At 43.4% G+C, this 467167-nt stretch overlaps 13 protein-coding genes, 1 long non-coding RNA gene and 1 pseudogene across 30 annotated transcripts; 10 read left to right on the top strand and 5 right to left on the bottom strand.

The window, feature by feature from the left end:
• The first annotated feature begins 18028 nt into the window (after positions 1 to 18028).
• AGK (acylglycerol kinase) lies at positions 18029 to 52452 on the top strand. 2 transcript variants are annotated; one of them, XM_033057733.1, is made up of 15 exons: positions 18029 to 18180; positions 25182 to 25221; positions 27930 to 28009; positions 29243 to 29318; positions 30624 to 30716; positions 31622 to 31654; positions 33550 to 33644; positions 35661 to 35730; positions 36498 to 36577; positions 38593 to 38650; positions 40937 to 41078; positions 42168 to 42265; positions 45756 to 45826; positions 50052 to 50136; positions 51978 to 52452. In XM_033057733.1, the coding sequence occupies exons 1-15, from the start codon at positions 18080 to 18082 to the stop codon at positions 52173 to 52175; spliced, it is 1320 nt and encodes a 439-aa protein (XP_032913624.1). In that variant the 5' UTR covers positions 18029 to 18079; the 3' UTR covers positions 52176 to 52452. The 2 variants fall into 2 exon arrangements, with proteins under 2 accessions (XP_032913624.1, XP_032913625.1); XM_033057734.1 differs by lacking the exons at positions 18029 to 18180; positions 25182 to 25221 and adding an exon at positions 28356 to 28495 and having other exon boundaries at positions 27960 to 28009.
• A 1284-nt stretch (positions 52453 to 53736) lies between these two features.
• Positions 53737 to 134402, top strand: BRAF (B-Raf proto-oncogene, serine/threonine kinase). 2 transcript variants are annotated; one of them, XM_033057869.1, is made up of 20 exons: positions 53737 to 53874; positions 69671 to 69772; positions 80688 to 80951; positions 96885 to 96988; positions 97699 to 97801; positions 99962 to 100110; positions 101166 to 101285; positions 110287 to 110446; positions 111983 to 112019; positions 113431 to 113550; positions 116212 to 116348; positions 117030 to 117147; positions 117812 to 117896; positions 119339 to 119515; positions 120661 to 120707; positions 121259 to 121377; positions 122111 to 122242; positions 124933 to 125067; positions 125954 to 126107; positions 131658 to 134402. In XM_033057869.1, exons 1-20 carry the CDS (start codon positions 53743 to 53745, stop codon positions 131678 to 131680), a joined length of 2418 nt encoding a protein of 805 aa, XP_032913760.1. In that variant the 5' UTR covers positions 53737 to 53742; the 3' UTR covers positions 131681 to 134402. The 2 variants fall into 2 exon arrangements, with proteins under 2 accessions (XP_032913760.1, XP_032913761.1); XM_033057870.1 differs by lacking the exon at positions 113431 to 113550.
• A 5764-nt stretch (positions 134403 to 140166) lies between these two features.
• Positions 140167 to 141803, bottom strand: NDUFB2 (NADH:ubiquinone oxidoreductase subunit B2). Of its 2 annotated transcripts, none has more exons than XM_033057374.2 (4): positions 141696 to 141803; positions 141468 to 141612; positions 141308 to 141392; positions 140167 to 140279 (listed from the first exon to the last, which is right to left on the bottom strand). In XM_033057374.2, exons 1-3 carry the CDS (start codon positions 141767 to 141769, stop codon positions 141318 to 141320), a joined length of 294 nt encoding a protein of 97 aa, XP_032913265.1. In that variant the 5' UTR covers positions 141770 to 141803; the 3' UTR covers positions 140167 to 140279; positions 141308 to 141317. The 2 variants fall into 2 exon arrangements, with proteins under 2 accessions (XP_032913265.1, XP_032913264.1); XM_033057373.1 differs by lacking the exon at positions 140167 to 140279 and adding an exon at positions 140714 to 140796.
• Positions 141804 to 141886: 83 nt separating this feature from the next.
• LOC116995056 (trichohyalin-like) lies at positions 141887 to 152738 on the top strand. The gene is made up of 10 exons (XM_033057370.1): positions 141887 to 142825; positions 143017 to 143108; positions 143282 to 143459; positions 144581 to 144809; positions 145005 to 145558; positions 146445 to 146586; positions 147693 to 147937; positions 149478 to 149641; positions 150019 to 150268; positions 151069 to 152738. The coding sequence occupies exons 1-10, from the start codon at positions 142754 to 142756 to the stop codon at positions 151291 to 151293; spliced, it is 2151 nt and encodes a 716-aa protein (XP_032913261.1). The 5' UTR covers positions 141887 to 142753; the 3' UTR covers positions 151294 to 152738.
• Positions 152739 to 153226: 488 nt separating this feature from the next.
• Positions 153227 to 161356, bottom strand: ADCK2 (aarF domain containing kinase 2). Its single transcript, XM_033057371.1, has 8 exons — positions 160433 to 161356; positions 159638 to 159784; positions 158030 to 158158; positions 157298 to 157393; positions 155212 to 155466; positions 154760 to 154888; positions 154607 to 154660; positions 153227 to 154006 (listed from the first exon to the last, which is right to left on the bottom strand). Exons 1-8 carry the CDS (start codon positions 161354 to 161356, stop codon positions 153872 to 153874), a joined length of 1869 nt encoding a protein of 622 aa, XP_032913262.1. The 3' UTR covers positions 153227 to 153871.
• A 951-nt stretch (positions 161357 to 162307) lies between these two features.
• Positions 162308 to 219748, top strand: DENND2A (DENN domain containing 2A). 2 transcript variants are annotated; one of them, XM_033057375.2, is made up of 20 exons: positions 162308 to 162362; positions 184225 to 184323; positions 185724 to 186932; positions 187843 to 187970; positions 191640 to 191761; positions 194023 to 194220; positions 196152 to 196245; positions 197480 to 197530; positions 200436 to 200623; positions 201310 to 201419; positions 201631 to 201700; positions 202301 to 202378; positions 202858 to 202998; positions 205255 to 205403; positions 213166 to 213343; positions 214664 to 214705; positions 216002 to 216119; positions 217280 to 217519; positions 218297 to 218383; positions 219038 to 219748. In XM_033057375.2, exons 2-20 carry the CDS (start codon positions 184253 to 184255, stop codon positions 219067 to 219069), a joined length of 3306 nt encoding a protein of 1101 aa, XP_032913266.1. In that variant the 5' UTR covers positions 162308 to 162362; positions 184225 to 184252; the 3' UTR covers positions 219070 to 219748. The 2 variants fall into 2 exon arrangements, with proteins under 2 accessions (XP_032913266.1, XP_032913267.1); XM_033057376.1 differs by lacking the exons at positions 216002 to 216119; positions 218297 to 218383; positions 219038 to 219748 and having other exon boundaries at positions 217280 to 217388.
• A 4558-nt stretch (positions 219749 to 224306) lies between these two features.
• Positions 224307 to 247161, bottom strand: LOC116995060 (pseudouridine-metabolizing bifunctional protein C1861.05-like). 3 transcript variants are annotated; one of them, XM_033057378.1, is made up of 19 exons: positions 247041 to 247161; positions 245371 to 245471; positions 244867 to 244981; positions 243390 to 243564; positions 242672 to 242783; positions 241571 to 241677; positions 240630 to 240756; positions 239897 to 240017; positions 239549 to 239634; positions 238448 to 238572; positions 237206 to 237265; positions 233940 to 234006; positions 232740 to 232834; positions 231409 to 231537; positions 230439 to 230553; positions 229529 to 229666; positions 228728 to 228894; positions 228227 to 228315; positions 224307 to 225288 (listed from the first exon to the last, which is right to left on the bottom strand). In XM_033057378.1, the coding sequence occupies exons 2-19, from the start codon at positions 245453 to 245455 to the stop codon at positions 225093 to 225095; spliced, it is 2109 nt and encodes a 702-aa protein (XP_032913269.1). In that variant the 5' UTR covers positions 245456 to 245471; positions 247041 to 247161; the 3' UTR covers positions 224307 to 225092. The 3 variants fall into 3 exon arrangements, with proteins under 3 accessions (XP_032913269.1, XP_032913268.1, XP_032913270.1); XM_033057377.2 differs by lacking the exon at positions 247041 to 247161 and adding an exon at positions 245924 to 247002; XM_033057379.1 differs by lacking the exon at positions 247041 to 247161 and having other exon boundaries at positions 245390 to 245474.
• A 3915-nt stretch (positions 247162 to 251076) lies between these two features.
• On the top strand, positions 251077 to 270290 carry MKRN1 (makorin ring finger protein 1). Of its 2 annotated transcripts, none has more exons than XM_033058396.2 (9): positions 251077 to 251283; positions 257636 to 257764; positions 262046 to 262272; positions 264733 to 264873; positions 266621 to 266847; positions 267331 to 267545; positions 268234 to 268344; positions 268761 to 268875; positions 269316 to 270290. In XM_033058396.2, the coding sequence occupies exons 1-9, from the start codon at positions 251114 to 251116 to the stop codon at positions 269526 to 269528; spliced, it is 1548 nt and encodes a 515-aa protein (XP_032914287.1). In that variant the 5' UTR covers positions 251077 to 251113; the 3' UTR covers positions 269529 to 270290. The 2 variants fall into 2 exon arrangements, with proteins under 2 accessions (XP_032914287.1, XP_032914286.1); XM_033058395.2 differs by having other exon boundaries at positions 268761 to 268899.
• Positions 270291 to 271561: 1271 nt separating this feature from the next.
• On the bottom strand, positions 271562 to 272739 carry LOC116995763 (annotated as a pseudogene).
• Positions 272740 to 276668: 3929 nt separating this feature from the next.
• Positions 276669 to 282222, bottom strand: RAB19 (RAB19, member RAS oncogene family). Its single transcript, XM_033057209.1, has 3 exons — positions 282015 to 282222; positions 280329 to 280512; positions 276669 to 278444 (listed from the first exon to the last, which is right to left on the bottom strand). The coding sequence occupies exons 1-3, from the start codon at positions 282207 to 282209 to the stop codon at positions 278179 to 278181; spliced, it is 645 nt and encodes a 214-aa protein (XP_032913100.1). The 5' UTR covers positions 282210 to 282222; the 3' UTR covers positions 276669 to 278178.
• Positions 282223 to 282474: 252 nt separating this feature from the next.
• Positions 282475 to 302951, top strand: SLC37A3 (solute carrier family 37 member 3). 4 transcript variants are annotated; one of them, XM_033057208.1, is made up of 15 exons: positions 282475 to 282538; positions 284616 to 284775; positions 284878 to 284992; positions 286964 to 287056; positions 287493 to 287576; positions 288708 to 288853; positions 289482 to 289578; positions 290590 to 290674; positions 291728 to 291912; positions 294203 to 294344; positions 295543 to 295644; positions 296734 to 296781; positions 297566 to 297717; positions 299306 to 299371; positions 300184 to 302951. In XM_033057208.1, the coding sequence occupies exons 2-15, from the start codon at positions 284675 to 284677 to the stop codon at positions 300274 to 300276; spliced, it is 1509 nt and encodes a 502-aa protein (XP_032913099.1). In that variant the 5' UTR covers positions 282475 to 282538; positions 284616 to 284674; the 3' UTR covers positions 300277 to 302951. The 4 variants fall into 4 exon arrangements, with proteins under 4 accessions (XP_032913099.1, XP_042635113.1, XP_032913097.1 ...); XM_042779179.1 differs by having other exon boundaries at positions 282524 to 282538; positions 284610 to 284775; XM_033057206.1 differs by lacking the exon at positions 282475 to 282538 and adding an exon at positions 282607 to 282834.
• A 5305-nt stretch (positions 302952 to 308256) lies between these two features.
• LOC116995016 lies at positions 308257 to 327240 on the top strand. Its single transcript, XR_004417637.1, has 3 exons — positions 308257 to 310266; positions 318228 to 318330; positions 322166 to 327240. It is a non-coding gene; the product is annotated as an uncharacterized LOC116995016 (long non-coding RNA).
• A 1857-nt stretch (positions 327241 to 329097) lies between these two features.
• Positions 329098 to 392461, top strand: KDM7A (lysine demethylase 7A). 2 transcript variants are annotated; one of them, XM_033058160.1, is made up of 20 exons: positions 329098 to 329247; positions 355352 to 355437; positions 360434 to 360551; positions 361390 to 361550; positions 363220 to 363361; positions 363618 to 363804; positions 364632 to 364794; positions 367496 to 367583; positions 368314 to 368420; positions 370981 to 371072; positions 374029 to 374118; positions 374978 to 375187; positions 375753 to 375877; positions 376390 to 376547; positions 379604 to 379701; positions 381934 to 382079; positions 382221 to 382429; positions 382746 to 382831; positions 383963 to 384239; positions 384848 to 392461. In XM_033058160.1, exons 1-20 carry the CDS (start codon positions 329132 to 329134, stop codon positions 384940 to 384942), a joined length of 2754 nt encoding a protein of 917 aa, XP_032914051.1. In that variant the 5' UTR covers positions 329098 to 329131; the 3' UTR covers positions 384943 to 392461. The 2 variants fall into 2 exon arrangements, with proteins under 2 accessions (XP_032914051.1, XP_032914050.1); XM_033058159.1 differs by having other exon boundaries at positions 381931 to 382079.
• Positions 392462 to 407127: 14666 nt separating this feature from the next.
• LOC116995741 (cystine/glutamate transporter-like) lies at positions 407128 to 427981 on the top strand. Of its 6 annotated transcripts, none has more exons than XM_033058672.2 (15): positions 408827 to 408986; positions 409662 to 409928; positions 410727 to 410805; positions 411674 to 411938; positions 414900 to 415026; positions 415775 to 415890; positions 416535 to 416660; positions 418856 to 418955; positions 419046 to 419090; positions 419273 to 419396; positions 419735 to 419838; positions 422525 to 422621; positions 423396 to 423545; positions 425693 to 425867; positions 426669 to 427981. In XM_033058672.2, the coding sequence occupies exons 4-15, from the start codon at positions 411746 to 411748 to the stop codon at positions 426731 to 426733; spliced, it is 1422 nt and encodes a 473-aa protein (XP_032914563.1). In that variant the 5' UTR covers positions 408827 to 408986; positions 409662 to 409928; positions 410727 to 410805; positions 411674 to 411745; the 3' UTR covers positions 426734 to 427981. The 6 variants fall into 6 exon arrangements, with proteins under 6 accessions (XP_032914566.1, XP_032914563.1, XP_032914562.1 ...); XM_033058671.2 differs by having other exon boundaries at positions 410689 to 410805; XM_033058675.2 differs by lacking the exon at positions 408827 to 408986 and adding an exon at positions 407128 to 407184 and having other exon boundaries at positions 409662 to 410805.
• Positions 427982 to 428077: 96 nt separating this feature from the next.
• On the top strand, positions 428078 to 437827 carry LOC116995743 (protein mono-ADP-ribosyltransferase PARP12-like). The gene is made up of 9 exons (XM_033058676.1): positions 428078 to 430183; positions 431550 to 431590; positions 432423 to 432559; positions 433031 to 433151; positions 434164 to 434248; positions 435049 to 435124; positions 435840 to 435970; positions 436806 to 436954; positions 437525 to 437827. The coding sequence occupies exons 3-9, from the start codon at positions 432500 to 432502 to the stop codon at positions 437803 to 437805; spliced, it is 903 nt and encodes a 300-aa protein (XP_032914567.1). The 5' UTR covers positions 428078 to 430183; positions 431550 to 431590; positions 432423 to 432499; the 3' UTR covers positions 437806 to 437827.
• Positions 437828 to 467167: the final 29340 nt, after the last annotated feature.

The following is a 467167-nucleotide window of genomic DNA, read 5'->3' as shown; positions in this document are numbered from 1 at the left end:
CAAAAGTGTCCTAGCAGAAGAAAAGCAAAAGAGTGGGCCAAAGAGAGAAGCGCAAATATTCTTTTGTTTTTTTGGTAATGATTGAGTTTTAAATTAATTAATCTAGAACAAAACTTTTTAAAAATGATGGCAAGTTATTTTTAAACATAGTTATTTTGTTGGTTATGGTGTTAAATATCAAAATTGTGTGTATCAAAAATCTTTTTGCTTGCTTCAGGCATTGTGCTTATAAAGATACGACAGTCAAAAACAAGGAGGCACCTGTCCCAAGCTCACTGTTTTTTCGTGACAGACTTTGGGGTGTAGCAAAACAAGAGTCTCCTGCAGTTTTAAGGATGGAGGCCCTCCTGCCTCCAAAGAGACCCTGTCTAAAACACCAGCAGTAGTGAGGAACCAAATGAAGAATCAGAATGGAGAAGTGTAAAAAACAATTCTCTGTCAAAAACCCCATCAGTACTGGCACAAATTTATTGATTTCTTCCCTGGCACTAATGGCTGAGGAAGGGAGAAAGCTTGGTGATATAACTACAGGACTCCAAGAATGTGCCTACTTTTGCCACATTTCAAGAGAATCCACTTGCATTTCCAGTGCTTATGACCTGCCTGCTGCTGCAAATGAAATCCGTGGGGCGAAGCAGAGAGCAGGAGCAGGGAAGAGCTGGTTGGGGGTGCAGGAGCTGGCAACCCCCCCCAAAGCAAATGAAGGGCACAGAGGTGTTACAGTGGCACATCCAGCACCACGAGGTGTCAAAACCTTTCAGATGAAGCATCTCCTCTCCTCATCCTCTCAGTGACACCGCTCACGTTCAGCAGCGATGCTCTCTGTCATCAGTGGGGAAAACATGATTCATCCCTGCTGAAAATGGAAGCCTGCAGAGCCTGCTTCAAAGGGGGTAAGCAGGTGCCTTCTCCTGTGGCAGCCACAGCCTCAGGAATGTGGCCACAGGGGCAGAGGGCTCAGCTGCTCAGTGCTTGTGCAGGGAAGGGGGAAGAAGAGGGAACTGAAAAAGCCAGCTGGTCCTTGAAGGTAGAGCTAGAGATGCTGTCATGGAAGGGCTTGCATTTGGGAAAGAAAGTGGCCTGACTTCAAGAAAGATTTCTGCATAGAAGTCCAGGTTTGCATTAGCTGGAGGTAAAGTCCAGCTTTGGTTGTTGCTCCCTGCAGTGCCAGAGCTGCCCAGCCCTGCTGCTGCCAGCTCTGTGCTGCTGCTCATGTCTTGGGGTCTGGCTCTCCGGCACAAGAGGATACACCAGGCAAGGCCACAGGGTCACACAGAAGCCTGCAATGCAGCTGGACAAAGCAGACAGCAAGAGAAGGGAAAACTCATTAACTGTAGCTCACCACAGAGGGATTTCAATAACCCAATATCACACGAACTGTTGCCTGGAAAGGCTGACCTGGAACAGAGACTAGACAGAGCAAAAGGGATAAAACAGGTATTTATTGAAAGGATGGACTTTGGGCAGTGCAAGAGCCTGGCTGGGGCTACACCCAAATCAAATCCAAGATGGATCCATGAATCACGAGTTTTTACACTTTTATAAGTTTTGGTTCATCTACACATGGGGGTCAATGATCCAACCACAGCCCCAGGCTATGAAGTCTCAGCCCCCCCAGCTTGCCCCCTTTCCCTCGTCATTGTTTCTGCTTTTTGGGTATCAGTTGTCCTTGATTCTCTGGCTAGAAAGGAATTGTTTTATCTAACTACCCTGTGAAGAGAAATTACTAACACCTCATATGAAGTTTCAGAGTTACACACTAAGCAGCAGAGATTCTGAAAAATATAAAAGCTAAAACCCAAGTCATCAAAGCCATTCATGGAAGAGCAGGGCTTTGCTGTGCCCTTGTCTCAGTCAGTAGGGCAAAGGCTGAGGCTGCCTTACACAGACACTGACCCTCCACAATTCTGGGCACCTGGACTTGGCAGCTCACTTTGGGAAGTGTAGCAGGAGTGCTCATCTCTAGTGGTCCAACTCCTGTTTGGAATTAGCACCATCCATTCAAGATTCCAGCCAGCCACGAAGGGAAAAAGCTACTGAATTAGAAGGGAAATAATGCAAATTTTGAGAATTAGGTTTAGGAGAATGAAATCTACTTGTCATTTCCATCTCCAACACAGTGGGGCCTCAGCAGATTGAACAGAAGGATAGGCAGCCAAAACTCCAGTTCTTCAGAGCAGAGAAATCGCCTGCTGTGTCCCTGAGGAGCACCCCAAAGCTCAGCTTTCCCTTTGCCTTGAGTATCTGCTAATGTTTTGTGCCCACCCAGGAGTGAGGACCCCCTCAGTGGAATGCAAGCACTCTGTTTCAGAGGCAGGATGATCTCAGGGTGACCTTCCTTGTCAGACACACACGATAACTGCAGCAGGCTGGGGCTGCATGGGGTGAGGATGCTGGTAATGAAATGCTTTCATAGCTCGACACTCATTATTCTGTTACATTATCGGGCTTTTCCCCAGGGGCTCTCTAAAGAGTCACAGCTGAGCTCTTCTCCTGCAGAGACCAAAACCAGACCACCTAACAAGCTGCATTTACTAAAAATTTTGCTCCCTCCCTGCTCAGAGGGAGCGTGGTCTTGTTCATCTGCATGAGTCAGAAGTGGAAGAGCTATGCCAGCCCCGCTCTGGCTTTATCAGCCTGCTAATCCATGCCAAAGAAAGCAGTGAGCCTGTGGCCAGCCAGGAGTGACAGAGGCTGAAACCATCCCAGAGCTCACCATGCAGGCCCCTAACTTACCCCAGCATCCCCAGCATGCCTCAAACACGGTGTCTGCCACCCTCCATCTGCTACTGACTGGCAAAGACTGAACACTGACCGCTTCTTGGGAAGAAACTGCACTTTCCCTTTGACTGCTTATTTCCCTGCTATTTCTTCCCATCCTGATAAACCCTTGGCCTTCTCTGCTCTGAAATTCAAAGCAGAGCTCAACAGGAGCAGGCTGCTCAGAGTGAAGCCTGCAGTGCCTGTGATAGCAAAGCCCTCTCCCAGAGCTCAGCTCTGTACCAGGAAATGAGCTGGTGGCCCAAGGGCATGCCCAGCAGCAGGAGGGCTCTACTGCCAGCAGATAAAGTTGGAGAAAGGTCACAGAGCCCAAGCTTTGGGCCATCATCTCTGCCCTGCTCAGTTCCCCAGAGACAACCCTTTCAGTCAGAGGTGGTGGTGGGTATTTCAGGAGGTGTTAAACAGAACTGAAGGCATTAGGTATCCTGCTTTGGCTTTTGCTAACTGTTCACATCAGTACTCAAAATTCATGCCAGGAACATAAAGGGAGAAATAATAACCCTGCCATAAGGAGCACGTTATTTGGAAAAGCAGAGGCAGGCAGAGGGTGAGAGAAGGAAATAAAACACAAAGGCAAAGTCTTCATAGCAGCAGTAGGCACAGCTAGCCATATATACTTGAAACCACTATTCACAGAAAGCCACTTGGTACTTCAGTGGCTTCTAATGGCTAAATAAAGTGAGCACACACACACAGGTACACAAGGCCCTCAGTGGGTAAAATATGAAACATGACACAACCCCAAATATCCACCTTCACAGTGGTGCAGGTTTCCTTCCTTTCTGTTAGATTTTCTTACAAGCCTCCTGCAAACCTGTCAGAGCAAAGGAGGCTGAGTGAAACGTTGCTCTGTGAATTGAACAAAGCTTCAAGTTCTCAGTTTCACATTTGGGGTGTTTCTGACAGGCTGCAGTTTCTGCTTCATTTAACTTCGCTCATTCCCTTTGGGAATTCTCTACCCACCATATTTGCAGCAAGAAATACCAAGTGCTGAGGTTTGTAAAGAGCTTTCAGACAGAGCAGGTGACTGCTGAGTCCTCTCTTCCTTCCCCTCTGTCAGATAGAGATTCGTGCATTACCTTGCACTTCTTGTCTCTTTCTAGCTACTGATTTTCACAAATAGAAATCCAAATATTTTTGAAACTTCTAATGCTCCATCAAACTTGTTTGCAAATAACCAGTGGATCCAAAGTTTGATGGGGACAGATGGGAGCACATGAAGTGACTGAACCTTCATTTCCTCCGGAAACCAGCCTAAAAATATGATGTTCAGAGCTCAGCTTTTTCCATGAAGACGTGCAGCTTCCCGGGAGGCGCAGCCAAGTCAGGGGACGCAGGTGGCAGCAGCAGCTCTGTGTCCTGGGTGACACCTTTGCCCATCACAGCTGTCACTGCTGTTACTGTGTCACATCAGCTCTTCCTTTCATCTGGGAGGCTCTGTCATGGTTGAGATCTCTGCTCTGGGACTGAGTCCCCAAGAGGAGCCCACCAGGGAGGATGATAAGGGAATCCACCCTGTCTGAGGCAGGATCTGGATGCTCCCAAGGTACACCTGGCAAGCTGAAACACATCTGCTGAGGTGGGAAGATGCCCTGAGGGAAGCTGTGTCTCAGGACAGGCAGCCAGCCAGGCTTTCCTCCCTCCTCCAGCTGCAGCAGCACCATCCAGAACAGCCTTGCAGAAAACCTTACAACCCACCTGCCAGCCTTGCTTTGCCCACGAGGAAGCAGGGATGGAGGCGAACATCTGCAAGAGCTTATTGTGAAATCTACTGAGGTAGCACTGCTCAAATGTTGCCAGGTGGCACAGTCCTAGGCTGTATAAAACAGTCCCCTTTTTTGCCATTTTGCCAGCAACAAATTAATTTTCACCAGCCCCACTACTTCTCCACAGAGCAAGATTGAAGCTGCACATTTTTTAGGAGCATGTTCATCTATTCCTGAGCAGAGTGTGCTCCTGCAGCCCAGGGGCTCGCAGAACTTGCTAATGCAGGAGGTTTTGCACCAGATTCACTGGGAGAAAAAGGGAAACAGTGCTCTCCCTCCAGGCAGTGCTGAGGTACCTGCCAGCACCTGGTCCCTGGAAGTGCTCCCAGCTGGCACAGTGGATGTCTCTTGATTGTCCTGTCACACCTTTGCTGACAAGTACTTAAATTGAGCAAGTTCATCCCATAAAATTTAAGGAAGAAGTGAAAGGACAGAAGAATGAAAAGCAATGTATTTTTCTTTTAGCACCTCTCTTTTTCTCATTTTCTCCTGAGGTGTCAGCACCTTAAATAAAAGGCCTTTTACTGCCTCTCTGTTGTCTGCATCCAGCCACAAATAGCAACAGTGGTGCAAATAGACCAAGGTCTCAGCTTGCCAGCTCTGCCCTCAAGGGTGTCACCTCTGTGCAGGGCCCTTCATTCTCCTTCCTCTCTCATTTCTCCTTTGCTGTCACATTCCCTCCTGCCAGCTCAGAAAACACAATTCCCAAGGTCTGCAGCTCAGCTTCCATACACCAAGAGAATGGCCAGGAGGAGCCATGATTTTGTGAGGGCTGACAATGTATTGCTCTGTCCCGAGTCCCTCCTGCAGCCCCAGGAGAGCTGGCTGGAAAGGGATCTCCTACAAATTCTGCATCCTGGGGAGCCCACATTAAACTGTGTGAGGGTGTTGGAGATCAGAAACTCCTCCCTCAGCAGCTCCAGACAGAGGAGACAGGAGGAGGATGAAACATGGTCGTGGGAGGAAGCTCCAGCCAGGCAGAGCTCTGGGCTGGCAGATGGCTCCCAACACGTAGCAAGCACTAAACAAGGGGCACACATCACATTTTCTTCTTAAAGTTGACTGCATTTTTGCATTTCCTGACTGAGCCCAAATAGGATTGCAGCAGAACAAACGCTAGCAATGTGTGATGGAGGATGTGAGTTATGGGGGAGCTGGCCAGAGAGCTTATTCCCTTTGACCTCTTACTCCTCTTTACTCCCCACAAGACTTCTGTCTCCTTGAACAGTGCAGTGGGAGCCCCTGGAACCTGCCTCATTCCTCCTAAAACTGGCTCCATGCATCATCTGGGATGTATTTCCCTACAGGAGCACAGTCATAGGCAAGTACAGCCCAGACAGGAGGGTCACACAACACGGATGGGAAAAGGACAAGAGATTTACCATCATACCATCAGGGTATGATTTACAGGAGATTTACCATCATACCATCAGGGTATGATTTACAGATTTACCATCATACCATACCATCGGGGTGGGATATTGTGCTCCAGCTTCCCATTTTATTCTTTCTTTATGGATCTGGGAAAGTTTTTGCTTTTAAAAACTCTTATTTATTATCTCTTTGCCCATTTTGCTAAACAGTGTATTTGGCCATAGCTGTATGTCTATTGTATTTGTTGTAGTGGTACTGAATTATTGAGGTAAATGCAAACTTGCATATTAAAACAAAAAAGGATTTTAATTATTTGGAGAAATACAAACTAGGAAGGTAGTGGGCCAGCAAAAGGCAATGACTAGCAGGCTGTCCTGAGTCCAAACCAAATCCAGGCATCTCTCTCTGCCTTGGCCTTCTCCCACACAGTAATTTGCACATGCACACAAGCATATATCACACCATCCCCTCATTGATTTAATGGGACATACTGTACTTCCATGACCATTTGGAAGAGCATATCAAAGTGGTCACAAACTCATCTGTGATGCTCAGAAAAAAAAAAAAAATCCAGGCCAGAATGAACATAAAATAAAAGAGTAGAGTTGATAAAAACAGTGAAGTTGGCTGAGGATATTTCTGATATACCCAGAGAAGAAGCAGTCATAAATGTTTCCATCAGGTGTGCAATGTACCCATAAAATGTTCCAAATACATTTTTGTGCATTTGCAGATGGAAAAAATCACTTCTATTCTCAGCAGTTATTTTACCAGTGAGACAAATGATGATCTGTTGTTGGACCAGAGTACAGATCACAGCTAGGGACAGGAATTGTTTTGATACATGTTCAAGTGGCTCCGTGCAGGTGTAACAGACCTAAATATAAACTGGCACAGCTGATAGGCAAGAACAGCTTGAAAATCCACCCATCTGCACTTCATGAATGCTTTTCCATTTACTCCCCTGAGCTGAGGATCAAGCCCCAAATCTTTTCAATACAGATGGCTCAGAACAAATCAGTGGTTTTGCTTTGCTCAGTGCAACACCAGGAGCCACTGCATGTCAAGAAGGAAGTGGTGGCTTCCCAGCCCCATGCAGGCTCTTTCAGGATGTCACCTGGAAGCATCTGACATCCCCAAGAGGTGTTGGATCACTGTCACAGAGTTCACCTTTGCCAAGGGAACCCAGCAAAGTTGTCTCTGCTGAGAGGTCTCCCTGCTCACAAGGGGAAGCTTCTGCAACCAATTCTGGTCCTAAATGTGACATTGTGTTGTAACCATGTCATATAAAATGACCAGACTCCAGAAGAGAACCTTGTAATTTAAATTTTTGAGCTGTTTAAACCATTTTAGAAAATAATGGGGAGAAATCTATAAGAACAATCTGATCCAGAATTATCCATCATTCTCTGTGAGATTCAGACCTAATTTGATTGCTATTACTGTATGTATTTTAATTGTTCTCCATTTGCTTAATGAATGTTGCAGTTGTAGTAATAAGATTATTGGTAATATGAAACAGATTTGCAGAATGATGAGGAGATAATTAGATGATACCTTTAGGGTGATTTCTGTTTAAGACACAGTAACTCTGTCATGGAGTAAATAAACTTGGTGAGGGAAGACATCAAGGGCTATTAACGTTGGATACAATTATTCCCAAATTACCAGGATGCACATTTTGTTACAGTGAGATTACCAGTGACTGATGCTTTCTCATCCACTCATGAGGCTGTAGGACAAAGCCTTGCTCAGGGTGTGAATGGAGAAGGAGCTGTGGTTCCCCAGAGCCTCCCATGATTACAGTAATTTCACGATTATAAGCCGCACCATTTTGACTAAAATTTTGGTCCAAACCCAAAGTGTGGCTTATAATCAGGTGCAGCTTATATATGGACAAAGAACAAAAAGTTGCTGTTTTAGTTTGGAGGACAGGTGTCTGCTGAGAAAGGCAGGAGCTTCTCTTTGAAATGGAGAATGTAAACCCCCTCCCTCCAAATTATTATAATTTTGAAATCAAGGGGCTTTCAGGCAAAGATATGGGAATTGGGAATAACAGTTCTTTTCTAGGGAAATTAAAATAGAAATACAGTACTACAAAGGAACAAACTACAAACCCTGACAAAGTCAGAGTACAACCTGACACCCCGTCAGGCAGGGTGTTGGCAGCAGTCCCATTAAATGGTGGCTGCATCCTCCTGCAGTGACAGATGTGGCTCAGTTGGAGCAGTGCTCCTGTACAAGGTGCAGTTTCCCTCCGGAGGTCCAGTGGGGATGTGGAGAAATCCGGTTTTCCTCTGGAGTCCAGTGGAGAAAGGGGCTCCCTTAGTGTCCCAAAACCTCTGTTTTTATCTTGGTGAGAAATGTTGGGCTCTTGCCCCTGGCTGGAGCAACTTCCAATGGGATGCAGTAATTTTATCAGTCCCACAGTGGGACTCAATGGCCATTAGCAGAAAATGACTCACTGGGGGAAGGATGGGTTGTGAAAAGATAAAGAACAATGCCCTGCCTGGTTTCAATGGATGGCCCATTAGCAGAATATCTCCCACAGAGATCAGGATCACTGCCCCCACCCTCAACAGATGGTGATAGAACAGATACCTTTTATCACACTCTGTACTGAAACGTGCGGCTTATAATCAGATGTGGCTTATATATGGACAAAGAATGAAACGTTGCTGGCATCCAGAAGTGCGGCTTATAATCGTGAAATTACTGTACATTGAGGTCCAAGTGATCAACCTGTGCCTGGCTTTGTGAGCTGTGCCTTAATCCTGCCTAGCCCCCACTGCTCGTGTGTGATGGCCACGAAAGCCTGACAGCACAGCAGTGACAGAGCATCTAAATCATAACCTTAAAGCCACACATTCCTTTCTAAATAGATGCTTGGTGATATTTCAGGATCAGTGTTAGTGCAAGGAATCTGCTGTTTCTTGGATCTGCAGGGCTGACTGGGGACAAAGCATTCACATATCCATGAACCTGCAGATCCTGAGGCCAATCCAGATGTCCTGGCTGAAACAACAGGCTCATCCTCCCCTTCCTCCCTCCCTTCTTGGATCTAGGCATGTTCATACAACTAACTGTGCTCCAGGTGGCAAACTCCACCAAGTACACAGCTGCTGGTGTCCCACAGTTTTAGTGAAGGGGTGGGAACAGCAGGGCACTCCCACAAGCAGGTGCACAGCTCTGCAGCTTGTCCTCCACCATGGAGATGAACCATCTAAATCTCTTGCTTGTTTTGGTATATTTAGTGAATTTTGCCAGCTTCCTTTAATGGTCTGTGGAATATTTTCCTGGCTCTTCACTTAAATTTTTCAGTCTCTTAAAGACTTTCACAAATCCATTTTGGTCCTAACTAATGAGCATTTCTACAGAATTTCAATAGCAATTCTGCTCATAACATTTATTTTCTCTATGGTATCTCAGTCATATTCTGTTCAAGGTTGGGCAAAACTTTGGATAGTAGGTCTGTCATTTTTCAAAGTTAGATCGTGACACACAACATGTAATTCTAAGAGGCACCTGCTTCATTTTCACACAGGTAGCTGGGAGTAGCTCCCAAAATGCCTGCTAGCTGTGTATTTAACTGCCAGCAGAAATTCCCATGGTGAACTGGCTTGGCAATGTCAGTAGTGTGACATGGCCAATTTCAATAGACACTGTTTTCTGTGAAAAAAAACCAAAATCTCTTTATTTACTAGAACACACCAATATCACATTTCATTGGCATCTGTGGCACAGAAATCACTGTTTTTCAGGTTTGAGCAAAGCTTTGCAGGACCACTAATAGTGTCCTTGGAGAAATGAATGCATAGCTTAACTCTTGTGCTGTGAAGCATTGGAATGGAGCCCCCTAATAAACTCCTTCAGTTTCTCAGACTCTATATTAATATTGACACTGCACATCCATTAAACATCAGCAAGCAGCAGTGCTCCAGGTGGTTGCTGCAAGCAGCCAGATTAGGGGCAAATGTTAGCAGCCTTCCCAATGAATTTTTACAGATTTTCCTCATCTATGTGGACAGGCTCTCCCTCATCATCTCACCCGTGAAACTCATTGAAGTTTTTAGGTTTTGTTCTTTACTCCAGCATTTTTTTGCATTATCTGGAATTTTCTGTTTTGTTTGCTTAGCTTTGTGCTGTAGTAGAAGAAACTGTGCTTTGTTCCTTCAAAAATTAATGTGATGGTTCTAACATTCTCCATTCAGTGATCCTTCCAACATCCTCTCTACCTCTGATTTAAGAATGAAGATAAGAACTGCAGGGAGCATACAACATGATGGTAAGGGAGCTGAGATCTTTTCTGGGTCAATATTACAAATTATGCCTTTTCCAGTGTATTGCCCATTTATTTTCCAGTTTTGTTCACATACTTCTTTGTGCTTAATAAGCTTATCCCTGTCCATTCTGTTTCCATATTTAATTTCTGCTACGTGTGACTCTCCTACAAGTATCTTCCAAAAGTATTTCTGGTAACACATATGCTTCTGTATAACAGTTTTAAAAAATAGATGTTTTATTTATTTCCAGTTAGATCATTTCATCTTTGGCTGCTATGCTATACATTTTCACTATGTATAATTTTCATCTAAGCATGTGGAGCTGCCCTTGTTTTCATCACCCATCCTATATATTCCTTCTGTTGCTATTCACATGTTTTATTGAAGCAAAGTCAAGTCTGGTATTCCTTGCCTCTTTTATCCTGGAATGGACATTATCCCAATTCATGTTGTTTGCTACATAAATCCATACACTGTTTTACATGTTTGACTTCTTGAGCCTCCTCTTTTCTATGACCTGGGATCCCCCATGTGTTTGTAATGGCAGAGCCCTGCCCAGCCTCTGCGGGATTCACTCTGTGAAGTGATTGCTGTTTCTTGGCAAAGCTTTCTTCTCTGTTAATTCTTAATTGTAAATCTCCTTTTTGCGGTTTAACACTTCATTCTCTCACTTATGGTATTTCCTTAATTTACTTTACTCCAGGTACCTTATGGTATTCAGTATTTAAATTACTCTTCCCATCTGTTCTTAGCAAGGGAAAGCAAGAAAACAAAGCAAGCAAAGATGTCATATAAATGGAGTCAATAATTCCTGTGCATTTGGAGAGCGTGGATAACAAGCATGGGCTCATTACTGTGGTTCAAACCACTTTCATTTAATGTAAAATACATGCCTGTTCCAATCTAGCCTAGTCAAGTCCCAGAGTGTCACAGTGCCCTCAGCAACATCTTATCACAGACCCTTAAAGCAGCATTTTTAGTGAAAAGAATGTCTAAACAGCTTGAAAAGCAAAGCCAGTCTTTGAACTGATCACAATGTGATAGGAATTCAAAGAATATGCACTATTTGCAGAGTAAGGAACAGCATGGAACTTAAAGGCAATGCCTGTGTCACTCATAATTAGCATGTCAATTAACAACATGAAAACAACAAACCAATTTATAAAACCATATCACTTAGTAACTTTCTGGAAGATAAAAGCAATGTGAAACTGTTCCGAACCAAACTGGCCACCGAGCTTGTTGGAGTGCATTTGCTGAAAATGTTACTGAGTTTGTAAGGAAAATGTTTGGAAGAATTCTCTAGCGTCTTCCCAAACCAAAGGAAGCAGTATATACCACAGGATCTGCAACTCCAACAGCTTTTTTTCTCACAGGAAAAATGATTACCTTTAAATAGCTGAAAGCTATGAGAAAGCAGAATATCAGATTTTATTCTAATTTAGCTGATTTACTGAGAGAAAAGAAAAAGGCAAAATACAATAATGTGTCCGTCAACACCTGAAGACATTAAGGCAGGTACTTCACAGACTGATGAAGGGGCTGGCTACAGTTTGTGAGCAAAGGTCCTTGTCAGTGTAAGATGCAGAATTTATCTTTTGGCAGGGACTGAACTAGAACAATTCATAGTAACTCACTGGGATTATACTTTTTCTAAGTGGTCATATTTTGCACTCCAGCATCCAAGACGAATTAATCTTCTACAGCAGCAAAGGTATTTGGTTGGTGAAAAGGAATGAGAGTGGTTCATCATAACAGTGAAGGATTTTCTCAGCCTGCTTTTGCCTGCAACTCCTTCTGCTCATCCCCAAACTCCACCTAAGGACAAGGATAAAGAAAGTCATTGTCACAGACTTTGGAAGGAGTGAAACTTCGAGCAAACGCAGCAATGTGCTGGCTCTGTGATCTAAGATGTCAGCCAGATGTGTTCAGTGGGCCATGGTGATGCACACAATTGAGTCAAAAGAAAATGAAAATAGAAGCATCTAATGGAAAACCAACAGGGAATCTCTTTCTTTCAAACTATGGCTGTTGCTCTTTGATTACAATTGCCCAAGGCCCCGCTCCATCTGGTCCATAGATTAGGATGTCACCGCCTCAGTGAAAAATGAGCCATTGCTGCAGATATATTAGTAGTTTTCAGGAGCTCTTCTGAATACAAGATCATCTGGCTATGGGACATAAGCAGGATAGTATACAGCAGCAGCTGGATTTTGGGGTAGGCAGTATCTCAGTGTGAATATAGGTAAGTATATGTAATATTTGTGGATGCACTGAAATCAAGGAACAGTGTAAAAGCCTTAATTTCCTACTCTCTGTCAACCAGCTGTACTACAGGGATAAAAGGAGAGAATAAGACTTGTTTATTTCGTTAAACCATCAGCATTAATCTCTGCCAAAAGCAAAATGCCTGAGTGAGGAGTCTCATGGGTTACACCCCTCACTCAGATTCAGAGCAGAAGGGATAATTCCTGCCTGCAGATTGAAGGCAGGAGAGGTTTGGTGCTGCCAGCTTGCTGGGTGGAAGCTGCATCCCTTCCAAACAGAGGGAAATGCACATCCTGCAGGCAGGTCTGCACTGTGCATTCGGGCTCTCTCCTTCTCCCTCCCTCCTGCTATCCTGCTGTTTTCTATGCTGAGTCCTCTGATATCTATCAGTACCATAGTAACAGCATGAGCTCAGAGAGGAGTGACCTCAGCCAGCAGGACTTTCTTCAGGGTAGGAACCTGTACCAGCAACAAAATTGATGTTTTTGATGTAGCTCTCAGAGACCTTCACATAGAAGCAGGGTGTAGAATTAGCACAGGAGCTGCTGGACATTCCTGCTCAGCACCTTGTGCTGCTGGGTAAATGGATAGATCCCAGTCCCAGGGCACTGGCCTTGTTCCTCCATTTGCAGGAGATCTGACTACACTCCAAGTTTAGGGTCCAGGCCTGCTCACACTAAATGCCTCAGTGGCACCTGCATTTACTGAATCCAAATGGCTTGGGAGTGAGTGTAGAGCCTTGTGAAACGTGTTTCTGCTAAAGCAACAAGTTCCTGACAAGATTGCCACAGAGCAATTTAATGGGTTTCTGCCGCTGTTGAAAAGCTGTGAATATCTCTATTCATTCCCTTGGAAAAAAGGTTAATAAACCCAGAGAATCAGGGAATATTTCTGTGTAATAGCTTGCATGTGGGAAGAGGGGGCAGGGTGTAAAGGTAGTGGGTTTTGCCATATAAATATGCTAGGCATGCTCCTGAATTTCCTTCTAGGGAGGGTGAAGTTCAGGTCATGTTCTGCTTGCAGAAGAGCCAAGGAAGAGCAAGGCGGGGGAAGAAGGGAGGGATTATTCTTGTGCAGAGTTTCTCTGAGTTACCCAACCAAAAACCCTGCCAATGTGATTCAGTTCTTTCTCCAAACCAGTGGAGCAGGCACTGACTGCAGACATGACTGCCCCAGGGAATCACACCTCCAGGCAGAGCTGGAAATGAGGGCAAGAGAATCCATCATGAACTTTCTCTGCTCTCACAGGCAGGAACTTTCTTTGATTAGCTTCAGTGGCTGCAGTGCTCCTCTCTCTTACATAAATCATTGGCCAGGGTAGAATGGAGTGGGACCTGGGACACACTGTGGAGGAGGAGCTTCAGGGTCTGGACACAAAACCAGGAGAACACAAGCAGAGAGACACAGACTGGGGAGCCCACTAGAGATTTCAGCTAGCCCAGAGACCCTCCTGGACAACAAGGCTTGAAAGAGCTCTGCTTGCAGCCAAACCTATGGCTTGTGGTTAAGAAAAGTCAGAGGTGAATGTGCCTGAAAGGCTGGAGATCCCATCCCACAGCCTGATCTGGAGAAGTATCCAGTTAGTGCTATTCACATCCACCAAGGAAAAGAGCTCTCTCTCTCTCTGTTTAAACCCTGCTTGGTGTCCAGGTGTTGTAGAATTCAAACAAAGCAAATTAGAATCTCCCTTGCTGGGTCAGTGACACGGAAATATTTAGATTCTGTTTTTCTCCTCATCAGCTGCACAAAAGGCTGAAGGGTGTGTGAGGATGCTCTTCCCTGTCACTCTGGCCACAGGGATGTTAATCATGTGAAAAACAGGGGGATGTGGGCAGGCTCTGACAGGCAAGGCTGCCTCGGTCTGGCAAGAGCAGAGACTTGCATGGCTGCAGTAAACACACAGCTCCTGCAGAGTTTGGGCTATTTGCATTTCACTTGTAAGAGAGCACCTGAAGAGACAGAATTACCATGATGGCATGGGATGTGCTGACAGCACTGCTGTTCCATTTCCTCAGACCATTGATAAATGAGTCTCAAATGCCAGAATAACTAGCAGGCTGAGGACTCCCAGTTCTCCACTGCTGTAAGGATGACAGAAGGACTGCACTGGACTGGGGAGGTCCCTGTTTTATGCAAACATAGGCACAGATTGTGCTGGAGAGAAATGGACACTGTATAATTTTCTGTCCTTATCAAGCACTAAACAAAAACCTCTCTGCTGTCTCCTTCACATTGTGTGGCTGAGCACTGAGATGACGGAGGATGTGACTTTTCCAAAATAACAAGTATGTGCCTGAAGCATGATCATGTATCTGAAGCTTCTCCTGCTAACAGGGCTTGGAACTGATGGTAGAGACAGGATGATAAAAAATTACTCATCATAAAAGGGTCAGACGTGAGCAACCAGGATGAGGTGTTCACCCATCTTCATACACAGCTTGTGAGATAATATTAGGTGACACATGCCCAGTCAAGTATTGAGAGTTACAGAGCAGCTTTTTGAATTAGTCTGTTTTTTACAAAAAACACCTAGCAATCATAAGAAAATAAAATCACACATTCCAGCCTCCTCTGAACGGTGTTATGAAAAAAAGAGCAGGAATTTTACTTGGCCTAAAAATTACTACAGTGCATAATCTAGAGGATGCTCAAGATCAGTCCTTTATCCTCTCATTTTCCATTGCACACATTCTAATTCCTGCTTTTATTGATCTGACATGCAGAAAACTAGGACAGCTAAAAGAGAAGTACCTGGTACATGCAGCAGCATGGCAGGTGTGATCTACCTTGAGGGTGATCAGACAGCCACAGCCAAAAACTAGGACATACGTGTTTGCCCGGAGGAACTTCGGAATGGACACTGCATTCTAAGTAAAACCAAGTAAAAAGACAAGTGCACAATCTGTCATTGCTGTCTGCACTGTCTCTTTCTGCTAAGGAAAGCTCTCTTCAAGAAGCCCCACATGAAAAATCACTAACCCAAAATCTCAGATAGTGTCACACCATCCCAGAAGGGGAGTTGGGATGGGACCTGGACCTCACCCTGCCCAAAGTAGGGTCAAGTCCCTCTGCTAGGGATGCTGAAGACAACTAGCAACTGAGGTAAAATTTTCACTTATATTCTGATGTGTTTTCATGGTTGCGGACCCAGGAAAATTGCCATTCAACCATCTTAGAGAAACTCAGGTCATTCATACATTTAAGTATTTTTTTCTGACTGCTCTGAACATGTATTAAAATTCTAAAGAGGCTTTATTTTTAAAATTCAAGCTAGTTTTGGAAATATCATTAATGAGCATAAGTGTACTCAGTAGATTTGTTTGCAAAATACGAAGTTATAGATGTTCGTAAATTATTTCTGGCGCCACATGAGAATTATGAATTTGAAAAGCATTTATCAGCACACAATCTTTTCATAAGTGAGGAAAAGGATGAGACTACTAATATCTGTGGCTATCATTGCCGCTAGGAGCTGGCCATACCACCTGAATCCTCTAAAAATGTAGGACAAACACCAAAAGTAGGACATTTAATCACTCCACACCACCTGGAACGTTCAGCACTGCATCAAGTGCATGTACTCAGCACACTGAGGTGCACTGGACAGATGAACCTGCAATATTTAAGGGGGAAGCAATGGCTCCTGTATGAAGTTATGCCTGAAATATTCATCAGGAGAAGATAATTTAATGCTTTACTTAAAAAAAATAAAACAAGCCAGATCATCTGCTCGACAAAATAAATGGAAAAGAAAACCCAAATCATAGTAGGGAACTTTAACCATAGGGTTTAGCTTTTCTTATCACTAACAGCAGAGTGTCTTCTGGGCCATCTTCTGCATCAGCTTGATTTTTGCAGAACAGACTTCTGCATATCCAGAAAACCAAATTCTGACTCAAGCATCCACCTTATGTTACAGCTCATATCCCATCCTGGCATGCAAACTGAGGTCCCTGTAAAGAGTGGGCTATATAAGCAGCACTGCTCCACCATATCTCTTATTTAGCCAAAAGATTGTTAGGAATGGCCAAAGTCCTCCTTCCTTTCTTAGAGGATAAGATCTCTCTGAATAACTCAGCACTTTTGTGAAATCTCCGTGGCTGTTCACCCTCTCTCATGTAGCATGAAAAACTTTGGGAAAAATGCAGAGAGCCCCAGAAACAAAGAAAAAGGGGGCAGCCAGTAGGGGAGTGTTTGGGAAGGAACCAAGGTGCCATTTGTGAAAAGAACATTAGAAATGCATTGGGAAGGGTGTCAGGATCTGCTCTTTACAGGGGCTCACCACACTGGAGCACTGCTGAACCACCAAGTGTGATTCCTGGCAGACACAGGAACTTCTCTAATTTGAATTTGATGCCAAGGGGGGAACAATTGTTCCCGTGTTCTTTTGGTAGGTAGGAAAGATGAGCAGGTGCATTTTATTCAGCCACAGTTGGTCCATGTGAGCGTGGCTATGTGAATTCCCACTGTGTGTGTTCTCTTCACAGCTGCCTTGGCCCATTCCCTTCAAAGGTTTCTTCTAACTGCGTCTTCTGCAATATTTTCGGATTGTTGTTTGTGATTTTGTTTTACTTCTGAGTTTCTTTTTGATTTTCTTTGGGTTTGTTGTTGTTTTGGTTGGTTGTTTTGGGTTTGGTGTTGTGACAATTAATAAAAGTTTCATGTTAATCATAAAAGTATTGAGGTTTGTATAAACCAGAATACGAAGGTCTGAAGTGAAGCATAGACACTTGATAGAGGAAAAATGAGATTAAATCATTCTGTTTTAAATCCCCCTGTTATGAATATTATGTTTCTATATAATTTGCATCTACTACCAGTTTGTAAAATCAGACTTTGCAACATTCCAATAGAATTTGTAAAATCAGACTCCCTAACTTTGTTTTATCAATGACTGCCCATCTACAAAGACCAGAACTTCCCAATTTCTGCCGGTTTTATCTACCAAGGCCGGATGCTTGTCTTTGAGACTGACTCCCAGAGATGTTTATAAACAAACATGGATGTTTATGTCAGCCACCACTGCTTGCCTATCAAAATTATGACAGAAAAAAAAACCCAAAATTATTGATTACAGTGAAGGGCCATGGTGTAAGAAGCTGCAAACCAAGGTTTGACAGAGTGTGGAGTGGGCAGTGACCCCTCACACCTCCCCAGCGCTGCTGTGCTCTGTCTGTATAAAATAAAGGAATCTAAATTTTGTTTCTCATTTATAACAATGCCTTTGCCCGTTCCCTTCAAAGATTTCTTCTAACTGCGTCTTCAGTTTGTTGTTTGTGATTTTTGTTTGTGATTTTTGTTTTACTTCTGAGTTTCGTTTTGATTTACTTTAGGTTCGTTTTTGTTGTTGTTCTGGGTTAGGTGTTTTTGGCAGGTTTGGGGTTTCCTTACGGGTATTTATGGTTAGTTTTGGGGTGGTTTTTTGGTTTTTTGTGTGTGGTTTTTGTTTGTTTCCGTGAGGCGCGGCCCGGTGTGTGCGCGGAACGCCGGGCCCGCTGCGCTGTTTCCAGCCGGGCCGGACCCGCGGGCGCCGTTTCCAGCCGGGCCGGGCCGGGCCGGGCACCGCAGCGGCCCTCGGTGGGGGGGGCGGCCGGCGCGCGGGGCGCGATGGCGAAAGTGCTGACAACCCTCAGGCAGCACTGGAAGAAATCCACGTTCGGAGCCTGCCTGCTGGGCTGGGGCGGACACTGGCTCTATGGGAAGCACTGGTAATGCCGGCTGGGGCCGGGCCGGCGGCGAGGCGGGAGGGGGAGGTGGAGGGAGGGGGAGCGCTGAAGATGGGGGTCGCGTCTGGGAGGGCCCCGGCAGGCTGAGGGGATGCGTTCTGCCGTCTGCTCCCTCATGTGGGCGTGGGAAGCTCAGCGCCTTCTCCTGCCTTCCCCCTTGGCCGTAAGGCTGGGGCGGGTTCGGGCGGGAGGTTTAAACAGGGAGGATGTCAGGCTGGCTGAGCAATGCTGGGGCCTTTTGGAGAGGAGAAGGTTTTCTGTGTTCCAACCTAGAAAAGAACGTCATGAGCCATACACGTGCCTTCCGCTTGCTTGCTTTTAGCCTGTATTATAAAGATGAGTGAAACCAGGCCTGCAGGATGTGGTGGTGCTGTGCCTGTGGGTTTTCCCACCTCCTTTCTGCTATAGTAGAAGTCCTTGTCCTTTGAGGCCTGGCACCGGCAGCCGTGTGCTGTCCGTCCCTGCTGTGCTCTTTGCTGCTGTCGCCCACCCAGCCTGGAAGGAACCTGTCAGCTGCTCCTCCCAGAAGTTAGAGCTAGTGGTGTCACGCTTACCTGTGGAGTGAATGCCCCTTACAGCAAGTACAGTGCTCGTTCATGGCTTTTTAAGAGCTGAGTTTGTATTTTAATCCTTATCCTTCAAGATTATTGTTAGTGCATTTGACTGAAAAGCAGATGTAGCCAAATTATTTTTAAAAGCTGTTACTTTTTTGCTCTTTATCGTCACTGTCTTAATGATTTTTAATTGTTTAGTCGGGTTTTTAACAGTGCTCTTTTGGAAAAATTAGGAAAATAAATCTCTTCATGTTGTTTTTATACTCTCTTTCTTCCTTTTGCCTAGGGACTTTGGCATTAAACCAGCCTTTATTTTGCACAGTACATCTGCTTTAGCTGCTTGCTTCTTACCTGAAGCACTGAGGCTCAGTGTCCCCTTTGTGTCAGTTGTGCCTGGGAGTTCTTGTGCCCACGGGCTGTTGGTTGCAGATGTACATTCACTTGTTGTGTGGTAGCAGTGAAATTGTGTTTGGATCACAGACAACGTGGGGCGTTCCACAGGTGATGTGCTGGGGAATAAGGGGGAAAACATGAAAGGCAAACAACCAAGAAGGGAATCTTTGCTATCTATTTGGAAACACTGACAACTGCTTAGCAATTTCTCTCTGTGGAGAGTTGTTGTTTTATCCTGTTCAGAGATAAACAGGCACAAGAGGCTGATGGCAAGATTGTAAAAAAGAATTCAGAGGTGGTCTCAACAGCCCTTTGTGATACTTTGGGGACAGTGAGGACCTTACCTTGTGGCAGGTGGACAGCAGGGAGTGGGATCCCTCTCTGCAGCTTTTGAGGATGGCTTTTGGTGTGTTTTTGTATGTTCCCTCTTGCCAGTCTCTTTGTCCATGTCCCAGTTGTGCTGGGGAGCAGAGAGGTGCCTTTTGCCCCATGCACAGACAGATGGTCACAGGCAGGGCTAGGAGAGGTTAATGAAGGATCTCTAGGGGCTGTGTTGGCCCTGAGGCTTTGTTGTTATCCGAGACTCAATTGCTATACATGAGCAGTGTCTGACTAGACTGATATTTGCCCTTCAAGAACACATTTAAAGGTCTTGTAGTGAGGTCTTGTGCTTTGGTTCCTGGCATCACAAGTTCCTGACAGAGGGCCTTGCTGTAGCACAGCACTGGTTCAGATTAGCCTCTGACTTCTTGAGAGTAGCTGAGATGTTGGTCATTTATTTGCAGCCAAAGAAAATTTTTGTTTGCCATCCTTCATCCCTCTTTCCATCCTTGTGGGTTTTCGAAAATATTTCCCTTACAAGGAGAAGGTGATTTGCTTTTTTGACTCCTCAAGGTTCCTTCTACTTTTGTGTGCAGCAGCCATGATGCCTGAAGCTATTGTAGATAACAATCTGTCCTGAAGATAAGTGACACCTCTTCTGTAGTCAGTCTCTACAAGCTCACAGGTATGGAAGAGCTCTACAGTACTTCCTTAAGACTTTGGAGAAGAGGAATGTTACCTTTTCCAGGCTTGTTCCCAGTTCTTCCCTCTCTGGAAATGGTTGTGGGAGTTCCCCTGTGCTGTGGAGCCTGCTGTGGATGCCCTTATGCTCTCTAGGGTGTAAAGGGAAGAGAGGGGCACTGGAGAGTGATAGATCATCACTGAGTTGGTCTAAAAGTTGAGGAGCTGCTTAGTCCTGGCACTTTCTTCCTGCAGCATTTATTTTCTGGATCAGTGTATTAGCCTTTCAGTTTGGGAGGTGTTTGTTCAAGTAGTGGTTGATTTGAAAGTAAGGAGTTTTGGATGAGCAGGAAAAATAAAAGGAGAGAACCTTGTGCTTTTTCTCTTTCCCCCATGTGTTATTCAGCCCTTCTAAGTATGTCAGAACAGAAGGTACCTCTTCAACAGGGGTGTCAGTCAGGAGGTGGCAAAGGTTTTTCATGTGTCAAATGACTGGAGTTTTGTCTGGTTGAACTGCTGTTAACTAGAACCCCATTGCCATCCTTGCAAAACCATAATGTGTCTTAAAATTTTTTTTGTTCTCATAAAAGAATGTGTTTTAAAAATCCATTGCCTTGCATTTCGGATAGCAAATACTCTTGTGCTATCTGAGAAGCAGGAGGATAACTCAGTGTTGCTACATGTGAGGTTGTCTTTAATTTCTCTGGATTGCAGGAATTTATATATTAGGCTCATTTTAATCTGTATTACATCATGCTACAGGTGCAAGAAACACTTAATTTAATATCCTAGATCAAAGCTTGCAGGGTATGCAGATTGTCAGATGTGTGCTCATACACAGTAACATCTGCTTAACATACACAGGAGAGGTTGATTACAAATAAAGATTGTTCTTCATGTTCTTTATATGATTGTTCTAAAATTTTCACCAAGTTTGCAGTCCCCTCAACTTTATGTGCTGGGTCACCTTTCCTGAATTGAGCTGCAGCTGTTCTTTGTATCCCCAAGGGGTGCAGTGAGTTACCAGCTCTGTCAAATCAGCAGAAATGGAATCTCCAGCGTGATGGACATCAGCTGAACTGGTTGTCAGATTTGACCAGACTGTTAGAGTGGTGTCACTGCATAAATGATCATCACCATGTCAGGATGGAGACCCTGGATATTCTGCTGAGGCAGTGGACTCATCACATGCTTTGTTTTACTCTCTATATGTTCGAGTATTGACATTCTCAGTAAAAAATGCTGGCAAAGCACCTGAGCCTTTGACTGCCTGCCAGTAATCCTGAGTGGTGCTGTTATCTGCAATTTGAATGTTAGTCCCTGTGTGTTTGCCAGCTGATAACTCACTTTGTCACCTTTCTGCATAGACTTCCTGAGTAGCTGACTTTATTTCATCATAACTTTTCAAAAAAACAGAGTATAAATTCTGAGTCTTAGGTAAAGCTGATGAAACCTAAGATTTGTCTTTCATGCCCTTCCAAGGCCAAGATGGAAGTAAATTCTAATATCCAGTAAAGAGGATTCTGTGCTTTTGCTGTATTAGAAGCAGCCAAAAAAAGCTCTCTGCTAAGATAAAATCTTTTTCAGGAGTTCTGATGCAGCTCCTGAGGACTGATCCCGTGTGCACAGCTTTGGTCAAGTTTCTCCTCACAAAATTCTGTGTTTTGGTGCAGACACTGAACTTTAATGTTCTTTGGCTTCTTCATATTTGAGTATATTTAATAGTCTTAGATTTAATACTGATAACCCATTTTGGAATGAGATCTGAGCTTCTTTTTACATTTGTAGTGTGATTGCTTTTGAGGGAGTTGCTTTGGTTGGATTTAAGACAGACCCTTGCTGCAGCTGAGAGCCTCAAACAGCTTCAGTTCAACTTTGTTGCCTTCTGTTTGTTGCATTCATTGCTGCTCTGGGTGTCCTTTCATTGTGGGAACTGTCCTTTCCACCCTGGCGTGTGCTGGCACTTGGGCACAGGACTCAGTCTCAGCTTGAGGAGCATCCTTACTAAATTGTGTGCACTTGTGTCCTTCCTGTGTTGGTTCCATCCTTTGGTGGGAGCCTGCTCTGTTCTCCACAGAGTCTGTGCTGCTGTGGCTGCAGGCCTGGAGGCTTTGCAGGGAATGTTCTGGGTGTGGGTTCAGCCTAGGACAGTTTCTTTCCTCCATACCCTGCTGCCACTGTTTGTTCCTCTCCGTTTCCCAATTTTTTACTGCTTAAGCAAGTTGGCCCAGCTGTAAGCTGTGTGATGCTTAATTCTCACAGCAGGAAGACAGCCCTGAGTTGGCCAGCAGATGCAACACTGCTTGTCTGTTTGGCTTTAAGGCCAAATTGTGTAGATAAGGCCTTAGGGGAAACATAAAGTAAAAATTGATTTTTAGTTTGCTGTGGGTATGGTGCAAGTCAGAAGAAATCTCTGTGTGTTCTTTAAAGCAGTGGAGCAATTTCCCTCAGCCTCCACCTGCTCATGTTTGAGCATTGTTGAAAAGGCTTTGTTACTACCTAATTAGTAGACAATGAAGTACAAAAAAAAAATCAACAATATCTTATGCTTATTATTAAAGTCTCATCTTCTCTGGGAGCTGATGAGCACTCATATTTTGAGAATGAATACAGAAGGCTTTAAGAAGTTACCTTTTAGTTGGTTTTCACATTTTTCTAGCTCTATTTATTGATTGTTGTGACTCACAGAAAACTTGGAGACCCTCTTGGGGTACTTTAGGTGAGCCATGTGAAGTGAGTAAATGCAACAGCAGTGATGCAGGAGGAGAACTGCTGCTCTTACATATGCATCCCTGTGACTACACTTGTGCTGTTTTTCCTGGAGTTTGAAGCTAGTTAAGTGTTGACATAATATTTTAAGGAAATTTTAAAAAATCCTGTTACCTGGTGTCTTTAAACCAATATGGGGCATCCTTGACAAACTCAGATGAGTTTGAAATGTCCCAGTTGAATTAAGTAGAAATCCTGTGAGTATGGCTGGGATGGTATGGGATTCTGGAGTATGTGCTGGAGTAGTGACACAAATCACCTAGAAATAGCTGGATGGTAAATGATTCTTCTGGCCTCAGAATCTACACTCCTCCTTTGACACCAATATGGTAAGTGTTGAAGTAGGCTTCTTCTGTCTCTTTAAGTGCTTCAGTGCAGGAGAAAATCAACATAAATGTGGACATATGAACTGTCAAGTTTAATTTTTATGGGTAAGACTCACTGAGGTGAATGCTTGACAGTTTTGAGGATCTTTGGGGTTGAGAAAGAGAGCACAGTATCTTCTGCTTGCATTTGGAAAGTATTGCTGGACTTCATTTTAAAGGCAAGTAACACTGGCATGAAGCTGGGGCACCAGGAAAACAACCTGGTCATAGTGTGACAGAGCCTGACTTCTGAACAAAATAGTGTCAGTGTGAAGTAAACAGGTAATGTGGGTTTGGCTGGGATTTGTTCAAAAGGTTAGGACAGCAATTCTCAAAGACATCAACTGTGATAGTGGGGGCTCCTTGATATTCCATAATATTTCAACTTTATCGAGTCTTGATTGAGCTGTGACACTGCTGTTGCAAGGCTTGGAACACCAACCTTTGCAGAGTTCTTTTAACTGGTGCATTTCCATCACATTACTGCAATCAAACCCAAAGCTGTCACTCCTCTAAGTGATATTGCTTTATACAAATTATCTACTGCTTTGGTTTTAAGGAGCAAATATGACAGCGTGCCTCTGAGGGATTTTATTGCAGACATTCCAGTTACTTGTTATCCTGATGAGATATTATTCACATATTTTCTTTTTCCATGCTTGAACTCTTGCTTTTTCTTTTCATAATTGCCAGAAATTAATCTGTGGTTTTTATGCTGTAGTTATTTTCTCAGAACCCAATGTGATACCTCACCTGAAGTCACCTTACTTCTGGTTTTATGGCATTGAAGCATCTCTTGGTGATGCCAAAAAGAGCAGCTTATATGTTTCCAGTGACAGATAAATTCTGCAAACCAATGGAATCAAATAGATGGCCCTTGGGTGTGGCCTTGCCTTGCCTTTTATTTCCATGGCAGGGTTTGGTGATGAGCCACACTTTGGGCAGACACGTGTTGTTCTCCCAGTCACCTGTTTTTGTCTGGTTGGCCTTTAATCCTTTTGGTTTGGTAGAGTGTTCATTTTGGTATGCTGACTGTAGGTGGGATTTTTTGTATGTGGTATTTGGAGACAAAAATACATGGTCTTGCCAGGTATTGGATGGGAAGTGTTGGTACCTAGAGGAGAGACAAGCCTCTGGACACGGCAGAACGGTACTTGCCATTTTGTCTGCAAGGGGAAATAGGGCACTTTTGGGGCTGGGGCAGGAATAGACTTTGATTCCTCACTCAGTAGCTGTGTCTCCAGTGTTTGCCATCTACATACCCTGCTTGCCAGTGACCAATCAGGAATGTATTTCTGAGAAGACCATCTGTGATCATCTCTGATCGTCTCTCTCGTTTTTACACTTCACTTAAGGAGATAAGTGTTTTTCACCTCTCTGACCTACTGCTTTGGGCTGTGCTCAGACCTAGGTGGTGGGAGGTGCTGTACTAATGTGTGTTTGGCTTGCAAGCTGGTGGAGAGGGGAGATCACAGTTGTAATGTACAAAACTGAAGTCCTCTCTAGAACCTTTCTGCACTGCCAGGATGGTAAGTACCTTCAGTGTAAACACCAGGCACTGAGAGCATTGAAAAAACCCACACCTGAGCTCTGGAGTACAGTTATGTAGCAATTTAACAAACAAATCACAGTTTCACAGCGTGCCAGGGTTTATGTAATCTCAGCACACTTGGCATCCTGGCCTTTATTTCCTGCTTTTCTTTTCTGTAGAGAGAATGTTTATGTGCCCATGCAGAAAAAAAATATGCATGTGTGCATAAATGGAGGTGGTTTTATCCTTAAAATGTTTTGGGGGTTTTTTTTTCTGTTTCAATGTTCTCAAACTATGTTTTTTAAATGAGAAAATTGTTTTAAGCTTACACAACATAATGTCCCCTCTCTTTTCTGTCTTACCTGATAGTGATAACCTGGTACGAAGAGCTGCATGCCAAGAAGCCCAGGTAATACTGTTGAAAGTAATTAAATTAGATTAAAATCTCCCTCTTATCTTGGTTGTGCAGGGCTCCTGAGATTTTCCCAGCGGGCCTTTCCTACGTGACAAGCCTTGCAATGATGCCATCTGTGTTCTTTGCCTCAGTGCCCAGGGATGGATGGGGGCACTGCCTCTTGTGTGTCCTGGCACTGCTGCAGGGGAGTGCAGCCTTATCCTTGGGGTGATCTTAGTCACTGCTGGAGCAGCCCAGACTTCCAGTGCTGCACATGCAATGCTCTGTGCCTGTAAACTTCTTGCAGGAAGATGATCTGTTGATAAGAGTGAGATCCCAGCCCTACCAGGAGGGCTGTAGTCTGGGCAGAAGCAGCACAAACCACGTGGAGTCAGTGCTCAGCTGCACACACCTTGCCCTTGTCTGGCTGACCCTGAGTGACTTTATCAGGGATGCCAGCTGTGATGACTGACTGACCCAGCTCTTTTGGGACCCATTTACTGGGAACTTCATGGGGACAGCCTGATTACTGATCAGTGACAAGAAGGCCACTGTTCAGGGGAGGAGAGTTACTCTCTCAGGGTACTGACTGGTGCATTTCATCATTTGTGGCAACAAACTCACATACTGTAATATTCCCACAGAGAAATCTTATCCTTAATAAGCAGTCTTTTGGAGGTGTAGGTGCTGCTGCCCATGGATGACATCACTTCTGTAGGATTTTAAGAGCTTTTACCTCCCACAAATAAAGTTTATTCTAAACCTGCTTCTTTCCTGACACATCTTTGATGTTTTGCTGGGTGTAACACTGCTCCCACCATTGCTATGTGCTGGGGCCTGAGTAGAATGGTGAAAATTATTTTTCTCAGTAGAGAAGTGTTGTGCACCTGAATTATCCTAATTTTTGCCTGTGTGCTGTTGAAAGATTTTCACAGCAACTTGTCTGGTGCAATGGATCTTCATGCCAGAATAGATGTAAGGGAACTCACTGCTCATGAAAAAACAAGGAAAATCTTCATAAAGCACTATAAAAGCTTTGTGTAAAGGATTTTTCATAGTTGTACAATAGTGGTTGTCATTTTAAAAGTCCAGAAACAATACCTGGATGTGTGCATTTGACAAGACAGTGAAAAATTATTATACCTTATAATTTATTTTATAATTAATTAAAATGTATTATTTATTAATATTATAATTTAAAACCATGTTTATGGTATAATGATAAGTTGTCTTGTGTTCTACTCTGAAAGACTTCTAGAATATTGCTGTATTATTTTTTTATTTCCTGTCTTACAAATTAGCATTTGCTTTAGAAATGTCCCTGTATGTAACATAAATGTCTAAGTATATTACATAAAGAAGCAATTATGTCATTACTAATAAAATCTTTATGAGCCTTGTTGGGATGTTTAGAGCCTTGTTAGATTGTTTGGAGCATGCAAATACATCACATTGTGCCCCCCAAGCAAATAATTAGTTGTTTCTAACAGCTGTAACATGCTAGAGGTCCCCTATTCCCCAATTCCCACCCAACAATTGCAATATAATAAGTTGGTCTGTTTTCCAGCTGGTCTTTGAGTACAGCTTAAGAGCTATTGATTTGTTTCACTTTCTTTGAAGATTTCTTTACTCTCAGCAACTTCTCTCATCCTTTTTCTTTCCTGAAGAAGAAATTCAGATGTTTTAAGCAGCGCAACCAGCTGTACCCTTCTTTAAATTGAGGTTTCCTGAGCAAAGTTTGCAAGTGGAATTAATAATGAGTTTGAACAGCTAACAACCAGTAAAATGTACTGTTCTCTGTGTACAGTATCACCTCCTTCAATATAAAAATTCCTGCTGGGGGTTAGCTTTCAAGGTAAAGGGGGAAAAAAGCCCCAGTCAACTGGGTCATGTTCAGCACAGTAGTGTGTGGTTCCTGCTCTTTCTAGGGCTTCTGGATGGTATTGCTGAATGCCTTCTACTCCTTGTGTTCAAATCCAGTTTGATTTGGTGTGTTAGTGAGGATGCCTTTAAGTGAACTTCTAGAGACTTACAGCGCAGGATGTAACGCGTGGAAGTTCTGCATTTCCTTGCCTGTGCTGAACAGCTTTGGAAATGGGTACAAAGTGCAAGAGGCTTGGTGGAGGAACTCTCAAAGAATTTAAAATTGAGACACCTCTTCAGAATTGGATTAAAAGTTGAAGAGGAATGGAATGATTTTTATAGAGAGAGATTAGCTTAAAAAAAAGTGTAAGAAACAGTGGACTTGCTTATAGGTCAAGGCGGATTCTCTTGTAATTATCTTTCCTGTTTTCAAAAACTGAAGCATAGAAAATACTAAAATGAGTAGAAGAGATAGAGGAATTAAATTTCAGAAGTTGGAAACAATGCAGAAAGAAGGTGGCAAGCAGGTATATGAGAATTACATAAGGAAAGTCCAGTAACCTTGGAGTCAAGGAGAGCTCCCTGGATCTCTGCCCATTGCAGAAAACCAGAGGTTGGCAAAAAAGAAATGGTGGTGAATTGTAAAAATAAACTAAAGAGTTCTTATGACAGTGATGTGAGCTGCTGCTCAGAGTGCAGGTCTTTGAATAAGAGACCAGTGCAATGGCTGAAGATGGAAGTCATTTGAATGTCATGAGGCTTGAAAGCCCACTGACATTTGCAGAGATGCATTATTTTGAACTGTTTTAGCAGTGTACTTAAAAGATAAACTGAGCTCTGCTCTTTTTCTCTTTCTTTAGGCTTTTGGCAACCAGCTGATCCGTGCCACAATGCCACTGAAGAAAGCAACAGTGTTCCTCAACCCAGCAGCTTGCAAAGGGTAAAATTCCCCCTTCCCAGCACTCTCATTTGAGCACTCTGTCTGCATTTTTGTTCTGCTGTCCATTGTAAAAGCCAGCCAGATTTTTGAGCTCATTTTTGCCTCCCTCTGATGCCAAGCTGGTGCTATGTAACTATGCCAAACTTTATTTCACCAAAAATAAATGAGATGAGAAATGGAATTAGTTGCTTGAGGTAGAAGAATGATAGCTAAACATTTATTTTTTTTTCATATTTTTTTTCTTTAATCCTGTGTTTTGGTCTTTGTCATTCCTTTGTATGTCAAATTCCTTTGTATTCCTTCCAAACTTTTGCATGTGATACATTTCCATCCTCAAAAACTATAGAAATAAGGGATGACCTTGATTGCTTCAAGACTTGAAGTTGGCAAGAAGTGATCTTACTTCTGTGGGAAGCTGCCCTTGAAAGGGATGTGCCCACAAACTGAGAGGCTAAATATGGGCTCGGAGCAAGACTCCTGGAAGAGGTCTGCTATTTTTACGTGCTCATTAGCAGAAAAACTATAATTTTGGATGTGATGTGTGTCTGTTTCTGCTGATCAGCTAAGCTGTGGAATGGTAGCATTTTGTGGAGGGGCAGAGAATTGTTACTACCAATATGGGGAGAATATTAGCTGACATGGAAGTGCTTGGACTCAATGCTTTTGTGTGTCTGGAAAATGCATAGTATTGATCAAGTCTCGTGTTTCTACTTGTAAACAATTTCTAGTTAGTGATATAATTATTTGATTATGCAATGACAGAATAAAATCATCAGTCCTATAACAAAAATGGTCAGATAGAGTTTTGTTAATAATATGTAGTAATAAAGAATTGGGATTTAAAAAATATTTCTTAAAGCCTACGTGGGCCTTCTTTGTGGTCCTAAAGGCTGGTGCTTTGTAAGTCATCCATTTTCTAATAAATGTCTTTCTGGAGATCTTAATTTGTTTTAGTGGGTTTTTTAAATTATTTTTGGCAAAAGTTAGATAGCATCTTGTGCATTTATTAAAACTGCAACAAAACCCTGACATCTGAGATATGAGACTAGAAATGCCACACATTTGAGCCACATGAAATCTCATCTTTCTTTACTGTCAGGTTGAGTGACTGATTGTGGAGATTGAATGCCCAATTTTAAGTAGATTTCTTCTTGCTATTCATTTGTTTCTTTCCTTTTAATTTTTTTTTCAGCCACAAGACTCATTAAACAGTTTTTACTCTGTTATTTCTAGCAAAGCTGGGAACCTTTTTGAAAAGAATGCTGCACCAATTCTGCACTTATCTGGCATAGATGTAACTGTGGTTAAGGTAAGAACTGATAGGTTCTGCTAATATAAAAAGATTGACTGCTCTTCTTTCTCCTCTTGTAGAATTGAAATTCAAATCTGTATGCATTTGAAATTCTCAGTTGTCCTGTAGACATCTTATAGGAAGAAATAAATGCTGAGATATTAAGCCCATACTTAACTTTTTTAATTCAGTTAGTTTTCAAACAGTGTAGTGAGATTTTAATTTTGAGCTAAAGCTGTACATAGGCTTGTTTGTCTGTCTAAAGCATCCCTTCTGTAATTCATATTTGAGTGCTGGCTAGTGGTGCGTGCCCATTGCTGTTGAATTTGTCATTTCTGCCTGAACTTGAAGAATTGAAAAGTGAGGAATTTTGACATGCAGTTGAACTGTTCAGATTAATTAAAAATAACCTTCTATCTTTACAGTGAAATGTTTTCTGTGTCTCATCAAATAATTAAATGTTCCCACCATGAAAGCAGAAGAGTGAGCTCTAAATAGTGTGAATTAACAAACAGGTTTTCTTTGGAAAGAGAAGAACAAGGAAACATTGAGGGGATTCTGATCTTTCTGCAGTTTTTTTGAGGCTGTGATATGTGGATTGTTTAATAGTCAATATGTCCTAACAGCAGAGTACACAGATATACATCTTTCTGTCTTGGAATCTTTTCCACAAGTTTTAGTATTAAAATGCTGTTTTGTTAATCCCTTTCTCTTATCATTAAAAATACCTAATTCCACCCAAAAAAAAAGAAATTATTTTGCAAGTAAATGACCAAACAGGGATGAGCAAAGAAGTGAGGCTGAGATGGCTCTGTAAAAGACTTTAATTTCGTAGAAAATAGTGTTGATGGTTTAAGAAGTCACTACTCTTTACTGCTAAATCCATTGTCAGTGGCTGTCAGGCAGTGGCCTTTTATGTAGTTAATACTGTGTTTCAGGAGATGCCCTTGAGCACTTTGGTTGTTAAAAATAGTGGGAGTTTTTCTGCAAGTGCCTGGCTTCTGGATTTGTTTCAATGTAATATTACCTGGAAATAAGATGATTGCTGTGGTGTTCTAGATCTATTGAGTAAGATTTGCTCTGATATTTCATTTAACCTCTGTGTTTGTGTGTGTATTTACTTGTGCATATTATATTATATTATGCATCAAATTGATTTTACAAGTTGTATAAGTTGAAAAAAAACCCTCTGAATGTAAGTAATATAAAGTGCCTATATAAAAATAACTATTAACCAGATGGATAGATGATTCTTTTTTCTGTAAAAGAGATATACTAAAAATAATCATTTGAGTCCTCATGTTTAGATCTCTGTTTCTTCAGACTGATTATGAGGGACAAGCAAAAAAGCTTCTGGAATTAATGGAAAGCACGGATCTGATCATCATTGCAGGAGGAGATGGCACAGTCCAAGAGGTACTGCAGGAGCCTGCTTTGTTGAGAATCATAGTTGGGCTGAGGGCAAAGAAGATGGGGTGTGCAATGTAGCAGCATCACAACAAGTGTTCCTAGAGATCTGTCCAGTTTAGTATCTGTGTTTTCAGTAAATGTTATAATATTCTGAGGACAGAACACTCTGCTTGTTGGTACTAGTCTTAAAGAGAAACTGGGAATGGAGTCAAAAAGAGTGTGTGACATAACTTCCACAACTTGACTCTAGAAAGAGCAAACTCTTTGGAGGGGCATTCTAACTTTTCCTTTCTATGTAATGTAGTTGTAATGGTTTGATTTTCAAAGTTCCTTCTTTTCTATAAACTCCCCAAGGGAAATGCATATTTTGCTAAGTGGGAATCAGATAATTTAAAAATTACGTGGGAATGATAACAAAGCATAGAAGGTATTTAATAAATGCCTATTGTCAAGATGATTAATGACAGGAGTGGAACTGGGGGACACTCTCTTTTTCAAGACTGTATTTTATTCAAGCAGTTCCTAGTTTCTAACTACTGATTTCATAAGACAGTGGCTAAATGAATGCAATGACCTTAAGAGAAAGTGATCAGAATACGCCTGCAAGTTCATTGCATTGACCAGTGCTGGTGTTTTGCATTGTGCAGAGCATCATTCAGTATCAAAACATTTACACTGGCATTGGTTGTGGTGGCAGCATGTATTCAGGCACACTCATAAACTTGCTGTTTCCAGCATGTTTGCAGGCTCAACATTCCTCCTTTCCCAGGTAAACAACTGCAGCACCTTCCATAAAAGAGTAGCTGCTCCTTAAATCTTATCAAAGAGTAAACATGGTTAAGAATTTCATGTCTTTTTACTGTAACTGAAAAATAAGATTCTTAGAGCTGATCATTTCCCCTGTTTTTCAGGTCATAACTGGACTTCTCCGTAGAGCAGATGAGGTGAGAAGGTGTCATTTTAAAAATTGTGTTTGTTTCTTGGAGTGTCTTGTGCATCCACTGTGATCTCTTGGCCTCAGCTGCCTTCAACAGATATGTTACTTACTACTCTGGAGCCGGCTTGCTGTGCAACAATCCAGCTGGGCTACTGTCCTGCAATGCTGCCTGTTGTTCTTTGTTCTCTTTCTGAGGGACTGCAGCCATGGCTTTGGGAAGTTTCCAGTGTCAGAGCAGAGATTGTGGAGAAGCCAAATGCTCAATTTTCAAAGACCCATGGAGCAGCTGTGCATGCCACTTTGTTTGGCAGGGGCATTGAGCGAAAGTACATATTTTTCTTGTATTTGTACATGCTTGAAACCAAATTCAGTTATGGTCACACTCCTACTGCTTTGGGATTGCTTTGCTGTTTCTTCAAGCAGTGCACATCTACCTATGCAGATGGCTGTACTGAGCAAATTTTAACCTCTCAAGGTGGATTACTGAATGAAAATGAGAGAAATTTTTCTTTGTAAAGTGGGAGGACAGTGTTATTGAAGAAAGGAGGGAATCATTGTTCCCAAAATCTTCTGGCAGGAGCTGGCAGAAACTCAATTAAATGATCCAGACAAGATTATGATGATACCCTTGGCAGCTAGAATTGTATCTGTTTAGGCATTTGCTTTGGCTGAATGTGACAAGGGGGATTCTGCAACCAAGTCAGTATTTTTTAAAGGAAGGCTGCTTATATCAATTCTGAGACATCATTGTTTTGAATCTAATATTATTAGAGTTGGATCCTGAGATTTTTATAATCTGACAATAGTGGAAGAAAAGTTTAGCGGTTTTACTGGCTAGATTCTCTTTATTTTTTTGGCTTCTTATCTTGATGTAGCTTGGGTTGTTTTGCAGTAGTGTAAGAAATTCTGCATCCAGCCCAATTATGAGGGGAATACTGCATTGTGGCATTGCCACTGTCACTTCATGTCTTTGGCCAAGGAATTCTTGTCTTTCATGTTGCTCTGTCCTAGGAGCAGAGATCTGCACTCGAGCTCCCTCTCTCTGTGCCCTGCTTCTCTTTTCCCTCGGGGTGTTGCACGGTATTCCAGAAGCCCTGTTCCTGGGAGCCAGGGGAGCAGAGCTTGACTGCAGGAGCTGCAAACAGTCTCTCATCTGCACACTGTAAAGCAGCACTGAAGGAAATGAGAGCAGGCTGTTTGAGAGTGTTAGGTGACATGGACACAGCAGAGGAGAGCGTTGGGTGTGCAGTGAGATGGGAATTGAGTCCCTGTGGGCTGTCCATGCCCCAGTGCTGCTGGCAGCATCACCCAGCAGGGGGATGGTGCACTGGGATAGTTTACACAATCAGTTTACACTGATTGCTGACACACTTCAAGGAGCAAGGTTTAAGATGAAGTACAGGGTAATAACTTGCTCCTTCCACGAGCACTTTTGCTGAACAGTGGTACCGAAAAAATAACATGGTGACTTCCAAAAATTAGACCTTCTGCTGCTTCATGATTTGGATGGCAGGGGAATCAATTAATGTCCTTTCCTTAAGTGAGACAATCTCTTTGCTGTGCAAGGTTACTCTGTCAGGGGGATTTCTGCAGTGGTAAATGGGATTCAGAACCTGTGATGCCACTATCAGTATTAAGAAAGATGGCAGATTGCTGACAAAATCCATGCATTAGTTGGGATATGGCTACCAAAATGCATGTAACAATGCTGTTAATGATTACAGAGAGCTCCTTTGTACCCAGTTGGCAGTGGTGGCTTCACAGATTTGGGTGCCATGTTCTGAGTCACTGTGTGAGGAAGTGCCTGGCTGCTCAGTGCCAAAGGGGTGAGGCCAGTCACAGCTGTGATCTCCACACAGGAAGCTTCACGCAAATGTTAATTTACTCTCCTTATGTGTCCAGGCTGCCTTCAGTAAGATTCCTATAGGATTCATACCCCTTGGAAAAACTTGCACTTTGAGCCACACACTGTACCCTGAGAGCACGAGTCAAGTCCAGTAAGTATGACACATTTCTGAAACATGGTTGGTTGTTTTCAAGGAGCAGTGCTTCTTGGTAGCTTGATGCTTTTCTTTTTCTTCTGTGTTACATAGAAGTTGGCAATCTCTGGGCAGAGCCTGATGATTCTCTGGACTTGTCTGAGTTAATGACTTCCAAAAACTGACTAAAAATTAAAAGGAGGAAATGTATGTATTATTAGAAATCATTTGCTGTGGCTAATTTCTCTGTGATCGTGTGATGCTCAGAGTTGAAAATGAAAAAGGGATTAAAAGGATCAGCCTCTTAGGAGTAGCAGAAAGGGTATGACAAGGATATAGCAAGGATATGACAAAATAAGCCAAAAATAAGTCCTCTTTCTGACCCTTCTCCAGTCGAAGAACTCTAGAAACTGGTCCAGATATAGCCTGGTTAGGACCTGCAAAGTAAGGCATACAACAATACGGGCAAGATTGGATCCCATTACTGCCTTTTGCAGGGAAGGACGGACTTTTCCTGTGGTGGGACTGATTCTGGCAGTAATCCAACAACTCAGTTCTTATCTTCAGCATCCTGGATATGATCCAGTCTGGTGGTATCTGTTACCTGCAGTTCAGTTTGTTGCAGCATTGTTTTGTCCACTTGGAAAGAGAAAAGGGAGTCAAATAGTCTTTCTTTTCCTCACACTTCATTTTTCAATTCACTTTTCAATTTTTCTTTCTCTCCTCTCACAATAATAAATATATTTCTTCTTGGTCCTGAAATCTTTTCACTCTCACTCTCCCAGTAACTCATTAACATTGTTCTTTGTGAAATCCTTGCTGGTATCCATCATACATAAAACCCACGAGTCAACTGGCGTAACATCCTTCATTAAAACTACCAGAGTGCGTTGAAGCTCAGAAAGGTGGACAAGGCTGTAATCAGCAGCTAAGATTAAAATAATAATTTATGTTTGGGTTCTAAAGAAGCTGTTTGAAATGGATGATCTTCTTGTCCCAAGGTAATGAACTGTGCAGGTGGGACTGCAGCACACTGGTGAAGTTGAAGGTGATTTGGTCAATAGGCTGCTTAACAACCCGCACCAGTAACAGAACCTGAGTTAAGAAATGCAGAAGTGTTATTTTTCAAAGAAATATTTGGGCTGTGGTTTCTTCAGCCTTCTTTTACTTTGGAGTGTAGGAACTGTAAAGGTCTTAGAGAAAAGAGCTGGGAGAGAAGATGGGCTGTGGAAAGAACAACTTCCTTATCTGTCTCAGTATTGTAATCCTGATGAAACCAAGGGCAGTTTCTCCCACTGGTTCACATGAATGTTGGATCTGAAAACTGCATTTTTTCCTTGTCCAGCTGAGACACTGGAAATCTATGCAGTGTGGAAACTAAACCAAACTTTGAAAACAAGGAAGGGGTTTCAATCAAGGATATGCTTCAAGGTTTGAACATAGACCATTTAGTGGACTTAGACACTTGGGTTATGAAATCTTTGCAGCTTGAAATGACAAAGTGCCCTGGCTACTGTCCACAACTTAATGGAGACCTGAACGATATGAGCACTGCTGATAGGTAGATTTATGTTGATTAAAAACTTCAAAATAAATTAGTACATGCTAATGCAGTTCAATCTCAGACATGTGAGTTGAGACCAGTCATGCTGTCCCATTCTCTCCCAGGCTGTAATACTTGCTACTAATAGAATAAAACCATGATTTGGGTTCTTAGTGTGTTAAGTATCTGAAACAGGAGGTAACACTGCCAGGTTAGCTCAAAAAGGAGAAATATCTTAAAAGCTTAGGCTGATAATTTCTTTTTGCTTTTTGTGCATTTTGCTGTTTGTTAGGTTTTGTCATGTGTTGCAACCACCCATTTCACTTTCTGATTTCAGTTAAGTGCAGCATGTTTCCCTGGTGTGTTTACTTTTGCTGAAAAAAAACCCTAGCTGGAGATGAGTGGAATTTGCTGAAAAAAATGTAATTTTTAGGCTTATTTATTTCCTTTCTCCTGCTTGTTTTTTTAGCTTTTTTCTGTTTGTTTTACAGACATATTACTAATGCTGCATTGGCCATTTTGAAAGGAGAGACAGTTCCACTTGATGTCTTGGAGATCAAGGTGAAAGCATCTACTTACTTGGAACCCAGCATTCCTAAAACTTTCCTATTCTCATGTTTTTATGTTTACATGAACTGGTTTTCCTCTGTGTATTGCTGTTACAAATTTCAGTTTATGATATCAGCAGTTCTGCTGGCAGTCATTTCTCCACCATGTGCTATGGCATCAGGCAATCTAAACAGGATTAAAAAGCTAGAATGTCTCAACATCACCTTTCTTTGAGACTCAGAGAGTATTGATGAATCCAAAACTTACTACAGTGTTATTTCTGTAGCAATGGTAAAAGACAGCAGTAGCTGTCTGCTGATTTGGTGCATTTGTGTGTATTGTGATGTTAGTAGATTTCTTTGACAAACTGAAAAATTCAAAATTTGACTATGCCTCATATGGTTTGTGAATATTAGTTTTCTGTTCAGGTGTAGAGTGGACATTTCTGCAGCGAGAGTGTTGTGTCACTGTGCAGAGCTCCTTGCTTTTGACTAACAATCAAATCCACAAAATGAAGTGGCCATCGCTGGGTGTGCAAACTCAGGCTGCCTGTTAAAAACTTCACCTCTTATATTCCTTCCTGGAGCAGATGGAATGTACAATGCTTAAATTCTACTAAGCTTTATTGCTTTTAGCTCTTTGTCATACCTCTTCTGTGAAACTTGTGTGTAGAAGTTTAACAAAAGTTTATGTAGAAATGCTGTTTTTCCAACTTCAGAAAACAGAGTTGGAAACAAGGTAAGTGAAAGCAATTTTGCAGTGTTTGTTTTTCTTTACAGGGAGAAAAGGAACAGCCTGTGTTTGCAGTCTCTGGTTTAAGATGGGGAGCTTACAGAGATGCAGGAGTTAAAGTTAGCAAGTAAGAAAACTAAGAAAACTCTATTTTTTGAAACTGTACCCTTTTTAGCATCTATTGCCTAAAAAGACACACACCCCCCTCGCTCAAGTAAGTCTTGTTTTTGAGTGTAGGCATCTGACAGGCAGAGGCACCCACTCTTGCTAAGTGTTGCATTACACACATGGGAGTGTAAGATGTGTCAGAATTCTTGTAATTTGAAATAAACACTTATTTGGTGCTGATTTGTTAAGTATTTACTTTCTTCTTGCCTTGTGGTATCTGCTTCTGGAACTTTATTCAGATTGTAACAGAGGGGAAATCTCTCCCTTGAGTAAGGTCTAAGTAAAGTAATTGGTCATTGTTTTTTATCATCTGCCAATGAAAAGCTGCGTGTGTACTCTGAAACTCAATTCCAACAAGGGACATCAGATGCAGTAGAAATGCTGTTCAGGTTCCTGCCAGAAATGGCATGGGCTGTGCTATCTGATGACTTCTCTGAATGCTAAACTCATAATTATTGGGCTTTCTCCAAATGGACATTTAGCATGTCACTGTCTGTATATCAAATGACAGGCATTATCTGCTGAAGGAGCAGCAGAGCCAAAGCAGCTCACTCCCCAAACTCTCATGGAGGAAATGCAGCTGTAAGAAAATACCATGTGCCTTTGTCAGGAATGAAGAGGTAGCAAACCTCTAGAGTCTGTCAGGCAAATATTGAGAGGTGATGGGGATGGGGCAGATGCAGTAAATGGTCAGGTTGTTTGTCCCTGGGAACATTCTTAGTAGGCTGTGTAGGTGCTGACTTGGCTGTGCTGCAGGCTCTCCTGCTAATTGCAGCCCCCAGTTCAAGAAGTGCACTTCTTTCTGCTCTGCACTCCTGCTGGGCTTCCTGCCCATGCCCTGGTTTTCTCCTGGTGTCAGCCTTTACATCTTTCCCTGCAGCACTTCCCTTTTGTAAGAGTCCTCTGGGCTCAGTGCTGGAGGCATGACAGCACCTTTGGTACGTGAGGCACACAAACATCCTCAAGCCTTGCTTCCTTCCATAAATGTTTTTGAATGCAGAGAAGCATGTCCAGCTTGGAAAGCACTTCAGCAACAAGGTGCTTGGAGTCTGCTTGGAACAAAATCCTTGTGTGCTTGTCCTATTTTTATACTTTCCCACTTCATCCACTTTTGCTCCCTATGAGAGATCGGTTGTTGGACTAAAAACATTTGGTGTGTTCCAGTGCAGCTGATCTTAAACTGAAAAGACCTCAAGGGAGTTAAGCCATAAGACACAGTTCCAGAAGTGTGTTTGACTATCCCTCTGCTCAGGACTGTGCTGCTGGAGAACTGGTGCTGTTTTGTGTTACTATTTTGCAGATAATTTCATGGCTTGAGGGGAGTGATGGCACAGTTGCATGCCTTAATGGTTAATGAGATCCTTAGATCTGCAGTACTCTTGAGCTGGTGGTGTTTAATGTGCTTTGTTGACCCTCTTTGGTGAAAGACAGTGATCAAAATGTGAGCCAAGTCTTCCTAAATACAGTCACATCTTTAGATTCTATACAGTGCTCTGTGGCTGGCAGGATTTTTATTGTGTAAAACCCTGAATTCAATGTGAGAATCCTTTGGGACTAATGAATGTTTACTGATTCTTTTGTCACTGAAGCTTTTGGGTTTTTGTTTGGTTCCTCCAACCTTTGCTGTATTGCATGTTGTGGAAATGCACACCACCAGCTGTTAGACCACAGACCTTCAAATCATCCCCAGTTGTCTCAAATAACAAAGTAAAATTCTGATAGTGAGATATCCTGCTGCCTGTAGTGAAGATTATACACTGCATTTTGGTGAATTGTAACTCAGGATAGAGATGTCACTGCTAGGCTGCTGGTGATGTGTAGAAGCTGTCTTACAGTATCAAAAAACTCAAGGTTGTCAGGGAGCAATAACTCAGTGGCAAACGAGTCTGTGTGCTCTGACTCCATGCAAGGTTTCTCCCTTTCCCAGTATTGACCCCTGGATATCTTAGAAGTTCTATTTCTGTTCTTTTTCAGGTACTGGTACCTTGGGCCTCTGAAAACCCAAGCAGCTCATTTTTTCAGTACATTTAAGGTAAACATTAGTTGTGAGGAAGGTGTTTTTGTTTGGGAAATGAACAGGCTGACTTTGCTTTGTATAATCTATCTGTAAGATTTTGTGAAGGATTCTGGTAGCAATATAAAATGGGACTAAAACTCGTTAAAAAGTCTGCCAATTGATAGACTTATTTCTGAAGGGAAGAAGGGGAAGAGAAATACCTCTAAAAATTTCTTTTAAATTTCTTTGCTCCAAAATCACCAGGGGACTCCAATAACCTGTAAAACTGGTGAGCAGCAGTGGTGAAGTGCTAAAGTACTCAGCCACCTTTTCTCAACAGTCTTTGTAATAACGTTTCACTCTGATTTATTCTTTTGGCAGAAGGGTCTATAATTAGACTGCTATGCACATTGATAATCAGGCTTCCTTGTGTAGTAAAATGAACGTGAAGATGAATAGCTTTTATCTCGCCTTAAACTTTTCTGTTGCTTAAAATTGATCCTGGAAAGATTAAAATTTGACCTGCATGAAAGGTAAGGCATTTTCATTCACGTGGTTTTCCTGTTCTCTGAACATATAAGGAACCTCATGAAAGGCAGTGAAAGTACCCAGGAGCTGGTAGAGTAGATCAAATAGTGCAGTCTAGCCATGCTGTCTGTGACAGTGCCAATGTTTCCTTTATAGGAAACTCCTGTAAAGGGGGACTTAATATCGATGTATCCAGGAAAGTTGGGGTGGGTTCCCCCGCTCTCCATGCCCAGAAAATTTGATGTTATGCTTCTGTGTTCTGGCCTTCTAGGTAGAAACCTATTCTTCATTTCTGTCCACCTCCTTTCTCACTTCCTTTGAGTCTTTAGGCTCAGCAGGGGGTGGTGATAGTGGATTTTTCTGATGAGCTATTAATTGTACATTAAAAAGATCTTTTTAACCTGCTGAAGGCTAAAGAGAAGTGCTCACTTTTTCAGCCATCTAAATAGAGAACTTTCTACCTGATCTCACCTAATTGTGGTATTCATTGCCTTATGTGCCTCTTAGGTTATCATTTAATTTCTACAAGAAGTGGCTGTAGCCTGTTGAGTTTAATCTCTTCCTGGTTTGTGTTTGCTGCTCCACACTTCATATTTTCTGGTTTTACTGTGGGTATCTTTTGAAACAGGATGACCTGTAGCTGAAAAAAAGCATAACGGGAAATATCACCTCAGATACTGGTAGGGGCATTGTTGTGAGTGTTACCATCTCTTCTAAAATACCCAGGCTAAAATTATCACAGCATTGCTGCTTTTCCATTTAATCATTAATATTTATTGTTTGTGTACTGTCCTACTGACACAACCTCTGTCTGTCCTGCTTATTATGTAAGTATGAGTGTGGAGTCTTTCTTTGCTCTCAGAGGTGTGAGGTGAATTAGTTTAACAACCTGTGCTATATGATACAAAAGTACTTCTGAAGTTTTGTACATAGAAAAACAATTGTACTGAGTTCATGTGGGCTTTTGGCTGTGTTGTTTTAGTATATAAAAACCAATTAAATGATTCTCTCCCTAAGTCCTGTGTTTGGAGCATTTTGAAAATTATTTTCAAAGTAATGACAGGAAATAAACTTTGTCAGCATCTGGAGATATTTCAAAAGATATTTTCAAAAGGTTCTTCTGTAGCCCTGGTACTGGAATCTGAAATATCACCAAGAATAATGTGTTAGTACTTTTTTTTTTTAAGATGCTTTATAGAGCTCATTTGCCCTGCCTTAAGAGCTTGTTGCTGTTTATAAGCACCTGACTATCAAGTCAGGTCTGGAGTTGCTGGAGAACAAAGCCTGTCAGGTTTTAGTGCCCCTTGGCATTGTAGTCTCTGTCTGCACTGATCCCACTGAGCAGTTGCTCTTTGAGGTTGCCTTTGTGCCATGCAGAAGCCAGCTGTGCTTTCAGACATTACTGTTGAGCTGGCTGGTGTGGGTTGTTCCCTCCAGCCAGAAGCAGCTGTGTCACCCTGCCACACATCAGGAGCAAAGGAAACATCCCTTCACCCTCTGTTCATAGAGGGAGAAATGCCCTCATTTCTGTGCAGGGAAGGATTAGATTAATGGATTTGGGATCTGTGGGTAGTCTGTTTGAAACTGCAGAAATGTCATCTCACCAATGAACCTGGAGACTGGAGAGCCATCAAGTAGGCTGAGGCAGTGGGGAGGGGTCTGAGTAGCTCTTCAGAGCTACATGTGAATACACAATAAATAGGCTACAGGACTAAACAGAATAAACAGGTAATGCCTTAATGCTAAACAAAATGCCCTTTTATCTTCTGTCTTTTTTTTCCATGTAAATCCAAGGAGTGGCCTCAGATACATCAAGCTGCTCTTGCATACTTGGGTCCAACTGAGAGACCTCCAGAAGAGCCAGATGAGACATCCAGGCCTCATTTCTTTGTGAGGCTTTACAGAAAATTTCGATCATGCTGCTTATCTTCAAAAGGTGGGCTGGGTTTGTTCTGGCCTAAACTCACATGCAGGCTCTACTCCTCTAACAGATCCAGGGGTCTGGTGTGTGGAGGGCATGTCTACTTTACTGTCTTTTTATCACTGTTATTTATTTGCTTGTTTCCTTTTTTTATTTATTTAAACTTCAGTTTTTGCCAAGACACTTATACTGACATCTGTCAGAAGTGGAACAGAGTAGTCCTGCCAGTGTTTGTGGTCTCATAAACAAATACTCATTTGTAAAGAACCCAGGGCATTCCCTGGGCTCACAGTTGCCATTGCAGTGGAGGCATCCATAGAGGATACTTGGCACTTTTGGATGAGCTTCTTGAAATCTTTTTCCAGCAGAATGGCTTCTTAGTGAGCTGGGGAGAGAGGAGCAGCCCTTGTTTTCCAGGGTGGGGAGAGTTGCTGACACAGAGCAGCAGATGTTACTTTAAATAGAACAGTAAAATTTGGGCCATGCAGAAGCTCTGAATTTCACTTAGTATGTTAAACTCTTTCTGTACCATAAACTCTGTGTTCTCTGAGCCTCTCTTGGGTTGGGCTGTTGTCTGGGCAGTGCACATGGCAGGCCACAAAAGGAAGGAGAGTGGGTATTTGGCACAGTCTGGTGCAAAGATCTTGTTCTTCCTTGGCTAGCAGAGGTGATTCATGCAGGAGCAGGAACCAAGTGAGATATGGATATGAGAACTGTACTGTGGAGCTGCCTCCTGTAGAAAATGTCTTACCACAGCCTCCTGAACACTGGGATTCCGTTTTTTTTCCCTGTAGAGCATTTCATGGGTTTTCTAAATGTTTTGGTCACCAGCCCAGGAGATCTGTTAATCCCTGGACATAAAGACTCACAGGGCTGTGATGTTCTGTGCTTGGCAGTCTTTTCTGCTGCTGTGTAAATGCTGATGGTATTTTTTCTTTTCTTCAGTACTCCCAAGCTCCCTTTTAATTTTTGAAGATTTTGGCATTTTAGAGAAGCAAAACTAGTGGCCAAAATGGCCCAGACTGATTTTTATATCTGGCATCTGTTTCATCTGTGTAATTAAATTCCACTTGATGATTGATACCTTCTCTTCTTGATGTGCAGAATCCTCCCAGGAGGTAGCCCCTGAGGACTGGGAAGAACTGAAGCTGTCCACCATTGAGCTTTCCATTGCAACTCAGAACAGGCAGCTTGATCTAACAGTAAGTCCATAACATACAGTAAATTCACGAATACAAGCCGCACTGACTATAAGCCGCATCTCTGGGTGTTGGCAAATATTTTGGTTTTTGTCCATAGATAAGCCGCACACGAATATAAGCCGCTCTGTCGTTCGCAGCGAGGACCCGCGTGCAATTAGTAACAGAACCGCGGGAGGGCGGGGTTTACTGGCTGAGCTAAGGCTGTGCAGGCTCGGCCCGCTAGGGGCCGCTGACGGGGCCAGGTGGTCCAGCACGGTGCTGCAGCTCGGGGCCGGCCGCCGCTGCCCCTGGGCTCGGTCACCCCGGGTCGGCGCTGCCCCGCGGTGGCAGGCAGGGACGGAGCTTCCCCTGCTCCTACGGCAGCGGCGGCGGGCGGGGACGGAGCTTTCCCGCGCCCGTGGCGCCGGCGGCGGGCAGGGACGGAGTTTCCCCGCTCCTGCCGCGGCGGCGGCGGGCGGGGACAAAGCACCCCGTCGGCTCCCCGAGCCGCGGCAATGGCTGCGCGGGGCTCCCGTCGGCTCCCCGAGCCGCGGCAATGGCTGCGCGGGGCTCCCGTCGGCTCCCCGAGCCGCGGCAATGGCTGCGCGGGGCTCCCGTCGGCTCCCCGAGCCGCGGCAATGGCTGCGCGGGGCTCCCGTCGGCTCCCCGAGCCGCGGCAATGGCTGCGCGGGGCTCCCGTCGGCTCCCCGGGCCACAGCAATGGCGGCGCGCGCTTCCCCCCCCCTCCCCGGGCCACAGCAATGGCGGCGCCGGCTTCCCCCCCCCCTCCCCGGGCCGCGGTAGGGGCGGCCCGGGTCCCCCCTCTCCTCCCCGGGCCGCGGTAGGGGCGGCCCGGGTCCCCCCTCTCCTCCCCGGGCCGCGGTAGGGGCGGCCCGGGTCCCCCCTCTCCTCCCCGGGCCGCGGTAGGGGCGGCCCGGGTCCCCCCTCTCCTCCCCGGGCCGCGGTAGGGGCGGCCCGGGTCCCCCCCCCCCCTCCCCCGGCCGCGGTAGGGGCAGCCCGGGTCCCCCCTCTCCTCCCCGAGCTGCAGCAATGGCGGCGCCGGGCCCCCCCCCGTCTCTCCCCTGGGCTGTGGCAGAGGAGGAAAGAGAGCTCTCCTGCCTCTCTCCCCGCCCCCCGTGCTGCCTACAGGGAGCCAGGCTCCACCCGCGGTGCAACAAAGTAGCGATTTGTAACAATCGCAAAATGCCGACTTTGCAGCTGCTCGGCTCAGCACTCTGGCAGGCACTTCTGAGGTTGTATTAGCCGCTCCTGATTATTAGCCGCATTTCCGGTTTAGGAGCAAAATCTTAGTCAAATTGGTGCGGCTTGTATTCGTGAAATTACTGTAATTGGATTCCAAATGCTGCCTGCCCACACTTTTCCTGTCTTGCTAAACTCCCATTCTTGTGTCTATAGAAATAACATTTAACTCCCTCATGCAAGAAGAGGTCTGTGCTTGAATCCAGCAATGGACAAGTTTCAGAGCCAGTGTGAAAGCCCTGGGGACCAATGTAAAACTGGGATGCAGTGGGATCAGAAGGAATTTGTACAAGGTTTCAGCAGCCTAACAGGAGTTTTAGGATTGCCCATGAATAAACAAAGCACCAAGAAGCATTCCTTTCCCTCCTCACCTACGTGAGAGTGATTCTCTTTTATGAACTGCTGCTAGAAGGAAGCTGAGCCTGAGTGTCTGGCTGGAATTTGGGATTTTTCTCTCTTTTTTAGACTTGCAGAGTGGAGATAAAAATAATTGGTACTAGGGGAAAGACAGGGGCTACACTGATTTAAAGGAAAGGAAGTGCAGGTGGTTGAAAGAATAGAAGGTAGCAAATGAACTGTTCCTGTCATAACCTTCTCAGCATGTTCATGCTGTTCATTCACTGGTTTAGAACCTGTCTTTGGCCTTATGCCTGTGTTTTGGTTCAATTTTACTGCTGTGAAAGCCGTTTGGATAGATGTCAGTCTTTAATTTTACAGGAAAATGCTAACAGTGATCCTATACTCATGAGCTTCCCTTCATTTCCTTCTCAAGGCTACAGGAAACCCTTGCCACTATACTCAGGTTAACAGGAGATGTTGAACTTAGTGCACCATATTTCTTCCTTAGAATTCAGGGTCTTGAAGGACATGAAAACCTGAATTATATTGATGTGTTATCTTGTAGGATCAGACTAAAAAAAAAAACAAACAGGCCAATGCAATTTTTTTAATGTTCTCCTGGTTTCTCCTGAGAATGTACCACATGAACTTTAGTTTCTTCTTTGTTGTGGTTTATAATTTGGTCAGTGTCCTAGTAATGGTAGAAGCTAGACAGAGACTAGTATTTGGGTATTTTTTGTGGTTTCTAGGTGGCACTTGAACACAACACTGATTGTTGAACTGGGTTGGAGCCAGTGATGTTAAGTGAAAACAGACCTTCCAAAAACAGAAAAAGTATCTGACTGCCACAAACTAGCCCTTATGCTCTTTCTGTATTTTGGTTTGTTTTGTCTCCCTTAGGCCTTCAAGATGCACTTTAATAAAAGAAGGAAGTGATGTAGAGTTCTCAGGTCTCTTGCATAGCCTAGAAAAATAGACAAGTTCATGTTAGGCCAGCTGTACATTCCTGTTTCTAGAGTTGGAAGTATCTTGATACTGCATCTCTTTTTCTACACATATGGATTCCTTATTGCATTAAAGTCCCTCTCTTGAAGCCATTGTCCATGTAGCCTCAAAGCTGAGCAGCAGCTCTCTGGAATCAATACCAGGCCATATCTGCTGCCTGCTGCCAGCCCCTGTCTCTGTGTCTCACCTCAGATTCATGCAGAGGCTGCCCCATTGAAGAGAAGCTGATAAAGCCTGCAGCTCAGGCAGTGCCTCTGCAGAAGAGCAAAGGAATAAACCAAGTTACACTAATAGATGCATTTATTTTTACTTCTGTCATTTTGATTGCATCTGCACTAGGACTTTTGCCAGGACAGAAATATTAAAATAAGTAAAAGAATAACTTGCATCTTAATCAAAGTTGCTTTCCTGGAAAAAGCTGTACTGTATACTCAGTTTAAGGGCAGGCTGTAAATAGGAGAGAAGCTAAGTAAGGCATTTAAAAGATTGTTACCAAGGACTTTGATTCCAATTTGTATTGTTTAAAATTATCATACTGTGGTATTTGGTGGCCAAATGTTGTATCATTACACTATTGCTTAAATTCATGAAAGACCCATTGAACAGAAATTAAATAAGTAAACCTCAGAGATCTGTTATTGTCTTTAATTGTCACAAGAAGCCAAACGTGTGACTCATTGTTTTGCTTCTTGTGGTATTTATTGAATATTCATTAATGGGAGAATACTGTCTGTAATTTCTAATTCAGATCCCAAGTTAAGATTTGAATAAAGCATGAAAAGCAGAAATGCATCTTCTGCTTCCTTTTGTGGGACAAAGGACTGGCCATTGTGTGAACATATTGCAGTATCCTGGGTGTGGCATTTTCAAATGTTAACTGCTTGATTTCTGAATCCTTTTTGCACAGCGCACTGAGGACTTCATGGACATTTGCATTGAAGCAGAGAGTATCAGCAAAGGGCAGTTTGTTCAGAGAGGGTGAGTATGGGAAGGCTGCAAAAAGGGAGCAGGATCTCTGAAAAGTGTGCTGGCTTTCTCTCATGCTGTGCTGCAAAATTCAGAAGCAGAGGACTGCCAAGCACACCAGTCAGTACTGCTTCACAGGGACTAATACTTCTGTTCTTTAAAATTCTTATTCTTCTTCTGTTTCTGTAAACAAGGCAGAACTCCAGAACCTAGAGTGTCAGTATTCAGAACCTGGAGTCCTTCCTAGCTTCTGAGTTTGCTATACCTTTCATCTTTTCCTCTGTTGCTGTAAGTCAGTACTGCTTGCATATTGCTGTCCTTTCTGAGCTTTACAGGCAGCTGTGCAGACTTAGCCCAGAATCTTTTAGTCCTCTCTGCTCAGTGGATTGAGAGGTGGGTCACAGAGCTGGTATGTTTGTACCAGTGGTACCTGAGAATTCTTGAACTGTGATTAAAAAGGCCCTCTTCTAAGAAAAGAGCTTCCTTGCCTCAACAGCTGATGTGAGGAATTAGGTCTGTGCTGGAAGAACTTTGGAAGATGTGAATTTAAACAGGGACTTGAAGCAAATGTGTTGGTCCTGCTTGTATGTGGAATAAGAAGGCTACAGGTGTGAAGAAGCAGAGTGTGGAGAATGTTATGCTTGCTTTATGCTTGTGATGTTGTCTTGCAGTGTGCTTTTTCCTCCTGCTCTCACAAAACACGTATCAGAGCTGCCTTTTCCAGCTCCTTCTTACAGTCCCACTCACAAATACATTGTGTCTTCAGAGCAGGTTTTACCAGCAACAGATTTTCCTGCTAGATCCAAGGGAGCGCCTCTCCATAGTGCCCTTTAATTTGTTGTTTTCTGAGTCTTTGAGCTCCCTCTAGTGAAATCAATGGGAGAATTTCGAGTGCCCTTTTTTTACCTCCTTGTCATCACCCTAATAATTCCTGCAAGATACTTGTTTGTGATACTAATGGCAACTCAGGCCCCTTATTTGAGCCTCCCAGGATCCTCAGTGGGAATAGACTCTTCTGACCTATGTAAGTCACCTACAACTGCTTTTAAATTGCATGAGCATGTGGACCATGGTTGGTTGGGACTGATTTGTTTGCTTTGAAGGCTACAGAGGGAAAGGAGGAAGTGGTTTTCCTATTAGAAGCAAGGGGAATCTGGTCTCCTAAAGGAGAGAGATAAAGATGTTGGTCTGGGTTCTTGAACACTGAAAAATGTAGATGAGCTTGTGTGACTTGAGGGAGGCATATTCAAGTGTATTCCCAGTGTAAATAATACCTTCTGTGTTGACTGGACGTGCTTCCTGCAGTAGTGTGGCACATTTTCTGACTGCAGTTACAGTGTCGTGCAGAAAAATCCTCTGAGGAGCATTACCACTGCCCTGCTGTTGAGAGCTAATTAGAGGCAGTACTGAGAGCTTTGAGCTGTTCAAGCAAAGTTCAGAGAAACAAGCTCTTTTGATTAAATAGTGCCAAAAAGCCTGTAGGTAACAGAGAAAGACAAAGAGGGCTGTGGGGCATGGGGGAGCAGTGGGAGGGGATGGTTAGTTGTACGGAGAGGAGTCACAGCAGAAAAAAGGTTCCCTGTTTTTTCAAGGCAGAATCAGGGTGTGTTCAGAGGTCCCACTGTGCCTTTGCCAGCTGGGTTTGAGTTAAGCCCATTATCAAAGGCCCCCCCATTGCCTAGCACCAACAGGGTTTGTCTTTGGAAATGTGTGAAATAGCTCTTTCTTTTTCTTCTTTTTTTAGTGTGTAGTTTAAATACCAGAATATGGGGGGTTGAAAAAGGTTTTTAGGGGAAATACCTTACCAGTGCAGATACCAAGGGTTTTTATATTGGAGAGGGCACTGACATGAGCTGATGAGAACTGATGGGTCACACAGAGAAAACCACACATCCAGCAGGAAACTACCATGGAGGCTCAGGCAGTGTGTGTGTCTGGGGAGGTGTGGGGGTGCATCAGTATGCTGGAGGGCAGCTGCTGTTGGATTTCCAAGAAAGGAGGAGGTCATCCCAGGTGTATAAAAGTGCCCTCTGGCTGTGGATCAGATTTGTGTGAACAAGAGCATCCGCAGCAGCCTTAGAGCTGATGTTTAGATAAGGTGGGGGAAGAAGAGCTGTTTACAGTGGAGTGCTCGCTAAGAAGTGCTGCAGGGAAGCAGAGCAGGCATGGAGAGTGTGGCATCAGTAATCCACATCCTAGTAGCCAGTTCAGATTCTGTATATAAAAGTATAGAGAGCTGTCACTCCAGGGCATGAGTACAGGTATCATCTACAGTGCAGAAAACTGGGGTTTTTGTTAGAGGTCTTACTCTGAATCATTTAACATTGGCAACTTCTGGACATATGAAAACAAGGTTCCAGATGTCTGTTATGTGCAGAAGGTGTTGTATTTTTGTGGTTCAGCACAGACTGGGATGCAACATGGATTCCACTTCTATGCAATGGAAACTTGCTGTTAGACTTCTGGTCTTGTTCCTATTTCACATTGCTGTCTGGTCTTGAGTGAGGAGCAGAGTCTAAGGGAAATGAATTGTGAATTTATTTTTTTTTTTATGCTGGACCACTAGAAGGGCAATCACTGCAAGTGGAGTTGTGTCTTATTTGCTTCTACCAGTGTTCTTCTTTGATTGATCTTTAATTCCGTATCTTGGCTCTTTTGATTTTACCTTGACCCCACAATTTCATCTCTATAAAGCTTCATGGGCCTTCATTGACCAAAAAAACTCTGCTTGCTCACCAGATTATGCCTTGTATGTACCTAGTATCTAGGACCTTGTATGATAAACTCCAAGCAGGTTAAACTTTAAGTGGGGAATCTTGCTGCTTGTTTGTACAGCACTGTATAAACTGACAGTATTGCATGCCATCAATGATTTATCATTTATATTGCTGGAGGATGTTTAATTCCCTCACAGTGACTCATCAATCTTTTAGTGTATACATATTTGATTAAAAACAAACTTTCCACAGTTAATATTGCTTCCGTCCTTCCCTGCCCTTTCCTTAGCTTTTCTTCCTTTGTCTTTGATTTTCATCTCCTTTTTCAACCCTCTCTTCTCATGTTCCTTCTCTGGGATTTTCTGTGACTTTGGAGGCACTGCCTTCCTCGTGGCATAGAAGATTTGGTGTTCAGGGAGATTGTGACATGCTTTTGTGAGTTTTTTTCCCAGGCAATATTTAAATACACCTTCTTTCATATCAGCCTAGAGATGGAAATTTGGAGACAGCAGGCATTGCCTGTCAGAGAAATACCTGTGATAATTTTGCCATGCTTGAGAGTTATGGTGTGATTCTGTACTGTTCTCTTTGCTATTTGTGTATTGCTGTCTGTCTGTCAGGAGAGGGGCCCAAACTGAGAGGTTGCTGCCTGGGGTGCAGGTACCCTTTGCCAGTGCCAAAAGGTTATGTGTGTGGTCAGTCAGGAGGCCAGAGGAAGGTCAGCACAGCAGAGCTTGTGCTCACTCTGCAGCAGAACTTGTGGGGAAAAGGAGTCACAAGTCACTGTTCTCTACAGCCAGTGCCAGGACAGCAGCCTAAGCCTTGAAAAAGACCACGTGGCACTTGCAACACCAGCTTTCCAAGACAGGAAACTGCATTCCACACCAGTGGAAGTAGGAAAGGAAGCAGCACTTACCTAAGTACAGTACATTAATAAGCATCTCACAGACAGCAGAAGAGAGAAACTGTCAAAACTGGATGTGTTATTTGGAACAGATGAAATGGTGGGGCTTTCTTCATGAGTGATAACTGAAGCAGCTGATAAGAAATGTCATGCTGATTGGTGTTGATATGAAAAATGTGGAGCGTTTGTTTGTTTTTAGATAGTAATTTAATTATTCAATGTAACTATAATTCTATCCTTTTTTGGCTTAGGTTGTTTAGGTTGCTGGTAAGTTTAGGTGCATGAGGTATCAGGAGATGGTGGTCACTGCAGGAAGTGCACAGTTCAGCAGGAAGTGAAGTGCACAAAACTATGCTCAGTGTTCAAATATATTCAGTGAGACTCAGAGCAGAAGTTGGTTGGAGGCTGTCAGTGCATTCTGATGTCCACTTATGCAGCAGAAGAGGAAAGGACTCTTCTACTTTTTCACAGTTAAACTCACAAATATTTGTGTGTGTGTATATATATATGTATATATATATAACCTCTAAGTTTACCACAACAAAATGTCATCCCTGAAGAAGGCTGTTTCTGAGAGAAGCATATTCTTACCTTATCTCTCTTTTGGTTTGGACAGAAGTCAAAAGATGCGTGATCCACACATGTGCCCTGAAGGGAGTCAGCACATCCAAGCCAGCAGATGCATCTTGCACCTTCCAGAGGTGAGAAGCTGAGACAGCTGAAAAATTCTTTTCACTTCGTTTCTTGTGCCTGTTGATGGTGCACTTTAAGCAATTCCTACTCTAAATCTGGGAGCTTGATTACACTGCAAGTAAGAGAGACAGTTCCACAGTGCAGCCAATGAATTCCTTGCCAGGACATACATACTGCAGTTCCCCAAGTGGTCTGTAAACCTGAAAGGGGGAGCTTTGTTCTGCCAGGAAATAGTGGCAGATCTTTTATGAAGACAGTCATGGTGGTTAAAGGGTCTCTTACTTGAGTCTATTGCATATGAATTGGAAGTTCCACCTGAACATGAGGAAGAACTTCTTTACTGTGCAGGTAAGCAGGCACTGGAGCAGACTGCACAGAGAGGCTGTGGAGTCTCCCTCACTGGAGATATTTAAGAACCATCTGGACACAATCCTGTGCAATGTGCACAGGGATGACCCTACCAACAGGGAGGTTGGACCAGGTGATCCACTGTTGATTCCAGCATACCCATTCTGTGATGCTGTGATATGCGGATCTTCTCCTTAACATTGAAGATGTGTAGATATTGCCCTAGAAGGCACTGGGCTGTAGAGAAAAAGATAAATATTAGAGACAAAGAGGGTAAGACAGGGGATCTTAGATCAGCGTAAAGGAAGTGCCTCAAAACTTTGAAATGATGAAGCTGAGAAAGAAGACAAAGCTGTGCCTGTCTGTGTGATTTAGATTCATCTTTTCCTGCCTCTGAGCTGTTATTGCGGCCCTGAGAGGACAGTTTCTTGTTTTCATAAGGACATGAAATCAATCTCACAGATAATTTCTGTCTTCAAGTGATCTATCATTTGGCAAGATAATTCCATATTAAGGGAGAAAGAATGTGTTGAAAAGCAAAAAATTCTGTTGCTACCAAGTAAAAATCCTGAATTATGTTGTCATTATTAATCAGCATCCTAATGCTTCCACTGAATTCAGATCATGGCAGATTTGTGATTCTGAAAGAATATTCTTCAGTGCTGGGCTGTGGTATAAACTGAGCTGTTCATACTGCAGCTGCTGCTAAGATCTTCAGAACATGAGTGCATGGTACAGAGCAGTGCTGTTCAACTCCATGGCCCAGCTCCAGGGAAGGAACTGGAGGCAGCCCAGATGAGTGTCACCAGTTTGTGTTGATGGAGGGGGACTGCTTTGCTGTACCTCTGACTGCCAGAGCTTGTACCAGTTCCTCCAGTCTGTGCTGCTCTGGTGTCCCAGTTCCCTTGGAACTGGTTTGAGTACCCACATAGCACAAGTCAAGGGCACACAAAGCAGTCACTCAAGTTGTTTTTAGGTAAATTCAGCCTGCCATTTTGATGAATGGTTTTAATCACATGGTGACTTTATCAGCATTAAACACTTGAGAAAATTCTACTGCTGAGTAATTCCTGGCCAGTAAATTACTTTGCATCTCATGTTTCAGATCAATATACTAAAACAATGCTGAAAGGGGTTTTTAATAGAAGTTACTTAACAGGCATTTCTGCAGATTAGTTTATGTCACAACTGGCAGACCCAAGATCTAAGTGCACATAATTGTAGTTCCAATAGCAAAGAATCCTTCAGTATAAACAATGTGGGTCATTAGAGCTTCCTAGTGTTTAATTATCACTAATTAGTAGCTAAGTGAGGTAACATGCACCAGATGAATATGTTCTGTGTGGTGAGGAATGGGTCTCCCTGTGTTCTGGAGAGCAAATGGGCTGGAAGGCACAGGTTGTCTTGGTTGAGGCTGAGCTAAGTATGCAACTGTATTTTATGAATAAAATCAGCATTACAGCCTTGCAGAAGTGATGTTTGAACTGTTACCTGCACGCAGGGCACGCAGGGATCCTTTGGCATCGATAACGAGGAGTATGAAGCTATGCCTGTGGAGGTGAAGCTCCTACCCCGCAAACTCCGCTTCTTCTGTGACCCCAGCGTGAGAGAGCAGATGCTGCAGGCAGCAGCACAGCAAGAGCTGGTGGCAGAGGGGCAAGGCCCACCAGACTCACCAGGGTCTCATCAAGGCACATGAGACCTAACCAACTCTATTAACCCCACAAGACTAACAAGCCTTTTGGCTGTTTTTATGTGCAAGGTACTTCCATTGGAAGTGTATGATTTGACTGGTCTTAAAGGGGTTAAAAATGTACGTGGAAATTCTGAAAAATACATGTTAACTTGATGGCATCTTTTTTCCCCCCTCCCCTAAGAAGTTGTCATTGTTCCGTTTCCAGCACTACAGGGTGAGTGCTGTGTGACAGATGCTACTGCTGTAATGCAATTGTATATTAAAGTAAAATTTAAGTATACTTGTCCTTGTGTTCTAAGAGTTTAGTTTTACTTTACCCATGTAAAAATCTTGCAAAACCTGGGATCCTGAAAAAAAATATTTGAGGGGTGTAGTGCTAAGGAATTCTATGAACCATTGGAATTGCCACATTAAAACAGATGGTTGGTTATCCACTCTGTCACAAAATAAACTGGTGACACAAAGCTGGAAAGCAAGTTTAAAAATTCCCTGTATGTATCTGGATAAGGTATTTATGTTAATTTTTTTTTCATCTTGCCAGATTGAACAGCACAGAGCTCCAGTAGTTATCTAGTAGAAATGTATTCCTTTGATCAGTTTAGGTCTATTGCACAAAAGCAAATTGGAAAACATCATTGACCAAAAGCTGTATGAAGTACACTTGGAAAAACTCTTTAACAGCTGAGTGAATCTTTTTTTTTTTTTTAAGTATTCATTTTATTCCTGCAGTAGTATAACACCAGTAAGGACATCCACATAAGGGACAGCGGTGGCGTTCCCCAGGATTAGAAGGGATCCCGCTGTCTTAGCTTGGAGCATCCTCTATAAACACAGCACAGCTTGGACAGCGGGGCCTGAAGTGCTGTCAGTGGAGAAAACACGGGTGTTTTTTGGACCCCAGCCATCCCTCTTTCAGTTAGCACCAGAGGTGCAGCCAGCAGCTCCACACGGCCGTTCTGGAGGCGTTTTTCGCTCCCCCACGGTTCGTGTGGGTGAGGATTCACCGCCCCGCCGCAGCGCTGCTCTTCGCTGAGGGAGGCCCGGCCTCCCACTCGTCTGAATGCCGCCGGTACCCCGGCTTTCCCCGCTGCCGGGAAGGACCCGCAGGCCCCCGGCAGTGGTGCCCAACCCGACCGCGCAGCCGGGAGTGCGCGGGGCTCCTCCCGCCCCGCTTCTCGGTTCTCGGCTCCCGCTGCCGGGCCCGGCCCTGCCAGGGCGGCGCCGCCATGGCGCTCCCGCGCCGCCAGGGGGCGCTGCGGCGGCGGCGGCGGGCGGGGCCGCGGGAGGGGGCGTGGCCCGAGCCCACGTCCGAGTTCCCAGGGCGACGGGGCGGTCGCGCCGTGACGTCACGGTGCTTCCCGGTGACGTCAGGTGGGCCCATGCGCCGTGGCCGCGGCGATTCTGTGTGACGTCACGAGGCCGGCCGTGACGCGGCGGCGGCGGCGCTGGGAGCGGGCCGGGACCGCGCTCGCCGCCCGCCCCTCGCACTACGGGTCGCGGCTGGGGCCGCCCCGGTGGCAGGGACGCGGCCGCCCCCGGCCCCGCCCTCGCCCCGGCGCTCCGGCCCAAGATGGCGGCGCTGAGCAGCGGCGGCAGCGCCGAGGGGGCCTCGCTCTTCAACGGGGACATGGAGTCCGAGCCGGCCGCGCTCGGCGCCGGCTACGCGGGGGCCGGCAGCGGGGACCCGGCCATCCCGGAGGAGGTGAGGCCACGCGGGGGCCGCCCGCCCCCGGGGCTTGGGCCCGGCCGTGCCGGGGGCGGCCCGTGCCGGCGAGGGCAGGGAGCGGGGGCCGCGGCGGGGAGGGTGCGTGTCCCGGTGCCCGTGCCGGTCCCGGCCGGGTTGCGGAGAAGCTCGGCTCGGTGCCTCTGCGGCCGCCGTGTCCGGCCGAGGTGTTGTGTGGGGGTTTGCCATCGGTTTTCCCCGATGGTTTTGATACCCTCGAGATGCATTTTAAAACCAAGGTTGGGTTCGGTTCGCGGTGCGGACGTGCCTTTTGTGGACGTTTTTTGCACAAAGCGTCTTAGGAAATGCTAACGGACAGGACACTGTGGAGGCAGTGAGGATGTCAGGCCTTGGTTGGTGTCTTTCTTACATACTTCCTGTGTTTTTGGGGCTTATTACTTAACTTCCCAATCCCACGGGGAGCGAGCGGTACTACCTGTTTTGCTGGGGCTGAAGTGTGAGTTGCGAATGCTTCTGAAATGTTTTCCGAAGGGGGAGTAAACTGTGCGGTAACAACACAAAGGTGCTTCGCAGATTGAAGCACTGTAGGCATCCAAGGCAGCCCAGCCTGGCAGATGCCATGCCTCGAGTCTGGAGGTAAATACAGCTGCCAGAAGCTCTGCTGGTTTGTTCTTGACTGGAGAGTGTCCCAGCTTTCCCTGGTGTGAGACCTCTCACCTCTGAGCAGCCCACCTGGGACCCTCTCCTTTGCAGCCTCCAGGAGGGAAAATGAGCTGGTTTGCACCGGATGCTCTCAGGGGTCCAGTTTGATTCCCAGCTCCCCGAAGACTGGGGTTGTATCCATTTTATTTATTAATACTGGATTTTATAGTGGAATTAGTGGGTTGAGAAGTACTAGGGCTCATGCTGGGTGGGTGGGCAGAAAGGAGAAGTGGGGAAAGAATCCATCCCTATGGATGTCTGGAGGATCTGAGATGATTCCCTTGTCTTAAGGAGTTCCTGACTTGCTGAAGGTAGGCAAAACTCAGCAATGCACATCTGTTTTACACCTACCCAGCATGGTGATTAAACACCTTGAGTAATGCCAGTCCAGTCTGAACTTTCCTGAGTAAGGAGAAACTCTCAGCTAGTTGAGAAACCCATAACACCTGAAGAGTGGGGTTTTACAAACATAGACTTTTAGCAGCAAAGTGAGGTTAAAAAACTTCTGAATTTCTCAGTTATTGCTGTCATTTTAAAAAAAAAATCAATGGAATTAATCCCATAACTGGTTTGTATTGTGGCCCTTGAAACAATAACATCAATACAGCTGAGCTGCTTAAACTGAAGTATAGAAGAGAGGGAAAAGCAGTGGCAGGAGGCAAGAATTTTTTTTAACAAACAATTTTCATACTGAAGGAGGTGTTTGTGAAACTGCTCTAAGTCACCTGAACTTCAGAAACGTTTTAGACTGTGTCAGTAATTAGATTTTATTCCAAATGGTAAATTACATAGTGTGGCTGCCTCTGCTTCCATCCTGAGTATCTTCCCTGGATGAGGCAGAGGGACAAGTGGTCCAGCATGTGGAACACCTGCCAAGCAGAAAGGTTGATAGGTTGTTGGTATGTAAGTGTCTAGGAAGTGTGTGGGGGAAAATCTTGCATTATTTAAAAGCAAACTCCTACCTTGGAAATACTGAAACACATGGGTCTCAAGGCCGAGCTGGTTGTAGAGTTTTTGTTTTCTGATGTGGTTTTGTTCTGTAGTTAACTATTCTTCCTCAAGTTGTAGGTAATTAAGTTTTGTTTACTGTGTAAGTACACCTATTACTTCACCTAAACCTGTACCTTAATGAAGTTCAAGCCCAAAAAATTGCTGACACTGCTGAAATGGAAACTATCCTTAATACTAAAACAGGCCAACCTAAAGTGTAATGCAAGTTCAAAGTGCCATAAGTCAGGAGAATACTGAAGTGCTTGTAACTGACTCATGGCTGTAATGTAAGTACATGTTCTAGTGTTTTGTTTCATTGCTTCAAGACAAGGTAAATCTAGGCTTTAGAAGTAACCTTGCTGTGGAAGCCTGTCAGGGAGCATGACCTTACTTATTTAAGGCAATACCTGAAAAGTTTTCAGTTCTATAATCTTTAGGGAAATGCAGTCCTGATTTCCAGAAGGCAAACCTTCAGTCCTGCACTCATTTTCTGCTTTTAAAAGGGGAGCAGACAAGAATTTTTGACAGATGTTGAAGTCATCTTATGTGGGAAGATAGGTTGTAAGCATAGTGCAGAAAGCAGTCTTTCCCAATGAATTACAGCTGTACTGATTACCAAAGAGTAGAAACAGCCGTGTCTCCCAATGAAATTGGGTGTTGTAAAAGAGTGGAGACTAGCTGGCCACAAGTTGGAGTTGGAGACCCAAAGTCTGGTGGCTGTGCTGTGAGGAGATAAGGGACAGACAAGGTAAGAAGATGCTGTGTGAAGGACAGGGTTAGATGGCTGTGTTGAGGGATAGATTTGGGTTTAGTCTCCTTCCTGCAGAAGGAAAGTTGTAGAGGGGAGAGAAGCAGTCAGTACTGTGTGGAGCTGCCTCTGTGAGAAAAGGAGTCAGAGTTGCCTGAAAGAAGTGCCCTCAGAGAAGGCAGGAAAAGTTTTTCATAAAGGACTGGTGGTAGTGCCAGTGGTGTCTGTCTCAACATAATTACTACAATCTTACACACACTCACTTGTATGTTGGAACCCTCTGGTAAACAAGATGTTCTGTATTGAAATTGTAACTGAGTGCTCCGTGTTGATTACAGCTACAGCACTGTCCCTTATGAATTCTCAAGGGTTGGGGCTTTGAAAACAAATTTAAGCTATCTTGTTCAACTCATGACCAGTTCCTAATTAAATGGTGAATTTATGTCTTTAGAAGTTGCTTTGGTAGCTGAGGTGCTGTTACTAAAAGTCTTCTAATAATGAGTATTAGAACCCCTCTAATAAATATTGAAATAATTGCTTAATCTTTTTCCCCTATATTCAGATTCAGAGTTGGTAAGGGTAGCTGTCCATGCAGTCATAGAAAAGATACAGGAAATGGCTATTTCTTGCAGACAGAAGGATTTGGAAAGGATAGAGGCAAGTGCATTTAGAAGAAATTTGTTCCTCTTCCACTCCCTGTTTGGTTGCTGATGCTGGGAGGCCTTGGATACGAGCTGGTGTCTGCAGGCACAGAGGTTGGCTTCTTCCCCAGCATGAATTCTCAGGACAAGAGATTGTTTGGATGGAAGGTTTTCAGAGCATTACAGGGTTGTTGATATAGTAAGGAGTGTGTGACAGCTGGGAGGAAAGGTTCTGCTCTTGTTGCTAGAGATTATTTACACCAATGTTAAATAATTCAAATGGGATTTTCTGTACTTGGAGCTTTGTGCCCTAAACTGCTCTTTGTAAGACAAAAATTACTTTGAAGGCTGTGAAGTGAGGGCCTGAGCTGCTGGATGCTTGTTTTCTAGGCAGCAGTGCTGGAGTCTGTCCTGCATGAAGATTATTTATAAATATTGAAACCATAATCCTGTGAAACGGATTGAAGAGTAAAATGGAGAATGGATGTAAAGCTAGGTAAAATGAAGATAGAATGAAAAGGCACCTCTAAACTTACAATATGAACTAAGTGGTAATGTAGGTATGTCAAGTAAAAGTGGGGTCGATTTCGTTGCAGTGACATTTAGAGAACCTATGGTGCTGGGTATTCAAACAACTTTCCTTTAGAGTATCTATTTCTCTAAAGAGTTTACTATTAAACATGCTACTTATTTGGAAACTTGAAACTGTGTGTGTGTTTTTTTATTTCATTGCTTTTGTAGTTTTGGGAATACATTTTATGTTCTATCTCAGTTATGTTTCCTTGCGTTTGTATTCAGTTATTGAGCTAAATTCATAGTCTGTGAATGACATCCTATTTAATTGTGAGGACAAGTTAAAGGGGAGCTTGATGTGAAGCACCTTGTGGCTAATATTCTGCAGTAGTGTATCTCAAAAGATAAATGAAATGTTTCTTTTCAATAGCATGGCTATGTAAAAAGCTGTGGCTGAAGACTGTCTGACTTTGGGTCACAGCTTCCAGAAGTGCATGGTCTGACTGAAGCAAGTCTAGAGCAGAATACTAGCAGGAATGTAAGTCTGGAAGGTCAGAGCTTTGAAGAAAGACTCAGTAAAATTTGAAGTTGTTGAAAAAAGAAATGGAAGTTGTCAAATCTGATGCAAAGAAGAATGTAAAAAGCTTGTTTGCCAGGCTTGTGGTGATGGCTGCCAGAAGTAGTGAGTTGAAGGGGTAGCAGAGGAGATTGTTCCGTGTTACTATGAGATGTTTTTCTTCATGGCTAGGAATAGTGAAGCATGAAAATAGACTTTCTGAACGTATAAATAAGTTGTTCATTAATAGACTGTCACCTTAACAGGCAAACGTATGTCAGGAGTGATGGGGGAAAGTTGATCCAGGTGTTAAAAAAAAAAAAAGAAAAAAAAAAAGACTATGACTTTGGTAACCTCTCATGGTTTTTTTTTTTCCCTTAGGGTTTTATGATTTATTTCTGGCAAGGTGGATCAAACATTAGAACACAACCTTGAAATACTTAGTTTTAGTGGGGGTAGCAGAGATTTCTGTTTATGATGTTTTTCCCAAAAGGGAATAGGATTAACAGCTCTGTCCTGTGGCAGCTTGTTTGATTGCACAAAACTTGCTTAATGGAGTGGTGGCTCCTTCTGGAAAGTTGTCTTGGGAGGCTTGTTTCTTATCTCTGTAGATATCCACAAACTGGTTGGGAACAAAATGTTTAGCACTGTTTCTTTTTTTTCCCTGACTTAAAATCTTGCTTCTTAATTCCCATTTGTATTTTGTTGTCACTAAACTCAAAGATACCTTATTTTTAAAGTTGTTCTAATAATGCCCTTCTTGACACTTGTTTAGCCAGGAATGGCAACTCTTTTGTTGTAGGAAGTTAAAATACTGTAGACCAAATGCATTTTGGCTGTGTTTTTTGTTTGGTTGGGGTGTTTTTTTAAATGCAGGTATCTTTTGCTGGCAGCTATCTTTTAACGTAAACTGATAACTCCTGAGTTTCCTTAAGGTTACAATATTCCACTTTGTAACAAATCTGTGTAGTTCAGTTTAATTGATTGTTATATCTGTCGAAAATTTGAATGCATTAAATATCTTGGAGGGAATTTGATTTAGAAAGAAATCTAATTTTATTTGTGCTTACAAGGGAAACAAAAGAAGGTTTTGATTGATCATGGAATTGCTAATTCTCTTCCAGTCACACAGTTTTGGCCAAGTGTAAGTTTTATTTTCAGTTTGAAGCAGTGGCTTCTGCAGGATGATGAAATGTACAGTGTATCAGAAATGCCCTGCCATAACTGTAGTCCCTGTGGCTGCAGTTGTAGCCAAGTCAGTCCAGTGGTGCTGACACCCAGAGCTGGAGGTTTTGCCCTTTGCTGTGCCCATGTCACAGCTCTCAGCCAGATCTACTCCCTTGTGCCCACTTGGTAGGTCCTGTCCTGAACTGACTCCCCTCACTGGTACTAAAGAAAATCAGCATTGCTTTTTGCTGGATTAGTTTTCTGCAGACCTAGTGAGTGCAATCTCCTCAACATGAGGAGCACGCAGTGATTTCCAAAATGCATGTGAAGTTGGACACTGAAGGAATGTGCTTAGGGAGAGTAGTGTGGTACGGGGGGGGGTGTTTGTGTGTGTGTCCCCCTTTTTCTGTTTGGTTATTATAAATAATCTTTGTCCCATAAAACTCCTTTGGAGCCTTATTTTTTTATATTTGAATGAGGTGTTGTGCTCAGATGAGACTTCCTTAGGTGGACTTGCCAGGTTTAGGTCCTGACACCTTCGACTTTATGGTCCTGAGGTTCCACTGCCAGACTGTAACAATGTTCCTTGCTCTCTCTGGAACCCTTCTGAGCATGCCTTTGACAGAAATAGGATTGCATGCCATCGCTTTGCCAGTGTGCCAGGGGTGTGAAGGTGTCGGTGAGCTGCTTGTGTAGCAAGGGTACGTTTGCAGCAGCCTCGACCATGTGAGAGTTCTGGGTGCAGTAATTTCGTTTTGTGAGGTGTGAGATGGTTTTCATAATTTTCAACTGTTCACACATCTGTGTGTGAACACAGCTACTTTTTCACAGCTTGTGCAGGGTACAGAAGTCAGCATGCAATATACGTGTTCTTTGCTTCAGCTTTTTTATTCCAGTTGCTCTTGAGCTTTTGGGGCGTACAGTGGAATCCCAATCCTCCCTCCTGTGCACAGCTTCATTCCAAAATGTTGAAATATGTGTTCATTCAGCTGATTCTCCCTTCTGTGGCCAGTGCTAAAGAAGGCTGGTTGATGCAGAATTACATGCCTTTTCTTCTTTTTTTGTCCTACTTAAACCCCTTGTTACAAGTATTTGGTTTGATCCACCTTTTTAGCATTTGTGAGTTTTGGAGGAGCAGCAACAGTGTCTTTGTGTTTCTGATGTTTTAGCAATGTGGACCTTAGCAAAAGAGAGTAAAAATCTGATTTGTAACCCTTCTGTTAGACTGAAGGTGCTGGCAGTTCAGGCAGGAGTTTTGAGGGAGCAGTGCTGCCAGTTATCATCCCACCATGATGCTCCCCAAACAGCAGGAACATTTAACAGAACCTCTCTTCAAAATGGAGCTTGTTGTGCAGTGCCAGATATAGTGCTCAGTATCAAATGAATTTTCCACACTATCTGTATAAAATTCAGGAGATCATAGGAGTGTGTTTGAGCACTGAAGGGCCCTTTTATTTTTCTAAGCTTCTGATGGAGTGAAATATTTCTGTGGGTTCTCCCAGTATACCTGCACAAAGCAAACATGAAGGAACAATTAAATTTCTGCATGAAACGTACCAACTTTGTTTAAAATCTTTCTTCTGGAAGACAAACAGAAAAGGCTGTTAATGAACCATTGAACTTAGTTTAAAAATGTGTTGCATAACTAAGTGGCTAGGAATTTATTTTGTTTTTACCATAGAAAGGGGTTGCCAGTTCTAATGTCCATCTGTTATGTGGTAAGGCCTCTTAAACGGTATCATTATTAGTAAAGCTGTTGTTAAATGCATTGCTAAGTAATAAATACTTTCCAAATGCAGTTACATTGTGTTCAGGCAATACTTTCTGACACTTGAAGCGCAGACACAGTAACTTAATTTTTTTCCTCCCCTTTATCTCATATAAAGAGTGTTTTGAAGGTAGATATTTTGAAATAAGAATATTGTGTCTAGTTTCTGTTTTTCTTCTCTCTAGTGCAAGGTTTTCACTAATGATGTTTGAAAAGCAGTGTAAGATCATCCTGAAATAAAATACATCATTATGACTAAGAAATTGGTAGTATCCAGATGTTTGGAACTGGATGGTTATATATTGGTGCCTCAATCTTTGATCTGGTTTTGAAGATATATTCATTAAACTGAATAGGTCAAATATTCTCTCTAATAGGTTTAAGTAATATAGATGAAAATGTAAGTCTTTAGTATCATCTGAGGTAACTTTCAGACAAGGTTTCTTTAAGCATTCTATAATTCTGCTAGAATACAGTTTGTACGGTCTCTTTTGACATTTTTAAGCCTATGTAAATCATTGAAAATTGATGTAACTTTATCCAGCTTCTAGGTGATGTAGTTACTGATTTATTTTTTTTAAACTCCCCTAGTTCTACAATGGGTGGCAGGGAGCCAAATCTGCCTTTTAAACTATTTCATTTTCCAAGGTGGTACTGGGATTGCTAAGGCAGGGCAGTCTGTTGAGTAGAACATAGAATTGTGTTTAGGAGAGTGTGGTTTCTGTGGCAGTTCCTATTTGACTGTTTCCTTTGACTAGGAGCACGTAACTTTGCTTGAAAAAGAAAAAAGCAAGTACATTTGCTCTATTTCAGCTTTTGAGATCTGTTTGTGCTAAAAATAGGATACCTTAATTTCTTTGTTAGATCACAGATATTTCTAAACAAGCAGAGTATATTTGTACTCGACCAACAATTCCAGCTGTCTTTTACATTTTCTAATCAGTTTGTAGGAAACCACACACAGTAGTCACTGTGTAGTAACAGTTTAGTGGTGGAATATTGCAGAGTTTATAACAAACTGTTTTATGGATTATATGAAGTTCTATATAGGTCCTGTTTGTCTTTTCTGCATAGTGCAATTAATTGTGTACTCTGGCAAGGAAAGAAGTTCTGTAGTTCAGCTGAAGCTGAGTTTATTTGTTTTGTCATTTTAATTAATGTGACCCAAGCTGTGTAAGAGCTCTACTGGATGAGCATTTGCTTCTTATAGGCAATTATTGTAATTAGCTGGCTGGCTGCTTGCTTTCCATCACAAATGTGACTTTTCAACTTAAGGTGTGCAGAGAAATAGTCTGGTGTCTTCATGATAATCTTTCTTAAATGTCACCAATGCATGGATTTAGTGTTATTGAGATTCTGTAGTACTTACCTGGCCAAAGCGAAATTGCTTTCTTAAATGGGTTAGAAAATGTAGGTAGTTTATTCCTTTATTTTTTTAATGTGTTATAGTCTAGGGAGAAGTTGAATTCATGAATGTAAATACAATGAATTGTTCCTGAACTCGGTCTGTGCGTGATCCTCGTGACTACTGAATTAGTATCAAAGTGAATAAGAGGGACTAGTAGTACTGCAACACAAAAGCCATGAAAAATATGGAATTGAAGATTTAGCAGTGCAACTGGTTAATGATTTAAATGAGGGATACAGGCAGCTCTTATTTTTCCACACGTTGCTGTTCTACTGTGGTAGAGAACATTTGTTAACTTTCCTTTTTATAGTGCTTGGAGGCAAATTCTACTTAGCAGCAAGCAGCAAAGATGGCAGGTGATGGAAAAAGTGGGAGAATGAAAGAGAATTGAAACCTAAATGGGAAAGCTGCTGCTTCATGGTAGCCTGAATCCATCTGAGCTATAGAGAGGAAAGGTGACTTTTTCACCTGCTGAGATGATCACTGGGTCCTTGGCCAAGCTGTTTTAAGCACAGTAGACTGGCAGGAAACTAACCTTGACAAAGAGAACAATTTTTCACTTGTTTAGTGTGCTGAAAGGGTTCACCCAAAGGTTTATGTTATGGGGAAAGAATAAGGAAGAGAGCAGGGGTAAATAGCCAAGGACAATATGATAATTGCACCCACCATCTTGCCTGGTGTGAGTTGCAAAGCGATCAGTGCCTAAGGCTCTTGGTGGCTTCATTCTGGCAGAGAAACTGCTTGGTTGTGTTAGAAGGATAGACATCACTGAGCTTTATCTTTACAATTTTTGAATTTATTTAAAAATGTGTTTTTAAACTCTTGTGAGATGTAAGGAGCATTTAAAGTCTGAATTCCTTTGTTAAAGAGGAGACAACTTAAGGGGCAGACTGTCAGACTGAAAGGCTGTTTATTTGACTTTAAGGGTAGAGAGCTGAAAGATGAGCAATCGAGTTTGTGTTTAGAATTAATGAAAGCAAATGACATAGATTGCTCTCACTTGCAACTGATGATTTGCAAAGAAATGAGAGAGAGTTTCTGCTGTGAACTCTTCAAAGATGGTACTTTGATACTTGACTGTTAACTTAGATGTTTCTTAGTTTTTTGGAGGATGGAAGTTGTTGGATGTTTTGTTTAGGTGAGATGATTTTGTTCAACAGGAGCAGTGTCAGATGCAGCTGGAACCTGCAATGCCAGTTACAAGTTAGTATTTTCTTTGTAAGACTTGTTACCTGTAAAACAGAAAATAGATTTTCATCTTGAAGACTTTTTAATATTTAATTAACTGCTGTGCTAACAGCAGATGCTCACTGATCACATTACTGTATTAATTGACCTAGTTATGATCCTAGTTGTCACACAGGATGGTACTGAAAGTGTTTCACCTCTTCTTGAGGATTTTCCTTCCTAAATGTAGTCTTGTACATCTTCCCTAAGGCCGTTTGTCCTGAGTCTAGAAAGATACATTGATAGTCTTTTGTGGAAAAAGAGATAACAGATTCTTTTTCTCTTGGCTACAGGTACTTCTGTAGATATTGTTGTCTCTAACTTATTTACTAGTCTGTGGCTGTAAATTTTACTGACTCATTTTGAACTGCCTGCATACAGACTTTGACAGTGTTCCATTGTTGGCTATCTCAGGCATTTTAAAGGACCTATAAATAAAAATGATTCACTGAGATTAATGAAAAGTTGGAAAATATGAACTAGGAAAGGCAAACTTGATGTTGACCTTCATGTCACTTATGTAAACTCTAAGATGAAAACCATTGCAAGCTGGTTTTCAGTTCAGTGAAGTTTTTCAGCTGTTGGTATTTGTCACACTTGTTTAATAAAAAATTTAATTGCACTGTTTAAAATGTGATAAGCATGAAAAGCCAGGAGAGTATGAAAAGTGGAAAAAAATAACTTGTGAGGAGCTTCCACAGAGAAATGGAGAGGAGCCATAGCCTGGAGTATTGAAAGAGTGAAAGGACTCTCCATCCCACATGTGCTTGTTCTAGCTCATGCCTGCAGAAAATGAGAAGCAAGCTTAGCAAGAGTTAAGAAGAGGGGGACTGAGATGAGTAAGGGGGGAAAGAGCCTGAAGGAGGTACCAAAGTGCCAGAAAGAGGCAACAGTGATTGTCAAACCCACATATTCTGCATCTTGCCATGCAAATGCTTTGGTGGGCTGCTCTGGTATTAACCCCATTCCTGTGTCCTCTTGCCTGTCTTTCACCCAAGTATCTTACTTTTAAGTTAGTTGGTATGTTAGTCCAGCTAAAGACAACCTCAAACATGTCAATTCTAAGTGTTCTCTGACAAAGGGGATCCTTGCTCAGGGGACCAAACAATTGAATTGGTCATGTAAGAAAGAAGCCCTAAAGGACTGATTCGAATAGTATTGGATAGGTATTGATGATTTTGTCCTCTTTATAAAGTTTCCAAATTAAATGCTTAATTTTTAAATTTGTTTATCCTTTAATTACATTGTTAATTCTATCAGTATTCTCTGTCATTACTAACTGTGATAATCCAAATACAGGACATGCTGTTCCTGGACAAATAATGCAGTTTTTTTTCTTACAGAATAGATTTGAACTTTAAGTGTCTTCTACCAAGTATGAATCATACAGCTTAGACTTGGGATGCACTGCAAGATTTGAGTAGTGATGCCAGGTGCAGAAAGTAAGAAAGATATGTTTGCTTTGTGATGTCTCAGGCACTGCACTTTTTGACAAGCCACGAGGGATGCGAAAATAACTTTGTGGCTTAACCTTGCGTGTACCTGAGATTATTGTCCGAAGGCTTCTTGAGCTTGGTGCTGTGATCACTTCCCTGGGGACCACTGGAACAGGCTCCTGGTGTGTCTCCTGGAGATGATCCGTGCGGGGCTGGGAGTTGGACTCAGTGGTCCTTGTGGGTACCTTCTGTTCTGTGTCTCTGCAGCCAGTCTTCCTGAACAGAATGGATTTAGGCTTCTACTGTGTCTGACTTGCCTCTGGCTTGAAATAGGTCATCGTCTTTATTGCATTGTAAGGGAGTGCTTATTTGCAAAATTAATGCACAATTATCCACAATAGGCAGATTCAAGTTGATATATTCCAGTATATCTGGAATATTTCCAGTTGTCTGGCTGCCTGTGTCTGTGTTAGCCTGCGTCAGCTTCCTTGTGTCAGCAGCACTAAAAGGAGAATCAAATCTAATCTCTTGTGATAGAGAATAACCTTAACCTAATGCTACAAGATAGGCCAGAAACATTTATTTGATGCTTTTTTTGGAAAAATGATACGGTTATCCAAGCTGTAAAGGATTCATTACATTTTCATGGAACTCCAGTTTAAACGGTTTCTCAAATCCCTGTTCTGTTTCCTGTGGAAAGGGACCAGACTTGCATGTGGGCAGTACTGGATGCACTGCAGGTTTGCTTCAAAATGCATTAAGATTTCCAGCAACTGTCACTGAGACTGGCATCAGTTCTTATATTTCTGTAAGATACTAGTCAGTTGTGGTTTTATGGTTTCCTACAGGTGTGGGTTTCATAAATATAGTGGAGTGCTCATAAGAATAAGAAAAAATAGATCTTTCTTAATAACTTTCAGGCAGTTTTCTTTTACTTCTAAAAAAGTGTGAATAAAGAGTGGATAAAGGGATTACTTTAATCTTTAAAAACTTGGGTTTATTTTGTGGTGTAGGAACAAGCTCTTTGGTCTGGAACTGATTGATAAAAGGGTTCCATATGCCCTGGTTTTTGGTGTCTCTCTTGTTGGGTAGTTCTTTGCTGCTGTCCTGGAATGTATGTGCTTATAATGAGACCCTTCCTAGGTAATTTTTGCCCATTTGGGCTTTATTTGGACAGTCTAAAGAAACCTGTAGATCTGTGAGTGCTGCTGAACTGGGATGTAATTTCTAAGAACTCAGTGTTTCAGGGTGTTTTGCACAGCAAAGGTGGGACTCTGTCTTGGCTAGGGTCTGCAAGGCTGGGCAGTGCTCACAACACAAACTGAATTGTCTGAACAAGCAAGTCTGCAAGGAGGAAAGATGGGCTCAAGTTGCTGGCACTGCTGGCTGTGAAAATGCAGCAGGGATGGTGGAGCTTTTGCTAGGCAAAAGCTGTGGGTGTGGTGGTGGGCAGCAGCAGACTTTTCTGAGCCGTGTGAGGTCACTGGTTCTGGGTTCCAGCGAGGAAAAGACTTGAGTTCCTTCAATTGAATTGAAGTAGCAATAGATCCTGCATAGTAGGATGCAAGTGTACCTGCACGGGGGTTCTTTTTCAAACCAGCTGCTTTAGAATTGCTCTGGACCACAAAAACACTTGTAGTGTATTCACAGATGTGGGAAACCAGAAGGTAAATTTGTTCTAAGTAAACAGAAGTACAAGTTTCCACTTAGAAGGAAATTGTGAAACTTGGAAGTTTGTTATGGCATATGTGTTCTTGTGCTAGAATATGTGTTCTTGGGCTAGAATATGCTAGTCAATACTAGATTTGTGAAAGTTATCTTGTCAGAAGACTTGATGAATATGGCTCACAAAATAGCTTTTCCATTTCTGTGAGCAACAAGTAATTATTTGTTGCTATGGCTGACTTTGATGAATTTCCTTCTGCCTTCAGTGTACTTCTAACTGTATGAGGAGCCTTTTGAAGATGATAGAAATCCATATTAAGTTTTCCTGTAAGGCTCAGTTGTGGAAAGGCTCTTGGTTTACTGCACACAGGGCAGTGTTTTCAGTTCCTCTGAGAAATTTTGTTTTCCCTTAGACTGTAATTTCAGCTTCTTCAGGTGAAGGTATTTTTATTGTAGGCTGGCAGCAAGTTTAAATTTTCTTTCATCAGTCATAGAATCACAGAATGGTTTGGATTGGAAGGGACCTTAAAGATCATCTTGCTTCAACTGCCCTGTTGTGGACAGGGAACCTTCCACTAGACCAGATTGCTCAAAGGCCTGTCCAACCTGACCTTGGACATTGTCAGGGATGGGACACCCACAGTTTTGCTAGGCAGCCTAAATTAGGTTCCACTTGTCATACTAACTTTGCAGGGATATCTCTGCCCTTGTTGGAGGCTATTGGATTCTCTTGCCAAAATAACATGCTTCCATTACTCATATTGCTGGTGGTGTTATGTTTGTTGTTTGGTGTCTGTACTGTCAGAGAAGATTGAAGCAAGGTTCTAGTTATGGACGCAAAATGGAAAATAACATGAGCAGGGAAGTTACTCATTACAGGTAGTGAAAAAAAATACTTGGAAACCCATGTGGCAGGGGTTCATTCTTCCTGGCACTGGTGAGGCCTCACCTGAAGTGTTGTGTCCGGTTCAGGGCTCCCCAGTACAAGATAAACATGGCTGTACTGGAGGGGGAGGAGCTGTGCTGACTGGGCTATCCAGTGAAGAGCTGCAAAGATGATGGGCAAACGGAAAATGGAGCCAGGCTGTCTTCAGCAGTGACAGGACCAGAGGCAGTGACACACAGGAGGTTCCTTCTGAACATCAGGAAACATTTTTACCCTCTGTGAGGGTGACTGAGCACTGGCACAGCCTTAGGGAGGCTGTGGACTCTCCATCCTTGGAGATACTCAAAAACCATCTGGACATGGTCCTGGGCATCCTGCTTGAGGAGGAGCTTGGACCAGATGACCTAAAGAGTTCCCTTCTAACCTCAAATCCTTCTGCAATTCTGTGTTCCTTTGTTGGTGAAGCATCTTCCTCCTTCACCTCCTTGCCAGGCAGTTAAGTGTAGTAAACTGTTCCTTTTGATGAGGAAAACCTTTGCTGGGTAAAATTATGATATGGTGTTGATTCATGCTTTTTTTTTTCACCACATACAACTAGTCCTTGGCATCTTAGGAAAAACTAACCAAATACAGAAAACCTTCTCTTTGCTGCTAGTTTGCAGTCCTAGGTTCACTGATAAATGATTGCAAGTTGACTCCCACCTTTGCCTCAAGGGAATTTACATACAGAATACTTGAGTAGCACATTCTTTGGTATCCCCCCACTCTCACTCTGTAGTTTGGTTTGCTTGTTCCTGAGCAAACTATTTTTGCTCATCTGCAGCTTCTTGATGAAGTCTTTGTTCTGGTATCTGTTAAAAAAATTGGGCTAGAAGAGAATCAATCATTAGTTTACTTCAGGAACTTGCTGGCAGATAGCTGGTATCTAGAAATAGAATGGGTGAATAAAGTGATGTGCAAGTTCAGTATTTTAGAGTTTGTTTGTGAACTTCTCCATTTATGTATTAAAACTTGTTTTGATTCATCTTGGATTGCATCCTATTATTGGTGCCTAGTGTAGAATATGAAATTATTTACATGGTTTTTTTGCAGAGGTAGGTTGTCACAATTTGTACCTTGAGACCTGATCTTGAGACTGTATGTTATATGGTATAATCCATGAGCAAGAAAAAAGATAAACTGGAAAAGGTAACAGGAGTCTTTAAACTGTCTTTGGAAGAAGCACCCTGGGGATGGTTTTTAGAGCATCCTGGCACTAAAAGCTTGATTGAATAATTTATTTTTTTTTCTGATAAGTAAAAGGGCTGAATAACAGTATGTATGAAAAGGAGCAATTCTCCTCTCTTCCTCCCTCATCTTCTGCTATAAATTTCTGATTTTGCTTGGTCTTGCTTCTTACATCAGTGTATCATCATTGCTTGCTTTAAAGGTCTGGTTTTGTGCTTTGCTGCCTTTTTTAGGTAAAAAATCAGGTTCACAGTACTGTTCACCTACAGCAGTGTCCAAGTCCTAAAGTGAACTTTTTCTAGTTGTGAAGATTGAGTAGCAACATGAGTGGTTTCACAGTACAGTGCTGTAGGTCATCTCTGTGCACAGGAGGTAAAAGTCTTTTTTAGGTCATGTCCAAGGTCTGTAGCTTGCAGGATAGGCTGAATATGAAAGTTGAGACACAGAAGCTGCTCTTTGAAATCAAGACATCCTATTACCATGTAAATAGAACTCTAGGTCTGGGTTTCTGAGTATTGTTAACAGACATTGCAAAGGTTTAATAGAAAAACCCTTCACTACATTTTGTAGTACTGTAGAAATTGGTTTGCAAAGTCTTGCAAGGAAAGTACTTAGTATGATTGGTGAACAAGAAAATTGAGCCATTTTTAGAAGTTATTTATTCAAGGAGTCCTGAATTTTAAGAGTAAATAGCAATTTTTTCTATTCATTTCAGAAGCAAACTATTACTGACACTGGATGAACAGGATAGCCTTTTGCACTCACTTATAAATTAAATTTTTTATGTACTTCTCTTACTAAATATTGAGAGATTCTTATTTTGTTCTAGCACAGATTTTGTAGGTGTCCTTTGACTAAAAAATTTAATTTTCTGTTCTAGGTGTGGAACATCAAACAGATGATTAAATTGACACAAGAACATATAGAAGCGCTGCTAGACAAATTTGGAGGAGAGCATAACCCACCATCAATATATTTAGAGGTAAGTTTACCTTCAAACAAATGTGGTTAGATTAATGTTGTGTTATCTTAATCTTATGTGAAGCATCTGAGGTTAAAACTGAGAATACTTGTAGTAAAATATTCTCCTTGTGCATTGCAAACTGAGCTTTCTTCTAAGAGATAGAAAGGAGCTGTATGGGATTGCTGGGATTCAGTAGGGGAAGAGCAGTGGCATGGTGTCATAATAATGTTGGAGCAATAGAAATGTCAAGCCTCTTTGCAGGGACCAGGGCAGAGAAAATTCTCTTTGTAATGGAAAAAGTCATGCTCTCTTAAAAGCCACTATATTCACATGAAAACATTTTGCAAGAGTAATTTTGCCTTCAAAGCAGCTGACCTCCCTTTTTTGTCTTTGGAAAATGGTCATGTATAATCAAAGAATTGCAGTAGTAGAGGGGACTTCTTAGAGAAATACATAAAATTATGGGGTGGAGTAAAATTTTTAATTTGTTAACTAACTAGAAATTCATTGTCTGTGTTCTTTCATCACTCCAGATTCATAGGGTTGTGCTGACATAGGACCATTAAGAGCTTAAAGAGCTGCATGCCAAAGTTACCTCTGTTAGGAATTGAACAGGTGTCAAGTGCTTCAAACCTGCCCTTTTTGTACTGCTCTCGAGTATTGAAATAACTGGAGGTCAACTAGATTTCTTTTGTAGTCCTTTTATTTGTAATTGCTGCCTAAAGGTACTGGATAATTAAAAATGAAGATCTCATTATTTCAGGTACTTCTAAGCTTTTATCTTAATATGTCAGAGAAGGGCACTGGGTTGGTTATACAAACGTTGACATTATGTCCTTAACAGTTAAGGTCAAATGAGGCCTTTGGTAGTTGCTTTACTTATTGCTGATTTGAAATGGGAGTATTGAATCAGTGCTATCACTGTTTTATCCACTCTGCTATGCTGAAGCACACCTCTGTTTTCACAAGGGCCAGCTCATTCCACATGTCTGTATTTATTACTGCCACATGCAAGTGGGTTTTGTTAGATTGTGTATCACACCACAGTAATAATGAACTGAGTCTATACTAAGTCTGGATTTAAGGTAGGGAAGTTGTTAGTTCATCACAGCTTTTTGTCACTTGCTTTTATTGAAACTAAAACCAAGATCCATTACTGAAAGCTCTGTAGGAACAAACATTGATAGGGCAAAGAGCATTTGCAGTGATAAATAGGTACTGGGAAGTGATTATGACAGCATGAAGAGTAAGTCTGAAATAGTTGGTGACCACAAACCATGAAGCTGAAAGCAGATTTGCGAGTTCAGTGGATCCATGTACCACTGAGATGAAGCTCCAACTGTGGCTCATCAGTTTGGTAGTGCAGCTCTGAGACAAAGCAGGGCGTTCCTCTGCTGCACTGAGTCCCACTGGATCATCAGCACTTGGGGCAAGTAGTGCTGGCACAGACTAGGGAGCCACAAGCCTTTGGGATGGAGGTGAAAGGGGCTGACATTGTACTTTTGCAGTTGTTATCCCATGAGATAGTCCATGGTGGTTGAAATGAAAAGCTTGTTCTTCCCAGCTCTTTGCTATGTGGTTCCTCTGCTTCCTTTATTCAGATACGTGCAGTACTGGCAGTGACTAAGCCACTACCAGTCAGTAACCTGTAAGGAAAATATCCTGGTTTTGTTGGATTACTTGACCATCCAGGTAGTAGTTTAAGCCTGATCATGATGAAGTCAGTGAGCCCCAAAGCTTATGTTAAGATTAGGGAAGGGAAAGGGTTTGCAGCTGTGAGCCAAGAATTAGGGAGAGAGAGAAGGAACTTTTTATTTGGATGGTCACTAACATAGATTAGATCATCCTCAGATGCATTTATCAAGGTGAGCAGGATTAAATGCTGCAGACCTGTAATTTGTTTAGTGTGTACACATCCTGTGGTAGAATTAAAGTGTGAAAGAAAAAAAAAAAAGAAATAATCTATTACTGAGTGCCAGATACAGTTGGAAGCAAGATTCTTCTCCACCTTGAACTGTTCATTTCAATCCAGCAGCAGTTTTCTAGTGTGTCCTTTCTGTGCCTTTCCCATCTTTTGGCTTGGTCAAGACAGGACTTGCTTTCTGTTCTCAGCATTTACTTGGCAGCAATTTATCTGAATCTAACCTGTCACTGCTGGAGCTCATGTTTTGACTTCCTGTATTCCATCACTTGTCAGAGAAAGGGCCAGAAAAACTCTGGTTGCAGCACAGAAGGACAAAGCTATATGTAAAAAGTTTTGAATGTAGTGTGATAAAGTGTGAAAGAACATGCTTGCCTCTAGGAAATGCAGAACTAAGAAAGCACAGTAGTTCTGAAACAAAATTTTTTAAATGTCTGACGTGTTAGAAATAACAAACTTCCCACGTACAGAGTTAGTGTGTGACATTGGGTCTGGGGCTCAAGTTCTGTACCTGGGTGTCATCATGACTTCTGTGGAGGGCTCCTCTTTCCTCTTAAACTGTTACCTGTAGTCTATGTCTAGGTCTTGATGTGGTCTGTGTATTCTCACCAAAACACTCAGAAAGGCGATGGAACTTGGACTCCATGCATCATCTTCTGATCTTTCTGTTTTTATTGCTTTGCCAGAAATTCACTTCTAGTTGTAATGTAGTCCTGCTTTTACCCAGAATCTGTGTGGGTAATTTTGCTAGTGTGTCACTTGAACTGCATCACCCTTCCCTTTGTTGCCTTAGATTTGTAGAATGGATTGGGTTGGAAAGTATCTTTAAAGGTTGTCCAGTTTAACCCTCCCTGCAATGAGCAGGGGCGTCTTCAACTAGATCAGTTTGCTCAGAGCTCCATCCAATCTGGCCTTGAACATATCCAGGGATGGGGCATCTACCACCTGTGCCCAGAGAGGTGCTTTACCACCCTCATCATAAAAGTTTTCTTCCACATGTCTAGTTTGGATCGACCCTCTTTTAGTTTAAAACTATCAGGCCCTGCTAAGAAGTCTGTCCCCATCTTTCTGACAGGTCACTTGAAATAGCAAAAGGCCTTTCAGCTGTTACAGGCTGAACAATCCCAGCTCTCTCAGCCTGTCCTCATAGGAGAGGTACTCCAGCCCTCTCACTGTATTTGTCACCTTCCTTTGTACCCTCTTCAACAGGTCCATGTCCTAATGTTGGGAGCCTAGAGCTGGATGCAGCACTCCAGTGGGGTCTCACAAGAGGGGCAGAACCACCTCCCTTGACCTGCTGGCCATGCTGCTTTTGATGCAGCCCAAGATAGGCTTGGCTTTCTGGGCTGTGAGTGCCAGCTCGTGTCCAAATTTCCATTCACCAATACCTATTCTGTGGGGTTGCTCTCAATTCCTTCATCCCTCAGCCTCTGTCAATGCTGAAAATGTGGGTGACTCTTAAGGACTCCTTAAAGAGAGTAGGTTGTGTCTCTTGATCATCTCTTGAAGTTGCTATCAGCAAGTAACTTGTCTTCTTTTAGCAGAAGTTGAAATCAGCCCAAACTAGATGCTAGGTAAGCATCTGCAAATGAACACTTTTGCTTTGGCCATATTGCCTTTCAGTAGATGTGAACATCCAGGGTTTTTTGTAATGCTTCCTGCAAAACAATTCTTCTGATGAGTTTGACAGCTATCCATCCATCTTCCATGTGCAGAGTTTCAGTATCATAGGTTTTGTTTGGTTCTTTTTTGTATTCCTGCCTGGCTTTACATCTTTGACTACACTTGTCAGTACCTGCTCGTGTTCACAGCGCTTGGAACACCCTGTACATGAGCTCCTGACCTGTGTTGGAGCTGCCTCTCAAGACCTGGCAAGTGAAGTTGTGGTTGAACCTGGTGACAGCATTGCCTTTCGGTTAAAAGTGAAAGGAAGGCTTGGGGGGAGCATAAGCTTGTGAGAAAGGTGAAGAATTCAACGAGAAAATAATTCTATAAGTTCAGCATTCCAAGGTTATAGTAAAAATATTTGTGCATTGAATATGAAACATACATCTCATTTAAAAATAAAAAGGAATTTATGCCTTAGTTACAGTTGCTGAAGAAATAGAAGCTTTTGTTTCTGTTGTTCATCTGAGAGAGAAGACAAAATTTTGACACCCCTCAGTTTTATTTTCTTCCCAAATTCAGGAGAGGGTGTCAATGCATTTTACGTCAAAAGAACTTTAAAGCTGACAGCTGTTGTTGCAGACATCATTTCAGGTTTCATCAACTGACTACAAAAAAGGAATGCTTTTCTTGAAATACTGGAAGTGATTGACTTGTGCTTTGTTGAGTTCAGCATATATTTAATTATTCCTGCAGGAGGGGATACTCAGATTTAGGGCTATCTCCCTGCCTTGATCCATCACTCCTCAGTGATGGTCTCATAAAAGTGAGGGTGCAGCAGAGGGAGTAGAGCAGAGTGTGCAAGCCTGGGTGGAAAATGTAGTGTGAACGTGAAGGGCAGCAAGTTGCCTGCCTTGATCGTCCTTGAGCAGGAAAATTAGGGCTCAAGAGGAGACCAAAGCTACAGAGAGACTTCTGAGTATGTGGGTAAGGTACAGGGGGAGCAAACAAAATGTACAGAAGAAAGAAAAGAACATTTGTCATTAACCACACAGTTTTCTTGTAATCATTGCAATTAGCAATTGCTTTGGGGATCTCACCAACATTCTCTGATATGATGGTAAGAAAAATTTTTGTTCTGTCTGGAAGAAAGACTAAATCTAGTAAGCAATGACTGAATTAAAATCCAAAAATGGCTTGTAGCCAAATTTCTTTCTTACATAATCTTGACTTTAAACTTCTCCATTTGCTGTGTGTGACCTCACTTCAAACAGACCCCTGGAAATCACTGTCAAACCACAGAATGGTCTGGGCTGGCAGTGACCCCGAAGATCATCGAGTTCCAACCTCCCCTGTCATGGACTGGGAACCTTTCAGTAGGGCAACTTACTCAGTGCCCCATCCAGCCTGGCCTAGAACAGGGATGGAGTGTCCTCAGTTTCCCTGGGCAACCTATTCCATGCATCATCATCCTCACAATTTCTTCCCAATATAAATCTAAACATGCTCTCTTTTAATCTAGAACCATTCCCCCTTGTTCTGTCACTACATGCCGTGTAAAAATCCCCCTCCAGTTTTCCTGTAAGGTCCCTTTAGGTGCTGTGAGGTCTCCCCAGGAGCTTTCTCCAAGCTGAAGAATCCCAACTCTCACCCTGTGTTCATAGGAGAGATGCTCCAAATACTTGAAATAACTGCTTGACTCAGTAGATGTAGAAATATTTTTAATTGTGTTTTTATTTTCTCCTGGAAAAGAGGCTGCAGGAGCTTCTCAGTAGGTTTTAGCACACTTTTTGGAAGCACTCTGTATCTCAGTAGCTGAAAACATCAATGATTTTTGTCTTCCCACATAATTTCTTACTGCGTTATATCAGTCCTTGAAGTGCTGTTTCCCAAAATACATAGTTTGTGACTCACCATGGAAAAACCCTTTTCCTAAGGGTTTGTCTAAGCATTGTAAATACTGGAAGTACTTGCTGCTAAGAAGGCTGCTGTTATGATACTGGGAAAACCTGGGATTCACTTGGCAGAAATGGTTAAAATAAGCAGTTGAGTATTCTTGAGGACATGCATCAAAATTTAGTTTCTTGTGTCTCTACCAACAAAATACTGCTGAACAGGATAAGCTGAGCTGGGGAAAGGAGAATAAAGGCCTGTATGTTGGTAACAAATGCTGTGTGCAAACTGGAATTGCACAGACCCAGGCTGGCCAAAGGCACCTCAAATTTAGAAGGGAAGGATCGTGCTTAAATGACTTAATCAGATTTGTTAGCCTTTGTAGAACCTTAATAACTGTTCAGGGAGGTGTTACCTATTTAAACTTCCCAACTCTTGTGTGTCCTTTTTGCCCCACAGTTTTGTACAGTATTCCCTACCAGCACTAACCTGTGAGAACTGAAACAGTATTGACCCATTTGTGTGTAAATTGTTGTCTGGGATGGAGTTGCATTCTGACCCTGTTGGTTACTTCAGTTAGCAGTCCAAGACTAAGCTGCCAGGTCTTTGGTGTTTGTCTGGTTTGGTTTTTTAAATTTGGACTCCACGCAAAATGAAACAATATGCAAATGTATAGAATTACAGTGGTATCAAAATAAGTTTTAGAACTTGGTCAACTTTCTAATACTGTCTTGAAAGAATCCTTCTCTTTCTTACTCCTACTCTTGGAAGCAATTTAAAATGAGAATTGTGGGGGTAGAGGTATGTTTGCCCCCAGCTACTGTGTTGTTTTTTTTCCTAGCTTTCTCTTTGCCTGGACGTGTTTTATTCAGAGGTGTTGCTGTTTTCAGTTTTGAGAGTTTGGCTGTTGAACATCAGGAGAGTATTTAATTTCTTATTCTTGTGTATCTGAAGAATCCATGCAGGAGGTCAAATTAGTTAATTAAAGAAGATTACCTCTTTGCTGATCTGAAGTATGCTTATTGCAACAGCATGCAGATACAGTCTAAAATAGATCTTGGTGATGAATCTCAGATTGTTCCAGACTGTGGGATTCCAGGAAAACGCTAACGCTGCGTATAGACACTGGGAAACCTGGTGGCCCTCTGGGGAATTTCAGATTGGTTTTTACCAGGCTCCTAACAGATGCTGTTCAAATATGTTGGACCAAAACTGGCGTGTCTAAAGTTAGACTAAGTACAGATTTAGGAGTCTTACTAAATGAAGAAATCGTGACGTGTGTTACTGTCTATCTTCAGCTCCCATTTAACTTAGTGGGATTTGCATTTGATCAACAGCCTAAAAGGTCAGACATCTTTTAAATAGAAACACAATCTCAGTTTCAAAGACCAGGAACATGTAGTTTAGGCTTTTGAGTCTTGCAGTGTGTGGATATTTTCTAAAGGTGATTGTTTTTGCCATACTCTCTCTTCCTCAGTTATCTGCTTGAGCTTGGACTGGTGATCTAACCAGATGTTGTAGGAGGCAGAGAGAAATCATATTTTGCTACTTGGGTTTTTCACTACCTTGTGGCTTTTTATTTCCTTAGATGATTCCACTAAAATGTATAACCTGGTCATGGTCCAAGAAAGCAAATTTCAAATATAATATAAATGATACGTAAGAAAAAAATATGCATAGTTTTGAGAAAATCCTTTGTCCTCATCAACAAAACTCTTTTGGCACGTCTGCATAACATCGCTCAAATTCTGTTGACTTCTGAGGTCAGATTTTATCAGTAGGTTGCAATGTTTAAGAAGTAACTTTAAGGCTGCTACTCCTTAGTATATACAACAGTTAAAACTGCAGAATATATACAGCAGAACGAGAGAGCAGTTGTATATTGTGGTATGTGTGCACATTGTATATAAACATGCCATCTTATAATGCTTTAGTTGGACCTTGCAGCTTCTCAGGCCTTGACGCATTTTACTCAGCTGAAGTCTCTGGGTGTTCTCACATCTATCAGACTATTGTATGATGTGCAAACACGCTGATAGGCAATTTCACTTTTTGCTCTAATTTTACTAGCCGTAGGATTACGTGTAGATTGACAAGTTGTGACGATTTTAATCTGATGTTCAACTTTTCAAATGTATACTTTGTGAAATGAAACTTTGTGAATTGACATGGAATTGGGAGCAATCTGAGCTGTCAGTGACCCGCTCTCATGATACCAGCAGCAAATGAAGAGGCACCATCCACTCAGTACTTGTGTAGCTGCTTTGGAGTGGTGCTCAGGACAGGGAAGAGAAGCTTCAGGAGCAATCTGCAAACTCTTTCAGCCTCAAGAGAGAGTCACACTCTTCCCAGACCTGCCCAGCAAATGGGGAAGGGGCAGTGTCACAGATAGTGAGCCTCAAGTTCATTTCATAAGAGATATTTCTTCCTCATGAGCGTGGGGTTTGAGCTCTGGAGCTGGCTGCCCAGAAGTTGCGGGCTCTCCATCTTCCGAGACTTACAAAGCTTGCTTTGGCAAGGCTCTGAGCAACCTCATTGAACTTAAAATTTATTCCTGTGCTAAATGTATGTTAGAACTAGATGACTTCTGCAGATAGCTTCTGACCCTTTTCTTCTCTCTTGTGATTCTCTATCAAGCAAGATTTAAGTTTTATGTAGAGCATTACTCCTTAATGGGAATATGTAAACTGATAGGATTGAAATCCAGATTTCCTAAACATCCTTCTGAAATGCCTTTAGAATCCTTGATTTAATTATTTGTTTGAGTATTTGTTTAATATCCATCAATTATTGATTCTGTACAGACTTAATGTTTTTAGTTTGTTTTTGGAAAACACTGTCAGAAATCAACCTTCAAGTCAAGGCCCTCTGGGTCAACTATAAGGTTTGTGTAGCTATTGATGCTGGCCTGCTAAGGTGGCTGTGCTGCTGCAGGTCAGATTAGTAGATAGGCCAAATCTGCAACATGGTCTTTCTTTTAGCTAGAAATACTTGCATAGGTCAGCTTTGCTGGTAACAGTCTTTGGCTTGAGCTCCATAGAATAATTCTGTCTTGACTTGATGTTGTTGTCTTTGTGAGGTGTTTTGGTGCTAATCATCAGATGAAACTGTTTCCCCAAAGAACTTAACCTTTGTGAAATTGAATTTTATTGGAGATACTCTATTTCTGCTGTATGTACTGTAGCTCCTTTTGTATAAGAAGAATTTTTCTTCCAAGAGAAAAATGTATTTCAAGTGTAGCAATGCATTTCTAGTTCCTTTATGTTTTACTGTGGGATCTTCTGCTGTGACAGTGAAGAACTGTATAGTAGTTGAGAGCTTTTGTTCTCAGAAAAATTCAGAGCTTTTTGCAGAAATCAGTGCTATAGAACCCAAAGCCAGCTGCAGCTCCCAGCTTTCCATACTCGTTGTTTATGCTCTTAAGATAAATCATTTGACTTTGAGTTTGCATTAGTGACAGATTAAGCTGCCAATGTAAACATTGTAGGATTGAGTATTTTGAAAGTTGTGTGTAATTTTGTGAAGGAACTAAACCTACGAGTGTCCGGAAGCAATCTAATGTTGCGTGTGTTTGAATAATATTTTGCAATGTTCATGAGAAAGGGAAGTAAGTATTTAGAACAGTATTGGTGAAATGGTAACAGTTTATGTTTCCTAATTTTTGTTTACTGAAAATAATTCTCGACACATGGAGCTTTTACTCAAGTTTCCATGCAAAGTTGATCCTGGAAGTAGGAGAGACACATGTGTTACTGTACAGCCAAAAACCGCCATTATTTATAGTTGGGTAATCTTTCAGTTTATTTTTGATAGTACAGTGGGGTTAGAGTGAAAATGTTTTGGTTTTAAGTCTCAGAGTTTGGGGTCTACTTGTGAAATGCTAGACATCTTCAGTTTTTAAAAGAAATATTAAATAGTTCTCAGTTTCTTGCAACTAAGATATTTTTATCAGAAGAGGAACCTGTAAAATTTAGAATTTGCAACTGTCATGTTCACCACCATGCTTTAAAATGGTTTTTGTTTCTTATCCTCACTGTCAAATTATAACTTTGTTAAGAGTATGGGGATGATGACATATTTTGAGCATAGGTCCATCCTGGAAGAATGCTAAGCTTTCTTAAAAAGGGAGGGATCAACCACTGTTTACACAACAAGAGCAGTTGGCATTAGATGAGCCTGCACATTTAACCTGGAAAAATAAATTCCTAATAAAATGTACTACTTGTGGCTGCACTACTAAATGTTGTTGTTTTTCTCTTTATTTTTCTTTTTCTACATGTAGAAGCTGCAGACTTTTTGGTCAGTTCAGTTCTCCTGTAGCTTTAATTAGCAACAACTATGAACAAAAAAGTAGGAAAGCAAGTAAACAAGTACTTTTGAAAAAACAGAACCAGAAATTCTTTTTCTTTTGTATAAATATACTTGAAAATATCACTGAAGAATTTATGCATTTTGGCATGGATCTTGGTCTTGTTCTGGAGAAGAGCAGAAAATTCCATTCCCTACTGCTTAGATGTTAAGTTTGGAAGATCTTTGTTTCTTCTTGTCTGTAAAGGCCTAAACAAAGTCTGAATATATCAGTTAATGCTGCCCTGCTTCTGTAGTGTGAAACACACATTGCTGAAGTGATTCAGGTCTTGAAAGATATTCTACTAATTTATATACTGAAGAAATGCTTCTAGTATTGGATACCAATCTTCTAGTATTGGTATCCAATAAAATTTTTTCTTGTTACAAAGTTGTGAATAACAAACTTTAAAGAAAAGTATATACTGATTATGTATTTGTTTTATAGATCTTGGCAATGTTGTTTAACTTGACTACATTTAATAAAGACCTAATGGGCAAATTTAATATTACTTGTGGTTTTGATTAAGAAATTTGATCTGTGTGATTGAGTTTTTGCGTGAGCATGCTGAAAAGATGTTAAACTTTCAAAGAATCCCTTTTACATGTTTATGGGTGGCTTTGAAATGGGCAAAGTGTTGTGTTCTAACTGAAAACATTTTTGTACTATTTGATATGAAAGGACAGTGCCAGAGGTGAAGGATAGTGAGCAGTGAGCTGGGTGAGGAGTCAGATATAGATGATAAAAAGCAGATTTGAGCTTTCTCTTCATTATTGCATTAGACATATTTAACTGTCATTCCAACAGAATGATAAATCTATCTGGAGCACAGTAATTCAGCAATGCAGCTGACAATATTGGTTGAAGATTTGTTTTTAAGTGGTTGTGAATGAGAGTCTTCAGTGCAGGTGCTTTGAAACTGTAACTTAGGATTTCTTCGATCCTTTTCTTCCTTTAATTTATTAAAACATTACTTGTTGGTTCAGAGCATTTAACATGATGTTCTTCATTGTACCCTGAAAAATTTGACCAGACCATTTTGTTTATATTCCTGGGAAATTTGTATTAGTTTTGTAACTTGTTTTGTTTCACATTTGTTCCAAATTTAGATCTCTGGTTTTGTCTGAGGCTACTACTTGATTAAAACAGCTGCTGTTCCTTCACAGGCCTATGAAGAGTACACCAGCAAGCTTGATGCTCTACAGCAGAGAGAACAGCAGCTACTGGAATCCATGGGGAATGGAACTGATTTCTCTGTCTCCAGCTCAGCTTCAACAGACACAGTTGCATCATCTTCCTCCTCTAGCCTCTCTGTAGCACCTTCATCCCTTTCAGTTTATCAAAACCCTGCTGATATGTCACGGAATAACCCTAAGTCTCCACAGAAGCCTATTGTTAGAGTCTTCCTGCCCAACAAGCAAAGGACTGTGGTGAGTCAGTTTCTATTCGCATACTTGTAACCTCAATATTTCCTGTATCTCTCTCCCTCTGTATGTAAAAGTTTAATTTAAGAGCTGAAAAAATACCTGGGTGGAGGTCAGAAATGTCATGATCGCTGTACTCTACCACACTCAGTTGTTTTGATCTGTTGAATGTTTTTGACGTTTTGAGGATTAACTCAAAAAGTTCATTATAGCAGTAATACAGAATACAGAATACAGAACTTTGAGGAGTTTTGTAACTATGAAGGTATCTCAAGCAGTATTTTTCTCAAATCAGCTTTATTGGATTAATAGTAACATCATTTTACAATAGCTAGGAAGGGTCAGTAAGCTTTATTTCTTGTATTACACAAAACTATTGATGAGTTTAACAGGACAAGATGGAGGAAGTATTTTCTATGTTGTCTAAGTTACCAGAAGCATTGAATGCTCTTAGAGCCTCTTGCAACTAAGAAGGGCTATGCTGGATTGTTTGATATTTCTTTTTTTGTTTGTTCCTGCCTACTCACCATGGTGAGCTTTTGTGTGGAGACCACCATGCTCTCAGTTCTTGTGTAGAGAACTGAAATGGGGAGGGACATAGTTACAATTAAAGGGGTCAAGAAGTGTTGCCCACAAAATGCTTGCAACCTCACATTTATCAGTTTTGACATTGTTATAGTAATTCCTGGTGTCATGGAAGAGTAGTTCACTTTTTGCTGCTAGAGAAGGGATTTTTTTTTTTATCAGTTCTGAACTGCCAACCAAAAAGCCTTGATATGTCCTTTAGAATAATACACTGCAAACTGTGATCCATGAAATTATTGACAAGCCATAGTCTGTGCTCTGTTTTGCGAGGTGGCACATAATCCAAACTTAGCAGGGGAGCAGTGTTTTCAGAGAAGGTGGGAAATGAGTGGCCAACAAGTGTCCATGTCAAACCAGGACATGTTGCAGCAGTCAGTCAGGTGTCAGCTGTGTCTGGATTGTTACTGTCTGTTGAATTTGAGTTGCTAGTAGAAAGAAGAAAACATGAGCTGAGTAGTGCTGGGTGTTGGAACATTTCCTCGCCCTTTCCCTATCACTTTCCTTTCATCCTTCCCCCACCTCACTGAGCAAAACACTTAGAGTGGGAACAACACTGGAGGGCAGTTACTTCCACCTGACTTTTTTTTTTTTTTAAGTGCTTATTTGTTGAAGATCTTGCTGAAGGTGGAAAGTAATATTTGGGTTTTGACCTAGAGAATGGAAATTTCATGTAGGCTGTGATCACTGTGCAGAGTGTGCAGTGTCAAGCCAGGTGATTCTGTTGTCTGCCTGTTGAGTAAAGTCTGAGTACACAGTACTGCCTACACAGTGAAATCTGGAGAGAAGGTCCTGGATTTTGGAGGGACTCTGGTTTCTTCATGTGTTCTGTCCCACCCTGTCTGGCTATTTGCAACCCCTGTCATGGTTCTCATTGGTTGGTTTTGTTTCTTTCCTGTGGATGATCACAACATATCACTTCCTGCACTGTTCTGTGCACTACCTTTTTTGTCTCTATGTGTTCTCCCAGCCTCTAACACACATAGTCTTATTCTTTTCCCCTTATCTGCAACACTCTTGTTCTTTGTCTCTTCCTTTTTAGCTCCTCCTCTGTCCTGTTTTATTTTTCGCAGGACTAGATGCTGGTTCTGGGCTATGGGAGGCAAAAGTGGTTTAACTAGGCTGTAGTCAGGGAGAGGCTCTTGCCTCTGTCCCCAGGCTGAACATTATTTGCCTTACAGGTCCAGCTCTGCTGCTAGTTTCCAGCTTGCTTTGATACCTTTTATTTCAGTTTTGTACACTGCTTGGATCAAGTTGTGCTACTAAGTTGAACTTCATTCTTTTCTTTTCATATGCTAGTAAAGTATCTCTGGTTTAGAGCTGAGAAGTGATGCTTATAGGAGCTCTTGAGTGTGGGGGTTGTTGGCCTTGGAGCTGAAGTTCATTTCTCTGAAATTTCAGCCAGTGCTTGTTTTATTGAGAAAGTCAGGAATTTCTTGTATGGCGACTCTTATTGTAATTACTTTGTTTTCAGTATTTATTGATCTTACATCTAGTCTGTTGGGAACTAAGGAAATGCCAGGAGCAACCACAATCCAGAAGGAACTGCAGCAGCTTACTTACATCAAGCACAGCATCACTAACTAGCTGGGAGAGGTGATTCTCCTCTTCTCCTCCAGTGTGGCCTCACCTTGAGCACTGAGTGCAGTTTGGGTGCCACAATGTAAGATTCTGTGATTCACAGTGCAGTTTTAGTGGCCAGCAATCAGATGATGGGTTACTAACCTAAAAAAGCATCCAGCATTGCTCATTGAACACTGAGACTGCTTCCTTCATTCTCTTGGTGGATTGAGAAGTGTTGCACACTTTTGTCTTCCTTCATAACCTCTGGATTTTAAAGCAGATTGATTGTGTCTCACTTGTACCTGTTGGCTGAGCCATTTGCTTGTGTAGCTGTGATGGTAGTTCAGGATGTTCATGTATACAGGGTGGCTTGTGATAGCTTGAAGCAGGAAGGAGTTTTCTTGTGAAAAGATGATGTACCTGCCGTTAGAGCCTTCCCCCTGTCCTAATTTACATTGCATATGGCTCTTAAAACAAAGCTGACATGTTCTAGAGTCAAGCAGGTGCCTGCCAGAGATCCTGTAAAAGTTGCAGTACTGCAGCAATGTCCTCCTCAACTTCTTTCAATTAATATCTACTTCTGAAAGAAAATCCTGTTAATATCACAGTAATAATTTCAGTCTCTATTTTCAATTCACTTCAGGAGGGGAGAAATGTTGTCAGATCCTAAGGAGTCTGTTTTTGTCTGGGAATGCCATGACATTTCTTAAACTGAGTTAAAGTGACTGGAATTGAGTTGGTAATGGAGAACCAACCTTGTCATTTATCTTTGATCACTCTGAAGCAGCCCCAAGTGCTACAACAGCCTTCTGCTATTTGTTTAGAGTTGCTAAAAATGCAGGAAATGGGGGGGAGTTGCTTGCATATCTCACATTTTTGACTAGCAACTGCCTTAGTTGAGAGTTCTCTGCGTGTTGTTGTTTGTGTGGGATCAAGCAAATACATCTGTTGGAGCTGACTCCAATTCCAAATGCAATTTAAGGAAACTGCTGGAGTACAAAGAAATGAGACTGTAGTGTTCAGTGTGAGTGATTGTGGTGCTGAGGTAGTGTAGCTGATGGGAAGTTTTTGTGTGTGTCATGATGAGGCAGAGCGTTGGACAAACCTTTTCCTAATGGAGGACAAGGTGTGAAGGTGCTTGCCTGAAAGCCTGGTGGGTCTGTGTCAGACAAGACACTGATTATTTGAAGTCAGCATTTTGATTCAGCTGGCTACAACACAAGGTTCAAGAGTAACTTTTTTTGAAAGCAAAACCAAAAAGTTGGCTTGGTTAGCTGGAGGGGAATCAATGAATAAGTAGTGTCAGAAATAAAATATGGTTTTTCTTGTCCTTGGCCTGAAAAGGGATGAAGAGAAGTTTTTATCTGAGCAACTTCCTAGAAGAAACAACAGATTTTTTTTTCTTTGTGCTGGGGTAATTTTATCCCTTGTAATGCAGAGTGAGAAACATGTATACTTCTTTCCTGAGTGGCTTTGTTCAGCTGGCAAGTCACACATCCTTTGGAGAAGCATTCCACACACATCACCTGGATAAGTCTGTGCAGGTGGGTTTGTTCCACTTTGTTCTAGGCCAGAGACAAGGATGCTAAAATCCTAAAAATCTGAGATGGTGCAAGTCTACTGAGATGAAAAGTTGTATAGGAGATTAGTTTGTAAGTGTAAGAGAATTGTTTGTAGGGATAGTGCAGAAGGCAATAATACCCAATGAATTACAGCTGTACTGATTACTGAGAAGGGGAAACAGCCTTGCCTGCCCAGTGAGGATGGGTGTTCTGAAAGAGTGGCTCAGCTAATTAAGAGTGAGATGGAGCTTGAGACCCAGAGTGTGCTGCAGTTTGGGATGGAGTCTGCTGGCTGTGCTGTGAGGAGGAAGGGAATGTGCATGACCTGTGGTCACACAAGGGACAAGGTAAGAAGATGTGTGAAGGACAGGTAGGGTTGGGTGACTAGGGAAGGGACAGGTTGGGTTTAGCAAGTCATGTCAAAGGAAGAAGGAAACTTGCAGCGAGGAGAGAAGGAGTCAGTGCTGTGTGAAGCAGCTAATGAGGAAAGGAGTCAGAGTTGCCTGAAAGAAGGCCACTGAAAGAAGGCATGTAAACCTTTTAATAAAGGACTGGTGATGGTGTCAGTCCAGTCCATCTCAATATAATTACTACATAATGGTGACTCGGATGTGATGCTTGGGATTTGGGCTGTAGGGTGAGGTACAGCTGGAGATGGAGCCCAGTGAAGCTGCTGGTCCAGACCTGATTGATTTTGACACCTGGAGGGATGGTTACCCAGGTGAGCCACTGCAAACAGACTGTTTGTCTATATGAAAAACTTTGGGTGGGGGAAATAGGTATTAAGACTGATGAAAGTACTGTCTTGAGTGTTAGAGCATGGAAGAAGATTGTGGAAAGGCTATGGGACGTGGTATCCAAAGGGGACCAGGCAGCTACAGGTTTGGTACCACCTGGAGATTGCTCTATGAGACTTTAAAGGAATGGAAATCAGAGCAGGAGGTGGAAGAAGAATCAGAGTAAGAATTGAAGTTAATGGGAAGCAACAGAAAAATGAGTTTCACCTTGACAATGTGCCTGTCCCTGAGGTAGAGTCTACTAGAGCTGCTTCTGTCTCCTCAAAAACTTGAATTAAGAACCATATAAAATTATGTTACTCCTACACAGCAGTTGGCTAAAATAACTTTGTAAAAGTAACTAAGCTAAAGAAGGAACAAGTGAAGAAATTAAAGCAACAAGATAGAGGTGAAGCTGAAGACAAAGTAGTTCTATTGTTCAGTGCAATGTGTCTATTTGATGGTGAAACATACCTGTTGTTTTCATGAATTGCAGTTTTTCTGCTTCTTGTACTTTAGTGGTATGTACTGGGTGAGTCTGGGCAGTGTATCTAAGCTTAATTCACAAATGTATTTCAGAGCTAAGAGAGAATGTTGATGTTCTATACTGATAAAAGCCAAAGTAAACCAAAGCAGACAAAAAGTGAAAGTTAACAATCAATGATAAGAGAATGAAGAATTAATTGGAATGAACTGGATGCAGTTGTCCTGGTACTGTAAACTCTCACTTTGAGTAATGAAATTGGAATAAATTGGTTCTATGTAAGGAGAAACTTAAGCAATATGATAAAACTTGTCTCTGATCAATTTAAAAGAACTGTAGTAATCTATAGCATGCAGACAATTACCTAGTATATAAGAACTTGCTGAAAGCAACAATCACAAAGCAAAGCTAGGAGAACTAGGATTTGAAGTATATGTCCTTATGTGATGTTGTATATGATATTGTAACTGTTAGTCTGAAGTGAAATATATGAATGTGTCATAATGTCAATTCACTTTAAATAAAAAGGGGGAATTGTGGAAGAATAGTTTGTAAGTGTAGTAGAATAGTTTGTAGGGATAGTGCAGAAGGAATAGTTCCCAATGAATTACAGCTGTACTGATTACTGAGAAATGGAGACAGCCTTGTCTGCCCAGTGAGGATGGGTGGTATAAAAGAGTGGATCAGCTAATTGGGACTGAGTTGGAGCTTGAGACCCAGAGTGTGCTGCAGTTTGGGATGGAGTCTGCTGGCTGTGCTGAGGCAAGGGACATGTGGTTGTGTAAGAGACAGACAAGGTAAGAACAATGCTGTGTGAGGGACAGACAGGGTTAGGTGGCTGGGTAGGGACAGGTTGGGGTTAGCCCATCATGCAGAGAGGAGAGAAGCAGTCAGTGCTGTGTGTGGAACTGCCTGTGAGGAAAGGAGTCAGAGTTGCTTGAAAGAAGGCATGTAAAGCTTTTAATAAAAGACTGATGATGGTGTCAGTCCAGTCCATCTTGATGTAATTACTACAGTTTTGTAGAACAAGATGATGAGGTTTATCCAAGCAGTGGCAGAATTTAGGGAAATACTAGTTTAAAGCTTGTTTGGGTTAAGAATCTAAATGTCTGTGGTATGCATTGTAACAAATCTGCTAATTAAGGGAGAGCTTTTGGAGGTGGAAGGAAAGTATAAAAACTCTGATCTCCTGCTGGTTGCTAGAAGTCTGAGAGATTGTTAAAAGCTTAGGCTTGGTTTTGGTGGAAGAGAGATAGTCTTGAATGCAAGCAGATCTTAGTGTATTGGCATAGAAGCAAGTTATATTATTTACTGGTGAGATTTCTGAGACAATGCATGGAGCCAGCAGGGAACACAGCCTTGGGCATTCTTAGTTGTGGTGTGGATTGGGATTTTATGTTTTCCAAATTGTATGATTGTGCATGTGGAGAAAGACAGAAGACAGTGCTCATGCAAATGAACAGAAGTAAACACATAGCTGGTTGTTGAGAAGGGACAATAATTCAAGGAAAATTGTGATTATCAGCTGATGAAGGAGTATGGGACAAATAAGATAACTTGGGGTTTATGTAAGAGGAAGAAGACATTGAAAAAGTTGGAAATGAGCTGAAGGAGTTTGGGCAATGAGCACATAAAGCTTTCTAGGGATTTAAAGAATACAGGATTATGGTATTTGTACATAGGGCAAGATTTAAGCATTTTGTGGGATTGCTTCAATTTGTGGAATTCCCCCCCCCCCCCAGTTTTCTTTTTTGAGGACCTGGGTAAAATACCTTTTGTGCATCAGTTTTTAATGGTAGGTTTGGGATAAGGGAAAAAAACCTCCAATTGCAAAAACAGTTCCAATTTTTGTTCAGTGAAAATTGTCCTTAAAGGTCTTCCTAAGTCCTTAAGGCTCTAGCAAGAATTTTTAGACAGTGTTCCTGTGGCCCATCAGGTGAGGCTGGTTTCCTCTCTTGGAGGAAAGCTTTCTGAAACCAGTAATGGAGTAAACATTTTGTGGGCATATCTGGAGTATCTCTCTGTCACAATGAAAGAGCACAAGAATAGATCGGGCATGTATGATATTTTCCATGGGTTGTCTTCCAAATTTGAGCTATTTGTCACTCAGGAATTGCATGAGTTGATAAGTGTTTTCTGTTTGGAAATCCTCTGTTCAACCCCCATTAAATGCATGCTATGGTTGCTAGAAATTTGTGTCTTGTGGTTAGGAATTCCTTAGGCGTGGTTACGTGTAGCATGAGTAATCATGTTCTGTGTTGTCTTTGAATCTGCCACATGCTACTTTATACTGAGTGAAATAAGGACTTCTGAGAAAAGCCATTTAACTCAAGACCTGGTATAAAAACCAAGTAGCTAAAACTGGTCATAACTGCTGAGGAACAATATTAGGAGATTTCTGATGTTGTAGTGAAGTCCCAGTGAAAAGAAACGAGGAGGGAATTCTAGGAAAGAAGAAAATGCAGTAAGAGGGCTTGTAATTCAAGTACTTTATGAACAAGATCATACAACTTGATGAATAGCAGCAACAGCTTGAATCATTTTGATTACCCAAGAAATCCCTTCTGGACAAGTACTTAGAGTGGGGGGATAAAAAAGCAGTCTGAAAGCAAATGAGCTCTCCTGAATGATGATCTGGAGCATGGAAAGTCTCAGGAAAACAGTGTAAGTGCAAGAAGTGATGAGCATTTGAAAATATGAAAAATTTGAAAAGTGATGGGCATCAGGTGATTGGTCTTGTGTTTCATCTCTCTGGTCTGTTGCTGCCTTCTGTGCATTCCCAGCTTCCAGAGGAACTGTTTATGTCTTCTGGCCCTCTTGGTGGAGTGGCTGTGAAAGGGATAAGGAGGCTCCACAGCTCTCTCCCCAGTTGGGTTCATAAAGGATCTTCTCCCAGTTCCGGTGCCCCCTCTCTTTCTGTCAGCATGAGCAAGGAGTGGATTTGGTCAGTTTGAATTCTGTTTGTCTGTAGTGGTCTGAGTGGGGACAGTGAAGCAAAGGGGAGCAAAAAAGAAACAGGTGCTGTGCTTTGGGAAAGCTTGGTGGCCTCCACATATTTCAGTTGCTTGCAGATTCATGATAGGATCAAATCATTGTGTGTTATCACCCACCACAAGGTCAAAAAATTTCCATAGTAGCTTCTAAACTGAAAGTAATACTCTGGGTAACAAAAAAAGTTACCCTTTCTTCTATGTTCAACTACAGAATATTGTGTGGGTTTTGGTTGTTCTTTGTTTTGCTTTATATTCAAGCTTAAGAGTAATTAAAGGTGCTTTATGTGAAAACTCAGCATAAATGTGGACCAGTAAAGCTTTTTCACTTAGTTTTGTGTTGGTATGCTTCTAATGCATCTCATAGTTACACATATATTGGAAAATTAATGGAAATTCTCAAAATGTGAACGTGAGACTGAGTTTTTACAAGTGACCAATTGTATATTTAAGAGTTAAAGGAACTAAACAGGACTGAGAATGCTGTGCATGGGGACAGTTCTGAAGTGTCTCACTCTTGTCACACCTTGGTTTATTAGTACATCTGCCTTTTAATTAAGCAAGCAATCATGTGATCTTCTCTGCAGTCATGAAGACTAGAAGAATAAGCTATTTTTATTCTATGTAAATTCCTAGCATAAATTAATTCATCATGCATGCACAACTGGGATCCTTCAAATATTCTGTTTTTAAATCTGGTACTTGATTCGTTTCTTCAGAGTTCAGATTTGCATCTTGCTTTCTGTAGTTTATGCTGTTTGTGCCTCAAGCTTGCTGAGTAGTAAGCACTGGATTTCTGTAGGCATTTAAGCTGCCCTACCAGTTTCACCTGTCAAGTATAAGGAAAATCTAGAGAAGGAATGTTCAGGCAGCTGAATAAACCAGTTTCTTTTTAATTACACACCTGGTTTGACATGATGAGGTTGTTCTAATCAAAAATACAATTAAGACCTCCCATGTTATATCAAACATGCAGCAGAAATTGAGTTTATTTTTGGCCTATGCCAATGTCTGGTTGCTGAATATATTTGAATACTTTGGAATTTTATGCATCTTATTAACTGTCTGGTGACATGAAATAAATGGTAGTTTACTTTCAAGTAAAATTCACTTGATACTTCTGTATCAGTAGGAAAATTTATTCTATCACTTATTAAATTGTCTTTTATCTTTCCTTGGGAGTTTTCTTTCTTTTGTTCTTCCAATTCGCTTCTCCCCTCCCCCTGAGGGAGTGAGCACCTGGCTGGGTGGTGCTTAGCTGCCTGCCAGGATAACTCACCACAAACTACCCTAAAATGCTGGATAAATTCAGAGGCATATGTGTTGAAAAGAGAATAAATTAATCCACTACAGTTTTATTGACACACTGTTTTAGATTGCAAAGCGACACAATATTGAAAACTTGCCATTGTAAAACTGATGACTTGTCATCTGGAATGCCATGTGCAACATTGATCTCTGGTTTTTACTCAAGGAGTGTTTAGTGATTCCTTATGAGATGGAAAGTCTGGCTGTAGACAGTAGTAAATGCTAGGAAAAAATACTATTTGGAGCATGCTTCCTTTCCTCATAATGTGCTAGGCAGGCACTCAGTGAAATGGAATGCAAGTCACAAATCTGAAAATGGTCATAATAAATGTTCTAATTCCATGTCTAGTAAGGCATACTGCAATTCATGCTTCTTGTGTTGTTTAGGCAAACTAGCCAGTGGGAGTTTTAATTTTTGTAGAGAGTGTGTATGCTACCTGAAGATAGAATTATCCACTTGGTTTTAGGTTCAGTTGCTATAGTTTAGAGAAGGATGTGAATTTTAGCCCTTGTGCTGCAGTTTCTTGCCCCCATGCTGCTTTTAAAGCACTTTGAAGCATGATCAGCTGAGACAGAGGACTACAGAAGTGAACTCTGGGTCTAACCTGTTAAAAGATTTATTTAAACTGTTTTGTACCTTAAATTTCTCATGCATGTGGGTTTTGGTTTGGAGAGCAGCCAGCTGACTTTTTTTGTCTCTTGAACAGAAACCACAAGGTCCTGGGGTTTCATGCCTGTATAATGGCTACAGATATTTTTCTAGATGAGCATTTCTTGCCAGTCTGAAGTCTAAAGCTGTATTTTCCAAACTTTATTTTACTAGTAGATCATTGTCAGCCTTCAGTTTCTGCCACTAGTATTCACCCTAACTACAATTTGAAGATGGTAATGTGCTCTCTACTGTCCCCTTTAAAATGGTCAGTGTTTTTCTGAACACAGTTTACGAGCTGTCTCTCAAAAGCTTGAAAAATTATATGTGCAGACCATTGATTAGGCACACACAACAGGTTTCATCCAGTGTGGTTGAGTGATGATGGATTCTTGAGAAAATATTTCTGCACTGACATAAATCAGTCTGTTGTGTTCTACAAGTGAGTACATTTAATTGCGTTGGAGGTGCCAATGTGTGCTAGTAACCCATGTCTTTGAAGTTAAATGGAATCCATTTACAGCTTTGTAAAACGGGTAAATTCTGTTCAATTTCCCTTGGAAACAAGATTTAATGCAATGAAACTGCCTCTCATTTGTCTCACTAATGTGCTTCATTAAGAATGTATTTTCTTGCTGCTCTCTCCTGGAAGCTGGACAGAGCTTCATGTCCTGACATCCAGAACAACTGTTTCTGAAAGCTGTGTTCTTTGTTTTCTTGAGGATGTGCCATCTTATGTCCTTTTTGCCACAGAGGAGGGTAATTTTATCTGTTAGTGCTGGAAGAAGTAGATGTCTGATTTGGTGAAATAGTTGTCCTTTGTAGGTAAGATGAGAAATCAAATGTGGATCTCATGCTTGGATTTTACCAGAAAACCTGACCTGCTGAAAGACCAAGCTAATTATTTGACAAGAGTATATAGTTGAGCCTAATTTCTCCCAACATGCTGAATTCTGTCAACATGTGGCTGAAATTTTTTTGGCCTCTGTATCAGGAATGGGGAGGAAAAAAGTGTGATCTTTCAGGGTGTATATATTGTGGAAAGCAAATAAATACTTTGAAGTGGTATTTCAAATCCATTCTACTTTGCATATTTCTACTGTTGTACCCAGTAGTCTGCTTGATTGTTTGGAATTTCTCTGAAGCTCTAAGGTATGTTACACATACCTTACATACCATACATATGTTACACTTGGCTGAAGTGAGCTGAACCACAGTGCTAGGCTGAGGGGAAAATAACTAGTTTGGAGGTGTATAATACTGGATAGTCAGGGCTGAGCAGCTTTCACTTTCAGAGAATACCTTTGCATTGCTTTTTTGGAGTGCTTCTCAGTCTCTTTATTGCTCTAAAACATTGGCAGCTACCCTGGTGTAAGGAGGCATTTTTAACTTACTGGGACTATGCCAGCTTCTAGTCTGATGTTAGAAAAGTGATGTAAGAGTTATTTAGGGACGTAGCCCTGTATTTCTTACTGAATTGGGAATGACCTGATTTACAGAAATAAATGATTTATTATGCATTGCTTAAATACTTGTGGCTGCAGTACTAAATATATATCAATAATATTGTTACAAATACTGTCCCTAGAAATAGTTCAGGTGAGGAAAAGAAATGAGGACATTAAAGGCTGTAGTTCTCTTTGTTCTCTCTAGGTAGTAAGGCTGGTTTGAGAGTTTCTGCAATCTGGAATAATTTTCAATTTTTTTTCCTTGGGGCTTAACATTTGCAAACTTGAGTGTGTGTTTTGGTGTCACCCTGAATTACTACTTGCCCAATTTACGATGCACAAGTAAATTATCTTCTCTGGTATATTATTAATCTACACACTGAACACACCTTGCAGTCTGTGTTGGCAGCTTCTGTACTGTTTCTTCGTGGGATATAGGCCACACTTTCATACTCTACATTTTTGAAAGTTGCTTGCTGAATCAACTTACAAATTGCAATAAAAAGGTAAGGCTTTTCTGATCTACAGAGCTTATGTATATAAGTAACATAAAAAGAAAACCTTTAAAGATCACAATTTGGAATTGCATCCCTTAGCTCAGTAGTGCGAGTTTCTAGGTGGTAACCATTGTGAAATACTTGGATTCTCTTAGTTACAAAACAGAGGGATCAAGAGATAAAGGATTGTTGCAAACAAAATGGGTTTTAAACATTAAACTTTGTATGTTTCAATAAAATGCCAACTTTGTTCTGTGTTACTGGGTTGCAGGCATGAGAGCGCTGTGTATTTTGGAGTAGATGAGAAATTTTCTCCTGGGGGACTGATTTTGTTAAAAAATGCTGATGTGATTGAGTTAAAACGCTCTGTGGGAATCCTGGCAAAGCTCTGATGGAATTGATAACCCCTCCTTGGTGCCTTCCTGCCGTGCTGGAGCTGGCAGGCACTCAGGGGCTGCACCATGCAGGGCTCCTGCTCCTCTCCCAGCCTGTGGGGCCACACACCCTCCCTCTGCCTGGGGCTGAGAAAAAAGCTGTTCCAAAACTCCTGCTTCAGACTCAGCAGGAGTCTGTTAGCCGAGAAAAAAGAACTGGTTTTGGTTTTTCTAAAGACTGAGTTGGTCTCCAAATTACTTTCTTGGAAACCAGCTTTTTGACTTCACCATAATTTGGGGGTGAAAAGAAGCTGGGGGCAAAAAGAGGTTTCAGAGGGGAATGTCTTGCAGGGTGAGATTTCTGCTTTACAGCAGGGACTGAAGGGCTCCACGCACAGATGGTGATAGACCATGCTGTACCAGTCTGGGAAAATGATTAATCAATACTACAGGGGCTTATTCTAGCACTAAGTTCTTTTAATTTGGCCTTATGTTTCTCTGCTCAGGAGTTCTGTAAGAGAATGTTCTAAATGTGATGCTGATTCAGGATCATGATGGTTTTTCAGAGTAATAAAAACAGTTCTTTGGGTTTTAGCTGGATCTTGATGCAAATGGCAGTGAAGAGAACAAATGTTCTACCCATGTTTCTAATTGCAAGTTGCATAAATATGGCTTGGATTTTAATGAAGGGGATTTGGGATAATGATACTGAGGAAGAGCAAATAAGTGAGAAGGATGTTTAATGCACATTTTTCATAGTCCTATTGCACTTGTGTTGCTGTAGGTAGTCTTTGTTCTGATACTTCCCAGATTTTGAGAGTTTGCATTTCCAACTTTATTGATCTTGTAAAAGAAATTGTTTCATAAATGTCCATACATCTTATTTTTGACCAAAAAAAAAGGAAAAAAAAAACCCACTTCAGTGTAACTAATTAATAGCATTGGAACTTTGATGTTCCTTTGCTTCATGAGTTGCTGAAGGATGTTGTCATCATTTATGGAAGATCAATGCTGGAGGAAGGAAATGTTTTCCAGTGACCACAAGACTGCTTATCTCTTCTTTAATGTTAGTCACCTTTCTACTGCTTGACTTTTCCTCCTTGTCCTGCTCCACTCCCTCTCACAAGTCAAGATTTTACTAACCTGGTTTGTTTTAATACTTAGCTCTGTTGGAGTTTTCTGCCTAAGCTAGAACCTCTTCCTACTCTCTGCTGGGTTCTATTGCTACTCTTAAGCACTTCCTTCCCCATGATGTTCCTTGTCCAAAAAGTCACCTTTTCTCCCAGTCACAGCCTGAAAGCTTCCTGTTCAGGATATATTTCCAGTACTTTTCCAAGTGTTGGCAAAGAGTTTTCCCTGCAACATGGTTCATCACATTGTTTTTTTCTGCTCTCAGCTCTTCCCTCTCTCTTGTTTATTTGATTCCCACCAACCTGGTGATGACAATTCCCTCTCCCAGTATACACATGCTTTGCTTGCATGTTCAATTCATGAAGTTTCTCCTGACCCTCTCCTTTTTATCCCCATCATCTGTCTGCCGCCTTTGCATTATTTCAGTTTCTTCTGCCACTGTGGCTATCAGTGGTGAAATGATTGAGTTGCTGGAAAGGCAGACCTGAATTGTCTTTGGGGACTCAACCTCAATCCAGCAGGAGCTATGCTTAGAGGAAAAATAGCCTTGAGCTGAGGAACACTTGCTTCCTCCATCAAAATGGCTTGTGATTGGATCCAATGTGTGTGGGAGGTTGGAGCACACCTGAAATCCTCAGAGATTTTAGTCAGATCCTTAAAAATATTTACTCTCTATTTGTAAATGTATGTGTTGGAGGCACAGAGGAGGACACTGAGGGGACAGACAGGTTCTTTTAGGGATCTTTGGCAGAATGATGATGGCACTAAATCGTAGGGACAATTAAAGAGTCATTTTCTTTATAGGGTGTTATAATTAGTATAGCACAGAATTTATTATTAGAATGGCACATGAGTTCTAGAAGCAGAATCACTCTTGTGCAATTTATAAGTAACATAATACAGAATTTATAATACAACTTCACTTAATTTCTTGCTGCCTTTGCAGATCAAGACAAATCTTTATTATGTGTTTTGTTGTATACAACAATCATAATTTAGACTCAACGTTTGTATGAAAGAATTTGAGTCACACCCTCCATCCTGGGAGAGAGGATAGGAGTTCCTTACTATGGACTTACTTAGAGTAATAAGAAAGATGCATTAAAAAAGATTGACCCAAGTCACCTAAGGCTGAATATCAAGATTGTGAAGTAGTATACTATAGGATGTTTTTTTCAAAGAAGTAAGAAAAATTACCTTTTTTAAATTTTTGTGTTGACCAGATGAAATGCACAAATTTCCTGTAAAGAGACAGTCTCGTGTTAATCGAAGGAAGAAGGTGAAGCAAAATATTCCTTTAATTTGTGTCTTCTGAAAGCACAAATGTTTGAGTTCTAGAAATGCAATATGTAATGTAACCTCAAGTCGTGTTCACAAATCTACTTGAAGCAGGCTGCTACTTTGCACTGTCATGCTTAAGTAGGACATAGAGCCCCTAAATACCCATGGAAATTTAAATGCAGGGAACAAAAACTAGGCTCTGATCCAAAGCCAGTTGAAGCTGATTAAAAGACTACTTTTGGCTACCAAGTTCTCTGGCTTATGCCACTTGCAAGCTAGATTTGAGTTTCAGGTGTTCAGACAGACTTGTCAGGTTTAAGTTTGTGGTTTTTTTCTTCTGATTTGTCTTCAAGGTACTATCCATGATTATAGGAGATATCCCAGTGTGTAGAGTGCCTAAAGCCTTAGATATTTTCACTACCGAGCTCTAAAAATAGTTAGTAGGTAATATTCAATACCTTAACTACACTTAATCACCAGATCATATATGCTTCTTTTTTATGACTTGACACTGTACACTGTTAAATTGCAGGTTTACCTAGAGATCATCTACTCACTTGTATAAGATATGCCTAGGATTAGAATAGAGGTGAGGAAAATACCTTTACACAGTATGTAGTTCTTGATTTTGCTAGCTTAAATGTGCTCCTCCATTCTTCCCATCCTGTTGGTTATCTAAACTTTGTTCAAGCCAGGAAACAGAAAAGAGCAATATGTTTTTCATATAAGATGTGTCTGTAGAGTTACAAATATAGGTTAAAGTGAGAGGTGATGGTCTGCCTGACTCAGATGACTGTTTTGTTTCACTTGTTTGCGTGCTTATCTTCTGTTTTAGAAATAGAAAATAAAATATTTACATTTTATAGTAATGTTTTTTTGAGTGCAGTCCAAGTTAGTTCCTTCACTTAATTTCACTTGGCATGTTTCCCCACTTATGTTCAGGCCAGCCTGTAAAATTAAAGCTGTATGTAGTTAGCTATCTGTGTTCTATGTCTCCAGTTTCTTCCAGTTGAGGAAGTTGGAAATTCACTTTTGGAGTTGAGTGAAGATTGTGTTCCAAGTGTTAATAGAAGTGTAGAGCTTGTTGTCTCTTCTAGCAGAGCCCTTTTCCTCATATATTATTCAGTAATAAAATTTTCTTTGGTACAAAAAAGGTTTGGGAAAACTCCGACCTACAATTCTGTAAAGCATCCTGAAGAGTAGGTTTTAGCACTTGAGGGTCAAAATACTTGCATCAGTTGGGGGGATCAACTGGAAATTGTTTTAAGTAATTTCTTTTGTATTTGACCTCTAGGTTCCAGCAAGATGTGGAGTGACAGTCCGAGACAGCCTAAAAAAAGCGCTGATGATGAGAGGTCTTATTCCAGAATGCTGTGCTGTTTACAGAATACAAGATGGGTATGGTTTGTGTGGGATGCATTTTTACTCTTACAGTCTCTTATTGGAGCTGCTCAGGATGGCCAGACCTATCCAGAAGTTGTTTACAAAGTTCAGAATTTTATGGTACCTTGCACTAAACATCGCAGACATGTTGAAAAGAATGTCTAATTCCTGGGAAAAGGCTTGGGCATAATATTGAGTAATATGAGATTATGGAAGAACACTGATTAATTAAACTCATGCTCACCAAATAAATATTAAATAGGTTGTGTTAGCTTATTGGTTTTGCTTCATTTGCCTATAATGCATTCTTAACTAAAGACAGAGTTCCCTTGGGAGGAAAAAAAAAAAAAGAGTTTTCAGTTTTCAGCTCTAAGAACTTGTGTATTATGTTCATGTACACAATTAGCCAGCTCTGTGGAACTCTTACAAAACAGGTACCTTCACAAAGACTATTTGATCAAAAAGCCATCTGCCATGTAGGAAACAAGGAATTGGCCACTACTGGAGCTGGTTGACAAACAGCATTTCCTTCCTGTAGTTTGTCCAGGGAAGGTGTGCTTTGTTTGCTATGTACTGAACCTCAGGTCTTGCTGCTAAAAATTCCTGCAATTAGACTGGGTAGCAACCCCCCCACAGTCTAACTTTTTAGCTGATCTCACAACTTTGGCAAGAGACGTGGAAGGGCTTGTGTGCTGATGCTAATGAGAGGTTTATTTGCACTTTAGAGAGAAGAAGCCAATTGGCTGGGACACAGACATTTCCTGGCTCACAGGAGAGGAGTTGCATGTGGAAGTTTTGGAGAACGTGCCACTCACGACACACAATTTCGTATGTACTGGGTTTTGTGAGATGCTGAGTGGGGTTACACCAACTTGGTACTTTCAAATTCAAATTACCAACTTGGAATATTTTGCATCTGTGGGATGTGGTGGGAGTTGCAAAAGAAGTTTTTAATCACAGTAGCTTAAGTGAATTAGATAGAATTGTATTTGAAATAAGTGGTGCTAGAGTACTTGATCACCCTTAAAACTTTCATGTTTTGTTGGAATACACCCTCTAAAATCTATAAATGTAGGGGGTTTATATCAGCACTGCATTGCAGAGCTGTAATAATAATCTACTATTTTTGTATTGCTGTATCTATAAAATGTATTCTGGGCCTCCCTGCTGGCTCTGCAGCAGCAATTAACTAATGAACTAACTATTCCCAGAGCAGTGCTGACATCATCAATGATGCAGTGCACAAATATGTTTTGACCTGATAAGGCACCAAGTAAATGGAAGCTGCTAAACAAAATCTGTCTAAATGTTTCCAGCTACATACAAAATCCTGGTAATAATGTTTGTCACATTGGGAAGAAAGACCTATTTCAGCTTAAAACATAGCAGAAGTCTCTCTGCAAGCTGATTCAACCTATTTAGCTCAAACAAACTGTGTTTGGGTTATGGGTGCTAGTTAGGTGAACTCTAGTAGGCTTAAAATTTTTTTAGATCCCTCTGAAACTCTGATTATTGCATGTAATAATAGAAGTAAGGTGTTTTTATGCTAGGTAGTGCTAAATTTGAAAATTAACTAAATAATTTCCCCCGTATACTTTGGGAAGAGTGCATGATCACCCTTCTGTGATTTTGAATGTTTGAGTTTCAGTAGTCGAAATTACAACTCTATGTGTAGCCGTACATTGAAGTCCTATATGTATATATGCCAGTGTGTATTTCCAGTCCTGTGATTATTAGATAGAACTCTTGGGCTTCTGGAAAGGTTAGAATACGAAATAAAAACAAGAGCTACTGAAATATTGTAGGTTTTGTCCAAATAAATTCTCAGTGTTTGTGTCTAAAATTACAATAGTGAAGTTTTGCTTCAGGTTTTTTGCTCTTATTCTTACTGCTAGTTAGGTAAAGCATTGATTCCAAGAGACAGTTGACAGAAAGTTTTAATGCATGAAAGCTGTCTCAAAAAGGAGAGGATCTTTCATGAAAATCTGTAAGATAAAATTGTAGCGCCAGCATCACAGAAGAGCCTTGTGAATACAGTAATTTCACGATTATAAGCCGCACCATTTTGACTAAAATTTCGGTCCGAACCCGAAGTGCGGCTTATAATCAGATGCAGCTTATATATGGACAAAGAACAAAAAGTTGCTGTTTTAGTTTGCAGGACAGGTGTCTGCTGAGAAAGGCAGGAGCTTCTCTTTGAAATGGAGAATGTAAACACCCTCCCTGCAAATTATTAGAATTTTGAAATCAAGGGGCTTTCAGGCAAAGATATGGGAATTAGGAATAACAGTTCTTTACTAGGGAAATTAAAATAGAAATACAGGACTACAAAGAAACAAACTCCAAACCCTGACAAAGTCAGAGTACAACCTGACACCCCGTCAGGCAGGGTGTTGGCAGCAGTCCCATTAAATGGTGGCTGCATCCTCCTGCAGTGACAGATGTGGCTCAGTTGGAGCAGTGCTCCTGTACAAGGTGCAGTTTCCCTCCGGAGGTCCAGTGGTGATGTGGAGAAATCCGGTTTTCCTCTGGAGTCCAGTGGAGAAAGGGGTTCCCTTAGTGTCCCAAAGCCTCTGTTTTTATCTTGGTAAGAAATGTTGGGCTCTTCCCCCTGGCTGGAGCAACTTCCAATGGGATGCAGTAATTTTATCAGTCCCACAGTGGGACTCAATGGCCATTAGCAGACAATGACTGGCTGGAGGAAGGATGGGTTGTGAAAAGATAAAGAACAATGCCCTGCCTGGTTTCAATGGATGGCCCATTAGCAGAATATCTCCCATGGAGATAAGGATCACTGCCCCCACCCTGAACAGATGGTGATAGAACAGATACCTTTTATCACATTCTGTATTGTAACGTGCGACTTATAATCAGGTGCGCCATGTAATCATGAAATTACTTGAGGGAGGTAAAAGCAAACAGCCTATGTTGTGCTTTCAGAAGGACTCTGTAAAAAGAAGGTAACTGTGACTGTTTTTGACAATGTAGGTACGGAAAACGTTCTTCACGTTAGCATTCTGTGACTTCTGCCGGAAGCTGCTGTTCCAGGGCTTCCGCTGCCAGACCTGTGGCTACAAATTCCACCAGCGCTGTAGCACAGAAGTGCCACTGATGTGTGTCAATTATGACCAACTTGAGTAAGTCATCACAATTGATTTTTCAAGTTGAGCCTTTTAATAAGTATACAGCTGTCAGTGATTTTCTGTCATTCAAGAAGTCAGAGGGAGATGCCTGGGAAGAAAAAAAATAGGAGTTCAGTTATTCTTATGAGACTTTTTAATTGATATTCTTTTCTGTGCTAGCTCAGACAACCAGTTCATATTTCTTTGCTGGTCTATGAATTGCTTTTTTTTGAAGCATGAGTAGGGTTGCTGAGCATTTGACTGTATCAGACAAACTACTCATTGTTCACAGTTCTTGTTATTAATCAAAACTGGTTCTTTATTGTGTGATTGTTTATTGTTTAAAATTTAGCTGTGGGTTTATTCTCTTCAACCTCAAAAAAAACCATGAAGAGATACTAGTTAATTATAGTGAAATTGCAGTTGACTTTACAATAATTGAAAATAAATCTACTAGCAAGATTAATGCCTAGGTAAGAAACATAAAAGAGAATGACCCAAACAGTCCAGTGTTCTTGGATTGAGTTACTGATCTATTTGTGTAAGTCTTTGATGTAGATTTAGGATCTGGTGTAAACTGGCTCTGTTCTATTTAATTAGTTTTAGCAGAGGCTATTAAGTCTTTTAAATAGATTTTTTAATAAGAAATAATTTAAAATGCTATTTTTCTCCCCAAGAATGAATTTAATTTTAGTTTATTTTGGTATTTATAACTGTTTCCATTGGCATCTCTGGAGTTTGTGTTCAGGGTGTCAGTTTACATACTGATAGACAGAAGTTGTGCATTCTTGAAGAACCAGATGTTTACAATTCCAGCTAAAAGATGAAAAAATTAAGTTCCACAAGGTTTCTATTTAAAGCATGATCTTTTGCTCCTTCATGAAGTAAATAATACTTCTAACAAATCTTACAGATTTAATGTGTTAGTGTGATCTTTATTTTTGAATTTAGAATTTAACCCATGAGGTTTTTGGGATTTGGGGTCTTTCTTGTAGTTTTTGAATATTATATTGTGAAACTTCTGGGTTTTGCACAAGTTAGGTGGTTTTTGTTTTGTTCTTGCCTCACAGTTTGCTGTTTGTCTCCAAGTTCTTTGAACATCACCCCATACCACCAGAGGAGGCCTCCTTAGGAGAGACCACCCCAGCATCTGGATCATACCCTTCAGTGCCCCCCTCAGATTCCGTTGGGTATGAACTTATTCCTGCTGTTTAATAACATAACATTGCAGTACTGTGCTAAGGAACACTCAAAATACTGCCTTGCAGCTCTGCTTTATTGTAATCTGGCTTCTCATGCAAGTATATCCACCTGTGCTGAGTTTAAAAGAGGTGAATGTCTTCATTCACACAAATTCTATAAACTGGTAATGAGCCTAGGTTAAATGTGTGTGTAACTGTCCATAGAACTGAGATGTTACCTGCTAAACTGACTTCTCCTACATGATACCTTAGACCTGGTCTAAACTGGAAAGATTTTATTCTTAAAATAAATATGAACCCAAATTATATCCTCACAAATTCTTGTAGTTGGTTATCAAATTAGAATGTATACTCTTTGAAGTGACCTACCTCAGTTTCAGAAAAAACCACATGACTGTAAGGCTGATGTGAGCAGGTTCATAATACTGCTTTAGTAACTTTTCCACTTACAGTGCTTTAGTGTCTTCCAGACCAGTTGCCTTCTTCCTGTTCATGTTGGGGTTTACCAATAGCGTCTGTTTGCTGCAGCTCTAGGTTTTGTAAAAGTAGAGCTCTAAAAAAAACCAGACCATCCCCCCAGTATTTTCAGCAAAGATTTTGGGCCCTTTCTTCATGAAGAGATAAGAGACTGTATTTAAATTATGTTCCCAGTAGCAAAGAGATTAATGACACCGTCCAACATTAGGTAGTTGAACAAATGTCCAGGGAAGAGTAACTGAGGGATGTATATCACACTCAAGAAATCTGGTGCATGTTTATTAAGAACATCAAATACAGAAGCCTTCAGAAAACCATTCCCAGGACTTGTGTGCTTTGTGGAGTTGAGCTGAATGTGGCAGAGAAGCTCTCTTGAATTAGTGAAAATTGTGTCTAAACTGAAGCAGAAACAGACTGGAAGCTACGCAAGCATCTCTGGACTCTTACCTAGAAGATAAATTCTCTGGACAGCCAAGATCATTTTATGGAAGACCAAATAAAATGCCTCCTAGGAGAACAGATTGACAGTCCTGCAGAGGGAACCTCACTTGGTAAGTACACAGATTATGTTCTTACTTGTACTGTTTTTGCAGATTCAAGTGAATTCAGAAGTACTTCTTCAAGGCAGTGAATGTTGCCTTTAGATCCCATGGGTATTAATACAGCAGATGGTGGGCAAGGCCACTTGTCAAGTATTTGTCATGGTACAGCCAAAACAATAACTATTAATTCATGAAGGAACTTATTTGTATCAATTGTGTTAAGCAGTAGTGGATGTCAAAGGCACTGTATTAGCCCTAGTCCTGATAGTCTAAATTGTCCTGCTTTTCAGTTGTCTTTGCCTCACATTTGGTCCATTCTTAGCAGCTTGTGAGGTTACAACAATGTGGATTATCTTGATACATGCACTGTTTCAGGCATTGTTAGTTATGTGATGTAAAAACAGAAAGCAAAATCTTGAGACCAAAGCTGGTTAATGCCTTGACATCTTTAACTTCACATGCATAAAAATGTTAACATTTAAATTTACTTACTCAAGCTTTTTGAGTAAGTATATTTAAATATTAAGTATATTGATTTTTTTTTTAGCTTTTCTCAGGTGTTGCATCTATAAATGTTTGTAATTGCAGATGTAAAAGGTTTCTAGCTTTCTCCTTTCTGCTTTTTTGCTTTGTTGTACACTTCATTGGTAAACAAAAAAAAACATACGTCATGCTTGAAAAAATCTGTTCATTTTGAAAATGGTTTATGATTGTCAACTGGTGTTGATCTGTAATATGCATGTTAGTCATACAGTGCTCCCCTAGCATCTGTGTATGTAGTATTTCCTTTCCAGAAGTAGCTCAGATATTACTGGATGAACATATAGCACTGTCCATACCTTTTTCCAGTTACTTTCCTTGCCTTTCTTTAATAGTACTTCTCTGCTCTTTAAGAACATAATTGTGGAAATACTAATCTAGCTGAATTTAAGAAACTGGCCTTTTCTGTAAAAACACGGACTCACCTATGGTTTTGTTAAAAAGAACTGTTGCAGTATGGGATAGCAGTTCAAGTGGAATTAAAAAAAGGCTGACATTTGAGCTTATCTTGTCTGGGAGGAGAATATGGGATTGAAATTGGAGAACTGAACAATGGGATGGAAAATATGAGGAATTAGCACTTTTAATAATGCTTCCTAGATTAATAATTATTCCTTTGATTTCTCTGTTCTCCTAGCATCTTGGTGGAACAGCTCACAGAGGAAGGGATGTTACTATTCATGTGAAGAAAGAGAAGGCAAACATCCTCCTTCATCTCTAGCCTTGTGAAGGGATCCCAGCAGCAGGCAAAGTGCCCCAAAGAAGGAAGTTGGTGTTGCAAGACAAGTTTGAGAGCAAAGGTGCAAAGGTGTGACGTGCTGAGACACCATCAAGGGAGCACATGGAGACGTCTGAAAGAGAAAGGCACATCAAGAAAAAGACCTTTGGACATGATGCAAAAGCTGCTGAACACACTGGACAACTTTCACATTGCTCATGTGTAACATCCTAAAGCCATCCAGGCCTGCCGCCTTACATTCTTCCAACTGTGAGCCATAGGCAGTCCTTCCAGGTTTTCCAGCCCTAGATGAGGGAACATACATTGTCCTGTTTCACATTTCTGAACCCCTTATAAAATGGTGTCCAGCCTCTACATTAGGTTTTGTGTCCCATTTTAGTTCTTTCCATCCTGTCATGCCAAAACAGCCATTTTAGTTACAATATGCAGTTAACTGTAAAGAAAAGTGAAGGTCTCCCTGCTAAGAGCCATTTGTAATAAAATTGAAGTAAGGAAACTCTATCACACATTGTATTTGTTTCGTTCATTGCACTGTCATGAAGTTTCTTCTCCATCTTGGCTCGTAAAATATGGGCACAGAATTTCTGTGAACCCAGTTCCCTCAGTCTCAAATACATGAAAAAGACAGAAATAAGCAAGTTGGCAACATCTTGACTCTTTGAAAAACAACGTTTCCCAATATGCTTCATCTTTTAAGTTGGAGGAAGAAAAGGGCAATGTCTGGTGCACCGTTCTTGGAAGTTTGCCCGTCCTTGCCTTTGAGCAGGCTCCAGCTTGTGATTAAACACCTCTGTTTTCCTTTCTGTCTTCCAAATGTTGACTGATCCTTCTGCTTCAGCTGAAGATATTTGAATGTCTAGAAAAGCTTTGGAAAAGCCAAGGAAGCAAAGATAGAGTTTTAGATTATTACTTCTTATGCTACAATGCCAGTTAGATCCTGTGGTATGTGGCGATAGTTTTGTGTTTTAATTCATAAAACAAAGAACTTTTCCTCTAAAAGTTCTGGCACCACCTTTCTCCATATGAATGTTCCCAATGTTCCTACAATATCCAAGTTGAGTTGATATGCATTCTTGCTTCACAGAAAAGGTTTGGTATCAGGATCAGGAAACTCTGTCAGTCTGTGCAACAAGTGAGAGAAACCTCTTGCTCTCCAAAACTTTATTTGCAAAAACCTGCTAGTTAACTGGACCTGGTTTGGAGGACTTAACAGTGGCAGTGTGCTTCTCTTGATAACCCCTGGTATGCGAAGGGAATTTTGGGCCCAAAGGCCATTATAAATGAGTGCACACTGTTGTAATAATCTTGGCAGTTGTTTTTCCCCTACAAACCAACATGGATGAAAACAAGTTGTCATGGTATAAACAACTGCACGAATTTGTGTAGGGTCATGACTGTTACAGATGTGTCTCATGATGCTTCTAGACTGACTTCACAGGGTGCTACTAAGAAAGTTTTTTAGTTACAAATTGGTACTGCTGTCCCTTTCTCCAAATTGGCATTTGATTTGGGATTATTGAGTATTTCCAGGCTGCAGGGATGGGCAAAGAAAATAATTATGTTTTTCTGGCAATGTCTATGGAGTACCACAATAATTAAATCAGAACCTATTTGGCCTTCACAATTTAAATTTACTTGCTTGCTGCTATAGCTGAAATACCATTGTGTCCCAGATCCTCAGCAGTCCTTAGAAACTGCTTAGAGCTGGAAGTGCACTGTGTTCTTCATTATCAGCAGTAACAACAACCAAATCCAGTCTGGTGTTAACGCTCTGGTGTAAACAAAAAAAAATCAAGAAAAAAGCCTTGATACACATATTAGTTGGCAGTAAGTTTGGTTTGGATATGAGTGTGGAGCTTACAGGTGTGTGCAACACTGAGTCCAATGCTAATCTGTGATGGACTTGTTCAGGCTGTGAGGTGGAGAAAGAAAATCTCAGTTCAGGAGAGGTGCTATCATTTTAAAAAGAAACTGGTTCATACCTTATAATTGACGCTAGGAGAATGTGGGTTTTCAGTTCAAGTATTTGCTCAACTACAGCAAAATAAAAATACAGTCAACAAAAACTTGAAACCCAAAGACACCTATCATTAAGAAAAAGTTCATGAAAAATCTTTCCTGCATAGACCAGCTCTTAAACACTTATGAAACATCACATGGGTGAGTAAAGGCCATTAAGGAAAATCTGTGTTAAAATTTTCTTTTGCATTTGTAAAGTGAACTAATTTATATCATTGCAAGTCCAAAAATCCAATAGACATACTGTATATGATTTTATAAAATTGTTTGTTTATATATAGTGAAAGATGTGCAGACACTTTTCTGGGTTACATTACTCTTCCTTGTGGACCTAGTTTTGTGGGATAGTAAATCTGTGGACACGTGACACTTTCTGTGCTTGATAAAGGGTATAAAAATTTTATATCTTATCAGTTATTCTTGTTTCCTAATAAAACATCCTTCTATTTTACCTGATAAACAATGTGCTAATCCTAAACATATGATCCAAGGTAAAAGCATATTCTGTCACACTGCCAGGGAAGGTTGTAACTGTTTGAGATTTGATAACTCTGCACTTGTTGCCTCAGAAGCTGAGAATGATTTGTTAAAAGAATGCCCTCATATAGGAGCTGAGAGAAGGTCGTTTATCTTCTTACTTGCAGAAGGTCTCCTTTAGCTAGGTGGCTGTAAACTGTTCACTAAGGCCACAGGAACAACAGAAACTCAGATCCTGATATTCAAACTCATGTTCCTAAAGGCTCAGCCCATCATTTTTATGGGTGGGGGTTGTTTGTTTAAGTGTTTTTTGTATGTTTGGTTTGTTTGGGGGGGGTCTGTCGTGTTTGTTTGTTTTTTGGGGTTTTTTTTGTTGAATTTTTTTTTTTTTTTCAGTGTATTTTGTCAGCTCTATGCTTCCATAGCCTAAGAACTAGTTTTGGAACTGGCCTGGAATAGACCCTGTCACCCTTTTCCAAATGATGATATCTGGACCTTTTAACTCCAGTGTCACTCCTACTCTTCTCAAGTACAGTAATTTCACAATTAGAAGCTGCACAATTTTGACTAAAATTTTGGTCCAAAAACCAAAGTGTGGCTTATCAGGTGCAGCTTATATATGGACAAAGAACAAAAAGTTGCTGGTTTAGTTTGGAGGACAGGTGTCTGCTGAGAAAGGCAGGAACTTCTCTTTGAAATGGAGAATGTAAACACCCTCCATCCAAATTATTATAATTTTGAAATCAAGGGGCTTTCAAGCAAAGATATGGGAATTAGGAATAACAGTTCTTTACTAGGGAAATTAAAATAGAAATACAGTACTACAAAGAAACAAACTCCAAACCTGACAAAGTCAGAGTACAACCTGACACCCCGTCAGGCAGGGTGTTGGTAGCAGTCCCATTCCATGGTGGCTGCATCCTCCTGCAGTGACAGATGTGATTCAGTTGGAGCAGTGCTCCTGTACAAGGTGCAGTTTCCCTCCGGAGGTCCAGTGGTGATGTGGAGAAATCCAGTTTTCCTCTGGAGTCCAGTGGAGAAAGGGGTTCCCTTAGTGTCCCAAAGCCTCTGTTTTTATTTTGGTAAGAAATGTTGGGCTCTTGCCCCTGGCTGGAGCAACTTCCAATGGGATGCAGTAATTTTATCAGTCCCACAGTGGGACTCAATGGCCATGAGCAGAAAATTACTGGCTGGAGGAAGGATGGGTTGTGAAAAGATAAAGAACAATGCCCTGCCTGGTTTCAATGGATGGCCCATTAGCAGAATATCTCCTGTGGAGATAAGGATCACTGCCCCCCACCCTCAACAGATGGTGATAGAATAGATACCTTTTATCACACTCTGTATTGTAACGTGCAGCTTATAGTCAGGTGTGATTTATAATCGTGAAATTACTGTAATTAAAATGTAGGAGTACTGTAGGAATGGCCTTTTGGTAGCTCAGAGGATCACTGTGCTCTTTGTGGTGATGTGTTTTTGATAGAACAAGATCTTGCTGCAGATCAAGATCCAGTTTTGGCCACACACCGGCAGAAGCTGGTGGTAATATTTTCTGAGCTTGTGGTCTCAGCAGGCTGTCTTAGCTAGCAAGCCCCTTGTCTCTTTTACTTCACTAGTTACCTTTTTCAAGAAACATTTTCTTTTAGCAGGAATAACCTACTTTTTTCAAAGTGTCTCAAGGACACCCATTAATAAAATCATAATGGAGCATGTAACTAACTGCTTATGAGGTTCCCATCTCTGCATTCTTTGTTGTCTGAAGCCCAGGGATCCTCCAAGTAATAGCTTAGAGACTGAAAAAAAAAATATTAATTCCTTATCAGTCTGCAGTTAGTTTCTAAAGATCTGGACTTCCCCCAGTAAGACTTGAATGAGTAGAAAAAGCTGTTCATGTTGTTTTCAAACACGGTATGACGTAGCATGCTATCTGTGTTAGCAACATGATGGACATGATAACCTGTGACCAGAAAAACAGAAGTAGCAGATGACCATTTATGACTCAAAGGAGGATGTAATTGAAACAATATTGCCTCAATCTGGTTTTCTGGCCCTTGGCTTACTCATGATCACAGAATATCTGATCACTTCTGTTTTTGTCATGTGGCAGAGCTCACATGGTGTGCAATGTCCTGATGGATGTTGTGATATATTTCCTTAATTTCCTTATTACCTGAGAACTCTCAGGAAGTTTATCAGGAGTTAGCTATCCCAGCAATGACAGTATTGGCCTGGTTGAGACACCTTTTAGACTTGTCATACTTTTTTTTGTGCAGCACTTGATGTGCTTGCTTTAACATGAAAACAAAATGCCTTTAAATGTCAGTCAGGTCCTGCATTTGGATCTGTGAGGTGTCCCATCTCCTGATTTGTGTTCTAGTTGCATGATTTACTTATAAAAACATTCAGGAGTTTAAAATTTGTGATCTGCAATATTTTACCTGAAGGTACTTAGGTAGCAGTGAATGAAAACTTCAGCTTATGTGTGTGTATAACTGCATTTTAAAAAATAGTTCTGAAATTATAAAAAACTTCTAAAATGCTGGGTTTTTCAAGGCCCTTTTCCCAGAGATTTGGCTATTGGTAGTTTTAGTTCATTGCTTCCCACTATCTTCCCAAAATCTATATTCTGTCATGTGACAGTTGGTAACTACTTTATTTTTTTTAAAGTTAAGCAGGGTTAAAGCCCCTGCTGCTTTTCTCCTGCCTCACTTCCCAAACATATTCAGGTGTTTCATTGGAAGACTTACAAGACTGTTACTTGAATGAATTCACAAGCACTTTGTTCTGCCATTTTCAATTGTGAGATGGTTGGCCAGGAAGGAAAAGATGACAGGTACTTAGGATACAGATAACACCAAGTTCTGGGAGCAGTGCCAAACTGGATAAACTTGTTAATGAAAGGTAGGATAGTAGGCTATAAAGCAGACCTGTTTCTGACAAAATGCCAAGATGTCCTGTTGAAAATGTTAAGTTTCCCCAAAGGTTTCTAAAGAGGCTGTGGAGCATTGCTTACAGGAGGTGGCATCAGGACCTATTGCTGCTTTGTGCTGCTGTCTGTTTTATTTTTGAAGCTTTTCCCTGTGGGCATTGTCTTTGTAGACATAATAATTAATCCATGAGTCATTGAATGGCTGGAGGACTCCACTCCTCTTTTAGAACTTAGGAAGAAACCAACTCTTAAAAACCTTGTCGCCAGACACCATGTATATTTTAACATGAAGTTTTCTTTGACAAAGATGGCAGATGTTTTCCTTAGCCTTTTGCCTTATATCCATTAGATTGAGTCATTAGGCTTAACACTGACTGACCTTGACCAGAGTAAGAGATAATTGCCAGTTTATTGCACTTTTAACAAAATCCACGGATAACAAAAGAAGTGACTTTCTGCCTTTTTACAGACAAAACCCCCAAGTGTTTAGTTGTTTTGTCTTTTGAATATTCAGTTCATTATACCATAATTAAAGACTTAATCTACATTTATGACTGGCAGCATTTGCATTCCTTCAGGAAGCTTGTTTGTGTATTCTGAACACTTATCTCCTCAGTCAAACCTATTGCATTGTAGTACTGTAAATAACATTCAAAATGTTGTGCTATTCTTAAAGGTTGAGGTTAAAAGGTGATATTTTTATTTTTAGTATCAATAATACATTGGGCATGTTATTTTTAGTATAGATAATACATTATTATTAATCAATTAGGTTGAATGAATAATTTTCACTCTTTCTTTGCTGAGAAATAATCCCATCAATACGTTTTATGCATTTTCTGACTGCAACATTAATATGAGGCATTAAGCATTTTTAGTTCTCAATTGATTACCATTAAAATGAGTGTATTGCATTGACTCAGCTGAGGAAACTGCAGAGTATCTTTCTATCTGCAATGCATGTTGAGCAGCATGAGTTTTTCAGATCAGGATTTATTGTTACTAGTTTGGTATGGTATGATTTTCTTTGTTTTAATTCAGAACACTTCACAGCCATGTGATTAGGTAGTTGATGCAACAGAGAGTTGTTGGAATTGATCATAGGGGAGTAGAGACCATTCATTGTAAATTGTTTTTAGTCAGGGCTCTAGATCAGTGTTTTTGTTACATATTGTGATAGTTGAAAAGGACTTACCACACCCACTATGCAGCGTTTGAAGCCATTTGTAGACCTAAATCCTCTTTTTCCTTGACTTTGTTTCTCAGACCACCAATTCTCCCTAGTCCTTCTCCTTCAAAATCCATTCCAATCCCACAGCCCCTCCGACCAGCAGATGAAGACCATCGAAATCAATTTGGGCAACGCGACCGATCCTCCTCAGCTCCCAATGTCCACATCAACACAATCGAGCCAGTCAATATTGATGTGAGTATTGCTGACACTTAGATCAGGAGTAGTAGAGTGCATGTGTTCCTTGTGAATAGCAGTGTGCTAAATTCATTGTGTACACACAAGTGCTTTGTTTCTAATGTAATCCTTAGTGATCCCTTAGAATTTTCAAAGATCATTCATTTTTATTTAATAAATTTTCTTCTGTTGAGAGCTAACACATTCCATTCTCCAAAAGCAGAGCTGTCTTTTCACAGTCCTTTTTCATTTTCAAAGAAACATTCTGCCCCAAACAACTGCTCTTTTTTGTCTGTCATTAGTCCCAAGGTTCATGCTGTTAGCTGTAGCCAGTAACCACTCTGCAAATGATTCTGTGTTAACCACATTGTTATACAAGATAGAGACCTTTTAACATTTGTATTACAAGTAATGTTTTTGGTATTGAAGGAAACTAAATAATTACATTAAGCTGAGTTCACATATTCTGATAGTTCCTTAAGAGTTTAAGACCCCAGTATGTGTTGTTCCAAGCATTCCTTTGGAGTGTTCAGAAGCTACTACACTTAAAGTTTTTTTCCACAATTTTGAAATTTCTGGATGGTGAAATGTAACTAATAATAATGCTTGGTATTCCATGAGGACAGTTAGGACCTTTCAAGACGTTGCCTTTTGCTAATTTTGCTAACATACACAGTTTGTATTTTACCTCTAAGTCTGCTCTCTAGAAATTAGTCATTTGTCAGGTGAACAGTCTTGAAATGTGCCTGGACACTGAGGCAGAAGATCTGTTTTGCATGTGAACTGAGGAAAGGTGAAATTTTAAGAGTGTGGCTGTGTAGACATTTGCATGTAGTGCAGCTGAGACATAGCCAGTGCTTTTGGCAAAGCATAGGTGTGCAAGGGAACAAATATTATTATGGAGCAAGAAGGGAATCAATGTAATAGTGTAACCAAAAAAGAAAAAGCTTTATTATAAATATGGACATACAGAAGGAAATTGCTAGAATTTTCCACTGCTGTTTATAAAATCCTTAGTGTAGTTTGCTGTTAGTCTGGACATGTTGCAATACACACTCAGCTCACAGAGGATTGCAAGAGAAGAAAGCCTTCTGCAGTTAGTAATTTCTGAGAAGAGCAGTGTGCTGGCTATGCAAATCAGGTGTGTTGGTACAAGGAAAAGCAAAGCAGGGTTCATTTGACTGATACACCACATGTCCCAGGATCTGATATGACAATTTAAATCATTTGTGGTACAGTAATAGAACATTTGACTCAGTATTTCTTTCTATGTTTTGACCAATGGCGTTTGTAAATCAATATTTTCTTGTCAACATCTCTTTTGGGTGGTGTACATTTCACGTTACTACAGAGAGATGCTGTTTTAAAGTAACTTAACTTTGAGAAGTGTAGTAGTTCTTTGGAGTCATTGCTGTTAGTAGGTCAGGGTAGGAAACCCCTTTTATTTCATGGGCAACATATGATACTATGAATTCTCAAATTTATCAGTCTCAATTGATTCCAGAATGTAAGTGTTAATACCTAAATTAAACACAGCTTTTTAATTTTTTGTAGGACTTGATTAGAGACCAGAGTTTACGAGGAGAGGGAGGTAAGTAGCATTTAAACTAACTACTGTGTTACGTTTAATTACACAACTGCTTTTTCCCTTCTCGTTGCCCTACTTCCTTCTACAAAACACAGCCACAATGCAAAATATAACTAGAACGAAAAAGTGAATTTACATTTGCTTGTCCATGAACTTAGTATTTGTTTCACAAAGATTTGAGTCATTTGCTGGTCATTGTGGGAGTGGGGGAGACAGAAGGAGAACAAGTTTGGAAGTAGTATCTAGTTTTTTTAGTTTTAAAATTACTTCACACTTCAACTTTTTTTACTCTCTCTCACACACACATACACTTAATCACTCACATGGCTGCACAGAGATACACTACAACTTCCCAAAGATTTTTATGCCTGTTGTTAACTTTTCACCCATGGAAACAACAGGGGTTTTCAGTGAAAACCATCGTGGTAGATGGGCCTTCCATACAAACTGCTGCATCCTAAAGCAGCCTGAAATACTCCAGTTCTTCTCCCCCTCTACCCTGCTGAAGTTGCTGCTTTGCTGTACTGCATGCCTGTGCTACTCTTGGAAGCAGATTATTAGGATCTTATACTAAAGCCAGGTCTTTTTATGTTTGCTGCAGTAACTCACTGCCCTAATTCACAGTTAAGTCAGAACTATTGCCAGGAGGTTGATTTTTTTTTCCTTTTTTTTTTTTTTTTTTCTTCAGTTATTGTGCACGGGCCTCTCAAGTCACTTCTCCCACTGGTTGTCAAGGTCCTAAAGAGGGCTTCTTATGTGCTGCATTTATTCCTATGAATATAAGAATAAAGCAGAAATACTGAAAATAGAGAAATACTAAGTATGGCAGGCATATGACAGTTTTTCCAAATCAGTAACACAATTGTCTCCTATTAATTATAACTTAGTTCAACCATAAGTATGGGTCTGAATTACCATAGTGCACCTTTCCTTATCTCAAAGGTTTTGTACTGTGGGCTTTCACTGACTTTGTTTCTCCCATGCAAATCTGATATGTGTTGTGTTTGATGGAGCTGTCTTTAATAATGCCAGCAACAGGCACTTTTAAAAAAGAAATTTCCTTTAACCCTGCAAGCTACTAATAGCAAGTTGCCAGTTTTAGCTATTTTTGTATGTGTTGACAGGTGTGGCTCTCCAGAGTTTTGCCCATTTTGTCCAACATTTAAATGTTGTGCAATCATGTTGGTTATAACTTTCGATCATAAACTGTCTGCTTGGCATCTGAAAACAATTGGCTATTTCCAGTCCTGAAACGGTGTTCTTGGGAATTGACTTTATTTTTTTTTCCTTCAAAAGTACAGAAGCAATCTATGATTAGGAGTCAAAGCATCCTAGTTATTTCCCATGACTTCTTTCATTTCTTCTATGTGTCTGTCTTTCTGTCTCTGCCTGCCCGTCTCTTTCTCTCTAACAGCCCCTTTGAACCAGCTGATGCGCTGTCTTCGGAAATACCAATCCCGGACTCCCAGTCCCCTCCTTCATTCTGTCCCCAGTGAAATAGTGTTTGATTTTGAGCCTGGCCCAGTGTTCAGAGGTAGTTGGGCTCTTCTTTCTTGTTTTCACCCAAACCAAATAAGTAAAACCACAGATGCTGTTTGTGCCTCACCCTCACACCGTGTGTATGTAAGTGTGTGAGTTTATCAGAACACCTCTGTTTTTTTGCTTGGCCTGGCTGGAATGCTTTGAATGTGCTTTTCACACATACTCACTTTCACCTTTACACGCTTGAAAATGATTATAAATGAAGTCTGACTTAAATCTTCAAAAGCAAGGAATTTCATAGTTGAGGTTTTTCTGTGGACCTTAATATAATTTTTCTAAACAAAGGGCTTTGGCTGGCATTGCAGTGATTTTAAAGATAAAATTATGTCCTTAACTTAGAATTTCCTTGACTGATCAGTTTAAGTCAGTTCAGTGTTATAAGAATCTTCTCTATTTAATGTTCTTTGTTTTGAAAAGTGATGTAGGAAATAAAATGTGAATTGCAAACATTTCCATTGATATCTTGTTAGGTCTCAAGTTTTTCAAGTAATGAGTTTTGACAGCTTTCAACAAATACTTCATTTTGACAATGTGCTATTGACACCACATGGGGGCTCTAGATGGTTTTAGTAGTTTTTATTTAGTTAGCATATTTGACTGAAACAGTATTTTTATCCTGTACTATGTAAAATAAGACACTTAGATTTTCATGTCATGGACCATGGGGGTAATTCAGGCCTTAAGCTGTCAATGGATTGTATTGCACAAAATCACCCCCAAAAAAATCTCTGGGATTTCATATGCTGGAGAAACCAGCTATTGAGTAATAGCATGAAATGTTTATACTTGTCTCTGCATAATACATGTAGAAATGTTTAGTTCAGTGCATGTAGTGTGGTTTTCAAATGCTACCATCTTGGCTGTTTCAAAGACTTTTGTTTCAGAATATATCAAGAGCAGTTCACCCTTTGAACTTGTAAGGATCCTCCAGAAGTGTTTGTAAGAAGACAGGTGCTCCCAACAAGCAAACTGGCTACAGAATGAAATATGTTATGTACAGCTTCAAAGTCCAAGCTATTGACTTAAATCCAGCATTATCTGAAGTATTCTACTCTAATAACTTGGAAAACAGGCCATCTGGTATTATTATGAACAGATTAACTAGAGTGTTCTGCCATGTGCTGTGAGCATTTCTGGTGAAGGGTGAATATTGTGCTGGTATTCTCATATTGCAGTATTTGAAGAGATTTTAGTTACCTCAAAGAAAATGCATCCCAGATCCTGGCTATTGCAGGGGAAATCTGTAGCCCAGTTAACTTTTGGCAAATTGCCCATGATCAGGGGATATCATACATTTAATTCCATATATGTTTGATTTCAGATAAATCATATAATAAATAAAAGACAGTGTAGTGGCTGTAACATGAACACAAATCCATTCTTCAGGTCACTGGCTTCCAACTGCTTATAAATGTAGTTAGGATACCCAGTAGGTATCATTATTGTTGCTTTAGTGTGTGGGACAGAGTTTACAGGTGCTGTGCTCTATTTTGTAGCTGTTGATGTGTTATTTTGTGTTTCCACTTCCAAGTGTATAGATTTTAGCTTACTGAGTCCAGTGATGGATATGTGTAATTTGATAAATTAGCATGCACTGAGTGACTGAACTTCAGCAACCCTTTTTAAAACTCACAAAGTCAGTTTTTGAACTCTAGTTGCCATTAGGAGGCACTTTTTGTTTAAGAGGGGAGCTTCTAAGAAAATATGAGGTGGAATATTGTCTTCCACCACTTCCCAGAGCACTGATGTGAGAGAAGGCAGTGGAATGTTAGAGGTTTTGTTCAATGACATACTTTGTTTAGCAAAGCAGCATGATTTTAATTAACAGTTGACCCTATTTTATGTCCTTTGCATTGGAAGGGTCAGCATAACCTTGTTGGGAATAATTGTGATGTATCTTAAAAAGCAGTGTCTAGGTGAAGTGCTCTATTTGAAAAGGGCCACTGGGGCTCTGAAACAACTCTCTTAGTAACATTTTCCTGCATAGATTTGTTTAGATAACCTACAGGCTACAGACATACTGGGCTTTTTTTGTGTTTCCTAGAATATGCTTCAAATAGCTAACTAAAGTACTTGTTCTTTTAAAATCCTTTCTAAAGTCTAATATTGATTTTAAAATAATAGTTCTCTGCTAACAGCTTTAAAACAGCCAAATGATTTTCAGGTGGCACTTGGAGACTCAACCAGGAAACATTTAAATTATTTGCATTTAGTCTATTTTGATTCCAAAGTACAGTAGTTCAGCTATTTGTTGGGTTCCTAAAAGCTTAGCTACAAGAAGTATCAGAGGTAGATGCTGCTAACTAAAATGCTACTGTTCTTCTCAAAGAAACTGATAAAATTTTAAAAATACCTTTTGAAGTATTTTTTCCTTACTTAATAAGGCATTGTCCTTTGGTTAATTGATGAACAAGAAACTGGAGACTATCTGTACAGAGATGTTTGCTATAGACTTGTCTCTTCCTGAAATCTGAGACTTGAGCACCAATCTAATATTAGGAAAATATTTCTGTATATGTTTGTTTTCTCTTAGCATTCACATTGATGTTTAGAGATACTGCATCTTAAACACAGTTCTTGCACCTAGTAAATATCAATACATTCTTGTAAACTGGGTTCTTACAGATAAAACTATCCTATTTCTGAAATTTAGGCTCAGCTGCAGGCTTGTCTGCAACACCTCCTGCTTCTTTGCCCGGGTCACTAACCAATGTGAAAGCGTTGCAGAAATCACCAGGACCCCAACGGGAAAGGAAATCATCCTCATCCTCAGAAGACAGAAATAGAATGGTAAGGGAAAGATCAGCTGTTTTCTTTTGTACAGCTGTTACACAACCGTGTTCCTCTCACTTTTCTTTCATCCAAATTTCCTAAGTTATTTTGAAGATGAATATGGCAATGATCAAGGACTTGAAGCTAATAAATAATAGAGTGGGATAACCACATTAAAACCACTTTAAACCAGTAATTAATTGTGGGACTGATAAATAAATAATTTAAATAATTGACCAAACTCACTTTTACTGGTGTGCCTCATCTTGTAATGCCACTTTCCCTTCATGTAACAGCTCAACTTTTCCCATGTGGTTCATAAACTTTGAAAATAATGAATGTCCATAACAAACTTTTATATAACACTACATGAAAACATAAAAATATCCACCTTTTTTTAAATTCACAATTTAGTATTATGGTTGAGAATTTAAAATAAAATACTTCTTTCTTTTTGGTTTTAACACTGCCAAAAAGCTGTTGCAAATGTTGCATGCCAGGTAATAATTTGGCATACCTGTGTCCTGTGGTTTTGTGTAGGACTAACTTCAAAAGTCAGAAGACAACATTTGAACAAGAACATCTTGTTAGGATATTAATGATGGGAAATACTGATAAGATTTTTAACAAAGGAGCTGTTTTCAGAGACATTAATGCACTCATTCTCGTCCTTTTTATTGTTTTTGCACATACATAAAGAAAACTCTTGGTCGACGGGATTCGAGTGATGATTGGGAGATACCAGATGGACAGATCACAGTTGGACAAAGGATAGGATCTGGATCATTTGGAACAGTCTACAAAGGAAAGTGGCATGGTATGTGGCCATGATGGCAAACAGCTGTCCTTGGGGAGGTCCCAGTGCCTGCCAAGGCACACCCAGATGGACAGAAACACACCTGGAGTTCTGCTGGGCACCAGGCTGAATGGAGCCAGCAGTGTGCCCATGCCACAAACAGAGAGGATGGGCTGCAGTAGGCATTGCCAGCAGGGTAAGGGAGCACTGTGAGGCCACACCTGGAATGCTGGGCCCAGTTCTGGGCTCTTCAGAACAAGAGAGATGTAGACACAATGGGGAGAATGTAGTAAATAGGATTTTAAAATTAATAAGTAGTGTGCTAAATAGCTAGTGTAAGAACATCATCTTGCTTAGAATCTCTTGCATGTTTTTCTGAATTGAAAAATTATTAGGGTAAAGGTGAAACATGAGAAAGGTAGAAGTGTCCATCTTGATGAATGAGGATTTCACATGTGTATTTTTAATGGCTTTGGCCTGGCTGTGATTTCTCAGAGTAAAGTAAGAATAGTATTTCTATGTTTTACCAAATATTGACTTACTTTAAAATTGTAGTGATTTATTTAATGTAAGCTAAAAAAACAGTGTGTCCCAAATTGTGTGATGCTCTGTCTAGCTTTTTCTAGCATTTTCTCAAGAGAGGAATATGTATCAATGGCACTTAATAAAAATTACTGTTTTGAAGGTGATGTGGCAGTGAAAATGCTGAATGTTACGGCACCCACACCTCAACAGTTACAGGCTTTCAAAAATGAAGTAGGAGTGCTCAGGTAAGAATATTTTTAATGCCATGAAATAATGTGTGTAGATTTGTGCTTCATTAATCACTGAATTTTAAATCTCCATTAGAGCACATTGGTCTCACTCCTACGTGATGATAGTTCAGGCAGAAAAAATAACCATTTAAAAATATTTCTTTGTACCCACTGTGTGGGTACACACAGAGTATGCACACCTATGTTGTCAATATACATATGTCTAAATACTCAGGACTAGTTTTGCTCATGTACTACCCCAGGGCACAGTCAAGCCTGAGTGTGAGCTGCAGGCCTTTCTTTCCTCTCATCCACATTTTGAAGTTGAAGGAGAACATGACTAATGGTTTTTCAGCTACAGTCCTGCCTATATTACCTGTTGTTTGATAGTTTCTGTTCAGTAACAATGATTTCTCTGAAGCTTTTTCTGTAAATGTAATTCTCATAAAGTCACGTCATGGTTTCCTGTTCTCATGTCTACTGCTTCTGCTATCTCAGAGGAGGTATTTGGTTTGGGTTCAGCTCTTAAAAATCCATCAACATGATATGATAGAATGTATATTGTGAAAAAAGGTTAATCGAAGTACAGTCTTGAGCAGTGTCCAGCATAATTCTTTTTAAGAAACAAAATAGCAAGAAGGTTTTTGTCCCTGATGTGTTGAGCTGGGCACCTATTCTGCAGAAGCATCTCAAATAAGCTGCATGGTGAAAGGGAATGATCAGCCTTTTACCCTAGGAAAATGTTAGTTGGAAAAACTCTAAGTTCTTAATTGTGGAAGTAGAGGCTTTCTGGGATGTACTACTTTGGATATCTCTTCATTTTCTTGGTAGAATTTTGACAGAATTTAATGAAGTCAAACATCTTAGTCCAGCTTTCTGTTGGAAGTCCCATAGGTGGAGCCCAGCCTGTTTGTGTTTTTGTTTCAGAATGTACATAATCACTTGTTCTGTCCTTTGACTCAGACAAGGCAGATTTACCTGTAGTTGTGCCTTCTGCATTATGATTCATCATTACTGAGCTTTGTGGTAGTATTTACAAGAAACTACTTCTTTTTGTTTCCTCAGCAGTTACTCTCAGCATCACTTGACAAATTCCTGAACCTGGAAAAGGCACAATCACATAACATAGAACTGTCCTAGTCCATTTTGCTGCAAGGACAAAGGCTCACACATTGGGCATCCTATGTTAATTTCTTAGTATAAGAGAACATAAAAGAACTTTGACCTTTTTCACTTACCTCAGAGTAGTTATTTCATGTTAGTATAATAAGAAAGGCCAGCTTCAGGAATAATTCATTAAATTAATCTAGCAAGAGGTTATCACCTATCATAGTATAAGTTGAGATTACCCCAACACCTTGTGTTTGGAAATATGTATGTAGTCTATGATAGATCTGCCTGGGTTTTCCTGATTTCCTGATCTGATTTCCTCCTGTTTCTTATTTTTTGGTAAACAGGAAAACACGGCATGTGAATATCCTGCTTTTCATGGGTTACTCAACAAAACCCCAGTTGGCTATTGTTACACAATGGTGTGAAGGGTCCAGTTTGTATCACCATCTACACATCATTGAGACCAAATTTGAAATGATCAAGCTAATTGATATTGCACGACAGACTGCACAAGGCATGGAGTAAGTATTGGATTACTTGTCTGCAAATGAGCACTGGGGCAATGTTTGCTTTTCCCCTTCACACTCTGGCTCACATTGGCAGATAAGACCAGCTCTGTGCACTTTGCTGAGCACAGGGTCCTGTCTCAATCATCAAAGCATTTGGTGAAAGTATCAGAGCTCTCTGGATAACAGGTTTAAACACCTGAAGAGAGCATACCTGTTTTGTTTTAAGGATTGTAAATAATCCTTACTGCTGTAGAGGGCCATTGAGTTAGAATTTACCAAACTAGCCAAATATTGTGTGTCAAAATCAGAACACTGCTGTAAGACCAGAGAAATTGCACTTCAGCTGAAAAACCACTATGATGATTGCAGTTCATTGTGCCTTTTTTCTACTCAGTATTCTATTACATTTTCAGTCAAGGAGGGACATAGAGGTGTTTGCAGCAACCAGCCTTAGCCTTCTGTTAGCCTGTGCATCTCCCCAGGCTCCATCTGTAGGTAGGGGAGATGCAGAAACTGTTTTGTGAACACGATTCAAAGCAGAGACACAAATTGGGGCTTTTCCAGCACTTTTGTGCCAATCTCATTGACTAAACAAAGAGCCACAGGAGACTTACCCAGGCTGTATCTGCTATGGCACAAGTACTTTCCTCTGTGTTCCCTGCCATCTGTTTATCCAGGCTGCAATCAGGGGATCTTTTTTCCACTCCTCTACTAAAAAGCAGTCAGTGTACCCAAGTACACATAGAGACTGGGAAGCACATTTAGCTCCTGCAATTTAGAAACACCTTATCTAAAACTGTGACTAGCACACAAAGTTGACAGTCCCCATTAAGGCTAGGAGGCAGAACTTTTAGCATGGAATTGCATGAAAGAAGTTACTGAAGTTCTTTTTACTGTGAATATTGAGTTTAACTGAAAAGCAGAAGTTGGAGCATAATTGTTATTCATCAGGAGCATCAGATTTGAGCTGGAAATCTAAGCTTTTTTTTTTTCCCTGTGAATGTTGTAGAAACTGTCATGGGTAACTGAAGTTTTACTGCCTGCATAAATGTGCAGTTTGAATGTCAACAGAATTTGTTTTAGTAGTACAGTGAATTTGAGGTTGTTGATTGGTGAAGTATTATCTAACCCACCTAACCTGTGATATTCCTTTTCAGTTATTTGCATGCCAAGTCAATCATCCACAGAGACCTCAAGAGTAATAGTATCCTTTCCCAGAGATGTAATTTTGGAAAGTGAAAGCATTCCTGTTGGGCCTTTTTTATTTCCTGCCAGAAATTAACTTACTGATGTGAAAAGCTCTTCATGTGTGAATATTTGTCAAATAGAAATTTCACTGAGAAGGGGTAATATCACTAATAACAAAATAGGAGATGCTTACTGTGTGTTTAGATTTGATTGCAATAACATAGGGAGTTTTAGTTGGTATCACAAAGATGTTTTTTGCATCCTTTGCTTCATGTAATGAAAGATTATGTGAGTTGGCTCATGGAGTATTCTCAGCTTTTCTCATACTTGGCACTTCATGAAAGCCACCTGGTCTGTTCAGCCCTGGCCCAGTCATTACTTATGTAACACTTGCACACCATAATTCACCATGCTGGGTGCTTAAAACCTGTGTGATGTGGAAACCTTCTTCGGTGTGGTGAATGGTTATAACTGTCATGCTCATGTTGCAAATTTATAGGTGTTTATTGCTCTTTTAGGACAGGCCCAGCTCTGCTTGTCTGTTTTCCCTTAACATTCCCCCCTTAGATATTTTTCTTCATGAAGACCTCACAGTAAAAATAGGTGATTTTGGTCTAGCTACAGTGAAATCACGATGGAGTGGATCCCAACAGTTTGAACAGTTATCTGGTTCCATTCTATGGATGGTAAGCAAGGGGGAAGTGGTGAGCTTGTTTCAGCAAATTTATTAACCTTCCTACTCCTATCCCTCTGGCACACTGACATATAAAAGCTGGCTTAAGCTGGAAAAGACAAGCAGTAATAGGAAGTAGTAAATGAGTGTTTTTCAATTCTTCTGTAAGTATGTCTTTTCCAGTAGTCAGCAGAAAAAACTTTAGTGTCTTCATCTTTCATTCTGAGGTTTATACTGAAATGCAAATGGTGGCTGAGGAAAATGAGTATCATTAATCTAGGGTTGAGGAGAAGGTGAGAAGAGCCTTGCAAAACATCCTGCAGAAGAGTAGAGGAACTAGCTCAGCAAAATGTAAGAGGCTCTTAAGTTTTAAGGATTCAAGAAGAGTTGCTTCATATTACAATCTCCTGTGCAGCTCCACTTCCTTCTTTTCTCTCTGGAAAAACTTAAAGCTCTGTTAGCTGGCATTCTTTTCAGTGTCATTAGAATTCTAGTTTCCAAATACCTTCTAAGACTGACCAAGGTCATTTTGCTCTACCATTGAAGAGTAAAAGAGATCACCAAGCTGAAACGAAGCAATGAATTTTGAGATTCATGTCAGCACCCACTCTATATTGGGACTGAGTAACACTTGAAGACAAGAGTGGGCCTTGCACCTGTACCCTGGACAAGTTCATGCTTTGTTCCTGGTAGGTGAGGTGCAGCACAATGTAGAGAAAAAGTAATTCTTGCCTTTTCTGATACAGGCACCAGAAGTTATTAGGATGCAAGATAAAAACCCCTATAGTTTTCAGTCGGATGTGTATGCATTTGGGATTGTTCTCTATGAATTGATGACTGGACAGTTGCCATACTCCAACATCAACAACAGGGACCAGGTAAGGGGAGACACTGACTTCAGTCAAGTGTGGTCTGAAGCAGAGATTGATTCAGCCTTGAGTGCTGAACTTTCTGATGTTCTGTGTGTTTGATGTTTGATTCTGATGCTGTGAGATGACATTTCTGCATTTTCTATCTGCCTCAGCCATATAGCAACAATTTACTTAGTTCTCTTGAGGGATTCTTTTGTGTTCTTTTTATTTTAAATATAGATTTTCAGCTTCTGAACTGGTTGCCAGGATACTTATTAGGGAGAGAGCAGATTACTTAATAGTAATATAGTTTAGAGTAGTTCTGCAAAGGCAAAATGATCCCCCATGTATGTGTTCAGTTATTGTTCTTGTTCCCCCCACCCCTCCACTTGCAGTGAATAATAAATAGTGCAGCTAGCTACAGGACTGACAAAACAAAGAGTAGTCATCTCACCAAAGATTTTACATTCAGTTCAGCTTTGAGAGAGCATGCACCATCTGACTGATCTGCAGGATATCAGCATTTCTCAAATCCTGCTTGTTGGACTGTATAACTCTGTAGAGTCGGGGGATCCTGTAAGAAGTTTGCTTAATTGTGAACAAATATTCCTTAAATCTTAATGATCCCACACACCACAACAAACCTCCACAGGATAGACACATTTGGGAAGGCATACCTGATTGATGATTTCTGTCTAACCTGAAAATAGTACCTGTGCATCAAGAAGTTCAGTGTAAACTATTCTCTCTCTGAGTAGTGATGTATTTGTTGCTTCTGTGTCCTCATCCCTTGTTTTTTCACTGTTAGTACTTGAGAATTGAAACCATAGCAACGTTCATCTGAGAATGCCATTTTATAAGGCTGCTTCCATATCTGCCAGAACACTTCATCCCAATTCATCAAATTTGGAGTGACTCCTTTTTAGTGTTTTTTTTTTCTTTTTTATAATTTTGGTTTTGCCTTTTGGAGGAAGGGAAATGTCTGGATTCCTGGCCAGATGGATCCTTCTAAAAACAGTATTTGGCCTTGTTTAGCTTTTACCTTTTGAGATCTGAGAGATGAACCCAGTGATGTGGCTGCTTATAATGAAGTGCTGAAATAAATTTTAAAATGCAAGTGAAGCTAACATATGTGATCCAATGTCTTGAGTTTTGTCACTCCTTGTCTATTATATGAGAAGTTGTAAATATTCTTTACTCTCTGATGCATCTACATCATCTATGACACATCCCAGATTCATAGTGAACATTCTTGTTACACCTGAATGTTTCTCTCACTTCAGCAGATTTTTCTAGGCTGTTCTTGTAGTGATACTCTTTTCTGTAGCCTAAAATACAAGATTAGCCCCTACATTATTTGTAGAGAAACTATTTGAAACATTAATAATAATGAATTTTGAATGACTTCAACTAGTACCATTATTTAGAAAATACCAACTGCTAGATAATGCCAAGTCTGATTGCAGCAGAGGTAAGGAATGCAGCACACAAATCTCTACTAGGAAATCCTGCTCTGGCACATGGGGATTTCTAAAGAAACCATATGGGAGGTTTCTGTTCTTCCTTAATGCCAACACAGATGTGACTGAAGGGGAAAGTTAAAAAAGGACCAGGATTGTGTTAGTGTAAATAACATGAATAGCATACTTGAGATGTGAGAGTTTTCTGCTGTTGTTTTTTGGTTGTTTTTTTTTTTTCCCTGGTGTCAAGATATGAAATAGTTACAGTTCATTAGAGAGAAGGTGAGGTACACACCTGCTGGGTTATCTGAGTACTCAGAAAAGGTAGTGATTACTGCTGCAGCATGAATGCATCTTTGATTAGCTGCCTTGGAATTGCTTTTTAGTGTCAGTGCTACTGCAGCACTCAAACCACAGTGCAGTTGACCTTGGCTTGACATGGTGATGTTTGATGGTTTTTTATATATACAAGAAATGATTGACCATATTTGTGGGTTTTTTTCCTGCTTCCTATCAGTTTACTTTGTTTTACACTTGTTTTATCCTTAGGGGAAATACAAGCCTTCCATGTTGAAAGAATTCCTTTAAAAATGCCAAGCCTGTCTGTCTCCTCTTCTACAGAGAAGAGGCAGTTTCTCTCTTTCTTTTGAGGGTTTTTTCTTTTTTTTTTTTTTTTGTTTTGGTTGGTTGCTTTTTTTTTGTTTTTTTTTTGAAAGTGTGGGGGAGGTGGTCAGATGTCAAGAATAATCTTTTGTGTTGGAAAAGTATATGATGGAATCAATTCTCAGAAGGTGAAGGATTTTAATCTCCGAAGTCCACATGTTTCTTAAAATACCTTTCAATGTGAAGTTGTTGATTTGTAATATAAAACAGACTATTTCTTTTTTTTACAGAATATTTATTTTTAGACATTCTGTTCCTGCCACAGAGTTTCTTGTTCTTGTTTTTGTCAGTTTTTGACACCGAAGAATCGTTCCTTAGATGGTTATTGCTATAAATGGTAACCATTTACTAGTGTTCGAGTTTCACAGAAATCTCTCTGAGGAGGAGGAAAGATCTAATTTTTTCTCTGTACTGAATAGGTTAGCAAGCATTACTCTAAGAAATTTGTCAATTCCAATACCAGATAATGCTTCCTGGGAGCAGAAAGCTTGCTGCTGCTACCAAAATAGTCTAGCAAAATGTTCACCTTTTGTTACTGTTTATTTCATCAACTCAGCTGCTTCCTCTTTCATCTGTTTTTCCCCTTAAATAAAGATAATTTTCATGGTGGGACGAGGATACCTATCTCCAGACCTCAGCAAAGTAAGGAGCAACTGTCCAAAAGCTATGAAGAGACTAATGGCAGAATGCTTAAAAAAGAAAAGAGATGAGAGACCCCTTTTTCCACAGGTGAGAAAAGCTCCTCTTTAGCTCTCAACAGACTTTACGATTCCAAGTTATGAACTCACCGGCCAGTTCCAAATTTTTTTCAATAGTGGTGGCAGGATTTCATAAGAGACCTGGTTTAGTATCTGGTTAGTTCTGTTTAATTAGGAATTTTAATTTCAAAATGCAGGTATTATGTGAAAAGTTGTAAATACTTTAAAACACTTACAACTAAAACAGTTGTAAACATTGTGTATTTGGAAAAGTATTTACATGATGGAGAAAGTTTCAGCTGGGAGATAATGGAAGTAATAGTCACACTTAGACATACAAATTAGTGCTTGGTATATGTGCTCAGAAATGTTTACACTGCCCTCCTTGCTCTCCCCAAGCTTCATGAAGGGAAATGGATAGTTTTGCCACAGAACTTGATTTTTTTGTGCCTGCTGAGGAAGGTTTGGGTTCAAAAAGCTTGTGGGGGAGGAGGGCAAAAATCTGATGTTTTTCTGGTTTGAATGTAACCAAATCGTTTTCGAAAGATGAGGAGCTCCCCCTGCTGACTTTTTGGTAAATGTTGTTAAGCAAAATGCTGACAGAGCTGGGTTTGTTTGCAGCAATGGCAGGTACAGGTACTAGGGCATAGACAAAGGAGCCCAATAAAATGCAAATGTTTCCACTGTGCTTAGAGGAAATCAGTGTGCCTTTAAAAAGGGGGAAATTCCCCAGCTGTAGTTTTCAGCTTCCTTAGAATAAAAACATCAAGAGTATGAGGCAGTAAGCTATATTTTAAACGTCCTTTTTTAATGTGTTTAAATATCTTTCTGTAGTTAATTGATAGTGTGCTTTTGCTTTTGAGAGTGTGTTACAGCTTTGGAAGAGCAGGTTTGATCACATATTTTCTGTGTTTTAGATTCTTGCCTCCATTGAGCTTCTGGCGCGGTCATTGCCAAAAATTCACCGCAGTGCATCTGAGCCCTCGTTGAACCGGGCTGGCTTCCAGACAGAGGATTTCAGTCTGTATGCTTGTGCTTCTCCAAAAACACCCATCCAGGCAGGGGGATACGGTGGGTTTCCAGTGCACTGAGACAAAATGTGAAAGCATGTGCCTGTGTGTCTGTGCTGGTGTGTCTTGTGAGTGCAAGGGGTTTGTTCTCCGTTCCTGCCAGCTCTGATTGCGAGGTTTGCTGAGGGAACAAAGCCTCACTTCCTAACACTGGGCATTGAGTGTTCCCAGCACAGAGTCTGTGTTGGTAATGAGTGCCCTGGGAACAGCTGGCACAAGAAGAACTGTAATGTCATGTAAGAGACATGGGAAAAGTTACTTCAAAACAAGGTCATTGAGTGTCACTTTTGCCTAGTTTATTGATTGGAATTAGTTACTCAGGAGTGTATTTGATTTGAATCTACTCAAGCTGTGGTGGTCTGTTGTTTAGGGGATTTGGGGTTTTTTTTACTTCATTTGAGGTCATTTTATTTGAGCAATAAACTGTAGTGTCTTCATTTAGTAATGCTTATTCATGTGGGAAACACTTGGAAAGATAAACTTAGCTTCAAGGCTGAACACAGTCAAAACTTTATTGTGGTCAGCAAAAGTGAGCAGATACAACACAGAATCCAAAGAAAACTCTGACTGAATAACATGTGACTCCTATCTTGAAAGTGGAAGTTTAAATTAGTACAGTTTAGGGAACATCTCTTTCTGCAGAAGAGCGGTGAATGGGTCGGGAGTTTGTTACATTTTTGTCTAAATATTCTGACCTGCTATAGTTTACACTAATTCCAAATGTTGTTACAATGCAACACGGAAGAAATTCTGAATCTGCTTTTGCCAAGCTGCAAGGCTACTACTGGTAATGGTGCCTGTATCCTTCAATTAGTACAGATCTCAAAATTTATAAAAGCATTTTAAATCTCAAGCATGACCAAATGCTTTCAGAGGAAGAATGCTGCTAACACCCATAATAGGAAAAGAAGATTTGAAAAAGCTGTTTTGTTCATGGAAATCAGTGTTATACCACGAATTTTGTTAAGATTAAAGGTGTTAATTATTTTAATATTGTTAAGAATGCACTGAACATGCTTTTCTTCAGTGACAAATTGATTTTTGTTTTCACTTCCATGCAAAAGCTGCTAGTTTGACTTGGCAGAAGTGAATCAGTTGGACTAGATATCTGAGAGAGTTAGACACCTTAACTGCCAGCTCACCTTGGAGACTGTATTTTTCTTTGGGGCTTTGCTCTGGAACAACTGCATCAGAGTAGTGGTTCAGGTTATATCACTCTTTAACGTCAGATACAAAAAAAGTTGTACAGACAGTGTTCTTGCATGTTTTGAGATGAGTTATGTGGTTTTATTTGGTTTAAACTGCTGAACTGTTAATATTCACAGATTACTCTGCATTGGAAACAAGCTATTGCTGCTCTTATTAGGACAAGGGCCAGGGGTGTTCCTAGAGCCTTCTGATTTACACACCCGTGGAGAAGTTTGCCTGTTGCTAGCAATACATTTTTGAAATAGATGTTTTGGTTTACTGCTGTCTGGCAACTGAGCCTTTTAAAATGGGAAGCAGATTTAGAGAGCTTGAAGAGATGTAGGCAATTTTTACATTTTCTGGATGAATTATAATGGTCTCTTTGGCTTCTGCTTTTGGAGTAGTTTGGGAACTAAATTTTCTTGTTTTCTTAGTCAAGAAAATTTAGCTGTTGAAATGTCTCTCTATGGAAATAGTTACAGAGGACAAAAGTTGTTACTGTTTTAGAAAATGTTTCCCATCTTCCTGGTAACTTCACCTCATTTTGGCAGGCTTATCTTGAAATGAAGACAGGGTTTAAGTGTTATTTTCCTCTCTCATACTTAATTTTATGTATCTGTTCTAGCAGTGATGAGGAATGTCTCTGAAGCTGTGGGGTATGATATTCAGTACAGAGCAAAGAGGATGCTGCAGGGTGTCCTGCAGAATCTAGAAATGGGACATCCCACACAGAAAAGTCTCACCCACACAGGGAGTTGCAGAGGGTGCAGAACTGGCACCATTGCCCTGCCCAGGCTTATTCTTGTTCAGGTCTGCCAGATCAGTTCAAACCAGTTATTCCTTGGAGTAGTGTTATCCTCCTTCTTGTTAAGGTTGTTCAGCTGTGCTATCAGAGCTACAATTATGTGGGGGAAAGTGCTGCCATCCTTAGAACATCTGGCTCCATTTCCTACTGTATGGTCCGTGCATTCTTCCGTGTCACCTGTTCTTACTGACTATTTTGGGTTTCGTAATGTGATTTTAGCTTTTCACTAAACATTTTATGAAGCCTAAAAGGAGGCTGCTTTGTGGTTCATTATCTGACAGAGAGGCATTTAGAGGTCTCCTTCTGTAAGTTCTAATTGCTGCTTCAATGAGATTTGGGAGTATCTGTGGGATGAAGTTGCCTAACTACACCTATGGATTTGGGCCAGAGTTCTCCAAGGTGTAACTCACCTATATTGTTTAGAAACAGATACCTGTTGGACCAGGAAACATGCCTGTAGGATCCTAGGTTTTTCTGGAGGAGTAATTTATACTAGGTGAAATTGTTTTTTATTTTACTTCCCTACTTACTAGAACAGAAACAAAATCTGTCTTGGTACCTTCAACATGTTCCAAATTTTAACTTACCCAGTGGATAGTATCCATACTAAAGATCAGCACAAGATCCAACAGAAAACTACCTCTTTTTTTTCCTGTGTCTGTGAATGTAAACCAGGCAAGGTGTTAGAATCTGATGTTTCCCTATGACAACTCAGGCAGTCTCTACTTTAGTAGATAAGGCTGGCACAGTCCTGGGAGGGAACCATACTTCTCCTTGTGGTTCTTCTGACCAACATGGCATCTACCCCAGGATAAGGAGAACAATTAAGATTATGTGTATTTATTAGTAACCTCATTAATTCAGGTAACTTACAGATTTATGAGAGTGCAGAATGGTAGCTGCATCTTAAATCCTTCCAGGAATCAGGGGCAGCAGGTTCACTCAGAACATGCCCTTGTTATTACATAGTTTGGAAGCAACATGGAAGATCTTGATCATCTTTCTAGTACAGATTTTTTGAAAGTGTGCATTTAAACTAGTTTCCACTTGCCCTGCATGAGATGAGCATGAAAAGACTGTAGTAGCTGGCTTGAGAGGGGTTTTTAAGAAGTGTGTCTTTTCAGATGCTATCCATCCTTTGGAAGGAAATGGCTTTGCTACCAGTCAAAGCAAATATCTGCAGTTCTGCTTGATAAAAAGCACCTCAGATGTCTGGCTCACAATGAATATAGTTATCTGGATTTTTTATTGTAGCAAGTTGCTGAGCATGTGGTTTCATAACTTAATGTGGATGGGTGTAGCCATGTACACCTAGACCTAGGGAAAGCTGTTGGTGGCAGCTCCATTTTATGCATGTTCAACCAACATAATCCCCTCCTTAGATGACCATGTTACCTGTTTTGGTCTCCTATTGATTTGGGATCAGATTAACACTGGAATTTGAAAGGGGAGATTTAGCATTAGCTTGTCAAAGAAAATGTTTGCTAAGGTTTTGTTTAAATGGCAGGGAAGTCTGAAAATTATCTTTTTAAGGCTACCATTCTAGCTCAAATAATTTTTTTATTTCTGGTCCTGTTTTTCCATTGCTCTTTGCCAATTAAAGGTTCTGATTTTTTATGAAATCCCTGTATGACTATTAAAATCTGAATTACTACCAGAAATAAGCAGAAGGACAAGATGAGTAATGAGGGAGCAATCTCTTTTTTTATAAATTGATCTTTAATCACCGGTTTAGAAAGGCAGACTGAAAAATAAATTAAATAGAGCATATTTTGAAAGTGTAGCTAAGCATAAATGTCACTTAAAAATTGGCCTCACAGGCATTACTTGGTGACTTTTCTGTCCTTCTCTTAAAACATGTACAGAACTTGAGCTGTTTCTAGAAGATACTGTGAAGAGAGTTGGGAGGTCAGTGAAATGTAGCAGAAAAAAAGCAAGGGAAAATTATCCAATATTTAGAGTATTTAGAGCAAGAGTTTCATCTGGTGGTAGAACTAGTAAAATATGCAGTCAGATCCATCATGAAGCATTTATTCTATTCCTGTTATAACTTAAACCTGCCACCACAGTATGTAAAGACACCTGGAGCTTGAGGCCTGTCACAACTCCTTGTACCACCCTTAGGAGTACATCAGAAGTCCAAAGTTTCTCATTTTCTAGAAGAGACAGAGCCCTTTCCCTGCTATTTTCAAATCCCCTTAGAACTGGCTCAGCTGTTCATCACAGGCCTTTATATGCTCTTAGTGCAGATAGCTTCTTGGCTCTCCTTTTTGTAGAGCAAGACATTGCACAGAATTAAAGCAATAAGCCTAAAATTCTGTTTGCATGACTGTCTCTGTTTTGTTTCTAGTATTCGGAATAAGAATCTTGAGAAAAAACAAAGCCAACAATGCAGTCACTCTTGAAAAGATGGAAGGACACCAGATAGGGAGCAGTTGTTTGAATGTGATGGCATTTAAAACACTTCTGTTGAAGAGAACAAAGGCTCTCTTGTGCCTGCTTATCATTCTTTCAGTATTAGGAGGGCTCTGAGAAGTGCTGTCAAGAAAGTGGCATAAACTAACCCAAAACACATATGAAACCCAACGTGAGGAATGTATGTTTATTTTCTCTTTCTCCTGAATCCTTTTGATTATGCTTAATTAGACACCCCTCACTAAAAATCCTATAGAATACAGTTTCTTTGTGGGTGGCAGGGTTGGTTTTTTTTTTTTTGGTGAAAGTATAGGGTTAAGAGGATTAATATCTTAGACTCAGCTTCTATTCAGTCTTCTATCAAACTCCTGAAAGACTTGAGGCAACAATTTTACTCTGTGCCATAGTTGCATCCCCTCAGAAGTGAGACTGAGTCTGTCTCACAGCACGGTGACACTAAATAAATTATGTAGGATTTCAGGACATCATTACATGTGAAAGCACGGCATATAATTCTTTATTCTTTATTCCATAATTCTGAAGGAAGCGTGGAGTTACTTTATTTGTTATTCTTCTGTTAGTGAGGCCTAATTTCTGGTCTGGAATTGAGTAGACAGTCTCTCCATTCTTACATTTCTATTAGTGGGTTGCTATGTTGATCTCTAAATCAAATCTTAGTACTCTCTAACACTGGTTTTCTATTCAGGCACTTTACTGTATATAATCTTTAGGGGTAATGGATGTCTCATATAGTTCTTTGTTATTCAAGTAGTTTTAAAACAAAACAGAACTGTTTTGCAGTTGGATGCATGTATTGAAACTGGTGCTTCTCAGGAGGACATATGTGCAATAAGCAATTTGAAGTAAAATTAAGCTGACACATGTAATTTTCAAATGCATGATGAATTAGACTTTGCTTGAACTTTCACCCTCTTGGGAAGAATGGGTACGGCTTGCTTTCAAGAAATCCTTTGTTGGTTAAATATGCTGGGTCTGTATTCAATGTTCTCTCACTGTGTATTCTCTTGTGCTTTAATTTTAACAGTTTGCATTTTTTAACATCTTTTATATTCAGCCTGATGTTCAACTAGTCTAGTAACTGAAATCACCTTTTTAAACCAAGCTCTTGTCCTCCCTCTACAGGAGAATTTGCAGCGTTCAAGTAGCCACAGCACCATGGCAGCACCCACTCTGTTATTTAAGTCTTGTGTTCCTACAGTTTCTTAACATCAAAACTCCATTCTGCTCCACACAACCTAAAGTAATCTAGAAAAGATATCCATAAGCTTAAAAAGTGGAGTAGAATGGAACCACCAGTCCAACACAATGGGAAAAAGTACCTTTTTGGGAACCAGAATCCTCTGCTGCCAGTGTTTCTCCTTCAACACAAACCACCACGTGCATTTGGAGACCTGCAGTGGCTGCCTGTGCCGTTGGCATCATTCCCAGGAGAGAGGAGAGGGCACTCGTGGTGTGACTGTGGTGCTGGGCGTGAGGGGATGGAGCTGCTGCTGCTGCAATTAAGGAGATTTGCTTTGGATGTCTGCCACGGCTTCCTCCCTCTAACAGCGTAACCATCAGAGGCTGAACGTCTGATGAGTGCTCATTTCAATGAATCATTTTCCATTCTGATCTTTTTTTTTTTCCTGGTGTACTTGTGGGCAACGCAGTATCCCCTTTTCACTGTATTGCAGTGTCAGACACCTCAAGCTGTCTGTGTTATTGGGATTTATTCCTTGAACATTAAAAGTGTGGGGCAGTGGGAGCTGGAGATGTTATTCTGAAAGCAGAGAGAGGTTTGTCTGAAAGAAAAGGGGATGCTGCCACACCTTTTTTTCAGATTTACTTTACCACTTCTTAAAAAGAACAAACAACAACCACCATCCTTAACCTTTTTCCTTTTCCAGTATTTTCTTGGTGTGTGCATATACAACATCTTCTTGAAGGGTTAGGTTGATCCTTCTTTTGTTGGTCCAGCAACAAACTGAAGTTTAAAAAAAATGTAGCGAGATTGTCCTCTCTTTTATTTTTTTTGTATCATATGATACAATATATTTATCAAAGATGCTACTGCAGCATCTGAAGTCTGTAGAAATCCTGATACAGACTGTGAATGGTGTATGTACCTACTTTAAAAGTTTTATTTTAAACGAGGGTGCAGGTTAATGCCAGGTACCTTACCAATATGTAATGCTTTCATAAATGAGGAAAAAAGTTCTCAGGTTGAATTGAATACAAATACAATCCCCCCCTAGAATTAGACATTCCAAAAATTATGTTTTGGTACTTTCAAGACCTTTTTTTAAAGGATTTTTATCCTGTTAACTAAACGTCCTCTGATAAGTGTGTGTGTAAATGTGGAGCATCTTGTCCTAATGGCAAGTTGTTAGATCAAAACAAAACGGTACTTGCTGGATCCACGCTGACTACTCCTCCTTTCATTGCTTTCCTCCCTGTCATCTCTTCCCTTCTGTTTGTCTTCTCCCTTCTGTACACTTTGCAAACTAGGACGAAGGTGGCGGTGTTTCCATTAGAGTGCTTTGTTTTCCTGTCCTCCAGTCCTGGTTTTCAAACTTGTAGCTTTTTGTAGCTTTTTAACAAGTTACCCAGTCAGGGAAAACAACTCATCAAGTTCTGCACATCATTTACCTCTAGTAGGAATATCTTGTGATGTGATCTGCTTGCAGAGTTCTCTGGTATGTGGTATTACCTGTAAATTATTTGTACAGAGGCAAGGCAGACCACATTGGAAAGAAACTCAAGCTCAGACAGAAGTTTCCAGAATTTGATTTGTATCAGCCCTGTACCACTCCAGGTGAGGCAGGAGAACTGAGCCCCCTTTAGCAGGGAGGTTCTTGCTTGGGAGAAGGTGGGGAGTGCTTAACAAAATCATGACAAATAAATGAAGGAGTTAAATGTGTGTGAATGTGGTGTCCATGCTAAATGTGGATGTACCAAGTGAGGGTGCTGTCCTTCCCTCTCTAGGGAAGGTGGGACTGTTCCTGTCTGCAGAGGGTTGCTCCCAGATTAAGGGAGAAAAGCACATGGGAAAGAGAAGGTGCTTTTAATACCCTGGAATTTTGCAGTGTTGCTGGTAGTCTGTTACGTTTGTCAGTAAATATTTACTGGGACTATAGGGACCAGACTGATCTGAAGTGGGAATTAAAACTGAAATACTGTGTATTCATATTAATTCCACAAACATTAGCAAGATAGCAATAGGGAATGACTTAATAGTCACTACAAGAATGAAGTGATTCATGTTGGTACATGAACAGAATTGATTTTGTGTACAGGACGCATTTTAAACACGAAGAAAAAAAAAAAGCACAAATTTTTTTCTTGTCTGCTGTGGGTCTTCAGATGCTGTAATGTTTTTTCCTTAGTGAGGTTGGCAGGAATTTTAGAGGTAGCAATAGCCACTTTGCAGTGTGGAGAAGCTGATGCAGAGCAGTGATGTGCAGATGGTGCAGTCAGAGTGCTCCCTGGTGATCATCTAAGGCCACCTGAGAGGTGGAGGGAGCCTGGGGCTGTGGTGGCAGCAGGCAGGTGAGAGCATTTACCAGATACAGGCTCCCAGAGGGGAAGGAGAGCTGGTGCTTCTCCTTTCACCCCATGCTTGGCTCTAGCCCCTTTAGGGGCTGTGGCTCCATTTGTACATGTCAGGGATACTGAGGTAAAGGTTCTCCAAAGAAGCTGTTAACGGAGCAAGTGTGCACAGGTGGTTCAACACTCATTTGTTTCACAGAGCTTGTTAAAAGCTCTCATTTCCTTCCACAAAGTCATGCTGGCCGAAGACTCTCTGTTAGGAACTTCATTCTATCTTTGCTTAAAATGAATTTGGTGAAGATTCATTACCCATTAGTCTACAATATGCTTCTTGAGCCCATAGGAAAAGCACAAGGAAAATTGCTATCCTTGTCCATGCAAAGCACTTTATAAGTAACGTGATCTCTGGGGGTTTTTTATTGGGGTTTGTTTGTTTGTAGTTTTGTTTTTCTTTTTTGTTTCTGGTCTTGTTTTATTTTTTTCCCCTGAGGAATGTGCAAGTTGTTTGGCTGCTGTTTAGAGAAGTCCTTTCAGGATGCATTTCTACTGGTTTTCTTGTTTGTTTGTTTCCCTCCAGATAGCTGTAGTAATGTGTGTTTGTCTGTAAGAGTTCCCAGGTAATGCTCATGCACAACTTTGGAAGAAATGTGGTTTGTAAATAATTGGGATTATTTTTGGTTTTATTCTTTCCTTCAGGAGTTTTTCTGGATGTTTTGCATGCCATCAGAACCAGTCTTAAAGATGCCCTGTAGATGTTTATTGAATGGGGAAACAAGAATAGGTGAGAAGTGAGTCCTCTCTGTAGCAGTGGGATGAAGGAAGTAAACTGAATGACCAATACATTCATGCCATGTTACCCCAAATTCCTTAAGCTTCTTTGCCACAGTATGGAAATGTGAGTACATACTTGGTGTGCACATGTTGGGACAAACACCTAGGGAGTCATACTGCTTCTTTTAGCTCTAGTATCTTGTACTTCATAATCATTTGCAAAAGTACCAGTATCCAGGCCCAGCTCTTCCTGTCTTTATCAGCCAGGCACAGACCTTCCCCTCTGCCATTCCTTTTCCATACAGGTAACAGAGGCCTGTTTCCTCTTACATCTTCCTGCTCTGTATGTGATTGTTTCCCCTGGCATATTTGCCAGAACTGCAACGTTGTGGTGGTGCTCAAACCAAATGGCAGGAATGTAGAGGCCAGGTTACTTTGAAAGTAATTTCTCTGTTAGTTAAGTCCTATGTAGCCCCAGATACAATTAGCCCAGTCATTTTTTTCTTAGCATCATTTGGATTAGTGTGTGCTCATTAGAGGCAGAATTTGGCCTTTGTGACGTAAAATGAGTGAAATTCTGATTGTTGATAAATACCATGCCTTTCCATTAATGTCCAAACTGTGGGAAAAAGTACTCTAAGTTTAGACATAAATAGTTTTTCTTCTGTGTTTGCCTGGGTGGTGTAAATGCATCCAGCATTTTACAGAAGGCTGAGGAAAGCCAGATCCCCAGACACCTCACAAGCAAGTACAAATTGAAGCTTTGATATCTGGAGGGGCTAAATTTAGGGAAGAAGCACGGAGACATTTCACACTTTTGCAGCCTCTAGTTTTCATTCCCTTCTTGCCTGTGAGTGCAGTTTGTGTAGCACAAACTCTTCATAGTACTGGTGTACTGGACAAGGTGTCCTCTGTTGATAAAATATACCACCAGGAGCACAGTGGGACAGGGAAACCTTCTAGGTGAAGTCAAGTTAAAAAGCAGCTGCATGAGTGGGCTCTTAGGGCATCACTGTGAAAGTGCTGAGTGTTCTGGTTTTCTGTGATGCATTTTATGTAGAAGTTTATGAAACCAACCTTGTTTACTGCAGCCTTGTTACTGTGCATTTACACTTGGTGTTTGTTTTGGCATGCATTTGAAATACCTTTCTTCATTGCTTCATACCAACTTCATACCCAGCAGGTGAAGTTTAGCCAGGGCAAGTGCTGGATTCTGCACCTGGGGTGGGTAACCCTGGATGTGTGTATAGACTGAGGGATGAGAGGCTGGAGAGCACAAACAGGCCTGGGGATCCTGGTCCATGGCAAGTTGAACATGAGCCAGCAGTGCTCTGGCAGCCAGGAGGGACATCTGAGGGAGGGGATGGTCCTGCTCTGCACTGGGGTGACCTCACCTCGAGTGCTGGGGACAGTTTTGGGTGCCACAGTGTAAGAAAGACTATTACTATTAGACTATTATTAATAAACTATTAGAGAGTGTCCAGAGGAGGGCCATGAGGATGGTGAAGGGTGTGGAGGGGAAGCTGTATGAGGAGCAGCTGAGGTCCCTTGGTGTGCTCAGCCTGGAGGAGACTGAGGGGAGACCTCATTGCAGTTACACCTTTCTTGTGAGGGGAAGAGGAGGGGCAGACACTGATCTCTGCTCCGTGGTGACAGGATCCGAGGGAATGGCCTGAAGCTGCATCAGGGAATGTTTAGGTTGGATATCAGGAAAAGGTTCTTCATCCAGGAGGTGGTCAGATACTGAAACAAGTGCCCTAGAGCAGTGGTCACAGCACCAAGCCTGACAGAGCTCAAGAAGCATTTGAACAATGCTCTAGGGTAAGGTTTTATTCTTGGGGTGTCCTGTGCAGGGCCAGGAGTTGGACTTCGATGACCCTTGTGGGTCCCTTCCAACTCAGCATATTCTATGATGCTTACCTAATAACCTGTGATTCTTGCCTAATAAACCATCAGAAGAGCAGAGCCAGGTTGTTAAAATGAACAAGTTTGCATTTAAGTTTCAAGGATGCTAACACAGAAGCTACTGAGTCAGCACCATGACAGCAGTAACTATGAACCTGTGGAAGGAGGAAGCTTTAAAAGCTGCAGAATACACACTCTACAACAAGTGTGAATTCAGATGAAAACTAACTGCTCTCTTTTGTTTCAGGAGAGAGCTACCAAGACCCTCTATTCAATGGTTTACATAGGGATCCCCTAAAAGTTTTTCTAGTTTGCCAAATGATCATGTGCCTTTGCAACCTTAAAAAGTACAACAGAATGTAATCCAGGTGCTTTGTAACTAGAGCAGTGTCTTTGGTTTACATCTGCTGCAGTAGTTTTGTATATAGCTATCCCTGTAGGTAGGTAGATAGGAGTTGGTCAACTCCTGTAAAGGAGCAAGGAGGGCAGAGAGCATTCCCCAGACTTCTATTAGCATTTGAAAGCTAAGAGTTAAAGGATAGTGAATTCAGTTAGAGTAAACTGCTGCTTGAAATCTGCTCTATCAACAGGTAATGAGGTTTATTTGACTTAAAACAAGTAAGACCTCCTCCCCTTCCAAGGACACAGGGATCCTGTTAAAGCAAGCTCTGAAGTAACCCCAAGTTACTCTCTTGTGGTATCTTAGAATGAGATGGTAGATGAAGAATGAGAGCTAGATGAGGAGAAACTGATGGCTAGCACTCATGTAATCAAGGATTACCTATATCAGACCATACAATCAGTTCCTGGTCCTAGAAGATGCAGTAAGTTTTGTTTCTGGAATGTCAGCAGTTCCCTCACTTCTTCCCTGGGCCTCTTGCAGTTGCTGTTCAGTGATCACACCCCATTATTGCACATTAACTGTGGGAGATGGTAGGTGTCTCGTCAGCTGAGGGACAACCAGTAGGTGTGAATTTGATTTGCTCAAATTTCAGACTGGTTACGTAGACTTCTGGCAGCGCCTACATATCAGTGTTATATTTAACCTACTTGTCCATCAAGGACAAAATAATGGGTTTGGATATTAGTGCTTTTTCAGATCTTTTCCTTTTCTTCCTTGGGGCAGGACTTTTGGCATAATTGTAACTTAGGAAGTTATGTCTAAAGGCACAATTCATATGAAATATCAGACCAATTTTAATTTGGGTTTTTCCTTTTAGAAAACAAAGTGTGAAAATGTTTTACTTATGTTCCAGGAACTATCTGGAATCCTTCTACCTACCCTAAATTCTGCACTAGAAGTACATGGCATGGTTATTTTGTCTCTTTTGTTGTGTTTCTGGGGTTTTGTTTTGTTTTGTCTTTGTTTTGTTTAGGAACTTCTAAACTACCTAGCATTTGCTTCATAGCTTCCAGCAGCAGTGTGTTTAGCTCACCCAGCCTCTTCAAGAGCCACCAGTAGCCTGTCTGGTCAATTTGTCTGGTTTGTCATGTTTGCAGCAGCTGTACTTTAGAACAAGCCTGGTGTGATATTTACTTTTAAGCAAGTAAACCACAAAACTATGGTTTTTTTTTTCTGTTGTTGTTTATTTGGGTTTGGAAAATGGTCAGGTTTTGCTTTGATAAATGTCGTTCTGTGTTGCATTTGTGTGTTCACCCTTGTTGAAGAGAAAATCCATCTGTGTCTTTGGGAGTTCAGTGGAACATTAGGAGAAGAAATGCAGCCTATCATTTGGGCATGGATGTTGGATCTAGGGGGGAAAATGGACCAAACTTGGGTGTTGGGTTATTTGGGGATGGTAGGGGATTGTGAGGGCATAGTTTAAATTAACTCTGTCTAAAATAAAGTGTAAGTGCAATAAATGTGCTTTTTTATTCAAAGCTGTGAACCTTTAGGGGAAAAAAAAACAAAAAACACAAAAAAAATCAACCAAAAAAAAAAGCACATCGTTCTTTCATGAGCCTTGTGTCCTACCTGCCTCCCCTTCCTCCCCCTCTCCACACTTCTCAACTGACAGAAACCTGACAGTGGCCAACTTGCATGTGTTGGCAACCCAAATTAACATTGCTGTGCTGATCTCATTGTTGGGATTGGGGAAAGTCCTGCCCCCTACTTCTTTTCCACTCTTGAAATCTTGGCATCCAGTGTGCCACTGCCTGGGATGCACAAGCCAGCCCCTCTGCTCTGTGGTCATCCTGACTAAGTGCAGAGCTCCTCCTGGCCCTCCATGTGAGGTGTAACCCTCCTCCCCACCTCACCAGGGTGTGGTGAGGGGTCTCCCTAGGCTGGGCAGTGACATTATTCTTGAGCAATTACAAAAGGAATCAGCCATCAGCTGCCTAATGGGATCCCTTTTTCCCTGCCCCAACACACATGCAGGCTGGCCACTGTTGCCTTCTGTGACTCTGCCTTGTTTTGCAGGAGCAGGTGTAGGTGTGTGTAACCTGTTGTGCGTTACTTGCACTGTCTCTCTTTCTTACTTGAGCACAGGCTGCTTTTCCTAGATTAGGAAAGGGGCACAGGTCTCCTGAGCTTCCCAGGAGAGCACCATGCATTGAGCAGTGACAGAAGGGGTAGCACTCACTGGTTGGACCCTCTGGGGGAGTAAGAGAGGACTGGCTTGTTTAAAGTTTATAGATACCCAGATCTATATCCTTTAAACTTTATTATTTTTATATATAGTCAAGACAATGGCATTACCTCATAATACAGAGGCTTGTTTATGAGAGGCAAAGTACGTAGTAAGGAGAGGAAAGGGAAATTTATATACAGATTTGATTTCTTTTGTTTGTTTGTTCCTTAGTGCAATGAAATGTATGTCCCACCACTTTATACTCTGTGCTAACACATTCCTTTCAGCTGTTTTTATTTTTTTGACCACCAGAGGTTTGCAAGGGGCTTATGACTGCAAAGTAGAAGGTCCAGTCTGGTTACTTAAAAAAAAAAAAAAAAAAAAAAAAAAAAACCCATTGTGTTAGTAGATTTCCATAGCTGCTTTTTAAAATCTACAATGGAGTAATTGTTTTGAAACTTGTATTTATTTTTAAATTCATAACAAAATGTTTATTTTTGGTTTCCTGTTATGTAGGTCATGGCAACTCCCCTTTGTTCCTTCTCAAGTTTCCCCTGTAATTGCCAATACAACTTATTTTTCTTGTTTGTTCCTTCTCCCTTTACTTTTGTTGTCCCTTCATTTGTACTTTGGAGTTTTTCTCATGTAAATTTGTACAATGGGAAATATTGTCCAGTTTGGTTAGAGAGCATGGAGACTTAAAACATATTAAAATTTGATAGCTGAATTCAGATTGAATAAAACTATTTCAGTGTAAAGTTATTTAAAGAACTCTGTATTATATGAAAGGCAAAAAGTTCTATGTACTTGATGTGAATATGAGAATACTGCTATAATAAAGATTGACTGCATGGAAAAGTCTGAAGGAGATTGTTTATTGTGTCATTCATGATTCCTCTCCGTGAAGTTGGAGGGATGGAACTCAGGTGTTCAAGGAGTGAAAAAGTTACTTTAGGGAGGGGTATAACTGGAAGGGAAGGAGAAGGAAAAAGATAAAACCAAGGGCTTCCTGCAGTGCAATCCCCCTCTGTTGATCTTCCTTAAACTGGATTACTGCCTCACTGACTGCTGTGCTCAGCCCTAAGACATTTTTACCTTTACTATTCTGAACTTTGATATACCCAAGGGGCATTCTCCTTCATCCTAGGAACAACTGGTCTGGGTTCTCTTCTGGGTAAGTTCTCCTGCTTCTATGGCAATTTCCCCTCAACCTCCTCATTGGTTATTTGGCAGAGCCTTTTTTGGTAAGACTGTTACTGCCATGCACGCATTTCTTGGGGCAAACACATTCTCTCATCAAGCAGGCATTACAGAAGTGCATGTGTACTCAAGTACCACACTGAAAGTTGTCATGGTCATTTTCCAAAAATTCTACTTAAAATAGAGAAAATACACTTCAGCTTAGCCTTTGTTTACAGTTTTATTAACATAAGGACCCAGGAGCCAAAGATTTGGTTCCAGGGGCCTCAATTAGTTCCAGGAACCTGAAAGTAACAGAAGAAAAACCTGAGAGCCTTTTCACTCATCCTGCAGAGCAGAAGACCCTCCTCCATGCTGTCTTAAGCAGTAATTGAAGATTTTGGTATTAAGCTGTGATGTGTGGCACAACAGCTTTAGCAAGATTCGGTCATTAAAGAACTGGAAACAAAGAGAAGCTGCAAATCTGGACAGATCTCTCTAGAACCAGAGCCTGTCTTCAAAATTCGATAATGCTGGGTCTACAGAACAGCATGAAGAAAATAATTTAGAACTGGTACCAGGTAAGCTACACCTTCTACCTTATGTTACAGTGCAGGTTTATATGGCTAAAGGCAGGCTCGCTGTTCCCGGGCAGTGTTCCGCGTGCGTGGGGGCAGTGAGCACTGCGGGCCCTGCCTGCTGTAGCGCAGGGGGCGGGCAGGTTCGCCCTGGGCCGGCACCGAGGCCCTGCAGCGGGACCAGCCGGGCACCGGGGCGGCGCTCAGGGCCGTGGGAGGAGGGGCTCGGGAGCCGTACCGGTGTGCTGCTATTCCTCATCGTCCGGAGGAATGCCGAGCTCCTCGTCCGTCCAGGCCGAAGCGTCGGGATACGGGAAGTGTCCCTGCGAGAGAGGCTCGTCAGAGCCCGGCCGGGACCGCCCCGCGCCCCCCAACCCCGGCCGCCGCGCCGGCCTCACCAGCACCATGTCCGAGTTGTGCCAGAACTGCCAGAGGATCCAGAACCACATGAAGCCGCTGAGCACCTCGCCTCGAATCACCTGCGCCCGCGTCAGCTCCGGGAACTGCCGGTACCGCGGCGGGATGTGCACCCCGCCGCTCGCGCTGCAACACAGCACGGCCCGGCCTCACTCCGGGCCCCCCGGCCCCAGCCCGTCCCGCTGCCCGCCCCGCCCCGCCCCGCTCACCAACGCCGCCCGGGCACGGCGGCCCCGGCCCGCAGCAGCCGCCCCGCCGCCCGGCCCAGCGCCGCCACCACCATGGCCGAGCCCAATGTCACCCGCACCGCCCAGCAAGCGCCCCGCCGATTGGAGCCAGCGCCGCCTTCCGGGGCGGAGCCGGGAAAGGGAGGGGACCGGGGAACCGCAATCCCGGGGCGCGGGGGTGTCTCCGAAAGGGGGGGGACCCGGGGCACCTGGGGATGCTGGGGCACAGACACAGCACACACTGCCCCTCGCTTTGCCCCCCACTCCCCTCAGCCCTTGGGAGCGACGGGGCGGCACCAAGGGCGGGTTCTCCCTGAGTTCTCCCAAAAGTTGGCGTCGCCCACGGGGGGCGCAGAGCGGGGCAGCATCCCCAGCCTTTCTGGGGGGGCTGGGGGAGAAGACAGCTCCAGCTGCTGGTGTGTAAGGAAGGGGCGAAAGCAGCAGCGCGTTCCCCTGTCCGAGGCTGGGCAGCCCAGCCCAAGCAGTGTGGTTGCGGAGCAACGGGGCACGGGCGGCGTCCCGGCCGCGCTTCCCGCTGTGGCGGGGCTGGGCTGCGGGATTCTCCCTCAGGACCGGGGTGCGGGCGCGCCCTCAGGGCCGGGATTCTCCCTCAGGGCCGGGATGCGGGCTCGCCCTCAGTGCCGGGGTTTCAGAAGGAAGCAGCTGTTGCAGAGCCTCTCCCGCTCTCTGGGCCGGCTGCCGAAGCGGGAGCGCAGAGGGGATGTCTCGGCGTAGAAATAGCCAGTGGAGAATTGCCACCTGAGCATCTGAGAGAGTTCTGTTCTTTTCCTTTTTCTCTCCCCCGCAGGTGTTACAGCGGTGTCCCTGCTCATTGCTCGCTCGGCACTGTTCCTGGAGCTGCAGCCTTTGAGGGTGATGGAAAACCCATCCTGCCAGTGGGTGGATCTGTTCACCAATGTATGCCGGAGCAAGGGGCGGAGGAATTCTACCAGCTTGTGAAGAAGCAGTCGCATCCAGTAGTGTATATGGTGTGCCTTCTGGGACACTGAGGTGGTCACGAAGGAAGCGAGCAAAAAATAATGGAGAGAGTAGCCAGACTATCAGGGGAGTCCTTTCAAGGAATCCAGCACACCCCTCCTCCTCCTGACAAGGTATGATAACAGTGTAAGATTAATCCACACTTGTAGCAGCTCAGTACCACAAGATATGGTGGAAGAATTATGAAGAGAAGTAATAAACTGAAAGTAAATTTCAACTTTGTAGATAATATTCCTGTTGAAGGATTTAAGTGGTCAAAAATCATGCTCATTTTCTGCTTCCGTCTCTTCCTTCCCCTTTCCAGGTGAGCTCCCCATCCATCTCACATGTCCAGTGCTGCCACACAGCTAATAAAGATTCCTGTAGCTCTCTGCTGCCAAGATGTCCAGTAACACAGTAAGCTCATAATCTGTGGTGGGGCACTGGAAAAGAAAAAGCTGGGAAACAAAGACAGTTATTGCAGGGTGGAGGTTTTGTTCCATGTTGATTTAGTTTGTCTGCACTGCATTAAGTTGCGAAGTATCTGTTGCCAAGGTTTTCATTATTTCTTGTATTTTTGTTTTCCACAGCTGTCCTGTTTGTGCATGGAGTCCAGGTCCCTTTTGCAAGCCCTTGATACCCTCAACCAAAAGGAATTTCACTGGTTCATCACCAGAGGCTTCCCGTGTCCTGAGGGGCGCTCGTGTGTTGGCAAGGAGAGAAACTGATGGCTTTTACTACCTGGGCCGCATTGTCCAGGAGCTGAAGGTGACTGTTTATTGCGAATTTGGCTGCAAGGGCATGTATGGTTTCTTTTCTCTGCTCTTCCCATATCTCACCAGTCCCAAGCCCTGGCTGTGGGGTGGCCCTCCACTGTCACAGTGTCCTTCATAGCCACTGTGACCTCCCACACCCTGTTTTCATCTGCTACCTGGTGCTTCTGGCTGTTTGCTGTGAGGAGCCCTGAAAGTAAGAGCAGCCTGGAGATCAATCCATTTTTGTAGTTATAATGAGTTTTTTATTCAGAGACAGACAAAACAGGTCCCTTATCCCTGTTGTCTACTTTTGCCCAGCCTAGCAGCAGAGTTGGTTAGCTAAACATCAGCTAGTAATCCAAAATGTTTGTCTCCAGAGTCCACCTCCTCTTTACCAAACTGAGAACTTTCCTCGTTTTTTTTTCCATCTGTGTTTCTGGGAATTGCAAGGTGATTTTGGATGCCAGATGGAAAATCCCCCCCGCAGGTTTTCTTTTAGAATCCAGTTCATTTGGGATTTTGCAGGTGCAAGTATAGGTGAGGATGTCTGTAAGCTTCAGTCTGGGCTGGAACAGATTGGGGCAGCTACAGGCATGAGTGACATCAGGAGCTGACAGCATTATTTGTCTAAGTGCACTCAAAGATCTGCAGAGAAGGCTGAGATTCTGGCAATAGATCTTGCCCTCACTCACTGCTGAAGACTTCAATTAAAGTGTTTAAATGTATGACAGTTGTGACTTTTACTGCTTTGTTACCCTTCTGATTGCTGAAGGATTGTTTGTTATCCTTCTGATTGTAATGAACTGCATCATACACGATTTCTTTTGGCTGCTCTTTTACTGGTGGGAGATTTTCCTGGTAGAATTCTGCCTTAGCTTTCTAACTGGGTTGTTACTAAAATCTAAGTCCAAAGTGAAAAGGAGAGAAAATCTGTCAGCCCTTTAAGCCCCAGCTTTTTATTTACTGTTAAAGGTATGGACTCAGTACAGTGAAACCCTGGTAGAAGAGGAAAGCTGCATTCCCAGATCACGTTCCACTTCCTGGGATTTCTGCCACTTCCCTTTTAGCACTTAAGCTTGGCTGTTAATTGCACCTTGCAAATTGCCTTGCAAACCACATGTTTTACTCTTGCAGGGCACCAGGGAAGGCTTTTTAATTGAGTTTGACCAAAGCTGTGCTCTGAAGGGCAAGGTCCAGTGTGGCTGGCAGGAAACCCCTCTCTATGACATTCTGCACTACGAGGACGCCCGGCGACACCCTCTTGCTCCAGGGGACAGAGTCTTGGCACCATGGGAGGCTCCAGCCAAACGTTTTGGCCCTGGCACTGTGCTAAGGATTGTGGAGAACACAGAGGCACCTCTAGGTACCTGCTTTGGGTGTTTTGGTTTTCTTAGCAGCACTGGATTCGCCTCCTGCTGCTTGGGTTCTCTTCATGGTGTTTTTATTGTTGGCACTAAGCCGCTTTTTCAGGGTCACAATTAACACATCTCTCTAGGAGATAAATCACACGGATTGACACACTGCTAATACATTACTTCCCCTTTTTTTTTCTTTCCAGTATGCACTGCACACAATGAAAGGGGAGTACTTGTGAATTTCTGGAATGGGCAGACTAAGGAAGTGTCTTCTGTCCAAGCTCTGCGGATTCCCCTACCCCTAAGCGAACGCATCATCCTGGAGCTGCAGATGCCTTTGGCAGCCCGGCAGATGGTGGTAGATTCAAGCTTGGATTACCCATACCTTGTGGCACCAGGTTATAGAGCCTCAGGGCACTACAGGCAGAGTCACCTGGAGCTGGATTGCTGCCCAGGGGCTCTGTATTCCACTCATCCCTGTGCAAAGTGCAGGTGTGGGTGGACCTCACTTCCCCAGTGCTGCCTTGGAGCCTGGGAACCCACACGGCCTGCAGAGTGCAAAGTGCAGAGGGAAAATGCCTTCACCCCAGGGCCAAGCTTGTCTGAAGAAAAGCTCAGCCAGAAAATCGAACAGGAGCTGTCTGAATTGAGGATTGCATCTTCAGAAAGTGTTTCCAGAGAGGAAGAGAAAAAGGAAGAGAAGCGATTGGAGACAGAAAACTTTCCAAAGGGTCATGAGGCTACAGAAACCGAGAAGGTAAAAAGTGCTTCACCCTGGCTCTTCTGTCTATTTGTATAAAAATCTGCTTTGTTACTCCAAGTTTACTACCCTTGGCACCAAGCCATTACTAGAGGTTTAAGACCTGGTCCTATTGCCTGCCTGCTAAAGAATGGAGAGACTTTGCACTGTCTTCCTTTGACTGGGGTAAGAGCTATAATCTGTCATTGTCCCTGGCTGGAGCAGGCTTCTAGAATCTCTTCCATAGATGCAGAACATGAGAAGTGTTGCATAGCCCAGTCTGTCTACATTCTGTTTCTGTGTGAAGGAGGTAAAGGCAAGAAAAGGAAAAAGTGTCAGAAGATTTGACATTGGAGAAGGAATACAGTAGGGATTGTTCCTACCGAGGCAGTCTCTTGCCTGATTCTTTTAACATGCTTCTCCACCCTGTTAGAGGTGTCCCCTCTCCCAGTCAAGGATCACAAGAGACTTGTGTAGTGCTCAGCAGCTGATTTGGTGCTTGTGAGAGGGTGAGGATCAGTAAGGAGGAGGTTCATGTGTATCAGCTAGTGCCACACTTATCCCCATAGCTCTGCAAGGGTTAGAATCCAAATTCTTCGTGCCAGAAGCAAGGCTGTCTTTCAGCCAGAGCTCCTCTGGCCTGATCTCTTTTGTACCAGTTCAGACCCTTTCAGGCAAAAGTACTTTAGGTCATTTGGAGATGTAGGGAAACTCAGGAAGTGATCACAAATTACCTATGAGTTGTTGCTTTAGTAAAGAATTCCCCCAGAATTTGGGTTGGTTTTTTTTCATTCTCTCTTAAATTTCAGTTACAACTTAAAATCTTATGCTCTAAATTCATTAAATAAATCTATTATTTTCCTTATCAGGTCTGGATTATGATTGCATTTCTTGTTACTTCTAGGGCCCTCAGAAGGAGATGGCTCATGCTGTGGTCGATGCTGCTGTCAACACAGACAGCTGGTTAATGGAAACAGATCACAAGGAAGAAGCAGAGAACAGACAGCAGGATGCTGAAACTGAAGCTAATTTTGAACATGAGCATGGTATTGGAACTGTAACTCTTTTACCCAAACATAAAACTTAGCACATATTATCAGGATGCATCATGTATGATATCTGTCACCATTAATTCTTGGTGTTTCACAGGAAAATACCATAATGCCATCTTTTATAAATAGGTATTAATGGCTTGAGTAGTTATTCATCTTCTCTCAAGGTGAAAGAATTTTCAGATGGAAGTTGAGATTTTTTGGCTTTTATAGCTCAGCTACTGCAGTAGCAGCTTTTGGGGTTTTTTAACCTATATCGTAGAGCTCAGTATAAATAAAAGTTTCCTTACTTTAAAAATTAATATGTAACATTAACTGTGACTGTGTATAGCAACAGGATGTCTCCAGGACTGTTCTGCAAAACAATCCTCTTATCTGTGCTGAAAATTACTGCTTTATAATGCCACTGAGTAAAGTTTTGTTCCCTGAGCAGCCAGAAGGGGCTAGATCATGATTTTGATCAATTTGGGGCTGTTCTCAGCTTTGTGACAATTGCAGGAATCTAAGAGAGGATTCTGAAAACCTAAAGCTTTTTCTATTATTGCTTTGTGACGCTACTGGAAGAGGGAGAATGAAATGCCAAACAGGAGTGCACATTTCCTCCCAGTTGGTGTTCCAGCATCATTCCATGCCACAGCTGCCCCTCGGGTCTGCCCTGTCCTGAGCAGAAAGGTGTGAACAAACTCTGCTCATGTTCTCAGTTACCCAAAAGCTGTGTTAGCAGGGTTGTGCCCATGCTGATGTCTGCTGTCTCTCAGCAGGATGTAGAGCTCAGGCTTTGCCCTGTCAAAGGATTCATCATTTTTACTGTGAGATATCAGGTAAACAATCCTTTAACCTGAGTAGCTGTAAGAAGGGTCAGGCAAAACTCAGTTTCCAAGGCAAAACTCTTGCCTAAATGCATTGGCAAGCAGCTTGTTCCTGAAAAGCTGGAACCTCTTTTGTGGAGACTAAAAACTGTCCCACTTCCTCAGAGGAAAATGTTGTAAAATCCTTGGTCAAATGTATTTCATATGAGCAGACCTTTTGTTCTTTTAATTTGCTTTCTTTTTATAAGCTTCCTATATTCTCATATGTCCTTGCCCTAATTTATTTGAAAGGCCTTTTTGAGTCCAGAGTGGCAGAAGCTGCAGTCCAGCATTCCCAGAGGAGCCCTCCCCTGGGAAGCAGTGCTTTGGTTCCTTTCAGGCACCAGAGCTTCTTTGCCCAAGTGAATCAGTCCCTGGAGAAAGACAGCCTGACCATCAGATCAGCCCTTCGTGTGCAGAGACCACACAGCAGCACCAGCCTGCTGGCTGGGAGATCCACACATCTCCCACATCTTCTAAAAGACAAAAGCCCCACAGTGAGTATTTACTCCAAACCAGGTTTAGTTCTTAGGAAGAGGAGATTTGTTTATGTCATGTCAGAATGTTCTCTCCTTTGATCTTTCACAAAGGTTTTTGCTGCAACAGAAATGATGCCTGTGTAAAATAATGGTTATGCATAAATAGAAATTTAAGGGCTCCACTTGGGAACCCACATTGTGCAGGGCAGGGCATGTGTGGTATTTTTGCTCAGCACTTTGAGCAGAATGTTTTTGTATGTTAGATCTAAGCTCTTCTAAATAAACTTCTCAGCCAGCTCTACTAGATAGCAAAAAAAACAAAAATCCTCTTTTACAGATACTGAAAACAAAACAGAGAAAGTTTAGGCAGTCATCTGAGGCCCACAGCAAAGACTGCATGTTAGGGCAGGGGTGGAACTAGAAATCTCCTGATCCTTAGGCTGGTACTTTGCCTGCTGGAAAACATCATTTGTTCACCTCCCACCTATAAAACACCTTTGATTCTTTCTTTGATCTCTCCTTGTGTGTGTCATTAAACACAAACACCCACAAGGTACATTTTTTTGCTAAGAATAGCAATACACTGGAGAACAAAGCTGTTTACAGCCTCTGGAAAGCCATACAGATCAATGTGTTAAGAGAAATGCTATGTAAGACTGGCAGGAACATTGTTTGAAAGTCCTGTAGTGTTTTCCAGCTTGTGGTTGTCCTCAGGAGAGCACTGGAAGGAGACATTCTGTTTGCAGAAGAGCAGCTGATATAGCAGGAGCATGCTAACTGCACCTGGGAATAGGAGGAAGGAGGATGTATTTGACAGAGGAAAATATTTTGGGGAAACTGTTCCAGCCCCAGACAGCTCTAGCAGTGTAAACTGGAATACATGTAAAGGTTTGGTGGTGTTTACTTGCACTTCCTCATAAAGGGCACTGTAAGGAGGACAAAAACAAATAAATATTTCACTATGGCTGTGAAAAGAGGCCTTTTAGGTGCTCCTTCATTTCTGTATATGGCAAAAAAGATACAAATCAGCAACACTGCAGTGTTGAAATGAAGCTACTACTGAAGTAACCACAAAGACTGCTTGGGCATGAGTGGAAAACTCAGACAACAAGAGGTGAAGAGTTGGAACACCTGCAGAGAACTCCAGGAATGTTCTGGGTTTGGCCAGAGGGGGGCAGGTATTTCTCTTGCTAATAAAATCTAGTAAGGAATATATCGTATGTTTTGTGGTCAGAACCTGGATTTTCCATCCAATCCAGAAGCTGACCCAAAGGCTGGGGAGCTTTAGGCATTGGCTCAGCACAACAGCACAGCCTACTCATCTGTGGAGAACTCTTAAGACTGGATTTTCAGGCACCTCTTTCTTAATTAAGCCTGATGTTTTTTACAGGTTTTAGCATCATCCTCAGTGTTTTAGTGGATGGGAATCAGCACTACAGTATTTGTGAGCCTCAGGGGTGACATTAAAACAGGGGTGTTCTGGTTTTGTGTGTTTACAGTTTGCATTAGAAAAATACACTGTTGGGACTAAGGGTTCAGTTTGCCTTTTTTCTCTTAGAAATTGGTCCTTAGTGGTGCATCTCAGGAGAGGTGGAAAGAGCTGGACTTCAACAGAGCCAAGATTGAGCACAAAAGGTGGCAAGAGGAGCAGAGGCAGCTGAAGAGGGAGCAGCAGCAGGAGGCAGATGGCACCCGACGCCGGCTGCGCAGGGACAGCCAGAGGTGATGATGGGAACTGACTGCTGTTTGTGGTAACTGGTGGAAGGTTGGTAACATCTGCTCCCTGCTGCTCTCCTTCAGTCCCTGCACATCCCATGGTGTGTGCTTTTTGCTGCACTCTGCAGAGGGGTCACAGTGGTTCCCTACTGGGAATAAAATTGGTGCTTGAGCTGTGAGGGAGTGGGGCAAGGGCAAATTCCCTTCCATTCTGTTCTCTGACCAAAAGTGCTGACCATCAGGCACCAGCCCATTTGGGCCTGTTTAACCTTCATAACCTGAACATGGATTGCCAAAATATCTGCTTTGTGTCTTATGCACTGTCTTTCTTTTTTATTGCTCTTTCTTTATGAGAAATTTGAGAAATTTTGTTTTGGAAACAGGCAGCGATTGCATCAGAGAACATTGCAAGGGCTGGAGAAACAGCTGGAGCACAAAGAGAGAGCTTTGCAGCACATGGCACTGCTCCAGGCTGCTGGGGCTGAGAGGAGCAGGAAGGAATCCTTTCCAGAGGAGGAGGAGGAGAGGAAGGCAAGGCAGAGGCTTCAGTTCTTAAAGACACAACGTTTGCAGAGAGAGGAGATGCAGGCAGAAAGCAACAAAAGGAACTGTGAACAAGAGAAAGAAAGGCTGGTAAGGGCAATTCCAGAAGTTATTTTCCTTTTCTGCTGTGTTTCTGGCAGTGTCAGTATCTGGAATATTTGTGTATTTCACCTGTTTTACATCCAGTATATCATTTAGAGATAAAAAAGGGTAACATTTTTTTGGCATGTGTATAAAGATGAAAGGTAGAAAGTAGAATTCCCTATCTGTGCCATAAAAGAAGTGTTTCTGCATGCAAGGAATGAATTTCCATAGATTATATCCATTTCTGACTTCCACTAGTGAGAATCATAGTACTGGAGGATGATTTGGATTGTATTAATCCAGTTCTACCCCTTTGCCACGGGCAGGGACACCTTCCACTAGCCCAGGTTGCTCAGAGCCCCATCCAGCATTGGACACTGCCAGGGATGGGGCAGCCACAGCTTCTGTGGGCAACCTGTGCCAGGGCCTCAGCACCCTCACAGGGAACAATTTCTTCCTAATATCCCATCTAAACCCCTTCTTTTTCAGTTTGAAGCCATTCCCCCTTGTCCTATCACTCCACATCCTTGTAAAAAGTCCCTTTCCAGCTCTTGTAGCCCCTTTAGGCATGGAACGTGCTCTAATGTCTCCCCAGAACCTTCTCTTCTCCAGGTTGAACAACCCCAGCTCTCTCAGCCTGGCTCCATAGCAGAGGTGCTCCAGCATCTTCATGATCCTCCTCTGGACTCACTCCAGCAGGTCCATGTCCTTCTTATGCTGGGGGCCCCAGAGCTGGACAGAGATGAAAAGTGAGGATGAAATTTGGCATGGAGGTTGACTGTACAATTTTGAATGTCTTTATGTAGGAGTTCCTGAGGAGCAGGATGCAGTCACGGCAGGAAGTGCTGGAACAAGAATCCCAAGAGCAGGACAAACAGAAAAAGCAGCTCCAGGCTGCCAAAGTGAGAGTGTTCCAGAGGAGAGAGAGTTCTTATTTAAAGATGGAAAAAGAAGGCCAGAAGCTCCGTGCCCTCCAGCAGTACCTCAGGGAACAGAAGCTGCTGCTGCTCCGGACATCCCTGCTCGCGTAAGGAAGCTGCACAGTGGGTGAGCAGGGCCTGGAGTTCACACAGTCAGGTGTGAGTCAGTGTGCCACAGCAGAGCTGTGAAGGTGGCATTAGGATTCCTGGAGATGTCTTTAATCTTCCTTTCACTGCAGCCAGAGTGCACTTCCACTGCTCTGTCCTTTACCTGCCTTTTTTCCTGGGGTCACTTCCCCCTCTGCTGAGAGGGAGCGGCAGGGCACATCTAGAGGCACTTTCCTCCATCAGAAAGGAGGGGTTTTCTGGTGCATTGCACTATGGTGAGTGGAGGTGCCAAAGGAGAGGAGGAGGAGGTTAAGCTTGTCACATCCTGAAGTGCTCTCCCTTCCTCATATCATCTGAGGTACAGAATTCCCTGTGGCACAGCAATGGGCAACCAGAAATTTCAGACAGGTATTTAGGAAAGGAGACTAGACATGGCATAATTCATTTGCTGAAACAGTCAGAGCTGTATGGAAACACCTTTATTTTACACAGAATTAGGCTAAAATGAATACAATCTGTGTGATACCTTGTTTCAAGTAATGCCTACAAACAAACTAGATACAAAATTTAAATTCAGCCTGACTTTTTATGTACACTTAGAAACATGATACACATTTTCTGGCACATGAGAAAAATGTATTCCTCTTACAGCACCAGTGGTAATGGTAGTTTCTTTTTTTAAAAAAAGAATTAAGAAAACTTGTAAAAGGGAGATCCTTTGAAATCCTGCCAGATCTGAATAGCCAGCAGTTGCCTAGCAGTGTCAGACTGCATTCCTCCAGGGATAATGGAGAGGCTATGCCTTCAGCTTTTCCCTAAAAAGACATAGTGAAGTCTCTCATCCAGATGTTTACAAACTACTCTGAGACCTTGATAGCTGAAATGGGTATTTTTAAACTTAAGGATCCATAATGTGCATGAGCCATCCTCAGATTTTTGTTAAAAAAAAAAAAAAAGGAAAAGGAAAGATGAACTTAAATAGAAGGTTTTAACAAACAAAATGTCAAAGTTAAGGTCTGAAAAAAATGTAACTTGCTTCAGATTATGGAGGATTAGTTTTTTAGACATGAAATCCCATCATTTGGAACAGTTTCCACTCTGTTGAGTGTCTGGAAAAGTTGGCTGGAATTTGCCCAGCAAGAACATGGATGCTTGTGCATGGCACACACCCTACTGAGGGAATGTGGGTGCTGGTGGCACATGGAGATTTTCTTTAGGTAATGTTTTGGGATTGCTTGCTTCTCTTCTTGTTTGAGTTCTCTTTTACATAAAATCATGTGCTAGTTAGGACAATGCCTGCTTGTGACTCTAACTAGACTTAAAGAAACAAGCTTGAAAACTTACAGGGTGTTAAATTCTACTCCTGCTTTTATCCTTATGCATTTGGAAATGGAATATGCAGTGATTAAATGAAAGTACATGAAATATACTGAGCTGATTCTAAACTTGTTTTTCAGACTTCATTTATATGCTATTCATCATTATTTTATAATCGCCATAAAACAACAGATTGCTTTTGTACTTTCTCTTCCTTGCATAACCACCTGAGAACAGACCACTGCAGAGACCCTGCTCCACTGCTGTTTCACACAGGGTGTGTCTGGGAATATATTCAGTACCACACTATTTCCAATCATTCATGGACTGTATTTCTCACTATTAAAATGCAGCCATAAAATCATTTTAATACCTCCATTAAAAAACATAAATGCCACATGTAATCCAGCTCTTCTGCTGGCTTTATTTGATTTTAAACCTTCACAATGTGGTTTTGATCCATCAGGAAAATGCTTGGACTCTGGTTTGAAACCTGTTGGGAAAAAAACCCCTAAGTATCTGCATATCAGTTAAGGTTTTGAGTAGAGTGAAACCAGGAGAGCATCAGGGAGGGTAGTAGAGAAAAATCACAGAGAGGGAAAAAAACACAGGACAAATATTCCCAGAAGTTGTTTTTTATTATGGAATTAAATTTTTTCTGCCTAGGTAAATATTTTATTATGTTGTTTGTAATCCAAACTCCTATCATAATGTACGAGAGTACAGAAGTTTGAAAACAAATTTAAATAGTCTGGTTTTGTCATCCAAAATGACTACATGCAGGATGTTATTGTAGATGCACTTCTACAATAAAAGTAGAAGTTAAAAGTACAAAAGGCAAACAGTTTTACTGGCTTTTTCCAGGCTGAATGTGTTGCTTAAGTGATGCTAGAGCATCCTTTCTCATACCACAGTGACAGGTAAGTCAGGAAATTAAATATTTAACCTGATATATTTTAAAACAGACTTGATCAATGACCATCTTTTTGAAGATGTTTTTAAAAACTACCAGAGCACATTAGCTCTTAGAATTGTGAGTAGGAAATGTGCAATTGTGCAAATTCTTCTTGCTTTCTGGAATAGACCTTCTGATCATCCGAAGCCTGGTGTTTGGCTGAAATGACTGAAGGCAGCATTAGTGGAGAGCAGCCACTACACATCACATCCCTGGGGTACATGTGACTTCTCACCTTCAGCTTCACTCTGTGTCAGCTCCCAGGCAGCACAGGTAACCCCCACAGCAAGAGAACAGCAGCCACACGAGCTATTTGAGGGCAGTTCTGATGAGCAGTGGCTTAGCTGCCTCCAGGATGTCCAGTTCAGGGTCCAGTGAACGTCCCAGTCCTTCCAGAACCATGATGGCAAAGATGATGGAAGCAAAATTGCTCTCAAGCTTCACCTAGAACCACAACAGACTGAATGGACTCAGTTGACACTATTTTCTTCTGTTACCCCTTCAACCAAGGTACCAGCTCTGCCTAAGCTGGGAGGGAAGAGAAGAGGCTGGGGAGAGCATTTGCACGCCTGAAATTACAATGCAACTCCACCAGCTGGACTGTGCAGCCCTGTGGCTGACAGCCCCAGTTCAAGCCACCTTAGGTCTTTTGATTTCCAAAGTTTTTTGCAACTGTGGAAACTTGTCCCCCAAATAATCAGGTATAAGGAGGTATCTGTAGTCTAAGGGACTATAAAAAAGGTAGGAAAAACTATGTTACAAAAATACTCCTTTTAGAAAACAAGATCAACCATTACATGAAGTATTATGACAAAAAAACATAACAAACAAAAAAAATAACAAAAAAAAAAAACCCAAAACAAACCAGAAATTTGGCTTGGCAGAGTGTGTATAAGACCTGAGAAACAGCATTCCTGCAGTTCCTCCCCTAGCAGTTTATTTCAAAAGTCAGTCCCCCTCCTTGTTAGCTCCTCGTGTTCCCAGTAGTTCTCCCTCCCCACATAAACTTGCAGTTATTAAAGGCAGACAGGGACAGGACCTCACCTTATGGGTCATCAATAGTTTGAAGACACTCGAGAGGAGATTTCCCACCTGAAGCTGGAATACACAAGGAGAATTTAACAGCTGACCAGAAACCCTTTTTGTTTCAGTTGCACTGAAGTGCAGGTAAGTGGGACTGTGACATGGTGCACTTGCCTTTCCCAAGGCAATGGTGTTCCCCCGGACCTTGGTCACAAGTTCTGCCATCTCAGCCTTGAAGCGCTCGATGTCTTGGCACTGGTTGGCACGGGCATGGTGGAGGATCAGCTCTGCCACCCTCTCCCCCTGGGAAACAGGTTGGACAGCACAATCAGAGCCTGAGCACTGGTGACCTGCAATCAGATGTCAATCCTAACTTGCAGCAGAAGCAGCCAATGCTTCCCATTTAGCACCTTCTAGTTCCTGGGACCCTGAAATTGCTCCTCTCTGACAGCCTCCTTTCTGCAGCTGAATAACATCCCTGTATTTGGGGATAAGATGCTAGTAAGGCTCCTTGCCTCTCTTACCATCCTAAGGGGAAATAGAAAACTCTCACTTTGGCCATCAGATTGCACAGCCGCTGTGGAAGCTCAGCTTGGCAGCCCCATGTGTGGGAGGAGCCTCCTCACCTGTCCCTGGACCACAGCGGTGAAGACGGCGCGGAAGTTCTGCATGTCGGCGCTCTGCAGCTCCGCCACGATCCCCGCATCCAGCAGCACCAGGCGCAGCTGCTGCAGGGGCGGCCGCACTTCCAGCACCAAGGTGTCACACAGGTCCAGTACCAGGGTGTCACACGGGTCCTGCACCGCCTGCTCCCGCGCTGTGCCCTGCACCAGGATGTTCCCCGGGTGCAGGTCGGCGTGGACAAAGTTGTCAACAAAGATCTGGAGGACAAATAAGAGTGAGAAGAGCTCGCTGGTCACGCCAAAGCTCCCAAGCAAATGGCAGAGGGTTGTTTGTGGTCTCAGCAGAGCACCACATGGAGGCTCCAGTGCCACCTCTGGGCCCTGCAAGATGCCCCAGGCACTTCTCTCTTGGATTCCCACTGGTCTTGTAAACTGAGGGAAAAAGTGCCCAAGAAGTCATAGCCAAAAACATGTTATTTGAACTGATTCTTAACAGCAGTGTTTTAAAAGCATCTGCTCTCTGATGGGCACAAAACCTGGCTGGTCTCTCAAGATGTTAACTCAAAGCCAAAGGCACACCTGGTTACTAAAATTTTATTTCCTTCTTAATGAAATAAGCAGTGATGTTAAGTAAAAAGGACTCAACATGATTGAGAATTCTGCAACAAAGGTGAGAAGATTTCATAAACTGCCAGAAGCTCTGAACTGATTTCAAAATGGTAAGTGATTAAAACTTAGATGTGTGGAGAGCTGCTCTCCCCCCTAGCAAGTTCCCAGGAAAAAAACTATTTACTAGCTATTCTCTGACTCTGCTAGCAGTCAGCACCAGAAAGAGACAAGAACAAAATAGTACTTCCCCCCTCCTGACTCTCCTGGCAGTCTGGGACCACAGGACTTCCTGCCCCAAGGAGATTATCTTTGTATTTCATAGATTTCTCCTATGAATTTGTTCAACTGCCACGTAAATAATTAGAGCTGTGTGAAAAAACATGGTTTTGGTATTGCTTGAAAAAAAAAGACTTCTGCTAGTTCTATGTCCTCCTTATTGAGAAGCCCTACACAACAGTTCCACATTCATTCTCATGCACTCGTGACTGCATAATCTCTGTCATAAGCTACTCATCTTTCTGCTTTCCAGAGTTAAGAGTCCAAATTATTTCACCATTCTGGTATGGAAGCCACTCCACATGAGTAATCATCCTATCTGCCTTCCTCTGCACCTCTTCTAGTTCTACTGAAGCCCTTGAAATGGAGGGTCCTGGACAGCAAGGGACTAGAACAGCAGAGTACCCCAGAAAGAGGTATTTGATTTTACTTATAGACATGATGTCGGGGTTTTGCCCTTTAATTTTTTTTCTACTCCTAAAATTTGAAACCAATTTTAGCATAAAACTATTCTGGTTCCAGCACTGCTTTTCTGAGTGGTAAAAGCTATTTCAGAGCCTGTCATACTACTTGGAGCCAGAACTGGAGGTTCACTAATGCCCTAGCACAATGCTGCAGTTAGCAGCAGCATTTCATCTGACATGCACTGCCCACACACAGTACTGTCAGGAGCTTTTGTAACTCTTCCCTGCTGCTTCTTGGGGGTCCTCACAAGACACTTGTACCACCCTCTCAACACTCCTTTCCAGATTATTTGGGATTATTTCAGCTACAGAAGAACTAGACAGCCAGAAGCTGAATCTGGCCAGGTTTGTTGTCTATACTCCAGATTTAGTTCTCCTTAACAAAAAGGCAGTTTTATAGGAGTTGATAAATGAAGAAACCAGCTCATTGTGTTCCCTCTGAGTCACATCCACAATCTCTGCAGAGCACATGACATTTGCTAATAATGTTGCACTTTAAGGTGCTTGGGCAATATGTGAATATTCATTGAGTGGATTAGTGGGTGTTGTCAGCCAAGGCTGACCAACGTGCACAGGCCAGTCCTGCTGTGTGCAGGCAGAGCCTAAGCAGGGGTGTATCCAGCCCAGGCTTTACACAGAGCAGGTACAGGTAGGAAGGAAATGGGTTCTCTCTTGCTATCCAAACTGAATAGCTTCTGCAGGAAAACAGCCTTCACTTGCAGCCCCAGCCAAGTGCCTACCATCTTTAGCAGCATGTCCATGCCCATCTTGGCCAGTCTCTGCCGCAGCTCCGTGCCAATCTCCACGTGCAGGTAGCGCGAAATGGGCTCGCTCTCCTGAAACAGAGATAGAGCTGCAGTCCAACACCCCCTGCCTCCCACCCTCCAACACACCTTTACCTGGGTGCCACGAGTCAGGGGAAGGTGATGAGAATCCCCTGGGAAGGACTTGGCAGAAAGAGCCTGTACCTAGTGTGATGGAGAACATGAAGGAACCAAGGGTTTGTTCCTTGCAAAGACAGACAGTATTCTGGGACAGAAACAGGAAAACATGCAGGAAAACTAAGCCTGAGAGAAGCTTTGGTCTGGGACTCAAACATCCACATGGGAAGTGAGGCAAGGATCAAAAAGTGTCAGATTGCTGAGCTCCTTGCTTTGACCCACCACAGAGGAGAGGTGAGGCACGGTGGTGTTGGTTTGCAAAGCACAGGGTGGCTGGACGCACTGTTGGTCTGCTTGGCCAAGCGTTCACTTATACATGGAGTTGTCTGCTACCTGTTTTCTGGGATGCACTGCTTGCAAACAAAGAAAGTGGAAGAAACACTAAGGAAGGACATCAATCTCCTTAAGCAAATTAGAAAAAAGCATCCTTTTGCCTCCAATCTTTTCTTCTCAAAGAGAAACACCTCCTTGCAATGTTCTCCTCGGGGCCTTCTTGCTGCTACCATCACACCCAGACCCTGCAATTCTTACCTCAAATGTTTCCACGAGAACATCTGCTGTTACCAAGGGCCAAAGGGGAGTTGGAAACTTCACAAAATCGACATCTAGGAAATTCTGTCGGAAGCGCTCCAGATTTCTGGCTTCATAGCGTAAGTCAATCTCAAGGGAGAAATAGAAAAGCAGGTTGAAAATTACATCCAACTAGGATTAGATCTTCAGGATCCCATGTGAGTTGCAATGCTCAACACCAACAAAACTAGTCAGAAAGCCAGAATAGAAACAAAAAGAGTGGTGCTTTTTTACATGCTCATAGCCTCCCTGATGGAAGAGGAGCAGACTGGGAAATGGATGGTCCACAGCCCAACACCTTCGAAATATGGGTGCCTTCCTAGAGGCATGGTTTCTCAAAATAGACCAGGACCACGTTATATTCAAAAATGCAACAAGATCCTAAACTGAATCCTATCCTGAACCAAAGCTTGCTGTCCAAACAGCAGGGCAGGCAGACAGGATAGAAGAACTGCAGCCCCAGCCTCACTTGACAGAAAGGTAGCTATAGCAGGAAGAAATTTAATGTAATGCATACAAAATAACCCACTATGCCTAGTCCAGGCCCTGGTTCCTCAGTGATCCAGTGTCTTGGCACAAGGGCATCTCTCCTACTGTCTGCTACTGCTCAAGGAGGCAGGATAACCTTGCCTCACCTCCTTTGTCTGGCAGTGGGGAATATCCCAGGAATACTTCTTGTTCATTCTAAGGGAAAAAGCTATAATGAGCCTATCAGCTATCCTGCTGACCCTCAGTCTTCTGCATGTCCACCCAAGCTCTGCCAAGCTGGTACCAATGACCTCAAGTCACACCTGGCCACAGTCATCAGTCCCCAGCATGCATTTACTGTGTAGAGGTTTTGCAATTGTGAAAAACAATTAAGGTTTTCAAAAGCTTGTTACAGGCTTCAGACTCTGCAGTCTAGACACAGAAATGAAATTAGCAGATAATGGTTCATTTTATAGAAACACAAGCCTAATTAAGCCTGCAGTAGGATGTCTGCCTGTTTGATAGTAGCAGTGTTTCAGGACTGTGTCTTTAGAAGATATTAGTAAATCAGGATGTTTTCAGATCTGTTTTCCAAATTTTACTGACATTGATGATAATACAAAGTAGAATGTGTTATTAACTTCTATGAAAACCTTATTTATGCCTATATATATATATATATATCAGTGCTAAGAAACATGACTAGTGAGTACAGACTGCAAACACATATGTCAAATTACAGAAAAAAACCCACATGCCTAAATATTTGTTTAGAGAGATTCTTTCCTAAGGAGAGATGTCTCACCAGTGTTCACCTCTCACAATGCTGCAAAAAGGACTGTGACTATGGCTAGCTAACTGTTCATGCTGTCCACTAGAAAAGACATTCAAAGTCTAAAAAAATCATTTTAGATCTAATAAAGACTGGTTTTCCATTGCTTTGCTACTTTGTGAGCATATAAGCTTTCCTACAGTAACATGTGATTTGATTAGACCAAAGAACAGAAGAACAAGCCAGCCTTCACCTAACCATTTAAACTGTGGTGTGAACAGAGTTAGAGCCAGCCAGTAGCAAGACAAAGGGCAGTTTTGTTTCAGTACCTGCTGCATCATAAGCTTCTCAAACTCCTCCACAATCTCTGTCAAACTGAGCCACTTGAACCCAGGGAGAAGTCCAATAAGGCGGCTGCCCATCTTCATGAGAAACAGATCCATCTCGACTTGGTGGACCAGCCCAGGGTGCAGGACCTGCACAAGAATGAGCATCAACCCCCCAGACACTCCCCGTCAAAGAGCTCAGGTGATACATTTCAAATATACAGAACCCAGCTTGTTACAATAGGAGGCAACCAGCTCAGAAGAATTCACATGTCGCCATTGATTAGGTTATAGAGAAACATTTTATCGCTGTCAAATTCAGTGTATCTGGGCTGGAGATTACGGGCTCACCCAAAGTCATTTTCCACCACTTTCAGTCTCACCCTGTTGCCGATTAGTATTTGAAGCTGCTTCTTTAAATTAGCTTTGCTGGAACGCACTTTTATGTTCCAGATTTCTTCATAAGAGCAGAAAAGGAGGTTTGCTGTCTGGAAGGAGCAACGAACCTTAATACTATTTTTTTTAAATGTAAATTGGGCCCTTGGAGGCATTCCTAGTACCCACATGCCACATCAAGTCTTGAGCTGTCTATTTGGGAAGAGCTGGGGCCTCTGCAAGTATGGATTGTGGCTGGCTGGAACAAAAGCACTGAGAAAGGACACTAAGACTCAGAGTCAACATCCCTTCTTGTGGTACCTGGCCCTGGCCAGCTACTCCTCTCCAAGGGAGTTAAAATCCGACGGACCGCATCCAGCACGCTCCATTTTCACACACCTACCATCCCGGTACATGACTTACTTTAATGGCTACAGGCATGAGATGTCTGGCTGATGTCGGATTTGCGTTCAGTACTGGCTTGGCCCTCTGCTCCGTAAGGGACATCCTGCTCACGGGACTTCCCTGGGAGCAATCTGCGGAACTCAGTTCCTCCCTGCTCCTCTCATCCCGTATCTCCTCGCTCTTCCTCCTTCTCAGCCACCCGAGGAGGCCTCTAAATCCTGACACTTCCCACGCTTCGAAGGCGGACCTGAACTCCGCGCGTCGCTCCAGCTCCTTGGCCCGGGAGCCGGCGATAGCAGCCAGGTCAGCATAGGCTTTATACACCTGGGCAACGCAGCCCGAGCCCACCGGCTCCCGGCTCGGGAACGTCAGGATGCCCGTCCAGTCCTCACCGAAGGCCTTCCTCAAGAGCTCGTCGGTGTGGGCCCACGGGTGCGGGCTCACCTCGACGTGCAGCTTGGAAAACTCATCGCAGAAGGCCTCCGAGAAGAGGTCCCTGCGGGTGCTGGCCCACTGGCCCAGCTTGACACACGTGGGGCCGGCGGCCTCGGCCGCCCTGCGCAGCAGCCGCAGCCAGCGCCCGCCCATGCCGGGCCACAGCCGGCTCAGCGGGTAGAGCAGCAGCAGCGGCCCGAAGCGCAGCAGGAGCCCGCAGGCGCGGACCCCCAGCCGCAGCACCAGCCCCAAGCGCCGCAGCAGCCCCCGGGGAGGCCGCTCCGCGCCGCGCTCCGCCGCCCACGCCGGGCCGCGCCGCCCCGGCCTCTCCTTCCAGCCGGTCCCGGCGGGCACGGCCGCGGGCACGGCCGCGGCCAGGGCACCCCAGCGCCCGGCACGCAGCCCGCAGCGCCCCGCGCCCGCCCGCCCGGGCAGCGCCGGCCTGATCCCGGCCGCGGCGGCGCGCGCGAGCAGCGGGAGCAGCCGCGCGGCGCCGCCTGCCACCATCGCGCGCGCTCCCGCCGCCACCGCGCGCGCTCCCGCGGCCCGCGCCGGCCCCGCCGGGGGCAGGGGGTGGGAGGGGGGCGCGCCCAGCCAATCAGCGCCGCGGAGCGCGGCGGCGCCCCGCCCCTTAAAGGGCCAGCGGCGAGAGTCTGGCGGGAGCTCGCGCGCGGGCACGCGGGCGGCCCCCGAGTGCCGCGAGGGAGGCGCGTGCCCGAGATGTCCCCTCCGCACCGGGAGCGTCCCCGCGGGACCGGGCTGTGCTGGACGGGGACAGGCGGGAAGGGGTCGCGCTTGGGCCGGGGGCCTTGACACCTCCATCCGTTCTGAGTCACAGGAACATTGAATAGCCTGGGCTGGAAGGCACCCTTCGGGATCATGGAGTGTCGCTCCGGCCCCCCACAGGACACCCCCAGAGCCACCCCGAGTGCCTGAGAGCGTTGTCCAAACGCGTCCTGAGCTGTGCCAGGCTGGGTGCTCGCTGCCCTGGGGAGCTGTTCCAGTGTGGCCATCCCCCGGGTCAGGAACCTTTCCCTAACACCCAGTGTCAGATCAGGGACAGAAGCCGTGCTGCAGGTTTGGGGCATTCCCGGCCAGGTGCTCTCCCTCGAGGAGTCTGTGACCCGAGCAGCCTCGGGAAGCCGTGCCAGTGCCAGGGCTGATAGAACTCAGCACTTCCTACGTTTGCCCGGACATCTTTCAGTGTGAGCCAGAACGGCGGCTTTTCACTGAGCCCCGCTTCGCACACCGGCCGCCCCCGCCGCCTCCCCCGGGCGGGCAGCCCGGGCCGCTCCATGCCCGGAGCGAGGGGCGGGCCGGGCCGGGCCGGGGCGGGACGGGGCGGTGCTCCCGCCGGAGCGGGGCCGGAGCGGGGCCGGGGCCGGGGCCGGTGGCGGCGGGGGGCGGGCGGGGAGCCCCCAGCCGCGGGTCCGCAGCCGCCAGCCCGGCGCCGGGCGCCGCCGCCGTCATGCCGGGACACGGCCCCGCCGCTCCGCTGCCGCCGCCGAGCAAGGTAGGGAGACGCTGACGCGGGAGAGCGGGCAGAGGTGCTGCTCCAAAAAAAAAAAATCTTTGATTCCCTCTTCCTTTTCGCCCCCCAGCCCCTAACTGTTTTTTCTCCATCCCCGGCTGCAGAGAGGGGAAGCGGGAGCAGAGAGCCGGGTCCCCCCGGGTAGCGCCGCTTTCCCGCCGGGATGGGGAGGCTGCTGCTCCCGCCGGGCTCGGGGGGCCGGGCCCGCTGCCCGAGCCGGGGCGGAGGGGCCGAGGGGACCTGGGGAGATGCTGAAAAGCCAAGCCGAGCCGAGCTGGTCGGGAGCGGTGGGGCGGAGGAGCAGCGGCAGCCCCGCCACCCAGCACGGGGCCCCTGAGTGAACTCAACCCTGCTTCGGTCTCCAGCACAAAACAGGGGAGGAAACGCTAAACACATTCTTTGGGGGAAGCCCGGGCCCTGCTGGAGCAAACAGCCCGAGTTGTCGGTTCGGCAAAACTCTGAATCCCCCTGTGATATTAGCCCTGCACTTCTGTCTCTGCTCTGCATAGCCTGCTTTTCTCTTACTTTGCCTGCGACTTTGCCTGCAGTTGTGTGCAGCCTGTGGCTTATCAGAGTGGCATTTTTGACTCCCGGTGGGGATCGGTGGGAGTATCCACCTGTCCTGGGGAGAAGAACGCTGTCTTGCCTTCCTGCTCATGTACCCAGGGATGATGGGCGCTAATGGGTTAGGGATGGGTTTGGTGGAGGGTAATGTTGTTTGGGAAGGGAACAAGGAAGAAGTTACAGCTGGCTGCTGCTGTGGTCCCAAGGTGTCAAATGCAAACTGGGAGGCAAAACCATGCCAGGTGTATTTGGGACATTTTCAGAGGTTTTGGCTTTTTGAGTGTCCAATAAACATGTCTCTTGATGCTTGGTGCTGGACAAGCGATGGTCATGGGGGAGTGAGGCTTTGTGACTGCTTGTGTCTGCACTGGAGCCTCCTCACTGTGCTAAACATGGGCCCTTCATTCTGCTCTTTACAAGAACACACCTTGTTTCCCAGACAGGTCAGCAAGTTTTCCTGACCCTAAGGTATTCCTAGCCACCTTTGCTCTTGCCATTTAAGTAGTTTTTTAAGTTTGTTGCTTTTGGGAAAGAGTATCTCCAGACAGGAACTCAGCTGGAGGATAGAGAGATGACTGGAGGCATTTTCATAGGGCTTTTATTCGCTACTGTGAAGGGAGCTGCTAGTGTTGGTGGTGGATTAAAAAGCTGCTTTCTGTGTTGGCTGCCACCTTACTGACCGCTGGTTCTTGGTGTGTGGTAGTGAGGTCCAGTAATGTGTACTGGCTCTGTTTTCTGAACCACCAAAAAGGGAGTTATTACTGCATCCTGGCAGAGGAAAGGAATGCGTTTCTTCCACCCTTGTGTTGTGTTCTGAACTGTTTGTCATTGTAGTGTTTGTGGGGTATGGTGCATGTTGACTTTGAGGGGTTTTGTTTGGGTTTTTTAAAATAATCCAGGCAACGTTTCAGCCTGTGAAAATGGATAACTACTATGTTGGGTCAGGCTTGGAAGCAACTGAAAACACTAAGTATGGAAATGAGAGAAAAGCCACAGGATTTCCCAGGGTAATAAGGCGCCTTTTTGAGAAACGGAAGAGAAAGCACTGAAAACAAAGGGCGCTGGAGTGGCTGGGGATGTAAAAAGCAGAGTAAAGATTTATGGCTCTGTTGGGACCACTCTCTGCCTGCGTGGGTGAGAAGGTTGTGCACTGCAGCCTGGCTTGGCCTTCAGCACATCCATGTCCTAGCAGTCCAGCAGAAGATCCGCCCTGCCCTGTTCATCAGCTCAGATCCAAAGTGCAGTATTCCCTGGAGACCACAAGTGCATGTGGAGTGTCCCAAAGTGCTGTTTTCGGTACTGCCCCCAGCTCGCTGCCTTGGGAAAGCTTTTAGGACATTTTGTCTGCAAAGACAACCTCTGTGTGTGCTTTCTGTTCTCCAGAAACAAGAAAAGCATTTAGAGCCTTTGTCAGCCACTTACAATAGGCTTGTCTTTCTCCCATGCCTGGTGTATTTACACGTTAGAAATGTTCATTTGGACAAGGAGATAATAAATAAAGACCACATAAGCTGTGCTTTTCTTAATCCAGGAGTAGCTTTTCCAAAGAGTTATTCTTAATATCAGCTGTAACAACTAATTCATACAGACAGGACTTAAAATCTCCATTTTGCTGGGCACTCTGGGAGCACAGAAGCAGGCTCAATCCTTCCCCAAGTTTAAGAACTTTGAAATCATCACACAGCAGAGCCAACCTCTTAAAGATGGAGAGGTGCTGGGCATTTCAGAAGTGTCTGATAAGTGCCATGTTCTTTTGGATGCCCTGAATGCATCATTCAAAGCAGCTGGTTCTCCCTTCCTTTTGTAACACCTGACATTTATTTCCTGACTGGAACTGTGTGGAAGCTGCTCCTTCCTAAGTGGAGGCCAGACCAAGGGGAGAAAAGGCTGTGTAGTGCACCATTAAGCCTATGCAGAACCTCTGTTAAGCTCTTGTTGAAGCTGGTTAATTGTGATGATCTTTGTGCCTTCAGAACTGGGGTGTAAGCTCTTTAGGGAAGCGTTTTTTGGCGGAAGGATTTAAGTAGTAGTGGCTGATACGTCTGTTGGCAGGATCCCAAGAGCTGGCTGGAAGAGGCCTCTACTATGAAAGAAATGCTGAAATAGGACTTTTAATGCACTTGCATAGCAGTTCCTTATGGGCTGAGAAGACTCTCCAGAGGGAAGGAGAGAGTGGGATGGAGCTGGAAAGAAATTTCTTGTTTCATTCAAGTCCTGACAGTAAATGAGCGATCCTGGCTTTGCTTAGATACAGCTCCAATAACATTGTATCTGAAATATCTGTAAGCACCTTTTACAGCACAAAGCAGGAAAAGAGACAGTGTTTTCTTTACTGTAGCTCTGAAGTACAATGCAAAGGGCATTGATCTGATCTGGCTTATGGGATTTTTTTTTTTCTGGTCTTCATCTTGGAGATGCTGAAGCAAAGGCTGAAATGTGAGGATATGCACGGTGTTTGGGGGTGGCTTCAGCCCAGGTTTTAGTGAACATGTCTGTATGGCTGAGCTCCCAGCTTCAGGAAATCTGTGCTTTTGAAATGCAGCTTCTGCAGGGGCCTTGGGTGACCCTGCAGTGGGTGCTTAAGACAGTCTAGAGCCCCTGGAGCCTCTGAGCTCCACATCCTGGCATTTCAGCTGAGGCCTGTGTCCTTTGGTGGAAGTTTAGCACAGAGCAAGCTGAGGATCAGTTCAAGGTTTCTGTATATCAAGCACTAAAAGGCATCATCAGTGTCTCACATAAATAAATACTTAAGGTCCTATAAGCTGGTCCTATTCAAGATCTCTCCCAGCCTTTACATGCTTCACCACCCAGCGGGGTCAAGGTGCTCTGTGCCTGTGGGCATGGGACTGATGAGGTCAAAGTCATGATTCCCCAGGCCTTTCCTGATCAAAGCAGTCGATTACCTACCACCCATGTGAGTCTTCACCAATTTATGTCTTTCAGTGAGCAGGGAGCTCAGTGGGAGCTCATGGCAGCAAGACTCCTTTGGGGCTCGTGATGTTTCAGTTCCTGCTGTGGCAAGACAGCTCTGAGCAGCTCTGAATCCTGTGATGCGGTTCCTTGGAGCTGCTCACAGAGACTGAGCTCTTGGGATAATCCTGCCATGATGGCTGGGGTGATCCTGTGCTGAAAACCCTGAGTTTGTGCTGCTCTGAGATAAATATATTGCCTAAACATTTGCTGGGCAAATGTAGGGTGCTGTGTGTGTGCAGCAAAAACCCCAAAAAGGGGCTCATGGGAAATCTTCCTTGTAAGAAGTTTGAAACACTGTGACTTCTTTAATGCAGATAACATGTATTGAGGACATAATCTCTGTCTTTTTTGAAGACAGTACTGTCCCATGGTAAAGCTGAAGGAAGACAAGCAGAGGCTTGAAAGAGTAATGTCCTGCTGGACTGAATGATGTGAGTGCTGGTACAGTCTTCATTCTTTGCTGCAGTGCTTTTTCCCCTCCCCAGGTTAGAGAAACCAGCTGCAGCTGGCATACTGTTCCTTTCAAGGATTTAGCAAAGCAGATGCAAGAGTTAGTGGTGATTTAAGGTCAGTTTTGACTGACTAAACTTTTTAGGAGCTGGTATCTCTGAGGCTTTCTTAGGGCAAGATTGTCATCCCACTGCTAGGGCACTGCCTGTCGGGTTTGCTTGGGGTTTTCTAGTTTTCTTGTTTTTAATGGCTGGCACAAACAAGAATTTAGCTTGACTGTTACCTGCATGTGCTGTTACACATGACCTTTGCTGAATGTGAGATGCATCTGTGCCTGCCTTCTAACAAGCAGATCCTTGGCTGGGGTGAAGGCTGAGGCTGCTCACGGAGCAGGAGGGCAGGGAGGGGAGATGTTTGCACTGCTGGCAGAGCTCTGGCTCAGCCCTGTGCTCCTGGGCTGGGAACTGGCAGTGTTTACGTGATGAAAGGGAGCAGAAGATGGCTTTTCCTGAGCTCTGCCTTTGCCCATACATATGCTGGCCCAAGGCCAGGATGGAAACTCTGTCCTCATGAGCAGAGAGAGGGAGATGGGAGGAGCGAGAGATGAAGAGGGGCCCAGAAGCAGAGGGAGTTAAAATAAAAACACCAACTCACAAAGAGAAAAGCCTGTAACAGATGGCCCTGGCCATCCCCTGGGCTCTTCATGCAGTTGGCTCCACGTGCAGTGCTGACAAGATCTCATCTAGAAGTGTGAGTGAGGGGCCTGGACCATTTTGGGATGTGTGATGGAAGATCAGAGTAAGAGGCAAAAGGAAGGAAGCTAGACAGGTAAGCCAGCTGTGGTTCAGCCCTCTCTGTGATACCTGAAGTGGACTCTGGGACTTGCTGGTGCTGTGCCACTAAGAAGGCAGGTGCTGCTGTGTGAGCCATTGCTTTGTTTTCAAGTGTGGCATCCCTTAACTGTGGCCAGTCTTGCCTCCTCTGTGAAATAGCATTGCTAATGCTGGTGGAGGTTTGTTCCACTGCTGTCATTCCCTGTGGAATAGGTACAGCAGAGAGCTATTGATCTGAATGGAGCCTAGTGTGAAGGTAGGTTCTGCCAGGAGGAGCTGGCAGCTGTGTTTTCTGATGTCCATCTCATCAGGCATCATGGTAATCAGACTGGCTGAACAGTTCAGCATATGGGGGGCTGGCTTTGCTAGGAAAGGCTTTGCCTTGGTAGGATATCGTGGAGGAGACTGTGCCTGGCAGAAGAGCTGGTCTTGGAGAAGCACTCACAAAAGCTTTGTTCTGAGTTCATTTGAAAATCTGGCCCAGGCACTTCATCAAGAGCTGATGATGGTTAGGGGCAGCTTGGGTGAGGAAAGGTGCCACCTCACTTGGAAGTGGTTGGAAGAGTTCTGGATGAGACCCTGCCAGACCTTGAGACTCCTGATCCTACAGACCCCAGAGAGCAGATGGCTCCTGACTGAGTCCAGGTACATGTTGTGTTTCCAGAAACTTACTGGGGGACTCTGGAGATCCATTGGAGAGACTGTTTCAGGGGGCAAGGACTTGCTGTTCTTTTTAGCCAGAATGACTTTAAATGGCTAGATGCTCTGTGCTTTAATTAGATTTCTCTCTGGGAATAGAAGTGGTGAAGTGTTTCTGTGATCCTGCTGCATTTCAGTATTGTGTATCGTGTCCCCAGTCTGGCAAATTGTTTAGGCAGACGTGTAGGTCACAGCACATGCTTAAATCCACCCATCCCAGTGCTTTGGCTCCCAGTGTAGTACATCATTCCTTCTCTGAGAAGTTTGGAACTGGACTTCACACAGTCCAATTGAAGATAGTGATGTGCTTTGAGCATAGACTTAAAATTAAGCATGTGCTTAGCTGTTCTCCTTATCATAAGTGGTCTCTCACTCGCCCACTTGTATTCTGTGGAATCATTTTGTATTAGCAGCACCCCTGAACATGGATTTTCCCTTCTCCTGCAAGGCCTCTTGCCAAGGGCTTGCTGATAAGCCCTGTTGCTGTGAGCAGTTCAGGTGAGATGCTGTCACAAGCCTGGTATTTTGGAAGCATTGTGGACAGGCATGCATGTGTGAATGATTAAATCAACCCATCGGGGTGTCATCTGGAGAGGAACAAATGCTGAGCTTGCTTTGCAGGCGGGGGGGAGGAGGATGAGATCCCCCTCTAGTTTTTGCTGAAAGCTTTTCCCCTCTGCAGATGTGCAGCTGCTGTAGCTCTGTGCCAAAAGGCGGCCGTGACTTTGGGAGCTGGGGAACGTGCACACATCTGTTTGCAGAGGAGAGCAGCAAAGGGGCTCGGGTCTCCTGTCCCAGGGGATTATGTTCTCGTGATAGATAGTGCTCACTGTCATGGAGGGAAATGGCAAATTTCACGGGACACTGAGAGGGCACTTCATAAATATGAGTTTGCCTGCCAGTGTCAGCCAAACACCGCCTTTCTAATTAAAAAGGAAAGAGCTCCCAGAGACTTTTCAGACTATTGGAGGTTTCCCTTTTAAAACATTAGGGCCCTGCAGAAGATGAGTGTTTTCTACATACAAAAATACAGTATGTTTCAGCTGCAAAGCATGCTGTGATCCCAAAGGCTTCACAGGGCTTTTGGGCAAGAGTTGAGTCTTGAGTTATCCAGAGCTCAGAGTGGGAAATAAATGCCCCTTACTAAAACTGAGAAGGAAGTGTCTGCACCAGCACATGTAGCACTTAAAAAAATCAGCATCTGGCCAAAACCAGACCCTGGAGCATCCTCCACAATCTACTGGTCCATGAGAGCTTTTTTCTTGAATTCAGGGAGCTTGGGATTAAGTAACTGAGAATCTGGTTTTCCCTGCCTTGACATACTAGGCTGCATGTACAGCAATCCCTAGTCAAATTCTACAAGATAATTTGTTACTGTAAAGAAATGTGTAAGATATTGAGCTTTTTCCAGATGATGTCAGAAGCCCTGATCTATCTGGCTCTTGTTTCTCAGCTTTGTCAAACTCTGAGAGAAGCCTGAGAGGTTTCCTGCTGGGAAACCAACACATGGTAACTGTTTTTGCATCAGATTTCTGTCTCAGTCCCCTGAGATTACTTTGAGTGACTCCAAGATGAAGTTTTGCCATGGTGTCACCTCTCACATAACAGTCCTGTACTCGTGGTGGTGAAGGATACTGACAGCTATTGCTGCTTAGTCTGGGCCAAACCTTGCCCCATCAGTATCCTCTTGTTTGCACAGTAGGAAACTTTCCTTATAGAATGATTTAACTTACTCAAATTCAGTGGGAAACCAAGGTTTTTCCCTTGTTAAATTCATAAATTCCTCCACTAGTCAAAGACAATTTTGGGTATGTTTCAAGGAAAATTAGGATCACCTCTAAAAGGCACAAATTTCATAAAATGTTGTCAGAATTTGATGAGGTGGTTTTTTGGTTGCTTGGGGGTTTTTAATAACTTATTCTGACATGTAATATATTGCTTCAGTTCCACTTGCTTAATGTTTGTTTGCATGGGGTGAAATCATTTTTCTTATCCAAAGTAATCTGGAAACATTATCAGAAACAGAAACTTGGCATTTTAAAGCAGTGAAAGACTTCAGCTGACCAGCAACCACTGCAGGATTACAAATTCTATCTTTTCCTGTCCTTCAAACCAGTGTTCCCCTATGTCTAACCCTGTCCATCTTGCCATTAATATTCAAGGCAGCCTACCTATTATTATTATTATTATTAAAATAATAGAATAAACTAGACTAGACTGAGTTTGGATGGGACCCACATGGATCATCTTGCCCAGCTGCCTGATCTCTTCAGGGCAAAAGTTAAAACATGTTATTTAGTCCATTGACCAAAAGCCTTTTACACACTGACAGACATGTGTAGACACCTCTCTAGGAAATCTGTTCCAATGTTTGGCAGCCTCTTGCTAAAGAAATGCCTCCATATGTCCAGTCCATTCTATTTTCCCTGACAGACTTCAGCTGATCAGCTGTTTCACTGTCTCTGTTGCACATATAATTTTTTTTCAACATGTAAACAATGGGGTATTTTTAATGTAGGAGATTTTTGAAATCATTGAATGCAGAATTAAGCAGAAGAATGCATAATTGCCCCTTTTCTTGAGCAGTAGTTTCACAGAGTCAGCATTACTCAGTGATACAGTGATGGAGCACAGTGAGATGTGTGTGGATGAGGTTACCCAGAAGAACAAGGTGATGTCACTGTCATTGCTCCATTAACTTAAGCTGAGCAATGACCTCAAAGTGAGGTTAGGAGTTTTTTGATGCTTTGGAAGAAATTTTGTGGTATTGGTTTTTCAGTTCCATAATTGAATTTTTAAAAATTATAACTAATTACTTGGAGAAAGGTGGCAGGGTAGCCCCATCTATTTTCATCCCTCCTTTTTTTCCCTTCAATAAAACAAATAGGAAGGAGAAAAAGCCTAAATAGTATTTCAGCTCCTTGTAAATTAAGGGTTCAGCACACACCCCCTCAATGCAGCTAAATTCTGGTAAGTAATGTCACTTCACAGAAAAGAACCTGACTCTTGTAAGCTTCCTTCAGATTGCCCCAACTGTTTTCTTGAAAGTTTCTCTTTGTTGAGTTTGGGGTTTTTTGAGGGCATACTGAATTTAGATCAAACTTGGCAAAAATTATTTAAGTCACTCAGAAACCATAAGTAATTTACTCACCCAGCAACTCAAACCTGTTTGTGATTCATGCAAATTGAATTGCTGAGACCGTGCAGCTGCATTTCAGCTATGTGAGTGCATCTTGACCAGATAAGTGATTTTCTGGAGTATTTCTGGTCAGGTAAGAGAAAGAGGCACTTTTACACTGTGGTTCAGAGTTTGTGAGACGCTGCTTCAGGAGGAGAGAGTTCTTTTAGAGCACAAATCACCTCTGGGGAATATTCTTAGTTTTTTATGATAACTATATTTGCAAACACTGTGCATCTTTAATATTCTTTTTGCTTGGGAAGGCATATCGGCAAAGATAACTTCTTGCTAACCTATTTTCAGGGCTGAAATTTCTCCTGAGCCTTACTTATCTTTTTAATATGAATGCAGTGCATCCACTTAGGAAAGATTTTTATTAAGTAAATGCTGTGCAGTCTGAAAATTTGAATTATGACATGCAGAAGAGATGGGAAGAAGAATGCCTACTTGAATGCCAACATTTTTCTTACCAACCAAGAAGTAAATCAAGTATAGCATTACTTAAGCTCTTATTTTTCCTCTTCTAATAGAAGAAAATGTTTGGGGAATTTCCCCTAAAAGATCAAGTTTATGTTTAGTTTTTCCAGTAGAGAAAATACAGTTGTTATCAAATATCCATTGCATTCAACTGCAGATAACTGGGGCAGCATTGGGCAGCTTCTACCTTTGTGTAAAGAAGGTGGTTCTGGTGAGGAATATCTAAAAAAATCTTATCTAAAAGAAGGGAGATTTAGATTAAATATTAGGAGGAAATTCCTTGTTGTGAGGCTGGTGAGGCAGTGCAGCAGGATGCAAATCATCAGGGTTTTATACCAGGTGGGTCACTCCAGTGCTGGCCCTCTGCTGTGGGAGATCTTATCTCCTGCCCTGCAAGAAACCCTTCTATTCTTTTAACATCACATGAGAACCTCTAAGAGTTGTCCCATCCCTTCCAAAGGGGTTTTATGGACTTGAGCAGAGGGGGCTGTGCTTGTGTTTCTGTAGGTACCTCTGTGTTGGGGCTGAGCAGAAATGAGGTGAATGTGGAGGGTGGGATGGGAGCCACACCAAAATCACTGCAGTCACCTTCAGTGCAGCTGGGATTTCCCCTTGCATTGGGCTGGAAATGGCATCTTTATGAGCATTTCAGATGAAAGGGGATGATGTTTATTGAATAGTTCAGGAGACAGGGATTCTGCAAAGGGTTTAACTCCAGAAGACTTCTACTTAGATATTTTGTTTTGGGTCCTGTAAAAGGTGCCCTTGTGAAACACAGTCAGTGCTGGCTGCTTTGTAGTGATGATTTTTTCCTGTGCACAATAAACAGAATCAGAGCCCAGTCCAGCACAACATCCAAACATCTTGGGTGGAGTATGCCCTAGTGGTTACCCTGGAACACAAAACTTGGATGCACATTCTCTGGCTTGGAAACTTATGTACAAATAGCTCTGCTTCAGTTGTGAGATAAGGGCTGATGGAGACAATTGTACGTGGGTGCTCTGCTTTTGCTCCATTATCCAGCAGTGTGATGTATGTGAAAGAAAGTAAACAATGGATATGAAAGTCCTTTATGTATGTATTGGCTTTAGCACATCCTTTGGAAGAGAGCACTGAACAATATGTGCTTGTTTGATAACTCTGCAGTTTCTGGGTTTTCTGCTGCAAGAAGCCCAAATAAATGATCTCAGTATTTCTCACTGTTGTTTAGTAGTTGGTTGGTTGGACAGTTTTTAGTTTAGTTATGAAATAACTTTGAGCTTTTCAAAAATCTGTACCCTGATCTCTCTGAAAGTGGAATGAACTTGGGAGGAAAACATTTTCCTTTTCTAACAATGAAAATTTACAGCACTCATCAGTATTTGCCAAGGCAGCATTGTTGGTGGATTCATGGCCTCGCTGTTGAAGTTTGTTAGGCACTGCAGAATAACTAGGAACAAAAGACAGTGGAAATGTGTTAAGGATAGCATAATGATATATCTTGTTTTGGCAGCTATTTTTTACTCTTTTCTTGCTGATCAGTTGGAGGAAGGCAAAAATCTATCACTTGGGGAGGAAAATGTCTAGTAATAATGTTTTGAGAGGCATTTTTTGTTGTTGTTTTCCACAGAGAAAATGAGAGTGATTACTCACTCTTAGAGTAATTCATGATCTGTTATCATAGGATAATCCAGGTTTGGAGGGATTACAGGAGGCCTGTACTGCAACCTCCTTGTCAAATAGGTTCAGGTTGAGCTCAGACCTGATTGCTCAGGGCTTTGGTTGGGTCTTGAAAACCTCCAGTAATGGAGGCTGTTCCAGAGCTCTATTTTCCTCATGGTGAAAAGAGCTCTTTTATCTTCATAGTGTAAAAAAGACTTTTTCTTATATCCTGTGTTCCCTCTCATCTTGTCTCTCATCCCACCAAGAGAGAAACAGCCAAGGAATTTGCTTCAGGTCACACATTGTGCTACACCAATGGTGTTGTTTTTATGAGGAGAAAAAACAAAAACAAAAAAATATTAAGAAGTCACAACAGAATGTGGAAATGACTCTGAAAGGGACTGGTGTCAGTTCAGTTCTGACCTGGACACAACATCACTGTGTCAGTCTGTCCTCCAAGCTGTGAGGAAGCTCTTTAGACATTTGTAGATGAATTATTTCTTCTTAAATTCCCTTTTCAGGACTGTGATCTGTTCTCTGAGACATCTCCAACATTAGCAAGCTCTGCCAGCTCTTTGGAGCTGGATCTGGCACCTGGTGAGCAGCAGTTTGCATAGGTGATGAAAGTGCAGAGAGGTGTGCTCTTGATTTTGCCAGCCATACCTAGACCCGTCTCCTGTTGCAGTCAGTGAAAAAGGAATGTGTGCTTACAGCTCTTTGGAAATGTTAGCTGCTTCTACACTCACAGAATCATTTAGGTTGGCAGAGACCTCCAAGACTGCGGAGTCCAGCCATTAACCTAAAGCTGCCACATCCACCACCACACCATGTCCCTAACCAGTGTGCATCTAATTCAGTCAAAGCTGGGACTTATTTGGGACTTAAAATAAGGAGATGGAATTGAAAGTGTAAGTGCAAACCAACTAGGAATGTTTATTTTTTAAAAAAATCTGATCCTCAGTTGTGAAAATGGGTCTTGCACTTCAAAGTCGTGTAGTCACTTTCGAAAGTGTTGCCCTTCTCTATTTTATTTCTTTCTTTATTTCCCTGGGGCTTTTCTATCAAAAAGAGTGGCAGAAGAATGTGCCACCGAGCCATCACGATGTTTTGTCAGCATATTTGTCTCACAGTACCAGGAGATCAGCTCTTTTGTCCCCTCTCTTACAAAGTTTTCTGATCAGAAGCTGTACCAAAGTCCCTGGGGCAGGCAGGACGGATGGATGGTCACCTGCAGCAGGCTCTGCCCTTTACTGAGGTTCTGCTGGGCTTGGGGAGCCTCCTAAGAGCAAAGGGTGGCTTTGTGCTCAGGCTGCCAAATTCCTGGTTGTGGAGAGGGTGTGGGTGGACTAACAACACAGTGATGTGAGTTGATTTTGGTGATGTGAGTTGATTTTCTCTCCATGTTGCTTTCTTGTCTGGGCTGGACAAAGCCTTGTCCCCGTGCCACTGTTCTGCCAAGTCCTGTGCCCGTCATCGAGGGAGAAAATGTCACAGTGGTGGGAGCTTGCACCACTTAATTCATGGTTTGTCTCAGTCTCTTCTGCCTTTACTCAGAGCCAGGATTAAAAAATGCACGAAGGAAATAGATTTTTTTGTGTTCGGGCTTGGTTGTTTATTAAATCTTATTAAAAAGTACAGAGTGTTCAGCAGCACTTCTAGCTACCTGCTAGAAGTGAGGAAAATGGAGGAATATCTAGCTGCTACAAGGTATTTTAAAGCCAAACAGCCCAATAGCGAATTAACACCTAAATTATTCATTTTTTAAACTTAATAACTAACTTCCCATGACTTTTAGTGTGACACTGACTGACTAACCAGAAACCTGAAAATCATTAAGAAGGAAGATGAACACTGAAAAACACACCACCCAAAATTCTCCATCTTGTCCCATACTTACTATATACTGTATATTACATACTTTTAGATACTATAAAAACCTCAAATTGAAAACCTTTTACCATGTGAAATCACACACTTCTATTTAACTACACACCCATGATTTTAACTCCATCACTCAAATTTAGAAGCCTTCTACAAGGTCTCAGGTCAAAAGCACAGAAAGCTCCAAAACCCCAGGTTTCTGGGATCCAACCAGAAACCATCCAACCACAGGTGAAAGGGTGGAGGAGGAAGAGCGATTTTTCCCTAGGATTTGGGGGTTTTGGAAGGGCTTTTTTCCCCGCTTTTATTGGCCATGAGTGCAGTGACCGTGGAACCGCAGGGAGCGGGGCTGGCTCCCTCCCCCTCGCTTCCTCTCCCTGGCAAAGCAGAGTCGCTCAGATTTCCTCCCAGGCTCGCAGCTACATTCCTCTCAATACAAAAGGAAAGGAAAAACTGCTCTCTGCACGGGCAGATGGCCGACTGTTTCCTGGCAGCTCCGCTCCACTGTCTTTTTTCCCATTGTCCCGACACAAACGCACGCACACATGCACGCACACACCCACCGAGAGCAGCTTTCCTCCTGGAAAAATAAATAAATGCAGAGGTTTGTTCCTCCTTGGAGCTGTGTGAGCTTCCTCCTGGTGATGGCTAAGTCTTGGGCAGCTCACGTGCTGCCTGGCCCTGCTCTCTGCTCAGGAAGGCTGAGCAAGGAGGGGATGATGTGCTGTGCTGTGCTCGGAAGGTTTCCTTCAAGAACAGGTCTGCAATAAACAGATTCTGCCTTTGTGATGGCCAAGATACGTGGGAGCAAAGAGGAGGTTGAAGGAGAGAGGAAAGGAGAGTCTTCTGAACTGAATAGCAGTGTGTGGGTGACTTTTTGCTTGAGCTGGTGATGCTGGATAGAGACAGGCTGTAGTGGAAGGTCATGGACTCGGAGTGGGTACAGGAAAGTCTCATGGAGCATGCAGATGGTGCCCCAAGGTTGTGGTGATGGACACTTCAGGAAGCTGTATGCTAAATCCTCATCTGGAGGGACAAGAGTCAGCATCCTGCAGGGTGAAGGCCACCAAAGGAGAGATTTGCTGAGGCTCCATTTGTCTCCCTGATGATAACTTATTTTGGAAGAAGCTGAAGTTCTTCGTTTTAATGCTCTCATTTCCTTTCTGAATGTGAGACAATTTGTCTTCCTGCCAGGAAACTCTTTGCAGAGTTGCTCCTCGACGGGACCTCTCTGGGTCCCATTTATGTTAGAATTGCAGAGATTATCTCACCACATCAAAAATGAATTCCAGTGTGGTTCATGAGCTGAATACTATTTTTTAGTGACAGGTTGTTTCCTATGTTGTCAAATGTTTGGGTTTGTTATAAGCATAATCACCCTGAATTCTTTCCAATTCTTTTACACTCAGAGCGATTTACTGGTGTGTTTGTAACACAGCACTCTTATTAGAGGAGGGGAAAGCACCTACATCAGCTGGTTGCACTGGTAGAAATGAGTATTTGCCAATTTATTTTTGACTTTGTTGGGACCTGAAGCCAGTTCCACTGCATCTGCTGGAATCCTGTCTCTCCATATGGCTGATAGATGTGTGCTTGTGTCAGTCTGGTCTATATCTCTTTTGTTTTATTCTCTATTGACCACAGCTGTCTTCTCTGTGGATGGTTTCAAAGCCAAACCAACCAGGTATGGATCACCATGTCCACTGATGTAATCTGCAGGCTAGGATACACCACCAGTGTCTTCTTCAGCCTTGATTCAACTAACTGAATTTTCATTTATTAGGCTGCAAAGCAAAAGCAAATATTATCACCCCTTCAAAGGGGATGAGCTACCCCATTGTGTGCACACATACACAAAACGTTAAACACGGGGAGATGACCTAGTAATGCCAGGAACTGTCCCAAAAGGGTTGTCCTTTACTCCTGCCATCACTTCCCAGGGTCTTAGATTCCTCATCTGGAATTGCAGGTTTTTTTCAATCTTTTTTTTCGTTACTTCCTTGTAGAAAGCATAGCCTGAAACACATAATTCCATTGAGATTTGCAATCATTTTAGCAGCCAGACTGGAAAATACTGAATCATTCTCTTCCTTTCCATGTGATTTTTTTCTCACTATTTGTTAGCTAGCCTACCTGCAGGAGTTAAGACTCATCATGTCTCTGAAGTGTTTACCTTCTATATGTGCAGGACTAAATCTGTGGCTGGGGGCAGTGAATTAGAAAAAGAGTGTTTCTGGGTTTTTTGTCAGGGTCATGAAACATCCCACCACTAACCCTGAAAATGCTGTGTTTTTCAGCTGAGGGTGTGTCTGCCTGAAGGAGACTGAAGAGATGTCAAATACCCTTTGAGTTGTTTTTTTCTGTTTGTTATGTGTTTAGAGGGAGGAACAAAGAGAAAATAAGACAATGGGAAATGTGGGCAAGCTTAATAATAGTGGGTGCAACGAGCCCCACCTTTAACAGAAGACAATTCATATTGTGAGACCCTGTTTTTGATTACTGTCTTCAGGTCAAGATTTTATTTTTGTTTCAGTCTGCACTTTTCCATGCTGAGCATTGCCTCTGGCTGAATTACTTTTGAAAGCCTTCAGCCAAAATGGTTCAGCTGTTTCAGCGTGGAGCCTGGGGAGAAAATTGCTGCCACTTCCCCTTTGTTTAAAAAGGAAAGTCAAGCTTTTCTTTCGGTTACATTTATTTTATGCTTTGAAACAGAAGTGCTGTTTGGATCAGGAATTTGTCCTTGGCCAGTCCTGAGTCATCGCTACCCTAACTTTTCCAGGGCTCTGTGAGAAGAAAGTTTCAGCTGGCACGTGGTCAGCAGAGGTTTTTAGAGCTACCAGATGTGCTGATCCAGGTGTCAGGCAGGTGATGCTGGTGATGTCCCTGAGGAGCTTGACCTACAGCCTTCAGCAAGTGGTTGGTGGAGGGAAGTAATGACAAGAGGCAGAGCAGTTTCTCAAGGGTCCATCTGCTTTACTACAGAATAAGGATGGTCTCAGGATGAAGCTGAGACCTGAGGTGACCCTCTAATATTGCCCACAGCAGGTCCTGCTGTCTCCCTCCTCTCACTGCTGAGGGTTAATTTCTTTACAAGCAGAGTCTTGTTGCCAGCCCTGGCAAGGCAGATCGGAATTCGATGATCTTCAAGGCCCCTTCCAGCCCAAATCATTCTATGATTCCTTCCATGTGCTTCAGTGCTCATTAGGTTTTCCCAGACAGGTGATGGATGTTGCTATCTGAGCAGAAAACTTTTTGCTTCTCCCCCTTTTTATTTCTTTGCTGGTTTAGGGTGTTGAACCAGGCACCTTGTGAGCCGGTCCTGGCTTGAAAGGGCTTTAAAAGCATTGGAGCTGATACAAAACAAAAACAAGAAGGGAGGAAAATAATATAGGCACACCCTTAGTCAAAGGCAACCATCAGATCTGATCAGGCATGTCTTTTACCAAGGGCAGGGATGGGACCACCTTGCTGGCAGCCAAGGGAGGAGCAGGGCAGGCTCTTGAGCCAGAGTAATCCTTTCAGGCAGGTTAAAGACATATAAGCAGGCAGAGTTTGTTCTGCATGTTTAGAGAGGGAGAAGGTCAGGAGATGGAATTATATCCTGAAATTAAAGACCTGCCACAACACCCAGCCCAGCTTTGCTGGACATGGTGAGTTCCTGCATTCCTCACATTGTCCCCCTGACGTGGGGTGCTCACACAAAAGCAGAGGTTGTGGAACGTCCATTCCACTTGGGGTTTTTGAAAATACAGTTTGTTTTGACACGTGGGATTCTCCTGACCCTCTTGTAAGCCCTGTGGTGTAAGATATGATAGATCAAAGGAAAAACTTAGGATGGAGTGGGGTGAGGGGAATAGGAGGCTGTGTGGGATCTGTCTCTGAAAGATACTGTAGGAGCATGTCACTTGCCAGTCATTGGTCCTTCACTGGTATGTTTTGCATAAATTTATCCTGTTTTTCTCTTTAACAAATGACTTGACTCCAATTATCTAGAATTATCTACAATTAGGATCCCATTACAAGTGCAATGAACTGAGCAGTCCTGATGTTGGTGTCTTCAGTCTTCGTGGGATTGATTTAGCCAGGACAATTAGTGTCTGCAAAGAGGTCACCTTGCCCTAAAGTGACTGCCCAGCACAGGATGGCCGAGTAGCTGAGGTGGGAAGGCATCTCTGGAGGTGGCAAGTACAGCCCCATGCTCAGTGGAGTCATGCAGAGCAGCTTGTTTAGGACATTGTCCAGTTGGGTACTGGGTATCTCCAAGGGCAGAGCCTCCACCATCTCTCTGGTCTTGGTCATGCTCTTGATTAAAAGGTTTTTCCTCATGAGTAAGCAGATTAATCCTTTCTGAGAAGCCCTGCTGCTGTGGAGATGCCCATCTGCAGGAGAGGAAAGAAGCAGACTTTGTATAAGCTGTCTGAGGAGAAACTGTTGGGCTTGTCAGTGAGGGAAGGCTCATGGCACATGTTGTGGAGCTCAGGTTTGAGAAAATCTGTGCCTTGCTGCTGGGTTGGTGTTGGGCACCTCAAGTCAGGGCCTCCTCCACTGTAAGCATCTTGTTTCACCAAGGGAGCCTCTCCTGGGTCCTGTTGCCCTTCCCGGCTCTGGTTGCACCCCTGCCTGGCTCCTGTGCTCCCTGCTGGGCAGGGGCTCGCTCCCTGGGGTTACACTCTGCCAGTGACCTCAGGAAGGCAGCTGGGAACATGGACCCTGCCTGGTGCTGGGGCTGTGTGTGTGTGAGCACAGGCACGCATCCTCATGCCTCATGCCCCAAAGGAAAACAGGCTCCAAGCAGAGCAAGGGCTGGGGGAGGGAGCCTTGAAGGCTTTAACTGTTGGCTTCCCCTTACTCATGTTTTTCCTGTTAGTGTTTTGTCTTCTTGGCATCCTTCCTGCTCTTTATATGCGTGTGTATGTTATATATTGTTGCCTCCTTGTTGCTGTCTTTATGCTGCACCCTTTGTTGTGTAAAGCACCACAGCAGGGAGATGTGCCTTGTAGGCTTTGGCTGCTCGGAGTTACTCAGGTTTTGAGCACCAAGGAGAAACACAACATGTCTTTTTTACTTCTTGGAGGAGACTTGGACCAGCTGCAGGTTGCTCCTGTTGCTGTGAAGCCTTGCTATTCATATGCACCAGCAGTGTGGCCACTTGTGGACGTGGATGAAATTTTTGGGATGTGCAGAGTAAACAGGGCAAAAAAACCCTTGAGATATGGCCTCCCATCCCCAAACCACCTGTGAGGTATGCTTGGTTTATTCCCCACAAACAAAACTGCAAAGAAGGGAGGCTTGCTGGAATTGCTGTCTGACCTTCCCAGAGACAGGAATACCCGTGTGTGACTTGTGTGCTGGCTGTGAGCATTTCTGATATTATGGACTGCGGGGTCTTTGTGCTCCCCTGGCTTTTGTCATCATCTGGTGGCCACACCAAGTGCAGTGGGCAAAGCTGGTATCTTCCTCTCCCTGGAGGTGTTCCTCTGCCCTTTGAGGGTGAGAGTGTGCCTGTTTTTTATTCACTGCTTGCTCTGGAAACATCTCGTAGCATCCCTGAACCAGATGTGCGTACTCCGCAAGCATTTGGATCGGAAGTGGGGAAGAGGGCACTGGGGAAGGGGGGCGGAGGAAAACTTAAATTAGAAGAAAGCCAAACAGCTATTGCTGGAGACAGATGATTACAGCTCATGTCAGGGCTGTTTCCTGCATGCCAATGATAGATCAGTAAACAAACGCCTCTTTGCGAACACAAAGCAGGCAGGAACTCTGTTTGCAAGAGAGAGGTCGGGGTAGGTCTCACTTCACTTGGTGGCAGGAAGCCCCTATCACATGGCCCTGGGAATTGTGAGGCCGGGTGCATGGGGGAGATAGGCCGAGAGGCTTCTGCTGGGACACTTCACATCCTTCCCAGGGTCCAGCCAACAGGTTTGAGAGCTCCCTCCCCTCCCTCTTTCCTCCCGCCTCCTCCCCTGTCCTTCCTTTCCCAGTTTAATTTTGAAACGCTATCAGATGACTGCTTTGTTCCCCCAAACAATGGCAGGGAATAAATTGCAGCTCCAAATGGGGCTCAGTATCTTCTCTCCCCTTTCATGGCCTTGATGTCCTGCTCCAGGATGTACATGCCAGGTGCAGTGACCTCAGGCTCAGGTTCTGTGGGGCTGTTCCTCCCATTGCTGGTAGAAAGTTCTTGTGTGGTTTTTAGAGAAAGCGGCAACCTGTCAAGAAGGACCAGCTTGATGGGTGTGTGTATGTCCTTATGGGGTCTCCTGCTGACTGAACTCCGCCCTGCTTGTTTCTTCTGGGCAGTTTGTAGAGCCCTGATCACATTGCTCACAAGGCAGGAAAGCAAAGCATTCTCAGCCTCAGACAGGTCTCCCTTCCCCAGCCTTACTCACACTCCTTTCTGCCCTCTCCCCACTGCCCTCCATCCTTCCCTCCTGCGCACACAGCCTCATTACCTCCCTTGTAACAGACTGGGGTTGTGTTGGACCCCTTCCATGTGCTGCTTTGTCAGATACTCTCTGTGAGCTGAAGCAGGGCACAGAGATACTGCAAAGAGCCTGAGGCAGCACACAGCATAGTGTGTGGTTGATTGGAACAGAGATGTGGGCAGTCAGGAGGGACAAGTGTTCCCTCTGCCCTCCAAAATGAACTGTCGTGTTAGCTCTGGGTGCCTTGTGGAGGCAAAACTTGGAAAACAAAAGTAGATATGCTCTGTCCACTGGAGGGAATTTTCCATTCCATCACTGGCATCATAATTCCTCTGGTCAGGTATTGGCAATGTCTGTTGGTCAGGCCTGCAAGTTATTTCTGGTAAACTTATTATTGGAAGAAATGATCATATCATCTCTGAAGCTCATCTGGGCTTGTGCTTGGCCCCAGGAAATTATTTGACTGTTAGGCTTATTGAGAAGTACCTTGTTATTTTCTGCTGTTTTATTCCAGAGGTGACTCTTTTCCCCCTCATGTGTCTTCTGACGTGTTTGGATAAATATTTACTCTTTCGAGCAGAGCCAGCTAATGTGCTGCAATAATCCTGTAGGTGATGCTGAGGGCACCATGTGTGCCCTGCTGCTCAGAGGGAAGGCCCAGCCTAGGGATGGCTTTACTCCCTAAGCAGTGTGTGTTGTCAGTGGGGATGTCAGCAGGTACCTGGCTGTTGTCACAGCTTTGGAAGCTCCTGGACCACTGTTTAATCTGCCTGGTGTTGCTTTGGTTACTCCAGCCACACTTGTGCCCTGAAGGGACACACTTCCCTCTGCCCTTGGTTCCAAGTCATGCTGATCTGCTGCTTGCAGTGGTGCTCCTTTCCCATGAGACTCTTGCAGCACTCAGCAGTTGCTTTGTGGCTCACTTCTGCAAATCAAAGCTCATGGATTCTGTCCCATCTACCACAGATGAAGAAACAAGTGCATCTCTTATTCTGCATCGTCTTTTCAGCCTGTCCCACTGCCAGGGAGCATCAGCACACATCTGCCTGTGCCCAGATGTTCCTTTTCAGGGCAGGCTGTTGGAAAAGGCTGAGAGATGGAGTTTCCTGATGGGGAAACTGGTGGATCCTATGAGTATGGAGAGCACATCCCCAGGAAACATGTGATGTTCCAGCAGAGCCCCAGGGATTGTGTGTGTGGACACAAGAAATGTTGTATTTCTCACCCCTGAAGGCAGTAACAAGGAGCTGCAAGGCACCAAATGAGTGCTGAGTGATCCCTGCTCTAGGGATGCTGTAAACCAAGTGCAGAGCAGACTCTGTTGCAGCTTTGCAAGAATCTGCTTTGGCTGCCTGTGTGAGTCATTCTTTGGCCAAGGCCACAACTATGGTTAGTTTTTCATTACTTTCAATCCGTAACAGTTAATGGATGGATGAATAGATTTTGTTCCTTGGGCTGGTAAATTTTCTTGACAGTGTTGCAAGGCTGCTCTATGTCTAGATGTGAAATGGGTGCTTGTTCCAGTTACTAATGAGGGAGAGAAGCCAAGGGGGTTTATTGTCTGGGAAAAAAGAGAGGCTGCTAAATGGTTAGCAATGAGCTGCCCCGAGTGTGTACACATTGAGTTGACCCAGAGTTCACTCCTTGCCTCAGGAACATTGCCAGTGTGGAATAAAAGGAGGGAGAGAAAACTGTGAACAAACAAAACTGATTTCCCCACCCTCCCCTCCTTTTTCCTTTCTCTGCCCAAAAACTTGAACAGTGGAAAGCAAGAGATCCTTTTGTTCATTACTGTTTCTGGTGTGGTGGGCTGTATTTTTTTAATTGACAAGAGGCACTTGGTCTTGTCAAATACCAGGCATGGCAGGGCAGCCTCTGGCAGAGCAGCTGGTGGAGAGATCTGAGACTTTTCCCTTATTGCCTACAAGATGGTGAGCCTGTTGTCATTGCAATGCTTTAGAGCAGGCAGACCACCCTGATAAGTGAGCAGAGATGGTGCTGCAGAGTAGCAGGGTAATCCTTCTACTTTCTGTTTAACAAAAAAGAGCATTGCAGCACAATAAAACAGGGATGGAGTGTTGCATTGACTGGGTAGCAGTGGCACTCAAAGAGAGGGACAGTCATTCCAAGAGTGCTAGAAATCATGAGGCAAACAGAATGACTCATTTTTTGTGAATGATTTATCTTATCCCCACAAGGAGTTGTCCTGTGAAATGAGATCAGTAGCCCACCAGAGAGAAGACCAGTGGCTGCAGTGCAGTGTCTCTTCAGGCTAAAATGTTTTCTTATCCCACCAAGCTTTGAATGTTGTGACAGTGCCCAGCAACCACTTCAGACTTATGGCCTTAACCCAGGTTGTTATAAAATTGTTTTTGGTTTAGTCTTCTGCAAGTGGGGAAAAAAAATCTAAGTCTGATGAGATTTGAACAGCAATAAAAGCCTTCTTGAAATGTACTCCATATATAATTCAAGGTGCAGCAACTGATGCCGAGTCAAAGACAATTTTTACCCTCAAAAACTGTCAACTCCTCACTGGGCTTCTGAGGGGTATTGCTGTAACCCCTCTTCCCATTTTGCAGGGCAGGAAGCCTGCTGTCCTCAGAAAGCTGCCATGTCTTGCTTCAGCTCCTCTCCTGGATTTGATGGAGAAATGTGTGTATGTAAAAGGAAAAGAGAAGGATGCTGAGCAGAGAGCAATGCCTGTTCCTTGTGTCTGTCTGCAGGTGACCTGCTGCCCTGCTGTGTGCTGACATGATGACAGCAAGCAAGGCGGCCGACGTGAGCAGCAAGTCTGGGGGTGCTGTCTGCAAGTCTCTTGAGAGGTGAGAGCTTTCCCTGTGCCAGTGTGCTTTGCTTGTGTTTATTATCCCAAACACAAAGAAAACCAAAGCAAGGACACCTTCTCTCTGCTAGATCCTGTCCCTCTCTCCTCCCATATAAAAACAGACCCCATAGGTCCCATCTTGTGATTCTGTGTATGAGCTCATCCAGTCAGACTTCTAATATTCCAATATTCCAGACTCACAGTGCTGGAAAAGGTCTGCCCCAAGGCAGGACCACTTGTGCTGATGATATCTCTGTCAGTGTTTTCCCTGCTTGAAGTCTTCAACCCTGGAGACTCCTCAGAAGAGCCCCAGTGTCCCCACCCATTGCAGGGTGGCTTCTACACCACCAGTGGCACTGTGATGCCCAGCTTGGGAGGGACTGTGGTGTTCCTAGCACCAGCTCATAACCAAAGCACAGTATCACTGCCACAGCCAGGAGTTAAATATCTGTGAGGCTAAGGAAGAATAGGTGAGGCTCAGGTCCCATTTCCTCTCAAACCTGTCCCAGACTCAATTTGCACTGTGACCGAGTCTGCAATCCTGCCAGCACTGCTTAGCTCCAGGACAAAGCTCCAGGCCTGACAGCACTCAGGGTATCCCCATGGATGCTCTTACAAGACTGCTAAGTTCTGGAAGAGGCACAGTTGACACATTTAAGTTAATGGGGTGATTTCCCAAATTGAATCTTATGTTGGGATTGTGGTTAAATGGGACTAATGATATGGATTTGCATCCTAGTAATTACCTTTTGTTGTCTTGGTGCTTTTTCCCAAGCCTAGGCAAACCTCAAAGTGCTTCAGTTCAGAAACATTTTGTGTTGGAATAACAGCCTATTCAGCAGGATATTGTACTGATACTGTGATATCACACACCTAGACTAAATGGATTTGGAATTTTTGTTGCATTTTTGACCCAAACAATGAAGATGTTTAATCTGAGAATGTTGAATCTGGTTTCTGGGTGGGAGTGTCCCTGGGGGCCTAAGTGCACCTGTGGACTGGGATGGCAGAGCCCATAGAAATGGAATAATAAAAGTGCAGTCTTTGGGCATCAACATGCATTTGGGGAACATTAGGATGGATGAGAGAGATCCTCTGGGCAGGCATTCCAGGAATGCCAGCTGTACCATATGCTTTCTCCTCTGTGTAGCAGCTCTCATTTTGCTGTTGTTTACAAGTGGTCTAGTTTGCATTTGTTTGCTTAAGCCTGATGATGTCCAAAGCTTTGCTGCACTTGTCCACACACAAATACACGCATTGGTGAAGCTCTCATTGGTATCAGCATGTATGGTGTACAAAAAATGCCTCTGTTTTTGAGTAAAGCTTGAGGAGCTGATGAACTAAGCCAAGGATGAGCAATGGCAGTGAATGTTTCTTTGCTTTTTGTCTTTGATGCAGGATCAAGCTTGCAGATAAGAACAATACAGCAGCTGTGAAGGAATTAGAAAAACCTTTGTCTGGATTTTTGAGTGAGAAATGTTCTGAAGGTTCCTCTGTTGCCCTGGGTTTAACACCTGAAGCTGAACCAGTTTCTTCTGTGGTGAAGAACCCACTGGGAGCCTTGGAAAACTTGATGCTGGATCCAAGGCTCGACTGCTTTCAGCAGAACATGCTTAGTCCTAAAATGATCATCAGTGACCCATCTGTGGATCTGAATGTCAAAGAAAACAATAAAATCATCAGGAGGCAGATAGGAGGCACTCAGAATATACCTGGGAAAATTGGCTTGAGGAATAAGTCCTTCAGCATCAAGGAGAAAATTTCAGAATGGGAAGGAAAGAAGGAAACGCAGTCTGCTCCTCGCAGAGAGGAGGAGGCAGGAGCCAAAGAGGAGCACAGGATGCTTTGTGTGACTGAAAAGATGAGTGGGGAAGCACTGGTGACTCGGAAAGCAGAGCCCAAGAGACTCATGAGCTGGGAACTGGAGTGCAAAGGGGCAGGCAAAGAGAATGAGAGGAAAGCAGGGACTCAGAAAGGCGCGGGGCAAGCAGCAGAGCGAAAAGGGGAAGCGCAGAAGGATGAGGAAATGGAGTTCAGCCCTGGAAAATGCAAGGAGGTCAAAAGTGGGAAGTGGGAGGTCCAGAAGGAGAATCTTTCAGTGCTCAGTCAGGTCAAGAAGCTAGAGCAGGCTTTGAAAGATGGCCCAGCAGAGCTGCAGCCACAGCTGCCTGGTACTTACTATTCCCCCCAGTGCTTGCAGGAGAAGGCAGCACAAGGGCACGCCGCTCCCGAGGGCCATGAGGGCGTGTGTGGTGGGGCTGAGCTCAACAAAAGGCTTCCTGGCCTGGACTCTGAAATCAGTGAGCCGATTTTTGGGACTCTAGAAGAGATAAGAACTTCTCATGTGAAATCCAAGCACTGCACGGTGGAGAATGTGTACACGGAGCCGGGGGTGCCGGAGAAGAAGCCCTTCATCAACCCGCTGCCCAAGCCTCGGCGGACTTTCAAACACGAGGGGGAAGAGGACTGGGTGCCAGCAGCCAGGAATAAAAGAAACTTACCCCCCCTGCCATCCATTCCTCCCCCTCCCCTGCCCTCCTCTCCTCCCCCATCAGCTGTCAGCAGGAGGCTCTGGAGCGGGAAGCACAAGAACAACGCTGACCACAGGTATCGGGGCTGTGTTTCATGGAGCCCCACCTTCCCATCTTCTCTGAGAGACACAAATCTTTCCTTTTTGCTCAGAATCTCCAGTATAATCAGCACTTGATCATCTCTCCCAGCATGGATGATTGGCCAGCACTACTCCACAGTGATAAATCATGGCAGATTTAAGGTCACTGTATTACATGGCTTAACCTTCAAGCCCGAAATTGAGGGATTTGGGGGTTTGTTTTGGTTTTCGTAGCAGAAACTCTACTTAATTGCAAAATGACCACAGCTGGTCTGGAACAGTGTTTGGAATGACAATCTCTAGTTTCTACTGCAGCATTTTCACTGTCCATAGTAAGCCTCAGTGAATCTGATATATGTATATATTCTTCTGGAGTGCTTGCTTGCCTTTTATCCCCACCCACACAATTGTCACACATTTTTGGGGTGGGGAACATAAAATACACTGTTTTTCTAGTGCCCTCTGGATAAATTGTCACTTAAAAGTTCCTGGCTCCATTGCAGAAAGGAAATCAAAACTTGCTAGGTTTGCTCATGGAGGGCACAGTTTTACCCTTTCTACTGTTCTTCAAGCAAGTTTTGTTTTTCTGTGCTGCTCAGAGAGCTGATTTTGGGGCCCTCTTATGCTTTTAGGAGATGGGATCTGTGCTGTAAATAGGACCTCTCATGTCCTAAGGTTCTGTGCAGCATTCCAGGGTTTGCCATTTAACACTTGCATCTTCACAGTGTGCTATTGCCATGACACCCCAGTATTGCTTTTCCATTCTTTACATGGGATGAGGCAGTGAAACGTTTTCAGTAATTCACCTTGCCAGCTGTGTGGAGAAGTGAATTAGCTGTAATTTGGTTATAAATGCTGATTAACCATCCTCTCTCTGTTCCTCTTCCTCCCCACTCTGTGGTGCAGAAAATCCTATGAGTTTGAGGATTTGCTGCAGTCGTCATCCGAGCACGGCCGGGTGGATTGGTACGCGCAGACCAAGCTGGCCCTGACACGCACTTTATCCGAGGAGAACGTCTACGAGGACATCCTGGGTAGGAACTGGGAAAAAAAAGGTTTTCTTCTTTGGTAAAATCTAAAAAATTTCATTTGAAAAGTTTAATGAAAGAGAGCAAGAGACAAACAATGAAGCAAAAAGTTATAATGACTGGGTGCTTGGCATTCACTTGTTTTGGTGACACCCTTTAAATTTATCAGCCCATTGCATATTATACTTTTTCAAACTTTTTTATAAACTATTTTTAATATTTTAAGAACTGCTTTGCATGGCTACTTTTTGAGTTCACTGTTTTAAAGTAGGCATGTTTTTTGTCTGTGGTTTTAATTTATTTTTTTAAATTAGTTTTAATTTGGGCTGTGGTCTTCAATTTTTGCAGATGGTCAGTGTTGGTAATTGGTATATCAGTAACAGGTGTTTTTACTGGGTGTTATTTAACTAAGTAGGTAGTTTAGTTACTACAAAGACACTTTATTAGCTTATGTAGCTTTTAAAGAAAATTATATCTTAAAAATTATTTTGACATTATACATATAATATCCACTCTAATAATTGTGAAAAGCCATATAGTATGTATTTATAACAGGAACTCTGCACAGGGAAGGCAGCTGGCTGCTAGTCCTGAGTAGGAGAGACTCATGGTCAACAGGCATTCAGCAGAGGTGCTGAATAAAGTATGTTTATTATCCAAATGTAAGCCAGGACACATTTTGCACATATTATTGGCAAGTAATAAGAAAAATGCATAGGGTGCTTCAAAGCTCATCAGCTTCAAAGATAAACCTGAGGCATATGGGAAGCAGCTTTTATTTTTTGCTGGCATATCTCCTCTGCCTTCCTTTTGTCCTGTGGATTAATTCTCACAGCTCTGATCTGTCCATTGTGGTGATTTTGTCACTGCTGAGATAATGCAAACAGTCTAAAAATGTAGCCTTGAAGTCAGTTCCACAGCTCAGGAATAGGATTGTCTATGGCTTCAGGTACCATTGCAATTAAGAAACTGGGTCCCACAATCTTTGGAACTGAGTTTTATTTAGTTCTCTAACTCCACTGTCAGATCAATGCCATTCTGAAAATGATTTCCTGTAACTCTCTCCATTTATATAGTGTTTTTTAATATTGTGAGTTGGGTGGCCTTTGATGGAACATAGAATACAGGTGTCCCCCTTGAGAAAGCCTTAATGAGTTTTAGTAGCTGTGGGCTGGTGCTGTGTGAACCTCTAGGCTGAGGTCAGCAGCTTAGGAAGGGAAGAGCTGCATCAGCTGTTGCCGTGCTGCTGCAATCCTACAAAGGTGCTCTGTGCTGTTCAGCATAGGAGGAGCTGCACTTTCTCAGGAGCAGGCCAGACATCACTATTTTGATATTAATATAATCTGATCATACTTGATAAGAAAAGACTCTTAAAGGAATCGTGTTCCTTTGGGACTGATGGCAGACAAGGCAATTCTAATCCACCCTTTCTGACATTTTTTGAAGCTGTCAGCCTCATTTGTGGAGCTAAGGGCCTTATGTTTGCTTTTCTTCTTCTCTTTAGAGGGGGGGCCAAAGGGACAGGGAGTGTCTAAGCAGCTGCTGTGGGGTTTTTGTGTTGGGGCATGATGGGAGGTCTCAGAAACCACTGAGTAAGGGTCACCTTGTCAGCTGGAATAACATGGATAGCATTACAGAGTGGCTGTGAAGGCAAATCCATCTATTCAAACACAAGCACACCCCCATGTCCCAAGTGTGCAGGGAACTCAAATATCAGCCTGAAGTTCCTCTCCCCCCCAGCTTTTAGTTGTAAAGATTAGAAGAAAACAAAGTTATAGGTAATTGTCAGCTAATAGAGCATGTTTGGTTTTTGTTTTCTTGCTGCATGTTAAGGCTTTGCCTGGAGTCAGTGATCTTTAATTGGTTCCTGCAATCCTGGTGGTGTTACCATGGAAGCTTGGGAAAAGGGGTGGACAGGGATAACTCAAAATAAAAAGCACCAGCTTTGTTTTTGACAAGACCACAGACAAGTTTAATCCACAAAACAAACAACATGTGAAAACCACACCAGTGGAAGGGGAACCAAGACTTCAGCCACAGGACACTGCTGCTGGCCCACAGGCAATCACATGTGCCCATCAGGATGTGCAAGCACACACACACACAACCCCATATGTGTGATTTAGGGGGGTTCAACTGCTGGTGGAATAATGGCTCCAATTCCCAGCAAGTCACACAGATTTCCTTCATGTCCCCTTTTCTTCCCCTGTTCACCACTGCTTACCTGGAATATTGGTTTATTTGTAAAAAAGAGGGAAATGGTGTTCTTTTTTCTAGACTGAAGCTAACTGGACTTATTTAGCAGTTTGAGGATGGGACAGGCAACAGAATCGAAACTTGTTCTTTTTTTCTCCAGTCTTCCCAGTTGCTGGGAAGTGTATTTTCTATAGTGAAGAGGCTGTTGAAATTAGAAAGTGGAGCTGGTTTCAGAGACAGGAGAATGTTTGCTGACCAAGTATTAGTGCAGCCTTGCTTTGCTGGTGTCACCCACTTGGTTTCTCCTTGATGAATTTGGATTCCCCGCTGGAGCACTGGGTGTCACCAGCTACTGGAGAGGACAGTGCTGGGAAAGACTTGGGTTTCTGTCCTTGTCTGAAGAGCTCCAGCTGGGCAGGCAGGTGGGAGTGCACTGGTTAGACAGAACCCACAGCCATCACTGCTCCTGCTGCAGAGCCTTGCAGCACCACCAGTAAAGCCAGCCAGCTTTACTCTCAGCCAAGCATTTTGTGACAGTAAGAGAAAGGCAGTTGCTTTGAGTCCCAGCTGTCCACTGGGATATGGCATGAGATGAGGCAGTGAAGAGACAAGGCTCATAACTTATCGTTTGCCTGTGCAGATGCTTGGGCTGAGCCTTTTGTCAGTGTTTTCTTACATGCTTGGGTGGAGATGTCACAACCTGCTTTGTCAGAATTGTGCTCTTTTTCAGCACACTTAGGCTTACATTCCCTAGTACTGCTGAAGAGTGGGATATAAGAACCTACATCTACTTGAGAGGTGTGCCTTGTGTTCCACATCCCCTCATCCCCATTGTTCTCCAGGGCAAGAGCATCCCAACTTTGAGTGGCTTAATCCTTCCTCTTTCTAAAGTACAGCTTGTGAGATTGAGGTCTCCATGACTGGTGAATGTGTTTGAAATCCTGGATTGTGTGATAGACATCCATGTTCAGAGCATGGATTAAATCTTCCTGCAGTCAGCCCAAGAGCAGGGCATCACTTCAGCCCCAGTAAATGATGACCAGATGTCATCCCCCTAAATGTGGGGCTTAAGCAGAGGGAGGACCTTCATGCTAGCCTTCAGCTTCAGTTTCATTGAGCAACTCCAAGCAGAGCACTGGAAAGAAGGAAATATAATTATGAACTAATGTGCATGAGAACATCACAGCTCTTCTGGACACAGGAAAATGAACTTGAGGGCTCACAGGGTCTTTTCCATCTGTATTATCTGTGATGTTTCTATGGTTGCATTTGTCTGTCAGGGTTTGGACACTGTCCAGCAAGCAGCTGGACTTTTAGGGCTATGGAGAGAATGAAGAAATTGCAGGAATGCTTGAGAACAGGTCTTTATGTCTGATGTGGGAGGTGGGAGAAGACCAGCAGATCGCTAAATGGATTTTTATGGCAAACCTCAGAGGTTTTCTGCACTCAGAACCTTTTGCTTTTGGCTTTTTGCTGCAGATCCACCATCAAAGGAAAACCCTTATGAAGACATCGAGACCAACAGCCGCTGTTTGGGGAAGAAATGTGTCCTGACCTTCCCAGCATCTCCCACCTCTTCTGTCCCTGGGACTCCCACAAAGGTACCTTGATTCAAGTGGCCACTTCTTCTGCTCCAGAAAGTTTTTGGGTGAAATCCAGGTCCTGTGTGGTAAAACTGGACACCTTCATCATGTTAGGGACTTTTCCTTTGTGCCTTTGGCCACAGAATACAGCGTGATAAGAGAGGATTTACTGCCTTTCAGTGAGGTAGTAAAACAAACCAGCATTCCCTTAAATAAATGGTTTTTTCACTCCAGGATCACCTTCCCTGGTGGTGTGGGAAGACCTTCCTCCCCTCAAAGAGGGCATGGAAGTATTTGGGTACTCAAGGCCTGTGGGCAGTGCAGTCTGCCCATGCTGGTGCCAGGTGTCTCTGCAGGTCCCCCTTCCCCCCATCAGAAACCTTTTTTTTCTCTCCCCATGAGACAATTTGCTGGTAAGTAAGGCAGTGCCAGTCCCCTGGGTGGAGAGATGGTGCTAGAAGGACGTCCCCACCCCTTGGTGCCTTTTTCCTCCTTGTCCATGGAACCAAAAGAAGAGGTAAAACTTTGGTTGGCACCTCTTGGTCAGAGCTCAGGGTTTTCCAAGGCCAGCCCTGCTCTCTCAGCCTCCCAAGCTGCTTTGGTTGATTCATGTTGCCTGCTTGAATAATCCAAGCTGGGACAGTGTGATGGCCAAAGTCATCTTGGCAATAAATGGGTTCAGAGTGGATAGCAGGGATCTAAACACAGCTTTCCTGGCCAAATGCTTTTCTCATGCTTTCCAAGTAACAGCTATTATTAGAGATGTTGTCCAGCATTTTCAGAAGTTTTATTTGACATGCTGTTCTTTTCCAAACAGCTCAATCAGCAACTAAGGTGTCTTTGGATAATTCAGCTCTTTAAAATGAAAATTGTTCTGTGGTTCTCAATCCATTCTCCTTGCTGCTAGTTAGGTCTAGAGCAGCAAGGGGCCATTTGTATGAGTGTTGGGATGAGGCTGATCTCCCTCTGAGAGATTTGCAGTCATCCATGCACCCACACTTCCCACATGTGTTATCCAAAGGGAGCTGCAGTGCTGCACTGGAATGCCTTGCACCAGAGATAGTATTCCCAGCAGGAGAGCTGAGCAGGAGTGCTTTGGCTTCTAAAAGGCATGATGTGCATCAGTCAATAAAGGAGATGCTGCAGCTCTCTTGGCAGCCAGTGGGTTTGCAACTGCAGCATTCATCCTGCTGGAGAGCCTGGCCAGGCTGCAGTGATGGGGAGTGGCTCTGGAGAGGCATTCAGGACTACTGGAAAGTACCAGATCATATCCCTGGTGCAGAATGAGATTCTTCAGTGCAAAGACCCCTTCTAGCCTCATTTTTACATGACTTCTCTGTAGGTGGCAAACATTTTTGTGAGCTGAGCATTTTCTACCAGATCCAGAAACACCTGAACTAACCTGAGTGGATTAATTGGTCTGACTAATAACTGCTGATGGAGGCAGATGGTGGTGCTGCCTCAGCTACAGTGTGAATTGTTCAGAACTAGGCTGGATAACTCTCCCCCACACTTCTTAGTGCCAGATCCTCTGGCAGTGCAGATGCTGTTCCCACAAAAGGTGCAATTTACCTTGTCATAACTAGTGGGAAATTCTGTAGGAGAAGATAAAAAGGATTCTTATTGAGCATCTTTATGGTGAGAAGTAGTTTGCCCTTCTTTATCTGGAACTGAGCTTTCTACTTCTCTGATGCTATTTTTGGTCAGAGACTTTGGGAACTTTACTCTGCTCCTTAAACATCTTCTGTTGTACTCCCACCAAACTTGCTCATGAGTTTAGGAGGAAAGCAGTCTCCATAATTGTCTACCAGCATCTCTTGTACCCTTTGAAAGATCTGATTCCAGCTCCTGTCAAAGGCAGCCATGCTGACAGTGCTTTTTGCTTGCTCTCACTGCTTCTCTGTTCCTCATGGCTGGCTGCTCCTTATCCCAAATGCTTGTGGTTGGTTGGTTGGTCTTGTCCTGTTTACAGTCTCCAGCCTCTGAATTACCCAAATCCTGGGAGAATTTTTTCCACACTGGAGTGAGCCCTTCTTGGCCAACCCCTGAGCTTGTGTTCAGTTTTGGAATGAAAATGGGATGGTTGAATTGCTGGTCAAAATGTAGCCTGGCAGCTGCATGGGCTTCTTGCACGTGCAGATATCCGTGGCCACTCTCAGGCTGTTTTGACAGCTCAGTGCTGTGGCTGCCCCACTGGATTTGCTGATGTGACAGTGTAAGCAGTGGAGGGAAGATGCACGAGATCCTGTGGTCATTCACCCCTTCTCCTCCATTTCCAGTTGCTCTCCAAACCCATGTTTTTCCGGCAAAACTCGGAGCGGCGGAGTTTCAAACTGCCGGACATACGGAAACTGAGCCGTGATGGGACCGGGTCACCATCCAAAATCAGCCCTCCCTCAACCCCCAGCAGTCCAGATGACACCTTCTTCTCCTTGGGAGACTCTCAGAATGGCAAGAGGAGAAGGAAGATTCCCAAGGTAAATCTAGGGATTTGTCTTTTTTGTTTGGCTTCTTCCAGGCAGGAATGTGAGTATAGACCAGGTTTTCTTAAATTTCCAGCGTGTGGTATCCCTGCAAAGTAGCTGCTGTCTTGGCTGTTGGCTTGATTTGTGTTTAACCCCCTTTCTGCCTGAAGCAGAAGGCACACAAACATGTCTACACCTTTCAGAGAAGTTTTTTTATTTCCATCTGACATTTCATAATAATTTTTTTTAAAAAAAGACATGGTAATTTTGGGATAGAAGTTGAAGTATATCAGAGGGGAAAAAAGCAGTTCATATTTTGCAAAAGATGTACCCCATCATACTTCCTGCTGTGCTTCCTGGACAGGACACTCAGAAATTGTCTGTGTGTTGTGTTTTTGTTTCCTCCTGGAAATCTCTTGTTCTTTGTTCATTCTGATTGGTGCACTGGCTGTTGATAATTTAAGGTAAGGTGTGATTGTAGGAGAGCAATGAACATAATGAGTGACAAACTGAGTGACAAAAAGGACTTGTCTGCAATTATGAGCATTTTCTGCAGCAATATTTCCTATTTTGTACTTGGATACAGCATTACTCCATTTAAATTTTATTTTCTTTTAGATCTGGCAGGATGTGTATTCAGTCCAAATGAGGTTTGGCAGCAGTCTAGCTATTGAATGTTTCAAAAACACAGTTATAAAAACACAGTTGCTTATCCCAGTCTTTTCAGGACAAGCAGAGGCTACCAGGGATGGTCTGTGGTGATTTTTTTCCAAACCCACAGTTTGCATTTGGGGCAAGAGGGATGTGTTTGTGTATCTTTTTTGTTTCCTGGTTGCCAGATCTGTGTTCATGTTTGCATATCTGATTTTTGAATGCCCTCTCTGTGTGCCTCAGCCTTTCAGGAATGAACCAAAGACTGCAAATGTTTAGGGTTTCTTTCCCAGTATGTCTTCACATCTGTGCCTGGGCTTGAGCTCTGTCAGTGTGTTCACACATACTTTTATGTCAATGGAAGAGAAGATTCCAAGTGTTTATTTACCCCACAGTGCCATGAGCAATCTTGCAGGGCCAGCTCAGAACCGAGGTTTGCTGTCTCAAGGGCAGCATCACCTGAGGCTTGAGCTGGGCATCAGAGATCCTGCCTCCCACTTAAATATTTGTATTCAGAGTTCCCTGACCAAGAAGATGGTGGGAGTGTCTTAGCTTGAGCTGGCAAGACATGTGGAAGTAAATCTGGAATTTGAATTTATACAAATTATTTATGGAATAAATCTGAATGTTGTGTTCATATCCAGCTGCTCCTGCCTGGGACCTTGAGAAGGAGGCAGGTCTGCTGCAGCAGGAAGCCTGGCATGGCTCTGCTGCAATTTCCCTCCCCTTCAGGAATGGACAGGTAGACCAAAGACTGAATGAGTCACTAAGCCCAGCATTGCCCAGCACTGAAATGTCCTCTCTCATGGTCAGCTGGGAGCACAGGGATTACAGGATTTGCAAAGGAAACCACTGGTGTAAAATATTTCACTATCACTGGCCTCCACCCTCCTCAATTTCTTCAGTCATCCTCCAGCCAGTTTTGTGCTCCCAAAGCTGCAGACCAGGACACATTGCCAAGGGACACTCTGGTGGCCCCTGGAGCATGGATCATGGTATGGAGGGATGGACTCTCTCAAGCTAATACATCTGCACAGTGTGGAAGTGCTTTAAGGTGTCACCTTTCGTCAGGGTTTGTTACCCTGGGCTCCTGCTGCACCAGAGTGAGCGTGGAGCTGGCACTACAGCACAGATCCTGGAATTTGGGCATCTTCACATCAAGTGAAGAGTTTCAACATGGCCAAAGTTGGGATAAAGAGTGAAATTCTGCATGAAATTCTAACTTAATTTCTTGCCTGGGGAAGAAATGAACCTTGTTTGTTTGTTTGTTTGTTTGTGTGTTTGCTGAGCAGCTCGTGTTGAAAATCAATGCCATTTACGAGGCACGGAGGGGAAAGAAACGTGTCAAGAGACTGTCCCAGTCTACAGAGAGCAATTCAGGGAAAGGTAAAGGAGCTTCAAATCATCATGCATCTAAGACTTTCTGAGGACTTGCCTTGCACTTTAGGCTGTGGTTTATGTGACACTTTCTAGCCCTTCTTCCAGTCCAGACTAAGGTTGAGTTGGGGTTTCCACTCTTTTTTTTTTTTTTTAAGATGAGGGCTGTTCCTCTGCCCAAAGGACTTTGGTTAAACTGGAAGTTTTCTGTTTTCCTTGCTTCATTTTAATTCCATGGCTTTGCATGATAACCTCATAGGTCACACCAAACATGTCCCCTCTTTTTGATGTTTATTTCTGGAGCATGCTAGAAGCTGTGGAGAGGAATGTTCTGTCCAAAAACTCTGATTTGTTGAGATCAAAATATTTTGTGGGAATGTGTCACTTCAATGAACTGTCCAATGGAAGACAGGAGATTTTGGAACAGCCCTTGTTCTTTCACCATCCCAATAAACAAATAGCCTCAGTTGGGAATCAGGGTTTCTACAACTGATTTTAGGACCATCTTTATCTTAGCAGGATTGAGACTTTCAGCCTCCCACTGCCAATTAACAACTTGCCCAAAGCATTCAGGCACTTCAGAGCAATTACTTTGAAGCATCTCAGCTCTGTAAAAATTACAGTTGTGTCTTTCCAACACGGAATTTTTTCCAAAACACTTGAATTTCCACCTAAAGGTGACCACCTCTATTTGTTTCCCACAATTATTTGTTACTGTCTATCCTATTTCATAAAGCATAGACAGACACAGGGTGGATGAGTGTGTTTGTATGAGCTTTCAGGGGAAGCATCCCAGACATTTTATACCCCTCCCTGAAGCATCATTTAGAGAAATAGATCATTGGACCATAGAGGACTTTGATCTGATTCAGTCTGACAATTTTTTTTTGTTTGTTTGTTTGTTTCTTTCCTTGGTTTTATCCCATGTCCCACAAATTTGTGCATATTAATGAGTATTTTGCCTTGGTGTTGTGCTTAAATCCTGTTCTGGCGTTTTATTCTTGATGCAACTCTTCTGGCTGTGCAAAATTGATTTTGTTGTTGTTGTTTGGGTTTCAGTGGGAAGATGCCAGGGTTGGTAAGCTGAATAACTGTGGGTATATGCACCCTTGAAAAGAACCCTTGGGACCTAAGCTGCTTCCCCTGAAGTTGCCAGGCCCAGCTTTCTCATGCCAGGGATAAGAAATGCGCAGCTATAAATAGACCTTCCTTAATTCATCTTTCCCTTTCTTTTTTTATCTAGTTACAGATGAAAACAGTGAATCAGACAGTGACACTGAAGAGAAACTGAAAGGTAAGGAAATGTGTGGAGAGAACAAATGGCTCCTGATAAACTCTGCTCTGAGCTGCCAGGACAAGATCTCTCCTCTGTGTTCTCCCTTTGGAGAAGGACCTTGTTTCTGCACAGAACACAGCAAGAAGACAAAGATCTCAGTACTGCAGAAGAAAATCCATGTGCAGAGGGCTGTAGGAGCCCAAAACAAACATCTCTTCCAACTCCCACCAAAGCTCCTTGTGGACTGACTTTCCCAGGAGGAGTATCGCACGCTGAGGAAATACAGTGAGATTTCTCTAAGTGCAGAGTCAGAAATGTGTGGCCAGACTGGCAGAAGCAGTGTTGCATGGCACTGAATGTCCAGACACCTCACCACGTGCTTATTATGGGAGAAGAGTCACTAGCCAGGCTGGCTAGCTAGGAAAACAGAGTTGCACTCTGTGATTTATTGCTGGTTAAACTCTCCTGTACTGGCTGGGTTGGGATAAAGCACTGCATTTCTTTCTTCACTCTTGTAGGATTATTTGGTGTACTGATCTCCATAACACTCTCCTGAAATTAATAATTAATTAATTTAAGGGGTAATTAACCCCTGGACATTTTGGGGACATTGCTGTCTTTTGGGAATTGGTGTGGCAAATTCAAAGTCCTGGCAGAGTTAGAACGCAAGATGGAAGTTCCCTCACATTCCAAAGTTTCCTGACTCACATGCACATCAGATCTGGATAGCAGGGCAGTTCATTTCCATGCTGAAAAGACAGGCATGAGCAGCAGCTGGGCTGAGTGTCAGCCACAGTGCATTGTGAGTGGGAGTGCTCCTTCTCACCCTCTTCCAGGTTTTTAGAAGTGAAAGCTCAGACTGAGTTCCCTCTTGTGAGCACAGCTTTCTCCTCAAGAACTGCTGTATGCTCTTGCTTTCATCTGCATTGAAATCTTTTATCTGTATTGCTGTGTTAGCAAGATCAAGCTGAAAACTGCTGCCACTGCCCATCTTTTGACAGGTTCTAAGGCTAGCCTGGACACAGGAGAGAGTGTTTGCACTGGGATGGTGCAGAAATTACGTTCACAACCCTCCTGAAATGTGATGTGAAATACAGACCACGTTCAGATTTAGCTGAGAAGGCAGTGTAAATGTCGCCAGGAAGGCTTGAACTCTTGTCTGCTGCTGGTTGCCATAGTGAATCATGTGCATCATCCTGTGATTCTCTGTAACTGCAGCTCAGAACTCCCTAGAGAGAGGATGTTGAGGATCATATGAAGTCACCTCAAATCCAACAGTACTGGACTCTGAAAAATATCCAGATCCAGACCTGGGTCTGAGTGACTATACAAGTCTGCATAAATATGAACAGGAGCTCTGGCACTTGCTGTTTGCTCTAACTACGCCTGTATTTTGCTTTATGCCTTGTTGAACTGTGAACTTCCCTATTTTTAAATAGGAAAATGAGATGATTTAGCAAGTCTCTTGTATTTGGGACTCTGTACATTTTGTGTAACACATCAATCACACCAGCCAGCTACCTCTGCTTGCAAGTCACTGTACATCATCTGAGAGACAATGAATCATAAGGCTGTATGTCAGAGCTGGAAGTGCTGGCCCTCAGAAAGGAAAAATCTTGTAAGACCAACTCTGCCATGATGACAGCAGTAAAATTCTGGTGTCTTTAGAATGTAAACAGCACAGATCTTGAGCAAGCTTTTCAGAAGTACTCAGCATTGCTGTGACACTGCTCCTTTTGAAGTCCCTGGTGAAACAGAAACCACTTCTGAAAGCTTTACAGCCCTAGAGCAAATAACAGTAGGTGACAAGAGAAAGGAGTCAAAGCCATTTTTCTAGGGCTTTAACTGTCCAGGGGTTGTTACGCTGTCTAATTTGAGAGGTACCTCAGGATTGCTTTAAATTATATTGTCTGGAATAGTCCATGAGTGGCAAAACTTTACCAGAAAAAAGATCAACAAGTATATACCATCTCTCAGAAAGTCCTGTCTCCCAAGCAGATATCTCATGTTTTAGAGTTCCTATAGTGTCTCTGTGGTTGTAGTTCCTGTCAAAAAGTTGCATTGCCACCCACCTTCCCAAAAAGCAAAGCTGTGAGAATGTGCTGTAGTCTCTGCTTGTAGTTAATTCTTTCTTTCCTTTGTAGCAGGGATAAGGGAGACATCATGGAGATTTAATTTGGGATGCAACTGTAGAACAAAGCAGGGGGGTGGTCTCAGGGAATTTCATCTGGTCTTTCCTCAGCAAGCAGCTTTTCATGACTTCCCATGCTTGAATGTTTAATGTCCCATGGCTGGTGTGTGTTCCAGTTACAGCTTGCTTGGCAAATTTTCTTGTTTTCCCATTGTCTTGGGTGAACTTGTAGAAGCATGGCACTGAGAGATTAGTTTTAGGCACAGGAAGAATTGGCATGAGCCAGCATTTTTCACTGGCACCTCTTTTTTGTTGTTGGCCTACAGCCCAGCTTGTGTGCTGGAGCTGGGAGTCCCCAGCATTACTCAAACAACAAAACCCTGGCCTGACCCAAGTGCTGGTCTTGTAAAACTGTGGGGATTGCTGCCCACACCCTCCTCTGAACAAAAGTGGTCAATCACCTCACTGTGCTGACTTTGAAAAATGCATAAATGAGTTCTAGGATGAATGCCTGGATATTGTCTGTCACATCATGTCCTATATGGATCTCATCTTGGGCTGTTTCAGGTCTAAAAGCTATCCCTGAAATCCTCCTGCTGCCAAACTTCCTCAGGGTGATACCACAAGATTATGGCCCATCTCCATCAATGTTTATAGTGCAGCTCCCAAATTTAGCCAACCACTGACCAAGCCAGTGCAGTGAGATGATTTCAGGCCTATCCCTCATCTCTGCAGAGCACTGCTGGTGCTCTGTGCAGAGAGCCAAAGCAGGATTTCCCCTTGTTTCCATAGCTCACAGCCAGCGCCTGGTGCACGTGAAGTCGCGGCTGAAGCAAACGCCGCGGTACCAGAGCTTGGAGCGGGACCTGATCGAGTACCAGGAGAGGCAGCTCTTCGAGTATTTCGTCGTGGTGTCGCTGCACAAGAAGCAGGCTGGGGCTGCCTACATCCCTGAGGTCACCCAGCAGTTCCCACTGAAGGTCTGCCCTGCCTGGCTGGGATTGTGTGGTGTACTTGGCGCATTTCTCCACGTGCTGTGTCAGTGACCCCTCTGCTGCGTCAGTGTGCAGATAGTGGGAGGGCTTCAGTCACTGCCTGAGAATTGTCATGCTATTGCTCACTCCTGGAAGAGCAGCTGATTCAGATCTTTTGCTGCACTTGGCTATGACTTTTGTGTAGCTATTCCCTTTCTTCCCCTTTCCTCTTTTAAGAAAACTGGTGGCTGGGAGAAGATACGTGTTCTGAAAGGGAAGGAACAGCTTTCGGTGTTCTGAAAGGGAAGGAACAACTTTCAGTGATTGCCTAGCTCAAAATGGGGAAGGAGGAATGGGAGAAACACAGACCCAGTGGGACAGAGTGTTTGTAAATGGAATGTGACCAGAGCTCCCCTCAGACTTCAGTTCCCTTGCTGGAAGTTGTGTCCCAGATTAGAGGCACAATACAGCAGGGGCAGGTGCTGCAGAGACAGGGCTTGGTGGAATTGGGGGCACAGAGTTACTTTGAGATATCTAAAGATTAGGTGAGCCAGAATCACAGAAATTTTAATATCCTCCAGGCAGAAGCTTAGCCTCTGTCATCACCTCTTCATTTGTCACAGGAAAAATATTTGAAATCATTCCATCCCCACATGACTAATTGGAAACATTCCTTCTCTCTGTTCTGCTAGCTTGAGCGCTCGTTCAAATTCATGCGTGAGGCAGAAGATCAGTTGAAAGCTATTCCCCAATTTTGCTTCCCTGATGCAAAGGACTGGGCCCCCATCCATCAGTTTGCCAGGTAAGTATTGTACTTTGTATCCTGATTCATGAAAAACAGATTTTTATATCAAGCTAATTAAATACAAGAGCTGTTGCAGTAGAAGATTGGGCAGAGCTCTGAGAGGGGTGCATGGGAAATGCAGAAATACTGGGGATTTATTTGGTTTGTGTGTCTGAGACTGGTAGTGTGGCTGATGGGTATCTTGTCATTCTGGTTTCTCTTTCTGCAGTGAGACATTCTCTTTTGTCCTGACGGGGGAAGATGGAAGCAGGCGATTTGGGTATTGTAGGAGGCTGCTGGTAATTATCCCTGAGTTGTTTTCTTTTTCTTTTCTTAGTGGTGCAGCCTTCTGTGGGGTTGGTGTTACTGGCACCCATTCTGGAAAGTGGAAAGCTGCTGCTCTTCTCTTTCAGTGTGGATTGAAAAGAGCAGCAACAGAGCAGCTTTGCTCTCTTCTTTCTGTTCAGTGCCAAAGTCCTTCTCTGTATCCCAGACATAACTCTCTTGCATTTTCCTTGCACCAACACTTTACCATGGGCTGTTGTTTCACCCCTAAGCTGAAGACAGGTTTTAGGTTTGAGTACTTATTAAACAGTTGTCTAAATCTGTGCTGGTCCTGTAGTTTCAGAGTTGTCTCTGTACATCAGTCTGCTCTGCCTTTGTCATTTCATTTAGGTAAGCTGGGGCCATGCTGTGGATGTGCCCATTTCTCCTCACTGTTATGGCATACCAGGATTTGAGCCAGTTGTCATCATCACCATACTGTCACATGCCTGCCAGTTTCTGAGCCAGCCAGTGAGATGCAGATCTATGAGACCAGTCGGTCTATCTTTGCAGTAGTTGTAACTCTGACATTTCCTTGGTGTTTTTTGTGTGTGTATTTGTGTTTGTCTTGAAAGCCCAGTGGAAAAGGGAAGCGTCTCCCAGAGGTTTACTGCATTGTGAGTCGCCTTGGATGCTTCAATCTCTTCTCTAAGGTGAGGGGGAGAAAGAGGAAAAATTCATGCTGTAGGTCTAGAGGGACCTGAAAGAGAAGCCAGCACCTGAAGAATGAGGATCAGGGAAGCTGAGAGCTGAAGAAAGGGTCTGAAATGGTGTTGGTGAGGCAAGCACATGCTAATTCCAGAGCCTAGCAAAAGCACAGTTAATAGGAAAACTAGATTGTCAGCTCTTGCCTTCTTCTTTCAGCAGAACTCCCAGAATACAAGAGAGGTTAAAAGGTGGAGTCCTGAGTATAGTGGGGAGTTTGCAAATTTTCAGCTTTACAGTGACCTCACTGGAGCCATGTTTCTCCTGACAAGAGAAATCAAGGATCTTCAGTTGCACCTTTTGTCTTCTTTTGATCCAAAGCTCTGTGTCAATACTGGACAAAGGAGAGAAGTGGTGCACTTTATTCCTGATGTTATCTCCCTCCTCCTGATTTGCCTGTTTCTGTGTCTTCATGCCTTTATTTCAGATCTTGGATGAGGTTGAGAAGAGACGGGGCATCTCCCCAGCCCTGGTGCAGCCTCTGATGAGGAGTGTCATGGAGGCACCTTTCCCAGCTCTGGGCAGGACAATTACAGTCAAGAACTTCTTGCCAGGCTCAGGAACAGAGGTAAAGACACTTCCTTGAGAGAGGGAAACCAGCAAATGGTGCAAGACTAGTGACTGGAAGTGGGGACCATGGCATAGCACTGGGGATCTTCAACAGAACAGATGATCTGTCAGCTGTGGGGGGAAGCTAGGGGGTAAAACAGGCAACTAGAGGGGATGGTATGGAGACTTCAGTGACCTCAGAGTTAAAATGGAAATCCCATGGTGAAAATGAATGTAAGCACACAGCCTAATATAGCAAAAGGAAATAGGACATTGGCCTTGAGGCCAAGAGGCACAGACAGCAGATCCTGTGCTGCCCAGCATATGGCCTTGGATCTGCTCAAGGACACCACACTTAACTTCCTAACAACAAGCTTGTACAATGTGCTCCAGCATCCTTAACACAGAAGCTCAGGTCAAAAAATCTTTGAAACCACACAAGGCTGGTGTTGCAGCCTTTGGGAATGGCATTTTCACAGTGTGGAGGTGAGGATCTGTGCTGCATCTCACACGATGGTGTGAGGACAGTGGGAGGTTTTAAGAGTGCAGAGCTTTAGGGTGTATCATTGAAGGACTGTGGGAGGATGGAGAGAGACAAATTGAACTTAGTTTTGGCCATACTTGCTGCAGGGCATGGTATGCCTTGAATGTGAGAGGGAGGAAATCAAGCCAGTTGATAAAGTTGTGTCTGCAGGTTTTCAGCACAGCACTACATATGACATTCTCCTCAACCCAGCTGAGAACAGTCCCAACTAAATGGCATTAGTGCACAGAACATGCTAAGCTGGTTAAAAATGTGTGCTGGAGGAGCAAAGTCCCAGTGGTGTGCTGTGAGAATGTTGTGGCTGGTTTGTGTCTGGGATTGTGTTCATTAATTATCTGACTGATGGCATTAACTCCACATTTACACATACAGGACTGGGATGGGGGCAGGCACTTTGGAGAGGAAGGGATTAAAAGTCAAAGTGCCCCACTCTTCTAAATTCAAGAAACACATTCAGGTGTTCAAGAAATGACTGGATGTGGCACTGTGGTCCAGTTGAGGTGATGATCAGTTGGACTCAATGGTCTTAGAGATCTTTTCCAGTCTAAATGATTCTGAGATTCTGTAAATTGAAGATTTGGTGTGAGCCTCAATATGGACAAGAGTAAAATGCTAGGAGGAAGAAAGGAGTAGTCTAATGCAACATGAAAGTAACTGAGTGAGTGACTACTTCAGAGAAGGATCTGGTGGTGTAGTGGGCCATAAAGGAGCAAAAGTTACAGAGTGGTATTATTTAGACAAAATTCCTCATTGTGAAAGAAACTGAAGGGGTGAGTAATGAAGGAAAGCAATTTTTCTGCTTTCCAGTGCTGCTGAAATTTTATATAGAGCATCATTTTCCAAAACATGCAACCACTAGGAGAAAGGCCCAGAAGGGTAGTCCTGCTTATTAGTAAGTGGTCTAGACAATAGAGGCAAAGCTTGAGAAAAATTGTTTACTTAATATAGAAAACAAAAGACAAAGGAAGACATGTGATAACCTTTCAACACACAAGAAGTTTCCTACACAGAGGAATGTGACCAGTTGTTCTGAGTGTATACTGAAAGTAAGACAACAAGTAACTGAAATAATTTGCCACTGACAAGTTTCAGCTGCGGGCTTGGTGTTGGTGAGGGTGGTTCAGAACTAGAGTAATTTTCTTGTGGGATTTATGAAATGTGTGGTGTTGGAGGCTTTCAAAAACAATTTAGATAAGCATCTGTCTAAGATAAGGAGTATGAAGTGCTAAGGTGCTGTGACAGGCATTATTTAAGTAGATATGAACAAAGAAAAATACCCACAGGCTGCTCTTGTCTGTAACTGATATAAAAAATTTATGGTCAGGAGGTTAGGCATCCAGATTCTTGCAGTAAAAAATAAATAAATCGTAACTGTAAAAGTCAGAGTGCAGATTTGAAAGGCTCTATGACATTCTGCTGCTCGAATACCAGAAAGCCTGAAAACCACTCCTAGCTGGACACAAACTAGTTTTCCTCCTCCTGAAGAGCTCCTTGTCCTCCAGTGGGAAGAACTTGTGGCTGATCTCATGCTGTGCCTGTTGGAGTGGACTCTGGATCCTCTTCATCTGGAAGAAAGATTTATGGGAGGCCTTTGGGCAGACTGTATTTGAGGATTTAGTGCTGTGTGGTGCTCACCAGCAGTCAGTGAGGGCTGCTAGCTGTGCAAATACCCTCTGGCTCCTTGCTGGGCACACAGCAAGAGCTCAGCTGTGCTCCTTTTGTCCCCACCAGGTCATCGAGCTGCGGCGGCCGCTGGACTCCAGGCTGGAGCACGTGGATTTCGAGTCCTTGTTCACCTCCCTGAGCGTGAGGCACCTGAGCAGAGTTTTTGCCTCCTTGCTGCTGGAAAGGAGGGTGATCTTCATTGCAGACAAGCTCAGGTACTCTCCTGCATTTCCCTAAAGAAAATGCTGCTGAGGCAGGGAGGCTGGGGAAGGCTGCAGTGACAGATCTCTCTGCTTTGTTCTTTTTCTTCTCTGCCCTTTTCCAATAGGGCTGTTTTTCCCAGGAATGGGGAACTTAGTCCATGAATCATCATTTCATTTTGCAGCTTGCAAGAAGTGCTGCTTCTCATCCCCAAGGGGAACCAAATTCCACTTCCTCCAGACAATTTCAGAGCGGATCCCTGGTGCTGAGGAAGCAAAACCCCTCCTTTTGGTCCATGATGCTGCACTGTGATCCCTGATCCATGACCCCTGCTGAGCTCTGCTTGGGTTTCCAGGGATCAAGCCTTGTCCCATCTGAGTTTTTTCCCCGATGTCACAAAATCTTAATTTTTCAGCTTGTATTTTCATATTGTTTTCTAAAGACTTCTTTCTGATGGGGATGAAAGTAAAGGATGCAGTGTGGGGAAATGAGACAGAGGACTTCCCCCTTCTATTTTGAATCTGCTCAATTTTAAAACTTATTTGTTTGCTCTTCTAAATTATGAAAATGGGTCCGGGTTTCTTTAATATTTTGTGCAGCTGGTGGCTGGCAGCTCTCCAGCCCTTGAAGCACTTGAGGATTCAGGGAGGAAAGTTTGCCAAGGCTGGGGAAAGAAAAGCTGCCTGGATGAGTAATGACACTTGAGAGCACGCTCAGGTTTCAGGAGTGTACAATGCCCCTAAGCTGTCTGTTTTCACAACTTCCAGGCAGCAGCCTGCAGCTCTGGGACTGAGCACTGGGGCAAAGAATGGAGAGGCCCCTTCTAGAGGAAAATGAAGGGGAAAAATTCATTCTGCATGGATGCAGGGCTCTCTGTGGGCAGAGCTCAGGCAGTCGCATCACAGGAATAGAAAGGCTGGGGAGAGGGAAGCTGTAGCACAGTCTGCTTGCAGGTTTTGGCAGCTGTCTTGGTTCAGAAAGGGGAAGTTTTGCCTCTGAATAATACACATTATGTGTGGAGACTTGGTACTCTGGATACTTGAACCACACATTTCATGCAGAGCATTCACATTTTTATTTGAAGTGAGAGAATTCATCCAAACAGTAAATGTCTATGTAACATATATGATTTATGACATAACCTATGATCACAGGCTCTCAGATATTTTTCTATTCCTCTGTAGGATAAATTATAAATTTTACATTCTGAGAAAAAATTTTAAGCACACGGATTGACATTGTAATCTCTACATGAGAGCTGGGTGGTATCAGGAAATGGCAGGGAATGTTTGCTGGGGGGAGTTTGAGGCATCACTTTAGAATGAACATTTATTTAACAAATCTTTTCCTATCACATCTTTACATGCCAGCACAACACTGTGTATTCTGAGCATGGGTGTGATATCTAATAGAAAGCACCTTGATGGGTTTTGGTGTTCTTTTCCCACCCCTGTATCTTTTGTCAGGATATCTAGGGTCCTTAGGAATGAATCCAGCTGTACAGGCCTGTAAAGAGAGTGGGAGAGAGCTGCAGAAATCACAGTTTCTAGAATCTCTAAATATCTCATAAACACCTTTTTTTTTCCTGTGAGAAATGAGTTATTATGCTTAAAAGATCCAGGGTCTCTTAGACCACAGGGCTCAGATTCAATTATTTACCATAGATTTGCCAACTCTCTGTAAGACTTTTAATATTTGATATTTCTGAGAAGACCTTGCTCTGAGCAATTTCAGGAGAGTCATTTTCTTTTCCTCTTAGAAAATATGAAGTTTCTCTGGCTCATTTTTGAGGAGCAAAAGCTTGGAAATTATCCCAAAGGATGGTAAAGGAGTGAAATGCAGAAAACAAAGAAAGTGGCCCTCAAAATTAAGTAACAGCAGTACTTAACTTTAATTTTAATCCAGTTCAGTGACAGAATGAGCAGTCATAAATGGACTTGGTGAGCTTTTCCTAAGGTGAACAGTCTCTTCTATGGGTAGAAGAGACTCTTCCATATTTTGCAAGCTGATGCTATTGTAGATACAGAATCTTCTGTCCAAATTATATTTTTCCCGGGACAGAAACACAATGAGCATTAAGTAGTATTTACTCTGGGAGTGAAAATGCCAATTTGAGAGGAAAGAAAAGAAACACTTTTTGGAAGTAGCTGAAGAGAAGGAAAAAAACTATAAAAGCAGCTGTTGGAAACTGCTCAGAGGTTAGGAATGCTAGAAATAATCCAGCTGAGATGGATTAATGGGAAGAGTGCAGGTGACACAGTGAAAGATGCACAATAAATTATGTTTATCATTCATCTTTGCTGTTCTTCATGTGGGCACTATCAATAACTATCTGTGTGTTTGAAAAGGTCTGAGTATCTGGGTCTGAGTGACAGAGAAATGATGTGTACAATTTATTTACGTCCTTTAATTGCTATAAAATCAGTCTGTGGGAAAAGAAAGCTGAAAGGTCTCCTGCCAAATACTGCATGAACTGTGAAATGTTTTCAAGCTGAGCCAAAAAATGCATCTAACAAGTGTAGAGCAAGTGAAATACTTTGTCTTTTCCATCTTTAGAATGAGCATTGAGTGTTTAAATACCTGTCAATCCACAGCTTGGCAGCGGAAAAGGAAAGAATTTGGTTTATTAGTTTTTGGGTGGGTTTTTTTTCTCTGTCACTATGGATACTGGAGTACACATTGCCTTGCAACCCAGGAAAATGACTTTGTTCAAACTGTGCTGGTCTGTGTAGTCTTCCCCCAGCTTTTGTTCATTCCTGCACTGTTAACTTTAGTCCTGGAGCAGTGGAGACTGTGGCATGGGTTAGACACTGCAGCATGAGAGCTGCTTTTGTTTCATAAGGATGTGGCCTGGCATGCAGCTCCAGGCACTGCCAACCAACCTTTCAGAAGGCATCTTTCAGCTAAAGTCACCTGATGTCACAAGGTACCAAGAGCTGGGCAGTTTTTAGTGGCCTGAGCAGGAGATCTTTGTGATTCAGAAGGCTCTTTAAAAAGAAAAGTTTGCAAGGGCTTAAAATCAAGGCTTCCTTTTTCCAGATCTCAAAAGCTTGTTGTGGATCTGACCAGCACCAGCAATTGCCTCTGTCTCTGCCAGAAACCACAGCTGTATCAACAGCACAAAGTGGTCATTGTTATCAAAGGCAGATCTGAAAGAATTAGAGTAGACACTTTAAATGTGGTCATCCCCAGCAAAAGGTAATTAATCATCAGGAAGAACACTTTACAGAGTGCCACAAAACCAAATCTGGGATTGCAAATATCAGCCTCACAGGTTTCTACCTTTTTGCCCTGTGATTAGGGAGAAGAAGGAACCCAGGGATGAAGTTTGGATGTCAGATAATAGTGCTGTCTCTTCAGATCACCTTAATACTCATTTCTTCACCTGCAGGAAACTGCCACATTGGTGGGAGTCAGTGAGGGTTCCCAAAGAGCTGATGGAACTTGGCATCCTCCGGCTGGGATTTGCAGCAGTGCTGTGTGAAATTGTGGGACAATGCTTGGAAGCTCCTGTGCCTGCTAAATATTGTAAACCAGATCTGTGATCCATCATAAGTAAATCCAGATGTGACACAGTGTCAGAAATCTGAAGGTGTTTGTAAAACAAATCCTACTGTGGCAGAGCTTGTAAAAAAAATTTAAAAGATACATATTCAAACAGTCTTCAATTGCCAAATGCCAGCATATTTTGAGCAGTTTGGTTAGTGCAGGGACCACAGGACTTCCTGGCATTAAACTGCAGCAGGATGTTTGATTCCATGCTGTTTTCCAGAAATCATGCAGTATTCTAAACCCAAAGAGTCAGTTTTGGGGGCTTTTTATCACATATGCTTGCCTTTGGAGTGGAAGCAACAGGGCTGAACAGCCAGTGTCCCTCTGCAGAAGCTGTTGTAACTTGTCAAGGTGTCTTTTAGAGCAAGTCAAGCTCGTCTTGGAGCAAGTTTTGGAAAGGAAGAAGAGTTTCTCTGCAGTTGCAGCTGTTCAGTTTTTGTATTGGGTGCCTGTGTTCAAGGTGGCTACCAAGAAGCAGCAGCTTCACAGGGTGCTGTGTGCTGGGAAGGCCACCACAAACATCCCAGGTTGCTGCAGTATCATTGTTCTGACCAAGGGAATACTTACTCAGAGAGATCTGTGTGTCAGTCCCTGTCCAGATCAGCCCTTCAGGGTTCTTGTGTACCTCAGGATTTTTAGCCTCTGTACCACTGACATCTCAGTCTCAACTGTGAGCAACCTGCAGCTCAACCATGTTCTCTGCAGAAGGCTGAATGAACCCATGAAAATGTGCACAGCAAACTTGGATGTGTTCTTCAAAGACCTGCAGCATTTTAAAGATTACAGATGAAACCTGAAGCCTTAGAAAGTGGTGTCTGGACAGAGCTGGACTGGACCTGTGTCCATCACACTGACTGCTGGCCAAAGAGTGAACAGACACACAGGTGGCAGAAAAGGGATTTATCAAGCTGGATATTCTTTTGCCAGGCTCAGCAGCCTGGTGTGAATCAGCAGTCCCTTAGTGCTTGTTGCAGTGCCAAGTGCAAGAGAAAGAGAAATCTTAGGCTTGAGTCACTCCAAAGGACCACGGTTCTCCTGGGCTCCTGGCGACCTGCAGCTCCCTGAGACTCCCTGCAGAGCAAGTCTGGCATGTGGAAAAGATACCTCAGTGATACCTCCTCTGTGTCCAGCCCTGAACTGCTCTGCCCACAGAGGAGGCTCACAGACCTCAACCCTACCAGTATTGTTCCCTGGAAAGGTGTTTCCCAGTGAGAGCTGTTTGGGAGCAGAGATCACTGGGTTTCACCCTGGAGGCGTTGAGTCATGCACAGATGGAAGGGTGGAAGGGGAAGTTATCTTTGCTTCCCACTGCCTGGTGTGTACAATTTCAGACTTAACACAGCTCTGTCTTTGACTTCACTGACTGGAGCTCAGCCACCTCTCCTCCCACTCAATCTTTCACGTACCATGTGTACTCACTGGGACTCGAGAGCTGAGGGAAGAACAAGCCACCATAAATATAGTAGGAGACAGCTTGCCATAATATCTCACCATGCCATAAATAACCACATACTTCAGCTGCTCACTGCTCCTCTGTGGAGCTACCTGCACTCAGAGATGTTTTCCATAGGTTTTCACATGCTGTCTATAAATTCAGGTCCCATGTTTAGGCAGAAAATGTGGATATGCCTTCAAAATAGAGGATTGGTGACAGATGTAAAACTTCTAACACTTCCACATTCACCCTCTCCTCAAAGAAGAGGAGCAGTGGGTGGTGATAATGCCCCACTGCTGTGCACAAGTGATGAAAGGTGCAGTTCTTTCAGCTTTCACCATGCTGCTGCTGCTATTACCAGGTCTATTATCAGTCAGAAATTGAGGAGTGGAAAATATGCTGTGCAGTAATGGAGAGGAAGAGAAGCTCCTGCTTTTGTATCTGCTAACATGACCTGAAATGTAGGAGTAGCACAGCTTTGAAGGAGATGGTTTTTAAAGGATCTCATTAGCTTGGAGTGCACTTCTAAGATGATACATTCATTGTTGCTGCAGTTCCTTTCAAGATTGGTTTGTACAAAAGATACAACAAAAATCATCTACTTTGATATTATTCCCACTTTTTTTCTGGTTTTTTGTTTGTTTGTTTGTTTTTTAATGTTTCTGTTTCTTGCTAGCTCTGTATTTTCTCATTATTTTAGTTTTGCTTCTCAGATTCATTATCTACCTTGCATTTGTGATAGACACAGCAAGGTGTGGGCTTGCTGATGAGGGCAGGCACAGCAGGACAGCAGCAACAGAGAGGCAGCCTGGAGGAGAGAATGCAGGGAGGGGGATACACTCACACCTTCCCAAACAAGGAACAGAAGGCTTTTTTCCCATTTAAAGGCTTAAAGCTACCAGTCTGTAACACAGCCATTGAAGAGTCTTCCTCTCTTTTTACAGAGTATCCCCTTAAAAAAGACTCTGGGAGTGAAGTGAGATGAAACTGTCCCCATTTTGTGAAGAGACTTTCTCAGAACACACATCTTTCTCAAAATTTCCAGGTTAAGCAGATTCCAGCCTCTCCCCTGGGATGTCCTTATCTCCAAAAAGTGACATGTGTTTAACAATGTTTATTGCCTGATTACTTTGTACTGTCACACTGATGTCCCAGCAGCTACAGTTTTGTTCTGCTAACCTGAACTTAGATGATGGAAGCCAGCCAGCTGTCCCCCAGGCACACCACTCTGCTCCGTGTGCCTCAGAGATACAGCACATCCACCAAACTTAACTGGGGTGGGAGGGGAGGGAAAGCAGCCTTCACTTTTCAGAGCAAGCTCAAGTCCACACCCATCAAACCCCTTCCCTCTCAAGGCAGCAATAAACCCAGCTTGCTGGATGTAAATTCTCCCATGGAGTCTAATGGGAGCCAGCTGGGGCATCCTTCTATGTCCACATGGCTCCTCCATGCTGCATCAGTCTCCTTCCTCTCCCTCCTCCTTTACTGGATGCTGGTAAAACAAAATATTGTTATATATACAGGATTTACATCAGCTAGCCTTCCTCCTCTCTTGACACACAAAAATGCTTCCAGACCCAGAACAGATGCATAACTGGTGCCCTGTGGCAAGCTCTGCCATGGCTAACTGGATATCCTGCTTGACTCCTGCCAGAGAATGAACTCATTTCTCTAAGGAAAGGCAGTGGCTTAGGAGATGATGTGTTTATCTGATATTTTCCATCAAGACACGGGAGCAGCAGCTCTCTGATTCAGTAGAACCCATCTCTTGTCATACCACTAATTTCTGAAGATGAAAAATGGGGTCAGAAACGTGGGAAAGCCCCAAGTACAATAATTTCACGATTATAAGCCGCACCATTTTGACTAAAATTTTGGTCCGAACCCGGAAGTGCAGCTTATAATCAGGTGTGGCTTATATATGGACAAAGAACGAAAAGTTGCTGTTTTAGTTTGGAGGACAGGTGTCTGCTGAGAAAGGCAGGAGCTTCTCTTTGAAATGGAGAATGTAAACCCCCTCCCTCCAAATTATTATAATTTTGAAATCAAGGAGCTCTCAGGCAAAGATATGGGAATTAGGAATAACAGTTCTTTTCTAGGGAAATTAAAATAGAAATACAGTACTACAAAGAAACAAACCCCAAACCCTGACACAGTCAGAGTACAACCTGACACCCCGTCAGGCAGGGTGTTGGTAGCAGTCCCATTAAATGGTGGCTGCATCCTCCTGCAGTGACAGATGTGATTCAGCTGGAGCAGTGCTCCTGTACAAGGTGCAGTTTCCCTCCAGAGGTCCAGTGGTGATGTGGAGAAATCCGGTTTTCCTCTGGAGTCCAGTGGAGAAAGGGGCTCCCTTAGTGTCCCAAAGCCTCTGTTTTTATCTTGGTAAGAAATGTTGGGCTCTTCCCCCTGGCTGGAGCAACTTCCAATGGGTTGCAGTAATTTTATCAGTCCCACAGTGGGACTCAATGGCCATGAGCAGAAAATGACTGGCTGGAGGAAGGATGGGTTGTGAAAAGATAAAGAACAATGCCCTGCCTGGTTTCAATGGATGGCCCATTAGCAGAATATCTGCCATGGAGATAAGGATCACTGCCCCCACCCTCAACAGATGGTGATAGAATAGATACCTTTTATCACACTCTGTATTGTAATGTGCGGCTTATAGTCAGGTACTGCTTATAATCGTGAAATTACTGTAATTAGATCAATCAGGGAAGAGTTGATTTTTAGGAAGCACTCCTCACTCCCTCACTGACCTTTGCCTTTGGTTGTGCTTTGCCTTCCAGCACTCTGTCCAAGTGTTGCCACGCCACGGTGGCCCTGCTGTACCCCTTCACCTGGCAGCACACCTACATCCCCGTGCTGCCTCCTTCCATGATCGACATCGTGTGCTCGCCCACCCCCTTCCTCATCGGCCTCCTCTCCAGCTCCCTGCCCCGCCTGAAGGAGCTGCCCGTGGAGGAGGTGAGCCCTGCATGCACACCCTGCCCTGCTCCACGTTGTTTCCTGTGGGCTGAGCTGATTTTTAGCCAGAGAGCTCTCATCCTCTGCTGGGTTAAGGTTACCCCAGCCTTGGCCACAGCTTGGGGGCTGGAATCTCCCACTGTGGGGCTGCTGATGGTTTTATCACAGTTTATACCAGTTTATGCATTGTGCTGTCTGTGGGCAGCATGCAAATCCTGTCAGCCTTCAGTGTGATTAGCCTGGCCAGGATAACCCTCTGGTTAACACAGGTGCCTCATCATTGCAATAAATAATTAAGAATTGGATTGCTGGGGCACAAGGGTGAGCACAGCAAGGCTGAACGTGCTGAGGTGTTGGGATGGATAGGGATTTGACAGGAAGGTCTCACAGATGTGTACGTTTAGCAGAAAGATCTTTGAATGTAGAATCTGAAGAAGGAATGGAAATGAAAGCAAGTTTTGATATAGAAGAAAAGAATTGCTGAGCCAGTTTTACTAGATAACTAAGAAAGCAAAGGCAATGTCAGTATGTGAGTTGGAAGGGGTTTTTATAGCTCAAAGCAAAGGATAAATCCACCTCAAACAGATGTTTTTACCAAGAAAAAGATTTCACAGGCAAACAAGAACATCAATGTTGCGAGTAGAAAAAAGGTCTCAGAATTTTCCACTGCAAGAAAACTGAAAAACAACTTCTAGCTTAAGCTGTCACATACTAACTGATTGTAATTATAACATAGTAACATAAATATAATAATATTAGTAGTTGTGATAGGCTACAAGATATTGATTAGTTGTTATGTATTAGGATGCTCAGCAATGAAAAGTATATAATGCACTTTAATCAGAACTGGAAGGGGCTTCAAAGGAGCCTACAGCAGTGGCTGAAATGCTGTAGGCTAGGTTCTTGTTACCCACAACACATGAATTGCTGTATCATCTGCATACAACAAACAGCATTTTAAAGAGCCATGCTGCAGTCCTGCATCCCTCTTTCAGCTCTTGCACTGAGGGAAGGATTTCCCTCCCTGCCTCCCAGCAGACAGCAGCACAGCACAGCACACAGGGAGAAAGGATGGAGCTCTGACTCTGCTCTGTGAGGAGCACAGCCTGCTGCTGTCCAAGCTGGCTGTGGTTTGCAGTGACATCCCCAGAAAGCCACAACAAGGGCTCTGCCCCTGGGTCATGCTGGGTGCTTCCTCCAGCTGCAGGGGTGGGTAGAAGGAGCAGGGAAGCGTTTCCTCCAGAGCAGTTACGGATTTAGATAAACTCTGATGATGGAAATAATTACTTCCCCTTTTAATTCTTGCTCTTTCGTTCTTAGGTCCTCGTTGTTGACCTTGTAAATAATCGGTTTCTGAGACAGGTGAGTAGAGCTAATCCTTTTCTCCCTTTTTTCCTCCATAACTTGCCTCCATCTGTGTTTGCTGACTTGCCTGGCTGGATGGATCACTTTCTCCCCACTCAAAAACTGAGGCAGGGCATGCAGTCAGCAGCATTATAGGCTTGCTGTGTATATATGTAACATTAGCATCACAAACCACAGCTGTTGAGGATTAAACCATTGGGAATTATGTTTTTCTCTTTTTTTATTTTAAGAGGGAAAATGTTGGCACTTGAGCACTATGGGTCCTTAAGTAAGGCAGAGGACAGAGCTGGAAATCCTTGGCTCAGCACTGTCTGCTGGGGAGGAGTGTGGGTTCTTCCAGCCTGTGTCTGTCAGTCCATCTCCCATCACATGCTCTGCCCGGAGTGGGAAGGGAGCCTTGGTGATTTTTTGACATCCTTTCTGCCTTAAGAGCTTGTGGTTTCTCCCTGTGGTCCTTGCACTCAATGGGTCAGAGGCAGGAAGGTGGCACATGGCAGCAAGATTGCCTGCTGATTTTCACTTCCCTTTGTAGTGGAGAGGAGGAGAGGGAAGGGGAGGAGGAAGGGAAGAGGATAAATGAGCAAACACACTCCTGGCCCAGGCAGCTCTTTGGCAGATGGAGCAGCGCTGGCAGCGCCGGTCTCTGCCGTGCCTCAGCCCATGACTGAGATGGGATGAGAAGATGGGATGAGTGCTCCTCCTGCTGCAGGGAGCAGCTGACTGAGATGGGATAAATGCTTCTCCTGCTGCAGGGAGCAGCGTGTGGGTGAAGGCCAAGCCCTCCCACAGCCCTCACTTGCCAGCTGCCTTGGCGCTGGGGTAATGCTTTGCCTTGCACCTCTCTTCTGGAGGCTTAAGCTGAATCAGCCAACTCAGCCAGGGCTGGTAGGAGCTCTGCACAGTCACTGGCAGCTCCTTGGCTCTGGTGCTTCCTGGGAATTCCTTATGCCTATGTAAGAGGATTGGTGCCTGAACAGGGGCTCTGCTCACCTGGCCATGTGCCAGCATTGTTCACACACCTCCTCTTCATGGCAGGGCAGATGGTGGGGCCTCTCTGGTCAGACATGTGAAATTCCTCCAGAATAGGGGAATATTTAGGAAAAGACACCCCTTTTCTCCTTCCTCTGGTGCTTCTTGATAGTACTGTACTGGCTGGTGCTGGGAATGTGCCAAGCATGTGCCTTCTCTCTCTCCTCATGGTTCATCTCTAGTGCTCCCCCTGCTGTGCTGGGGACAGGGTAGAGATGTTTGTGTCCCAGCCCCAGTCCCTGAGGAGGTGGCTCTGTCTTTCAGATGGAAGATGAGGACTCCATCCTGCCCCGCAAGCTGCAGGCTGCCCTAGAGCACATTTTGGAGCAGAGGAATGAGCTGGCAAGTGACAAGGAGGAGGGTCCTGTCAATGGCAAGCAGGGTAAAGCACAGTGCCTTTCAGCTTAAAAACCTGTCTTTTCCTGACCCTTTTTTGTCTGTCACTTCTTAGAGGAGAACTAGGCTTGTAGTGAATTTAGCACCACAGGTATTGGGGTAGATCAGGATTTTGGTTAAACTGTATGAAGTATTCCAGCGCACAGGGAACAATTCTCTGTGTGAAGAGCAGCAGCACTTATCTCTTCCCAGCTCTGGCCATCCTTCCCTTACCATTCCAGGGAGCACCTGTACTCCTTTTCAGAGGGGTTTCATAGGCTTCTCTCTGCTGCTGGCCATGAGTGATGCAGGCTCCTCCAGGGGACAGTCACCTGCAGAGCTGCAGCCCCATGTGGCTCAGGGGTGACTGGGCTGACACAGCTCTCTTGGGAGACAGTGTGGGCATCTCCTTGGTGCAGAGGAGCCTGGAGAATGTGCTGGTTTTGGCTAGGACAGAGCCAGCTTTCTCCACAGCTGCTATGGGGCTGTGTTTCAGAATTGTGCTGGAAATGGTGTTGGTAATACAGGGATGTTTTAGCTGCTGCTGAGCAGAGCTCACACTGAGCCAACACCTTTCTGCCTCTCATCCCACCCCACCAGTGAGAGGGCTGAGGGTGCACAGGGAGTGGGGAGGGAACGTAGCCAGGACAGCTGGCCCCAGATGACCAAGGAGATGTTCCACATGGAGTGATGTTCATGGAGTCATGCTGCAGGAAGCAGGAGGAAGTGGGGGGTCATTTGGAAATAGGGCATTTTGTCTTCCCAAAGCACGTGTGCTGGAGCCCTGCTTTGCTGGAGAGGGCTGAACACCTGCCTGCCCATGGGAGCTACTGACTAAATCAATTATTTTGCTTTGCTTGTGCACACAGTTTTAGATTCATCCATTAAACTCTCTTTATCTTAGCCCATAAGTTTTCTCACTTTTGCTCTTCTGATTCTTTCCCCCTTCCCACCAGAGAGAAATGAGCACCAAAACAAATCTTGGTATCTTTCAAAGTAGCAGCAATTTGGTACTTCCATGACAAGCACTTCCTAGGATGCTCTCTCTCTTGAGCAGCTTTTTCACCTCAGGCTGGATCTGACAAAACCCAGGAAATTTTTACCCAGAGACTTTTCCTAGCACCTTCTCACAGCACTATCCTCACTACCTCTTTATGTTTCCCTTAGAAACCAGCCCTTTGAACGAGGTGGTGTCCGAGGCTTTTGTGCGTTTCTTTGTGGAGATCGTGGGCCACTACTCGCTGTTCCTGACCCCCACGGAGCGGGAGGAGCGCACCCTGCAGCGCGAGGCTTTCCGCAAATCCGTCTCTTCCAAGAGCCTCCGGCGCTTCCTGGAGGTCTTCATGGAGACACAGATGTTTGGGGGCTTCATCCAGGAGCGGGAGCTGCGGAAGCAGGGGGTCAGAGGTGAGGGGCTCCCACTGGGCTCTGCTCTGCTGGAAATTGCTGTTGTTCCTAAGAGAGCAGGGAGATGCTCCCCAGCCACCACCTCCAGCCCCAGTTCTGTGGCTGTACAGGAACACCAGAAGGGAATCTGGTGGTTTCTTCATGGGGTTGGGATTAGAGGCATCTTTGACCCTTGTAGTATCCTCCATGTGTGTGCCTCTTCCATTCCAGATTGGATTCCACTGCAGGAATGATGTTTATGCTTGCAGTCCCTCATGTCCTCCTCTTGTGTCTAGTTGGTCATGGTTCTTTTGTCTAGTAGAAAACTTGGATGAAAGCTCCTTCCCAGAGCTGCTTCTGCAGTTCCACTCCTGTTATCCCACAGTCCCAAGAGCTCTGCAGCTGAATTTTTTTTATCCCTGCTGCTGCTCAGTGCTGGCTTAGCAGCTTCCTCCAGAGCATTAATAAGCAGGGGATGCTTGAATAGGTGGCTGAGTGAAAGAGGTAAATTGTGCATGATGATTCCCCAGATGATGTCACTCCCTGTGTTCGTAGCAGAATGAAGGGAGGTACATTCTGTACCCTGCAGCTCAGTCAGCCTTGCAGTGGGGAGGGAGGGGGCAGAACAAAGCTTCTGTGCCAAATCTGGCCTCAGCTGATGGAGGAGGTGGGGTGAGTTGTTCTCTCTCCTGTGCAATAATGTGTGGGTAAGCTGAGACAGTACACTTTCAGGTGGGCATTCTTGCTTGGATTTATAGCAACACAAGATAGAAGCTGTTCATTTCTGTCTTGCTGCAGGTCTATTTGAGGTACGGGCTCAGGAGTACCTGGAAACACTTCCCAGTGGGGAGCAGAGTGGAGTCAATAAGTTCCTGAAAGGCCTAGGTAAGGAACCAGCAAAACCCTTGGCTTCTCAGGAGGGCTGGGCTTCTTGTTGGGTAGCACAGAAGCTGCTCAAGGGTGGCAGGGCCTGTGACCGTGTGTGGCATCCAGTGCCTGGCCATGTGTCCCTGTGCTGGCACATGTAAGATTGGTCCATGAGCTGTACCTGTGTCTTCTAAAGGAGACAGGTGGGTCTGAGGAGGCAGTGGAGCAGCCAGTGACTTGGGGATGGGGGATTGACACAGTTTTCATTGCCTCCAGGTTTGCCCTTAGGGATCAGCAGTGGGAACTGCCCAGGAGTACTCTAAATTGAATCTATTTTGCACTGTGAGGGAGAACTAGCCAAGAGCTCCAGTCTGAGGTTGGAAGTCCTTGATAAGTCATTGGACACCTTGGCTGTTTGATCAGGTGTTAAGATCACATCCCTGATCCTCTTGTCTGTTCTTGGCCATTTAAGAGCAGCAGTGCTGGTGTGCCCTGCACAAATGGGCTCTGGAGGGTGTGCCTGGGAGCTTGCAAGGTCCCAGCTGCAGCTCTGCTTCCAGGGAATAGGCAGAGCTCTGCAGGCCCACAGGACAGCAGGGGACAGAGGTGGGAAATGACACTTGTTTTGCCTGTCACTGTGGGGAGTCCATTTCCTTTTCTCTGTCTCTTCAGGCAGCAAAATGAAATTCCTCCACAAAAAGTAAGAGCGGAGCACATCCTCACTCCACAGAAGAGAATGGCTTTACCATTTAGCAGCAATAAATCAGACTCATCAACCACTCCCATTCAGCCTGCTCCCAGGAGCCTTGGGCAGGCTGGCCACGGCCAGGACGTGCTGCACAGACCTGTGGTGCTGCAGGAGGATAGGATGGCTGCAGGGCTGCCTGGACACATTTCTGGATGTCTACAGTAGCAAGCACTGGACCAAGCACTCTCTCTGAACTCTGCACTAGCACGTTGCAGGCATCCCGGCGGATTGGATCTCTTAGCTAGTCAATTCTTTCTTTGGTTGTATTTTTCTATTTATATTGAGGTTAGAACAGTTATTAACCAATGACTCTTGCCCTGCCTCCTCTCTGCCTGGTGCTGCAGGAGGCCAAAGCAGGATTCCCATGGGACTGAGCAGGCAAAGCTCAGGCGTGGAGGGGAGGAACAGAGATGTGTGAAAGCAGATCTCTGCAAAGCAAGGACACTGGGAGCTGCAGGGATGAGATGGACTGGCCAGGAGGAGCTTCCAAGCAAGGGAAAAGGGTGAGGGGGAACCACTAAACCTACTGAGGACTTGCTGGGCCAGCCAGTTCCCTGGGTGGCTGTACCAGGGAGTTTGGCACGAGGAGAGGCTTTTCCTCATGCAGTGTAATTAAAAGCGAGTTGTGTAAAAGGCATGTGGATCCATGGTGTTTTCATGGAAAGGGGTGAGCTGTGTCTTCCCACCATCCCACCTAGCACCAAGCATGAGCCAGGGAGGATATCAAGCAGCTGGAGCCATGACTTGGCCAGGCTCTCAGCTCCCTGTGAGTCTCAGAGGTGGGGTGGCCTCGATCCCTCACCTGGCAGCTGTCTGGGAGCCCACGGTGGAGCTCACCTGCAGGATCTAGTCTGGAGACCTGCTTCCCAAAGGTCAGATGGGCTGCCCTCTCCTATCGTGGGTGTTGCTGCTGGGAAGCACAGCAGGAAACAGGCAAGGGCAGTGTCTGCTGGTGCCTTCTGTGCTCCTGCCTGGGCCTGCTGCTCACCTCTCCTCTGTCTGTGGTGACCTCCTTCGGTGAGGAAGTGTCAGAGAAGTCAAGGTTGAGGCAGAGTGAGTGCTTTTTTCCAGCTCATGTGAAAGTTGTTAACACTTGCACTGCTTGTGAGGGCAAGAGCACCTGGAGCATCCTTGAGTCTGCTCTGTGGAGGAGAATCTCCTTCCCAGCTGCTGTGGGGTTGCAGGATGAAAGCTGAATGTGGGTACCTTTGCTACAGCTGTGCTGGGCTGGGCTGCACAGCACTCCCAGAGGCTTTGGAAATGATCCCTGTGGTCCATGGCTTTGCCAGGTGAGAGGACTTCTCTGACCAGCAGTGGGGTTCAGGGCACCTCACCTCCATTCCACACCAGAGCAGGGCAGTGGGTCCCGTGCTGCTCTGGGAACCTTTTGAAGCCATACCAGCAGGTAGGTTGGGCAAATGGCTCTGGGTGGCCCAGGTGACCCCCACAGGTCCCTTCCCACCTCAACCTCTCTGTGGATCTGTGGTGAGCACAGTAAATGCTGGACACCAGGCAGGAGGCAGGCAGCACCTGCAGCTCTGTGCCCCCCAAATTCTGTGCAGGGACAGAGGAAGCAACAATAGAGGGGCTCAGAGAAGCCAGCAGCATTTACTCCCTGCTCCCACCCAGGGTCCCTCAGGGCTGCCCCTTGGGTGTGCTGAACAAAATTGGTGCCACTTCACAGTCACAGGAGGTGGTGGTGGCTCATTGAAGGGAGCTGCAGTGGGGCTCGAGGTGAATCAAATGCTGTGCTTCAGTTCTTGTTTTAAAAGGAGTTTTTAGGAAACATTATGAAGCTTTGCAAAGCTGGGGTCACCCCCACACCGGTAAAGGTGGCCAGGATGCCTACAAAGCTCTGTGGGATGCTAAATAGAGCTGATGTGTGGCTCAGCTCCAGCCCTCAGAAGCAGGTCTCCTACATGGTCCCCACTGCCAAGCCTGCTCCTGAGGACTCCACATTCCTTAAGTGATGTTTTCAACAGTGTGGGACTTGGCCTTCCTTGGCAGGAGCTGTGGTAAGGAGCAGGGAGGGATCCCAGGTTGCCCAAGGCTTAGCTCAACTTGAATTAGTGTGTGAGCATGCTGAGATATTGGCAGCTTTTGCTACAATATCCGAATGGCTCCAATTTAAAAGGGTTGAAATAGCCCTGTTTGCCTCATTGGGGAGCTCCAAGGGGGCTCTGCACAGGACTCCATGACCATTTAGTGTGTTTATTGGCCACTCTCAGGAAAGTGGGAATCAAGCCTAGATAGTGTACAAAATCCAAAGGGGGTGTTAAAAAGCAGCAGCATGAGAAGTACAATGAAAAAAAACCACAACAAAACATTTACAACTGTGTCATTAAGGATTTTAAATGAAACTTGGACAGGAAGTGTTGATCTCCAGCTGCAGGACAACCTCTTCAGGTTTAGTTTAGCTGTGCTGCTCTGAGATGAGCTTGATTCTCCCTCTGAGGGCTCTGTAAGCTTTGGAGGAAGCCACCTGTAAGGAAAAGCCGTAAGAGCATCTGTTCTGGCTCTGACCATGGGTCTGTGTGTTCTCCTGTGCAGGCTGCCAGCAGCAGGTGACCAGAGAACACTGAACAGGGCACATACCCTGGGGATGCCCTGTATGCTACACACAGACACAGAGTACTGTACTCCAGCATTAAACTTGCCTGTTCTACATGCCAGGGGTTTCCTGCACCAGGAAACTGTGTTTAGTAGCTTTGGATGAGTTTCCATTCCACAACCATGTGCACGTGAGTGTAGGCAAACGTGCTGAGGCAAGAGGCCAATCTGGGGGCAGGATGGATTTACCAAAGGGAACTGGAGAGTCAGGACACTGGTTAAACATTAAAAGCTGTGATCTCTGCTCCTTGACAGCTCCTCCCTAATTAAACAGCTCTCACACACCAATGTGAGCAGCTCTGCAGGGCCCATGATGTGCAGAACTGCGCTTGCTGATTCCCAAGCTACTGGCTAAATCCCTAACTCTGCACTCCTCCTTGGTCTTCCAGCATAGGCTGTTGGTGTTCTGTGATAGCTCAGGACACCTGTGAAATCCCAGCCCTCCCAGAAACTTTGGGGAGTGTCCCATCCACCATGCAGTTGTTGATTCTGTAGCCACTGCTGCATGTGGGGATCCCTGGTGCCAGTTGCCAGGAGACTTAGAACTCACCTCTCTGCTTGGAGACAGATTTCAGGCTGCAGGTGCCAGCAGGGAGCTTGCAGGTGTAGAGCCCCAGGCAGCCACCACAGTCAGAGGGTTTCTGGCAGGGATGGGACTGGATGCTGTGGCAGGAGTGCTGCAGAGAGAAGGAAGGTGGTGGCTGGACCAGCCCAGTCACAGCTGCATCATCACTGCAGCAGCAGGACAAGCAGCTCACCAGGGGCTAGAGCAGCAGCTTCATTGCAAGCAGCTGGAGAAGCTGGGGCCCAAGGAAGTGCTTCCAGAGGCAGTTCATTATTGGTTTTGCCTGGAAGCACTCTAAGCTGGCCCCCACAGGCACAACACAGCCTCCAGTGCCTCTGCTCTTTTGCTGTGGTGCACCCACCCCAGCTGAGTGGCATCTGGCACAGCGTCACCCAGCACTTCGTGGTTAAGGCAAGGTCTGCTCGTGCCACCAAAGTGTGGTTTGGGTTTGATAGAGGAGAAGCTGGTTGTTTGTGGGATGCTGTGCTGAGCCTGTGGAGATTTCCCATGGGCAGAGAAAGGCTGTGCCTCCCTCAGGGCAGTGCTGGGAGGAGCTGTGCCCATTGCACAGCTTGGAGAGCTCCGTTAGCGCTGTGGGAAGTGAAGACGAGGTTTTGGAGAGCAGGGGCTGGGGCAGGACATGGGGACAGCTGCAGCCAGACCTGCACTCTCCTCCTGAGCTGTTCACCACCTGCACCCACAGCCACCAGCTCTGCTCTGAGCTTTGCCAGCTCCCAGCTGGGGATCTGGGGGTGTCACCTCGCGATGGGCACCTTCACGTGCACCTACCTGACGTTTGCAGGATCACAGCCTGCTCAGCACCTGCTCCTGCTGTCCCCAGTGCTGTGTGACCCTCCCTGGCACCCTGCTCACCCTGCACCCCCCAGCACAAGCCCTGCTGTCCCAGGACAGGCTGTGCTTACCGTGTCGCTGTTGAACTTGCCGTAGTCCCTCAGGTGGTGGCTCAGCCTGGCCATCCTGCTGCGGGAGGGCTGCAGTGGGAGCCTCCAGGGCTTGCCAGGGGGAAGCTGCTCCTCTCTGCCCAGCAGGGCTTTGGTCAAGGCCTTGCTGGAGGACCTGGAGCTGGGCTGTGCCTCTCTCATCACTTTCCATGCGTTGGCCAGAGGGTGGCTCCTCTCTGAGCCCTGCCCAGGCAGCTTGTCCCCTCCATGTCCAGGTAGCCAAGGGGCTCCTTCAGGGCCCCCAGTCCCTGCCTGCCTCTCCAGGCTGCCAGCCTGGAGCCCCAGTGCCCCAGATGGTGCTGGGGCTGAGCAGAGCAGCACCAGGAGGAGCACGGTGACTGTCAGTACCTGGACATTCATCCTCAGCTCCTGCCTTTGCTCAGGGTCCTCCTGCCTGGTCAAGGCTGTTGGAGTCAGCAGCAGAGGTAGAAGCTGCTTTTCCCCCCTGATTCTGGATCCAGCCAAGGTAATTTTTATAGTGCAGGGACATAGCTTGGGGGCACAGCCCTTTTCCCCCGCCCCTGCTGTGTCCCACCTCCCAGCTTGTGAGCAAACCCAGCTGCTCACGTGGGCCCTGATCCCCCTCCCTTGTGTTCCCAAACATCCCAGCACCCTTCTGGCACAGCCACCCTGTCCCTGCTCGGGGTGCACATGTGGGTGCATGGATCTGAGCACAGAATCTTCCAGCAGAACCACAGCTGCAAGCAAAGTCTTGGTAAAGGGAGAGCTGATGGTAAATGTTTGTGTGTCTGATGGAAAGGTGGTGGGCTCAGAAGGAAGGGGTGGAAGTAGTTGAGGTTGAGGAAAGGCACCCAGTTAATGCCTCCATCCATTGCAGGGGGAGCTCACTTGTTAAACAGCAGAGCCAACCCAGGAGAGTGGTGTTAGAGCTGCCCTGATCAAATTTTTGACCTCAGTGCTGTGTCCCACACCTGGGATGTGCTCCTCAGCCAGGAGCCCTCCCTGACAGTGGTCTCTGGATGAAATGGAGGGTGAGTCTGTACTCCAGGTTTACTATCAGTCAGGTTCAAGAACCAGCCAGCACCAAGACCCAACTCTACTAGAAATCAGTTTTAATGAGTTTCAGTGCTCACCAAACTGTTGGCACCCACGGTTGCATCCTGTGCACGTTACATGCTTAGAGAGAGAAGGTGACTTTTCCTCGTGCCTTCCATGGGAGATGCTTTGCTCCCTCTGATCTCTTTCATTTCAGACTTGATACTCAGGAATGAAAAAGGAAGGAAACCCCAGGTTCAGAGGAAAGCATGTGGAACAAGGGGCTGTCATCTTTTAAAGGCCACCAGCTGTCCCCTTCTTTACTTTGTCTTGCCTACATTCTCCAGGGGCATTTGGCCTCAGAGCAAGAAGGTGTGGTGTGTGCTGGCAGGCTTGGGAAGATGGATGAGGCTGTCCTACAGTGTCATGTTCCTGCCAGCTGCACCCCACCACAGGTTGGAATCTGTGGGATATCTTGGATAGGAAAGAGTAAGCTGCAAGAGCAGAGGTTGCTGCTGAGCCCAGCTGAAGGGACGTGGTCCTGAAGATCCAGGAGTCAATGACAGAGGAGCTACTGTGATAATGGACAACAGAGACACAAAGTGCAGGAAGAAAAGAATCCCTCAATAGAAAATCTAGAAGGCCTGGAGGTCAGAAAACCAGGAGGTCTGAAAGACCAGAAATCAGCTTTTCATTCCACACAAGTTCCCTGGGTTGGGGCCTCCTCTCCTGAGGGTTTACTCAGGACCAAAGCAGATTGTTCTCAAAGCTCAAAACACAGTCCAGTTCTTGAAAGTAGGAATGCTGCGAGTGCAGTGAGGTGCCAGATGAGAAAGCCACAGTGCTCTAGTCCATATTCCGTAACTTCACCTCTGGCCAGCTCCTGCTCTGGACTTGCTCCTGGCTGACACTGGAAGTGCTGATTTCTGGGGAAATGGGCTCGTAGGAGCGGAGAGACAAGCTGGCAGCCAGCAGCCCCATCCGGACACAGGTGCCTGTGTCATGTCCAGCCAGCATCCCTGCAAGGATTCCTGCCATTAAGCTGTGGAGGGAAAGAAAGGTGGTTGTGAACATGGGGGGAACAGCTTTGAACCCAGGAATGTGGCTGTTCGTTTGTAAGAGCTTTCATTTGGATCCCAACCAGCACTTACAGCAGAAGAATATGTCACACAGGAAGGCTGAGGTTGCAATGAATGGGTTTTGCTTTTTCTATGTCTATTTTTAGAGTACCAAATAGTGGCATTTATTTGCATTTTTTGTTCTTTTCATCTGAGAAGTTGAAGTACTTCCTCTTGTACCACGTTTTCTATTCTCCCCAGTTTTCCAGGCGAGGCAGGAGAAAAGAAAGGAGCCTAAGAAGGGAAGAATCCAATTTTCTCTTGTTGTTTTGTCACTTTTCTGCTCTTTGTTGGTGCCTCATTATGTCCCTGTTACATTAATGCCTCCTCTCCCCAAAGGGTTGGATGGGGTGAGAGATGAAGTTTCTGTATCTGTGTGAGAGGGACAACAGGCACAGCTAGGGAAAAGAAATCCAAAGCTGAAATTACATTGGAAAGTCAGATTTTTAGGAAGCATTTGCTATGGTTTTTCATTTGAGGTTTCCCAGTAAAAATGATGTGTGCAGCTTTTGGGATAGATTGGGAGCAACTGCTCTATTCACAGCAACCACTGTAACCATGTTCAGAAGCCAGGGGAGGACAAAGGAGAAGGGAAAGAGAACAGAGAGGACAATCACATTTTAGAGGAAGAAGCAAGGACAGGAAAATATGATGGCAGGGAGGATTAATAAGTACATCTATGGGGAAGGTAAAAGGAGCCCTAATTGTGCACTCCACTTAATTACATCAATTATGTCTTTTTATCCACAACAAAGGCACAGGAGATTATGACTTCCACAGAGTGTTCCATCTCTCAACAGCTCTGGGAGCCGAGAGTAAATATTTGGGGCAGCATCCCCTAGCAATGCCAAGTGTGGGCAGGTGGTGTTAGGTTGTCATGGCAGCTGGGGGCAAGGAGAAAACAGACTCTGCACACAAGCTCAGATCTCTGGAGCTGCACAAGAGCCACAGGGTGGAGGGGAGGCATGAAATGCCCTTGGGTCACTGTTTCTGGATTGCACTGTCCCCCTGACCAGTGCTGCTAAAGTGTGAAGGTTCACAGGGGCTAAGCTGGGAAAGCAATACATTTTAGATATTAGGGAAAAATTATTTACAATGAGAGTGGTGAAACATGTTTGCCCACAGGGGTGGTGGATGCCCCATCCTTGGCTGGATGGGGCTCTGAGCAACCTGACCCCATTGGAGATGTCCCTGCTCATTGCAGAAGGGTGCAAACTAGATGTCCCTTCCAACCCAAACCATTCTGTGTTTCTGAAGTCCTTTGAAAGTGCCACCAGGCTGGGCTTGGGACATGTAACCAGTTTATATCCTGTGGAGATGGCTTGTATGGCACTGCAGTGTCCTGGCATTTCTCCTGGCATTTCTGGCACTCTGCAGAGCAGAGTTCAGGGGAGCAGTTGGGGTTACCAGGAAGGAAAAACCTGGATGAACAAGGGGACTATGAAAATTCCCCCACGTGGCCTTGGGGACTCTGGGGAGAGGAATTTCCAGACCAAGGTTATTCAGGAATGGGAGCAGTAATGGGCCCCAAGCTTTTAGAGAGGTTTGGAAGGAAAAACAAGCTTCCAAGTTCCCCAGTGTAACTCAATGGAGGTGGTTGGCAGTTTGGCACGTTTTATCTCACCTTTGGTCTTCTCTTGAGTTTCAAAAAGGGAAAGGAATCCCTAAGAAAGACATTTTGTTTACATTAGCCTCTAGAAAAAAGCCTTGTCCTGCAGTAAGGAGCACTTGTGTCTGTACTCTGTGAGCAGGTGGTGCAGAGGGGAGGCTGTGGGACACCTCCCCGAGGCAGTGAGCAAAGCTGAGCTTCCCTTAGGTCAGACTGACCCCACGAGGCTCCTCCAGCCCCCATTCCTCTGCTGTCATTACACCTATTGCTCCAAACCACCATTTGGTCTTCTTCGGAGAAGACCAGCTTGCTGCTGCAGTCAGCTCATCTCAGAGCTGATCTGGGACACAAACAGCATGTCCTGGTGTTAAGTGAGCTCACTAGCTTGGCAAGAAGTTATTGACTGATTTTAAGCAAAATATTGAGGACTTTCTATATAAAAAAAAAAGAAAAAAAACCCCACAAAAACCTTTTCATTCTGCACACTGATCAGAGAAAAAAGAAGTGTTGCTATGTTGAGTTATTGCTAGGTAAGAGTACAAAGGGAAAAGGAAATATCTGTCTTTTACACACTTTTGGTGTAGCCCAAGGCAGTGAAAGGACAGAATCAATTACTGACATGTATGAAGCAAGAAGGAAAAAACCAACCTGACTGCTACATATAGTTTGTCGAGTTAACAAGGAGCATAATAAAATATTACTCTGACAGACTGAGAATTGATCACTGGGGCTAGGAATAATAGCTGTCATTTCCCACTTCTATGTGTGGCATTGTGGGAACAGCCAGGTGAATTATACAGCAGACTCTTTTGAAGCAAGAGCTTCAAAATTGCCAAAGGCAAATGCAGAACCTGATGAAGTGCTTTTACAGGGCCATTTTAGCTCCTGAGTGGCTGCTCCACTTCCATTGGAGAAGTGTGGAAGTAAGGCAGTTAGTTAGTAAGACAGCTTTGATGTAAGGTGGCTTACTTTGCTTTTAGCAGCTCAGCCCGGAGTAATTCAGGATTCTTAGGTTGCCAGGAAAGGCTTGGATCTTGAAGAAAAGCAAAACTAATAATGGCAAGCCTGGTTTCCAAGATGCTTGGGGGGACATTTTTGGCAGGCTTTGCAAGGACTCACTGTAACAAGCCCTGTTCTCACATTCCTTAGTGTCTCTTCCTCAAGCAGCAGTTGCTTTTCCAGTGGAATTTCAATGGAATCCGATTATGGCCCTTTCACACGCAGCTGGGGAGGACAAAGCAGCAGGGATATACCTGTCACCAGCTCCCGAGACGTTGACTATCTCCTCCCTGCTGATGGGGATGGCAGGGTAGTGGGCAGCACAGAGCCTGGCAGCAGCAGTCTGTAGGGGGAGAGAAGGGAAATTAGTGGGAATTGCCCTGGTAAAGCCTGGTGCACCTGATGCCAGATCCACATGGATGGCAAAAAAAAAAAAAAAGGCAATAATCTTTTTTTCACACTTACATCATTTAAATGAAGCTTCCTGCAAATGAAGCTCGAGCTCATGAATATTCACACAAGCACATTTAATTCTAGCTGACTCCAAACACTGCTGCTAGGAGCCAGCAGTACAGGGACAGACAACTTGATTTTCTTTCAAGAGCTGTGTATTCCACCCCCCAAAACACAAACATTTTCCAGCAGTGATGCTGTGTTTCCCAGGACTGCTGCCATGCCACCAGAAATAGCAGCAGTGCCATATGGTCCAAGAAAGAAGCAGCTGAGAGCTCAGAGTTGGTTTTGCATGCCCTTACCTGCTCATGAGCTCCTGGATAGAGGGAGATGCTCCCTCCCAGGCTCTTGCCACACAGGAGGACGCCGTGAGCACCGAGGGTCACCACCACACAGTGCAGGTGGGCCAGCAAAGGGCAGGCCAGGGCTACTGCAGCCTGGACAACATCCTCCAAGCTGGATGGCAGCTCTTCAGAGAGAGGGGAGGGAAAAATGTGCTCTAAATGTAAAGCCTTTCTGTGAGCACTTCTACTGCTATTTATGGCAGACACCATAACCACCATAAGTGGTTAGGACATCACTTCTGAAATGTGGTTCGTAAATTATTTTTTTTCTTTATGTTATGGGAAACATGGAATTCTCCTGAGTTAGACTTTTTGTGCTGAGGAACCCAACTCTCAATGTCTGCAGAGATCAAAAAGCTGTCTTGAAGCATGGCTCCCTTGTTTCAATGCTGTTGGATTTCCATCTGCATTTGGTGGGTGTTCCATTCCTGCAAAGGGTGGTACTGCTGGGACAGGTGTCCTCTGAGCATCATGCTTCAGGGACACACTGACAAACCAGGTATTACTCCTGTTTGGGTGATGAAGGGAGGCAAATGGGACCTCTGGTTTGGGTCAAGGATCATCCCAGGGCTGCTGTGGTCTCTGACAGGTCATCAGTGCATACAGAGATGGCAGCAAGGTGCAAGATACCATGAGCATCTGTGAATCCCCACTACATTATAACCCAATTTGCCTGTATCAGAGGCTGAAGCAGAAAATGCTCTTCTCCAGGATCTAGGTTATCTAAAAGCCTGACTGACCCCTCTGAGTGTTCAATACCTGCTGGCAGAGGGTTCCCCAGGGTCCGATTTATTGCTCTCAGCTCTTGCAGGTTGGGGGAAATGTACGTGAGGGCTTTCCAGCTGTCTGACAGGAATGGCTTAGAGGCTTTGTTCTCATCTGTTGGCTCATAGCACACTTCAAAACAACAATGCAGTTGGTTAGTTAATTAATTAATTAATTAATGGTTCATCTCTGTGTCAGAGCACTTAGCACAATCTGCACAACCAGAGTTACACCTTTAAATTTTGAGATACTTAAATATTATTTTCCCCCAAACTTGGGACAAGGTCCCCCATGGTTTCCTGCTCAGTGTTCAGAAATGAGACAGCTGCTTCTGGCTCTGGGTGATACAACCAGACCCCATTTTTGTTACTCCAATTAGCTGGTTTTGGAGCCTCTGCCATGTTTTTAGACCACTGTGTCCTTCTTTGGGATTTGCTTTTAAAATAGAAAGTGTAACTCCAAAGGTTTAGGAAGCCTTCTGAAAGGATCCCAGCATACCAGCGGAGGGGGGCATTTATTTTATGGGAATGGCAGAGAATTCCTCTCAGAAGATGCTTTATCACTTTTTCTGAGAAGCAAGCTCTATTGCTGCTCAAACTGGCAGAAGTGCTCAAATTGCCACTCGCATTGAGATTTAAAGGCTCAGAGAGCAGCACTCCCTGGCCTTCTGGCAGTGCTCAAGGGCTTTACCAACTCTGCCTCAGGAAATGTGGTTCAGCAGCAGAAAGAGGAGCACCCCAGAGAAATCTGAAATCCATTTGAAGCAGAGTGGCAGAGTACAGCAAGAGGTGCTGAATAACCTGGCATGTCAGACAGCAAGTGGGTGTCCCCAGCAAGCAGCAGGGATGTGCCTGGGCTGTGGTGGCACACATGCTGTGGTGCTGAGAGGGCAAGCTCCCCTTACCTGCTAGCTGGTGCTCTCTAGCCAGCTGGCAGACGTACTGAATAGTGGAGAGAGGCAAATTTCCATCCATGCAAACAAGTGGGGCCTGACACAGCTTCTCCTTGAACTGGGACACCTAGTTAAAATCCAGGACACACAGGGGAGACAGCCTGGGTCATTGCAGAGGGACAAAACCATTGCTGGTCAGACTTGATGTAGGATTTTGACTTGTATTCCAACCTTTAGGAACCCAAAAGAGTTCCCCTAAGGAAAATGGATTTTTCCATTTGCCTCATCCCCCCTTCTCCTGTAAAGACCAGATTTTCCCCTAGGAAGGCTCCATCTCAGGGAGATACCACTGGTAAGTAAATTGCACTTAACTTCCATGTTGTTTCATGTCAGCCATGAAGCACAGGCTTTTGTTCTGTCAATAAAAGGCTGGGTAGGAAAGGAGGGTGCAGTGATGGGGCTTTCACTGAATCACTCCTTAATCACTGCTGCCATTATGCTTCCCTGATGTTTTTGAGTGTTTGGATGTGCAGAGCAACAGTTTCTATTGATACAACTCAGCGTGTAGAAACAAGGGGATGGAACAGGACAACTTGCTTTAACCAGTGTTCTGTCCACTTTTTTTTCTGCTTTCCCCTAAAGGAAGAAATATGAGTTAGGATTATAATCAGGTTGATTTCTTGCTGGCTTTAAGATCTGAAATTATAAATTAGCTTGGACAAGTTAATGGAGAGGATTCTGGCCTACATATCATGGATGATGGCAGTGGTGATATTTATGAACCAGAAGCAGATAGAAACTCCACCTGGACCAGCAGTATTAGAGGGTTCTGGTGAGTTAAGCCCAGAGCTGTGTCTGGGGCTAACCCCAGCACCTCCCTGCCCTCTGCACACCCATTCCCTCCTGGCACAAACGTCACCACTTTGTCACACCCCGCCCTCTGTGTCACAAGGAAGGCTCACAGATCTGAGGCAGTGCATACATATTGCTCTGTTATCTGCTGGTGGATGTCCATGTCTCCCAAGCCAACGCTGAGCTCCCCAGCACCGGTGATCACAGCGCAGTAAGTGGCTGTGCTCCTCCCCTCCAGCTGGCGGATGCTGCTCATGTCCTGAAACAGGGAGCACAGTTACACTCTGAGCACATTCCCTGCCACCCTCAGCTCACTTTCTGTGCCCACCTGGCCTCCAGCCCAGCTCACTGCTCTCCCTGGGGATAAGCAGCCTGTCAGGGGTATCTCAGTCTAGAAAATGCTGGGGTGTCCCTCCTTTGTGGCTCCTGGGAATGGTCTGCTCAGGGAACACAGGGCATATCTTGGAAAGAACGTGGGGAGGGAGAAATGTGTGTCTCAGCAGCTGACAGGGAGCTGGAGTTTTTAGGGAAAGGTTCCTCTCCAAGCCTGGTGGGAATGTATTTTGTTACAGGCAAGGAGGGCTTGGGGCTGGCCAGCAAGTCCACCTTCCCTAGGGAGACTGCTCACTTGGATGGCACAAACTGTGCTGGGCAGAGAGGAGATTAGAGACCAGCCATGGTGAAGCCTTTGTAACACAAAATAGAGTTCATCTGCTCTTTTCCTCCTTTGCCAAGTTGCTCAGGCAGCCAGAACCCAGGCCCCATGGGCACTAACAATAGTCAGTGACCCTGACCAGCCTCACCTGGGGCTGCTCTCACACCTTGCCTTGCCTTCAGTCCTGCCTTTTCTCCACGGAGCTGCTGATGGCTTAGGTTAGAGCTGCCCTCCTGGCTTTTTTTGCTCCCTGCTGGGGTGGTGATATCCAGCCTTGCTGTCCTGGGGAACTCCTGCTCTCCCTGGCTTGTGGACAAGCTGCTGCTGAAGTCAGGTATTCCCCTGTGCACAGGTAAGCAGTGTGTGCAGCCCTGTATCCTGCTCCTCTGAGCCTGGGAGGTGTCCAACCTGCAATTTCAGTTTTACATTTTCTCTGTCTTGGGCTTTAACTAAACCAGGTTGATTTTGGCAGTGCTTTGTGTGTCCTCAGGGTCAAGGTTTGCATCTTTCTTGTTGTGTTTAACCTTCACTAGAATTGTACATGGTTGTTCCTGATTTACCTCTATCTCCTCCAAGCATCATTTTCTGTAGCTGAATTCAGAGCCCGTGGTCCAGACTCCAAAATAAACCTAGCCTGTGTTTTGGAGGTGGTTCCTTGCTTTCTGCAAGCTGAAGAAACATTGAAATATTCCTACTCTTAGGCTGATGGAAGGTGGCTCTGATGTCTGCCAGGGCTGGGAAGAATTTTCCCTCTATGTGATGTCATCTCTTCCCTGTTTCTGAGGTGCCCCTTGTGTGCAACATACCATGTGGTGGCAGTAGTGCAGGACAGACTCCAAATGCTCATCCTTCCCCACGGCTGATAAGAGGAGAGGAGCTTGTCCAAGACGGCTCAAACAGTCTAAAAAGCAAATGGGGACAAAAGCTTTAACAAATCCCCCGGAGTACTGTGAACACAGTGACAGCCAGGGCAGCATGGGTGTCTCTAGGAAAGCCCTCTCCTGAAAAACTTAGTGCCCATCAGTCCTTGCCTGGAAGGATGCTCAAGATGGAATTGAGCTGTAGCTGCTGCAAATGACTGCTTGGGGCTGAGTGAGGTGTCCTACAGACAGCTGAACCAGCACCCTGAAATTTAGGATTTTTTTGAAACATCTGGGAGTGGAGGAAAGGAGGGGGAAGCAAATTCTGTTCTTTTCTGGCATCATCTCCTTTACCATCACAGGCGTGTGGGTTTTCCCGTGCTGCTTCTGAGCCTTTTCTGGGGCTGGCCCTCCCACACTGCTGTTCCCACCATGATATCTTACTAGAACCACTGAATCTGAATATATTAATGGGAAACCCTTCCTCCTCTCCTTTCAAGTTACCACAAATGGGACCTCCTTGGGAGGCGTGGGGATTTTGGGGGATTTTTTTCCACTCCAGCTTCTTCATTAGTGATCTGAAGTGACAGTAGATACGTGTTAAGAGATTGGGAAATGTCTAAAAGCTGGAATAATCCTAAAATCCTAGAACTTCAGTACAAGAATATTGGTCTGCTGCTTGTGCTGGAGCCACAGGTATTGTGTGCTCCTTTCTCGTGGTTGGACTGTAGCCTTTCTTCTTTTACAGTAACTCCTGTACCCCAGCTCCTTTTGCCCATGGTATGTGGTTTATCAGTCTGGAATTAGGGTTATTCCATTCAACTTCTTGCTCTAAGCATACTTCTGTTGTGTCTATATCCTGGCATTAATTAAATCTGAGGCTGCAGTCACTGGAGATAGTGATGCTTATTTACTTTGATTTGGGGTTACTGCACCATGTGCTAGTTAACTTCATATTTGTGGACCTGCTTTCAGCTCCTTCCCCTCTTATTTTTTGGAAAGGGCCCTGCCTTTTCCAGGCAGCCTGCCCACTAGTGTGTTGCCTGATGTGTCCCAAATCTTGTCAACACCCAGCCTCTCCAGCTGTTGAAGGAACACCAAAGGACAAATCACAGCTGGCATGCACCCCCAGGCAAACCCCAGCACCTGCCAAGTTCCTTCCAACACCACCAAAGGTTCTTCTCACTCTTCCAGCATTTGTTTGCCCACCGCCCTGGAAGAAAGAGCTGTTAATTGGGAGGGCAGAGCTGCTCCATCTCCATTGTCATGGGAAGTTGGTATTGCTGAAACACAGATCAGCATCGGAGGGAGCAGAGGGCATCCAGCTCACAGATTGTAGGGAGTAGAAAATTCCAGAGCCATGTACTGACTTCTGTCCCTGCCTGCAAGGAGGGGAGACCCACTTGGTCTCCCCATGAATTGCTAGTTTGGTCTTACTTGCTGAGACCTCCTGGAATGGCTGATGAGTGTTTCAGTCAGTGTGAGCAGCCCTCTGAACTGATCTGCTCACAGCCATCTGGGACCCCAAAGCTGTTTGGGCTCTGCCTTCCAGGCCACTTAGCTCCCACCTTCAGCAATTTGTGGGACTTACTTACTTATTTATTTATTTCCCTCTCTGAATGTAAAATGAGATTTGTTATCTTTGCCTGTACTGCCTCTGTGCTTTATTCATGGAAGGATCTGTTTCAGAGACTGAGGAGTTTTTCACTCACCCATTGCTTCCCAAACATCTCCCTCATTAAAAATACCCTTCCTTTCCACATGTGTGGCTACCAAATTGTTTGCTCTTGCCTCTGCCTCCCACTGCTCTGTCCATCTGCCTCCCTGTCACAGGCAAATTGTCAGAACACAGGCAGTCACTCACCCGTCTCATTCTAATTCTGCCAGAAGAATTACATCAGTAAGTGCTCAGATCAATTTGGGCTTCATCTGACTACCAAATGGTTTTAGAGCTCTTGTTTCACAAAATCCTGAAAACTATTTTCCATCTCTGAAGACAGTCCTGATGCCTGTGTGCAGAAGCTCCTGGCCCAGTCCCTCTGCCCCAGGTGCACAAGAACATCCCTGCACAAAACATTTTCCTTGCTGGCAAACACCACTCTCTATTCTAACCAAGAACACGTCTTGCCATCTCACTGTAAGGAATATTCTGCCCCCAACCCATCCCTGTGCTCAGGCATTCCTTAAATACATTCTGAAGCTTCCCAAGGATTCTTCTTCCCCTGTGTGAAGCTGCACATTGGTCTTTTGCACACAATGCTTTCTCCTGCATCCAGCCCTGTGAGAGGCTGCCCTCCCACCTGAATATGACCTTTTATTTCTCTCATCTGACATCCAGGCTCTTCTCAGCTCTGCCTCGCCCCAGTTCTGTAGTCTGTAAGACTTGGTGCTAATTTTTGATACCTTTGCTGTTCTGTCTGGCAGTTCTCCAAGCCCTAAACTCTTCAGATGACCTGAGCAGAGCTGCAACCTATGGCCTTTGTTCTTCTTTGCACTGCTTGTCACTCCTCACTAACACAAATTATCTTTGCTTGTGCTCCCTGGGAATTGCCACTGGGAATGAGGATATTTCCATCTGCAACTGTACCTGAGTTGCAGATTTCAAAAGCAAAGTGAGTTTGGTTATTTCAGTTCTGCAGTTCACTCTTGGTAATTTAGGGAGCCAAGCGGAAAAAATCCCAAACCCCTTTGACTTTTTCAGGCAAGTCAAACAACATGGCTTTGAACACTGCTCCCTGTTTCAGTCTTAGAAGAGGGTGCTGGCTGCCATCAGCAATAAGCACAAACTGCTGTTTGTGTAATTCCATTATCTGTGTTTTAAAACTGATGCCTGCAGGAATGGTGAAAATACTCATCAGCTCCTTTTGCTGCCTGGCATGCTGAGCCTCTCTTTGCCCCACATACCCCAGAGGCAGAGTTTCTGGGTGTCTTTTTCATGCCAAGCCTTGCCCTAAGAGCAGATGTAGCAGCCTCCTGCTCAGGGATCCAGCTGTGGGTGACCTCTCCTGTTGTACAGCCCCACAGGGCCTAAAGAAATGAAGATGCTAAATCTCTTTTAAAGTGCCAGGTGGGTACAGTGAGAGGAACCAGCAGCTGGCTTTTAAAGAAAAAAGAGTGGCTCTCATCACACCTTGCCAACTCAGTTGTAGCTCCAAGTCTGAGTGGTATTCAAATATTTCTTCTTGGGTATGGGTGGGGCTGGCTCAGATTAAAGAATTTAGGTAAAAATGGGCTTGCTAGAAGTGATCTGAAATGAGGCTGGTCAAGCCTCTGGAAACTTCTTCCAAACCTAAGAGGTTTGAATTCTTAATGTAGAAATGAGACTCTGCTCAATTTCTGGCTATCCTGAGAGAATGATAACCATAATGCTTTTTCCAGCAACTTTCTCTGAGCAAAACTGTTCATCCTTCTCAGCAGGTCAGATAGTCACATATTAAGCATTTAGCTTCTGGGTAGCCTTGAAAGCCATGTGGGAATTACAACCAGGTCAGAATACAGCTGAGATTTCCTGCTGAGACAGCACGAGGAGTGAGTGGTACCCAGGGCTCTGCAGCAAATCCAGCAGGCAGAAATTGGGATCTGCTGGGTGTAGGGCCCTTTGGGAAAAAAATTAAAAATCTGTTTTTCAAAAATCTGTCTTTAAAAAGCCAAAACAATGGTACTGAGAGGGGCTTTTCCCTTAAATAGCCAAATTCCTTACAGATAGCTTCCCTCTCTGACTGAGAGGTTTTCAGAGGCTGGCCCATCTGATGGCAGAAGCTTCCTGCCTCAACTATCATGACAGAGTAATTTGAGACACCAAACAATTTTTGAGCAAGCCTCACCACCTCAATCTGCAGTACTTTGTACAGCTCAAAAATTGTGCAGGCCATGCAAACAGCTGTCATTTGCATGGGGGTGTCCCAGGTTTGGTCTACTTTAACTTCTTGTTTGCTTCTTGTTCAACCCAAATTCAGACAAAGACAGTCTGGTAACACTTAAAATGTTCTAATTTTTAAAGCCATCTTTGGGATTTTTTCCCCTATTTTTGTTGGTTTTTGTGTGTGTGTATGAGGTTAAATTCCTTCACGAGTACTCTGCACAGAGACTCTTGTTCCTATTTGTGCTGCTTTCTGTAGTGAAGGCAGTCTCAGACAGCCAGAGATGGCTCTTACCTGGGGATTTCCCAGGAATATCTGGATGGCACACTGCTTTCTCCCTCTCTTGAGTGCCAGGGATGGTGATTTTCACCATGGGGACAGAGTAGGTCACTCCATTATCCACCTAAACACCGCACTAAACATGCAGCACTACCCCTCACAAATGGATATCACACATGGATAACACCTTCCCCCCAACCCCTGTGGCTTGGCACTCCTGGAAAAGGAGCTGCAAACACATTGGTGCTAAGAAAACTGCTAGGGATACAGTACCAGGATGTCAGGGTTCTGTGCCTTGGCTATGAAGTCAACGTTGATCCCGCCAATCACCACCTTTAGGAGGTAATAAAGAGGTAAAAAGTGGTTGGAAGAACTTCAGGAAAAAAGTTTCCAAGTCTTCTTTGCTTTGCCTAGTCATTTTCCCCACCCTTTTGGAAGCTCTCTCGTTTACAGTTTAAGGGCCAGTGCTTATTTTGAGTAGTTAGATACAGGTTTGTATCTAACAATCCCAATCAGAAAGAATCAAAATCTCTTCTCTTGGTTGCTTTCTGAATTATGCCTGCTGACAGCCAGCCCCAGTGTGACAGGTGGGATATTACAGTGGACACACAGGGGTGCTGATGGTTTCTCTGATATACCAGGCCTCAGAAACATTCAAGCACTGGTGTGTAAAAAAACAAAGAAAATGGGAAAAAGTAGGCTGAAAAACGCAGTAATTTCTTGCAAGCTCCCAGGAGAAACTGCCATACCCAGTGACACTTTACAGACCACTTCTTTTATTGTCCTACAAAGCCAGAATAAGCAGTTCAGCTCCACAAACAGGAAGTTTCCAGATTCTTTGGGGACATACAGCTGTTTTTTCTCATCAAATGCTGGGTTATTGCCTCTGGAGTCACTGCTCTCTTTTATGTTGACAAATCTTGTTGCAAATGGATTTTAGAAAATCTTTCATGTCTCTAAAGACCACCTAAAATAGATTTCCTACAAATTACATGGCACAGACAAAATCCAAGAGAGTGAATAGAGTATTAGGGTTATAGTGGATCTTGTTCAGGACGTGCTGTAAATCTTGTGATTTTGTCAATCATGAGCAGGAGGCCCACAAAGAGAGATATTTATAAACATTTATGGCTCAGCAGCTCAAAATATCTCTCCACACCCTCTTCCAGGTCTACTCCTGTAGTCACAAGTTCCCTGGTACTAAGAGCTGAAGCTGTACATAAGGGCACAGTAAAAGGTGAAAAGGTGATTAAAGTTTTAGTGGCCTTGATGGCCTAAGACTTAATGAGATTAGGCCATTGTCAGTGTCTGTTCCTTGTAAATGTGGACAGGGGGAGGAGGAGAAGACACTTATCTTTCAAGAATAACAAGGCAAAACTAAAGGGAGAATGTCTGAGAGTGTGAAGGAAAATGATTGGTCCCTGGTTGAGTCATCTTTTACTTTTGGGAACAGATATAAATTTATCTTGTGCTGTCAGCAGAGAGGCATCATGTGGAGGCCGGCAGAGGACTCACTGGTTGTGGTGCTCTCTTGTCCCCTGGCCCAGGCAGGTTCCTTTTCCTTCTGGCTTTCTGCAGTTTGCTCAGGGCCACTGCAATGCAGCTGCCCACTCTGGCATTGTTCTGGATCAGTGCAAGGTCTGTTCAGCATTTCTTTGAGGAAAATTAAAAATACTAGCGAGTCTGGCCTGTCAGAAGCTTTTGTATGAACTGTTTGGAGGGAGAAAGCAGGAAATACATGCTGGGACTTGATAGGTTTGATCCCCCATACCATAATCCTTTAGGGACAAGTACAGTGGGTTACAATGCTGCATTAAAACTCTGATCTTTCTTTTTTCTTTTCTTTTTGTTCACTTTCCTCCCCCACTGTCCACAGAGAAGAAACCTGTCTTTGACAGGTGGAGGATAGAAGCAAAGAGAAAAGAGAAGGTGAAGTGATTAAATTACAGCAGAGAGCCTAAAACCTTTAGAGGATCTTGGTCAGCTTTTCCAGAAAGAGATACCTACTGAGATTTTGCCAAGCCACTCTAAGCAATTTTTTTTAAAGCAAATTGCAGTGGGGGCAGAGTATCAGAGGCTTTGAAAGCTCTTCTATCCAAAAATGCTTTTACCATTCTGCCCTGACTGGTCAGCTCTCCTAGAGGGCTGGCAGCAGAGCTCTCCCAAATCCTAGGCTGGCATCCCAGCCAGTACCCCTGGTTTCTCTTGGCTGTGCAGTGGATTCCTGCTCACCCAGGGGTGCTCTCTTTCTCTGGACCCACAGGGAATGTTGCAAGGAATGTTATAATGATGAGGCAGTGCGATGTACAGCACAGACATTATCCTGAGATTCCACCACAGAGCAGCCAAGCTCCGGGGTCAGATGTGAGGGATTTCCTTGGGCTCTGCACCACCTGCCATCTGTGCTGCCCTCCAGTTTTTTATGTAAAAGAGGATGAAGGCAGTAAGGATGGTCCTGAAAAATCAGGATACGGGTGCTGAGCTCCCATCTGTTTGCAGATACTGAAATGTTTGCTCCTTGCTAGACCATCAATAAAGTGATGGTGTTTCCTACCAGGCATTATCAGAAATAGGAGATACACTGAAGTACTTTTCCCCCCATTAGTAAGAGGATACTGGAGTCCAATGATTTCCCATCAGTTAACTCAATGAGCTTCTGTAGCAAAAAGGGGGTCACCTCTTTGCCTGTGATTCCTTTGGACCTGCAAAAATAAAGAAAATGCCCACAGATGAGCTGACATGACATCAGAGAAGCCCTGTTGCCAGCAGATACTTTATCTCCATAACCACATACCATGGCAAGTCCTGTAAACAAGCTTGGGGTTAGATAAAGGTACAGTTGAGAAGAAGTTGTGGGCTCACCCATGCCCAAGGTTGAGCTGTGCTAGGGCTCTTGCAGTTTGTTTTGAATTTGTTTACTCCCCCAACCCACGGGCAAAGGGAAGGGCTTGGGTTGTTTCTCACCTGGCTTGGCTGAGAGCTTGCTGGATGGCCTCTTCGATGGCCTGGCCCTCTGCAGCTCTCTCCTGGGGACAGGGCACTGCTATCAGCACCCCAGTGCTCAGGCCCAGCCCCAGGGCACTGTCTGCAGAGGATGGGAATATTGTTAGTGGCACTCCTTGCACAATCAGGTGCTGAAGGAAAAGGACAGAGAAGGGTGGGCACCAGGTGCTCAAGATCAGGATCTTCTCCAGCTCCCAACCAATTCACACCTGCCTATTTCTTTTGAGTCTGTCTGTACAGTAAAAGGGGAAAATGCTTTTTTGACCCTCCTAAAGGGAGGTGATTCCCCTTCTAAAGGCCCAGAAGCTGTTTTTGTCAACATATTATTATGTGTGCCCCCCACCTCACCAGGTGGAGTAAAACATGCCAAGCTGGTTGCAGCTGGCTTGCAGTTTTACTTGCTGTAAAGACTGGACTTGTCTGCTACTGAATTTTCAAAGTTCAGTGATCTCACAACTATAAGGTGCACCAGATTATAAGGCGCACCTCCAGATTTTGATCAAAATTTTAGGCTTTAAGGTGCACCTTATAATCATGAAATTACTGTACTTTTGATGCAGGAATGAGGGAGGTGGGGTGGTACATTTTTTAGGACAAATTTTTCTGCAGACTTCATGAAAGTGCCTCATCCAGGGTAATTCCTGTATCCCTCCTTTCCAAGAGCTTACGTGGGCCTTTGCCACATGAAACACACCAATGAGTTTGGCTGCCTCCTCTTCATCCCGGACATGATAGGGTGCTTGGAAGCCACTCTGGCGTGAGAAGAAGGCTGGGAACTCTCTTGATTCTCCAAAGGCAGCCACACACACCCCCTGAGTCTCCTGCAGCAGTAGAGGTGAGACAAGCAGGTGATCAGTGGAGGGAAAGGGGAGCCAACTAAAGAATGGGATTTTTTTCCTTCAACCCAGAAAGAAACTGCCTTTCTTTGGCCCAGGTCGTGGTTATTTTAGTTCATCCCATTCTATTCTGACCTCTCACCAAGAGCCAGACGTGGTAAGTGGCTAGATCAGACCTGGCTCACTGAGGCAGAGCAGGCATGTGCACCCTTTGTGTGTTCTTGGGGCTGATCCAAAGCCATGCAGCTGTCATTGGCACCATCCTGAGTCCAAGATAACACCCTGGGGTATCAAGACATGTCATGAACTGAAAGGATATCAACGAGTTCTGCTTGCAACTGAGAAATATCCACATTGGCTGTCACCTGAAGTGCTGGCCCTTGTGGTTTCCAACATCCCAAACCTTAAAAGGTGACTGCTGAAAATCATCTGATTGCCTTTTTAATTCTGATTGTATTTTAGTGTTTGATGGATCTTGCTTTCCTGATCCATTACTTTCTGGGAGCATCATCCCAGAAAAGCAAATCTAATGCCAAAGAACAAGGACATGGATAGCACCACCTTTGACCTCAGCTGGAGCAGCTGCTGGCACAGCCCTTGGACATGGATGGATTTATGTCAGGGAGCAGCCAAGCTCTCGTACAGCCCCAGGACTACAGAACTGTAAAGATGGCTTCACATCCTCCCAGCAGCAACTTCTGAACATCTTCGACTTAGGACCCATCCCAATGCCACCGGGCACTCTGTGCACAAAAATCAACATTATCTGCTTTCAAACACCACACCCCATGCTGCCTACCAGATATTCCAGTGTCCTGCCAATATCAAGGATAGACTTGGCTCCTGCAGCTACAACAGCGACTGGAGTTCGTCCCAGCTCTGTCAGGTCAGCACTCACATCCAGAGCTGTCAAGAAGCAAGCAGCATGGTGTTGGGGATTGTGTTGTACTCCAAGCTGATGAGATCTGACCTCCCAAAAAGCCACATATGCCCAGGATGACACTGCCTGATTGTAACTGGCTTGATCCACAAGCAAATATTAAAGGTTTAGATCATGTCTTTAGGGATTGACATTGAAAGAGGTATTGACAAAAACAAGTCCCATGGCTAAGGGCAGAGGTGTAGCCTTGTACTCTGTATCACATTGATAAAGAGCATGCAAAAATTCGGTAGAAAAGAAAGAAAAAGGTGTTGTACAGCAAAGATGAGGTTCAAGGACATGCAATATCATTGAAATTGATTTTGAGTTTGGAGCTAACAATGCTTGCAAAAAAAGAAAGTACCACAGGAGCTGACCTCAGGAAACTCCCTGGTCTGGAATTTACATCACATCTGAAAGGGATGGCACACAGGAGGACACTGCACTTGGGCTGTGCTGGAAATACAAATGGCTGAGAAGAGAGAAAGTACTTAAAAGCCACAAAGTGTACAGCCAGGACCTGGCCATCGTCCAGAGAGGAGCACACACCTCTGACACAGAGCACACTGTTTGTGGCAAGGCTCTCCTCAGCTGAGAGCTGATAACAACACTGTGCTTGGCAGCCAGTATCAGGTTATCCAGCCATTACAAAGAGCCAGAGGTGCAGTCATCTCCTGTTGCACCAGCAAAAGATATCAATACAACCCTGTGTAAGCAAAGGATAAAGAGAAACTTCCACTCCCTTAACGACTGTCCAGGAGGAATATTTTAAAGAGAGTATTCAAGAGGAATATTTTGAAGCTTCTGGAAAGGGCTTCACAGGGAGTAACATCAAGGGAAAAAGCAACCATAGCTTGATCAAGAAGAATGTTAACTTTATTCTTCTGAACAGACAGTTACTGTAGGACAGGCTGGGAAAAAGAAGGAATTGAATACAACTGTAGCAACAGAGGGAAAAGCAGAATGTATTGATGTTCTTACTGTTCTCCCCATCCCGATGGACACCTCCAATGCCACCTGACACAAACACAGGAATTCCTGCTTTGTGTGCTGCAATCATTGTTCCAGACACGGTAGTGCCTCCAGACAAGCCCTGTCAGGGAACAACCAGCCACAGTCAGCACCCAGGGAGAGACGTGGAGAAGCGGCTACAGCAGTGTGAGCAGGGAAATTCTAACATAAATACTCTTCTAGCCAAGAAGGCAGAGGAATTCACTTAGGAGCTGGGCTGTATAATCCTTGTGGGTCCCTTCCAAATCAGAATATTCTGTGAATCATTTGTCATCCCTGCTATATAAACTGTTCTTGCCCTGATAGCCTTTGTTGTCCAGGGTGCTCCACGGGCAGCTAGTGGCACTTTAGCTGTCACTTTAAGCCTGGGATGGCCTAAGTGTCACATAGTTCACATGGAATGTGATAATGTCCTCTCATACCAATAAGAATATTCTTAGCCAAGTGCCCATGGCTTGCCAGCACAACCAGAAGGACTTTCCAGGAGCCCTATTTCATGCATGTCCTTCCCTTACTCTGTTGGATTTTGACTCTAGTTTGGGCCACTTTTGTGCTTACCACTCTCCATGATATTTTTGAGAGGTTTAAAAGCCACCCGGCTTGAAGCTGGAGAACTTCAAACTATGTTGCTAGAAAAACAACCATGCTTTACTAGGAAAGACCACACTAGAAAGTTTGCACACCATACCTGGCTGAGGACAAAAGGAAAATCTCTGCGAGACACTTTAACCGCATTTTTACTGCTCGCCAAGAACTCGAGTTCCTCGTCTGTGAGTCCCACGTGGATTTGTCCCCTTAAAATACCCACAGTGGCTGGCACTGCTCCATTTGTTCTTACAATTCCTTCCACCTCTCTGGCCACACTGAAATAAGATAAACAAGGCAAAAGTCACAAAATTAGGGATGGAAACAACTGGGCAATAAAGCTGTCGTGTTTGATGGCCATCTTTCACAGTTCTACAGTTCTTGTGATTTCAGCTATGTCCTGTTCTTGTTGCATCTGCCTCATGGCAGAAATCTTTGCGCTTGAACTTGCAGAAGTGAAGAGCTCCCATTTTCAAGGATGGCAATGTCCAAGCTCTGTGCTTCATTTTTCAGAAAAATAATTTGGTTTACAAGCAAATCTGGTTGTGCAATCTATTACTGAAAATAGGGGGGAAAAATAGGACTTTTCTCTATCTTTTACCTGTTATTTCTCTGACATCATAGACCTTCACAAAAACCCCAGGGAGTTCAAGTCCTGCTCAAATGACCAGGATATATTTTTTACAATACAGTTAGATATAGAGTAACAACAGTACCAAAAATCTAGTGCCTGAGGGTACTCCAGGACTGCAGACTAAGCCTAAGTTTAGCAGATTTTGTACTTGATCATTCATACACTACCTATTTTAGGATCAGCTTCTTCTTCCTTTCTCAGCTATCTGGACATATACTTGGCAATCTTTAAGTACTGAAACAACCTCTTCTCCAAAATCGAGTTTTTAGAGCTTCATTTTAAGACAGAATGTCAGGCAGAATAATGGCCAGGTAAAAAGCGAGATGGAAAATCAATAGTAAAACCTTTCTGTGCTTTCTGGAAGCAAGGATGGAGAGGAGAGTGCAACGATTTCTGGCACTGTAACTCGATGAAACACAAGTCTTCTGAAAATTGATAAATAAAGAGTAGAGGTGGGGGGTTCCATGCAGGGTACAGAAGACAGTGAGAAGGGAGCAGGAGCTCTCACAGTAGCAGCTCTGAGAAGGCTAAGGAACAGATTTCACTATTGTGTTTCACTCCTTTTTGCATGACAAAAGATACAGGAAAAGAAACTGCAGAGTGTTTTCAATGTCTGTACAAACTGTGCATCTGAAAAGGCTGATTGCTCTCTTTCAGAGCAAGTGGTGACATTATCGGGTGCTCTATTTTCAAGGAAGCCAGAAGTTTAAGGTGTTAGATAAGGAGACAACTGAGTTCTTCACATTTTACTTAGAAGTTCAAATACAATTGTTTTACACTTGAGCTCAGCCTGCAAACCTAGCAATATGACCTTTCCATACGCTCTTGCAACAGCTTTGGCTTGACCAAGAGTACTGATCCCAATCCACTAAGTGATGTGCTTCACTCTTACAGCTTCACTGAATGAGGAACATCGACACTGAATGAGGAACATCAAATGCAGCACCTCAGATTCAGAGGATAGGCCATGCCATGTGTGATGATGGTGCTTTCCAAGGCCACCACGGGTCTCCCTTCCACCAGAGCCTCCTGCACAGAGGGATGAATCCTGACATAACCACCTGGGGGTAAACAGAGAAGAGTGAGTTATTTGTGTGGGTATTTGCAGTGACTGCTGAGCTGGTTTATAAAAAGCAAATTGTCGTCATCACAACAAATTTATCCCCCTCTTCAGCTGTTCTTTGGGGCGAATTTACAAATAACTTTAGGAAGACTAGAGCTGTGTTTTATGTAAGTGAAATGTGTGCAAAATAGCTCTACTGTTAATATGAATTATAATCCTCATCACCATCACTGAAGGATCCTCTGCCACCATTTTTGCAGTTGTTTGGTTACTGGCTCCAGTAACATTTCTTGAAGGTAATTGTGAACAACACAAGCCCTGGATGGAAATATGTTTTAGAACAGTGTAAGAATCAGGAATACCAGAGTAACTCAATGCACTACTCACCATGCAGAAATCTTCTCACCTGGTTGATCCCGTGTGCCATGGACAGGTGTCTTGCCAGGCTGGAGGTTGCCTTCCTAATCATCATATCCCTATGGATGGTCCTGAGATAACAGAAGGTAGGTGAAAAGGAAAGGTGCAATTTAGCAATGAGGGGGCCCTGAGAAGGTAAAGAGTTCCTTCCTTGGCCTTGGAATGTGGACAGCCCTAGCCTAGGAGATTGCCTGGAATCTCCTCAAGCATGAGCCAGGGTGTGAAAACAAAATGTTAAGAAAAGGAGCTGGAAGGGGTCACCTGGCCCGTTGTCAATGGTGGGCTGAAATCGTGGTGGAGCAGAAAGGATGAGGACTAACAAACTAGGGAGAATTCTGAAGCAGAAAACCTTTTAAATTCCAAAGGGACCTGCTCATGATAGATGTCAAGCCCAGGCACTGCCACCTCCAACGTGAAAGATCACAAGGAGGAATCTATAAGGCAGAATAGCTACAGGGATATAAGTGTTTTTTGTCGGTGTATAGGAGAAAATAAGCAGCTCAAAAAGGAGCTGAGAACTGACAAACCAGACTGGAACTGCAAGGAGGAGAGAGCAGCTTTCCCTAGAGCTGGGAGTGCTTTATGCAGGCTCATGTTACATCATCCTTCTTAGCACAGTGCCTTGGAAGCAGAGAGGCAATTCAGCCCCAGCAACAAACTCCAGAACTCCTCTGGTCTCTTAGCAACTCCTTTTCACTCTAATTAAATTCATTCCCAAACACAGAAAGAGGGGGAGAGAGCTGTAAATGTTAAGAGAGTGGTCTGTCTGGGCCTCAGGGCAGTTTCACTCAATGCCTGGCTGCTTCACATTCTTTCCCTGGGCTTTTGGCCATATCCCTCCAGTCTCCCTGTTCCCCACCCCTTCACTAGGAGGAAAGGATTCCCTTCCTCAGTCCTTTGTGCCTATTGTTAATTCAGATGGCAAATTAATTAAACTACAGTACTTAGCAGAACATGGCTCTGCTCTCACTACAGTGTGTGGCACTTCAGCTATATAGGAAATTCTTACACCCAGGGAGAGTGTATTTGCCCAAATCTAAAGACTTCAACTATACAGGACAGCTTGGGCTGTGCTAGTTAAGAATTGTGGGACTGGATCAACTAGACACAATACACACCTGACTGAAACACTAAGATTTTCCACTTTCCAAATCCTTTGCAGCTTGAGCTGTTCACGGGCTCATGCAAATGTTCTGGCATGGCTGTGTGTGCCTACACACTCCTTGCTCTCTGGGGCAAAGTCAGCTTCAGAATAAACTCATTAAGCCAACAGGATTACGCCAGGGATCGGTTGAGCTGCTCGAGTTGTGCTCTGAATTTTAACAACCACCGAAACTCTGGAGCACAACACCAAGGAGTGCCCAAGCTGTACTGCCCAGTGGGTAAAAACCAGCTGGTCACCACCTGAAACCCAGCAGGGCTGAGCTGATACTCACAGGGAGTTGAGCCAACATTGAGCCTGAGCTGGCTCAAAGATTTTCGAAGCTTGGCAAGTTTTGCTGCAAGACCCAGACGACCTTGTGCCTCGTAACCAAACTTTGCACATTCACAGTGCATGTTTCAGACCTGCTCTCCCCCCTCCTCCCCTGTGACCCATGGGTGTACCCAAGCTCATGGAGCAATGGCCTGGTGTCTCTTACCTCTGGGTGTCCTCTCGTGGAGGGAGGCTCAGTGGGTACTGGAGCAGCGCCTGGGCAGCCCTGGGAGCAGCAGGAGGAGGAGGAGGAGGGGGTGTGCTGGCCAGAAATCCTGGCCAAGAGAGTCTATTTATTATTAACCACAGGCACAGCTGAGCTCCATAACTGCTCCCTGCCCAGGGTGCAGGGGCCACTTCACGGCAGGGCCAGGAAAGCTGCTGTGATTATTTTTGCTCACGCAGAGCCAGATTTTCCCCTTGCTCTTTAAAAGGCTTTTCTCATTTTTCAGATTCCTTTCCTATTAGATTTTTTTAAATTAGTGAATTCCTTGCTCGTTAAAACAATGCCTTTGCAGACTGAGCCCCTTTGTGCTTATTCCTAAAAAGCAGAGGAATCACATTCTTGCCTCTCCCTCAACTTTGCCAACTGCAGCTGTTAAAGCTCTTTCTTCCCAGGGTGAGAGCTCTACCCAGCTCTTGGCCTCTCCAGCAGGAAAGCTGTAGGTCTAAAGACAGTTGTGGCCACGATTTTTAGGATGCAGGCACCTGGCTACACCCAGAACATGAGCTGAGCTCACAGCAAAAACTTCCACAGCCTCCTCTTATAAGGACAATCCATTCTAGCAGCTCAAGGGCAGCTTCGAACAAGGGCTGTGAAATTCATGTTTGTCCCCTCCTAAAAAAGCCATGATACTTTGATACCTAATGCATTGGTATTGTGTATGTTTCAGTTTTATATTCTGCAGAAAGCATCAGAGTTGAGAGTTAGATGGCCATGAAGGAAGTGATTTACAGGTTAAAAGACAGATATGATTCTGTGCAGCTTCCATGCACAACATAAAACTTGCTGAAGTAATTACTAATGTATTGCTGAAGTAATCAGTGTCAGGAATTTTACTGCAATCCATTAATCAGGAAATTGTAAAACATAGGTTGTTAAAGCAGTATTTGCACTTTACACTCGTCCCTTTCAAAAGAAATTTCTCGCAACTTTTGTTTAACCCAGCAGTAACAAATTGTGTCTTACTTTCTACGTCCTTCCAATCTCTTCAGCTAAACACATCCAAGGAAACTTCAAACAAAGCTTGCTGAGTTACAAAGACAATCTGCCTCTGACTTTTGCTACCCAGTCTGGAGGGAATTTAATTGCAGGAATGATAGATTGCATCCGCAGATACCATAAATGGATGCTGAAGATTTTGTGAACAATATCTTTTTCCTGGGAGGATGGGTAGCCAGATGTATTGGAAAGAAAGTTTGTAGGCAAAATAACACAAATTATGATGGCATAATTTTATTTTCCATTAAATCTATTTGTAAAGACTGCAGTATTGTAGGAATCTATATGGACCATCATGTTTTTGACATACTCTCAGCGAAGATGCTTTAGTAACCAAGCTGATCACTCAGTTTCCAATTCTCAACATCATCTCAAGGCACCCAAGGCCTGTCATATTAGGTAAGTCAGGGCTAAGGATGTTTTGCTTGATTTGTCATTTTTTCCCTTAAATCCAGTAGAAAAATCATCCTGCTGGATTTTTAGCTCAGCTTTCCAACATGAACCTGTAGGTCTCTGAGCCAAAATTGAGCAGGTCAAACAGGTCTCTGAGGGCACTGCTGCAGTCTTGTGCATGTCCCAGCGCTGGGAATTGCTCCCAGCAGGCTTCTGCAGTGGGATATGTGGCTGACAATACTGGTGATGGGGTTTGGAAGCAGCCAGGAGAGAAAGCCCTGGACAAGAGCTGGAGAGAGGTTTGTATGAAGTGTGGGGCAGTGTAAAACTCACTCTTCTGCCTGCCTGACCCGGAGCTTGCAGCTGCTATTTCCTCCTCCGGGCCTCAGAAGTAAGAGTTAATATTAAATAGGTTCCTGAGAAAAATGGGAGCTGCTGGGAACAAAGAAATTCCCGTGGCAAATTCCTACTGCCTGCTTGGAGCTGGGCCCTATGTCCACCCTGGCATTTTTCTTTCTGAGTGATTCCTAGAGTTAGCATCTCCCCTGAAACCTTTCCTCTCTCAGGGGTGTCACTGCCAGAGGTATTAAGGAAATGGGAAACTCCACGTTACTTTTGTCCCTCTGTCATGTCCACCATGGGACAGTATTTTCCTTTCCCTGTGCACCTGATTTCTGAGAGTCTATTTACACTTGTTAGGCTGGGATTTGGGATTTGCTCATTGATGTTTCTCTGGTTTTGAAGCTTCCTTCTAGGCTGCCAGTATCCAGGACACCTCCTAGGGACATGCAGAGTCAAACATAATACATTTAACCATTCACTTATTTTACTTTAGTGAGAACCATGGTGCCTGGAACTGTCTGTCTGTCTTGTCAGGGCAACAATCTAACCAACACAAAGGTCTGACAAAGTCGCACTTCAGTCACTTAACCTCTTTAACTGTCTTGACATCCTTCCACTTTCATCAGAAGATTTTCATGATCATTCTAATGGATCCAAAATAGCATCCTAGATTATCTTAATGGCTTAGAAGTATTTGATTTTTTCCCCTAATATGAAGCATTTTTTCCCTCCAGCTGTTTCTAACAGGATGCAAGACTGAACACATGCACCTGGTGCAGTTTTTGAACTTTTATTTCAGTTATTCAGAATATTGTGTGAAAAATGCTCTGTGATGGTGCAGAAAACAAGTTTCTTCTTTTAAATATCAAAAAGGGACTTCCCAATTCTCATGGGAGAGTTTTCCATTGAACATCCAGGCTTTTTAAAAATAGGGATTCGAGGAACTGAATTTATGAACTATTTGGCACTGTGCTGATAATATCAGGAGAGACTTTGCTCATAGAGAGCCTGGATCAAGGTCTTTGCAAGCCTGGATCCAGGTGCTCCATGTCTGGATGAAGGTTGGTCATACAATCATTCAAAAAATTGCTCATTCCAAGACTGCTGGAGTTCAAAGTTCACTCCAAGAACTAGCATTTTTTGTGGTTTATACCTACCTGTACCTTGTTTTGAAGCTTGTTGAAGCCTTTTAATTCTGAGCTGTTTGCCCAGGTTTGGGTTCTGCATATTCCAGCAAATGCCAGCAAGCATTCCCACCGATTTCCTCATTCCTTAGATAGTTCTAGGGCACTGAACTCATTGTTTCATTGCTTGCTTTATTAATTTCTATGGGACCATTCAAGCTGGAGGGACAAAAGGCTTTAAAAGGAAACCTGAAAACAGATTTATCTCTTCTGCCTAGTGCTTTTCCTTTAGTCCAGCATCTTGGAGTGCTGTCCTACTGCTGTGTTTAGAGCAAAGGCTTCATTTCAGTATTTTTTTTTTGAGTGACTGATGGCTCGGATACATTTGCTTTATTAATATATTTCCAAGGAGAGAGGCAAAATATCAGTAACACAGATGACAGGCTTTTCCCTTCACTTGCCCCAGCCTGTCACTTTCTTTTGGGAACGTGTAAGGTTCTTGGCAGCAGGAAGCCAAGGGCTCCAAGTGGATGAGTAGTTGTGAAGCTGCTGTTTTTATTTATGACAGAGTCACAGACTTATCACAGTCACACACTAGGCCGGGACCATCCGGGCCCAAGCTCCCTGCTCACGCAGGGCACACAGCACCGCGCCCTCAGGGCTCTGGAGTATCTGCACTGAGGGAGATGTTCCAGACAGGAGCAGAAGGACACGATGTTTCTCCCCCATTAGTGCAGCACGGCGTGGCTCGGTGCCAACCCTCGGGCCGGGCCTTTGCGGCGCCACTGTCCCGTCTCGCTCCCCGCTCCCCGCCCGCCGCCGGCGCCACGTCGCCGTTCCGTGCCGTTCCGTGCCGTTCCCTCTGGAAAAGGCCCCGATCCCGGCGGGACCAGCCGGCTCCCACGCCCGCCCGCGGGGCCGCGCCAGGCGCGCTCCCGGCGGCGCCGCGGGGGCGCGCGCGGGCCCTGCGGCGGCGCGAGGGCAGCACCGGGCGCGGCCCCGCCCCCCGGCGCGTCCGCGCGCGCTCGTCCCGCTCAGCCAACGGGAGGCGCCGCTCGGCCGGGGGGGCGGGGCCGCGCCCTCGCCCCGCCCTGCACGGCCGGAAGGATCCGCTCCCGGAAGTTCCGGCGCTGCCGCCGCTTTGCGGGATAAACAGTAATGGCGGAGGCGGTGGCGGCGCTGGAGACAACGGCGGGCGCGGCCGCCGCGGCCCTGGGGTCACCCGCGGCGGCTGCGGGAGCGGCGGCCGTCGCCTTCGACTTCGCGGCTGTGCCGCCGCCCTCCGCGGGGCCGGGGGGAGGCGGTTGGACCAAGCAGGTCACCTGCAGGTACGCGCCGTCCGCGGCGGGAGTGGGGGGGGGGGAGGGCAGCGGGCGGGCGCGGCCGCCCTTCCATGTCCTTCTTTTCCTTTCCCTTCCCTTCTCCCCGCACTTCCCCCCCCCCCCCCAGCCCGGGGCCTTTTCCCTCGCCACCGCCGCCCCCCCCACCCCTCCCCCCACGGTCACGTACGCGCCGCGCGTTCCCGCACCGGCCCCGCCCCGCGCGCGTTCCCGGGGGCGGCGAGCGGCACCGGCTCCGGGCGGGACCGGCCCCGGGCGGGGCTACCGGGAAGGGCGGCGCGGCCGCGGTGCCGCCAGCCGGGCCCGCCGGTGGGGGCGGTGCGGCCCGCGGCCTTTCTGCAGCCGCGGCCTCGTGTGAGGGTGTTCCCCGCGGCCTGGCGCCTGCGGCCGGGGCGCTGGGAGCGGCCCCGCCGCCTCAGCAGGAGCCGCGGCCGCCGCTCATTGTGCGGGAACGGGCCCGCGGTGCTCGGCGCGAAGGGCGCCGTGCAAAAGGAAGTGCTGCAGCCGCGTTCCGCAGAGCGCCACAGAGCAGGAAATGCGGCGTGGTTGAAATTCGTGTGCGTTTCGGTCGAAATTTAGAATTGGGAATTAACTCGTGATTGATGCAGCGAAAACTAATTATTAAACTGGGGAGCAGGAGTCGGCCGTGACATGTTGCAGAACGCGCGACGCGGCCCTGCCTGTGTCACATCGAGGTTCTGTGTGCTGCGTCATTTCCTACCCGTGCTTCCCTTTAAACTATATTTCTGATAAATCTTCTCCCTGGGGTTATGCAAGCCGTACTGCGTGTTTAAAACTTGCCAGATGGACTATTTTTAAACCTACAGTGCTCGTCGGCTGGCAGGCAGAAAGGAATTTAAACCAGTTCTGTGAACGCAGACATATATTAGTTAATATAAAAGCAAGTGATAATGCAAGCTTAACATCGATGAGCGTTTCTTGGTTTTTAAATTTTTAAAAGTTAAATAAATTAATTAAATTATATTTCTCGTGTTTGTGGGCAAGAAGCAGAAGGGAGCATCCCTTAGGTTACATTAGGAAGGAATAGACTCTAGATCTCGATGGAATTTTTTAATCTCTCTTTTGCTTGCCTTTTCCCCCGTGTGTTTCAAGGGCAGGTTGCAGCAGCAGCACGGAGCCGCCGCTCGGAGCTCTCTCGCTGTGTGTGCTCCCTGCGCTGTTTAAAGCTTCCCTGCTCGCTGTTGTTGCTCCACATCTCTTTTGGCCGATGTTTTTTCCCTTCGGGAAGCACTCCCGGGGCGCTGCTGCAGGTTCTGCGAATGCCCGGCTTCGTGTGCGATGCCGGTGATGAGCCGTGCTTAGCTCAGCTTTCAGTGAGACGCAAGGTCAGTGCTCCCTCTGGTTAAGTTTGCCTCGTAGTTTGTGAAGATCGAAAGGCTCAATTAGGCAGATTGGATTCGTAAGACAGCTCTGGAATAGGTATAGATGCAGGATCGATTTATTGAAGACAGCGGCTGCCATAGTACAGAAGCAGTCAAGTTCATCAGTGTCCTGCAGTGCGGAGGGTTTAGGGAATAGATTTATTTGCAAACACTCAGGCCGAGTGGGAAGCTAAAGCTACTCTTTTGTAATGGTTAATGTGCTTTAATTTGAGCTGAAACAATGGGATCTCAGCCTTGGAGCTAATAAACGTCTCCATTCTTTGTTCTCTTTGCTTGTATCCCATTGCTTGCTTTATTAATTTTTATGGGACCATTCAAGTTGGAGGGAGAAAAGCTTTACTCAGGCCTTAAAATGAAATTAGTAATTTTGACTTGCCCTTTTGGGGACCTCTGATAAAAATTTTGGATTTCTAGGTTTGGTTTCGATAGGATATATTCATAATTAGGAAGATATGTTTCTTGCTATTAGATTTTTGGTTTACCTTTATAAATTGAGGTGAAGGAGTTAAATTTCAAAATGCAGGTTTTTAGTGTAGGAGGTAGAGCAGTTTCTGTTTGAATAACACTGCACAATTCTTTTTGTTCAGGCTTTTTTAGTTGAATCATCATATGGGTGACAGTAAATGCTGCCTGAAAAACTTTTTGGGGGAGAGTCCCTTCAGTATAAGGAGCTAGCATGTGATGGCTGGTGCAGAAATACTGCTGGAAGGCTTCAAGTTGGTACCACAAGTTCTTGCTGCTCCTTTGAATATCTGATGTGATAAATAGGTTGATTAATGAGTTTTAATTTACCACTGTGATATCCTTGGCATGGATGATGAATATCTCAGAATGAGAGACACAGTGACTGAGATGAAGGACTTAGATTTCTCCTGTACATACAACTTTGCTGAACTTATCCTTCTGTTTTTCTTTAAGCTAAATTTTAGAAGTCTCAGGGTGAAATATAGGAAATAATTTTCCCTGAGAGATGATGAAAACAGTTTGGGTTTTTTTGGTTTTTGTTCTCTAAAAATGTATAGTATTTTAATCTGGAATAAATAGCAGGGAAACAAAGCCAGTTCAGAACTTGTTTAATATTATGATCTTTTTCCTATTGATGGGTTAAAAAAAATAAAATTGGTCCTTACCAGGTTCCTCAGTCCTTCCAGCTGAGATGGCTACATGGTTTTATTGAGCAGTGCTATAGCTGATTTTTTTTTCCAAAGGCTTGACACTGTTTGTTCTGTGCTTGCATTTTCCAGATGTCATGCGACATTACAAGTCATCAAATTGACGTAAACAACTTACATTTCCCTTGTTTGTTTTAGAACTGAATGTAAATAAAACCCATAGCAACTAAGTGGTGTGCTTTGAGAGCTGGCTACGTGTTTGTACCTTAGCTGCTCTTCCTGAAAACCTGGGTCAGGTATTTTTTTATTTCATGTGAAGAGTGTACATGAGTAAAGAAAGGCCTCCTTAATTCAGTGCAGCACCAGGGAGAGGTGGAGAGCACAAACCAGACAGCGTGCCTGAATTACCCTTTTTAGGGCTGCTCTGGTCTGCATACCCTGAGAACTTCTCAAGGAGCTTATAGACAATAACCTCAATGCTGTTAAGATCAACTTTTTTCCCCCCTTTTACTAACTCCAGCAGCATTTCATTAGCCTGTAGTGTGGCTGAACACCCAGGAGCTGTGCTAGAGCAGCACGTTAGCTTCTTTTCCTGCTACCTTCTTCCCAGGAATTCTTGGTCTCTGTGTGGCACCTGGAGAAGCTAATGACTGCAGGTGGCTGTTAGCCTGAGCTTCCCCATCTGCCAGTCATGGCAGTGCCTTGGGTTTTGAAGGAGGTTTGCTGTAACATTCTAATTCAGCTGAGCCAATAGTTGGATAAAACAAATTAGCATTACCTGAAAGCAGAAACCTAAAGTAGAGAATACATCTGAATAAGGAAATGAGTTACAAGCTTCCAAAGCTGTAGAAGGTAACATTGCCTCTTGAGAAATATCCATGAAAATCAGGATATGCTATTTTCATCAAGGCATTCATAACCAGACATGTGTTGAACGTTTTTCAGTGATAAAATGCCAGTGCAGCCAATTCTTAATTTTGTCTGGTTGTCCATGTGTTGGTGTCACTCATGTTTTGTATAATCACCCAGTGAACTGAACTGGGGAAATTGTCTGGACTTGAACCCTGATGGCTTCTCTGGCTCCCCAAACAGTTAACCAAATTTCACTCGTGGATTTGAGTTGGAAGGACAGAGAGTAGTGCCAGAATAAGTGTTTTTTTGGATGACAGCATCACAGAGGCTCAGAGAAAATCCAATTATATACTTGTCTTGATCTAGTTTTATGTCTTCAAATGAAATTGCATGTGTTCTCTGCCTGCTTGGCCAAATGCAAGTTTCAGATGTCTTTTTACATGTCAGTGTGTAAGGCAGGTAACTCATATAATTATCAGTTTTAAGGATGCTTTTTTCCTATAACCACAGTAAAGAGGCTGATACCTCTATTGGGTAGGGTTAAATTGAATACTTAGTGTAAGTAAAGATGCTCCCCAGAATAAATTTCAGTATCTTATCCCAAAAATAATGCACTCTCTTTATTTTTTTTACTTGGACAAAGTGTTTTAGCCAAACACTGCAATTTGATACGTAAAGTGTTACATTCTTTGTGACCTTAAAGTAAAAATCTTAGCTCTCAGTGAGGGGGAGATTGTGGAAGAAGTTGGGGTATAATGTGTTTTTTCCCCTCCCACTCCAGCCTTCTTGTTCAAATAATGCTGAGTTTGCTGTTTAGGATTGAAGGCCTTTAAATGTGATGTGTGAATTAGAGCCTGGGAATGCTTTGCATTTATTTTTTTCCCTTTATAGCCTACAACTCAATATAATACATTGTGACAACTTTCAGGATTACACATCCTGCATCTGCAGAGGATTTTCAGACGTAAACTAGGAAGGAAAGGGGTTTGGAGCTTCGTTTTCCCTATCATACAGTGGAAAATCTAATTTTGGGATTTAGATACTTAGCATAAGTCATGTTGACCATATAGTTTCTATCAGATGTCCTCTCTTCAGGCTGGAGCCTTTCTGTCAGTCACTTATTTCAGCTGTAGTGGTGTCCCAACACTTCACTGCCTCAAGGAGCAGAGTGGCTGGGCAGTGATGTGATCCAGATTAAAAATAACCATGGGGGCAGCTAAAGGAATGCCAGGTTCCATTGCAACCATTTCCTGGTCTATGCCAGCCCCTGACTGTGAAGTTGCTGCCCCAGCTCATGGGGAAAGGGATGATGTGTGGAAATAAATAAGAGGTGGAGATAACACTTGTTAAGGAACAAATGTTGAACAACCTGAAGTATTTAAAAAAAAAAAAAAAAAGCAATCAAGCCAGAAATTCCAGTTATATTCTGGCTCCATGACTTCATGGGTAGTTGGGTTTGTTTTTGGTTTTGTTTCGGGGGTTTTTGTGCTTGTTTGTGGAAGGGAGGAGGTTAAATAGGTTTGGGGGTTTTTTTGTTGGGTTTTGGTTTTGTTGTTTGGGTTTTTTTTTCTTTTGAGGTGGGTCTTTGTAGATGGGTTATGCTATTGGTGGGTGGGTGTGACTTCTAGAGGGTTTTGTGTGGTTTTTTGTTCATGGTGGGGAGTGCTGCTTGTATAGCAGGGATGGGTCCTTGTTCTGTTTTTGCAACACCCTATTCCTGCTGGCATAGCTGTTTGTGCCTCCAGCTGACCCTGCAGAGCCCCAGCTGGGCCTTGTACTGCTTGCTTTTTGTGTAAGATCACATTTCTTACCTGGTTAATTTGTCTCTAGGGTAGAGACAGAGGATTTGGAGTGTGAATTTGTGTGTTTAGAGTGTGAATTGCAGCCTGATGGCAAGTGTCAGCTTGTGGTCTGTAAAGCTAGTTGAGATTTTTTTAATTCTTAGTATGTTGAATACACCAGTGGTATTGACATGTAGGGTTATCATTATGTTATCTCTAAACATTCAACCTCAGGTTTTAATATTTCCTGAAACTGGGTTGCAGATGTAGCTCTACTTAAATGTGGCTTCTTTCTAAACTGAAGTGTTGGTAAACATTTATGGATTCAGTTTTTACACAGGATTTTAAATTTTTGTCTTTTTTTTCTTCTTTACTCTTATGTGGATTAGGAAAGGTGTACTTGAACTTTTCAGTTGTAGTTTTGAGGATACTGAGTCTTAATGGTTATGGTGCACTGGATTTCCAGAAGCTTGTTCTTCTAGGTTAAATTCGAAAAAGTCTTCAAAACCACTCTTCAGTTCTCTTGAATAACTGCGTTGAAGATGCTAAATGAAACTTGTGCTACTTGACATGGTAAAATTGATGAAACTATTGAAACTGTCCAAGTTTTTCAAGACAAGCAGAGCAGTATTGAAGCAGGGTGCTTCAGTTTATTTGGCCCCTACTGCAGGAGAGTATGTGTTTTGTCAGATGTAAATATCCATCACAAACATGTTTTTCCTTCTTGGAGAGGAAATCACATTTGATTGAATTACTTATGAATCTAGAATAAATGTAAAAACGTGAGTGGTTTAGGGTTTGTCTAGGTTTGATTCTTGTATCCATTGTTGGGTTTCTGTAAGGTTTTTGCTTGTGTCAGGAGATGGGGGCTACAAGTAAAACTTGCTGCTTGGCCCAAGACTCTTTCCTCTTAGTGTCACAGCCCAGGGTAACTTTGCTTTGACAGGTTTGGTTTCTTTTCCCCAGGCTGCTGTGAGAGCAAGTCCCTGAATGTGTACACAGTTCACTGGAATAGCTGAGGTTTCATCTTTGCTCGGATGTTTTTTGTTTTTGTGGTTATACTGGGGCAGGGTCCATGAGTCTTCAGTGCTGTTCTTAATGCTGCATACCTTGATTTATAGAACAACAAGATCATCCAAATGCTTTTGGAGCTTCAGAGCTCTCCTGATCTCATCATTGTGTTCTCTTACAGGTACTTCATGCATGGAGTCTGCAAGGAGGGAGACAACTGCCGCTACTCCCATGACCTTTCCACCAGTCAGTCCACCATGGTGTGCAGGTATTACCAGCGAGGATGCTGTGCTTATGGAGATCACTGCAGGTAAGGACATGGCCCTGCCCATCCTGCAGGAGTCCTTTCACTCTGAATCCCTGAGTACAGAGCTCAGTACATCTCAGTGCTTTCCTTTTCCCTTGCGATTTCAGGTATTTATAAAAATAGCTTTGCACTGACTCTCTTGTCCTGCTAAATGCCAGGGTTTGCTCATGCAAATGCATGAGCAAAGGCAAGGTGAAAACTGGTTTTCATAAAAGTGATAGTTGTCAGCAGGGGGAGTTTTCTTATTTTTTATTAATAACATGAGTAGATTAGTTGAAATCTGAGACTGCATTCACACTAGCTGAATGGATGAAACTGAGTTATGATCATTATTTAAGTGATCATAAAAACCTGAAAAGGTAAGAATTTTTCTTCTTCATGTTGTCTCTTGAGGAATTGGTGCTCTGACCCTGGAACTACCATTTTGGAAAAGGAAGTGGATTTTGTCATATAAGTTCTTTGCCTGTACAAAATAGCTTTACTTTATGGAAACATACTATTAATTGATCTATACCCTTGAAATTATATTTAAAAAGAGATTATGAGGAAGAAAAACAGATACTTTCCTAGTGGAGCAAAGCTCTACAAGGGTTTAGCAATGTTTCATCATTAATTTTATTAAAACTTAACAGGAGTTTTAACATTCTGTCTTACTGCAGCTGTAGTTTGTGATTAAACATTTTGCAGAATGGTTTTATATGGTAGCTCATAGCTTTGCTTTCATGTTTAATAAAGGGTTACTATATGTAAGAAAGATAACAAAGAAAACCTCTCTGTAGTCTTCTATCTGCCAGTGTTGTTTTTCTAACGGTGTAGATCAGTGGTCTTCCAGCTTTGGATCATGCACCCCATCAGCTCAATATTTTTGAGCTCCCACCAACATACACATTTATTTATAGTTTATATATCTCCATCTCCTGCTGTACTAATGTTATGTGCATTATAAGACATAACCCAAAACCAGAATTTGAAAAAGGGTGTATTAAAGGTGAAATGAAAAATATTTAATAAATATTTTATAAACAGTCCAAAGCAATTTTTACTGTCACTAAAAGCCTTATTAATAATAATTTTTTTTTTATTTACAGTACTGTTGATTCAATGGGCTTTCTTATTATTTAAAATCTCAGTGTAACATTTTATTAGGCAATTATTTGAAGGTCTCATTCTGAGTTCAGTTTATATCAGTCCTTGGTTTTAATGGTGGTTGTAGAGGAAAAAAATCTTTCACAAAGATAGACAGATCCAAAAGGAAGTGCATTGTTGGCTGCTTGTACTGATGTGTGATAAATTTAGCCAGTGAGTTTCCACCTTCCCTGATGTCAGTCAGCTGTTAGTGCAGATTAACTGGAAGGTGCTGCATTTTTAGATTTTTAGCAAATGGGTTCAAAATACACTGGAATTCTTGAAAGATTTTTTAACATGTTAGAGAAATCACTTAGCAAATTTTTTAAGTGTACAAGATCTGAAAGGTTTTTTTATAGTTGACACACGTGGGTAGTTTTTGGCAATAAAATCTCATAATGATGGGAATGCTTCATTTTCAAAGTGTTATCTCCATATCGCAAATTTCCTTCAAAAAGCAGTTATCTGTTCATAGAAGGACTTTATCTTGGAGGGACAGTTTGAATGTAGTTGGGTTATAAACATGCATAACTAATCTGTGACAGTTTTTAAGTCCTTTACCATGAGATAATCAACAAATACCTGTGTGGTACAGAAGGTTTTCGTGGTGGCTCTCCACATCATGACTGTGTTAAATATTTGACTTTTTAAAGGTCTATATTGATGAAAAGCTCTAGTGTCACTTGGGTGCTTCTGGATCCATCTTTGCTACAATATCTTGGCTATGAACGATGAATTTCTGGTGGGGTTCTGCCCCTGTAACCTTACTCTGGAGTCTCTTACTGTGGTCAGAGCAGCTGCTACTTCAGTGGTTTTACTTGCACAGTTTTTCCATAAGGCATATTTTTAAAATTAAAGTAATTGTGTACTCTTGAAGATATCTCCTCCAGTGAATCTATTTGTCTTTGTTAAAGAGGTAATTTGTTGAGAATGTTTCTCTACTGGTACATCTTTTCTTTGGTGTCTCACAAAAAACAGTTCATTATGGAAACAGAATCTAGCAAGTATCATAAGCTGAGACATGTGAAAAACATCTGTACTTTTCCTTTTGCCATACAGCAAACTTCCCACACTGCAGAATTTTTCTGCTGCTTGTTTCTGCAAATCTCTAGCAGTGTTTTCTATGCATTTCCCAACAGTATTTGCTGACAAAGCAATGCCTTTTCCTTTGTCACCATATTGTTTTCCATGGGTTGTTTCAGTCATTTTTACCACAATAGGAGGAAAAAGGGGTCTGGTGGCATATGACTTTTTGTCTTGCATTTTTACATAACAAGCCTCAGAAAGGATTTCTAAACCCTTATTGTGAAGCTCTGCAAAGTACTGGATTGAGTAGTATATGACTTGAAACATCTTGGAAAAAATTGTGGTGGTTTGTCTGTGTCCTGGATGTTTTGATTTTCGGTGAGATGGCTTCATCCTTTCAGTAGCTTGTATCTCAAGGTACAGCATACACTGAGGGCACTGTTCGTTAGTAATAGTGAATGTAAATCCATATTTCAGATTGCCTTCTTGGTAATCTTGATCTTTTCTGTGATTCTCCTCCCCCTGAGTTCAAGAGCTAATTAGGTGGCTTTGTTTTTCTTTGTAGTGTGGCTGATGAGTAGCTCATAGTAGGAGTGGAAAGGTTAGCTCTGACTTCATTGTTGGCTTTTGCTCACGTTATCAGTGTTGTTGTCAGCCCACAGTTGGAGGTGTCTTTTCAAGCCACTTGTTCACTTTGTCAGGGTTAGTTTAGGTAAAACAAGATCAGATAATCTGTTGATTCATGAAGTGGGCACTGGCAAGTTGCAGTATGTCACAATATGCTGAAAGTGAGCAGACAAGGAGGTGCCACTGTCAACCCACTGGGTGGAACACATCCTCCTTCAGGGCACCTCACACTTATCACACATGGGCCCTCTGATGTATGGACTGTGAGGACACTTCCATCAACATGTATCTTAATAATAATAGTAATTTATTCTATTTTTTAAGGAGTAAAAACCATTAAGTTCTAGTGTTTGCTTCCTGCACCCCATTGGGTTGCCTTGAGCACCTCGTATGATGCACACGCTTTGGAGGTCACAGATGTAGAGATCTGAAGGCTTGAATTTTTAAATTTGTGCTTCATAGGATTGGGATTTCCAAGCTGACATTTGGTTAGGAGCACCTCTTTAATATGCAAGAACTGTGACACTTTGTTGTTTTTAATTTGACACAAGCTAAGTGAATCACAGGCACTTCACATTTCTGTATGATCTCAAAAAATTCCCTCCTGTTGTCCTTGAAATTACTCAGCAAATATCTAAGACTGTAATGGTACATTTGTCATTTGTTTTCCATGTAGTCTCTAGTTGCTGGAAGACAGATTTTTGAGGGAAACGATGCCTTTCTGTTTATTGTGGGTGGTAGAACTCAAAGTGTTCTGATTACCATTTTCCACAATGAGCTGAAAGAGGCATTGGAATTAAGTACTCAGATTGTGTAAATCTGAATGAGGCAAGATGCTTAGACACAGGAAAAGAATCATTTATGTTGGTAGGGATCTCTGAACCTGTGCCAGCTGAGGCCGGGTTGCCTAAGGCATTGTCCAGTCAAGTTTTGACAGTCTGCAAGCATGAAGATGGTGCACCCGTTCTAGTGTTTAACTGCTCTTCCCTCAAATTTTTTTCCTAATATTTATAACTGTAACTTCCCATTTTAGACTGGTGTCTACTGACTTTCATTCTATCACTGCACTGTTAGAAGACTCTGGCTGATCTTTGCTGTGGTTTCTGTTGGGTAGTTGGAGACAGCAGTGTCTGGCCTTAGTCTTCTCTTTCTAAAACTAAAGGAACTCATTTTTCTCATTCAGCAATACTGCACATGTGTAATGGGTAACTGACCAGTTTGGGACACTTTTGAAGATTGTTCTGTGTAAGTTAAGTAAGAATTGTGCTCTTTTTTTCTTCCAAAATCTCAGAGTACCTTACATTTTCTTGAGCGATGCTGACACATTGCACATGTGGAAGCATTTCTCTGTCAAGAGTCATCAGTAACTTTCTCTTCCTAGCCATTTCTGGGTCCTCTTTCCAAACAGCAAATTCACATCTTCATTAGTTTATTTTCAATACATGGGACTGCTTTCTGGAGGTATTTTTTTGTGCAAAGTTGTCGTGATGTGTTCCGTCTTTTTAGATATGAACATACCAAGCCACTAATACAGGAAGAAGTGACTGATGTGAATCCAGAGGCAGAAATCTATCCATCAGTGTCCTCAGAGTTTGCATCACTCCCTGAAACAGTTGAAGAATTTATTGCTGAGATAGAAGATGAAAATACAGATCTGGCAGCAGCAGGAGTCGGGGCTGAAGACTGGGTGAATGCAGTGGAGTTTGTCCCTGGGCAGCCATACTGTGGACGTGGTAAGCTGATCATGAATTTCCATAACAGTGAATTTCCATCACAGCCCAGCAATTTCTGTGTAGTGCATTTATTTTAATGCTTTTGAGTACAGCTATTCATATTTATTGATCAGTTCAAGTGAGCTTGGGTTTTTCAACATGAGTAGTCTGGCTGTTTCATTGAAGTGAGTCTCTACATGACTGGCTTTATCTTGCTGTGTTTCTGAATGACTTGAGAATCACCTTTGAAGTTTAGTTTGCATATGGGATGGGAGAAAAAATTACTGGTGATAAAATTAATATTGCTACTCTGGAGAGAGAATCTGCTGCCTTTGTGTTTTAGGTTGGCTGATTTGGTTTGGGGTGGTTTTGCAGTCTTCCACAGGTTTTTCCTGTAGAAGGAATTGAAGTCTGTTGCTTACTTTCGTGAATCCAGTGGCCAGAGACTGATAATGATTTATTCCAGTTAGCTTTCTAGAACTCAACTTTCTAATACTGGAACAACTCACTATGAGAATGAGACTGAAGAAGCTTATCATAGGGACCAGACTATTTGAGTAGCGTACTTGTCATCAGAAGAGTTTGAAGAAGTCAGAGTGCTCAGATTATACTGCTTCATCTCCACAGCGCTTCTCAGATTTGGATAAAGAACCCTCTCAGAGTGCTGCTTGGAGCCTCCTGCCATCCAGCTGGAGGAGGGTGGAGAGGAATGGTCAAGGGACACAAACAGTTGCTAGTGTAGAGAAGTTTGATTATAGAATTGTGTAATAGATCTTTGACTTCAGTCTATCCCAAAGGAGTGAAAACTTAACTACTACCTGTTAATGTGCCACCATACTGTCATGGAAGATAAAGCTTCTGTGCTTGTTGAGACAAAGGATTTTAAAAAATATTTTAATCAGAATATAATATTTAGATTGGAAGGAACCTCTGGATTTCATCTAGTTCATTTCCTGCTTAAAGGTTGACAGGGGCTTTGTTTAGTTCCTCAAAGATGTTCAAAGGGCCATAACCATTGGGAATTCTTTGTGGTGTTTGACTTCTTTCACAAAGAAAGCCTCTTCCCTAGTATGTAATTGGATTTTTCCCTGCCCCAGCGTGCCTTCTGTCTCTTGTCATTTGCACATCTGAGAAGAGTCAGCCTCTTTTCTGGGGCATCAGCCCCATTAATGACTGGCTGGCCCTCCACTAGAATCAATTCATTGCTAGTTTGAACAGCCAGAGATCTTCTAAATGCACACAGTCCTTACAGAAGAGCTGGTGCTTCTTCCTGATAAGTCATTACACTGTTAATATAAGTCATTACACTGTTAACTTTTACTAAAGCATTTTTTTTCCTAGGGGTTAGGCTTACTTTTAATGCAAACTTGTGCCAGATTAAGTTAGAGTTCTCTTCTGTGACTCTTGTTGCAAATCTCTGTTTTGTAGCCTTTGAAATTTGATGTATTTCAATGGACAAACATACTCCTCTGTTTCTCTTCTAAATAGTGGTACATGATGTCAATTCCCATGGTGACTATAAAAAAAACTTTACTCTTCTGAAGCAACTGTCTTTGTTAAGCTACAGAAATAAAAATGTGTGCAGTGTGTTCTGTCGTGTTTGCCTTAAAGCAGATTATTCTTGTCAAATTGCTGGAGAAATGTACAGATAATTGGAAACTTCAAAATGAAACCTATTTCTCAAGGTTACCTAGAAGCCTTTAAAATTGTCTTAGAATTATAAAGATTCCAGGTTGGCAGTTTAACTGTGCATAGCTGGGACTATAATGCTCACCTTTTACCACAGTTCTCTGATTTGAGACTAAACCTGGTATCGCAAAGATGTCTTCATTTCCTAGCATAAAAAAATAGTGATGATTGTTCAGGTACTCACTTAGTTGTACAGCTGTGCCACATTTTCGTGTTTGTTCTGCAGCTATTGCTGCTCAGTGTTCTGCAGTCATTGAGAAGAGTAGGAAGGCAGAAATACAAGCAACACTAAAGTGGGTCTCTGTTTCCTGTTAGTGAAAGATTAATGTGTTAATACTATGAAGTGTGTCCTAAAGTGCAAGCAGGTGGTGTGGGGATCAAAGACAACAAACCAGTTTTTCCACTAGTATGAATTTAACCCAGCTGACTGGGAAATGGGCAATGAGAAGGTGGGGATTGAGTCCACCTGCTGGTGAGCAGAGGTTTGGAAAACAGCAAACAGAATCCTAGAGAACAAATGTTACTCTGAGGGGTGTTTGATTTGTAACTGCTGAGGCAGTGAAGTCTTCTGAATTTTTCTAGTTGTGTTTTCAAAGAGGAAGTAAAACTGTAGCTGCTGCAGTGCAGTAGATACAGAAGATAGGCATGCTGTTCTAGCCTCACAGTAAAAGTTTATCATGAATATCTTATCTAAATCCACCCTCTTTCAGGTTGAATTTCAGTTTGAAACTGTTACCCCTTGTCTTACTACTACATGCCTTTATAAAAGGTTTCTCTTCATCTTTCTTGTAGGCCCCCTTCAGGTCCTGGAAGGCTGCAGCAAGGTCACCCCGGAGCCTTCTCTTCTCCAGGCCGAACAGCCCCCACTCTCTGAGCCTTTCCTCATAGGGGAGGTGTTCCATCCCTCCAACCATCTTCATGGCCCTCAGCTAGGTAAGAAATTGTGTGACAATATCAACTCAAGCAAACATTGGCAAATGCAACTTTTGAGGGACTTGGAGCTGAATGGTAGTTGTGATTTTTGTTATTTGTTACGGAACTGGAGTCTGTGGGTTTCAAATGGGAGGGCGAGTGGGATTTCAGTAAATATTTATTTTCATATTATGCTGAGCTACTCAGGGGAGATTGTAGAGCCTAGAACATGTTTTTTTTGTCACTTGGTGCTAGTTAACTGAAAGTCCTGGGGAAGAGGAGCTAGTGAACATACTTTGTTTGGGAATCTCTGACTAAGAATGAGCAGGTTGCCAGGTGACTTGTTACTGAGTTACTCGCTTTGAAAAGTACTTTTCTAACAAACAGTCTACTCCAGGATCACTGAGTGACCACTACAGTCAGAGATGTTTCAAGAAGCAGACTTGATCTTACCTTTGAGTGCTAATATTTTTCTACACTAATCTTCAATATTTGCTTTTTCTTCAAAACTTAAGTTGCAGGGACCTGCACTTTCTTTTCCTCTGTCCTAAGACTAACAGACTGATACATGCCTATTGTTATGTCTTTGCTCCATGGGGATTAAATTGTGCAAGTGTGCAGTTTCCTCTGATTAATTTAGAGAAGGAGTCTATCCTTCACTTTAACTGATCCAAGTATGCCTTTGGTAGTTTTGGCTTGCTTCTCCAAATCTAGTGCTTCAACAGCTTCTAAAAGTTAGACTTCCTTATAGCATAAATGACTTGTTACTCTTGTAACAGCTCCTAGTTATGTAAATAAACTCCAGCTGCTGTTCTTTCTGGTGTTTACTCTGAATATAGTAATGCTTTGTGTTTATTACATCTTCAGTTTTCCACTGACTTCTTTTGTCTTCTAATTCAGCCATCATCCCACTTATGTAACAATCTCAAAAGGCTGGCTTGTTAGGCAGACAAGCATGTGTTTGAGGTACAGGAGAAGTATTCAGCAGTAGCTATCTAAGGGGGAAGAGAGAAGATAGAGATTTCAGTTCAGTTTAGAATTAGGTAAGGGAATTTACTTAGGATTTGGCAAAACTGATAGCTAACTTAGAATGCAGTGATAATAGCCTGAATTTCAGTTTCCTAAGGTTTGTGTGTCTGACTAATCGACTACATATCTGTTCAGGACAGGCTTTTTTAGCCAATATGTAGAATAGAGCTAGTTTGAGAGATGTGCACACCACTTTTCTATCAATCCTAGAGAAGCATGGGAATCCATAAATGAACATTTGTCCAGGCTAAAGAACAGTTTACTAATTAGCCAGCACATAAGGAATGGCTGGCATGGAATTGCCATACTAGCATTTTGTTATGCTGGATACACCTTTATTACTTCAGCTGTGTAATTACTGGGAAAAAAAACTATTAACTTGAGCTGAAGTGAAATTGATTCTAAAAGCAGGGAGAGATTTGTAGCCTTATTTAATGGTTGCTGAACAACAGTATATTTAAGCTGCTGAGGACTAGTGCAATTTTTCTAGGTGGACTTAGCCTGTAAATGGATCTTCCCTGACCACTGAAACTTTGATAGCTTTAATCTTGTCTGGGTTGAAGGATGAAGAAATTGGTCTTGAAATTAATTGAGTGGGGAAGATAATTTAGTTCAGGTTGTGGGTGTTTGAACTTGGACTGAAATTAACCTATTATTCTGTTTGGGTAGCTCTGAGTGTTCTTACTGCTGGTGCTCAAAATCTGAATGTGCTGCTTACTGTTGTTAATTTTGTTCCCAGCTGCTCCTTTCTGTGCTGAAGCACCCTTGCAGGAAATGGTGATTGAGGAAGAATATGAGAAGCAGCAGGCAGATGTGGAGATGAAGAAGGAGCTGTGCCCCTACGCTGCATTAGGAGAATGTCGCTATGGAGAAAACTGCGTGTATATCCATGGGGACGTGTGTGATATGTGTGGCCTGCAGGTCTTGCATCCCATTGATGCTGCACAGAGATCTCAGCACATAAAGGTAAGCAAACAACTGTCTGATGTTTAACAGCTCTAGGTTATTGCTTCCTAGCTGCCCTCAATCACTTGTTACTAATTCCCTTTCATTTGAAGGTGTGTGCAGGTCAGGCAGTGAATGAAATTCCGGTTGTAAACTAGACTGTTTCCTGCCAGGGCCATATTCAAAAGCAGCTGGATTTCCTTATCTCTGTTGGGAGAGCAGTCTGCTTAAAGATACTGAAGCTTTGTTGTTTGCCTAGTCAAAGTGGATAGTCTTTTAGATGGCCTTTTCATCTTTAAAAGTAGTGTCTGAAGGAAGGAATTTGAACTCTGAATTGATTGTTCCCCAGTACTTGAAGAATTTTTTTTGAGGATCAAGATTTTTTTTCAGCTCAGTCACACTTCATGCATTAGGCAAAACAGCAAGCTGAGTTTAAAAACCTGCTTAGACCTCCCCAGGTGCCCAGTCATCTCTGTAGTTGTTTCCTTTGTGTTTCCTTTTCAGTCTTGCATTGAAGCTCACGAGAAGGACATGGAGCTTTCCTTTGCCGTCCAGCGTAGCAAAGACATGGTGTGTGGGATCTGCATGGAGGTGGTGTATGAGAAAGCCAATCCCAGCGAGCGCCGCTTCGGGATCCTCTCCAACTGCAGCCACACTTACTGTCTCAAGTGCATCCGCAAGTGGAGAAGTGCTAAACAATTTGAGAGCAAGATTATAAAGTGAGGCACTTTCCCATTTCCATTGTGCTTTGTTGCTGTGGAAGCACTTAGTAACTTGTGACAACTTGCAGCAGAGTTTCAGTTGCAGACTACACAGAAATGCATACTAACTTCTAGTTCAGGAGGGAAATCATTGCTAGGGATAACATTTGCACTCTGATTTGGTTAATACCAGTTAAGTTTGCAAAACTCAGTGGTAGTAAATAACTGTTGTTTATTTAGTAGCATGTTGTCCAATGGTTACTGTTTAAGTCTTGGGCACCCAGGCAGGAATCTGGAAACAGATTACTCAGTTCAGAATGTATGCTGCTTAATTCATTACTGCTTTAGAGCATTACTTAGTTGGCAAAACATTTCTCCGTTTAAGGCTGTTCTAGAAAATACCAAGTTCCAATCAAATAAATATATAGGAAAAATACCAAAATAAATTTATTTAATTCTAAAGAAAAAGGAGTCTGTGTGAAGTGTTTTTTCAAGCTTTTCCAAGACAAGCTGACCAGCTGCCACTGCTATTGAGTTCTTGAAGAGAGTTTAGGTTATCTTCATGTGTAAGAGTCTAGATGGAAAAGTTTGTACAGCAAGTGTGTGAGTGCAGTACCTCTTTAAAGATGGATATATGCCATGACTTGTTATATAGGAGAGAGCACCCTGTAATGTGGAATTTTGCAGCAGTCTCTTCGTTTCCCAGGTCCTGCCCAGAATGCCGGATCACATCTAACTTTGTCATTCCAAGTGAATACTGGGTGGAGGAGAAGGAGGAGAAGCAGAAACTCATTCAGAAATACAAGGAGGCAATGAGGTATGAGCAGTGCAGCCTTTTATCAAACTGAGAGTGCAGAGATAAAGGCACACATGGAGAAGGGTGTTGATGTAAAGGCCCTTTCCACCACCACATGTGAAGCAGGTCTTTGCCTGTCTGCCCACAGATGCATGCATACAGTCCCAAAGCTATTCCTGTGTTCTCTCACCTCAGTCTTTCCCTTCTCTACAGAAAACACTGGTGGTGTAGCCGTAAGGCAGTCCAGGCTCCTGCACTGCACACCTTTGTCCCCCTGCATGCATCAATCCACATGTAATAAGTAATTTCTGCGTATAGGTCTTGTACTCACAAAATGCCTTCTGGTACCTGAGATCCTTGTGGACTGCAGGTAAATGCATTTCTGAAGTGTGATTGGGGTGTGTTTTAAGTAGGGGTTGTGATGTTTTCCTTTGCAGCAACAAGCCATGCAGGTATTTTGATGAAGGCCGTGGGAGCTGTCCATTTGGAGGGAACTGTTTCTACAAGCATGAATATCCTGATGGCCGTCAAGAGGAGCCACAAAGACCCAAAGTAGGAACCTCAAGTAGATACCGGGTTAGTGCTGCTGATTAATTGTCCTTGCAATAGGCAGAGAGCACAAGAGGGGTGGGTATTATGTCTTCTTCCTTGAGAAGAGGATAGGCAAATATTGACTTTTCTTTTTTCCACTTCCGATAGACCTCTGTAATGGTGAATTTGAAGGAAGCGGTGCTCTAAAGTTTGTGAAAGCTGGAGTCCAAGATGGAAAGACTAGATTTAAAAAAACTTTGCTACAACATACTGAAGTAGAAATGTTGGGTAGCATTAATAGGGGTGTGTAAGGGTAAATTCTGCTGGAGGTCAGTATCTCCCTGAAAGAGAAATGTGATTTCTTGCATGTCCGAAAGCACCCCGGGGGCGTGTCAGCCTCTGGAAAGGCTCCTGCTTTGTCCCGCTTGGTCACCTGGGGAACGCTTGTGCTCCATTTGCAGGCCCAGCGGAGGAATCGCTTCTGGGAGTTCATCGAGGAGCGAGAGAACGGAGATCCCTTTGAGACCGACGAGGACGAGGTGGTGACCTTTGAGCTCGGTGAGATGTTGCTCATGCTGTTGGCGGCCGGAGGTGATGACGAGCTAACGGATTCCGAGGATGAGTGGGACTTATTTCATGATGAGCTGGAAGATTACTATGATTTGGATCTATAGCACCTGTCAGTGGAGTGTGGACTGTTGTCTTGGCTTCAGGCAGTAGCTATTACCTGTGGTGTTGTGGCAGTGCCTGTGTTTCTCCTAGGCAGGCCGATCAATTCCAGGTGCTGTTGTAATAACTTTTACCCAGGGTCTGTCTCTTCCCTTCCCCTCCTCTCCCACCCCAGGAGTGTTGTTTTTCCTCTGTTTCAACAAATAACAAGAAATAAATCTTTAAAATGTTAGTTTTTGTAAAAATGAATTTAACTGTCAAACAGTTAGCTTAGATTTGTTGCTTCATCTGTGTACCCAACAGAGTTCACCCAGTTCCAGGGTTAAAGTGTTTACAGGACTCCCACACTCATTTTGAAGAGCCCAGATACAAAAATGAGCAGTGGCCATGCAGTGGGGATGTTAATTGGCTGATGGCCTTTATTCTGTCTTTGTACCAATATTTCTGATTTCAGGCCAGATACAAATATTCTTTCTGGAATCAGCTCCGTTCCAGCCCCCTCATGTACACGTCTTCATTTGTGACTTTTGGTCTCTGTTTACTTGCACATTACTATTACTACTGTGTAACCAGAACCAGGTGTGAACGTTCTGGATTTTTACTGTGTTTAGCATGAAAGGAAAATGTCTTTGTGAAAGGAGAACTCTCTATGTGTATATACAGATAAATGTAGAGTTGGACCTCAAGGATGGGGAGACTCTGTGTAAGTTAAAAATAACAAAACCATCTTTCACCCCCTCTTGGTGCATGAAGTCTTGCCTCCAATTGGACATGAAACTGGTCTAGTGGTCTCAGCCCAGACTGGGAAATGATCCTGACTATCGCTTCACTTGATAGATGGCACTCCCTAATACACCAGCTCTCTTTCATGTGTATGATTAGGGTTGTCCAGGAGCAGAAATCCGGTTAGCCAAGGTGGGGTCAGAGGAACACCAGAGAGGACCCTTTAGCTTTATCGCTCTGTAAGTTTTAGAACTTCATGTAAACACTTAAGCCGTGAGCTTTGCTAGAAACTCGCTGTGCCTGCCAGCTGCTTTGAGGTACTTGTGCCTCTCTGCAGCTGAGTCGGGCAGGTTGCCTGGTAAAGCTGTTCAGTTTATGTGAGTTACTGCTTACAAAGGCAGTCGTGCAGTTTCTGGCTGTAATTTGCATTGAGAAATTACTTTGCCACCAAAGCCCCAGCACAGGAATTTTAACCTTGCATTACATTATTGCTGTTTTTTATTGACTTGTGGATGCCCCGTGATCTGTTCTCCTGCTGCTCTTGTCCCCTAGACTGCCTCTCCTTTCACTTTTAAATGGAATGAGAAATTGTTCTGAGGTCTATAACGTATTGTTTTGCAGCTGCCTTTTGTAAGAAGCACTTTTCCCAAATAAAAAAAGTAAAAAAAAAATTAAACAAGAAGTCAGTCTGCTCTTTTAAATTTGAAGCTTCTTTTTTTGACCTGATTATTTCTCTGTGTGTTTCTGTAAATAGAAAGGCACTTGTGTCACTTACTAAGCGTAGTACAGAATTCCAGCATTGTTAGAGCCTTTCCAGCAGAGCCTGTAATGCAAGGGACACACTGCAAACAGACAGCTGAGACAGCTGATATCTTGAAGAAGTATCTGGGGCCATTAGTAGGAACTGACATGTCTTGCTTTCTCAGAAGTGTTGTGTTAATTTTATTTTCACTGGACAAAGCCACCTGTGAGACATGCTCTTATTTATAGTTTCCTATTGTAATGCTGTTTGGACAGCAAGTCCAAGCACTGCTACAGGTCACTTCCTGAGACTCCACTGTGTGGAGTCAGATAGAAGCCTTATTCTGCAGAAATCCACCAAGTTGGAAGTAAACTGCTAGAAGCATATTCAGATGCTGGGGGGTAGGATTTTAAGGAAGTTTAAGTGAACAGAGTAATGCCATTTTTGGTTTGTTCAGTTTGTTGTTAGTTTTTTTTTCCCAGGGGCCAAGTAGCAGAGGGAGGAAAGGAATGTAATTTAAGCAAATGACACTTTAAACTGATAAAAGTGAGAAAACAGAAAAAAATTACCACCTCCCTCCCCTACACTGTGGACGTAAGTTGTTACATCCTGTTGGAAAGCTTCATTCAGCTTCATTCAAACCTGCATTTGTAATAAAGCTGGGTTCTGATAAAATGGGAAAAGGTAATGAACTTAACAGCCAGAGCACATGTTAGCTTGCTTTCCCAAGGAGTCAGGAGTGCTTTACTCCCTGCCTGGGTGTAGGTGTAGCTGCTGGTGTTTTTAAAGCTTCCTCCTGTACATGTGACAGGCTGAGACTATCCAGGTGAGCGATTTGCTTTGGTGGAGGCTGGTGGGTGGAGCTGCACAGTCACTGATGTGTTCAGGTGCAGATGCCACTTCATTGTCGTGATGATCCCTCTCATCTTCATTCTTGCTGCTGCTGCTGCTATTATTAAATATTTCTTGCAGCTCATTGTGTTCTGAGGAGCCATGGCTTTGCTTGTGCCCCAACATCCCTGGGGAGTTAAACAGGCTGGTGAGTGAACCATGGTTATCTATTTCTGTTGTTTCATCTTCAGCACTGACTTCCCAGCAGACACTGACAGCCTCAGCATCGGTTCTCAGGAGATGCTTCACCTCTTTTTCTACGTTAGGAGATTTGATAAACTTCTTCTTAGCTGTCTTTGGAGGAATCACCATTTCCAGATGTTTTTTAGGGGAAGAGTGATGCCATGGTTCCATATGTCTCTCTGTCCTTGTCTTTCTACTTGTTTGCCTTGGGGTCAGTGAGTAAGAGTTTGCTCTTCCAAAGGTGAGTGGAGATTACCATCCACAGTGCAAACAAGCATCTGGCAAATACCTCCTGTCTTGTAGAAGGTTTTCTTGTCAATGGTTTTAAGCTCTCGGTGATGCAGGGCAGATCCACCAGCTTGGCTGCCAGTGGTGCCCAGTCTACATGGACAATTCCATGGCTCCCATCTGCGTGCAGCTCAGTGGTGAGCCTGTCCTTCAGGCTGACATCACAGGACTGGACTGCTCTCTGCACAGACAAGGCATATTCTGGTGGCAGCCGCAGCACAGACTGGCTCTTGAGCTCCTGTGGGACATTGTCCTTGCCCTTGCTCATCCCGTGTTATCCGGCTGTGTGGTTACTTGGACCTCGGGAAAGCTCCTGCACAGAGCCCCCAGCACAGCTGCCAGAGCTTCCCTAGTGAGGTTTCTATGTCCAGCACACAAAAAAAAGTTTACTCAAGAACTGTTATTCCTTTTTATGTCTCGATGCACTCAAGCACCACGCTGAGTGCTAAAATCTGTCCTGGTTTGGAGGACAGGTGTCTGCTAAGAAAGGCAGGAGCCTCTCTGAAATGGAGAATGTAAACCCTCTCCCTCCAAATTATAATTTTGAAATCAAGGGGCTTTCAGGCAAAGATATGGGAATTAGGAATAACAGTTCTTTTCTAGGGAAATTAAAACAGAAATACAGTACTACAAAGAAACAAACCCCAAGCCCTGACAAAGTCAGAGTACAACCTGACACCCGTCAGGCAGGGTGTTGGCAGCAGTCCCATTAAATGGTGGCTGCATCCTCCTGCAGTGACAGATGTGGCTCAGTTGGAGCAGTGCTCCTGTACAAGGTGCAGTTTTCCTCCAAAGATCCAGTGATGACATGGATAGGTCTGGTTTTCCTCTGGAATCCAGTGGAAAAAGAGCTACCTTGGTGTTCCAAATTTCAGTTTTTATCTTGGTAGGAACAGCTTGGCTCCTCCCGCTGGCTGGAGCATCTCCCAGTGGGCTGCAGTAATTTTACCAGTCACACAGTGGGACTCAATGGGCCATTAGCAGAAGATACCTCCCTGGAGGAAGGATGGATTGTGAAAAGATCAAGTCCCCATAAACTTCCACCAGCATAATCTTAATTTCAAATCAATAATCTTTCAAAAAAGATGGATCTTGTCACTTGAGGTGCCTTGACTTTACTCCTTAGGGCAGAATATATACATTTAGTTTCAAACAGACCTTTGCCTCTTTTAGAAAATACAGAGTAAGTGGGCTACCTGTTCTCCCTGCTCTGAATGTGATCATACAAGGTAAGAGCACTTTTTACAACTTCTGCTGCTTTAATTCAAATGGTGGTGGCACAGCTGGCCTTTGTGGCCCAAGGTGGATTGTAATCTTTGAGGAAATACCTGGTTCATTTAATGAAATACAAAGGGACTTTGCTGCTACTGCAAGTACAGAGGAGATTTGTATTTGAAGGGGCTTTGAGCTATGGGGTGTCTCATGTTTGGAACAAAACTTGTGTAGATGAAATTATTAATGCTGCAGCAATTTAAAATGAGGGAATCCACATGTAATCCTTTGGGATTGAAATACAATACAGGACTGTGCTGCAGGGATCAAGTAGCTACAAAGTCACTTTAATTGCTAGCATTAGAAAGCCATTAAACTGTAGTTGTGGTGGTCTTCATTTCAGGTTAGCAAAACTAGACTTAGGAGTAAAAACTAAACGCAGTGATGTTCATGGACACAGCAGTAGCAAGGAAATGCAGGATTGCAAATATGCTGAACTCTGTTTATCCATGGGTGTGCTGTTTGCATTCTCTGTCAAGCCAGTCAGCCCCTGCTTAGCAACAGCAGCCTGATGTGACTGCATTGACAGAAGCTGTGCAGGCAGCTGTGTGAAGGTTGATTTACAACAGCAGCATTAGAAAAAAGTGCTTTAAATGATTTTTTAAAGCCCTGCACATCTGAAACTGAATTTCTATTTCAAGGTGAAGTGCTCTTAGGACAAAGGGGCTCTTGGCTGTCTAGAACTATTCTCAAAAGAGTGTGATTTCCTGTTGGTGTAGTTCCAGTTCTTAACACAGTTGCTTAAGAGTAGTGCTTGAAAATTATTTCAGGAGCCAGTTTACTGAGCAATGACTGTTTGGGTCCCTCACACACAGCAGGCAAATGTGGGTTCTGGGAGCTGAGAACCAGGAAACCTCTGGTCACCCTCTGTTGAGACCAGGTGGGGCAGTGATCCTTATCTCTGTGGGAGATATTCTGCTAATGGGCCATCCATTGAAACCAGGCAGGGCATTGTTCTTTATCTTTTCACGACCCATCCTTCCTCCAGCGAGTCATTTTCTGCTCATGGCCATTGAGTCCCACTGTGGGAATGATAAAATTACTGCATCCCATTGGGACATGCTGCAGCCAAGCTGCTCCTGCCAAGATAAAAGCTGAGATTTGGAACATCAGGGCAGCCTTTTTCCACTGGATTCCAGAGGAAAACCAGACCCTTCCACATCACCACTGGATCTTCGGATGAAAACTGCACCTTCCACAGGAGCACTGCTCCAACTGAACCACATCTGTCACTGCAGGAGGATGCAGCCACCATTTAATGGGACTGCTACCAACACCCTGCCTGACGGGGTGTCAGGTTGTACTCTGACTGTCAGTGTTCTGGGTTTCTTCTTTGTAGTACTGTATTTCTATTTTAATTTTCACAGTAAAGAACTGTTATTCCTAATTCCCATATCTTTGCCTGAGAGATTATAATAATTTGGAGGGAGGGAGTTTGCATTCTCTATTTCAGAGAGTCTGCTGCCTTTCTTAGCAGACACCTGTCCTCCAAACCAAGACAGTTGGCTTTTGATTAGTCTGCTTCTGGGAGGTGTCAGTTTGGTACTTTGAAAAATATTTCTAATTATTTTTATTACCCTGTTCCACCAATAGGTAATGTTTCTTGTCATCTGGCCCGGCTGTGACACTAGTGCAAATAATGTGCCACAGCAAAGATTCAAATACTTCTTCACAGTAGATAAGAACTTAACAGATGAGCTCATATTCAAGCTGAATGTGCAGCTCTTGAAACTGAAACCTGTGGGGTAGTAGTAGCTTTTAAAATAGTGTTGTAAACAACATTATAACCCTTGTACAAATGCATTAATGATGCTGTCAAGAAGCACTTGGAATTTGCTTATGGTGCTGAGGAACAAACCATTAACAGAAGGTTCCATAGCAGTTAATGCTACTTTGCCTTGTCATAGCTGGGTGTTTCCATCTGCTCTCTGATGGGGAAAGGCACAACTACAGAGATCCTGCTGAGCTTGTATTTTAATTTAGTGGTTCTCACAGTCTAGAATAACAGGCTGTATGTACTAAGGGGATTTTTCACAAGTTCATAGCTTCATGTATTATTACCTCATGAGTAACAGCGTTACCAATAAACTCCGAAGATTGTTGTCAGCAAGTGCTGCTCTTCACTCATGCCAGGACAGCTGGAAAAGCAACTCTGTGCAAACCATTCAGTGTAACTGCCCAAAGGCCTCATGGAAAATGCCAAACAGAGCCAACCAAAAGAGGTCATGCTCCTGGTTTAGCTGCACAATGGGTAGGTGTCTAAGACTAAGTTTCTTGGAGGAGTAGCAAGCCTGTTGGACCTGTTAAAGGAAAGGGAGCAGCCACAAGCCTGTTCTCCCTGATCCTGTGTTGTACAGCTTTCTGCCAAGAAGCTCTTGCTTTGCCAGTAGCTCCACATGTACAGGAAGAGAACAGCAAGAGCCCTGTAACCTGGCAGCACTGGGCACTCAGGATCACATCAGCCTGCAGAAGTCTCCATACTGAGGGTAAGCAAATTAACTTCATACAGTAGTGGCTAATTAAGATGGTAAACCCAATGAACCATGCCAAGTTAACACTCTGCTGGTACCATCCTTCCTCTAATTCTTGACCAATGAAAGATTGTAACTGGAGATGAAAGCAATTTTTTCTATTGCAGTCTGCTGGAAGATACTACAAAAAAAAAGTAAAAATGATGGATTACAAACTACTACCAGGAATAGAAATATTAAGCTTACATTTAACTGCTTTTGTAGTGCCAAGAGCTGTAGAAACTAGTTGTTTGGAAGCTGGCTTGCCACATTGAAAGGCTATGGTATTTACTGATGCTGAAATGTGCAAACTGGAATGCAACTGCTAGGTTAGTGAAAATTAAGAAGGAATAAAGATTTAAAAAGTAAACATGAGAAAGAGGATGCCTGAGATGGCAGCAGGCTATAGCAAGAGGGGAGCATAGAAGATTGCTCCCTCAGCTTACACAGAGCTGAATTAACCCCTGCTCTTTGCATGCAATAGCAAAGAACCTGGCCAGAGAAAGCATTAAGAATATTAGAAATATTTCCAAGACTATTATTCAATGATTCATTCTCCTTTATTTTTTTGTGCTTCTAAGACAAGATTTTCCAGCAATACTTGCTACATGTTTTCCCCTATTTTTCAAGGACTTGGGAAACAGGGGCAGCCAGCCATTGGGTAAGCTGGCAACACTCCAGCCTTCCCAAGGCTGCTTTGCATGTAACACAATCTGTGTTTTATCGTTACAGAGTTGGAGTTGCAGTTCATAGCTTAACAGTAACTAAGTGATACACTTTGGTACATGTGGACTGCAGTCAAAAAAACTTCCTCTGATGTTTCTTTCTTCCTCCTTCCCTGTTTCCATCTACTGGGAAAAAAAAACTTGCAAACAGAAAAAAAACCCCAAAAACGATCAACCTCAAAACCCTCACCAAAAAAAAACCCCAGCTCAAACCCTTCATTCAGGTCAGGCATACAGAAAAATGAGCCCCAAGTAGCAGAGCTTGCAATTGAAAACCAAATTTTAAAACTGAAAGCCAAAACCTTCCATTGCTACCACCATGTTCAGTCTCCACAGCAGCAGCAGATATACTCACCTAGGGCAGCTCTCTGGTGCCCCCCAAACCATTGCCTTACCGCTCTAACATAATTTAAATTTTTAATCTTTTACCTAATTTAAACCTTGCTGAGTTTTACAGAACTTGCATTCATCCTTCACATTCCCTTGAAAATCAATAGGGATCCTCTCAAGCTGCCATTGGCAGAAGGCTTTTGGTTAAAATCAGCACATCAAAAGCAAGAGGAGGTTAGCAGGGAGGAATGAAAAAAAGGTCCTTCCACTGGAAGCTTTGCTGCTCCCAGCAAGTCCATGCAGCAAGATGGAGATCAGTACTGGAAACAATCCTGACTATTCCAAAGCAAAGTGAAAGGCAACTTTTCTCACCCCAGGAAGAAGTGTATCATGTTCTGCCTGCTGTACCACTGCAGAGATGTGTCCAGGTTTGTCTGGTGAGGAACTCAGGGGAGATGTGAAATCCTGTACTCTTTCACAAGTATTAAGCTCCTTGGGATGGGTGGCTACCTGCCTGACGTCAGGAGAGCTCCTAAAGGAAAGTTCAGGTAGGAGTGGGTTAGTGCTGTCCAAGCATGTGTCAGACTTTTTACAGCTACCGGCAGAGAGGAAAGTGCTTGTACTTAAAACCAGCAACACAGCTTGGAAGGGTCAGTGCAGAACTCTGGTGCAAATTTATCTTCTGACACAGCCAGAAAGACATGTAAGGAAATAATTAAAGGCAATAATTTTTACAGTTCTCTTTGGTTAAGGCAAGGGCTGGCAGCTTCCTGAGTCCTCTCATCTCAGAAGTTCACATTGCTATGTTCAAAGCAACCTGTGCTACCAACAGCAACAATGATCGCTGAAAATATTCACAAGCCAAGCTGCAAGGTAGAAATAGCAAGAGAGATGCCTTGAGGCCACACAGAACACTTTCATCAACTGAACAAAATTGAATCAAACAGCCTCAGAAGAATGGCAGTCTCCAGGTTCTCCCTGAAGTCTCTCTTCAACAGGAGCACTGGGTCTTCTCCACACTTGGACTGGCCATCACTGGCCTGGAGTCAAGACTGAAGCTGTTTGGAGGGCTCTCCCCATGAAGCTGTAAGGTATTTCGAGCTATCAGCTCCTTAGCCATTAATGTGAACACCTCTTCTATGTTTTGAGCTTCTTTTGCTGATGTTTCCAGCACGGCTAAGAGCCCGTGCTTCTCTGCCAGGGTGCAGGCATCTTCAAACAGCACCTGGCGCTTGTCCAGCGAGTCCGATTTGTTCCCTTAAAAGCAGGCAGAGAGATACTTCCATCACTAAAGTCTTTCAAAAATTTATTTTTAAATACAATGCATGAATTCAGTTTCATTAAACAACAGATTTATGTGAGGAGTAAGAGTTACTGGCTAGAACAGGATGTGAGCACATCAGAGCCACAAATACAGACTGTGGTTTAAAACTGCAGCCAAATGAGATGAAATCGAAGAAAAAACTAAAAACTTGTGTTCATTTAATTACTTAGTGTAGGTACTGGAGGTAAAGGATTATTTGGAAGTCCTGTTCTCTAGTAGCTCTAAATGTCAACTAGCATTTAAGTTGAATTTTAAAAAAAATCTTTTAGGGTGATGTAAAAAGACAAGAATTCAGATCAGCTACCTTAATGCCTAAAATATAGACTTAAGTTGTTTCTGCATGTATAGATTAAACTTTTACTTGCAGCACTTTATTCAAAATCCATCATGAAATGCCTCAGATAAAATGCCTTTGTGTATTTAGGCAGTTGCAGCATATGTGGATTTATCAGTTCTAGTAACTGGCTTAAGTCTACATTCGTAGTTTCAAGACAAACCTTAATCAAGCTCCTATCTTGAATATGTATAAAGTAACTACCCTCCCATAAAGTTCCTTATAGTATTTCTAAAAGAACAAAAAAAAAACAAACCAAAAAAACCCCAAAACCAAACAAAACTAACCTACCCCACAAGAGAAAAAAAAAGAAAAAAATCAAGCAAAAAATGGTCAAAAAAAACCCCAGCTTGAGGGTTATTTGGCTTCTTAAAAGGAACCCAACCACCTTTTCCTCCTTCAGTTGCAGATAGGAAAGTTAGGTTTCTAAACCTTAACCTGCTAGAAAGGTGTTTAACATGACTAAGCGTAATTAAATGTACAACGACTTCTGCCAATGTAAGTAGAGCAAACAGCACCAGCTTTGGAAGAATGCACCAAGCTGGATCCTTAACAAAAGCTTCATTTTTACTAATTTCAGAACTTATCTCTCTAAAAAAAAATCAACAACCACCACCATCCCCCACCACACAGAGAAAAGTCTCTTTAGATTCATGACAGAAGATAGAAAAACTCGGCCAAAGTGCAGTGATTTACACGTCCCCTGCCCTAAAATTCCAGGCACTGCATTAGACGCAGGTCAGAATTTATCTTCCAGCAGAAGGACAGGAGAAACCTCTGCAGTACAAGCACGGAGGGCGCTGGGAGCAGAGGCAGCAGCTCAGGGGCCCTGCTTGGGGCTCAGCCCTGGCTGCTGAGCTGCTCTCAGCAACAATAACCATGCAACCCAAGGGAAAGGAACCGTGGCTTCCTACCAGCTGCATTCCCAGCCATTGCTTTACTCAAAGAGGCAGTTTGCTGAGTGCTGGTGGAATGCAAGCAGAGCACTCCATGCTCTGCAAAAGCCACCTCCCCATCTATTGTCTTACCTGCTCGGAATCCCATTACAGAGCATGCATATCAAGAGAACAGAGAGGAAAGATGAGAACCAGGAGTCTGTGCATTCCCCTTCGTCTTGAATTATTGAGCTGCTACATTCCTGTGCATCAGGAGTAGAGGGGTCAGGCTTGCTGCAATTCTAACCTCAACAAGGTGGTCCCTGCCTCCAGCCTGGCAGCAAAGCTTGTTGTGTTATTCCAACAAGAAAGGAACAACCGAAAAAAGGTTTCAATGGGTTTGGTCCTGTCAGGACCAGGCTATGACTCTCCTCATTTTTTTAAGCTTAGGCTGAATTGACACACTTGGTGATCTATTTTAATTAGAACTGAATCCTTCCTTAACGCATAGAGTGTATAGATGCTTCAAGTAGTGGTAGGAAACGAGGGAGATTTTATATTCATATTAAAAAATCTACGTAACACAGTATTTAAAACTAAAATCCTACCAATTAACATCATGACCAAGTTTGCAGCACCATACTTTTCAATTTCATGAATCCAGTGAGGAATGGATTCAAATGTGGACCTCCTAGTAAGGTCATAGGCAAGGATGGCCCCATGGGCACTCCTGTAATAAGACTGGGTTATTGTCCGGAAGCGCTCTTGACCGGCTGTGTCCCACACTTGGATCTGTAAGAGAAAGGACAGAAGCTGTAAAGAGCAGGGAGTATCATTTTCCTATGTGCTTGCCCTCAGCATTTGAATCCCTGTCTTAGGTTGCAATACAGGATGTGACCAAAAGTGTGTATTCTGTAACCGTCTGTTGAAACCAGGTGGGGGCAGTGACCCTTATCTCCACGGGAGATATTCTGCTAATGGGCCATACATTGAAACCAGGCAGGGCATTGTTCTTTATCTTTTCACAACCCATCCTTCCTCCAGCCAGTCATTTTCTGCTAATGGCCACTGAGTCCCACTGTGGGACTGATAAAATTACTGCATCCCATTGGAAGTTCCTCCAGCCAGGGGGAAGAGCCCAACATTTCTTACCAAGATAAAACCTGAGATTTGGAACAGCAAGGGTAGCCCTTTCTCCACTGGATTCCAGAGGAAAACTGGACCTTTCCACATCATCACTGAACCTTTGGAGGAAAAACTGCACCTTGCACAGGAGCACTGCTCCAACTGAATCACATCTGTCACTGCAGGAGGATGCAGCCACCATTTAATGGGACTGCTACCAACACCCTGCCTGATGGGGTGTCAGGTTGTACTCTGACTGTGTCAGGGTTTGGGGTTTGTTTCTTTGTAGTCCTGTATTTCTATTTTAATTTCCCTAGTAAAGAACTGTTATTCCTAATTCCCATATCTTTGCCTGAGAGCCCCTTGATTTCAAGTTTATAATAATTTGGAGGGAGGAGGTTTACATTCTCCATTTCAGAGAGGCTCCTGCCTTTCTTAGCAGACACCTGTCCTCCAAACTAGGACAAGCCCTGTGTCTAGAAGGCAGCCAGACCTGTCCCAGCTCACTCCACTACCCCAGTGTGGCTTTGTCCTCTCTAGATCTGAGAAGCCATTTACAAGTCTGTAGAATCAATCTATAGAGAAGGCTCCAAGGGTAAAGCCAGCTTTGCCAAGAGGCTAAGAAACTCATTTTCAACAACTGAAGGAGAAGATACAGAACATTACAGCCTTTTATGAGCAAAAGAAGAAGAGCACAGAATCCTAATACAGGATACAGAGGGAAGTTCTAGCTGGCAATTTCTTCTGGTGTTTGTGTTGTAAGTCTTCTTCCCTCAAATTAAGCACGCATCGAAGTGGAGCCTTTGCAAACTTTGGGGGTTTTCCCTCCTTGGTGTCCCAGATCAAGTCCCCATATCTCTGAAGACGACTCCCCTCCAAACTATATAGCTATTTTCCCTACGGGCAAAGCACAAGCCCTTTCCTCGAGTAGATGCAGAGAAGTCACGAGAGCAAGCAGGCACCCAAATTAGGGTGACTGCTTCCCCCAGGGCATCTTCCTCAGAGAAAGCTGCACTGGGAAACACCCCTGGTGAGAAAGGCAGGGTTAGAAAGGCAGTCAGCTTTTGCCAGCTGTCCTCAGCAGGGCCGAGCCGGAGGGGCTGTGTATGCCGGCACCTGGATGAGGATGGCACGGCCAAGGCGCTGCTCGGGCCGCTGCCCACACCCACCTTCACTTTCTTGCCGTCGATGTCCATGGAGCGCACGGTGAAGTCCACGCCGATGGTGTTCTGCTGCTTCTCGTTGTACTGCCCCGTCTTGAAGCGGTGCACCACGCACGTCTTGCCCACGTTGGAGTCGCCGATCAGGATGATCTTGAAGAGGTAATCGAAGGCATCGTCCGCGCCGGAGCCGGGGAACGGCATCGCGGCCGCCGGGCGGGCCCGCGGCGAGGCGGGGCAGGAGGAGCCGCAGGCCCAGGAAGGAGCCCGGTGCCAGGCGCTCACCTGCCGGGCCAGGTAGCGCCGCTCGGAGCCGCGGGGCCGCCGGGAGCTGTAGTGCTGTGGCCAGCCCCCTCTCTCCTTCCCTCCCTCCCTCCCTTCCTTCCCGCTGCCCCGCCCCGGGCTCGGCCGGACCGCGGGGCCGGCGCCGCTCGCGCCCGCCCCGCACAGGGCGGGCGGCCAGCCGGACTACAGCTCCCAGCGTCCCGCGGGGCCGGAAGAGCCGCCCGCCGACTTCCGCTGGGCGCTGCACGGTACGCGGGGCTGAGGCGGCGGCGGAGCCGGGCCCAGCCCTGCCCAGCCCTGCCCGGCCCTGCCCAGCCCTGCCCGGCCCTGCCCGCTCGGCTCCGCTCCCCGCCCCACCGAGGACGTGGCCACAGCACCGGGAGGGAACCGCGTCCTCCTCACCCCCTCCTCGGGCTGGGCCGGGCTGGGCTGGGCTGGGCCGCCCCGGCAGCCCGGATGGTTGTCGGAGCGTTGGGGTGCTCGGAGCATTGCCCTTGTCCTCCTTCCCGGACAGCATCGGGCTGGGCGTCCGCGGTGACAGACGGTGTGCAGGGCTGGCTGCCGAGGGCCTGCGGGGGCTTGGGGCTGTGATACTGCTCTTAGTAGAAAAATCTCAGTTTTCGTGTGGGGAAAATGGCGTGGGGCTGTGAGCGTTTGTCGGTTTGGGTTTTAATTGGGTTTTCCTTGTGTTTTGTTTTTTTTTTTTAAAATCTTACTGTTTTGAAGAAAAAATTCCCTTCGTTTGTTTTGCGCTTTGGAATGTTAAGGCTGCGCTTATCCTGCCGGCTTTGGAGGGCAGTAGGGTAGCTTTAAGGGTGTTTGTTTTGAACTTAAGGTGTCTTATTTTGGCTCTAAGTGAAAGGACAAGGTGGAACACTGAGGAAAGCTTAACAAATAAGGGTGAAAGCCTGTCAAAAGCTTGCTCAAAATACTGGCTGGCCGTAGGTAAATAGTGCTAAATGGTTGACCAAGGCAGTCTAACACTCTAAAAGCATTCCTTCTCCTTTCTTAAAGGCATGTGCTTCACACTCTTGAGTTCTGTGGGTCATCCTGCTGCTGAGCTTTTGCTCCTTCTCCACCACAAAGTCACTGTGGTGTTCTTACAATAATTAGAAGACTGATTTTAAACAAGAAACTGGTTGTAGACTTTTCTAGCCAAGGACGAACGCCAGTTTTGAATATAGAAAGGACAGGATGAGGAAAGAGGGGAAAACAAAATCTTCTGTGGTTATCTCTACGTTGTGAAAGTGTCCTGTGCCAGAAAGCTAGCTGAGATTGGGACACTCTGAGGAACAGATTGTTTCAATAGTAAATGTTGTTAAAAAATAGGTGACTAAGGTCAAACCAGGCCTTAGCTTTAAAAGGACTCAGTATCTTGGACAAGTAAGATCTATGTTGGCATGTGTTGACATGAAGCAAGTAGTAAATCTTGTGCTTTGGGCTGCAAACTGATTACCCAAGGAAGGAACTTTTCCCCACAGCATTGCACAACTCTCAGTGTTTTGTTTTGCTCGGGACAGCTCTGTTATCTGCCTGGTGGGAGGGGACAGAGTCAAGGAAGCTGTTGTGTTTGAGCAGCAGTGGCTCACAGGCCTGTGAGGACCATGGAGCTGGGAAAATGGAGTGCCTGGGCTTCCCTTCTCCACGTGAATTGTGTGGGATGTTGCTGTTGGTCAGGCATGTGTCATCCCTGAGAGAGCAGGGAAGGGAGACACAAAGGCATTATATTCTGTCTTATTTCAGTGCTGATCCTTTGGGGGACTAGGGGGTCGTGCTTGTTCTCCTCAGCATTCAGGATGTTTGGTGTTGGCATGTCTTCTGAAATGTGTGGAGTGAGATTCCTGCAACAACATTTTAATGAGATTGGCAAGTGGAATCCCAAACCCTTCTCCACCCCTAGCCAAATGCTGCTCTTGTGGCTTCATCACCTGTCTGTGTCCAGCCAGGTAGCAGTGGAAAACTCTTGTTTATGGACACTGTGTGTAAATGGTGCACAGTGGTCTTCAGAGGGAGAATGCTGGAAATTGGTAGGTCCAGGGGTTACTGGGCACTGAAGAGGCATCTGCTGGGAGAGAACAAAAAGGAAGTGCCATGAGGGTGCTGGGAGAATGGGAATAACAAGACGCCTTCAGCTGCAGAATAGAAGTTTCTGAGGAATGTGCAAGTGATGAGCTGGGTAGTGGTGTGAAACAAGTTGCAAAGGCGTGGCATGGAGTTGTTCTGTCTGGATTTGAGCTGTTTGGGGAGCAGAGCTGCCCTTCATACGTGTGTTTTAATTCAAATTGCTTTTCTCTTCTCCTCCCTTCCCACCTTCTTCAGTTTAAGTGAGAAGAAAAATGACTTAATCACCAGCCAGGCCTCGTGGCCAAGGCAGGAGCAGGAGCATGGCTGTGCCTGGAAGCCTACGGAGGCAGCCTGCCAGCAGAGGCCTTGTGTCCCACTGCACCCACCATCATATTGTCGTGTTCCTGCTGACCTTCTTCAGGTAGGCTGAGTGTACCTCTGCTCAGAGATTTGTATTTCCACCCTTTCCCCCTTGATCTCCAAAGGAGATTGGGCCAGCCTGTATCTGTGTGTTTTCTGGCAGTTATTCCCTGCTCCATGCCTCCAGAAAGACATTCAGTAATGTCAAAGTCAGCATTTCCAACCAATGGACTCCCTCCTGCCGAAACAGCACTGCCCCTGAGCTCCAGCCATATGAGGTAAGGACACAAGGGACAAGAAAGTGCCAGGGCTGAGCTCGTGGTGCTGAAGAGGCCCTTATAGGTGTTCCTCACTTCTCAGAGTGCTGGTGGAAACTGCATGTGTTGGCATTGTAGTTTTTTGAATCACCAGGCAATGCTGAAATCTTCCCTAGTGGTACCCAGAGAGGAACTCCTCCAGAAGCTACAGTGCTCCACATGGAAATGGGGGGCCCCAGAAAAGTCTGCAATAGCCAGTAGCTATTGAGGAGGGGGAAGAGGGACTCTTCCTCTGAAGTGTTGGAGGCAATAAACCAAAGCAGTTAATGGGCTTACAGAGAGATCTGTGAAATCCTGGCTGTGCTTTCTCTGTGGCAGTGGTGCTGCTGCAACCCTCTTGAAAGGATAACCAAACTAAGAAAGAAGAGAGCTGTCTGACAGTGCTAGCTGTTTATCCGAAACGGATAGTGAGGCATGACTTTTTGTCTTGCATCTAAAAGGCCTGATTTCCATGCTGAACATCCAGTACCCCCTGTCTGTCAAATCCTGCTTTCAGTTAAAGCTGTGGGTGTTTTGGCAGTGCTTGCTTGCAGGAAAGGAAGTTTTAAACTGCTTGGTTCTCACAAATGGGGATGCAAAAGCTACCTCCTGGTTCCTACCATGGGATTTTTTTGGTAATGTTTTGTCCTGATGCTTTTGAGAAGTGGAAGAAATCTCACCTTAAAAGCTTGGTCACAGACCATGAGAGCTATTAGAGCTGTGAGTTTCAAGTCAGCTGCTGGAGCACTGCCTGCATTAGAAACCATTGGTTGTTAGAATGTTTGACTAAAGGAACAGAAGGATGGTAAGTGCTGACTTCTTGTGATAAGTGAAAACTAAAATTGGCTTGTTATGTATTCACGTTGTTTCAGTAGGACCAAAAGGAGTGAGCCTCTCAGGGATGCTAAAATGAAATGCAAGGTGTTTATATTTAGTTCTTTAACTAACATTCAAACAACTAGTATATTTTGGAAACTGTTCTGATTTTTTTTTTGTTTAACATATAGATGATTTGGTGTTTGTTAGATACTGAGATACATGTGTCTGATTAAGAAAAATGGTCCAAGTGGTCCTTTAGGTATCAATTTGGGTTACGTCTGTTCAACTAAGTGGATGCATGGTTAGTGTTGTCAGTACAAGATGTTCTCCTGGAGAGGTAGAATCAAGCTGAAACTGATGATGTTTGAGTTAGGCACATCTGTAGCTTGGGCTTGGGTTGAGTTTGGTTTCTAATGGAGGCATGATGGGAAGGGAAGTAAATTTTGTTGATTAGCTTTATTAATTCTTCAGGTTTTCCTCAAAGCTTGCTATCTTTTTACCTGATGTCACTAATCTTTCTCTGGAGACAAGTGAGACTTTTTCCTTTTTTTTGATCATATTGAAACCAAAGTGAAACTCAGGGAAAACGCAAAACCCGACATTAGTGACTGGAGCTTGTTGCAAGTAGTTTCCAACCAGTCTATTTCTCCCCCTTTTTCCTTTTGTGCTCTTTCTTTTCTGTTTGTTTACTGTCATTTTTTATTTTGGCTGCTGCTACAAATACTGTAAGGGAATTACTCATTCAGTGAAGACAGCAAGAGAAGTACAGAAGAGATGCTACTCATAAAACAGAATATGCCTTTATTGCATTATTCATTAAAATGCTCATCAGTGTTTCAGAGTAAGAAGCTGTCTAGCAGTTGCATGCTTGTTAGAAGTAGGCTTTGTTTTTCCACTCATTTGTGTTGATCCAGGTGAAAGGAGCATTTCTCACTTCTGGTTTGCCAGCTTGCATTTTAAAAGTGAAGTGTCAGTGGACATTTTCTGGCAGAAGATTTGATAACTAAAGTGTTGGAGAAATGGGAGCTTCCTTGGGCCATGTGCTGTTCTACTTTGGAGGTGGAGTTTCTATTGAAAAAGAGTAGGATGAGCTGTGCCTCTCCCTGTTTACTTGTCATAATTTTCCCTCTGTAGCTCTGGAACAGCAGCCATTTATTTCCAAAAGCAGAAGAAGCAACTCTCTTCCTGGGGACATTGGACACCATCTTTTTGTTTTCCTATGCTGTGGTGAGTAAAACTAACTCCAAACTGCTCAGCTTCGGTTGACTCTTAGTGGGAAGATCACACCCACAATAAAAAGCTTAGATCAGAGGCAAACCTTCTCTCTTTCAGTTTCTGTTAGTTTTGCCCATGCCTGTCACCCATGTGAAGATGCTTTTTAACAAACACAAGGGAAATACTATCACTGCAGAATTTCTTACACTGCTGTCACTGGGGAGAACTAGTTCTGTCTCTCCAGGAGTTCTCAGCTGAGTTCTTTTAAACAAGAAATGTGATGAGCAGCTACAAGCAGGGTTTCTTTGGTTGCAGAAGTAGTTAGAATCAAACTTAGTTGGTATAACAGTAGTATTTGGATTAGTATGGCCTTTGTATGTAATTTTAATTCTTACAGCTGTAAGGTGCACATCCTCTGGCTTTATTTAATGCTGTGTTTTGTTCTCAGGGTCTCTTTATCAGTGGCATAGTTGGGGACCGCCTGAATTTGCGCTGGGTTTTGTCTTTTGGCATGTGTTCCTCTGCTCTGGTGGTAAGTTGGAACATATTAGTGGGGTTTAAAAGTCTGCCTGAGGGTTTTTGGTTAGAGTTTTACTATTTCTGTGTGAATCTGCTCATGAGCTGTAGCTGTACCTCAGTTGTCTCAAAGCCTGCAGGTCTAACTTGGTACTGGATGCATGTACTGCACTCTGTAAAGCATTGAGCATAGATGACTCTCCCCTTCTGGAATGTCTAGCTCTGAACACTGTGTCAGAAGGAAATTCTTAAGTTTGTGACATTGTCAAGAGACCTGAACAGTTTTTGTCCAAGATTGGTGTATTTGGCCTTTTGGGGACTATTTTGTAGTATAAGTTAATCTCTTAGACCATGTATGTTGTTATCAAGGCTTTTGCTTCCAAACACAATCTTTCCTTTGTTTTTTGAAGGACATCCTAACAATACCAGGCACTCACTCACTTATTTTATCTAATTGCTAGGAGGGTATGTGTGAAAAAAGAATGTCTGCTTAAAACAAAAGGTGCTTTGTGTTCAAATTCAAGCCACTTCAGAGAAGTGTAAATCAGTTTTATCTCGTGGTTTTCTGGTTATTAAAGTTGCTGTAAAATGTGGGGAGTGTGTTTGATTTACTAGTGGCTACAAACCCCACTGTGGCCTGTTGGGCTCTGCAGACACATGACTACAAGTGTGCATCAAGCACCCTGTGTCACAATGTGTGTTTTTTGGATTAGAGCACGTGGTAATTTGAGACCTAGTTGTAGTATTTGTGTTAAATTTGGTGAACCTGTGAGGGTTCTGTGTTTGCAGAGAGCCTCATGAATTAGGATGTCAGTACAAGGGCAGATCAAGAGGCTGATGTATTTTTAGTGTTGTCATTGAAACTATTTGTGTCTTCTTTCTCCTCTCCTGTTATAATTGCCCTGTTTGGGGGGACAGAAGTGTTTTGGAGAGGAAGTGCCATGACAGCAGGTTTGTCTCTGGAGTCAGAGCTCAGCAGAGGGTGCTGTGAGCCCTGTGCTGTGTCTCAAACAATGCCAGCCTGGCCTCTGCCCCAGCCCCTGCATAGCTCCCTGAAAACTTGTTCCTTTTTTAGCACCCCACTGCTGCCTGTCGTTCAGCAGTAGCCTCAGGCTGTCTTCTCTGTTTTCCCTCTGCTCTCCTCTAGGTGTTCTCCTTTGGCACACTCACGGAATGGTTGCATTTCTATAACAAGTGGTTCTACTGCTGTCTCTGGGTTGTGAATGGCTTGCTGCAGTCCACTGGCTGGCCCTGTGTGGTTGCTGTCATGGGAAACTGGTTTGGAAAAGCTGGGTGAGTTGAGTTTTCTTCAGTGACTCACTTACCTGAACTGCTGAGTAACAGATTGAGCTGAAATTCTCAAATCAGAAAGACCAGCTGTTAGATCATAATTAAAATTAGGTAGGATGGAATATGCTGTACTCATTACATTCTGTCTCTCTTTCACTTTTTTTTCTGGAGCCACAGAACAGCCTGGTGTGAGCACAGCTGTGTGTGTTAAAAGCACAGGTTCAAACTTCAACAATCCCATAGTGTACAGTGACTGAAGTTTAGTTTTCATACCACTGAAAAACCTGTTTCTATCTACTTAGCAATAAAGAGTGCAAATGGTAACTGAGTCATCCTAGGCTCTGCTCTCCCTTTGGAGTGTGCAGATGAGCTCTAGTCATAGTTTGTAACCTTGTTGCCAGCTGACTCTCCTTTAACACAGATGTTTCAGGGTTCCTGGCTTGTCTATTTGGCACCTCCAAGTTATGATGTGTTCTGTTTTAAATGAACTTTGAGTATCTTTGAAGTGGTCAGGGGAAATGGTGTAACTTTATTAATAAGTTGAAGTTCACTTGAATGTTTTGTTTTTGTCTTGTTCTTAATGTCATCTGTCCTTGCCTTGCCTGCTTCAAATCTTTTTCCCCTTCTGCAGGAGAGGTTTTGTCTTTGGACTCTGGAGTGCCTGTGCATCTGTGGGAAATATCCTTGGGGCATTCCTTGCCTCCTGTGTTCTCAAGTATGGCTATGAGGTAGGTATTGCTGCCTGGCTTCTAGCTACACCTGCATGTCTGAATGGGTTATGAGGCACTGGTTTCTTATCCTGTCCTTGAGAGATAACAGCCTCATGTATCCAATTTCATCTTCCTGAATTCTGTGGGGGTAAGCAGTAGGCAGAATAGGAAGGCTATTCCTTTCCTGACTCTTCCAAGCTGGGAGAAATGAGCCTGAGACTCCTCTGTAAAAGGGGCTGGTGTTACTGAGGAGCTCTGGTGTCACATTATACCTACTTCTGATTTGGGTGGCTCAAGTGCTCTTCAGAGCCATCCATCACAGGTTCTGAGCTGACTGGAGTCCCTGGAGCTGGAAGGGCAGCTGCTGTGACTGGGAAGAGACCAGGCTGTCATGTGCCAGTGGACAGCTGAGCATAGGGAATGGAGTGACCCAGCACATCTCATAGCATGGGGCCTCTGAGGACAGGCTGGCAGAGCTGAGCTGGTCACTCTCGACATGACAAGGCTTAGAGTACCGAGAGCAGCCTTCCAAAGCCTGGGAGAAGATTGCTGAGAAATGAGAGCCAGACTTTTTCCAGAGAGAAAAAAAAGCAGTGGGTATGAAATGAAGCAGGGATGGTTCCATTTGGATGTTTGGAAGACCAAGCAGAACAATGGAATAAAGGGACATAGCCTGGAGGATCTGTCTTTGGAGGATTTCAAGAATCTGATTGACCAAAGTTCTAAGCAACCTGGTCCGAATTTAGTGCTTGACTCTTCTTTGAGCAGTCCCTTCCAGCAGAGCTGGATCTCTGGTTGTGTTGGCTCAGCTCCTTTCTCACTGCTGTCAGCTCAGTACAGATAGGCTTAGATAGGACCAAGTCTCTTGAAGAGATGCAGAGATCACTTGTTTCCAAGTGTCATGGGTGCAGTCTGGGTTGTAGCTGTGTTTGCTCTCTCATGAGGCTGGAATGTAAAGAAAGTCTCATTAGAGAGGGAGGTGTATGTGACTGAAAGTGCTTAAAGAATGCTTTATTTATTTCTCCTCAGTATGCTTTCTTGGTGACTGCCTCAGTACAGTTTGCTGGAGGAGTCATTGTGTTCTTTGGGCTCCTGACGTCGCCGAGGGAAGTGGGTGAGTGGAAGAGCTGTGCTATTTCAGTTCCTTCATGGAAAGCAGATCTGCAGTTTTCCATGTACTACTACTCATTCTGACAGCATTTCTCCTCAGGGCTCTTATCAAATGGTGCTGCACCTTAGTGCATTTAAGGGAGCAAATGCTTTACTTGCCAAGATCACACTAAATGCTACCATGTGTCACATGAATAGGGTCTGGATATTTTTTAAAGCAAAATAAAACAGCCTGGCTCTAACATCTCACTATATGCCTAATTATCAGTTTTTCTTCACTTGAAACATCAGTATTTGTTAAAGAAACACCAGGCAAACTGATAACTGGCTATTGTAGGAGAAAACTATGGCAAGCTTTAAGTGTGCAGTTGGAAGGGAAAATAGTTTTGGTCTGCAGGTCTCCCACAACCAGATAAATAAATCTTGGGTCGCTCGTGTTTCTTCTCTGAGAAGGTGGCAGGCAAGTCAGAGTGCACCAGGAAAACAAAAGAACCTTGGGGCTTTTTCAGGGCTGTGAGGAGGTTTCCCAGGTGCCTACCAAGGCTGTAAAGTTGGGAGCTCTAAAGCTGCCATAAAGCGTGCTCGTAAGAGTGCTGTGCATCCCAGGAAGCACAATGCAGTTCCCAGGCCTTCCATTCCAGCAGAGGCAATAACAGGCAGCAGGTGTCTGAGTCCCTGCTGCTCTCAGCCTCCATGCTCAAGGGATGTGGCACCCAGGAGCCAGGGCTGAGGATCCCAAACCCTCAATGAGGGGGGAAATGCACTAATTTGTTGTGTCTTCCAACTAATGGCCAGACACTCAGAACAGACAAAGCCGACGCCAGGATCACACAATACTTTCAAGAGCCCTAGAAGACAAGGGGTAGAAACTGGCGGCACTGCAGGACAGAGCACCATCTAGAAGAGTTTCTAAGCCAAAGGAGGATGGAGGTATGGGAGAGGAGAGAATTGCTAGAAGGTAGAATTGCTTAAAAGAAGCGAGCATAGCTTTAGAGTGGCGAGAGGGTGAACAGGCTGTGGTCTGTTTTTCCTGTTGCTTATTCCTTGTAAAACTTAGGCCTTCCTGAGCTTGGAGCAGATGAAGATGAAGTCAGTGTGGAAGAAGATGCCAACAGACCCCTAATGGGCAGTGATGATGTAGATGATGATGACAGGAATTACTCCATTCAAGCAGCTGACAGTGACAACGAGCCCAAGGCCATTGGCTTTTTCCAGGCTTGTTGCCTTCCTGGTGTTGTACTGGTGAGGACACAAATTCCTATCTGTTGAACATAAAGCTGTGTTTTTGTGTTGTCAGGATTTGTTCACATCATTGTTAATATGTTGACCATATGTTGTAGTGGTTGGTATCTGATGTCTCATGCTGTTAAAATGTTGGGGTTGGGCCTGTTATCCTTGTGTGCATGGATAATGCTGTCTGGGTTTGTGGTGTGTGTTGTTCCTCCCATCCTGCTTCATGGAGTGCCTTTGATGAGCCAGTGAATTTGCAAGGGAAGCCATGAGCAAAGGTGGCTCTAGAATGCTTCCTTGGTAAGATAGATGACTGCCCTGAGAAGTGGGGTTCTCATTCCTGAGCATCACACAGAGGTCTGTGGCACTGATGCTGAGATTTGGAGTTTTTTAGTTATCTTGAAGCAGAGAGCTGGCCTGAAAAGCCTGAATCAGCATGATGTAACATCTGGCAAAGTGTGCAGGGTATTTTATGAGCAACAGGAAACAAGGCCTGATGATGCAGTTTCCACATATCCTTGTCCTGTCCCTTGAAAACTTGTGCTTCTGTATCAGCAGTATTGCCCAATTGATGTTCAGCTGGAAAGTTAACTTGTTATTAAAAAACAATGTTAACCTTCTGCATCAGTGGCCTGTGTGCCCCCTGAATGTGAACCAGTAGAAGAAAGGGGGCAGAACTGCTGAATGGGCAGTGTTGTCAGGTAACCTTAGTGAGCAAAGCAGTTGTTGATTAAGGCAAGAGAAAATCTAGAAGGGATGGGTGCATTGTCAACCTCAGTCCTGTTGTTAAGGCCTTAGTTGAGGGGTGGCAAAAGAAAGCAAACCCATCTTGAGTTCTTTCCTACTCTGGCTAAATGCCTCACACAAAATGTTAATGGTGTCTCCCTCAGTTGATGTGTAACTTTTTTCACTGAGCAAAAGGAGATGGCAGCAACTGGGGCTGCTGGCTTTGAAGTTTGGGTTTTGGGGACATGTTCCACACCCTAATCCAGCAACCTGAACACCTCTGAGTTTGAGTTTCATCTGATGTCAGCTTAGTGCCCAGCCAAACAGGGATGCTGTGTCAGATTGCTGAGAGACCAAATACTGAGAGAATCTCCAAAGCCTTGTCAAGATTCTACAAAGAATTTATTTGACATGTTTTTTCTGTAGCTCCTCTCATCTCCTGCTGAGTGATACAGTGGAAGAGTTTTAGTACAGACAGCTTTCCCCTGAGCCTCTAGGAATTCAATGTTTAATCACTCAGACAATCTGGTAGACAGTTTCTTAGTGTGTTGTAATAAATATCACTTTGTACAGTGCACTTTTCACACCAGAGGCAGGAGAGCCCTACCAAACATCCCCATGCCTTCCATGTATGGTGGAAATGAGTTTGTGTCCTGTAGGAGTGAAAAAGCATCAATAATACAGCTAAGAAGTCTGTATCTTTTAAAATAATATAAATTCAGGAGAGATGATTTTTGTTGAGTGTAATATATGAAAAGATCTGCTTTTTGAAATTTGAAGTCCAGTGTCCATAAATACCTTTGCACAGAGACTCAAAGCCTGTGCTTTAACATCTTCATCCTTGTTTGCCTCTTCCACTGGGCTCCTTGAACTGCTCTCTTTGCTGAAGTAGGGTGACCTGTCCCTCAGCATGCTGTGCCAGCAATCCCTGAGAACTAATCTTTGCCATACACATGAAAGTTCTGAAGGAGGATATCTGCTAGCTAAGGACTAATTGAGCCCAGCAGCCAAAAGAAGGTTGTCTCAGCTGTTGGGTTGGGAAGTCTGTGCTCAGCTTTGGTCAAATCTTTCATCCCATGTCCTGGAATACCTACCTGGGGATTATGAGTGAAGCTTTCCCTTCTGGTGCTGTAAGCAGATGAGCCTCCTGAGCAGCACAAGATAGCAGAGAGGAACCACTTCACATAACTTTTCTCAGCATGATGCACAGAGGACTAAATCTCAAGCTTGTTTTGTGTCACGTGGCTGACTCCCTTCTCTTCAGAAGGTGAATTAAATTTTCTCCCTTTTTTGAAGCCTAGTGTCATTTCCTCTCAAGATTGCACTGGAAGTGTTTTAACCCATTGCATTCACTGATAAAAAAACCCAAAACAACCTTCTTGACAGTGATTTTTGTATTCCTGGGTTCCCTTTGATGTTCAGCATTAAACTTTCATGATGCTGCCTTCTTACATGAAATTCAAAAGTGCTTTTACTCTGAAAGCTTTAGCTGGATCCAGAGCTTTATGGGAATAAGCAGAAATGCTGTTTGCATTTCTCAAGTGCTAACTGCTCCCTGGGCCTCTCTTTGTTCCAGTACTCCTTGGCCTATGCCTGCTTGAAGCTGGTGAATTACTCGTTCTTCTTCTGGCTGCCCTTCTACCTCAGCAACAACTTTGGATGGAAAGAAGCAGAAGCTGACCAGCTCTCCATCTGGTATGATGTGGGAGGAATCATAGGTGAGTGAGCAGGGGAGTGACATCTTGCAGTGTTTGAGAATGAAAGACAGTGAATGCAGCCAGAGCAGTTGTGTTCAGTGGGATCTAGCTGTTCACTGAATGTGGGAAAAGTCTAGGTTTGTATGTAGCTGCTTGGCTTTCTTTTCTTAAACACAAAGTATATGACACCCTAAAGAGTTAACATGTAACTGAAGGGCACTGTCATACTCTTGAAAGTTACCCCCAGCTGGCATTTTTCTTCACTGACTAGGGCTTCTGGAAGAATTCTGTGTGCAAAGTGGGGCTCCTGCTTGCTGCTTCCTCTCTGACAGGTACCCTTGGGGAAGATTTAGATCTGGAGTCAGTGAGTTCTGTGCTGTCCTGTCTGTCCTGTCTTTCTAAGGACAGACTCATTGCAGATCTCAGCAGAGCAGGCACCAACTATGTTATGTTCAGAAAGGAAACATAATTACTCTTCTTTCTGCTGGCTGCAAAACCTGACCCAGTTCCTCCAGAATAAATAATGCATTGTGTATGTATTTAGGCCTCCACTCTCCTGTGCTTGTGTTCTAGATTTATTCCCTTGTCCAGTTAGCTTTCCTATAATAGACATCCTTGTTGGGTCCATTCAGGGTCTGGTTTTGCCTCTGTGGCCTTTTCTGCATTAGGCTTTCTCAGCATTCTGTCTTTTACCAGCAGAGCAGTTCGTGCAGAGGTACCAATGGTACATAAGGTGTTTTTTATTGCCCTTTGGCATTTGTTGCATTCAGCTGCACCTGCACTAAGTGGGTGAGACAGCAGGGAATGTGAGGCCCCTGTGTGATAATGTTTTCCCTGTGAGAAAGAGCTGCCTTTTCTTGAACTTCCAGTTAAAAAAAATAGTCACAGTGTTCAGCTTAGTCCAGGGTTGTGGTGGTTGTAGAGCTGTAGGGGGAAGAGAAAAAAAAGTAGGAGCATTGGCTAGTGGCATGCTTTAAAAAAAAAAAAAAAAAGTAATAGATTTCCAGTAAAGCAGTATGAGTAGTTTCCTCTGCTTTATCTGAGACACTTAAATTTACTGTTGTCTCTGTGTCCAGGGCAGTAAGGGTAGGAGGCTTAGCTCTCAGGATTTTAGAGGGTATTTGTATTGTGGAGGCCAGAGGCCACTGCACTCAGTGAAACAAGCTTTGTTCAAGGCATCAGCATCCTGAGCTGACAGTGATGCTTCTTTTTTTAACAGGTGGGACTATCCAGGGCTTGATTTCTGATGTGCTGCAGAAGAGAGCCCCTGTGCTAGCAGTGAGCCTGCTCTTTGCTGTGGGCTCTCTCTTTGGATACAGCCGTGAGTACATGTGTGCCATGCAGGGATAAGAGGTTCATTCAGTCCCTCCCAGAGACAATCAGAGCACAGCCTGTTCTCATCATGTTTTCTGGTCTTGAAAGTGCTTCTGGATCAGAATGGTGCCTTTTGGTCTGTTTTGCTCAAGTGTGGCACTGCACAGAAAGAAATCTGTTCTCTGGCTAATGGGGTGGAAATGAATTCTCTGAGTGACTGGATTTCCCTATACTGTTGAGTACCAATCCTTCTGGTACTGATCCTTCTCCAGTGTCAGTGAGCTTTTTTGGCATTGTCATTGTCAACACCATAACTGGCAGAGCAAGAAATCTTGAGTGCTCCCCTGTACTATGAGGAAAGAGAATCTGTGGACTCCACATCTGTGCTGGAGTTTATATACACAGAGGCAGGAGAAGCTCTTAGACTTCACTACTTACACTTCTGAAAATGGTGAAATTGGAGAGTTTCTGCCTCTTTTATGATAGATATAGTTCTTGGTGTCCTGCTTTTGAAAGGCATCTCAGGACAACAGAGTGTAAGGAGATGGGAAGATGTAATTTCTGTGAAACATCTCTGAAGCACTTCTAGAGGTGACAGGTTTGTGTCTTCACACACTGTCCTGTGGTACAGAGTGATTTAACTCACTTGGATGCTATTTCACTTCTCTGCATGTTTCTTCAAAATGGGGTGGTGGTCCAGACAGACTTTCATTGAGCACTTTGAGATCTGTGGGTAGAAATCTCTGCTGGATCTGAAAAATGTGGCTTTTGGAAGCATGCAGGCTTGCTCAGATGGTCTCCAAGTAAGGTCAATAAGTTATTATCATTGAATAGCAAGGATTTGGTTTGGTGGAATTTTTGTAGGCTCTTGTGCTAACTCATTGCTATAAAAAGTGAATTGGAATTATTGCTGATGAGGTTTGAAGTTTGTGACTAGGTAGCAGAAAGCCAGAGCCCCAGGTGCCTTGTGCTTAACTCAAAATGTGCTGCAGTCCAGGCAGACACAGAAGCCTCAGATGATCCAAAGCTCCAGATAAATGACAGATTCTCTTGCTATTCAAGTTTTATTTACACTTACCTGGTCTTTCTCTTGCAGGTTCCCCAAACAGCAAACCTATCAATGCTGTGATCATGGCAATTACAGGTAACTCCTCAGAATCTATTGTTATGCTGGTAGACATCTAAATCCATTGCAGAGCAATCAGGAACACCAGCCAGGTGGTGGTGAAGTGTTTGTGTGTGCTGCCATCTCTGCTGGTTTTGCAGAAAGAGTGAAAACTGGGCCCCAGTTTCTGTTACCTTTGGAAAACAGCTGTAGGAAAACTGCCTTACAGAGAGAGGTATAGAATACAGACTGTATAGAATAATGGCCTGGAGCTGAGGGGATCTGCCCTGGCTCAGTATGATGGAGGTGAATTTATGATGAAATACCTAGCAGTGATCTGGTATCTGAGGAAGTGGCACAGCCATGAGCTGTAGCTCAGCTTTGAGGGTGTTTGTCAGAATCCAGAGTACCCTGTGTGCTGTGAGAGGTCACAAGCTTTTTGTGCTACCACACATACTGTGCTGTGTTATGGAATTAAGCCTGCATGAATAGAGCCTTTCTTTTCAAACACTCTTATTTCAGAACTCTCTGTCCAGTTGTTATGGGTCTTTTTTTTTTTTTTTGCCTTCCATCTCCTCCACGAACCCTTGGAGAATCAGGCTGTAGCATGGGTGCATGCTACTCCAAACTAATTAAAATGTTCTAGGGTGTTTCATGACTGTGTGTTTCAGGTACCCCTCTACCTGCAGTTAGTCTCTGAGCATTGTCTCTAGACTTAATTCTTGTCCTGAGCTTTCATGGTAGAAAATCTGTATTTTGAAAGTGCTTTGTTGAGAATCTGAGTATTTGTTTTGCACTAAGGTTGTTTTCTTGTCACTGTCAGGATTTTTCATCGGAGGCCCTTCTAACATGATCAGTTCTGCAATTTCTGCTGACCTGGGGCGGCAGGATCTGGTGAAAGGCAGCAGCGAGGCTCTGGCAACAGTCACAGGAATTGTGGATGGAACAGGCAGTATTGGTGCTGCTGTGGGCCAGGTGAGGCTGCCAAAGGAAAAGAGAGGTCTGGGGAAGGAAGAAAAGTGTTTAGTGCATTCCTCAATCTAAAGTTGGCGGGGGGAGGGTGAAGAGAGGTTTGGGTTTTTTAAAAAAATAATTACTTAAGAGCCAGCCATGGGAACCTGGCTGTTAATGTTAAGGCACTTTGGTCGTTCAAGTGAATTTTGCAGAACTTCAAAAAGCTTTCCAAAGAGTGCAAAAATATTGTGAACTTTTGAGTTTTTTGTTTTGAGGTGATAGGAAAACCTTCTTACAGAAAAGTGTATCTCTAGAACTGAGTAAAATTGGAATACATTATGAATGTTACAGCGTTTATGAAGTGATTTAAAATTTGCTCTTTTTTGTGCTTTCTTTTTTTGTCTGTGGATGTCTTTTGCACCTTACAAATCCAGCCCCACTTGCTTCAGTAGTCCTTACAGTATGCTGCCAGAGGTCTGAGGAGCAGAGTGTTGCAGAGGAGGAAGCTGACAGTGTGCCCACTGGGGATGTTTTCTCCTCAAATACAAATGTTAGCTATGTGAAAGAGCACAGTGGTGCTTTGGGGAGGATTTAGTGGAGAGATCAGAGCCAGTTCTACTCTGGTGGTAAAATAGCAAGGATGCAGGTGAGGTGTGCAAGTTGCTTTTCTAGAAAGAGATTTGGGTTTGTGCTTGCCATTGATTGCCTGATAAATGCACCCATTCAGTCGCTGTTCTGTGGGATAGATGCTGCTTATCTCCTCTGAACATGGAAAATTACAAGTGCTTTGAGGACAAATATCAGTGCACTGTTACACTCAGTGTTCTTCTGGCATCGTTCTCGTCTTCCCACACACATACCACCCAAACTCACGTCATCCTAAAAAGTGGGTCTTAGGTTCTGAGAGATTCCACCTGCCTCCCCTTCCAACACTGCATTTATTCCAGCAGAGACAAGCACCACGTCATTCCGGGGGTGTGCGAATAACAGCGAACGCACAATGGGCATGTTAGAAATTCAGATCCTGTTTTCATACACACAGTGCTGAAGAAGGGAGGCTCTTGTGCAGCATCTGAATATAAATCTGCTAATAAGGGATGCATTTTTCTTGTGTGGCCTGGGCTGCCCAATTGAGCCAGCTCAGAACAGAATGTAGTCTCAAGTGTCTTGCCTAGATGAAGGGTTAAGTAGCTACTGGTTGCACAGCTCTTGAAAATGTGTCCTGTGTAATTTATAAGCCATTCTAGAGCTTTTAGTTCTTCTGAGAGTACTTACATCCACTTATGTCCCAGTGTTCCTTGCAAAAAACCTCGTATTCAGCAGAGTCAATTTGTCACCCTTTGAAACTGTAGTTCAGTTCTTTGTGCTGTTCTGAGTTACTGTAAAGCTTCAGGATGGTGTCTCTGCTTTGCTGAAACTGTTGGCTTCATACAGAAAAAGGCTTCTGTCCTGAGTCATCTCTTCTGACAGGAAAAGATCAGTTGGAAGATTTTGTGATCAGCTCCATGTGGAGTGCCAACAGCCCACAAAGTCTAGAAAATGAAATGTCATGCCTGAAAGTCATGCTTATCTTCCCAGTTTGAATAATACTTTTTTCATTTCTGTTCAGTATCTAGTGTCCTTGATCCAGGAGAACCTGGGGTGGATGTGGGTTTTCTATTTCTTCATTCTAATGGTAAGAAATCACCTTGTTTAAAAATTCTTTATCAAAGCTCAATTTTTCATAGGATGTTTTTATGTGAACCTGAGAGTTGTAACTTGTGATACCATTCTCAAAGTGGCCTATGGTGTGGCTTTGCCTCAGGTTGTCCAAGTCAATTGGATAAATTTTGGATCCTTTAAAGTCACGTTACCCAACAGGAACTGATGTTGTAGCAGACTCACAAAAACACTTGCCCAAAAATACCTGTATGCATTTCCTAAAGCTCACACCACCTGACTTCCAAGGCAGGACTTCTCCCTCCTTCATCTCAGATATGTAGTTATTAATGTTTTCAGAGAGCTGAAACTGCTGCTTGTTTGTTAGGTCTTGAAGATTAGTGGAAAGAGTGATGAGGGTATTGAAACTCAGATGAAAATGCCTTGGCCCTGTTTTGCTGCTGGGGCAGAGAGCTGTTGAGGCCCTGGTGTCCTCAGCATCACGACAGTGAACACTGCACAATTTACTTGGTCTTCCCTGCTGGAAGAGCCAGGAGGTGTCTGCATCTGTGCTGACAAGGGAGAAGGCCACTTTGGTAGCCAGCAGAGGTGACAAGGTGGCAGGTCACTGAGGAGCAGGAGAACTCATCTTTCTGAAAAGCTGATCATGACAGCTGAAATTGTATGAGCTGTCCTGCAAGCTCAGTCCTTCCTCTGTTGTGCCACTCTTGTCACTGCTTCTCTTAACCTGTGTCTTCCTGGCATGGTCCTGGATACACACTGGAGCAGGGGATGGCTGCAGCTCTGGTTGCTCTGTGCTAATTGTCCTGGATTTGCTTCTTTCCACAGACAAGCTCAACAATCCTGTTCATTTCACCATTGATAGTGAGGGAGGTCAGGATGCTGCTGCACGAGCGGCGCCTGCGAATGCTGGCAGAATGACTCCTGCTCCCCTCTGCAAGGACTGCTGTATGGAACTGACAGCTGGGACACTCAGCAAAACCCTGGATGTTTGTTACATCCTCCAGGTCTGGACTGATTCAAAACCACTCCACAAGACTTGATTGACTCGCCTTAGGCGAGCTCAGTCGTGAAGCACCAAATTCCTGCCCTGAGACCACCTGTGTTACGGAGCTGCTCACCTAAGCCAGACAATCCATGGGACTGATGGATTGTCCCAGCCTCCCAGACTCTTCCAGCAGTCATGCCAGGGTCTTCTGTTGGGTGTCTCATTCCTGTACCTTTTCTTATTTATTTCTGGATGTGCTGACCCAAGTCAGCTGTTTGAAACTGACGGTTTTTGGGAGGTTGTCTTGCAATGAATCATGATGCTCTTTCGTGCTGGTGAAATCATACAGTGCAGTTCAAGGATAGTCCTAAATTTCAGATCACCTTAGCTTTTAGAAAGGGCAAAAATAATTATTTGTGATTTAGGCTGTCCAGTTGTTTAAAAACTGCTGTTGCTAAATCTCTGCACAGATGGACCTCTGCTATCCCCTATCTATTAACAGTTACATATTCCAGTAGAGTCACATGAAGAAGTTACCTCTGTATTTGTTTTTAACATTTTTTAATGATGTTACTAATCTCTGAGAAACGAGATTTCATTTTTTTTTAACTATTGAAGCAGACAAATAGCGTGCAATATTTTACTGTAATCTCTGAAATAAGCCTTAATAGGTCTTTTGTGTCTAAAGGATTCTTGACTGGCTTCAGGGATCAGTAATGGGATACAAATACTTTCACTACTTTTTTTATTGAACCTGACCAATACTGACCAAAATGGATGTGAGGTGACCTTCTGAAGGAAGCTGAACTGACTTCATACTCCTTGGGCAGTTGTTCATCTCTAGCAAAGAAGGATCAGAATGGAATTAAAGGAGTTTAAGGGACCTGGCTGCTCTCAGACAGGGGCTTCCAGACAGGAACTGAAACATAGTTGTGGAGTAGCATTAATGAGCAACTTCTGCTGCCTCCCCCCATGCTCCTGTGGCTATGGCTGCATAGGGGACCTCAAGCCCCAGGGTTTGGAAGCTTGAGTTGTAACTTGAAGGGAAAGGTAGATGCAAGTCTACCTGCAAGCACTAAAAACAAGTGGCTGTGCTTGGTGTGGTGGTGTTTGAGAGCTTTGTGGTAATGGGGTAACTAACTGACACCTCTAACATTTGTTGGTGGTCTTAATGGGATCACTGAATAACTTCTCACAAAATTGTCTTGTGTTTATGCCTTGAGATGTTTCATTGTAGCAGGTCTGTGTTAACATGCAGAACTTGTAAGCAAACTTAACTCTAACTAGTCAGCAGTGCCTGGATGGAAGTGGGGAGCAGCAAAAGTGCTGGAGCTGAGAATTTGAAACTTTTTAAATGGGAACAGTTGCCTTTTCAAAATGTACCTTGATTTTATTTTATTTTATTTTATTTTTTTAATTGATGAATGTCAGTTTTTAGTCATGTGTTGATTGTAATGAGTGGAACATCATTAGTGCCTTATGGTTTTACAGTTTGAACGATTGCTTGGTGATTGCAGCTTCTGTAGTTATGTCTCCATGCACAGCTTTGCTTGAGGTGGAACCCAGTTTCCCCATTTTATACTTCTTTTGAGTCTTTTTCTCTGGATGGAGGTGACTGTTGCATCTTTTTGTTAACCCTCAAAATATTTCAGTGCTTGGAAAAATGATGCCATTAAGCTGATATGGGATCTGAGTCTTGTTCTTGACTGTTCTCATTCCCATTGCAATTTTTGCCTGTATAATTAGAGCAGGAGACTGAGAATCTATCATCCTGTTCTCAGAATTATGCCCTGGGGTTAGTGTTCACATCCCAAGCTACTCATTAGCCCCTGTACAAATAGAATGAAAACTCCCTGAAATTTAGTTCTAAAATTGGTGGTTGCCCCAGCCACAGCGTCTGAGAATCTCTGGTTTCAAATTCCAACCTGGATGAACTTTTTGGCCGCCTCTCCAGGCAGCAGATAAGCTTCTGATGAAAGGTGGGGTGGGAAAGGGATGTTGCTGGGGTCGGGGGAGGGAGGAGAGGCTGGCCCCTGTAACAAATGGCTTCCTGTAAACAGTTCTGTCCCCTCTTGAGAAGTGTCAGAAGTGACGGAGCTGAGCCCGGCTGCCGCATCCAAGCGAGTGCGGCACTTTGGGGCCACCCCCAGTTAGTGAGGCGTGCCTGAGGCCTCAGGATTGCTGCCCTCGTGCTTGTCCTGGGTTTTCAGTTCTGTGCATTTCTCCAGGGTGCTCTGAGGGTGAAAGGTTTTCAATCTGGTTGTGTCTGAACTGACCTCACACGAATAAACATACACTGACTTGATTTGGGCAAGTTCTTCCATGTGTTTTATTCTGCTCTCCCCAGTGTGGTTCTGCAGAGCATCCTCCTCTTCCTCCCATCCTCCTCTTCACAGGTCTGGCTCTAGCAACTGCTTTTTACTCAACTGCTGTGAAGATCTGACTTGCTGAAACCAAACCTTCATCCCAGCCTAAAAGGGGACCATGTTCCCAGGGCTGCAGTTTGGCTCTCTTCCTGATCAGGCTCGCAGAAGTTTTGTGAGAGTCCCCTAACAGAGATGCCCATAATTGTGTAATTAATGGTCTTAAATAAAGGAACCAGACTGTATACTTGGTTTTATTAATTTTTTCTTTGTTGATCTGCATGTAGAAGTCAGGTGCTCTTCCCTTGGAATTAAATGTGCCATGTGGCTGAGGGCCCTGCTGTGCCTTCTCTCGTGTGACTCGTTCCATTAAACATGAACCTACGTCTTTGCTTTGCTGTGTTTAAATGGACACAGTGGGGAACATGGCAGTTGTGGTTGTGTTTTATAGTTTATAATAAATTCCAAGTCAAGCACAGTACCAGACCACTGGAGAAACTCCTATGCCTACATGTTCTGGTCTCTCAAGTAGTTTGCTGGTGCTATCATGTATTCCTCAAGGAAACTAACAGTTCATGTTTTTACCCCTTTTCTGTCACTTTTTTTTCCCCACCTACTCAGGAACTTTCCAGCTTACTCTGGAAGTGCTCTGAGGAATGAGTAGAGCTTTACTTGAGTATCTGAAAATGCTGACAGTAGCAAACCCCATCACCAGCACTGTGGCTGCCATCTCCAGAGTGGAATGTGTGGGCAAGCAAAAGAGTTGGAATTGCTTAACTTCACAAGTGCAAAGGAAATGTATAAGGAACTGATCTCTGTTTCAGACTGAGCGCCAGGATGTGACAGACTGACCAAACTGGTACTGAAAGACAAGGTGTTCTTCAGCCCCACGGCACTTGTCTGTATCAAGGAAGGGCCTTGCAATAGATGCCCTACAAGCAATGCTGCTCTATCCTGATTTTCTTGGAGGTCTGGAATCCCAAAGGTATGGATATCTGCCTGGTAGGTACCACTGTGCTCTCCAAAGCAGGGAGAATTGAGCTGCTCTAAGTGCTGGGCAGCCTTACAGAACATGAGAGCTGCCTGTCCTCACCTAACCCAGGAGAGTGGGAGGAGAAGCAGCAGCATGCTTTAGGGGTTGTTTTCTCTCAGAGATAGAAGATATTTTGGGATAGTCCCACAGCCTTCACTGTACCAGCAGTGGCTGCTCAGGGATGGCTCAGACACACTGCTCTTTGGTTACTCTCCCGTCATTCAACCCTCTGTCCTGCTGTGGCCAAAGTGCTCAGCCAAACCTGTTTGAAGTTCCTCCCTCCTCCTTCTTTTCTAACTGGAATTGCCTACAGGGATGTTTTGGGTTCTGTATTGCAAAAGTTTTCTAAGGCACAGCATGCCCACCTTCCTGCATCTTTGTCAAGCCTTATCTAATCCTTTTAGTAAACAGCTTCCCGCTCGCAGGAGCCTGTAAATACAAGCTCTTAGGAGGCTGTGTGAGGCTGGGCCAGGGCTCCCTGTGCTATGTACATGCCCCTAAAAGCATCCCCCATGCCTGGAAGTGTTTAAGCCCAGGTTGGATGGACTCTGAGCAACCTGGTCTAGTGGAAAGTGTCCCTGGGGAATTGGAACTAGATGAGCATTAAAGTCCTTTCTAACTCAAACCATTCTGTCATTGTATTAAAGCCTCTCTAAATGAGAGTTGCTTAGAAGAGTATTTAGTACAAAGATGAATTTAGGCAATTACTGGGGACATTGCTTTTGGTTCTCCTGCACTGGTGATGATATTTCTGTACATTTGGATCCCAGGAGTCTTTCTTCAAATAGCTGCTCTGACTAGGGCTGCAACGGCATCCAGGTGCAATAGGCAAGTTGAAATCTACTCCTGGAGCAGAGGGCAAGCTTTTTGCTCTCTTGAAAAGTTTAAGAGTACTGTCAGGAGAAGGAAGACTGCTGCTGGGTATAGAGAAATCTAGGTAAGCTATTTGGGCACAATCTGTTTTGTTTGGGAATAGATTTTGAAGTGGCAGGTGGCAGTTGGTAGACTTCTAGGTGAGTTGCTGAAGTCTCTGTCGTTTTGGTGTTCTTCCTCTGTTGTGAAGCAAAGGAAATCCATACAGCACCACCTTTTGTCCTTGAGGGCCACATAAGTAGCAATAGAATTCAGAGTGGAATGACACTGCTAAGGACGAGATTACTTACATGTGCTAATTAAATCTTCTTCCTTTATAAGCAATTAGCAGTTAGCAAAGTATTGGGGCTTTAGGATGGGTTGATTTCTTAGGTCTCCTGGATTCCAACACCAGCTCAGAGAACTCCTGCACCAGGACACCTATGTCGTCACTCTTTTTCCTGTTTATCAGGTGGGACCTGTTTCTAGAAACTCACTCATCAGCTCTGGGGTGCATGGCAGAGAAAAGGATGTTGGGCTGACAAAAGCTGGTGCTTGCCTGCAGCAAGTGCCAAAGATGACAAAGCAGTTGGGTTTCAGCCCACTGCACTATCCAGCCAGCAGGATGGGAGTGTTTGAGAGGTGGCAGTTTCATGGGGACTGGCTCAACTATCTGTCTACCTCTTCTTCAACCTCCTGGCTTTCTGCTGTAACTCCTGCATCCTTCCAATCAGTAGCAGGTTCATCCCAGGACTGATAATCAAGTCATGGCAACAAGTAGGGCAGACAGCAACAAGCAGCTGCACTTGTTCCTGTTGAATGCAAAGGAGCTGTTCCATGTGGATGGACACAAAGGTGGAAGCCCTGCCTGTGAGAGCAGTCCTGTGTCAGCATCAGGGTCTTGGGAACCAGCCCACACCCCCAAAATGTCCAGGGAGTGCCTGTGCAGGGCTGGGATAACCTCTGCTGGAGAGAGCTTTGTCTCTGCCTGTATCTCTGAAGCTCCCAGACCCATTTTTAAACCGTTTTGGTCCTATGTGTTCAGGTGGCATCAGGGCTGATTTCCTCGAGGGAAGGAGGAAGGGGAACCAAGCAAGCTGGGTGCCTGCCTGGTTATGAGGAAATCTGTCCTTTGCTCCCAGATGGCAAAATCCCAACTGCCTTATGCCCCTGGTTCCACTGTACTTTGTCACCTGCTTTGGTCGCTGCTTTGCTCTCAGCTGGGTGAGGAACTCTGCCAGTCTTCTCCAACTTTGAGCACAATTTTCTCAACTGCCTTCACTTCTTATACAGAAAGGGAGCAGGGGGTTCTTTTGGAGGGATTATCATAAGGCAAGAACTAGGTTTGTTGACTCTTTTCTTTGCTCTTCCTAATTCCACTGTTTCACCTCAGTTTATCTGTTTGACCTCAGATGTACAGGGCCATTTTTTCCGTCCCCAGTCTTTTCTTTGCTCCAGCCTTTGTGGTAGTTTGTGTCCAGAAGCAGAGAAGCAGACAGTATTTTCTGTGCTAACAGTATTTTCTGTATTAACAAAGTGAGCATTGTTGTAATGCTGTTGTAGAGTGAGTGGATGTGATTGCAGACAGATGTATTTCTTCTGCTAGGGTGTGGATTAAGGCTCAAGGTGACTTTGCTCCTTCATAAATTCACTGACTTTCCCCAGGGAACTGAAGGGGCAGGACTGGGAGGGGAGAGCTATGATAAATGAGAGTGTTGGAAGGAAATACACTTACATAGGCCACGCTGCCTAAGAACAAACGTGTGCTCTGTGAGCAGCTCTCAGCACTGCTTTAGGTACCACTCAGTGGTTAAAAAACCCAGGAGGATTTAGCTGAGAAGTTGAGCATGGCTCCTGCAGGCTGCTCTCCCAGTGTAATTGCCTGGGTAAGTGGATTAGCGAGCAGCAGCGTGGCTTGTTCGGGGTTAGGCAGACTCTGGGGGAGCCAGCAGAGCCCTGTCCCTCACAAGATGACAAAATTTGGGCAGTGTTTGCTGGGAAGCAGCGTTGCTCCCTTCCCATCAGACTTGTTTGATGCCAAAAGCTGATGCCTGGTTGTCACTGTGGGGGCTCACTGGGAAGGGTCCCATGGAAACAGTTCCTTTCAGAGCTATCACTTGTCCTTATCTGCCATGAGGTGGGTATGGTGACAACAAATCACATCTTGGGACACTTCTTTGCCTTTGTTGCCATGGGAATCGGTGTCTTCCACAGCTTTGTCTTCTGTGAAAAAAAAATAAAGCATTGTTACCTCCCCTGGCTTGCCCACCAGAATGTGCTGAGGATGAGAGGGGGTTGTGGCCAGCCACAGAGAAAACCTCAGAGTTAGGGCCAGGCTGTGAGGTCACTTTGAGGTCCCTCTGTGGTGGGGTGGTGACACAGAGCACTGGATGAGGCACAGGGGCCCAGGTAGCCCTGCTCCACCAGCCCTGGGTGTCAGATGCTATCACACTTTGCCAGGGGAACAGGGCTGGGACCTGCCCTTGTGTTCACTCCACAGTTAGGTAGAGGAATCTGGGTCATGTCTGATGTGCCAAAACGTGACATTGGTTCAAAATCTTGGCATGGCCCAGAGATTCAAACATGGGAACTCAGCTGGGGTCACCTGCCTTTGGGGGAGTTGTAGGGTGTAGGCAGAGGTGTAGCAGATTTGTAGGAAAGGTGCTGTGTTTTGTTTCCCTTGCTGGGTGGCTGAGTAGCCCCAGCAGTGACGTGAGAGCCACGCAGCTGATGCGTCTTTCACAACCAGGAGGTAAAGGCACTGCAGAGCCACTGAGGGGACCCAAGGATCTGCCACAAAGCAGGACCCCAGCTGGGTTCTCAACCCAGTGCCTCAGTTCATGATCAAGCCCTTTTGAGTGTGGTAGGGAGCTCCTTGTGTTTGTACCGTACATCTCATCCCTTCTTCCCAGCCCACGCTGGTGTCATTTCTCTAGAATTGCAACTGATCTCTATTTCAGTTACACTTCTAGTGTGGATTCCAATAGTCATTGAGAAGGTGTCTATCTGCCCAAAACTCCTACGTAGTACAGTGGTGGTGTTATTTCCCCAGTACTGAGGAACTGAGTCAGAGGAAGGTTAAATGACACATCTGAGGTTACCCAAAGGGGCTGAGCACTGCTGGGAACTACATCTGGAAGTTCCTCTGACTGCTGCCAGAGCCCTCACCCTCTTCTTATGTGGCACTGGATGTGGGGCACTGCCCTGCTCTGTCTCCAGCCTTTCATCTGCCCTTAGACTCTGTAACAAGCTATAAATACAATCAGTCCCTTTCAAGAGGAAAGAGTGATCTGTCTCCAGCTCTAAACTTTTGGCAGTGGAATTAAAAGTAGAATTTTAACTAGTCAGTGCAAAAACCCCCACAATCACAATCTGGTGCTTCCGCTTAGACTTTGATGTTTGTGCTGCTTCATGCTATACAGAGATACTTTTCAATGTTCAGCCATTCAAACTAGAGGTGGTTAAATGTAAAAGTATAGATAAGAACTGCAGAAGTTCTAGAGCTGCAGGAAAATACTACAGGAGTTTAATCAGGGATGGAAAGGAGACTTACAGTTCTCTCTGAAGTGTGTGTAAGTGCTATATTTCTAAATATATATATAAAGCAAAAACTTGTGTAATAAGCTGGCTTAAGGGAGATGTTCAGAAATGCAGGAAGTTTCACTTTCTAGTCTAAGAGATGCATGTTTCTGTATTTATTCTTTTGCATATGTATGAGTACATACACATGTATAAATACATGAAGTTCTCACACTGTTGTAGCTCAGTTTTTCTATATTTTTCTCTCAATGGTGTTGCTTATTCTTGGAGGATATTCATCCCAAAATTCACTTCAACAGAAATGGGCTTCACTTAATACTTGAAGCTGTTTTTGTTGCCTTTGACCTCTGCTTGTGAAAGGGCTTTTTTGGCAGTAGTCAAGAATATTGAAATAAAATGCTGGGATAAAAGCAATGAATAATAGAGGGTGGGCAACTACTGAGTCACCATGAAATACTGCCAATGGAGCTTGCTGAGCTCCAGCTCAGCTTGGTCTGGCTACCTATGTCTCATTGCTGAGTTCTTCAAAATGTGCCACTACAGACAGCTGATGCAGCCAGCTAATCACAGGGAAATGGTAGAGCTTCAAAGCTCTGGGAATAATAAAAGTCATGTCTGCCACTGTCTGCTTACTCACCCTTGAAACGAGCTGGTATGAAAGCAGCCAAGAGCAGTTGAGGCTCACAAACAGAATGACTTGTAGGCTGTGATGTGTTAGAAATTAGTCATGTTTCAGTCTGTGCTTTTGATTTTGCTCAGCAGTTGTCTGCAGTGCCTTGGTCTCTGCCTGCTGTCCTGGACATTGGGTAAGACAGGAGAGATAGGGAGTGATGGGAGCCAAGGGAGGCCTCTGGAAAGGAAAACTGAGCTCTCTGATCTGCCCCACCACGCGTGGGGAGTGCACAGAGCAGCGCAGGCCAACAGCCCTCCGTGCCACCGTGGCTGTGCCAATGCCTCTGCTCAGGGATTTGCACAGTAAGGGCTGAGAATTCCTGGTGCTGCCAGCAGACTGCAATGATGGAGGTTGGGAAGTGCATAGCTGTGATGTTTGAGGGCACAAGGGATGCTTTATTGGCATGGAGCTATCTTGTTCAGTGCCTTCCCCAGCATGGACACCTTTGCCAGAAGAAAGGCAGGGAAGGTTGTTCCATTGTTCTCAGGCTTCAAACCAGCTTCCCCTCCCTGAAATTGCGGGGCCAGTGGGGGGCTGCTTTTGGTGGTGTCTTTCTTTCATGAGTCTGAAGCAGGTTAGCTTGGTTTTCAAACACCTTCCTGCAGCCTTTCCTTATTGTACAGCCATATACAGGCAGTAAACCAGCAGTTAAACACAATCCTTTTCCGGAGGGTGCCGTGAGTCCCCTGTCCCCCCTCCCCACTGCCTGGGGCTCAGCCCTGCTGTGCTGCTTTTGAAGACAGCCCTACAGAGATGCATCTACCACGGCCTCAGGGCTTGCTGGCTGCTGTGCCCTGTTTACCCCAGAGCACTGCAGACACCAAGGGACAAACCCTCCCCTTGTTCTGTCCCAGGAGCACATGAAGGCTGCTGGCATTTCCACGAGCTGTGAGTGGAGACCCCATGAGCACCGATACCAGCACTGGGGCAAAGTGCAGTGAGAAGCAGACAAGGAAAAGGAACCCAGGGCAGCATCTCATTGTCCTCACCCTGCAGAACGTGGTGTCCAGTGCTCAGGGAGGGAACGACAATGTTGTGGTACTGCTGGTGCCACATGGGGAATGTGCAGGGCCTGAGCAGTGGGTGGTCTGATCTGAGAGATGTGCAGTGCTGTATTTTCCCATGCACTATGGGTGTGCTGGGTTGTAAAGCCTGCTGAGACAGCTGGGTGCTGCTGGAGCCCAGTTCTTATCTAATGCTTTTTTCTTTCTGCTCAGTTCCAGGTGGCAGGGGACACAGCCAGAGCAGTGGCACAGCAGCAGAGGGGATGCCCGCCCACCTGGTGTGTTCCCTTGGCACACCCACCAACAGATGTGGTGCTGCACGATCCCACTTGCAGCCTGCAGCTGTCACAGCAAGCAAACCTGGCTTCCAAACAAGAGCTGAGCAACACTGACAATCTGAGCAGAAGGGCAGCCCCAGTGCAGTGGCTGTGTTTAACCCTTAAGAGGCCACCTCGCAGGTGAGGGCAGCTCCCTGCAAAGGGGGGGACCCTGGGCTATGTTGGGTTGGGACTGCTTTAATCTTTAACAGAATCTGTGCAGATCAGGCAGTGGTGCAGCAGGAGGCTGGTGGCAGTCAGAAGAGAAGGGGGTTTTACAGCCCGTGCTGCAGGCACCTTGTGAAATGTTAACGTCACGTCATCTTGCTTCTACTTTTCTGAAACAGCAAAGCCCAACTCGAGTAAAAATCTTCCACTGGAGTTAATGAGACTCACACATGTCAGTTCTTTTCAGCAGCCGGGAATTAATACAGAATATTTTATCCTTTAAAATGCTGGGCAAACATTAGCTAATCCTCTTAACACCCTTCTGGGATAGGTAAATATTACTCTCTCCCAGGTGCAGAAACTAAAGAGGAAAAGTTATGTGATTTGCTTAAAGCCACAGAGGGAATCAGGTGGGAGTAGAGATGGGGGGAGGTTTTAATATCTTGTGCCTGTGCTTGGGCTCATTACAGGTGCTACCTCTCAGACAGTGCTCTTTTATAAGCTCAGTTTTAGTGGGGGGGAAATGTGCTGGTATTCCCTCAGCTCTACAAGAAGCAAACCAGCTGATGCCTGAGCATCCAGGTCTGTCAGGAGCATGGGCAAAAGGAGGGGCTTTTGGGGACAGGAATTCCAGGGAGCACATGGCTCTGCAAAACCCTTCTCACTGTGCAGCCTGTTAAGTTTTGGCCCACCACCTTCAAGACAAGACTTAAAACTTGTTTTTTCCAGGCTAAGTTTGCCATGCATGGGGAGTGCCTCTCAAGGGCTTAGTCCCAAGCTGCCTGTCTTTAAAGTGGGTGATAAATGTTGTCTGTAGAGCTGGGCTTGTTATCTTTGGGATTTACATCCCAGATAGGGCAGTGGCGGGACTGTGTTTGCAGACCTGGAAGGAAAGCTGGGGGCTGCTGTCTTCCCTCAGTGCCTGCTGCTGCCCTCGGGTCGGGGTGAGGGTATCTGTGGGCCAGAAGTGCCTGGTGCTCCACAGAACCACAGTTTGCATCCCTCCTTTTCTTCACAGTTGGGATTTTTAATAGCCTTGTAGCGAGGGGCTTCTTTCTTTGTGCTTAATTGCACCACACTAACCTCTTCCTTACTCCCATTCCCAGAGTGGGTCGGCTCATCTCCTTCTTGCTTGTTTTCTCGTTTCTGATGTGGCCAGAGCTTTAGTTTACAGGTGGCAGACAAAATTCAATGGAAATGTTGGTGTGCAAAACCACTCTCGCCTGCAAAGGCAAAGGTCACTTCTGTGCCTCCAAATGGTGCTGGGGTTTACCAAGTGTTTGCCCATCAGACTGCAACCACTTCAGGGCAGTCACTATCCATGGAAAGCCCTTGTTTGTTATCCCTGATCCTGTTTCAGATGCAGTCTGAGGCAAGGCCATGTAGTTGGGGTCTGTGTCTTTGTGATGGGCTGCCAGAGAAGGCTCCTGTCTCTGCTGCCTTGTGCCTGGGCTCTTTTAATTGGAGACACATGGTTCATTATTAAAAAAAATATGCTTTGCTGGTTGTTTGTTAGGATCTTGTATCCAAGAGTGCTGCAGCCTGTGAGCCTTAAATTAAGCAGTAGGAAGGACACTGAGCACCTGGGGAAGGGGCTGCTACAGAACTGGAGCCTATTGTTCTCTCCTTGAATTGTGGGGAAGCTCTTTCCCTATGCTGGCTTTTACTTGGGAGCCAACTAATACACACCGTGGTTTGTTTCTCTCTCCATCTGTTCCAACTTCAGTTTATTCACGGCTCTGTAGGTATTGTACACTCAGCTGCTTTTCTTTTTATTTTTTTCTTTTCTTTCCTTTTATTTTTCTTTCTTTCTTCTTTTTTTTTTTTTTTTTTTGGATGGGAGAGCCTCCCCTTTTCATGGTTCACTTACTCATTTTGTAGGTCTCTGGCTTCCTTGTCAAGATTTCTCTTTTGTTGGATTAATTGGTCATAAATCTAGAGTCAGGTGCTGCACGCGTGCTTCCCGTGTACACCTTAACCATCTGCCAGGTTTCATCTCCATGGCACCCAGGCCAAATTCCAACTCTGGTAATGACAACCTGCCTCCCTGCATTTTTCCTGTGCTTTTAATTGGCTTTAGTTCACTTCTTTTTTGTTTGTTCTTTTTTTAAACCCTGTCCTAATGTGCCCCTCTGTTCCGTGGCAAGGGGAGGTGGTCTGGGGTGGAGAGGGGCTCTGGGCTGGCAGCACCCACACCCACCTGGAGCCAAGATGTCCAGCACCATGGAGGAGCAGCCATGGAGAGAGAAATGGAGAAAACAAGATGCACATTTTCAGCACTGAAAGCAGTTGCATGACTTTCAGAGGCACACAGTGAATTTTGCATTTCCCCCAAGTTCTTTCAGGGAGAGAACAGGTAGCTTTTTGAAGCTGATGCTGTTTCTTCCTGCTGGCCCTTCTGTCCAAACAGATCCACTGTAGTCCCTGCAGGAGGGCAGAACAGCAACTGATAATGTTTACCCTGGTCTTAACACTCCTGGATTCCGATACTTTCAGGATAAAAGCTGATGTGTCCAAGTGATCCTGGAGTATTGAAGCTCCAGGAGTCTGGCTGGTGCTGTCGCCTGGCTTATCTGGCACTTTAATAGCACAGCAGTTGTTCGCTTTACAACCAGGTTTTGGGAGGACCAGACTGGTGTCTGTGTTTGGGGAATTGCTCTGTGCAGCAACGTGGTTTTCTGGGAGAGAGCAGGTTCTTGCTACTCTTTTTCTTCCCTTTTAAAAAACCACTCGAGTCTCATTATTATTAAAAAGATTCTCTAATGCTCAAAACTTGGTTAAAAGCATGGCTTGAGCTCCTTATTCCATTCCTCTATTTATTCCTGGCCTGGAAGCTTTCTCTTCTCTCTGCTAATCCTGTTACTTCCAGTGACAGCCCCAGCCATGGGGGTGAGCCACTGGCAGGGCCCTGACTCGCCTGGGAGTCCTTTTTGTCACAGCCTGGCTCCAGCTGTCACACTGAGTGCTGTGTGCATGACTGTGGGCACCCAGACAGTGGGATGGATGGATGGATGGATGGATGGATGGATGGATGGATGGATGGATGGATGCACAGCCCAAAGCTGCCAGCACTCATTGAGAGGGCAGGTCCTTGCTGAGGATGGCTCTTATCCAGCCTTTGATAGCAGGTAAAATCTTACTGGTCAAGGGCACAGCAGTGGTAGAGACTGGATTGCAGGCAGGGCAATGATGAGCACCATTTTTTGCTTCAGTAGGCAAAAATCCATGGAACTTCAAACTGCTGGTGGAGGTTTCCACTGCTTTGGAAATACCAAAGGAAGGATTGGCATTTTTGACCATCACCTTCTGGTCCTATGTGAGCCAGTGGAAGGACTTGTCCTTGCAGAAGTCCTCTTACCTGCCACAGATCTTCACTTAAGCAGCATTAAGCTGCCTGTGTTCCCTTTCTCTTAGAATCACAGAATTGTTTTGGTTGGAAAAGACCTTTAAGATCATCAAGTGCAACCATAAACCTAGCACTGCCAAGAGGATAAAGTTTCTGTACCAAAGTCTGCCCTAGCAAAGCAGCATTGAGCATGGAGGAAGAAAGCAGTTCTTATCAATGAGTAAAGCAGTACAGCTAGAAATAAACCCAGGCCCAGTGAAGAACCCTGCAAGCCCCAGTCCAACAAAGTCCTTGCAATATTATACATAATTTGTCTTATGAGGTTTTGTGAAGATGATGGCCTGCTCAGCAGTGTTAGGCATACACATATGTGCATGTAGGAAAGTGTCAGTCCTGAAGCAGAGTCCAAGTCATTGGGGCAGGTGACAGGGGCAGGAGAAAGGAAGGGCTGTGAATCCCATTTGCCTGGGAGGGCACAGGCTGACTGTAGTTCAGATTTTAACAGTACTTGGAAGCACAGAGATGGGGGGAGGAGGATTCCCTGAATGCTGCTTGCTGGAATGCTTTCATAGCATGACCTTTGGTGCATCTCTGAGTGAATAAGCATCTTTAGGGATTTGGTCTTTTACTTGTGAGACCTGGGACTTCAGCACCAACTTTACAGCTCTGAAATGGACTTTCTACCATGGCAGCATCCTTAATTTGCTACAAGGTAAGGCTTCTAGATCAGCAATACACTGGGTGAGACTGTTTCAGGTGTGTGGGTTGATTTACCAGTGTGGGTCAGCACTTTGCTTGTTTGTGTCCCTGTAGTGATGGAACAGTTTGTGAATCCTAGTGGATCTATCACTGCTTCTGCAAGAGAGAGAACTGGGTTTTCAGTTTTTACAGTGAGGTGGTGTGGCATAGAAGAAATGAAGCTTTTAAACTCAGTGTCAGAGGAGTTGGCATGGTTGTGAGGACTGCCTCAGGTGGGCAGCATCCTGCCTTCCCCATGGGGATGCCTACAGCAGAGGTTCCCCTGGTTAACACCTCTGTCAGTGCTCCCTTCTCCTGCCTTTCCCTGCTCCCACAGATGAGATCAGCCCTCTGTGCCACAGTCTGTCATCTGATTTATGGGAGCCATAAACTGCAGAGCAGAAAGAAATAAAAATACTAAACACTTAGATTTTTAAAAGGCCAACAGCGCATTGAAGTCTTGGTGATAATTTGCTCATAAAGAAATATTATGCTTCAGATCATAATCCCATGCTGCAGATGGAGGCTGAGGTCTGGCCTGAGTCTCTCACACTTAGGCTGTAAAAGGAAGGCAATGGGATGAAAAAAACCACATAACATGTGGGGATTAGGCTCTGCTGTCTTGCTGTCCATCACCTCTGGTGCCTGGGAGGTCTTGTGGAGAAGTGCTGATGTTCTCCAGAAAAAAATCTGTCCTGTGTTGGAAGGACAATGGGCTCCTGGAGGGATGGGAGACAAGAAGGGAGGGCAGAATAATAATCCGTGAGCAGCAGTCAAACAGCTGAGATTTATAGGCTGTGTGCAAGCGCCCAAGTGGTGAGCTGAGTCCAAGGTTGTTCCCCTTGGACTGGGCAGGAGGGCTCTGCAGGTTATCTGCACTATTGTCAGCATGGCCAGCCAAATGCTTGTTGGTGCTGCTTGGGCAGCAGTTTCCTTTAATAATTGCTGTTGAACACTGATTTTTGGTCAATGCAGATGGGTGTCTCAGTTTCCAGAGATGAAAATCGGCCCTGTGCCAGTAAGGAGCAGTAGGAATGTGGGCAGGTGAGACCCTCACTGGTGACAGTGTTCGACTGCTAGAGAGGTCTCCCAGCTGCCCCAGGCAGGGGCCTGTTCTGGGTGGATAAAATTCCTTTCTGGTTTGGCTTCCTGCTACAAACACTGTCTGTGTCTGTTTACCTACTGGCCTGCACTGGGGACAGGCACCTGGTGGTTAAAAGCAGTGCATTTCTTCAAAGGAGATCAAGGATATTTCAGTGCAGATGTATTTTCTCCTATCTGATCTTCTCCACCTTATCCTGTAAAAAAACACCGATTAGTACTCTGCCATTTCAAAAGCATCTTGCTATGGTGCTGGTAGGGCCGCAGGAGGGCAGGGAGGTTGTCAACCATGGTTTTTATCTTTCTCTTTTTTAATGCCTGTCTTTTCCTTATGTTCTGATGGCAGGAAGGCTGCGGGCAGCACTGTCTTGTGTCCTGGACAACACAGACAGCTTAGTAGCCTTTCCCAGTTCTTCCTCCAAGAAATTCTCCTCTGAAAGGAAACCTTTCTTTCTCAGATACACATCCTAAACTTGGTGATGTAGGACCACTTATAAAGACACGGGAACTGGAGGAAATAGTAACTTACAGGTTTTTCCTTCATTTTTTCCCCTCTAATAATTAAAATTATTAGATATTCTAGATATCAGATATTCTAGGAATTCTGTGAACTCTTTTCTGGGATTCATACCATTCATGAAGCCTGCTATTCCAGCTCTATTCCAGATGCAGACTTAGCAGGGCTGAATTATGCTCTTCCCACAGCCTGCTGGCCACGCTGCCCCTCACACTGCCTGCTGTGCAATTTGGGTTTGCAATGAGAGCACACTGCTAACTCCTACACTGCTTGGCAAGCCTGCAGCTCCCAGCTCCTTTTTCACTGGGCAATTACTTGGCCAGTCTTTTCTCAGCCCATGTGGATGGCTGTTGTTGCTCCTCCCCAGGGCAGAGCTTTGCACTCCTGTTCCTGTGCATCATGAGGCTGCTGTTGACCAGCTGAATTTCTCAGGGTTGTGTATCTTCAGTTTGCTGAGAGTACAATCATTCTCCCAGGCTACATTTAAAAGGTTTTTGTAACTCCTTGAGAACTACTGAGTTCAGCCTTGCTGCATCTCAAAGGCTTGCTGGCAGTCTCAGCAGACACATGTTAATGGTAACCAAAGGGGCAGGGTATTGCTTTTTCAACAAGTACTTTCTTAATTAAAATAAGAAGGCTTTAACAAAAACAGATCCAAAGCATAAGTAGCCTGGTTGAAAAGGGAATCTGAAGTATTCAACTTCCCCCCACAAAGATGTCTCTCAGGCAGTTCTGGGGTGGTCCTGGGCTAAGCAATGCCTTTGCTCCAGTGGCAGGAGCTCCTGTGCTCTTCGTGCAAGCAGGAGGGTTTCAAACAGTCTTCATCAAGGGCATGAGTCTACTTTAACTCTCCCTGGGGAAAAAAACAGTCACTTTTACCTTGTAAAGTTAATCCAGTCAAGAGTCATCCTTCCTCTGCAGCCCTTTACAGTATTGAGTACCGTAGGAGAAACTTCTTCAGGAGAGAGGGCTCACAAGCCATTTCTCCTCTAGTTAGAATAGGCAGTTTATTTTCTTGGGGAAATCAAAACTTTCAAAACTTCTGGCTGCCCCCGTCTTTCCCCTAGTGTTTCCTGAAATGTTTAACAGCATCCTCTTTGCCTGTTTCCCAGAGACTGAGTTCCTCTTTGTGGTCAAGGTTTCTCTTCCCTCCTCCTTAGTCACTGAGAAGCAAGGACCTTCTTAATACGTCTTTGCAGGGAAAACAGATGATCCTGATGGCCAAAACACATCATTTCTTCTGGTAAGTGGCTGCAGAAGTGGAACTTATTCCTTTTTTCAATTGTATTTTCTTCTGTAAGCATGGGGGAGAAGGGATGATTTCTCCCACCAGATAAAAAACCCATTTGTAAGTGTGGTGAATGTTTAGTGATGCCTTGGAACAGCACACAGGAAGGAATAATCTCTGAACTTCCTTCCCACCAGACCCGCCTTTGATTAGAGGTGACAGGTGATGTCTCTGTGCAGGTCTGGCACTAGGCACTGCTACCATGCAAACAGCAGTGAACATTTTGTTTCTAATAGGGCTGAAATAGTGTCTCTTCATGGGTCACAATAAGCAATAGCAGAATGTTCTCAACTGATGCCAGAAGTGGTTGATAAATCACTGATTGCTGATGAAGAACGCTTCCAGGAACTTTGTTTGGGCGTTTGTAACTCTGACCTTCACAAAGCACAGACAGTTAAAGAACAATCCATAGATATGGTTAATTATCAAGTATGGTCATAAACCCTCTTTAAACAACAGAACTATATGCTCTCTGGACATCTGCAGGTTTGGATAAGCAAGCAAACACACCTGTGCATCATCCTGCAAGTCCATGTAGCCTTGTGTGTTGACAATCAGGCTCCATGCTGGTACCCACACTGGTTTGGGCAGTAGCTGCACAGCAAATTGAACCTGTTTGGCTCTGATTTGTGAGCCTGCAGGGAAGCTGAGCGTAGCAGAGGATCTTTGGTTGCTCTGCTGGTGGGGAGGGACTTATAATTGCTGTGTAACCTCTTCTTGCTGGGTAACTTGATCACTGCAACAGCCATAAGCCAGGGTAAGGAGTGGTGATCCCAGCCCAGGCAGGATTCAAAGCATGCCACCTGTTCAGAAACTCTTGATTTGATTTTGTCTTTAGCACCATCCTGCCCAGTGATAGTTTTGAAAGACTCAGCCCTATCCATCAGTGCTTCTCTCTCAGGTTTGATCAGCAATGAGCTCTCACCTTCCTTTCCTTCTTGCAGGTCCTCTGTGTGTACCCTCATGTTCCACATCTGCCAGCATCACTTTTCCCTCCCAGGAGCAGCAGACAGAAAACCAGCCCTGGGAAATCTGCATTTTTTGGAGGTGAGCTGGCTTGTGTGTTCTTAATGGCCTGGCAAGAGGCTGGTCTAGGGAACCACAGCAGTGCCCCTGCACACAAGTCCCAGGGCTGGGAGATACAGCCCCGTTGTTCTCATCTCTGTGCTCCACACTGACTCCACTACCCATCTCTGCTGTCCATGGCAAAGTGATTAATTTTCCAAGCTGCATCACATATTGAACACTTTCAGTTGGGGCACTGGAGGTGTAATTAGATTAAGGTACTATTCCAGCTGCATGGGAGACACTTAAAATATGCAGAGTAATCTCCTTGATGAGGATTTCCTCCTAAACTTGGGGACCCTTTAGAGCATCACTTGGGTGCAAAACTGTTTTGTCCCAAGAGGAGGAAGGACTTTGATGGAGAGGGGTGCAGTAGTTGAACAGAGCTAGCTCTTCAGGCACAAGGTGGTGAAGGAAGCCTGCCTCCCGACCCAACGTGGTGCAGTGGCTGTCTCTGAGCAGATGGGCAGTGGATTCCTTCTCCTAGGATACCTGCACAATATGCTTTTCAAGTCTGCTGTTCCAGAAGAGCAACTAAACACGTGCTGAACTTTGATCCTGTGAGTGTTGGTATTAATAAGTTACAAACTGACCTGGATGCTTTGCAGGAGCCAAAGGCAGCCTGGGGGAAGTTCTCTGTTTTTCAGTAAGAGGCACCTTGTTGCACCTCATCCCAATCCCATCAGCTTCATTAATTCAGGCAGCCCCTCCAAGCTTGGATTTCAAAATGACTCTTCTATTAGTTCAGCTCTGGGCTGATGCAGTCAGCTCTCCAGCTGCTGAAATGCCACTCTGTGGTGCTGGCTTGGGGAAAGAGCTGCTGTGTCCCTTTTTGCCTGGGGAAACAGTGAGGGGTCATGGAGGAGGCATGGAGAGAGGCCAGGAGCTCTGCCACCAACCTGCTGCCCAGCAGGTCTTTCCCCTTTTTTTTCCAGGTATTTCCCTGTTTTCCCAGTCTTTCCCATTTCTCTGACTTTTTGAAGGTGAAGACCTTTTGCTTCTATCTGGCTTTTGCTTTATCTGCTCTTACAGTATTCTCTTATTTGGTGGTTTTGGGGAATGACTGTCTCACTTCTGCAACTTAGATGTTGCTGAGAATCTCTTGTCTATCAAACTCAGTATGATTCCTGCTTATAAAGCACAAATATACTTCACAACATCTGTAGAGGCTTCACTGTAAAGCAGGAAAACTCAAAGAAGGAAGTGATGCTGTTTAGATTCAATGTTTCTGCTTTTTTTTGTTTAAAGTAGGAGTTTTAGACTTTTCTTTAGGAAAAATGTATTCCTGGACAAAGCTTGTCTAGAGACCTCCCTGTTGTTTGCCATAGAATGTTTTTTTGTAAAAATTTATTTAGAATTTATTTAAAATATACCAAATTAATGAAAGAATAGGAAGAGAAACTGCACTTTGGGTAGAGCCTTCCTCTTTAATGGCACTCTTACTACCAGAAAATGTCAGAAACTGTTTTCCCACAACAAGACTGAGAAATGGGCTTTTTAGTTGTATGCTGCCTCGTCACTATCCCTGTCCCTTGTGGACACCCTCAGGCTCCACTAGCAGCACCCCTGCAGTGAGTGTCTTAATTCTTATCCCTGGACCCTTGTTCTTAGTGCCAGAGCTCCCAGCACTGCTGTCCCAACAGCAGAGCAGGAGTGTGCTGGGCTCCTTTGTGGTGCTAGGTGCTGCCCCTCAGGAAAAAGCTTTTCCCTCAGCTTTGGACCTTTTCTCTCTTTCTTTGCTTGTGTTCCATTGACCACATTGTTCAAAGACACCGGGATCACTGCAGGCATTTCTGTGCGTGGCTCAGGTTGTTTGTGTGAGCAGTGCTGGCGGAGAGAAGTGAGGCAGCTGAGGGTGGCCAGGGCAGGGACTGCACGAAGCAGAATGCTGAGTCCAGGTGAGCCACAGCTCTGTGGCATTCTCTCGCTGGGGCTGATCCACGTGGGACTAGGGAGTGTTTTGTCCTTGGGCACCGTGGGGACACCCTGCTCCTTGCTCTGGAGACACCTGGCTTTCCCTTTCTCCCTGTCCTGGTCATTCCAAAGCCAGTGTGCAGTGGGAGGAGAGCTCCCAGTGTGCTGCAGCTGGGGACTGAGCCCTCGGGAGCGCTTGGCAGTGACAGCTCTGCCCTGAGACAAGGCAATGTGGATCCTGCCACCAGCCCTGCAGGACCTGGGGGGCTGCCATGCTGCAGCTCAGGGGGTGCTGTATGACAAAGTAGCGGAGGTTTGGCAGAGGTGTCTGTGCTGCTCCTAAGGCTGGGGGGATACAGGTGGTGTGCTGCTCCCAAATCTGCTCCTCATTGCCCCCTCCAGCCAGCTGATTGGTGATGGGGGTCTAGGGCAGCCCTCACTCCCTTCTGCAGGACCCGTGACCATTCCCCCCCTCCAAAGGCACCACAGGGTCAGTCTGGAGGGACAAAAAGGTGCTCAAGGAGAGCCCGTGTGTGCGGAGAACAGCCGCGGCCCGTCCGTCTGTCCGCACGCTGCTCCCCACCTGCGCTGAGGGCAGAGCAGCGCGGGCCCAGACGGGCACGTACGGCAGCGCCCGCGCAGGAGCCTTTCCCCATTCCAGGGCTCCCTCCAACAAAGCCGTGTCTGTCCCGCTCCCACCATGCCTGCCCGTGCGGTTGGGAGCGGGCTCTGGAGGAGCACAAAGGAGCGCAGACAATGGGGCGAGCGGGAGCGCTCCTCACACCCATGGCGGCGGGCGGGCGCGCTTTGTGTGCAGGCGCGGCCTGGCTCCGCGGCGGGGGCAGCGCTGCGGCCGCCCCGCGCCGCTCCTTTGTTCGCTCGCCGCCTCACACGGGAGAGACAGGCAGGTGAGCGCCGCGCCAGGCAGGGGGCTGGCGGCGCCCGCATATTAATGCATTTCATCCAGCCTGTCGCTGGATGTTCGCCTTGATTCATGAGGCTCCTCCGTCGGATGCGGCCGGCAGGGAGAGCGAGCGGGGAGACAGCTATTGTCTGCCAGGCCTGGGGCCCTCCCTGCCCGTGCTGCTCCTCAGCCCCGACAGCGCTTGGCACCTTTGCCCTGCCCTCCTTCCTGCCGGGCTGTCCGTCTGTCCAGCGCTGGGGCTGGTACCGCACCCCAAACACCTCGGACTGCAAGGTGTCCAGCGCTTCCATCTGGAGTGACACCACCTTTTTTTTTTTTTTTTTTTTTTTCTCAAATGGCCCGCTGTAGATGTCACACCACATTTTATGATTGGCTCCAATTTTTAAACAAAGCAAATAGGCAACTGGTGGACAGGTACTAAGCAGGCAGCAGCCAGCCTTGTCTTGAAAAGGCTGATTCAGGTACAGCATTTGATAACGCTCATGTGTGGGAAGGGTGGGGATGATAATCCCAGAGAAGGAAACAAACTGGATGGAGTGCACTCCATCATGCTGACAAAGACCTGAATTGTACATGCTGGGGTGCAAATAGGATGGTTTGTATATTCAACTGACTCTCCTCTTTTCCCCATCCCTGAACATAGGTGGTGCCTGAGCTCCTTGGGGAGCTGTTTGAGTTGGGGGGACAAATGTGCATGGGGGAGGGGAGTAAAGGAGCATGTGAAGGAGAAATGAGAGTGGAAAGGGTGCTGATTTCAGGGGCTACAATAGAAAGGGCCTAGCTGGTGGGGAAAATGCTCTGGGGATAGGGTTTATCCCACTGAATATAGGAAGCTACAGATAAGCTTGTCTGACAGGCTTCCTTTTATATCTGTGACATGCAGTTTATCCCACTCTGAACTAGACATTGGCTTTCCAGAGCAAAATAAAGGTCCAAGGTCTGATTTCTTTTTTTCTCCTCTTCCTTTCTTTTTCTCAGCTGTCAAGGAATAAAGCTGAACTGAGGGGGAAAGGAGTGTTTATTCCCAGTGGATAAAGAGAGGAAGGCTGAAAATGAAGGATTTTCTCCAATGAGCAGCAAACCCCACCTCTGAATTTCCAGTAAATCTGTTGGGAGTACAAAGCAAACCAATCAAGAAACGTCAAGGTGTATTTACTGTCCTATTAACCTGGTGCCCCATTCCCTCTCTGGCACACGCTGTCAGCACACAAAGGTACATCGCAGTGCTGGGGAGGGAGCGTGGCTGGGAGCCGAGCTGGGGCAAGATGACCAAATGGCTCCTGACTCCTGCTTTCCAGCCATCACAGCATGGAAAGGGGGTGCTGGAGGTGAGCCTGTTCTGGGAACAGTAGTGCTTGGGGACTGTGCCAGTCCTTTGTGCTGCCTGCTCTCAACGAGGCAGAAATTTAATTGTAACGAGGAACTCGCACATGCTTACCTGCAGCTGAAGCCAAAGCAGCTTCTGTTAGAGATCACCTAGACTTAACTACTGTCAAATACCGGCTGCAAGTGAGATGGGTTTCCTGAATGCTATATTTTTACTTGGTGACACATCTAGAACTTTTGGAAAGAGGTATTTTAAAAAGCTTGTCTTTAAGGTTTTTGCAGGTGTCTTTCTTACTTTTTTTTTCCTTGTAAAGAAAATTGGGCAATCACAGAATTGTGATGCAAGTTGCCTCTTATTCTCTTGCTTCATAGCCCATGGCCATCCTGAAGAATACAGGAAATACTGATAAATTGGGTATATTCCCCATCTAATGTTCCTCTACGCTGTCCTCAGAGCATGTCCTGCTCCTAGCTGCTCTGTTAACTTGTCTCTGCTTATAACACTCGCTACATAAAACACAACTGGGCGCTTTTCGCTCTGATTAAAATCATGCTGTGCAATAGGAAATACAAATTAGCTCTGGCCTTTGGGCTCCTGACAAGTTTCCAGCGCCGCTTTCAACACCACAGAGATTGTGTAACTCCATCTGTGCGGGCTCTGTGTGTGACGTCTCCCCCTCCGTCACGAGCTGGGCTGGCTGCCACTCATCCAGGTTCAGCTGCTAATACTTCAAGCAGCTTTTAGAACTGAAGGAGGAAGTGATGTTGCCAGCAGCTGGGTGAAACCAGCTTTTCCTTGCCAGAGGACTATGTGGGAAGGGTTAAAAGGAGGAGGACTTCTTAGGTAATTCCCCTAATCTTGATGTTTGTGCAAACATCCCTTTTGAATGAATGACTGGGGAGCTCAGCACAGGAGAGCACAGTAGTCTCTCATTCAAACTACAGCTGAAGTTTGTGTTTCTGTGAAGTGCACGGCACTTTCCTGCCTCCTCCAGGAATTCAAGCCAGGCATGCTGTCTTACATCATTTCAGCACTGCTCACTCAAGGGCTGAGGCTCCAGCTATCGTGTCACGTTTTCAGCAGAAACCTTTTAAGTCTCGGCGACTTCCTCTGAGGATGTTGAAGCAAACAGTGGCCAGACCTGTGAGTGAACAAGTTGCAGATGACACCGCCGGTTTGAAACGGTGCGTGGGCACGACGTGGGCGAATGTTCCCTGTGCTGGGTGTTTTCTAAAGGTCTCTGAAGCATGAGGCATGACTGAATGACTTCTGTTTTCTTTAAATGATGAGTGGGAGAATTCTGAATCGTTGGTCTGCTTTTATTTTTGTTAAATGCGTGTGGGCTGACAACATGACTCAGTATTTTCTCTGCAGATGCAAAGATCATGCTGCCAATTCTGGATATACTTCAGACAGTTTCCTATGGAGAACTGGAACACTTTTTCAGTCCAAAGCTTTGCTTTTCGGTAGGCTTAAGTCTACTGATGTGGAAATAAGTGATTTTAAAAGTGAGTGTTTTGCCAAAATGCATATAAATACACTGAAGGAATGACCAAACATGGGGAAAGTCCCTCTACCCCTGTGTTTTCCCAACAGTTTATCTGATTTTTTTCATGGCTAACAATGTCTGATTTTTTTTTTTTCTGATTCTCCCTAGCCTGAGTTGCAGCTGGGCCATTTCTTTGTCTGCTGGATATCATCTCTGGTGTTTATTTGGCCGTCCATGTCCTGCTGGGTGACAGCCACCATCCTGGGACTGATGGTTCTGAACTCTCCCCTCCTCCCAAGAGACAGGTAGGCATATTTGTGGGTACCTGTATGTGGTTTAGCCACAAGTACCAGAAAACTCCCCTTTCTCCTTTCTGACAACCTCCCTGCCCTGCTGTCCCTTCTTTATCCTCTCTTTATGGCATGTACAGTGTATGGCATGTGCTCTGGGAGATACACAAAACCAGGCATGGGCTTTGGATGCTTTTATTGTGCAACAGCGAGTGCCCTCTTCTCCCATATCCTCTTCTCTACTAATGTGCGGTGTACTGGTGGTTATGTCTTTGATAAGTTGTAAGTCAGCATTCTAGAGCTACCAATAAACCACTTTTCCCTGCTGATAGCAGCCCTCAGCCCTGTGGACCTTGCTGGAGGGCTGTGAATGGCTAGAGAATAACACACTAGTGGATGAAGGACGTTGCACAGCAAAGCTTGTCTGTGAAGATGGTGTGCCCGTAGATTGATTCTGTAGAGCGTGCAGAGTGAAATGAATTCCTTACACTCCGCTTATTTGATTGCTGACTTCAACCACAGCAGAATTCCCACACTCAGTCCCTAGCAATGGCCTAATGTGACCTGTACTTAGCACCATGACCCAAACCCCACTACGATCCTGACTCCATACTGACCCATACAACAGTGAGCTGTACCTGACCCACGTATGCACAAGCATGTATTACAGTACTAGGCAACTGTATCATCTTCCTATCATTCTAGTTCTTCAGTCCTAAGATCTTTTTCCTATTTCTGGCATTTTCTCTACCTTCCACTGTCCACCCATGGCAGTACATCACCCTAAACTTAAGCCTGAGCATGTCCATCATCCCTACAGACCTCACTGGAAGCCACTTGACGTGGTTGACTCAAATGCCTTTGCAGGTTTATCTCATAATGATAAGAAACAGGTAGCAGATTTTATAATTTCTCCCCAATCCTCACATTATTCAAGAAGAATCCTACACTTTAAGCCCATTTACCCCACAACCTGATTCCAGCTTTAAGGATAAACTATCAGCCAGCATTCCTTGAATCACAAGCAGAAGCATTGTGCCTTACTGAGTACCAGCACTCAGGTTTGTCCTGAAGAGCAAAGAGGAGGTGCTCTTTAGTCCTTGGTGTCCTGATCTCTAACCCTGACTTTAGTGTCGAAGATCCAGTGCTCATTACTTACAGTCCTGTACCTCTGAGTGCCAGATCCACTCACCCCTGCCAGCCCCAGTCCACATTACTATGTTTCCAATTGTGTTTTTGCTGGAATCCAGGCACAGAGATGGAGGCAGTCAGTGGGACTTGATTGGTGTACAAGCTGTAAGTTGTATTTTTCAGAGGTTGAGCTTGATGAGGCAGAGCATGTTTTGGTGGATTTTAGGGTGGAAAGATTATGTTTGGTCATGGCTTGAAGGACTAACTGGCTTGCTCAGCTGAGAGAATGGCAGGCTGGGTACAAGATGGGGCCTGGGGGAGTGAGTGTCTGTACACCAGTGAGTGAGCAGGGAGTCCTGGTCTGTGGCACTGATCACTCTCCTTTCCTAAAACAGGCTTCATTCTTCCTGTCTTCTTAATTCTCACTGCCTTTCCACTGATTCTTCATCACTGTCTCCAGCCTTTTTCCTCCAGCCTTTGGATTTCCAAAGCTACCAGCTTCTCTAGAGCTGGTTCTTCAGCCCTCCCCAGCCCTCTGTCACTGCTGCCTTGCCTGTTTGTGGCAGTCAGAGCACAGCCAGAGGCCAAGCACATGAACCTATGTTGTCTATTAGAAGGCACTCTATTTCACATTAGTGTGTCTTGGGAAACAAGAATGGAGACTGCTACAGCCTCAGGTGTCTTCTGATATCATTGTGTAGCTGCGAATAATGAGCTTGCTTCTGGAGTTTTTTTGGGATTGGCCTTTCAGCTTGCTTCAGTTATTTACATTGAAGGTAGGTATAGCATTTTTTGTTTCTGAGTTGTGTTTGATAAGATTGTCACAGAAAAGCTCTCCAAGGTTCTGGAAAGAACACTTATTAAAGGGGTTTTGTAATTGGTACCGTGTGTGGTCCTCAGCTTTTCTGAACTTTTGTTGTGTTACATTCAAGTATAATCTAGTGTTGTTTGAAAGAAATCTTGGAAAAACTGACAGCAGGTCAGATGAGGGAGGTGGAGCTGGTTTATGCCACTTTTTTTGCAACAGATGAAGTTGGTATTCCCCACCTGGTGAAGGTGCAGCAGACTGAATCACTAACACACTTTGCTCTGAAATAAATCACAGTGACAAAACGACATTGCTTGTGGCAAATTGCTTATTAAATAGCGAGCGTTACTTTGCGTGCTTAAGATCACAACTACTCTCTTTAAAACAAACAAACATTTATTTTTCCACAATCAAGGCCAGTGAAAGGCAGGTCCCCACAGGGTACAGAGACCAGCCTGCTTCCTCATTCTTTGCAGTCTCACGGATGGGTTGCTTTCTTCTGTGTCAAGTGAAAACTTCCTGACCCAACCCTGGACTCGCCCTGAGCCTGGCCAGATCTCCTCCCCACACCAGCCTCACCCCATGTCTCCCAGGAACAGCCACCCTCTTCCCGTGTGCCTTACCAAGGTGTTCAGTGCATTTGTCGTTTGCACACTCTTCCTGATACACAACACCCATATATTTTTATGGCCAGTTTGGATAAAGACATCACTCCAGCTGGTAACTGCAGCTTCCAGATAAGACTGACCCCGTGACAGAGTAAGAAACACCCAAATAAGGAGCAAGGAATTGTCTATTTTCAGGCTGCAGACTGGCTACATATACCAACAAACAGAATTTTGTTGCACAAACACAGAATAACAACTCTAACTGGAACAGTTCTCTTGGTAGTCCTCACTTTATCTGTAATTAATTCTGAAAAGAGTTTCCAGGCCCTACCATTAGAAAGCAACTTCCTGAGTGTGTCTTTAAGGAATAAAGGGAAACAATATTTTTAATGACATAGCCTCTTGGTATGTACTATTTCCTGAAACTCTGAAATCATCATTTGTTGCCTTACTGGTGTTTCTTGCCCCTAATAAATTTTACATCAGCTTTTTAGAAGACTGACGTGTCTATGGCCCCATTTGGAGTTGCTGAAACACAGGTGTGCTGGAAAACTAAACACTATTGAAACATGCACAAACAACGTCCTGCAGGTCGGAACCTTCGTCACTTTCTAAATAGGTCATGGTTTGGTTCAAGAATCTGGTATTTCTTGAAGATATCCTTTACACTTCCTTTATTTCTCTGTCTCATTCTCCATTCAGTCCCAGAGCTTGCGTGCTGGATTTATTTGTTTTACATTTCTTTGCTGTCCATTTTGCTGCCAAATCATCATCTCGTGTTGCTTGTCTTATATAAATGTTGACATTAGCAAGCTTCACAATAACAGTCTGGAAAGGAAACATTTACTTCTGAGCTTCCCTCTGCCAAACAAACCTACAGCTTTTGCTTTTTTGTGGCTACTGGTGGTTAAGGCCATGGGTTGTAAAATTATAATGCTGTAGGCAGTGTCTATTACAGTTATGATCACTGTAACATGCACTTCAACATATTTATTGCTTCGTGTTTAAATTGGTACAGCGTGGAGGACATGGCTCTCCACTCCCTCATACAATATAATCTCCCTAAGTCCTTGAAAGGCTGCAGGGAAAAAAACACCCCAACTGTTCTAAAATCTACTTTTTTGTTTGTGATGACACATACTGAAAGCATCAGTGCTACTTTTGTGTTCTGAAAGGAAGGGTGACGGCGTGGAATGGAACAGCGCTGCACACGCAGGCAGAGACCCTGACAAGAAATAAAGCATTGCTGGGCAATGGAAGTGCCGGCCTGTCCAGGCTTCCTAAAATCCATGTGCCTCTGCCCCGAGGTCCCTCGGGGAGAAAGCACAGTCCCTGTCCCCGAGCCTGCCGCGTACGGAATTCGCTGTGTGAAAACGTTTTTCACAAACTGCAGCGAACATCATTGCCTGTCTGTGCCCCGCGGTTGGGTGTTCAGGTGCTGAACTGCAGCAGGAGAGTTCAGCACGAAGCGCAGGGGACACCTGCACGGGCGAGGCGAGCAGGCTCCGACCCGGGGGAGCGAGAGGCGGCAGCTGCACGACCCTTGCTGCGAGGGAACTCCGCCAGCTCCTCCGAGCGGTGTCCGGACGGGACAAGGTCGGACATGCCGGGCCATGCCAGGCCGGGCCGCTGCGGTGGCGGCCGCCGCGCTCGTTACATAACGGGGCTGAGGGGTGAGGGGGGGCCGCGCGCGCCGCGTCCCGCGCCCGCCTCCTCCTCCTCCTCCTCCCGTGTCCTCGCGGCACCCCCGCCCCGCCCCTCCCCGCGTGACACCGCGCGGGGGGGGGGGGGGGCCCAGCGCGTGCCTCCCCGCGGCCCCCGCCTCCCGGGAGGGGCGGCACGTGCGCGCCCCGCCCGCCCCGCGCGCTCCGCGCTGGGGAAAGTCGCTCTCCGCTCCGCCGGCCCGCCCGCGCACGCGCGGTGCCCGCCGCTCCGCGGGGCGCAGGCGCGGCCGGGATCGGTGGCCGGGCGGGGCGGGCGGGGCGGTGCTTCCCCCCCGCCCCCCTCCCATCGCCGTCCCCATCCTCCTCCTCCTCCCGCCTCCACGGGGGCCGGGTGACGCACGTGCGCGCGCCCCCGCGCGCTGTTGTCCGCTCGCTCCCGTGCCGCCCGCCCCGCGCGCGTGCCAGCCGGCGGCGGGGGACGCGCGCGGCGTGCGGGGCCGGCACGCGCGCTGTTGTTATTGGCGGCGCCGCCGCGGCCGCGGCGGAGGGAGCGGGGCGGGGGGGGAACGGGACGGGACGGGGAGGAGCGGAGCGGGGCGGGCGGCTCAGTCAGGGAGTTCTTTAAAGATGGCCGGAGCGACGGCCGCCGCCGCGACCCCCGTGTACTGCGTGTGCCGCGAACCCTACGACGTGAGCCGCTTCATGATCGAGTGCGACATCTGCAAGGACTGGTTCCACGGCAGGTAAGGCGCCGGGCGGCGCGGCGGGGCCGGGCGGCGCGGCGGGGCAGCCGCCGGGCGGCACCGGGCACAGGCGGTGGCAGTCGCCTTCCCCCCTCCCCCCGGGGGGGACAATGGCTGCGCGGCGGCGGCACGGGGGGAGCGGCGGGCGCTCGCCCGGTCCGGCTCGCCCCCCGCTCGCCGCCGCGGGGACGGTGCCGGCGGCCGTCCCCGGGCACATGGGTCCGCGGCTGTGAGGGGGCGGACGGGCCGGGCCGGGCGGAGGGGGGGGCTGCTTACGAAAGAGCAACAGATGCGGGGCCGGCGGGGTCGGGGCCACCCCGAAGTTGTGCCGACTGTGCGGAGGCGCCGCGTGTCCCCCCGCGCCCCCGGGGGGCTCTCCCGGGACAGGGAGCTCTCCCGGCGGAGGAGTGCGGGGAGCCGGGGCTGTCCCCGGCCGGCTGCGAGCTCCGGGCTGTTTTGTTCGGGGGGCGGAGGAGGAGGAGCGAGAGGGTCGCCCCGCGCCTCTCGCCGCTTTGACGTTTCCAGCCCGGTCCCGAGCGGCCGCCGCGCGTGTGTTTTGCGAGCCGAGCGTGCGAATAATAAAAGGCCCGTCGGCAGCCGCTGCGAACGGGAGGAAGCGGCGGCGGCGACGGGGGATTCACGGGCAGTTAAACAAAGGAGCAAGTTGGGGGCCCGCGGCGGTGGCGGCGGCGGCTCGGCCGGGCCGGGGCTGCGGGGCCGCTCGGTGCCGCCCCCGCCGTGCGGGGAGCGCCGGGGAGCGCGCGGCGCCCGTGATTGACAGCCCGGCGTTTAAATACCCCGAGCGGCAACAACAACAGCGCCGGCCGCCCGCGCCGCGCCCCCTGCCGGCCAGGGCCCGCAGCGCCGCCCCCAGCCCGCCCGCCGGGGGCCGTGTGCGGGGTCCTGCTCGTTTGGGTTCCTGCGTCCCTTTATTTGTTGCGCCGTTTGCTCCCCTCAAACGGCGCACGACAAACGCGGGCGGAAAGTAGGTTGCGGATCTAGGTGTTACTTAAGGGTAATTGTTACACACGGGTGTTTTCGTGCCACGTTCTAGGAGGGAAGGAAGGCGTTTCTGATGTTTACTCGTGCATACGTCGAGGTGATTTGTTCTTTGTACACGGGCTTCTCCCGGCTCGAGCTGCAGTATAGCACAAAGTGTGAAAAGGGCTTTGTAAACCATGAAAACTGGCAAAGCAGGACTGTTGCACCTTGAAAACAACCTCTCATTAATATTTTTAACTAGACTGCTACTGCTCTTGCCTGTACTTAGAGCGAGACACACAACACTCTTGGGTTACAGCAGCTTAATGCAAGTTTGTCAGAACTCGGTCCCTGCCTGCAGTAAAGGTGCAGGCATTGCCTGGAGTGTTTGTACGGTTACAGGTTCCTTCTCTTCCCAGTCTTTTTTCTGCACTTGTGTAGTTGCTCTTTCAGAATGTCCTGGCAATTGCTCAGGTTCCATGCAGGCTAAACTTAAATGCCAGCCTTGTGTGTCAGTATTGCTGGGGTATGGGTGAACTCAATTTTTGAAATTATTATGGGGAGGACAATGCTGCCTGATCCAAAGGTAGGACAGACCACTTGGTAGCTTTCTTGGATCTTGATCTGGAAAAGCTCCACACAGGTTCCTGTGATTAAGCTCTGCCGTGTAATGGGTAAAAAAGCCTGCTAGCACTGAGCTGCCTTGATAGTGTGAAATCCTAAGGGTGGAAAATAAGCAAGCAGGCCAGCAGGAGCTGGCAGCAGCCGTGCTGCTTTGGGATTTAGTTGCATGCTCACCCAGTCTCATGACTAAGGGGCAGGTTTTTGGGAGACGTGTTGCCCCCTGCCAGCTGGGAGTGCCTTTCCCCTTGCTTTAGGAGTGTCTGAAGACTGTTACATAGCTTCTGAAAGAAAACACACACTCTCAAATCTTGAAGTTTTTGGTCAACTTCTTAGTTTCACGTTTACTTGATTTTATTTTTTGTCCTTTTATTTTTCCCCTGGCCTGTGGAATGGGACTGATGTGTGTTCTATCTTAAGAAACATATAAACCCAGGCTGTGGTGTGCTAGCATGAGACCTAGCGCGTATGATTGGATTACAGACTCTTTGCTGCCTTCCTGTGTGTAGTCAAGAGAGTGCCTGAACAGTACACTGGAGGCCATACAAAGTCTGTTCTGACAGATTGTTACTTAGTCCCTTTACATTTTTATGTGATTGTTTTTTCCTGTGTGTTCTTCGTGCACTCTCTGTCTTCCAATGATTTGTACTTTGGTTTGCTGTTATCGATATACGAGCACTATGAAATGCGTTTTATTGCTTTTGGCAAATATTTGTGTTAAAGGAAATGTTTTGTTGTGCCTGGCAAGGCAGTGAACCTGCATTGTGGGTTTCACTTACTCTCTGAGTGGGCCTAACATCCAGCCACAGTCTGGTGTAATTACCCCTTGTGAACAAAAGAGTGTAACGCGGGTGCCTGCGCGCTGTTTGAGGCTTCGTCGCCTTCCTGAATGGCTTGCAAGAGTGCAGAGACTACAGAGCTTTAGATGTGACAAGCTGTCAAAGCTTTCGGATGGGCAAATCCATTTATATTTTAGATAATTTTTGTGTTTTCCCCATCTCTTTATCTGCTTTAAACGAGAGTATGACATTAAGCTGATTGCCACTTTCTGGCTTGTCTAGAATATACTCCAGCTAGAATGTAGCATAAAAAGTCCTTTATGCTGCTCTGTGTGTTTAACTTTTTCTTGGATCTGTTCCGTAGCTGTTGAAACCTTTAATTTCGTGGTTTCATCTTCAAATGATACGTATCACTCTGTGATACTTCTTGTGCTGTCTCTCCCTTCGTTTTTTGATGCTTTGCCTCAGTTATTAGGTTAACGACGTGCTGTCATCTCCTCTTGTTTGTGTTTTTTGCTGTGATACGTTCTGTGCATAAGTTACATATCTTTTTTTTAAAACTGATTTTGCAGTCAGCTCTTGAAATATGTTTGTGAAGTTTGCAGAAATCCTGTTGGAATTTTTGCCCTTTTTTCTGTCCGTGATAGGTGTACTCAACTAGATTTATATACATTGCTTAGATGTGACTTACTCCTGTAGACTAGATCTCAGGTTTGAACAAACTGAAGTTGAAGCATATAATGCAGTTTTTGTATGCACAGTGTAATGCTCTCTATGATATTTCAGGAGTAAAGTATTGCAGAATTGGCCTTTTGAGGAGGTTGACTTTGTAAAGCTGCACTGGTACTGTGCTAATTGCAAAGGAATGTTGAGAAGTCAGTCAGGTAAACCAAGCATTAAAAATGCTGGTGCCCCTATGAAGTCTTGTGTGTTGCACTTCTCTGGGCATGTTTTATTTCTCCACAAACATAGAGTGAACTTCTTACATGTCTTGATGATGAATAGGGTAAGAAATTATCAAATGTGTGCATGTCAGTTACAGATCTCTGCTTTCTGAAATGCCTGCAAACTTTCTAATGTATTTTTTACATTACAAAAAGATGTTTTGGGGTTTTTTTTTTAATTAAACAAAGGATATGTTTTACTCTTGAAAGTTAATGGGGCATAAGAAAGGGAAAGCATCCTTGTTGTTGTTGACAATTAGCAGTTTACCTGAAAATTTCATAATGATATCAACTTTGATGTCTTCCCCCTCAAGGAGAAAATTTTTTATGTTTACAGAAATAAATATTTAATTTGGCCAGCTTAGAGGGCAGTCAGGGAAATACAACACTAATCTGTATGTAGTGTACGTATGTACATGCTTCTGTTGCAAAGCAAAATCAAATTGATTAAATTTACATGGAATTGTTTTTAAATTGATAGCTCTTGCTCTCAGGATTAATTCTGTGTTTTGTATAGTCTTGAAAGAATTAACTTTGCCCTTTCCTACAGCAGTTCATCGGTAGTATTTTGCCATTGGGTGTTTGATGCTTTTTACAGCTTTGTCATTATTAGAAAACATTTAATAATATCATTTGAAAAGAAAGGTGATTCATGTACTGTTTGAAGATTATAATTTAAACCGCAGATGCCTTGAGGCCTTTTTTCCTCACATGGAGGAAAAATTCAGTGCCAAAGTCACATCTGAGCGAAGTTCATGTAGAACATATTTTTTCTGATATTATATAGATTTGAACATGTCTTTGGTCTCTGAAGAAACACAAAACTTCTCATCCACTCCTTGATATGATCTCAATGGAAAATCAAGGTTTCTGTCTTAGGGCTGTTAGGTTACGTGGTACAGGTCTGTCTGAAGGCACTGATCTGTACTCTGAAGGCAAGCTTTCTCCTTAAGAAAAGAAGGAAATGCATGTGCTATAGTGACTACTTTTCCTGAATTGGTTCTTTGTTTTGGAGCTTTATACATGAAGTTCTGCACGATGGGCTTTGCCAACTCTTTGCTGCTGAATGAGGCTGTCCTGCTCCTGGCTGCATGCTACTATAATTCCTCTTTTACTGGTTCAGTGCGTGCCTGATTGGTAAATCAGCTCCGCTCAGAAAATTGACAGAACCCATTCTCTTGCTGGGTTGGCTTTTTGTTGGGCCACTGAGCTGAGTGGGCTCCTCAAAAGGCTACGATGAGTCCCAGAGTGTTGCAAAAGGAATTGAAGGAATGTGTTGTTGGAGATGATGCTCCAAGTGGAGTTGCTAATTTTTCTTCCTCGCTGCCCACTTTGGGATTAGTAGCTCACCCAGTTTTTGTAGAGCCTTGTTTTTGTGTCTCAGTCACCATGTGTGTTTCTGCCCAAACCCAGTTAATCATCTAGTGGGGTCCAAGGGAATCAAGGAATTCCAGTGCAACTGCAGGAGCACAAACCCCAGAGCATCATCTGTTTGCAAGGGTAGGTGAAGTTCTTGGATCTGTCTGGGAGGACAAGGCACGGTGATGCTCAGTCAGGGAAGGTGGAGATTGCAAAGACATTGTTACGAATGTTTCCTGGTGCAGACCTCTTTATAGAAAATTAAGGCTTTGTGGTTAGAAACATTCAGGGAACTGAACTGCATCAACAAATCCTTGTTGTTGGTCTGGGCAACAGGGCTTTGGTCTGGCACCAGAGAACTTTCAAGCCGACTTTCTGGCTCTTGTGATGTATAAGCCTTAAATCCTTCATGTGGCAATTTGGTGGCTCTTAGGGAAGTGCTTCAGACCTCAAGGGAAAGCTAATGTGTTTAATCTTGCTTTGCCTTGGCTTAACCATATTTCCTCAGAAGTAAGATGGAAGTCTCACCCTCTGTCCAATGAGCTGTGTACCCTCTGCCAAAGAATTATGTAACTTGAAGTGACTTCAAGCTCTTCTAACAATACAAAAGCTGAAAAAGTTTTGGTTAAACTGAAAAGAAACTAGTTATAATGAGGATGCTAGACAAGCACTTGTGTAACTGGGTGTCTGTTTCCAATCCTTTTATATTCTTCATTTGGACAAACAATTTTTTTCCTCTTGGTTCCCATCTGTGAAGTGGGAAGACTTATTAATATATATTAAAGTTAGATGTGTTCTACCATAATAAGTACTGAGGAGTTGCAAGTATTCAAATTGCTTCAGTTTTTGAAACTGTGTAATAACATGTAGAATTGTGTGTAAGTTTTTCTCTTTATAGTTTTCTTGAAGAACTGGCTTTATTGGAAGTAGGTGTGCTTTGAAAGCTAACAACCCTTTCCTTACAGATCTCTTTCCTTGAGATCTGTAATTCTGTAATTTTTAAAAAATTTGTTCTGGAATGAAACATATTGAATGTTTTAGCTTATGCCTTCTGATAAAGTAACTAGGACAAGAAAGACATTGTCCAATAAAATCTGTAAGAGAACTGAATGGTACACAGTTCAGCTTTTAGATTAGAGTCCAACAAGATTCTAGTGATCTTCTAAACAGTTAGTAAATGGTAATAATTCTAATTTCTAAAGCACAAATTTCAGTGTTAGTTAAAAGATAGAGGTTCAGATTTAGTAATTTAAACACTAAGTCTAACTTTCTGTAATATTATAGTTGACCTATATTTTTGGTATAATTATTTTTGTTTTGGCCATTCTTGACTGTACAAATGAAGGCACTATAAGTATCTGTGTAGATTAACTGTGAATTTTTTATTAACTAGTTAATTTATGATGATTTTATATTCCAAAATGTCATTTGTTCATGCACATGAAGTACTTTGGTATCTTCCTTTCCCTTTGTTATATTTAATACATAAATGATTTGAGAAATTCAGATGTTTTCAGAAGTCTGTTTTGTGACGTCTGTGTCTAAAAACCAGAGAGGTGAGAGGAGTGCGGTTGGGGCACTGTTGCTTGGTACACCTAATTTGTGTATATACCTACTAGGTGCTGCAGTGCAGAATGTGAAATGCATTCTTTTTATTTTAAGCTTGTCTTCATCTGTTGGTAATGATGAGTTCTCTTGGAGCAACACATGGGCAGTGAAATGGCTTAAGCCTTAAAGTGGAGTATCACTCTGTTAACTGCGAGCGGGTGAAATCACATTAATTTTGTTTTCATTCTTCATTTGTGGTTTTTAGCTTTTCTGTTTGTGGATCGTTTTCATATTCATTAGCAGATTTTTTTAAAATCATCAGTAAGTGTCTGTGTACTTCCTGCATCTTTTGAAAGATCATGCAGTAATAAAGTGTCTCTATTCTGTTCACATGGCAGTTTGCACAAGTTGAAGATGCACTAATGCTCTTCATGCAACTGTTCATGCATCTTTGTGCATCACTGTAAAATAAAATACCATTGTCTCAAAACAACTGAGTAATCAGTAAAGATTTCTGTACATACTTAAAACCATAAACATGCTCAAATTTTACCATTGTCTCATTGTTCAAATATCAAAATTCAATTAACAGCATTGCTGTTGCTTTATTATCAACATATGAGAGGTATTTTAGTGAAATATATAGCTTTTTAAAGGGCTAAGTTATTTTTCATTTTGTCAGTCCTTTCTAATGTATTGTAACATTAGCTTATGAATACACAGAACTAACAATCTATGGACTATGAATGGCCTTGAGAGGTCTGCTGTGTGATGGTAATATGGATTTATGTGGCTGGTAACCCTCCTCAGGTCAATTCTGCTTTTGAATGGAATTAATATTTAATACTGTTTTCTCCATTACTTCAGCATTAACTAAAGTAGACTTCAAAACTGGTGTTTCTTTTAGAAAATACTGAGTTCATTGTTGCTCAGGCAGGCATAAATGCTGATGTTCGCCACAAAAGCAAGAAAGCTTTTTTTTTTTTTAAACCCTCCCACATTATTCTGTCTTAAAAGCCAATTGGAGTAAGTATGATTGTTCTAGATTTTTAATATATTGTGGTCTGAAGTCTATTTATTTTAATCTGAAACTGTCAGCTGACATTACAGCTTGGCTGGGAAATTAATTTCTTAAATTTAATTGTTTGTTCCATTTACATGAATACTTTATTCACTTAAAGGCTCTTAAAGCACTCTTCATGGAAATGAGTGCAAGGAAAGGTGACTCTCTGAGAAATGGCATCTTTGATATTAAAGATACGTGATTGCTCTGGTGTGTCACTCTTGGCACTTATCAGGCAGTATTTTCTAAAAGGAGTGACATTTTTCTTTTGGAGTATTGATGTTTGCCAATAAACAAAATCCAAATCAGATAAATGAAGAGCAGCCAAAGAAATTGCTGTGTCTTATTACCCAATAGTACTTGTAAAACCTCTGGTTGTCTTGCTCAACATACAGATTTTTACTTTTGTTTCAATAACAAGAATATTTGGATGTTTTCACTGAAGGATTACATCATGCTGTTTACTTGCAAAACTTGGTGTTAAGAACAAGCAGAACAAGAGAAATGCGGTGTTGCAATCAACATAGGGCTTTTGGGGGTACTGCTGGGCACATCTCTGGGCTGCAAAGTGCTCTATGGAGCCGTGTAGGGACAGTACCAAAAGCAAGGTAGCTGTGCCAACAGGGCACCGTGGTGAGGAAAATACCAAGTCTGCCCCCAGCATAATGTTATCCCTTATTTCATGAAGGTGTGCTGTGTTGGCATATCACAGCCTCAAGCCCACTCTGCCTTAGGTGTTGCTTATGTAACAGGACCAAAATCATGTCAAGAGAACTAGTGTGCACATACAGTCTCTTAAATCTCAAGCTGTCTACAGCTTGAGATTCTCAATTCTGCCTACAATATTTATCTGCCCAGAGGGCACATCAGTGTGAGGCTAAGGTGAGCAGCAACTTGCTGCTTCTGATGCTGTACTCTCCTGTGTGAGCAGCTGGGACATCTTGGGGCATCTCTTTGCATCTCCTAACAGTGCAGTAAAATGTGCTGCCCTGATGGAGTGAGTGAGTATCACAGAAGTAGTTGAGAATGCTGCTCTTATTCTCCCTGAGAACAAATGGGACAGCTGTAGTATTGAGTGATTGGGCTGATGGCCTTGCTGAAAGTGCTTGTTTAGCACTTTAGAAGTGAGTGAAAGCAGATGCCTTGGCTGTACCTTACACTTCCAGCATGGTCTGCTGCCTTGTGCTTGAAACATCATAAAGATGAAGGAATTAGGCATGAACTAGATTTTGGAGTATCATTTGAGTAGATCAGAAATTACAGAAGCAAAGGTGCAGCTCTTAAGACCTTCTGCTAATGTTACCTCCTGACTTTTCTGTTTTACCAGTAAGGGTAGATTGCAATTTCCCTTTGGTTTTTGGAACTGATGACTCCACTAGCATTGCCCATGAGATTATATGGTGTGTTCTATTTCCTGGTCCTTATTTGACTGTGGAAATAAAGTTATTGTCTAATGAAAAAACAAACTTCAATTTTTTACTCCTGGTTAGTTCTGATACTCAATAGATCTGTAAGAGGGAACGAAATCTTGAATATTAGTGAAAGGAAGATATTGCTGCTGCCACTGTTCAGCCTCTCAATGTCAGGTGCTTCTTATGAAGATGTCTTGCATGTGAGTGGTCTTTTCCTGAAAGTAGTTCCTTACAAAAGGGAAGAGATCTGACATTTCTGTACAACCATCTTTGCTTACTGCACATGAGTGCTCTTGTGCCTTTTTTATTCCCCCAGCATATGAATGTCAGTGCTTGTGTTTAGTTGGCTAGTTTGTTTTTCATAGGGTTGCACTGTCTGATTCTCTTTTTTTTCATTGATGTCTGAAACGCTGATGGTATGAGGGGACTGGGACAAGGAAAAGAGCCAATATCCTGAAGAAGTGGTAGAACATGGGAAAATAAAGGTTTAGCCTTTCATTGTGATCATTGATATGATTTTGAGCAGACATGTTTTATGTCTGGACTAAACTTGCATGAAACAGGCAGAGATACATTTCCACCATGTGATTAAGAGTGAACTGCAGTGCATTCCTTACTGCTTGTGATACACGTGTGCTGAGAAGGGAAGTGAATGCATCCCTGCAGTGTATGATGGTGCAAGCTACATGGAAAATTCCCAGGGAGTTGCTAATGGACCCCAGAGCAGCTTGAAGCAGTAAAGCCTCTATTTGCAGTTTTCCACTCCATTCCGGGGCAACAATAGTAAACTCTAACATGATTTTCATAACACATTATTAAATGCTTTGAATAGTCTATTTTTCTGGGGTAGTTTTTTTTCTTTTTTCCTTTTTTTTTTTTTTCCTTGTACTGCTAATAAGGAATTTGGAGATAGAAGTAGCGGATAAATGTTTTGTATAGACATGTTGATTGACCTAGTATACAATTCTGTTTCTTATGCTAACCTGAGGAAGCTGCATAAGCATCTTTCTAGTGTGAGCATATGCATTGCTTTGAGCCCCTGGGAAATTCACCAGCTTTCCATGAAGCTTGTGCACCGTGATACTTTGGAACAAGTTTTTTGTTGGGAAATGTGCTCTATCCCTTAATATGCTTGCCATGTGTTTAGAAGAAAAACTGTAAATCTCTACATGATCTTTGCTGAAAACATACTGACTGTATGCCAAGAGGATGGGCATAAAGTAGATACTTCCTTTTCAAAACTGTACCAGACACAAAATAATTGAATGGAGCTTATGGTTTTCAGGTGTCTGAAAAATTTCTGAGATCAGAAGATTTTTCTGTTCACATGGGGTATCTGCAAAGAGGGTGAGCAGCCTTGTGTAGAAGAGTCTCATAGGTGAAAAGCTGGGTGGAGAGAGATCAGGAAAGCAAAAACAATGTGGAAGAAAACTCACCAAGACAAATAATATGTGGAGAATAATAACTTGTACTGCAGGAGTGTGAAGTTTTAAATTTTAACATAAATTTATGACTGAAAAAAGCCTCTGTGCTAAAATGTCTGCTGCAGTGACCAGTCACTGATGTGATGTGAGGAAGATGCAAGTTCTAAAGCAGCCAGTGGGCTTGGTGATACTTGATAAAAATGCACGGTTGAGTTTTTGATTGGATGGAAACTACTTCATGGTGCGCAGAACATAAGGAGTGATGATCAACATTAATTTAAATTTAAAATGTAACTCTCAGTATCTTTCCCTGAATGAAATCTAACCTCAATCATCTGTACCAAGTCCAATTTTAATTGCTACATTTTCTGAAGATAAATACTTAGTTTGAGGTTGTCTTATGTAACTCTGTATCTTGAATTGCTAAAGGAGAAAAGATGTCTTTTTAATGAAAGCTGACTTTGAGTGTATTTAAATTGAGGTACTACAAAGTACATTGTAAGGTTGGGGAATTTCACTCTTCAAACAGCTTGTATTTCTTTGTTTGGTGTTTTTTTGTTTTGGTTTGGTTTTTTTGAGTATTTTTAGTTTCAGTTTCATAGCCAGTGCTCTGTAATATAAACAAACTGATAAATAAGCTTTTCTTCTGTAATTGAATTACAACAAAATAGCTTCGTAGTTCACATTCAGTGATATGTCAAACTCATTAAAGGCTCTTTAGAGATCATTGACCTCTAAATCTGTATCTAGGAAACACTTCTGGTAAAAGATAATTCTTCTGTCAAGTATTTACTACTTTTTTGCTAATTATCAAAGAAGAACCTCTTTCACATTACGTTAGTGGAGGCTGTAAAGAAAAGCAAAATATCATTATCACTTTCAAAACAGAAAAGCAACACCTGTTAAGTGTTACTTATACTCCAAAAACCCTGGGAGGTATGAGATCTTGGGCAAATTTCAAGTCCTTACTTGAAATATTTAGAGAAATGGACAGATCTGCCTTTTTAAAAAGGGAAACAGGTGCATCCACAGTCCAGACTCTCTCTCTCTCTCTCTCCATATATACATATATATATATATATATATGTATACATATATATATAGACTGCAACATTTCTGTAGGAAATGCTGTTAAATCTGAAGACTACAAAAGAGTACGGCTTAAAACTCGGAAAAATTTGTGCTGTTGTAGTTCGTGCTCACTTTATCTATTTATTCACAAATGTCAGGCACAGGGACCAGAACTTTAAGAGAATGTTGTCAGTGTCTGAGGGTTTTAACCAGACCCTTGTGCCTGGGTCATGTTACATTCTGTGCAGGGCCCATAATTCTTGGATACTTTGGACTAAGAGGTCCTAAGTGGGGGAGATAAAGAGTATCTTTACATAAAAAGTGAGCTGGAGGTGAACATTCCCCTGAGATGTGTGGGCTTGAACTCTCATAACCTGAAAAAGCACTACTGCCATCTCTGTTGGAAAAACAAAATAACTTCTCTCTTCATAACAATTTTTTAGTGCCCAGCACTTTGAGAGTATGGCTTAGACACCAGGGCACATAACTGGGGTGAGCTGGAATTTTTGGGTGAAGTGTAGGTACTTCTGAATTTAAGTAGGCTTTAGGGACCAGCATCTTTAACTGGATATTGCCTGAATAGTCCTATATAGATGAATAATTTCTTCTGTATTCCTGCAATTTCTTTTTTTTTTTTTCCCCTCTCTCCTGTTTAAATGGATTTTATATGCTTTAACCTGTGGCCATCAGCATTTGTTCCTGTCATTGGGCATTACTGAGTAGTGTCTGCTACCTTTCCCCTTCCATCAGGGCAATTTTCACACATTGATATTTGCACATATTGGTAAGGTTGGATATTTTCTCCCTAAGAATTATTTTGTGTTTTTCACAAGAAGTGAACCATAATATCTCCTGTAATTTTTACGGGAATAGTAAATCAACGTTCATCTCCAGGGGACCTTTTGCAATAGGCCCTTGGCTTCATGTTTCATATTTTTCCTATGCATTTCTTGTTGGAGTCATGGGAATTTTATCCAGTATGAAGAAGGTATTTTAAGAGATAGATATATGCACACTATACACATGCTGATACATGGATAAAATCTTCTTTTTTTCCCATATAAAAGCACTGGAGCTGAGTAGCACAGACTGCGAAGTCAAGGTTACCTCTAAAAGCGTGTGTGTATAAAATTTAGACTAAAACATGTGTATTTGTGCTTTTGCAAATACTTTAGATTACTCTAAATAGCATATGATAGAGCAAAAATGGTTTTGGTAACCTGGATCTGAACTCACAGGAATTTAAGATTAAAATCAGCATGTCAAATTACACCCAGAATAAAAATAATGGATGCAGATAGAATTCAGTGCTGATGGAACTCAACCCCCAAACTCTTTTTAGCTTTGTTCTTCACTATTTGAAGTTTCCACATGGTCTGGAAATTACTGTGCTTCATTAATTCCATCTGAAGAGGATTGAACAGTTAGATTTCTATAGCTAGAATAATGTATTAAAGTAACTTCTTGATGTGTTATGGACTGCATGGGTGCAGCTTTGACCAGCATGCCCCTCTGGACCTCTGTAAGCAGTTGAGAATCCAATAAAGATCTCTAAATTATGGGCATTATCTAGTTGATTGAAGGAGCTTTTTCTACTTACTGCTCTGCCAGCCAGCCAATGTAACATCTGATATTTAGACTCATTATTGTGTATCTGAAACAGTTTGCTTGTATCATAGCTTAAATAGAAGTTAATGTAATCAGATACTCCATCTGCTTTTGAAACGAGCATGGTGAGCTAGAGATGAGCCGGTTTGCTCTCAGATTTCTTCAGAAATGAAGCATCTGTCTCTACTTGCTATTGACTGCAAATCTATTTGCCTTATACAAGTAAGGTATTTCAAAACTATAGGAGCCATTGCATAATTTCTTGTGTTGTGATTAGAAGGTGCAGAAATTATTCAGCTTAATAAAAAGCTTGCTGAAAAGTTTCTAGTAATGTCTGAAAAATATTGCAGGCTAGACGAAGAATGACTCAATTTAGAAGAAAATGAGTTTAAAAATAATCTTGCTTTTTCTTTTTTTATTATTTTTTTTTCTAAAAGGAGAACTATTCAATGAGTTGAATTTTGAAGGCAGAAAAAGCTTTATTTCAGGTACAGCTGTAGACTCTGAATGCTACTGTGAGTGTTAAGTTACTTAGTAGACAGCTCCAGGAGGTCTTTAAAACCAATCTGGGTAAGAAATTTTTTAACCCAGTTAGGTGGAAAAGTGTTTTTGGTGTAAGGAGACAATTTAAATGTGTGTAAAGCAGGCTGAAGCCAAGTTTGCTGTTGCTGCAGTCTGTAAAAGAAGCAAACACCTTTACCCCAAGAATAAGGGGTTTGCAGGAATGGAGTTTTAAGGTTTTGCTAATACTGGTTGCTGGTGCTGGAATGCGGGAGACAGAAAAATGTACCTCCTAATGTTGTTAGCAAAAGGTTATATTTTCAAATAATTCCTGACATCATTTTTCAATTGAAGTGGCACAGCTTAAAAACAATCATTAGTGTCCTAATCAGTCCCCTCAGGCCAGGAAGTCATTGTGGGTTTGTTGTTGTTCAGCTCCAAATCTTTTTTTATCACTTGAGATACTTGAGAATAAGACAGATCTGATGGTGTCTGCTGACAGTGTTACTCAGGATGTCGTAAGCTTTGCAGACTGTGTATTGCATAAAATAACAGTGCTGATAGTACTTGTCAGGCTTCACAATCTTTTTAAACAGCTCATCTTTATTAGGCAACATGATCTTTCTAAACAACTCATCTTTATTAGACAACCAGAATAACCAGCTTGTACGCTCTGTAGGAGTCTGCAGTCCCTGCACTTTGTAGATGAAAAGCATTCAACACTTGTAGCTGTTGAGAAGGAGATGGAGCTGCTGAAAACATACCAAAAAATTCCCAAATGGATTAAAAAATGCTTAGAGTGCAGATTGCCTAAAAGAGGTAGTTGAACTAATATTAGAGTCACTTGTTGCATACAAATGATATAATAAATGGATTTTTTGTGAGACTTTGATGTAGGTAATTATGGACTTTAGAAACTGCTGAGAGTAGGCAAGTCAGTGAATATGTAAGAACCATTAGTGAGATTTTGTTTTGATCAGTCTGTAAAATACAAAGGTATTTCCCACTTCAGAATGGTCCTCGTGTCTGTCAAACTAGAAGGTGGGAATTTAGCAGAAGATTTGTCCTCTTGATCCTTTCCTGCTTTATGGAAAACCATGTTGGATGTGGTTTAGAAATGTAGCTTCCAAACCAAGTTTGGATTACTTGCTTTATAGTTCCTGCTGTACATCAGTGCATTACTGGAAGCAGTGTTTTGTAGGCAAATAATATATTGGTAGTGGCATAATGTCATATATCTGCTGGGTACTTGGCTCAGCTCTTCCTCTAGCTAGAGCTACAGATAGCTGCTCTCAAGGAGCTGATTAGACACTTTATCAGAAAGACTCTGATGCCTAAAAGAAGCCAGACTAAGACCATCCTAAACCTGTGCTAAGAACACCTTGGTTCACATATGACATCTAGTGCCGGTGTGTGTGTCTCTTGGACTAGATAATGCTTCTTGATACTGTGCAGGGTGTATGGTTAAAGTTGAGGAGATGTTCCCTGCAATCTGACTGGTAAGCAATTGGTAATTTCAGTAATTTCACAATTATAAGCCGCACCATTTTGACTAAAATTTTGGTCTGAACCCGAAGTGTGGCTTATAATCAGGTGTGGCTTATATATGGACAAAGAACAAAATGTTGCTGTTTTAGTTTGGGAGGACAGGTGTCTGCTGAGAAAGGCAGGAGCCTCTCTTTGAAATGGAGAATGTAAACCCCCTCCCTCCAAATTATTATAATGTTGAAATCAAGGGGCTTTCAGGCAAAAATATGGGAATTAGGAATAACAGTTCTTTACTAGGGAAATTAAAATAGAAATACAGTACTACAAAGAAACAAACTCCAAATCCTGACAAAGTCAGAGTACAACCTGACACCCCATCAGGCAGGGTGTTGGCAGCAGTCCCATTAAATGGTGGCTGCATCCTCCTGCAGTGACAGATGTGGCTCAGTTGGAGCAGTGCTCCTGTACAAGGTGCAGTTTCCCTCCGGAGGTCCAGTGGTGATGTGGAGAAATCCGGTTTTCCTCTGGAGTCCAGTGGAGAAAGGGGCTCCCTTAGTGTCCCAAAACCTCTGTTTTTATCTTGGTAAGAAATGTTGGGCTCTTCCCCCTGGCTGGAGCAACTCCCAATGGGATGCAGTAATTTTATCAGTCCCACAGTGGGACTCAATGGCCATTAGCAGACAATGACTGGCTGGAGGAAGGATGGGTTGTGAAAAGATAAAGAACAATGCCCTGCCTGGTTTCAATGGATGGCCCATTAGCAGAATATCTCCCACAGAGATAAGGATCACTGCCCCCACCCTCAGCAGATGGTGATAGAATAGATATCTTTTATCACACTCTGTATTGTAGCGTGCGGCTTATAATCAGGTGCGTCTTATAATTGTGAAATTACTGTAATCTGTTAGGCCTCATTAGTTCTGAGTCTTAGTGAATAAGGAAGTCCCAGGAGTAGGCTTGGCCAGGTCTAGTGACTTCCACTGCTGGGAGGAGCAGTCCTGCTCCCCAAAACCTTCTTCCCTCTCTCATGGATTGCCTAGGACAGTTGCCCAACCATGCTGTAATCTGACTTGATAAACAGGCAAAAGACTGGCTAGGTTAGTTTCTGTCAGACTAGTGAATAAAAGCCGGTTGCCTTGTAACCGGGCATGCATCAGGGCTATTGCAGGGAAGGGGAGTGGGAGTGCTTGGAAGGGAATGAGTAACCTCCATCTTCCAGTGGCTGCAAGCTATTGAAGCAATGCAAGAAACTATGTCATGTAATTGCTTCCAAAGATTTGTTTGTCATTTTGGATTGAACTCCAGTTTCTCTTCATAGGGTGTGTTTTTATAATTCTGTTAATTTCTGTCTTTTTTCCTTCATTTTCTATGTCCTCTGTTTCTGAAACAAGTAACTTATACGTCTGTTCTGTGTATAAAAGGCCCTTGCTCTCTACTGCACTGGAAATGGAACTGAAATTCTGAAAAACTGTTGATTAAGTCAAAAGACTTGGTTGTGATGCAAGTAGATCTTAAAACCATATATTAATGCAGTATTTCATTGAGATGGCTAATGAGAATTGACAGGAGTCTGTGTGCAAGTTGGAGCTGAGGAAGACTAGCACAAAAAGCTAAGAATCTAAAAGTTGAGGCAGGCAGATGAGTGTAGAGTGTATATCGTATTATTGTTAAGGTCAGAAAAGACCTTGTAAGATCATTTGAGTCTAACCATTAAAATACCACTGTCGTGTTCACTACTAATCCATGTCTCCAAGTGCCACATCTTCATGTTTTTTGAACACGAAGAGATGGTGATTCCATTATATCTATATAAAAATATAAAATTAGGGACATGTAATAAGCAGCTTTAGTTTGCTGTGTTAAAGTTGTCGTAGTTCCTTGGTTCCTGAATGAGTGAAGGTTTAATTAACTTGTATACTGATTTCCGTTTTCCACCCTTTGGTTATCCCTGTAGAGCTTAGGACAGTTCTTCCTTGTTTCTACTGGGGAAATAATGGTAGCAATTTTGGGTAGTAGTTTGTTCTTTGGTGGAATATGACCACCCAGAGGCACTCAGTTACCCATCTGTTTCAAGATGGATGTGGAGGCTGCTTTAAATGGTTGAAGATTTTTAGTGTGGTTGGTCTTTTGTTACTGTTGTTGGTTGTTTTTTTGTTTTGTAGAATTGAGATGAGTGTTAGTTCTGCCTTTAAACCCTCGGATTCGAAGCTATTATTTTAAAGTACTTATTTTTTGCTTATTGTGAGTTTAGGATTTTTCTTTTTTTAAATAAGCATAATTAGAATAACCCTGTCTGGGTATTGAAATAAGGCAAATTGTTTAAATAAGATGTAGTTATGTGTCAGGGCAGTTTACTAGGTTCTGTTTTATCTTAGGGGGGAAGAGGTTAACTGTTGACTTGGAGTCTTGAGGAGGAGATAAAAATACATCACTGAAGAACTTACTAAGTCACCTAGAAAACCTTTGTCATTAGTGTGTACAGAAGCAGTTAGTTCTGCCCTTTCAGTGCCCTCTCTCTCTAAACCAAATAACTAATATGTGTTTCTGCTGTGTGTTTAGGGCCCATAGTACCTAGTACTGCTGCTACAGACTCTGCATTATAACCAGAACTGAAATTCATGCTGGCTGTGGTCACATAAATTGGGATTCCAGTGCTCCTAGAATTAATTGAAATCCAATGTTAATCCTTTTTCCTGCATCAATTGTGGGATGGACAGGATAGTTCTCATTTATTTCAACAGGCTTCTCAAGCAGTTGCAACTCCACTAAGACACAGTGCCTGAAGTCAGATTGGATTATTGTTCCTTCTTCTCTTTGGTGTGTCAGTCTGGCCATGCTGGGAAAACGAATGGAGAAAGAGGAGTCTGAAATGCTATAGAGAATCTTTTCTGAATTCCTGAGCAGTGTGCTTTGCTTTGTACGTGTAGGGTTACACAGATTGCTGGTTTAAAGTGCTAAAAGAATTTCTTCATGTCAGATCAGTGTGTATTTTTTCTTGCTTTCCTATGAATCTTGTAATGATTCACTTGCTGGTATCATCTTTGTTTTTCTCAATAGTTTAATACTGAAATAAGGCCTTCAGCTATCACAGCTGCTTTTAAAATGCCTTTTTTTTTTTTTCTTCTTTTTCTTTTTTTTTTCCTCTGCTCTCACTGACAAGTTGTTTAGGTTTGAGGTCTGCTGTAGTCTTCTTAAATGTTATTTCTTTGATTGTCTTGGGGCAGCTTATTTTGCCAAAATCTACACTAGAAGATTCAGGTTCCTTCAGACCTTCATCTCTGTAACACAGTGTTTTTAAAAGGACCTGAACAGAGTTAATTGTAAATACTGTTTTAAAGCAGCTTGATGCAATCAGTCTGGTTGGGAAGAATAAGTAGAAATCTGATTTGGCATAGGAAGGATGAAGATTTGGCTATATGCGTAGTAGATGATACTAAACAGAAAGAGTGCATCAGTACTTCAGTAATGTTAACTTGGCTCTATCAGGAAATTGTCATTAGGAAAAATAACTTCTCATAAAGCTACTACACATAATACATGATGGTTGCTGCCATTATGGATTAACCTGGACTCTGTGTCTCTTCTTAGAAGTCACACATTGTAGTGAAAAGGTGGTTTGACCTCAGTGTATATTTCTGCACATAAAGCTATTTGGATTTTCTGAGTATGTAATTATTTGACTTCAGTTTGAACAGTCATTCGACTTCATTTGCTTAAATTCCTAGTAGTTACATGAATGTTTGTGTAGAAAATCAGCTTTCCACATAGTCTTTTCACCAATGATTAGAAATAAGAGCATGTTGATTATGCCAAATATTCAGTTGTCAAAGTATTTTCTAAAAGTAATGACTGTCTCTTACCCTCATTCTAGCAATTTCAATATATTGAACTTAATGTACTTAAAAATAGATCTTGGAAAAAAAAAGTGTTGAGTTTCAAAACGATACCAGTTTGTTTTCAGACTGGAATTGTGGAATGGAAGAGTCAGTTTACAAATAACATACATCACTGCTTTTTCCCCAGGATTTGAGGTAACATGATGATTATGTTGACTATGTGGCCACTTTCTCAATGCAGGTAGAAGGTTTGTTGTATTTGTAACTGAATCTATTTCATTATGTAACTTGATAGCTTCATTCCATTGAACACAAATTTCCTCTTAAGTTTCTTAATTTCAGAATCCATTTTTTAGAATTAAGCTTTTGTTGACAAGATGTCATATACTGATTTTATTTATTTTAACCTCTGTGCTTTGAGGGAGCAAGAAGTACTGTTACTTGAGAAAGAAATTATGTATACTGATTTTCTTTCTCAAAGGAAAATGTGCAAGAGTATTGCCATTAAAAGCATTTTCTGAAAGGACAGTACTAGCATCATTGTCAAATAAGTTTTATTTCAGAAGGTGCAGGAAGTCTGAGCCTTTGGAAGGTCCTTCGGAATTCAAAATAGATCATATACCTGTCTGCATGTTTGTGTTACTGCAGTACGTCATTTCAGAGAAATATTACATAATTTAAAAGCGGTAGGGTTGAATTACATTAGGGAAACCTAAACCTATGTAATGAACATTAACATTTTTAATGTGCAGTTTGATGGTTAATCATAAGTAGACCAAGGCCTCTTAGGACTTTGGAAGTACCAGAACAGATGGGACTGAGCAATCAAGGGTCAGAGTTTTATGTATATTATGGCATACGGCATTGTTGTTCTTGGGATTCTTATCTGTGGTGAAGGATGATGCAATATTTGATAAGTTAGTATATTTTTAGGTATTTATATATTATATTTAGGTGAGTGAATGTGTACAAAAACTAGGTAAGCTGTTGGGCCAGCATTCAGACATTCTATACATATCTCAAAAACATTGTGGCTTTTTTTGTTTGCTTGGTGTTTTGGCTTTGTTTTTTTGTTTTTCTGAAGAAAATTGATAACTTTGAGGGAGGGGAGGTTTGCTACGGATAGAAAAACAGAATAACTGCTATTTGAAACATATTTTTTAAGTGCAATTATGCATGTTCTTTGGGTTGTGTTTGTATCAGTTGCTCCCTTTTAGGAGGTATTTTGTTTTGCAAAGTGACTATGGCAAAAGCAAAACCTCAAATATTTTTATGCTTAGTATCTATTTTTGTAATTTAAGGCAGTAATTCAGTATCTAGTGTATAGAAGTTGAATATTTTTCAAAAATTAGTTTGTTTCTGAAGTAAATCCTTTTAAGTTTATTGTGATCCAAAGCTGTTACCATGCTTATCATGGTATGATGAAGAGAAAGTGGAAGGAAACAGTGGCTATTTCATGTTGTTTGTGGTTTCTTTTGGTCTGTTTTGTTTTCTTTGGTGTAACTACATGCATTTTGAAGAGTGAGGCTGGAAGGGAAATCTCTCTAGCTTAAGGTCAAGGTTTTAAAAGCTCACAACATTTATTTTAAGATTTAAACTTGACTTCTTATGCTCTGAGATGGTATGGAGTCTGTCAGTAGTATTGTCACTCTGACTTAGCCTTTCTATTCCTAATTTTAATATTGTCCCATAACAAGTGGCAGATGTGGCTGTTTGGTTGTGGCAGTGACATCTTTAGTACTTCCATTGTTTTAACCTGTAAATATTGCATACTTGGCATCCTTTTTTCACTTGGAAGGCATAGACTTAAATTAAATGACTTACCAGAATTCCTTAAAATCTGCCAGACAGACTTCCTACCCTACACTTTGATTTGCATTCTTGGGATGGAGTAGGAGAAGCTATTCTTTGTGTAACTTGCAAGCTCACTAATTTTGGCAATAATTGCAACAGGTTTTTTAGTTTTGTTGTGCTCAAACACATTAGGACTGAAAGTAGCAACTGCAGACCTTATTACAGGTAAAATGAAAAGTTTGGTGTAATGCTTGCCTACTACTTAGAATTATTTAGTATATTAATGGAAATAGCTCTTATCTTCGGTGATTGGAAATTCAATATTATGGCTTGATAGTAAAAGGTGTATTATCAGCATAAGATTGCTAAACAATCATCTTGTTGTTTAGCAATCATTTTTAGAAAGACAAAGTAGATAAAGTAACAGAATATTTTCTTTCGTCTGTCTTCTTGAAAATAACATTTGTTAAGTAACTGCATATAAGTGTAGCGTGTACCATTTTATTTTTTATTTGTGGAGTCTTACTGTGAAGGTTTTTAAAACCGGTGTGAAAAAGTGAGTTCAGTGACAGTTTTTTTTTCTTTTGGATCAGTTTATTGAACTGATTTGTCATGTGGCTGCTTGATGGTTTAGGTCTGGTGAGAGAAACAATAGAAGCCCATGGTCAGGGCTTGGAGGAAGGAGGGTGGGACCTTTTTTTCAGCAGCAACAACTATGTTCAGTTTAATGCTATGAGAAACTGTACCCTGTGGTAGTGACTTCAGTTTTGGGACAATTAAGGCTGTTCTGTTATTAATGAATCTTTTCTTGTTCCTGTCCTCATCACTGTTAAGACACAGCAGAGACTCACTGTCTGTGTATCTTGGCTGTTCTGTAGATGACTGAAAACTGAAAAAGGATTTTGGCCATTGGCTCTGTCAGATAATAGGAAACATGCCTATACCCCTAGTAATTGTAGCCCTGCATTCTTGGTGACAGGGAGCATACTTTAATACCCCTAGTATTTTTCCACTAGTCCAGGATTTTTGTTAATTTCTTTTTTTTTTTCTACTGGATGTCAGGACCTGTGCTTTTTTCCTCCTTTTAGGGATGAAGCCTGCAGTGCTCACTGAGGCGTATCAGGGAAAGGTTGTGGGCACTGATGCAAGGGTGGACATGAAGAGGATGTGCTGAGTTCTTGCTCAGAAACAGGATGGTAGAGAAAGAAGCAGCTTCTCCACAGTGTTTTTCAATAAGAATATAAAGGGATCTTCCAAAATGTAATTTTTAGTAATTTTATAGCTTGGAAAAGGTGCAAAGTTTTGTGCTTAACTAAACATACTAGCAAAAGCCCCTAACCTGTGTTTTTGGTGTGCAGTGGTTCAGGTCAGACACTGGCAAACCAAGAGATCTTGGGGCCTGAACTTCATGTGTCCCAATAACAAATAAGAAACTTTTAAAAACTGACTTATCTAACTGTAAAATAATATCTATCCAACAATAAATGTTGAAGAAGTAGTAGACGTGACTGTGATGACCTGTCCTGTTTGCTCATCTGGTGGCTGAAGCTTAATAGGTGCAAAGGGTCATGCTGGTGAGGAGAGGAGTGGGAGCTGTTGTGGGAGACTTCCTAAAAAATCTGAGTGCATCTGGAAAGACGAGCCTGTTAGATTGTTTTGTACATGCTGCTGAAAGAGATGGGAAAGGGCCTTATGGAATTGAAGCAGCAGGGAGAAGGAAGAGAAGAGGGAATCCAAGAGGATGATGTCCCATGTTCTTGACAAATCAACTCTTTCCCTGTTGATGGTAATTCATCTCTTTCTGCTGTCCTGTTATTAGATCATTGAGAATTTCTTACATCTCTCAATTTTCAAGATTTTATTCTCAGTTTGCCTTGTATACATGAAATATCAGAATTTTCCTAGTAGGAATGTCTTCCTGGTTTAATCTAGGAGTTGAAATGGACATCCACACTTTGCTCATCTCTTGATATTATAGTGCTTTTTTTGTGAAAGCATTCCCTTTTACATTGGGAATTTTGTAAAATGGTAGGGGACATATACTACTTGTTTTAATAAGGTAGTTTTTAAAGTAGTTTATACCCTCAAGAACACTGAAAATAAAACCTTTGATTAAGGGTGCTTTGGATTTTTTTCTTAAACCAGGATTCTTTCAGTTATACCAGCAAAGGCAGTTAAGCAATCTCTGAAATGTGGTTGTGATAATATCAGAAGCAGGGAAGAAAAAAGCCAGGCTAGATTGAGAGCATGCAGGTATTAGATGCAGAAGGTGCAGCAGCTTGTGTGGTGGCTGTCATGATTCCAATATTTATTCACACTGTGCTGCTGTAGGAGAGATGTGCCAGGTGCCTTGGGTGGCTTAGAATGTACAACCATGCAGTCTCTGGGGATAATGCTTCCTGTAACTGTCCTGGTCTGCTGCAAACTCCTTGTGCAAGACATTCCAGCATAGTTGGAAAATATTGTTTAATCTGTCATTCTGAAATTATCAGTACTCATCTCTTAAAATCTAAATTAATAACAATACTGAAGAAACCTTATTTGCCCTTTACCAAAAAGCAGAGGTCTGCTGGTACTTGTCAGGTGTTGGAGTCCTGATTGTTTTTGATTTACACTTGCTGCTTTTACATAGCTGCAAATGTAGTGATCAAATGGAAAGCTGAGACTAAATCAGAAACATGCATGTGCACCTTCTAGTGAGACTTATGGGTTCCTCAAACTTACAGTAGCAAGGGATTTCTTCAGATCCCAGGGATGGGAATGTTCTTGTGTGTGAAAAAACTTACCACTTCCTTATTCTTTTGTTACCTCTTGTTGACCTTCCCTTGGTGCTAGGTATTTTATGAAGTTTGAGTGTCTGACAGCTGCAAGACTGATGTAAAGGAATCTGTTTTTAACTAACTTTTTTCTACCTTGCTACTCCTTCTAGAGCCTTGTTAGCCTGGTTAGCCTTTCCAGCTTCATGAACACCGTTAAAGGTGTACTTTTGCATAGTCTTGTACTGCTGGTTTTGTTTTTGTTTGTCTTAATTAGTATTATTGTATTTTATTGTTTAATACTCTAAGCTTTTCACTGTTCCTGAGGAATAGTCTGTGACCTCCCTGTAGGAGATGAGCAATTCAGAAACTAGGTAATATATACTCAAGACATTTCAGCCTAAATGGGTTGGTTTGATTGCAAGGTGAAGGGTAATAATATTTCATGCAGGAAAACATCAGTGGATTGGGAGTGTTGCAGTGTTTGAGTATGTTAATGTTTTCCAGGCTCACTGCTACCTCTTGGTGACCTTGTTTTGATGCTTGAGGTCTGAAGTTGCATTTACCACGGTAATTGATTGCTTGCTAGTAGCCAGAGTGATTAATGTCAGATTCATCTGTGTATGTTGGAGAAAAGGAGGCAGGGAAGTGACTTGCAATGGTGCTGTGTGTGATTGATGTGCTCTGTGGCATCCTTGGCAATGCTTGTTCTTGCAGGTGCTGGCACCTCATTTGCCCTTTGCTTCAGTCAGACATCTGCTGCTGGATTCACTTCCATGATCTCCAGTTGGTGTTTTGTGTTTTCAGTGCTGAGTTTACAGGATAAATAGTAGACGGAAAAATGTTTGTTTCCCTTATTGAGTGGCTATTCCAGACATTATAATCCCATTCCAGTCTCTGTACACAAAATCCCATGTGGCTTCATGAAAGGTTATGGAGTTAGTTGTTAGTACTAAGCTTGAAAATAAAGCAGAAATTCTGTTACCTGTAGCATTCAATAACAGACAATAGAATTAATATTCATAAACAGAATAGGACAAATAGTTGTCAAAGCTATTTTTTACTATGTTTTTATGTAAAATTCTTACTGTTAGCAAGATAATCTGTTTGGAATGATGATGACTGTATCAGATAAACACCAAGAAGAAGGGAAAGGAACAAATGAAGTGCAATAGATCAAGATACACTTCAGCATAAATATTTTTAGCTGTTCAAAAATTAGAAATTTAGCTAAAATAATGAGATTCCTGAAGATGTATAAAACCAGCCTTCTGATTTGGGGCTTTTAGAGTGTACATTTAAAAACTATTTTCTTACCATGCATAGATTATGAGTCATTCATCTATTCTATAAAAAGAGAGAGAACACAAGCAGAAGGAAATGGAACATGCATTTTGAAAGAGTGCTTCTGCCTTCCTTTTGGTTTACATGTCAGCTAGATTTTCATGTAATAATGATTCTTGTAGCTGTGGTCTTAAAGCAGATGCTAAATATTGCAAAAATTGTGATGAACTATGGCAGCTGAGTTTTGTATTTCAGTTTTAAAATAGTATGGATATAAAGCAAGCGAAATAATTTCTGGATTTCATGTGCTATGTAGGGAATGGGGAAGTAGAACTAGCCGCATGTTTAGAGGGAACTCAGAGTGCACTTCCAGTTGATAGTTATGTGGGAGATGCTCTTCAGTTTCAGATTGGATTTGCTCATTGTGCTTTCAGTGCTAGACTGTTTCTTGTATTGTTTTGGCAGCATGTACTGACACTTGCTGGAGCGTGTCAGCAGCTTTGGCACAAGGCTGCTGAGGAAAAGACTTTGTGTAGCTGGATCATTTCAAAGCTGCAGTGTTTAAGCACTCATTGCACTGATATGAAATGGGTTACGTGACTGGGGTCCTGTTCCAGTTCTTATGTTTCTAGAATGCATGGCGTGTACATACCTAATTTTGGTGTACATGTTCTGGGGTGTGCTCCTTTTTTTTTCTGTATTAACTCTCAAGTCAGCATTTTGTAAGTGTCAGTGAACTTTGCAGAGAACGAAGAGCTCTGCCAGGATTCAGACCAGCAAGCAGGGATTACTTGGCTTTTTTTCCTTAAGAACTTTGTGCAAAAGCACATGTTCTCCAATTAACCTCTGGTGTTTCAGCTTCTAAGAGAATGTACTTCATTGACTTCAGAATTCTGTTGTTTAGGTATCAGCAAAGCAGATGCTTTGTCCTGACTATTGTAAAGTTTTTGCTTTTAGTCACATTTTGACTGTTTTATCTGGAAAAAATAACGCACCAAGAAAATATTACATCTCTCAAGTGCTCTTTAAAATATTTGCTGCTGCTTTAAACCAAAAATAATTCCGCTGAGTTATTTGTGTGGTCACTTATGTAGCTTACAAAGCCAGTTCTACTGTAAACATTTCCAGAATAACATGAAAGTATTCTTCATTAATTTGTCTTGGGGTGTAGGAGTCAGTTACATGCTTTTTGCAGAAAGAAAAAAAAAAAAAAAAACCCAAGGAAAATATTCATCCTATCTTCTATAAATTACCAGCACATAAACCTCAGATTTTTTTTTTTTAACTCAAAGCTTCTGTGAGGAAAATTGCTTGAATGATTTAGTATAAACAGTTTTCTGTAATTAGGATCAAGGTTTTGGGGGGGGTAATGATGTATATATTGTGCATTTGCTCATTTTTAAAGGAATTTGATTCTTGTTTCCTGTTTATGATTTTTTTAATGGCATTCTGTGCTGAGTGATAAATTATTACTCAAAATTTACATGGCAGCCCAGTAGTTGGGATGATCTGGTATGTCATTATGATTTTGTACAGTAAGCATGTTTTAATAAAAACCTAAGATTTAATTATTTTTTAGCTTGAAAAGTAAACCCTATGTGCATTCTCATTAACATGTAAAAAATATTATTCCAGCTGCGTTGGGGTAGAGGAGCACCATGCTGTTGACATTGATCTGTACCATTGTCCCAACTGTGCAATTCTCCATGGACCTTCTCTAAGTAAGTATGGGTTATTCAAATTTCATCATTCACATATGCACTGTTTTCTGCCCATGTACAGCTGCAAAGGACTGTTGAGAGGAATATTCAAGATGAGTTTGATTATTTAGAAGGTACTGGTTCTGCATGACTAACTCTAAGCTGATTAAAAACCTGCAAAACAAACAAACCATCTTGAAAGATTCCCTGATGTGGAGATGGAGATAGAATAAAATATAAGGCATAGCTATAGATTGGAGAAATCAAAGGGCACAAAATTAGTAGAAAACAATCTGGACTTGGCAGAGAGTGAGAGGAGGAAAATTAGGGACTCATCATTAAAAAAAAAAAAGGGAAAATACAAAGGATGGTTTCAAGGTTCCTGTATTTTAGTTATCAAAGTTCTGATAAATACCTAGGAAGGCAACTTGGAAAAAATGTACAAGTTAGGTGTCTTTGCTTTCTTGATGGTTGGAGGTTACATGCCACAGTAGTCAAACACAACTTTTCTACATCACTGTAGAACATGAACATCTTGTGAATTCCCCCCTCCCCTCTTTATGTCCTTGAAAGTTACTCAGTTCCAAACCTGAGGTTTCTGATTTATAAACAAGGTTCCACCAAGGTCACCATGAGTTACCAGAAGTTTGAAACAGAGCAACAAGGAAACATCTCTTTGGTTCTCCTTTCAGGAGATAAATTTGCTGTAGAGATCTGCAGGGAAAAAAAAAAGAAAGATACTTTCTTTCAGTAACTACTAAAAAGATACTGCTTTATCCAACTCCCCAGAAAAATCCAAAAATAAATTTCACTTTTCCAACCATGAATTAAATGTGTACATTCAGAGCTGAAAAGTATTTATAAGCAATGTGTCTTTACCTTCCAAGCACTGAGCCATGGTCATTTGTGTTTTTTAATACAGGTTTGTTTGTGGGTTTTGTTGTTGTTCATTTTATTGGTTATATTTTTAGTTTGTTTTTTTCTTTGGTTGATTTTTGTTTCTTGTTTTTTGTTTTCTTCCTTTGAAGACACCACATAATGTTTTATAGTCAGTGCTGACTTAAGATAAATAATTTGAAAAAATTTGCTTTACATTTAGAAATAAGTTTAAAACCACCCTCAGTGATAGTCTTGTGAAGGATGAACAAAATGATTAAGTATCAATTACTGATTTATTTAATACATAATATGTGAGTTCATGGTCTGTCATCTGAAAGGTAAGATCAATGCTGGTTTATGTGCTTGTAGTTTTTAGTGCTCCAGTGGTCATTTTCACTTTAAAATCTGCATGTTTGTCTTATAAATCAGAATACAAACAACAGCTGTCTTTTTCCTTAACTTTTTTCCTTCCTTCTCTTTTTTTTTTTTTTTTTTTTTTGTGGAATAGTGGGACTGGGAAGAGGAGTAGATGAGAGATCATATCAGACTTTTCAAAATAATAGACTAGGAAATTTGAAACTTCTTTTCTTTATTAGTGAGAACTAATCTGCTTCACCCTGATGCCTGTAAATAACCTTTCTTGTAATCTAAGTGCTGTCTCACCTGCAGCAATTAGAAAGTGAGATAAGAGGGATTTTTGTTTTGGAAGTCTTTTCAAAAAGACAAGAATCTGTGGTAAAAATTATCCTTGTTGTTTCATATTGCCCCAAGTGTGTAGATCATGGAGATTTAGTAGAAGCTTCAGACATGTCAGTTACCAACCCAAACATGGGTGATATAATTAAATATGTCATCACATTGAATTTCATTAATTGTTCTCAGCTGTCAGAATCAAATCTATGGTGGTTTGTGGTTTGGGCCCTACTTCCTTCAGTTTTTAAAGAGGCTGATAATGTCTCATGACTTCAGGTATTGCAGGAATGTTTCAGAGTACTTCAGTCATACGAAATTATGTAAGTTTAAAAAAGCATTTTAATTTGCAGCTTCATATTCTAAAAGAATATGAATTCTCTTACTTTGTGTAAGAGTTTTTTGTAAAAAAACGTCCTCTTCATGATTTGAAAAAACTATTTTACAAGACTTTTAGTAAGCAGCCGTGTGTATAAAATGCTAAATAATGAATCTAAAATCAAAAGTAATTTAAAAACAGAACTACTAAAAATATAGTGATATATTGGATTATTTGATTTAGAGTAATCATATGAGCAGATGAGTAGAGATAGTTATTGGCCCATTGTTTTGAGTGTAGGAGGAATGTAATTAAAAAAAAAAAAGTAGTATTTCAGTAGTATTTCTACTTAATTTTCATGGAAACTTCTAGCACACTCTTATTTTTCTCACCCTCCCTGCAACTGTCTCGTGTAGCTCAACCTGTCACAGCAGGTTTTACCTCAATTTTAAGAAGCAGCAAAGGTGAACTGTTTCCTTCCTTAATTTGAGCATTAGGATCCATTCAGGTGAAATATTTGGGGTTTTTTTGCAATTGTGTTTGTAATGTCTTAAGGGATTAAAAAAACTCTAGAATTAAGGGATATGTAAGCAGAGACAGTTTTCATTGCTGTTTCCTCTTCTTCAGTGTTCCCTTATGAAAGGGTGATGTACATTGCCAAGTACAAGCAAAAGAATTACTTTATTTTCTGATTTGTAAGTGTTGGAAAGACAGACTTGAAAAAGTGTGTCTGTGCTATAAAATCTCTTAAGCAGCTGTATCGTTTTACAATTTTAATGAGCTGTTGTAACAGCAGTGAATTTATGGGAAACTACTCTGTTGAAAATTAGTATTAGCCACTAATTTCTTGTATTATTATTTATGACTGAGAAAATAGCTTTGAAAACTTAATAAACCTGTCTTCATTATTCATGAAGTTTTACAGTATGTGGATAGTTGGCTCATTAAGCAGCACTGCTTTTCAGGTTAGCAAAGATCTATAAATGCCAGTTTATTCTCTTAAAAGTCTTTTAAAGGGTCCATGTTGTCTTGTCTGTGGAAACAGCACATCAATAGGAGTTATTCCCTCTTATGTGTAATGACTGCAAGAGGTCCATTATTCCTGTATAACCAACTGGTTTTTTTGGGGAAACAGCATTTTTTTTTTCTGTTTTAGAAACTACTTTCTCCCTCCTCATACATCCTCAGCTTTCTATTACAGTGAGCTGTGTTTTCAGTATTGCTTGTGCTTTTTTGCATTTTGGGTGCATCATGACTTAGGTGACTTCAGAAATGAGCTCTTCCATAGAGTTAAAATTTGTAGTAATGCAGTGGTTTTGCTGGATGTTGTATTTCAGGCTGTTTGGCAGAGAACTATAAAACACAATTTGTGTTGACAAATAACATTAGCTTTTTCCTCTTCTGAGTTTCCTCAGCATATGCAATTAAATTATAGATCTGGTATCAGTAAATCCTCTTGGGGCACTCTTCCAGTTGGAGATGTCTAGCTATGGAGCAGAGTTTGGCTTTTTTTAGGAAAAACTGAAATACAGCCTTAAAATTCCTGGACCCCTTAGTGTGTTTCTTAGCACAGTAAGTGATAAAGATGGGAAGTTCAGCACTCTTAGAGTTTATTCCCAAGTGGTAAGGTGGTGGTCCCTTTCACAGAGGTACATATTGATGGTTTAATAGGGCTTCTCAGAGTTTGAGGATGAGAAATAAAAGTTTATTTGTACAGAGGGGAAGTGCTCCAAAGAGCAGTTTGCTAACAAACAGATGATACAACCACGGCCTTCTGTTCAAGGCTGTAAGCTTTTGTTCTTCATAAAGGAAGATGAAAAATGAGTGGTTGAGGAAGCAGAATCAGTGAAATATCCATTATGAAAAGATTTGTTGTGAAATTATGAAAATTTGAAGACAGGCAGTTAAGTTAATCACAACATCATAACTCACTTTGTCCTCTCCTTCACCCAAGGTCAAAAAATTTAAATGGGGGGGCTACATACAGCTTGCAGTGTTTTATAGAACAACTTTCCAATATGTAAAAGGGCCTTGTAAGAAATAAGATGACTTTTTACTGAGGTCTTTAGTGATAGGACAATGGATTATGGCTTTAAACTGAAAGAGAGTAGATTTAGATGAAAGAAGAAATTGGTGAAATTGGTGAGATTGGTGAAACACTGGTACAGGTTGCCTGGAGAAGTGGTGAATGTCTCATCTTGGGAAGTGTTCAAGGCCCGGTAAAATGGAGCAATCTGGGATGGTGGAAGGTGTCCCTGTTCATGCCAGGATGTCCCTTCCACCCCAAAGCGGTCTGTGATTCTGTGAAAGCACACAGACTTTTTTTACACATACTTTTTTTTTCATTTGGGTGTCTGTCATTTGTCATGGGGAGATCACCACAAGTTTTTGTGAGAATGTCTAGTGTTTCAATTTCCTCGACCCTTTAAGGAGAGGTTAGAAATGCAATTCTGCAATTACTGAAATACCAGTTTCAGATTGCCAAAATTGTAATAGAACTTTATAAATTTATCCTTTATTTTTTATTAATATGCTACTGCAGTGCATTAAAGCTTCAAACTGTGAAGAAGTTGTATGTTTAGGAGTGCAGTGCTTTTGTTACATGTATTGTAATGATCACACCTGCCCAAAACAGTTTGCGCACAAAACTGTGATGGGGACAGTTTAATAAGCAGTAGAAATGGTAGTGAATAGCAGTAGGGGATATGGGTGTGTTCATGGGGTGGGATTAAGTCTTGTTAACCTTGTGTGAATATGTAAAATGAAGTCTCTGGCTATTCAAGAGGTGTGATTCTTTTGTTTATTAAAAAAGTCTGAGCTTTAAGAAGTTAAAGTTCGATTATTAGTTTTGTAGCTGACTTTTTGGGTTTGTACAGCTTTCAGGCTGCACCTGTTTACTTGTGTTGGACTGGATATGGAGTGTAGTGTGCACTGAGATTCTCATACTATAAAAGTACTGAGAGTTACTGTGTCTTGTAGATTTTATTTGTTGAAAATAGTGTCACCTGATAAAAGGTTTGTTAATCACAGTAATGTGATTGAGATGTGTCTGTCTCACTGATGGGATGACTGCTAATCTGAGCTGTCTGATTGAACTAATTCAATGTTTAATCCTTCTGAAACTTATAGTGAAGAAGAGGAGAAACTGGCACAGACATGACTACACAGAGCCAGATGATGGCTCCAAACCAGTGCAGGCTGGAACACGGACCTTTGTTAAACAGCTGCGGGCTCGCTCTTTCCCAAGGTACAGAACCTTCCTTGCATGTCTGGGGGGAAAACACACTGAAAAGCCATCTGAGTGTGCCTTAGAGCAATGACTGACATTCTCTGCTTCACATAGTGAAGGTTGAGGATGACTTCCTCCTTCTTCAGAAGTCTTCCCAGCACATCCCTGTTTCAGATGGATACATTTGCCTTTTCATGCCGTAGCTTCCCCTGTGCACTTTAGCACTGGTGTGGGTTGTCTGTTGAGACTGCTACAGGGTGATCTGAGAGGTTTTGAGTTTTGGTGTGGGGCTTTTTTGTTTGTTTGTTTTTGTTTTTGTTTGTTTGATGTTTGTGCTCTGTCAGAATACTGTCTGTCTTTTCCTTTAGTTCAGGAATAGTTCCCAGCTTCATTCCAAGTAACAGAACATTAACATGAGCTGATAGTCTACCCATTCTTGCATGCTTTAGAAGAATGTGGAGAAACATGATTATACTTTGATCCTGAACTTGGTTGGCTATCTCATTGAAACATAATGACTTAAAATTCTTTAGAGCAGCTGGTGGTTGTTGTTAGCAAAATGTACTTTAATGCCTTCTCTGAGAATTCCTTTTCCCCATCCTTTTAAGTTACTCTCTTTAGTCATACAGAAGGACTATGAGTTTCCAGATATTACATTACAGTAGAAATTTCTTTGCTTGTTGAAGTTGTTTTCTTGTTCTTTTAGTTAAATGGGTAATAAAACAGTACTGTGTGTTTCTTTTGGATTTAGATGTAGCCATTCCCATGTGTCCTTCCCTAAGCTGAGACTTTTTTCATTTCAGTAGTGCTTGGAGGATGCTTTTCTGTTAATAACTCCGTCCTTTCTCTCCAACAGTGCTGATGAGGTAATTTTGAAAATGCATGGAAGCCAGTTAACACAAAGATACCTGGAGAAACATGGCTTTGATGTTCCCATTATGGTTCCTAAATTAGATGGTCTGGGACTCAGACTTCCTCCACCAACTTTCTCCGTTTTAGATGTGGAACGCTATGTAGGTAAGAGTCACTTGGGGGTACTTATTAAAATGATCCTGTCTGTAAATTAAAATAAATATTTGCATGATTATAAGAGCTTCCAGAGTGCTAAACATTTATTCTAAATTCAAGACTAACAGAGTGTAAAATCTAAGCTATGGTTTGGAGTGGTTTTTTTTCCTTCCTCTCTCTTTTGTTTTTTTGTGTGTGTCTATGTCTGGTGTGATAGGACTACAGCCTTATGTCTCAACTTTCAAACCTGTTAATTCCAGTGCAAGTTATATATGGAATGCTGGGTTCTTTTTTTCTGCAACATGTAAACCAAGGGTAATGAGAATTGAATGAATCACTCTCAGGATTAGTAAATTTAATCATTGGTTAGGCTGTGACAAAACTTAACATTTTGGACTCAGTAAACTGGCCTTTCTGAATTAAATCTTCCTGAAAAATTTCCTACCTTGGCATCCTTTGCCAGAAGAGGCTTCCCAAGAACCACTTCTTTCTTATCTGATCTCTTATCAGTCTGTAATTGTGCCAGCCTCATGTAAGTGTGCAGTACAGAGACTGAGCCAATTGCAGTGGGACATTTCCTGTAACACATGGTACAGCTGAGAGGTCTGAGTGTATTCTCATGATCACCTAAGGTAATGATGTGACCTGAAAGTAGGTTTTCTCCATCAATATTTTACAGAGGCACCAGAATATGCACTGATGTCACCATTGTGATGATAAATAGTAACATGTGTTCTGCCTTAAAGATAAATTATCACAGTGATGTTTCTGCATCTTTTCTTCTGGATTGCTGCCTCCTTGGATTCAGATAAACTTGATTGTCTCATCCTTGTACATACATTTTGACCTGCCAAGTTTTCCAGTTAAGGGAAAAAATTGGAGTGCCATGGATTTGCCTTCCTATTATTGAAATTAAAAATAAGAAAATAGAATAAGTACTATTTCAGCTGGAATTTATCAAGATGATACGAACCTACAGTTTTAATATGTTTATAATGTACATCTAGGCATGTTTCCAGCATTCCAAAATTAAGTGTCAGATTTGGCCATTGTGTAACTAAAAGGACATAAACCAATTGCTGTTAAAGTGATGGCGTTAGTCCTTTCTCTTGGCTTGTCTAGTTTTCTAAATGTATCACTTCAGAACACATGGTGTGTAACCCACTCTTTATTGTCATCAGCAATGAAACACACCCATGATAATTGCTCAGTGAAATGGCTGTGTGCTTGCAAGTTGTGCACGTATGTAAGGGAGGTGGGGGTTGGGGGTTTGGTGATGCTGGATAGGAAAATTGAGGAAGAGATCTGCCTTGATAACTTTCTCCATGCTACTCTTTGCAATTGCAGCCATAAACCCAATTGTTGTTTTTGTTTTTTTTTTTTTTTAAAACAGATGCAGCCATTCTATACTTCTCTTTCTTTCTGGTTAACCACAGGAAAGAGGATTTATTTTTAGAGTGTTTTCAGTTCTGTTCTTAGCTGATTATAGTAATTAAAGTTAAACCTAATAAAAAGTTGGTTTATACTGATCTGTCTCTCTTCCAAGAGAATAATGATAGTAGTGGAGTTTTTCTGCAGAAATGTTTTGATAGACTGGGAAAAAGTTAATTTTCTCTTAAATACCTCAAGTGTCTTCTAGCTGTGATAGCCTTAAGAAAGTCATCATGTTTTTTCACAGGTGGTGACAAAGTGATAGATGTCATAGATGTAGCAAGACAAGCAGACAGTAAAATGAAGCTCCATAATTACATTAAGTACTTCACAAATCCTGACCGACCCAAAGTATTGAATGTGATCAGCCTGGAATTCTCGGACACAAAGTGAGTATTGACCTGAATTCCTTGAATGCAGGAAGTGGTTTTCACTAAGCTGAACTGTATGTGTAGGAATATAATGCCTGTAGTGGCAAAGGCAGAAGGAGATGTATTTTATGTAGACAGCCACTGTCATGTAATGTGGGTATAAAACATATTTATTAGTTCATAAGTAATGCCTTTGTAGGAAGCTGTCATTTCAAAAGAGGTGTGCTTACTCCTGCTTATATTAACAATTCTTTTTTTCTTTGTTTTTTAAAAGGATGTCTGAATTAGTGGAAGTACCAGACATTGCCAGAAAGCTTTCGTGGGTGGAAAATTATTGGCCAGATGATTCTGTCTTCCCTAAGCCCTTTGTTCAGAAGTATTGCTTGATGGGTGTCCAGGACAGCTACACCGATTTTCATATTGATTTTGGAGGAACATCAGTTTGGTACCACGTTCTCTGGGTATGAATACTTCTTGATCTACAGAATCACAGAGCATGCTCTGTTGGAAGGAACCCATCAGGATCATTAAATCCAACTCCTAGCCCTGCATAGGGCACCCCAAGAATCACCCCATGTGCCTGAGAGCATTGTCCAAATGCTTCCTGAGCTCTGCCAGGCTTGGTGCTGTGACCACTGCTCTGGGGAGTGTTCTGGTGCCTGACCATTCCCTGGATGTCTATGACTGTGTGAAACAAAAATTATTCAGTGCAATCTTGTCCTTGCAACACCAAGGGAGGAGCTTGAAAGTAAATTACTGATCTCTAGTGTTGCATTTTTTTATGCTTTTATTTTACTATGCTGTTGGCAACTTGTAGACTAATTGGTTGACTGATCCCTTTAGTAGACCTGGGGGTGATATAGTGAGGTTTTAGTAGGCAAAAAATAAATTGAGTGAAAGTCATTGGCATATGCGATTTTTTATTCTCACAAATTTGACCATATGTACATCATAGAAGAGACCAAGTGGTTTCATCTTCCATTTTCTCCTTTGGTACGTGTGTGCATATCTGTGAATTGTTTATAAAAACTGGATTTTTTTGTACTCCAGTGAAAAGTTCTGGTTGGCTTGTTTGCTTCCTTTAAATCATAAGGTTAATATGCTGTATCTAAGCTCTTGTTGGTTTGCATTTGTGAGACAGTGGCCTGGGAGGCCTGAACATGCTATAGTGGGAAAATGGAGTAGTACTTTACATTTAGGTCAATCTGTTTCATTTGGAGTGACTCAGAAGCTCTAGTGTATGTCTAGGAAAACATTCATTTATTTACTTGGTGTATTTGTCTAATAGGGTGAGAAGATATTTTATTTGATCAAGCCCACTGATGAAAATTTGGCTCTCTACGAGTCTTGGAGTTCATCCGTCACCCAGAGTGAAGTGTATTTTGGGGACAAGGTTGACAAGTGTTACAAGTGTGTTGTGAAGCAAGGACACACTTTATTTGTTCCAACAGGTAAGATTTTACTCTTGCTATTAGGACTCTACCATGTTTAATCACAAGGAGTTGTGAATATTGTAAAATAATAGCATTATCAACATTTGGCATCTTCTAAAATTATGGATAAGAGAGAATAATAAAAAAATTGGAGATTTAGATTTTCAAAACGAGTAATTAGGTTTTAAGATTGGCTGACAATCATAACAATTATCAGAGAATGAAAGGGTTTTTGTTACCCAATTAGAAGACAGCAAATTAAAGTTGAATTTGATTATTCAAATGAGTAGTTCCAATAGGAAGTAGTTCCAATGAATAGAGCACAGATTGTTCACTATTTGATAAGTATCCAGACTGAATTCCTACCCTTTTTTTATAGTGCAATCCTATTTTTACAGATTTCAGTATTGCAAGGCCTACTAGACCTAATTTTTACAAAAACATCACTTAAACCACTTATGCAGTAGACTAGAGTATTAAGAATACAGGTTGGGTGGGTTTTTTGGTTTGCTTTTGTTGTGAGAAATGCCAACACAATTCAACTTCTAGAGCACAGAAAAATGCTTCAAACAAGATACCTCACCCTAGCCAAACTCCCAAATACCATGAACTTACAAGTCTTTAATAAATCAAACCATTTTTTGCCAGTAAAGTGACTGCCAGGTTTTGGTATTTTTGCTTATATAACCTATCCCTATAAATGCTTTTTATTATTAAAAATTTGTGCTGGGTGCTGTGTTCTCTTTTTTTGGTGGAAAGCAAGTTTTAAATACGTGGAGCAGGAAAAGAGTTGACAATTCTATTTCTGGAAGAAACCTTGAAGATTATGATCAGTATGTTCTTCTATCCTGCACTTTCTAGACCACTTCATTTTTTTTTTCATAGCTCAGTTCTGTACCTGTGAAGTTCAGTGTTCACTGTTCTAGTTCACAGCTTTTTGCAGAGTATGCACTACCTGATGAGGCCCTCTGTGTGCTCTTGGCTTTCCTGAACAGCCAGAGGTTTTAAAACCATGTATTTCTGGCAAGAGATAGGATTAATTTTCCATGTATGTAAATTCATAGATTTATGAAGAGAGAAAGAAGAATTGCAGAATGTAGAACTTTATTGTGACTCACAGAAAATTTGTTACAGCTTTGAGTAATCAGCTGAATCTGAGCTATCACTGTAATGTGGCCATGAAGGAAAGTATCATCAGATGATAATTTCTCATGTGTGCTTGTATTTCCATGTGTGTACACATAAAAAGATACTTTCCTACTGTGTCCACACTGTGCAGGTATGTTTATACACATACTTAGTCATATACATATGATGGAGTATAGCAGAAGAACCTGTAAATTAAACTGGGTTTCAGGACAGGTGTTTAAAAAAATGGGAAATTCTGTAGGACCATATAAAGACTTTGAAAAAAAACTCCCTGATCTCTGATGAAAACCACTTGCTGTTTCTGCTTGCACTGATGCTAGTGGATGTCATAATTATTTTATAATCTTGGAAATATATTCAGAGTAGTTTTCTGATGGAAAATTAATCTTGCATGTAGGTGAATAGCATCTACTGGGAGGCTCTTTCGAGTTATTAATATATCATTCAAGCTATTTAATGTGGTCTACACTAGATTTTCATTCCTTGTTATGTAGACCTTCATCAAAAGTACAGCATAGAAATAGCAAGCAGGAATGTAAAAAAATTAGAATCTTAAGTTGATGCAGGTGTGCATAAAACTACTCATTATTAGCTGAATTAGGGGATGGATTCAGTGCTAGTTTGTAATAGGTTTGTGATTTGGTCTGATCTTTTCTCAAGTTGAGAAGCTTCTTGTGTTTGTCCATCTTGCCTACACTCAGTGAAACCATGAAGTAGTGTGCAAATGTCTGGCCAACTAATCTTGTGTCAGAGATCACCTGTAGGCATGCAAAATCAGAAAAAAGATCTTGACAGAGGAAGTCTACTTGTAGTTTACTTACATTAAAACTCCACAGCATAAATTTCACAAACAACTATTTTTAATCAGGAAACTCATGTAATGTGTTCTTTTGTGTACTTAGTTGAAATAATCCAGTAGTAATTAACTAGATAGATAGCATAATGTTGACCATGCTTTCCTATGTTGAATAGTGGATTTCATAAGGACAATATTTCAATTATGTGACAAACTTTATAGTGTGTCTAGACTGGGTTTTAAACTGATCATAATTTCACTTGACTTAGAATGACTGCATTTAGAATAATTTATGGGGCCACTTTTGAATTCCTATTTGAGCAACTTCAGTTTTGCTAAATGACTTTATGTTGTGCAAACAACCCAGTTACTGTAAGCAACATGTAAATATTGAAAGACATAAAAATTTGTTTTATTTTAATGAGTTGAGCTTTTATTCAGTATATTTTTCCCCTCTGGAGTTGTTTATATTTGTGGATTGGAGTCAAAACTTTTGGAATTTTTACTTGAAGAGTTGCTTTTGCATCCTTACTGCCCCCTCCCAGTGATAAATGTTTTAAACTTAATTATTTCTGAAAACTACAGTTCCACTAGATTTCTGAAAAACTGCAGTTTACATGTTTTTAACATTTAGATTCCTTGTTCCTAGCACAGAATACAAATCTGTTGGCTTTATTCCCTTTCAGGAGCAGCATTTTTACTTGTATGTGTATTTAAAAACAGTCTTAGAATAATTCATATGCACGTATTAAGTTTCACAATGTGTCATTTCAGGCTGGATTCACGCTGTGCTCACATCTCAGGATTGTATGGCTTTTGGAGGAAACTTTTTGCACAACCTCAACATTGGCATGCAGCTCAGGTTAGTCTCAGTTCTTGCTGTACTTGTTCCCCAGTAAGTAGGATATTCTTTTCATAGAGATTTTTCTTCATGCACTTAACCAGGATCAAAGTGGTCCAGGCTCTAACTAACAGACAATAGTGGCATTTGCAGTTAGAATGTATCAAACACGTTCTCTTATTTTACTTCTGCAAAGTTTGTTTCAAAAGCAAAATGAAGGATGTGCAAGAATTTAAGGGACTAAAAGGAGAAAAGAAATTTTCTACTTTGGAGATTAGTATAAGTGAGTAAAACAAAACTAAGCAAGCCCAGGTGTGCGACACTGAGTTGAAATGAGCATCCTCAAGTCAGCATTGCTCTAAGGGCAGCTGTATTTAGTTTTTGTCCAAGATGTAGAGCTGTCTTCTAAACATATTGTTTTTATTTATTACAGTGGAATCCCGATAAAATTCCATCTGTTAAAAGATCACACATTGGGTTTGTATCCTAGTTTTATGAAGTCCAACTTTATTCTTAGAAGTGCCGCAGTCAAACTTGATAAGGTCAGAGCCTGAATGAGACCAGAGTTCAATCTTGTCTGTGGTCTTGTTGGGGTTTAACTATGTGGTACTTGACTTCTTTTATTTATCATGGCCATGGTTATTTTATTTCATTTTCTTTTGGACATTGTGTCAATTTGAATGATTACATACTTGAATTATGATTTTGATAATTAAAACATTCATGTTTTGTAATATTTGCATTTATTCAGGTGTTACGAAATGGAGAAGAGACTAAAAACCCCGGATCTTTTCAAATTTCCCTTCTTTGAAGCCATCTGTTGGTTTGTGGCCAAAAACTTACTGGAAACATTAAAAGGTAATGCTTGTTTTAAGAGTTGCACAGGTGGCTCTTATAATTCTTATTCTCTTAAGTGATAACGGACCATGGCATCAGTTTTTTTCTCCCATGCTTCTTGCATATCATTTAAGATCTTTGAATATCCTTTGATAGCCTTTACTTGGAGCAAATAGTTCAATGAAATGATCCCACTACCTTATATCTATGGGTTTCTTCTTGGTAGCTTCACAGCCAAACAGAAGTTTCCTTGCACTTCTGCAATTTTCTTTGACCTTTGCAGTCACAGTGCTAGTTGTCCTCTGCTCCTGCTTGTGAAAGGAAAGATGTCTGTGAGGGCTTTTATAGGAACTGATGCATCTTTCATATGAGCTGTGTTAAATCACTTATATCAGTGCTTATCCCAGAGGTGTCTCAACAGCCTCCAGTTCTTAACAATTGCTGTTCTCCAGACTTCCTCATCCATTCCTTGGTTGCTATATTTGTACCTGTGTATTTGTGTTTGAGGAGAGCCTATCTGACTTCACCTTCTTTTACTCAAGTATCTTGCCCTCTGCCTGCTCTGTTAATAATATAATGTATTTCAAAGGACAGAAGTCGACCTTCAGAGGGGGCTGCTGAATTCAACTTCTGTTGTGCAAGAGATCAGAATCCCATGTCACTTTTTCTAATGTGGAAACAGTTACAAGTTATTGAAAATCATCCCTTCTCCTTTCAGCAAATCAGAGCATTGAACAAACCTTGTTTCCTAAATGAACATTTAAAGTCTCAGGGTGATCCTAGAGCAACTCAGAAATCTCACCAAACAGAACAGACTTGCAGAAAATTTTTCCTTCCAGAAGGAGTATTTTTATCTTGAAAGCTTGCTTTGGTTTTTTTCATTCATGCATATTTAATGTTTACAAACTCATCAGAAGCCATAGGAATTGTGTTTCTGCTGGAAAAGCAGTGGAACATGTATGCTTCTGTAAGATCTAGCTGTGACTGTTCACCCCACTCTTCCCTCTCCCCTTTTTATCCCCATGACTCCTTGAGTCTGTAGGTTAGGAACCTCTTGTGCTTTGTGTCTTAAAGAAGGGCTGTGGAGCTGTTTCTCATGTTTAGTTAAATCTTTGGTTTAGCAGGTATTTTGTCAGTGAACAATGCTGTGACCTATAAACATCATAAAAAATAAAAATTGATGCTTACGTGGCTTTGGTGAAGTTTATATTTGGTTTTGGCATCAAGACTCATATGAATTAGGTGTTTGCTAGTCAGAATCCATTGTTCAATGAATAAAGGATGATGCCAGTTCAGTTTTGTGGGGTAATGGTGATGTCCAACTGTTAGCAGTACTTTTTATGAAATTCAGGTCAGTAAGCAAAATCAACACAGCATGTCCTTCTGCTTCTTTTTATAAAATGGTAACAGAGTCACAAACATTGATTTTGACTTTTTGTTGGCAGAAAGTGTTTCATAAGTATTATTGTATTCACCTAAATAATTTTAAATTCTTAGGATTTCAAAATAGCAATATGTGCTGTTGTTAATGCATGCTGTACTGATTAATTAGAATTACTTTTAGTTCATGCAGTTGTTTCTATTGCATCTAAAAAATTCAGCCTGTGGTACTCCACTGCATTCTTAAAATTTTATCAACTGAATCAGCTAATGGGCAGGAAGATTGCTGCTGCCAGTACCTCTCATACCCTTTAGCAAGTAGGAACAACTCTTCTTTGAAAGAAGAACAGCTGTTTACTCACAGAACCTTCCTTTTTCTGCTAGCTTCTTAATACATTATCCATAAGAATGGTGTTTTATTATAAAATGAACCAAATAGTTCTAGCATTGATCCATTTGCTGTTGACAAGTGGAAATATTTGTCAGGAGCATGAGGGAGGTTTTAATCTACTTTTGGCTGTTTATGGAGGATTTGTCTTTTCCCTTCTTTCTTTATTCCCATGAAGCAAAAGAAAGAATGAAAAAGAATTGCAATCAGTTGGGAACACCAGCTTCCCTAAGAAGAGAAGCTTCTGAAGCAGAGTGGTTTCCACCCCTTGTCCCTTTGATTTTGGGAGTAAAAATGATGTAAAGCATGTGAGAGAGAATTGGAAGGGTGACAAAAAATATTTGGGAAGTGGAAGTATGTTAGTGTGAACCATTTGCATATGTATGGGGATAAGCAATGCAAATTCTAATTCAGGGATACATCCTACATCCTGCTGTCCCCTTTGACTAAAATATTTCTCAATGAAGTAAGTGATTTCTATCTTCAAATATGTTATTTTTTGTTCTGTGTTTTAGATCTGGGTTCTTTTCCCCTAAATGACCTTTATTGTGTTGTAAACTAACCCTAATTCACACAAGAGTAAGTTAAAAAAAGGTATTATGTAGAATCACTTTAGGGTTGGATTTGACTTTTTTGTGGTCATTCTTGTTGTTAAGTATGCACATAAATGCAGGATGCATGTTTCATTTGCTTGCACAATTTTTCCTTTACTGTGCTGTTGCATAATGGCAACTTTATTGGCTGAAGGGTAGGTATCATTCTATTGTTTTCTCTCTTGATGTGTTTCTAAATTGGTTTCTGTATCCTTTTTAGAACTGAGGGAAGATGGTTTCCAGCCTCCAGGCTATTTAGTGCAAGGAGTGAAGGCTTTACTTACTGCTTTAAAATTATGGATGAAAAAAGAAGTAAGTAGAAGTGATTTTGTTTGCTGTTTTGGTGAGCTCTGCACTAATTTAAAACTAAGTGAAGATCTATGCCCTTCTAAAGTTTAAGATTATTTTTATCTGTTAATGAGTACTGAAAAAGTCTATTGAAAACATACTGCTGATTTGGGAAGCATCATGATGACAATTTTATATTCCATGAAGCTAATGAAGTCTATTAGACCATTTAGTAAGCTCAAGTATTGTAGCTGATGGAAGGAGAATCTTGTTTTACTTCAGGATGGGTTAAGAATGCCAAAGGATAAGGTGATAAGGTGATAAGGTGGGGCTTTTTCCTAAGGTTTATCTAGTCAGTTAATCCTAGTCTGAGGCAGTGAAGGGATGGAATGCCATGGTGCTTAGCATTTCCCATCCATGTCAGTGGTGTGGAAAGCACATTTCAGCTACACCTGCTGCAGAGTCTGTATACATTCAGATTGAGGAATATTAACTTCTTTTGAATACTGTCCTTGCTCAACACTGATTGACCCTTGTAAAATTGTAAGTGTGCCATAAGTGCTGGCTGTGCTGGTGTCCTTCTCTCCAGGAAAGCTTGTTTTGGCACAGAACTGGGTGTGATCCAACTCCATGTGTTTTGTTCATGTGCCTGTGCTAATAAGCCCTCTTGGAACTGATGCTCCTGGGAAATGCTGTTCACTGGCAGGCAGTTTGGTTCTGACTGAGGCTATTAATTCTAGTTTGTTGCTGCCTGTGATGCTGCCTTGGTGCAAGCCAGACTTGAACTAGCTCTTTGAGACCTCTCTGCTCTTTCTGCCCACAAATTCTACTTGTAGAAGAACTTAATATGCAGCCTGTATGATGATTGCAGAATGCTGCATCCAACAGCATGAGCACCGTGGAAGTGAATATGAGGTGCAAATGCAGAAGTGGTTTTTATTTGTGGAATGTGCTGGGGTCCACCCTGTGTAGCATTCCTGATCCCAGATGAAGCTCTCTGCTGGCCCTCTGAGTTGAGCCTCTTGGTCTCTGCTGCTCTGGATGAACACTAGTTAGCAGTGCTGTTGTGTTTACAGGACCTAAGCCGTTAAACCACATGTGAATCCCAACCATCTCTGCATCTGTGCCATGGATAATAAGCAAGCCAAATGATCAGGTTATTGAGCTGAGATCAAACATAGCCTAGATAAATCCTTATTTTGATTTGAAATCGGATTCAAATTCCTTTTTCCTACATTGCTGTGGATGGCTGTGGTGTAGTATTGCAACATTTATGTACTGTCTAGTAGGTCATTAAGTATTTTGATTCATGTGGAATGTGATACGTTTGCTGCTTCTCTGTGGAAGAAAAATCAATTGCACTTTTCTGCATTCTGAATGCTTATTAATGAGACTGGTGAGTGTTCCCAAACCACTGGATGAACACACACACCCATTTGAGGGAAGTGCAGAGCATCAGTGATTTAGCCACAGTGTTGTCCTCTGTCCCCCAGCTATCATGTTTCATACCTTGCATCCATCTTTTGTGGCTGCTGCTTCATCCTGGAGCCAGTCCTGCTGTGCAACAGCCCACGTGTGTGATAGGTTTGGAGTTGTAGGCAGCTGGGGACAGGAGGAGCTTTGTACATTGCTGTTTGATCTGCACATGCTGAGGATTTCAGACAGTTGCTGAGAAATGGCAAATGCATGCTCCTCAAATGAGAACCCCTCTCATGAGCTGTCACAGTTGTCTCACATGTCTTTTCAACATAGGTGAATTATCTTAGAGGGTTGTTTTGTACCATTTTCTAGAGAATTTCAAACTCTTCTTCTTTTTAGAGAGAGAATTAGAAAGGATTGAACGGTCCTGAAATGACCAATAACTTGGTGGAAAAATTTTACAGTTTAGTGACAGAGCTGCTGTTTTCTCCAGGGTGAATGTGTAGAGGTGTAGTACATTCAAAGAATGAACAAAGGTAAATAATAGCAGCTGATTTGATCTTCCCTGTAGAGTTAAGGGCACTGAATTGAATAATCATATCATGATTATATGCTGGTGTTGGTTTTTTTTGGGAAGGGGAAAAAGAATTTGTTTTAATGACTGAGAGGAAGCCAGGTTCAACGAAATGCACATTTAGTATTGAATTGCTTCTAGCAATCATTTTGCTGCTGAATCTCATTTTTGAAATGTGGGTAGCTGGAAGTGTTTGGGATGTTTTTCCATTTAAATAGTTGATTACAGAAATTCATGTCAGTCATTCTAGCCTGTATGTTAAGTGATGTTTTATCTGTTTAATTCTAACTAAAAGGGTTCTGGGGGACATTTAAACTGCAAGCAAAATATTTTTTTTGCTAGATCTAACTGTAGAGTGTTTGGATTTCTGTTGTGTGTATATATATGTGAAATCTGTCTCTGATATGGTTTCAGAGGATTAAAGGGAACATAAACTTTTATGACTTCCTACATTTATTATAAGGAATAATTTTTTTTCTGAGTTGTGTTTTCCAACCTACTAGATTTTAAATAAGCTAAGAAGGTAGTTTTTAAGATGATGTCTAAAAATCTGCATCTTGGTTACTCATGATTATTCTTGATTTGCTCATGAGATTAAATATTTGTCAGGGTGAAATTCTCTTAAAGTGTTTTTAAATTCATGACTCTAATGAATGTCAGAAGTATTGCTCTATACTGACCATGGTAAAGAGGAAAAAAAGTGATTACTGAGGGCAAAAAAATAATTAAGTGTTTGTCAGTATGGCTTTGAGTTATCTCTTCTTTGGATTCTTGGAGACATTGAAGGGTGTGTGCTGACTACTAAAACTTGGACTGGAAGCTACTGTGTTTGTATATCAGTCCTGGCAGTTTGTGGTCATTATTACAGAAATTAATCTGGCTTTTCTTTTATTTTTTTCCCTTGTAATTTTGTTTATTTCATATTATTTCTGCTTTTATCTGGAAAAAAAAAGAACTAAGTATCTTTTCTTCTCTCTTTGCATACAGCTTGTAACAGAACATGCCTTTGAAATTCCAGACAACATCAGGCCTGGGCATCTCATCAAAGAGCTCTCTAAAGTGATTCGTTCTGTAGAGGTAAGAACAGAGGCAACCCTAAATAAACCTTCAGAAAATAAATCTTTGAATCAGGGAAATCCATCACAGTTATGCTTCTGATTGACCATATTCCCCTTATAATTTATTTAACATTCATTTAATAATAGAACATCAAGAGGAAAACTGTTTGGAATACTAAACTATGGGTATTTCAGATAAAGAAATTGGATAGTGAGTGCTTGATGTATTTTTTGTTAATTTTTAGATTGTAATGGTGAAATTATTCATAGGTTGGTGTTTCTAAAATGTAGTTACTTATAACTACTTAAAATAATTATTGTTAATGTGTTGCTAAAGACTTGAATTTTATATTCTGTGCATATTCCATTCTCCTATCTACTTGTTAGTTAGTTCTGGTCCAGTTGTCATCTCTTTTGCTCACTCTTTTGTTTTGTGGCTGTGTGTTATATAGACAGTGGGGGAGGGTTCCCCTTTTTGTTTGTTTGTTTGGTTTGGTTTTTTATTGTTTTTTTCCCTTTGTTCTTCAGTGATTATTGATTCTTGAAAAATTCTCACATTTCCATGTGAAGAGAATGGATCTGAGGGGATGTGATTTGTTGTGTACAATGCATGTCTACCCTGTGCTGCCTTCCTGAATAAAACCCTGTGTTTTGGTGGCACTACTCTTGTGGAATAGCATAAAAGCCTTGAATGAGGAAGAGGTGCAATAGAACTCAACTTTGTACATCAAATCCAAATGAAACATGTAGTTATTTTTCTAAAAGGTCTTAACAATTTTCCTTACATAATTTGCATTTAATTAGATGAATAAGAAGCAGCACTTCAATGTGTGGATGTATCCCTCTGAGACTATTCTGAAAAGTGCTTTTAATTACAGGAGGAAAACAGCAAATTAGTTAAAACTCAGGGAATTCTTGGTGTGTCTCCAACTTCACGATCTTCACATGAAACAGCTTCCCCTCACCACTCCAGACGAAGGGTGAGGAAGCTGAGAGACCATGCTACCAAAACTCCTTCTAACCTGGACATCCTGGAACTCCACACTAGGGAGGTGCTGAAAAGGCTGGAGATGTCACCATGGGAAGAGGCAAGTATTAAGCTGTGTGCGAGGGAAAACAAAACCATATATCTGTTGAAAAGAAAATAGTTCTAAGATGCGTAAGAATACAGACTAGAACTCTGTCATATGAGATATGGATAGATTGTTTCAGAGTGTATGTCAAATGTGAATTGCTTTGAGCTAAGGCAGTTCTGCTTAAGGCAGGTTACTTCCCATTATTGATGTTTTGCTGTCCTTGAAATCAGTTCTGAGATACTAATATCAGGGAGCACATATTCAGTCCAGGATTTGTTGTAGCAGTTTCAAGCCCAGCTTCTGGCTTGCCTGAGTCTATTGGAAACATAAAAGGAGTGTTATAGGAAAGTTGTATTTATTCCAGGTGCTTGAGGAGAGTATAGTTGATTCAAGGAAGGAGAAGGCACAGTCATCTCCTGAACTTCTTTACATTCAAACATGTTTTGTCTGAGCTTTCTTCAGTTGGTTATCCAGGTGGTAACCATCCTAGTAGTGAATCTCATCTTTTATAGAGAGCAGAAAAAACAACTGAGTTCATAGGAATAAATAATAAGTGAAGTTGATTTTACTTCTTCAGGATATCACAAGCTCAAAACTGAACGGGAGGTTTAACAAACCCTTTCAGCCCTCTTCTACAGTACCTGAGTGGAGAACAAAAGACAATGATCTTCGCCTTTTGCTGTCAAATGGAAGAATAATTAGGTATAAAGGATTTCTTGTGGATGCTTTTTCCTGGTCATTATGGTCTGGAGTGTGCTAATTGTTCTTATTTCTATTTGTGGAGCTCTTAAGTTCTTCCCAGTAAGAGTCAGGTTAGGAATACAGAAGGATTGTCTGTGTCTGCTGTCCCCTAGTGGAGCCACAGTTAGGGAGTGAAGAGGAAGGGGTTCTTTGCATGTTCTTTGTTACAGCCTTTCATTCACTTACTCAGTGGGGTCTGTGCTGAGGGGAATGCTTCAAAGTAGAAAAAGTTGGTTGTATCCATCTGTAAGAGTGCTTCTCATTAAAAGTACTCCGGTGTTAAACTTCTTATCTTTATGGAAAAGACAGTTGTATAGGAAGTAAATGAGTATACCTACAATGCAGAATGAAGAGATGAGCACAAGAGAATATTACTATAGCATCTTGAGAGTGGGTTGTGAATAATGAAAGGAAAAGAGTTGCTTCAGGTTTATAAGAGTAAAAACTGACTTTTTTTTTTTTCCTGTGAGAAGAGATGAGAGACGTCCATTTACAGATCGAAGTCTTTACACAGCAGACAGTGAAGATGAAGATGACAGGACAAGGTCGAAAAAAACAGCTGTTAAGGTAGAAGAGCAGCCCTCAGGATTTGAAGGAGAAGGGAATGCAGATGCCCAGAAACCACTGAACAGTAAGATTGTCTCCAAATCCTATCAGTTGCACATTTGGATTGTCTCAGTGAGGGTCTAACTACTGTTTGTAATATTTCAGTCAGGCTAACTAAGTATAAAGATGATCAAGAAATAAATCAGAGGAGCAGTATTAGAATTTACACAAAACATTTCTTAAATATTATCTGTCTACTGAAGAAGCTAATAGGGTAGAGATGGAAAGTTAAACTCACTTTTTTATGTTAGTGCTGTCTTGAATGCTATGGACAGCATTTTTCACAGTGGAGATTTAATTGACATTCTTGAGGAGTGCTTATTACTCTAGGTCTGCTTCATAATGTCAGAATGCTAATTTGATTTTTTAAAAACAAAAATATACCTTATTGTGCAAATACCATTTTCACATCATTTCACTTTATAGAATGAAAGTTCTTAATAAGTAGCTAATTTTAAACCTGTCTTATATTTTACTTCTCCTGTTCAATTTGGCAATTTCATAGGTAATAATACAATTTGGTATGTTTTACTTATTTATTCCATGCAAGTGATAAGACATAATTTAACATTTATAAAATCTTGCACATTCAACCTTTGTAACCTGCAAGATTAGGAAAGAACCTAGGTAATTTGTAAAACACCTTAACTCCGCTTTCTAGTGCTTTAAACCACCCTTCACTAGGAGTTAATAATTTTTGGGTTTTTGATAGCCTCAAACCCTCCTGCCCAGTGTTCAGCAGTGATGACCACACAGTGTGTTAGTCAAGTACCAATATTGAATGCCAATTAAATTGCCTGTGCCAATGCCTATTTTTAATAGCGCTGTCTGTATGCACATAGAATTAGTCCTTGACATAGCTGTTCAGCTCTCTGGTTAATTTTATGTCACATCTTTTCACAGTAGAGCTTGAAAGGGCTCAGAGGATCTGTACTAGGAAACTGAAGTTAGCACTTAGAAGATGATAGGACTTCTTCAGAGACTTACAGTTCCCTGAGCTTGCTGCACAACAGTCCATAGCATTTGACTCTGCTGTCAGCCTGAATAAAATATTTAATTATTTTCATTAACAAAACAAACTATAATCCCTGTTGACTGTGCTTCCAGATGTCACAGAGGACAGTATTAAAAATCCTGCCCATGAAAGAAGTCTCTCTTGGGTATTCTTGAAACAGGACAAACAGCTTGTTGAGGCAAGGCTTACTGTAGTGGTTTTCCACTTCCAAAATTAAACTAAGTAAATTAAATTTTACCCTTGAATCAAAGATTAAATCTTACAGAGAAGCTGTAACTTTTCTTCAAAATTACTGCTCTTATTTGGTACAGAATACATATGGCAGTGAGTATCTAAATGTATTAAACGTACTTAGAACTAGAAATGAATGTTGAGATTGTTCTTACAAAAATTGAGCACTCAGGATTAGTGCTGATATTTGTAATTGAATATTGAGAGTCTTCAGACTTCCCTGTCACCTGTGTGTGATTATTTTATCTTAACTGAGACTCTAGAGAGAGGGGAAGGCATTATCCACAGAGAGTTCCAGAAGAGGAACTACCTGTTCCTGTAACAGCTGCCAGCTTGCATTGCTCTTTCTGGGATTGAGCCAAGAGGAGTGCCCACAGACAGATCCCTTTAAACACATCAAGCTCTGTCTAGCTTTGCTGTGTCATGCCAAGATCCTGGTTTTAAATGGTGAGCCAGTGTTAGCAGAGGGACAAAGATCAAGTACTGTCCTTAACTGAGCAGGATACTTTGTGTGGATGAAGGGAAGGTGAAGTTTTTCTTAATTCACAGTGTTTTAGCCTGATATCACAGATAATGACTGCTGTCATTCACCCAATTTTGGGAATATTCTTCCTTGTCTCTGGAGGCATACAGAGCCATATATTTTCTTGGAAAAGATAGTGGTCTAAAGGAAAATTATTTTGATCTCTAAACTTATGTTTTTTGTATTGTTAATGCTGTTGCTTATCCTAGAATCTTATTTGCCTTTTGGAAATGAGTCAAAGGCATGAATTATTGTCAGAAATCCCTTGGGTTGTTTTGAACAGTAATTAAAAATTCTAATTTCATTCTCATATGTTGAACATTAAGTTTCATAAAGTAATTTCCTATACAGTGGTGTGACTTATTTAATGTGCTTGAATATTCCTCATGGTTCTTTCTAATACTATCTTTAGTTAGTCTTGTCTAGCTTTTGTCCCAGCTGTTCAATTTACTCACTTTCTGAAGACAAGTCTCATGTTAGCTTTTTTCTGACTCTAAAAGTAATCATCACTGTGCAGTCTTTAGAAATCAAAGAGTGTTACAGGTACACCCTTTATTCTTGCATAGTTACAGTTAGGAAGAATTATGTTCTTTTTGTGGTTTCATATAAAACTATGATGAAAACAAACCAACATTTCAGTTTTACTTGTCTTCATTCTAGAGTTCATTTCTGATTTGTGCGACTTTGCTTTCAGCATTGTTTTGTATGAAACTATAAATACTTTTAAAGTGCTGTTTCTTTCTTTAGACTATTTTCTTGAGACACAGTCATAATTCTTTTTACCCTATTTTGCTTTTCTCCAAACCTGAACTTGACATTGTCATCTTTAACTAATTTGTACTTAATCAAGGTTTTTGCCAGTAGCCTTGACACAGGTATACGTACAGCTCACTGGCCTTGAGCCTTGGAATCCAAGCACTTAGAAATGTGTTTTCTGCTTGTGGCTCTTTGGGACAAATGCAGTCTTTTAAGGGTGAGAACTGCTCTGACTCCAGCCTGTACAAAAAAAGCAGAAACTGCCCAAGGTGCATCTCTGGAGTGAGTGCTCTGTGGGAAGGAAGAAACATAAACTCCTGCTGCACCTGATTTCTCTTCCTGTCTTCATCTGCCCAATTGTTGTGGAGTCTCTTGGTCAGCAGTAGACAGCTCATTGTCCTAAGCAAACTTGTGAACCAGAGCAGTGTGTGCATTTGCCTTTGTTTACAGACTGTCAAATACAAAATGTGTGTTTCTTGGATTTTGCTTCAAAAATAATTGTTAAGTATTGACGTAGTAGATGTTGTGTCTTACATTTTAATTCTTCTCTCTGCAGTGTTCTTTGAAAGTGTGAAATCAGAACTCAGGAATGGATCCTCAGAGTACTCTGATATTTCTGATTCAGAAGAATCTGAGCCTGATTGCACTACACAGGTACATTTAGAAAAAAAATCTGAGAAATTAATGGAGCAATTAAATATAATGTTGCTCACATACTTAAGATTTATCTGGTAAAAGTTTGTGTTAAAGCGGCAATAACCAAGTATTCAATTCTTGTTCAGACTAATATCTCTAACAATGTCCTGTTTCATTCTTCATTTATTCTGCTGTTGAGAAAAAAGATAAGATATGGTGTCTTGCCAAGTTTTATCTTTGGTCCTTGAGGTGGGATTGGCAGAGGATGAGCCCTGCTCTGGAACAAGCAAAGCCTGAGAAAAGTCAGATCCTAGTTGCTTTATTTATTTCAAATTTAAATTTCATCATTCAATGATGAGGATCTAGTTTCATTTTAGAGCATGGTTAATAGGGAACAATCTTACAAGTATTCAGTTTTATAACCAACCTGAAGTGACTAAATCCTACTCAGGGATTTTAGACTATTGGAAATAGATGGGAATCCTCTATTTGAGGGTCTTGATTGTTGTGATTTCTTCAGAATTAAATGAAGTATGAATGTACACATTTGTATAGATATTTATAAACATATTTTTAAGACAACTTCTAGAATTTAGAAATGCGTGTATGTATCTATAAATACTTCAATTATTTTTTCATTCGCAAATTGGGTTTGTACTTAGTAATTTGAATTTTTATTGGTTAGCAGTAAGGTGCAGTGATTACCTTTTCATTTTTGTTTCATACTTCTGGAAGGCTAATGCCTTGGTCTCCCTTTCAGCTGCCAGCCTATTATGACTTTACAAGAAGTCTTCAAATTCCTACTTTTTCCATGGTGGTCAAGATATTTTTTTTAATACTTCTGTCTTTCCTCATTACCTAATCTAGATATTGGAGTAAGCAATAGGAATATTTGTGGTGTGGTTTCTTCTGGTTTCCTAAACTGCACTGCCAGCAACTTTGGCTCAGAAGGTTTCCTTTTCTAAGACACAGAACCAGTAGTTACTCAGAAGTGATGTATTTCATCTTCACAGGAGAATATAGCCAGTTTTGTGTGCCTTTGTAAATGAGTGAATGTTTTATATTTATGCTATACTTAATATATACTTTCTTAATTCTTTACATATTCTCCTGCTTTTTAATTTCTAGTAGTATCTAATGGAATCACTCTTCTACATGTTGAAATTTGTCTTCTGTAATATAAATTCTCTCATTAGCACCTATTGTACTGAAGAGGATCTTAACAAAATAATACCTTAATTGCTAGCACTGAATCATATCTATTTTATTTGCCCAGTTGTGTCCCTTTCTAAGGATCAGAGATTAGGAAGCTGCTCATGTGAATGAAATTATTGTATAAAAATACCTCTTGGTGATAAAATGCACTTCATTCATTCCAGTTCTGTTTTTGATGATGGGGATCATGGTGTCAGTCTTCAAGGATTATGACTCCTCCATGTTCTGATCTTCTGTTTTCAAAACCTCTGCTGAGTGTCACATATATTCCTTGGCTTGAAAAAACAGTTGTGATATTCTCTGTACTTGTTGAAAATAGATTAGTGTGAATTACCAAGATGGAACATATGTACTGTAGCCCTTGCTTCCTGTAAAGGCATATTGAGTCACATATGGTTGCTCCACCTTTGAGAAGCTCCTGCCCATACAAGCTGTAATCTCAGCAGGGGCTGAAAAGCTCTTTCATTCATGAAATGAGGCTGTGCCTCTGTAAGAGAGGCAACAGCTGTTGTGTCTCTGTTCCTGCTGTCTTCTGGATTTACCTGAGAGCATCTGTCATTCATCAGGGATGGTGCTGTTGAAAGTTCTATTTTGTGAGAGCAGGAGCCAGAAGCAGTTTTCTGGGGCACTGTTATATATGATAGGCATCCATTCTGCCTGCTGCTTCAAACCATACTTGTGTAGTTTTTCCCTGCACTTTGAATATTGAAGTTAAGAATAATAATGCTCTCATGAAAGAGAATGCAGTGATTTGTGTATGGTATAATATGTGTGATGCTTTATTAAAAAATGGGTTTTGAAATTGGATTGGAATGGATTTTTGTTTTGTGGAACATGTACTTAGTAGTATTACAGAATTTGAATGTGTAGCATCTCAGCTGCTATACTCAGATTAACTGCATTTTAGATACTGTAAGTATAAAAAAAGTTGGACCTTAAAGCTTTTGAGTTCTTCACTTAGCATAAATTAAGATAGAGTCTCCACTTAGGAAGCCTGGTGACCATTCTGCATACTGTGTCCTCTTGTTTCAGCAGAAGGATTCCTCCACAGAGGAGTCAGAAAGCTCAGGTGATGAAGAGAAGCAGGAAGTAACATCAAATTTCAAAGAGGAATCTAAGGTCACAAGAGACCTTTGTCAAAATACCCAGAAGCCATCCAGAAATGAAACTCCCAGTAAAAAGTAAGCACATTCTGGGAATTTTTTATAAACTGTTAGACCTTCTAGCATGTATTTGTGGTTCTGCTTTATAGCAGTGTAAAAATCAGTCCTTTGAAGTGTTCTGTTTTGAGCTGCTTACTAGTACTCCCTTGATTTTCCTAGGGAATGTCCTACCTCGACAAGTACAGAAGAAGAAGCTATTCAGGGCATGCTTTCTATGGCAGGATTGCACTATACTGCATGTTTACCAGGTCATACTCAAAGCACAGACTGCACAAATAAAAGAACCTCTCTTCAGGAACACAGAAGCTACCCCAGGAGTCGGCATAAAGACAGACAGCCATCTCAGAGCCACAGAAGCATAGAATGTGGTAGGTATCTGAACTAAGGACCCTGCTGCTCCCTGCTTTTGGACACAGTGTCAGAATAGTCACTTCAAGGTACATTTTTAGATTTGTAGTTGTTAGATTAGTAGCTTTTAAAAAAATCAGACTGCCGTATAAAAAGGTGTATTCTGTGGTTTTGCTTTGCTGTTGGTTTTTTCTGAAAACCAGGGCAAATTTATTGTGATCAGAATACCCTTTCTAAATATTTACATCTAAAAGTTTTGTGGAATCCCTACAAGAATGAGAAAGTTGTGGCTAGATTGAAAGCATTAAAATTTAAGCTTGTTGAACGTCTCTTTAGGTAGGTCTGTGAAGGAGGAGGAAGGAGACTTGGGAACTTCAGCGTGGACTAGACACCTGAATGAAGCTTCAAGGATTGCCCCTCAGGTAAAGCAATACTTAGAACATACTGAACACATTTTTATAGGAGGAGAGATTATAAAATTTTAAGTACAGAAGGCATGGTGGACAGGTCTTTACACACTGTGTATCTGACAGATAGTTCTGGTTCTGTTAACTGGGTTATTTTTGTCATGCATTTTTTTCACTGTTGTTGTTTTGGGTTTTTCCCTTTCAAATTCTTTTCTCTCATAGTACCTAATATTAAGGTTTTCAGGTCAATATCCTGAAAAATAAAAAATGCTACATTAAAAATGTGTGAATTTATATTCATTCTAGTTGGGGAAGCCTTTGTTGTTTATTCATTGTTATTCCCAACCAGAACATCACAACTAGTGGAACATGTTGATAATATATATATAATGATAATATGTAAAGATACTTGTTAGGAAATTGATACTGCTTAACTGATAGCTTTCAACAGCTAGCAGGTAGGAATATTTTTTTCTGATGTCCAGATGGAATCCAGCAAGGAATTAAAGATTTTGTCTTACACTCTGAGCTTTTCTACACTGTGAAAACTATACTTTACTACGATGCTATACTTTTTTAGTATTTCTGAACTTGTCTGTATGAGAAAAATTAATTAACTAGAACAACTAAAGTTGCAAAATTCTAGCCATTAAATAGCACTGTTTTTAACTGCATGCTTTATAGTGTTTGATTTCTAAGAATATCTGACTACAGGTATTCCTGTACAGTTTATAATTGCCAATTTAGCATTTATTCTTTCAGCAGCTGAATCTTAACAAGTTACCTATTAAAGGAAGCAGTGATGATGGTATGGCTTGTTATAGTGGCTGGTTTAACCAAGAACAGTTGGATTTCTTCACTGCAAACTGAAAACAAAAAGTAGAGGAATTGTGTATATTAGGATGTGTATTTAGACTGTAGTATTGCCCTTAGGTGCATATAGAAAAGCTTGCACGGGGACTATGTTGTATGTTATCTTTAAGAGGTATCTCATCTGTAAGAAATGATGGACTCATAAAATGGCCAGATACTTGTGGGACTGTAATACCTGTTTCAAAGACACAGTAGTATAATTGGAAAAATGGGAGTGAACCTGTTGCCAGAAGCTACTAACTTGTACATCTTCTTTTCTCATTTCCATACTAGGATGCAAATAAAACTCAAAAATACATCAAGAAGGAGGGTGCATCAGAAGCCAGTCTTAAGGTTCAGGAAAACAGAAGCATAGTCCATAGCAACAACTTGAGTTTTCAGCATGGCAAATACCCACGAGACTCCAGCCTGGTGCAAGCAGAATGTCAGCTGAGTGATGGCAGCCTTAGCCCTGACAGGCCCTATGGTGAAACGTCCTTGTCTGTACCACTGCACCCAATAAAGAGGCCAGCATCAAACCCACCCCCCATCAGCAACCAGGCAACAAAAGGTAATGCTCATCTCCATCCCCTTGCCAAAACAGGCTGGGAGAAGGGAGTAAAACACTCAGTTAAAGGACAGGATAAGACCTTGAGGAAAAATTCAAAGTGAGCGTGCTGTGGGCATTCAGATTTTGGCACAGAATATGGGAGATGGAATTAAGAGAGATCTAACTGGCATGAATCAGATTTGTTTATTGAAATGAAGGTTTAGAAACTCTAACACTTCAGAAGTAGTCTGATGAACATACTATGTAGGTTTTACTTTCTGGTTTATTTTCTGTAATTTACTCAAGGGACTAACTTGAGTAAAATTCAGGAAGCTCAGTGCAAGATCTCCTAACTTGCCCACTGCCCTTCATAGATTGGAAGTATTTCTAAATTATAGACTAATTTTATTTATGATAATTCTAGCCAGAGTTTAGGGAAAACAGTTCCTGGGGGTGTTTTTTTAACTCTTCTAGTTCCCTATTTGTTTTTCAAACAAATGGTAAAAACTTTTTTGATTCCAGTGAAAACTTTGCCTGATTCAGCCTGAACTTTTGGTTTCACTGTTGTTCTACAATGATGAAAATTCACTCTGAAGTTCGTGACTGAAGTCCTTGCTTGTGCTTTTCAGGCAAACGTCCAAAGAAAGGAATGGCAACTGCAAAACAGCGCCTTGGGAAGATCCTGAAGCTGAACCGGAATGGCCATGCACGCTTCTTTGTTTAATGTAGCTGCTACTTCTACTACTGCTGTCTTTCCTACAGACCAGTATTGAGGGCAACAGAGCCTGGAGCTGCTGTTATTCCTCTGCTTGAAGCAGACTTGCATGTACCATAGAAAACACACTGCCTGATGAACAAAAGAAAGAAAGAAAAATTAAAAAAAAAAAAAGAAAAAAGAAAAAAAGCAAAAACACACAAAAAAACCCAACCCAATGCTGCATTTTCACTGTGCCACACCTGCTCAGCAATAACCATTCGGGAACGGGGAAATCTTCAGAGAGACACAGACTGTGAGAAAGTCTCTCATCAGGGCTTGAATATCATTTGTTGCTGGTAGTTTCTGATCTAAATTAATGAGGGGAAGATAATGAAGGTGGTTTATCAATAATTTATTTCTGATAGATTTTTCACAACTTTAAAATTCATTTAAGAAACTATTTATTTGGAAGACTTTTTTTCTGTGGGGGGTTATTAATTTAGATTTAATAATGTGAAAGTTTTAAATTGTTTTGATAATGTGTGTTTGGTGCAGTGGAGAGCCACATTAATTGTGATTAGTCTGGACTCCTAAATTTGATATTCAGGTTATAGTCTTAAATAGGGGTGAGATGCATTATTAATTATTTTTTAAATTAAGGCATAAGGAATCTTATTTTTTTTTTCCTGCTTTTTGTAAGCTATTGGCTGGGCTTCTGTTGACTTGCAAGTTGCATATTCTCTGCCAGCTTGATTATTTTTTGACCTGTCCTTTTTAATATCAGATTTATTTATTTAATGGACTAGAAGAGACTCCTGAAGACAGAAGAATTTTCTTATGTCAGTCCAGTAGCTAACTTGTTTTGAACTGCACCTCTTTCCTCCAAATCTTAGTACATATTTTCCTCCTGATGATCTGTCTGTGATGATTTTCTTCTGTAAAAAGACTCCTTGAAACTGTATTTGTTCAAGTTATTTAAGAGTGGGTACAAAGGAGGAAGACCCAATAGATCTTTTGGAGGAACGAGGACATCAGTTAAGATCAATGTTTCTTCAGAACAGTTGCTCTCAAATAACTCATAAGATACATATTGCAGTCATAAGATTTGGCATTTTCCTTAATGTAGCATGGAAGAAGCATTAAAATGTTGTTATTGTATGTTAAAAACATTTTACTGAAGAGTCATGAAAGCAGGAGAACGTGAGCTGCTTTCAGAGCTGGGTGAGACAGCAAATTCAAAGTCTTAACTGGTCCATATATTATAAGCATTTAAGTAGCTTACTGGTATCAGAATCATCATTTGTGTCAGGCTTCATACAGAGCTGATAGCAAATGCCAATTCTGAATTATTGTAAATAATTTTGATTTAAAATGTGTATTTTTCTGTAATATAAAATGAAATATTTAACTCTAGAGGGTCGGGGATGAAGGCGGAAAAGGGAATACTTTTACTTGATTCTGGAAAAAGGGCATTTTGCAGGGTCCAGCCAAAATGTAAACATTAATATGCTAATGACAACAATATTATTGGTTGGTTGGGGTTTTCTTGAGTTTTTTTTTATGGGTAAGAGTAAAAATACTCCTGCATAGCTGTCCAAGTCATCAAATTGATTTCAATTTTTGACACCAATTTTTCCTTCCTCCATATCCTATACTGGAATAATTTTCTCTTACAGTTTCAAAACAAAGTCAGTTTTATTTTCTAGAATATTTGTGCAGAGTTATTTTTATTTAGCCTAGGTTATGAATGCCTTCAGAAGTTTGTGGAAATAGTTCTGATGTTCTTTATTACTGCAGGGTCAGAGCCAATTAGCACTATGTTATCCTGTGTCCTAATGGAGAAACACCAAAATATAGTGCCACTGCAAAAAAGTCAGGTAGCTTTCATAGCTTTGTCTGGAGCTTGAACAGTTTAGAAATTATTTTTGCAGCCCCACTTTTACATTATGATGACTTAACTTGTTCTGTGACTTGTATAGATGAATTTTTAAGCTTTTTTTTTGTTTGCTAATTAATGTTTCGCAAACCATATTTTTAGTCTTCTTAATATTTTTTAATTTAACACAGGTTATCAACCTTTAGAATATTGGGAATGGAGGTAGTCAAGGATTTCTAAAAAGCAGAAGATAAGCTAAGAAGTATTCTACAGGTGCTGAAAATGACTGTAAGGACTTGCTGTTCTCAGGTGCTATGTTTTCTAGATGGAAATAGCTAAAAGAGAATATTTTAACTATCTTCTAATATGTTCTCACCAAAGTAAGTCAAAGAAATAAACTATGTTGTCAATATTAGTTAAAATTATATACTCATAGAAATTTTCTCTTAGTTTAAACTTGAGCAAATGGTTTAATGCCTGCCAGACTTTGGAAACTGTTTTAGCTTTAGCATATTGAACCAAACTGTTTCCTTCCTGCTGGCTGTACGATTTCTAATGATAGAGAATTCCAGTTTAGGGCAGCAGTCAGATTCAGAACAGAATAAAGAATGAGTCTCTCTCCTTAAAGACAGAATTTTGTCTGAAGTAAAAGTATGCCAGAATAGAATCTGGAGTAAGGAATTCTAAAATACAGAGTATGCTTTCTTGTACATGTGATTGGTTTGTACAAAGTCTCTTTTCATCCATGCTATTTATCGTATTATCTTACTGTTGAAACATAGATATGGCTGGACCCATATATATTATTTCCTCTTGGTTTTTATCCTTTCTTTGCTCTTACTTTCTACCTTTTATTTTCCAAGTGGCTCTCCACTGTCATGGATTTATGTAATAGTCTCTTCACAGGCTGTCAACAGGCAGAGGTTCATTCCCATTTTCTTCAAGTAACCATGCTTCCAGCAGAAGTTAAATCTGATGTTCCAACTCAGAACAAGTAATTCAAAAGAAATTGCTATGTTGAGCAGTATTTAAAAAAAAAAAAAAAAAAGAAAAACAACAAAGGGGAAAAAAGAAAACTCCTGGTAGCTCATGAAGAGGATGTGGTGACCTCACTTGTTTTGTGTACTTGTATGTAGGGATATATTTGTTGTGTTCTAGCTGAAATCACTTCTGCACCAATCTTTCTGTAGATGGACTGAACCTTGTGTTGTTGTAGTGGAGAGAAAAAGCCCAATTTTTTTCCTTGCTGTCTCACTTGGGGTGGAAGAGGGAGGGAGTAGGGAGCACTGGCTGGACAAGAGTGTATGGTAGCTTGTTTTCGAGGATAATGCGTTTTGAAAAGTCAGAACTCCCATTTGGCATAAAACTCAATTTAATTGCTTTATTTTTTGTAGGCAGAACAATAGGAAATGAAAGATTGAAGGGGTTTTCCTACTCTCTTAAGTTCTTACGTTCCTACAATTGCAAAAAAAAAAAGAAACAAACGTGAAAATGGAAAGACCACCTAGAAACTATATCAAAGACTCTTCCAGCAACTTTCCCTTTTCTTCTCCTACTATACTTGCTAATAAACCCTGGCTACAGGGTAGCCTTTGACCTCTGAGGTAGATTACCTATGCAACCTATAATACTCTACATGAATTCATTCTTCAAGAGAATTTTGGAAGGGTTAGATGTTGAGAGTTAAAATTGTTGTTTTCTGATCATGTGGGAGGTTTTGGGGGTTTTGATTTTATTTTTTTTTAAATTTTTGGTGGTTGAAGTGCTTGTGTTACCTTTGGTATTGATGTAAGAGAGCACAGTGTCATGACCACATTTTCAGCTTTCCCTGGGCTTTGCTCTAAGGCTTGAGCTGCCTTCACTCACAAGACCATAAAGTTGCAAGTGTTGAAATTTTTTGCAGGATTTCAGAGCCAGAGCTGCTGAGAATCTTGCCTACCCCCTTTTTGGTAGCAGTGGAGACTAAGCAGAACTGAAACTAGAATGACCCAGTGTCTAGTGCCCTCTTTAGGCTCCACATGTCCCTTCACACTCCCACCCCCAAGCCTTGTGTCTTTCCAGAGTGTCATTCACATCAATACTTCCAGACCATTAAAAGCTGTTTGTAGTTCTGGGGCTGAGCGAGCCCAGTGCTACTGTTTGACAGAAGAAATACAAATGGAACCAAGGGCCTTACTGTTTATCCTTAAACAAGATGAAAAGCTGCAACATCCATTTTTCCAAAAAATAAACCCAACTAAAAAACCACCCTGGTAACCCTCTTGGTGGGAGAGTATGAATGATAAGTCATGCAGTGGATGGGAAATGAAAGTAGCACTGATAAAGAGATGCATGTTCTTCAGAGGCTGCATTTCTGTTTGGAAAAAAAGGACTTTTTCTACTTTTAATATAAATTAAGCCATAAGAGTTTCATGCTGTGGGAAGGGAATGAAAGGGATCACTTTAAGAGATTATATTGATATGTATTGTCACTTCTGCTGGGAAATGTCTATTGCTGCCAATGCTTTGGTGAATCTTTTTTTTTTTTTTAAAAAAACAAACAAACATGGAATTTGAAAAAAAAAAACAAAAACAAAAAAATACCTGGGGCTAGTTCTTGGCTATATTTGCTAGTTTTGTAGTAATGTTTTGCTGGCCCATTTGTCTTTTCCTCCTTTTTCTACTCTCATAGTCTAATTTCTATCTTTCCTTCTTAATGTTTCTGAGAATATTAGCTTGTCTGCTCAGTAGGGGTCGGTGTATGTGTGTCTTCCTTTTTACAGAAACGCACTACTGTGTTAAGTATTTGGCTGGGAAATGGGATGCTGCAGCTTTAAGAGCATTTTTTTCAATTCATAACAGTATTTCCCATCCTCTTTTGCCTGCAGGCAGGGAAAGTGTATGTACAGTATTTATTTTGTTTTGATTTTACTTTAAATTTGTAAGTTTCTATAAGTAGTTCACATTGATTATTCTAGGGGAGGACAAGTGGCTTTGTTTAAATTTGTATTTGATATTCATAGTTTCCACTTTCTGTACTTCAAAATACTGAAATTAAAAAATTGTATGCTTATGTTTTGATTTTAGCACTTGAAAGTGTTTAATTTCTTCAGACTTCTGCTCATTTGTTTCAGTGTAAATAATAGTAAAATGTACAGAATATCTTCAGGAGAAAAATTCTTTTCTAGGTCCAGTCTCTGTGCCCTTTGCTTGTCACATTTTAAAGAAGAAATTTTGTGGAGAAATGTGAGGGAATATTCTCATACTTTTTTTTTTTTTTTTAATTTTTTTCCAAGTGCGAATTTTATTTCAATCCAAGTATATTATATGGCAACTAAATGCATTTTGTGAAGATGTGTATATTCTTTTTGAATCCTAATATAAAAAGGAGATGGAAGTGTTTGTGATTCATCATATTATCAGATCTAGATCTGTAAGAAGGGTGTCAAATGGTATTTTTGTATTCTTGCTCTTGGTTTTTGTTCAGGTTTATCTCATGCTATTGATGCCTGACTCAGCTCTTCATTTATTGCTTGTTTTGGTTTTTAATTTTTCCTTGAAGCATGTGCAGTTCCTGGAAGAAGAACTTTTCCTTTCACATTTACATATGCTTAGCCATATTTGCTTTTGTCCTGGAGGACTTTGCTGACTTTTCCCTCCACACACCATCATCATCATCTGGTTTGCAGCTGCCAGTGCTCCCAGTTTTGATTCCTGTGGCAGTGCAGTGTTTGCATGTGGGTGCTTTCCTAGGGGGTGATGAAGTGGTGTAAAGCCTTTCCTGTGCCCACTGACCTGCTGCTTGCTGTGCTGAGGGTCATTCATGGGAGCCCCAGATCAATGGTGCACCATTGGAGCAATCAGGGCAAAAGGGTTTGATACCAGCACCCTGCTCAGGTTTGCTTCTTAGCCTGGCTTCTGGTTTACAGAGAATTTAAGGTTGGCTGTAATGACCAGGAGATGTGTTCATTGACTTCATTGTGCCAGGTGCTTTAAAGAAAAAGAACAAGAATGCTGACCTCATCAGACCATGTGCTGTTCAATGGAACACTTAAAAACCCATGACAAACTGGGCCTAAAGTTTAAAACATGATGGTGTTGCAGATTTGGGAGGCAGAAACTTCCATGCTGTTTCAAAACAAATTTCATTTGAGTGGAGGGAAAAATGAATCAAATACAGGGGTTGATGATGAAATATTTATATGTCCAGATATCTGTTTCCGTGGTATTTTGACATGCCTTTACATCTTTTCAATTAATGTGTTAAAGCTGATTTTAAATTTGGTTAGCCCAAGATTTGCCAAAGATCTGAAAGAGCAGTTTGTCTGTCCAAGCAACTGCATGTTTTGAAAAGGTCTTAAATCACTGTGATTGAAGAACAATGCTACACCTATGCATTTCCATCAAGCACTCATGTGGATGTCACACTCAACTCACTGCTCATGGTAATGTTTTGGTCTTAAAGTGATAGACTTGAGAGCTCCTCAGTGAACCACAAATAAAAGTTTCATACCCATATAAAAACCTACACAAGCAGCTTCACTGTTTGCCCTTGTGGCTTTTTGCCAGTTAAACTTCAGCGATTTTTTTGTCTCAGTTATTTAGTGGATAACAGGATAATACACTGGAAAACATGTGAAATATCTCAAGTGCTGCTTTGAATGCTACTGGATAGCCTTCAGCAGCTGGAGCCATATTTTTGTTAAAAGTCAGAATTTCTGGTCTTCTGCTTTTCTGTTTGCAGAGGATGGAAAAATACTTACCTGGATTGCTCTTTCCTGAGGGACAGATGGATTTTAAAGATTTCAAGGCTACCAAATCCAGCAAAAGAATTGAATTTCTAAAGTCAGGAAATGAACAAGATACCTTTCTCAGTACCTGAAGGCTAAAGTTACTGATTTTGGTTTTTAATCAACAGCATTCTGCTGTGTTGGAGGTAAAGTACCCACTTGCAAAGTGCCTACAGACTGGCTTTTAATTTCTGTCCATTTAGTGAAGTTCAACCCTCTCCAGAGGGTTTGTCCTGACCTCCATAAGTTGTGAAGCTTTTGTGATGGCAGCTCATTACTTAACATGTTCAACCAAACCTTGCCTAGTTCATTTTGTTCAGGTGGAACTTGGGATTTATGATGGAAACCTGACTAAGAGCATGAATATGGTGAAGTCCATCATGCTGAGTGTTAGTTTCTACAGAAACTTGGGGTTTTTTTTTTATAGAAGTATTTGTTCTGGGAGCCCTTGTGACACTTTTTTAGTGCTGGTAAGTAATGTTGGCTCTCTCAAGCCAAAAGTTAATGAGGACTGAAAGTGTAAAATCAGAATGTTATTGTTACTCCTTCTGATACAGCCAGGACTGTTAAACACTTTGGTTTCTACAGTGGTAGTGACTGAAATTTTTACCTGCAGATAAAACAGCTGGTGATCAAGACAGTGAATAAAATCTGTCATTGCCAGAGCTCATAGTATTCCACTTAACAGCTGGCTACTAGCACAGTTTGCTTTGTCTAGATTAAGGTCTGATTTCTCAAAAGCCAATTATATTCAGTCTTCAGAATAACTACTGCAAATTTTCAAAGAATTGTGTTTGGTTTAGTAGATCTACTTATCTGTACTGCTTCTCCTGTATTTGCTTGGAAAAAATACTCTACTTTGGAACATATAAGTCAACTAAAAAAAACCAGTATACAAAGAGTCTGCTTGTTTGTGATGCTTTGCCCCAAAGTTTATTCCTTGTAAGAAATTTTTGCTGTGATGAGTGTGAGTTAAGTTCCCATCCATACTTGGAGAATGGGACACTGGAAGAAACATCTGCCCACGAATCATACACCTTGTTGGTAAGTCATAAAGATACAGGTTGGCTTTTGTTCTGGTTAAACTAAATGCCAACAAAACTCTAGGAACTGCTACTCTGGTCTCCTTAAATAGGATATGGGTTGTGAAAATTTTGGTTTAACTTGGCAGCAGTTTTAACCGAGTATTAATTTGAAGAAGATACTAAGTCTTGTGCTTCATTCTTAAGCTGATTTCTAATTACAAAGGGTTTTTTACTTTTTTTACAACGGGTCTTTGAATTGCTATCTTGCAGTTCTGGCCCAGTAAAAATTTTCTGATGCTCAATCAGCCCTTGTTGAAAGGGTTTTAAATTCTATCATTATATGGTTACTAAACAGAGCTGTCCCCATGTGTTAAAGCATTGCACCTCTGGAAGGAGAGCAGTCAAAGTGTATTTGCCAAGCCAGCTGCCCTAAAAGTAAAGTCAGAACTGGTTGTTCAGGTGAGGTTCCTCCTTGAGAGTCAGTTCCTGTTCAGCCCAGGTCTGCTGGGAGTGGGGAGAAGAAATACTGCAAATTGAGTTGATGGTGTTGCAAAGACTGCTGGACAGCTGTGCCTGTCATTAAGCACCACAAGTGATGCTGAACTGTAATCTTGGAAAGCAGGCCAAGCATTAAATGGGACATGGCATGTGAAAGATGCCTTTCCCCCAGGCTTTTGCAGCAGGAGAGAAAAGAGGAATTGGTGAGATGCTTTGGGAAAATTCAAAAACACCGCAACGTACCTCTTGTGGTGCTACAGGAAGTTATTTTAGACACTGGTTCTGTTAATGCATTTTCTTCACTCTTAGGAGGATTTCACTTCAAGAAGTTCATTTTGAGAATTTAAAGAATTTCTGTTTTCAGAACATGGAAGGTACTTTGTGTTCTACATCCCAGTTCCCTTATGAATGAGGTTTGTGAGCAGAAGTGATCTGTGTGGGAACTACTGAAGTATTTGGAGAGTGGGAATTCCTCCATAGCACTCCCAAACCTTATGTACTCACAATACAGGGCCACTGCTGTGCCCTGATAGCTTACTGACTGTTTTCAGTAATGTTACCATTAATTTGCTGTTGCTCTAATCTCAAAGAAATGTTGAATGGTATAAAATGTCAGCTACCAAACTCCAGTAGTAATAGCTGTGGTTCAAGGAATGTCTTCATTAATCCTTTTATTACACATTTTAATAGACACCCAAAGAGTTCTGTCAATACTCTCAAAATACTTACTCTTTTCCCCTTGGTTGGAACATTGAACCATTTCTGTATTTTTTTTTCTGCACTGATGCGAACTCTCGCTGTATTTTACAGTTCATGGCTTGAAGAAAAAACTGAGTTACTATTCTGTGCCTCACTGTTGTGGTTCACTGAAAATGACTAAAAGATTGGGAAGAACACAAAAAAGAAATCACTGATCTGTTAAAAATTCTGGGGAGTCCATACCTCCAGTCATTAGCTGAAGGCACAGAGCACAGGTTGTGGTATAACTTGATATCTTAAAGCTGTCATGTTGGCTAATCAGATCAAAATGTACAAAGTGGTAGAGAATAGAAAGGAAACCATATACATAAAATGAATTTTTTATTAATTATCTACAGGAATACTAGATCTTTCACTCTGACCTGCTTGAAGGAGTTGAACTGAATAGGCTTAATACCTGGAATACTGAGACACAGAAATCACTGCAGTAACAGAGCCAAAATAGGGTTGATTACTGGCTAAAAGCACCACTATTTTGGTGTGGTTTTTTTTTTTTTTTTTTTTTTTAGGGAAGAATCTACTTAGATTTGCGCATCTTGTCTACCCTTTTTTCTATCCAGTTCATATCCTGAACATGCATATGATAAATCTGATGAGATAAGGATTAATGCCTCAGCTGATACAGTGACATATATTTAAATATGGAGCTGTTCTAAGGGTGGTCAGGTGATGCTGCCGTTTGCTCTTTTGGGATCCTTGGTCAAGACTTAGGATGATTCAGAACTCCCAGTGCTCTTCTGGAAAAAGTGATTTTGCTTTGTCCTAGCCTGTTGTGGGAAGGAGGCAAGCTGGCCCTCTCTGCTGCCTGGGAGTTGCTTTCTCCTAAGCAGGAATCCTTTGATGGGGAGGGCTTTGGATTGTGCTGCTGAATCTCATCTTTTGTTTTGCTAATGTGATGAGGGCCTCAGGGGTGTGCTGGTGGGGGAATGGGTATTCCAGCAGAGTATTCCAAAAGTCTCACTTTTCCAAACCAGTTTTTCACTTCCACTATGGGTATAAAATGAAGTGAACCTCTCCATTGTGCCATTTTGGGAAAGTTCTTTCTAAACCATTGCCATTTTGGTTTGTTTCATTCTTCATTTCTTACTTTGAAATGGAGGGGAATGTAGCTTTGTCCCATGTTCCAGTCACATCATCTTTGCCTGGAAAGCCCTGTTAGTGGCACTGAATCACCAGCATTTCTGTCACTGCAGTCACAGGGTGGATAGAGGTTGAGCAGACACATTTTGCTTTTGTATAAAAACATCTAAACTAAGCATCTTCTGGAGATTTGTTCAAAATCTCTATATCCCTCTGCTTGAATTTATCACCTGACAAGAAGAATGGGCTATAATGGATCCAGATTCTGGCTGGTTTGGCAAAGGATCTGATTTACTGACTCAAATTTTATTTTTCATATTTAATTTTTTGTGTTTTGGCTTGTATACTGTTGCAACCAAGTTTGACACAAGTTAGAAACTTGATAAGTCTTAAATGGGTTATTTATATATATTTCTAGTTTTCGTAGCTGGAAGCTACAGAATCTCTATGAGCATTTTAGAGATGTATATTGATTTTTACTTCTTTTCCATTTAATTTTTTTGGCTATACTTTGCAGTTTTTCTGCAGTAAAGTACTGAATGCTTTTCACTGATGTGATTCTCATATGTAAAACTAAGACATCTCTGGCCTTCCCTTCTACATTTTTCAAGTTCTCCAAATCTTTGGGGATGTTCCTGAGTGCAGCTCTTGCTAGCTGATTTGCCAGTCTCCTCAAATGCTATTGATATTTTAAGGTGCTAATTAATGACACATTATGAGCCCAAAGATTGGCATACCTGTGAGCAACTAAGAAAACTCAACAGCCCAAAGAACCTTCAAATCAACACCATCAAATCGTCATCAATAACATCAATACCTGGAAAATTTAAAAAGTGTAACAGTAAAATTTAGAAAAAGAGGTTTTTTTCTCTTGGAGATGTTATGGCAAGTGACATTTAGATCACTTTCCAACGTAGATCCTGCATTTTGCAGGGTATCTTAGAGGGGTGCAAAAGATAAGATGCATATTTGTGTCCATGTGTATGCAGCACATTTAATCCATGCTTTCCCCACAGGCAGGGATTGACTTCTGAGGTAAATACTGCCTGCAGAGGAATGCAGCTGGACACAGGGCCAGGCTGTGCCTCTGATCCATGGTGTAATCCACTTCTCTCTCTCTCTCTGTGACAGAACCTGAGCAAAATCTAGGTTTTGGAAGTCCATGGTTTGCACCTCATATATGGAATCAGGGACAGTGATCATATAGAAGCAGCAAAGGAAACGAAAAAAAAGGAAGGGATGCAGAAGATTGTGAGGGGAAACAAACCCTGTGATGTTACTTAGGTCAGCTGTTTTACAATTCTGTGCCAAGTCAGAAAGATGTCCTGGACAAAACATTTCTAAAATGAGCCTTTCTAGTGCAAGACACTGGGTGAGGCGTCTTGGGTGTGTACAGAAAATGGGCAGGATTAACAGCAATTCCTACTAGCACACCCTGATGAAACTGCCTGATGCCTCCTCCTGAAATTTCCCAGTAGGTCAAGTTGGTTTTTGATGGCAAGGCTCTGAGCAAAGGCAGATATGTTGCCCAGGTAGTGGTTCTGCTACCTGATTGGTAGAGTGTGCATAGTAAATTAATATAAATAAATTTATAAGTGTATTCATATATTCAAATACCTTTATAAAGAAATCAAAAGGTGTTCTGCAGTGCTATAATGCCATATTCTAATGGCTAGCCAGAAAGGATGTGGAGACTATTGCTAGTGAGAGTCTTTGCAAAAAACCCTTATACTGATTTTTTTTCCTTCCTCTTGTTTCATTTTGGTGTTACTGCTTGTCCTTTGTGGTGTGTCCTTTCTGGGCTGGCAGCTCTTGGATGCTGGATGCTTGTGCAGTGCCTAACAAAGTGATTTAGTTAACACCTTGGGCCAGGATTAGTTATAATTCAACTGTCTATTGGAGTAGAATAGAACTTCCCATTCTATCCATTCCAGTCTCAGAAGCTGATAGGGATAACCCCTTCCTCTTTCCCTCTTGCTGTCCTGCAGACTCAGCATAGAGAATGCTTCAGCAGACATAAATATTTAGGAAAGATGCATGTTCTTGGCTGTGGGTCGTACAAGACTGGAAAGCACAGCAAATGAAATTAATTCTGCTTGGAACAAAATGTGAAACTTGTGGTTTTTATGAGAAATGTCCCAAATATGATGGGTAAGGATGTGTTCATTCCCTTTAGCCACATGTGCAGGCAGTGAGGAATGAAAGCCTTTACATCACTCCCAGAATATGTGCCCCATTTCACGTTTCCACTTGATGCATTTCTTGAGCACAGGAGAGAAGAACAGCAGAAAGCCGTGTTTGTATTCAAAAGCTGTATTTTTATCCTTGAGCTCTGAACACAGGGAAGTTAATCCAGTGCTCCTGACCACCAGGAGGAGCTCATGGCACAGCCTGCAGCCTTAGCATCCTGCCTCTGAGCATGCCAGAATTTCTCCAAAGAGGGAACTTGAAGTCGGAGCAGCGCAGGGGCAGCCATCCCCTTGATGCTGTCAGTGCTGGCATTTGACGTAGGAATGCACAAAACAAAATTACTCCTGGAAAAGGTAAAACGAGCCAAACCTGAGGGCAGATGGGACAATGTGCCATGGGTAGAAGTAAGAGAATGTGATAATCTATCATAGTGTGAGTGGCTTAGTTTATGCAGAGGATCCTGGCCTCAAACTTTACATCCAAAATCTGTCTTTTTCTCCTTGGTAAAAAAAAAAAATTCAGGCGAGGTGGCATAAAGAGCAGCTGGCAGCCAGAAGAGGGGAGTGTTCCCATTGTACAGAGCTTTTTAAAGTTGTAGTGAGGCTCTTTATAGGCGAGTCAGTAATGGCAGTCTGTTCACTAATGTGAATGTTCCCAGTTAACCAGGAGCAGCAGAACAAATTTGTAAGTTAAAGCCTGGTATTTTCTATTGTGCAAATGCTGCTTGATTTCACAAAGCACAGAGCTGCACCTTGCAGCTGCTAATTTTCCTGTGTCCGTGACAAAGCAGGACAGAGCCACCAGCATTGAAACTGATGAAGAAATGGTTTGAACAACTTTCTGCATAACTGCAGGATGAATGAGAGGAACCCACTGCCTGTCACATCTGTTCTGCTCTCTATTTTTGTGCTTATTTTAAAATCTAGTATTCAACATTGCCTCAGGACTAGCCAGTTCCCTTTTCACTGAGGCAAGAGACTAATGTCTATAACTCAGTGACTGTGGGTACCTTTCTTCTTGCTGAAAGAAATGAGTGCTGAACAGAGTCTTTTTATCATAGCCATGCTCTTATCAGAGCATCTCCCTTTATATTGCTTCCTTCCCCAGCCATTGTGGAAACAAACATCCTGCCCAAGGCAACAAAATCCACAATCTGCTGCTTCTTCTATGGAGCCTCTGGATTTTTGCCAGCAGCCCCTTGAGGTGGTCCCAGATGTGATTGCTTTTTCTGTGCTACCCTGGAAACATCCGGTAAAAACAAAGGGCTGCACTCACCCCAGTGAGCAGCACTTCCTCTGCTCTCAGGGATGTACAGTGGGAGATGTTAGGCACAATACACCCCAGAGAAACCATGGCTGAAATGGCAGGGTCACAGTCACAGGGACATTCCTACAATAGACTAAAACCAATCTTTTTTGTTGCATCTCTCAACCGGTGCTCAATTTACCTCCAGTTCACATGAACTCAGGAGTTGTGTATGGGATGTCATCCCACAGAGTTCTTCTGGAGGGAAAATGCAAATTCCTTGCACCTATGTTGTGTGTGAAAGGAGATCAGGTTTTGATACTGCTTTCCTTCAGTGGGGGGTAAAAAAAAAAAAGATAAACATTTCTATTTTTACTTCAAAGTAACTTGGGCTTAAAATGGCCACGGCCTTAAAATAAAACCAGAATGTTTTTTAGATTCAATCGCTTTTTTGGGAGAAGGCTGAGGGAGAGAGGAGGGAAGTGAAAATACCAACTCATGACAGTTTTTGTGGCTTGGATCTGTGGGGGTTTGTGCTATTGTGGTAGGATTGGAATTTTCAGTAGTCCTGTCTATCAGAAACCCCACACTGTAGTCCTGGCTGTTGCTGTCAGTGGTTGAAGGCAGCCATGTGAAGGCAGAGCAAATGCATCTTCCTGCTGGGTTTCCTTGTGTAATGTGTTACAACTTTTTATTTTTCACTTGGTTCTTTGATCTTCCCTGCAACTTCCCTACTCCAGGTTGCCTGACAGAGTTTCCCTACTGCACTCTATCGGTGTTTGTGCATGCAGTGAAACATTCAGAAACGTTTTAGACCCATCATCAATTTTTAGGCATTCACTCCTTGAGGAAGCACGGGTGAGAATCCAAGTGATCTCTGTGTTGTTGGTTTAAAGTGAGTGTTGAGTGTTACAGGAAAGCAAGAGAAACTTCAGGTACCTCTTTATTGGGATCCATCTTGCAATCTATCTGTCACTAAAATGAAAAGATTGGAGGGAATTGAAAAAAAGAGACAGGGAAAAAATGGTTCCCAGTGAAATCTACTCTACATGTGCCTTGCCCCAATAGTTGTAGAAAGCCATGTGTTCTTCAGCTGGGCTGAGGAATTGCTACCACTGAAGGCACTTTATTGCTTCTTTAAACTGTGAAAAACCTCTGCTCTCGTTTTCCTAACTGAAAGGACTTGGAGAATTTTAATGATGCACTTGTCCCTTGGGTTTTCCAATGTCTTTTGGAAGAATGTTTACACAGACCTTGGAATTACTGCAGTTGTTTTCTCATGTTTCCTCACCAGATAAACCCAGGCAGCTTTGAGATGCAGCTGTGACTGTCCTTGTGGTACGTTTGTCATATTGGGGATGTGAGGGCATGTCCAGTGTAGCCTTCAGGTTTATTTCCAGAAAAACAAGTGTATCTCTGTGGCATCTGTTCTGTTAAATATTGACTTTCAATCAGTGGTGTTAGAGGTAAGGAACCTCCCTGGAAAAGATCAGCTCATGGGGATTTGCATGGTATTTCTATGACTGGAGCACAATTTTTTTAGGTTGGTTGGTTGGTTGGCTTTTTTTTAAGTTGGGACAGAGAGGTGCTTTGAAGCATCTTTTCATACAAGGTAGGAACATAAAAAAGCACAAAGCACAGGGGTTAGTACTCAGTCCTTTGCAAGCAAGACTGATAAAGCAGAGCACCTTAGTGACTGAAGGTCCAAGATGCATTTTAATCAAGGCCTGCCTATTTGTTGGTCCTTTTCAGAAAATGCCCTGGCTTTGCCGACTTACAGATGGGTTTTGCTTAACACTGCATGCAATGCCAGCTCCAGCCAGAAACACAGCACCCTCTGTAAGGAAACAGCCTGGAACAAAGGGACAGAGGTGGGCTGTGAAGAGTCAGAGAGCTGCAGCCCAAAGCATGATGAAAACTCCTCCATGAGAGGAAAAGGCAGAGCTAGAACTGGTGATATCCCATAATGGAAGTGCAGCCAAGGAGGAGGTAAGTACATTTGTGCATTTGCAAGCACAGTGACAACACGAGCCAGTCCTCAGCTGTGTGTGTGGCACAGTCCCGACTGGTGCATCAGGAGGGGCGCTGTAAAATGCTGTTAGGTGAGACCTGCCCCCTGCCCATGGTGTGAGCAGGCTGCTAGTCAGAGAGAGCCCATGCCAGCTGATGGGAAGGGCGTGCTTCTAAGGGCTGGGGCACCTCTTGATGCCCGTTTATTCCTGAGCACTTCTGCCAAGGCTTCCAGGAGAAAACCAAAGGTGTGGGTGGGAGCTCTTGTCCCATCTTTCATACAGTGTGTTACCCACAGCACAGCAAAGGAGACATGGAAGCAATGCTGTGCTAAAGACACCAAAAGAAGCTGACTGCAGGCTGGGGACCTGTGCTGCACCCCCAGGTCCCCAGCCTGCAACCTGAGAGCTGGCTGTAGCTATTTCATTTCCAGGAAAGAGGCTGATGCTATTGACCCTGAGTATTATTTGCCTAATGAAATACAGGGAACTGAGGGGTGGGGGCTAGATGTGAGCATCTGCAGCTTGCTGCTTTTTCTCCCTTTTCTTCCCTGGGAGTGTTTAGCAAGAATGCCTCAGCACTGTCAGAACAGAGTGCTGATGGCTGGTAGAAACATCCCTGCTCCAAGGGTGTCATATCCTGGAATGCTCTGCACTGCTGCCTGCAGCCCTTACAGATGCACACCACGTGGAGCCAGAGCCACGGTCTTAGTACTCCAAGGACCTGGCAGTAACACAGGGTTTTAGATGTCCTGAGCCCTTAATGGTTCTAGAGAGCCCCTCTGAGGCCCTGCCTGTGGCATTGAGCCAGCTGTCACTTTGTGGCCCAGGCAGAGCAGGGATGCTGCAGGGACTCTGCTGTGAGAGCAGACTGGCTCAGCCTGTGCTGCTGGACCAGCTGGGCTCTACAGGGCTGCTCCTTCCAGCAGCTATTGCCACTGAAAGCAGGGAGAGGCAGGTCATGTATCAGGCTGATGTCTGGGTAGTGTGGTATTTTTGTTAGGAAGCCCAAGTGGCTTTGCAGATCCCAAAGAAAATGCCATCTTCCTCATTACTGAGCTGCATTCTGTTCCTGCTCTACCCCCCAGTTATATTCCCCAACGGGGATTTATTGTTCCTTTTCAATCTGATGTTTTAATCTCCAATTCCCCTGTCTTCCTGTGGTTGCCCCTGCTGATTCCCTTTCCAGAGCTGCTGCTCTTGTGTCTCCCCTGCCTTTTCCAGTTGGAATGAGACACTTGAGAGGGAGTGTTTCTCTCAGAAGCAGCTTTACTTGCCCACCCTTGCTATCTGCCAAAAGAAAGGTCTCTGAGCTTTTCAGGAGACACCAACACCTGGGTGGAGGGATGGCATTGTGTTTGTGCTTGCCCCAAGACAACTCACCCCAAAGCAAAATAAGGAAGGAGAATGTTCACATCCTCCATGTGCATTGCTGTGGCATGCACAGAGCTTGGCCAAGGTCTGTGCTGCCTTCATGCTCAACAACTTCTTGCTCTGAAGAACCCACAGCAGAGCAGGAAGAAAAATGGCCCTGGCTGCTTGCTTTTCAGTTGATGGCAGCTGAAAATGAAGCTTTTAGTGACAAGGCTGTCTTTCCCTGCAGGTGGAAGCTGTCTGGGAGGAAGGACCAAGGCATTCTACATTTGAAGGTCTTTCAGAAAAGCCTGACAATTACATATTTCAGAACACGTGCTCTTAGATGAATAACTAAAATATTTAAGGCTAAGGCAGCCAGTGATGTGGCACAGCAAGGACACAGTGTTTGCAATCCAGTGCCAAATCTACACCCCTCCTCGTGTTCCAATGGCATGTGCTGTACACCAAGTCCTTTCTGCTCCAGAAAAGGCTGTGTTTCCTGTGGTTTGTCCTATTTTTCAGCTTTTCCTGCTGAGAAGATGCAAGCCTGCAGTGATGCCATGGGCTGGGCATGAGCAGCAGCCCCAGGATTGTCCCAGGGGCATGTGCCAGCCCTGTGCAGCTGCAGGGCTCAGTGCCAGCAGCAGGGTCTCTGCCTGTGCTGCAGAAAGCCTGATTCAGCAGCAAAACCCCCAAGCTGTCTCCAAGGCCTCCTGGAAAAACCATCTGCAGGCATCCCACTTGGGTGGGAGCAGTCACTGAGGGGTGTACTTGGCAGGGTGTGGGGACAGGGCACCCCCAAAGGCCTCCCCTCCAGGGTCCCAGGCTCCTCACTGCTTCAGGGTGTGATCAAAGTGCAAGGGTTGGGGTTTTCTTTCTGTCCTTACCCTTGAGGTCTTTACCTGAAGCTTGCTGAAACCTGTGGAAAGACTTGGCTTCCCCACCTCTTGGGACTGAAATGATGGCTTGCTTCTCCATCAGCCACTTGTCTGTAGCATTCTGCTGGTGCCTTTTTAAATTACATTTCTCAGGATAAAACAAAAAGAGTGTAGGGGAGGAAGGGGGAAAGAAACCCAAGAAATCTTTTCCTTCACCTTTCTTCCACCTAAAAGAGCACTAGGTGGCTGGGGAGGGATGGGAGAATTACAGGGATTTCCAGAATTTAGTGATTTAGTATCCTCTGTACCTGCTGCTGAGTAGCCACCTGTTAAATAGTAACAGTTGGATGCACGTGGGATAATCTCTTAACTCTGCTCCTGCTGTCTTGTCTCCACTCATAGGCAGGATATGTTGCATCATCTTCCTGCTTTATGAAAGTAGAGCAAGAGCTAGATGTGTTTTGCATGTGAGTACAATTGCATAATGCACGACCCATTGACCTGGGGCTTGGATCTGAACTGTTTCATGCAGAATAATAACTTTTCCCCAGCTTGATTGACCAAACTGGTATTAGGATGCCTGTTGGGAGCAGCCAAAGAGACACTGGGAAAGCAGAGGGTGATTGGTTGACAGCCTTGGTGAGTCCAGGGAGCAGCACTGACCATCACCTCCCTCTTTGTCCTTGCACCTCCCAGAGCTCAGCACCAAAGGGCCAGATCAGCTTTTACCAGAGGCTGCAGTGGGGTGGAAAGTGGCTGGTGGGGGTTGGCAGCTCCTGGGAGTGGTGGTGAAGTCTGGGGATGCTCAGCAAGCAAACACTTTGGTGGCCCTGAGGTCCAGCTCTGAGCAGGGCTGAGGAGTATTCCTGACATCTAGTTCACTCATCCCAGCTGATTATGTTTCAGTCCCAAGCTTTGACAAGTGCAGAAGCCCAAACTGTGTCCAGAGGTCTTGTGCCCCTGAAATCCCATCTTTTGTGGCAATACAGGCCCTCATGGTTCACCAGCACTGTGACAGGGATCAAGGGCTTGGCCCCAGCTGTGTAGCTGCTCCCTTGGAAGTGTTTTTCCATCTCTGGAAGGAGTGTCTCAGCTGGTGCAGACTGTGCTGGTCCCAGTGACATGTGGAGGCTGTTATGTGCTTACATCAATCACAGCATGCTAGTTTATTTTCTTTCTCCTTAGCTGTTTTGTAATGCCTTCTCAATTCAATTGCTAATACTTCTCATAATTACATTTCAGCAGCTGCATCAATCTGGAATTTGTACAGATGTCCTGGATTTTGCAATGTTCTCACTTGCATGAGGCACCTCTCCCAAAGCACTGATGCCATGGAGAGGGGTCCCACGGGCAGCCAGCAGTGCTGACAGTGCTGCAGCCCCTGCCAGAGCAGAGATCTTCCTCAGGTACACATTCTCCTTGCCCCACATCTACCTGGAGAGCAGCAGCTGCCCTGAGCAGTCCCCTTGTTCTTGTCTCACATGGCAATCAGCTGGGGACAGAGACAAGCCGAGGTTTGAGCTGCTGGTGCCTGCACAGCAAGGACTCCCCAGATGGAGCCACGTGGAGATGCCAGGAGCTGGGATACACTGGTTGGTGTTGTTTTAAGGCACCCAGGAGCTGAATTCAGCTATTCCATATTCAGGATGGTGACTCCCTGGCCACAAATCCAAGTGCCCCACAGGGCTTCAGGTGAGTCCTGTAAGGGAAAGTCCTCCCTCCTCTCTCCATGCACAGTCTGCATCTGTGCTGAGCTGCAATGACAAGGGAAAGAAAACACATTTTATTACTTCCTTTGTGCAGCTTGCAGTGGGGCCTTGCTGGGCTGCCCTGGCTCAGTGCTGTGCTCAAAGGAAACCTCCTGAGACACCCTGCAGGGCTCAGATTTGCCTCTGGAACAGGAGATGTAGTGACCTCTGCTTCAACATGAATAATCACAAGTGTGGTCTTTATTAGACCTGACTGGGTCTGTAACCTCTGCTGGCTGCAGGTTCTCCCAGCTGTGTGCTGTGTGAAGTGCTGTTTGTACTTCCTTCTATTCCTGCTGACCTTACCTGCCAGGAATGATGCAATCATGTGGACAAGATCACAGGGAGCTCCAAAGTCCAGGATGGACAAAGGAGAGGGAGGGGGGGAAAAAAAGGCACCAAAAATAGAGTTTCCAAGGCCAGAGGTAATTTCAGTGTGGGGCTCAGGGGACATCAGAGGCTTGCAGGAGCCTCCAGATTGGAGGGGAACATCCACTTGGTGCCTTTCATTTCTTGTAGCTCTCTGTGCTTGAGCAATCTTGCAGTAGTGTTGAGTCCACAGACTTCAGGGAAATGCAAGGGACTGAATGTCTGGGGGCTGCTGGAGAGGGAGGGGTGGCCAGGACCATCCCCCAAGGCTGCTGAGAGCTGATGTGTGAGGAAAGCTCCTGTCCTGGAGACCCTGGAGTGAGAGGGGACACAGCTGTGGAGAAGAGCCACAAGCAGTGTTGGGATGCTCTGAGTGGCCCTTGGGAGAAGCCTCTCCACAGGGCAGTGGTGCAGCACTGGGACAGGGTACCAAGAGGGGTCAGGGACTCTGAGGGGGTTTAAGATAAAGAAAGGATGATCTGAGCCAGTGTTGGCAACAATTCTGCTTCTTATGGGAGACAAAGGCATCCAGAGATCCTTCCCAGCAGATGCTTCCATTACTGTACTTACATTAAAATTGAATAAACATGCCCTTGTGTTAACTTAACCTTCCCAGTGAGCATGTTGACCTGGTTTTGTTGACATGCTTGTTCCCAGAATCTGATTCTCACTAAATACAAGTGAAAATGGGGGGGTGGCCTGTATGTTACCTGAAAAAACATGAGTTAGGTGTTTGATTAGTTAGTTTCTGGTGCCATCCCTCTGGCTCTGGGATGGGGCTGCACTGCCTGAGGTGACGTGGTGCCATGTTATACAAAAAGATTTCTGATGGTTTTTTTTACAAGTCACTGCTCCCTGCTACCCAGGACAGACCAGGACCTGTGTTTCTGTGCTGCCTTATGGGGGGTGAGGCAGAGGTCAGAGAAAACCCTTCTTGTTCTCCTCCCTTCCATCAGATGCCTGGAAAATGGCAAGGAATCATTCTGGAACTTTGTGTAGTAAAACATAAATCCCCCTTGCCTGGAAATTGCTGGATAAGAGCCAAAAAGGCCTAACAAGAAAACATGTTCCTTCCAGCATAATTGTGTATTTGGCTTATATTTTATTAAATGGGTAACAGCTGAGCAGAAAGGCCAACAGGAGAGACTCCCCCCACCCTGAGCTCTGTTCAAGGCAGAGGCTGGGCTGTGGGTCAGGTGCCAGAGTGGGTGATTTAGCACACAACACTGAGGTTTAACTGTGGATTAGACCATGAGCAGCAACCACAGTCAGTGACTGATGCAGGTGTAAAGGGTTGCTGCTTTTTAATGGTTAAATTTTCTTTGGAATTCCTTGAAGGTGGGAAGAGAAGGAGCAAACCCAGGCACTGAGGTCGAGTCTGAGGGGAACTGGAGGGCTGAGGTGATAAATCATCAGCACTGCAGTGAGATTAAGGGGGAAACTAATGTAATATATGAAGCAATAGGGAAGGAGGAATTTTATTGCATCAGCCAGCTCTCCAAGGATTCCATTCCAGATGGTTAAAGCAGGGTAGATCCATAACCCCCATCGGTGGGGCCCACCATCTGACAGCAACACAGGAGCAGAGGGTTTCTTCTTTCTCCTGGAGTTTCACCAGGAGAGAACTGTCTCTACAGCAGGATAAAATAGCTGGTATTAGTGCGACATTCCCTCTTTGTGAGGAAAGCTGGTGATGAGCATGGCCATTCTGGCATTTCCCCCCATTCAGGAAATGTGTGTTGTTCTTGCAGAATATTTGTGGATTAGTCTGCAGCTCTAAAGCATCACCTGGTTCTGGATGATGCTGCCACTGGCCTATTGCTGATGGGAATTCTGGCCTTGATAGAGACCCCACCATAGCAGCCCTGCAGAGCAACAGCCCCAGGGATGAGTGAAAGCTCCCACTGAGCAGCCTGAGTCTCTCAAACTTGTTTTTTTTCCTAAGTCACTAAGCAGTGGCCAGGAAGCAGTGTCCTTTATAGCCCTCAGCCGAGGCCTGAGGTAAAATGAAAGCCTGGGTGATGGAGGAAGGTTCATGGAGGGATTTTCCCTGCAGGAACAAGAGCTGTTGAGCACTGGCACTGCCCAGCTCCAGGTCAAAGGCAGACAAAACCCCAGACTTCGGCACTGATGCTGTGCCACAAACCATTGGAATGTTTCTCTATATGGAATTTTTTTTTTTTTTAAATTTGAAGTGCTTGAGAAGAATTCTCATTTGGGGAAAGTTTGGCCGTACTTTGCTACAGCATTAGACTTCTCTGTTGGGTGTCTTCTGCTAGAAATGTTTAGAATTATTTTTGTTTGCGTTCTATCTTACGCAGCTAAGAAAACAGTTTTGAACAGGACAAATTGTCTTGTTCCAGGAAGGAGGTCTGATCTGGAGAGTGAAAACAGCTTGCTACTTGGAGGACAGTCCACAAAAGAACAAAGCCCTGAGGACACTTCCCTGCACTGTGCCCCACTAGAGGTAATGTCAAGCCAAGATGTTTGCCTCAGGAAACACAACTGTGAGACAGTCTCTTGTTAAGTGTCTTGTTTCTTTGTTTTCCTAAGATTCATGTGCTCTGGGTGCTGCTGCTCCTTTGGATCTGATGGGTTGGGAGGCAAGGGCCTTGGGTATTCCCTGCTCCTGCTTGTAAGAAAGAGGAATCATGTCAGTTCATCCTACAAGAATGCTGACATTTTTCTGACAGTCTTTAATAGCTGGTGCTGTAGAAGAAGATTGGAGTCTTCTTTAATCAGGTGTGCATCTCTCCAGATTTGTATTTTCCATGTCACTGGCAACATGTGCGGAAGAAATATTCATGAAATGTTCCTGCACAGCAACATTAATGGGAAATCAGTTCTGGATACAGAGAAGTGCAAGTTCCTTGTGGCTGAATGGAGAGTTCCAGTCGAAAGCCTAGAAAAGTGAGAGGATGTTTTATGATCTGTGCATCCTGGAAATCAATCAGCACTACAGTCATAAAGCATCTCCATTTGTAATGTCTGCTCATAATGAAGAATTTTCAAGTTGGTGTAGAAAATAAGTCTTGGTAGCAAGGAACTCTCAAGCCAACAGGAATTTAGCTGCTTGAAAACCTTGGTCTTGGTTTAGTCCAGCTTTTAGCCGAAGTGTGGATTCAAGACTTTTAAGTTTTAATTAAAAGATCCTCCTCATATCATCAAGAGGTCCAGGCTCACCACAGCACTAGCCTGTTTTCCAGAAAAATTCCCCCTGTCTGAAGGATAACTGGAAATGCCTAAATGAGATGGTAAAAGTGCTGTGACCTGAGCCAAGAGCAATTTTGCTGTCAAGGCAAAAAAAAAAAATTTCATTAAGACAGAAATGTTAGGAAATAGTAGTCTTTTGATAGACAGTTCACAAGATGATATTTGTGAAACTCTGTAGAAAAGAGAAGCTGATGGAAATTATTTTTACATTTACACCTAAGGCAATTGCATGGATTTATTACTACATCTGGGGCTGCAAGACTGAGCCTGGTTTAATAACTACTGTCCTTTTTGGTTTCTTACTCAGGGTGCCAAACCAGCTGTAGAATGCTGAAAAGAAGTTGAGCTGCATGTCTTGTCCTTTCAGCCTGTTTCTTGTGTTCATTTTGGTCCATAAACAAACATCTGTCAGGTCTCCTAAATAGATTTTCTGATTGAGTTCCCAGAACAGACCACCACCAGCCTCATTAAAGCTTATTTATGTTACTTTCATGCATGAATAAAAAAGCTCCCATTCACTGTTGATTTTATTTAGTTAGATTCTGTGCCTTGTGGTAGGCATTGAAGTGGAGTGACATTTTTGGCACCAAAAAAGAAAAAAGTAGTGAGACTGCAAGGAATAGTTTGATGCTTGCATCTTTTGCAGTGCAAAAAGGAAGGGGTTAACCTGTTCTTGGCTATATGATACTGATTGAGGATGCAAAGAAAATACAGCTGTGAATATTTAGGGATATTCCCTAGCAGCTGGGGTGTTCTTTAAGGGGTAGGTCACTGCAGTGGGACTCTGGTCTGCTTTCCCAGGGATGCCACCCGCTCCCTGCATGATGTGAGGAGAAAGGTCACTTGTTCTAGGTCTCAGCTCCCTGCTGAGAGTGATGCTGCCTTCCCTCCTCTCCTTTTCTAGCTTGCTTGTTTATCTCACTAGCTTTTTATCAGAGTAAAATCCACTCTGTGCTGAGCACAGTGGGTCCAGCTCTTGGCTGAGGCTTCACCACCACGAGTGACAGACATGATTCTCTCCTCACGCCTGTCTCCTCCCTCTCCAGCGATTGTGAGGTAAGATTAGCAGCTAAAAAACCCCAAACCAGCAACAAAATCAGTGCAAGTGAAGAACAAGGAAGGAAAGAGCCAGTATGAGATGAGATGTGAAATAGGTTTGAGCAGTGTTTTTCTCAGCCCTGCTGGCTGATGATCTCTCTCATGTAGAGGTACTGCATTTGGGGACAAGGATTGGAGCCTGTCCTCTAAGTCAAAGCAGCTTTGGCTGTTTCCTTTGTGCTAAGCACATTGTGAATATTCTTAAGCATTGCCACAAGGATTAACATCCCTGAATTTTAATGTGCCTGGTGCTGGAATGTAGCTGGAAAGCTGAGCAGGCAGGAATGGTCTCTCTGGGCTGTAGGCTCTGCTAGGTGACTCTTTGAAGTTCTATTCAATAGCTTTCTGTTACTCTTTATATTTTTTTCCCCTTTTCCTCTTTTTTTTCCTCCTCCTTCAACCACTTCTGGAGCAAGTACTGATTCATTTCATGTCCTCAAATGTACTGGACTGGATTGCTTTATCTTGACATACTTTTGCATGGCAGTAGTATTTAAAAAAAAAAAAAAAAAAAGGGCATGGGGACAGAAGTACGGAGTTTGGTGTTTACTTTGGATCATTAACCTGGTCTGTAAATTTGATTTGATCTCTCCTCTTTTTTGTTCCTCCCCTGCTCTCTCTGTGTGATTTCAGAGCCTGCAAAGAGACGCTGTGTTCTGTGTTCTGCGGCTTCGGGATCCCAGCAGAAATGGGAGTCTGATGGGCTGCAAATGCACCTGCTTTGTTTAAAACCCAGCCAAACAGATAAGTGCACTTTTAATTATCTCCAAAGAGTGCTTTAGCTGTGCACAGCATCTCTCTTCAGTTTGCTTCCAGCTCTGTTTCACCCCTGCAAATGAATGCTGTGCGGGTCTCATTTCAGCTGAGAAATACCAGACAATATTGGTATTCAGCATCAAGGTAATTCATTGGTGTCTGAGGGAACTGCAGCTGAGGGGTTGGGAGGTTCCCAGGGGTCTATCCCCGCTCTTCCAGAGCAGTCCTGGGAGGTTTTGGGACTTTGAGGAGCAGCTCTGTGAGACCAGACGAGGCTGATGGGACCCATCTGAGCCTTAAGGGGTCCTGTGGGACTCATTAGAGGTTTAATAACTAAACTTGGCTGGTTTGATTGAGAAGAGGCTTGTGCAGGCTTGGCACAGTCTCAGAGAAACCAGCTCATGCTGCTGGCAGGAGAAAGGGCTTTTCTGCATGTGCTTGTCATATGTGTGCAGAGAAAGTGATAACCCAGCTTCCAGGTGGGAAAATAGCTGGGGATGGGGGAGAAAAGGCCTTGGTTACCCTGACTTCACACAGGGCATGCAAAGAAATATTGTGGGTGAGTGGTAACAAGAATTGTCCCCTTTAAATTTAGGGGAGCATTTTTATCTCTCTACAAAGAAAGCAATTTCTGCTTCTGGAGGTGACCAGTGTCTCCTCGTGGGCACACCACTGCAATTACTGAATTATTCAAAAAACCCATAAAATAGGGTCTGACCTAAAGTGTAACTTTGCAATAATATACAGCCATGGGGCTGGGGCAAATATTCACCATAATGCAATTTGCTGTGTTAGAATAATGACAATTAAAGCACTGAAGCCGAGTGTGTGAGCATTGTTGGGATGTGTGGTGCATAGAAGAGCCAAATTATCTACTCCAGACTTGTCTTGCCTGCTCCACCAGGGATAATTACAAGTGTAAAACTTCTACCTTGCTATTAGGAAAACTACAGACAAGTTTGCTACAGCAAATTAGGCTGTAGTAACTGACCTGAATTCGTCTTTCCTGCCCAAGCAAAAGGTGAGTGTCTTGGTGAAGTTGTCCATTTAGGGGTGATAGAGACAAGGAGGGGAAGTGGGAGGTTGCTGCAGTTTGTGAAAACTAAATCTGAATCAACTCATGATCCCTGAAGTGTCTGAAGTTCCTTCTTTTCTAGGAAAAACTTCACTGCTGCTGTTATTACCAAGTAATTTTTTATATTAATAGAAGAAATGGCATGTCTGTTAGTAATCACTGAGCTCTCTTGCAATTGTGAACAGTACTTACTCCTGACTCTTCAATACTTAGAAAGCCAAAAAGCTTGACACTGTATTAAGATACACTGATAAAATAGAGCTCTTAATGAGAAAATCAGGGCTAGTTCATTCAGCAAGGGGGGAATAGGAAGTTAAAAAAGTTTAAATCCTCTCTGTGAACCAACTAATGCAGCTTAATGTTTTTCTAACCTCAGAGATTCTCAAGGTATTGATTGTTAGTTGGCAACTTTAAATCTGTTCCCTGCCAGTTGAAATCTGTTTTCTGAAATCAATGTATCCCCATATTAGATCCCATGAAATTAACCCTAAGCTGGTCAGTTCCAGCCTGGGCAATCTGACATTACTCAAAGCCAAATCTGGGAATCATCCTGAGGTGTGGCTGGCATACAATATGTAAAGCTCTGTGCTGCCTGGAAGAAGAAGCAGAAAAGTCTTGAAGTGTCTCTTGGGAGCTGTGCTGATGAGAGAGATGATACCAGGGGGGTTCTGTGCATCTGTGGTTTGGCTGGTCCTTCCTGCAGCTGAGCAGAACAGATTCAACAGCTCTTGTCCAGTTACTGGGAAAAAAAACAAAAAAACCAAAACTTGTCCAGAAAAGCAGATCCTTGAATCCCTAACTCCTTGTCTTACAGGTGAGCCTTGAGGACACTTGGGAGACTGCAGCTTCTGAATGTGAGACATTCCCCTGTGATTAGAGGAAAACCATGGGGAAAGACAAGAAAGAAGAGGCAATCTTCCTGAGGAAGAAGATAACTCTGCTGCGGGCTTTCTCGCTGCTCATCGGCAGCATGGTTGGCAGTGGCATCTTCATTTCCCCCAAGGGAGTGCTGCAGAACTCTGGCAGTGTGGGATTCTCCCTGGTTGTCTGGTTCTCCTGTGGGCTCCTCTCCATGTTTGGTGAGTGCCTTTGCTTCAGCACCTGGGCATTTTTATGTTTGGAAAGCTGGGAGATGAATAAACCTAAAATTCCTGGTTCATACTGCATTGAAGGTTTAAGAGGGCAGGGGATGGTCACTAGGAGTTTTTAGTTCAAATTATTTCCTTGGGGTAATAACTTTCAGCACTTATAGTCTGTGAATATCAATTCATGTACAGGGCAGGGGAGTGACAGTGACTGCAAATGGAGACAGCCTGGTCAGTGCCAGGAAAGCTGGGAGAGAATGAGGGGTCTCCTTCTGTAAGGTGGAAAGGAGATGCAGGCACCTAAAAGGGAATCTGAGGGCTGTGCTGTGCTTTTCACAGACACTGTGAAGAGAGTAGGATGGGAGAGTCCCAGTATGCCACATGAGACCCCCTTTCTGTCAGAGATGATAGCTCTGGAGCAGAATTCCTGGAGACTGCAGGGTATGCACCAGCCCAGGGTGGTGCTGGGTGTCTGTAAGAAATGGTGTGGCTGTGTCTGATGCTGCCTCACTTTGTGTGTTACTATTGGCTTGATTTCTGCCATTTAACACCAGTCTTTTCTCATAAAAGGCTGTCTTTTTTGATGACAGTTTCATTCTAGTTCTTTTGAAATAACATAGCTCTTATAAGTTACAGTGGACAAAAAATGTGGCTTTCTTTCATTAACTGTATAAAATCACCATCTCAGAAACTCTCTAAAGGTGCTGTTAGGGCAATTGCAAGTTCTCCCAGCCCAGGAGAGAAATCTGATGCTTATTACAGTGGGTGACCTTAACATTCTTCTTCTGCTGTAACTTACTAAAAAAACAACAACAACAATAACAACATGAAGCAAAAAACCAAACCAAACAAAAAAAAACAAGAAAGGAGAATTACCCCATATGAAAAAAAAAAATTCACTTTGACACTGTGGCATGTCCATGCAAGTTTAGAAATTGAGGCATTCAATTGTTAATTAGGCAACAAGCTGTTCCTGCTCTTAGCATATGTGTACCAATATTTCACATTGCGACCTTTGTGTGGTTGTTTGGTGCATCATAAACTTCTGCTTAAAGAAAAGCTGACAATATAATGGGAGCAGGGTGTTTCTTTTAACCAAGGAGAGCAGTAAATGATAATGTGTGTGTAATGTATGTATGCAATCACTTGCAAAGGTTCCTCCCTCTCCAGCATCCTTTGATACACTCTGCTGGGAGGGCCTTGGGAGCCTCTTTATCAAGTGATTGCATTTTGTAGCTGGATTTGTTGGTTTGTTCTTTCCTTATAGCAGCTTGATGACCTCCCCTGGTCATTTCTCTGACGCTTTTTTGCAGTATATTTAAAAGGCCTGCTTTCTTTTATGTTTTTCTTCTTTTTCTTTGGAGTGGGGCATATATACAAGTCCCATTGCATGAGTACTTGTGTGCATGCTTGAAGCATTTCAAGGGACCCACTGGAATAAAGGAGGTGAGCTGTCTGGCTATATTTGGTGCTTTGGGCAGGAGTTCTGCACAAATTTTCCACCAGGGAGGCAGGAAACAGTGAGGTTGTCACCATCCTGCATGACCTGAATATGGCATGATTGCCATGGGACTTGGAGGCATGGCCCTGTCACCACTGGATCCAAGGGAGGGAAGGGATTTATGTGAAGATGCAAGATAAGGACACAAGAATGTGGCCTGGGACCAAAAATATGATTGGAATGACCAGTTCTGCCATGGCTTGTGGCTGAGCTGCTGTAGCTGCTTTGTAAGCACCATTTCACCAGTCTGTGAGGAGAAGCAAGAACCCAGGGTATCTTTCAAAGAAAGCCTCTTGTAGATCTGTGCAGCATTTCTATCACACACCCTTCTTCAGAGCTTCCATGGAAATGTTGTAACATTAACCAAAAAATAGAGAATTTCTTTCCACCTGACAGGTAAGCCAATTACAGTAATTTCACGATTATAAGCCGCACCATTTTGACTAAAATTTTGGTCCGAACCCAAAGTGCGGCTTATAATCAGGTGCAGCTTATATATGGACAAAGAACAAAAAGTTGCTGTTTTAGTTTGGAGGACAGGTGTCTGCTGAGAAAGGCAGGAACTTCTCTTTGAAATGGAGAATGTAAACCCCCTCCCTCCAAATTATTATAATTTTGAAATCAAGGGGCTCTCAGGCAAAAATATGGGAATTAGGAATAACAGTTCTTTTCTAGGGAAATTAAAATAGAAATGCAGTACTACAAAGAAACAAACTCCAAACCCTGACAAAGTCAGAGTACAACCTGACACCCCATCAGGCAGGGTGTTGGTAGCAGTCCCATTAAATGGTGGCTGCATCCTCCTGCAGTGACAGATGTGATTCAGTTGGAGCAGTGCTCCTGTACAAGGTGCAGTTTCCCTCCGGAGCTCCAGTGGTGATGTGGAGAAATCCGGTTTTCCCCTGGAATCCAGTGGAGAAAGGGGCTCCCTTAGTGTCCCAAAACCTCTGTTTTTATCTTGGTAAGAAATGTTGGGCTCTTCCCCCTGGCTGGAGCAACTCCCAATGGGATGCAGTAATTTTATCAGTGCCACAGTGGGACTCAATGGCCATGAGCAGAAAATGACTGGCTGGAGGAAGGATGGGTTGTGAAAAGATAAAGAACAATGCCCTGCCTGGTTTCAATGGATGGCCCATTAGCAGAATATCTGCCATTGAGATAAGGATCACTGCCCCCACCCTCAACAGATGGTGATAGAACAGATACCTTTTATCACACTCTGTATTGTAACATGGGGCTTATAATCAGGTGCGACTTATAATCGTGAAATTACTACCTACTTCAAACCACGGTAGTGCACAAAAATAGGGGAAAGTGGTTCTGTTAAACCTCTATTTCTTGCTTTCATTCACTACTTATTTTAAATGGGTTTGTTCAATTCCTGAAGAATCACACAGAAAAGGGAAAATCCCTGGGATTATTTACTTGGTACATTTCTACCTGAACTTTTCCAGGTGCCTTGAGTTATGCAGAGCTTGGAACAAGAATCACCAAGTCTGGAGGACATTATATCTACATTTTGGAGACTCTAGGGCCTCTGCCAAGCTTCTTATTCCTGTGGGCGGAGTTTTTTGCTATCAGGTAAGAGATCTGGGTTTGCTTGCCTCTTCCTGGATGCAGTGATAATTTAAAATACCAAAAGTTATGGTGCCAGGTAACAATCCAAGCAGCTTGAAAAGGAAAAAGTAGAAACAAGTGGGATGAGTTTTAAGGATTTTTCAGGGATAAAAGGAAGATGATGTAATGTGGAAATAGTTACAAATGTTAAATGTGTTCTGTACTTGAAGAATAGCTCTCTTTTCCCCTGGCAGTTTGTATTCCCCAAGAGCTGTGGTATATCTGAGACTGATAATAGATGCCAGATTTCTTTCAGATCTTCTGTTTCCAGTGTGAAACTTCTTTGGTTTCTCCAGATTTGGAAAGTGGAGACAACTTCCTGGCTTAGCCCCAAGTTAAATAATTAATAAAATTGTGGACTACTTCTTCTTTTTAACATTAAAAAGGAAGTCCTCACCTCTCAATAACCTGTATCCTTCATGTAAGCTTAGATGAAGCAGAACATATGAACTACACTTGCATTGCTCAGTATGATTAAGCTCAACTTTTGCTTTCAAGTTGGAAATTAATCATTTTGCAGCATGTGGTTTTTAACCCATTTACTGAGAAAAACCTACAAGAAAAACTCAATGGCAATTCACCATCTGCATGGGGGAGAGGATTAAGCCAGGCAGGGAATCTTGCTCCCCTTCCCAAGTTTTGGGCAGTTTTACCTCATGTTATTTTTCAGCCATCCTCAGGGCAGTTTGTGCTTGGTTCCTCCCCACTCCAGGCCTGCCAACAGTGCTGTGGTTTCCCTGGCATTTGGACGCTACATGCTGGAGCCATTCTTTGCCCCCTGTGCTGCCCCTGTCCCTGCAGTGAAGCTTGTGTCTCTCATGGGCTACTGTGAGTACTAACACTTCTGGGATTGTCCATCCTGGCCTCTCTGCCCTAGACAGAACCACTTATGGGGTGTTATTTCCTGGGACAGCTGTGGGATAAGGGTCTTGTCTTGCCTCCTCAGGTAATGAAAAAGCTCTGATTCAAGGCGGTATTGGGCCACCATATTCTAAAGGAAGGGGAATGGGCCTCCCTGTTGATCAGCTGGAGCCCTAGGTAGGGGGATTTTGCCAGGTGTGGGAGCAGAAAATCTCTGTGTAATTGCGCAAAAGCCCCATGAGTTGTAGGTGTAAGACTTGTGGTTTTGGACTCCTCTCCTGGTGCATCCAGCCTGTGAGGCTGTCCTGCCTGCTCCAGACTGGTGTGGACTGGCACAGGAGATGCTGTGGAATAGGCTGCTGAGACGTCCCACACCTTTCCTACAGGCAGGTGTGGATCACCCAGCAGGAACCAGAATCCTGCCCCCTTTTAAGTCAGCTCCCTCTTTAAACACTGTGTGCTGGACCTCGCCAATGTTTTCTGCCATCTCTCACCCCAGGCACAAAGATGCAGCCTTCCCCCAGCATCCTCAGGGCAGGGAGAGCTGCTGTATTTTTCCCTGTGTGTGTTGAGCACAGGCTGCAGCTGTAGCAGTGTGGTTTTCTCTCCAGACATGGTCCTCACCCTCAATTCCTGGAGCGTCACCTGGAGCGCGCGGCTGCAGACGGCTCTCTCCGTTGTCAAACTCCTGGCTCTTGCACTCATCATCGTGCCAGGGATGATGCTTCTGGCCCAGGGTAGGTGTTTCTGCTCGAAGTGCACCCCGTCATGGCTTTTATCAGTCCCAAATGACAAGTGTGGTGCTCACCCAGCTGGCAGGAGCTTTCTCTGTCCATGTGCCAGATCTGGATTAGCTGGGAGCTGAGACCGGCACAAGCTGCATCACTGCACTGGGCTGATGCACCTGGCTGGGTGGTGCTTTCTCCAAAGGTTTGTGGGTCTTAGTGCCAGTGGATGATGCTACCCAGGGTCATACAGGCACCTTTCTCTGCAGATGGTCTTTCTTTGGAGTCAGACTTGCCTAATTCCAGCGTAGCTCAGAATATTTCTGAAGCAGCACATATTCGATGGACATTTAGGATATGTGACAGCAACCCCTGTGCCAGTCACAGCTGAGCCCTGGTAATGGCATCTCTAACCCTTCTGTGGCATAAGCTGATGCTTTTTACCTCCAGATCGAGATGGGTGGTAATTCAGTGAATTTACAGTGAGCTTGGTGCAGGATTCCATGCCCACAATGTGGTGATTTTAATTGAAACCGCAGCACACGTGCTGAGTGGGGGAGAAAAACCCTCCCAATACAAGAGCACTGGCTTCAATCCAAGCCTCAGTTTATAGGAAAGCCCAAGGCATTCCCACTCAAGGGATGAAGCCTGCTCCCTCTTCATGCTATTACCTTCTGCAGAGAAAACACTACAGGCAATGGGCTCCGTGTTCATGTTTCTTTCTGATGCCTGGAGCTGGCTCCTTTGAACATGCAAAGCTCCCCTTGGGCTGGCTGGCTGAACTAAAGGAGTGCCCTGCAGCTAGGAATCCCGAGCCATTATTGTTAGGAATGCCTTCAAATGACAGTCTGGAGCCCTGGCTCCCCTCCTCTGGTGGGGAGGATAAGTGCGGTGACATCTGGAGGGAGAATTCACTGACAGACTCCAGTGTGACAGGTTGGATTTAATGTGACTCACAGGGGACTGCAAATTGCTCATTAATGCATTGCAGGCAATAAATCCTTTTCATGCACCATCACTTACCAGCCATCATTTTAGAACATAAAAAAAGTACCCCAATAAGCCTACTCCTATATTTTGAATTAGTTTTCTTCAAACCTGTTTTCAAATCGACTTATTTTGTTCCTTTTTGTGCTTAAAAATCAGTTTTGTGCTTTATAGTTTTGCCTGATTCCTTTGCCTTGTGCTGTTCTTTTTTTTTTGATTGCACTTCTGCCCTTTCCTCTGCCATTACCTTCTCTTTGGCTCAGGCTTATATTAGAGACTTGTTGGGCCAGTGTTTCAAACCCAAGTGCCCAAATCTTGTCACTGAACTTGTTGCAGAAGCACCTCCACAGAAGTGGCCTGACTTTCTCCATGTGTTCCATGCCATGCCACACCTTGCCTGGTGAAGCCCAACTAGGCAAGCTTCTCACCTCTTAACGGGAGTTTATTATGGAAAATTTAACATAGATGTGGAACCAAATGGATTTGAAAATGTTGGGAATGCAATTCCTTTTGACTGTGTTCGAATGAGAGGCCAGTCAGCACTTCTCTCTTTCCTAATTTTTATTTTTTTTTTATTTAGAGAAAATCCTGACCTGGATTTTTTTTTTTTGGTGTTAAGTGCTGTTTTGTTATTTCAAGCTTGAAGGAAACATAGGAGAGTTAGTAAATAGCTGAGACACCTAAACTTGGAAAATTTTATTTGCTTTGCCCTCTGTGCCTTTTCCTGTGGGTGAATGGTGGAGGGTCAGACTGGCAGATCCCTGCTCCCATCCCCTCCTCCAGGCTGGTTCCCATGCTCTGGCCAGCACAGGGCTGGGGTCAGTGCTCCAGCAGCAGGAACAGGAGAGAGCACAGTGAGAGCTGAGTTAGCTGTCTCGCTGGCTGCACCACATCAAAGGGCAGTGTGTGTCCAGCTGCTGAGGGGGCTGGGATGGAACAGGGGGGTCAATCCAACAACTTGATTTTGGGCCTAAAGAAAGGAGAGGACAGCCTACCATGGCTGGACGAGGGAGAGATTTGGGTTTTTTAAATGTCACTGTAGGAAAGCAAACATATCATTGAAATTAAAGCAATAAAATGGATTTGAATACCCTGCTCCAAGGAAATCACAAACTCTCCTCCCAGGACTGGGCAAGAGGTACAAGGGAAGGAAGGAAGAGGGAAGGAAGCCTGTCTCTGACATTTTCCTGCTCTGTGCCTGCTGTCTATCTCCTCTGCAGGGCACACCGAGAACTTCCAGGATGCTTTTGACAGGCAGTCGCTGGTTCTGGATAAGCTCCCCCTGGCTTTCTATGCAGGCATGTTCGCATACTCCGGCTGGTAGGTGCGCTGGGAGGGCACTGCAGGGGCAGCACACGGCTGCTCACACTCTCACACTCAGACTCTCACCCCATCTCTTCCCATGTGCAGGTTTCAGACCAGCTTTGTGCGTGAAGAGTTGGTCAAACCTGAACGGTAAGGCTGGGAGGAAGCTGCCCTGGGTTTCCAGCAGCTTTCCCAAGTGCAGTACAGGAGGAATGAGTTTGTGGGCTCACCTGACTGCAATCAATTGTACCGACAGATAAAATCTGCACTAATACTGGGCATAACAAGGGATAGCAGCTTGTTCTGTGTGTGTGTGTTCCTCTTCCTTGTAGAAACATCCCCCTGGCTGTCATCGTGTCTGTGATCACGGTAATTGTGGGGTACATGCTCACCAACGTCTCCTATTACACAGTCCTGGGAACACAAGATGTTCTGGCTTCTCCTGCTGTGGCCGTGGTGAGTTGTCATTGCTGTTGTGTCCTCAGTGTGGCCAGCTTATGCTGTGCTCATGGCAAGTCTTTCAGAGATGGTTTTCCTATAAAATGCTTTATTGCTTTGTAATTTCTCTGGATTACTGGGCAACAGTAAATTCTTCTTGTCCAGTAAATTCTTCCTAAAAAATTGTGCCTAAAAAATAATGAGAAACAACCCACAGATGACAGTAGAAAAGGTGAGATTTATGACCTCTATATTACTCCTTCAATGGAAGAAGTTTTCTTGTTTTTTTGACCCTGATGTCACCTAACCTAGAGATCACCACATGTTCCCTAAAGTCACGTTTGCTCTTCCCCCAGAGCTTTGTGCAGAGAGCCTTCAAAAGCCTGATCTCTGTGGTCCCTGTCCTTGTTGCACTGTCCTGCTTTGGAACCATGAATGGAGGCATCTTCACATTTTCAAGGTGACATCCCTAAGGCTCTATTATGCTTTTGGCTCACTGAATCAGAGGGAAACATCACCAACCTGTGCAATTACCCAACTACACACCCACACAGTGTCATTTTAGCCACTCTTGTGAAAAAAATAAGGCTTCTGACTCCCAGGTTGCCAGATACAAGATGGTCCCTTTTGGCCAAGACTCTACTTTTCCTATTTCTGACCAGGTCCAGACTTTGGTACCCAGGACTGGTCACAAAGAAAGATTTTTGTCTTCTCCCCTACCCTTCAGTTTAAATCCCCAGTTTAAAAGTGAAATGTCAATGTTTCTGGGGAACTAAAGGCTTTGTTGATGTTGGCAGCTGCTCAGTGAGACTTCTCTCACTGGGTTCACCCAGCTGTGCTGCTGCAGGGCATGGGGTCCCTCTGTTGTGAGGCTCTCTAGGCAAACTCTCCCTTGAGGACTTTGCTTTGAAGTCAGTGAAATGTCATTGTGATGGGCTATTCCCATGGAGCCTTGGAGCTGGAGAGGAGGACAGACCTTATGAAGAAGTATGTTGTGCTGGTCCTGTGGAGCTGAGCAAACTCTCTGCCATTGGTTCTGCTTCACAGCTTTGATTGCACAGGGAAAAATCAGTTGATCTGAAAGGAATGCTTCACAGCCTGAAAGCTAATGGATTATCTGATCCACCACCCTGAAGCCCTGTATTAAACACAGGTGTGGAGAATCCTTCCCATTAGCTGCTCTAGATAATGGTTTTTCTTTGAGGATGAGAAGTCTCTGGACAGCACAGAGGTTCTTCGTGTCCCCTGTTGACCTTCTCTCCCCCATCCTGGCATCATTAACATAATCACTGCAGCAAGTCCATATAAACACTGATGGGGCCTCCCTGGCTGCCTGCCAGCCACACCCCTGCAAAGCCACAGAGACAGCCATAAAACCAGTTGTACACTTGTGCCCCAGCTGCTTGGGGCCCTGCTTCAACCCAGCTGATGCTCTGGCATGGTTTGTTTGAGGATATTAAATTTATAAAATTGGATGTGATTGTTTTCTCCCTAATTGCTCTTTCATGAGTCAAAGGAGGGATGCAAGCAAGGAACTCTCTGCTCTCATTTTGTAGCTGTTCTTGTGTGAAGCTGGTCTCTTGGCAGTATGACAAACTGTTTTCCAACCAGAGGATTGGAAGTCATCTGTCATTTGAGGAGATTGTACAGTAATTTCACGATTATAAGCCGCACCATTTTGACTAAAATTTTGGTCCAAACCCAAAGTGCGGCTTATAATCAGGTGCGGCTTATCTATGGACAAAGAACAAAAAGTTGCTGTTTTAGTTTGGAGGACAGGTGTCTGCTGAGAAAGGCAGGAACTTCTCTTTGAAATGGAGAATGTAAACCCCCTCTCTCCAAATTATTATAATTTGGAAATCAAGGGGCTTTCAGGCAAAAATATGGGAATTAGGAATAACAGTTCTTTTCTAGGGAAATCAAAATAGAAATACAGTACTACAAAGAAACAAACTCCAAACCCTGACAAAGTCAGAGTCCAACCTGACACCCTGTCAGGCAGGGTGTTGGTAGCAGTCCCATTCCATGGTGGCTGCATCCTCCTGCAGTGACAGATGTGATTCAGTTGGAGCAGTGCTCCTGTACAAGGTGCAGTTTCCCTCCGGAGCTCCAGTGGTGATGTGGAGAAATCCGGTTTTCCTCTGGAGTCCAGTGGAGAAAGGGGCTCCCTTAGTGTCCCAAAACCTCTGTTTTTATCTTGGTAAGAAATGTTGGGCTCTTCCCCCTGGCTGGAGCAGCTTCCAATGGGATGCAGTAATTTTATCAGTCACACAGTGGGACTCAATGGGCCATTAGCAGACAATGACTCCCTGGAGGAAGGATGGGTTGTGAAAAGATAAAGAACAATGCCCTGCCTGGTTTTAATGGATGGCCCATTAGCAGATTATCTGCCATTGAGATAAGGATCACTGCCCCCACCCTCAACAGATGGTGATAGAACAGATACCTTTTATCACACTCTGTATTGTAACATGCGGCTTATAATCAGGTGCGGCTTATATATGGACAAAGAAACAAAAAGTTGCTGAAACCCAGAAGTGCGGCTTATATTCAGTGCGGCTTATAATCGTGAAATTACTGTACTTTATTTTTTCTGTATATGTTCATATAAGAATATAGGCTTTAAAGCTGACAATCCCCTTTCATAAACTCACCGGTTTCTCTTATAAAAGATTGAAGTTTCCTTTTCACTGGAAAGATCAATTCCTTTTTTGATGGCAAGATAGTTTCTTACTCCTCTTTCCAGACTGAGCTCATTCATGGTCACTTTGGACTTGCCCAAAGGTCTCTGCTAATGAGGCTCCCAAGGAGACCCTGCCGGTGGTTCTGAGGGTGGGCTCTGAACCGCTCTGAACTGGTGTTGGGAGAGCTGTGGGAACTCAGCCTTGGGGTTTTCTTCCAAATGTCCCCTAAATGAGCTCTGAGCAACTTGGTCTAGTGTGAGCTGTCCCTGCCCATGGCAGGAGGGCTGTTTGCAACCCAAACCAAACTTTCTATGGAAGTGCAGCTAAAGGCAGAACTTGAATGGCAGACTTGTGCTGGGGAAGGGAGTGGGTGCCTTGATGCCTCGCGTCAGTCCAGTGACTGAGCTCATTTCTAATGTGGATGCAGGATATTAATGTGCAGGGCTCCCTGTCTTTTCCTAGGACTCTGTTTGTGGCTTCCAGGGAAGGGCAGTGGCCTCCTCTCTTCTCCATGATCCACATTCGAAGGCACACCCCCCTTCCTGCTGTCATGTTAATGGTAAGGAGATCTGGCTGTGTGTGACATGCTCTGCTCTTTTGCTGTCCTGGCTTTCTCACAAGGACTGGATAAACTAAGGAATTTTAAAGGGTGTTGAGACTTTTTCAATTACCCCCTGAAAAATAAAGAAGGCAGGATGCAGGAAATGGCTGCAAAGTATTAAATCCCCTTGAGCCAGCAGTGGTGTCCAAATGTACAGCCTTGAGATCCCTGCCTTATAACATTAGACACCTTTTTTAAGAGTACAGTTCCTACCATCTGCCACAGGTACTGCTTGATATTGCCTTACAAAAACAGCTCTGCCGAGCTTTGGCTATTTGGAAATTGGAAACTCCCAGGTGTGGTGGAAATGCAGGGAATGCGCATTCGTAGAGATGGTCTGGTCTCTTGTTTTGGTTTGTTCAGGGCTTTTTTTATAGCCCAGCTCCATCCCAACTGTGCTGTTGTGCCTGTTGCAGCTTGGCTGACCTACTAAAAACTTAGCAGATGTCATTGTAGATAGCCTGGGTACCAGCAGTGCAGGCTTTTGGATCATGCATGTTTTAATTGTCCTGGCTTGGACATGAGACATCCAAGATGCTGCTGAGCTTGAAATGATCACTCTTTTCTGTAGCACTGCAGAACATGGCCTTTAGGTATTTTGCCTTCAGTCTGTGCCACTGTTTTGTAAAACTCTCTGACCTCCAAAATGTTGGGGCTGTGAAGCAGTTGCAGGGGGATTGGAGGGGGTGATCCATGGCTTTAACGACTCTATTTTGTGTTCACAATGCTCAGTTCCCTTTGGTCACTGCCATGGTGTGCATTGGAGACATTTACCATCTCCTGAACTTCTTCAGCTTTTCCCGATGGCTCTTCATAGGATTAGCCACCCTCGGGCTCATCGTGCATCGCCACCGCCACCCGGAACTGCGCAGCCCCTTCAAGGTAATGCAGCCAGCAGTGTGCAGGCCTCTCATTCCTCTCATTCCTCTCTTTGGTTTGCTAATCATTACACCATTTCATGGCCACGGCTGCCTTTAGGCTCTAAGGCGTTTCAGTAATGCATTTTGGGAGCTCCTGAAATGGGTTGATGTGCCCAAATAGCCAGATGTTGTAGATCCTATAAAACCAGCTCTACATGGAGTCACCAGATGCATCTGTTAGAAGAGTGGTTGCTACAGGGGACAAAGTGTCAGGCTTGGAACTGGGAGATGTGCAGAGAGCAGATCTCGCTGATCTCTCGTGGGCTACAAGAAGGGCCTCTTGCCTGGATGTTATTTCAGTGGTAAGTTAAGTCTTAGCTCTAGCTGAGAAGCAACAAGGTGTCAGGCTTGGGGAAAAAGGAGCAAACCTGACTTGGGAGGAATCATCTGCTGCTACTGAAATATTGTCTTGTGTAAAGCACTGGGCCCCTCTTGTGGTCTTTCCCACTCTGCTGGGTGCTGGGATCCCCCTCATGTCAGCAGGGGATGCTGGAGCAGCTTTCCCGTGCTTGGGCACCATTCCCACTGCTGGATCATGTGCAGAAGGCATTAATTAGATTGGGGCGGTGCTCGAGGCAGGCACAGATTGTTCCTGACTCTGGTCACCCTGCGTGGAGCCCCCAGCCAGCAGCTCCTGGGGAAGAGAGAGGCTGCTGGGCAGTAAGGAATTCAGGGGACAGAAACACCTCCCACAGCTCACAGGGGCTCTCCATGAGCAGAGCGCATCCTCCTGCAAAGTTTGGGGTAATTTTTCTTCTTGGTCCTTGCATTTACCAGAGCCCTTGAGGCTTCCCAGTTTGTTGGCTGGCTGCACTCGTGTATTCTCTCAGAACCAAACTAAATAAGTCTTTAGTTTTTATTTCAAACCAAGCTTCTCAGGGGAGATTTATTAACGGGTGGCACTGCTGATGGTTTCAGATGCTGAGATTTTGGTTTTCTTCAGACAGATTCAGAAGTTTAGTGGCTCCTAAATGCTGATTAAACGAGGGAGGTAAATAGTGGCCTTTTGGTCAGTTGGGCTGCTTTTCCCCGCGTTTTCCCTGGTTTTTATCAGCTCTGTGCGGGATGGAAGGGATGCGCGGGTGCGTGCTGCGCTCTAGCGGCCGCACCCGAGCCATCCCCGGCCGCTGCCCGTGCAGAACAAAGCCTGGCACACGTGTGACAACTTCCCCTCTCTGCAGCATTTTGAGTTAAAAATGGTGAGAAAACACCGGGAAGGAAGAGGAGGAGGGATGAGTCTGCTCGCTCACCTCTCAAGCAGATGTGCAGTGTGTGTGTGTAGGAGTGGCTGGCAGGGGATGCTCTGGCTGGAAAGACAAGAGTACCTAAGTTTGATGGCTGGATGACTGCCATACCTAGAGCAGCTCATCTCTTCCAACTTGGCATGCTGAGCATCTTTATTACTTGTAAAGATTGTCACCCTACATGAGAGCTGCTCCTTCATTCCATCAACCATGGCAAGGAGTTACTTGGCTGAGTTTGGATCCAGAGACAGAGCGAGTGTTTCACAGTTTTATTATTTATTGCAGTCTTCCTATTTGCTCTCCAAACAACTCAGATGAATTGGCTCACCCAATAGGCTATGGCTGAAGTGCTGAGTGCTGCTTTGATTTTCACCATGGTGTTACTGAAGCTGCATGTACTGCAGAGATAGGAATAGGGAATCTGGTTTGTCTTGGGTTAGTCACCAGAAGTCTCAGGTGAACTGGAAGCAGGCCAACACGTGTTTTATAAGCAAAGAACAGTTTGATTCACTTCTTTCTTGGCTTCAGATTTTCCCTCAGCACTTGCCTTAGGTGGCAAGTAGGTATGTGTGCATGCAGGGCATTCACAGACTGTGGGGTGTAGGTGGTTTCTCCTGCTTGGCTTCCACTTGCAAGTGAGGTTTAGATTTTGGTGCACATGAATACAGGAGGTATGTACCTCACAGGGCACACTGAAGCTGATGCAATTGTTTGCAGTCTGATTGTACAGAAATGTTCTGCAGGACAGGATATGATTCTTCTCATTTTCTTTGGATGGAGAAGTGAATACAGTGTGTGCTGGCACATACAGAGTCTGGCACTGTCACCAGTTTTCCCTGATAGTCTTCTGTGCTCTTTTCCCCAGGTTCCCCTGTTTGTTCCTGTCTCTTTTACCATCATTTGCCTCTTCACAGTGGCAATGTCTTTCTACTCAGACCCTGTGAGCATTAGCATTGGGTGCACCATGGTTTTGAGTGGTTTTCCAGTCTACTACCTCATAATTCGCAGGCAGATGTCAGACCGCTGCCGCAACCTCTTTTGTAAGTATGCACTGGACTTCCAGCACTGTGGACCTAAACAGACTCAAGGGTTGGGATGTTGGTTTGTTCCCAGGGCTTGTCTCTGATGCAAATTGCTCCTTTACCAACAGACCTCATGAAACCTAACTCATGACCCCTGGCACCACTCTGATGCCTTTCCCAAGGCACAGACTCCACAGCCAAATTTATTTTAACAAAGACAAGGCTGAGGTCTACAAAAAGGGGGAACAGGGAGGGTCACTTTCCCACCCCAGCCCTGGCACCCACTAAACGTTATCATGTCTTTGGGATCACCAGCTCTGGCTCAAATTTGTCTGACATGGAGCAAAAAGATGAAAAGTTAGGATGGAGAGACTACAGGCAGATGCTGTAACTCCATTACAAACTTAGTGCTGAAAGGCTGGGGAGAGGACTGGTAGGAGAAGGTCTGTCAGCTTGGGGAAGAGGCCAGGATGATTTGGACACGAATGAAGCCATGGAGATGAAGTACATCTCCACTCCATGCAGCGACTAGTACAGATTTCCTTTGGGTGTAGGCATGGCGGTACAAGGGTTTTTTCAGGAATGGAAGCCCAGGTTTGAGTTTATTTTGTCATTTCTGTTTCAAGTCTTCTTTTGATTTGATATTGGATGGAGGTGCATCAGTAATCACTGAATAGAAGAAAACATAGAGAAAGCAAACAGATACAGTGATCTGCCAACATAAAGTGCTCCAGCTATCAGTGCTGATGCTCTGTTTTACAGCAATATCTCAGGATTTCCTCTGGACTAAGTTTCCTTCCTTTTTTCCCACCCTTTCAGATTTCCTTACACACAAACTACAGTTACTGCTGGAAGTTGTCCAACAAGAAATCAAGACTTACTGAGAAAACCATCAGGACTCACAGAAGACAATAAAAATGTACTTAGAGCATTTTTGACACCTTTGATCCTACCAAAAGCAGGCCATGCTTTTATTCTTTTTAGTCAGTGCAACTGAGGACAACTCTGAGCCAAAACCTTGCTGCAAGTGCTCCTGAGCTTGCCAATCGGGATCTGTTCCTGCCCTTTTCTTTTTTTTCAGAAGAGCAAACCAGTTCTCTGAAATGAGCTTTCTTTGCCTGTGGAGTGCCTTTGAAACCAAGATCCTAATTTTGCAGCCTAGCCCAGTCCTGAGTAAAATTGAGTGTGTGTGTACAGAGACAATATTTTGTTTTCCTAGCTTGGCAAGAGGAGGAAGTGGGCATGTTGCAGAACTTAGAATCCAATGTATGGAAGCCAATGCAAATTTCAAACAGAACCAGTCTAGTAGCCTTGTTGTGGACAAGGGGAATAGTTGGGGAAAGAAAATTAGAGATAAGGCAGATGAATTGGAAAGGGGAATGCAGGGGGATAAAATTTTATTCACCAGAAAGTGCAGATTGAGCTAATGAGAAGATATTTGAAATTCAGGTATTAACAAAGTAAAGTCAGAATGTTTTGCTTTGATTTTTATATAAGGACAATGAGGTTTTTCAGCTTTGAAATAATCTTTCAACTTTGAATTCTACTTTTCTGAAATAACATTTTAAAATGTACAAATGCATTAAAAAAAAAAATATCAATTAGAATATGACAGAATGGATCCTGGTCCCTCCCCCCAACTTCCCAGACCCACTCCACATCAGTGAAGTTGAAAACTCAGAATTTGGCCTAGCTCCAGTGAAATACAATTCCTCCTTTAATTAGACAGGACCACTGATGAGACTTGGGCACATTCCTGAATTCTTACTTCTTTTGGTGCTGTAAGAAGACATGAGTGACTTCACGTCCAAGCTTTAACTTGGCAGTTGCACATGACTTGCTGATTTAATCCATAAATGCTCATTTGAACTAATGGCATAAGAAAGGTTTCCATTATTGGATTACTTTGGTTTACATTATTAATGTGGCAATGTTATGTCCAGATAAAACACCAATTAGCTGTTTACAATCACGTAATTGTTAATTGGTTCCTAGAAGATGGGAAGTAGCATGCTGAGACTCCTCTAATGACTGCTGGAAAGAGGAACAGCAGAATGTGGAGAATTTTTTAATCCTTTGTATCAAACATTTATATACTTAAAATAAAAACAAAGTACTATTTGCAAATCCAATGCAATGTACTGAAATGTGTAAAATTACAGAACTAAAGTTGAGGTTTTTTTCAAAGCAATTGAGAATTATTACTCTTGTAATGACTGCTTCCTGTTCCTGTGCTGAATTAAGCTGGGACAGCAGCAGTGTGGTTTCAGGGCTTGTTTCCCCACTACCCTCCCACAATTTAATTTACAAGCTGCTGGACATTGCCCAACAGGAAATACAATCTATGGAAAAATCCTCATCAACAAACCAAAATTCATCACAACCTACAGGAGAAGGTAATGGCTTTAAATGATAGAATGGGTCCAAGTGAGATCTGGAAATGCTTCCAGGCTCCCAGACAAGAGCCAATCCCTCCTTGTGCCAGGCTTTGCTGAAGCTGAACCCCCCGGCACACCTTCCCACAGCACCCCAGTGTGGGTGGCCGGGGAAACAACCTGCAGAAGACCTCGCAGAACCAGGTGAGCTCCATCACCCCAACATTTCCTGAGCCCACCCATTTAGGTACTGGTTTGGGGGATTTTGCACATCCTAAGGTAAAAGCATCAGGTACTGCCAACCCAGGCTGCAATACCTGTGTGAGCAGTGTGCACGTGTTGCAGCATCAGGACTCCCACCTCAAACCTTGGAGCAGCCTGAAATTGCAACAGAGCTGCTGTGTGTCACAGAGGCACAGCCAAAGGGTGAAGTGTTCCTTCTTTGTCCATTTCCTGTGAAGAGAAAAAGTGAACAAGAATAGAAATTCCTGGGAGGAAACTAAGTAGCGCTATCTGCTGGACCATGGTTTCTTGATAAAGGATAAATCATTTCACACATGCAAGGAAACCACTTGGGTGCCTCTGCTGACTGTGCAGGAATATGATCTTGCAGGGCTATACATAGAATGTTTGCTCTGAGACCTGTTCCATTCCCAGATACTGGAAATGCAGACAGATATAGCACCACAGTTGAGAAATCAGAGAAAACTCCACGGGTGACATTGCAATTAAAAGGGACAAAAACAAAAAATACAATGCTGAGAAGGTATCAGTTTACAGTGAGCTCAAGTTTCCAGTTTGTGGACAGTTGTTTGTTTTTAGAGAGGATGGTGTCCTGCTCCCAGTAAAGATATGTAAACATTTTCTGCCAAGCCAGAATGTTCTTCCTAAAGCTGCTGTCTCGTATCTACTGAAACTCTCAGGCCTCAGTAGGGCCTCAGAAGTGAAGCAAGTGAAAGAAAGTGAGTTCATAATGACATTTGTGTTGTTGGCTTTTTGTTTCGGTTTGTTTGTTCACATGTGTGTGATAGGGGTGTTGTTGGGTTTGTTTGCTTGTTTGTTTTAAAGCTATAGAATGCCCTCGGAGTGCACCCTTTCTGGAAACTCAGAGATTTATGTGTTTCAGCCACTACTGATCTGGTGTGACTGGATCTCCTGGGAAGAAAAATGTTCTGGGCAGTTCAACTGAACACAATATGAGAGGGGGGAAAAAAAATAAAAGTTAAAGAAATGCTTTTGGCTTAACAAGTTTGCATAGTTAAGAGTACCTGACCTGTTGTTAAACTTTGTCTCAGAGCTCTGCTGGGAAATGCTGCCAGGTTCTGAAAGGCTGGAGGTCAGACTGGAAAGCTCCTAAGCCTTGTCTGATTTGTGTGGGGAAGAGCAGAGAGGAGGATAGACTCCAAAGTACAGGAACACAAACACCTGGGGCGGTGCAGAGCTCCGAGGGCTGGGCGAGCCCACCTCACAGGGCTCTGTGCTCAGGTTTGTGTGGCTCAGTGGGGCTCTGCTTGCTGCAATCCCCCCACCAGTGCCATCACTAACCCTGGGGAGAGTGGGATCAGCAATGCACCCGCTCTCTGCACTGAGATTTGAGGAGAGGGGGGGTGGTGGTGTCACTTTGCAAGGCAACACCAGCTGTTGCATTTCCAGGAATGATGTTCAGCAGAAGCCGCTCCTCATAGAAGGGAGAAGGTCCTGAATACCCCCAGCCACTGGAAGGAACTGGCTTTTAGGTAAGTGCAGTGACAGGAACCCAGAAGATAAACTCTGCTGGTTTGGAGTGACGTTGTTTTTGCAGCTGTATCTGCCAAAGGCCTGGCTGTGCTCGGCAGACGCGCATGCGTCCGTCTCTGTCGCAATCACCACGAGGAAATGTCACTCAGCTCCAAGTCCTCAAGGGTCTGTGGCACAGAGGCACCCGTGGTGCCACGGAGAGGCTGCGAGGGACACAGCGAGGTACAGATGTGCTCCGGGGAGCTCTCACAGGCCAGCTGTGCTTTGCTTTGGAAGGTGTTGCTGCACCCAGGGCACCTTTGCCATGCAGAGCAAAGGTTGAGCAGGCTCATCCAGCCTGGCCAGCACAAGGCTGATGCCCTCAGCTCCCGAGGGCGGTGACAGTGCCAGGGAAGTGGCACATGCCAGGCTCTGACAGCCTTCCCAGGGTGCAGCTGAGAGGGGAGGGTTGGGCACACAGGAAGTTGAGGATTTCATAGCTTGTAGGCTTGGCTTTAAGGTCTGCTGGAGGCATCCCTACTTGCACTTTGTCATTCTGTAAGTGGTGTTTGTATCGTCCTTCTTGTGTAAGGGAAAAGGTAGCATGAGGGTGCTATTTAAGTATAAAATTTTCTCTGTATAAATTTCTGTTAAGATATAAAAAGCAAATGTATAATTGCAGAAGACCCTGTAGTGAGATCTTCAGCAAAATGTGAAGGACACTACCTGTCTTGCTGGTGAAATATTTCTGTCTGATTTTTAAGAGCTTCACCTCTGTTTATTTCTAGCTGGGGTTAGTTGGTGAGTGGAGAATCCCAGCATGGAGCAGAAATGCTGGGGAGTGAAAAGAAAAGTAGGTCACAAGTGGACAGTTTTGCAAGCTTGTGTGATTAGGGCAGGCTGGGAGCCCCAAATCTCGGCGGGGGAGCTGGCAGGGTTTAGCAGGGGATATCTGGACTGGGGATAAAGGGAAGAGAGAGCGGGGCAGCAGTGGAAAAAAGGGACAAAAATCCTCCTGGTAGTGCTGGATCTTTTGAATGCCCTGCAATAGGAGAGAAGAATAATTGGGAGCATTTTTCTAGGAGCAGGCTGGCCGGTGTTAGTGTGCACACAGGCAGTGCTGGAACAAGAAGGAGAAGGAGACCCGAGTTCTTCCGAGTTCTTTGTTCTGGCAGTCCAGGGCTGCCACGCCTTTGTTTTGTGGACCTTTGCACTGTAAACAGCTCTGTGAGGGAGCTGCTCCTGCAATGATTTCCTCTCATTGGTCTTCTCTGAATACCCTTGGTCCCTGCCAAAGTACGATGGGTGTCAGAGCTGGATACACGATCATTTCCAGTTTCTGTTTCAATATCGTGTTCAGATTCTTCAGGCAGCTCAGAGTAGCTCTGTCACAGACCCTCGGAAGCTCAATGGCTGGCAGCTTTTAGCTAAGGGCATGTGATCCATGATAGGCACTGTTGTAGGGGCAGTAAAGTGGAGAGATACATTAAAAAGTGTTGCTGGGTCCAAAACTGGGAGATTTAATGAAGGGTAAAGCACAGCAGGAAGCCAAGTAAAATCCCATGAACTGGAATCATTGGTGGCTACCTGCTTCATCTTCTCTTTGTAGGTGCTGTGTCTAGGATAGAGTGCAGAGCAGAGATTTTGCTGGTAAGTAATGATATCCCCTCCTCCATGTGAGAGCTGTTCTCTCACTCCCATCCTCAACAGGACAGTGGGGAGAAAATAAGATGGGAAAGTCCATGAGCTGAGATAAAGGCAAGGTGAACATTGGGCCAGACAGGCTTGCCGTAAGGGAAGTTAATTTATTGCAAATTAAAATAGATTTAAATTGTGAGAAAAGAAAATTAGATCACCTATTCCCCTCCTCCACAAATTCCCAGGTTCAACTTCACTCCTTCATTCCTGACTTTTCCACCTGCTCCTACCAAAGCAGTGCAGAGAGAAAGGGAAATGGATGTTGTCCTCAGCCTGTAAGACTCCTCCATGGTTCTCAAAAATTTCCCATGCTTCAGCATGGTTCATTCCCCATGGGCTGCGGGATATCTTTCAGGATAAACGTGCTCTAGCACGAGTTCTTCTCCATGGACTGCAGCTTCCCTCAGGGCCTGTCCCCATGCTGCAGCACGGGCTTTTTCCTGGGCTGCAGTGTGGATCCCTGCTCCATGGACCTCCACAGGCTGCAGGGGCACAGCTGTCTCACCATGGCCTTCCCTATGGGCTGCAGGGGAATCTCTGTGTCAAGTTCATTTTCTTAAAATGTTTTTTTTTTTAGGAAGATTTCTTTTAGGGTAGAATTGGTGGCACAGGTCCAAACCAGGGAGGTGAGGGTCCTCAGTTCTGGGGCAAACCTGCACTTCCCAGCTGGAGGGGGTCTCCTTTTTTAGAAGTGAATAGATTTCTGATCAGACCAGGGATACTGCACAATTTGACAGCTTTGGAAAAGAGCCCCACTTTGATCTGGATTTCTTTTCTGATGCAGGGCAGAGCAAGCAGCCAGGTGCCCATCAGGCTCTTCTGCACTTGTGTTGTCTCCTGACTCATCTGTCTGCTTCTGAAATGGAGTATGTCTGGTATTGGCTCGATGATTCCAAGCAGTGGATTGAGTATGGGAAAGAGGTGAAATGCATCTGCTATTCCTGCCAAAAGCTTTTGTTAAGCCATCTTTCCAGAGTTATTTAGAGCATGTTGTTCTGCAACTGGTGTGTTCTGCACACACCGCTGGGTGCTCTTGCAGTGCTGCTCCAATTGCTGGGTGGAATTGTCTTCTTAATTGTCCCTCAAAGCAGGGCTGGAACTGTGTGAAAGCTTTCAAGGGACTGGCTTTGAAAGTGGGTGCATTTTCCAGAGTTGACAAACATCATTTGGCTGGAGCTGACCACACAGGCTGCTTTGTTGCTGTTGTTAGAGGCAGCTGTGCTCAGTGGGGTACCCCTCCATTGCTGTAGAACAAAATGCTTGAAGCTGTAGAGACTTACTTCAAAATATCATCCTGTCATAGGGGCCTGAGGAAACATTGGTATTTTCCCAAGGTGATACCTAAACCAAAGGTGGTCTCTAACACTTTTCATTTCCTTGTTCTTGCTGCAGCACCGGGGTCACGCCACTGCCACTGTAACATCAGAATTTCTGGAGAATGAATATCAAACTGACAAGAATGGAGTTATTTTTTTCAGGGCTGGTTCTCAGCAGTATAAGTTAAACTTTGCAGGTGAAGTATCTCCTTGTTTTAAGTTTATTACACAGTGCAGCTGGCTTGAAGGATTTCACACCATGTCTGCATCTCTTTGAGCAGCTCTTCTTCCTCCTGCAAATTTTCTCCAAGCAGAATGTGAGCAGTAGGTAAACTTCTCTGCAGCTTTGAGATGCCCCACTGAGCTTCTACACTTGGGCATCTGTAAACAAAACATACCTGACAATATTGTACATTCAGAAGAAGAGTTGAGAGTAAATGCTTCATGGCACCTTGGCTTACATATTTGGGTTTATACACCTGAAAAGGAGGAATGAGCAATCAGAGAAAAAGAAAACAAAAGGCATTGAAAAGTCAAAAGGTGAAGAAGTGAGCCTGTGGTGAACATCTTGCAAGCTACTTAGGTGGAGAGAAAGCACACAGCAGCAAACAAAAATTTAGGACTGGTTGCACAGAGAGAGAAATGGGAAAATGAAAAATACTTTTCTGTTTCTAATTTATTTACCCATCTTAAAGCTCCTGTTAGCTTTCCAAACTTGAAATGTTTCCTGGCATGAATAAAGAGTGATTTTTAAAGGAGGAAACAATGGATAATTAGCCATGTCACACAGCATGTGCTCTGTGATATTGTTAAAGGACCCAAGAAGAGAAGGCAGGCTTTCCTTTTAGCACCATGCAGCAGCCCTGTGCTGCCAGGAAAACCAGGTTTGTGGCCCCCATTGCACTGAAAACTCCTTCCTGCTGTAGGCCTGCCATCAGATGTGGTATTCTCTGGCCAGCAGCCTGGATGTGAATAGCAGTGCAGGTGCAGTTGGTGCTTGGTTGCCTTTAAGTTTCACAGCCTGTGCTAGTAGGTGGTTGACCTTGCGCATCTCCAAGTGGGAATGAAGTTTGCACTGGGTGGGATAGAGAGAGCACCACAATGCGATATTCAGGGCTACCACCTCTTTTATTTTTACTTAACATGGAAGGGCCTGTCCCTTAGACAATGAATTATCTCAATAATGAGTTATTGTGTTTTTCTTTCCAGACATGGTCCAAACAAATGTGGTCTTTCAAACTCGAAGAAGTGTTATTCGACTGCCTAAACAGTCTGAAGGTGAACAAGACAGAAGGTAAGACACATTCACTGTTTAACTATGTCTTTAAAGGACAGCACCTTTCTGCTAAGGGTGCTCCTACCTGCCTAGAATGCAATTTTATATTTCTGAAATTCATTTTAGATACCATTTTATGACTGGTTTAACAGTACATTTTGCAGTGACAGTATTTGTAAATTATGCAACGCTTCTGTGAAGCTCCCCTGAGGGACGTTTGGTGGCAGTCTCTGGCAGCTATGAGAGACCACTAGAGTAGATCTGCTCTCTCTATGAGAGGCAAGGCCACACAGGGCTGACACAACTGTGCCAGGAATTTTTATTCCTTGATTTATGCCCCAATACTAATAAATAAGCTGTGCAGTGATTAGGAGCAAGGGACTGCCAATCCCAAGAGCTGTGGTGCATATGGATGTCATGCCTTGAAAAGCTGAGGATAAACTAAAACTCGGAACAGGCAAATCCACTGAAATGAAGTGAATTGGAGGCATTTATTTGAGATACCCTCTCTTATGGCCTTTTCTAAAAGAAGTTCAGCTTAACAATTTGAACACATCTGCTATAAATGTTATTTGTGCTACTGATTTACTTTAATAAGAACTGTCTCTGATTTAGAAACTCACCAGCAGACAGTGCATGTGAAGCTGAGGGTTCAATTAAAGTGTTGGTTCAACCTAAGGTGTGTTCATTCAAATAGAAAACAAACTATAGCTCCTGAATGGATGCCTGAAGGCTGCTTCAGAGCCTGTGGTTATTCTCCAGAAGGGGATTTGGTGAGGAGTATCACCAGCTGACTGGCTCCTTTTTCTCTTCTGTAGCCAAAACACAACTCTATCACATCCTGTGTACCCTCCACAGTGGGACCAAACTGCACTACCTGAAATTGGGTTCAAGGTAGGACTTTACAGCTCTCCAGTGGGTAGGGAGAGCTCTGCCCTGTACTGATTTTTCCAAGAGCATTAATTCAAGGCAATTGAGATGTTACCAGCTTTTAAATGTGTAAAATAAGCAACCATGATGTGAAACAAGACTGACAGTTTCATATTCAGAACACACATCCGTTTTCTGGGAGGCTCTCTGAGAACCCCTATGATACCACACAGGGTAAGCAAGGCCACTGCTGCTCATACCTGTCCTTTGCACTCTCCCAAGACACTTCACCCTCTGATAAACCAGATTAATTGCATCTCAAGGGAGTATTTCTTCTGTCACTTTGGAGCAGGATGTTATTTACTGTGGTAAAACTGCAGCTTAGCCCTGTGGGGAAGGAGCTAGAATGTCAGATTAAGGTGAAACTTTCACTCTGCTTCAGCCTGAATACTGCTGTGCATTTCACCTTTAGGCTACTCTGAAGTAAAAATAGTCCAGATGTGGAGGTGCATCCTCTAAAGGAAGCTCACATGGGATTGCACTGATTTCCTTCAGTCAGTGCCTATGCTTCCACATGGGAAGTGATGGTAAAGGAAGGTTAACAGGAAAAACAGAAGCAGCTTGTGATTTTTGTGGTAGGACTTTTCAACAGATGTGAGAAGGTTGATGAGTCCTTTGGAAGGACTGGGAGTTGTTACTCTCAGTAATATCTTATTTTTAGTGCTTTAAAAATTTTCAGTTGATACAGCTCAGCCGTGATTCCCAAGAATACAGAAAAATCAAGATGCTGTTTGAGAAGACAATGAAAAATTACTGCATCAACCAACTGCAGAGGATCCAGAACCCAACACTTTGGGACCTTTTTCAGTGGTTTGTATCTATTTTATTTCATTATGCTAACTGCATGAGATGACTGCAATCTCCTGATCTGTTGTCCTCCATAGTCTACATTTGGAGCTGCCCAATTCAGCAGTCTAGCAAAGGTGAGGCTGCCACATATCTCTCTGCCCAGGTCTGGCTGATGGCCCAGACTTATGACTGCCCTAAAAATTGGTTCCCTGAGGCTGAGGCTCCTCTGGAGCAGTCCTGGAAAGGGACTGGGGCTCTTCTCTCTGTGACTGGGTTGTTACGGTTGCATCAGTGTTCTTTTGTGTGGGTATAAATAAGCCTTTGATCCCTAGCAAGATGTGTGTGTGATTCTTGCTAGTGTTATACAAAAAGTAAATTATTTTCCTTCATCATGACTGACCTTTGATGTTTCAGGTTTATTCTTTTGGTTTTAGCCTCTTCCTCATAGGAGTTTAAAAAAAAAAAAAAGGAAACATTTTTTGTGATAAAAATAGGGGCAGAGATTATACAGTACTCCCTGTGGCTTCATACAGCTCAGTTTTATAATCATATTTATGTATTCAGGATTTATATAACATGGGAACTGACCAGTTCCCACACAAGGGATGTTTGTCTCTTTACTCTCTCATGTGGCATGAAGTTGTGGGTGACACACTCCATAGTGATGCTGAGAACTTTTTGTTTTGCTGGCAGGAGCCAGCTGTGCAGCAGGGTTACCAGCAGAAGTGCAAAACAGGCAGTAACCCCTCTGAGAGTGGTTTGTGTCACTCTTCCTCCATGACCCAGAAGTAGGAGGAGTTAAGTTGGGAAATTTTCCTTGTTTGAACCAGGATACAAAGTCATTCTTTTTTTTGAGGCAAAAAAAAAAGATGAACAAGACTCATCACCAAGAGGTGAACGAGAGGCTTCTATTCCATGGCACAAATCCCTCCCATGTGCCTGCCATCTGTGAGCAGAACTTTGACTGGAGGCTCTGTGGGACTCATGGGACACTGTATGGAAAAGGTACAAGTGCAGAAGGGTGAAGGGGCTGTGGCAGCAGGGATTGCAGTTCCCAGCCAGGCTGGGGGATGTGGGTGCAAAGTGACTGATGGTTCCTGAGCCATGTACAGTAATTTCACAATTATAAGCTGCACCATTTTGACTAAAATTTTGGTTCGAACCCAAAGTGAGGCTTATAATCAGGTGCGGCTTATATATGGACAAAGAACGGAAAGTTGCCAACACTCGGAAGTGTGGCCTATAATCGTGAAATTAGGGCACCCTCACCTGTGTACATCATCATTGCTTCAGGTAGCACTCACAGCAATCCCATTCCAGGAAGCACTAAAAACATTTCTCTTTTCCTCAGGTACCTGCTCTGGGACAGGTGGGACTGGGAGGTTGAGGGTGAAATGTGGACTGGTGTTTGTCACTACTTTACAACCAGCCAATGTGGCAACACCTGGCAAGAACGTTCCCACACATCGCAGGGCTAGCTGGAGTTGTTGGATTGCTGGCTGCCAAAGTGCTGTTAGCTCATATTTGTCCCTTGGCTGGTGCATTGTCTGACCTGTGGTTTTTTCTGCTCCCTAGGAAGCTACTTTGCCAGAGATGCCAGCTATTCCCATGAGTACTGCACCCCTCGCAGCGGGCGCTACAGCATGTTCATAGCTCAGGTTCTCGTTGGAGACTTTGTGCAGGGAAGCCCTGAGTACTGCCGACCTCCAGCCAGAGCTGGAAATTCCAACAGACTCTATGACAGCTGCGTGGATGACCCGACAGACCCTTCCATCTTTGTCATCTTTGAGAAGCAACAAATTTATCCTGCCTATATCTTGGAGTACAGCGTTGAGAGCAGCTGTGTGGTCCTGTAATGAATGGTGGAATGTCTTTTGAATTCACACTGAATAAATTACTCTTCAGTATGTCTTTTTAAATGTTTGTTCAGTTTTAGTCGTAGCTTTAGAACACTTTGTAATGCAGTGAACCAGTATCAGTCCCCTGATGGTTTTGGGGATGTAGTTTTTTCTAAGGGGCTATTCTTTCCTCAGAAGCAATGCTAAACTTTAGCATTCACCATATCTCTAACCTGGAATGGGGATGTACCTGCCTTGCATACCATGATGCTGTGACACCTGCTGAGTTAAAATGACCTTGATCCACTGATACAGTCAGCTAGGGCTGATTCCCGCCTGTGATGGTGCTGATATGCCAAAGGGCAGGGAAAGTGGAAGAAGGAAAAGAGAAAGTACCTACACTATGGTGCTTGAGAGAGGAATCATAGCTTGTCTTTCAAGTAAGTGGCAGGAGGCTCCTGCATCCTGAAGGCTCTGTAATTAATGCTGGCAAAGAACTTTGCTTTGTTTCCTGGTCACATTTCTGACCTCTCTTCTCACCTTGTTTCTACTGTGTCAAATCTGTATGTGCCTGTCACACCCTCTCCCTCCTCTGTTCCCACTGGATTTAGGTCAAGAAAAGAAGGGATGTGGCAGCTGCTGAGGTTAGATCACCACCAGGCCATGGCACCAGCGGTGAGGAAGTCCATGGTGAGCTGAATAATGACACACAGCAGTGTCCCACCAGGGCTGTGGAGCCAGTTCTGCAGCAGGGAGTGGTGAGACACCGGGGCTTGGTGAGGGCTGGCTGCTGGCATGGCCAGCTCCTTCCCACCCTGCAGGCTGACACTGGTGGTGGCTGTTTTGGATCACCCTGCTGCTGCCTGGCACTTCTGATGATGAAGTTCCCCAATGGTGTGTACTCTAGCTAGGATGGATGGTGGGGAAAGCTTGAATTATGGTCATACTACTTGCAACTTGGTGAATAATGGGATAACATTTGGGGTGACTGACAGCATGGAAACAAAAATGAATGGTTTATTTTAAAACAGTCATGATGTATAAATTGTAATTCAGCAGAGGAGTCACAAGTGGTTCACTTGTTATTGCCATAGCTGGGAGGAACGAAGAGGAGGGCTGTGTGTAGGATCTCATCAGCTTTCCTAAAGCTGCCATCTTCAGGCACAATCAGTGCCTTTAGAAAATTTGGAAAGACAGCTGGCTGCAATAAGTCTCTAAGCTGCACTAATTTGTGCACTTCCATATCTCACTGCTTTTGTAGAAGCCTAAAGGTTGTTCTTTAGCAAATTAGTGATCTAGTCTTGTCAGTCACAAGTGAGCAGAGAACTTTCCACACAGTCAGGATGTAAAAATGAAAGTCACTTAAAGTCACTTAGAGTGGATGGAAAGGGACTGAACACTGACCATTTTCTGCCTTCATTGGTCCTTGCAACATTCCAGATTTCCTCCATGGCCTCATCAGCTTAAGGGGGCTTGGATGTGCAGCCTTTGGGTAGGACAGGGGCTGGGAGATGGAGGGTTTGGCAGGAGTTTTGCTATTATACAAAATACTCTGTGGAATGATGCCCATGTATAAATCATCTTCCCCCATTCTTCTCCTCCATGACAGAAGAAACCACCCATCATGTGGGAGAAAGTTGTTTCCAGCAAGGTGGGCTTCAGAGTATGATTGTCAAATTCATCAGGGACAGGAGAAGGTAAGAAAGAGCCTGCTGAGAAGCAGGCCAGCCACAGGAAAAGGGGGTGTTGTTGATCTAAAAAAGAGGAAACCAGGCAGAGAACAGAGGACAGGTGCAAACATGCACAGTTTGGAAGAAAATTAGATTTTCCAGTAAGTCAAAACTATTTCTGACTGCAGGGAGAGTTCCCACAGCCTCCAGCTGCCTCCAGAATTAGGTGCTGGGTGTTATATTGAGAAGAGCAGGCAGGGTCTGGTGTGAGCAGCTGTAACAGTGTGCAGTGGTGTGGCACTGCTGTGGGCTCTGCGAGTGCTGGAGTACTGGATCTGACAGGGAAGTCCTCCTGAGGGAGCCCACACTCTTTCAGGGTCACCCTCTGCAAATCTCCCTTTGTGCCACTGCCCAAAGGAGCAGTCCTGCCTCCAGCTGGGTGCTGTTGCTGTTTTCCCCCATGCCCCTGCTGGATGGAGGGGAGCAGATGCAGGGCATTCACCTGCTTGAACACTACCTGCACAAAACCCCCACAAAACCCAAACCTGAAATATGGTATTCAGCATGAGCAGTTTCCAGCTCTGCTTGTGTTGACACCAGCAAAGAGCTGAGCAGGCTGCAGCATGATTTTTTAACTGGCATAAGATGATCCTGAACCTCTAGCCCAAGCAGGTCTGGGAATCTAAAGCTAAAAGACTCAGGAATATTTCAGCCAGTGAGGCATTGAGAGCAGAAGCTCCTAGTAAAAGTGAAAAGCAACTTAATCTTTGCATACTTCTTCATGATACTTTTGTTCTGTATCATAAATTTGCTAAAGCTTCTTTCCAACCTGAACCTCTGGCTGCCTCTGGAGTACCTGAGTACTGAGCAGAAGCATTCCTCAGCACCCTTTTAGATGAGAAATGCTTGCAAACCATCAGCAACATGTGTGCTAGTTGGTAGGCACCAATCATGGATCATTTTCAATTTTTTCCCTGAAAAAAAAAATCTGCTGAGAAAGGGTTAAATTGTTTCTGACTCATGCATGTGACAGTTTCACAGTCACCAGGATGGTGATGGAAAAGGTCTGGCCTGAGAAACACTGTGAGTAGCCAAACTGATTTCTGAGGGGTTTGCTTCTTCCTGTGTGAGCCAGACTGGCACAGGATGGGCAGGTGACACAGGAGTGGGCTTGTTCTGCAGCAGCAGCCACTTTGTCATCTCCCAGACAGACTGCTGTGGACATCAGCAGCTTCTCCAGGGATTTCTTTAGCAATTGCTTTTCAGGAACCAGCAACAATTCAGAAGGATCAATGGATGCATTTTGCACTTATATGAATAATATGGTTTTTGTGTTCACATGTACTGACTTTGTCTCAAAGGATGTTAGCTCAAGTGATCTTTTCATCATAATGTATTTCTAATTGATTTTATTGTGGTTCTCTTAGGATTTCACAGCATCCCTAGCTTTAATACAGTTGGTTACATATTCATGCAACTGGTCTAGGCTTTCTATTAAATAACACCTCAGCAAATTTTCAGGCTTTCTTTTCATTTACTGGTGCCAAGTTTGACTTTTCAGCATTTTTTAAGAAACCTTTTTAACAATTTTGACAGAATTTATTACAGGATGATTAAACTGCAGAAACCTAATGCTTGATTGAACATGCTGAATGACATATTATTTTCCAAAACATTCAAACTGTTAAAAATCAACCTGAGCCCCATAACCTGGCATGACCACTGTATGGGTGCCAGGTGAAGAAAACATAGATATTGTTCTTGGCATGACATACTCAACAATTGCATTATTTAACAAGGCTGTTTCTAGATTGAGGGAATAATGAACCCAGATCACTGTAGTAATGATGGGGGCTGAGAGTTTGGGAAAGGGCAGGAGTTTTTTGTTAGGGGCCTGTAGGAGACAGGTCTCAGGCAACAGCTTTTTCTGGTTGTTCCTGTTCTTTTTCAGTGCCTGTTGAGTCCTAGGCAGGATTTCCCAGAGCAACTCAAACTGTCTTTACAAGGTTACTTTTACATCTAGCTTACAAATAGGAGCAATAGGGAAGGCTGACCTGGTTCTTATCCATCTGTTCCTAATAAGCTTAGATTTCCCTTCCAGATGGTTTCCAGCAATGTCAGAGGGCCCATTAATTGGTGTGCCAGTGCTCAACCCAAAAATCCTTGGGAAATGTCTACACATGATATCCCCACCACTGGAGGAAGCTTTGTCTTTACTCACTCCCAAGGAGAAGTTTTATTTCAGTGTGTGTTCTGTAAGTAATTTTTCTTGGTCTGTATCTTCAGCTTTGGTTTCCTTAACTATATTTTAGTTTTCCATTTACTAAGTCCAAAGGAGGTGTTGGAAGTCACATTGGTCTCTGCTTAAACAATTTGTGCACCCTTTCATTCTTGCTACTCACAGGCTCTTTCTGACTGTGTTTTGCAGATGGACCCTTGCAACTTCCAGTTTGCTTTTCTGTTAAAAATTCCTGCAGGTTTATGGGGCTTTTTTACTATGCTCTGTAGAATCCACCTCAAGCTGTGACCCATTCTGCTGTCCTGAAAGCCAGCTGACCTTTGTTTTGTCTCTCAGCTCAAGCAAGTTCTTCCAAGAGTCTTTTTACATGTCCTTTTTCCTCTTTGATCCTCATACAATCTGACCTCATTTTAGCAGTGATACAACCTCTACCTTCACATAACTTATTTGACTGAAGGTCCTAATGTCTTAAAATCCCTCTTTCATTTGTTTGTTGGTTTTGTGAGTTTTTTCGATTGGTTAGTTGGTTTGTTTGGGGTTTTTTCACGGAGTCAGTCAAATTCCTTGCTAACAGAATGTCCTCTGTACATTTCCTTAGTCAGAAATGTGATTAGTTTCACTGCATGAAACTGTAGGCTACTAACTAACCCTAAACTTTGTGACAGTGCTATCAAAATACTGTTTTCCTATCAGGATCTTCTCCACCTACTGCAGTATCTGAACAGTCTGAGTAACTCCATGATGTGTCCTGATCGCTGGCTTTTCTTTTCCTTCCCAGATTGACCCTTTGGATTGTTTTTCTTTTTTCTCCTTGAACTTTCAACTGTTCCCTTTAACATGTGACATCTAGGCAGCTTCCTGAGCTGAAACATAATTAATGACACTCACATAAGTAACACAAAAGCTGTGTTACAAAACTGAGAAGACAACTTGCAGGACTCCTCTCTATCTAAATGCCATCAACCAACATAAAAATTAACATAATCCTCTAATGACTGTGAATTCAAGGTGATTGTGAAAGTTGTTGCTCATTAAGAGAAGCAGCTCCTTGCAGTGGCATGAGCTCCATGGACTGGATAGCCAGGGGATCTATTCCCACACTTGTGGAGGTTTCATTAGGGAACCTAGAAATAAAAATTTGCCTTTTTTTATTAAGCAAATTCAGAAGTATTGACTTCTACAGATAAAACATGGCTAGCAACCAAATAATACTATTGTTAACTAACCAGGCTCAGGTGTCTGCTCAGTGCCTGTTCTGTGGGCTGGCACACTCAGAGGGCAGAAAATGGCATGCCTGGGTTTGAGCACAGGCAAAAAGAAAATCCAAACCTTTTAGGACTTGTTTTCTTCCCTGAGGATTTGGAAGCTGGACAATTTTCTGGGCTGTGAAATGATGACAACAGTCCAGGAATTCCTGCAGAGTTTGGGTTTCCCTCTCAACACAAGTTGATCAAACTGCCAGGAGCTGATAATCTTTTCCTTCTCCTTCCTTCTCCATGTGCTCTCTGCATTCTTGTACCTTGCCTCAGAGTTTCTCACATGCATTTTGATGTGTTCTGCAGCATCTCATAGTTTGACTTGAATCACTAATGAGAGGACCATCAGAGGTGGAGTTGTTTATTTTCTTAACCAAACCAGAGATTTTCAAAATTTCTTTAATTATTTTTTTTAATATATTGTGTGTGCATCTATGAGGAGAGTGCTCTCTCCTTTTGAAAATCCTTGCAGCAGAAAACAGTGCCAGAAAGCTCTCCTATGTACTTACAACTGGACCATTTGGAGACTGTTTTGAGAGCTGTGGTGATGCTCTCTAATCCTGCCTGGACGGGCCAAGGAGAAGGCAGAGACCACTACAGACTGCAGAGATGGATGGGATGCTGGGAATGCACCACCCCACCAGTCCCCAGCTGTGTGTGCTGTGATGAGGAGAGAGCAGTGTCCAGGAAAGAGCTTCTGATGGGAGGTGGGGTTCAGCTGGCATGCACTGGGAAACTCCAAGTTGTAGGCAATTACACCTGGTTAGCAAACAAAATGCTGTTCTGCAGGTCCTTTAAACCAATTTCTTTTTCTGATGGATAATTCTTTTTTCTTTTTCTTCCTTTTTCTTTTCTCTAGTCTCCAAACTACTTTGCTCCTGCTTTAACCTCTACACAATCAGAGAAGGCTGACCAGACTGCACGCTCAAGTTTCAAGCAGATTATTGGCAGTATGAGAACAATTTCAAAGGTGAAGTATCTGTTTGCTTGGTGTCTAATGCAGGTGGGATGTGACTGGTGCTCAGAACACAGAGGAGTGAAAAACTCTTTATTGATTTTAAGCAGTCAGTGCTACAGCAGCAGGGAGGGGAGTGTGGTAAGAAAGGGATTCTCCACCGAGCAGGCACAAGGATAAGTGCAGATATTGGTGCAAGGAAGGATACAGCCCTAGCTCAGGGGGATGTACAGGATGGTGGTTTTGGGAAGCCCTGAGCACGGCTGCAGCACTGGCTGTGCCAGCTCTCTTGATCTTTTGGTCTGGGTATCTCCAAGAAGCAAAGTGCTCCTTGTAACAGGGCAAAACAAGGCGACGGTCACCTGTCAGACACGCCTTGACGTGTGTGTTCAGAGTCATTGCGGTTGACACTGAAAGCGGAGATGGCACATGATGAAAGGAAAACAAAAACCAAGCGTGACCCAAAGACAAGGCGAGCCGAACTGCCTTACTGCCGGGCACAGAAGGAGTAGTGCTTGGAGCACTGTAAAGAGGTTTCCCTGAGGATAATGAGGCGCTGCCAGCCCCAGCTGGAGCCTTGTGGCCGTCCCTAGGTGGCGGTGCCCGCCCAGCCCGGGAGTTCGGCCGGGAGGGCAGCCCTGAGGGGACAGCCCCGCTCCGGAGCCCCGCGGCGGGGGCGGCTGAGGGCGATCGGGGCTCCGAAGGCTCCGGGGGCGGCTGATGGCTCTGAGGGCTCCGGAGGCGGCTGAGGGCCCGAGGATCCAGCCCCACGCCGGAGCCCCGCGGCGGGGGCGGCTGAGGGCGATCGGGGCGGCTCCACCCTCTCCCAGCGCGGCCTCGCAGCAGGGCAGGATTTGTTGGGTTCTGTCCCTCACGGACATCTATCTATCTGCCCCGCAGCCAAGTCAGTGCCCCCTGCCCACAGAGTCCCGGTTTAATCGCTGTGCTGAGCACGAGGTGCGGATCAGCAGGAGCGGGACCCACGGCCGGCGGAGCTGCGAGGGGATGCGTGAGGGCACGGAGCGCTGCACAGCACACCGGAGGGGGCTGCAGGGTTACTGCAAATGCTTTTGGCACTGCCACAACCTCCTCTGCCTCTTCCATTGCCCGTGTCCATCGCTGTGTGTCCATCACTGACATCCGCTCCGTGGGCAGGATGGAAAGCTGCCCGATGGGGCTGGATGGTTGAATACAGAAAGCGAGTGAACATCTCCCTCTCATGCCCCAATGCCAGTCACTCCTTTCCTGCTCTTCTTTCCCCAAAATGTTTGAAAGGCTGTATCATACCAGGACAAGAGGTGTACCAGAGCCTGTCCCTATCACTGGATGATAGAGGTGCCCAGATAAAATTAGCTCAAGGCAGACTTGTAGCAATACTTTTCCAAACTGCTCTGCCTGCCTGCCGCAGATTTTGGCTTGGAGATCTCCTGCACCAGAGTTGGTAACTATATATGCAATAACCCTGGATATGTTTTTCTTTCAGTAATTATTCCATCACTTTTTCAATCTGTATACAATTTTAGCTTCCGCAACATCTTGTAGCAAATATTCCCACAGCTGAACGGGATATTGCTTGAGGGAGGCTCTCCTTTGCCTTGCTTTGAACTTAGCACCTGCTAGCTTTGTTTAATAAAAGGGGTGCAGATATTCTCCCAGTGCTTTCTTCATCACCTCACACATTTTTGCATTTTTTTCTGATTTTCCTCCATACTCCCAGGAAACCCAATTCTGAAAACAGGCTGCCTTTACAGATGGCTTGGGAATTTGTTGTAAACTCATTTTAATTTGAAAGTTCTGGTGTGTGAGAGGAGCTCACTTTCTGCATACTTCTGCTGAAAAACAAATCCCAGAAAATCACCTGCTTTTCCCATCCAAACTATCAAACCAGGTGCCATGATCATCTATAAACACGCTTGAAAATATCTCCAGAGCCTGAATTTGCACTTTGTTCTTCTGGGAAAGCCTCTATTCCACCTCTGAGGGCAGTCAGAGGAGGGTGAAGGGCATCAGGGAGCAAGGAGGGTGGCACTGCAGGGCTGAAGGGAGGTGACATGCACAAGTAATCAGATGGCACTGCAGTCACCAGCGGTCCTTGGTTGAGGACACAGAGGGAACAGAGATGGACATGAGAGAGACCCTCCAATCTGCTGTGGTCCAGGGAGTGGCAAAGGGTATTTAGTGACAGGGCTAGGGGTGATGGCTTTAAACTGAAAGAGGGTAGGCTTAAATTAGATGTTAGGAAGAGATTCTTTACTGTGAGAGTGCGGAGGCATGGGAATAGAATGCCCTATCCCTGGAAGTGTTCAAGGCCAGATTGAGCAGAGCTTTGAGCAGTCTGTGGAAGGTGTTTCTGCTCGTAACAGGAGGATTTGAATTAGATGATCTTTTCCCTTCCAAACTATTCTGCAATTCTAAAATTCCATTGAATACATCAGAGGCACCCTGATACAGCTCAGAGACAAGCCCATGATCTGAGTGGTTTAAATCACTGGCTTTTCCCTGTTACTTGTACAGATGCTAAATCCAACCTGCCTGTGACACCTATGTGGCCCAAAGCCAATTGCTAACAAATATCTCTCTCCTTTGTCCAGAACAAGGTGATGCCCCTGTAACTTCTGCAGATGTGGTGCCACGGTTTCACATACATCTGAGCACTTTGGAATTTCAAGTGGATTTACGGAAATATGAGAGAGACTTGAAAGGTAAAAAAATCTGTGTACTTACCTCTTGACATGCTTATGGGAGAATTAACTGTCATGCAGCTTCTTTTCCAAAATGCCATTGAAAATCCTTTTGTGCTTGAATGTGAAAGCAATGAGGGAACATTTCATGGAGTACAGGCAGCATTTATTAACACTGGAAGAAGGGAAGGGCAAGGAAGTGAAATCTAAAATAAAGAGAATGGAAGTAGTTTTTGTGAACCCTCTTTCCTTCTCCCAACAGCTCCCCCCAAACTGCTGTGACAATTGCCTCCAGGGAGAGGAACAGGGAAGGAAAAAGCCAGGAGTGTAGTAGCTTAAGCCAATTATGAGTTGATAAATCATGTATTTGAGTTTCTCTGGTACATACACATCGTGTGCAGAGCTTAAAAAGAAATTGTGTGCAGTGATGGTTGCACATGATGTATTATATTTGAAGGAGGCTGTAAACTGTGGAAGGCAGCCTTGATTAAAACATTAAAAAGTGTATATGCCATTCATGTCTAGATGGTGTGCATTGCCCTATAGTACCTTCCAAAACTAATCCAAGGGAGAAAGAGGTGGCAACGTCTCTTCCTTGGATCTGGGGCTGGAAGAAGCACATGGTTTCTCTTGTTCAGGAGCTGGAAATAAAGAGAAGTTTACTCGAGGCAAGTGAGCTGTAAGCAGACCAGGGAATCAGTGCTCAGACAGTGACCAAGCACTCCCTTAGCAGCTCCTTCTGGCTTTTATCTTCTCATAGCTCTGCTCCATCACTGTGCTCTTGTGAGTGAGTGTGTGGAATTCTTATCCTTACATCTTCCCGGGTGACAAAGCTGAGCCTGAGTCATCCAGCACAATCTGGGCACGTCACTGCATGGGAGCTGGTGGGTCTGGCATTCACCAGAGACACTGCCAGGCTCCTGAGGCCTCTGCAGGCTCTGGGCTTCCCCAGCCTCTGAAGCATCATCTGGTGCTGCTGTCTGGGGGCAGCACCAGCTGCCAAGTTGTGAGGAGAGGCAGGAATTTGCCTGAGGATCTCTGGTGAGCAGCAAAACAGTGAGAGCACCTGGGAGGGGGATTGAAATACAAGGTGCTATGTTACATCAGTGAAAAACAGAAAAGATGTGGTGTGAGTAAGGCAGAGGTTTAGAGACCTGGAGAAGGACTCTGCAGCTCAAAGAGGCCTGGTTTTGTCATAGGCATTTACACCACTATAAAGGGATCCGAATCTTTGCTCTGTATTACCACAGTTAAAAAGATGTCCACAAACCTTCCCAAAACTTTCACAGACAGCACTTCAGGTACCTGTGAGTGTTTCTCCTGTGCTATCATCACAATACCACAGAGGAGAAGGTCTCTTCTTTCAACCCCACAAGAAGAGCTTGTGCTGGTTGGAAGTCAGATCAGCAACCCTCTAAGGCTTGGTGGCTTTGAAGAGAGATTCTATGTGAAAGGAAGAAAACATGAAGTTGGGATAATCAGCTCCTCAGACAATCACCACAGCATGAAAAGGTTGCACAGATAGCTCCTTACAGCAAAATTCCTGAAGCAGAGGAACAGAGGAGGGGCTGGATGTAGGAGCAGCACAGGAGGCTAATCCCTCTGTGTTTCACAATGACATCTGCTCTCCTGGGCAGCAGTCCCAGGGAACAAAAACCTCCTTTCTCATTCATAGTGCATTTATCTTCTCTTTCAAAAAATGGTCCAGAGACACCTGAATCTTCATTCTGGGATAAAAATCTGCAGAAGTGCTAGCACTGCAGCAAGAGGCAGTAGGAAACAGAACACAAAAAGGTATGGGGTGTTATGCTCATTATTTTCCTGACTGTGGAAAATAATGTGTGTTTATTGAGTCCTCTCCTGCTTCAGAGTGACTCACTGATCTGCTGATGTAGTCTGGGTGCAGGTAGGCTGAGTGGTGGGTTTGACAGCGTTGGCAGGCTGTCACTGTGGCAGGCATGCTGCGAGGGGAGAGCACTGAGGAGACATCCCAGCGGCCTGGGGACTGCCAGGGCAGCTTCCCACTTTCTGCTGCTGATGAGTTACATGGCTGGGGTTGTTCAAGAAAGTCTGATGGAGATTGGAAAAAAACACCATAATGGTATTTCTAGAGTTGGGGTTTATATTCTTCTATTAAGGCTGGTACTGGTGACAAGGTGGAAGAGTAGGTCCAGTTGAGACCATAGAGCTTGGAGAAGAGAAGACTATTTTGGTTTGCCACACAGCCTGCTGGTGAGCTGGGAAGATAAGGGAATAAGGCTGACATGCTGTTTTTTGGGATGCTGTAGCCTAGAGAAGGTAAAAGAGTGGGACTGGAAAAGCAGAGATATCAGTTAGGGGGAATTTGTGCAGTGTTGTTGGGACAAGGATGGGTGGAGTCTTGCAACAGTGAAGAAAAGTAAAAGAGAAGAAAATGAATGCTCTGGTGGGAGCAAAAGCAGATGTTGATAATCTGTTGTGGTTTAGGTGATCTTTTCCTTCTCTTTCCATCCTCTCCCAGTTCAGGAAAGGGATAATTTTAACAATTTCTTAGGATCTCAGCAGGCATTGTGTGAACAATTTGTGCCATGACATTTTCTTTTTTTTTTTTTTGACCTCAAGAGGCCAGTATGGCCTGGCTGTGCTAAGGGGAGGTAATGCAGGGATTATGCTTGAAGAGCTGTTGGTAATTTCTTGAGCTAGGTCTAGGTTATGATATGTCAGGCATGTTTACAGGCACGTAGCCAAGCAAGGAAGGAAAAGCTAACACTTAGCTGAAAGCCTGTCTTGCTGCAGAGCTGCACTGTAACAATGGAGATTTACTTGCAGCTTGCATTAGTGAGAGAGAACAGTTTATGTAGAATATAGAGACACAAGTTTTCTGAGGTAGTCTCTGAAACATGACCAGGAGACACTTGTGGAAATCCCTTGAGTTTGTTAATCTTGGTCATACTTGTTTCACACAGTCAATCAGATGCTCCTTCACATACGTCATGTTTCCTTCAGGCTGGGACCATCCAGCACTGCTTGAAATGGGATATGAGGTAAATAAATATCTCCTCACACCTGCACACTAGGTTGGGAAAAGCTGTAGTCTGTAACAGTCAAGTAAAGCTAAAATATATGCCCGAGTTCAGGAACTGGTTTTGTTAGCTTGCAAACATGTTACTCCAAAATCTGCAGCTGTAAGAGGGACAAGGATGGTTGAACAGAAGAGCTTTGTAGGGGACACAGTTATGTCCATTGACCCCATGGTACTGTGTATCTAAATGGCCAGTGCACAGTGTTCATCCTCTGAACCTTTAGCTTGACCTAAGTGACAGCTGATGATCTGATCTGGAGGTTGAGCCATAGTGCTGACTATTCACAGGACAGTTTCTCCTTTAAGACTCTGTCATGCTCTTGAATTTCAAATCAAAGCATGAGCTTTGGGAGACCATCAACTCATTTAGTGTTGCTATAATAAGGTTTAGGTCCTGTGTGTTTTTGAAACATCAGGCAGAGTGATTATAAATAAAGTTGCTTTGATGACTCACTACAGTAACACCAGGGCTTGTCTATGAGGATGAGTCAGTGCACAAGGAAGATAAATGTGAACTTGATATAGAACAACAATTTCACCTTCTCTTTTCCAACTGGACACCTGTTCTGAAATCCCAGTGTCATTGCACAGTTTTGCTACAGCCTGCCTAGGGTTGCAGAAGAAAGGTGCTCCTCAGAGTCCACTTGCTCCTTTGTATTAATGGACAAGCTCCTGGAGGAGAAGGGACAGGAGGGAGAGCGAGGGAAGGACCATGAACAAGTGAGACAGAGCTTTGAAAATCCCCAGGCCATGACTGCACCCCCAGTGGGTGTTGGCCAGGTCCTCTGAGAGTGACCAGAAATGTGTAACCATAAGTGTTGCACCAACTTTTTTTCCAGCCAGTAGCAAACACAGGCAAATTGGAGACCTGCTTCAGCAGACAAGGATTACAGAATGCGCACGGTCTGGAGGACTCGAAGCTTGTCACTTTGGCAACGTTTCCAGCTGTTGACTTCAATCCCCGGGGTGGCAGAGGGGCCATTCCACACTGGTTGGGCCCTCATGCTGTTGTTGCAGCGTGTGGGTGGTTCCCCCTTGGCAGAAGGCAAACCCTGTTCAGGCAGCCCCGCATCCCAGGCACATTCCTTGGGAGCTGACTGCTCCGGTCCCCTGATTTACGATGGAAAAAGAACCAAACCCAAAAGTGGGAGGGGACGTGAAGAAAAGGAGTTGGGGCCCCTGTGGAATTAGGTCTGGGTTTATGGAAAATTTATGTCTTAATTAGGAAAACCCAACAAACTGGAAGATTATAATGATGACTATTATAAACCTGGGGTTTATACTTGGGGTGCATTCAAATTTTGTTTTGTAAGTCTGGTTTTATATAAGCCATTTTTAAAACTATCAGAGTCTATGACCTTTTTTAGGAAAAAAACCCTAGCAAACCATTTTAAGTTCAAGTTGTACATATCCTCCCTGTTGGTAGGACAACATGAGTTGGGGGAATGTTTTCTTTACTGTTTGGCTTCTTGCAACTGCAATGTTCTCATTCACAATGGAGAACGCCAATTTTTTTTTTTTTTTTTTTCCTGCATGAAATCTGAGAGGTTGATTAACCATAGCCAGAGGAGTGAGTGGAGTGTTTCCCCAGGGTATAGAAGACCTACATTTAATCCTGTCCTTGAACTGAACCTAAAGCTGACTGTTTTGGGTACCTATCACTATCATTTCACAAATGAGGAGAAAACAGTACAGGGTTACTTGGGCTCAAGGGAAGTAACCAGAGATGCCAGTCCAGATCTGAAGTTTTCCAAGGAAGAAAACAGCACCAAAACAGAATGTTCCTGGAAAAAAGGAAGTGGTTCCAGTTGGCATGAGCATTTTCTACAAATTCAGAAAAAGCATTTGCTCAAAACCCTGGTGGGTTGGCTCTTTGTTTTGTAGGTGTAATGTATAATTTTTCATGTTTTCTTGTGTCTAACTTGATCACAATTGAACAGAGCATGAGAAATTAGTAGATAGGTTTGATTTAAAGACCACTGATGGGATAGGTATAACTGGTTAAATTAATTTTACCCCTCTGATAGAGAGAGGAACTGAAAGTGTTTCAATATAGCCAAACAAGTGACCCTTTCAGTTCTTTGAGAACAGATATACTGCATTTGTAGAAAATGTGGTCTGCTTGCTGGCCAGTGTTTTGTCAGAAAAACTGGTCTGAGACCCAAACTTAACGTTGTTGTTATTGAGACTTAAGAGTTCAGGGCTGCAGAAGAGTGTGAGAGAGCAGTATTTGACCTGTGAACTATTTTCTTTATCCGTGGCTGAGATGTGATTAGCATCGAGCACATTCTTTCAATTCTCTTCTTTCACACCAAGACCATCTTGTATTTCTGCATTAGGTTGTGTTGTACAAGCAAAATTTATTTTAAATATATCTGAAGCACAGTGTTTTCCTATAGATAGAAAGAGCACATGGAAAAGAGAAGCCTGGGCAGGAGGTGAATGAGTGGCTTCTGTTCCACAGTATGAATCCATCTGATATGCCTGCTGTCTGTAAGCAGAATTTTAACTGAAGGATCTCTGTGAGACTCATGGGAGTCTATGGAAAAGCTTCAAAATTCTTGGGGGATTTCCAGAGTGCAGGGAAAATGCTGTGCTTCCTACTGTGTGGGTCTGATCCTAGATCTTCTGTAAGCAGTAAAGCAACAAAAATCAGTGATGAAAGCTGCTACATCAGCCCCATGTGCTGATACCTTAAAACAAACTCAAGCACAAGAACCTGGCAAGGTTTTGGAGCGAAGGAAAGAGATGAAGGTAATTGTTAAGGAGTAGGCTGCCAAAATGCTGATAATGAATATTTGTTACTTTGGTTAGGCACTTTCTCATCCAATTTTTAAATGATTCTTAGGAAGCTGCATTGCTAGAGATACCTCTTGCTCCCATCAACGCTGTGCATCCAGCACAGACCACAACAGCATGTTCGTAAGCGAAATTCTTGTTGGAGATTTTGTTTAGGGAAACCATGATCACTATTACTTTCTAACCAGACCTGAAATTTCAAACAGACATTTGAACCGCTGTGTAGATAATGAAAAAAATCCTTCCATCTTTGTCATCTTTGAGAAGCACCAGATTTACCTGGCCTATCTCTTGGAGGAGACACATTCATCCTGATAAAGATGATGTCAGAGGTAACAATGTCTTGCCTGGCAATAACACTTTCAAGGTTCACCTTTTTTGAACTTGCATTATAGGAACCTCATATCTGACATTCAGCTATACTGCAGCTGTTCCACTTACAGGAAGGAAACTTGAGTATAACTTAGGGAATAGCTGGGTCCACCATGAGAGTTGTTTTCCTTCTAAACAGGCTGGTAGCAGTTAAATCATAATAAATAATATAACCATCACAACGTGGTGATGATTTGGATACAAGTGCAATATAGATTTAAATATGCCTTGTGGTTAATTTCTAGAACTAATTGCTTCCATGCAAAGTATGGTACATAAGTAGATGTTTTTAGGACATACTTGGAGAAATGAATATAGAAATAGGGAAAATGGAGTATAAAAAGCATGTTTGAGGGGTGACTCTCTGGACTTGTTTTTCCATGGAGAGAAGATCATCAGCATCTTGTCAGTGTAAGAAAAGTAGACAATAGGCTCTGAACTGTTTTTGTCCTGTGGTTTGGCTGCTCTGAATTTTGTGGCAAGAAAAGGCTTTTAGATCATATCCTAAAGGACTGTTACATCATGTTCCCTAATTTCTCTGCTGGTCCCATTTGGTTATCTTGCAATAAGAATCATAAGAGCTACAATTCTGATGGAAAAAAAAATATTCCTGGATAACAAAGAAGCAAATGACTCATTGATCTTCCTCAGTTTGCTTTGGCTATTAATTGTGTCCTGAAGTCAGAAGGATGAGATCCATCTTCACATAACCTGTCTGCGAGAACAGGGAGATGCCAGAGCCTCATACTGCAGCCCAGTCATATCACAAATCAAAACAACTGTAATCTCTCACTCTTCTAGAAAAGAGTTCTTGTTTTGAGCTGTGAGTGCCCTCCTGAACTGCAGGCTGGGCTGGGATCTTACCTTTAGGCGCTTGGACAACCTCCCTCACAAAATTTGAAGGATGAGTGCAAAACCTTCCTTGGATTCACAGGGGATACTGTAGTTGAGTTCTGCCAGGTGTTGCCACACAGGTGTGCAGCAGCCTGCTGTGTGCCTGGCCCTCCCATGCAGTTGGCAGTGCTGGGATGTTAAACTGGATCTGCTGGGGAGCACTGGGCATGCCATTGCAGGCAACTGCTGCTTAGCTTCTGCTCCTGGTGAGGGAAGAGCAAGTAATTTAGGACTGAGGTCTACTGTACTCCTCCTGTACTGCCCTGGTGCCAGCCCTTACACTCAGCCATCCCCATGGGCAGCCCTGGCCCCTGTGGGTGTAGGAGCAGTTCAGCAGGGCACCACAGCTGCTCTGAGTCATGTTCAGTCTGCTGGGAAGGAGGTCTCCATCTCTTGCCCAGAGCTGACTTTGGGATCATATTGTTGGAAACACCTGAGTGTTTTGGTGGCCCTGTTGGGCCTGGCCATGGGTAACACTGTGAGGAGTTCTGCAGCCTCTGCCCGTGGGAAACCCTGGGAATGTAGGAAATTGATACTAGAAAATGTTGTGGGAAGCCTGTAACTAATGGGGGTGGATTTTGCTCTGTTCCCTGATTGCTCTCAGGACTTCTCACCCTGTTTTTGTGTGTGAAGTCTGCCTGTTCCACTCATGACACTCAGTCCCAGACCAGAGCTTCCCTGGGCTTAGGGCAAGAAAAGCAGGGATCTGCTGAGGTTAGATCCCCACCATGCCATGGCATCAGCAGTGAGGAACTCCATGCTGAGCTGAATAATGACACACAGCAGTGTCCCTACCAGGCCAGCTCCTTCCCACCCTGCAGGCTGACATTGGTGCTGGCTGTTTTGGATTATCCTGCTGCTGCCTGGCACTTGGGGGACTGAGAAGTGCCCCATTGATGTGTCCTGCCATCTGAACTTTCAGCTCTTTTCATATTTTCTGTAAGAAATCCCCGAAGTAAACTAGCCCCTGCACTGGACTGTTGCATTTGATTTAATCCCACCATCTTATATTTTTGAGGGGAATTGGGGGATTTGAGCAGAAACTGAAGTTTTTTCTTATGCGAGTAGTGAGCTCATCAGGAGCTTTGTGGACATAATGGGTGTGGATCCTGTTTGCCATTTTTGCAATCAAGGGGTAAAGATGCATTGGAAGGGGTTGTATTTACTAGACAACTCTTCCAGTTGTTGATAAGATTGTTCTTTTAACTTTGCAATTATCAACATGTCAAATCTAAATCTGTTCTTACTCCTCTAGCCCGCCTGTCCTGCTAGGTGATGTTGGTGTTTGCTGGGTGTAAGGGCTTTGTGTTGCACTGTTATCAAATCTCATGTTCTTCCCCCTGAAGTGTTCCTGCCTGTTAGGATAGCCAAGATTTCAGTTCTGTGCAGTCACAGCCTGAGGACCCGGTTTCACTGATGGAGTAGTTTCTGACTGAGGGCTGAGGTGCCTCTGTGGGTATCTGAGATGGGCTTGTCCATTACTGGGTGCAAATACTTTCTCTGCAATGCAAAACACCCCTAAGGGTTTTTAGTTAACTGCTTGTCACTGACTGCACGCACACCACACACACAGGAGTCTGCTGTTAAGTTTTTTATGGAAGTCACTTTTTGGATTCCCAGTTTAACAAAAACCACCCTGCTTTGACAGGCTCATAACACTGTCAGTGAAAGCTCATGTATGCAAACAGCTCCCTTCCTTCCTGCTCTGTTGTTAAACCTGGTAACTCAAAATCCAACCACCTCGTTTCATGTTTTTCTGAAGGTAAGAAGGGAGCTGACTGTGTTTAAATTTCACAAAATGCTGTTGCATAGAGAATTTTGTATCTTTGAATGTTCAAACGCTTCTTTGCTAACGAAGTGCTGAAGGACTGAATGTAATATTTTGCATCTTCCTTGCTGTCTGGCAAGCTTTCACATGAGGGGTATCACCCCATTAGAGCATACTGTCCCTTCACATGGTCGAGTCCCAAAGGGACTATTATAAATTTCTTGTCATGTATTGATTCAATTATTGTGACAAAGATAAGAAGTGATTTCTGTTCTTTGTGGTGGAGAAGGAAGTGAAGGAGGTAGACTTGGGCCATTACTGGGGAATGAATACCTGCTGGGCATGCACAACTGGCTGCAGTGCATTTGCTGAAAGAGGATTTGGTGTCTGACAAGTAGCTAAGATATTGTTTAACTACCAGGAAAGCTCCATGTATCCTAAAATGATTACAGTAATTTCACGATTATAAGCCGCACCATTTTGACTAAAATTTTGGTCTGAACCCAAAGTGCGGCTTATAATCAGGTGCAGCTTATATATGGACAAAGAACGAAAAGTTGCTGTTTTAGTTTGGAGGACAGGTGTCTGCTGAGAAAGGCAGGAGCTTCTCTTTGAAATGGAGAATGTAAACCCCCTCCCTCCAAATTATTGTAATTTTGAAATCAAGGGGCTTTCAGGCAAAGATATGGGAATTAGGAATAACAGTTCTTTACTAGGGAAATTAAAATAGAAATACAGTACTACAAAGAAACAGACTCCAAACCCTGACAAAGTCAGAGTACAACCTGACACTCTGTCAGGCAGGGTGTTGGCAGCAGTCCCATTAAATGGTGGCTGCATCCTCCTGCAGTGACAGATGTGATTCAGTTGGAGCAGTGCTCCTGTACAAGGTGCAGTTTCCCTCCGGAGGTCCAGTGGTGATGTGGAGAAATCCGGTTTTCCTCTGGAGTCCAGTGGATAAAGGGGCTCCCTTAGTGTCCCAAAACCTCTGTTTTTATCTTGGTAAGAAATGTTGGGCTCTTCCCCCTGGCTGGAGCAACTTCTGATGGGATGCAGTAATTTTATCAGTCCCACAGTGGGACTCAATGGCCATGAGCAGAAAATGACTGGCTGGAGGAAGGATGGGTTGTGAAAAGATAAAGAACAATGCCCTGCCTGGTTTCAATGGATGGCCCATTAGCAGAATATCTTCCACAGAGATAAGGATCACTGCCCCCACCCTCAACAGGTGGTGATAGAACAGATACCTTTTATCACACTCTGTATTGTAACCCAAGACAGGTACTGACACCCGGATGTGCAGCTTATAATTGTGAAATTACTGTACTTATTTACCCAATCCACAAATAACTCACTGTGTCCCTATATACAAAGAAATTACTGTATATAATAAATGTATTTTTTTTTCACTGCATGGGATTTAGAACTCTCATGGGAAAAAATAGCTTTTGGTTCCTGTAGGTCTAGGGAAGCTTTCTGCAGGTTTAGGTAAGGTTCATAGAAAATGCTGCAGTTTAGTATTGGGGTCTCATATCATGATGCCCATTTTCTGATACCGAGTGTAGGTTGGAAGTTCACAAACCACCTTAGAACAATTAAAATTTCCTTTGAAATACTTCTGGGGGAAAAAAATGAGAAGAAAAGAAAGTTACTTAAGGAACCAGAAAGCAAAGCCGAAAGATAAAGATTTCAGAAATGCAGATTTCAGAAACCGTTTTTCATTCTTTGAATTGTCTTAGCATGCTTTACAAAAAAAATTTGATTCCAAAGCTGCACAATCAAGATTAAGGTAGTTTAATATTATCCCTTTTTAATTTAATTACCATTCATTATCAAATATTCTGTTGTTTAAAACAGAATTGCAGCTCTGATCCATTCTCTCTTGGATGCAGTTAACTGATCAAGGTGAAATTAAGCTCCGCCAGTCGAGTTTTGTACTTTAGGTTAAAACAGGAAAGAGCAACACTAAATCCCCTCAAACCTTTACCCTCTCAAAATTGCTAGCAGATTGGAAAGCTGACTCAAATGTTGGGTTTGACCCAGAAAGCTGACTCAGGTAGAATTGCTGAAGGTCAAAGCCTTTGCCAGGATGCCACCTGCATGAACAACACCAATTAGATGTTCTGTCTTGTGTGAATTACTCAACTCATTTGCTGGTATTAAAATGTAGGTGTTGAGATGGCTATCACTGATACCACCAGCGTGGGAAGTTCTTTGAATATAAAGGCTGGATCTGAAAATTTGAAATTTGCAGCAGCAAATTCTAGATTTCCAGCAACCCTCCCTATTTTTCAAGAAAGAAGGAATCAAGTTTTTTAAAGCTGAAATTGAAAAAAAGTTCTCATGAAGCAGCCAGAAGCATTTATTGGTGTGGTTCCTTGACACTTATTATTTATGGCTGGTCCCTTCCAAAGCACCTTGGAGACAGCAGATAGATAAATGTGAGCTGGACTCTGAGGTACCTCAAGCACGTTGATAATTGTGTCATTGTGGCTGTTTTATACGAGTTTGTTTTGCCATCAGGTACTGTAATATGAGCATGAAATAACCTGTTTTCAGAAGGTACAGGGTGTGTAAAGACAAGCATCTAAGGTAAGTAAGACAATCTAAATGTCAATATTTAGAAAATGCATCTCCATCAAATACACCAAAATGATATTGTTCTTTAAAGTGCACCCAACAGTTTCTACTGTTGTGAAGGTTGGTTCATTGTTCAGAAATCCTTGAATATTCCATAGACCACAGATTCAACTGACCATTGCATAGGAAGGAGTGTAGAGTCGAAATAAATCTCAAATGCTTTTAATGTATCAGGGATCTAATCATGCTTCATTTCCTCTGGTACATACTTGAAATTTTCTTTCTCCTCCCACTGGTTCCAGTAAGCCTCTCTGTTCTTGATGTGAATATTCTCTGTACCTTGTTTATTTCTTGTACAGGTTACTAATGTGTTGTCTTTATGCAACTTATACTGCATCAGAGTTATTATCAGAAGGAAAGGGAAGGCTATTTCAACACACACTAAAATAAGTCTTGGGTTTTTTTTTTTTTTTAAATTTGAACTGCAATTTACTAAATTACTATGAGTTAATTCTAAACAATTTTTATTTGAATAAATTCTGGAACTACTTTGGTTTTAGCATACTATGAACACTAAGTACATAAACATGTGAAATTATTCATCCCTGACAGGACAACCCTTTCAGCTGAAGAAACTGATTATTCAATTTTTAATTTTCCCCCCATTCGTCTTACCAAACATTTAACAACATGCAGACCTTAATAAATGACAGAGACAAACATCTGTCCTTAAATAGCAGTAATTTCTTCTGCCAATAAAATTGGGTTTTTCCCCTGCATTGAGCCATGAGTTGGCAACGTGAGGGCTGGGCAGGCAGAAGACAGCACACAGAGAGACCCCCATTTATTGTGGCTGGGGATTACCATCTGGTTTTCTGCTCCTTCTACAAAATAAGTCCTAATAATAGTAGGGGTGGTGGTGTGTGCTCAGAAACAGAAAGAACACAACGTCCTTTCTCTAGCTGATCAGGTCTTATAATTACAGTAAATTCACGAATACAAGCTGCACTGAGTATAAGCCGCATCTCTGGGTGTTGGCAAATATTTCGGTTTTTGTCCATAGATAAGCCGCACCCGAATATAAGCCGCTCTGTCGTTCGCAGCGAGGACCCGCGTGCAATTAGTAACAGAACCGCGGGAGGGCGGGGTTTACTGGCTGAGCTAAGGCTGTGCAGGCTTGGCCCGCTAGGGGCTGCTGACGGGGCCAGGTGGCCCAGCCCGGTGCTGCCGCTCGGGGCCGGCCGCCGCTGCCACTGGGCTCGGTCACCCCGGGTCGGCGCTGCCCCGCGGTGGCAGGCAGGGACGGAGCTTCCCCGCTCCTACAGCAGCGGCGGCGGACGGGGACGGAGCTTTCCCGCGCCCGTGGCGCAGGCGGCGGGCGCAGACAAAGCACCCCGCCTCCTCCCTGGGCCGTGGCAATGGCTGCGCGGGGCTCCCGTCGGCTCCCGTCGGCGCGGCAATGGCAGCGCCCCCCCCCCATCCTCCCCGAGCCGCGGCAATGGCGGTGCCCCCCCCCACCCATCCTCCCCTGGGCTGCGGCAGAGGAGGGAAGAAGAGAGCTCTCCCGCCTCTCTCCCCGCCCCCCGTGCTGCCTGCAGGGAGCCAGGGCAACACGGTAACACTGTAACAATCGCGGAATGCCGGCTTTTACTGGCAGGTGCTTGGCTCGGCGCCCTGGCTGGCACGTCTGGGGTTGTAAATGTCAGAATATTATTCACAGATTAGCCGCCCCCGAGTATTAGCCGCACTTCCGGGTTTCCACCAAAATTTTTGTCAAATTGCTGCGGCTTGTATTCGTGAAATTACTGTATTTTTTTAAAATAGAATTAAAATACTCAATCCCTTTTTAGGAGGATATATGTTCTTTGCCTCTTTAGTTACTCTTATTTTGCAAAGTTGAGTGAGAACAAGTCTAATTGCTTAGGTCACACTCATCTGGATATTATTTCCTAATGCTTCTGACAATTTAGTGAGTGGCCTCTAGTGAAAGAATTAATGAGGATTCCCAGTTCACTGTGCATTTATTGAACTAATGACTATGTTTGCTGTGGATTTCTTAGTTTGGGCAAGGCCTTCAGAAGTGACACCACTGATCTGAATTCTATGTGCCATTGAAGTGATGGCTCTGGCCACTTCACTTGCCAGTTGTTTCAACGGCTTAGCAACTGTGACCATGGTCCATCAGATCCTTAGTGTCTCTGAAGGGTTTTGAAAACTTAGTGGTTCGTGCCTGCCAACCATACCACACGTGCTTTAGTACCTGCTGGTCTTTCTAGCTGCAAAATCCTTTAACAGAAAACAAGAGGTTATCTTGGTGTTTCAAAAAGCCTAGCCTGTAATGCCCCTAGTCTATCTTCCACAGGCATGTTTTGGATTTTAACATCTTAGCACAGAGCTCTTCCTTTTATTTTAACTTCTCTCTAATCTCTAGAATTGGACACTTTTTTTCTCTCTCCCTTCAACTCACCATGGTTTTATTTTCTATATTTTGTGACCACTAAAAATATTAATTATATTAGATTAATTCTAAGACTTTGTATTACAATGATAGATACTTTTTTTTCTGAACAGTTCTGAGTAGACTTGTATTAGGTAAGTACACATATGATGTGAATGTTAGTATATATTAACAGGAACTTTTCTCCAAATGAAGCCTGATCAAATTTGATTTGGAGTTTTATTAGTGAAATATACATTTACTGATACACTGTTAGGATTTTACTTTTCTATGTCAATGAACTTGAAAGTACATGAGAACTTAGGATAAATCTTGAGTACAGGCATAAGTCAGAGCATATTTCCTTTAAAGCCCAGAAGGGCTGGATGAACATCCTAACATGAGTAAGGGTGACATATTTGGCTTGGTTTGGGAAAAGAAGGTTTCTGCTTATAGCTCAGGATCATCAAAAGCATATTTTCCACCCAGGGCCTCCATGTGCTCCTTCATCTTTGCCAGAGAATGGTGAGGGAAGAAATTTGCATTTGTGACTGTGGACCAGCTCCCACAATGCAGCCACATCATCTAATTTTCTTGATCAGAGCCAAACCCACTGCTCTCTTCCTCAGTGGGGCAGGAACTCTATCCATATGCTGCCATCCCTATCCATAGCAGTCAGGGAGTAGCAACAGTCTTTTGAGGAAAATCCTGTGGTGCAAGCAAGGCTGTCCCAGTGAACACAAAGCTGCTCAGTCTTGAGGTGTGGAGCTGGGTGCAAGGAGCCAACCCTTCAGGCCTGGGGGGCTGTATTAGTGAAATGCCAAGGAGGGTGTATTGAAAACACCTTCCTCAGTGCTTCTTTCTGTACAAGTCCCCCACTGCCTCCCCAGGGTTGGTGTCCTGGAAGCAGTAGAAGAGAGTATACCAAGGGTTTGTCCTGCTGTAGTGTAGTTTTGTAGGAAAAGAAGGAGAAGACGAAACAGACTACAATAATTGCAAAATATCCCTGCTCTGAAATGAGGCAAACTGCCAGAGAGGTCTTATGCAAAAAAAAAAAAAAAATATTGTGGAGATTCAGCTCTCCCACATAAACAACTTCCTTTCAAAGTCAGAGTCCAAGGCAAACAGGCACACAATTCATATACATTCTGCTCCTTGCTACTCTTGCCCAGCAGGCTTTAGATTTCAAATATGTGCCACCCAATCAGTGTCAGCATCATTGCTGTCATAGCCACCACCAAATAGTGCAAGCTTGAAATTTAGCAGAATTTAGCACAATCTGTTTGGTTTGAGTAACTAGTTAATCTTCCCCAGTTCTGTCTTCCCATGCAGGAGGAAAGGAATTGTTATCAGGAGTGATGCTTGCCAGAACACAGGGTGCCCTCTGACAAGCAGGACTTCAGCTCCATTAAACATCCCCACGCCCTCTGAACAGAAAACTCAGTGTTCTGTATTCTTATGGCTTGGAACAAGCAAATATTTCCTCACAAGCAAATATTTCCTCCTGTACATTTCTAAAGTGATCTCTCTTGCACAACAGCAGTATGCATTCAGGCAGGTCACTCTAATTATTGCTTTGTAACATTTTGCATCTGCTTCTGTTAAGCCACTGAAGTTACTAGTGTGTTTTCTTGAGTTGTTTGATATTTAAACACCTTGTTTTTGTGTCTGTCTGTCAACAGCCGCACTCTTCATTTTATGTATTTTGAATGTATTTTCTAATGTGTCTTGATACTGCAGCTCAACTCCAAACTGGAACCCACAGCAATCATTTGACAGGCTGTCTGTTAGGCTTTCAGGTCATCCCTAATTTCAGGTTTTCTTTCAGACTTACAGAACTTGTTCTTGAATAACAAATAATACAATTTAAGCCCTCACAGAAGTGTAACAACTGCTAGTGGAACTTTTACAGGTTTTTCTCAGTGTGCCAAAGAGCTCTCCAGGTGCAGCCAGAAGCAGGCTGGGAATATGGTGGGATGTTTGAATCTTTGGTGTCACCCACCCCATCAAGGTGGGGGACAGTCTTTTCTCCCAGGTCATAACCAATAGCACAAGAGGAAAGGAGCACAAGTTGTACCAGAGCAGTTTTAAATTTTATTTTAGGGAAAATTCCTTCCCTGATGGGTTGTCAAGCACTGTAGCAGGTTGCCTGGGGAAGTGGAGGCATTTAAGGGTTGTGTGGATGTGGCACTTAAGGACGTGGTTTAGTGGTGGACTTAGCACTGCCACTTGAATAGTTGGGCTCAGTGATCTCAGAGGTTGTTTCCAATCTTAATGATTATATTGTGGGTTCCATCCCATTTGTAGTAAAATAGTGGGAGTCCAAAAATCCCACAGTATAAAAGTACGGTACTTTATTTTTATAGTCCAAAATAAATGCATTTTCTGTGAAATGTTTCAATCATTTTAAGAAATAACAGAGTTGTATCCAATGGAAAAACTGTTGTTTAATATATCTCTGAGGCAATCTCTCTTGAAAAGAGTCTACTGCAGAATATCTGATGTTCGTGTTCATAGATATTGTCCTGATTGCTTTCTGTGGTTCATCAGTGCATTTTTTAAAGAGTGAATTTGTTAGATTTAGTGGGTTCTTTCCTTTCTCAGTCGTACCAGTAATAATCTCAGATGGTGCTACACTGCCACAAAGCCAGGCAGACTGGTAGGCAGTAACAGTGGCGTGCTGAGACTGGTTGAGGTGCTCAAATGCATGAGGACACCTGTACGCTCCATTATTCTTCTGTTGATGTTTGGGAACATTCAAGTCACCAAATTAAGCAATTAGATACCTATCAGTATTTACTTGGTCTTATCTTCCTGAAAAAATACCTGGACAGTACCAGTTTGGACAAAACTCAGGGATTAAGTGGCTCAGGTGAAAAAGTTGGTGTAACTGAGGCAGTGGCATTCTTTCATGTTGCCCTGTGTTATTGCTGATGGCAGCAGCCAGCCCTGTGACAGTGCTCTAAGCAGTGAGGACACTTACTAACTAAGCAAAACTCCAGTGATGTTACTGTGCTTCATGATTTTCAAACACAAGCAGGACACAGACACCTCAGTTTTAACATTCAACTTTGGTAAAGTATGACTTTGAGAGTGCTAAACAGCAAAGGTGTGAGTTGCCATGTGTTGGTGGGATTCCATGCTGCTCGTGACCAGGGGTGACAAAGCCTGCCCTGTCCCTGACAGGTGCTGTGTCCAGAAGGCTGAGACCAGCCCTGTCTCTGGGGCAGAAAGGGTTAAGCCACTTGGAACAAAGGACTTGATTCATTCAACAGCTTTTTCTTCCTCGAAGGGAATGAGAGAAAGAAACAAAATTAAGATACAGAAAAAGCTGTTGTGAAACAAGCCCATTGCTGTTCTCTGAAAAAACAAGTATGTGAGGATTCATTTTTAGAGGCAAGCTGAAGCAGCGGGGCACTGGAGGGTGGCCACAAACACTCTTCCTCCAGGGGCTGTCGTGCCCTGCCTGTGCCAAGGACTAAAATTGTCTGGCTTCTTAGAAAAGGACGTGGTCCTGACTGTGTGCCACAAAAAAATGTCTGCTGCACAAAACCACAAAAGTTATTTCCCACTCCAAAGGAAAATGTTTTATCGTAGCTGTTCCTGCAGTAATTGGGGGATGGCTGCTGTGGAAGAGGACTCCTCTCTGTCAGCATATCGAGGGGCTGGGAGGTGTCTGCCATCTCAGACAGGTGTTTGTCTGTGGAAATGAACATTCTTTTCATGGCCAACTGAAAGGTCAATTTTCAGCTGACAACTGAAAAGTTAAAATAAGCAAATGCATCTAGGGAAAACAGCTGCTAATAAGTTGTTGTGGTTCATAGCAGCGTTGACAAATTTTACCACAGACAACGAGTCTATTGATTCTGCACTCCTTGACCATCAAGAAAGTAGTTATTGCAGAATTTTTTGGCATTGATTTATTAAAGGATGGGACATCCAGAAAAGCAAGGGGCTGCACTTCTTGAGGCTGGAGGAGTGGTATGAATCTCCAGTGTTTTGCTCTCACGTGGTTGCCAGTGTGTGCATCTTAGCATGCAGCTCCAGCAGCTTCTTGCAAGTGCACCAGAATGCTAAATGGAAGTCTAGAAATGATAACTACAGATTTCAAATAGTCTCAGGTAAGACCACAAAAAAGAATTTGGAATGTAGGGAGCTGTGTGCTTTTATGTTTCCTTGTAGATACATACATATATGTATTTTAATAGTTATTAAATGAAATCACACTCCTTTAGGCAAATTCTCTGAGAACATAGAAGAATATATATGTCTTTGAAATAATGTGTTTGTGAGCTTGCTGCATCACAGCTTTTTAAATTACTTTTATTCTGAAACTGCTAAACCCCATAAACTTTAAATTAGACTTTTCAAAACGGGATTTGACCTTTTCAATCCAATTGCAACATGTTTTATTTGAATACACACACTGAAACATAAAATGATAACAACAATTATTCCTGGAAGGTATTAAAAAGTTGATCTGTATGCATAAATTGAATTATGGCTCTGGCAAATGTGCACTATAAGCAAACAGACATAGTATAAACACTTCATACTCCTCTAACATCTGCTGCCAAGGTCCTCTAATAATTTTAAATCAATTCAGACTGTTGCTGTGAGATAGCCTGCCTGTACTCGATTACATGTGCACAAAAATAGGAAGATTAAAGAAACTGTCAAGGGGACAAAAGTGATTTCTTGAAAAATGTAGCGAGGGAAGGCCAGAAGCAAAGGTAGCGAGGATGGCACCAGTTGCAGTCTCAAGGACTGGCTGTTCAAATTCCTGAATGACACAGAGAAACCATAGGGGAGCCCAGCTGCCAAGAACTCTAAAGACATTTCAACAGCACATTTGTAAAGTGCAATTTTGCAAAAGACTTATAAACTGACCACACTGGGCAGGTTTTCCTGGGATTAGCAAAAGACATGGTCTTGCCATGAAAACTGCTGCCCTGCCAGATCTGATGTTCTGCTACAAAGCGTAGTTTTCCTCATGGAATAGATGTTATAGCGTTCCTTGGATATTAGTGTTGTTAAATAACAACAACAACCACAAGGAAGCAGCTCTCCAACATGGAAAATTTCAATATTTGCACAGAGCAAGCCTTGCTGCATTGAAAATCAATGTTAGAATACCAGGGATGAAGCAACCCAGCAATAGTGTGTGTTGTGTACTCCAGCCACCCCAGGGACAGAGGAGTGTGTGTTTTGTTGCTATGCCAGCTACAAGTCAGCACTGAAAACTCACTGCCCATCTACAACTGTAAGTAAGTAATGACAATTTAAGAAAAACTGATGGGAAGGTGTATCATGAAGTGGGGGTGCTGTTTTGACCCAGATGTATGTCCTGGGGGTTTATAAATGCATTCAAGACCCGGAGATTCATACACCTTGCAGTAATGAGGAATCACCAAACCTAGCGGCCTGGGCTGTCAAAGCCTCTTTGCTTCTGTAAAAGTTACAGTGTTATGGAACTGAATGTTTATCTTATTGCTGGTTTCCAGGGCTTGGTCAGAAAATAGAGAATATTGCCCAGACATGTAATTTTAATAACATGATGGTCAGTTTGTCTTCACAAATAAAATTTTTTACCCTCAGTCTGTACAAGGTTTACCTGGAGTCCAATGTGTGCTGTTGGCAGCAAATGTAGGATGCACTGTGAAGGTCCAGAGCTGGGGAAGAGGTATCAGCTCTATTTTCTCCTATGTCTTTGGAACCTTTCTCTCTAGGACATCTTCCACAAACCAGCCAGCTGTACGAAAAAGAAGGGAGATCCTTGGAAACCATATGCACATGGCCTGAATCAAACTAAAAGTGGAGAGAAAGGACAGACAGCCTAGGTAGGTGATGCAGCATATGTTCTACAAATCCAGATTGCCTTAAGCTAAAGCAAAGAAAGGGAGCTGGGGAAAATTACAATGGTTTAGATGTCCTAAGTACAACAATTTTTATTTTATTTTGAGACAATTTTCCCTTAAGGAATGTCCTTTCATTTTAAGTTGGAGAAGGCTGACAACTCATCCTATGAAAATTTTTTCATTTTTCTGGAAAGAATTATTTTTATTTTGGCTAATCCAAAACATTATTTTACCCTCTCATATTCATCTCCCACCTTTCAGTATGACTCTCTCACCATTTCAGCCCAGTACTTACTGGTTATTTAGAAAAAAATAGATTTTTCCATAATTGGTCTTTTATTACTTTTGCTAAATAACCTGATCTAATGTGGCAGTTTGTATGCTTTAGAATTATAACTTTCTCAAGTGCTCAAATGACATGAAATGGAAATTATGCCTAACTCAAGCTACTCAATGTTAAAACACAGTGCTGGAAGAGTGGGCATCTCCTTGAGACCCATTCCCCTGCGCTAGTAAGCTGTAAATGTCAAGTTCAAAATCTGCACTCCAACAGCTCTGAAAGCTTCCCAATGGCCCCAAGAAAACCTGGAGGTCTGTGGTAAAAGACCTGGCACCTTTGTGTGTTATTTGATGGGAAGAGGAGAAAGTGAGAGCATCCTGACCAGGAGGGTCGTGTCTCTGTTGGTCAGAGCAAGAGGCAGAGACTGGAATGAGCGAGATTTGTTTTACACTTAGGTAAAATGTTTTGTACCAATAAGGACAATTCAGCCTGCTACAGATTGCTGGGGAGTGAGGATCCCATTCAGAAAA

The sequence above is a fragment of the Catharus ustulatus genome, chromosome 4, assembly GCF_009819885.2.
Source record: "Catharus ustulatus isolate bCatUst1 chromosome 4, bCatUst1.pri.v2, whole genome shotgun sequence".
NCBI classification, from domain to species: Eukaryota; Metazoa; Chordata; class Aves; order Passeriformes; family Turdidae; genus Catharus; species Catharus ustulatus.
The sequence above is the reverse complement of the archived record's forward strand: the minus strand, read 5'-3'. Positions and strand labels throughout refer to the sequence as shown.

Bases quoted from the DNA above. Each gene is read 5' to 3' on its own strand.
- AGK (XM_033057733.1), top strand. From the start codon at position 18,080: ATGGCGAAAGTGCTGACAACCCTCAGGCAGCACTGGAAGAAATCCACG. The intron at 28,010-29,242 runs GTAAAATTCCCC...TGTTATTTCTAG, and splicing joins AACCCAGCAGCTTGCAAAGG to CAAAGCTGGGAACCTTTTTG. The intron at 45,827-50,051 runs GTGAGTATGGGA...TGGTTTGGACAG, and splicing joins GGGCAGTTTGTTCAGAGAGG to AAGTCAAAAGATGCGTGATC.
- BRAF (XM_033057869.1), top strand. From the start codon at position 53,743: ATGGCGGCGCTGAGCAGCGGCGGCAGCGCCGAGGGGGCCTCGCTCTTC. The intron at 80,952-96,884 runs GTGAGTCAGTTT...TTTGACCTCTAG, and splicing joins CCAACAAGCAAAGGACTGTG to GTTCCAGCAAGATGTGGAGT. The intron at 119,516-120,660 runs GTAAGTATTGGA...ATTCCTTTTCAG, and splicing joins CAGACTGCACAAGGCATGGA to TTATTTGCATGCCAAGTCAA.
- NDUFB2 (XM_033057374.2), bottom strand. From the start codon at position 141,769: ATGGTGGTGGCGGCGCTGGGCCGGGCGGCGGGGCGGCTGCTGCGGGCC. The intron at 141,613-141,695 runs GTGAGCGGGGCG...GCTGTGTTGCAG, and splicing joins GCCGTGCCCGGGCGGCGTTG to CGCGAGCGGCGGGGTGCACA. The intron at 141,393-141,467 runs GTGAGGCCGGCG...CCTCTCTCGCAG, and splicing joins ACAACTCGGACATGGTGCTG to GGACACTTCCCGTATCCCGA.
- LOC116995056 (XM_033057370.1), top strand. From the start codon at position 142,754: ATGGAGAGAGTAGCCAGACTATCAGGGGAGTCCTTTCAAGGAATCCAG. The intron at 143,460-144,580 runs GTGACTGTTTAT...TTACTCTTGCAG, and splicing joins GCATTGTCCAGGAGCTGAAG to GGCACCAGGGAAGGCTTTTT. The intron at 144,810-145,004 runs GTACCTGCTTTG...TTTTCTTTCCAG, and splicing joins GAACACAGAGGCACCTCTAG to TATGCACTGCACACAATGAA.
- ADCK2 (XM_033057371.1), bottom strand. From the start codon at position 161,356: ATGGTGGCAGGCGGCGCCGCGCGGCTGCTCCCGCTGCTCGCGCGCGCC. The intron at 157,394-158,029 runs GTAAGAATTGCA...TCTCTGTTTCAG, and splicing joins TTCTCGTGGAAACATTTGAG to GAGAGCGAGCCCATTTCGCG. The intron at 154,007-154,606 runs GTGAGGTCCTGT...TTGTGGTTCTAG, and splicing joins AACTATTGATGACCCATAAG to GTGAAGCTTGAGAGCAATTT.
- DENND2A (XM_033057375.2), top strand. From the start codon at position 184,253: ATGATGACAGCAAGCAAGGCGGCCGACGTGAGCAGCAAGTCTGGGGGT. The intron at 191,762-194,022 runs GTACCTTGATTC...CTCCATTTCCAG, and splicing joins TCCCTGGGACTCCCACAAAG to TTGCTCTCCAAACCCATGTT. The intron at 205,404-213,165 runs GTACTCTCCTGC...TTTGCCTTCCAG, and splicing joins TTCATTGCAGACAAGCTCAG to CACTCTGTCCAAGTGTTGCC.
- LOC116995060 (XM_033057377.2), bottom strand. From the start codon at position 245,994: ATGAGCCTGCATAAAGCACTCCCAGCTCTAGGGAAAGCTGCTCTCTCC. The intron at 238,573-239,548 runs GTATCCTCTTAC...AATGCTGAACAG, and splicing joins TGGGAAATCATTGGACTCCA to ACCTTGCACTGATCCAGAAC. The intron at 234,007-237,205 runs GTACTGTATCCC...TCTTTCTTCCAG, and splicing joins CACAGAACCCTGACATCCTG to GGCGGTGGGCAAACAAATGC.
- MKRN1 (XM_033058395.2), top strand. From the start codon at position 251,114: ATGGCGGAGGCGGTGGCGGCGCTGGAGACAACGGCGGGCGCGGCCGCC. The intron at 264,874-266,620 runs GTAAGAAATTGT...TTTTGTTCCCAG, and splicing joins TCTTCATGGCCCTCAGCTAG to CTGCTCCTTTCTGTGCTGAA. The intron at 268,345-268,760 runs GTATGAGCAGTG...TTTCCTTTGCAG, and splicing joins AAATACAAGGAGGCAATGAG to CAACAAGCCATGCAGGTATT.
- RAB19 (XM_033057209.1), bottom strand. From the start codon at position 282,209: ATGCCGTTCCCCGGCTCCGGCGCGGACGATGCCTTCGATTACCTCTTC. The intron at 280,513-282,014 runs GTGGGTGTGGGC...TTTCTCTTACAG, and splicing joins TCGACGGCAAGAAAGTGAAG to ATCCAAGTGTGGGACACAGC. The intron at 278,445-280,328 runs GTAGGATTTTAG...CCTGCTTTTAAG, and splicing joins CTTGGTCATGATGTTAATTG to GGAACAAATCGGACTCGCTG.
- SLC37A3 (XM_033057208.1), top strand. From the start codon at position 284,675: ATGGCTGTGCCTGGAAGCCTACGGAGGCAGCCTGCCAGCAGAGGCCTT. The intron at 289,579-290,589 runs GTAGGTATTGCT...ATTTCTCCTCAG, and splicing joins TTCTCAAGTATGGCTATGAG to TATGCTTTCTTGGTGACTGC. The intron at 299,372-300,183 runs GTAAGAAATCAC...TTCTTTCCACAG, and splicing joins TCTATTTCTTCATTCTAATG to ACAAGCTCAACAATCCTGTT.
- KDM7A (XM_033058159.1), top strand. From the start codon at position 329,132: ATGGCCGGAGCGACGGCCGCCGCCGCGACCCCCGTGTACTGCGTGTGC. The intron at 368,421-370,980 runs GTAATGCTTGTT...TATCCTTTTTAG, and splicing joins CTTACTGGAAACATTAAAAG to AACTGAGGGAAGATGGTTTC. The intron at 371,073-374,028 runs GTAAGTAGAAGT...CTTTGCATACAG, and splicing joins AATTATGGATGAAAAAAGAA to CTTGTAACAGAACATGCCTT.
- LOC116995741 (XM_033058675.2), top strand. From the start codon at position 411,746: ATGGGGAAAGACAAGAAAGAAGAGGCAATCTTCCTGAGGAAGAAGATA. The intron at 415,027-415,774 runs GTAAGAGATCTG...TCCCCACTCCAG, and splicing joins GCGGAGTTTTTTGCTATCAG to GCCTGCCAACAGTGCTGTGG. The intron at 419,839-422,524 runs GTGACATCCCTA...GTCTTTTCCTAG, and splicing joins GGCATCTTCACATTTTCAAG to GACTCTGTTTGTGGCTTCCA.
- LOC116995743 (XM_033058676.1), top strand. From the start codon at position 432,500: ATGGAGTATGTCTGGTATTGGCTCGATGATTCCAAGCAGTGGATTGAG. The intron at 434,249-435,048 runs GTAAGACACATT...TCTCTTCTGTAG, and splicing joins GAAGGTGAACAAGACAGAAG to CCAAAACACAACTCTATCAC. The intron at 435,125-435,839 runs GTAGGACTTTAC...AAAAATTTTCAG, and splicing joins TACCTGAAATTGGGTTCAAG to TTGATACAGCTCAGCCGTGA.